Genomic DNA, 576,716 nt, shown 5'->3' on the forward strand with positions numbered 1-576,716 from the left:
GGTCTTGAATGGTTTCAGCAAGATCAATGCTAATAGGATTCTTCCTCTTCCCCAGATTAATCACCTGAGGGAACATAAATTCAAATTGAGAAAAGACAGTTGTAGGATATATGTGTGGAAATTTGCCTTTAGCCAGCAGTTCGTTGATTGCTGGAACAAACTTCCATCTGTTGTTGCAGAAATTGAGTTTAAATAAATTCAAGGCGGAACTAGACAAACATTTGGAGTAAATAGAATGTATAAACTTATATTAAAGGATGCAGCAAAGGAGGTAAACAACACTTCTTCTTGTCCAGTATTAGGCCTAGTGGCCTGTTACAGTCTCTCTCCATCTTTGCAGGGGTCTGCCTCTGTCTTTCCTTCCCTGGGGTTTGTAGTTTAGAATCTCTTTCGGATAGCATCTGTCCTCCATTCCCTGAGATTCCCTCCACATGCTGGATCCATCTGTTTCTGTATGAGTCGATAAAATTCAGTACTGAGGTTGTCTGCAGTTCTGACTGGATGTCTTGATTTCTTTTCCTGTCGTCTGGTACAGCCTGCAGTTCTGCACCCGTCAACCTCCTCCTCCTCCTATCTCCTTTGCTCATCGTCCATGCCTCAGAAACATAGGTTAGGATAGGTCTGTCAAGGGTATTATGTATTTGTGCCCTTGTTTTCTTATGCACCAGATTAGATTTGAAAATATGGTTTTTGGTTTTAGTAAAGGTAAAGTGCAGCCATTATCAACCCACTGCAGGATGGAAGCCTCCTCAATCTGCCACGCTGGTCCAGTGCAGGTTGGCAGATCAACCGTATTCCGCAGTCAGGGGCTTGAACCCCGGTCTACTCAAAGAGTGTTTGCTACTGCACTCCCGCTCCTGACCACTCGGCTACAGAGGCCGTTTCGTTTTAGTAATTTTTTTTTTTTTTTTTAGTTTTAGTTATTCCTATGTAATTATTTATTTTTTGATCTATATCTTTTTCTTTTTCATATGGCAGGTGATATCATAGGTATTTGAAAGTGTTAACTTGTTCAATAATATTATTGTCAATGCAGATCTTGCTTCTTATTGGATCTCTTCCTTTAAATGCCATCACTTTTGTCTTTGAAGATGAAATTTCATATTAAATGATTTTGCTATTTTGTTTTGATCACCAAGAAAGAGAAAAATTATGATAACCAGCTCAGGACAGAGGTGTGCCAATCCCATACTCACAGATGTGAGCCCCTAAGCTTGGTATTTTATGAAAATTCACCCCCCCCTTTACATTTATTAAACCTACAGATTTAAAACATGAATTTTTGACCTTTATAAACCTTGGTATTTTATGAAATATTCATCAAAATATGAGGTCTTTGCCAAAAATTTAATTTAATTCATAACACTTTATTAATGAACTGGAAACCAAAAAAAAGATTGATGTGTTTAGCAAAAATTGCAACTATTTTAATGGATTCTGTGCTTCTACAAGCATCATAAATGCCTTCAAAATGTCATTATATTTTGCAAGAAAAAAAAATTTGATTAAAAAATTTACCTTTCCAGATTCTCTCTCGTTACATGCCATTACAATAACCTGAACTTCACATTCCCAGATCATCCTCCAAAAATCCACCACAGTGTTTGGCAAAGGTCCTTGAGATGCAATATATGCCAAAGATCCACTTGCACCCTAAAAAAAAAAAAAAAGTTCTATGATAACCAGGAGGATACCAAATAAGAAGATAACAGCCTATTAAAAATGTGAACAAATTCTCTTAGAAGAAAATAGTTCTCAAGTCAATCTTCAACCTAACTTTCTCGCTCTTTATCCTAATTTCTCATTCAATCTACACTAATAAACATGAGAGGTATTCAATATGCTTTCATAAAAGGTGACAACATTAGTTGTTGTTGCTTTTGAGGGTTTTTGGCACAAGAGCCTCCTGGGCTATATTGTGCCTATTCATGGATTAATAATCACAAAATCTTTCATACTATGATTATCAGAGATAATTATATAAATTTATGCATTTTAAATAATGAAACAGTTTTTCAAAATTTGCATTTGCCAAGAATCTATGATAACACTAAGGGTTCCTGCAAGTTGGATAGAAAGCTAAAGCTGGACCTTTTGGATACTTGGCTATTGATGACTTCGGTGAGAATATGCTTGATTGTTAGTTGAGATTGGAAGAATGAACACTTGTCTGAAATTAGGTGTCCACAGTTGCAGTTATTTTTTTTTATCTGCAGGAGTCAATTATTGATCTGGGTCCACCACAATTAGGATCAGTGATTCTTACATGCAATTTTAATAACAGATTTGTAGTCAGTGTAGGGGCACTTTAGGCCAGAAAGATCCAGTGTTAGGATGTTTAGCAGCATGATCCACATATTCATTACCTGAGATGCTGACATGACCAGGGATCCAACAGAATGTGATCATCTGGCTAGATATTTGACAGTGACATAATTGATATTGGATCTGTTTCAGGATGGGATGAGAGGGAGAAAAAGTGAACAAAATGGCAGCGACTGCACTTAAGAAGTCTGTATATAGAAGAGAATGCTTGAAATAGTAACGATTGTTTATGTTATCTAGGGCTAGTTTTATTGCATACAATTCTGTAGTATAGATACTGCATTCAGACAAGACATACAGCAACTGAGAAGGTGGAAGAAACTGCTACAGCTGCATCTAGGCCATCAGTACAGATTGTAATGTTTTTTTGATTTAACCATGGAATGAGCTTCATGTAACTGTTGAAAGTTGCTGTTTGCTAGGGAACATTTGCCCATCAGAATGAAATTGTCACACAATTTGCGAGAATGAAATCTAGGAAGGTTCAGGAGTAGCAATGTCTTGAAAGACATGCTGGAAATTAATGTCTCAATTGTGCATAAACTATTCCAATCAAAGTCCTATGGGACAGTTTTCATTAGGTTTGTTGATATAGCATGACATACTGAGGGTCAAACAGATAATCCCGAATATTTTTAATTTTTGCTGCATAGTTCTTTAGATACAGAGATGGTTCATTTGTCTTGATACACAGGGTGTAGACCAGGTATTCTGAAGGCTCCCACAGCTATCCTAAAAAGGCACTCTGCTGGAAAGTATTCAGAAGTAATAACAGACAGCTCTTCCTTCCTAAGTCTGGTGATCCATAGTCCAAATGGGATTGAATTAAGGTTCTACAGAGATGTAAGAGGGAGCTTCTATCAGGACATAGTGAAGACAGTTCTTAGGCTGTTCAATTTTTTTAGACAAGCAGACTGAAGAGCTGTATGGGCAGCAAAATTAAGTTTATTATCTAAATATAAGTCGAATAAATGAAAGTTGTTGGTAAGAGGAAAAGTTATTTTTTAAATATATTTCTGGGTCCAGAAAAGTTTGTATTTTTTAGAAAAATGATTTCTCTAAAAAATGCAAATAGTAGATTTCTTTTTTTTCTAGGAAATAGCCATACCATAGCACCTAAAACCCCCAACGAGGGGTGCTTGGGGTTTTAGGGACTGATGGCAGTCATCATGAAACAGGTGTGTATATGGGATGTGTTAGGGTAACTAATAATAAGAATAAGTACATGTATACTTGCATGTATACCAATGCTAGAAGTATAGTAAATAAATTTGATGAATTTGAAGTGTTGGTCAAGATATCAAAGGCGGATATTGTTGGGATAGCAGAGACATGGTGTCACACAGATATAAGGAATGCAGAACTGGAATTTGGGGAGTACAATGTGAATAGAAAGGATAGAAAGGGAGGAGGTGTCATGCTGTTAATTAAGAAAAACATAAAATCAAAAGAAGTGCATCCAGTTGATATAGATGAACAGTGCACTGTTGAGTCAGTTCGGTGTGACATAAGCACTGCGAAAGCAAAAATAAGAGTAGGAGTGTGTTATAGGCCTAATGACTCGAATGAGTATAATGAACAATTGTCAGAGAAATAGAGTGGGCTAGTAAATCAGAATGTCTTATAATGGGGGATTTTAACTTCCAAGATACAGACTGGAACTTATGGGTTGGTCACTCGCACACTAGTAAGACTTTTGTGGATTTATTGGATGATTGTTTTCTGCAGCAGCACGTTCGAGAGACAACCAGAGAGGGTAATACTCTTGATTGGGTTATCAGCAGTGATCATTCGTGTATTAAGAATTTGCAGATAAAGGAACCATTAGGTGGCAGTGATCACAGTGTACTGATGTGGGATTTACTTAAAGATATAATTACCATTAGGGGTAAAGGAAGGGGTTTTTGCTTCCGTAAAGGTGACTACAGTGGTCTCAGACAGTTTTTAAATTCTATAAAGTGAGACCAACTGATGATGTTACCAACAGCAAATTCTAAGTGGGAAGCATTCAAGGAATTAATAGTGGAAGCTACTAAAAGTTTCATACCTATTGAGAAATATTGTTCAAAGTTTAGGCCTAAATGGTTGTCAAATGAACTAATGAGACTCGTGGCGCAGAAGAGAAATGCATGGAATGCATATAAATTATCAGGTGACACAGAAGCCTATGATATATATATATATATATAAGCTAGTCTATAATCAAGTCACAAAGGAGGTTAGGCAGGTGAAGGCAGATTGCGAGAAATCTTTGGCAAAGGATGCTAAGAAAAACAGCAAGGATTTCTTTACTTAAAACTGAAATACCTAACGCTCATCTCCAGCGAAAATAAAGTCAAAGAATTTAGGACTGTCCTGACAAGTCTGGATGAAGCCTTCACCTGATGATATTCTTTGTTACTTCTGCTCATCTGTGAGGCTGTGCAGCACAAATATTGCACAGACATTCTTTTCCCTAACTCTTCATGCAGAATTTAACAAACTGTCTCCTTATTCACATCCAACTCATCAGCCATCATTCTGAAGGTCAAACAACAATCTCTTCCCACAATTTCATGAACTTTTGCAACTCTGTCTTCATTTCGAGAGGTTGTCAGATGCCCGCTTCTTGGGTTGTTGCGAAACATCCTCATATGTGTCTTCAAACCACTTATACTCCCATTCAAATAAACTTTGATATACCATTCGAATACACTGGTATGACAATGTTTCACCATCATAAAAAGCTCTTAAACATTTTGTACGAATGTTTCTTTCTGTTGAATATTTTTCTAGTTCAAAGTAAAATTTCATATTTGTTCGTTGTTCCATTACAAAATCGTGACACAGAACTACTACTAAGAAATGCTACTAACAAAATTAGTTGTTACTTGCAACTTGTCAGCCTGCTAGACAATCCCTATACCACAATCTATTGGAAGAAGTTTGAACTACAACATACCACTTCTGTTTATTATCAAACTCATCGAACACAACTGCAACAGCACCAATCAGGGAACTTTATTGCCATGCCTCATAAGTAATGCCAGGGGGGGACTTGGCCCAGAGTGAAAGAAAGAAAGAAGCAATTATTTTAAAGGAAACCCGTTAAACAGGAAAAAGAAACAATTTTGTTGCATAGACAGTGAGAAAATAACTAAATGTAATGAATGGGGGGGGATAGAGGAGGAAGAGTGAAAGAGACAGCCCAAACAAGTAGCAATTATTGGGGGGGGGTTTGCCAGGTCCTATGTTTTTCCCCGTAAACTTTACATTTTTTTGGTTGATTTTACTGTTTACATTTTTAATTTGCCTATAAGTAGATTTCTTCCTTTTTTTTTCTTTTTACGATGAAAATCATGTTTTAAACGTCCCAGTAAATACAGTCAAAAGTTGGTTGCTAGCACAATCATCAGATGATGCTGCAACTATTCAAAAACTGTTGGCAACGTTTGGGTGTTTTTGTTAATGAAATTGAAGTGGACAGATGCCAGAAACAGAAATCACCTAGAATTAATCGAGGCAGAGTTGCAGATCGCAATGAATTTCACTTTTACATGTAAAGAGTTCCTTCAGTATGTAAAACAGGATAAACAATTGTTAAAAAGGACAGAATATCAAAATAAGTACAATTAAAATATCAGACAATTTAAATTTTCAGCGAAGGTAAAGAAAGCCTGCACGAGAAGCATGCAAAAGTTCAATGAAATTTACTGGTAAAACTACTTTGCCGTAAAGGTATTTGCATTGGTGCTCGTTCGGTAAACAGACGGTGGGTGTGATCGGTCAGGAGTAGAAATTGAATCCCATGGGAGACTGAAACCCTCCCGAAGTGGAAGGGGTAACCTGACCTTTTTTTCTTTAGAATCACTAGTGGACTAGTGGATAAATCGTTTATTAAGGGGAAAAAAAAAAAAAAAAGGCAAAGGAAGCCCACACGAGAAGCAGAGCAATTTTCGAAAAAGTTTACCGGTGAAACTACATTATGAACATTTTTTACGATGCCAGAACTTCCAATATGATTCTGTTTGCGATTCAATTAGTTAATTCAATTAGTGATTCTAAAGAAAAAAGGTCAGGTTACCCCCCCCCTCCACTTCGGGAGGGTTTCAATCTCCCATGGGATTCAACTTCTACTCTAGACCGATAACACCTACTGTCTGTTTACCAAGCAAGCAACAATACAGATGCAGTTACGGCAAAGTACTTTTACCGGTAAATTTCATCGAACTTTTGTGTGCTTCTCGTGCAGGTTTTCTTGCTAATTTTATAGATAAAAATCTTCCTTTTTTTTTTTTTTTTTTTTTTAAGGAAAACCTGACAACCCGGGGGGGAATTTTTTTTTTATGAAACCCCCAAACATGAGGTATTAAAACCTATAGTACTTAGTACCGTGCTTGGGTTGGACTTTGAGAGGACGAGAGAAGATATTTGTTGACATTAGACTTGAACTTCTGCAGACTGTAATTTTCAGGAAAGACATATGAAGGAAGGTAGTTCCAGAAAATGGCAGTTGAATGAATAAATGAGGAAGATGAAAAGTTGGTTCTGTGAGTTTGAAGTTGGACAGTAAATGGATGTTGGCTGATGGCAGCATGTGTTCGGACTGTTTTGAAAGAGAGAGAGCAGGAATTATAGAAGCTAATTCAGAAGAACAGAGCTCATGGAAGTAACTGTAGAAAAGGCATGCAGCAGAAACAGTACATCTATGAGACAGTGAGTGGAGAGACTCAGAGGGGAGTCATTAATTAACCTAACTGCCCTCTTTTGAATGGAATCTAGAAACCTGAGAGAGGTTTTAAAGGCATCGCCCCAGATGTGGGAACAATATTCCATGGTAGGGTGGATTTGCGATTTGTACAGAGAGAACAGCTGTTTGGAAGAAAAGTAACGCTGAGAGCGAAAGAGAAAACCAAGTTTTCTAAAACCAAGGAAGCAATATTGTAATATGCTTGGTTTTAGAAAACTTGGTTTTCTCTTTCGCTCTCAGCGTTACTTTTCTTCCAAACAGCTGTTTGGAAGAAAATAAAAGTCAGGATTATTCTCAAGACCTTGCCAAGAAATCAGAGATCAGCATAGCAGCAGAAGAATCCTTTTTGTGAGATATAAGAAAAGACTGAGTTTTAGAAGGATTGAAATCAACTAAGTTGTCTTTGCTCCACTGGATAATTATCTGGAGATCGGCATTTAAAGAATTGGTAGCAGATATCCGAGAAGTTGAAGCTTGATTGAGCAGGGCAAGGTTTCTCAAAATGGAAAGTGGAATGCAATGTGCTATCATCGGCAAAACTATGGATAGGATTTCCAGTCAATGGAAGAAGGTCATTAATATACGAGGAAAAGAGTGGGGGAAAGAACTGAACCTTGGGGGACACCAGCATTAGTGGAGAAGTTAGAAGACAGAGATCCATCTACCATCACCCTAAATGAGCCACAGAGAGAAAACTGGTTAACCAATTACAAAAAACAGTTGGCAAACCATAAGATGGAAGCTTATTTAGAAGACCTTTATGCCAAACACGATTGAAAGCCTTTTAGATGTCAAGAGCAACTGATTGTGTTTCACCGAACTTTTTTCCATAAATGGGTAAAAATGCCAGAATATCACCAGTGGATCGACACTGATGGAATCCATACTGGCGATCATTGATCAGACGCAAGGTTTCTAGGTAGTTTAAGAGTTGGTGGTTAATTGATTTCCCCATTACTTTAGAAAGAGTAGAAGTAATTGCAATGGGACAATAATTGGATGGGAGGGATTTGTCACTCTTTTTAGGAACTGGCTGGATATAAGCAAATTTCCAAGCAGAAGGAAAAACACCTTTGGAATAAGAAAGTGAAAAAAGGCGGCAAAGAACAGGAGTAAGTTCAGGAGCACAGGGTTTGAGAACAAGAGGAGAAATACTATCAGGACCTGGAGCATTCTTAGCATTAAGATTCGTCAAAATCCTTCTGATGGAAGACCACAGGAGGCATTGAATGGAGCGTGTTGGGAATGGTGGGAGGTGTTTTACCAAGATTATTAATATATGAGCTGGAAGAAAAATGGGATGCTAGCAGGTCAGCTTTATCCTTGGCTGAAGTGACAACAGAACCATCTAGTTTTTATAGAGGTTGGAGCAGAGGTAGGCAAAAGTTGCGGCCAATAGCTTTGGCAAGAGACCAGAATGCTCGGTTACCATTAGGGCAAGAAGCAAGTTTTCTACTCCTAGCCTGTTCAAAATCTAGTTTGGACTGATTAATAACTGCTTTACAATTGTTGCAAGCTTTGGTGTAGGCAGAAAATGAAACTGAAGAATTAGAAACAAACCAATTTTGGTATGCAACGTTCTTCTCTTGAACAGCCTCAGCACATTTATTGGAAAACCAATTGGAAGGTTTAGATAAAGGGCGAGATTTTAAGGTGGAGTGTGAGATAAAGGACTCCATTCCTGCAAGAATAATTACACTGACATGATCTGAGCAAACGTTGACATCAGATGTTTTGAAACAGTAGTCCGACCAAGGATAAGAAATCTCGCAGATCATCCCATTTTGCATTCTTGTAATGCCAAATAACACAAGTTTGGGAATAGCAATGAGATAAAAGCTCCATTGGAGAAGAGACAATCACCATGTTGTTATCTGAGGTGCCTAAAGGACCACTCACTTCGACCGTGTACTTAGAAGGGTTGTTTGTGAGAAACAGATCAAGCATGTTGGCTGTATGGTTAGGATTGTCCGGTATTCTGGTAGATAAATGAACAATCAGTGCAAGGTCATTAGTAATTGCAAAAGCTTCAGCATCTCAACCAGCTGGGTCAGTGTGACTAGAAAATGGAAGCCAGCTGGAGTTGTGAACATTAAAATCACCAAGGAAAATTACCTCACTGTTAGGAAAGTTGGACTGGAGAAAGTCAAGTTGCAGAGAGAGGAAGTCGAAGAGCTCCAAGTGATTAGTGGAGTTGGAAGAACGGTAGAGACAAGTGAATTTGACAGAATGAGATAGAGAGATTTTAAGCCAGAGAAGATCGAAAAGAGGAGATTCCAAATTATCAAGTCTCTGATGGGGAATATCGGAACAGACATATGCACAAGTACCACCTTTGAGGCAAAAGGAATCATACAGTGAATAATTTGGGCAACTGAGATGAGCAGTAGTTGAATCACCCGATAAGTGAAATTCTGTCAGAAAAAGTACATTGGGTTTGGCAGACTAGATGTGGACATGGAGATCATTGAGATTAGAACTGAGACCACATATATTTATGAAATGAACGAGGAAGTGTTTGGGAGGTTTAGATCTTTTCGCAGATAAGCTTGCTCTATTAGTTTGACAATTCATGGTGTATTCAATAGTAAGAAAAAGTGGGGGGGGGACATGCTGTAGGAAGTAATGAAATTTTTGGATATGGCGTGCACATGGTAAGAATATACCCCGATCCTTGACATAATGTGGCCTTGACAATGCCCCCTTGAATACACACTACTCGGACTCCCCCCAGTCACTATCTGGCAGAGTAGAGATAGCAAGATTATACACTAGCTGATCCGGAAGCCTCCTAAAGAGTTACCAATAGGTTCGGTCTGGTGTACTAACTAGCCGCCGGCCTGTGAACACCATTTTAGAGCTGTACCCTCGAAATGTAAGGAAGATTGGATTTCGCCATGATGTCCATCATAATCTCAAAAGTCATCAGTCACACTGCATGATGGAAGAGATGGGGAAGGGTTGACCAGAAGGAGTAAAATACAAAGTGTACAAAATGGTAATCAGATATAATATACTTGTAACATGGAGATGATACATAGAGTTTAGCATGATGGAAGAAAAAATTACTGGAAAGATAGAAATTAAAATATATCAGTGCATGGTTTAAGAAAAGTTACACAAATAAAGCAAGGAAAAAAAGTGGATAAAAATAATATATCTCTGAAAAAGCAATAGTCATTGAAAATATTTCCAAAAAGAAGTTAAAAAGTGAGACATAGAGAAGTGGTATTTTTTCTAACAATCAGCATTTACACAATAAGAAACAAAACTATATTCTACTTACTTTAATGTAATTAGCATTAATATAATCTGAGCCTGGAACTCCAGGATATTCAGACAGAATAACTCTGGTACAGTCATCTAAAAATACACACATAATTAATTTTAATTTTTTAAGAAAAATAAATATACAACAACACCAATTTCATTTTATTAAACAATGACACAATTAAATAAGGAATATCTTGGCAATTCAAATAAAACATTTCCAAAATTATCACTAAAGACAAGACCAAAGCAATGCACAAAATAAATTCTTAATTTTGATGATAACACATTTTTTCATATCTTCTTCTTCTTCAGTGTAGGTTACAAAAAAGACTGGTTGCATAACAGTAACATATAATAGTTAAATAATTATTTACAATAATACATAAAACTGAAAACTATGTTAACTGATTGTCAAGTTCATAACTGTGTTTATGTAATTTTCTATTCTATGTTTGGCTGTACAGAATATGTGACAAGGCAACTAAAGCTTATGAAACAATGATATATTGTCACTTCATACAAACAAACTGCACAATTAGTTTGCATGAAGTGACAATATACTGTTTCTTTTTCTTTTTATTGAGTTTTACTCAGTAAAAGAAAAAGAAAACCATAAACTCTTATGCAAGACTAGATAACTCCGCTATTACGAAAAAGTCCATAAAAATAGTTCCTGTCCCAAGAATCAAAGCCATGCCTTTCCACATGATGTGAAAAAACAGTGGTCATAGTCCCTATTTTCTTTTTGAAATGTAGAAAAAATATTAATCCTATAACTATTAAACACTTCAAATTTTAAATTGAAGTGTTTAATATTTTCATAATTACTATCAATTGAATAAAAATCTCTTTTCTATCAGTTATTCTAAGCAAAACAAGAAAGTATGTTAACACTTAAAATTAAAAGATGTATGAATAGTGCATTAACCTAAAACAAGATTTTTCAAATTATTTCATAATTTCTTCCTCCCCTCAAATTTTTAAATTTGAAGTGGGAAGAAAACCAGGTTTAATTTTAAAACTTACACAAGTGGATTTTATTCTATTCTTTGCTATTTCTGATATTGGTTCGGAATAGTTTTGTTGCCTGCTTTCCTTATAATATGATTATGAAATGGTATAGTTCCAACACAGATAGATCAATCTATGTTAAAATTATTGGAAAAGAATAACTTTACTACATTATGAAATGTAGATTTAATGCTAAAAATTATTAGATTAAGGGAAGAACATTTTGACTCCCCTTAGAAAACCTTCTTCCGATGGGGGATTTTTTTTTACAATAATTAAAAACTGAATGTTCAATTAGATTAGACATGAAATAAACAGGTAAGAATGTCAAACACATAATGGAGATCCAACATAACACACAGTTATCTGACAAATGCTTTTTTGCCATTTATACCTTTTGAAATTTAGTACTTTCAATATATGCACAGTTATTTTATAGTATCTAATGTAAGTTAATAAAGTTTAATTTCAAAACTGTACACATTTCAGAATTGTTTCCATCTTTAAAGATATTCTGCTTTGCTAAAGCAGAATATCTTTAAAGATATTCAGCTGCCATCATCACTGTATTGATGGCAGCTGAAAGTTTTAGTATTAGTAGTAGAAAATCATGCAAAGAAAATAAGCTTATAAAGCATCAGACATAAAAAAAAAAAAAAAAACCTTCCCATATTACCTGCCCATCCCTTCCAATAATCTTTCCAGTTCTCTTTTGAATAAATTCAAAAGAGAACTGGAATCTTTCCGGTTCTCTTTTGAATAAATTCAAAAGAGAACCGGAAAGATTATTGGAAGGCAAACTTTTGCATATCTATCCTATAACCATCCTTCCTCAATTTGAATTTATGCCCCTTCACATGTGTAGTCTAAGCAAAAGGAAGAATGCCATCAGCATTGAGCTTGCTCAAACTATTCAAAGCCTTATACAGATCACGTTGTAAGTTCCTACTCTCCAAGTGATGCAATGTTTGTTGTTTGTTCATTTGGTTTTTAGGAGCATTAGCAACTAAGGCCATATTGCTCCAGGATATGCGGTGGTCATTCCCTGACCTTTCCGCATCCTCCGTATTTGGTAGTCACGGGCTCAAACCCCGGTCTAATCAAGAAGCGTGTGCTACGCACTGCTGCTCCTGCCCACCTGGCTACGGAGGTGCCTAGGTGATGCAATATTTACAGAACTAAAGCCTTTCTTGGTAAAAGTGCCCTTTTGTTTGCTTCACCAGTCCCATTATCCCTCTCTGTACCATTCCTACAGACCTATCATCCTTCCTAAAATGAAGACTCCAGACCTGTATACAGTAATCACAATGCAGCCTAACCATGGCCTTCTACAAAGGGATAATCACCTGCTTATCCAAAGCACAGTTCCTGTATATCATCAACAAAACCCCATGAGCTGTGCTGGCAGCCAGTCTGCACTGCTAAGAGAACTTCATATCTGACTGCACAATTAACCCCAGGTCTTTTTTGTTTTCCAATAATCTGAGTGTAGTACACAAATGGCACATTAATCTGGGATTACTGCTACCCATATGCAGTACCTTGCATTTATCAATGTTAAACTGCAACTGCCATTTCTCAGCCCACTGCTTAATCTTTCTAGAACTTGTTGCAGTAGTTTACCCTGATTACTGTCATTACCCTGCCAACCTTTGTCATCTGCAAACTTAGACATTAAACCTGACATACCCTCATCAATATCATTAATAAATATAGAAAACAACAGGCCCAGCACTGAACCCCCTGAGGGAATCCACTAATAACATTAGCCCATGAGGAGCAGTGTCCATTAATAACCACACTCTATCTTCTCCCACTCACCCATCCCTTTATCCAGAGCAGTTAATTGCGCTTAATGCCACACTGCTCCAATTTGAACAACAATCTTTTATAGGCAACAGTATCAAAAGCCTTCATGAAATCTAAGTAAATGATATAAAAATTGTTTTTTTCATTCAGTTTCTTTGATACTGCATAAAAGTATCCAATCAGATTGGTCAAACAAAATCACCCCTTAACAAATCCATGCTATGACTGCAGTATAATTTCATTCCTGTCTAGATGGTACTGCATTACTTCTTTAATTAGTGACTCCATTAATTTTCCTAGAACAGAAGTTAAGCAAACAGTTCTGTAATTATTAGTAAGTAAATCCCACAACACTACATGGTGATCACTGCCATCCAGCATTTCTTTTACTTGCAAATTCTTAATGCATGAAGAATCACTGCTGATAATCAGATCAAAAGTATTGTTCCCTCTTGTTGGCTCTTTAATACGCTTCTGTAAAAAACTCATCCAATAAATCCACAGAAGTCTTGCTAGCATGTGAGTGACCAACCTACAAATTACAATCAATATCTGGAAAGTTAAAATCCTCCATTATAAGCCATTCTGATTTACTGGCCCACTCTGTTATGTATAGTTGTCTGTTACACTCGTCACAGCAATTCAGCCTATAACATACTCCTACTCTCATTTTTGCTTTCCCAATGCTTATGCCACACTGACTCAATGCTGCAATAGCCACCCATGTCAACTGTATGCAGTTTCTTAAATTTAATATGCTTCTTAACCAAGAGCATAATCCCTCCAGACCTGTTTGCGCTTTCTGTATACATTGTACTCCCCATCAAGTTTTCCACCAAGGCTTAGAATTATGCTCCCATTTTGAATATATTCAGGTACAATGTAAATATAAATTAAGTACAAGTTTAATGTAAATAAATATGGAGGGGAAGGTATATACTGCTCTGTGGAGGGATCTCTTAGGTATAAATATTTATTTATTAATTTGAAATTCCAAATACTATAATATATGGTTATGTATTATAAAATATGCTCTTTATGTTAAAAAAATGCAACTTTCAATAGCCTTGGAAGAATGGATTAAGCCATTAACATGCATTTCATATAGTCAATTAACAAATTTTGGTTTGCAATGGCTTTCATAGAACCAATCATGATCGTTAATAAAGGGACCACTGTAATATTGAAACAAAATTTAATTTAAGACTCTATCATCTTCCTATACAACAGTTTTTCAGTAGTTTGGGCTATTGCAGTCATGCCATTATTATATGTACAGAACAATGTGCCATTAATACCATATATGATCCTGCTCATGGCAGGCTAGCAGCTCACTGATAGTAGTAACCAAACAACATAATTTCACTAACAATGCCTGCTAGTTTTTGCCCTTCCACAATTTTCAACTTTTTTTTGGCTATTCAGTATCGTGAAATATATAACTAAGAGGATGATTATAATCTATAATACATCTCAGAGGATGATCAGTCTATGACAAACAATGTAAAATGCTACATCTATTTCTGCATTTTTTTCTGTGCACTACTCTGACTTTTATTTTTATTTGTGTGAAAATATATGATTGTATTACGTTTCCTGCCACTTTAAATTTTAAAATTTCACCGTCAATCAAACGTCGTGCATTTATCATCTGAAAGTGTACATTGTATTTCTTTGGCATTAATGGGACATTGGTAATTAGCTCTACACCACAAGAGGTTCACACGTTACAGATAACAATGTTATTATCCAAGAATCTAATTTTGTAATGTAAACTAATATAACTGATGGCCAAATCATTAATGAAAATAAACAGAAATTGAGAATTTTTAAAAATTTTCAATTTTAACATAGGTTTAGTATTTTTTGCAAAAAAAAAAAAAAAAAAAAAAAAATGGAGAAAATCTATTTTATCTTTTTTTTTTTTTTTTGATTATATAACAAAGTGCAAAGGTGATTAAAATGGGTTGAAGCATCTTTAAACCTTTTAAGTGGAACAACTGATATTAAAAACTGTCAATTCCAAATGGAAATGTTCAGAGAAGTAGCTGTATAGTCTAATAAGTTTTTTAATAAATAAGAGATATTTTTCAAAGTTTATAACAAAATGGTTAGCAGATGAACTGATGAGCTTAGTAGCAGAGAAGAAAAATAATTGGGATAATTATGAATTGTCAGAGCACACAGAATGCCATACTAAATATTAACTATTCTATAATAAAGTAAAACTCAGGGATTTAAGCACGCTAAGGAATGAATGACACTGATCCACTGGATATGAATGGCATAACTACTGATTATCCTATACAGGTTGCTGACAAACGTGATAAATTTTTTTTTTTTTTTTTTTTTTACATTCATGTGTGAAGTTCTGAGAAATGGGGGTTAGCAGACATCTATCTAACATTGATAAGGAGTTAAATAATTTTATAATAACTGAAAGGAAGATGGAAGAGAAACTGATACAGATAAAAACTGAACAATGCAACTGAAACTAATGAAATACAGGCAACCCCCATATAACACAGTACTTCTACAACACAGTTTTGCTCTAACACGGTTGATAAATTGCAGAAATCTTTGCACAACATGGTACTTATATAACACGGTTTGAAATTTTTGTTAAACTTTGCATAACAGGGTATTTTTCAGCTTTTGTGGAGGTAAAACCCTGCTATTATATTGGATGTAATTTTTCAACATTTCCACTCTTTTTGAATCCCTGCTGTTGACTCGTTAGTCAAAAAATTATTTAGAAATCCCCGTGTTACGTTCTGTGCTACTGAACTTGTGTAAAAATCTAGGATTCAAAGTTTTATTACTATTGGACAGCAACACCAGGCAATACAAAAGATTTAAGTCATGCAAACGTTGAAGTTATGTTCCTACCACCACAGTTGTACTAGGTTAATACAACTTCTTTCATTCAGCCATTAAATCCAAGGCATCTTTGGACTCAGGGGAGGTACCCATAGACTGGAGATGTGCAAATGTAACCCCAATTCACAAAGGAGGATCAAAGGCTGACACAAGTAATTATAGACCTGTTAGTTTAACTTCTGTTCCAGGTAAATTAATGGAGGCACTGGTTAAAGAAGCACTGCAGGATCATCTAGACAAGAATTCAGTTATAGCTCAGACTCAGCATGGTTTTGTTAAGGGCAGGTCTTGCCTGACCAATTTGATTGGATACTATGATGTAGTCACAAAAGAACTGGATGCAGGGAATAACTTTGATATTATATATTTGGATCTTAGAAAGGCTTTTGATACTGTTGCACATGGAAGACTGCTGCACAAATTGGAGCAGTGTGGCATTGGAGGCAAATTGCTGCTATGGATAAGGGGATGGTTGAGTGGCAGAAGACAGAGTGGTAATCAATGGACACTGCTCAACGTGGACTAATGTTATTAGTGGAGTTCCTCAGGTTTCAGTGTTGGGTCCGTTGTTGTTTTCGGTGTTTATGAATGATATTGATGATGGGATATCAAGTTTAATGTCCAAGTTTGCAGATGATACAAAGGTTGGCAGGGTTGTTAAGGACACTACTGACGCTGTGCTGCTGCAACAGGATCTGGAAAGGTTGAACAGATGGGCTGAGAGGTGGCAAATGAAGTTTAACATTGACAAATGTAAAGTACTGCATATGGGAAACAGTAACCCCAGAGCAACGTATCAACTCTGCGGTACTACACTGACAGTGGTGGAGAATGAAAAGGACCTGGGGGTAATTGTGCAGGCAGATATGAAGTTCTCTGAGCAGTGCAGACGAGCTGCAAGGGTAGCTCATGGTGTCTTGTCAATGATATACAGGAATTTTTCTAGCAGGGATAAGGAGGTGATTATTCCCTTGTATAAGGCAATGGTTAGGCCACATCTTGAGTACTGTATACAGGTCTGGAGGCCTCATTTCAAGAAGGATGTAGAGCTGCTGGAACGGGTACAGAGAAGGGCAACAAGATTAGTGAATGGAACAAAGGGTTGCTCTTACGAAGAAAGGCTTAAGTTTTGCAAATTACAGAGTCTGGAGACTAGGCACCGGCGAGGTGATCTGATAGAGGTGTATAAGGCTTTGAATGGTTTGAGCATGCTCAATGCCAATGGGATTCTTCATCTTGCGCAGAATAATCACCTCAGAGGGCATAAATTCAAATTGAGGAAGGACGGATGTCGGATAGATGTGCGGAAATTTGCCTTTGGCCAGCGGGTGGTTGGTTGGTGGAACCGAATTCCATCACTTGTTGTTGAAGTTGATAGCCTAAACAAATTTAAAGCTCAACTGGACAGGTATTTCGAACGAACGGAGGGGTGAAATGGGAGTAGTGTGTGTTTTTTTTGTTTTTTTTTTTTTTTTTGGCTGATGCTGAATAAGCTTGTTTTCTTGCATCATATGCCTCTACTAATGTTAATGCTAATGCATTATATACACCCTTAACTCATTACATCAGAAAATGGATTTCAGGGAAAAAAATGATTCCAAATTTATTGGAGTAAGGGAGGCATGGAAACATTTCTCAATTGTGGACTGTATCAGAATCATAGCTTTATCGCTGAAAGAAGTAAAACCGTCAATGTTGAATGCATATAGAAAAATGTATGGCCAGAGTCAGTTCATTCAGGAAATATGGTCAAACTGGCAGAAAACGGAATCGGTGCGATAGTAGAACTTGCTACGTCGGTGGGAGGGGAAGGTTTTGATGTGACTACTGAAGCCCCCTCGTGGGCAGCACAGTTGATAGAATCATCCTCCTCTGCCTCCACACCGGGTGGAAAAGATCTGAGTTCGAATCCCGTCGATGATGGGAGGAATTTTTATGGATCTTTTCCATAACGTGGCTGAGTTAGTTGGGCTCAGTCAAGGTTGGCATGGTTTTTCTCTAGGAAACTCGGGTTTCTGTCCAGCAAAACAGAAAATCGACCTCAGGACACACGCAATTTATAGACAGTATTCGAGAAGCAACATGGCCTTAGTCACCAATGCGCCTAAAAAAATAAAAAAAGATATGATTACTGAAGATGTTCAAGAATTACTGGTAGAAAAAGAGGCTGGCAAAGCAGATTTGGTAAAAATGCATCGGAGGTAAAACCAAATCAATTCAGAGGATGATAGCGCAGATGAAAATTCTACACTTCCAAATTTTACACTAAAAAGCATAGGGGAAGGCATAAAGTTAGCTGAGCAATTAGAATCTTATTTTTTGAATGCAGATTCTTCAATGAAAGGAGCCCAAAGTCCAAAAGGGAGCTTCAAAAATGCTTAGTTCCATACGATGAAATTCACAAAGATTTATCAAGCAATAGCAAACAATTGCAATGAAAGTTCAAAATGGAGCTTCAAAAATGCTTAATTCCATATGATGAAATTCACAGAGTTATCAAGCAAAAGCAAACAAACCCAGATTAATGATTTTTTAAAGAGAGCAGAAGATACACGAAATCTAGAATAGTGTATTTTTGTTAACATTTTGTTAACAAAATAGTGTATTTTTGTTTGTTTTTGGAACGTAACCCCCTTTTTGTACTTTTTCTTAGTCCCATATAACACGGTTTCGCACAGCACAACATTTTATAGGAATCTAACTACCGTGTTATACGAGCGTTACATGTATATTCAATTACATTAAAAACTGTGAAAGTGGTAATCAAACCTTTACCCATAATAATGAGAGCATCATTATATTCAGAGGAGGTTTCTACAGATTAGAGATGTGTATCTCCTGTTCACAAGAGCAGTTCAAGGGGCAAATGGATAACAACAGAATTTATTATACAAATTTAGAAGCCATACAGCAGACAAATTTTACTTCTAACTTTGTCTGCTGTATGGCTTCTAAATTTGTCCACAGTTAAAGGAGTGTACAACTTATAAGGCAACATAGCATGAATTTGTTAAGGGGAGAGGGGACCCAACACCGAACCCGGTGGGACTCCACGAAAAGCAGCATCCATTGATTACCACTCTCTGTCTTCTCCCACTCAACCACCCTTTTATCCATTGTAGCAACTTACCCTTAATATCATTCTGCTCCAATCTGTACAGTAGTCGTCCATGCACAAGAGTGTCAAAAGCTTTCCTGAAATCCAAGTAAATGATATCAAAATTATATTTTGCATCCAATTCCTTTGTAACCACATAGTATCCAATCAAATTTGTCAGACAAGATTTTCCCTTAACAAACCCATGCTGTGTCTGAATTATTCCTGCAGTCAGGTCTAGATGATCCTACAATGCATCTTTAACCAGTGACTCCATTATTTTACCCGGAACTGAAGTTAAACTAACTGGTCCGTAATTACTCGTGTCACCCTTCAATCCCTCTTTGTGAATTTGGGATACATATGCACATCTCCAGTCTGTGGGTACTTCCCCTGAGTCCAAGGATGCTCTCATAATTATGGCTAAGAGTTTGCTTAGTTCCTTTGCCACCTCCTTTAATATAACTGGAGAGATCCCATCCATCCGAGGAGCCTTTCTTATGTTTAACTTCAACAATTTCTTCTCCACTTTGCTTTCAGCTATTACAAAATCATTAAGCACCCTATTACGGGTTGATAAACTTCTGGCATTTTCCTTCCTTAATAACTCCTCATGTGTGAATGTAGATGCAAAATACTCATTCAGTTTGTTAGCTATCTGAGCAGGATCATCATCAGTTGAACCATCGATATCAAGTGGAACAATCTGATTCATCCCCTTCCTTTTAGAGTTTATATAAATAAAGAAGTCCTTGCTGTTTTTCTTAGCATCCTTTGCCAAAGATTTCTCGTAATCTGCCTTCGTTTCCTTAATCTCCTTTGTGACTTGATTACAGACTAGCTTATATCTGCCATAGGCTTCTGTGTCGCCTGATAATTTATATGCTTCCCATGCATTTTTCTTCTCTGCCACGAGTCTCATTAGTTCATCTGATATCAATTGTCAGTACATAAGCAATTATGTTAAGTCATGGGTTACAGAAAATAGAGCCTTTATTTTTAGACTCATTTCCAAATATATGTTCAGAGCCTTTGATATTGAAGTTTATATTGAATAAAAATGTTTACGGCGACAATACTGTAGATATGAGTACAGTTAAACACATTTTTTTATCATTTTAAAGACCACTTTTTATGTATAGTAAAACTTTAATGGACTACTTTAATGGGAGGAAAGCCTGTCCGCCAGTGGCAAATTCTGTTAAACTCAAAAGGAATGCATATAGCAAAAATTACTAGAATGGTATGAAAAATTGGTCTTCGATGAAAAAAAAACATTAAGAAACAAGTTAGGTACAATATTTCACCACACAAATGTGTGTCTTAAAAGAGAACAAATTGTTTCATACAATATTTCAGTTTTTCTATCTGGTTATATGATGATCATGACATGGGCTCCCATACCCACAAAAAAGACTAAATCAATAGGCACTATACATTGTTTCCAAAGTCTATGAAATTGAGATCCATTAAAGCAAACATTTACTATAGTCTCTAAAATATAGTAATATAAACTATTTTGGAGACTGCCGCATGCCTCTTCTACAGATACTTCCATGGGCACTGTTCTTCTGAATTGGCTTCTATAATTCCCGCTCTCTCTTTCAAAACAGTCCAAACACGTGCCACCAACATCCATTTACTGTCCAACTTCAAACCCACCCACAGAACCAACTTTTCATCTTCCTCATTTATTCATTCAACTGCCGTTTTCTGGAACAACCTTCCTTCATACGTATTTCCTGAAAATTACCATCTACAGAAGTTCAAGTTCAATGTCAACAAATATCTTCTTTCGTCTTCTCAACCTCTAACCCAAGCATGGTACTAAGTACTATAGGTTCTAATACCTCTCGTGTTTGGGGTTCACATAAAAAAAAAAAAAAAAAGAAAAAAAAAGTTAAATTAAATATACAAGGAGCAGTACAAAAGTAATGTCTCCTAATTTTCTGCTTTCAACTGTGATGCCCATAGATCATTTCGTGTGTCACTGAGTGGTCACTAGAGGTCTCTAGTTTCACCATAATGTAAAGTGGTGCTGTGATCAGTCTCGTGAGTGCAGCGCACACAGGTAATTCAAAATGGTGAATATTACAGATATACATATTAAGAAAAGAATGGTGATTGAATTTCTTACAAAGGAAGAAGTGACACCTGTTGAAATCCATACATATCATAAAAATGTTTACGGTGACAAAACTATAGATGCGAGTATAGTTAGACATTGGGTAAGCACTAAATGTATAAGGACTGGTATGAAAGTAATGCCTAAAGTAAGAGTGGGGAAAGTGATATTGTTGACAAGCCCCAAAGCAACTGGCCAGTAACATCGACAACAGACAAGAGCTGGATTGACATGCTGATCAAATAAGACCACCACATCAAAAGACACGAATTATGCAATGCAGTGGGTATAGGGAAACCTGCTGTGATCATAGAGGAACTAGGCTACAACAAGGTTTGAGTCTGGTGGGTCCTGAAAATGCTGACACACGAGCACAAAGAAACCTGAAAAGTCATCTGTACGGAACTCCTTCAGCACTACAAGAATGAAGGAGAGGTTTTTCTTTCGCACATTGTCACAGATAACGAAACCTGGGTCCACCATTATGACCACGAAATAAAAAGACAGTCGATGGAGTGGCACCATCAAAATTCACAACGCAAGAAGTAGTTCAAAAGTGAGCCTTCTGTTGGTATAGTAGTCGTGGCGACAGTGTTTTGGGACAAAGATGGGGGGGGGAGGGTCTTGCTTATGGACTTCTTAGAGCATGACACCACAATCAACTCAGATCAATAATTTGTGGAAACAATGAAAAAGTCGAAAGCCCACATCTGTAGACTTCAACCGGACAAAAACCTTAATGAGGTTCTTCTCTTCCATGACAATGCACAACCCCCACACCAGTCTGTGCATAATAGAGGCCATTGCAAAACTGGGCTGCACTATTCTTCCTCTCTTGTCATAACCATGGATTTTGCACCTTCCAACTATCACCTCTTCAGCCTGCTGAAGGATGCAGCTCCTTGGAACCCATTTTGCAGACGAAGACCAGCTCAAGCACAGTGTTCGCAAAGCCCTCCGGAGAAGACTAAAGACTTACAGGATTGAAATATAGTGTCTGACTCAGAGATGGCAGAAGTGCATAGAAAATGATGGAAACTTTGTGGAAAAATAAGTGTTTATTAATGATTGAGGATTAATTGATGTAAAAGGCATAGTTGTAGGAATTAAATTTTCTGAGGAAAAAAATAGGAAGCATTACTTTTGTACCACTCCTCATAATCTTTAGTACTACTGGGAATCACTTTCATTGTAGATGGCATTTTAAATGTATTTATGTAAGTCGTAAGCACAATATTAAATGATGAATGATCGGAATGAAAGGTTATCACTTTTCTAAACTTAGTGCACAATCCATTACAATAAATCTGATGTAAAAAAAAATGAAGAAACCATTTTATAATCAAGACACATCACAAGTAGGATTATTTGAAAATAGATATAATTTATTTTGCATACATTTTAACATTAAATTTACATATTTCATAATAAACATAAATTAATACACATTAAAAGTAATGGGATTTAAGAAATGCAGGGGGACTGAAAATATCTTAACTCTTTCATGAGCATATTTCCTGAACTTGTACTGTGTGTAAGAAATTTCTAACTTGTAATAAATTTAACACAACTTGTATGAACCCCTACTGACAATTTTTCAGAGGGTGGTAGACTTTATAGAGTTAGTTTATTTATGAAATTTTAAAGTTATATAAAAATAAAAATATTTGTACATAAATGCTTTTAAGCATTAATTTAATCCTATTTTGACTTGATTTCCCAGCATTAGAGTAAAATTATTATCAAAATTCAAACAAATTAAAAAATATAAAAAAATAATCATAAAAAATAACCATAAAATATAGTTTAAAAAACAAATTTGTTACTTTCTTTTTTTATGTAATACTATCCTCTACATCTCTTTATGTAACACTTAATTTAATATCAACTTCTAGATCTGAATTTCACAGATTCTTTTTCAATTTCAGCTTTTGTAATCCAAAATCAGACAATGATTGTCAATAGATGTACTGTCCTCTGATTTTTCAAAGCCATTTCCATATGACTTGTCCATTTTGCAGGAATCATTTTTCATATTCTAGTATATGCTGCCATATTTAAAACTGTGTCCAGTATTAGTCGGAAATACAGATAGATGGCAGCAAGTACTGGGCAAATTTAAAGACAATTTATACAAAATAGCACCATTATCTGAAATATAACTGAAATCACCTTGTAAAAACAAAGATCTACATAAATAGTAGTAGTAGTAGTAGTAGCAGTGGTAGTGGTGGTGGTGGCAGTATGTGATGCAAGAAAGCAAGTGTATGAGCTTATGCAGCATCAGCCAAAAAAAAAAAAAAAAAAAATCACACCATTCCCTGTCCAGTTACTCCTTAAATTTATTCAACCTATCAACTTCCACAAAGACAGATGGAAGTTTATTCCAGAAATTAACCACCCGCTGGCTAAAGGCAAATTTCCACACATCTATTCTACATCTGTCCTTTCTTAATTTGAATTTATGCCCCCTTAGGTTCGTAATCTGAACAAGAGGAAGGATCCCATCAGAATTCAGCATGCTCAACCCATTCAAGGCCTTATACACCTCAATCAGATCACCGCACAGGTACCTAGTCTCCAGCCACTGCAATTTGCAGAACTTAATCCTCTCTTGGTAAGAGAATCCCTTTGTTCCATTCACTAATCTCGTTGCCATTCTCTGTACTTGTTCCAACAGCTCTTCTCTGTACACGCTCAAGTAAATCTACATCCTTCCTAAAATGAGGCCTCCAGACCTGTGCGCAGTACTCAAGGCGTGACCTGACCATTGCCTTATACAGAGGGATAATCACCTCCTTTTCCCTGCTAGAAAATTCCTGTATATCATTGACAAAACCCCAAGACCTGCCCTTGTAGCCTGTCTGCATTGCTCAGAAAACTTCATATCTGCCTGCACAATTACTCCAGGTCTTTTTCATTTTCTACCACCATAAGTGTAGTACCACACAGTTGGTACGTTTCTCTGGGGTTACTTCTACCCATACGCAGTACTTTGCATTTGTCAAGGTTAAAATTCAGTTGCCACTTCTTAGCCCATCTTCCCAAATTATCTAGATCCTGCTGCAGTAGCACACTGCCATTACTGTCATTAACAACCTTGCCAACCTTTGTATCATCTGAAAACTTCGACATTAAGCCTGATATACCTTCATCAATATCATTGATAAATATACAAAACAGTGGACCCAACACCGAACCATGTGGGACTCCACTAATAACATTAGTCCACGAAGAGTAGCACCCATTGATTACCACCCTCTGTCTTCTCCCACTTAACCATCCTTTTATCCATTTTAGCAACTTACCCTTAATACCATTCTGCTCCAATTTGACAATAGTCTTTCATGCACACAACAGTGTCACAACAGTGTCAAAAGCTTTCCTGAAATCCAAATATATGATATCAAAATTATTTATTGCATCCATCCAGTTCCTTTGTAACCACATCATAATATCCTATCAAATTTGTCAGACAAGACTTTCCCTTAACAAACCCATGCTGTGTCTGAATTATTGCTGCTGTCTTGGTGTCACCCTTCGATTCCCCCTTTGTGAATTGGGGATACATTTGCACATCTCCAGTCCGTAGGAACCTCCCCTGAGTCCAAGGATGCTCTCATAATTATGGCTATGGGTTTGCTTAGTTGCTTTGCCGCCTCCTTTAATATAACTGGATAGATCCCATCCACCCCAGGTGCTTTTCTTATGTTTAACTTCAAAAATTTCTCTTCCACATTGCTCTCAGTTATTACAAAATCATTAAGTATCCTGCTACAATTTAATAACCTTCTGCCATTTTCAAACCTTAATAATTCCTCATGTGTGAATGTAGATGCAAAATACTCATTCAGTTTGTTTGCTATCTGAGCAGGATCATCAACAGTCGAACCATCGATGTCAAGTGGACCAATCAGATTCATTCCCCTTCCTTTTAGAGTTTATATAAGTAAAGAAATCCTTGCTGTTTTTCTTAGCATCTTTTGCCAAAGATTTCTAGTAATCTGCCTTCGCCTGCCTAACCTCCTTTGTGATCTGATTACAGACTAGCTTATATCTGCCATAGGCTTCTGAGTCGTTTGATAATTTATATGCATCCCATGCATTTTTCTTTCCTTTTACAAGTCTCATTAGTTCATTAAATAATCATTTAGGCCTAAACCTTGAACAATATTTCTTAATAGGTATGAAACTTTTAGTATCATCCACGATTAATTCCTTGAATGCTTCCCACTTAGAATTTACTGTTGGTAACATCATCAGTTGATCCCACTGTACAGAATTTAAAAACTTTCTGAGACCACTGTACACACCTTTACGGAAGCAAAAACCTTTTATTTTACCCCTGATGGTAATTAAATCTTTAAGTAAATCCCACATCAGTACACTGTGATCACTGCCACTTAGTGGTTCCTTTATCTGCAAATTCTTAATACACGAATGATCACTGCTGATAACCAGATCAAGAGTATTACTCTCTCTTGTTGCCTCTCGAACATGCTGCTGCAGAAAACAATCATCCAATAAATCCACAGAAGTCTGATTAGTGTGTGAGTGACCAACCCACAAGTTCCAGTCAATATCTGGGAAGTTAAAATCCCCCATTATAAGACATTCTGATTTACTGGCCCACTCTATTTCTCAAAGTACCAACACACATAAAATGTAGACCTACATATGCACTGATAAAAAGGTTAAAAGAAACATGAAAGGAAAATATTGTTTTCCTTTAAAAGCAACACAGATTACTAAATACAGATCAAGATATTTAGGTATTCAGTCCATCTAGCATATTATGTTATGTTTTCTACACAAAATAAAGGGCAAAAATGAATAAATACTTCAACAAAAATGGGTATTCATAAGGGAAATTTTAACAGTATTCATTTTTTTCAGTTATTTTAAATAACATTATCACTGGTTTCAGATCAAATCTTATTCATAAAAAGGTTCAAAAATAACAATATTTATATTTTATATATAATATTCAAATACTACTCACATGGTAAAATATCTTTGTAGCGATTCTTTCTTCTATTGACATCACATTCACCTTGGGTACATGCATAATCCGAATTATTTTTCAGCTTTTCTGTTAATTCTTTCAGTTTCTGGGTTTAAAAATTTAAAATAAAATCTCTATTAAATGAGAGAAAATGAGGAAATAACCTAATCATGATGTATATAAATAATAATAAACAGGAATTTGAATTATTATTAGTAGTATCATTTAGAAAATACTATAGAACAAAACCGACTTATCAGAGTAGAACCATTAATCATTATTTTGCTTGCATAGTTACTAATATCAATTTTACTGGTCACTAATTAATTCTATATATCAATCTATTATATTAATGATCCCTCTGACATGCTACTGAAATGCAGTTTTCCTTACTTGCTGTTGTTCTGTCTAGATTATTCTCAAAAACAAGATATGAATTTCATTAAGTAGGATGGTTAAATCAAATGCACCCTAAGCATTTTTAACTTATTTACAGAAAAACTACCATAAGCATAATTAAGCACAATTTTATATTCTTTACCTTTTGGTGGACCCTTCCCACAGTGATTCCAGAAATCTGATAATGCACTAACATCACCAAAGATTGGTTACATCAAAGATGGTGTGAGAAATGTATATAAAAAATTTCCTCCTACCTTTGAGATGATTCAAATCTATTTTTGTGTTTGAATTATTGAAAGACCATTTCCACATGGTGTGGAAGGAGGGTGATCATAAGCACCATGCTACCCACTAAGGCACTATAGATGAGTTGCTGAATATTCCTAATGTAATCCCTATTTTCTTTCTTTCAGTAATACAGCACAGCAACAAAGTTAGTCCACCTCTACTAAAATAGATATTTATATAACCTTCAATTACTGACCACAGTGGCTTAGAAGCGGCTTGGAAGAAGACAGAGAGTGGTAATCAATGGACACTGCTCATCGTGGACTAATGTTATTAGTGGAGTCCCTCAGGGTTCAGTATTGGGTCCATTGTTGTTTCCTGTATTAAAAATGATAGGTATAGGTATGTTGAGGGTCTGACAGCTCCGGGGATTTCTCCCATCTCCGTATATGTTCTATGTATCGAGTGACAGTACCCTGTCTATGCCAGAGGTTTAAATATAATGTATGGGTCATGTGGTATGTAGTTTGTTGTGCCCATAGTTCATCCGGCCTGTTGGCTGCCGGACCCCCCCCAGTGGTACCCGGCATTACTATACCTAGCGACGGGGACGTCGGCCGGGTGTACCAAGAGACTAATTATACTCTGGCAGGTCCTGCCACTTACTTTCCTGGGATTTCGGTGACTAGGACCTAAAATAAAGGTTGGAGCTATCGCTGTTGATTTAAGTAAAATTGCATTTAGAAAACGCTGCGTGGGGTTTTACGCTGAAAGAACTATTTCTAGAGAGCCTAAAAGGTCGGGCAAAATTTGATGTGATTTAAATTTGGACATGTGGGGCAGTCGCTGTACAAGAGAAAGTGATGGGAGAGAGGGTGAAGATGGGGGAGATGAAATAGGAAGAAGGGCCAGATAGGAAGGTGACCCCCCCCCCCCCATTTTCAGTGGGGCATGCCCATGCCCCATGAGAGTGAAAATATGGGGAGGCGAGGAGAGGAGAAGAGCAAATACTCCCCCTCCTCCCCAAAAGAAAAAAAAAAAAAAAAGCCGCACAAGGGAGTGCAGTTTTGGGTTGCCAGTAGGCCATCCAAATCACCCTAGAGTCTTGTCTTTCTGTGGTATTGGTGAGTTTTTTTACTTGTTTGACCTCCTGCATTCATTCTTTATTAGTCGGGTTGCCTTTGGTGTATTTCTATCATTGTTTTCCTTCTAGAAAATAGATCCTGAGCATACTGACTGAGTGCCTTGTAGTCCTCTTGAGTGTCTAACAGTCTGGGTTCTTGGTTGTCTGGTATATATTGGATTGCCGCTATTAGGCGTAGTTGATGATGGTTTATCAAGCTTAATGTCTAAGTTTCCAGACGATATGAAGGTTGGCAGGGTTGTTAATGACAGTACGCTGCTGCAAGAGGGTCTAGAAAAGTTGAGCAGATGGGCTAAGAGGTGGCAAATGAAGTTTAACATTGACAAATGTAAAGTACTACATATGGGAAGCAGCAACCCCAGAGTGACGTATCAACTCTGTGGTACTACACTGACAGTGGTAGAGAACGAAAAGGACCTAGGGTAATTGTGCAGGCAGATATGAAGTTTTCTGAGCAGTGCAGATGGTCTGCAAGAGTAGCTCATAGTGTCTTGTGAGACACTATGAGCTACTCATAGTGTGAGATACAGGAATTTTTATAGCAGGGATAAGGAGGTGATTATCTCCTTATCCTTATAAGATTATCTCCTTATATAAGGCAATGGTCAGGCCACACCTTGAGTACAGGTCTGGAGGCGTCATTTTAAGAAGGATGTAGAGCTGTTGGAACAAGTACAGAGAAGAGCAACAAGATTAGTTAATGGAACAAAGGGTTGCTCTTATGAAGAAAGGCTTAAATTTTGCAAATTACAGTGTCTGGAGACTAGGCACCTGCGAGGTGATCTGATTGAGGTGTATAAAGCCTTGAATGGTTTGAACATGCTCAATGCTAATGGAATTCTTCCTCTTGCTCAGAATAATCATTTGAGAGGGTATAAATTCAAATTGAGGAAAGACAAATATAGGATAGATGTGCGGAAGTTTGCCTTTAGCCAGCGGGTGGTTGGTTAGTGGAACAGACTTCCATCCTTTGTTGTGGAAGTTGATAGCCTAAATAAATTTAAGGCTGAGCTGACAGGTACTTGGAACGAACGGAGGGGTGAAATGGGAGCGTTTTTTTTTTTTTTTTTTGGCTGATGCTGCATAAGCTTGCTTTCTTGCATCATATGCCTCTACTAATGCTAAAGTCCTCTCTGCACTTCAACCATTTCGAAGTGAACATAAAATAATATACAGTAAAGTTTCTTTGGAAATAACATTTGATTACTCGGGTTTTTGTGCTTTTCTAATTCATTTATATGCAAAAAACCTGCTTAAATGTCAGAGGATTGCTGCTCCTGAGAAGATTAGTAACTCCAAAAATTAGTAATTCAAGACGCAAGGGTGTTTCAATCCATGGTTCTCATAATGCATTATACTGACTTGGGCTTCCAACAAATACTGCAAATAAAGAAAGAGCCACTTATAGACTGCAAATTTAGTAAATATATCAAATTTCATCTGTCTGAATGTGACTAGGAAAAAAAAATAAATAAAATAAAATATTCCTGACAGTACATATTTATTTAAGTCAAGCTCATAAAGTTCAGATGTGAACAACCAGTACTAATTCTTAGAATACAAAGTTAGTACTGGTTACGTAGTTAGGACCAGCCTGTTCTTTGAAGTTTTCAGGTCCTTGAGGGTGTCACAGATATTCTCTCAGGTATGTCAAGCTGGGCTTGCCACCTGGGAGTTTAAAATGCTTATGGAACTAATATTCAGGTGACACTCAAGTCAAGTAGATCAAATTTCAAAAAAGTCCAGTCATTCTGTGACAACTAAATCCTCTGCTTGCACCTTCATGATGGTGAAACCGTTAGTAACCCAGGGTATAACCCCCATGTGCAAGTCCTGAAATATGGCACCTAGTATACTGGAAGTGACCACTTGAGTGCAAACCAACATACACAGGGATTGAGGTGTGGCATCCACATCACACGAAAGATTGCCACCCCCTCTGTGTTACAAGCCAATGCTAGGTGGTAGATGACTCTCATCAACAGGTGCAATACCATCGCTTCACTTACTGGCTTGAAGTGGTGGAACCCATGTTTAGTCTAAAGAGCAAAGCCACGGCAATCATGACTGATGTCTTCAGAGGTTGTGATGAATATAATGGTGAGATCCAATCTTCCTTACATTTCAAGGGCTTGCATTTCAGCTCTTAAAATATTCAGTCCGGTGGACTCTAGTCCACCAGGCTGAATGTTTGGTCTAGACTTTTAGATCAACTAGTATATAATCTTGCTAGAGGAGTCAAGTTTCAAAAATTTCAAAAAATTTGTAAAAATGAAAACTTTGTACATAAATGCTTTTAAACAATAATTAAATTGCTGCATAATCAATATTTAATTATTTAATAATTATGAAATAATAAATAAACAAATTTTAATAATCAATCAATTTAATTTCTTAATTATTAATTATTTAATTTATTCAATTAGTGAATTTATTGTTATTGATTTTGCATTGTTGCCTAATATTAGTGAATTTATTAGTATGAAAATCAAATCAGAATTTTAAAAGTAATACTTTCATCTGCATCAATTTATGTATCACTTGATTTGGTTTCATCAACTTATGGATTTTGTTTTCTGTGAGTCAAAATTGGACAATGGCTGATGCCATTGCCCAACCCTTAATACAGATAAGAGATAGAAGCACTTACTAGATTTCTAAAGTATTTTGAAACATTATTTGAATGATACTTAAAGGGGATACAATAATATAAGATTTCAATAAAATTCATAAGTTAAGAGTTCATATATGTTGATGGTTATGAAATCACATATTTTTTTGGAATTATGTGAAAATATTTAATATATGTCTTTCAGTAATGCCACTGGTGTGCTGTCCACACATTTCTATGACTTGCAAGCCTGCGAAGAAACCTGCTTGTGTGCAGCCCAAGAGCATTTCTGAGTTTGACCTTACGCCTTGGTAAAATTTTCATGTAGGACTACAATGATCACCTTGGGCCTGATTCATCCATATTAATTAATTTTTCTTAATTATTTTTAAATCATGTTTTCATTTTTTGTTAAAAATAATTTTAAAATATGGTAAAAAAAAGTCAATAGTTTATAATTTAATCGCTAATGCCAAAAAAAAAAAAAGAAGTACACATATGATATGCATTCATAAGTGATACTCATAAAAATTAGTGCTAAACTGTACTTTAACACTTATTATACAAACTTTTGATTAAAATTAGTTATATTTTAATAAAGAAAATTTTAGTCAATATAATTCCTAATAATATTTCACTCCATTTCCAATAATAACATAACCCCCTCTAATGATTCACCCCTCTAGATTGTTTGAATTCAGGAAGAGATAGCAAAGATGTAAAAAAAAAAAAAAAAAATAGGCAAAAAAATTTGGATAATAATAATAATATGGTTATAAGAGTAGAAGAATAAGAGAAATTTACCTCAATATGATACGTAGAACAATTCCATATGCTACTCTCCAGAAATTAAAATGAATAAAGAGCCATTATCAACCCACTGTAGGATGGAAGCCTCCTCAACAATTCATGTTGAGAGAAATGGACCATAATCTACCATGCTGGTCCAGTGCAGGTTGGCAGATCAACCATATTTCACAGTCAGGGGCTTCAACCCTGGTCTACTCAAACAACATGTGCCACCGCACTCCCGCTCCTGGCCACTCGGCTACACTCTACAAAATGATTACAATAAAAAATAATAAACTGAAAACTTTACTGTAATCATTAGCATTAGCATTTAGCATTAGTAGAGGCATATGATGCAAGAAAGCAAGCTTATTCAGCATCAGCCAAAAAAAAAAAAAAAAAAAAAAAACAACCACTACTCCCATTTCACCCCTCAATTCGTTCGAAATACCTGTCCAGCTGAGCCTTAAATTTGTTTAGGCTATCAACTTCCACAACAAGCGATGGAAGTCTATTCCACAAACCAACTGCCCGCTGGCTAAAGGCGAATTTCCGCACATCTATCCGACATCCGTCCGTCCCTCAATTTGAATTTATGCCCTCTCAGGTGATTATTCTGAGCAAGAGGAAGAATCCCATCGGCATTGAGCATGCTCAAGCCATTCAAAGCCTTGTACACCTCTATCAGATCACCTCGGCGATGCCTAGTCTCCAGGCTCTGTAATTTGCAAAACTTAAGCCTTTCTTCGTAAGAGCAACCCTTTGTTCCATTCACTAATCTTGTTGCCCTTCTCTGTACTCGTTCCAGCAGCTCTACATCCTTCTTGAAATGAGGCCTCCAGACCTGTATACAGTACTCAAGGTGTGGCCTGACCAATGCCTTATACAAGGGAATAATCACATCCCTGTCCCTGCTAGAAAAATTCCTGTATATCATTGACAAGACACCATGAGCTACTCTTTCAGCTCGTCTGCACCGCTCAGAGAACTTCATATCTGCCTGCACAATTACCCCCAGGTCCTTTTCATTCTCTACCACTGTCAGCGTAGTACCACAGAGTTGATACGTTGATCTGGGGTTACTGTTTCCCATATGTAGTACTTTACATTTGTCAATGTTAAACTTCATTTGCCACCTCTCAGCCCATCTGCTCAACCTTTCCAGATCCTGTTGCAGCAGCATAGTATCAGTAGTGTCCTTAACAACCCTGCCAACCTTTGTATCGTCTGCAAACTTGGACATTAAGCCTGATACACCATCATCAATATCATTTATAAATACAGAAAACAACAATGGACCCAACACTGAACCCTGAGGAACTCCACTAATAACATTAGTCCACGTTGAGCAGTGTCCATTGATTACCACTCTCTGTCTTCTGCCACTCAACCATCCCTTTATCCATAGCAGCAATTTGCCTCGAATGCCACACTTCTCCAATTTGTGCAGCAGTCTTCCATGCGCAACAGTATCAAAAGCCTTTCTAAGATCCAAATATATAATATCAAAGTTATTCCCTGCATCCAGTTCTTTTGTGACTACATCATAGTATCCAATCAAATTGGTCAGACAAGACCTGCCCTTAACAAACCCATGCTGTGTCTGAGCTATAACTGAATTCTTGTCCAGATGATCCTGCAGTGCTTCTTTAACCAGTGCCTCCATTAATTTTCCTGGAACCGAAGTTAAACTAACAGGTCTATAATTACTTGTGTCAGCCTTTGATCCTCCTTTGTGAATTGGGGTTACATTTGCACATCTCCAGTCCATGGGTACCTCCCCTGAGTCCAAAGAAGCTCTCATAATTATGGCTAGCGGTTTGCTTACTTCCTTTGCTGCCTCCTTTAATATAACTGGATAGATCCCATCCACCCCGGGTGCCTTTTTTATGTTTATCCTCAACAATTTCTCCTCCACTTTCCTCTCAGTTATTAGAAAATCATCTAGCTCACTGCCAATGTTTACTTCACTTACGACATTCCCCTTACTGAATAACTCCTCATGTGTGAATGTAGATGCAAAATACTCGTTTAGATTGTTAGCCACCTGAGCTGGATCCTCAACTGTTGAACCATCAACATCCAGTGGACCAATCTGATTCATCCCTTTCCTTCTTGAGTTTAAATAGGTAAAGAACTCTTTTCTGTTTTTCTTTGCATCCTTTGCCAAGGATTTCTCATAATCTGCCTTTGCCTGCCTAATCTCCTTTGTGACTTGGTTACAGACCAACTTATATCTATCATAGGCTTCCACGTCACCCATTAATTTGTATGTATCCCATGCATTTTTCTTCTCTGCTTATACTTATACTTATACTCATTTTGAATTAGTTTTATATTCATTTTAATTTCTGGAGAGTAGCATGTGGAAGTGTTCTACTAAATTTCTCTTATTCTTCTAAAAATATTGAAATCAACGCATAACGTATTGAGCATCATAGCTCTGGTTTATACTATCAAAGGTTATAATAGTATATTATCACACTGCTGCTTTATTAAAAAAAATTATCACCCTGGTAGACAAAGATGGGAAATTACATAAATATCTTTATATCCAAAACAAGTTGATCATTGAAATTTTTTGCATTTACATGAGCCTCTCCAAACTTCACCCCAGAATCTCTCCATTGGTGGGCATCCCCACCCATGGCTCAAATGTGTGAAATAATCAATACTGAATATGATAAATTAGGAAAGATTTGAAAGTTTGTAGAAAAACTAGTTGTAAATGGATTTTTTACAAGTCACAAATGATGAAAATAGGTTGATCATATGACAAATATTTTTCTCCCCATTTTCAGGAAATTGGCAGATTTACAGGTGCAAACAAATTATCATTATGCAACCCCCTCTACATCCTGAAAAAAAACAAAAGCAGTGTCCATGGCAGCTATATGTTAACTTTCCATGCTATATGAAAGGAACAAGCTGAATAATAAGCAAGAATTCATTATTATTTTTTTTTTAAAGTCACTCAGGGACAAGTTCTAGACAGGCAAGAAAAGTGCATTTCCATCCTGTGCAATCATATTTACAACGAAAACACCTCAAGTTTGTTTTTAGGCTTAAACACAGAGCAAAGGACAGCCTTGTTAATGAAAAAAGAAGCCTTGTGCCTTCACCTTGGTTATAACTATTCCTGATCTTATGTCTAGATTAACAATCCTATATGTTCATCCAGATATAACCCCACAGATTCCTATATATACTAAATAAATTCCATTTCAATTTTTGAAAAGAAGATGTTTTCAATACCTAATGTTCTTGTTCCTGTAATGTTATCAGATATTCTGTTATTTTATTTTATTTATAAAATAAAAGATCCTATGGATATTTCACAGGCCTCATGTATGTTGTACCAAATGCCACTTAAGATTCTCCTAAATCCTTTCTACAGAAAAAAAACAAAAGAAGGCAATGAATAAGATACCTTTGGTTAGCCAGGATGAGGTTAGCCAAGGTTGCCAATGCAGAGGCTGAAGGAAAGGAAGGTAAAGCTAACGTATAACGACTTGACCTTTAAGAAAAAACTGTAACAGGATCATGGGTGCAAAAGAAATAAGAAGAGGTTGCAAGGCACCATAAATCACAGCTATCATTTAGTTAAGAATAAGAACTATTACTTTTAAACTTTGTCAATATGCACGTTCAGGCTGAAAAAGTGAAAAATAACTCATGGAGTAAAATCCTACTCCCCTCCACCTAAGAGCTGCTAACTACTACCTCTATTGAAGAGGAGTTTAAGAATTCCTCAATCACCAACAGCATGACAACTCTGAACCCCTCAAACGGTTGACTAGTATTTGGTATTGGTGTTTAAGGGCAGCTAAGGCCAAATAATATAGGACCTGGCCAAAAATAATAATATAGGACCTGGCCAAAAATGTGCCAGGTCCTATATTATTATCCTAAAGTAATATAATGTGTTCCATTTTGGCATCAGAGGAATTCATATATATGTATTTGCTTCAAAAAGGTATAGTGTAGCTAGGTTAGCACTATTTCCAATCATGTGGGTAAGTGATAACAGTTCTTGTAGTTGTGATTGAGAGTGGAATGGGAATAGTGAAGACAAGCTAAAAGTATATGCTTGACTGTAAGCGGTAGTGTACAATGTGTGCATCGAGGTCGGTCATCCCCATGAGTAGAAACATATGGGTTAGGTGCATATGTCCAATCCTTAGTCTTGCTAGTACAACTTCTTCCTGTCTATTTTGTCTGAAGCTGGAAATCCATAATGCTGGTTCTTTTGATTTGGAGAAATTTGTTATTACTTTTATTTTATTTTTATTTTAATTTATATAAACAGTTTTTGTAGATATATGTAATACTTTATAAAACCGTTATTTCGTTCAAATCTTGCAGGCATTGTTTTTGTATATAGTGATAGGGAATTCAAATTTTTAATTGAGGTAGTTAGGTAGCTCTAACGTATAATTATAGAAACAGTAATACGCTTCACTGTTTCTATTAGATAGCGTAGTATTGACATTTAATTTAATTTAAATTATTGATCTTATTAATTTAAAATATCATGCCCCAAACTAGAGCAGCAAAGCAACGGGCACAAAGTGGCAGGAGTGCTGTGACTCGGGGGAGAACTGAGGGGGGGGCGATTCTCCAATGCATCACAGCCTAAAAAAATGTGCAACTTGTGAAATGTTTGCCGAACTATCTGGAAAGGAACATGAAATTGCCATGGGGGATGTCTTTGTGTGTGCGCGCGATGTAAGGCGTGTAAGGAAATCAGGCGACAACTCAGCATTGTTATGGGCCTATATGAGAGTTTGAAGGACAGGGTGGATGCCCTCGAAAGATCTAAATTGAGGGCCCATCAAGCTCTCAGCTGCCCACACCAATGCCAGAGCTTGCACTTGGTCATCGCGCAACACAGCGGCAGCCCCCAAGGCAGAATGCGCTGGTCCTAAAGGAACTAGTAGTTGTTGGTGACTTTATTGTCAGGGAAATGGGAAATATATTGTGTAAAAAGGATAGGTGGAACAGGACCAGGGTATGTCTGCCAGGGGCAAAGGTTGATGACGTTGTAGAGCAGATATCATCTTTTAGGGGCACAAAAGGTGATATAGTTGTACACATTGGCACTAATGATATTAAAAGTAGGAGACCGGCAGAATTACTTAACAAGTACAGGTCACTGATGAAAAAAAAGCCGTGAATTAGGGTTGAATTTAAAAGTATCTGCAATTCTACCCAGACACGATAGGAGGGAGTATATGATGAGAGCCTTGTCGATCAATTCGGCCCTGGAAAGACTGTGCAAGGCTCAAGGGATAGAATTTTTTTCAGCCTGGACTGTACTTGTTAACAGGAGAGACTGCTTCTACAGGGATGGGATACACTTAAATAGAAAGGGTGCAAGAATATTTGCTGATGCTATCGAAGCAGTGTTAGGTGGGGTCGGAAAACTGATAGCTTGGGGGGATACAAGGACTAATAGTTTAACAGTAGCCGTAGGCAGAGGTGAAGGTGAAAATAGAAGTTGTGCAAGGTGATTCTTGCACAACTTCTATTAGAATAAGTAGCGACCTGGAGCGAGGGCTTTTGGGGGTTTCAGGGACGGATGGCAGTCATCGTGAAACAGGTGGGTATATGGCATGTGTTAGAGTAACTAAGAATAAAAATAGGTGCATGTATACTTGCATGTATACCAATGTTAGAAGTATAGTAAATAAATTTGATGAATTTGAAGTGTTGGTCAAGACATCAAAGGCGGATATTGTTGGGATATCAGAGACGTGGTGTCACACAGATATAAGGAATGCTGAACTGGAATTTGGGGTGTACAGAAAGGATAGACAGGATAGGAAGGGAGGAGGTGTTATGCTGTTAATAAAGAAAAACATAAAATCAAAAGAAGTGCATCCAGTTGATATAGATGAACAGTGCACTGTTGAGTCAGTTTGGTGTGACATAAGCACTGCGAAAGCAAAAAAAAGAGTAGGCGTGTCTTATAGGCCTAATGACTGGAATGAGTACAATGAACAATTGTACAGAGAAATAGAGTGGGCTAGTAAATCGGAATGTCTTATAATGGGGGATTTTAACTTCCAAGATATTGACTGGAACTTGTGGATTGGGCACTCACACACTAGTCAGACTTTTGTGGATTTATTGGATGATTGTTTTCTGCAGCAGCATGTTCAAGAGGCAACCAGAGAAAGTAATACTCTTAATCTTGTTATCAGCAGTGATCATTCATGTATTAGGAATTTGCAGATAAAAGAACCACTAGGTGGCAGTGATCACAGTGTACTGACGTGGGATTTATTTAAAGATTTATTTACCATCAGGGGTGAAGGAAAGGGTGTTTGCTTCTGTAAAGGCGAGTACAGTGGTCTCCGACAGTTTTTAAATTCTGTACAGTGGGATCAACTGACGATGTTACCAACAGTAAATTCTAAGTGGGAAGCATTCAAGGAATTAATCGTGGAAGCTACTAAAAGTTTCATACCTATTAAGAAATATTGTTCAAGGTTTAGGCCTAAATGGTTGTCAAATGAACTAATGAGACTCGTAACAGAGAAGAAATATGTATGGAGTGAATAACCGTTTGGAAAAAAAAGTTATGCCGAGAGCGAAAAAGAAAATCCAGTTTTTTAGATTCAGAGCATGCAATATTTGTGATGTTTTTATATCAAGAGAGAGATTACAATTTGAAATGTTCTCTAATAGACATATTTGATCTTTTCTAGAGAACCATAAATATGCTTCTCCCAATGAATGATTAAAAATTTCTCAATAAAAATGGAAGGCTTTTCTTCGGATAAAGAATAAAAACAATATTCAAAACCTTCTAAAATTTTTAATTGCGTTCATGGCAGGAACTAATGTCAACGAGCGAGAGAGTATATTTTATACTCTATAATCCATATCAACGGTAGCACAAAATGTCCTTAAACGTAATAGAGAAGAAAAATGCACGGGATGCATATAAATTATCAAGTGACTCAGAAGCCTATGGCAGATATAAGCTAGTCTGTAATCAGGTCACAAAGGAGGTTGGGCAGGCGAAGGCAGATTACGAGAAATCCTTGGCAAAAGATGCTAAGAAAAACAGCAAGGATTTCTTTACTTATATAAACTCTAAAAGGAAGGGGATAAATCTGATTGTTCCACTTGACATCGATGGTTCGACTGTTGATGATCCTGCTCAGATAGCAAACAAACTGAATGAGTATTTTGCATCTACATTCACACGTGAGGAATTATTAAGATTTGAAAATGGCAGAAGGTTATCAAATTGTAGCAAGATACTTAATGATTTTGTAATAACTGAGAGCAAAGTGGAAGAGAAATTGTTGAAGTTCAACGTAAGAAAAGCACCGGGGGTGGATGGGATCTATCCAGTTATATTAAAGGAGGCGGCAAAGCAACTAAGCAAACCCCTAGCCATAATTATGAGAGCATCCTTGGACTCAGAGGAAGTTCCCACGGACTGGAGATGTGCAAATGTATCCCCAATTTACAAAGGGGGATCGAAGGGTGACACGAGTAATTACAGACCAGTTAGTTTAACTTCTGTTCCGGGGAAAATAATGGAGTCGCTGGTTAAAGATGCATTGCAGGATCATCTAGACAAGACTGCAGCAATAATTCAGACACAGCATGGATTTGTTAAGGGAAAGTCTTGTCTGACAAATTTGATAGGATATTATGATGTTGTTTTGGATTTCATCATATATTTGGATTTCAGGAAAGCTTTTGACACTGTTGCGCATGGAATACTATTGTACAAACTGGAGCAGAATGGTATTAAGGGTAATTTGCTACAATAGATAAAAGGATGGTTAAGTGGGAGAAGACAGAGGGTGGTAATCAATGGGTGCTGCTCTTCTAATTAGTCCACTAATGTTATTAGTGGTGTCCCACAGGGTTCGGTGTTAGGTCCACTGTTGTTTTGTATACTTATCAATGATATTGATGAAGGTATATCAGGCTTAATGTTGAAGTTTGCAGATGATACAAAGGGTTGGCAGGGTTGTTAATGACAGTAATGGCAGTGTGCTACTCCAACAGGATCTAGATAATTTGGGCAGATGGGCTAAGAAGTGGCAACTGAAGTTTAACCTTGACAAATGCAAAGTACTGCATATGGGTAGAAGTAACCCCAGAGAAACGTACCAACTGTGTGGTACTACACTTAAGGTGGTAGAAAATGAAAAAGACCTGGGAGTAATTGTGCAGGCAGATATGAAGTTTTCTGAGCAATGCAGACAGGCTGCCAGGGAGGTCATGGGGTTTTGTCAATGATATATAGGAATTTTGCTAGCAGGGAAAAGGAGGTGATTATCCCTCTCTATAAGGCAATGGTCAGGCCACGCCTTGAGTACTGCGTACAGGTCTGGAGGCCTCATTTTAGGAAGGATGTAGATTTACTTGAGCGTGTACAGAGAAGGGCAACAAGATTGGTGAGGGGAATGAAAGGATCCTCTTACCAAGAGAGGCTTCAGTTCTGCAAATTGCAGTGGCTAGAGACTAGGCACCTGCGCAGTGATCTCATTGAGGTATATAAGACCTTGAATGGGTTCAGCACGCTGAATTCTGATGGGATCCTTCCACTTGTTCAGATTACGAACCTAAGGGGGCATAAATTCAAATTAAGAAAAGACAGATGTAGAATAGGTGTGCAGAAATTTGCCTTTAGCCAGCGGGTGGTTAATTAGCATTAGCATTAGTAGAGGCATTTGATGCAAGAAAGCAAGCTTATGCAGCATCAGCCAAAAAAAAAAAAAAAAAAAAAAACCCACTTCCACTTCACCCCTCTGTTCATTCAAAATACCTGTCCAGCTGAGCCTTAAACTTATTTAGGCTATCAACCTCCACTACAAGGGATGGGAGTCTGTTCCACCAACCAACCACCCTCTGGCTAAAGGCAAATTTCCGCACGTCTATCCTACATCTGTCTTTCCTCAATTTGAATTTATGCCCTCTCAGGTGATTTTTCTGAGCTAGAGGAAGAATCCCATCAGCATTGAGCATGCTTAAACAATTCAAGGCTTTATACACCTCTATCAGATCACCTCGCTGGTGCCTAGTCTCCAGACACTGTAATTGCTGGAACAAACTTCCATCTATCGTTATGGAAGTTGATAGGTTGAATAAATTTAAGAAGGAACTGGACAGGCATTTGGAGAGAATGGTGTGATTTTTTTTTTTTTTTTTTTGTTGGCTGATGCTGCATAAGCTCATACATTTGCTTTCTTGCATCACATGCCACTACTACTTTGTGACTTCCATATTTTTGACCACTGAAACATAGACTTTTTTATATGCATCAAATAATCTCTATATGGTGTTTGGTAATTTGCTAGTGTTGTACTGTTTGGTTTTTTGGCTGCCTAATCTGATCTCTCATTACCTAAGATATCAGAATGCCCTGGAATCCAGCAAAATTTCACTGCATGATTCCTACTCCATAGATGGTTTAAACAGCAAATGATTTGTTTTTTGATTGGTTGTGATATTGAAAATTTATTGCCCAAAGCAGACACTGCACTCAATGAATCAGTGTATATTATACTGCTAGCATTGTGGTGAGTGTTAATATTCTGTAAGGCTAGTTTGATTGCATATAACTCAGCAGTATAACTGCTACATGTTGACTAGTATTGAACCCCACTATACTATCACAGAAAAGCCAACAACGCACTTACACTAACTAAAGCAATATATAATGCTATGCTCAATAGAGAATTCTGCATCTCTAAATTATTTCTTAACGCAAAAACAACTCACTATAACACAGTACATGTAATCCGAATAACGATTATTCTAACCTGAAAATCAGCTTCGTACAAATCTTTCCCTATGTCTCTTTGAGCTTCTAATGTCTGTACGTGGTTCAGAAAATTTTTGAGTGTAGTCTTTAACGTCATGATGCTACCTTTGACACATTGCTGAAGTGATTAAATTGAAAATTAAAGCCTCAACAGATTAACATGTAAAAACACTTCTGTACAATTAAACACCTAAGTCCACACACACTGTGGATGTCAGAGTAACATTTAACTGAGCGCCCTCTACGGGTTAAAAAGCCAAATTTACAAAATTCAGGGAAAACGACGTGAGTCAAAATTAGACCTAGGGTGTCCATCCGTCCCGGTTTTCCGGAATCCGTCCCGATTTATGTGAAACTGTCCCGAAAAAGCTTTCGGGACGCTTAAATGTCCTGGATTATTATTGTGAACATTTTTGTACAAATGTATTTTCGCGCAATCAAAATACAGTATTGTCTTCAATCAGTCACAGCTTGTACGTCGCCTGTTCACCGCCGGTTTGTGTTCAGTACACTTGGTTCGATCAGTTCATAGATAAAGTGAAATTTTTTGTAATAGTTTTTTATTAGTTTAAGCAGCATAATAAAAAAAATGCCTAAACGTAAATATGTTTTCAAAGACGACTTCTAGAAAGAATGGAGTTTTATAAAAAAGGGAAGACCCGAAAATGAGATTGAATGCAGAATGTGCTCATGTTTTATCAACATAAGTCACTGTGGGAGACGTGTTATCAAAGATCGCGTTAATTCTAAAAAACGCATTCAAATTTCGAGCAACTGTATCATCATACAAATTGGAACACTTCTTTATTCAAAGAAAATTCAAATGAACATTACAAGGTAGCCATCGCTGAACTTACAATGGCGTCATTTAATTAAGCATCATCAGTCGTTTAGAAGTGCAGAATGAGGCCTCCTCAAGCCTTTCCAGTCAACTTTTTGATGACTCAAAAATCACACAAAAGTTTTCCAGTGCACGAATGAAAACAATTGCACTAATAAAGAATATACTGACTCCTTATTCACTTAATAAAGTTTTAAAAGATATCAGTAGTATTGAATTCTCTGGAATTTCCACCGATTCAAACAACCATAAATCCGAGAAGGTATCTTCATTGTTATTGCATTATTTCAACAAGAAAAATGGTATGCAAGTTAAATTTCTTAAGATGTATTTTTTTTTACCTGATGAGGTATCAGAAACTATCGCCAACTACATTTTTACTTCAATGAGGGAAAATAATATCCCCAAAGAAAATTGTATTTGCGTTCGGAGTTTACAATCCAAATGTTAATTTTGGATGAATCAACAGAAGAGGCCAATGCAACATATTTATTCGAATCCAAAATTTGGTTATTTCCAATATCAAAGATCAGATGTCTAGCACACATATTTCATTATCCCGCTCAATAGGAAGCAGGTAGACTAGCAAGAAGTAGCTTGAATTGGTAATTATAAAAATATTTTCTTACTTTCACACTTATACGGTTCAAACGGAACGTAGTAGTAGCAGTAGTAGTAGTAGTAGTAGTACCAGTGGCATTTGATTCAAGAAAGCAAGTGTATGAGCTTATGCAGCATCAGCCAACAAAAAAAAAATCACACCATTCCCTCCAAATGCCTATCCAGTTCTTCCTTAAATTTATTCAACCTATCAACTTCCACGACAGATGGAACTTTGTTCCAGCAATTAACCACCCGCTGGCTAAAGGCAAATTTCCGCACATCTAATCTAAATCTCTCTTTTCTGAATTTCAATTTATGCCCCCTTAGTTTCGTAATCTGAATAAGTGGAAGGATCCCATTAGAATTCAGCGTACTCAACCCAAACAAGGCCTCATATACCTCAATCAGATCACGGCGCAGGTGCCTAGTCTCTAGCCACTGCAATTTGCAGAACTTAAAGCCGCTCTTGGTAAGAGGATCCCTTCATTCCCCTCACCAATCTTGTGGCCCTTCTCTGTACACGCCCAAGTAAATCTACAGCCTTCCTAAAATTAGGCTTCCAGACCTGAAAGCAGTACTCAAGGCGTGGCCTGACCATTGCCTTATACAGAGGGATAATCACCTCCTTTTCCCAGCTAGCAAAATTCCTATATATCATTGACAAAACACCATGATCTGTCCTGGCAGCCTGTCTGCATTGCTCAGAAAACTTCATATCTGACAGCACAATTACTCCCAGGTCCTTTTCATTTTCTACCACCTTAAGTGTAGTACCACACAGTTGGTACGTTTCTCTGGGGTTACTTCTACCCATACGCAGTACTTTGCATTTGTCAAGGTTAAAATTCAGTTGCCACTTCTTAGCCCATCTGCCCAAATTATCTAGATCCTGTTGCAGCAGCACACTGCCATTACTGTCCTTAACAACCCTGCCAACCTTTGTATCATCTGCAAACTTCGACATTAAGACTGATATACCTTCATCAATATCATTGATAAAAATAGATGTACTCCACTAATGGAGTACATCTATTGGACTCCACTAATAACATTAGTCCAAGAAGAGCAGCACCCATTGATTACCACCCTCTGTCTTCTTCCACTTAACCATCCTTTTATCCATTGTAGTAACTTACCTTTAATACCATTCTGCTCCAATTTGTACAATAGTTTTCCATGCGCAACAGTGTCAAAAGCTTTCCTGAAATCCAAATATATGATATCAAAATTATTTTTTGCATCCAGTTCCTTTGTAACCACGTCATAATATCCTATCAAATTTGTCAGACAAGACTTTCCCTTAACAAACCCATGCTGTGTCTCAATTGTTGCTGCAGTCTTGTCTATATGATCCTACAATGCATCTTTAACCAGTGGCTCCATTATTTTACCCGGAACAGAAGTTAAACTAACTGGTCTGTAATTACTCGTGTCACCCTTCGATCCCCCTTTGTAAATTGGGGATACATTTGCACATCTCCAGTCGTCCGTGGGAACTTCTTCTGAGTCCAAGGATGCTCTTATAATTATGGCTATGTGTTTGCTTAGTTGCTTTGCCGCGTCCTTTAATATAACTGGATAGATCCCATCCACCCAGGTGCTTTTCTTATGTTTAACTTCAACAATTTCTCCTCCACTTTGCTTTCAGTTATTACAAAATCATTAAGTATCCTGCTACAATTTGATAACCTCCTGCCATTTTCAAACCTTAATAATTCCTCATGTGTGAATATAGATGCAAAATACTCATTCAGTTTGTTTGCTATCTGAGCAGGATCATCAATAGTCGAACCATCGATGTCAAGTGGAACAATCAGATTTATCCTCTTCCTTTTAGAGTTTATATAAGTAAAGAAATCCTTGCTGTTTTTCTTAGCATCTTTTGCCAAGGATTTCTCGTAATCTGCCTTCGCCTGCCCAACCTCCTTTGTGACCTGATTACAGACTAGCTTATATCTGCCATAGGCTTCTGAGTCGCTTGATAATTTATATGCATCCCGTGCATTTTTCTTCTCTATTACGTTTAAGGAAATTTTGTGCTACCGTTGATATGGATTATAGAGTATAAAATATACTCTCTCGCTCGTTGAAATTAGTTCCTGCCATGAACGCATTTAAAAATTTTAGAATGTTTCGAATATTGTTTTTATTCTTTATCCGAAGAAAAGCCTTCCATTTTTATTGAGAAATTTTTAATCATTCATTGGGAGAAGCATATTTATGTTTCTATAGAAAAGATCAAATATGTCTATTAGAGAACATTTCAAATTGTAATCTCTCTCTTGATATAAAAACATCACAAATATTGCATGCTCTGAATCTAAAAAACTGGATTTTCTTTTTCGCTCTCGGCATAACTTTTTTTTCCAAACGGTTATTCACTCCGTACAAATCTGAAACCCACCATACCACTGAATATTATTTCCACATCAGGGGCAGCACCTCTAGCTCCTCTCTCAAACATCTAAACCCCATTCAAAAGAGGGCATTAAGCGAGCAGAGAAATTTCAAAATCTCTCTGCTCTCTGTCTCATAGGCGATCTGTTCCTGCTTCGGGCCTTTTCTTGAGATACTTCGATGGACACTGTACTTCTGAATTGGAGTTTATAATTCCCCTTATTCTCTCTTTCAACCCAATCTTAACAAGTACTGACCCAGTAAGCATCATTTTACTGCCCAACTTCTAACTCTGATCTAACTTTTCTTCTTCCTGATTTATGATACAGTATTTGGAACAACCTTCCTTCATGGGTATTTCTTGAAAATTACAATCTATGGAAATTCAAATCTAATATCAACAAATATCACCTTCTCAGTATTAAACTAAGCTCAGTTCTAAGTACTACATCTTCTAACACCTTTCCTGTTTGCCGTTTTCACAAAAAAAATTTGTAATCCCCTAGTCAAGAGGACGAGAAAAAATCAAAAAAGGATAAGAAAGAAGAAAAAACTATTAATAAGCATGCCACTTTAACCCGTCAAAAATGCCATTTTAACCCATCAAATATTGGTCGAGAGGAAATATAAAGTGAGTGTGGCAGTAAATATGAAATAGTAATGGTTAAGTAATAAGTATTATTATTAAAATACAAGGGAACCAGAATTAAACTTTGTGTGCGTAACGTACACTCTGACACTCACTTCACATAAACTTCTTTTTTGTCAGTTTAACCCTTTATATAAATTATAATTTATAAAATATCCTTTTATTCTTTGTGGGTAATATTTATTATTTATGGATTTACAATCAGTGAAAAATATAAATTCAGGCTAGCTGACGTCATTATTATTTTTTATTATAGGGGTTACTCGTAAATGATTACATTAACCCCTGTAATCAAGTCACAAAAGAGGTTAGGCAGGCGAAGGCAGATTACGAGAAATCTTTCGCAAAGGATGCTAAGAAAAACAGCAAGGACTTCTTTACTTATATAAACTCTAAAAGGACGGGAATGAATCAGATTGGTCCACTTGATATCGATGGTTCGACTGGTGATGATCCTGCTCAGATAGCAAACAAACTGAATGAGTATTTTGCATCTACATTCACACATGAGGAGTTATTATGGTTTGAAAATGCCACAAGGTTATCAAATTGGAGCAGGATGCTTAATAATTTTGTAATAACTGAGAGAAAATTGTAGGAGAAATTGTTCAAGTTAAACAAAACAAAGGCACCTGGGGCGGATGGGATCTATCCAGTTATATCAAAGGAGGCGGCAAAGGAACTAAGCAAACCCTGAGCCATAATTATGAGAACATCCTTTGACTCAGGGGAAGTGCCGACGGATTGGAGATGTGCAATTCTATCTCCAAATCACAAAGGAGAGCTAAGAAGAAACACGAGTAATTACCGTTCAGTGAAGTTTAACTTCTGTTCAGGGTAAAATAATGGAGTCACTGGTTACACATGCATTGCAGGATCATATAGAAAAGATTGCAGCAATAATTCAGGACAGCATGGATTTGTTAAGGGAAAGTCTTGTCTGACAAATATGATTGGTCATTATGATGCGGTTACAAAGGAACTCGATCCAAAAATAATTTTGATATCATATACTTGGATTTCAGGAAAACTTTTGACACTGTTGCGCATTAAAGACTACTGTACAAATTGGAGCAGAATGGTAAAAGGATGGTTGAGTGAGAGAAGACACAGGGTGGTAATCAGTGAGTGCTGCTCTTCGGGGAATAATGTGTGTCCCACACACATTATTGGGGTCCCACAGGGTTCGGTGTTCGGTCCACTATTGTTTTGTATATTTATCAATGATATTGATGAGGGTATAGCAGGCTTAGTATCGAAGATTCTGGATGATACAAAGGTTGGCAGGGTTGTAATGAGAGTAATGGCAGTGTGTTACTGTAACAGGATCTAGAAAATTTGGGCAGATGGGCTGAGAAGCGGCAACTGGAGTTTAACTTTGAAAAATGCAAAGTACTGTATATGGGTAGAAGTAACCCCAGAAAAACGTACCAACTGTGTGGTACTACACTTAAGGAGGTAGAAAATGAAAAAGACCTGGGAGTAATTGTGCAGTGAGATATGAAGTTTTCTGAGCAATGCAGACAGTCTGTCAGGGAAGGTTATGGGGTGTTGTCAATGATATACAGGAATTTTGTTAGCAGGGTAAAAGAGGTGATTGTCCCTCTGTATAAGGCAATGGTCAGGCCGTGCATTGAGTACTGCGTGCAGGTTTGGAGGCTTCATTTTAGGAAGGATGTAGATTTGCTTGAGCGTGTACAGAGAAATGCAACAAGATTAGTGAGGGGAATGAAGAGATCCTCTTACTAGGAGGGGCTTAAATTCTGCAAATTGTAGCAGCTGAAGACTAAGCACCTGCGAGGTGATCTGATTGAGGTGTATAAGGCCTTGATTTGGTTGAGCACACTGAATTCTGATGAAATTCTTCCACTTGTTTAGATTAAGAACCTAATGGGGCATAAATTGAAATTGAGGAAAGACAGAGGTAGAATAGATGTGCGGAAATCTGCCTTTAGCCAGCGGGTGGTTAATTAAAACTTACATCTGTCGTAGTGGAAGTTGATAGGTTAAATAAATTTAAGGAAGAACTGGACAAATATTTAGAGGGGGATTGTTTTGTAATTATTATTTTTTTCTTTTGGCTGATGCTGCATAAGCTCATACGCTTGCTTTCTTGCATCACATGCCACCACTACTACTACTACTACTACTACAACTTGAATTTCAGGAATGTTTTTGACACTGTTGTGCATGGAACACTACTGTACAAATTGGAGCAGAATGGTATTAAGTTTAAGTTACTACAATGGATAAAAGGATGGTTGAGTGGGAGAAGATAGGGGGTGGGAATCAGTGAGTGCTGCACTTCGTGGAATAATGTTATTAGTGGAGTCCCACAAGGTTCGGTGTTGGGCCAACTGTTGTTTGGTATATTTATCAATGATATTGATGAAGGAATATCAGGCTTAGTATCGAAGTTTCTGGATGATACAAAGGTTGGCAGTGTTGTTAATGACATTAATGGCAGTGTGTTACTGCAACAGGATCTAGGAAATTTGGGGAGATGGGTTGAGAAGTGGTAAATGAAGTTTAACCTTGAAAAATGCAAAGTACTGCATATGGGTAGAAGTAACCCCAGAGAAACCTACTAACTGTGTGGTACTACACTTAAGGTGGTAGAAAATGAAAAAGACCTGGGAGTAATTGTGCCGTCAGATATGAAGTTTTCTGAGCAATGCAGACAGGCTGCCAGAGCAGGTTATGGGCTTTTCCAATGATATGTAGGAATTTTGCCAGCAGGGAAAAGGAGGTGATTGTCCCTCTGTATAAGGGAATGGTCAGGCCACATCTTGAATACTGAGTTCAGGTCTGGAGGCCTCATTTTAGGAAGGATGTAGATTTCCTTGAGCCTGTACAGAGAAGGGCAGCAAGATTGATGAGGGCAATGAAAGGATTGAGCACCGTGAATTCTGATGGGCTTCTTCCACTTGTTCAGATTACGAACATATGGGGGCATAAATTGAAATTAGGGAAAGATGGATGTAGAATAGATGTGTGGAAATTTGCCTTTAGCCGGCGGGTGGTTAATTGCTGGAACAAACTTCCACCTGTCGTTGTGGAAGTTGATAGGTTAAATAAATTTAAGGAATTGGATAAGCATTTAGAGTGAATGGTTTTGTGAATTTTTTTTTTTTTTTTGGCTGATGCTGCATAAGCACGTACACTTGCTTTCTTTCATTGCAATCCACTACTATTACTACCCGTATTCGTGACTGTAAATTTTTAAAGCTGACATCACATCAACATGCATCAAATGAAGAGAAAATTAGCATTAGTAGAGGCATTTGATACAAGAAAGCAAGATTATGCAGCATCAGCCAAAAAAAAAAAAAAAAAAAGAAAAAAAAACCCACTTCCACTTCACCCCTCTGTTCGTTCAAAATACCTGTCCAGCTGAGCCTTAAACTTATTTAGGCTACCAACCTCCACCACAAGGGATGGAAGTCTGTTCCACCAACAAACCCGCTGGCTAAAGGCAAATTTCCGCACGTCTATCCTACATCTGTCTTTCCTCAATTTGAATTTATGCCCTCTCAGGTGATTTTTCTGAGCTAGAGGAAGAATCCCATCAGCATTGAGCATGCTTAAACCATTCAAGGCTTTGTACACCTCTATCAGATCACCTCGCTGGTGCCTAGTCTCCAGACACTGTAATTTACAAAACTTAAGCATTTCTTCGTAAGAGCACCCCTTTGTTCCATTCACTAATCTTGTTGCCCTTCTCTGTACTCGTTCCAGCAGCTCTACATCACTCGTGAAATGAGGCCTCCAGACCTGTATACAGTACTCTAGGTGTGGCCTGACCATTGCCTTATACAATGGAATAATCACCTCCTTATCCCTGCTGGAAAAATTCCTGTATATCATTGACAATACTCCATGAGCTACTCTTGCAGCCCGTCTGCACTGCTCAGAGAACTTCATATCTGCCTGCACAACCACCCCCAAGTCCCTTTCATTCTCTACCACTGTCAGTGCAGTACCATAGAGTTGATACGTTGCTTTGGGGTTGCTGTTTCCCATGTGTAGTACTTTACATTTGTCAATGTTAAACTTCATTTGCCACCTCTCAGCCCATCTTCTTAACCTTTCCAGATCCTGTTGCAGCAGCATAGTGTCAGTAGTGTCCTTGACAACCCTGCCAACCTTTGTATCGTCTGCAAACTTGGACATTAAGCTTGATATACCATCATCGATATCATTTATAAAGACAGAAAACAATAATGGACCCAACACTGAGCCCTGAGGGACTCCACTAATAACATTAGTCCATGATGAGCAGTGTCCATTGATTACCACTCTCTGTCTTCTTCCCCTCAACCACCCCTTTATCCATAGCAGCAATTTACCTCCAATGTCACACTGCTCCAATTTGTGTAGCAGTCTTCCATGTGCAACAGTATCAAAAGCCTTTCTAAGATCCAAGTATATAATATCAAAGTTATTCCCTGCATCCAGTTCTTTTGTGACTGCATCATAGTATCCAATCAAGTTGGTCAGGCAAGACTTCCCCTTAACAAAACCATGCTGTGTCTGAGCTATAACTGAAGTCTTGTCTAAATGATCCTGCAGTGCTTCTTTAACCAGTGCCTCCATTAATTTTCCTGGAACAAAAGTTAAGCTCACAGGTCTATAATTACTTGTGTCAGCCTTTGATCCTCCTTTGTGAATTGGGGTCACATTTTCACATCTCCAGTCTATGGGTACATCCCCTGAGACCAAGGAAGCTCTCATAATTATGGCTAAGGGTTTGCTCACTTCCTTTGCTGCCTCCTTTAATATAAATGGATAGATACCATCCACCCCGGGTGCCTTTCTTTTGTTTATCTTCAACAGTTTCTCCTCCACTTTACTCCCAGTTATTTCAAGATTCTGTAGCTCACTGCTACAGTTGAATACACTTCTGGCATTCCCCTCGCTGAATAACTCCTCATGTGTGAATGTAGATGCAAAATATTCATTTAGTTTGTTAGCTACCTGAGCAGGATCATCAACAGTTGACCCATCGATATCAAGTGGACAAATCTGATTCATCCCCTTCCTTCTAGAGTTTACATGAGTAAAGAACTCTTTGCTGTTTTTCTTTGCATCCCTTACCAAGGATTTCTCGTAATCTGCCTTCGCCTGCCTAACCTCCTTTGTGACTTGGTTGCATATCAACTTGTATCTATCATTCTATCATAGGCTTCTGTGTCATGTGTTAATTTGAAAGTATCCCATGCATTTTTCTTCTCTGCCATATGTCTCATTAGTTCATCTGACATCCATTTTGGTTTAAACCTTGAACAATATTTCTTAGTTGGTATGTAAAGCCTAGTAGCTTCCAAGATAAGTTCTTTGAATGCTTCCCATTTTGAATTTGCTGTTGGTAACATCATCAGTTGGTCCCACTTTATAGAATTTAAATACTGTCTCAGTCCATCGTAGTCGCCTTTACGGAAGCAATAACCCTTCCCTTTACCCCTAATGGTAGTTACCTCTTTGAGTAAATCCCACTTCAGCACACTGTGGTCACTGCCACCTAGTGGTTCATTTATCTGCAGATTCTTAATGCATGAAGAATCACTGCTGATAATCAAATCAAGAGTATTACTATCTCTAGTTGCCTCCCGAACATGCTGATGTAGAAAACAATCATCCAATAAATCCACAAAAGCCCTGCTAGTGTGTGAGTAACCAGCCTCTAAATTCCAGTCAATATCTGGGAAATTAAAATCTCCCATTATAAGACTCTCTGATTTACTGGCCCACTCTATTTCCCTGTACAGTTCCTTATTACACTCATCAGAGTCATGAGGCCTATAACACACTCCTACTCTCAATTTTGATCTCCCAATGCTTATGTCAAACCAAACTGACTCAAAACTGCACTGTCCAGCGATGTCGACTGGCTTCACTTCCTTGGTTTTTATGTGTTTCTTAACTAATAGCATAACCCCTCCCCCCTTCCTATCCTGTCTATCCTTTCTGTAGACGTTGTACTCCCCAAATTGCAGTTCTGCATCTCTCATATATGTGTGACGCCACGTCACTGATATCCCAACAATATCTGCCTTCGATGTTTTGAGCAATACCTCAAATTCATCAAATTTATTTACTAAACTCCTAGCATTGGTGTACACGCAAGTATACCTGCACCTGTTTCTATTCTTAGCTACCCTAACACAACTCATGTGTTTACTTGTACCGCAATGGCTCCCAGCAGTCTCTGAAATACCATGCATCTTGTTTTTCAGGCTTCTGCTCATTCTAATAGAAGCAGTGCAAGAATCTCTTTCACCTCTGCCAGTGGCTACTGTCAATCTTTTGGTCTTTGTCTCCCCCCAAGCTAGCAGTTTTCCGAACTTCCTAACACTGCCTCGATAGCATCAGCAAATATTCTTGCACCCTTTCTATTTAAGTGTATCCCATCCCTGTAGAAGCAATCTCTCCTGTTAACAAGTACAGTCCAGGCTGAAAAAAATTTTACCCCTTGAGCCTTGCACAATCTTTCCAGGGCCGAATTGATCGACAAGGCTCTCATCATATACTCCCTCCTATCGTGTCTGGGCAGAATTGCAGACACTTTCAAATTCAATCCTAATTTCGGCTTTTGTTCAACAGTGACCTGTACTTGTTAAGTAATTCTGCCGATCTCCTAGTCTTAATATTATTTTTTTTTTTGTTAATTTGGCCAAGTTAGTTGTTCTCAGGCAGGAACAGGCACTTTTTTCTCTCGGAAACTCGAGTTTTTCGCCCAGCAAACATATCACAGAAAACATGCAATTTACATACATAATATATACGGCGAATTATGGCCCAAGTCGCTGATGCACCTACACCTGTACAACAAACAAAAAACAAACAAGAAATGGAACACTTCTTCATTAACAGCATGACGTGTATGCCATGCGATGTAATTCAATTGAGCAGACATGGTGCTGAGATTAGTTAAGAATCCACAACACCTGAAATCTAAGGATGCCGTATGTCTGCAATTCAATGCAAGAGAAATGAATAAATTGTCCTTGAACGTTCACGTTAGCGTGTTCCAGACACACCAGTATTAATATCTCGCAACAACCCTGCAGCAGGTGCTGGACGACTGTGTCTTGGGTGTATCGAGATTAGTCCACCAACTAACTGCAGTTGGCAACTAACCAACTACTACCACGAATTTAGCGATCAAAATAGCTGATACGAAAAGCTACTTGAGGCTGTATAGTCTTGTGTAAGGTAACAGAAATGCTAGTCATCGGATATTAACCCAATATTACAGTGGTAACTAAAGAAGAATTTAAGACACAAATTATCATATCTTGATGGTCTACTGCAGCTGACAACCGAGCCATTCACTGCAGTCAGCAAAACACTAAAGGATACACTTACAATAGGCTGAGGAACATTTTATGACAACACGAAGGAACAAATGGCCCTCAGTGCCCAGCGGCTTTCACTCTCCCTCTTAGGCAGCGAGAGGTTCAGAGTGGAAGCAAAGGGTGCTAAGAATCTCTGGGTATGATCAGGCTGCCATCCACAGAAAATGAACAGTAAAGAGAGGAGAGGATATTAGATCTAGAATAGAAAAGGAATTAGAAAATTTGAATTGGAATGGCATCGGCTTGGCTGAAACAAGAAGAAAAAAATGAATCACTTATAATTATATCAAGTCGAAATTTGCTGTGCTTCATGGAAACAGTGAAGGTGGAGTTCGCGTTTTGGTCCATAAAGATATAAAAACCTTTTAGAATTCAAAAGTACATCGTCAAAGGTGTCAAGATTACTACTCAGGATTTATAAGAGGTACAAAATAAAGGTTAAAACTAGCTGTACCCGTTGCGAAAATTTCGCAATTGGTAGCCATTTTTCTCTAGCTGTCCTAAAGAAATGCAGGCCGTTTTGTCGTGAGCAGGTAAGCCAGTACGCATCGATTGCACACCTAGGAAGAAATATCTTCAATTGAGACCATTTTCAGCCCAATTATTTAGGCCTATCATTCACAATGGCCATCTCAAGAAAACTGCTTCCATATTAATATATAGATAACTGTCCGTTTTTCACATCTAGTCTTGAAATCACCAGTCTGTAAAACACCACAATGACAAATGCGGAGTTGGGGAATACCCCCGGTACCAATAGATCCTGATGGCTTTTAAACTTCTGTCCGCCTTCTGTCTTCTCCCCTTGCACACCATCTCCCAGTTACAGCCGATTTTTTTTTATTATTAAAAAAAGGGGAGGGGGAGCGCGAGCGTAACCACTTACTAAAAAAAAACTCCAGGCTCCGTCAGTTCCAGTTTGGGAATGTGGCAGGACTCAGCTAATCCATAGTGCAATGGGAAAGCCTCTCCCCGGAGAAGCCGCTTTACTGATCAGAGCCTCCTCAGCGCCAGGTAAGTACTGTATGCTACTCACTCACCCTAGTGTGCGTGACCATCGCTACTAGTAGACACCATTCATTAGCTAGCAGCTAATGAAAATGAAATGGTGTCTGCATATAATAAAGGACTTTTTTTTTTCTTTTCACAACTAATGGAATGTTTTTAATATTCAAATTATATTTGCAAACTGATCTTTATGAGAGAATGATTAATTATTGCAAAATTGTCGTATTTTATGGAGAGTTTCTGGCCCGTTCCGTAGAATAAAAGTATTCGGAATTTTTATATTTTCCCATTTTTGTGCACACCTAGAAAGAAATACCTTCAATTTGAAACTACTCTCAGCCCGATCTGTTAGGCCTATCATTCACAGTGGCTGCCTAAAAAAAAAAAAAACGGATTCCGTATTAATATATAGAGGATATATGCACCAAGATGATGAAGAGGTTGCAGAAATGTACACCGAAATTGAGACACTTCTAGAGAACAGAAAACTCACAACACCATCAATACGGGGGATTTCAATGCTAAGGTTGGAAAGAGACAAAACAGCATAAAGGGAAACTATAGGAAATTTTTGGAATTTGTGAAAAAAATAAGAGGTTGGTTGGTTGGGATTTTATTGGCGAATTAAATAACATAAAAGAGGTGAAAAACATATGGAATTTGTAGAATGTAGAGGAAACTTTTTTCCTCTAGAATCTGCAAATAGAGGAAACATTAAATAATAATAAGAGGTGAAAGACTTGTGGAATTTGCGGAATCTAAAGGAAACTTTTTTTCAAGAAAAAGGTGAAGAGAAAGTGGACATCGAAAAGCCCAAATGGATTAACGACTAATGAAATTGACTTCATCCTTAGTAACAGATGATATTTTGTGAACGACGTTATCGTCCCGAACAAGGTAAATAAATGTTGGAAGTGATCACAGAATGGTAAGGTGTACACTTGATATAGATGTAAGAAAAGAAAGTAAAAAACTGACTCAAGTTTTTGAGATAACAGATGAGGAGAAAAGGCAGTATGTACTGGAACTTAAGAACAAGTTTGAGCTTCTGCAGGCTGCTCAGGACAAAGATATCAACAAGGAATACAGCAACTTTCTGAAAGTGATAAAGCCCGAGAAAACTAGAAGGTAAAATGAAATCCAAAGAAGAAAAAAATAGTCAAGAAACACTTGTTATGATGAATCGAAGATGACAAATGAAGGGCGAGATATACATTAACAAGGACAAAAATTGAGTATACTGAGTTATGCAAAGCCATTAGAAAGAGAGGACATAAGAAGATTTAACACAAGAAAAGTAGAACAAGCATTAAGGGAAAATAAAGAACTTAAATCAGCAGTCATGAGCAGTAATACAGAAACACAAATGATACCGAATCTGAAGAACAGTGATGGTGTACTTATAAATAGCAAAGAAGGCATAATTCAAATAGCAGAAGAGTACTATAAAGCATTATATGTAAAATAATAAGAGAAGTTTGCCTTAGTACAGTGCATAGAACACTTCCATATGATACTATCCAGAAATTAAAACAAAAAAATCGAAAATTTTCGATTGTTTCCTACAGAAAGTCGGCATTTTCATTCTTGGCCACACATGTATATAGCATAATAAAACCCTTTAGACAGGCGACACAATTTGGGATTAAGGACTACGATATAGATTGTAGATATAGTTTAACTTAAGATATATCTACGATCTAGTCATTATATCACAGAACATAAGGACTCCTTAAAATATCATCAGGACTACGATATATTATTATTATTATTATTAGCCATATGGTGCAAGAAAATCTGAGGCTTATGCTGCACCAGCCAAAAAAAAAAATTCCAGCGTTAACCTGAGAGAGAGATAGAAGGGAATCACCAAGAAAGCAAGAAAGAGAAGAATGATGATATCCAGCTCAGGACCCTGGGTTTGCCAAGCCCATACTCACCAGATGTGAGCCCCTGGGAACAATTTTTTAGTAACCTTAAGGACTGTAGACTTGGTGACAATGACAATTTATTCTCACTAGATGTTATCTCATTATAGACGAATGTAAACGTTGAATATACACATTAGATGTTATTTGGGATATGTTAAATAATAACTCGATACCGAAAAGTTATACGAAGCTTCCTATTAACGAAAAACATACTTTTTTTTTATTTAACGAGGCCAAAATACTTAGTGTCCAACGTAATTATATCCGACTACTAATTGCAGAAACCGTAGAAATTAAATTACACGACAATTCTGTTAATGTTCGCCGGCAAAATCTAATCTTCGATTCGTGGGCTTTTATGCGCATGCGCGAAGACAAATAATCAATACTTAAGTTTCATGCCCACCCCTATTCGGTAATTTTCATTCTTGTGATCACGACATACAGTTGAAAAGCGTTGACTGCTTCAGGAAGGAAAATCGCTTTATTATTTTACAAATATTGATATCAATGCAGAACATTACAGCTCTGGATCATAATATATAACCCCAGGGGCTCACATCTGGTGAGTATGGGCTTGGCACACCCAGGGTCCTGGGCTGGATATCATCATTCTTCTCTTTCTTGATGATTGCTTTCTACTTCTGTCAATACCTCTCTCTCAGGGAAACGTGGGAATTTTTTTTGGCTGGTGCAGCATTAGCCTCAGGCTTCCTTGCACCTAATAATAATAATAATATAAAGCATTATATAAGAGAATGATGCTTGCAGTGGGGAAGATGGATCACAAATTAATAACACATACAACATACCTGATATCCTTCCTGATGAGGTAGAACATGCATTGAAGAAAATGAAGAATCAAAAAGCCCCACATGAAGATGAAGTTACTGTAAAGTTGTTAATATTGGGAGGAAGAGACATAACACAGAAGCTGGCAAGACTTTTCACAAAATACATTACAAAAGGCATGACTCCTTAGGAGTGGAATAATGCAATCATAATTTTGCTGCATAAGAAAGGAGACAAATCAGAAATTGGAAACTATAGACCAATTAGCTTGTTGTCCCACTTCTACAAGTTGTTCACAAGGGTCATCACTAACAGATTAGAAAGAATACTTGATGAGAATCAACCAAAAGAGCAAGCTGGCTTTAGGACAGGATTCTCAACTATGGATCACCTTCACGTAATATCACTGCTAATGGAGAAAGCAAATTAATATAAAACACCATTATGCCTGGCATTTGTGGATTATGAAAAGGCATTTGACTCCATACAGCATAAGGCAATGTTTCGGGCACTGGAAAGACAAGGCATAGACACCCCATACATTATGATTTTGAAGAAAATATATGAGAATGCTACCTCCTTCATTAGACTAGACAGAGAGTAGCAAATTTAAAATTGAGAAAGGAGTTTGACAAGGAGACACAATATCTCGAAGTTGTTTACTGCTGCCCTTGAGAAAGCGTTCAGAAGATTGGATTGGTTACAGAAATTATTCAATGTGAATGAAGAGTACCTAAACTATTTACAATTTGCATATGGCACTGTGATCATAAGCCACGATCCTAAGGAATTGGAGGAAAACCTTAATCAGTTATGCAGAATTAGTAAGGATTTTGGACTAAAGATGAATATGGCTAAAACAAAAGTAATGATGAACAAGTATGCCACAGAAAGGGATATAATCATTGAAGGAGTAGAAATTGAAAGGGTGGATTCATATACTAATCTTGGACAAGTCAATGGTTGGAAGTTAAGAGAAGAATAAATTTCAGATAGCCTTCAGGAAATAGTTGTATGAAATGTAAAAATAATGAACCAAGGTATACTCCCCACCACGACTTAAGGAAGTGAAACTTCGGCATTCACCAAAAGAATGGAAGAGAAGCTGAAAAACTACACAGCAAAGAATGGAACAAATTATATAGGGATTCAGACTTTTGGATAAAGAAACCAATGGATTTGGGCAGGACACATAGCTTGAAGATGTGATGAGAAATGGACTAAGAAAATAACAGAATGGTATCCAAGAGGAGCTAAAAGAAAACCTGGAAGACAACAATGGAGACGGAGATGGGCAGATGAAATTCAGGAGTTCGTGGGTAGTAAATGGATGGCCATTGCGCAAAACAGAAGGAACTGGAAAGTTGCTGGAGAGGCCTTCATCCTGCAGTGGATTGAAAATGGCTGGTGATGAACACTTCGTAGGGAAGAATGAAAATACATGGCTTTCTCTGACGGACCACATTCCTGCTGTTTCACACTGACTGCAGAACCAGAACACGATGAAAGCAGTATGCATATATGGGCTCATCCTGATAGGTGTTGACAATGCAGGCTGGTTGGAGCGATGTATGAATTATTTAAGTGGTGCATACAGGGGCCCCATTAATAGGAATGGAGTAACATTCAGATGCTGGAGGTTAACTTTAAATGAAATTGTTTCCGACTAGGTTATACATCTGCGAATTTGATCTTCAAAGATATAATGTACATGTCACAAAGGAAGCATTTTAGAGATTTGGTTCCAGGAATATGGGAGTGAATTCAGTCTACTGCAGTGGATTCCACAGTCACCAGATCTCAATCCAATTGAGAATGTATGAGATGAGTTAGAACAAGCATTTCTGAGTACAGGTCCATAACCATCGAAGATGCCATGAGCACTGAGCTACTTAATCCATTCAGGCTTAAACACCTAGACTTCAGATGCTTCATAAAAGCACCCCCTTTGTTTCCCCCACTAATCTCATTGCTCCGCTCTACACCTGTTTTAACAGGTCTACATCCTTTCTAAAACAAAGCTTCCAAACCTACATGCAGTACTCAAGATATGGCTTAACCATTGCCTTATACAACAGGATAATCACCTCCTTATCCCTGCTGGAAAAATGTGTGTATCACTGGCAGAACCCCATGAGCTCTCCTGGAAGCCTGTCTGCCCTGCTCAGGGAACTACATATCTGACTGCATGATTATCCCCAGGTGTTTTTCATTCTCCACTACCCAAAGTGTGCTACCACATAATATGTTAATTTGAGATTACAGTACCCACATGCAGTACCTTGCAATTGACAACGTTAAACATTAATTACCATTTCTCAGTCCATTAGCACATTTTTATAGATCTTTTTGCAGTAGCATATCCTGATTTCTGTCATTAACCACCCTGCCAACCTTCATATCATCTGCAGAATTAGATATAAACCTGAAATGCCTTCATCAGTATCATTGATAAATATAGAAAATGTGTCCAGCTCTGAACCAACAGGGGACTCTGCTAATAAGTCCAAGAGCAATGCCCATTGACAATCACTCTCTGTCGTCTCCCACTCAATCATCCCCTTATCCATAACAGTGAGTTGCTCTTAACACAACACTGCTCCAATTTGTACAGCAGTCTTTTATGTGTAATATCGAAAATTTTTCTGAAATCAAAGCATAGTGTCAAAATTCTTTCTTTGCATCTAGTTCCTCTGCTACTGAATCAGAGAATCCAATTAAATTGGCCAGACAAGATTACCCTTTAGCAGATCCATGTTGTTACTACAATATAATGGCATTCTGTCTAGATTGTCCTGCATTACTTCTTTAATCAGTGACTCCATTATTTTACCTGGAACAGAGGTTAAACTAATTACTCATATCACCCTTTGATCTCTGTTTGTGAATTGGGGATTCATTCACACAGCCCCATTCCATAGGGACCTATCCTGAATCCAAGGATGCTCTTATAATTATGCTAAACTTGTTTGCTTACCTCTTTTGCTGCTTCCCTTAATATAACTGGACAGATCTCAAAGCAAAACAAAAAAATAAATACATACTCAGCTGTGTAGGCATGTTTAATTGTGCAAACACCAGTACGTTAGAGTGTGCACCCACTACAGTAACACCTGATTAACTCAAAATTCAAGGGATCAATAAAAATTTTTGAATTAAGCAAGCCCTTGTTAATTTGAAATTCACAATGTTTCATATTTTGAAAATTGTGACAAAAAAAAAAAAAAAAAAAAACCATACCTAAACACACTCGTGGTTGTTGTTTGGAAATTGAAAACATTAACAACAAATAAATTTTATATAAATTTTAAAAAATGTAGTATAAGAATTCTGAAATAAAATACATATACATAAAATGGAAAATATAAAATATACATACCTTAAACATTTATATAGAGAATTAAATCCCAACAAATTTACTATACAGAATTTTAATTGATTTCAATTAAAATTGAAATTTTAATTAATTTTAGATTTTAAATGATAATTAGATAATGATAATAAAAATATACTTAAATGTTTGTCAGTCATTAATTTTGAATTGAACCTAGGTTACTGATATATTTCCAAACACTATTGGCATTGCACAGCCATTCATGTACTTGAGGCAAGGTTGGCAGTTCCTTGCCCAAGCGTGGATCTAGATTCTTGGGGACCCAGAACGGCATTCTTAGTGGGCCCATTTTAGGTATTAGTATAATGTGCATGGCACAATCAGTTAAATCATTGTAGTCACTTTTCCTAAATAATATTCCTGGTCAATTAAGAGGAGCTGTCAGCTCCTCTCTCACTAATATTCTGTTTGTTATTGTAGTAAAAATAACAATCGCAGTGTTGATACATAATATTTTAGGAACACATGTTACCCCCAGGGGCTCACATCTGGTGAGTATGGGCTTGGCACACCCAGGGTCTTGAGCTGGATATCAGCATTCTTCTCTTTCTTGGTGATTCCCTTCTATTTCTGACTCTCTTCTCTCTCTCTCTCTCAGGGGTAACTTAGAATTTTTTTTGTTTGTTTGTTTGTTTGGCTGGTGCAAGGAAGCCTGAGGCTTATGCTGCACCAGTCAAAAAAAAAATTTTCTGAATTACCCCGAGACAGAGAGAAAAAGGGAATCACCAAGAAAAAGAAGAATGATGATATCCAGCTCAGGACCCTGGGTGTGCCAAGCCCATACTCACCAGATGTAAGCCCCTGGGTTTGATTTTAGAATGTTGTTAGACTATGAAAAGTGGGAGCTTGGTTCTATCAGGGTCATGTCAGAGCAAGTTCAGTGTCCTACCACTAACATTCTAATTGTGAAAACTTCATGATTTGTGGAGGATTTTGGTTGAAAAGCTGCTTCAAGGTCATAACAGCCATTACTCATTTAAAAATTTGAATGTTGAGAAGTGCCTGTAGGTACTGTAAATAATAAATAAAAAACATTATTATACAAATTAATGGTATAACGTAATACTGTAACACAAAAAATATGTTGGTATTTGGGGCCGCTGCACTCAAGGTCTCAAGCACTATTAGCTGTGACTGGATCCGTCCCTGAACTTGCCATTACGGATTAGTAGCAGCCCCATACTGAAATAAAAAGGCCTCTTATTAAAAATAGGGATCTTTGCTTTTCTATTATTAATTTGAATCCATAAGAAAGTAAATCAATATGCCTTTAGCAAGCTTCCCCAGAAATTTCCTCAGTATCATCTTGATTCAGTCAAATCCTAATTAATTTCAATAAAGTTGAGGCTGCCATTCACAGGATTAGTAGAAATAAAATGTTAAGCAAGTATCGAATCTATAAAACAGCACAATAAATGTGTTCATTCAATAGGATTGTGGTTACCTTCATCAGGTCTAGCAGTGGGTGTTTCTGCAGTTAATTGCAGTGTGTAACACATAATTATGCACAAGATACAATTAAATGAAGCAAAGACTCAATACAGAAGAAAGACCCAATTGGTTGGGTATACGATACATCTGGTGCATCTGACTACCTCAGCAGTTCCAAATGTTTAGTTCCCTACTTTTAAAAAAAAATTATATTATTTGTTGGTCACTTTTTATGAATTTTTTAAAATTATATTGAGCAAAACTGTTAGAACATTTGAGTAGGAAACTAAAAATCATTTTGAATTACGAATTGTCAGGGTTTTCAAATTATCAAAGTATTTCTGCATTAAATCAGAATTTTTAATCTCAATTATATTATCCAGTAGTATCACACTTCCATTTAGGTGGTGTGCAGTGACTGAAATCATGTATTAAATCAAGTATCAACATATTTTTTACAATTTTTTATTCTGTATTTTTTCCCTTTACACCCTTTTCCAGCTTTATATTACTTAAAAATATTCCAAAAAAAAAGTTGGATATCCATAATTTTTTCCATTCTGTCTGCAAATTTAATTTCAGATGGCCCATATCTACTCTTAACATACTCTTCCCACTTGGAAAGTACCAGTACAGTTGACCCTTAAAATTTAACCAGACTATGAACCTAAACCATTCAGGGAGGTAGTTTATTTCAGTGACCATCAAAACACTGACCAAATTAAACTTCCTGAGGTTGATCTATTAGTTTTTTCCTAACAATATTTATGTCCCCTGGCTTTGACATCGTTTCAATGTGAAAAACCCTCCATCATTCATTTTCTCTCTCCCTCTCACTCTTCCTCCTGTTCTCCAAGAGATGGCTAGTTTCCAGACTCAGCAATTTACATCGTCATAGTGTCTCCTCATATGAGCAGACCTTTGTTTTTAATACAAGTTTCCTGTCTTTGGAATAATTCAAGAAGCTGAATATCTTGTTTTTTCAGATTGGCCTCCAGACCTTAACACAATATTCCAAACACTCTCTCTCATCATTGACTTGTAGATTCACATCATAAGAGACTTCCTCCCTTCTCCATGAAAGAGAAGGTATGAAAAATCAGTGAGAAGATTCTAAGCACCAAGGTTGCCAGCTTATCTACTTCCATGCATCCTGCGGTCACCCTTCTGTTAGATTTTTTTTTTTTTTTTTTTGGCTGATGCAGCAAAGCCTGCTTCCCTGTACCTTTTGACATATACTACTACTAAATATCCCTACAACTAGTTTCTCCAATTTGAGGGGGAGTGAAAGCAACTGTGACTACACAACTGCTTACCCTCTATTTTTTCATTATGCTCTGTTTTTGTCTGTAAATTTTTCATTAAAAAATATAATTCAATTGCACCATTACATTATCCCCACTTCTTTATCTCTGAAACATTGTGAAAGTTCTACAGTGAATATTTCACAGTAGCAATATGAGAATATTGTATCTAGCAGTGTATTCATGGTAATGTGTTATGCACATGCACTAGGAGAGTGCTGATATAGCTGCTTCCAATGTTATGAACATTAGGAATTTGTGTTCGCATTTACTCAGCCCAAGTTCTAGATACAATTTAAAAGTCAGACAAAAGATTTGTATAGAGAAGAGTCCAGAGTGAGAAGCTGCTAATTTGGTCTACTGAGAGATTTTGTCAGTCAGTTTAGGCATTTGGTACCTACCGTAAGTTGGCATAGAATTATTCCTAAAATAGTAAATTTAGGACAGTGTGGATATTCTAAATGCTTATGTTGACAGCATAGCAGTTGTTTCAGGTGCTGCTTTTTCATCATTTACTTTGTGTGCCCTTCAATGAATACAATTCTCTGCAGAAAGGTTAGCCTGTGAAATAATTGAAATTCAAAATAGTTGAATTTTTAAGCATCTTTGACTTTACTGGATAATTTGAGAACATTTTCTTCACTGCCCACCTGTCTTCATGAATGAAGTTCAACATCTTTCCTTCACTGAGCATTACATTTCTACAGTGAAATCTGCCAGTTTTGACATATATGTTCCTGATGTGATGTGATGAATTTCTAAAGGTAAACAATGAATTTTTATTTTATTTTCAAATTATGTCTGGTTGAACTTTAATTTATGAAGAATGTTGATGATAAAAGTTACATTCATGATTGTCCTGCTTTTGAAGGTGTCTTCTGTAAAGGTTACTTCAATCAGATAAATGGCATTAGTAGTGATATATGATGCAAGAAAGCAAGCTTATAACAGCATCAGCCAAAAAAAAAAAAAAAATCTTTCCATTTCACCTATCCATTCGCTCAAAACATTTGCTCAATTCTTCCTTGAATCTATTTAAGCTTTCAATTTCCACAACGACAGATGGAAGTTTGTTCCAACAATAAAACACTCCCTGGCTAAAGGCAAATTTCTGCACATCTGTTCTGCAACTGGCTTTCCTCAATTTGAATCTATGCCCCCCCCCACAAGTGTGTAACCTGAGCAAGAGGAAGAATCCTAGCAGCACAAGCTTGCTCAAATCATTCAAAGCCTTTACACCTCAATCAGATTACCTTGCAGGTGCCTAGTCTCCAGATGCTGCAATTTACAGAACTTAAAAGCCTTTGTTGATAAGAGCACCCCCTTTGTTCCCTCACCAATCTTGTTGCCCTTCTTGGTACTTGTTCCAGTAGCTCCACATCCTTCCTTCCATTGTAGGAAGGATGTGGAGGTGTGGCCTGACCACTGCTTTACACAAAGGGATAATCACCACCTTATCCCTGCTAGCAAAGTTCCTGTATATATAATTGACAAGACCCCACAAGCTGCTCTGAAAACTTCATATCTGATTACACAATAACCCCCAGGTCTTTCACTCTCTACTTTTCTGAGTGTAATACCACACAGTTGGTAAGTTTCTCTTGGGTTACTTCTACCCATATGCAGTACTTTGCATTTGTCAATGTTAAACTTCAGTTGCCATTTCTCAGCCCATTTTCCCAACTTATGTAGATCCAGTTGGAGTAGCATACTGTCTTTACCGTCATTAACAACCCTGCCAACCTTTGTATCATCTGCAAACTTGGACATTAAGCCTGATATACCTTCATTAATATCACTTATAATAACACAAAAAAAATGGGCCCAGCACCGAACCCTGAGGGACTCCACTAATAACATTAATCCACAAAGAGCAGTGTCCATTTATTACCACTCTCTGTTGTCTTCCACTGAACCATACCTTTATCTATTGTAGCAACCTGCCCTTAATGCCACACTGCTCCAATTTGTGCAGCAGTGTTTTATGTGCAACAGTATCAAGAGCTTTCCTGAAATCTAAGTATATGAGATCAAAATTATTTTTTGCATCCAGTTCCTTTGTGACCACATCATAGTATCCAAACAAATTGGTCAGGCAAGATATCCCTTTAACAAACCCATGCTACATCTGAACTATAACTGCAGTCTTGTCTAGATGATTCTGCATTGCTTCTTTAACCACTGACTCTATTATTTTCCCTGGAACAGAAGTTAAACTAACAGGTCTGTAATTACTCAACGCCCTATGATCCCACTTTGTGAATTGGGGATACATTTGCCATCTCCGGTGTGTGGAGGACCTTCCCTGAATCCAAGGATGCTGTCATAATTATGGCTAAGAGTTTGCTTACTTCCTTTGCTGCTGCCTCCCTTAATATAACTGGATAGATTCCATCCACCTCAGGTGCCTTTCTTATGTTTAAATTAAACAATTTCTCCTCCACATTCCTCTGTCATTACAAAATCATTTAGCTCCATGTTAGAGTTTGATAAACTTTTGGCCTTCACTTCCCTACAGAACTCCTCATGCATGACTGTAGATGCGAAATACTCATTTAGTCTGTCAGCTACCTGAGTAGGATCGTCAACAGTCGAACCATGAATATCAAATGTACCAATTTGATTCATCCTCTTCCTTCTAGAGTTTACATAAGTAATTCAACATGTAAAGGACAGCATTTGTGTTTACACTTCAGTTTAGTTAAGTATTTCTGAACATTTACTATTCTGTTCATTAATATGGACAAAATTACACTGGACTCTGAAAATATTTAAAATATGTATAAGCTGTACTTTTTTAAGGGTCTTTGAAGGTTCTGCAAAACATTAGTAATAGCAGTCATATTAAGCAAATTGGGAACAGTTTTATTGCATTCTGCCTTTTGATTCATATTGGTATTTCTGCTATTTTATGATCTTTCATAGAATTTGTTTGTGATTGGTTAATTTACAGACAGCAAATAAGCACTTTTTTCCTATGGAGTGTTTGTGCCTGGTGGCAACTTCTGAAATCTTAACTATATTCTGAAGTCTTTTTGAGTATGTTACCTTCTCTACCCTCCCACTCCTAAAGTTCAGAAGGTGTACAAGTTTTTAAAAGTGTATTACTTTTTAGCTGAGTCATGCCTTTATTTGAGCTTGTTTAATTTTTTTTAAATTTTTTATGCTTATTTGGAGAAACGGAAGCAGAAATTTCTGATTCTCCAGATTTTGTAGATTATGATTTGCAGATCATTATGATTATGATCCACAGAAGATTATAATATGGATCATGAATTATAGAAGTACAGTTTTACGTGTGATCTTTTTTATGCCTTGTAAAGAATCTTGATTTAGTTATTTACATTCACTATAATTTAGGGTTCCTGATCATCCTTGTTTAGAGAATTTAAGTCTTTTTACTTTTTCAGATTTTGGAGTGGAAACATGGCATGGTTTTATGATTTTACTTAAACTAGCCTTTGTCCCCAAATTTACTTTTCCAGTTGCTGAATAAGGCATCTAGATTGATGCTGAAACATACTTTTCCATATTAAAATTATAATTACTTCTCTCTCTCTCTTTTTGTTAGTCTCCCAGAATTACATATAATTGTTTTGTGGGGAGAAGACATAAATTACTCACTTTGACAAAAACTTGAGATATATCTAAGTTCCATGTGTGTGTGTTTTTTAGTTGTATTTATTTTTTCAGCACTCATCCATCTTACTGTTCTACTTTAATATATATATTCCTAATAACTGGAAAACATTGAATAGGTAATCACAAAAGGCAGTTTTTCTTCTAATACTAAAAACTAATGAATACTTAATTTGTGGATTTCATTTCTCTTTACAGTAGAGAGAAAATGATAGATTACTGCCTCTAGACACACCATGTAAAGTTCATTTTTTTAATAAAAGCTGATGACATTTGCCTTTATCATGTGATGATATATAAAAGAAACTTTTTCTATTTATACTCTACAACATCTAAACAAAAAAGAGGATGTAACTACTTCATACTTCATTGTTACAACACCTGTATACAGAGCTTGGCTTTGAACTGTTTTATTATTATTATTATTATTAGCTACATGGTGCAAGGAAGCCTGAGGCTTATGCTTTTTTTTTTGATAGCACGCAGATTCAAACACACAATATATATACTTAGGAACAAGGACCCGGCCACAATATACCTTGTTCTTGGAAAATTTTAACATTTTAGCTATTCAAGCCACAGCAAACTAATTGTAGTGGTAATTTAGCCCATACAAACTTCGCTGTACATGAAGTCTGCATGTTTGTGTTCACAAGCCATTTTCATGCTGTGTGGGCTGAAAAACCTGAATAACTCACAAGTAAAAATCCTATTCCCTTCACCCAAGATCAGCTAACCACAACCCCAGCTGAAAAGGCATTAAGGAATTCCTCCAGTTTCAATGGGATTCAGACCCATTGAAATATGTGACAAGTGGCAATACTAATCTAACACAGAGAATGATCCACAACACATGGTTGGCTCTTAAAGTTAGTGTGAGAATAAATTTATCTTAGAGTTAATTATTAATAATGAAATATAAGTTTACTTTTAGAGTTTTAAATAAAGCTTAAACCAAAGTTATTTGGTTTAAGCGATATATGCAAAGTTCTATCAAATGCAGTTAAGGAATATCATGTTATCCATTAGTAATCTGGTATATATCCAGCTGGCTGTTTCATGGTTATGTCCTCTCATTGATGGTGCAGCAGACAACCACCAATGTTATATTTGATAACTCAATGGAGACACTGAGAAATGAAAGTCAACCATAAACTGACACGTGCTGCATTTGCACAACTCTGGATATAGTTAATGCAGTTATTAACTATATCATTCAATATCAAAGGCAGCACTGATCTGAGAAATTATTAAAAAATTATTGAAAAAACAAATAATTATGTAGACATCTTTTATTAAAACCCAGTTGAAAAGCAGATGTGGAAGTTTGTGGATAGGATGCTAGGATTTTTGGGAGCAGTCAGGCCTGCCCTTCAATAAAACTGGAAGGCTATATATTACATATTGATGACAACGATCATTTTGATATTATACAAGAATATCATGACAGATTTCAACCCATTTTTTCCCATAAAGGTGCCTTTGCTTGAATAAAATTTCAATTCATGACTACAAAATATGCACAACAGTACAGTAACAGATATCCTTGGGTGAGTAACAGACATCAAACATTTAAAGATGCACTACTAAAGGTACAATAAATAGAAACACAAACATCCAGGTGGTAACAATACCAACTTGAAACACAACGTTCATTTAATGTTACAGTGACTACAGCATTAATGTTTGCTACCAATTTTCACAAATCTACACTATTCTTTACTATATCTATAATTGTTAATATTTGATTATTAATGATTTTGAGAGATTAAAAGTACAATAAATATTTCTTCATCTTGTTTCATAAGAGTAATGAATTATGGATTTCAAAATATGTATATTGCTTTATTCTTTGCAGCTTTATTTAATTCCAAACTAATTAATATGATAAATAAAAATTTTTGAGTTAAATGCAACTGCATACTTTTCTTTAACAATCTTCCTATAATACACAACTGTTTTGAAGTAATTTTAATTAAATGCCCAGAACTAAAATTTTATTAAAACAAATGAATATTTAAAAGTATTAAACATGTTCTATAGTCAGCAAACATCCTTACCACTCAGAGCACAAAAAAATACTTTAAGGAAATAGGAAGAAAAAATATCACTGTTCATGAAACTGCTCTATTGAGTTTCCCTTTCCTAGCACCATGTCCACAAAAATAAACTGACAGTAACTGAGGAAAGATTTGTTCTAAGTTAATTACACGGGACCTTGTGCTTGACTTCTTGCATGACACTTCAGAGTTTAAAACAACTCTTTAAATAATTAGAAATCTCTATTTGTATACACTTTTTACAGACATATAAAACAAATCAACAACTTGATTTTATTTGTAAATACCCAGAATATCTGGGAAGTAAACTGTAGTTGGCACTAAACACGAAATAAAAACAAAATAATTCTGTGTATTTTCAATGTCAGTATGTCATGGCACTGCTAAGTGGATAAAATTATTCCTCTTTGTGAATATAATCAGTTTGATTTTATGCATCTAGTCCAAAAATTAAAAACTGGTTTATTAAGCAGACCAGCATTTCTCAACCAGTGGTCCGTGAAGGAATTTATGAAGATTAGTTAAAATATTTTTAATATACATTTTAATGGTTAAATTTGTACTACATAATTAAACTGAATTATGCTGCCTTATAACAAATAGTTATTATACATAAAATAACTATTTATTGGGTTTGCATATTTCATAATGTTCATCACTAGTTTTTGAGATTACATACAATACAGTACTCTCCATAACTTGAAATTCAATGTCAAATTCTTCAATATCTCAAACACTTTGACAATCTCCTGCCAAATCAATGATTAAAAGTTCTTGTTAACCCAAACTGCACTTAATACCGAACTCAATATTTTTGTGATCCAGTGCCATAAAAGGCCAACGCAAATGTTTCTCTATGGGCTAAATCTAAGCATTCACCAGCACATTTATTACATTAATTCATGAGCTGTTCATGTGCTCACTCTCACATGAATCAATTTGACAAAATTTTGTAGTATTCTGTCAATAAGCACAACATGAAATACACTTAGAGCTGTAATAATTCTGCTTGTTTAGAATGAACTGTTTTGGGAGTTTCTAAATATTATGTGAAGATCAAAATTACAGTACTGCGCATATGTACAGGATAATGTCATAATTTTATCACAAACTAGTACAATGAGAATTTTCAGTGCATCTTCTGTTTGGCCTATTTTGATTTTGTAAACAAAATCAAAATAGGCCAAACAAGTAGTTTTTTCAGTGTCAATAAAAGAATATTCCTTTATTATTACAATTAGCATTATCAGAGGCTTATGATGCAAGAAAGCAAGCTTATATAGCATCAGCCAAAAAAAAAAAAAAACACACTTCCCATGTCACCTATCCATTCACTCCAAATGTTTGGCATTAGCATTCTGTAGTCTTAGAACTAAAATTTGACCAACAAAACAATATATCAATAAAGGCTACTGTATTTTTGCAGTTTTGTTTATAATGACTTATTTTAAATAGAAAAGCAGTAAAATTTGTTTTATCAAATTTCCAATACCTCAGTATTTTTTGTCGCCCTTCAATTTCATGTAATTGAGAGGCTAGTATAATTACTTTTATTGCATTTTGTTTGCTGGATGCAATATAATAAAATATATGATATATATAGCAGGTGGGCCATGAAAATTTTCTTGATGTTTAAATAGACAATGTTATTAAAAATAAGGTTGAGAAATGCTGACATACATTACCTTACTTTAGTTTTTTAATTTCCAAAGTATTTAGCTAATTATCACAATTCCATTGTTTCTATTATTATGTAGGAATAAATAATAGCTATTCCATAATTTTAAATCAAAACATTGCAATGTTCTGTAATTATCTGAAATCCAATCCCTTGAGATTATTTGCATTATTTCAATAATAAGCATAGTCACTTTTCACATCTAATTAACATATATAAACTTAAATTCTTTCCTTATGGTTGTATAGCTAAAAAAATAAAAAAAATAAAATAATAAATAAAATAATATGGCACACATAAACAGGCTGAGCCTGTACATCTTATATGTGTAACAGCCATGTGGTCCCCCTTTTTTTTCAGCATCAATATGGCATTGCAATTATTTGAGGCTTCAACGATTTATTCTATTTATATAAATTAAAAATTCAAGGCTTTGAAGCTACTTCACAGCTGACTTGTTTGTACATTTCCTTTTGCAATAAAATATCTCTAAAAAACATAGAATATTAAAAAAGGATAACATGGCTGTGACATGGATAACTTTCTAATCTCACAAATGTACATCATATATACATATCATATGACTGGCGTCACTTTCACTCAGCTACATAATGAAGATCACATAATATATATTCTGAATAGCCTAAAAATGGCAAAAAGAACTTTGTGGTCATGTTTAGGAGCTTCTATACATCTATGGATATAATTTACAAATGGCCATGTTCACAAACTATACACATTAATGACAAGATCTTTCAGACAAATTAAAAGAACCAGCTCTTCTGCATAGAGAACTATATACAAACCCATAATCGTGGCACATGAGCATGCATGAAAGTCACCAGCACTGTACAACAATCACAGTAATTCACTGTACAACAAACAATCACAGTAATCCACTGTACAATAATGAGGTCCAATATAATGTCTCACTCGGGTAAACCTCAGAGGTACAGATCCTCAGTACTATGCAGCCCTAACTAAGTCATATGAAGTTGTGAATGTATCTTCTGTAGAATTTCCTTGGTTTAATGGAAACACTTCTCCACTCCTGCTGAGGATAGTGGAGGACGGGGGATAGTTCTGAGAGGAAGGCTCTTGTGACTGAGCATCTTCACTAATTATAGAGAAACTGCCACTATCATTAGGCATAGCTGAAAATTAAAGAAAAATAATTAATGTAACATAAATATCAAAAAATATTATTTTTCTTATATTACATTCCATAAAGCAAAATATTTTAACTCTTTTTTTTTTTTTTTTTTTTTTTTTTTTTAACAGTAACCTCCAAACACAAGCTTAGAAACTATAGTACTCTAGTACCATGTTTGGGATGAAATGACAGAAGGTGCTCATTAACAGTGGACTGTAATTTCTATAGATAAGAAGGAAGGCTGTTCCAAAAGAAGTAGAAGGAATAAATAAAAAAGAAAAAAATAGAAGTTTTGGAGATGACCTGTGAATGGGTGTTGACTACATGAACATGGGAGAATGAATTCTTATTTGTGAGAAATAACACTGAGTTTTATTCCTTCTCAAAACTGAGAATTATCTCAAGGCCAGAACTTAAGTAACCAGTGATATATTCAAGAAGCTGTAACTGTTGGTGAAGATTAGGGTTAGTCAAACCAGAAAACAAAATTCATTACAGAACTAAGGATAGGATTTCCAGTCAATGGAAGAAGGTTATTAAATATACAGGAGGAAAAAGAGTTGGGGAAAAACAGATTTTGAGGAATACCAGCATTAGTTGGAAAATGGGGTATTCTATCATCACACATACTGAGTGGTCAGAGAAGAAACTGTCTATCCAATTTCAAAAATCCGAAGGTAGATCATAAGATGCAAATATACTTAGAGGGCCTTTATGCCAAACCTAACAGTTTGAGATTAATTTATTTTCATTATCTCACATAAAACAGAGAAAGTCCCAATTACATATAAATTATGACAATAATACTAAAACAAATCTAATAAGAAAAGAAAATCAACCCAAAAAAAATTGTTTTAGGCAAAAAAAGTTCATGGATAAGTCATCATTTCAAAAGAATTTTAGCTGTGTACAGACATGATGCAATGTACTAACTTGTAATTAGTTTAAACTCCTGTCAATTGCCTAGAATTTAAGGGATGGCCCTTAAATTCTAGGCAATTGACACTTGTTGACTTGACACCTATATTGTAGAAATAAGTCAAGTGTATTGTCAGCTCTCACATCTCTTACACTCTGGGTACCTGCCTGCCCACCCACCCACCTAACAATGGTGGAACAATTGTTCCTGAAAGAGATGCTTCTGGTGCCTGAGAATAAGCAGAAATATACTTCTCTATTTGGAAAGTGTTACTTATTGGATTATTAGGACTTGTTGTTAAAGAGTTCAAAATATGAAATGTCTTAAAATGATGCCTTATATACATACTTTGCTTCAAACAGTTTTAACTGTGTACAAACATGCTACAATACACTAATTTGTACTTAGATGTTTATAATAGTGAATAAAAATACAAATATATAAGAAAAAAGATCTAGATATAGTTAATTAATGAGCTTAAAAAATTTAAAGTGACTTAATAGGTCATGGTCTGCACCACATTTTTAATATAAAATAAGTAATTATCAACATAAATCTGGCTGGAACATGCAGTTTGGTTAGTGGGCAGGAGCAGCAGTGCATAGCACACGCTTCTTGATTAGACCGGGGTTCAAGCCCGTGATCACCAAATACGGAGGATGCAGAAAGGTCAGGGAATGGTCAGGGAAAGGTCAGGATGCAGAAAGGTCCCTAGAGCAATATGGCCTTGGTTGCTAATGCTCCTGAAAACCAAATAATAACAACAACAACAGTTTGGTTAACAACAGAATATCAGAACAAATAACAATTGTGTAAAATTTTGTGGAGGAAGCAAAGGGCAATAGTAGTGGTCCGTACTCACAAAGCATAAATGGGATCTATGTAATAATCATCACATAATATCAATTTATACAACTGAATTTTGCCATCCAATCTGAACATTTGTTTTGCAGTCTTATGCTGTTTTCCTTGTAATGAGGTAATTATTAATTCAGAATAGGACAACCAAACAGGTGCAGCGAAAGTGAGTGCCATGTCAAGGGTACAAGCACTTTACCGCCACAACTGATAATACTTTTATGTGTTCATAAAACCTGTCATGGAGAAAAGTTTCTCCACACCTTTCCATGGAATCTGCGGCCACACATAAATAACAGAAGTGAATATATCGCCAAAGGTTTAATACTAAAAGAAATATATCTATATAAATATTAATACCCTGAGACAGCGGCATGTAGTCAGAGGAGTTTACAAGGTACAAAACAAAAGAACATTATTGCATTTAGCAGTCGTGTGGGCTTCAACCATAATAAAGTCAAATGCATGTACTGCTTTACTTCTATGTTAACCACTCGGCTACATCATGCCTTCTCTATACTGATGATCAAATGGAATACTATTATGTATTGGAACAAGGGAACTGCATGGTTAAGTATCTTAAAGATAAAAATTAATAATGAAAGAACACTCTTACACCACATGATTATATATTAAGAATTTTAATGGTAAAAAAAAGGTAAATTGCAGCCATTATCAACCCACTGCAGGATGGAAGCCTCCTCAACAATTCATGCTGAGGGAAATGGACAATAATCTGGTCCAGTGCGGGTTGGCAGATTGACCGTATTTAGCAGTCAGGGGCTTGAACCCTGGTCTACTCAAAGAGCATGTGCTATCGCACTCCCGCTCCTGACCACTCGACTACGGAGGCCTGAATTTTAATGAGAACACCTCAATTCCTACTCTTAATAACTTAATGGCCCCAAGGTGCCAAGAAATTTTGTGATCAAGTGTCTTAGCCAGTGAATTTGCACTTTCTCTTGGTGAAATAAAATTGCTTCCTTGTTTTCAGTAACAACTCCATTAAATAATCTTCAGTAAAGAAAGCACATTACTAGATCAGGAAGAAAGGCAACCTTCTTTCTTTGTTTCTTCTCTTAGTTTCTCCTTTTTACTACTAACCCAGTACTGCTTGATCATAAAGGTGGCATTGCTTCTGCTTCCACATGGTAGGGCCAGTAACCTGGAGAGAAAAAGCTCTCCCTTCCAGGGCAAAATGGAGTAAACAGTTCCTCGAGCCCAGAAATTCATTAGGTGCATAGGTGTTTCACCTATAGGGAAAAAACAATTGGAGCCTGATTTTCTTGTGGCTAAACATCAAACGGTTAATGTAGATGGAATCAGAACAACTCCAAAGTTCCTTATTATCCACTCAACTCAAAAACAAATGATAGGAAAACTCTTGCCATTTCTAGTGCAGAAATACCTAGAAAGCATAATAAGTATACCTCCAAGGCAGTTCACCATTTAAGATAAGGAGACTTACTGGTTGAAGTTGCAACTGCTCGACAATCTGAGCAACTACTAAAACTAAAAACTTTTAGTGGAACTTCTGTCACCATTTCTCTAAACCCATTAAGAGGAGTCATCACTGAATGGGACCTTATCCATCAACATATCAGATGAAGAGCTGAAACAAGAACTGCAAAATCAAGGAGTCATTAATATCAGACAAATTATGACAAATAAGGATGGTATACTAGTTCCCACTCGGAATATAACTCACTTTTGACAACCCCAAAATCACCAACAATGAACAAAGCAGGTTATCTTACTGCCATGTTAAAGCCTACATTCCAAATCCTTTACCTGCTATAAGTGCCAGAAATTTGAGCACCCACAGTCTGCAGAGGAGCAGCTGCCTGTGCCATATGTGGATCCACTGCACACACACTAATACTGATTGCACAACCACAACACTCAGTTTTACTAACTGCAGAGACACACATCCAGCTTTTTCTAAGGAATGACTCCTTTGGAAACATGAAAAAAAGAAAACCATCCTTTCCAAAGAGGGGTAAGGTAAATTTGAGCAAAACAAACCTTCTGCCCCTCGAAAACAAATCAAGGGTTCTACTAAACCCAAATAACACTTATTTTTTTTGCAGTGAACTGTAGAAGTTATCACAGTAATTTAAATGAAATCCAAGACCTTCTTTCAATATGACTCTATTGCAGGAAACCAATCTAACCCCACATATAACTGCTTCCCTCCAGAATTACATAACTCATCGGCAAGATAGTGTTGCACACAGCTTAAACAATCTGGTACATGGAGGTGTAGCGTTGATAATCAACTCTCAGATACTCTCAAAATCAATCCCACTAATATTAAACTTGAGGCAGTTGCAGCAGAAGTCAATGTTATATTTTACTTAACTATCATCTCACTATACTTGCCTTCTAATCAAAATATAAGCTATGCTGACCCAGAAGAATGTGGTACAACTTCCTCAACCCTATGTCATCCTAGGGGGCCTCACCAGTCACCATCTGTTATGGGAAATGAAAACATGGACAAACACGGACGAATTACCAAAAAATTGCTATGAATCCACTCATTACTCAGTGATATGCTGCACTGATACAAGCATTCCCAACTTTTCTAACTGAACTGTCAAATGGAACTTTTTAAAAGCAAAATGGGATAAATACAAGAAGCTAGCAATACTGGAAGACAAGCAGGTCCAACAACCATCCATAACTTGGCCATAGAATATATATATATCTAACCAAATACTAGAAGCAGCGGACTAAGCAATTCCAAAACAATCTCAAAAAAATATATATTAGTAGGTTCAAAACTGTGGTGGAATAATCAATGTAGAGCAGCTAAAAAAGAGAAGAACAGAGCATGATCATCTTCAGGAAGTTCCCAACAACTGCAAATCTCATCCCCTTTATAAACAAGACCAGGCAAAAGCAAAACATATTAGGCAAACCAGCAAAAGGGAAGCATGGAGGCATTTGTTGGAGACTCCACTATCAGGAAGACAGGTAATATATTGTGTAAAAAGGATAGGTGGAATAGGACCAGGGTAAGTCTACCAAGGGCAAAGGTTCTTGACGTTGTAGAGCAGATATCATCTTTTAAGGGCACAAAGGGTGATATTGTTGTACACGTTGGCACAAATGACATTAAGAGTAGAAGATCTGCAGATTTACTTAACAAGTACAGGTCAAGGTTGAAAAAAAAAAGTCGGGAGTTAGGGTTAAATTTGGAAGTGTCTGCAATTGTGCTCAGACACAATAGGAGGGAGTACATAATGAGAGCCTTGTCAATCAATTTGGACCTGGAGAGACTGTGCAAGGCTCATCGGGTGGAATTTTTCTTAGCGTTGTTTGTGCTTGTTAACAGGAGAGACTGCTTCTACAGGGATGGGATACACATAAATATAAGGGATGCAAGAGTGTTTGCTGATGCTATCGAGGCAGTGTTAGGTGGATCAGAAAACTGCTAGCTTCGGGGGGGGGGATTCACAGACTAAAAGATTAACAGTAGCTGCAGGCAGAGGTGCAAGTGATTCTTGCACTGTTTCTATTAGAATGAGCAGCTGCCTGGAGGGTAGGTTAGCATTAGCATTCTTAGCATTAGTAGAGGCATTTGATGGAAGAAAGCAAGCTTATGCAGCATCAGCCAAAAAAATTAAAGTAAAATAAATAAATAATAAAAAAATAACCACTTCCACTTCACCCCTCTGTTCATTCGAAATACCTGTCCAGCCGAGCCTTAAACTTATTTAGGCTATCAACTTCCACAACAAGGGATGGAAGTCTGTTCCACCTACCAACCACCTGCTGGCTAAAGGCAAATTTCCGCACATCTATCCTGCATCTGTCTTTCCTCAATTTGAATTTATGCCCTCTCAGGTGATTATTCTGAGCAAGAGGAAGAATCCCATCAGCATTGAGCATGCTCAAACCATTCAAGGTTTTGTACACCTCTATCAGATCACCTCGCTGCTGCCTAGTCTCCAGACACTGTAATTCACAAAACTTAAGCCTTTCTTCGTAAGAGCACCCCTTTGTTCCATTCACTAATCTTGTTGCCCTTCTCTGTACTCATTCCAGCAGCTCTACATCCTTCTTGAAATGAGGTCTCCAGGCCTGTATACAGTACTCTAGGTGTGGCCTGACCATTGCCTTATACAAGGGAATAATCACCTCCTTATCCCTGCCAGAAAAATTCCTATATATCATTGACAATACACCATGAGCTACTCTTGCAGCCCGTCTGCACTGTCAGAGAACTTCATATCTGCCTGCACAACCACCCCCAGGTCCCTTTCATTCTCTACTACTGTCAGTGTAGTACCACAGAGTTGATACGTTACTCTGGGGTTGCTGTTTCCCATATGTAGTACTTTACATTTGTCAATGTTAAACTTCATTTGCCACCTCTCAGCCCATCTGCTCAACCTTTCCAGATCCTGTTGCAGCAGCATAGTGTCAGTAGTGTCCTTGACAACCCTGCCAACCTTCGTATCGTCTGCAAACTTGGACATTAAGCTTGATATACCATCATCAGTATCATTTATAAATACAGAAAACAATAAAGGACCCAATACTGAACCCTGAGGGACTCCACTAATAACATTAGTGCACGATGAGCAGTGTCCATTGATTACCACTCTCTGTCTTCTCCCCCTCAACCACCCCTTTATCCATAGCAGCAATTTGCCTCCAATGCCACATTGCTCCAATTTGTGCAGCAGTCTTCCATGTGCAACAGTATCAAAAGCCTTTCTAAGATCCAAGTATATAATATCAAAGTTATTCCCTGCATCGAGTTCTTTTGTGACTGCATCATAGTATCGAATCAAATTGGTCAGGCAAGACTTCCCCTTAACAAAACCATGCTGTGTCTGAGCTATAACTGAATTCTTGTCTAGATGATCCTGCACTGCTTCTTTAATCAGTGCCTATATTAATTTTCCGGGAACAGAAGTTAAACTCACAGGTCTATAATTACTTGTGTCAGCCTTTGATCCTCCTTTGTGAATTGGGGTCACATTTGCACATCTCCAGTCCATGGGTACTCCCCTGAGTCCAAGGAAGCTCTCATAATTAGGGCTAAGGGTTTGCTTACTTCCATTGCTGCCTCCTTTAATATAACTGGATAGATTCCATCCACCCCCAGGTGCCTTTCTTGTGTTTATCTTCAACAATTTCTCCTCCACTTTACTCTCAGTTATTACAAGATTCTCTAGCTTACTGCCAGAGTTGAAAACACCTCTGGCATTCCCCTCGCTGAATAACTCCTCATGTGTGAATGTCGATGCAAAATATTCATTTAGTTTGTTAGCTACCTGAGCAGGATCATCAACAGTTGACCCATCGATATCAAGTGGACCAATCTGATTCATCCCCTTCCTTCTAGAGTTTACATAAGTAAAGAACTCTTTGCTGTTTTTCTTCGCATGTTTTGCCAAGGATTTCTCGTAATCTGCCTTCGCCTGCCTAACCTCCTTTGTAATTTGGTTACAGATCAACTTTATCTATCATAGGCTTCTGTGTCATGTGTTAATTTGTATGTATCCCATGCATGTTTCTTCTCTGCCATGTGCCTCATCAGTTCATCTGACATCCATTTAGGCCTAAACATTGAACAATATTTCTTAGTTGGTATGTAAAGCCTAGTAGCTTCCAAGATAAGTTCTTTGAATGCTTCCCATTTTGAATTTGCTGTTGGTAACATCATCAGTTGATCCCACTGTATAGAATTTAAATACTGTCTCAGTCCACCGTAGTCGCCTTTACGAAAGCAATACCCCTTCCCTTTACCCCTAATGGTAGTTACCTCTTTGAGTAAATCCCACTTCAGAACACTGTGATCACTGCCACCTAGTGGTTCATTTATCTGCAGATTCTTAATGCATGAAGAATCACTACTGATAATCAAATCAAGAGTATTACTCCCTCTAGTTGCCTCCCGAACATGCTGATGTAGAAAACAATCATCCAATAAATCCACAAAAGCCTTGCTAGTGTGTGAGTGACCAGCCCCCAAATTCCAGTCAATATCTGGGAAATTAAAATCCCCCATAATAAGACTCTCTGATTTACTGGCCCACTCTATTTCTCTGTACAGTTTCTTATTATACTCATCAGAGTCATTAGGCCTATAGCACACTCCTACTCTCAATTTTGATCTCCCAATGCTTATGTCACACAAAACTGACTCGACACTGCACTGTCCAGCGATTTCGACTGGCTTCACTTCTTTGGATTTTATGTGTTTCTTAACTAATAGCATAACCCCTCCTCCCTTCCTATCCTGTCTATCCTTTCTCTAGACATTGTACTCCCCAAATTCCAGTTCTGCATTCCTTATATCTGTGTGACACCACGTCTCTGAAATCCCAACAATATCTGCCTTTGATGTTTTGAGTAATACCTCAAATTCATCAAATTTATTTACTAGACTCCTAGCATTGGTGTACATGCAAGTATACATGCACCTGCTCTTCCTCTTAGCCACCCTAACACAACCCATGTGTTTACTTGTACCCCAATGATTCCCAGCAGTCTCTGAAATATCCTGCATCTTATTTTCCAGGCTGCTGCTCATTCCAATACAAGCAGTGCAAGAATCACTTTCTCCTCTGCCAGTGGCTACTGTTAATCTATTAGTCCTTGTATCCCCCCAATCTAGCAGTTTTCCGAACTTCCTAACACTGCCTCGATAGCATCAGCAAACATTCTTGCACCCTTTCTATTTAAGTGTATCCCATCCCTGTAGAAGCAGTCTCTCCTGTTAACAAGTACAGACCAGGCTGAAAAAAAATTCTACCCCTTGAGCCCTGCACAATCTTTCCAGGGCCCAATTGATCGACAGGGCTCTCATCATATACTCCCTCCTATCGTGTCTGGGCAGAATTGCAGACACTTTAAAAATTCAACCCTAATTCATGGCTTTTTTTCGTCAGTGACCTGTACTTGTTAAGTAATTCTGCCGGTCTCCTACTCTTAATATCATTAGTGCCAACGTGTACAACTATATCAACCTTTTGTGCCCTTAAAAGATGATATCCGCTCTACAACGTCATCAACCTTTGCCCCTGGCAGACATACCCTGATCCTGTTCCACCTAACCTTTTTACAAAGCATGTTTCCCGTTTCCCTGACAATAGAGTCACCAACAACTACTAGTTCCTTTGGGACCAGCGTATTCTGCCTTGGGGGCTGCCGCTGTGTTGTGCGATGACCAAGTGCAAGCTCTGGCATTGGTGTGGGCAGCTGAGAGCTTGATGGGCCCCTCACTTGTAATCCTTCGAGGGCATCCACCCTGTCCTTCAAGCTCTCATATAGGCCCATAACAATGCTGAGTTGACGCCTGATTTCCTTACACTCCTTGCATCGAGCACATACAAGGACATCCCCCATGGCAGTATCATGTCCCATACCTGACTGCTCCGCAAACATCAAGCAAATAGTGCATCTTAAAAGGCTGTGATTCAGAGGGCAACTGCCCCCCCTCAGTTCTCCTCTGAGCCACAGCATTCCCATTAGCTTGAGCCTTTTGCTTTGCTGCTCTGGTTTGAGTCATGATTTCGATTTACTTTCAATAAAAATTTCAATTTCAGTACAAAATTAAATCCTAAACTTGTATCCCAACACAGTTATAACACTATATTTATGTTTCAGTAACGAGTGTTATCCACGAAATCTACGAATGTTATCTACGAAATATTTGTTTCAGTAACGAGTGTTATCTATGAAATATTTATGTTTCAGTAACGAGTGTTATCTATGAAATATTTGTTTCAGTAACGAGTGTTATCTACGAAATCCCTTTATATAACTTCCGTATCAAGTTATGTATTAATTATTTATTTTTACTAATTATTTATATTACGTAACCTAAGTGGTTATATGTATAGTTAAAAGTACAATTTAATTGCCAATGAAGTTCGACAAGATTAATAGATTTTACTGATTAATTTTCGCGTAGCAATGGCGGCTATTTACGATTGGTAAACACGTGGATTTGATACCCCTTTCCGATACTACGTAATACCTACAAAATCTCTATCTAAGTTACTTTAAACTTAAGTACCGTAAATAGGAATATAAAGCTACTCTAGAAAATAAGTTAATATGTCAATTTAAACTAATAAAGCAGAAAATAAATCAGAAAAAACTTCTCTGTTCCAAGAGCGGCAGAAAGGCATGTCCGCACAGGCAACCCTCATCCTCAGACTAGAGCAAGGGTTGCTGGGGATTTCAGGGACTGCTGGGAGTCATGGAATAAATACATACATGGGCTGTGTTAGGGTAACTAAAATTAAGAACAGGTGCATGTATATTTGCATGAACACCAATGCTAAGAGTATAGTAAATAAATTTTATAAACTTGAAGTGCTGGTCAAGACATCAAAGGTGGATATTGTCGGGATATCAGAGACGTGGTGTCACACAGATATAAGCAGAGCAGAACTGGAATTTGGGGATTACAATGTATACAAAAAGGATAGACAGAATAGGAAGAAAGGGAGGAGCGGTTATGCTGTTAGTTAAGAAACGCAAAATCTAAGGAAGTGCATCCAGTTGACATAGATGAACAGTGCAATGTCGAGTCAGTTTGGTGTAACTTAAGCATTGGGAAAGCAACAATAAGAGTAATTATGTATTCTATTCTAATGAGCAATTGTGAAGAGAAATAGAGTGGGCCAGTAAATCAGAGTGTCTTATAATGGGGGATTTTAATTTCACAGATATTGACTAGAACTTGTGAATTGGTCACTCGCACACTAGCAAGACTTTTGTGGATTTATTGGATGATTGATTTCTGCAGCATTATGTTCGAGAGGCAATCAGATTAACAGTCTTGTTCTGGTTGTCAGCAGTGATCATGTGTGCATTAAGAATTTGCACATAAAGAAACTACTAGGTGGCAGTGATCACAGTGTACTGATGTGGAATTTACTTAATTATTTTACTAACATCAGGGGTAAAGATGACTACAGTGGTCTCAGACAGTTTTAAAATCTTATACAGTGGGATAAACCGATGATGTTATCAACAGAAAATTCTAAATGGAAAGCATTCAAGGAATTAATCGTGGAAGCTACTAGGCTTTTCATACCGATTAAGAAATACCGTTCAAGGTTTAGGCCCAAATGGATGTCATATGAACTAAAGAGACTCGTGGCAGAGAAGAAAAATGCATGGGATGCATATAAATTATCAGGCAACACAGAAGCCTATGGCAATTATAAGCTGGTCTGTAATCAAGTCACAAAGGAGGTTAGGCGGGCGGAGGCAGATTACGAGAAATCTTTGGCAGAGGATGCTAAGAAAAACAGCAAAGATTTCTTCACTTATATAAACTCTAAAAGGAAGGGGATGAATCAGATTGGTCCACTTGATATCAAAGTTGACTGTTGATGATCCTGCTTAGACAGCTGACAAGTGGAATGAATATTTTGCATCTACATTCACACATGAGGAATTCTGTAGGGAAGTGGAGGACAGAAGCTTATTAAACTCTAACAGGGAGCTTAATGATTTTGTAATAACTGAGAGCAATGTGGAGGAGAAATTGTTGAAGTTAAACATAAGAAAGGCACGTGGTTTGGATGGAATCTATCCAATTACATTAAAGGAGGCAGCAAAGGAAGTAAGCAAATCATTAGCTATAATTATGAGAGCATGCTTGGACTCGGGGAGAAGACCTCGAGGACTGGAGATGTGCAAATGTATCTGCAATTCACAAAGGGGGGGGATCAAGGGGTGACATGAGTAATTACAGACGTGGAAGCTACTAAACATTTCATACCTATTAAGAAATATTGTTCAAAGTTTAGGCCTAAATGGTTGTCAAATGAACTAATGAGACTCGTGGCAGAGAAGAAAAATGCATGGGATGTATATAAATTATCAGGCAACACAGAAGCCTATGGCAGATATAAGCTAGTCTGTAATCAAGTCACAAAGGAGGTTAGGCAGGCGGAGGCAGATTACGAGAAATCTTTGGCAGAGGATGCTAAGAAAAACAGCAAAGATTTCTTCACTTATATAAACTCTAAAAGGAAGGGGATGAATCAGATTGGTCCACTTCATATCGACGGTTCGACTTTTGTTGATTTATTGGATGATTGATTTCTGCAGCATTATGTTCGAGAGGCAATCAGATTAACAGTCTTGTTCTGGTTGTCAGCAGTGATCATGTGTGCATTAAGAATTTGCACATAAAGAAACTACTAGGTGGCAGTGATCACAGTGTACTGATGTGGAATTTACTTAATTATTTTACTAACATCAGGGGTAAAGATGACTACAGTGGTCTCAGACAGTTTTAAAATCTTATACAGTGGGATAAACCGATGATGTTATCAACAGAAAATTCTAAATGGAAAGCATTCAAGGAATTAATCGTGGAAGCTACTAGGCTTTTCATACCGATTAAGAAATACTGTTCAAGGTTTAGGCCCAAATGGATGTCAGATGAACTAAAGAGACTCGTTGATGATCCTGCTCAGATAGCAAACAAACTGAATGATATTTTGCATCTACATTCACACGAGGAGTTATTAAGGATTGAAAATGCCACAAGGTTATCAAATTGTAGCAGGGTGCTTAATGATTTTGTAATAACTGAGAGAAAAGCAGAGGAGAAATTGTTGAAGTTAAACATAAGAAAGGCACATCGGGTGGATGGGATCTATCCAGTTATATTAAAGGAGGCAGCAAAGCAACTAAGCAAGCCCTTAGCCATAATTATGAGGGCATCCTTGGACTCAGGAGAGGGTCCCACGGATTGGAGATGTGCAAATGTATCCCCAATTCACAAAGGGGGATCGAAGGATGACACGAGTAATTACAGAACAGTTAGTTTAACTTCTGTTCCGGGTAAAATAATGGAGTCACTGGTTAAAGATGCATTGCAGGATCATCTAGGCAAGACTGCAGCAATAATTCAGACACAGCATGGGTTTGTTAAGGGAAAGTCTTGTCTGACAAATTTGATAGGATATTATGATGTGGTTACAAAGGAACTCGATGCAAAAAATAATTTTGATATCATATATTTGGATTTCAGGAAAGCTTTTGACACTGTTGCACATGGAAGACTATTGTACAAATTGGAGCAGAATGGTATTAAGGGTAAGCTGCTACAATGGATAAAAGGATGGTTAAGTGGGAGAAGACAGAGGGTGGTAATCAATGGGTGCTGCTCTTCTTGGACTAATGTTATTAGTGGAGTCCCACAGGGTTCGGTGTTAGGTCCACTGTTGTGTTGTATATTTATCAATGATATTGATGAAAGTATATCAGGCTTAATGTCGAAGTTTGCAGATGATACAAAGGTTGGCAGGGTTGTTAATGACAGTAATGGCAGTGTGCTACTGCAACAGGATCTAGATAATTTGGGCAGATGGGCTAAGAAGTGGCAACTGAAGTTTAACCTTGACAAATACAAAGTACTGCATATGGGTAGCAGTAACCCCAGAGAAATGTACCAACTGTATGGTACTACACTTAAGGTGGTAGAAAATGAAAAAGACCTGGGAGTAATTGTGCAGTCAGATATGAAGTTTTCTGAGCAATGCAGACAGGCTGCCAGGGCAGGTCATGGGGTTTTGTCAATGATATATAGGAATTTTGCTAGCAGGGAAAAGGAGGTGATTATCCCTCTGTATAAGGCAATGGTCAGGCCATGCCTTGAGTACTGCGTACAGGTCTGGAGGCCTCATTTTAGGAAGGATGTAGATTTACTTGAGCGTGTAGAGAGAGGGGCAACAAGATTGGTGAGGGGAATGAAGGGATCCTCTTACTAGGAGGGGCTTAAGTTCTGCAAACTGCAGTGGCTGGAGACTAGGCACCTGCGCTGTGATCTGATTGAGGTGTATAAGGCCTTGAATGGGTTTACCACGCTGAATTCTGATGGGATCCTTCCACTTGTTCAGATTACGAACCTAAGGGGGCATAAATTCAAATTAAGAAAAGACAGATGTAGATTAGATGTGTGGAAATTTGCCTTTAGCCAGTGGGTGTTTAATTGCTGGAACAAACTTCCATCTGTCGTGGAAGTTGATAGGTTGAATAAATTTAAGGAGGAACTGGACAGGCATTTGGAGGGAATGGTGTGATTTTTTTTTTTTTTTTTTTTGGCTGATGCTGCATAAGCTCATACACTTGCTTTCTTGCATCAAATGCCACTGCTACTACTACTTATACAGATTTGGAATACCATGACAAAGTTAAATAAGAACAAACAAGTTCTCTTTGTTGGAGCTCTGATCACATTGGAATTGCTGGAAATGAATGTGCCTACCTAGCTGCCAAAACTGCAACCGAGTCTATAGGCCAATCCTTTTGTTTGTTTGTTTGTTTGTTTGTTTGTTATTTGGTTTTTAGGAACATTAGCAACTAAGGCCACATTGCTCCGGGGATGTGTGGTGGTCATTCCCTGACCTTTCTGTATTCGATGGTCATGGGCTCGAACCCTGGTCTAATCAAGAAGCGTGTGCTACGCATTGCTGCTCCTGCCCACCTGGCTAGGGAGGCACCAATCCTTTTGTATACCAGTATCAGATTACAAGTTTGTTATAAAGGAGTGATGTCTTGAACAATGGCAGCACATCTGGAAAAGTCAAGTTGGTGACAAGCTACTCCATACAAAGAAAGATCTCGGACCATGGAAATCCAGTATATGCGAGAACAGACATGAATAAGTCATACTAGCTCAACTACAAACAGGCCACATAAACCTAATACATCTTATCTGCTTGCAGGCACTGACCCACCACAGTGAACGAACTGCAACACCCAGCTCACTGTTAAACATGTACTCATTGATTGCTCCAAATACATTAGTGACTGACAAACTATGTTTACCTCATTTCCCATGACTAACACATCTTTTAGTATTGCTGACCTCCTAGAAGATATGCCAGGTGGCCAAAATTACTCAAGCAGATATAACTCTACAATGCGATGTAAACTTTAATGCCAATTATATAGATAAACTATGTATTTAACATTACCACAGTTAAACACATTATAGCCGTGCACTGTAAAGCATATAATCAAACAATAAACAATAATTTATTTCAAGACAATATGACATCTCATCAGTACATGAGGAACACACAGTTGTTGGAGATTCAGATGCTTTCTGGCTCAAAAAATAGCAATAAATATTCTCCAATTTAGCAAAAGAATGGTTACAATATTTCTTTTAGTTTAGAAGCAATAACATTTTAACCCTCCACTGGTGTGCACCTCTATAAGGAAGACAGCTGCTTGTGTGGTGCCTGTTAGACATTGATTTCCCCCCCCCCCCCCATTATAAAAAAATCAATTTTTAGCTTTTGGGTTGAATTGAACATGGTGTTTTATTAAGTATTATTTACATAATTTATATCACTTTTCATTGTTTAAAATTTCTTATGCTATATATTTTTTCTCGCATTTCATTGTTAAAAATATTTTCCTTTTCTGCTTTTCTCAATTTCTAGCCTTTTATCTGACAATGTCTCTTCTCCTCCATTAAAAAAATGCAATTTTAAGAAAAATGCACATAACAGGTACGAAAATCGAAATTATATTAGTTACTGGTGCAGATATATCTCATAATTTGTGGATAGGCAGTGTTTGTATGCTACAACTAATTCCAAAAACTAAAAAAAACATACAATGATCAGCTCTCAATCTTTTCTCCCCCCCCATGTCCATTTAAACACATGGGGACTACACATTTTTTAGCATTAGCATTAGTTGAGGCACATGATGCAAGAAAGCAAGCTTATACAGCATCGGCCCAAAAAAAAAAAAAAAAAAACCTTCCCATTTCGGCTACTTCAAATGTTTGTTTAATTCAACCTTAAATTTATTTAAGCTATCAACTTCCACAATAACAGATGGAAGTCTGTTCTAACAATCAACTACCAGCTGGCTAAAGGAAAATTTCCACACATCTATTCTACAACTGTCTTCCCTCAATTTGAATCTATGCCCTCTCAGGTTCTTAGTCTGAGCAAGCGGAAGTATCCTGTCAGCATTGGGCCTGCTCAAACTATTCAAGGTCTTATACACCTCGATCATATCACCTAACAGGTGCCTAAGTCTCCAGATGCTGCAACTTGCAGAACTTAAGCCTTTCTTCATAAGTGCACCCCTTTGTTCCTCTCACCAGGCTTATTGTCCAGCTCTCTACTCATTCTAGAAACTCTACATCCTTACTAAAATGAAGCCTCCAGACCTGTATGCATTACTCAAGGTGTGGCCTGGCCATTGCCTTATACAAAAGGATAATCACCTCCTTGTCTCTGCTAGAAAAATTTGCACTCACAATATATAATTCTTATGCTAGCTTAAGTTAATTGAGAAAGGCTTCATATAGTAACCAAAAGGTATTAGTGTATTTTTATGATATATTTTTAGCACTTTTATCATATATTTTAATTGTAATTAATCTATATATACAGTATTTTTATAATAAAATTTCTTCCAGATCAGTTGGTGTGTACAAGATTCATATGTAATTTCAAAAGTAGCATAAAAAATAGAGAATGATTTATCAGGTACCTGTTCATATACAAATTAAGTAAGGCTAAATGCAGCTGGGCATAATATTTAAGAGTTATATTTATATATAATATTAGTGTAAAAACACCACAGACAACTCTTAAATTAGGCACCTCCGTAGCCGGGTGGGCAGGAGCAGCAAGTGCATAGCACACGCTTCTTGATTAGACCGGGGTTCGAGCCCGTGACCACCGCATATCCCAGGAGTAATATGGCCTTAGTTGCTAATGCTCCTAAAAAAACAAATAACAACAACAACTCTTAAAGGAAAACTATGACAGTAGGTAATGGGCATCATTTCAACTGTATCTCATATTGTGCTCATCCTTCACAACGAGTTACCATGTATTGCACTGCCTTGAATAAGTAACGCTTCACTAATAGAAAAGACTATTGTTACTTATTCTCAGTGGGCACCACCACCACCCAGACAGCACCATTTCAAGGCATGTTGGTCTTTCATCAGTGGGTGGGCAGGCACCCTGATATTGCAAACATGACAACCCAATTGTGAAGATAATCCCACAATATGAGAAATGCCAAAAGGTGTACGTGATAAGGTTTAAGTAAGACTAAATGCAGCTGGGCATAATATCTAAGAGTTATATATAGAAAGCTTCACTTCTATTAGTGAAGCGTTACTTATTCGAGGCAGTGCAATACATGGTAACTTGTTGTGAAGGATGAGTACATTTGAAACTCGTTGGGAAGGATGAGCATTTGAAACTCGTTGTGAAGGATGAGATACAGTTGAAATGATGCCCATTACACTACTATTGTAGTTTTCCTTTAAGAGTTGTCTATGGTGTTTACACGGATATTATATAGATAAATATAACTCTTAAATATTATGCCCAGCTGCATTTATCCTTACATAAACATTATCAGGTACACCTTTTGGCATCTCTCATATTGTGGGATTATCTTCACAACTGGGTTGTTATGTTTGCAATATCAGGATGCCTGCTCACCCACTGATGAAAGACCAACATGCATTGAGATACAATTGAAATGATGCCCATTACACTACTATCGTAGTTTTCCTTTAAGAGCTGTCGGTGGTGTTTTTACACTGATATTATATGTACAAATTAAATAATTAATAATAATAATAATAACAAATAATAACTAAATAAATAATAAAAGCAATGATAAATATCTTTATTATTGCTTTTTTTAATTAATGTGAAACTCTGGAACCCATGGGTTCAGCACAACACAGGATGTAAACTACCTTATGCCACTTTTTTCCAAAATGACAGTACCACGAGGACAACATTACTACAACTGAACTCAGAAATTCAGAGGTGTCTGCACATCTGATAATCTCTTTCAGCTGATACAAATGATTCAAAGTCATGACAGCAAAGTGCAGTATTCAATTATGAAATTTTTTATACCTCTGACCACATGTGAATTATCAGTAACAAAGGTGTAGTATCTCTCGTGACTCCTACTAGACTGTTTTGTTTTGATGGGCCACCTATTTACAAATATTTTCCTTTTCACATCGCATCATTTGATTGTGGCACGATATTTTTAAAAACTATATTTGCAAAAAAAAAAAAAAAACGATTAAAACAAAATTCTATAAGTTTATAGCATATTTAATAAGATTTTTCAATATTAAGAAGTATATTGCAATTACTTTTGGAATTTTTTAAAGAAATATTTGGATTGTTATTATTTGGTTTTTTAGGAGCATTAGCAACTAAGGCCATATTGCTCCGGGATATGCGGTGGTCATTCCCTGACCTTTCCGCATCCTCCGTATTTGGTGGTGATGGGCTTGAACCCCGGTCTAATCAAGAAGCATGTGCTGCGCACTGCTGCTCCTTCCCACCTGGATACGGAGGTGCCAAAAAATATTTGGAAGCCAGTATAAAAATGTACTGTGACATGGCAGCTGATTATCAATGCTCTGATGGAATCCATATTGAGATGTGTACAGAGAGTTATTAGTTAATGCAAGTTAACAAAATCTTGTAATTCATCAGTATTTCTAATATATATATGCTTACAATACTGTGTGTGTATGTTATCTGATAAGGAGTAAAACTTCATTACATCTTTAGATTATTTTCCAAACATTGAAACAAATACAATCTAAGAACTTTTGGAATATTGTCTGCCAAGCTACTGCATTTGCTCCAATTTTGCAAAAAAAAGTAAAAATGTAAAGAAGTTTTATTTCTTACAAAATGGCATGTAAATACAAGTTCTCAGACAATAAGGATATAAGCACAATCCCCTCCAGCCGATCTAGTGAAAGGCTCATTGTCAGTAATAATGCCATAAACAAACATAGCTTGCCTAAAGGAAAGATTTCTTAAATTAAAAAAATATATAAAAAATAAAAAAAATTACATCTGTTAAGAATATAGTGATTACAAGTTTGTCTAACTTTTAATCAAAAATTAGCCTCCCATTATTATAATTTATATTTAACAGAACTGAACACAGAGTACAAATAAATGCTAGTTTTACAGTATATAACTTATGCATATATTACCAGTTGGAAGCTTCTGGAACCGCAATGATCCTGTACTCCAGCTATGGGTTGAAGCTGGGGAAGCACTGCGTGGAAAAGTAGCAAAACCTGAGTCTCTTTCAACATCATCAATTTCCTGCCCATCAAATCTAGCCCCCAAAGTTCCACTGTGATTAAAAGTTGTCTCTCTACCAGAGAGGTTGTCTTCCTTCCCAATGGTAGTTGGGAAGTTTTCCACCGAGTATGATCGGTGGGATGAAGATATGGACCACCGTGTCACTTCACTTGATGGCACACATGGATGCTGATGAATTTCGACATCTATTACTGTTGGATCAAGACAGGAACTGGGAATGGAATCACTTTCTTGAATAGGGTATCCAACATTACTTGAACACTGGTTTTTGGTTAGTGGTATCTGCCTATTATGTTCATTGCCACTATGGTAACTGACAGGAGAGTTCTGGGTATTGTCAGATATGTCACTTGCTGAATCAAGCATACTTCCCACACTTGTCCCTGCAGTAATAAAATTGAAATACTTTAAAAATATATTGAAAGTTCCAAAAATATGCTTTTTTTTATTCTAAAAACTCTTGAATTGAAGGAGGACACAGAACTGAATATTCATATATATTTGCTGAGTGAAAACATCAAACTTATTGAGTTCAAATATATGTAATAACATGTCATAAAAATTAACTAACTCTCACCCTGCAGTCCACTTTATTGAAGTGGGAAGATCAAACTGCCTGATTATTTTGATAAGAATATTGAAAACAATGTTAACACCTTCCATCCCTTTAACCCCAGTGCAAGGACTACTCAAACTGGAGTGAAAAACTCCACCTATGATGACAGCAGATGAAGTCATTATATATTTTCATAAATTAATTAAGATTGGAGTGAACAGGAAAGTAACTATAACCTATGTAGCGTTGTGAAAAGGAAAAGATATGAGACAGTTGCACACACTACATCTTTGTGAACAGGAAGATGACAGGTCATAGGGAGTGAGACAATATCCTTGAACTTTATATATGTGTGGTATGTTTTACCAATAATGAATACCACTCCAGACAGAAATCACTTGGTACCTTAATTTTCACAGTGAAGATAAAGTACACATGAATCAGTCTTCACAGTAAACCCCAACCTCTAATCTAATCCTGTTCCACACATTTAAGGATTTCTGAGTGCTCTTATTCAGAGGTGTAGTTTAGTTCATCTATTATCAACTAATATCTTCCTTTCCTTATGCTGGGTATGAGCATATTAATTCCTATTATGATATTACTAGAAATATATTGTTATGAGAAATGTTCAAACTCCATATTAGGATCATTCTCTAATTGCCTTTTTTATGGTTCACATTTTGCTATTCATGCTCACTGACCAATAAATTACAGGACAGCTGTGTAAAATGTATTTCATATTGAATCACATCTCTTCCTAAATACAGTACTTATCAAAATACAAAATGGTGTATTTTGAAATATTTGGGCTTTTGTGTTTTCTGTTTTACTTCTGGATACCAGTGTTAAATATACAGTCAGTCCTCGTATAACACGTGTTTACATTACACGAATTCGATCATACACGATTTATAAATAGGGGAACGATATCTTATATAACACGAACCAAATTCGCTTATGCACGATTTGCCTTTGTGTTTACAAGAAATGGCAGTCGAACGCAGAATCACCCCAACTGAACGCAACACGATAGGAATGAAGAGAAGATTCTGAAAATGTATTTATGTGTTTTATATCAGTGAAGGGGAAACACATTTCACCATAATAACGTAAAAACCAACACAATCCAGCTATCGGTATAATCGCAAATGCAATTAGATCGAGTTTATGACAGATTCCACTAGCAGAAACGCAACTGGAAATTGTTTTTATTGTTTTATGGTAGTAACCCCTAGAAATGTGCTTAAGTAAAATGTGAGGTGTTAATAGTGTATCTCTGCCTTTACGGTGTTGTTTATTCAGTTGCTACACGTGCGCAGCTTTGTTTATGTGTATCAAGCGTGCCTCCTTGTTTTGTAATTGTGCTTTATTCCCTAAAAATGAGTAAAATACTTAAAAGGTATGAAAAGGAAGCGTCCTGGTGAAGACACTGCAGATTCAGAGAGAAAAAAAAAAAAGCAATATCGATAAACAGAGGCGGACTGGGTCAAAAATTCTTACCCGGGAAAATTTATAGTGGCCTCATACTAGCATTTATGGTCAAAATCACACTGGCCTCCGGCCAACTGGGGCTTCCCCGGTAAGGCTTATGGCCAGTTCGCCTCTGTCGATGAGAAAAAATATGAAATTGTGAAACGCTTTCAGCGAAATGAAAGACCATGTGATATTGCACGTGCTACAGACCTAAATGAGGCAACGCCGAGAATTACAAAGAATGCAGAGAATATAAAAACAACTTTCATAGCAGGAACGACTCAAAGTGTAATTAAAATCCATTAGATTAAGACACAAAGAATTGGAAGAGATGCAACGGCTGTCAACTGTTTGGATAGAAAAATCAAACAAAAAACAAGTTTGCTTACGATAGAAGCAAAAGCATTAGCAATATTTTATAACGTAATAGTCGTAATAAAATACATAAGTATTTTATTACGATTATTTATTGTGTTTGGTAATGTTTTGGTTACAAATGTGTTTTCAATCTTGGGTGGTCGGCACCTAACCCTATTTTTCCCATAGGGCCTGTTGTTTATATTGCACGATTTTGCATTGCACGAGGGTTTCTAGGAACACAACTATCGTTCTATACGAGGACTGACTGTACTTTAAAATTAGGAATATAAGAGATAGTAAGGTATATTTCATTGGCACACTGACTGATGTAACCCTTATCTTCTTATGATCTATTCAAGTTTAAGAAATAGCAACTACTGCATATGGAATTAGAAATGCTATGCTATAAAGTCTGCCCAAGGAGTATGACAGTCTCATAATTTGATTGACTTTACAAATGGCTGAGAGAGTAACCACATACTAGTGGAGAATTTTGAAATGCTGGGAACAGATAAGTTTTTGAAAAATTTTGTCGTTTTATTGACCTGATTAGCATATTAAACTGTATTCTATAAATAGCTTTATAGTTATAGTCATGATCATTATTTTTTTAAATTTAGAATTTTAACCTGGTGCACTGCTTACTCTTGGCTGGTGTACTTTTTTGGCTGAAGCACTAATTCTTAGCCATATTAGCCATATGGTGCAAGGAAGCCCAAGGCTTTTGCCTCGGGATTCTTTGCACCATATAGGTAATATTAATACTATAAAAGAAAAGTGCAATACTCAGGCACACTAGATTATAATTATTTCCTGTCTCTATCACTAATTTACAGCAATTAATTGATGGGTAGAGTGCTAAATTAGTAGTTAATGTTCCTGCCAAAATCATAAATTTTAATAAGTACTAAATAAATATGCACAATTGTGCTCATGGCTATAAAACTTCATATGTTGGAGGTTTATACTTTGGGTATAAGCCTCAAAATGAGAGAGCTACTTAGCCAAGCTTTGCACTGTTGAGATGCCAAACACTAATGAAATGGACATATAGGAAGTAATGAAAGTTTTCATAAACTGGACAACATTCACTCTTTGATAATCTGTTTAATTTTCTGGTATTTTTATGTTATTAGTGGGTCTAACTTATGCCCAAGATATGAAACTTGCAATATATGAAGCTTAAAAGCATCAGCAAATTTATGTATATTTAATAGAATAACAAAAATGTATTGGAACATGACTACTCGAAATGTAATGTTCAAAAATTATTTATTTTTGGATTTGCATAACTGCAAAACATTTTATAAACTCTTTAGACATTTTAAATGTTAATTATTTTATTTATGTGATTTTGGCATTTTTGTAACTTCCTACAAAATCCTGCAATCTTTTCAGGAGCATGTCTCACAATATCAAATTTTTTTTCCCCTCCCACTTCTAACACTTCTGTCACTATATATTGCAGAGTCTTTTTGACTAAACAAATAAATAACAGAGGTAATAGTCAGTGTTTTCTATAGTATCCATATTTCATGTACAAAGGGTACTAGGAAAGTTTTGCAATACAGCTTTGTTTATTTAATTTTTTCAAAGTAATTTCCTCTACATTCAATACACCTCTCCATCCTCCAAAACCAATCTTTAAACCAGTTCTGCCAAGTTTTACTAGGGAGTAAAGCACACTCATTGTCCCAAGCCCGTAGAAGGTCCTCATCACTGGAAAACCGCCTCCCTTTTAGCTTCATTTTCACATGCGGGAACAGTGTAAAGTCGCAGGGAGCAAGGTCTGGACTGTAGGGAGGGTGCTCGAGAAGTTTCAGTCCTGTCGTGGTCAAATATTCGGTGCAGGCTTTGGCGCGGTGAGCTGGAGCATTTTCGTGATGGAGGTACCAGGTATCCATTCTTGACTTTGGCCGCAGGTTCTTCATAGATCCAATGACTTTAGGCAGGCATTGTTCAGTATACCACTTAGCTGTGACTGTCTTCTGCGTGTCCAAAATGACACGTTCCACAATTCCACTCGATTTTAAAAATACAGCTCTCATTTTCTTCTTTACAGATCGGGATTTTCTGACAATTACGGGTGTGTCGTCATCATCAAAGACCCAAACTTTGTTTTGAGCCTTGGTCGGCAGATCGTAATAGTACAGCCAAGTCTCGTCACCTGTCACGATGTTGTTCACATACCGAGATTGTCCCTTATCAAACTTTTTTAACATCTCTCGGCACCAAGTCACACGTCGTGTCATCTGCTCTTCGGTCAGTTGACCGAAGAGCAGATGACACGACGTTCTCTCTGCGGCACCCAGAGAGAACAAAGTTTCTTCACGTGCAAATGATCTTGCAGAATCGAACGAATTGCTGGTGCATTTAGGCCCAAAGTATCCTCTATCTGTTGGTAGGTCACTTGCCTGTTTTCGTCAAGCATTTTCCTCACAGCAGTAACGTTTTCCTCCGTAACTGACGTTCGTGGCCTTCCTGGCCTCTCAGAATCCTCCAGAGTGAAATTTCCCCTTTGGAATTCTCTATACCACCTGAATATCGTTGTACGATGTGGACAATCATCAACTAGTGCAAGAGTCATTTCTTCAGCACTGGTCTATGGTTAAACCACGCATGAAATTATACTGCAAAACTGTCCTTATCTCATTTCGTGACCACGATGCCATCACAAGCACTTTACACTCTCACTACTAATGAATAACTGAGCCCATCGACTTGGCGCGACGGCTACTATGCACGTATGAACATGTCTCAACATGCAGCAACAAGCAGCTTCCTGTGGTTCATTGTTGCGTCATATTGCAAAACTTTCCTAGTACCCTTTGTATATTCACAAATAATGACTGACTTTTTAATTTAAAAGCTTGCTCTCCTCCTATATTTAACTTTTCCCTCTTGTTAATTCAGTTCCAGTATTAGAGAAAACAGAAGTACAGTTCCATCTTTTCATTTTCTTTTATCCTCTTTTCAAAAACCAACAATCTTGTGCCTTTCAATTTTCTTACTGGTTTTCATCTCTAATGATAATCCCTTCATGTTTTCTATACTAGTGCCTCTTAGGTGTACATTTAGTTTACGAAGTTCTTATATCTGAAAAAATAGTTTCTGTATTGATTGTTGTCTACCCAGATGTTCCTAAGGAATATTTTTATCTTTTATCAGTGGGAAATGAATAACTGAACAAATAAATCACTGGATCAATTAAATTCAATAAATACAAATGTAGATACACTGAGTGGCCAGTTTGGCACACCTACCCTTTTCATTAAATAAAGTGCTCCTGCTCCAACAGATGGCATTTCTATGTATCTTCCCATGTAAAATATGTGGGAAGATACATAGTGTGCAATTTAATAAAGACAAAAGGTTATTATTATATTAAAAAAAACCTTGTAATATCCTTCCCTAACTATACAAGACAGAAGATTTAAGTGACTTTGAGCACAGCATGGTATTTGGCACCAGGTGTGCTGAATACTGTGGTATCTCAAAAACTGAAATCCTATTGGGGTTTTCAGGTACTGTCTTGGGTGTATCAAGAGTGTTCCAATAACGAAATAACATCTAGCCAATGGTGAACCTGTGGTTGGACGCAGATAATTGCTACGAGACACCAATGGAGGTTGACAAGATTGGTTCAGGATAACAGAAAGGATATTGTCATGTCAAATAACAACCCAGTACAACAGTGGTAACCAAAGAGGCGTTTCAAAATGCACAAGTCAAATAACATACACAACACGTGTTCCAGCTGATAACTGAAGTGGGTTCTACTCCTGTCAGCAAGAAAACCAGAAGATACAGTTACAGTGAGCCTAGGAACACTAACTGGACAGTGAAAGGTTAAAAAAAAAGAACATCTGACAAAATCCAGTTCCAATAATGTTCGTGCTAACTGGAGGACCTGAATATAGTGAAAATGGCATGAGCTTATGATCCATCCACAAGGTGTCTGCAGGCTAGTGGTGGCAATGTAATGGTATGAAGAGTATTTCTGTGGTGCACATTGAGCCTCCTGATACCATGGGGCAACATTCGGATGCCACAGGTTATCAGGAAAATGTTTCCAACCAGGCACATCCATTCATGGCTGCAGTGTATCTATCCGTGAATGGATACACTACAGCCATGAAGTATATCCATCTGTGAATATCCATAATATCCATAACATGCCATATAACAAGGTCAGAATTGTACAGAACATGCAAGTGAATTCGGCAAATTCCCAAAACATGTGAGTAAATTCAGCAAACTGCAGCAGACTCCATTCACAAGATCTTAATCAAATGAGCACCTATGGGATGGAGTGGAACAAGAGTAGAGATCTATAACCGGGGGTGTGCTGGTAAATTTTTAACAGTCAGCTCTCTAAAAGAAAGTAGTACTAGTGATTTGAACCAATTTTAATTGCAGTCGCCACTAATTGGCACCACTTGCCTCCCACGATCATTTTGCGCAGATGACGTCATCAATCATGTAACACCTCTTCCGGACTGTGGTGTGTTTTGCTGCCAGGAGGCACTGGCTGCTTTCCATGATCCTTTGCCTAACCACGTGACTCTCCACCCTGTGCTCTGATAGTTTTTTTCAATGGTTGCTTCCCATAATCCTTTTCTCAGGCTGGACTACATTATTATTATCTTTTTTTTTTTTTAATTTTAAATTTTGTTCTTGGATGGCACCACATGCTTTAGTCATAAAAATAATTTCATTTGGTGGGATTCAAACTGAGGGCTATGAGCTTTATGGGCAGGTACCCTAAACAGCCTCCGTAGCCGAGTGGGCAGGAGCGGGAGTGCAGTAGCACACGCTCTTTGAGTAGACCGGGGTTCAAGCCCCTGACTGCTGAATACGGTCGATCTGCCAACCCGCACTGGACCAGCGTGGCAGATTATGGTCCATTTCCCTCAGCATGAATTGTTGAGGAGGCTTCCACCCTGCAGTGGGTTGATAATGGCTGCACTTTACTTTACTTTACTTTTACCCTAAACAGGAATATTATATGAAATTATAAAGTTTTAAAATTAATTTCAATGAGATGAATTTTTAAATTCTAAGGAAAAATTAAAAGTTAAATGAAATTTCCCAACTGTGGATAAAGTTTGAAAATAAATGCCCATGTTTGAAAATTATAAGTTAAACATTGTAATTTCCAAGCTGTAATTATAATATTCTTATTATTCTGGTTAAAATTTGAAAAATCCTCATTTAAGACAATTTTAAAGAAATGAAAGTCTTTTATTTGAATACTAAAGAGACTATATCAATGTGCACAGATCTTTACTAATAATAAAGTTCTCAATTCAGATAACATACTATTATGAGGACAGTCCATTCTTTTTTTCATTTCGTGTATGAAGTCTTCATGTATTGTTTGAGTAAGTGTTTATCACTTGTTTGCAGTATGGAAAAATTTTCAAATTCCACCTCGTACCACCGAAGTAATTGTGATGTCATTAAAGATGGACACCTCCTCTAGTAAAACCTAAGACCGCTTTTCAATGGATACTTTCTCTCTCCTAATCCTCTAACAGGGTGCTTATAGCAGCGCCCTGTTAGAGAATTTGGGTGGTATGTTTTGTTGTTAGGAGCATTAGCAACTAAGGCCATATTGCGCTGTGAATATGCGGTGGTCATTCCTGACCTTTCCGCATCCACCAAATACAGAGGATAAGTTTTACAAGTACCACTAAGTTGTAAATGGTAATCCCTTTAGCTCTCTTAATTTGGTGTATAGCAACAGCACTAATTGCCTGAATGCCAAAAGTGCAAACAGTGCATACCCTTAAGTCTTTCCTAATCTGTTCGTTATATGAAAATTTTCTTTCCTCAACTGAAACTATTTTAAATGTAATTACCAAGGGGAATTCAAAAAATTTCTCTAATAGAAAAATTAGCTTTAAATGAGTTAGTTAAAGAGGTCCGAATTTAGTAATTTAAAATTCTAAAAATGGTTATAAAGTTTTATACAGTATATATCTTAACAATAGACACTGAAAATTACAAATTTAGTTAAATAACTATGAGCTTATTTGAATAGTAGGTAAACATGTGAAAAAAAATTTACTGAATATTACAAATTTCAAAATGTACTGCATCCAAATGTCATGTGTCACTGTTAATAAAGGTGCCCGTACCATTGTGTACCATCCCAAAAAAAGCATTGACTGTACTTATCACTGTGGTATATATGTATAATTGTAGACAGTGAAAACCTAACAGTACACAAAATAAAAAAAGATATTTTGTTTAGGGTAAAGAGAAAGTAGAAATCTGATACTGAATGTTAAATGTAAAGCATATTTTATTATTAGCATGCACCTGTGGCAAGTGACTCACTTGCGCACCCCTGACTTTCAGTAATGTAAAGGGTAACTTCCTGTTTGATTTTACTGCAAGGGACTTTTCAGAATAAAGCACCTATTGTTACTGTCTTCACGCCACTTGACATTAATTCCAGATGGAATACTGACAAGTACTTTCCATCCATTTGAAGCAGAAAACATTCTCCATTACCCACACTGTAATGGATTACTTTCCGTGCAATAAAGGATTACTACTGTTTGATTTTACAAATGTTCATGCGAAGTTCCTTTGACACCAGTTTTCGAAGTTTATAATGCAGCTATCAATAGAAATATTGTCTGGAAATTTTGTTAGAATAAAAAATATACATCCAGAAAATTTGCTGTACTGATATTGTTTCCTAAAAATAATTACAATAAAGCAAACTTTTTCTTTTATTAAATGCACATTGCAGTGTTATCAGTTTTACACCAGTTTTTTTTCCTTTTCCAATGTGGCTTCCGATAGATGAATTTCCTTGGATTTTGTGTTAGTAGATGCAATTCACATTGAAGAAACAAAGTATGATCTTTTCCTTTTTCAAAAACAATTTGTTGCAATCCTTTCGGTTATGTGTCTTATGCCAAGAAACAATTGTGTGCATTTTTTCCCCCCTGTATCACGCTCGTGGGTGACAGGGCCTTCTGAATCACTCATTGCTCCATGTAACTTAATTTGCAGCCAGTGGCAGAGCACACATGCGGGAAATTCAAACAAATTCAGTTATGCATTCTATAATCAAGGTCAATGCCTGACTGTTTTTCTTGGGAATAATTAAAAAATGCATACTTGAACATACATTTTTGCTGTTTGTGCATTAATTAATAGATTTTTCTGAATTTTAAAGTTGGGACATCAAAGAAAACACTTCTGTTTATGTATACTGGGAGTTTCAATTTTGTAGATAGAATAGAAATTACAGAAATAATTAGCTAATTTCACTATGGTAATTTTCACTCCAGCAGACTAACGTTTGAAAATGGGACAGGACTGAAGCAGGGCGTTTGTTGGAAATAATATTCCTGTAAAATTGATAGCCAAGATAATCCCTACAATAGCTGCCACGAGGGGAAGGGGATTGGAGAAAGGAAGCAAAAAGGCTGCCAAAATAAGCGTGTCCCAGCTGGATCTTCCATGTAACCATATACAAGCTTATCGCCCAAATGCCACTAGCCATTCTCGATTGAAGTGAATGCTGCTCTACAGTTTATAGATATTGTCAGTTTAACAACGGGCTTGCAAAATTCTTGAAAATTTAACAACCGGCTGGTGCAAGCACCTGTAACCATCCAATTGGATAAACATGGACCAGCATTCCTGTGGCATATTGTTGACATCTCATTGAGGCCATGCCATGAAGAATCCAGAGCTATTCTCAGGGCTAAAGGGAGAACCTACTCACTATTAGGTTGATGTATACAAATAAAGTGGCAAGTGAATGTATAAATTGCAGTAACAATGTCTGCAAAATAAAATGTTTTCAAGTTATTCACAGTGTTTACATTTTTCTTCTGCATTTAATAACATAATACACATTATTATTTTATTATTATATCATGTATAATTGAATAATATTTTACTGTTATATTTTAATATAATATAATATTCTATTATAATAAGTGTATATTATCAAAATTTATAATATTATTTATTATAACTTTTAATGAAATACTCAGTTTTCAATAAAATTGTGCCACCTAAAGTGGCGATTGATCTATCTGAGCTGGTATTTAAACATGTAAGAATAAAGGCAAGAAATTATCAACAAAACACATTCATAACAAAACCTCAGTATAAAAAGATCTTTATTTAATTCAGAAATGGTGGTGTACCCAAATGTAACAAACATAATGGCACAGGGGCTAACAGGCCCACCAATTTCTTTTTTATTTCTGAAAAAAACATTTTGCATGTACTTTAATATGTTTTGCCAATTAAATAAATAGATCATAATAATAATTGAGACAAGAAACCATTTTACATAATAATTAAGCATAACTCACACAAGGAGTACCTAATTTCTATTTGTTTACATTACACTGAAACTGAAAATAGCATCACAAAGTGGGAGACTCTCAGAACCTTTCACCACACACACACACACACACACACACACACACACACACACACACACACACACACACACACACACACACACACACACACACACACACACACACACACACCTGTCATCCATCCTAACAGGAATCCATCATCATTTTCATTCCAGCTAACTCTATCTGTGCACTACTGAAGTTTCTGAGCACAATGAGCTAACGCTGACTAATTAGAATGCACAACATAAATTAGCAGATGGTTCTCTGCATTATCAATCTATTCTACTCTGTCGGTTGCTCACTATAAGACACTGTCAGAAATCATCCATCATACTTACTTCACATGAGTCCCTGAAACTGTAAATTATTACCCAAAATGAAAGAACCTCTCCTGGGTTGGTATTTTGAAAATAAAAGGAGTGTTGTCACAGATTAGCTTTTTTTCTGTACTGAGAGTGAATTGCACATACAGGGATACCAATGACAATGATAAGCTAATTCACTGATATTTTTAATACTCAATAAAGCACCATACTCCACCTTGCATATATCACCCTTATTTATGGAAAGCTAAATCAACTATACAAATAAAAATTTAGAGAACAAGTCATATAAATAAAAGAAAACTAAGAAGTTTGATGTGTATATGAAAAAAGGCAAGCAGGCTGGGTAGGTTATCCATGCCACTGCCATACAACACCAACTACACTTGATGTCTACAAATTGACTATTACATAAATTTTTATTTGCAGTAATTCACATAATGACAAATTTATAGCCATTTTTTACAGTGAGACTTTGATGGAACATGTCAGTGTTTACTATAACACAGAAGTGACATGGATCAAATTTACTTTTATTTGCTTCATTTATAATGCTTTGTGAAATTATGATTTTATAATATCCATGTGATAAATTTATTCCCTACAGTTAAATATAAAATGTGCCAATTTCTTTGAGGAAAATTATGGAAAAAATGACAGTGAAAAAAAATTTCAGATAGCTGGTATGCAGATAACTGGAACTCTACTGTATTATGATTTGGATTCAAATTGTTTAATATGTTCCAACTTTATGCAATTATTGATAAGTATTGTTTAAAAATTCTATCGATTTCTGAGTATGAGCATCCAATTAATAAGACATATTTTCCATACATGGTGTAAATAAATAAGATGTATCAAAAAATTAATGATATATAATATAGTGTAAAATAAAACAATAATTACTCACACAATAAACAGTGCAAATATACACCGATCAGCCAAAACATTTTGACCACCTAACTAATATGATGTTGTTCCTCCATGTGCAGCCATAACAGTTCATACCCGCCGAGGCATGGATGCTACAAGATTTCTAAATGTGTCTTGTGGTATCTGGTACCAACACATAAATAGCAGATCATTTTACTCCTGTAAGGTCCATGGTTGAGACTGCAGATGGAAGTTGCTGTTCCAACACAAACCACAGATGCTTGATGGGATTGATGTCTGGGAAATTTGGAGGCCAGGGCAATACCTGGAAGTCTTCCTCATGTTCTGCGAACCAGTCTCGAACAATCCGGGCAGTGTAGCATGGCAGATTATCCTGCTGAAAGATGGCACCACCAGAGGGGAAGACCATTGCCATGAAAGGGTGTACCTGGTCAGCAATGATGTTTAGGTAGGTGGTAGATGTCAGAGTGCCCAGCATATGGATGACTGGACGTAGGTTATCCCAGCAGAACATCGCCCAAAGCACGACACCGCCACCACCGGCTTGTTTTCATCCCATGATGCATACAGGCACCATCACTTCCCCAGTTAAACGATGCACACATAACTGGCCAACCACATGGAGCAACAGGAAATGTGATTCATCAGACCAGATAACTTTCTTCCAATCGCTCAAGGTCCAGTTTTGATGCTCATGTGCCCATTGTAGGCACTGTTGTTGGTGAACCATGGTTAGCACGGGCACTTGGAGCGGCCAGCAGCTATGCAGCCCCATTTTCAGCATGGTTCAATGTACTGTGTGTGTGTGTGTGTGTGTGTTGTGACACATTACTCCTGTCACCAACATTACAATTACCAGCGAGTTGTGCCACAGTCACCCTTCTGTTGCCACATACCATCCGGGAGAGCCTTCGCTCACCTCAAGCCTCAATGAGCCGTCGTCGTCCAACGCTTCTCCAGCAGTTCGTGGGTTTTTCCTCCTCGGACCACTTTCAGTAGGTACTAACCATGGCTAACCACGAGCATCCCACCAGCCGTGCCGTTTCAGATATGCTCTGACCCAGTCGTCTGGCCATTACAATTTGGCCTTTGTCAAACTCACTCAAGTCCACTGCCTTTCCCATCTGAAGAACAAAAGTAACACTGATTAATGGAGCTCAGTATCAGGTGTTTTTTATACCGTGTCCTGACCCGTGCATGTGCTGTAGTTCACCAGCAGTTGCTTCAATTTGCATAACAACTTGCTGGTCATAATGTTTTGGATCACCGGTGTACATGCGCATTCTAAAAACAGAATACAGGATACAAAAATAGATATGGATACATTTCAGTGTCAGTTGTTCTATGAACTAATGGAGAAAGAAGGCGACTTATGAGTACGAGCATCCAATTAATAATACACAAATTTCCTATACAAGGTGTAAATAAACAAGAAGTATCAAAACATTAAGGATATATAATGTAGTGTATATAATTTTGTATATATATATATGTGTGTGTGTGTATTCTAAAAACAGAATATGAATATAAATTCATATAAAAATATGATATGGATGCTTTTCAGTGTCAGCTGTACTATGAACTAATGGAGAAAGAAGACATGGATCGGTGAACAATTAAGTGCCTGACAATGGTAGGAAGTGTGGTCTCAAAGAATTTTCCCACAAATGATAAAAGTGCAAAGCAAGATTTAGATTTACTTAAAATCAAAATGATAAACTTTACAACTAAATCAAATATTTAATTCAGTGGTGTTTCAAACTTTTGCAGATGTGGAATCCTTTTGAGAACTCAAACTTTAAATAGAATCATATCTTTAACCTGGTAGCAACAAGGGGAATTTGATAGACTTTTCTGAAATAATAATCCTGCATCAATAGTAAATCAATGATTAAAAATCTGAAATTTTTTCAGCCTTCCTAAATATAATCAACTTTTGCTGCAATGGTTTCTGAAGTAATTTTTCAAGGTTTTCAGAGTAATTGCATGCAAGAACCTTTCAGATTCCTTTTAGCATTGGGAGTGGCAAATGATGCAAAAAAGCAAGCTTATCAGCATCGGCTTAAAAAAAAAAAAAAAAAAAAAGACACCTCCCATTTCACCTATTCATTCCCTCCAATATCTTGTCTAGTTCATCCTTGAATTTATTTAAGCTATCAACTTCCACAACGACAGATGGAAGTTTGTTCCAGCAATCAACCATCCACTGGCTAAAGGTAAACTTCCATACATCTTTCTATATCTGTCCTTTATCAATTTTGGATACTATGACATGGTCACATAGGAGCTGGATGCAAAATATAATTTTGATATCATATACTTGGATTTCAGGAAAGCTTTTGATACTGTTGCACATGGAAGACTACTATACAAATTGGAGCAGCATGGCATTAAGGGTAAGTTGCTACAATGGATAAAAGGATGGTCGAGTGGGAGAAGACAGAGTGGCAATCAATGGACACAGCTCTTCGTGGGCTAATGTTATTAGTGGTGTTCCCCAGCATTCAGTCTTCGGCCCATTGTTGTTTTGTATATTTATCAATGATATTGATGAAGGTATATTAAGCTTGATCTCAAAGTTTTCAGATGATACAAAGGTTGGCAGGATTTTTAATAACAGTAATGACAGTATGCTGCTGCAACAGGATCTGGAAAAGTTGGGCTGAGAAGTGGCAACTGAAGTTTAACATTGACAAATGCAAAGTACTTCATTTGGGTAGCAGTAACCTCAGAGTAAAATACCAACTGAGTGGTGTTATACTTAGGGTAGTGGAGAATGAAAGAGACCTTGGGGTAATTGTGCAGTCAGATATGAAGTTTTCTGACTGGTGCAGACAGGCTGCCACAGTAGGTCATGGGTTTGTCAAGGATGTACAGGATTTTTTTGAGCAGGGATAAGGAGGTGATTATTTCCTTGTATAAGGCAATGGTCAGGCCACACCTTGAGTACTGCATACAGTCTGGAAGCCTCATTTTAGGAAGGATGTAGAGTGCTAGAATGAGTACAAAGAAGAGCAACAAGACTGGTGAGGGGAACAATTGGGGTGCTCTTACAAAGAAAGGCTAAAGTCCGCAAATTGCAGTGTGTCTGGAGACTAGGCACCTTCGAGGCAATCTGATTGAGGTGTATAAGGCCTTGAACAGATTGAGCAGGCTCAATGATGATAGGCTTCTTCCTGTTGCACAGATTACAAACCCAAGAGGACATAAACTGAAATTGAGGAAAGACAGTTGTTGAAAAAATGTGCAGAAATTTGCCATTAGCCAGCAGGTAGTTGTTTGCTAAAAACTTCCATCTGTCTTTCTGGAAGTTAATAGCTTAAATAAATTCAAGGCAGAACTAGACAAACATTTGGAATGAATGGATAGGTGAAATGAAGGGGTTTTTTTTGGTTGATGCTGTATAAGCTTGCTTTTTTGCATCGTATGCCTCTGCTAATACTAATGCTAAACTTGAATTTGTGCCCCCCTCATGTGTCATTTGAGCAAGAAAAAGAATCCTATCAGCATTGAGATAGTTCAATTCATTCAAAGCCTTAAACACTCAATCAGATCACCTCGCAGTCTCCAGACACTGCAATTTGCAGAAATTGAGCTTTCTTGGTAAGAGCACCCTTTTTTCCCCCTCACCAATCTCGTTGCCCTTCTCTGTAATCATTCCAGCAGCTCCACATCCTTCTAAAATGAGGTCTCCAGATGCGGCCTAACATTTTCATTAAATTTGCATATTTGCATGAATAGTAGCAGTTGACTTGAAACACCAACATTGATAAAACACTGTTATTTCAAATTTGTTTGTTTACAGTTCTAAGTTATTTGCTTTTCTCTCTCACTACTTTTATAAACATCTGCTGTCTTATAGAAGTTATATAAGATATATTATCATTTTTGCATAATAAAGATAAGATCACAGAACTCAATATTCTCTCAAAATGAATACTACTCTGCAGGCAGCAAGATGTAATTTGAAATATTACATGCAATGAAGTGTGTCAAATTTAAAATAAATCTGAAATTGGAACTAATAATATCAAATGTATATATGTATTTTTTATTTTTTTAAAAATATATGTGTAATCTCAAAAACACGTGTGCATGTGCATATTTGAATCTATATCTTGTCTAAAATGTTTTTTTTTTTAGTTTTCAGCAGCATAATTATTATTTTGTTTTTTTCTAATATAAAAGGTGTAAAAAACAGAATTTTACAAAATGTATAAAAAAATCTAAAAAATATCTAATATTTTATTAAAAAAAACAAAAAGTTACATGCAATTTAAAAAGTATTGCAATTCATTAAGGAAAGACAAAATACTGGTACTATCCAAGAATTCAAAAACACTCAAAAGGTTTTCCCAACATCATAAAGAAATCTGACCCCTGTCAGAACTACTACTGTGCTTGCAACAAGGTGGCAACACCACTGCTGCCAAGTTAAAAAAAAAAAAAAAAATATCAATGATAAACTGCATCACTTTGAAGACCAGTCAAATAGAAAATGGCTAATTGCAGAGAACTGAAATTTAGAAATGAATATAGTCTGACAAAGCAAAAAAAAAAAAAAAAAAAGGTTTTGTGGCTATTACCACATCTAAGGTATAACAATCATTCTCCATTAATTTTTATTAATGGGATTTCTTCTAAAATTTATATTAATTTGATTGTTTTTGTTTTACCAAATTATCTCAGAAGAGGATATGCAAACATCTAATGATTCTGAATTATCCAAAATAAAATTTTTTTTTAACTGGGATATCATAGTGGTTGTTCTATCTCAATGGAACAATTTGGAATCAGAAATTCATTCCAGAACTTTTTTTTTTTTTTTTTTGTTAGTTGTTGGCACATTGGCTTCTGTGACCATAATGCACCTTCCAAGGTTTTTGCACAACTCTGATCCAAGCCCGAGGCGGGATTCGAACTCACGACCTTTGAGTTGCCAGGCAGGCACTTTATCCACACGGCTAGCCGGGTCGGCAATTCCAGAACTTAAAGGAAATTTTTAAATAAAGCATTTATTCATAATAAAAGATTCCATTATTTCTTATCAAAGAGAAAGAAAACAATGCACGATAAGAATTATGCTCCTTACAAAAACCCAACAGCCAGTAAAACTGGCAGAAAATAATTATAATTTCCTACCTCTAACAAGATGACTGAAATGGTTTTTATCTGCAGGAAGACCTAAATTATTGTGGTTAGATACTTCAGGCGGTAACAGCTCATCGCTACTTCTCTGTGCACTGTCACCTGTCCCACTGTCTTTACTGGAATGTTCTGAAAGACAATAATTTATTCTGAAGTCTGTTTCAATGTATTTTACCAAATAAAAAAATAAATAATCATTTTATCATACAGTAATATTCTCATAAGCCAAAACATTATGACCACTTGCCTAATAGCATGTTGGGCTGCTTTTCACTGCAATAACCACTTGCCCATACCTGCGTGGCATTGACTCCATGAGACCAAGATGTCCTCAGGTATCCTGGACCAGCTGGACAGAATAACATCCCAGAGTTTGGCAATGGAGCAAGATACTGGTGTATATTCGCAAATGCTGCATCCCACAAATGTTCAATGGAATTAATGTTGGGGGAATTTGGCGACCAGAGTAGTATGCAAAATGCTTGAACATGATTCTTGAACCATTCCTGCATGATGCAGGCCTTATGACACAAGACATTACCTTGCTGAAAGAGTCCCATGTCATCTGGATATACTGTCACCATGTAAGGAAAAACTTGGTCTAAAACAATGCTGAGGTAGGATATGTCAGTGAGTGTGTGTGTGTTCAATGGAGATGAAATAATTAACTCTATAGGCCTATATGCAAGAGGATGGTGTGTTCAGAAATATTTCTCTGTGCACCCTGGTTATAGTCTACCATTAACTGAGGGATCGTGAGCCATCCATTGTCTCAGACAGTCTCACACAGTCATGGTCTGTATAAAATACCAAGAATCCTCCAGAGTTGTCACCAAAGGTTACCCCCAGGGATCTACACTCAGGCCAATGTTCTGGTCAATTGTACTAAATGAGCTCCTGAATACCAATACAAAGTATACAAAACTTCTAGATTTTGCGAATGACCTGATTTTCATTACAGATGCAAACATTTACCTTCCACATGCATCTACAACATCTTGCAGAAAAGATCAGGAAATACACAGGCATGATTTCCAAAATTACAAGAGGTGACTGGAAGTCTAAAAAGAAGAACATTAAGAATCATCTACAAGGAATCTTCTGCTCCCTGCTATCTGCTATGGTGCAGGTGCCTGGTGCCACAGAGTAATCCTCAAAAGAAATAGAAGAAAACTGGATACAATATAAAGGCATACCTTACTCACCATCACCAGGGCATGCTGCACCATCTGCACACCTACACTTCGGGTTCTGGCGGGTGTGCTCCCTTTGCATATGGAAGTGATTGCAAGAGGGCTCTTATACCACCACAGGAAATCGCTGTCAATGACAATCATGGACTATGTTCTTAACCTCTCCAACAACCAGAAACAGGAAAGGAAAAACATTGTATCCCACAGATGGCAGTAGGACTGACTGGACTACCTTGACCAAAGGACAAGTCAACCACAGATTTGTACCAGATGTCTCTATGATTAATATATATGTAAGGCCTGCACCTTGCACATATATTAACGGGCCATGGTTCCTTCAAAGCCAAGTTGATCAAACTAGGAATTGGTGATAACACTCTCTCTCTCTCTCTGTGTGTCTGCAGAGAAGACAAAAATTGGGAGCATATGCTTGCCACCTTTACCATGCCCCTAGAAGCCACATGCTCACATCTCTACTGTCTCTCCCTCATGGTGAGGAGCACCACTTCCTTGCTAACAATGACACCTACAAACAGCTCTCAGCCTTTGCACGAGCTACTTTTGAGATCAAGAGGACAATTCTATCACAGCTCAGCCAGCAGCAGCAGCAAGATCAGCAAACTAATAATTAAAGGAAACTCATTTGGATGAATCAATGAAAACAGCTGCCAAATGATGACCCTCTCTATGCAGGGACTCTAGCCTTGCAATTCTATCAACTTTTCCCTGTCTATCTACTAGGAGGGGTCCCAGAACAGGTAGTAACCCACTCTTAATCCCTCACTACCAACCGAAGGACGCCTTCGTCCTTCTATCTTCCTCCTGACTCTGAATCCTACTCTCATGCTATCTACCCTCACTCATCCTCCTTTTTGTAAGCCCAGGCAACCCTGGCAGAAACTGGACCGAGTATAATGGGCAGCCTGGCTCACCTCCCAGTGGTGGCGTAGGGCAACATAGGGTCCCATTAGGGGCCCTGTGGCCACAATACTACACAATAGAACAAAATGCAATACTACATAAACTAGACACTACACTTTTCCTGGCTTTTGCAGTAGTTCTGCATTTCATCACTCATAAACATATACATACAGCGCAGATGTGGGAAGCCACCGGTGGTGCCTGATCCCAAATACCATGCCACCTTCACTATAGTGGCTCTCAAACAGTTGCTAGGATGCTGGCTCCATCTTTCCTGGCACCACATATCATTTGCTGTTCAAACTTTGTCAAGTCCTTCCCTTTCCCCATTGCATAGGTTACATGCTGGCAAACTAAAAGACACTACCGTTGCCACCACTATGAGTGCTGTACCAGTTGGTGATGTCATGCCTAGATGCTGTGAGATGTGTCTACTCATGGAGACAGGGGTGTTGATAATGTTTTGGCTCGTGAGTATATGATGGAAATATATACAATGTTCTCATCAAAAAAAAAAAAAAAAAAAAAGATTAAACAATTAAATGCCAAGGGAATAAACAATAATCATGACAAAAATTCAGAATTATTCCTCTCTAAAATAAAGTCATTATTCATTTGTAAAGTGATAATGCCTCACAGATGTGCAGTTTCTGATGAGGGATTATAAGGGAAGGGTTATTGCTTTCATAAAGGTGACTGCGGTGGTCTGAGACAGTATTTAAATTCTGTACGGTAACAACTGATGATGTTACCAACAGCAAATTCAAAATGGGAAGCATTCAAAGAATTTATCTTGGAAGCTACTAGGCTCTACATACCAACTATGAAATATTGTTCAAGGTTTAGGCCTAAATGGATATCAGATGAACTAGTGAGACATGTGGCAGAGAAGAAAAATGCATGGGATACATATAAATTAATGGGTGACATGGAAGCCTATGATAGATATAAACTGGTCTGTAACCGAGTCACAAAGGAGATTAGGCAGGCAAAGAGAGATTATTGTTATTAGCTTGTTATTATTATCCATATGATGCAAGGAAGCCCAAGGCTTATGCTGCACCAGGGAAAAAAAAAGTTCCCGAGTAACCCTGAGAGAGAGAGAGAGAGAGAGAGAGAGAGAGAGAGAGAGAGAGAGAGAGAGAGAGAGAGAGAGAGTCAAAAGTATAAGGGAGTCACCAAGGAAGAGAAGAATGATGATATCCAGCTCAGGACCCTGGGTGTGCCAAGCCCATACTCACCAGATGCAAAGAAAAACAACAAAAGAGTTCTTTACCTATGTAAACCTCTAGATGAATCAGATTGGTCCACTGGATATTGATGGTTCAACTGTTGATGATCCTGCTCAGGTGGCTAACAAACTAAATGAGTATTTTGCATCTACATTCACCCATGAGGAGTTATTCAGGGAGGGGAATGCCATAGGTGAGTTAAACTCTGGCAGTGAGCTGGATGATTTTGTAATAACTGAGAGGAAAGTGGAGGAGAAATTGTTGAAGATAAACATAAAAAAGGCACCCGAGGTGGATGGGATCTATCCAGTTATATTAAAGGAGGCAACAAAGGAAGTAAGCAAACCCTTAGCCATGAGAGCTTCTTTGGACTCAGGGGAGGTACACATACACTGGAGATGTGCAAATGTGACCCCAATTCATAAAGGAGGATCAAAGGCTGACACAAGTAATTATAGACCTGTGAGTTTAACTTCTGTTCCAGGAAAATTAATGGAGGCACTAGTTAAAGAAGCACTGCAGGATCATTTAGACAAGACTTCAGTTATAGCTCGGACACAACATGGTTTTCTTAAGGGAAAGTCTTGCCTGACCAATTTGATTCGATACTAATGATGCAGTCACAAAAGAACTGGATGCAGGGAATAACTTTGATATTATATATTTGGATCTTAGAAAGGCTTTTGATACTGTTGCACATGGAAGACTGCTGCACAAATTGGAGCAGTGTGGCATTGGAGGCAAATTGCTGCTATGGATAAAGGGATGGTTAAGGGGGAGAAGACAGAGAGTGGTAATCAATGGACACTGCTCATCGTGGACTAATGTTATTAGTGGAGTCCCTCAGGGTTCAATATTGGATCCATTGTTGTTTTCTGTATTTATAAATGATATTGATGATGGTATATCAAGCTTAATGTCCAAGTTTGCAGACGATACGAAGGTTGGCAGGGTTGTTAAGGACACTAATGACAGTACGCTGCTGCAACAGAATCTAGAAAAGTTGAGTAGATGGGCTGAGAGGTGGCAAATGAAGTTTAACATTGACAAATGTAAAGTACTATATATGGGAAGCAGCAATCCCACAGTGACGTAACAACTCTGTGGTACTACACTGACAGTGGTGGAGAACGAAAAGGACTTGGGGGTAATTGTGCAGTCAGATATGAAGTCAGATATATCTGAGCAGTACAGACAGTCTGCAAGAATAGCTCGTGTCTTGTCAATGATATTCAGGAATTTTTCTAGCAGGGATAAGGAGGTGATTATCCCCTTATATAAGGCAATGGTCAGGCTACACCTCAAGTACTGTATACAGGTCTGGATGCCTCATTTTAGGAAGGATATAATGCTGTTGGAACGAGTACAGAGAAGAGCAACAAGATTAGTGAATGGAACAAAGGGTTCTCTTATGAAGAAAGGCTTAAATTTTGCAAATTACAGTGTCTGGAGACTAGGCACCTGTGAGGTGATCTGATTGAGTTGTATAAAGCCTTGTATCGACGGTTTACGGATTGGCTCATCCAGTAAGAATACTATGAATAGAGATAGAGGTATGTGTATTCCTCCCATTTTTGAAGCAATTGTATTAAGTTCGGATGAACGATTTTGTTTGCCATGTACCTGAGCCATTTCCACTTCTGATTCTGTCCATGTTCCGATAGAACCATGTGGAGAAATACCGTGAGCCTGCTATATAAAGAGATGTTATGTTGCAGGAAGTCTTATTACTGTTGAAGAAGGGAGCTAACGCTCTCGAAAGTTTCAGGTTTTTCATGATTTTTAGCACTTTTAATTTAAATCTTTATTTTAGCATATTTTATAGTAAATGATTTTTATTCAGCTTTTAGCATTCCATAATATACAACTATTAGTTTATTATAAATAATTTGTTTTTGATTTTATTTCTGATATTATTTGTAAAAAACTTTAGTTATTTAATGGTCGGCGTATGAGTTGATTTCCTAGGTATAAAGCCTTGAATGGCTTGAGCATGCTCAATGCTAATGGAATTCTTCCTCTTGCTCAGAATAATCATTTGAGAGAGCATAAATTCAAATTGAGGAAACACAGATGTAGGAAAGATGTGCAGAAGTTTGCCTTTAGCCAGCGGGTGGTTGGTTGGTGGAACAGACTTCCATCCTTTGTTGTGGAAGTTGATAGCCTAAATAAGGCTGAGCTGGACAGGTACTTGGAACAAACGGAGGGGTGAAATAGGAGCGTTTTTTTTCTTTTGGCTGATGCTGCATAAGCTTGCTTTCTTGCATCATATGCCACTACTAATGCTAATGCTAATAAATGCCAATTTCTGAATTGGCATCTGCAATTTCACCACTTTCTTCTAAACCAGTCTGAACATGTGCTGCAACCAGTCAGCATACATTCACTGTACAATCCCAAGCTCACAGAACCAACTTTCCCTCTTCCTCATTTATCCCTTCTACTTCTGTTTATTGGAACAACCTTCTTTCACATGTATTTCCTGGAAATTACAATCTACACAAATTCAAGTCTAATGTCAACAAGTACCTTCTGTCTTCTCAGCCTGCAACCTATACACAGATAGGTTCTAATACCTTTCTTGTTTGGGGGTTTTGTAACAAAAAAAAAAAAAAAATCATATGTAAAGTAATAAGACTGAATTTTATACTACCAGACAACTGAGCATCTCACCTGATGAATGAAACCTGTTTTGGCACGTTTCAGTCTGCTTTTGCAATATTCATAAAAGAAATTGATTAGACTGCCTGCTTGATGCTACCAGAGTGAAAAGTGTTGCATGATTTTTTTTGTTCTGTAGAAATGAATGATTATATTTTTAAAACAAATTATAGTATGAAATTTTGCACGAAGCTGGGAAACTCTTCTTAAAATGAAACTATTCTGATGTCTATAGCAAGAATTTTCAACTAAATATTCTAACAACCTGCCGTGCATAAAGTTTTCAGAATTTGCTTATTAAAAGAATCTACAAGTCATGTGTTTCAAGTATGAAAAAATTAAATATATAAAATGTATATATACAAATATATATATGGGAATAAATAGCTGCAAAATGTATGATTTATAGACTTTTAACAATAAATAGATTCTAAAAACTTTACACAGGTGAATATATAGGTCAAAGACAATCAATTAAATTTCGAAGTGCCTGCAATTCTGCCCAGACACGACAGGAAGGAGTACACGATGAGAACCTTGTCAATCAATTTGGCCCTAGAGGGAATTTGCAAGGCTCAAGGGGTAGAATTTTTTTCAGCATAGTCTGTGCTTGTTAACAGGAGAGACTGCTTCTACAGGGATGGGATACACTTAAATAGAAAGGGTGCAAGAATATTTGCTGATGCTATCGAGGCAGTTTTAGGTGGGTCGGAAAATTGCTAGCTTGGGGGGATTCACAGACTAAAAGGTTAAAAGTAGCCATAGGCAGAGGTGAAGGTGATTCTTGCACAACTTCTATTAGAATAAGTAGCAACCTGGAGTGAGAGGTGCTGGGGGTTTCAGGGACTGATGGCAGTCATCGTGAAACAGGTGGGTATATGAGATGTGTCAGGGTAACTAGGAATAGGTGCATGTATGCTTGCATGTATACCAATGCTAGGAGTTTGGTGAATAAATTTGATGAATTTGAGGTATTGCTGAAAACATCAAAGGCAGATATTGTTGGGATATCAGAGACGTAGTGTCACATTGATATTAGGAATGCAGAATTGGAATTTGGGGATACAATGTGTACAGAAAGGATAGAAAGGGAGGAGGTGTCATGCTATTAATTAAGAAAAAAATAAAATCAAAAGAAGTGCATCCAGTTGATATAGATGAACAGTACACTACTGAGTCAGTTTGGTGTGACATAAGCACTGTGAAAGCAAAAATAAGAGTAGGAGTGTGTTCTAGGATTAATGACTTGAATGATTACAATGAACAATTGTACAGAGAAATAATAGAGTGGGCTAGTAAATCAGAATGTCTTATAATGGGGGATTTTAACTTCCCACATATTGACTGGAACTTGTAGATTGGTCACTCACACACTAGTAAGACTTTTGTGGATTTATTGGATGATTGTTTTCTGCAGCAGCATGTTCAGGTTATCAGCAGTGATCATTCGGGTATTAAGAATTTGCATTAAAGGAACCACTAGGTGTTAGTGATCACAGTGTACTGATGTGATATTTACTTAAAAATATAAAATTACCATCAGGGGTAAATGAAAGGGTTTTTGCTTCCGTAAAGGTGAGTACAGTGGTCTCAAACAGTTTTTAAATTCTGTACAGTAGGATCAACTGACAATGTTACCAACAGTAAATTCTAAGTGGGAAGCATTCAAGGAATTAATCGTGGAAGCTACTAAAAGTTTCATACCTATTAAGAAATATTGTTCAAGGTTTAGGCCTAAATGGTTATCAAATGAATGAGACTTGTGACAGAGAAGAAAAATGCATGGGATGCATATAAATTATCAAGCGACTCAGAAGCCTATGGCAGATATAAGCTAGTCTGTAATCAGGTCACAAAGGAGGTTAGGCAGACGAAGGCAGATTACGAGAAATCTTTGGCAAAGAATGCTAAGAAAAACTGCAAGGATTTCTTTACTTATATAAACTCTAAAAGGAAGGGGATAAATCTGATTGGTCCACTTGATATCGATGGTTCGACTGTTAATGATCCTGCTCAGATAGCAAACAAACTGAATGAGTATTTTGCATCTACATCCACACATGAGGAGTTATTAAGGTTTGAAAATGGCAGAAGGTTTTCAAATTGCAGCAGGGTGCTTAATGATTTTGTAATAATTTTGCCTTTAGCCAGCAGGTGGTTGGTTGGTGGAACAGACTTCCATCCCTTGTAGTGGAGGTTGATAGCCTAAATAAGTTTAAGGCTCAGCTGGACAGGTATTTTGAACGAACAGAGGGGTGAAGTGGAAGTGGTTTTTTTTTTTTTTTTTTGGCTGATGCTGCATAAGCTTGCTTTCTTGCATCAAATGCCTCTACTAATGCTAATGCTAATCACTGAGAGCAAAGTGGAGGAGAAATTGTTGAAGTTAAACATAAGAAAGGCACCTGGGGTGGATGGGATCAATCCAGTTATATTAAAGGAGGCGGCAAAGCAACTAAGCAAACCCTTAGCCATAATTATGAGAGCATCTTTGGACTCAGGGGAGGTCCCCATGGACTGGAGATGTGCAAATGTATCCCCAATTCACAAAGGGGGAACGAAGGGTGACACGAGTAATTACAGAACAGTTAGTTTAACTTCTGTTTGGGTAAAATAATGGAGTCACCTTGTTAAATATGCATTGTAGGATCATCTAGACAAGACTGCAGCAATAATTCAGACACAGCATGGGTTTGTTAAGGGAAAGTCTTGTCTGACAAATTTGATAGGATATTATGATGGGGTTACAAAGGAACTGGATGCAAAAAATAATTTTGATATCATATATTAGGATTTCAGGAAAGCTTTTGACACTGTTCCGCATGGAAGACTATTGTATTTGTACAAATTGGAGCAGAATGGTATTAAGTTGCTACAGAATGGTAAGTTGCTACAATGGATAAAAGGATGGTTGAGTGGGAGAAGACAGAGGGTGGTAATCAATGGGTGCTGCTCTTAGTGGACTAATGTTATTAGTGAAGTCCCAGAGTTCGGTGTTGGGTCCACTGTTGTTTTGTTTATTTATCAATGATATTGATGAAGGCATATCAGGCTTAGTGTCGAAGTTTGTAGATGATACAAAGGTTGGCAGGGTTGTTAATGACAGTAATGGCAGTTTGCTACTGTAACAGGATCTAGAAAATTTGGGCAGATGGGCTAAGAAGTGGCAACTGAAGTTTAACCAAATGCAAAGTACTACATATGGGTAGAAGTAACCCCAGAGAAACGTACCAACTGTGTGGTACTACACTTAAGGTGGGCAACAAGATTGGTGAGGGGAATGAAGGGATCCTCTTACCAAGAGAGGCTTAAGTTCTGCAAATTGCAGTGGCTGCGTGGTGATCTGATTGAGGTGTATAAGGCCTTGAATGGGTTTACCACGCTGAATTCTGATGGGATCCTTCCATTTGTTCAGATTACGAACCTAAGGGCGCATAAATTCAAATTAAGAAAAGACAGATGTAGAATAGATGTGCAGAAATTTGCCTTTAGCCAGCGGGTGGTTAATTGCTTGAACAAACTTCCATCTGTTGTTGTGGAAGTTGATAGGTTAAATAAATGTATGGAGGAACTGGACAAGCATTTGGAGGGAATGGCGTGATTTTTTTTTTTTTTTTTTTTTGGCTGATGCTGCATAAGCTCATACACTTGCTTTCTTGCATCACATGCCACTACTACTACTACTATGCAACATGTCAATCATATATTATATAAAAATTTTCAACCTTTTAATGCTAAAGCTTACATATATACAAAACTATATATAAGCTTTAGCTTTGCTTTTTTGTCTTTCACAGAGAATAGGCAATTAGAGTGAAGCATTACTTCAAGTAAATTTGATGCAGCTGATGCCCAGAAACCAGAATCTCTAATATATATGTACATTAATATTAAAAAACATACTCTTACAATTACATAAAATGTTATATACTGACAAAATATAATGATAGCACAGAATATTACAATTTTAATGGTGATCATAAACTGGGTAACAGATTTATTTTAAAAAAATCATTATTTAAAAAAAAAATTAAATTCGAAAGTTTACAGTTTTTTACTGCAGCTGTAACACAGCAAACAGCATTATGCAGCTATAACAATATTATTGTAGCTGCATAACACAGAAAATAGTTAACTGTGAAGACTATTTTAAGTTATTTCTCTACAATTTTACATCCTGGTGTAATTTAACACGATAAATCTGAAATATGTCAAAATATGATTTTTAAGCTTCAGAAACATGCAAATTGGGATAGATTCAGAACATGCATGTTTCATCTGACTCTATTAGCAAACATATGCTGATCTGTGAATAACAGAGACCAACCCATCAGCTGATGAGAAGCCAGTAAACTTCAAAATATCTCCACTGCTAGTCTTGTCTCAGAGTTTTAAATATATAGCAGATTTCCCTTTTCAGGTGATGCTAAACAATTTAAAAAGTGATTGGTAACTTTAAGCTTCAGAAACACACAAATTGGGATGTAACAGATTCAGAACATGCATGTTTTGTCTGACTTTATTAGCGAACATATGCTGAACTGTGAATAATAGTCTTGTCTCAACAGTTTTAAATATATAGCAGATTTCCTTTTTCAGGTGATGCTAAATGATATAAAAAGTGATTGGTAACTTAGGCAGAACATAACCTCAAACTTTAAAATCAAATATTCGATATTGGTCTTCAGTGGGAGCAGAAAAATTCACCACAATTAAAATTGAACATGGTAATGCATACAAATTTTATTTGTGCTCTTTCATGTACAGGGATTAATGAAACACAAACAGCTGGGTGCTGTCCATAAAGACCCTCTCCTGAGCCTTCTACAGATAGCATGCACCAAGATATAAGTTCTTCTGTAGACCCAACAAGCTCAGAAGCAAGTTTGCTGTGCTGTGAAGCTCTCAATACATATGGATAGGGTTAGATAATAATCATCTTGCATAAAGCAAATATGACAGTGGTCTCAGATAAGCCTTCAAGGATAGATTGCATGTTTTGGAATGGGTTCTAAAGTTTGTTTACAATGCTGTAAGTCACATACAGCCACCTCATCACTTCAGCTTTGTACAGCCATTCCCCCATTGCTATCCACCTCAAAGAGTATCTGTGGTATTTTCACAATGATGGCTATCTTGACATCAATGGTGAGTGATAAATACCAAAAACAGTCTATTTTAAATTTACATGGCTACTGATGAGCTGGATTTAGGGCAAAATTTTGACATAGTTTATTTGGATTTTAGCAAAGCTTTTGACTCGGTCTCTCATGAGAGAGAGATACTGTATAAGCTTGAACAGGTTGGGATTACTGGTACGATTCTAAGATGAATTGCTGGGTGGCAGAAGGTGGGGGGGGCGTGATTAATGGATATTCTTGAGATTGGTGTAATGTCAGGAGTGGGTTCCTTGAGGATCAGTTCTTGAACCACTGTTGTTTCTCATTTTCATAAATGACATAGACAAAGGGATAGAAGGCATGATGTCAAAATTTTCAGATGACATAAAGATTGGCAGAGTCATTAATGATTAATGCCAAACAGTGCTACTTCAGGATGACTTGAACAGACTTCAAAAATGGTCAGAAGTGACATTTAGTAGCATTAAATGTTTTAATGTTGCTAAATGCAAGGTCTTAACACTTGGGAAACAGCAACCCACAAAGAAATTATACAATTGGTGGAGTTGAATTAAAAACAGTGGAGGAGGAAAGGGATCTGGGAGTTACAATACAGGCAGATATGAAGTTTTTTTGAACAGTGCAAACAGGCAGGAAAATCCATGGTGTCCTATCGATGATTTATCAAACATTATCCTGTAGAGATAGAGAGGTCAAACCCACTGTATGAGGCAATTGTAAGACCACATTTGGAATACTGTATTCAAGTATGGAGACCTCATCTGAAAAAAAGACATTGAGCTTCTTGAAAGGGTCCAATGATGAGCAACTTGAATGGTGAGATTGGCAGAAGGATGATCGTATGAGGAAAGACTCCAATTATGTGGGCTACAGAACTTGGCAACTCAGAGGTGACCTAATTGAGGTTTATAAGGCTCTGAGAGGGATTAATAAAATGAAAGAAGGTGGAATTCTCACTGTTATAAAGAATTCTGGAACCAGGGGTCATAAATTCAAATTCAGGGATTAAGGTTTAGATTAGATTAGATAGTAGGAAGTTTTCTTTTAGCGAGCAAGTTATTGATTGCCAGAACAAGTTTCCCTCGCAGGTAGTTGGGGCTGACAGTTTGAATAAATTCAAAGGTCAACTGGATAGTTGACCATCCCTCCTCACACAGGTAACTGTGTGAGGAGGGAAGCATGAAAAAAGAAAATTTGTATTCTCTTATCTACTTTTTTTTTTTTTTTTTTTTTTTTGCTTCTGCCTGTGGCTTCCTTGCACTATATGGCAAATACTATTACTACTACTAATTATTACTCTTGTTTAACATAAATTTCATGATACAGCACCGTCTATACTCAGAGCAAGAAAGTATGATGACATCTTGCATTGTTTCTAATTAATATATATGCACATAAAGCGAAGCTGTGTATCAGTAACTGAGAGTGACTGCCCCACCACCATCTGTCATTCGGGTATATGCACACCTGTAAAAAAAAAGTCCAGGCCAACCCTGAATCACTCTCATATGTGTATACATAAACAAAGAAGACCATTATTATTATTATATGAGTGGAAAAATTATATGTACTAAATGTAGAATTAATAACTAACCAGAATTTGAATCCAGAAACAAATGTGGAACAGAGCCTTTATAGTCTTCTGTACAACCAGTAGGGTAGGTAGTAAATGGAGGAAGTTCACCAGGTAGTGTTGTTTCATCTGTATTTGTTGGGGAATAGTCTTCTCCTCTCTTACGTGTATGATATATAATAATCACCCACACAAGTGAAGTACCAACCACACAGCACACTACAGCAATAATGATAATGCCTGTAGTAGTGCTGTCATCATCATAAGCTGAATCTGAACCTGAAGGGTTACCTGTAAACAAATTAAAATGAAAAGGTCAAATTTTAATAAATTTATAAACTAATCTTACATACAGTAAGAAATCAGCACCAAAAGTAAAATTTTAGAAATAAAAATGCAAAAATGTGATTCTAAATACCTTGATTCTTTTGTGTAAACAATATAAGAAAATTATGCTTGACAGAAATTAACATGCTTGAATATCAGAGTTGTCAATCACTGTATACTTCAGTAGCATTAAATGTTTTCTAGAAATTGATTGATTAGAAATTAATTGATTTCTAGAAATCAGTGCTGAGAAACATTGCAGACAATCATGGAAAAGAGTTCTGAACATATAATTAGAATAGTAAAATAACTTCCAGTAACAGAATAAATGATCTCCTTAGCTGAATGCATGAATACAGCATATGACAGATATTGAACTTCTTGACTACCACATAGCTGATGATTGCAGCAGTCAATGAACAAACAACAGTCAAGAAGCAACCACTGTAAACTACTGTTGGAAGCAGAAGAGTTAGAAATATACAGTTGTTGTATACCGTATGGTGTATTTCATTTAAAATACAGAGATTACATATTTTAACTTCCATGACATTTATAATTGATCCATGACTTACAAAAGAATATAAAAGAGAAAAAAACAAAACTTATTGCCTACAAAACCCAGTAATTTCCAAAGAACTTGTAATTTCAGTGTAGCTTAAAAATTTATTTAAATGCACATAATTGTTGAATGTTGTCCATGTAATGGAAGGCTCACTAAATTATTGTAACAGCATATAAATGAACTAATTTAATTACGTGTCTAAGATTCATAACCTATTCACTCTGTTTATTCATTTTCAAGTTCAATAAAAACCCTGTAAATATTCTTTTAAATGGACTGAAGGCACTTATAGTCATTCATATGACAAAGCACATGCTTTGCTAATTTTCTGGAAATTGAGTTCAGCACAAGAAAAATAAAACAGGAGTTGAAAGCTAGATTTCACTGTGATAAGAATTGTTATTATAGCACAAATTTCAGTGCAATGATAATAATCACAATCTTCTGTAGGATGAGGCCAATAGAAATATACAATTATTCCTGTAAAGGTAAAGGATCTGTCAATTTTCTCCTTGCATGGTTGGGGAAGGAGATATCAAGCAGGGATAACAACAAAGTTATGTTAGTGTTTGCTTATTACAATTTCAGAAGAGGAAAGCTAATTTTGATTATTCAGAGGCTCCAGATAACCATGCTTAGGAAAGAAAAATGAAGTCACATTATCTCAAGCTAAGGAATCACAAAGGACAATTTCCATGTTCATGGATAACAGCTTTAAAACCATTACTCTTTCATCATAGCCACACACACACACACACACACACACACACACACACACACACACACACACACACACACACACACACACACACACACACACACACACACACACACACACACACACACACACACAGAGTTCTATATATTATTAAGACCATGGGTTGCTATTTACCACTAGACTTAATATTTTGCATAAGTTAAGGATGTTTCTGTATTATTGTTTATAATTGTGTCTCAATATATGACTTATTACTACAGTAGAATATCAATAATCCGAACGAATTGGTTCAGGGAGTAGTTTGGACTTCCGATTTGTTTGGATTTTCGAACTTATCAAAAAAAAAGTGTTATGGAGACTAAAAAATAAAAATAGGTTTAGTAATTTTAGAAATAAAAACACTAAGTTGTACTTACGTATTTTTATTCGTAGGTAACAAAACAAATGGAACTTTCAGCCACAATAACACATATATATAGGCCTTAAACAAAAATAATTACTTATTTTTTCTGCACCAGTTTCAAACTTCATTTCTTTATTGCCAGATCTCTCACTCTTTTCATCATCAACAGTAGTTGAGTTGGACAGCATTCAGTTTGTTAACTGTTTGTGAATTTCACATGTATCATTTAATTTTGTTAATTGGTAAGGTAATAAATGTAAGATGCATTTAGGGCTAAATGCCTGAAGCTGCGAGCAAATTTAAACTAATTTTAGGTAATAGAAGTGCAAATTGGTAGAAAAGTAATAGAAATGCAAATTGGTAGAAAAGTAATGGAAGTGCAAATTGGTACTTTGTATCTTCATTTTCAGATATAATATAAATGATGTTACCATCCTGAACAAGGTAAATGTTGGAAGTGATCACAGAATGATATATTGTGAATCAAAAATGAATTTTACATCTATATCAGAATTCATATAGATGTAAGAAAAGAAAGGAAAAACTAACTCAAGTAAATAATACAAAGGTCTTTGAGAGAACAGAAGAGGAGAAAAACAGTATGTACTGGAACTTAAAAACAAGTTTGAGCTTCTGCAGAACTTTCAAGAGCAAGATATCAACGAAGAATACAACAACTTTCTGAAAGTGATAAAGCATGAGAAACCTTTCTCAGTTTTCTACATCAGCATGTTCGTGAGGCAACAAGAGGGAGCAATACTCTTGATCTGATTATCAGTAGTGATTCTTCATGCATTAAGAATCTGCAGATAAATGAACCACTAGGTGGCAGTGATCACAGTGTGTTGAAGTGGGATTTACTCAAGGAGGTAACTACCATCAGAGGTAAAGGATAGGGTTTTTGTTTTCGTAAAGGCGACTATGATGGTCTGAGACAGTATTTAAATTCTATACAGTGGGACCAACTGATGATGTTACCAACAGCAAACTCAAAATGGGAAGCATTCAAGGAACTAATCTTGGTGGCTACCAGGCTTTACATACCAACTAAGAAATATTGTTCAAGGTTTAGGCCTAAATGGTTGTCAGATGGACTAATGAGACATGTGGCAGAGAAGAAAAATGCATGGGATACATACAAATTAATGGGTGACATGGGAAGCCTATGATAGATATAAGTTGGTCTGTAACCAAGTCACAAAGGAGATTAGGCAGGCAAAGGCAGACTACGAAAAATCCTTGGCAAAGGATGCAAAGAAAAACAGAAAGGAGTTCTTTACATACTTGAACTCGAGAAGGAAAGGGATGAATCAGATTGGTCCACTGGATATTGATGGTTCAACAGTTGAGGATCCTGCTCAGGTGGCTAACAATCTAAACGAGTATTTTGCGTGAGCATGAGGAGTTATTCAGGAAGGAGAATGATGTAGGTAAAGTAAACATTGGCAGTGAGCTGGATGATTTTGTAATAACTGAGAGGAAAGTGGAGGAGAGATTGTTGAGGATAAACATAAAAAAGGCACCTGGGTGGATGGGATCTATCCAGTTATATTAAAGGAGGCAGCAAAGGAAGTATGCAAACCCCTAGCCATAATTATGAGAGCTTCTTTGGACTCAGGGGAGGTACCCATAGACTGGAGATGTGCAAATGTAACCCCAATTCACAAAGGAGGATCAAAGGCTGACACAAGTAATTATAGACCTGTTAGTTTAACTTCTGTTCCAGGTAAATTAATGGAGGCACTGGTTAAAGAAGCACTGCAGGATCATCTAGACAAGAATTCAGTTATAGCTCAGACACAGCATGGTTTTGTTAAGGGCAGGTCTTGCCTGACCAATTTGATTGGATACTATGATGTAGTCACAAAAGAACTGGATGCAGGGAATAACTTTGATATTATATATTTGGATCTTAGAAAGGCTTTTGATACTGTTGCACATGGAAGACTGCTGCACAAATTGGAGCAGTGTGGCATTGGAGGCAAATTGCTGCTATGGATAAGGGGATGGTTGAGTGGCAGAAGACAGAGAGTGGTAATCAATGGACACTGCTCAACGTGGACTAATGTTATTAGTGGAGTTCCTCAAGGTTCAGTGTTGGGTCCATTGTTGTTTTCGGTGTTTATGAATGATATTGATGATGGGATATCAAGTTTAATGTCTAAGTTTGCAGATGATACAAAGGTTGGCAGGGTCGTTAAGGACACTACTGACGCTATGCTGCTGCAACAGGATCTGGAAAGGTTGAACAGATGGGCTGAGAGGGGGCAAATGAAGTTTAACATTGACAAATGTAAAGTACTACATATGGGTAACAGTAACCCCAGAGAAATGTATCAACTCTGCGGTACTACACTGACAGTGGTGGAGAATGAAAAGGACCTGGGGGTAATTGTGCAGGCAGATATGAAGTTCTCTGAGCAGTGCAGACGAGCTGCAAGAGTAGCTCATGGTGTCTTGTCAATGATATACAGGAATTTTTCTAGCAGGGATAAGGAGGTGATTATTCCCTTGTATAAGGCAATGGTTAGGCCACATCTTGAGTACTGTATACAGGTCTGGAGGCCTCATTTCAAGAAGGATGTAGAGCTGCTGGAACGGGTACAGAGAAGGGCAACAAGATTAGTAAATGGAACAAAGGGTTGCTCTTACGAAGAAAGGCTTAAGTTTTGCAAATTACAGAGTCTGGAGACTAGGCACCGGCGAGGTGATCTGATAGAGGTGTATAAGGCTTTGAATGGTTTGAGCATGCTCAATGCCAATGGGATTCTTCATCTTTCTCAGAATAATCACCTCAGAGGGCATAAATTCAAATTGAGGAAGGACGGATGTCGGATAGATGTGCGGAAATTTGCCTTTGGCCAGCGGGTGGTTGGTTGGTGGAACCGACTTCCATCACTTGTTGTTGAAGTTGATAGCCTAAACAAATTTAAAGCTCAACTGGACAGGTATTTCGAACGAACGGAGGGGTGAAATGGGAGAGGGTTTTTTTTTTTTTTTGGCTGATGCTGAATAAGCTTGCTTTCTTGCATCATATGCCTCTACTAATGCTAATGCTAATGCTAACCTATAAAGTAAAAAGAAATCCAAAGAAGAAAAATTAGTCAAGAAACACTTGTCATGATGAACCGAAGACGACAAATGAAGAACAAGGTAAACACTAACAAGGACAAAACTGAGTATACTGAGTTATGCAAAGCCATTAGAAAGAGACTCAGAAAGGACATAAGAAGATTGACACAAGAAAAATAGGACAAGCATTAAGGGAAAACAAAGAACTTAAATAAGCATTCACGAGCCATAATACAGAAAGACAAATGATACCAAATCTGAATAGTGATGGTGTACTTATAAATAGAGAGAAGGCATAATTTAAATAGTAGAAGACCACTATAGAGAATTATACAAGGAGCGAGGGAATGGTGCCAGAAGTGGGGAAGATGGATCGCAAATTAGTAACATTTATGACATATGGAAGTGTTCTATGTTCTATACTGAGGTAAACTTCTCTTATTATTTTACAAATATTGATATCAACATAGAACATACTGAGCATTACAGCTCTGGTTCATACTATATAAAGTATTATATAAGGGGCAAAGGAATGATGCCAGCAGTGGAGAAGATGGATCACAAATTTGATCCATCTTGATGTGACATAACCAATATCCTTCCTGATAAGATTGAACACGCATTGAAGAAAATAAAGAATCAAAAAGCCCCAGGCGAAGATGAAGTTACTGTAGGGATATTAAAACTGGGAGGAAGAGATATAACACAGAAACTGGCAAGACTCACAAAATACATTAGGAAAGGCATGACCCCTAAAGAATGGAATAATACAATCATAATTTTGTTGCATAAGAAAGGAGACAAATCAGAAGCTGGAAATCATAAACCAATTAGCTTGTTGTCCCATATCTACAAGTTGTTCACAAGGGTCATCACTAACAGATTATAAAGAATATTTGATGAGAATCAACCAAAAGAGCAAGCTGGCTTTAGGACAGGATTCTCAACTATGGATCACCTTCATGTAATATCACAGCTAATGGAGAAAGAAAATGAATAAAAAACACCATTATTATTATTAGCCATATGGTGCAAGAAAGCCTGAGGCTTATGCTGCACCAGTCAAAAAAAAAAATTCTGAATTACCGAGAGAGAGAGAGAGAGAGAGAGAGAGAGAGAGAGAGAGAGAGATTAGGGAATCACCAAGAAAAGAAAAGAAGAATGATGATATCCAGCTCAGGACCGTGAGTGTGCCAAGCCAGGGTCCTGAGCTGCCTGGCATTTGTGGATTATGACAAGGCATTTGACTCCATACAGCATAAGGCAATGTTTCAGGCACTGGAAAGACAAGGTATAGACACCCCATAACATTATGATTTTGGAGAAAATATATGAGAATGCTACCTCCTTTATTAGACTAGACAAAAAGACTAGCCAATAACAAGAAATGCTGCGCCTCTGTAACATACCTTTTAACCATACAATTTACAACTTTAGAGCCCTAAATCCCAGCAGCATTGCAGACAATTGGAATAAACATACATATTTAATACAAACTAAGAGTAGAAGACTTAATACCATATGAGTTTCCAGTAAACTTAATAATTTTACAAGTTAAGGTTTTAAGTTTCTGAAAAATAAATTTAGCATGGCTAATGAAATTAAGCTGATCATCCAAAACGATGGCAAGGTATTTATTAGTTCTCAGGTATTTATAAGGTATTCATTGCACTAAACAAGGTCAAGGTGTATTTGTTTAATAGTGGTCTCTAGAGTTCCCCCTATATACTGCTGTAGCATCTGAAAAGGCAAAAGGCCAAGGCCGGCAAGGTGTGTAAGTATGTGTGTGTTGTTATATTAAGTGTCTATACCTAGCAACTTTGCAGCTGGGGGGGGGACCAGGTCCCCTGATTCCGAACCTTGGCCACGAGGAGATATGCCAGGGTCCACTTTCTGTCTGAGACACTTAATGGAGCTATCAGGCAAGTCTGGGAGCCCCAAATTTTGAACTGAAAGGAAAATAGGAAATAGAAGGTTTTGTTAGGGAGATGGGAGGGGAGGGAAAGCAGATAGAAGAAGAGGAAGAAGACAACCCCGAAAATGAATAAGTTAGAAAAGAAAGTTTAAAATACAAGACAGAGACACCATCAAAATAATTATTTACATAGGCACCATTTCACACTTAACTTTTTGTAAAAGCAAAACAATAACACTACCCAGTAGGGCACAACCAGCTTAGCAATACATAGAATTAGTCATAAAAAAAAACCTGTGCATACCAAAAACATAAAACTATTTACATTTATACAAGCATGATTAACACTCAGCAGAGTGAATATCACCAACATCCAACTCCACAGCCAAGCCTGCAATCTAGATGGCGATATGTAAGAATGCTCCATCATTTCAACAAACCCGCAAAACAGAAAGTTCTACTCCAAAACAGTACACACAGTTGCAACAGGGACAGAGTGAAAAATAAAATGTCATTACACCAATGTACTAATTGTCAATAACTTAGGTTTAGTTATTATTATGATTTCTGATATTTAATAACTGTTAAATGCGCTTGAACAATTTCTCTGCAAAGTCAGAAAACGCCCTACAAACCTTGAAAATAAACAAAAATAAACCTTGAAACATCATCAGACATGTAAATACTTGTTAACAAGTGCAATTCATTCTTAATATCAGAATAAGTTACACATTTGAAATTGAGGTACAATATGGATTGTGGTTAAAGTTTAGAGGGCATTATAGATTTGTACCTGTTTAAGGAAAGTAAAGATTTTGCCCACCTGTGGTGAATCTTCCAGGATATGAGCTATACTCAGAGTGTTTGTTGCTGAAAGTGAGGCAAAGAGAGTTTGTTCTTCACTGTTGTAAATGGGGCAATCAATTAGTAGATGTTGGACTGTAAGATGAGTGTTGCAGTTTGGGCACTGTGGTGAGTCAGTAGCCGCAAGTAAATAAAGATGTGTCAGGTGTGTGTGGCCGATCCATAATTGAGCTAATATGACTTCCTGATGTCGGTTCTCATGTATACTAGATCTGCATGGTTTTAGATCATTTTTTATACCAAGTAGCTTATCATTGCCTTGATTCTGCCAGATGTGTTGCCATTGTTCAAGGCATCATTTCTTTATAATGTACTTGTAGTCAGATGCAGGTGTAGGGAAGGATTGGTCTATAGGATCAGTAGCAATTTCCAGAAATTCCGGCATTTCCAGGGATCCGACAAAAGAGAACTTGTTGTTTCTTCTGGTTTAATTTAGTCAGAGTATTCCAAATCTGATTAAGTAAGTGGTTATCGATTGCATTGTGTTGTATAGCTTGCTTCGCACTAATGGAGTCTGTATATATAACTCTGTGCAATATGTTTCTTGAGAGTGTGTAGTTTAAAGCTATGTGGATAGCCTTAAGCACACAGTTCTGCAGTATAGCTGCTACATTCAGTGGGGAGCTTTTTGGATATGGTAATGTTAGAAAATACTGCGGCTGCACCAATATGCTTGTCAGTTTTAGATCCATCTGTGTAGATCAGTGTGTACTGGCCATGCTGGGTTCTCAGTGTGGCATGTATTCGTAGCACGTTCTGCTGGGACATGGTATGTTTCCCCCCAGGCTGTGAATGAAAAATCACACGGCATATGATATGTCCAGGGTGGGATTGTATGAGAGGCAGTAGGCTGTATCTTACTCAGGTCAATTTGCCAGTCAGCTTGTAGCGAGCAAAGATGTATCCCAGTTGGTGGGTTTATAGATGGGTAAGCTCTATAAAGGTTTTCCCATTTATGAGAGAAAAGTCCATTCCAAGTGGGGTGTTTAGGTTGCCCTTTGAGCTTTGCTGCATAATTTAATAAAAGCATTTGTCTGCATAGCTGCAAGGGTGTTTCATGTGCTTCAGCATATAGGCTCTGTACTGGTGATGTACGGTTTTGTTTGTTATTTTGTTTTTAGGAACATTAGCAACTAAGGCCATATTGCTCCGGGGATATACGGTGGTCATTCCCTGACCTTTCCGCATCCTCCGTATTTGGTGATCACGGGCTCGAACCCTAGTCTAATCAAGAAGTGTGTGCTACGCACTGCTGCTCCTGCCCACCTGGCTACAGAGGCAGCATGTATGGTATGCCCCCAGGGCAAGACGAAGAGTGCTGTGGTGTACAGGATCAAGCCAATGTTGTAAAGTACTTGGTCTAGCAGAGCTATACACTACAGAACCATAGTCCACACGTGACCATATTTAATGCATGGTAGAGATGTAGTAGCGTGCAATGGTCGGTTCCCCATGTTTTGCCTGACAGAACCCTTAAGATGTTAAACTTTTTAAGACAGGTAATTCAGAGTTTTTTTTATGTGTTCAAGGAAGGTTGAGTTTTTGGTCGAATATCACACCAAGAAAGCGGACACTAGGGACCACTGGTATGACTTGATTTTCTAGTCGAAGTTTCATGTCTGGATATAGGTTAAGCTCCCTACAGAAGTGTATCCCAACAGTCTTTTGGTGTGAGAGATCCATTGTTTTGGTTCCATTTATCTATTTTGTTGATGCCAGATTGCAACTGTTGTTCTATCATTCGCATATTGGGCGAATGGCAGGCAATACTGAAGTCATCGGTATATAGGATAGTAGATATTGTTTGTGGTAGGTCATGCATTGAGTTCACTATTATATTAAAAAGAGTGGCACTTAGCACTGATCCCTTCTTCTTGGATAAATTTTAAAGATAACTGGTTGTGAACTCTGACTTGAAATGAGCAGTGGTGCAGGAAATTTCTGAACTGTGGGAGGTTTCTGTGTAATCCCAGATCATATATGTTTCACATTATGCCGTATCTCCAGGCAGTGTTAAAAGCCTTTTCAATGTCAAATAGGACCATGACCAGGTGTTCTTTCTGTACGAAGGCATCACGGATGTTAATTTCTGTTTTAATTAAAAGGTCAAGAGGAGATCTACTTTTGCGGAAGCCACATTGCACTGGACTTAGAGGTCATTTCGAGCTAGAAACCAAGAAAGCCTGGCGTTTTTCATTTTTTCCATGACCTTACTCATACAGCTGGTGGGGGCAATAGGTCAATAATGTTGCAGATTTGTGGGGTCTTTTCCTGGCTTTGGAAAGGCCAAAATATAAGAGTGGCGCCATTTGCCAGGGAAAGTGTTTTCTTTGAATATCCTGTTGTATAGGAGTAACAGTGTCTTGAGGGTCTGTTCAGTGAGTTTTGTTATCATGATGTAGTGTATTCCATTGGGCCCTGCTGCACTGAGTTTAGTGGAGGCTAAAGCATTTTGCAACTCTGACATTGTGAAGGGGAGATTGTATGCAACACTGGATGCTGATTTGAAATTGTTTGAGTGTTTTTCAGCTTGTATTTTGTGGGTCTGAAAATGTGTAGAGTATGATGATGTAGCTGATTTCCATGAAGGACCTACCATGAGTGTTTGCAATTTCCTCTGGTTTAGTAATATCAGAGCCATTTACATTGAGTATGGGCCAGTGGGTGTTTTGCATACATTTGCTGTATTTTTGCCCATATTGTTTGGGTGTTTGTCATTCTTGTAATTGTGGAAGCAAAATGCCTCCATGCTTCCCTTTTGCTAATCTGCCTAACACATTTTGCCCTTGCCCTCGCCTGTTTAAAGAGGATGAGGTTTGCTGTTGTAGGAAACTTCCTGAAGATGTTCCATGCTCTGTTTTTCTGTTTTTTTTGGCTGCACTACATTCATCATTTCACCATACTTTTGGGTGGGCAGATATTTTCGTGGATTGCTTGGAATCGCAGTATTTGATTATAAATATATTATAATGCCAGGTTTATGGCTGTTTCTTGGACTTCCTTTTCTTCTAGTGTTGCTAGCTGCTTGTATGCATCCCACTTAGCTTCGGAAAAGTTCCATTTGGCAATTCGGTAGGAAAGGTTTTTGATTTGTTTTTTTTTTTTGATTTGGTAGTTGTTGGCGCATCGGCTTCTGTGGCCATATTGCACCTCCCAAGGTTTTTGCAGTACTTTGATCCAAGCCCGAGGCGGGAATCAAACCCGCGACCTTTGGGTTGCCAGGTAGGTACTTTACCCACTCGGCTAGCCCGGCCGGCCGGTAGGAAAGGTGGGGACCACTTGTATCAAAGTGGAATATCACAGGGTAATGATCACTGCCCAGTGGATTGCTATGAATGGTCCATCCAAATGGAGGATATATGGCTGCTGAGTATAGACATCAATAGCTGAAGCAGCTCCTGTAGGAAGATGCGTATAAGCGTGCGCTCCATTGTTTAAATTGATTGAGTAATTTTTCAATAGTGTGTCCACGCTTGTCCAGTTTGCGGCTTCCCCATAAAGGATGGTGACTGTTGAGGTCTCCTAGAATGTAGAAAGGTTTGGGAAGTTGTCTCACTAATTCTTCTAAGTCAGCATAGTTTATATTTTGGTTAGGTGACAAGTATAATGAGACTATGGTTAAATCAAAGTTAATATTGACCTGTGCAGCGACTGCCTCAAGATTTGTTTTTAGTGGGATTGGTTTTGAGGGTATCTGAGAGTTGATTATCAGCACTACCCCTCCACGTGCAAAATTGTTCAGATTGTGTGGCACACGATCTTGCTGATGAATTATGTATTTCTGAAGGGAAACAATTATATTTGGTGTTAGACTGGTTTCCTAGAGAGAAGGCAATTGGATTATATTGTGAAAGGAGTCTTGGATGTTGGGAAAATTACTACAATAGCTTCTGCAATTCCACTGTAAGAAGTTAAGCATTATTTGTGTTTAGTGGAACCTTCGACTTCTTTTCAAGGGACGGAAAGTTTACATCGCTCAAGTTTACCTTTCCCTGTCTTTGGGAAATAAGGTTTCCATGTATCCATATCATCATTGGTGAACAGTTCTAAAACCTGCTCATCTGGATTTAAATTGTCTTCTGAGTCCATGTATTCTTTTTGATTTGAGTCAGGAGTGGTAGTTACTGTAATATTCTGTGGTTGAATGGCATCTGGTTGTACTCGTAGCCAGGTGGGAAGGAGCAGCAGTGCGTAGCACATGCTTCTTGATTAGACCGGGGTTCGAGCCCGTCACCACCAAATACGGAGGATGCGGAAAGGTCAGAGAATGACCACCGCATATGCCGGAGCAATATGGCCTTAGTTGCTAATGCTCCTAAAAACCAAATAACAAACAAACAATCTGGTTGTACTGTGATTGGCATATTTATGGCTTTGCTTTGTTTGTTTTTCGTTTGGTGTGTTGATACTGGGGACAACAGTGACCTTGTCCATTCAGCTAGTGATTTACTTGGTGGTATAGTTATTTACATTTGGATAGAAATTGATGTGGTTATTTGTGCATAAGTTGGCTTGTTAGTATTCAGAACCGGTAGGGATTTTTTAGCCTCTCGGTAGGTTACATTATGTTCTGTTTTGTATCACTGTATCTTTTTTTCACATTTCCAAAAGGGAGACTCCTTAGAATATGCCGGATGCACCTCTTTACAGTTAAGACAGATTGGTGTTGTCGCTGTGCAGTCAGTGCTAATGTGTACAGTGAATCCACATGTGGCACAGGCAGCTGCTCCTCTGCAGACTGTCTGTGAGTGCCCAAACTTCTGGCACTTGTAGCAGCGTAATGAGTTTGAGATGTACTTTTTAACTCAGCAGTTAAGATAGCCAGCTTTTATCACTGTTGGTGGTTTGGGGTTGTCAAAAGTGAGTATTATGTTCCGTGTAGGAACTAGTATGCCATCTTTTTTTGTCATAATACTTCTGACATTAATGACTCCTTGGTCTTGTAATTCTTCTTTTAGCTCTTTGTCTGACACGTTGATGAGGTCCCATTTGGTGATGACACCTCTTGACGTGTTCAGGAAAATGTGTGGTGAAATGGTGACAGACGTTCCACCAAACGTTTTTAGTTTTTGTAGTTGCTCAGATTGCCGAGCAGTGGCAACTTCAAGGTTACCGGCCTCGCCATGTGGAGGCAGGAGCAGTGCCACCTTTGTGACCAAGTGGTAGTGGGTTAGTAGTAATATGCAAATAAAAGGAAAAAAGAAAGAAGGTTACTTCTCCTCTTGATAAATTAAAGTGATTTCTTTGATTATTTAATTGATTGTTAGTGTAATGCTAAATAAAGAAGATGATTTTATTTATTCAAGAGAGAGTGCTAATTTACTGGCAAAGACACTTGATCACAAAATTGCTTGGCACCTGGGGCCAGGCTGATGATGATCTTCATTTTTATAGCCTGTGTGTGTGTGTGTGTGTATATTTCTCTAATTTTCACTTATTAGAATTGCCGTTTAATTGATTCAAAATTCAATTCACAAACATGATCACAATAATTGGCCCTTACTGTAATTATTTTATGGCACCAGCATAAAAAAGATAAATGCCGGCTTGTAAGGATTATTGATGTTTCGTTGAAGTTTTTTCTACTATATGTGTAATAGTAGTATATTTGCTAAGTGAAAACAGCAAAGTTTATAAAAGAATAACGAAAAAAATCTAATGTATGTAGGCATACAAAGCATGCCTACATTCATTAATTTTTATTTTTTTATTTTGGCATCTTGTTTGGCACACTAATGATTACTGGATGATCCTTATTTCATTTACATGAAATTGTAAAAAATATTTCTACACCCTTATTTCATGTAAATGAAATAAGAGTGTAGAAATATTTATAAAAAATTAGAAACATACTTATAAATACTTGAAATACTTATTACCTCCTCATTTAACATAAATCCTAAGTCTACTGAGTGGTGGGCCTCAGCACCCTCATCTAAAATACTCTTTTAAAACCATAAGTGTATCTTGGTCACAAAGTAGTTTATAATGAGCACTAGCTTTTGTAAGTCAAGGCTCATTATAAACTATTTTTCATTATGATATTGTTGTTATTGTTATTTGGTTTTTAGGAGCATTAGCAACTAAGGCCATATTGCTCCGTGAATATGCGGTGGTCATTCCTGACCTTTCCGCATCCTCCGTATTTGGTGGTGACGGGCTCAAACCCCGGTCTAATCAAGAAGCGTGTGCTACGCACTGCTGCTCCTTCCCACCTGGCTACGGAGGCGCCATTCATTATGATATATTACCAGACATGGTAATGTAATGGGTCTATGAAAGAAGTATTCCTTTATGTTTATTAAGGAATGACTTCTTATGCTCATTAAATGTGTAAGAGCCCACCATTGTGGGACAACAAAGTAATGAAGTAGTTCTCTTTAAGAACTACTTCATTACTTTGTTGACTTCATTACTGAACTCAAATTCAGTGTCTGTGGCTACTTTATTTAAATAGGCTATCACATTTGCCAAATGGATATATAATTCCATATAACAAGCATTAATACTGCCTTGCTATTTAAAACACCTGATTAGATATTTCTGAACTTAGTTTATTCAAAAGTCATAGTGTCAATTACTAAACATATATTAGCTATGTTCAATGTGGTCAGCTTACAGCATGTAACTTAGACATAGGGTTCTAAGTTGGGAATACAATATATTCTTTTCTTATAGTTGTTAGCAGGATAATGTGAACTAAATGAAGAATGACATACTTCCAATGAGGTAAACTTAATTATAAGCCTCTTGATGCTTTAGCATACCATCATTTGAGATGGAGGGTGAAATGTTTTACATTTAGCCTATTGTTTATAATAATTTTACCAAAATGATGTGCAAATTTCATAAAATATAATTAAAAAACATTAACCTACCTGGCAACACAGTTAAATAAGAAGAATCTCGTTCTGTTCCCAATGTATTAGACATTTCACAGCTATATTCTCCATTATCCATGGTCTGAGTTTGTACTATAATTAATAACTGGTTGTCAGCAGTAAAAAAATGCCGTTCTGTAGCAATAAGTGTACCACCATCTTTAGTCCAAGTTAATTTTGGTTTTGGACTGCCAGAAGCCATACACTCTAAAACAGCAGTTTCACCAGATCGCGTCTCTTTGTTTTTCATTGGCCTAACAAAAGCTGGAGTTTCTGTTAACAGAAAAGGAATAAAATTAATGTTGACCAAAAAGAATAAAATAAATAAGAACAAATAGCTTAACTCTTTATAAACCAGTCCACAACTTTTACTACCATGTTCAAATTGATAGTTAAATTGTAAATTTAAAAGGCCCTCTGAAAGAGTAAAACTATATGCTTCTATAACACACCAGCTTGAGGCTCGGTCACATTAATTGTTCCCACATAACTATTCTAACAACAGTTATGCAGAATGTAATGAATAAAAATATGCATTTACTATATACTACTGGACATGTTAGGATTAATGGAAATGCAGCATATTAGTAGTTATAATAGTATATTATAACTAAACTTTGTTTTTTAATACAGGCTGCACAAGTGCCTTTTCAAGGCACTAGTGCTGCCTATATCACAAAGCAATGAACTATGCAAATACCAGACCAAATATGAATTGCAACATTCACCACATTCACATTTCTGAATCCCATTAAAAAAAAAAACAAGGCAATGTACACAGTGAGTTACATTTCACGTGCATTAGATTTTTATTTCTTATATGGAGGGTTGATTCAGCCTTTTGATAACGATTTTGAAAGTCCTTTAAAACTATAAAATTCCGTGCCTCCACCACCGGTTGTGTACTATTTGTTTTCCCTGCTCATGGGCTATTGCACAGCATCGCAATTTCCATCGCAAGTAAAGGAAATTGCCAAGTTGATCTTGTCCCATTCCTGCTGGCAGACTTTCCACAAACCTTCAACAGTTCTGGGGAGTTCCCTCAAACGGATCGAACGAATACCTTTCGCCACTTCCATTTTCTGCAAAACAGCATGGGTGGAATGTGTGACATGTGGCTGGATGCCTTATCTTGGTGCATCCAGATCATTTCAGTGTCAGAACCATACAATGTGGTATTTCACATTCAAACAACAGCTGTAGAACTTCTGGCTGGTAATACACTGAGTTGACTTTCACATTTTTAGCTACTCTAAGCAACTCAAATTTGCCATTATAACAAAAACTGGCTACAACCATAAAACCTCGGCCAAAACTTTCCTTGCACTGACGTGCCCATGTTGGAAAGGCCTTGTCACCCTGTGGACAGTAATAAATTGCCAGAATTTTGTTGCAATCGGAGAGGTATATCCACGCTTTACCCAATGTTGCTACGAATTTCCACCTTTCAACTGCCAGATATTTTTTCTTAGAGTTTTTGAGCATTGATCCACCGCTCTGCAATGTGCCTTGCTCCTAGGTGGTGTACGCGAGCCTTGTGTTTCTTCTCCAGTTGCAAATTTTCGTTGATTATGCGACAACGGTTGACTGGGAGGTTCCCACACATTACGCTATAGCTCTTTGGGTTTTTGGATTTTCACTGACAACAAGCGACTGCACTTTTCATACTACCTCCATCATTCGACTTGGAGCAGGTTGCAGTTCCTTTGGTGTTTTCCACCCATTTGCAGCAGCTTTGCGGAATTTTCCTTAGCCATTCCAAACCTTATGGACACCAAACTTCGATACACTCAAATTTTTCGACTTGCACTCATCAATAATTTTCGCATGCTGTACCTTTCTTCGGAAAGTGCGGTTATGTAACCTTCCAACCATCGGTCCAATTTCCGAGTCATGTCGACATTAAAACGACTTCTATAACTGATGCACTTGCTCATAAGGTTTGGGACCGTGCCCGCATGAAAAAAAAAAAAAAAAAATTTACATTGCTGCCATACGTCACAAGCAGTATCAAAATCGTTATCAAAAGGCTGAATCAACCCTCCATATTAACTGAATTCTTTTCTTTTTTGTAATTAATAGTAGTGATAAGTAAATAACTAATCATGTCATTACCAAATTACCAAACTGATTAACTGATAATACATAAAAGTAATTGTTTTCGCTTTACTGCATATACCTCCCAAAGTAATATGCACTCCACATTTTGCAACCATCCCTTTTCAATTTATGTCCCCTTATGTGTTGTCTGAGAAAGAGTAAGGATGTCATCAGCATTTAGTTTACTCAGTCCATTAAAACCTTAAACAGTTCAATCAGGCATCCTCACAGGTGCCTAGTTTCAGCACTGCAATTTGATAAGAGTACCCTTTTGTGCCATTGATTATTCTTGTTGCTCTTCTGTGCCAAGAGATCCACATCCTTCTTAAAATTAGGCTTCCAGACCTATATACACTACTCAAGATTGGCTCATAACTACTGCTTATATAATGGGATATCCACCTCCTTGTCCCTGCTGACAAAATTCCTGGATGTCTCTGACAGGACTCCTATTAGCTATTCTAGCAGCCAATATCTGTATTGCTCAGAGAACTTCATGTTGGAAGTGGCAACTGAAATTTAACATTGACAAATGGAAAGTACTGCATATGGGCAGAAGTAATCCCAGAGAAATGTACCAGCTGTGAGGTACTACACTAAGGTTGATAGAGAATGAAAAAGACCTGGGGGTAATTGTGCAGTCAGATATGAAGTTTTCTAAGTAGTGCAGACAGGCTGCCAGAGCAGATCATGGGGTCTTCTCAATTATATACAAGAATTTTGCTAGTAGGGATAAGGAGGTGGTTATCCCTTTGTATAAGGCAATGGTCAGGCTGCGCCTTGAGTACTGCATACAGGTCTGGAGGCCTCAATTTAGGAAGGAAGTAGAGTTGCTTGAGCATGTACAGAGAAGGGCAACAAGGTTGGTGAGGGAAACAAAGGGATTCTCTTACCAAGAAAGGCTTAAGTTCTGCAAAATGCAGCAGCTGAAGACTAGGCACCTGCGAGGTGATCTGATTGAGGTGTATAAGGCCTTGAATGGGTTGAGCAAGCTCAATGCTGATGAGATTCTTCCGCTTGCTCAAATTGCAAACTTGAGGAGGCATAAATTCAAATTGAGGAAAGACAGTTGTAAAAGATATGTGCAGAAATTTGCCTTTAGCGCAGGTAGTTGATTGCTGGAACAAACTTCCATCTGTCTTTGTGGAAGTTGATAGCTTAAATAAATTCAAGGAGGAACTGGACAAACTTTTAGAGGGAATGGATGTGTGAAATTGTTTTTTTTTTTTTTTTTTGGCTGATGCTACATAAGCTCATACACTTGGTTTCTTACATCACATGCCGCCTCTACTACTAACTACTACTAAAGGCTTAATTCTGTGTTGGCCCAATGTATTTGCACATATAAGAACTGGTAGGTTGTAAAGAAAAAGGTAAAAGTATTTTTAAGAAAAATAAAGAAAGAGAGACCCCTTTCTATTTTTTTTTATTATATCAAGTTTGTCACTAAGCTTTAATGTTGTTGTTCTTTTCTTCTTTATATGAGGTTTATTAACTTTAGGAGCCATAGTGAGGGATTTTTAATTTAAAATAAGTATAAAACAGCAGTATAATCTGTGATATCAGTACAGAATTCACTTTCAGAATTGCAAATGTAAACAAATACAGTAATCACGTGACCTGCCGTTTTATTTTTCCGGCACAGCAAGACATCTGTGCTGTATGTAAACATCCAATCTGAATGTGCCATTAGCTCAAATGTTCTGTTATTTGGGGTGCTGTTATTTTGGCAGTTTACTGTACAAATTGCATACTAATAATGCATAAAAAAAGTATTTAATATATATACCGGCAGATTTAAAAGTCATACCTATTTTTAAAAAAAGTATTACTGGAGTGATAAGAGACATAAAAGATTTAACCAAGCAATGTCTGTTTGACAATTTTAAACCAATTACTTTACACATTTTCAAATCGTAACATACATACCAACACTGTCACCAACACTGTCACCACCTTTTTTTTCAATCTTCCTGCTACATTTCCCACTGAACATGAAAGAAAGTCTAATAGTTCTTTGCTTTCTCAGCTAAAGTTTTCCTCTGATCCAATCCATTAGAGTCAAATCAGGCCTCCTTGCATGCCATTCCAGTAGCCAATATTTATCAATGCATCTGCTAGGGAAATTAAAGTTAAGCAAGTTTCAGAGGAATACGCAAGTATTCCTCTGAAACTTGCATTCACTATCCTGAATAAAGTATTATGTACTATCCTGAATAAAGATCATTTCCTGCACATCTTTTCAAAGCATGACTTCAAGAAAAAGAGAAAAAAAACCGAAGCATAATTAAGTATCTTTTTTGAATTTGTTGTCTTGTAAAATACATGGGCTGTCATTATTTCCACACCACATTGTCACTGTAGGATGGCTTAGGTTCCTCTCCACTGTTTCTGTAGTCTGAGTAGTTCTTAGTAGACACAACAGCCATTAATGGCCCCTGTATCTCTTAATGAAGCCCCAAATATGAAAAGCAGTCTCATCTGATTAAATATTCTTTAAGAGGTCCTATTCTCCAACATCTGCCTCATAATTTTGGCAAAGTCAATCCTTCAATCAGAATTCTCTAGTATTGTTCACCTAATATTGTTCCTTTGGTTTCCACTTTAGTTTGTGTTTCAAAGTTTTCTGCTCAAATGGATTTCTTAGGACTGTGTGAAGGAACCATTTGGTGCACCCTTAATGTTTTCATCCAACACAAGCATGGCTGAAAAAGAGAACAGTGCAAGGTCTTTCACTTCTTTCTATCAGCCAAAGATCCCATTGTTATTAATTTTTGGTTTTGCCCTTTATGATTTTAGGATTTAGTGTGATATTCTTTCCTTGTTGACCATGCCACCATCTCTGAATGGCTGGCTGGTATTTACTATTGATACTCAGTTGCCCAACTATTACTTTCCTAAAACAAAACAAAACAAAGCAAAATAAAAAAAGCAACTATAGTGCAGAATATTAAATGGTACCAAATTTTCTAATAAACATAATTTGAATAAATATTTAATGACTCTGCACACTTATAGCAGCATTTTAAAAATAGGTAGTGACTATCTAATAACCATGTAGATCAGAAAACAATGCTTACCAAGAACTGTAAGTGTAGCATTTGCAATAACAATTCCAGCTGCATTTTGAGCAGTACAGCTATATGTACCCATATCACTGACTTTCACATTAACTATAAAGAACACATCATCACTAGGCATTACATGCATTCTTCTTTCACGTGCAGCTGGAAAATCGTCTCCTCCATCTTTCTGCCAAGCAACTTCTGGAGCAGGCTGACCTTTTGCAGCACATTCTAGCCTAGCTGTGCTACCAGCTTTAACAGTAATATCAGTTGGAGTTTTTGTGAAGACTGGAAAAACTAAGCACAAATTAATTAATATCAGCTTTAAAATAGGGTAGTTTCAGTATTATTAAATTTGAATACAGTCACTAGTAAATACATGAACTATTTTTATAGTTAAGTATAAGTGAATGCAAAAATTTTCTACAGAGAATGTTTACAAAGGAATTTCTACTGTTTAGCAGATGATGTAACTCATAACTATTTGCTGATGAATACTGAAATTTGGAAAATTACTCAATCTAGATAAGAGGCATAAGTAGAAAGTTCGAGGAATATGTTAAAGCATACAATAATGTCAGTGAATGTTGTAGCATGCGTTTCTTCATTTGTTGTTACAGTACTCTTTCCATTATTTAAAAATGATAGTGTGTCTCGCATTATTAAATTAAATAACAACTGTGTGGTAATATACTCAGGGTGGTGGAGAATGAAAAAGACCTGGGGATAATTGTGCCGTCAGACATGCATTTTTCTGAGCAGTGCAGACAGTCTGCAAGAATAACTCATGGTCTCTTGTCAATGACATACAGGAATTTTTCTAGCAGGGATAAAGAGGTGATTATCCCCTTATATAAGGCAATGGTTGGAACACGCCTTGAATACTGTATACAGGTCTGGAGGCCTCATTTTAGGAAGGATGTAGAGCTGCTCGAACGAGTACAGAGAAGTGCAACAAAGGGTTGGTCATACAAAGAAAGACTTAAGCTGCAAATTTCAGTTAAGTTCTGCTCAATGCTGATGGGATTCTTCCTCTTGCCCAGATTAGTTGCTTGAGGGGACATAAATTCAAATTGAGGAAAGATAGTTGTAGAATAGATGTGCAGAAATTTGTCCTTAGCCAGCAGATGGTTGATTGCTGCAACAAACTTTCATCTGTGGTTGTAGAAGTTGACAGCTTAAATAAATTCAAAGCAGAACTGAACTAAATAAACATTTGGTGTTAAATGGATGGGTGAAATGGGAAAGGGCTTTTTTTTTTTTTTTTTTGGCTGATGCAATATAAGCTTACTTTCTTGCATCATGTGCCACTGCTAATGCTATTATGCTTCTTGCCTATATTCCCAAATTATGAAGATGTTATCCACAAAATGAACCCATAGGAAAGGCCTTAACTTTGAAAGGCCTGACAGATAACTGCCCATTTAAAGTTCTCTATGAATAGATCTGCCTACAGCAGATCTATTCATGGAGAACTTTGGCAATTAAACACATTTATGTATCGCCCCCAAATCTATCAGTTTCCTGTAAATCTCCAAACTCAGCCTGTCTTTCTCTTTAGTTACTAGGATATCCAAGAAAGGCAAGCTATTACTTACCTCAATCTTAATGGTCTGACAGTTGTTGAGATTCAAAATATTGTTTCAAACATCTGCTCATAAAATTCTTTGAATTAAAATAATTCTTCTTTCCCATGTTCCCAAATTATGAAAACGTCATCCACAAAATGCACCCACAGGAAAGGCTTTAAACTTCAAAGGACCTGGCAGATGACTAACTCCTTCAGAGTTCTCTATGAATAGATGTGCTGGAAGCTAAAATGGTTCATATATATATATATATATATATATATATTTTTTTTTTTTTTTTCATATTTTTTCATTCATTTTGGTAATGATATTATTATGAGGGTATTTTAGTTCTAAACTTAACAATTAATTGAGATAGTCACTGTTTAGTCTCAGACAACTAACAGGGGTGGTCAATATTCTAAATTTATCATATATGATTCTTCTCATTGTTTTCTTTCCAAATCTAAATTTTGTTACATACTTTGTAGCACTCTTATTATGACCACTTTCCTTTCTTTCATTGTTTCAGCTTATTTAACTTCATCCAGATGAAAAGATCCAGAAATGAGATTTCAAAATACCTAGTTCTACCTTTTGAATTTTGATAAGTGGATAGAAATAGAGCATTGAAGTTTTACTCTCATGGAGTAAGTGTGTTAATTCTTAACAATTATTTTAAATAGTATTCCATTAAATTATTTTTAATGGGTTGAGCAAGCTGAATGCTGATGGGATTCTTCCTCTTGCTCAGATTAAGATCCTGAGAGGGCACAGATTCAAGCTGAGAAAAGATAGTTGCAGAATAGATGTGTGGAAATTTGCCTTTAGCCAGCAGGTAGTTGATTGGTGGAACAGACTTTCATCTTTTGTTGTGGAAGTTGATAGCCTAAATAAATTTAAGACTGAGCTGGACAGGTATTTGAAACAAATGGAGGGGTGAAATCGGAGCTTTTTTTTTGGCTGATACTGCATAAGCTTGCTTTCTTGCATCGTATGCCTCTTCTAAAGCTAATGCTAATAGTTTATAATTTAAAGTGTACATCGCACATTACAACAAAGTAAGGCTTTCAATATGTTATTCAAGTTAAACAGAGAAAAAAGAAATTGTCCATGTATAATAAACTTACCATGAACCGTAATTTTTGCCTTTTGTGAATAAACAGACCCAAATTGATTAGAAATGACACACTGGTATCTTCCTTCATCTTCATCTTGAATGGAATGAATATGTAATAAGCTGGAGTACTCTGTAATACCTTCTTTTGCATTAGCAAAGTTTTCCATTTCTGCATCTAGCAAAAGCTGAAATAAATCAAAATTTCTTAAACTTCCATGAAAAACATACATATCAAGTGATAACTTTTGATGTAATTCAAAAGACAGTAAATTGAAAATACAAAATTAAACCATACCCTAAGGTTTCCTTGCAGCATACGACTAATATGGTGCAAGGCAGATGTAAAAAGGATAGGTGAAAGAGGACCAGAGTATGTCTGCCAGGGCTAAAGGTTGATGACGTTGTAGAGCAGATATCATCTTTTAACGGCACAAAAGGTGATATTGTTGTACATGTTGGCACTAATGATATTAAGAGTAGGAGACCGACAGAATTACTTAACAAGTACAGGTCACTGTTTAAAAAAAACCGTGAATTAAGGTTGAATTTGAAAGTATCTGCAATTCTGCCCAGACACAATAGGAGGGAGTATATGACGAGAACCTTGTTGATCAATTTGGCGCTCGAAAGATTGTGCAAGGCTCAAGGGGTAGAATTTTTTTCAGTCTAGTCTGTACTTGTTAACAGGAGAGACTGCTTCTACACGGATGGGATACACTTAAATAGAAAGGGTGCAAGAATATTTGCTGATGCTATCGAGGCAGTGTTAGGTGGGTTGGAAAACTGCTAGCTTGGGGGGGATACAAGGACTAATAAATTAACAGTAGCCACTGGCAGAGGTGAAAGTGACTCTTGCATTGCTTCTATTGGAATGAGCAGGAGCCTGGAAAACATGATGCAGGGTATTTCAGAGACTGCTGGGAGTCATTGCGGTACAAGTAAACACATGGGTTGTGTTAGAGTAGCTAAGAATAGGAACAGGTGCATGTATACATGCATGTACACCAATGATAAGGAGTTGGATAAATAAATTTGATGAATTTGAAGTATTGCTCAAAACATCAAAGGCAGATATTGTTGGGATATCAGAGATGCAGTGTCATACAGATATAAGGAAAGCAGAACTGGAATTTGGGGAGTACAATGTGTACAGAAAGGACAGACAGGATAGGAAGGGAGGAGGGGTTATGCTATTAGTTAAGAAACACATAATATCCAAGGAAGTGAAGCCAGTCGACATCGCTGGACAGTGCAGTGTCGGGTCAGTTTGGTATCACATAAGAATTGGGAAATCAAAATTGAGAGTAGGAGTGTGTTTATAGGCCTAATGACTCTGATGAGTATAATAAAAAACTGTACAAGGAAATAGTAAAGTAAAGTAAAAGTAAAGTGCAGCCATTATCAACCCACTGCAGGGTGGAAGCCTCCTCAACAATTCATGCTGAGGGAAATGGACCATAATCTGCCACGCTGGTCCAGTGCGGGTTGGCAGATCGACTGTATTCAGCAGTCAGGGGCTTGAACACCGGTCTACTCAAAGAGCGTGTGCTACTGCACTCCCGCTCCTGCCCACTCGGCTACGGAAGGAAATAGTGTGGGCCAGTAAATCAGAGAGTCTTATAATGGGGGATTTTAATTTCCCAGATATTGACTGGAATTTGTGGGTTGGTCACTCACACACTAGCAAGGCTTTTGTGAATTTATTGGATGATTGTGTTCTCCATCAGCATGTTCGGGAGGCAACTAGAGGGAGTAATACTCTTGATCTGATTATCAGTAGCGATTCTTCATGCATTATGAATCTGCAGATAAAGGAACCACTAGGTGGCAGTGATCACAGTGTGCTGAAGTTTGATTTACTCAAAGAGGTAAGTACCATCAGGAATAAAGGGAAGGGTTTTTGCTTTCGTAAAGGCGACTACGGTGGTCTGAGACAATATTTAAATTCTATACGGTGGGATCAACTGATGATGTTACCAACAGCAAATTCAAAATGGGAAGCATTCAAAGAATTAATACCGGAAGCTACTAGGCTTTACATACCAACTAAGAAATATTGTTCAAGGTTTAGGCCTACATGGATGTCAGATGAACTAATGAGACATAAGGCAGAGAAGAAAAATGCATGGGATACATATAAATTAATGGGTGACATGGAAGCTTATGATAGATATAAGCTGGTCTGTAACCAAGTCACAATGGAGATTAGGCAGGCAAAGGCAGATTATGAGAAATCCTTGGCAAAGGATGCAAAGAAAAACAACAAAGAGTTCTTTAACTATGTAAACTCTAGAAGGAAAGGGATGAATCAGATGGGTCCACTGGATATTGATGGTTCAACTGCTGATGATCCTGCTCAGGTGGGTAACAAACTAAATGAGTATTTTGCATCTACATTCACACATGAGGAGTTATTCAGGGAGGGGAATGCCAGAGGTGAGTTAAACTCTGGCAATGAGCTAAATGATTTTGCAATAACTGAGAGGAAAGTGGAGGAGAAATTGTTGAAGATAAACATAAAAAAGGCACCCGAGGTGGATGGGATCTATCTAGTTATACTAAAGGAGGCATCAAAGGAAGTAAGCAAATCCTTAGCCATAATTGTGAGAGCTTCTTTGGACTCAGGGAAGGTACCAATGGACTGGAGATGTGCAGATGTGACCCCAATTCACAAAGGGAGGAATTAAAGGGCGACACAAGTAATTATAGACCTATTAGTTTAACTTCTGTTCCAGCAAAATTAATGGAGGCACTGGTTAAAGAAGCACTGCAGGATCATCTAGACAAGACTTCAGTTATGGCTCGAACACAGCATGGTTTTGTTAAGGGAAAGTCTTGCCTGACCAATTTGATTGGATACTATGATGTGGCCACAAAGGAACTGGATGCAGGGAATAACTTTGATATCATATATTTGGATCTTAGAAAGGCTTTTGATACTGTTGCACATGGAAGACTGCTAAACAAATTGGAGCAGTGTGGCACTGGAGGCAAATTGCTTCTATGGATAAAGGGATGGTTGAGTGGGAGAAGACAGAGAGTGGTAATCAATGGACACTGCTCATCATGGACTAATGTTATTAGTGGAGTCTCTCCGGGTTCTGTGTTGGGTCCATTGTTGTTTTCTGTATTTATAAATGGTATTGATGATGGTATATCAAGCTTAATGTCCAAGTTTGCAGACGATATGAAGGTTGGCAGGGTTGTTAAGGACACTAATGACAGTACACTGCTGCAACAGGATCTAGAAAATTTGAGCAGACGGGCTGAGAGGTGGCAAATGAAGTTTAACATTGACAAATGTAAAATACTACATATGGGTAGTAGTAACCCCAGAGTGACCTATCAACTCAGTCGTACTACACTGACAGTGGTAGAAAACGAAAAGGACCTGGGGGTAATTGTGCAGGTAGATATGAAGTTTTCTGAGCAGTGCAGACGGTCTGCAAGAGTAGCTCATAGTATCTTGTCAATGATATACAGGAATTTTTCAACAGGGATAAGGAGGTGATTATCCCCTTGAATAAGGCAATGGTCAGACCACACCTTGAGTACTGTATACAGGTCTGGAGGCCTCATTTTAAGAAGAATATAGAGCTGTTGGAACAAGTACAGAGAAGGGCAACAAGTTGCTCTTACAAAGAAAGGCTTAAATTTTGCAAATTTAAGCCTTTCTTTGGCCAGACTAGGCACCTGCGAGGTGATCTGATTGAGGTGTATAAAGCCTTGAATGGTCTGATATGCTCAATGCCGATGGGACTGAAGAATTCTTCCTCTTGCTCAGAATAATCACCTGAGAGGGCATAAATTCAAATTGAGGAAAGACAGATGTGCAGAAGTTTGCCTTTAGCCAGGGGGGGGGGGGTAGTTGGTTGGTGGAACAGATTTCCATTCTTTGTTGTGGAAGTTGATAGCTGAAATAAATTTAAAGCTGAGCTGGACAGGTATTTGGAATGAATGGAAGGGTGAAATGGGATGGGGGTTTTTTTTTTTTTTTTCAGCTTATGTAGCTGATGCTGGATAAGCTTGCTTTCTTGCATCATATGCCTCTACTAATGCTAAAGCTAATATTTCTTAAATTTCCTTGAAAAACATACATATCAAGTGATAACGTTCATGTAATTGAAAAGACAGTAAATTGAAAATACAAAATTAAACCATACCCTAAGGTTCCTTGCAGCATACGGCTAATATGATGCAAGGCAGATCTATTCATGATGAACTTTGGTGATTAAACACATTTATGTATTTCAAATCCTATCAAATCTATCAGGGTATTGGTATTAATACCATTATTCGTATTAATACTAATACCCGAAAAAGGTATTAACTGTAACCTTTCATTATTATATTTATTTACGTGCAGATTTATCCTTACAGAACTACCTATAATACAAATAGTATTTCTTAACCTTTTAACCCTTCTATGGATGATTGGTTCTTGCTTTATGTCATCTAAACCTTCCACTGACGAAGATAGTGGAATTGCCATTGAAATACATAGAATCCCATAACCATGAAGTTCCATGAGGAATATGAATCCTTTCATTGCACCAAAATTTTTTGTAATAAATGGCATTCAAAATTAGTTTAAAAGAACCATTATTTGTTCAAATAAGTTTTGCTGCACTTTTCTAATATACAAGAAGTAGTAATTTCTGCTTAATTTAATTAAATGTTAATTAATTAATTAATCAATTAAGTTTAAAATCAATAGTAAATAAATAAAATAACATGTGTACTACAAAAGTAAACACTGTTGAGCCTCTAAAATTCAGCAGTCCATTAGCCAGCACCATACTTTCTGGCTACTTTTGGGAAAATAGAAAAATCTACCAACCCATCTGAGAATCAACAAATTTAGTTCTTGGATTGCCAAAGCAGTGCATTTGAGCTGGCTACATAATGGGGAAAATTTTCGGAAGATCATGGGATTGACTAATTTGCTATTTGTGATCAAGATGAGCAACTCACTGATAACAATGCTTTACTTAGTTTCTCTGAATTTCAAAATTTATACATGAAGCATTAGAACAGGATAACAATTCACTAAACATGTTTACCATTTGGTGAATGATTTTAGAACTTTTAGATTGTCACTTGTAAACATCAACACAGAAACCTTAATCCATTTGCAACTGTTCATATGCTGCCTAAAAAATAGCTCAGAGGAGTGTGGCCCTTCAAAATTTATACACAGTTGGAAAAAGTCATACTGTCAAGATACTCAATACTGGGACTTCATTAATATGATTGTGTGAAGCATTTCACTTTTCCTTTTCCAAAATATATTGTACTATGCACAGTATAGAAATAATTAATTTTATTTTAGCAGTAAATATGTAAAATAAAAGACGGTATAATATTTTAATAATGCAAAAATTGAGAAATACAACATAGCAGATACAACTTATCATTAATTTGCACATAATAATATGTTGATTTTGTGATTGCGTTGTGATGTCATATGCAAGTGATCAAACAATCTATAAGTTGGAAGCAAAAATAAGCAGATGGGACCCAGACAAATAAGTTGCAATCCAGAGTGCAAAGACCAATAACTTAAAATCTGTGGCTGACAGATTTTTCTGTCAGAGGCAAATTACAGATGATGTTAATTCTTTTTTTTTTTTTTTTTTTTTTTGGACATTTGTTATCAACAGCCACCATTAGCAGATACTGGGAGAGGGAGGGCTGCATTCATATTGGGAATTACACTGATTCTCTCTGTCACCATATCTCATTGTGTATAGTGATTTCAGTCATTGAACACAATCAGATGTGCATAGTCAGATGTGGTCAAGATCCTTTTTGGGAGTGATGACAGAAGAGTGTGGTGATGCCTTAGTGAAAGAGATGCTTTTGCCTGCATTCCATGATGGGATACAAATTGAATACCAAGAATGTGGGGTATTATTGCTTATGAGAGCCATTCTCTACTGTTCGAGGTTGCTGTTCGAGGCAGTCTCACAAATTGATATTAAGATGAAATGTAGTTGGCCTTCTCCCTTTACCATTTCCCTAAGTACAAAGTTTGGACCCATACTGCTAATGTTAAGAGTTTCTTTGCAATATTGATGTGCTTCCCTGGCTGGTTAGGTCCCAATTTTATCTCCCATTACACATGTCTGGGACATGAGAGAACAGAAACTTAGAATCATGCTTCAATAAACTCAAATCATAGCTTTAAAGGAACAACAGGCATGGAAGGATATTTTTCAAAATGATATTAATCAGGCACCTTTTTTGACTCAATACCAAGACAAATAATGGTTTGCCAAAGGGGAGACTCATACTTCTTATTGGCAAAGTGAGATCCATACTTCGTACTGATTTCTGCATTTATTTAATGCAGAAATCAGTAATAAGTATGAAGTTGCTAGTTTTCTACATCAAATAATAAAGATCTTTTGTTCTCTGATATTTTGATCATTTCTTACCTTGACAAAACTCAGATCAATATACAAAAACTCAGATAAATCAATATATAATTTTAGGATGGGCAGTTTTACTACTAGTTAATTTTCATGTTTCTGCTTTCTATTATATATACATAAGCGCTGGTTATGGTGATAACGGTTATTAGAATCAGCCACTTTAAAGAATCAAATTTCAAAGAACCGATTCAAATCAATAAAATACACTACACTTTCATCATTTATTAGAATCACATTTTGGTTATAAGAATCAATTTTGAATGCCTCTGTAATATTTTTCTAAAGCATATTTCTGGAGGTCACAACCATAACACAATAAAAACAATTTGCAGTTTCCGGTTTATTGGGCTTTTCTGTTAATGTAATTCTGTTAGTGCAATAAATGGGTAGTAAATTCAATCTTATTGCATTTGCAATAATACCAATAGCTGCAATTCTGTGTTTTCACGTTATTATGGTGAAATGTGTTTCCCCTTTACTGAAATCTGCTCTTCATTTCTATATCTAAACTTTGTCTCACTTGAGTGTATCATGTTAGTTCCAATTTGTTCATGTGCCGTGTGCTTTATTTATTGACACCTATTTTTTTTTTATTGTGTTTTAAATTTTACTATCCCCCAAAAAAATGTCAGTGAATAGAAAGAGAGTGAATTTGAGTGTAAAAGATAAGTTACAAATTATAGAAACGTACAATAAATTAAACTTAAGAATATGTCTAAAAGGGAAGTGGCAGTAAAATTAGTCATTTTTAAAATCACGTCACACATTAAACACTAATGTGATTAGTGAAACCAGAAAAAGAAAGCATGAAGGGAAATGCCAAACAGTAAATGAAGCTCTCTTCATTTGATTCAAATGGGCCAGCTTATTTAATGCATTAATCAATTGTAGCATTGTCCTTCAAAAAGCTAATGATTTTGCTGAAAAACTACATGAAGAGGAAGGAGAGGCATGATATTGTTTACAAAAAACTTCATGGAGAAAAACAGGATTCAGATGGTTCTGTAGCTGACACCTGGTTGAAAACCTCTTGGCAAACTGTGTTAAGCACTTATAATCCTGAAGACATTTTTAATACAGATGAAACAGGTTTGTACTACAGGGCTACCCCAGACCACTGCATGATTTTAAAAATTCCTCTGCATCTGCAGTAAAGAAGATCAAGGACAAGATTACAGTTCTTTTAACATGCAACATGATGGGAACAATCAAGATGAAGCCGTTAATTAAAGGCAAGAGTAAATCGCCTAGATATTTTTAAGGAGTAAACCAGCTGCCTGTTGAATATGCCAATAATACCAATGCTTGGATGACAGCTTCTTTATTTGAAGATTATCTTCATAAATGGGATTTGAAATTGGATAAGAAAAACAAAAAAATTGCATTAGTTTTGGACAACTGCCCAACTCATCCAAAGTTAACTTTCAAAAACAATGAATTAGTTTTTCTACCTTTTAATACCACCCCATGATTCAACCTCTCGATCAGGAAATAATAAAAACCTTTAAGACCTTTTATAGATTGGATATGAGACAGAGAATCATCCAATCTATAGCTGAATGTTTGAGAACATCATCCAATATTGCAAAGCAGATAACTGTTCTAAATGCACTTCATATGATAATGAGTGCCGGGAATGAAATTTCCAAAATCTGCATTAGCAACTGTTTCAAAAAATGTGGATTAATTATTCATGACGGTCAACTAAGTCACAATACTGATCATGTTGAAAAGCCTGAAGACATGGGTGAACAGGAGTTTAATGATCGGGTGGACACAGATGGTGATCTACAGGTTACTACAGCTTTAACAGATGAAGAAATTGCCCAGTCTGTTACTGATAATTTCACCAAGGAGGAAAATGAAGATGAACCTGAATGAATTCCAGTTACAAAAAATAACAAACTCGTGATGCTACAGCCATCCTGAGGAGAGAGTTGGAAGAAACTGATGCAAATGATTGTGAATATAGACTGTTATACAATATTGAAAAATCTATAAATAGACTTTGTAGTGATAATTTAAAATAAATGACTATTTTAAATTATAATCATATTACAAAGTCTTATGTTTAATTGATATGTATATCAATTAAGCTTGGTATGCAAGTATAAATTTATTTTTATTTTGCTAACCTGTGGATAATATTCTTCTAATTTTCATGTATCATTTAATTGGTAATAAAGTGTAAATTTGTGCTTTATATCTTTATTTTTATAACCTCTGGATAATATTTGTCAATTTCTGTTTATTAGAATCAAAATCATTTGCAAACATAATTATTGCAAAATTCTGTTAGAAGTAAATACCAGTTGATTTGTTGTAATAGTAAACGTGGCGTGCAATGCAAGAAACCGGCGCTTACTATATATATTGTTTTTGGTAGTAAATTAATTATCAGGATGTCATGGGATACTATTATTTATTTTTTAAGTAAATTAATTGCATGCAAATAATCATAATTAATAATATCAATAATTATTACTCATTAGTATAATTTATTCATTATTTGAGATTCCAGATGCAATTATTTACCATTATTAGATTACTGTTGCCGATCTAAGATTACTTTGCCTTTTGCATTCCTTTGTCCTACGTTACCTGTAGGCCACACATATTGCTATTCACCAAAATTCATGGTGAAGAACAGTGCAAGAAACTGAAGTCTCATTCTGGAAAATTATGTCTACATGACAATTGTTTGCCTTTTTCTTTTAGATTGTGATTACTAAATGAATGATGCTCTGTGAAATATATTACTTGTACTAATAAGAATGCTCTCTCATTGAGCATTCTTATTAGTACAAGTAGTAGCATATGATGTAAGATAGCAAACTTGTACATCAGTCTAAAACACTCCCCTCCCCACCACCACCTGTCCATCTCCCCTAAATTGTAGCATCTGAAAACTAGGCATCTGCTTGGAGACCTGATTGAAGTCTTTAAGGTTTTAAATGGATTGAGTAAATGCTGATGGCATCCTTACTTTTTCTTGGACATTTTCAGACGTTTCCATTAACTCTTTTAAGATGAGGCAATTTTTCTAACACTAAGTGTATTTTAATTAGCAATATCAAGATACAGAAAAGTATATATTTAAAATTTATTTAAAAGATGCCAACCTTGTTATCTTTACGCCACTGAAATGAAGTAGGAGAGCTACTGCTACTGGCTGCCTTGCAGACTAGAGTCACATTTTCTCCTTTTAAAGCAATCTGTGTTTGTGGTTGCTGAATTATATATGGCTTAGGAAAGTCATCTGTAAAAATATATTCAAACTTATAGCTAATTTGCTTATATATAGGGACAAACAATTAAACACAAGAAATGACCAGAAAAGCAAATCCTCCCATTCAAAACATATTTACGTCCTTTTGTTGTATAAGCTTGTATAAGAACTATTCTTTTCCTGCACCTAGACCTATTACTTGCACCCCCCCCCATTTATAGCTTGTTTGTTTGTTTGTTTGTTATTTGGTTTTTAGGAGCATTAGCAACTAAGGCCATATTGCTCCGGGATATGCGGTGGTCATTCCCTGAATGACCTTTCCGCATCCTCTGTATTTGGTGGTGACGGGCTCGAACCCCGGTCTAATCAAGAAGCGTGTGCTACGCACTGCTGCTCCTTCCCACCTGGCTACGGAGGCGCCAAACCCATTTATAGCAGAAATAAGGTTTGCGCAGAGATGGATCAGGAAAATTGTTCATTATATCCCCCCTTCCTGCCTGCAATAGGACAGGATGACACTTGTAAAAAATGTTTAAAAGATGCTAAACTTCATTTCTTGCTGTGTTTTAATATGATTAAGAATGTATAATAAAATCCTTGTGTATTTAAAACTGCAATAACTTAGGTTCTATACAAGATAAAAACAATTTGTAAAATGCATTGGAAAGGTAATTTATTCTAGTTTTTAAGGTATGTAATTTAGATTGTTAAGATTCAACCTCCACCATAATCATACAAAGCATAGTATGATTTTGCAATTCCACTGATGCAAATATAACTTAGTTAATTTCAATCCTTCTGAAACTCGGTCCTGTCTTATATCTAACAAAAAGGACAAAACTTCTATGCTTACCTTCAATGATACTCAGATTTCTAAACAAGACCACATATCTCTATTAGGGATTAACCCGACTTCGTATCTCTCTCTCTCTTGACACAAACACACCACAAATATTGCTTCCTCTGCATCTAAAAAACTGGGTTTTCTCTTTCACTCTCAGTGTTACTTTTCTTCTAAACAGCTCTAAACTCTGTACAAATCTCAAATCCACCCTACCATTGAATATTGTTCCCATATATGGGGCAGTGCCCCTAAACCCTCTCTCAGGCATCTAGACTCCATTCAAAAGAGGGCAGTTAGGTTAATCCCATCTCTTACAAAGTCTCTCCACTCCTTGTCTCAGACATTCTGCCATGGATGCTGTTCTTCTGAATAGGCTTCTATAATTCCCCTTTCTCTTACAAACCAGTTTAAACACATGCTGTAACTAGTCAATATCCACTTACTGTCCAAATTCTAACTCAAAGAACCAACTTTTCTACTTCTTCCTCATTTATACCTTCAAGTTCTGTTTTCTGGAACAACCTCCCTTTACACATATTTCCTGAAAATTACAATCTGCAGAAATTCAAGTCTAAAGTCAACATATATCCTCTTTTGTCTTCTCAAATCGTCAACCCACACATGGTACTAAGTACTACAGGTTCTAATACCTTTCATGTTTGGGGTTTTTATTAAACAGAAAAAAATATATATATTTTTTTACACTTACTAAGATGTTCTACAAATTGCCAACCAGTTTGCTTATCTTAATCTGGTATCTGAGGGTTTTCTAAAACACTCAGATACCAGTTTAAGATAAAAATTGTTAAGAGGCTCATAATTTCATGAAAATCAGTTGAGATTTTGAGTTTTCTCAAGAAGTGTCAATAAAGATTTTTTTAGTAAATCATATGAATCAGTGGCTTTGAGTGAGGGTGAGTTATTAACATATGACCATTCCTTGCCTTTCAAGTGTGTTTTGATTACTATAACAAGGTCATCCACCTAGCTCATTTCTGCAAATCTTCTTTAAAAAATTCTGCAAACACAGAAAATGAATTATTGAAGAGAATGCACTAAATAATAAACCAGAACTGAAAAGATAAGAGGCTCCTGCCTGACCAAAGTTTGACATACTAATATTTTCTCCAGAAACAGTACTTTGACTAAACACCTAACTAAAACTGAAGAAATTTCTCAAATGCTAAATAAATACTGAAAATACATTCCATAAGCACTGAAACCATGTATATCAAAATTCTATATATACCATATAAACCATATATTCAAAAATATATATATCAAAATTCTGTTAGAAGTAAATGCCAGTTGATTTGTTGTAATAGTAAACGTGGCATGCAATGCAAGAAAGCAAGCGTACGAGCTTATGTAGCATCAGCCAAAAAAAAAAAAAAAATTCACACAACCATTCCCTCTAAATGTTTGTCCAGTTCCTCCTTATATTTATTTAACTTATCAATTTCCAAATGACAGATGGAAGTTTGTTCCAGCAATTAACCACCCGCTGGCTAAATGCAAATTTCCGCACATCTATTCGTGTATTAAGAATTTGCAGATAAAGGAACCACTAGGTGGCAGTGATCACAGTGTACTGATGTGGGATTTACATAAAGATATAATTACCATCAGGAGTAAAGGAAAGGGTTTCTGCTTCCATAAAGGTGACTACAGTGGTCTCAAACAGTTTTTAAATTCTGTACAGCGGGACAAACTGATGATGTTACCAACAGCAAATTCTACGTGGGAAGCATCCAAGAAATTAATCGTGAAAGCTACTAAACGTTTCATACCTATTAAGAAATATTGTTCAAGGTTTAGGCCTAAATGGTTGTCAAATGAACTAATTAGACTCGTGGCAGAGAAGAAAAATGCATAGGATGTATATAAATTATCAGGCAACACAGAAGCCTATGGAAGATATAAGCTAGTCTGTAATCAAGTCACAAAGGAGGTTAGGCAGGTGAAGGCAGGTTATGAGAAATCTTTGGCTAAGGATGCTAAGAAAAACAGCAAGGATTTCTTTACTTATATAAATTCTAAAAGGAAGGGGATGAATCAGATTGGTCCACTTGATATCAATGGTTCAACTGTTGATGATCCTGCTCAGATAGTAAACAAACTGAATGAGTATTTTGTATCTACATTCGCACATGAGGAGTTATTAAGGATCGAAAATTCCAGAAGGTTATCAAATTGCAGCAGGGTGCTTAATGATTTTTAATAACTGAGAGCAAAGTGGAGGAGAAATTGTTGAAGTTAAAGAAAGGCACCTGAGGTGGATGGGATCTATATGGTTATATTAAAGGAGGCGGCAAAGGAACTAAGCAAACCCTTAGCCATAATTATGAGAGCATACTTGGACTCACGGGAGGTCCCCACGGACTGGAGATGTGCAAATGTATCCCCAATTCACAAAGGGGGATCGAAGGGTGACACGAGTAATTACAGACCAATTAGTTTAACTTCTGTTCCAGGTAAAATAATAGAGTCACTGGTTAAAGATGTATTGCAGGATCATCTAGACAAGACTGCAGCAATAATTCAGACACAGCAGGGTTTGTTAAGGGAAAGTCTTGTCTGATAAATTTTATTGGATATTATGATGTGGTTACAAAGGAACTGGATGAAAAATTAATTTTGATATCATATAGATGGAGTTCGGGAAAGCTTTTGCACTGTTGCGCATGGAAGACTACTGTACAAATTGAAGAAGAATGGTATTAAGGGTAAGTTGCTACAATGGATAAAAGGATGGTTGAGGGGGAGAAGACAGAGGGTGGTAATCAATGGGCGCTGCTCTTCGTGGACTAATGTTATTAGTGGAGTCTCACAGGGTTCGGTGTTGGGTCCACTGTGGTTTTGTATATTTATCAATGATATTGATGAAGGTATATCAGGCTTAGTGTTGAAGTTTGCAGATGATACAAAGGTTGGCAGGGTTGTTAATGACATGGCAGTGTGCTACTGCAACAGCATCCAGAAAATTTGGGAAGATGGGCTGAGAAGTGGCAACTGAAGGTTAACATTGACAAATGCAAAGTACTGCATATGGGTACAAGTAACCCGAGAGGAATGTACCAACTGTGTGGCACTACACTTAGGGTGGTAGAAAATGAAAAGGCCCTGGGAGTAATTGTGCAGTCAGATATGAAGTTTTCTGAACAATGTAGACAGGCTGCAAGAGCAGGTCATGGGGTTTTGTCAATGATATACAGGAATTTTGCTAGCAGGGAAAAGGAGGTGATTGTCCCTCTGTATAAAGCAATGGTCAGGCCACGCCTTGAGTATTGCGTACAGGTCTGGAGGCCTCATTTTAGGAAGGATGCAGATTTGCTTGAGAAGGGCAACAAGATTGGTGAGGAGAATGAAGGGATCCTCTTACCAAGAGAGGCTTAAGTTCTGCAAATTGCAGCGGCTGGAGACTGGGCACCTGCAAAGTGATCTGATTTAGGTGTATAAGGCCTTGAATGGGTTGAGCACGCTGAATTCTGATGAGATTCTTCCACTTGTTCAGGTTATAAACCTAAGGGAGCATAAATAAAAATTGAGGAAAGATAGAAAAACAGGAAACAAAAGCAATCTGTGATGAAAAATCCTGATTACAACATGTGCCAAGATGTCTTTTTTGACTGAATAGCCAGTAGTTTCTGGGGATGGTGTGCATTCTCGTCTGTATGTCAGAAAGAAAAATTCACTGTATTAAAATGATTCAATAGTAAGTATGTAAGTTCTTGTATTAAATGTGGTTAACCATAAATACTTACATCCAGGCAAGACAATGAAGTCTTAATGTTAAGTACTATAGCTTCTAATACCTTTCGTGTGTGGTTTTCATTAAAAAAAAAAAAAAATCATCAACACATTCTCCAGTTGTGTTTCAGTTACAGCATTAATTCTGGTATGAAGATGGTTTAAAGAAAAAGGTTTTAAGGAGTAAAAGGTATTATCATCCTGCAGCCATTATCAATCCACTGCAGGATGCAAGCCTCCTCAATGATCATGTTGAGGGAAATGGGCCATAATCTGCCACGCTGGTCCATGCAGGTTAGCAGAGCGACGACTGTATTTAGCAGTCAGGGGCTTGAGCCTCAGTCTACTCAAAAAGTGTGTGCTACTGCACTCCCGCTCTTAACCATTTGGCTATGGATGCCTTTAAGGAGTAAACCACACTTTTAACATGCCCGACAGAAAATATCCAAAGGAGAAATCAGATGAGTGAGCTGGCAAAACAATTGGCCCACCTTTGCTGATCCATCTGTTTGGGAAGACTTTGTTTAAAAATTTTTGAAAATTCCAAGCAAAGAGCCCCAATCTTGCTGAAAAACCATATTGGTTTCAATTCTTAATTGTCTTAGTTCAGCAATAAAAATTCCTGTAGAACTGCAAGATAACTATCAAATTTGCTAATAACCACTGTTTCTTCAACAAAGAAAGGACCAATTATGCATGTTTTTCCAGAGCCCGCGCGCACACACACACACACACACACACCAGACATTGACTTTAGGGGAAATCTCTTTGACATTCCCAGACTTCTTTTGATTTCTTTGACCCCAAATATGGCAGTTAACCTTGCCATTATTGTGAAATGTTGTTTCATCACTAAACACTAGATTGTTAGAGATACAATGCATTTTCAATGTTTTCATTAAACTCATTACAGAAAGCTAATATTGTATGATAGTCCTCTTTCAGCAACATCAGATGTTGCTGGAAGAGGACTACCATGCTTTTGAACCTTGTAAGGTCACTTGTAAGATTCAAGTGCATGGTAGTCTTCAAACCTTGTAAGTTTTCTTGTACAATTTCACTCTAAGAATTTTGTGCACTGTTGTTTAGGAACACTGAATTCCAGAGAAGCCAGTCTTAGTGATTTTTTTTGGGCTTTGCTGAAAAGCTTCCACAACAGATACCACAATCTCTTTGTTTAATCCAGACCTTCCAATTCACAGCTTATCAATAACAGAACCAGTCTTTAAACTTCTTCATCCAGTTTGAAATTGAATTTCTGTGCAGCACTTCCTCTGTGTAATGTATCATAAATTTTCTTATAATCACTCATATGGACTTAAGCTCTGCTAGCCAAAGGACACAGTTCACTTTCTCTTCTTTCAAAATCATCTTTTGTTGGGTAGATTATCTGCAAAAATTAAAAAACAAAAGTAGAGTAAATTAAGTATTTATTATTTATTTTTTTATTTTTTTTTATTTAATAATAAATCAAGTATTTATTATTTATTTAAGTATTTATTTGCATAGAAACTAGAATAAATTATCTTTCCAATGAAATTTACAGATTGTTTTTATCTTGTATAGAACCTAATTACATATTCTATACAAGGTAATTACCTGATTATCTTGTATAGAACCTAATTGCAATAATGTTCTATCTTCTATAGGTTCTATACAAGATAGAACATTATTGCATTTTTAAATTGTACAAGGCTTTTATGGATACCCTGTATATCAATTTTTATCGGTGCATCATTGTTTTTGTTAAAAATTTAAAAGAATCAAATTTGGAGTAAAATATACTATATATTTGTTTATTATAGAGCATGACTAACTTACAGAAAGCAAACATATCTTACCAAAGAGTCCATAAATCAACTGAGAACAATAATTTGGATTACAATTGATAACAAGGAGGATAAACTAGAGTACTCTAAACTCTATGGAGTGATTCAGTTCATGGAATTTTGAAAATTTTGTACATAAATGCTTTGAAAGCTTTTCATACCTTCTTATTTAAACTTTATTACTCAACAGTGCAAAATTATTGCAAAAATTATTGACCATGTGAACAAAAAAATTAAAAAATCAAATTTGCAGGAAAATATACAACTGTGTATATAATAAAAAATGTCTAAGTTACAGAAAAAGAACATAAATCTTTACCAAGAGTCTATCAATCATCTCAGAACAACAAATAATTTGGATCACAACTGCTAACAAGGAACTCTAGACTAAAGTGAACACATGAGCATATTTTTCTTTTATAAAAGAAAGATTGCCCTGAACCAGAAGAGAAGTGGTATCAGAGAGGTAAAATGATGGACAACTACAACTTTCCACCTTCTTTGATCCCTCTTCTCCACTGCTTAAATGCTCTGATGGAAACATTCCCCATGCTTTTCATTCATGTTATCCAAATTTGGTTGGAAAAACTCCAGGCATGAATGCATCTTTACAAAAATTCTACACAAGTTTTCCATATTGTTTAATAAAATTTTCAATCAGCTCTGTAATAACTCTTTTTGTTATCTATACCTCTTTCAAATAAAGTTTAACTTTTCAGGAGTGTACTGTGAGAACAGATTAGCCAAATCTGGAAAAATGAAATGATGTATCACTTAATTGCAATAGCCTGAAAGCCAGAGTTGATCGCTAAATATGGCCAGTATCATCTCCTTCACTGATTTGTCCAGATGGGACAAACTGTTTCTCACAATACAACCTTGAAAGGTTCACCTTCATGTCAGGCTTAGAAAACATGCCATTATCTACAGCTTGTAAAATATTAATTTTGATCTGATTAGCAGAGTTACCCACTTCATAGAAACCATAATATCAACATAATGTACACAGTCAACACAAACTGTATAATGAAATCAGCTTCTTGTCAAACCTACCATATTTGACAGATGATATGATATATTAGACAAAATAAGATGCAGCCAGATTTTAGAAGAAAAATTTTGGAAAAAACAGTTTATTGCATATATTTAAAATACAAATTCAAAAGTAAATTCACAAAAACTTTACTTGTGATGAGCACAATGGCATAATTTAACACTTTCAGTATGAAGCCAACAGCATACAAAAACCTTGTCTGCCTTTTACCCATTTCATCAGTACTACAAATTTATAATAAATTAAAAGTACATACTACAAGAAACACAGAAACATGAGCTACTAAAGTGAAGTCCATGTGCTTGTACTTTGTCTCTCTAGTGACTCATTAATTTATAGAAGGGTTTACTTTTTCGAAAATGGTCACAGATAAGGTCAATCAAATGATCACTAATACCCGTAATTTGGACTAACTGCACTGCTTATTGTTTACGCATGGGAAATGATACTGGTTGCTTTATATCTGAAGGTAAGGCAGAGCTAAATAGTAATTCCCTTTAATGCTTTCCAGAAAAAGGTTTCTAGAAGGAAGTATGGCTAGTGTTTGTTTTTCATGGAAATGAAAAACAAGTTCTAGTGAGTTGTGTAAAATTTCACTTGGTTATGTTAAGTAATAACCAGTGGTGGCAAACCTTTTCCAATAGAATGCCATATATCACACTGAAAATATATTGCATGCCACCTAGAGGCATATCCATAAGTTAGAAGAATCAATACCCCACTAATTACTGATCCATGCCAACAAATGTTTTCACTAAGTACATAAAGGAATTACTGTATACAATAAGAGCTTGGAATAAAATAAATTTAAACAATTTTATGTTTATAAAATAAATTCAATGTGCATAAATGAATAAATGTTTGTCCTTAGAGAATCGACATCGTAAAGAGCTATTAATGTCTCGTATATGTTAAATTTATCAAAATTTATTATCACGATGAACACTAGAAGCAGTAAACGAGAACCATGGGTTCTCACTGCGTGTGACTAGAATATATTCATGCCCATAAAACTTGGGAACTTTAGATCACATTTTCCAAGAGAAAAAGTGCATCTTATGTTTCTGCAAATACGGTAATTTCATTACATCATCATCAGCTTCAATAAATTAGCTTTCTTTCATTTTGAAATGTGAATATTTTAATAAAAAAAAAAAAAAAAAACAAGACAGGGTGGAAGAAATTTTTGGGACATTATAGAGAATTTTTTTGTGTTTTAAATCATTTGAATGTAAAATAGCAATAGGTTTATGGGATATCAGCCAGGACCTACCACACAGGACACTGGTGATATGCTAGGACATTAAAAAGTTGTTTGCCATAAACAGTTCCATCTGTATTTATTTACCATTTACCCATTTACCCATTTTGATAATCAGGCTATTGAATGTGCTCACATTACCAGGAGGGAGAGGGGGCTGCAATCATTTGCCCATGTCTGACTTAGAGCATCGAAAGCTTTTGCAAAATTCCTTCAATAGCTCTAGCTTAATGTAAAGTAGTGGTAGCAAGATCTATTTGGACTAGGACATTGACAACTGCATGTTTACCAGACTAATTCCTATCTGACAGGCTATCTTTTCTGATATAATGCTAGTCTTGTAACCCAAAAATGAATCTTGTCATTTAAAGTCCCTACAGACATTGTCCCATTTGTAGCACATTTATAGTTGCTATACTCTATATGCTTCACATTTCATGGCCTTCTTTCACATAAGTTAGGTGAACTACAGGAATTAATCGAAATTTATTTCCATTGTGAAACAAAACATCCTTCAGACACTTCTTGTTGGGCTTTCAATGAACAGCCAATTTCTTCAAAAGGACTGTTCATTTCTGAGCAGTAGAAAACGAATCAGTAATCATAAAGAAAGATGAAAAAAGATAGCTGTTTCTTGCAGATAGGTATCTTGAGTGGAATCCAGTAAATTCCACTTTTAAACAGGACATCAAGAGCTCTGTAATGGATTTTGTGAGACCTAACTATGGTTATCTAATTCTCACTGATTATGGAAATGAGGAGATTTTCTTGAGCATGCTTTGCTGAAAGAGAAAGCAAATGTTCCATCTTTGGCCTTATAATTTATTCAAGTAGCAATTATCGTGGTGGTCACTGGAATCTCTCCAATTTTGAAGAATTGTAAAAGAATAAACCACCAGCTACCATCCTACATAATGTTGGGTGGCAGATGCCAAAAGAGATACAAGGCACCCATACGCATTCCAAAATATTCATATGCATAAATCTTGTGCAACACTGTGGATCAATTCAGAGACATAGCAGGATTCTTGAGAGTGCTTATAATCTCAACTTTTAGCCACAAAAAAGCTGAAATCAAAGAAAAACATTATTATTCATATGCAGTTTGAAAGCATTTATATAACACTGAAAAAAATTTTGAAAAGATAAAATGTGTGATTCCTTCAAAATATCATTACTGCATACAGCAAAACCAATGCTAAAATTGAATTAAATCCACCTAAAAAAAAAAAAAATCAACATACAGAAATTTTTGTTGTTTCACATTGTATACATTTGTATTATTTCTAAATAACATTTGAAGGCTAAACTAGTTTAAAAGTATGTTTAACATACAACAAAATATAAGTGGGTAGGGATCAGTAAGTAGGGATCATTAAATTTATGAGCTGCATAAGTATATGCAAGTATATTTATGAGCTGCATAAGTATATGCAGCTCATAAATTTAAGACACGGTGCAAACTTAACAATTGATTTTTTAATAGTTAATGGTGAAATGGCGAAAAATTAATGGTCTTACATGGTGAAAAATTATAAATGTACTACAGAAGTATACAAATGAAGAACAGCATTCTACTGTGCATTTTCCTTAAGTAAAAGGATATGTGGTCAAAAATATTCACAAAGAAATACATTTAGTGTATAGTAAAAAAAAAAAAAAGTAAAGTGCAGCCATTATCAACCCACTGCAGGATGGAAGCCTCCTCAACAATTCATGCTGAGGGAAATGGACCATAATCTGCCACGCTGGTCCAGTGCGGGTTGGCAGATCGACTGTATTCAGCAGTCAGGGGCTTGAACCCTGGTCTACTCAAAGAGCGTGTACTACTGCACTCCCGCTCCTGCCCACTCGGCTACGGAGGCCGGTTAGTGTATAGTAGGAACTGTTTATCATGTAAGGCTTTTTAGAACTGGACTGAAAAATTCTTTCAAGAACATTTGATACTTCAGGACAATGCCACATCAGGACATTCAGTTGAAACTGCAAGGATTGCAGCTGTATTAATGATCTAATGATCTGAGTTGAGAGATAGGAAAATATTGATGTTCTAGTGAATGCCATGGAATGTTCTCATGGTTTAGCCTATAGTATAATGTCGCAAATTTTGAAAAATGTGGGCACAAAATGCACTCCACAGAACTTGTGTTGGAACACCTCTCTTGCAGGTAGGTGGAGGGAGATGGCATGATGGACTGCCACTGGAGATAAATTGTAAGTCCACTACTTTCAACCTGAATCTAAATGTACATCAGTGCAATGGAGGCAGGCACCTCCATAGCCAGGTGGGCAGGAGCAGCAGTGCGTAGCACACACTTCTCGATTAAACCAGGATTCAAGCCTATGACCACCAAATACGGAGGATGCGAAAAGGTCAGGGAATGACCACTGCATATCCCCAGAGCAATATGGCCTTAGTTGCTAATGTTCCTAAAAACCAAATAACAAACAAGCAATGGAGGCACTATGGTTAAACTCTATAAAAGAATCTTCTTATCTGTTGTTGTTGTAGGAGAATCAGTGAGTAAGACCATATTGCTCCGTATATACTGTATGTAAATTGGGTGTGTTCAGTGGTCGATTTTCTATTTGCTGAATGAAAAGCCCACGTTTCTAGGAGGAAAAAACCATTCTATCCTCACCTGAGACTGACTAACTCAGCCACATTGAGAAAAAGGTCCATAAAATTCCTCCTGTATTCGATGGGACTTGAACTCAGATCTTTTCCACCCGGTGTGGGGAGGATGGTGATTCTACCACCTGTGCTACCGACGAGGCCTATAAAAGCAGTCTGAAATTGTGTCACTAGCAGGAAAGATAATGGTGACTGATTTCTGGCACTGTCATAATATTCTTCTTATACATATTCAAAAACTTAGATATACCATGAATGCTGCATCATATTGCAGACTTCTAAAAGAACTTAGGAATCAATATGCAGAAACAAATGGTTTTGTTTTTAAATGATTTGGGCTATTAAGCCATAGAGTACTGTTATTGCATGACAACACAAGGCCACATGCAGCATATGCAACTGAAGATACCATTTGTTGATTCAGTGTGAAAAATTCTTGACAGTTCTCACTATCCATGACCTTGCCCTCTCATGATTTCCATTTATTTGATCATTTGTAAATATTTTTCTGACAATGCAGAGATTAAAAATTATGTACATTACTGACTATAACAGTAACTGACATCTATTTACACAGTGGATTAAAAAGATTTCATAAAGTGAAGGGAGAGGCCCATAAATGTTTTTCGTGATCATGTTGAAAAATAAATGCTGTGTTCTGGTCTATTTCTAGCTTTTTTTTTTTTTTCTTGCATTGTGATTTACTTACTGAACTCTCTCCCTGTATTAGTAATACATACACACAAACAAACCAAATTCTTATACTGCCATTAGATACTAACCACAGGTGAAATTTTCAGATTTCACATCAAATATGGTTTTGTTTTTTAACCACTCTGGATGACCGCATTTAGGAGCTACAGTTTCTTTGAGGCCTATTAGTATCAGCCATCCAGGAAGCCACCGCAGATGGCAGTCGCACAAGAGATTACTACTGTTAAATCGTCTATAAAAAATAAAAAATAAAACATCAGAATCATGCTATACATGATGTTTCTCATTTAAGAACATTTCTTTATACAGAAATCTCAGAGATCAAGTATAAATCTAAAAATGGTTACTTCACATAAACATATGAAACTCACTAGTTACTTCATAATAAACATATGAAAAGTGTATCATTCTTTTTGAATTATCCTAATATGTCTATAAGAGCACAGGTTTACAGGTCAATTTTTATGTTCTGCAAGCTGAAAAATCCCAAATACCTCATGAGGAGGGGGATATATCTTACATCTGTGGTGGACTAATAACAACCTGAGCAAAAAAAAAAAAAGGTGTCATAAGAAATGCCTCTGATCGCCAAGAGGTTCTGAACCAGGTGCTGAAATGGAAAATTCTGAGCTGGAATGCGTATTGGTAAAATATATTTTTTTAATAATCAAGTATGTACATGACATTACCAATGTGCATTCTGTGCTCTGTTTTGAACCCAGACCTTTCCAATGTGTGACAGTTTTTGAAATCACTATACTGTCATGGAGGACATAATAGCAATATAGAAGAGGTAATTAGGTAGTATGACTAAAGGTATTCCAATCATCATGTGCCAAATTGGCAGAAATTTCTTAGCATAGCTCACTCACCATCTTACATGAGAAGCCAATCCCATTGATTATTATGACCATCCCTATATACTCCAAATGTAACCTATGAAGAGAAGATAATGAACATCATGTACAATTAGTCAAATAATAGAATGTAGCAGGTGGTAGCAGGGATCAAGATCTCAGCTCTTTCATGTGGGTGCATTTGCACAAGAACTATCTATGCTACTAGAGTAAGCGTAAGAATATAGTATTGGCTTAGAGTAATCTGCCATCAAAATGACAAGTGATAAGCAACAATCTAATGAAAATTTCCCTTTACAATTTTCTGAATAGTATTAGTAAAGCCTTAAAGATTTGTGTAGGAAGTAAGCTTTTGCTCAATCAGGAAAAAAACTAAATAACCTTTAACTCTCATATTATACTCTTCCCACCACTATCAGAAGTACTGACCCAAATGTCTTCTTGAACTACACCAGACTGCCAACCACAAACAACCAGGAAGGCAGTTCATTCCAATGGTCAAATGCAGTATTAGTAAGGCCAAATGATGCAAGGAAATGAACTTTCTGAGCATTAGCCAAAAATAAATAAATTAACTAATAATAAAAATTCAAATAAAACAGATATCTTGGGTTGTTGCGCTGATCATAGTGGAATTCTGGGCTCTTCCATTTGAGGTTTTCAGTCATCCCTTCTCCCTTCCACTTTATTTACCAGTTAAACCATATAAATCAATCCATGTGATGTCACAGTGATTCTGCTTAACACTTAGTCAGACTCACTTCCTCCAATGTATTGGGAATGCAATGCCATGTAAAGTCATGTAACCTTCCTTAGGTCTAGTTTATCAGTTTTCCACAATAATTTATACAATCCCCCTTAATTTTTCTGATCTATTTCAGTGTGAAAATTGACTGTAATTAAATTTGTACCACACCCAACCCCTACGTGCATTATATACCTCACCACTGATTTGTAATGCAACTATAATCCCCTCTCCTTCCCTAGATACAAAGGTATGGTAAATCATTGCTAACACAATGTGTGCCTTCCTGTCCACTGCTTACACTGCATGTTAACCTGCATATCTGATTACATCATAACACTGAAGTCTTTTTTCTCATGTACATTCTTCAACTCTATCCCACCTAGTATATAAGTTATTCTTGGGTTAGTATTTCCCAAATATTGAACCCTTACATTTGACAAAAATGTAATGTCATTCCTCCAAACATCCATGAAGTCAGTCCAAATCATTCTGAAGAAATTCAGCCTAACTTGCATCATTAACCACCTTACTGACCTTTATATCATCTCCAAATTTCAACATCATACCCTTTATTCTCTCATCTATATTAATCAAGCTGAGAAACAAGAGTGGCCCCAGCACTTCAGTGATTCAGGTCCAGTCTTCAGAGTGGGATCCTAGCCCACTCTGAAAAATGACCATTTATAACAATACTTGCCTCCTGACTTTCAGCGATCTCTCAATCTGCCTCAAGATTCTGCCCATAATCCCAATACACTACAGCTCGTATAGCAACCTCCTATGTGGAACCACGTCAAATGCTGTGTTAAAATCAAAGTATATAACATCAAAATCTCAAGCAGGATTTTCCCATCGCAAAGCCATTTTGTGATCCATTTAGTATTACACTTCTCAAGATACCTTGTAAAGCACACTTTGATCACAGATTCCCTTACTTCCCCACCAAGTTCAAACTGACTAATATACAGTATACTGCCTATTTCCACATTAGGCCGCATCTTTGTGCATTGGTAAAACATCAGCACTTCTCCAATTCGAGGAGATTATCCCTGAGTCCAATGATGACCTTATGATTAATTGTAATGGCTTTGCACGCTTACAGCACATTTGGCACATTCACAGCCTCTTTTAATACTCACAGATAAATATCATCAGTACCTGCAGCCTCCGTAGGGCCTCCCCAGCAGAGTGGTCAGGAGAAATTGCACACACTCTTTGGGTAGACCCCTTCAAGCCCCTGACTGCTAAATACAGTCGATCTGCTAACCCGCACTGGAGATTATGGTCCATTTCGCTCAACATGAATTGTTGAGGAAACTTCCATCCTGCAGTGGTTAATAATGGCTGCAGTTTTACCTGCAGCCTTGCTTTCTTTCTAACTCAGTAGTTATTTTTTTAAAATTAAACTTTCTCATATAATATCAATATTAAATATCCTACAGTGCTCAATTATATTAGCACAATATTCACTGCCCCAAAATGGACTTTCTACTTTGAAGATCAATAAAATATATTTATTCAGCTTACTAGAGCATTTCCTGTATTACAATGATTATGCTGTATGATTGAGAAAGGTCCTATCCAATTTACTCTTTTTCCTCTTCATATTTATGTATGAATAAAATTCCTTGTTCCCATTTCTTGGTTCTCGTAGCTAACGATTTACATAACTCAGAATTTGCCTACGTGATCCCCTCTGTAGCCATGTTACAAATTGCCATATAATAATTACAAGGCAATTTGTAACATGGCTACAAGGGGATCACATAGGCAAATTCTGAGTTACATAAATTGTTAGCTACGAGAACCAAGAATGGGAACAAGGAATTTTATTCACACAAATATGAAGAGGAAAAAGAGTAAATTGGATGGGACCTTCCTCAATCATACAGCATAATCATTGTAATACAGTAAATGCTCTAGTAAGCTGAATAAATATATTTTATTGATCTTCAAAGTAGAAAGTCCATTTTGGGGCAATGGATATTGTGCTAATAAAATTCGCTTTCTTCTCATATAGTACCTTCTTAATGGAATGAATGCCCTCATGTCTTTGATGATAAATGTCTTGGAAAGTACCTCGAAGTTCAACTGGACTTTTCCTCTTATCTATTTTTTTTTTTCCTGACTGATTGAGCCTTAAAAGCTCATTAGTCCACAGCAATATTTTGCATTAGTCACCTGTGAGGATATCTTACTGAAGTGTTTAAGGCTTTGAATGGCTTTAGTAAGCTCAATGCAGATGACATCCTTCCTCTTGCTCAGACTACAAATGTGAGGGGACATAAATTAAATTGAGGAAGGATGGCTGCAGGGTAAATGTGTAGAAATTTGCCTTTGGGAAGTGGATAGTTGATTGCTGGAACAATCTTCCATCTGGTACTGTGGAAGTGTATACGCTGAATAAATTGAAGGAAAAAGAGAAACTATTAGAACAAATGGAAGGTAATGTGGGAAGATTTTTTTTTTGCTGGCTGATGCTATAATATTAACACTAAAAAAAATTATTCAGTATAATGAGAGGATTTTACAATGCACAACCATTTATTCCTTCTGCCACTTGGTAAATACCCTCTACCTCATTATTTGAAAAAGTCTTGAAGTTTTCACTGATATTAAATTAAAATTGATACCTGTATATATCAGGTGCAAGTCTGGCTATACTGAGAAAAACTGCCTATAGTACTTCAGATAATTCAATCTGCACAACATAAACTTATAAATTAAAATAAGTAAATACTATTTATTGTTTACATTTGAATTCACTAAGAATTACAAATCTCTGCCCATTTAACTTAATATACTAAATATACATTAAGTATATTTTGAGATTATTTAAAAAAAACTCTCCTCACACCTCTCTCTCTCTCTCTCTCTCTCTCTCTCTCTCTCTCTCTCTCTCTCTCTCTCTCTCTCTCTCAGTCAGTCAGTCATTGTGAATATTAAGCAATATTTACTTACAAATCATGAAGACGTTTTAGCCCATTAAATGCATTCTCCTGAATTGAAGTGATAGGATTGTAAGTAAGATCTAAAGTAGTCAGGCGTGGCAATCCTACAAATGCCTTTTTCACTATTGATTTAATATGATTATGTGACAGACCAAGGAGTTTTAGCTTTTCCATACCATAAAATGCACCATTTGTGTCTTCTACACTCCATGAAATTTCATTATTGTTGAGCTCACTAGAAGTAAATTGAAATTCAGAGTACTTAAGAAATAAATTCAATAACAAACTATGTATTTTGAACAAAAATTTATAAGGAAATGATAATTTTTCTCTTTGAAAAGTACTTATCATTTAACACATGAAATGCAAAACTGTTTGATGCATGCCACTTAATTATGCACAACTGGCCTGTTAATAAAATTTTTACTCTTCACATATAAATTAAAACACAATAAATAAATTCAGGAATTAAGCGTGGCAAAATGTGGTTAAATACTGGCATGTGAAAGCTCTGAGGTGGATGAGGGGTAATTCAGTGTAGAGGACTGCACAGGCCGAAATTTTTGAATTTTACCCAGCCTGTCCCGAACCTGAAGGCTACTGTTCCTACCTGATCTGTACTCAGCCCTTGGCTGAGTTGGGTGGAAACATGAGTACCAGGTCTGCTGAGCCCATTCAGAACTCTTAACTTGGCTTTTGAATAGTGTACCTTTCTATACAAACCACCAATTTTGTTAGGATTTTTTCCTATATTACAGCTGTATTGTGTGATTAATCAAGTTATTTATAACTCCCCCTGATATTTGTCCTTAGAAGTAATTAACAATTCCTACTCTCCCTTTTTTTTTGCATCCTTTAAGGACCCCTATGTAAAAATAAAAACAATTTTGACTCACTCCACTTTTATGCTAATGGTTCAGCAGATGCTAATTGCATGGCAGCATTGCCTTATATCAAATATGGTATACATCAATTTACGGAATTTTGTAGAATTATTCTACATACCACGAAGCCTCTGCATCAGCTTGTCTGATGTTTCTACACTTATAAGGTGCTGTAAATTTTGCATATTCATAACACATTATGGTGTATCCCTGACCATATTGTGGAATTAAAAATGCCATTCTGAACATTGTGCTGTGGCTGTAAATAAATGCAGGAATGAAACATGGAGATATACTGATGATTACAAAAGAACACACTAACCTATATTTAATTTCATAATAGTCGTTAGAAAAATAAAGAGAATTTAACATTCACTTATGAAATGCAGGCTATTCGTATGTGCAATGAAAATAGACAAATATTCATCCAATACAGACTGAAGGAAAAGCATCTCAACTGGGGAACCACACAAACCAATCAAAAATTATAATATATATGTTAACTTACTAAATTGCATGTGACCGAAGTAGAGTGATAAAAAATAGTTCAATGATGTGAAAACTGTGGTGTTGGGGTTGCAACACCAGTTTTCACATCACTCTGTATTTTTCATTCCAAGTGGATTAATGATTAGGTATGTACAAAGCTTACTGTTAACAAATAGACTATCAAAATCACATACAGATATTCTTCAACGCTTTTAAATGAGAGTATTTCAGAGCAGAAAAAAACTATTTAAAAATAAACATGGAGTGCAAACATTTCAAGGTGAATCAATGAAGGGTTAAATAAATTCTCAATTCACCACATTCGACATATTTTCAAGCTGAACATCCATGCATTTTGTTCCATATTGTTCCAAAATGTAATCAACACTTTCAATGCTTAAAGAGGTTCGATACTCCTGCACAGTGAGCCTGGCTGCACTAAAATTTCTTTCACTGCTTGTGCTGGTGGCAGGTATGCAAAGTATATGTTTGGCAATTCTCGATAGAAACTTGAATTCCTGTCCATGTTTTCTCCACCAATCAAGTAAGTCATGAAGTTCAAACATGATCTATGTCAATATTCATATATTTCTCAATTTCATCTTCTTCACATTTTGACCCTTCAGTTACATCTTCAAGCATGCTGAAATCCAAAATTTTCGGCTTTTTTTTTATATAGTATGTTGGTCACTGTTGCTCACACTTTCATTGCAAAGATTTCTCGATGTAACCACAGCGATTCAGAATTCTTAGTCACATTTAAATTTTTCTATTAAATTAAGCACATCAATCTTTGTTTCTTCTTGTTCTTCGCTTGAAAGTATTCTTAAATAGTGGAAATTTGGCCACAAGAACAAAGTGACTGTGCAATTTATGTGTTTTGAATTTTTCAGTCAGAATCACACAAGCACAATTTTTAAATTCAGCCAGTTCGTGAGTGCCTGAAACCAACACATTCAAATGATTTAGTAAATTAAATGTTATTGTCAGAACAAGCAGAAGTATTGTATACATATCTGCTTCAAGTTGCAGTGAAGTTTCTTTGAATGGTGTAAGGCAGTTCACCAGCATCTGTAGGGTCTCATGTTGAATGTGAGGCATTCTGCCTTCTTATCAGCACATTCCATTAGAATGTTTTCAATATCTTGATAATTAGCATCAAATGATTTATACATGTTTATTCTACTATACCGACGTGACTCACAACCTCGATGAACGGTGGTTTTCAGGTGATGTACAAGACCAGACAGTTTGAAATACTGTCAGTTCTCGTATAGCACGATAGTTGTGTTCCTAGAAACCCTCGTGCAATATAAACAACAGGCCCTATGGGAAAAATAGGGTTAGGTGCCGACCACCCAAGATTAACACACATTTGTAACCAAAACATTACCAACCACAATAAATAAATATTTATGTATTTTATTACGTAATAAAATATTGCTAATGCTTTTGCTTCTATCGTAAGCAAACTTTTTTGTTTGGTTTTCTATCCAAACAGATGACAGCCGTTCCATCTCTTCCAATTCTTTGTGTCTAATGGATTTTAATTACACTTTGAATTGTTCCTGCTATGAAAGTTGTTTTTATTTTCTCTGCATTCTTTGTAATTCTTGGCATTGCTTCATTTAGGTCTGTAGCACGTGCAATATCACATGGTCTTTCATTTCGCTCAAAGCATTTCACAATTTCATATTTTTTCTCTATCGACAGAGGTGCACTGGCCATAAGCCTTACCGGGGTGGGCCGGAGGCCGGTGTGATTTTGGCCATAAACGATAGTATGAGGCCACTATAAATTTTCCTGGGTAAGAATTTTTTGTGTCCGCCTCTGTTTATCGATATTGTTTTTCTTTTTCTCTCTGAATCTGCAGTGTCTTCACCAGGACGCTTCCTTATCGATATTGCTTTTCTTTTTCTCTCTGAATCTGCAGTGTCTTCACCAGGATGCTTCCTTTTTACACATTTTAAGTATTTTACTCATTTTTAGGGAATAAAGCACAATTACAAAACGAGGAGGCATGCTTGATACACATAAACAAAGCTGCGCACATGTAGCAACTGAAAAAAAAAAAAAAACCCTAAAGGCAGAGATGCACTATTAACACCTCACATTTTACTAAAGCACATTTCTGGGGGTTACTGCCATAAAACAATAAAAACAATTTCCAGTTGCGTTTCTGCTAGTGGAATCTGTTATAAACTGGTAGTAAACTTGATCTAATTGCATTTGCGATAATACCGATAGCTGGAATTTTACGTTATTATGGTGAAATGTGTTTCCCCTTCACTGATATAAAAACATAAATACATTTTCAGAATCTTCTTTTCATTCCAGCGTGTTGCGTTTAGTTGGGGTGATTCTGCGTTCGACTGCCATTTCTTGTAAACACAAAGGTGGATTGTGCATAAGCGAATTCAGTTCGTGTTATATAAGATATCGGTTCCCCTATTTATAAATCGTGTATGATCGAATTCTGTAGTGTAAACACGAGTAGTGTAAAAACTAGTGTAAATACGAGGACGGACTGTATGTAACAACATCTTTAACCTCGAGTTTTAATAAGTTAACAAGAGGCAAGTTTGTTTCCAAGAATTCCCTTCTGAAGGTTTTCTTAGTACAGGTAGTTCCTCGACTTTATGAGTTAATTTGTTCCTAGCGCGCTCGTAAAGCGGGAATTTATTTCCCATAGACATAAGGTTAAAAATAGGGGTTATGTTCTCAACAATGAAATTAGTTAGCTAATTAGTTTATGTTTAAACAATGATTGATTTATCGAAAGAAATGAAGCCTGTAAAATCAAACCAAATTATAATAATAGAGAAATTATTTACGACTTACAAATGTTAAAGAATGTTTATTCTTCACCATCATTATCGACTAAATGCACACTCATTGATCACTGATTATTGGCTCGGCACTCATTGGTTTGTTGCACAAGGAGTCGTCTTCTTCAGAAATGTTTCAAGAGGCGTTTGTTTCCAAGGTAATCTTCTCTTTTAATTATAAATTTCACGATTACATGAATAAGCATTTTTTAGCGGCACACACAAATTGCAACTAACATGATTCGTGTGGAGTAACAAGTTTACGAAGCTTAAAAAAAAAAGGAATGAAGAGAAGATTCTAAAAATTTATTTATGTTTTTTATATGACTGAAGATTTCAGTAAAGGGGCATTTCACCATAATAACGTAAAAAAACCACACAATTCCACACAATCAGTATTTTCGCAAATGCAATAACATGGAGTTTACTACCCATTTATAACTGCTTGCAGTAACAGAAAAGAAAAGCCCAATAAACCGGAAAGTGCAAATTGTTTTATGGTCGTGACTGCCAGAAATGTACTTTAGAAAAACATCAAACAGGCGTTCAAAATTGATTCTTATAAAGGAACATACTGATAACGATGAAAGTGTAGTGCATTTTAATGATTTGAATTGGTAACTAATACAATTTACAAATCATGACCTTTTATATGGCCTTAAGGTCACATTCGTGACCTCAAAAATGATATTTAAAGAGATAAATAGCTTAGTTATATAGCAAAAATTTTAACTTCTGAAATCTTGAAACGAATTACCAAAAAACAATGTGTTATTGGGTTCCCATTATGATATTTTAACGATACGATGGTGTCTCTGGAACTGATTAATATCATAAAGTGGGGTACACTGTATTGTATAGCTATGCACTTGGTTTGGAATGCAATATTTATGAATGTTTAACATTCATTTTTTGCAATTAATGTTCATATTTTCGATTTTGTTGATATGTTTCTTGGGGGAAAAACTCGTAAACCCGAAAACTCGTAAAGCAAGAACTGCCTGTATGTTATTGATCACATGCAAACTTCAGTTTAGTCTGATGCACCCTTCACTTGTGAAGGGTGCATACAATATTAGCTCCTTGATCTATTACAAAAATTAACTTGGAGAGAATGCCTGGCTGAAGACCTAATTTTGCAAGCCTATGACTCAACTCTTTTCTGATATTAGTGGCAGTTTTATGATCGTCAAGAAATTCACAAGTGAACAGTAACTTATTCCACAGCTTCCAATTATCATCAATATAGTGCAATGTTAATGTTATATAGAATATGCTTATAGTCATCTGCCCACATGTCAGCAAATGCACTACATTGACACAGTTCAATTAATGACTGAATACTGGGGTTTAGTGTTTGTGCAAATTTTCAGCTTCCTTTTGCACTACAGGAAATTGTATTAGGATTTGGTAACAAATCTCTAACATTCAGATTTCCATGCAGTGACCCTACTTTTATTAAAAACTGGGAGTACTCTAGGAAGCCAAACCAGTTGCAATGTCAAAGGGTCTAATGTCTTTGCAACATAGTGAAACACACTATGAAACACAAGTTTTAGTCACTTTATCCTTCACTTTCTGTGGTACATGTAAAGAAGGTGGATGTAAGTGTCTCTCTGTACTACTTTCCCCAGCAGTGATTTTACCAGAATGACGACTTAAATGTAAAATTCCCATTTTTCGGCAGAGTAACTTAAATGAGAGTGGCATTTCATGCACCAAACAGCACAAATTTTCTCTTCAGTAGCTGCAACTTTTATTTCGTGAAACAATTTCCATACTTCACTTTTAGCATGTTTTTTCTATCAAAATATATTCATCACATTTTAATTTTCCTTTGATTTTATCAAAACTCAGTTTGAGGGGTAAGCATTCTTTTGCATATTTAAAAACACACAACTAAAAATACAAATCCTATTCGTAAATATTGTTCACGTGCTCAGTTACAACATTCCTGAATGCAAAATCAGACAATATAAGTGATCCAGAAATTAGTGTTGCCAAATACTATTAAAAGTCTACGTTTTCCCCATAAAATGTCACAAAATCAAATTTTATAACATTAAAATATACAAAACGTTATTTGTACAAAAGAGAAACATTTCTTCATCCACATTTCAGAGAAAAATCAGACTGAACTGCTGCATGTATAACAGTAGTAGATTATGAACATACTGAAATTGGTCTAATCTTGTGCAAATCAGTTTGTGGTATTTCTTTTGAAGTTTGGGAACAAACAGCAGTTTGTTCTCAAATTTCTTAAAGCATTTCTAGCCATTTGTCATTAACTGTCTTTACAAATTTCCTACAGTCTGAAATTTGTTGCCATAGTTGGAAGTAATGCTAACTACAGCAGTTCATCCCAGCCTGTACATATGAGAGCTCTACTTCTGTAATGCACCTAAGGGGAAAGGAAGGCTTTATAGTCAAACTGTCTTGGCCACGAAATGAAAGTATCATAACAGAAACAATACTTTCATTTCATGGCCAAGACAGTTTGACTTGATTGCATTTCATTACAAAAACAATTCCACATTTCGACACATTTTATTTAGCTTGATTGAATAGTCTGCTTATAATATAATATCTACTTATAATACAGGACTTCCCCTTTCTCTAGTACCAATCGGGTATTCCTAGTCAATGCATTGTCCTCAATTGCAACACAGACAGTGCAAAATAACTTTATGCTCTATGTTTCCTTCATCACAAGCTACCTGCTAATACAAAAACTTTTTTTTTTTTTTTCCCCCAGAATAAATCATCACTCGAGGAAGCCTGAAATACTTATAACATTCCATAAAATTTGACCCAAATATTACCCAACAGTACCTGAATCCAAATGTTATCAGTACTACTCGGTCCAATCTGAGTCCAATTATGATTTGTGCTACCAGGCACAAACCCAGTCGGAGAGCCAAGCCCAGGCCTGTGCAGACCTCTAATTCAGCAATTTCCTTTGTGGGGGAAACTAAGTGGGTTTGGGGGGGGGGGGGCTGATGCTGTATAAGCTTATTTTCTTGCATCATATGCCTCTACTAATGCTAATGCTAAAAGAGTGTTTTGGGAAATCATTAAACATATCTGCATTATTTTGATCAACAGTGCTTTAGCTCCTTTATTCCAATGTGAATTAATGCTTTTAACTCTAGTGGTAATGTATGCTTGAAATCTATTGATATTACATGTTCAGTTCTTATAACAGAAAATATGGTAACAGAAATACAACATAATTAAGTCCATTACCTCAGCTGGGCAACATTCAAGGATCTTATAAATGTCGAATCATGTGGAGTTTTTTTGCACACAGATTTGCATTTTCATTCATAAAAAATAGAGGTTGTGCAATATCCAAAGAATTTTCACTGTTATAGAAAATTCCAGAACTTGGGGGCATAAATTAAAATTACAGGGGAAGATGTTTAGACTAAATTGTAGGAAGTTTTTTTTTAGCCAGCAAGTCATTGAGGATGACAGTTTGAATAAATTCAAAGGTCAACTATAGTTACTTATGTGAGGAGGGAAGCACTTGTATATGACAAATAAAACATTTTCATTTCAATATTTACATTGATAAAATTAACTTACTAAACAAGGCTGAAAAGAATCCATTGAAACTGTGTGAGACTACCATATAGTGGTAAGGCTACCAGTATATGGTAGTCTCACACAGTTTGGTGTACTGTATTAGCATATTCAAAAGTTATTCTCTATTTTATATAGAAGAAAAACCAAAAATGTTACATTCAATTCCAATTTATTTAAATATGTTAATAAACTTTGTAGAAGAGGTGTGTGTGTGTGTGTGTGTGTGTGTGTGTGTGTGTGTGTGTGTGTGTGTGTGTGTGTGTGTGTGTGTGTGTGTGTGTGTGTGTGTGTGTGTGTGTGTGTGTGTGAAGTGCCAAAGTAACTAAGGTTTGTTTGTTTGTTATTTGGTTTTTAGGAACATTAGCAACTAAGGCCATATTGCTCCAGGATATGCGGTGGTCATTCCCTGACCTTTCCGCATCCTCCGTATTTGGTGGTGACAGGCTGCAACTAAGGCTATGATGTGTCAATATATTGTGTCTATATTTAAAAAAAAGAAAGTGGAATACAAATACGACTAATTGATTAACAGTGATCACATACAGAAGTGAAAGTGATCCTTGCACTGCTTTTATAATAACAAAGTATCTTGGATAGCAAGACCCCTAACAGATCTTGAAATCTCTGCAGAGTTCCATGAGGACGCTGACTCCTCCTGGAACAGGCAATTACCTAGACTGTGTTAAGGTTACTAAGATTAAAAAACAGTTACAGATATAACTGTATGTACACTAATGCTAGAAGCACAATAAATATATTTGAAGAATTTGAAGTACTAATCATTAAATGCAGACGTGTCGAAATCAGAGACATGGTGTTAGTCAGATATAAGGGATTCAGAATTCAAACATGGGGAATAAAATGAGTACAGGAAGGGGCAATTTATACTCTTAGTTAAGAAGCACATAAAATCTAAGGCAGCATATCCAGAGGACACAGATGGCAAGTGCAACATTGAGTCAGTCTGGTGTGACATAAGCACTGGGAGAGGGAAAATGAAATGAGGATAAGACTCATTCCAGCCACTGGGCTGTGATAAGTATAACAAACAACTACACAGACATACAGAGTAGACCAGTATATAAGAATATCTTATAACAGTGGACAAGAACTTTCCAGATACTGATTGGACTTAATGGGTTCATCACTCACACAGTAGCAAGATTATTATGGATTTATCGAATGATTATTTCCTACACCAGTATATTAAACACGTACTGGTGTAGGAAATAACCAGGATATTAAACTCATACCAAAAGCAAATTCTAAATAAGAAGCATTCAGAAATGTTATCATAGAAGCTACTAGGCTTTTTATACCAACTAAGAGATACAGTTCAAGGCATAGACCTAAATCGATGTTAGATGAAGTGATGAGACTCATGGCATAGGGAAAAAAAAGCACGGGATGCATATCAATTACCAGGTGATACAGAAATATGTCTGCAATCAAGATACAAAGGAAGTTAGGCAATTTAAGGCAGATGAAATGTCTCAGGCAAAGGATTAAAAGAAAAGCAGCAAAGACGTTAAATGCAACTGGGAAGAATGGGACCTATCCTGTTATATTAAAGGAGGCAGCAAAAAAGGTAAGTAAACCTATAGTCATGATTATGAAAGCATTCCTAGATTTAGAGGAGGTCTCTATGGACTGGAGATGTGCAAATGTATTCCCAATTCACAAAACAGATGAAAGGGAGACATGAGCAATTACAGACCTATTAGTTTGACTTTAGTTCCTTCCCTGGAACTAAAGTCAAACTTCCCTGGAATAATGGAGTCACTGGTTAAAGATGCAATGCAGGATCATCTCGACAAGAATACAGATATATACTTCAGTAACATATGGATTTGTTAGGGAGCCATCTTATCTAACCAATTTGATGATGAAGTAACAAATGAAGTGGATAAAAAAATAATAATTTTGGTATCACGTATTTGGATTTCAGGAAAGCTTTTGATATTGTTCCACATAAAAGCTTGCTATACAATTTAGAGCAGTGTGGCATTAAGGGCTTGTTATTTGGTTTTTAGAAGAATTAGCAACTAAGGCCATATTGCTCTGGGGATATGTGGTGGTCATTCCCTGACCTTTCTGTATCCTCCGTATTCATTAAGGGCAAGTTGCTACTATAGACAAAGGGATCGTTGAGTGGAAGAAGACAGAGTAGTTATCTTGGGCACTGCTCTTCTTGGACTAATATTATTAGTGTAGTCTCCCGGGGCTTAGCGCTGGGCTCATTGTTGTGTTCTATATTTATAAATGATATTGATGAAGCCATATCAGGCTAAATGTCTAAGTTTGTAGATATTATGAAAGTTGGCAGAGTAGTTAATCACAGTAATCAGGGTGTGCTGCTGGAGTTTAATATTGACAAATGCAAGGTACTTCATATTGGGAGCAGTAATCCCATATTAATGTACTAGTTATGCAGCAGTGTAGCATGAAAAAGACCTGGGGGGGAGTAATTGTGCAGTCAAATATGAAGTTCTTTGAGCAGTGCAGATGGCCTTTCAGGAGAGCCCATGGGGTTTTGTCAATGATATACAGGAATTTTGCCAGCAGGGATATGTAGGTGATTATTACATTGTATAAGGCAATGGTTAGGCCACATCTTTAGAACTGCAGCAGGTCTGGAAACTTCATTTTAAGGAAGGATTGGGATATGTTGGAGTGGGTGTAGAAAAGAGCAAACAAGATTGGTAAGGGGAACAAATCTGCAAACTACAGTGTCTGGATACTGGGCACCTGCAAGGAGATCTGATTGAATTGTTTATGGTTTTGAATGGATTGAGTAAATTCAATGCCTATATAATCCTTCTTCATGCTCAGACTACAGATATGAAGGGACATAAATACAAACTGATGGATGGTTGCAGGATATATGTGCAGAAAATTTCTTTCGGCCAGCAGGTAGTTGATTGTTGGACTAAAAACAAGCTTCTATTTGTTTTTTTAGCTAGTTTGAATAAATTCAAGCAAGAACTTGACAAACTGTTAGTGGTGATGACACATTTAGTAACTTTCCTGCCTATCATTCCAAATATAGTAAGAACTGCTTTCCTATTACCAATTTCTTGTTACATGATTTTTAGCCATTACTGTGAAGTTTCTTTCTGATAACTATATGAAATTTTTGAATGCCACTGCTATTGCTTTATTGATATCTGTATGCTTTTAATTGTATTTATTTTAACCACAGTACACAGGCCTTTTTTTTTTTTTTTTTTAACTTTTTCTAATTGACATTAGAAAATCACTACAGCATTTCAACAGTATGCATCTGTCAACTATACTTTCTGGCAATTAGTCTTATTACCATGTATCAAGTACCACTTGCATACGTCTTTAAAAATTTTGCCAGTCTGTATTCTTTCAGCTTAAACTGTGGGTTTTACTAGATTCCTAATCTCCACTCCTCCAAACACCGCAACAATATACTCTTGAAAAATCAGTAGAAATGCACCTTTTAATGTGAACAACAACCAAAGAGACAGTCAATTATATTCCCCCCCCCCCCCTGCAAATAAGATAATATTTTGAGAACTGTTAACAAATGCCATTATACATATAAACTGACTATCATCACTATGCCCTTTATAATTATTCATAAAATTTTAAAAAATGATTTTTTTTTTTATTCTTATTTTTCAGCTCAGCTAATTTTGATACCATAAGCAGTAAAAAAAAAAGAAAGAAAAGCTAAGCTATACATACGATCTAGTTATTACATTACAGCACATAAGGACTCCTTAAAAAATCAAGAGAAAAATTTAACAAAATAAGTATAATGTACAGAATTTTTCATGATTTCAATATATATAAAATAAATCCCAAGATGCTTACAGGACTAGTAACGATGACAAAGAACGGAAGGCTCCTTCTTCAATATAAGATATTGAATTATAATTAAGAAATAAATATTTTAATTTGTGAAGATTTTTCAGTGTTTCTTTAGTGATTGCTTGCAGTCGATTGTGACTCATGTCCCTATAAATGAAAAACATATTAGAATGGATATTCCTAACTGATATGACTCAGATAATGAAATTTTTTTTTTTATTTAATAAACAAAACTATGAATTAATATCAAGTTTAAGCTTATATATAGAACCTTACAATTCTGAAAGCTCTTTGCAGAATTCCCATCCATCTTCTTCCACTTCAGATATTATGTTATGCCCAAGTGATCTAGATGAAAACATAAGTGAGAAGAAAATCAAAAACTCACTAAATCCACAAGTACTTTCAGAAAATTTCAAGGAAGACAGTTCATTTACACAAAAATGAAGCATTTGATTACTTACACAAGTAATCAAATGCTTTCTTTTTTGTACTACAACAGAATAAATCACAGTCAAGATGGAAATGAATGCTTTTATTTTTGTGATAGCAATCAGGAGGCAATCTTTAAAAAGTAATCAGTAATGCTGTACTCAGTTAGCTTTCTATCATTTTCTTTAATATACCTTCCAAACACCTAAGTATTTTCGTATCTAACTTTTGAACTGTTTTTTGTTCCTCCTACCTTGGAAACCATATTTATGGAAATACAATACTACAGACAACACATGGTGATAGCTTATGGTTGAAATTAACAATAATTAATAAATACAGTTAAACATCTTTATACATAACTCACCTCTGTACCTGCTGATTTAAATGAAAGAATGGAAAGGATATATATAATAAATAAAATTAAAAAATTAAGACATCATCATCATTCATTATGAAGTGCACATCTTGCAAGGGATATCAAATAAAATCACTGTGTTATAGTTGAGCACAGTGAGAAATTAAAAATTAAAAACTAAAAAACAAACTTCATAGCAACATGGTGTTTTTTAATTTTTATTTTCTCGATAAATTCTAATTATCTCCAAGATTTTTGTTGATAATCCTTATAAGAAGTGCACTTCTTAATGGGTGATAATGTGTTAACTTTTTAATTTTATTTGTTATATCCCTTCCATTCGTTCATTTAAATTGTTAGATATGGAGGTAATAAGCTTAGCTGTATTTATTAATTGGCGACACAGTACTATAATTTAATATACAGTTGCTTATTGACTATTATTCTTACACCAGGATAGTGCAGGGTTGGATTAATCAATAAGCAAAATAAGCACATGCTTAAGGCACCAAGGGAAAGGGGGCATCACAGTTTTTCCCCTAGCTATCATGCCAACTTTCTCTTTCACTGCCACAACTTTAATTGATTTTTTTTATTTGTTCTTACCTTCCATGTTCGACTTTTCTCCGCATTGTTTAAAAAAAAAGTTTTCTTACAAAAAAAAAAAAAAAAAAAAACTCTTGTTATGATCCTGAAGGTTAAACAAAATCCACTCTCAATTAGTATATTTATTACAAATTTAAAATAGTAGCTTTCGTGAGTTTCATGTGCATTTTTTAACATTTATTCTTGTGTAATTTTCAGACCCAAAATGATGTGTGTTCAATACTGGAAAGCTGACTAATTTCTTCACAAAAGTTATGCAAACTGATCGTCCAAATCCAAACAGATCTCTGCCATCAGAAGCTACTTGTTTGTACTGTATCTGACTATGACAAGATTGAAGATGAACAAAGCTGCACACCTATCAGTACCACTCAGTCAACTTAAAGATCAGAACATCATGATGATCTTTAAGTTGACTGAATGTGAAGTGTCACAGGCTGGCTCAACCGGCACGAGTCTCACTACTGATCACACTTTTACCATAAATTCTCTTGATAGTTTAGTATAAATGTTGAGGCAAGTTGCTCTACAAGATTGTCTGAAGTTTAAAAGATTTCTCAAAATGAAAATCTACGGGACCAAAGTGAAATGATTCAGTCTGCAAAAGATGAAGTAAATAAAGCAAAAGATGAAATAAATAAAGCAAAAGATCCAGGTGTTGTGGCGAGATTTTTCTGCTGATGATGTGGCTTATTGGATTGCTTGTGGACTCGGTGACTGTCAACACCACAATGGGTCACATGAGAAATCTTGCCGAACTTTCAAAAGTGGAAAACAAACAAGATACTATTCACAAAAACATTTCTTTGGGATAAATGCCAATGGTGAGCAATACAAGAGAAAGTGGTTATTGTATTCACCACCAACAGGGTCAGTTTACTACTTTGTTTGTAAACATTTTGCTCTTAAATGTTCCTCATGTTTTGTTGATATCTGTATGCAGTGACTGGTTAATATCTGTATTTCGCAGTGACTGGCAAAATACTAGTGTAATTACTCATCAGGAAAGAAGCACTACTCACCAAGACTATGCTACATACTTAACTCACAGACAAGGTTTGGTCTTGTGACAAGAGTTGGAAAAACAAATGAAAGAAGAGTGCAATTACTGGGAACATGTCTTGGAGCGTGTAATAGCTGTTATTCGTATGCTAGCTGAACATGGCCTACCTTTTCAAGGAACAGATGAAAATTTTGGTTTGCTGCAGAATGGGAATTTTTTTAGGGCTGCTTGAGCTCATAAGTCAGTTTGATCCATTTTTAGCAGGGCACATTTCGAAATATGGAAGTTCTGGAAAGGAGATCCTTCTTATCTGTCCAAAACCACCTGTGAGGAGCTCATTGTAATAATGGCTCAGGAGGTTCAAGCGTTCATTGTTGACGAAGTAAATTCTTCTGGTTATTTTACCATGTCAGTTGATTCAACACCAGATCGATATCATATATATATATCTCAGTTAAGTGTTGTACTTCAATATTTAAAAGATGGGCATCCTATTGAACACTTTTTAACCTTTTTGGAACCGAAAAACCATACCAGTGAGGAAATGGCATACCAGGTATTGCAGTACTTATGTGAAGTTTGCAAACTAAATTTTTCAAAACATAGGAGTCAATCCTACGGCAATACTGCTAACATGTCTGTTCACTATAAGGGGATGTAACAAAAGATTTTAGAAGAAAATAAGTTTGCATTACATGTGCCCTGTGCAGCTCATTCACTAAATCTGGTAGGCCGAAGTGCTGCTGACTGTTGTCAAGTGGCAATTAATTTTTTCTCTAGAGCACATTTGCTCTATACATTTTTTTAACCTCAACCAGTTGGCGGAAAATTCTTAAAGCTTGTCTTAGAAATGAACCTGTGTTAAAATCCCTCGCTAATACCAGATGGGAGGCATTGCAATGACAACAGCAGCAATTTTGAAGTGTTTCTTTAAGGTACTGGAAGCGTTAGAGTGTTTAGCTGAAGCCCAGTCAAAAAAGGGAGACACCAGAAGAGAAGCAAACAATATTGCAAATAAGATGCAAGAGGTAGAATTTGTTTTCATGTTGATCATGTGGGATGATATTTTTCAAAAGTTTCATAGAGCAAGTCAAGTTCTGCAAAGTGAATATGTGAACTTAAAAACATGTGCAGATCTGTATGGATCATTAGCTGACCAACTATGCTCTTTAAGAGATGACTTTGAAAGATTTGAAGCACTTGTAAAGGAAATACTACTAGATGTTAATTACAAGGTTGTTCAAACTCACAAATGTATCAGAAGGTACCCAATGATGGAGAAGCACCAGAAGTAGATCTGAATGCCAGAGATAAATTTCGTATCACCACCTTTTACCTAATTATTGACAAGCTAGAAACCACGATGAGAAAAAGAGAAAAGGTGTACAAAGAAATAGCAGACAGATTTTCCTTTCTAAGTGATGTGCCAGATAATGTTACTTCATCTGATGAAACTGAAAGGTACTCTTACTGCTGTCAAAAACTAATTGATGCTTACACAGAAGACTTGGACAATAATCTCTCTGCTGAGCTTCAGCAGTTTCACACATGTGTTCACCATCAGTTCAGTGCAACAAAAAGTGTAAAAACCAGATTCAGTTATGCTAAACTTTATAAAATAATTGTAGAAGACAAAATTGATTGTGCATTTCCAAAATGTAGACATTGCCGTGAGTGTTTTTTTAACATTAATGGTTACAAATTACACAGCTGAGCATTCATTTTCTCAACGCAAGCACATTAAAAATCCCAAAAGAATAGCTATGCGACAAGACAGATTGTCTCTGCTAAGTACAGAAGCAGATTTGTTATGCCAAATCAGTTTTGAGGACTTAAATCAAAGACATTGCAATTAAAAAATCTAGAAGAAAATGTTTTAAAAAGTAAATAAATATAAACCTATAGGTAAATCTTTGCTTATATTTTTTACTGCTATTTAGTGTTTTTGTTAAACCAATAAAAATTTAAAAAAACAAAAGTTTTTATTTAATATAGTTGTAGGGTTTTGTCTGGAAGAAAACTGAAAAAAAGGTTATAAATTTTCAAATTCTTATTTCACATTCAGCACTTACTGAGTCTTAATGTCTTGTGAGTTAAGCAATGGAGAAGCTGAGGCCGAGGGGGGTACCATTGTTGGGCTATGCTTAGGGCATCACTTGGCCTTAATCCAGTACTGGGATAGTGGCAGCAGAAAGTTACATGTCTGATTTGTATTGGCCTCATGTACAATCACATATAACATGCTAAGAAGGAATACTGCAGTTTTACCCTCAAAACCAAAAACTACTTTTCAAATAATTACATTCAATAAACAGAGAAGGTTAACCTAGAATTTATTTCCATGTCTTCTTTGTAGTAGCTTTCCAAACACAGTGAATAAACTATTTTATTAGTATATTATTAGTAATAGTGGCATAGGAGGTAAGAAAGCATGCTTATAAAACATTAGCAAAAAAAAAAAAAAAACCTTCACCCTTCATCTTCTGTGGATTTCAAAAGAAGTGCTGCAGATCTAATTCTTTTGTACCATTTGAATTTTATTTTCATCAATATCTTTTTATTACATGCTAATCCTGTTATCATCTCCCCATTTACTCACGCATTTGTCCCTCCCCCTTCAATTATTCTCTCTAATATTACTTGAGTCAAGACTGCTGTATCTTCTTCTACCGCCTCTCCCCTTAAAATTAGTATAATTTCTATTTTCTCAATAATTATCTTCAGGACTTCTCTGCCACTGCTCAAATTTCCTTTATAATTTCACTCGCTATCTCTGCTTTAATGGACAAATCATGTTGTTGTTGTTATTTGGTTTTTAGGAGCATTAGCAACTAAGGCCATATTGCTCCAGGATATGCGGTGGTCATACCCTGACCTTTCTGCATCCTCTGTATTTGGTGGTGATGGGCTCGAACCCCGGTCTAATCAAGAACCGTGTGCTACACATTACTGCTCCTTCCCACCTGGCTACAGAGGCGCCTAATGGCCAAATCATTAATATTAATCACTGCTTTCTGTTGTCATGCTTTATGGAATACATTGATACAAAATTTCTCAATGTTAAAACAAAAATGGAAAAGAACAGCCTGCCCTAAGGCCCATTACCATTAAACTATTGTTACTTGAATGTTAGTTCTTTAAAGTTATATTATTCATGAAATAAAATGCTAGGATGTGACTCCAACTAGAAAAGAAAATAACTCCAAAACTTTCAGGAAATTATGCTCCCTTTCCTTTCTTCAGACAAACAGATTCTGAAGAAAGGAATGGCTAGTTTCTGAAAATGCCATAGTTATTTCTTTCTTTTCCATTTGGAGCCCCACCAGGCATTTTTATTTCACCATGAATCCCAACCAAAGGCCTTATTACAGAACATAATACATTCACTCAAAGAAAGTAGGTCTCTGTCACTTCTCATAGTTGTGTTTCTCTTAGTGAAGCTTAGCAGAAGAAAATGAAATTGACACAACACAAAAACCAACAAGTGGTTGTCAGATAGCTGAGTCGTGAAAGCAAGAAGTAAGTGTCTAAGAGACAGGTCAATAATCCAAACTCTTCAGAATATCACCTATCAAATTTAAATATTCACATAACTGGTAGTTGTACATCCTCTTCTTTGACTCACCATAAACTAAGGTCACAAAACTATAGGTGCTCTTCCCCCCCAAACCCTCCTTCTATGGAGGTTATGTGAAATGTCATGATGATGCCCAACAATTACTCATTAGACAAAGCCAACAACTGAAGACAATAAATTTAAAAAAGAAAACAGTCTATGTGCAAATTTAAAGAAATAATCATCATTACCATCAATCGCCATCATAAACAACATTCAAATCTGTTAAAAACAGGTTATAACATTGGTCATTTGTACAAGAACTGTAAATCAGTTCCTCTAGAGAGATAACAAATTCATTCATTATTTTCCTACATGCTGTCCTATTTCCTGCTAGATCTCAGAGTAAGCCCTCTTGTCTCTGATGCTAACTTAACATCATTAATTTACCTTCCTTTTGATCTGCCTCTAGGCTTATTACAATTCAGTTTTTTTGCTTTGAACGTATGTTTAGCTAATCCCCCAAACTATACTATCTTACTAGCTCATACCATCTTCAATTTTTTTTAACTCCAAGATTCTTTTATTATTTTCTCATCTATAACATATGGTCATACCATCACTAGTTAGCTAATCTATTAGTTCCATTTATTTTTCTTAAAACATTCATTTCTTAACATTCCTTTATTCAGAAATGAATATATTCAGAAAATTGTTACCTAACTCTCTGCTCCACAGGTGAAATAAACTTAAAATCTCTTATAAACAGTTAATTTTGGCTTTTGGTTAACATCTCTTTTTCTCCAAATTAAACTGTTTAACTTGTCTTCGAACTGGTGTTTGGGAACCAGTTTATGTTCACCCCTCAAGAAATATATATATAAAATTAGGGTACATTTTTAATGTTCATCATTATTCAAGAAGGGAAAGTCTGATAAGCATCAAATTTTCAGCACTTTTTATTGGTCCCTGGGGAAGTCTTAGATCTAATTTGGATTCCAGAGCCCCCAGTTTTCCCCATACAGAAATACTGATGTAAATTTGGAACAACAGTTACAATCTTTTTCAATATTCATTTTTTTTTTTTTTTTTAATTTAGTATATTCTAAAGACCATTGTACTAAATTTTGTGTCAACAGGTTAACTTATTTCCCCTGTGAACACTTCCCTCTAAAAATAACTGATACACAGGTCTGACCTCACACTCAATCATTATGTGAATATCATGAGAGGCTTTGTTAATTGCTTCTTGATTACAGCGTAGACATTTTTATCCCCTGAGGTATGTTATTTGAAAACTGAAAACACGTGAAATAAAACAATTTTCATATAACTGGCCATTTGACAGAGAGCTACATCTTGGTGATAAGCTCTAAACATTTATATAATTCCTAGAGGCCTTTTATTCTTTGAACATGACTTCTTACTGTTCCTTGGCCATATAGAAATGTATGCCATCAAAAGTGGATAAATACATATAAAATTAAATATAATTTGGGAAGGACCTTTTCCTAATTATTAATTTACTAAGTGTGTTGTTTAACAGCTATATACTAGTGAGCATATTTGAAAGTACTGTATACAGTGCCAAAACAGTAGGTAGTAGTCCACTGTTAACTAAGTTCAGCTGTATAGCTGCCAATAATGTTATTAGTACTCCTCTTATCATATGGTTGTCTTGGAAAATAAACAATGGTTTTAGTAGATGGTCAATCATACATGTAGCTGACTGCTTCTGTTAGCAGTCAGCTGCACACTGTTTCACAACACAATGTCATAACAAGAGAGCTCTTAACACCCCTATTGCTATGTGTGTGCCCTAGAGTATAAAAAAAAATTACATTAGCCAACACGATTTTTACCTCCAAGAACTTAAATGCTGTTTTTAACCAATTTTTATATATAGCTTTTGAAAATCACCATGATAGTTTCACATCGTGTTACAGTTATTAAATAAAGATGGAGTTAAGTTTTACCAAAATATGCCAATTTTGCATAATCTAGCCAGTAATGTATGACATACTGATTTATTTTAACAGATATAAGCTAATTCTCAGTGCCAAGGTTTTCCAAGTAGGTTCTAGGTTACAGCAGTAGTATACTCACAGCAGGAACAAAGATTTCAGCGTTTCGAGAAAGACATGGAGGTTTCAAAATATTTTGCTATGGAGGACTGTATGTGTTTTTGCAAAGACATTATTGGACTTCTGAAAGGATTAGGTGTCGTGCATAAGTCAGATGAACGGCATTTATTCATAGATGCCTCAAAATTAAATTTAAAAGCAGTTTAGCTTCTTAATGGCAATCAGTTTCCATCAGTTCCTGTGTTTCATTCAGTTGGACTTAAAGAAAGTCATGAAAGCATGCTTAAGATTCTACATGCTATAAAATACCAGGATTGTGGATGGAACATATGCAGTGATCTTAAGCACTGTTGTATCCAGGCATCATCTACATCTACAATTATGTAGCTTATAATTATGTGCTTACATCTACAAAATTGTAGATGTAAGCATGTCGTATCCAGGTGGGGGGGGACATGACAACCAGACGACCAGGTTTTTGAGTGCTTTTTATTAGATAGACCTAGGAACACTTATATGCATGGTTAAGGGGGCAAATCTGGAAGATGTGAGTGATGAACAAGGGGAGTAGTTTTATCAAGATATTTCCACGAGGGAAAAGCAGTACCAAGGTTGCTGGGATCCTGTAATGATGGGAGATTACTGCTAGTTCCTTGTGAGGGAAAGCAGGTAGGAATACAAGAGAAAATCCCTTAGTAGCAAACATTTTTAAGGACAATTACAGATATGCTGATTATACAGGGTGTCTCAAAAATACACGGCATAACTTCAGGAATGAGTTCCTCATATGTAAACAATAAAAATATTTTATATCAACATGGTTCCAAAAATGCTTGGTTTCCGAGTTTTGATGGTCTGTCTATGACACTTAACTGTTCACATCACCTTACAGCAATTGTTCAAAATGTCCACATTCTGCCTGAATACAGGCCTCACATCTAAGTCTCATGGACTCGCAAAGATGATGCCAAATTCCTGGCATGTTTCGTATTGTCTCCCAACCTGTCAAAATTCGATTGCGGAGAGTTTCCACATCAGCTACCAGAGTCGAATATACCAATGACTTTAAATGGGCTCATAAGAAGAAATCTAGTGGGTTTAAATCAGGTAAGCGTGGAAGCCAGGCAGTTGGTCCACCCTCTACTTCAGGAGTCGTAGATTTTGGTCGTCCACTGTTGGCAGCACGAGGTGTAAAGGTCCCATGTTCATAAAGGTGGCAATGGATACCTTCAAACGTTTTCCTGTCTGGACATCTTCGTTCTGGGAACCTTTTGTGGTACAAACGACGAGCCTCCAGAGCATTGCCGTCCGCCAAACTGTACATAAAGTGCATATCCGCTTGCTCCTGATTTGAGTACATGGTCGGAATGGAAAACCACTAGATTCTGTCAGTACTGTGTGATGAAGGAAATCACCTGTGGGAGATAAGACATTCCGATTAATAACTCGGGAACCAAGCATTTCCGGAACTCATTCCTGAAGTTTTGCCATGTATTTTTGAGACACCCTGTATATTATTGAAATATAACTACTTCACTATGATTTATGATATTTTTTTATGTAGTAAATGAGTTATAGAGAATGTATAATATTTTTTGACACTTGTATTGCAAACTTGAATTATACGTATATATATCCCTTTATTTTAATATTAAATGTTGGTATACATTTTCTGATGTAGACGTGATAGAGACATTTTATGGTGATTTTCGGAATAAACACATTTCCTCCAGAATCACATATTTTCATAATACTATGACAAAAAATATTTTTTGTTGGCTAGTATTATTATTATTATTATTATTACAGTAAACTATCAATTTTATGGACTAATAGAGGGAAGGACATGTCCATTAAATCGAAAATGTTTTTCTATGATCATTTGTACCTCATGTAATTAAAAAGTTAAACAGTTACTTTGTATATGTATGTATTAGAAACACTTAAATAAAATTACTTTTATTTATTGGTTGCTACACAGTGCACAGTCAGCAGAAGATAATTTACCATGATTATGTAGTGGTGGCTAGAAAAGTTTTGTTCAGTATTTTTACAGACATCACTACATGGTCACAGTAAAAACTCATTTAGCTCAGTCACACTTTTTTTTACAATATCTGAAATTTATTTTATTTATTTATGTATTTTTTTCTATTCCATATTACTTGCAGACACACAGGAGTTTAACTTTCTAACAGCATCAACCCAACAGTTGTGGCACTCAAAATGCAGCAAAAATGGCAGCTGGTCACCTAAAAAGTACTTGATTTTATTTTTAATATCCAAAATGCTTTGGATTTTTTGAATTTAATTTAAACAATGCAAATATTTCATATTTTCTTAAGTGCAATACTTATTGCATATACATTTTTAAGTTTTAATAAAAAAAATTCTTAAAATTTTAAAATGTTCTAAAAAATTAATTCTGCTGAAAATTCCAGTAAAATGTTCTGGACATAAAAATAGAAACATCAATCTCTTATTCTCTTCCATTTTCCAGTTTAAAAGTTTCCCCATTCATTGTACACAATTACAAAGATATGTGTGCACGCGCAGACATATTTCTGCTTATTTATATCTCTCTACACATTAAAAAAAGTTTTCCTCCTACTGATATTTATTTGAGCCAATGGGAGGGCGAGGCAATTACATCACTACAAATTCAATTAATTATTGACAACTGCCTCCGTAACATTCACCAACCTCGTGCGCATGATTCACTGTCTAATGTTTGATGTTCCATTGTAACATTTATTGTATATTAATGAATATTCTATATTTGTAAATACTGTAGTTTAGTCATTTGTAAACATGTTAAATATTTGTATACTTTGTAAATATTTCAGTTAAATATTTTAGTCCTGCTGTTTTGGATGCAACAATATTCCTCATGTATTATGGAACCTGAAGCAAGGGGCCTTTTCCTAAGTGACCTACATAAACGCAGGTAAATAATTACATAGTGATATTGGCTGAAGTCCAGTATAGTATATACACCGGCCAGTACTTCGATGAAAGCAAGGAAGACGGCGATAATTGACAGGTGAAGACACCTCCCTTTTCTGACTGTTTTGTGTCGTCGAGGATGAGGGGCTTAGTTTAGGTAGGGTGTTTATCCCTCCATCCAGCTATTTTAAAATGGGAAAATGAGTTCCTGATTAAAAACAGCAGCAAATGTGGGGAAAAACACCCTAGGTATATCAACCTGGGAGGCGTGGACAGCAAAAGCAGTGGCGTCTGCCAATCACTGCTTTATTCCTGTCCGTTTGCCAAAATATGGGGGTCACAACTTGTCAATCACTGCTTTCCCACCGTTTTGCTTGCTGCCATGTTGGAGGGTGTACACCATTCTCTTTTACCATGATATTTATGACCTTGAGAATGCCGTGCACTACAATGCACAGGTAAATAATTGCATTGGTCATTTCCTGATTAGATATCGACCAGAGCATTTTGACAGGTATGTCTTTTACATAAAAAAGATTTCACTTACTCTGTATGCCTCTACATTTTACATAGAAAAGCATGCATGGGGGGTGGGCAAGCAAAGCGAGAAGGGGCGAAGCCCCCCCTAGTAAACATTAGTAAAAATTAAAAAACATTATACACAATTTAATGCTATTAGTTGCTTCTGTTTTCATGTTTATTTCAAACTTGGCATGATTCACAGAGAAAAAATTTGAAGCTACATATATTGCTACATTGCAGCGACCATCTTGAGAGAATATTGGGTTTCATGCTATCATCTTTACTATGTGAAACAATATGAAATCAAAATTATTACTATAATTCTATAATTTTGAATAATAAACCATTCAAAAGCAAATAAGAGTAAAACATTTATTTCCCACTATTTCCTTTTTTTTAACACTAGTTTATTTCCCTCTCCTACTAGTACAATAAACTAGTAGGTGGAGGAAAAAGTAACCTGACACTAATCAAACAGTGTCGGAGCTTGTCCAGTACCATGCCACTCTTTAAGCAAAATCCAAAATAGTTGTAAAGATGGTGGCAGGTCGTCTGACAGGTTCTTGCATGTAATTTCTTCCATGCAAAAATTGTAAAAAAAAAAAAAAATCGCCTCAAAAACTATTGCAGTAAAGTTTGAATATATTTAGGAAGGTATAAAAAAATTATAGATTTTTAATTCTTAATTAACAGTTAATGCAGGGACATTATTTTTGAAGATAACCTGTCAGGTGACCTGACACAACTGCTAGGCTAATTTTTGCATCACACTCAGATGCATAATTGGTTTTCTCATTGATATGCAATAAGTGAAGTCATAAAAAAAAAAAAAAAAAAACAGGACACAATATGACAGCAAGCTTATCCGCAAACAGATTGGGATGCTTGCTGTAAGCTGCCTCAACTCACAAGTTCCTGATTTTCCCAATCTCTTGAATACTCTTCTGGTGCCAATGAAATTTTTTCATCCATTAAATCCAGTCTTAAATCAAGGTCCATAAAACTGAGGGTTTCCTGTATTACTTTTTTATAATTTTGAAATAAATTCATACATTTCACAGTTCTAAAGCTCTAAAACGGTGTTTGCAGGCCGGCAGCTAGTTAGTACACTGGTCCGAACCTATTGGTAACTCTCTAGGAGCCTTCCGGATCAGCTAGTGTATAATCTTGCTACATCTACTCTGCAAGATAATGACTGCAGGGAGTCCAAGTAGTGTGTATGCAGGGAGCATTGTCGAAGCCACGTTATGTCAAGGATCTGGGTATATTCTTACCATGTGTACACCATATCCAAAAATTTCATTACTTTATACAGCATGTCCCATCCACTTTTTCTGGAGCCTCCGTAGCCAGGTGGGCAAGAGCAGCAGTGCATAGCACAGGCTTCTTGATCAGACCGGGATTCGAGACCATGACCACCAAATACGGAGGATGCGGAAAGGTCAGGAAATGACAACCACATATCCCCAGAGCAATATGGCCTTAGTTGCTAATGCTCCTAAAATCCAAATAACAACAAAAACAACCCACTTTTTCTTACTATTGAATACACCATGAATTGTCAAACTAATAGAGAAAGGTTATCTGCGAAAAGATCTAAACCTCCCAAGCACTTCCTAATTCATTTCACAAATATACGAGGTCTCAATTCTAATTTCACGATGTTCATTTCCACTTGCACTCTACCAAACCCCATGTACTTTTTCTGACAGAATCTCAGTTATCGGTTGACTCAACTAATGCTCATCTCAGATGCCCAAATTATTTGCTGTATGACTACTTTTGCCTGAAAGGTGGTACTTGTGCATATGTCCGTTTTGATATTTCCTGTCAGAGACTTGGCAATTTGGAATCTCCTCTCTTTGATCTTCTCTGGCTTAAAATCTCTCTACCTCATTGTGTCAAATTCATCTGTTGTCTCTACCGTTCTCCCACCTCCGCTAATCACTTGGAGCTCTTTGACTTCCTCTCTTTGCAACTTGACTTTCTCCAGTCCAACATTCCTAACAGTGAGGTAATTTTCCTTTGTTAATTTTAATGTTCACAACTCCAGCTGGCTCCCGTTTTCTAGTCACTTATATGCATGGTTAAGCAATTACTAATGACCTTGCACGGACTGTTCATTTACCTACAAGAATACCAGACAATCCTAATCTTTTTCTAACAAACAAACTTTCTAAGTACACGATCGAAGTGAGAGGTCCTTTAGGCACTTCAGATTGCAACTTGGTGATTGTCTCTTCTCCAATTGAACCTTTATCTCATGGCTATTCCCAACCTCGTGTTGTTTGGCATTACAAGAATGCAAAATGGGATGATCTGCAAGATTTCTTTTCTTCTTTTCCTTGGTCGGATTACTGTTTTAAACCTTCTGATGTCAATGTTTGCTCAGATTGTGTCAGTGAAATTATTCTTGCAGGAATGGAATCCTTTATCCCACACTCCACTTTAAAATCTCGTCCTTTATCTAAACCTTGGTTTTCCAATAAATGTGTTAAGGCTATTCAAGAGAAGAATGTTGCATATCGTAATTGGCTTGTTTCCAATTCTTCAGTTTCATTTTCTGCCTACACCAAAGCTCGCAACAATTATAAAGCAGTTATTAATCAGTCCAAACTAGAGTTTGAACAGGCTAAGAGTAGAAAACTTGCTTCTTGCCCTAATGGTAGCCGAGCATTCTGTGCTCTTGCCAAAGCTATTGGCCGCAACTTTTGCCCATCTCTGCTCCCACCTCTGTTCAAACCAGATGGTTCTGTTGTCACTTCAGCCAAGGATAAAGCTGACCTGCTAGCATTCCATTTTTCTTCCAACTCATTTTTAATGATCTTGGTAAAACATCTCCCACCATTCCCAACACGCTCCATTCAATGCCTACTGTAGTCTTCCACCAAAAGGATTTTGATGAATCTTGATGCTAAGAAAGCTCCAGGTCCTGATGGTATTTCTCCACTTGATCTCAAAACCTGTGCTTCCGAACTTACTCCTATTCTTTGACCTTTTTCCACTTTCTTATTCCAAAGGTGTTTTTCCTTCTGCTTGGAAATTTATTCATATCCAGCCAGTTCCTAAAAAGGGTGACAAATCCCTCCCGTCCAATTATCGTCCCATTGCAATTACGTCTACTCTTTCTAACGTAATGGAGAAATCAATTAACCGCCAACTCTTAAACTACCTAGAAACCTTCCGTCTGATCAACAATTGCCAGTATGGATTCCGTCAGTGTCGATCCACTGGCGATATTCTGGCTTATGTTACCCATTTATGGACTAATTCAATGGAAAGGGTCAGTGAAACACAAGTAGTTGCCCTTGACACCTCAAAGGCTTTCGATCGTGTTTGGCATAAGGGTCTTCTAAACAAGCTTCCATCTTATGGTTTGCCAACTGTTTTTAGTAATTAGTTATCCAGTTTACTCTCTGATCACTCACCGATGGTGATGGTAGATGGCTCTTTGTCTTCTAACTTCTCCACTAATGTCGGTGTCCCCCAAAGTTCAGTTCTTTCTCCCACTCTTTTCCTCTTGAATATTAATGACCTTCTTCCACCGACTGGAAATTCTATCCATAGTTTTGCCGATGATAGCACATTGCATTCTACTTTCCATTTTGAGAAACCTTGCCCTGCTCAATCAGCTTCAACTTCTCGAAAATCTGCTACCAATTCCTTAAATGCCGATCTTCAGGTAATTCTCCAGTGGGGCAAAGACAACTTAGTTGATTTCAACCCTTCTAAAACTCAGTCTTGTCTTATATCTCGCAAAAAGGATTCTTCTGCTCCTATGCTTATCTTTAGTGACACTCCGATTTCTAGGCAGAATGATATATCTTTTTTGGGTATTACCCTGACTTGTAATATCTCTTGGCACAAGCACATTACAGAGTCTCTCCACTCACTCTCTCATAGACGTACTGTTTCTGCTGCATGCCTCTTCTACAGATACTTCCATGGGCACTGTTCTTCTGAATTGGCTTCTATAATTCCCGCTCTCTCTCTCTCTCTTTCAAAACAGTCCGAACACGTGCTGCCACCAGCCAACATCCATTTACTGTCCAACTTCAAACTCACAGAACCAACTTTTCATCTTCCTCGTTTATTTATTCAACTGCCGTTTTCTGGTACAACCTTCCTTCATACGTATTTCCTGAAAATTACAGTCTACAGAAGTTCAAGTCCAATGTCAACAAGTATCTTCTTTCGTCTTCTCAACCTCCAACCCAAGCACAGTATTAAGTTCTACAGGTCATGATACCTCTCGAGTTTGGGGTTTAAATTTAAAAAAAAAAAAAAAAAAAAGTTCCTGGAAATTTCAGTAGAGCTCAAAGATTCTTAAAACTACCTATAAGAACATTATTTCCCATAAGTTAGTGTTTCAAAATTACCAAGATTATAAAAAAAAAAAAAATCAATGTGAATAACTTTTCATCACTTTAACTCCCATTCTGGATGGTAAATTACACTGAAAAAGAATTGTACATTGTGGTTTGAATTGTGTTATAAAGTATTGCAAAAAGTGATTAGTATAATTTATTTTAATGCAGAACTGGTGTTTAAAATACCATATTTTCAGACTTATAAGATGCACTTGTCTATAACACAATCAAATTTTAAAAAGAGAATTTAGGTAAAACATATTTTATTGCATATATCAGTGTAAAATGATTTTATTTGTCATAAAATTGCAAAAATTCACCATTATCTCACTCTTCATTACCAATGCTATAATCTGAACTTTTACTTTCTTCAAATAGAGCATCACCTTAAGTATCAGCAAGAGCATATTGCTGATTCATTGGCACAAGCACATTGGGTTTTTAAGAGAAGGTCAGATGTTATTGATCTTTTCTGAGGAACAAAGGACAAGGTCTTGTGAGACACGTGTAAATTCTCCCCACAATATGCTAGGAAAGAACAATATACCATGTGATCTAAAAAAATAATTATTTTCAATGCATGCACCTAGCATACTATTAGGCCACAAGATGTGGGGGAATAAAAATAATAAATGGAAATTTTCTATTTGATGACCCCATTGCACAAAGTATATGAGAATGAGTAAGTCTTTAAAGCTAAAACAACTTACATTTTACAGCCATTAGAAAATAATGAATGTCATTCAATATTCTAACATAACTTTAGGTCTAATGGAAATTTAGTCATAATAAAAATTTAATATTTTATACATAATACACATTACTTACAGTTGTTTCAATGAATCCAATCCATAAAGCCAACCTTTGGTTATTTTACTAATATTATTGTGGTCCAAATGTCTGAATAAATTATAAAAGAGAGCATTAAATGTTAACTACATGGTTTCAAAAATCATACAAAAATAAATAATGATAAAAAACAGAACTGCCATATTTATCCAAGCAGGATAACAAACCACTGATTTTCCTACACTGCATTTAAAAAATTACAAATGTTTATATCTGTCATCTCCCTTTCTCCCCATCCCTACAAACACACACACTCTGTAGTGATGGCACACTTCTTTCTTTTCACTGAAATATTATCAAATGAATATATTTTTCATTATAATCCATGTCAATTAAATGCAAATGGAAAATGTTTAATTAAAAGAAAAAAAAAAAAGTAGTTTATTATTCATGCCTATAAACAATGTGTACATTAATCTGCTTTTCAAGTTCTCTGATAGTTGTAAAGAAGAGAGAGCCTCACTTTTTGAAACCTACCTTGAATTTTCTGGTTGCACATGATGCAAGTAGGTAATGTGCAACCGGAACTTTTTTTTTTTTTAATTGACTAGGAATTAACATCTTAGTACACCTCAGTTCATTTTATAAATTGATCGATAATAATACATAAATATGATTATAGGAATAATTCAGCAGTGTGAAAACCTTTCAGGTACTATCCCCTTTTCATGTATGTTGATATCATCCTTTCATTCCTGTACTCAAATTGTAATCCCCTCCCTTGTTTAATCCCTGTAATTAAGTAATGCCCTCCTTTTGTTTTTTTTTATCTTTGCACTGAAATCTCTTTCATTTCTACTTTTTAATTGTAACTCTTTTCACCCCTGAAGTTGGGTCTATATTTTATATTACAGGGAGATATACGATAATGTTATGCGGACTTCCATGCTCTTAGAACATGTTCTAAGAGGGCTGAGTAGATAAAGGGCATTACAATACACCACTCAACTGGAATTGAATGGCAGCTGTTTACATCAGTTTGAGCAAAAATCATTATTTGACTAGAATTATTGGTGGAAAAAGCCATTTTTTTGAATGACTGTCCTGTATTCAAAATTAGGACATGCTTAAATTTTCAAAAGAAGAATCAATAATGTAAAGTACATCCTCATATTACTCAGAGAGAGAGAGAGAGAGAGAGAGAGAGAGAGAGAGAGAGAGAGAGAGAGAGAGAGAGAGAGAGAGAGATTCTTGAAATCTATTAAGAACTCAGATTATGATAAAAAATATTTGATGGATTCTTACAGACAAAGATATATTATTAATATTAAGTGGTGTGAAATGATGCAAGAAAACAAGCTTAATTAGCATCAGCAAAAAAAATAGGGAGGGGGAACATCTCATATCACTGTCCACCCCTCTAACAGTTTGTCTAGTTATTCCTTAAATCTATTCAAACTAACTACCAATAAAAAAAACAAGATGGAAGCTTGTTCCAATAATCAACTACCTGCTGGCTGAAGAAATATTTCTACACATGTATCATGTAACCATCCATCAATTTGAATGTATGTCCCCTCATATGTGCAGTTTGAGCATGAAAAAGGATTACATCAGCATCGAACTTACTCAATCCAATCAAAGCCAACCAACCCAATCAAATCTCCTTGCAGGTGCCTAGTATCCAGATACTGCAATTTGCAGAGCTGAAGCTTCTCCTGTTAAGAATATCCTTTTGTTAACCTCACTAATCTCACTGTTCTTCTCTCCACCCATTCCTAAAATGAGGCTTCTGGACCTGTATGCAGTACTGAACATGTGGTCTAACCATTGTCTTAAACAATGGGATAATTATCTCCTCATCTCAGCTAAAAAAAATTCATGTCTATCATTTACAAAACCCCCATGGCCCATCCTAAAAGTCTGTCTGCACTGCTCAGAGAACTTCATGTATGGCTGCTGCACGATTACACCCGGGTCTTTTTTTTACAGTCAATTATCCTGAGTGTAGTACCACACAGTTGGTATGCTAATTTTGCATTGTTGCTACCCATAAGTATCATGCATTTGTCAATATTAAACTTCAATTACCCCTTTTCAGCCCATCTGCCTAATCTTGTTGAAGCAATATAATGATTTCTGTCAATAACCACCACCCTGCCAAACTTCGTATCATGTGCAAACATAGACATTAAGCCTGATATGCCATCATCAATCATTAACAAATATATAACACAACAATGCTCCCAGCACTGAACTGTGGGTCTCCACTAATAACATTGGTTTAACAAGAGCAGCACCCATGATAATAAATCTCTGTCTTCTTCCACTCAACCATCCCTTTATCTATTGCAGCAACTAGCCCATAATTCCACACTGCTCTAAATTGCATAGCATTAGCAAAGGCACATGATGCAAGAAAGCAAACTTATATAGCATCAGCCAAAAAAAAAAAAAAACACTTATTTCACCTTTCCACTCGCTCCAAATGTTTGTCAAGTTCTGCCTTGAATCTATTTAAGATATCAACTTCTACAATGACAGATGGAAGTTTGTTCCAGCAATCAAACACCCGTTGGCTAAAGGCAAACTTCCGCACATCTATCCTACAACTGTCTTTCCTCAATTTGAATTTTCACCCTCTCAGGCGATTATTCTGAACAAGAGGAAGAATCCCATCAGCATTGAGCATGCTCAAACCATTCAAGGCTTTATACACCTCAATCAGATCACCTCGCAGGTACCTAGTCTCCAGACACTGTAATTTGCAAAACTTAAGCCTTTATTTGTAAGAGCAACCCTTTGTTCCATTCACTAATCTTGTTGCCCTTTTCTGTACTTGTTCCAACAGCTCTACATCCTTCTTAAAATGAGGCCTCCAGACCTGTATACAGTACGCAAGGTGTGGCCTGACCACCGCCTTATACAAGGGGATAATCACTTCCTTATCCCCTACTAGAAAAATTCCTGTATATCATTGACAAGACACCATGAGCTACTCTTGCAGACCGTCTGCACTGCTCAGAAAACTTCATATCTGCCCGCACAATGACCCCCAGGTCCTTTTCAATCTCTACCACTGTCAGTGTAGTATCACAGAGTTTATATGTTACTCTGGGGTTATTGCTTCCCATATGTAGTACTTTACATTTCTCAATATTAAACTTCATTTGCCACCTCTCAGCCCATCTGCTCAACTTTTCTAGATCATGTTGCAGCATCATACTGTCATTAGTGTCATTCACAACCCTGCCAACCTTCGTATCTTCTGCAAACTTGGACATTAAGCCTGATACACAATGGACCCAACACTGAACCCTGAGGGACTCCACTAATAACTTAGTCCACGAAGAGCAGTGTCCATTGATTACCACTCTTTGCCTTCTCCCACTCAACGATCCCTTTATCCATAGCAGCAATTTGCCTCAATGTCAGACTGCTCCAATTTGTGCAGCAGTCTTCCATGTGCAACAGTATCAAAGGCCTTTCTAAGATCCAAATATATGATATCAAAGTTATTCCCTGCATCCAGTTCCTTTATGACTACATCATAGTATTCAATCAAATTGGCCAGGCAAGACTTTCCCTTAACAAAACCATGCTGTGTCCGAGCTATAACTGAAGTCGTGTCTAGATGATCCTGCAATGCTTCTTTAACCAGTGCCTCCATTAATTTTCCTGGAACAGAATTTAAACTAACAGGTCTGTAATTGCCTGTGTCTTCCTTTGATCCTCCTTTATGGATTGGGGTCACATTTGCACATCTCCAGTCCATGGGTACCTCTCCCCCCCTGTCCAGGGAAGCTCTAATAATTATGGCTAAGGGTTTGCTTACTTCATTTGCTGCCGCCTTTAATATAACTGGATAGATCCTATCCATCCCAGGTGCCTTTTTTATGTTTATCTTCAACAATTTCTCCTCCACTTTCCTCTCAGTTATTACAAAATCATCTAGCTCACTGCCAGAGTTTCATACACCTCTGGCATTCCCCTCCCTGAATAACTCCTCATGTGTGAATGTAGTTGCAAAACATTCATTTAGTTTGTTAGCTACCTCAGCAGGATCATCACCAGTTGTACCACTTCATCAACAGTTGAATCATCGATATCAAGTGGACCAATCTGATTTATCCCCTTTCTTCTACAGTTCACATAAGTAAGGAATTCTTTGCTGTTTTTCTTTGCATCCTTTGACAAGATTTCTCTTAATCTTCCTTCACCTGCCTAATCCCCTTTGTGACTTGGTTACAGAGCAGCTTATATCTATCATAGGCTTCTGTGTCGCCTGCTATTTTATATGTATCCCATGCATTTTTCTTCTCTGTCACATATCTAATTAGTTCATCTGACATCCATTTAGGACTAAATCTTGAAAAATATTTCTTAGTTGGTATGAAAAGCCTAGTAGCTTCCAAGTTTAATTCTTTGAATGCTTCCCATTTTGAATTTGCTGTTGGTAACATCATCAGTTGGTTCCACCGTATAGAATTTAAATACTGTCGCAGACCACCAGAGTCACCTTTACGAAAGCAAAAACTCTTCCCTTTACCCTTGATGGTAGTTACCTCTTTGAGTAAATCCCACTTCAGCACACTGTGATTACTGCCACTCAGTGGTTCCTTTATCTGCAGATTCTTAATGCATGAAGAATCACTACTGATAATCAAATCAAGAGTATTACTCCCTCTAGTTGCCTCCCAAACATGCTGCTGTAGAAAACAATCATCCAATAAATCCACAAAAGCCTTGCTAGTGTGTGAGTGACCAACCCACAAATTCCAGTCAATCTCTGGGAAATTAAAATCCCCCATTTATAAGACACTCTCATTTACTGGCCCACTCTATTTCTCTGTACAATTGCTCATTATACTCATCAGATTCATTAGGCCTATAACACACACATCTACTCTCATTTTTTCTTTCCCAGTGTTTATGTCACACTAAACAGACTCAACATTGCATTGTCCATCAGCATCAATTGGATGCACTTCCTTAGATTATATGTGTTTCTTAACTAACAGCATAACCCCTAGTCCCTTCCTGTCCTGTCTATCCTTTCTGTACACATTGTACTATCCAAATTCCAATTCTTCACTGCTTATGTCTATGTGACACCACGTCTCTGATATGCCAACGATATCTGCCTTTCATGTCTTGACTAGCACTTCAAGCTCATCGAATTTATTAACTATACTCCTAGCATTGGTGTACATGCAAGTATAGATGCACCTGTTTCTACTCAGTTACTCTAACACAGCTCAATGTATTTACTTGTTTCACTATGACTTCCAGCAGTCCTGGAAGTCATAGTGAAACAAGTAAATATTTCCAGGCTGTTGCTCAATTGCATTTCAATAGAAGCAGTGCAAGAATCACTTTCACCTCTGTCAGCAGCTACTGTTAATCTATTAGTCCATGTAACCCCCCCCAAGCTAGCAGTTTTCCGACCCACCTAACTCTGCCTCGATAGCATCAGCAAATATTCTTGCACCCTTTCTATTAAGGATATAATAGTCTTTTATGTGGAATAGAATCAAAGGCTTTCTGAAATCAAAGTATGTGATATCAATTTTTTTTTTTTTTTTTTTTTTGCATCTAGTTCATTTGTTACTGCATCATAGTATCCATTCAAATTGGTCAGACAAAATGGTCCCTTAACAAATCCATACTGTTACTTAAATATATATCTATATTCCTGTCTGAATGGTCCTGGATTACTTCTTTAACCAATAACTCCATTATTTTCCCTGGAACAGAAGTCAAGCTAACAGGTCTGTAATTGCTCATGTCTCCCTTTCATCCCTTTTGTGAATTGGGAATACCAGTGGTCAGGAGCGGGAGTGCAGTAGCACACACTCCTTGAGTAGACCGGGGTTCAAGCCCCTGACTGCTAAACACGGTTGATCTGCTAACCTGCACTGGATCAGCGTGGAGATTATGGTCCATTTTCCTCAGCATGAATTGTTGATAATGGCTGCAGTTTACCTTTTTTTTTGTTAGTTGTTGAAAACCTAATCATAACAGGTGATTTCAATGCATGGACAAGGAGCATGTGAAGAAGCAGGACCATTTGGACTTGGAAGAAAAATAAAAAGGGGAGAAAGACTATTAGAGTTTTGTAAACAAAAAGGATTACCTATTGGCAACACACTTTTTGAAGGTTTGTTTTTTTTTTTGTTAGTTGTTGACACATCGGCTTCTGTGGCCATATTGCACCTCCCAAGGTTTTTGCATTTTCTACTCTGATCCAAGCCCGAGGCAGGATTCAAACCTGCGACCTTAGGTTGCCAGGCAGGCACTTTACCCACCTGGTTAACCCAGTCGGCACTTTTTGAAGAACCAAAAAGATGACACTACACTTGAAAGGCCCCAGGAGATCTACAACGATATCAGATTGATTATGTTCTAGTGAAGAAGAGATACAGAAACCAACTAAAAGCTTGTTTCAGTCATCCGGGAGCAGATATGGAAAGCAATCACTCACTAGTTATTGCAGAATGTGAGCTAAGGCATAAGAAATTACAAAGAACAAAGAATAAAAGGTCGTGTTCAAAGCCGCTAAGTGGATTTTTCTTATTTATTGATTTGAAATTATTGTTTTTCTAAAACTTTTGATTTAAATTTAGTAGTATAACATTATTTTGTGATTTTCGGATTAATTTGGTGTATTTATTCTTTACTCGGCCTTGTAATTGCATAAAAGTATCGGTAAAGGTTTCCACGTGTTTCAACTCTGGTACCGTTCGTAATTTTCCCGCCTTTGTAATACGATAGTTATATAGCGTACTAGATAGCGTTAGTGAACTTCGTCAGCAGTTAAATTGTACGTTTAAATAAATACATATAACGACTTAGATTACAAACGTAATATAATTAATTATATTTAACATAAATAATAACATAACATAATTAATTATAATTCATTAATAAATTAATAGAATCATGACTCAGACCAGAGCGGCAAAGCAAAAGGCTCAAGCTAAGGGAAGTGCTGTGGCTCAGAGCAGAACTGAGGGGGGCAGTTGTCCTCTGACTCACAGCCTTATAAAATGCACTGTTTGCTTGATGTTTGCAGAGCAATCGGGTACGGGACATGATACTGCCAAGGGGGATGTCTTTGTGTGTGCGCGATGCAAGGAGTGTATCGATATCAAGCAACAACTCGGCGTTCTTGTGGGCCTATATGAGAGCTTAAAGGACAGGGTGGATGCCCTCGAAGAAACTAAATTGAGGGGCCCATCAAGCTCTCAGCTGCCCACATCAACGCCAGAGCTTGCACTTGGGCATCGCGTGACACAGAGACAACCCCCAAGGCAGAATGCGCTGGTCCCGAAGGAACTAGTAGTTGTTGGTGACTCTATTGTCAGGGAAACGGGGAACATTCTTTGTAAAAAAGATAGGTGGAACAGGACCAGGGTATGTCTGCCAGGGGCAAAGGTTGATGACATTGTAGAGCGAATATCATCTTTTAAGGGCACAAAAGGTGATATAGTTGTACACGTTGGCACTAATAATATTAAGAGTAGTAGACCGGCAGAATTACTTAACAAGTACAGGTCACTGTTGAACAAAAGCCGAGAATTAGGGTTGAATTTGAAAGTGTCTGCAATTCTGCCCAGACACGATAGGAGGGAGTATATGATGAGAGCCTTGTCGATCAATTCGGCCCTGGAAAGATTGTGCAAGGCTCAAGGGGTAGAATTTTTTTCAGCCTGGACTGTACTTGTTAACAGGAGAGATTGCTTCTACAGGGATGGGATACACTTAAATAGAAAGGGTGCAAGAATATTTGCTGATGCTATCGAGGCAGTGTTAGGTGGGTCGGAAAACTGCTAGCTTGGGGGGAGACAAAGACCAATAGATTGACAGTAGCCACTGGCAGAGGTGAAAGAGATTCTTGCACTGCTTCTATTAGAATGAGCAGAAGCCTGGAAAACAAGATGCATGGTATTTCAGAGACTGCTGGGAGCCATTGCGGTACAAGTAAACACATGGGTTGTGTTAGGGTAGCTAAGAATAGAAACAGGTGCAGGTATACTTGCGTGTACACCAATGCTAGGAGTTTAGTAAATAAATTTGATGAATTTGAGGTATTGCTCAAAACATCAAAGGCAGATATTGTTGGGATATCAGAGACCGTGGTGTCACACAGATATAAGGGATGCAGAACTGCAATTTGGGGAGTACAACGTCTACAGAAAGGATAGACAGGATAGGAAGGGGGGAGGGGTTATGCTATTAGTTAAGAAACACATAAAATCCAAGGAAGTGAAGCCAGTCGACATCGCCGGACAGTGCAGTGTTGAGTCAGTTTGGTGTGACATAAGCATTGGGAGATCAAAATTGAGAGTAGGAGTGTGCTATAGGCCTAATGACTCTGATGAGTATAATAAGGAACTGTACAGGGAAATAGAGTGGGCCAGTAAATCAGAGAGCCTTATAATGGGAGATTTTAATTTCCCAGATATTGACTGGAATTTGGGGGCTGGTTACTCACACACTAGCAGGGCTTTTGTGGATTTATTGGATGATTGTTTTCTACATCAGCATGTTCGGGAGGCAACTAGAGGGAGTAATACTCTTGATTTGATTATCAGCAGTGATTCTTCATGCATTAAGAATCTGCAGATAAACGAACCACTAGGTGGCAGTGATCACAGTGTGCTGAAGTGGGATTTACTCAAAGAGGTAACTACCATTAGGGGTAAAGGGAAGGGTTATTGCTTCCGTAAAGGCGACTATGATGGACTGAGACAGTATTTAAATTCTATACAGTGGGACCAACTGATGATGTTACCAACAGCAAATTCAAAATGGGAAGCATTCAAAGAACTTATCTTGGAAGCTACTAGGCTTTACATACCAACTAAGAAATATTGTTCAAGGTTTAGGCCTAAGTGGATGTCAGATGAACTAATGAGGCATATGGCAGAGAAGAAAAATGCATGGGATACTTACAAATTAACACATGACACAGAAGCCTATGATAGATACAAGTTGATATGCAACCAAGTTACAAAGGAGGTTAGGCAGGCAAAGGCAGATTACGAGAAATCCTTGGCAAGGGATGCAAAGAAAAACAGCAAAGAGTTCTTTACTTATGTTAACTCTAGAAGGAAGGGGATGAATCAGATTGGTCCACTTGATATTGATGGGTCAACTGTTGATGATCCTGCTCAGGTAGCTAACAAACTAAATGAATATTTTGCATCGACATTCACACATGAGGAGTTATTCAGCAAGGGGAATGCCAGAGGTGTATTCAACTCTAGCAGTAAGCTAGAGAATCTTGAAATAACTGGGAGTAAAGTGGAGGAGAAACTGTTGAAGATAAATACAAGAAAGGCACCTGGGGTGGATGGGATCTATCCAGTTATATTAAAGGAAGCAGCAAAGGAAGTAAGCAAACCCTTAGCCATAATTATGAGAGCTTCCTTGGACTCAGGGGAGGTACCCATAGACTGGAAATGTGCAAATGTGACCCCAATTCACAAAGGAGGATCAAAGGCTGACACAAGTAATTATAGACCTGTGAGCTTAACTTCTGTTCCAGGAAAATTAATGGAGGCACTGGTTAAAGAAGCACTGCAGGATCATTTAGACAAGACTTCAGTTATAGCTCAGACACAGCATGGTTTTGTTAAGGGGAAGTCTTGCATGACCAACTTGATTGGATATTATGATGCAGTCACAAAAGAACTGGATGCAGGGAATAACTTTGACATTATATACTTGGATCGTAGAAAGGCTTTTGATACTGTTGCACATGGAAGACTGCTACACAAATTGGAGCAGTGTGACATTGGAGGCAAATTGCTGCTATGGATAAAGGGGTGGTTGAGGGGGAGAAGACAGAGAGTGGTAATCAATGGACACTGCTCATCATGGACTAATGTTATTAGTGGAGTCCCTCAGGGCTCAGTGTTGGGTCCATTATTGTTTTCTGTATTTGTAAATGATATTGATGATGGTATATCAAGCTTAATGTCCAAGTTTGCAGATGATACAAAGGTTGGCAGGGTTGTCAAGGACACTACTGACACTATGCTGCTGCAACAGGATCTGGAAAGGTTGAGCAGATGGGCTGAGAGGTGGCAAATGAAGTTTAACATTGACAAATGTAAAGTACTACACATGGGAAACAGCAACCCCAGAGCAACGTATCAACTCTGTGGTACTACACTGACAGTGGTAGAGAATGAAAGGGACTTGGGGGTGGTTGTGCAGGCAGATATGAAGTTCTCTGAGCAGTGCAGATGGGCTGCACGAGTAGCTCATGGAGTATTGTCAATGATATACAGGAATTTTTCCAGCAGGGATAGGGAGGTGATTGTTCCATTGTATAAGGCAATGGTCAGGCCACACCTAGAGTACTGTATACAGGTCTGGAGGCCTCATTTCAGGAAGGATGTAGAGCTGCTGGAACGAGTACAGAGAAGGGCAACAAGATTAGTGAATGGAACAAAGGGGTGCTCTTACGAAGAAAGGCTTAAGTTTTGCAAATTACAGTGTCTGGAGACTAGGCACCAGCGAGGTGATCTGATAGAGGTGTATAAAGCCTTGAATGGTTTAAGCATGCTCAATGCTGATGGGATTCTTCCTCTAGCTCAGAAAAATCACCTGAGAGGGCATAAATTCAAATTGAGGAAAGACAGATGTAGGATAGACGCGAGGAAATTTGCCTTTAGCCAGCGGGTGGTTGGTTGGTGGAACAGACTTCCATCCCTTGTGGTGGAGGTTGATAGCCTAAATAAGTTTAAGGCTCAGCTGGACAGGTATTTGGAACGAACAGAGGGGTGAGGTGGAAGTGGGTTTTTTTTTTTTTTTTTTTTGGCTGATGCTGCATAAGCTTGCTTTCTTGCATCAAATGCCCCTACTAATGCTAATGCTAACGTGGAATGTGAGACTATTACAGGAACACAAAGTGGAAGGATAATTTAAGAAAGAAACAGATGCAATACTTGAAACAAAAAAAAGACCAGATTGAATGGTTAGTGAAAGAGACTTGGGAAGATACAGCAAACAAAATAATTGGACACATGAGACTACAACCAAGAAAGCCATGGATAACAAGTGAAATTCCCAACCTGACTGTAGAAAGAAACAAAGTCAGAAAGAAGAATACAGCCGAAGGACAAGAACAGTACAGAAGATTAAGACATAAAGTGACCAAGGAATGCAGAAGGGCAAAAGAAAAGTGGATGGATGAAATATGCAAGGAAGTTGAAGATAATTTTAAACAACAGAAGAATTGACATAGCATACAAGATGATTGCCACATATATTTGAGACTTTAAATCCAAAAGCACAGCAGAAATAAGAGCTAAAGATGGAAAACTATTGATTAGAAATAGAGAGATAGGAATAAGATGGAAAGAGTATCTAGAAGACCTCTATGATGGGAACCAAATAAGTGAGGACACCTTGGAGGCCGAAGTAAAAGAGGATTGTTTGGGGCCAGACTTACTACAATTAGAATATAGAAGAGCTCTAAATGAGCCTCCCAATGGAAAAGCAGTAGAAACAGATAAAATTCCAGCTGAACTGCTAAAAGAGCAGGAGAAAAAACAAGCAAAGAAAAATTCAATATCATAAAAGCAGTCTATGAAGAAGGAATATGTGGATGACTTTTTTCAAAGAACAGTGACATTGCCAAAAATATGAAATGCGACAGAGTGTAAAAACTACCAAACCATCAGCCATTTTAGTCATGCATCCAAAATGCTATTGAACATAATAAAATACAGAATTAAACTGAAAACAGAACAGTTTTAAGTGAAGATCAGTTTGGTTTACAAAACAGAAGAGGTACACAAGAAGCCATCTTAGCACTATGCCCAATTATAGATTGAACAATAATCATAAATAAACCACACATAGCATTTATTGATCTAGAAAAAGCATTTGAGAGTGTTCTCTAGGAGAAGCTTTTCAGAGTCACGAAGAATTCCCAGTTTGATTAGAGAGATCAGCGAGCCATCAAAAAATTATATGAAAATCAAACAACACTAAGTGAATTTCAAAATAAGGAAGTAATAGACAAGATAAGAAAAGGAGTTAGGCAAGGATGTGCATTATCACCATTACTATTTAACTAGTACAGGGAGGTTGTTCTAGAGAAAGTGAAGTGGAAAAATAAAGGAATAAATGTAGGAGGAGTACAGGTTTCGCAGATGATATAGCAGCACTAGCAAAAAATGTTGAAAAACACAACAGAAGTAACAGAAGAAGTTTTCTTAGAATGTGGGGTTCAAAATTAACACAAAAAAGACAAAAATAATGGCTGCCAGAAAAGAAAGTCAAAGAAAAACAGACAAGATAAAAATAGATACAAGGAAATTGAACAAATAGTTAATTTGTATATCTTGGAAGCAAGAGGATGGCAAAAGCCATTCAGAAATAAAAAGAACTGCAATAGTGAAGAGATTTGTGAAAACCTATATATGGAGTATACTGCTGTATGGACATGAAACATGGTCAATAACAGCAACAGACTGGAGGACAATTGAAGCATTTGAGATGTTTTGCTGGAGAACTTTGATGAAAATCAATTGGAGAGACAAAAGATGAATGAAGAGGTCCTCAGAGTAGCAGCTGAAGAACAAAGAACAATCAAGAAAACCATAATCAAAAGGCAGATGCAGTTCCTAGGACATCTCTGGCGATACAACGATTATAAAGTAGACATACTAGAAGGATGGCTTAAAGGGAAAATAGGCAGAGGATAACCAAGAATCGCACCACTTGATGAAGTTGCTTTGATTCTCAAGAATCAACTATAGTGAAGCAAAACAAAAATCCCAAATTCGAGATGAGTGGAGAAAAAATATCTCTATGGCGACAGGGCTTGGCCCTTAGAATGATGATGATGAATAAACTTGCTTCCTTGCATCTTATGGGTCAAAAGCATTTGAAATATATGGTTTCAGCCTAAAGCCATTTGCATGATTAGGACCTTGCCTTCTTAGATCCACAATGAAAAGTTTTCATATCTTAAAGGCAATTTCTTATAATCTGCCTTGAATACCTGCTTAGATTTGATAATTTTCTCATAGGGCATCTGGAAAATTAAGAGCACTATGGCTCTGGTAAGATTAATTTTATATTTCATCAAATTTACGATAAATATCTTATTACTGTGGCTCAAGCTCCAAAAAAAAAAAAGCTTTCAGTCCACAATTGTTGAAAAGTACTTTTCAACAGTAACACGAAATGTATCAAAACCTATAGCACTTAGTACCGTGCATGGGTTGAAGGAGAAGTATGGGGGGTGGGAGGGGGGATGCCGGAAACTTTGCTCTAGAGACTAAACATGGGTTTCACCACTTCAAGCCTCCAATAAGCAAAGTGGTGGCATTTCACCGGTTGATGAAAATCATCTACCACCTGAGATTTTGTGGCCTCAACAGCAATGCAAGTCATGTGGATCAGTTTACTGTTAGTTTAAGAGAAATGAAACCACATGAAGAAATCACTGAATATTTCTTTTTTTTTTTTCCCCTTCTTTTTTATGCCTCTAAAATCTCCTACATCTGAACATCTCATGAAAATTGTCTTAAAAATAACTGAAGCACTGGTTAAACTTTGAGAAAACTCACAAATGGCAGGGCAAATATTCAGCCTTGCAAGAAACACTATAAAATCAAAGTTTCACAGCTTTCTACATACCATGTTGAAGGTGACAGTGCAGTAGAGTTTTGTCAAGGTTTAACAAAATTTTATGGTTTTACTCAGAATGTGTGCACATTTTTACCAACATTCCACTACACACTGAAAGGGCAGAATTCATGGGATAACTGGTTCCTGGGCAACATGACACTATCACTCCTCTTGCTAGTGGGCGAATCCACCACTTGGCAGGTATACAGGTACACTGCATCACTGCATTCATGTAGACCAGTGGTTTTCAACCTTTTTTTGATAATGGCACCATTTAAGTAATTTATATTATTTTGCGGCACGCCCTACTCAAATATCTGCCCGTTAGATCCCATTCTGTATGTGAGTGTGTGTACACACACTCACACACAGAATGGGATCTAACGAGCAGATATTTGAGTAGGGCGAGTGTGTACACACAAAACATATATATGTACTGTATATATATTTATATAAGATTTTATCTTATATATACATAATCTTATAGATAAGATTTTATCTTATGTATATAAGATAAAAATAAACTGTGTGTGTGTGTGTGTACACGCAAATACACACAGACATATATATATAATATTAAAAAATATATATGCTATATGATAGTTATCATAATAATAATTATAAACAAAATTGCAATTCATAATACAAATTATATATTGAGTACTTATATAATAATTTTATTCTTTATATACAGGTACTAAATAAACATCAATTATGGATAACTACAAAATTAAAAACATACCTTACAATGGAAGGTATTTAAACACTTGGTTTATAACTTTTCAATGAGATATTTGTGCCTGGTGTGATTCACAGATATTTTTGATATTAGGTGGAATACTGGAGAGACACTCTTCCTCAATTTCTTCCTCAATCGTTTGTAGTCTTTCCCTCTTGTGAGTTTTTCTACATCTCACATAAGTAAGATGTAGAAAATTGCAACAGAATTACCACAGCTTTTTTTGCAATATGGGGATATTCATTCTTCATCTCTATTCAGAATTCTTCGATAGATACTTCTTTATGTTTTAATTTCAAAGTGCCATCATTACGTATTTCAATTAACTCCTGATCTATGACACTGAGCTTAGAATGGCTTGAAACTGATGCAATAAATGGGTTCCTCAACCAGTCATAGTCTTCGGTACGTAAGTTTGGAAAATAGTACTGAAAGTTTTTTCCAGTGCTACAAGATGTTCAGAAATAAATGGTATTGTTTCTTTATTCTTAGTTGTAGCAATGTGTGGAAGCATATCTACTTTGCTTCCCTTGACCATGGTGATCTTGTGCTTGGATTCTCTCAGCTGAAGATAAGATATCTTCAACTTTGCCTTGCATACAGCTTGGATTCTCTCAGTTGAAGTTAACATATCTTCAACTTTGCCTTGCATAATGGAATTAACTTTGTTTAAAGTTCAAAGATATAAAACTAAATAAGACAATTTGACATACCAATTACTATCTGTAACATACAAAATTCTTCTTGTTTTTCGATGGCAAAGAAAGAATGAATCTCATCCTTCAGTTCAAATACTCTTGACAATACTTTGCCTCTAGAAAGCCATCTTGTTTCTGTATGAAGGAGAAGATTAACATGTTTTGCCCCAATGTCTTCACAAAGTTTAGCAAAAATACATGATTTAAGAGGCCTACTTTTTATATAGTTAATCATTTTCACAACTGTGTCTAGCACATTTTTCAGATCACTACTGAGTGTTTTCCCAACCAGCACTTCATGATGAAGAAAGCAATGTGTTGTTATGACATCACTGTTAACTTTCTTCACTAAAGAAACAAACCCTTTCACTGAGCCGACCATTGATGGAGCACCATCTGTACAAATTCCCACACAAGATTTCCAGCACAAACCATGAATTTCAAAATAAGTACTTATTGTATTGAAAATATCTTGGCCTATCATTGCTGTTTCAAGTTCTTTACAGCAAAAAACTGATCTGCTATTTTATCGTTACGGACAAAGCGAATAAATGAGTAGTTGAGCATTTCTTCCAATATCAGTTGATTCATCTACTTGGAGTGCAAAAATTTCACTTTTCTTCACAGAGGCACATACGCTTTCTTCTATGTCTGCCGACATATCACTAATCCGTCTGCTAATGGTATTATTGGAAAGAGGAATATTTTTAACTTCATTTTCTGCTTCACTTCCAAAAAAAAAGTGTCCTTATTATAGCATTGCAAGCAGGGAGGATAAGTGTCTGCTTCTGTGTGAGGCTTCATATTTATAGCAATTAACTGAGCTACTAAATAGCTGGCCTCTTGAGCTTTATTAGAAACTTTGGCAATTTTGGTAAAACTTGGACTCTGTTTTCTCTGGTTATTTAAAAGTCTCTCAAAGTACACTCTAGGCTTGTTAGCCAGATGGTTATGGTTTTGGGTTAAATGTCTCTTTAATTTACTAGGTACCATTGCTTCTTTAGACAATATGTCACCACCAATAACACATTTTAGGCTAGGACTATCTTTATCCCCACACCAAGTAAATCCATATTCCATATAACTGTCCAAATACTGACGATTTTTCTTCCTCACCTTCACAGCAGACTTGCTCGAAGAGGGAACAGTTATAATTATTCCTTCTTTACTGGAACCTCCACCTTTGTCTTCTTTTTCGTCTTTACCATAATCATCTTGATGTTTGTCTGTGTTTTTGCCTTCACGACAATCATCTTCATGTCTTGTTTTCTTAATAACAAAAACTTATCCATCTTACTATCAAGGGTATTACACTAACTGAAATTTGTGTTTGCACGGGTCATTACAGTACAGGTATATCAGCTGATCAGTTTTTCTTCTTTTTCACCGCGCTACTTCTGCTGTCTGCTTACCCTACCACTCTATATTAACTTCTGCTTGCCGAAAAGTTGTGATTCTTTCGTTAGGTTGGAAACACTACACGAGCTCACATACTCTCGTTTTACTAAAGCACATTTCTGGAGGTCACGACCATAAAACAATAAAAACAATTTGCACTTTCCAGTTTATTGAGCTTTTCTGTTAGTGCTTCTAATTATAAATGGGTAGCAAACTTGATCTAATTGCATTTTGATAATACCAATAGCTGGAATTCTCTGGGTTTTCACATTATTATGATGAAATGCATTTCCCTTTCCACAAAATCTTCAATCATATAAAAAACATAAATAAAATTTCAATCTTCTCTTCATTTCTATTTTTTTAAGCTTCGTAAACTGTGACATAAATTTAAAAAAAAAAAGTTTAAGTAACTTAATCCCAAATTATGCGGCACCTGGGTTGAAAACCACTGATGTAGACAGTAATTCTATGTCAGTATGGATAAATGTCACGAGTTAAACAACTTTCAAAGAGGGATGATAGCGAATGCCCAACACATGGGTCACTATCACGGAGGTAGTACAGATATTGCACTATCCCCATTCGATAGTATCAAGTATATATCGGGAATATGCCATTTGTGGAATAACATCTCATCGTGGACAGTGCTGTGGGCAGAGAAAGGTAGTGGATGAATGTGGCTATCGATGTCTGTCTCGCATTATTTCAGCCAATCGGAGAGCGATAGTGGCACAAATCACCACTGACTTCAACGTGGGAGGTGCCGGAAATGTTTTCACTGAGACCATCAGGTGATCATTAGCTGCAATAGGGAGCCATTGACCCACCAGAGTCCCATTGCTAACACCATGACAAAGGACTCTATGCCTCAAGTGGGCGAAAGAACAATGGCACGGGAATTGGATAATTGCTCCTGGTCTGATGAGCCTTGTTTCCAATTACAGTAATACCCCGACTTACGCGAACTCGGAGTTACGCGATTCTTGATTTTTTCGTTTGGCAACGCTGCCGCACACTATCTTCAAGGTCGTTTTTCGTATGTTATCGATATATGGTGAGACGGCGGAGAATGAGAGCGAAAGATGAACAAAATTCAACTTTGCTGCTTTTATGTTTTTTATATCAGTGAAGGGGAAACACATTTCACCATAATAACGTAAAAACCAACACAATTCCAGCTATCGGTATAATCGCAAATGCAATTAGATCGAGTTTACTACCCGTTTATAACAGATTTCACTTGCAGAAACACAACTGGATTTTTATTGTTTTATGGTAGTAACCCCTAGAAATGTGAGGTGTTAATAGTGTATCTCTGCCTTTATGGTGTTGTTTATTCAGTTGCTACATGCACGCAGCTTTGTTTATGTGTATCAAGCGTGCCTCCTCGTTTTGTAATTGTGCTTTATTCCCTAAAAATGAGTAAAATACTTAATTAAAAGGTGTGAAAAGGAAGCGTCCTGGTGAAGACACTGCAGATTCAGAGAGAAAAAGAAAAGCAATTATCGATAAACAGAGGCGGACTGGGTCAAAAATTCTTACCCGGGAAAATTTATAGTGGCGTCATACTATGGTTTATGGCCAAAATCACACCGGCCACCGGGGTTTCCCTGCTAAGGCTTATGGCCACTCCACCTCTGTCGATAGAGAAAAAATATGAAATTGTGAAACACTTTGAGCGAAATGAAAGACCATGTGATATTGCACGGGCTACAGGCCTAAATGAAGCAATGGCGAAAAGCATGACAATTACAAACTTGACAGGTTGAAAATTGAAAAGGGCTCAATTGTAAAGGGCTTAAAAATTTTAGAAAACATAGACTCCAACGAAGAACGCGTTATAGCTACAAAGCAAGGAATAAAAAAATTATTAGCTTGCTACGAAGAAATTCTGCGTGAAAAAAAGAAGGCGCTGTGTCGTCAGACGAATTTGTTAGATTTTATGAAGCCATCGACATCGAAATAACTTTTTTTACGTAAGTCATTTGTTTTTTTAATACATATTTTGTATTAATATGTATAAAGAACTGCAATTTTTTAATATTTTTCTTCTAAACTAGTGTTTTTGTTAGTATTTGGTCCCAATTAAGCAAAATTTATATGTATTTATATGCAAAGTTTTACCCCGACTTACGCGATTTTCATCGGACCCACCTATCGCGTAACTTCGGGTATTACTGTATTTCGAGAGGACGAGAGGGTGGGTATCTGGTGGAAACCACACAAAGCTATGCACCTGTCACATCAACAAGGAACTGTTTGGGCATTTTACTGACTGTCTACCTGAACAGCCAGACTATTACTGACTGTTCAGGTGGACAGTCAGTAACAGTCTGGGATGTATTCAACTGGCACATGTTGGGACCTCTTGACACATCTCTGAATGGTCCAGGTTACATGTCCATCCTTGCAGACCATCTGCATCCCTTCATGTTCATCATGCACCCACAGGGCAATGGACTCTTCCAACAGGACAATGCGTCTCCCCACAGAGCTGTGGTGACTACAACATGGTTCGAAGAGCGCTCTGCAGATTTTACCACCATGGAATGGCCTCCCCGTTCATCAGACATGAACCTTGTGGATCATCTCTGGGATGCTCTGGAAAGGTCCATTTGAGCTTTGGATTCTCCACCCAGGAATGCAACAGAATTATGGACAGTGGTGCAGCAGGCATGGATGGAAATACCTGTGGAATGCTTTCATGAACTTGTGGACTCAATGCTTCACCATGTGACTGCCCTTATTCAGGCAAAAGGTGAGTGTACCCATTACTAGATAGGTATCCCATGATTTTTGTCCAATCAGTGTGTATATCAATGGAATGTGCTGAAATCATCTCCATGAAACAAAAGCAAAAAACAAATTAGGAACACAAAGCAATCTGCAAGAGCTACTGCTATTCTGGCTTTGAAAGAGGTTTATGATGAAAGTAAGACTGTCTTCCTTGATATACTTGCCACAAAGAATGAGAATGCTGCAGCAAAAGCTTTTAGGGAAAACAGTTTGAGAAGTATGAAAATGCTGCTGCCAGAGTTTTATGAAACAGTTTATTACAAAGACTCAATTCTGTTAACAAATCATTTGTCATTGGAAGGTGATCCATTTCAAAGACTGCAAAATCCTTAACAGTATTAGTACATATAGAGCAAGGAATCCACAGACTTTTACTGCACCAGCCAAAAAAATAAAAATAAAAAAATAAGAAAATACAAATTATTTACTTCCCTCCTCATGTAGGTAACTATCCAGTTGAGTTTTAAATTTCTTCAAACTACCAACCTCAACTGGAGGCAAATTATTCTGGCAATCAACAACTCGCTGGCTAAAAGAAAACTTCCTAAAATCTAATCTAAACCTTAACCCCCGTAATTTGAATTTATGGCCCATCATTCTAGAATTCTTCATAACAGTGAAAATTCTGCCTTCATTCATTTTACTAACCCCCTCTCAGAGCTCTTATAAACCTCAATCAGGTCCCATCTAAGGTCTCTGATTGCAAAGCTATGTAGTTCACATAATCAAAGTCTTTCCTTATACAGTTGGCCATTTGCCAATCTCACTATGCGAGTAGCCCATCTTTGGACCCTTTCAAGAAGCTCAATGTCTTTTTTCAGATGAGGTCTCCACACTTGAACACGGTATTCCAAACATGGTGTTGAAACTGCCTTATATAGTGGGATTATGACCTCATCACTCCCCAAAAATGTTCGATAAATCATTGATAGGACACCATGGGCTTTCCTGACTGCCTGTTTACACTGCTCAGAAAACTTCATCTGACCATATTGTAAATCCCAGATCCCTCTTTTCCTCTACATTTTTTAATTTGACCCCACACGTGTATAATTTTATTTTGGCGTTGCTATTTATTTTGGTGTTGCATTTTTCTTCATTAAAACACGAATGCCACTTTTCTGACCATTCTTGAAGCCTGTTCAAGTCATCCTGAAGAAGCACTGCTTGGCAGGCACTGGTCATTAATAACTCTCCCAATCTTTATATTGTCTGCAACTTTAGACATCAACTCCTTTATTCCTCTGTCGAGGTTGTTTATGAAAATCAGAAACAACAGTCATCAAAGAACCAGGCCTTGGGGACTCCATTTCTGACGTAACACCAATCTGAAGAATATCCACTTGATCTCAGCCTTCTGCCCTGTAGTTACCCTGCAATCCATCTTACACTTTTTCCAGTAATCCCAACATGTTTCAGCTTATAGTAACTTCTCATGAGGGACATGTATGATTACAAATGGTGAGGGGGGGGGATAAATAATAGCTTCCAAATATTATCGGATGTACACTTAAATGGCACTGATTCTGTTGTTGAAAGATGAAAATTATTACAAATTAATATGAATTTGTGCAAAAGAAATGTAGATGAAAAACATACATATAAATTTTGAGTCTACAAAAATTTTACAATAATATTTAAATTTTCATTAGTTTTGCTCTTGGAATTTCATAAGTGAGTTTCTGGACTGTATGCACTCTGTGCTTTTTTGAGGAATTAGAAAGTAATTCCAAATTCCTCAAATAAAAATAAAATAAATAAACATAAATAACTAAGTGCTTTTAAATATAAACTTTTTCATATTTTGACTTTTTTAGCTAAACATCAAATCATGATTATTGTCAAAAATCAATTCAAAATCAAAATTTCATTTTAAAAAAAACTGAAAAAAATCCTAAAAATATTTTTAAAAGTCAAAAATTAAAAATGTCACTACTTATTTTTTTCTTTGTAATATTTTATACATGAATTTTATTGAGGTGAAACATCCTCGGGGAGCACCTACCAAGGAAATCTGATCAGTCATGAAAAATGTCACGGAAGTTACGCCACCTGCGGCTTCCATCAGAAGCACTTCCCATGCTCCCACCACTAGTCTGTGCTGAGCACTCATTAGTAGTGTGATTAGAGCATATGATGCTTTTTTCGTGACCAGTACAATATCTCGAGTTCTAACTTTTTAGATTTTTTGAAGAGTATGATTGCAACAATACAAATATTTGTCATATGACTGCAACAATACAAATATTGTGAAGGATGTTTCACATAAAAAACCATTTACCACATGTGCTCGGCATATGTGCCACTTTTTTCAGATTATTTTAATTTACATTAATTTCTGCACCTGAATTTATTCAATTTTAGTATGTACAATCAAGCCCACATTGTACTGAAACTTGCTGAAAGGGCATGCCCTCCCAAGTCAATTTTCAAAGCAATTATAAATATAAAAAATGTTTACCATTATTTATAAACACAATTGATAGATGGCAGCATATCTCTATAGAGAGGAGAATCTGTACACTTGCAGGTGTAATTTTTTCATACTGTGCTGAAAAAACCTTCAAAATGTATATCTATGTTAATACAGCCACTCCCAACTTACATAACAGTTGCGTTCCACGGAACACTACGTAAGTCAAATTTTACGTATGTTGGAATTTCCTTCAAGGCTTATGCAGCACTCGCAACTATGTGCACTAAATTTGATTGAAATAAAAAAGAAATGCTCAAAGAACATGTAAACAGAATTATAAATTAAGTTTTTTTATTTCATGTGCAGGAAAAAGTTCAAAAGTGCACAAAATTAGAAAAGTGTGCAATTACAAAAATTTTACTTAAAAACATAACCCAGCGTGATGCTTGAACCTATTAAAGCACCCAGAATAGCCATTAGACTCAGTGGCACTAGCTTCTGAATCTGATTTTCCATCCATATTATTAATAGCTTTTCCATCTCCGATATAGCACCTGAACAAAGTCTTGTAATCACTACTGATCTTAAAAATAGCATTAAATACAGCATTAGCAGAGGCATATGATGCACGATAGCAAGCTTATATAGCATCAGCCAAAAAAAAAAAAAAAACACCACATTTCACCCATCCAGTCACTCCAAATGTTTGTCTAGTTCAGTCTTAAATTTATTTACGCTATCAACTTCCACAACAACAGACAGAAGTCTGTTCGAGCAATCGACTACCTGCTGGCTAAAGGCAAACTTCCGCACGTCTGCACTGCTCAGAGAAATTCATATCTGACTGCACAATTACTCCCAGATCTTTTTCATTTTCTACCAACCCTAAGTGTAGTACTACACAGTTGGTAAGTTTCTCTGGAGTTACTTCTACCCATATGCAGTACTTTGCATTTGTCAATGTTAAACTTCATTTGCCACTTCACAACCCATCTGCCCAAATTTTCTAGATCCTGTTGCAGTAGCATGCTGTCTTTACTGTCATTAACAACCCTATCAACCTTTGTATCATCTGCAAACTTGATATACCTTCACTGATATCATTTGAGCCGACCGGGCTAGCCGGGTGGGTAAAATGCCTGCCTGGCAACTCAAGCCCGATCCAAGCCCGAGGTGGTTCAAATCCCACCTCGGGCTTGGATCAGAGTAAATGCAAAAAAAAAAACCTTTGAGAGGTGAATTATGGCCACAGAAGCCGTTGCACCAACAACTAAAAAAAAAGATATCATTTGATAAATACACAAAACAACAATGGGCCCAGCACAACCCTGGGGGGGGGACTCCGCTAATAACATTAGTCCACGTAGAGCAGTGTCCATTTATTACCATTCTCTGCCATCTCCCACTCAACCATCATTTTGCCATACTACTCCAATTTGTACAGTAGTCTTCCATGTACAACAGTATCAAAAGCTTTCTTGAAATCCAAGTATATGATATCAAAATATTTTTTGCATCCAGTTCCTTTGTGACCACATCGTAGTATCCAATCAAATTGGTCAGACAAGGCTTCCCCTTAACAAACTCATGTTGTGTCTGAACTATTACTGTTGTCTTGTCTAGGTGATCCTGTATCACCTCTTTAACCAGTGAGTCCATTATTTTTTCTGGAACAGAAGTTGAACTATCAGGTCTATAATTATTTGTGTCACTCTTTGAACCCTATTTGTGAATTGGGGATGCATTTGCACATCTCCAGTCCATGGGTACCTCCACTGACTCTAAGGATGCTTTGATCCTTTAGCATGTTCTTTTATACATGCACTGTTCTTTAAAATAGTATTCACTGCTGAAGCAGTGAGACCTAATTCCCATTCAATAGATGACAAACTTTGTCCTGCTTCATACTTCTTAATTATTTTCACCTTCATTTCTAACTCAATTTTGTTTCATTTCCCAGCACTGCCACCTCTTGCACTTTCCTAGCACTGCCACCTCTTGCACTGTAAGATTTCAGTGAAAGATTTGCGCTCTATTTCAGCAACCTACTTAAAAAGTAGGTTGCTGAACATTTTTCGATATAGTAAGTCCCCGAATTATGTAGCTTCGGACTTACGTTACGTTATTTATATATTTTTTTAATATGACTGAAGATTTCAGTGAAGGGTAAACACATTTCACCATAATAACATAAAAATCCACACAATTCCAGTTATTGGTATTATTGCAAATGCAATAAGATCAGGTTTACTACCCGTTTATGAGGCGCCTCCGTAGCCAGGTGGGAAGGAGCAGCAGTGCGTAGCACATGCTTCTTGATTAGACCGGGGTTCGAGCCCGTCACCATCAAATACGGAGTATGCGGAAAGGTCAAGGAATGACCACCGCATATCCCGGAGCAATATGGCCTTAGTTGCTAATGCTCCTAAAAACCAAATAACAACAACTACCCGTTTATAAGAGAATGCACTAAAAGAAAAGCCCAATGAAGTGGAAAGTGCAAATTGTTTTGTTTTATGGTCGTGACATCTAGAAATGTGCTTTAGAAAAATATCACAAAGGCGTTCAAAATTAATTCTTATAACCGAACATATGATAACAACTAAAGTGCAGTGCATTCTCCAGCCAGACCACATAGCCCTTTCCTCTCAGCCAATAGTAGCGTTTGTAAACGTATTGGCTGCGTGTTCTGTTTTTGCATCCTTTAGTTAAAAGTAATTTTTGCGTTGTGCATATTTGACATAAATTTATATATGTCAAATATATATATGTCAATTTCCATTATAAAAATGACCTTTTAGAGAGTTAAATAGCTTAGTTATATAGCAAAAATTTCAACTTCTGAGGTCTTGGAACAAATTATCAAAAAAAAGTGTTATTGGGTTCAATTATGATATTTTCACAACACCTTTGCATTCCTACAGAATGCAAAGTAGGTTTCCATATTTTTTCAGTTTGCACTGGCTAGCAAAAACGTAAAGTCGAATTTACCTAAGTCAAGTATTGCGTAAGTCGGGGAGTGCTTGTATTTCTTTGGTCTCTCACATTAAAAAAATACATATGTACATACTCATGAAAATGGTGAAATAGAGTTCATTTTCATGAAGAAGTGTTTTTTTTGTTTTACCTCTACATGTATATAAACCATTCATTAGAAGTATCCAGGACAGTTTAATAATGTAGTAAAAAAAAAAAGATAATATAATATGATAAAAAAGATAATATAATATGATAAAAAAAATAATATAACATGGTTTAAAAGATATAATTAATTAACTAATTTTTCTGAAACGTAGAAGCCAAAGGACATTTTATGCATTTTACTCTATCACATGTCGGGGGCTCACATCTGGTGAGTATGGGTTTGGCACACCCAGGGTCCTGAGCTGGATATCATCATTCTTCTCTTTCTTTCTGCTTCTGACTCTCTCTCTCTCTCTCTCTCTCTCTCTCTCTCTCTCTCTCTCTCTCTCTCTCTCTCTCTCTCTCTCACACACACACACACACACACACACAGCAGGGTAACTTAACTTGGGAATTTTTTTTGGCTGGTGCAGCATAAGCCTCAGTCTTCCTTGCACTATACAGTTAATAATAATAATGTCTGGACACATTTATGTTTAGTTTGGTAAACAAACATTTCCCCTGAGAAAGAGCTATAAACAGAGCCTCACAGAGTGGTAAATCACATCATTGACTGCATTTATATCAATTATTTAAATCAATTTTTAAAAAATCTCTTTTTCATTTGAAACTTTCTTGACTTAAAACAAGAAATAAGGCATTCACATTGACCAAAAATGTCTCAACATATTCAAGGCACCTCCGTAGCCAGGTGGGCAGGAGCAGCAGTGCGTGCACACGCTTCTTGATTAGACCGGGGTTCTAGCCCATAACCACCAAATACGGAGAATGCGAAAAGGTCAGGGAATGACCACCGCATATCCCTGGAGCAATATGGCCTTAGTTGGTAATGCTCCTAAAAACAAAACAAAAAACATATTCAAAGATGATGTACTTTTACAACAAAATTCCACCTCAATCTGCTATCTCTTCTTGGATGGTTCTATGTGAATCACCATTATCATCGTCAGACAATTTCTCTCTCTCTAAATTTCCCCAGGCCTGCAACATGTCACCTACCACATTGACAGTAAGCATTTCATTCTTACAGAGCGGCAGTACAATGGCTACAGCTCCTCAGTTAAAATGAATTAAATATATATTACAGTAATGAGACAATACCAAATACATTATAATTAGTTGTCAGTTTACTGATTAATTAGAAACAAATAAATTAAAAACAGAAAAACAAGTAACAATGCACTAAAAATTAATAATCATAAAAGGTTTATAAATGTATGCAATTACAGACTATATTAAAACTTGATCCTTACAATACTTGAATATTTCTAGGTCCCCAAAATGCTCCATCCAAGAGGAAAGTTATACCACTAGAACGTAATTTTAAAACTTTAAGAGATTCCAAGCCGTGAAAACTAAGTCCTTCTATCTGACGAAGCCTATTTCGATTTAGTTCACTGAAATTATAATTTTCCTTTATTAAAAATTGCATCTGAATAGGTATAAACATGATATTTTTATTTAAATTATTGCAAAAAAAAAAAAAACTTAAAACACAAATCAATTTATTTCATAAAGGATTTAGATTTTTCTTTCTTTTTCTTTTTTTACATTCTTATTTAATGCATCACAAAAAATATGATTCTAGCATAAAATGTATGTTATGCCTTTATACATACTATGTAAGAAAGTTAAACAGGAACTACCTACTATGAATTTTTCAAAATTCATATAAATTTTAACAGTCCTTATGGAATTATAGATATAACTCCTAAAGTTACTGTCTGCATTACAAAGACAAAAAAAAAAAAAAAATTGTCTTGAATAATTAATTTTTGCTCTGAAGCCTTTCTTAATACTTGCTTTCTTTAAGTTGCTATATTAATTCAGTGGAAGCACATAATGTTTCTTTCGTTGTACAGAAGCAATAAACAGAGATAATATCAGTTATAAATAGGCATGTAAGGGTTGTGTTTCGCTGAATGTTACTTAAGTCAGGAAATTTCCCCATGCTTGTGCAGTGCTCACTGAATTGATTGAATAAAAAAATAAATGTCCAACGAACGTGCAAATAGAATTATTTATTGTATTTATTCAATTTTTTATCTCATGCGCAGGAAAAATTACAAAAGCGTGCAATTTAAAAAAAATGTTAAAATTATAAAATTAAGTAAAAAGAGAGGAGACAGGAATAATGTCATTAAGTTTTACCTCTCGAGCATCATTTGCCAGAAACGATGTCTTCAGCTGATAAGTACACCGCTGCGGAGATTCAGAGCTGTGGAGATTTAGAAGCCACTCAAACTGACGAAAGAACATATTTTAGAAGCTGCTCAACCTTACGAAAGAACATATTAATGGATGACTGGACGGACGGTAGCGTTTTCCTTTTCATTGTAGATCTTTTTGTAGCAAGCAAGCATATCATTCATCCCTCTGTTAACTTTTAAGAATCATTCGGTGTCAGGATCCATCTTCTCAAACCTCACCATTGCTGATGCACTTTCACAAAATGCCATTGCCATCTCTCTCTGGTGATGAAGCGTCTTGGCTCCTCATTTAGTTCATCTTGAGCTTCGTCAGAATTTTCTACTTTCACTATCACTGCCTGCAAGTCAATAAATTCTTCATTAGATAATTCCTTCTCTTCTTCCTCTGTTAACTCCACCATGTCTTTGGCATCAACCTCCAATTGAAGTAGCTCAGCAATCTTTACAATCTTATCTGTAACCACTTCATATGCTTCATCTTTTTCAAATCCTTCAAAGCCTTTTACATGCCATGGGCATATTTTCTTCCATGTGCCATTTAAATAACTTTTAGTAATTTCTGCCCACGCCTTATTAATGTTTAAGATGGCGTGGTAAATATTGTAAGATTTCCAAAAGTCTCTTAATTTAAAATTTTTCTCACCATCTACTACAGACAATGCCTGAGCAAATGTTGTGCATAAATAGTATGCTTTTAAATTCGAAATAACACCCTGATCCATAGGTTGGATGAGTGAAGTTGTGTATGGCCTTAGAAATATGACTCTCACATTCGAATTGAAATCTTCTAGATGCGTAGGATGTCCAGGAGCATTATCTAATAGAAGCAAAATCTTGAAAGGAACATCGTTGTCTTTACAATATTTTTCAACCTCGGGAATGACGCAGCATTTAAACCAATATCCTCAAAGAGAGAGAGAGATTGTTATCCATGCTCTCTGTTTCGATCAGAAATGCTTGGGTAGGGTGACTTTATTGATGCCCTTAAATGCACGAGGATTTCCAGAATGGTACACAAGCAGTGATTTTAATCTGTAATATCCCGTTACATTAGCCCCAAGCAAGAGTGTGGTACTATCTTTTGACACCTTGAAACCTGGCATTGTATTTTCCTCTTTGACAATGTACGTTCGGCCCAGCATTTTTTTCCAATACACAGCAGTCTCATTAGCCGCCTTCATCAATAATTTTTTCCAACACATCACAAAATTTCTGTGAAGCTGCTGAATCGGCACTGACAACTTCATCACATACTTTAACATTGTGGAAATCAGCACAATGCTTGAACCTATTAAACCACCCGTTGCTTTCTACGAACTTGGGTTGGGGTTCACCGTACTTATCCTTAATATCTTTATAAATACTTGTTGCTTTTGCTTGAATGGTCATTAGACTCAGGGGCACTAGCTTCTGAATCCGATTTTCCATCCACATTATTAACAGCTGTTCCATCTTTTGATATAGCACCTGAACACTGTTTTGTGATCACTGTTGATCTTAAGTGCATTGATCCTTTGACATGTTCCTTTATATGCGCACTGTCCTTTAAAATAGTATTCATTGTTGAAGTAGCGAGACCTAATTTCCTTGCAATAGATGACAAACTTTGCCTGCTTCATACTTCTTAATCATTTTCATTTCTAAAGCAATTTTGTTTTGTTTTCTGGTACTACCACCACTTGCACTTTTCGCTGGTCCCTTTCCCTTCATCATGTAATACGTAAATAGCAATGAAGAAAAGTTTCTGAAAAATTGGTTGTTTATATGATTGAAGATTTCAGTGAAGGGGAACACATTTCACCATAATAGCATAAAAACCCACACAATTGCAGTTATCAGTATTATCACAAATGCAATAAGATCAAGTTTACTGCCCTTTTATAATAGATTGCGCTAACAGAAAAGCCCAATAAACTGGAAAGTGCAAACTGTTTTATGGTCGTGAACTCCAGAAACGTGATTTAGAGAAATATCACAAAGGCATTCAAAATTGATTCTTATAGCGAGAACATATGATAACGATGAAAGGGTAGTGCAATTTCCATTATAAATATGACCTTTTAGAGAGATAAATAGCTTAGTAATATAGTGAAATTTTCAACTTCCAACGACTTGGAATGAATTACAAAAAAAAAAAAAAAAGTTATTGGGTTCAATCCTGCCATTTATCACTACATAGGTAAAATACGTTTCCATGTTTTTTTAAGTTTGCATCGGCCAACAAAAACTTATGTAAATTCAAATTTGCATAAGTCGAGTATTACGTAAGTCGGGAGTTCCTGTATATATATACACAGCATCATCTTGGTAACAGGAAGATGGATCATCTTCCTGCATGACAAAGCTCCCAATCACAAGATTCAGATAATACCCATAGAGACAGTGATCTACATCATAAAACATTGTTATATCATGTATTCTTCAGATATGACCTCCATCAAATTGCTAACTGTTACCTACACTAAAAACAACTTTTGAAAGTGTCCATTATTTGTCCCAAACTCATGAACATTTGGGACAAATAATGAATGAAACAATTACATTATTCGGTGATCAATATCGAATTGCAAAGACAGTGGGTTCTTCATAAGGGATCTATAATGGATAAGGGTGTAAAAATATGCTGATATGTTTAAAAAAAAAAAAAAAAAAAAGGTAGGTAATTTCCAGAAATGTTTCATTTTTTCTATGGTAGGCCAGAAACTATTCATATACCCCACCCCCTCATAATCAAGAAAAATTATCTTTAAATCATTTCATTACTGAGAATCTCTTAATATCATCAATATAATATAATTTATACAAAAAGTATCATTATGCACTGACCTCCAATATGTATTGAGACACACAATATTGAGAAAATTTCAGAGGACACATAGCATCTAAGATGGAAGTAGTGGGTTTGAGAAATTTATAAAACAGCAGATTCATAATCAGACCATTATAAGTATGATGGGAAGAAAGAAAAAAAAAAGATATCAATAGCCTCAAGCATGCATTCATAAACATGAGTATATTATATCTGTAGAAGCAAAATTCTCGTTTTTTTTCTCCTGTTTGTGTGAACGTGGTCCCTTTGTTCAGGTTGAACCGTGTGCGTGCCGTTTGTCTATTTCCCTTATGGCTTGGTATATTGGTGCTATTTTCCTGGAAATAGTCCCTCACTTTCTTAATCACCACCTTCTTGTTCCAGGTGGGAAGGAGCAGCAGTGCGTAGCACACGCTTCTTGATTAGACTGGGGCTCGTCACCACCAAATACGGAGGATGCGGAAAGGTCAGGGAATGACCACCGCATATCCCGGAGCAATATGGCCTTAGTTGCTAATGCTCCTAAAAACCAAATAACAACAACAACAACAACCTTCTTGTTCAATAACATCTGTCAAACCCCTACCTCCATCTTTCAGTCTATGGTTAGTCTCTTGATGGCCAATTTTGGGTGGCTCTTGGCGGTTCTTGGTCAACATTAACCTGGTCAATCTTGTAATCTCACCCAGTACCAATGTACTCCATTGGGATCATAGAATGGACAAACACCAGGGTGGATGTGTTTATGGATCTGACCATGTTCTGCCATTCAGCTTTGATCTCCTTGTGTTCTAGCTATTGAGCCTGCATTATCCTCAAATATTTGTAGGTCTCTCATGGCTTCAATCACTTCACTAGTCTTTGGCATAGTTCCAGCCCACTGGATTACCCTGATGCACTCCATAGGTCTTGCATTTTTCTAGGCCAAACTGCATCCTGATGTCCGTACTGAAGTCTTCCATGATCCAGGGTAGCTGTTGAAGTTTCTTCTCAGTTGCTGCATAGAGTTTGATGTCATCTGTGTACCTCAGGTGAGAGAAAGTGTACAGATTCTTCCTGCCGTCAAAAAATGGTATATCCATACTTGCTGTTATTGAACATGGTGGACTGTGGGTTGGGTGAAGAACTACAGAAGGCTCAGGGCATCTCTATGGAAGATTCCTCTTCTGATGGCAATTAGTCCGGTGTTCGTGATGTTCTTTACTTTGATGGTGGTCCCTCATTTGGCCATGGTTGCTTCTAGGAAGTGTATCAATGTCCAGTTGATTTTGTAGATCTTCAGTGCCTCTATCAGCCAGCTATGGGGCACACAGTCATTGACCATGTAGTCAATGTAGGCTGTGTACGGGTGCTTCTTGTAGGCTTGCTCCATAGCTGCCGCTTCTATGGTAAACTGCTCCTTTTATCCTTTGCTCATCTGCTTACATCCCTTTTGCTATTCAGCCATTATGTTCTCACCCTCCAAGTGGCCCCAAGCATTTTGGTTATGCAGCTGGTCAGGTTCTTGCATATTGTTGGGAAAAAGGTGATCAGCCTATACTTCACCAGGTTTATGGTGTCATTGTCATTAGCCTTCAAATAGGTGATTCCTTTAATCAGAGACTCTGGGATTGTGGCATGGTCTTATAATCTGGGTGAACTGCTCCACCATGTGCCCATGTATGCAGCTGAATTCCTTATACCGGTAGTTGTGGATGTTATTTATCCCTGGAGCTTGTCAGTTGCAATCACTTGTTATATTTCTTCCTCCTGAATCTCCCATTCGCTCTTCTCTTGTGTGTCCTTGGTTTTCTCATGTTCTATCCTATCTAGGTCTATCCAGGGGACACAACCATTATGGCTCACTTCAATGCACCACAGGTTGCCCCAGAACTCTTCGAGTGCCTGCTATTTGGGGATTCCATTGTCTTCCTTCTCCTCTTTCCCAATTTTCCTGTAGAAGGCTCTCTGGTTTTCATCAGATATCCGGTACTCTCCCTGTATCAAAGAGGTCACTTGCTGACCTCTCTAATATAGGGAGAGAGAATCAGAAGAGGTTCTGACTGAGGGTGTCAAGGTATCCTTCGATTCTCTGATTACCACCAGCATGATGTCAAAGACCCTATCAGCCTAGCAGCGATAGGCCTCCCAGCAAACACCTACAAGGAACTCCAGAAAGTTGCAATCCTGTACACCTGTAGGACAGTCGGAGAGTTCCTCGATCAACAGTTGCACCAGACATAACAACCAACCTGTGTACTTGGTAGCAATACCCTTCACGAGGTGGAACCCCCAATCAGGGAGAAATAATACAAAGGGTACTAGGAAAGTTTTGCAATACAGCTTTGTTTATTTAATTTTTTCAAAGTAATTTCCTCTACATTCAATACACCTCTCCATCCTCCGAAAACAATCTTTAAACCAGTTCTGCCAAGTTTCACTAGGGAGTAAAGCACACTCGTTGTTCCAAGCCCGTAGAAGGTCCTCATCACTGGAAAACCGCCTCCCTTTTAGCTTCATTTTCACATGCGGGAACAGTGCAAAGTCGCAGGGAGCAAGGTCTGGACTGTAGGGGGGTGCTCGAGAAGTTTCAGTCCTGTCGTGGTCAAATATTCGGTGCAGGCTTTGGCGCGGTGAACTGGAGCATTATTGTGATGGAGGTACCAGGTGTCCATTCTTGACTTTGGCCGCAGGTTCTTCATAGATCCAATGACTTTAGGCGGGCATTGTTCAGTATACCACTTAGCTGTGACTGTCTTCTGCGTGTCCAAAATGACACGTTCCACAATTCCACTCGATTTGAAAAATACAGCTATCATTTTCTTCTTTACAGATCGGGATTTTCTGACAATTACGGGTGTGTCGTCATCATCAAAGACCCAAACTTTGTTTTGAGCCTTGGTCGGCAGATCGTAATAGTACAGCCAAGTCTCGTCACCTGTCACGATGTTGTTCACATACCGAGATTGTCCCTTATCAAACTTTTTTAACATCTCCCAGCACCAAGTCACACGTCGTGTCATCTGCTCTTCAGTCAGTTGATGCGGCACCCAGAGAGAACAAAGTTTCTTCACGTGCAAATGATCTTGCAGAATCGAACGAATTGCTGGTGCATTTAGGCCCAAAGTATCCTCTATCTGTTGGTAGGTCACTCGCCTTTTTTCGTCAAGCATTTTCCTCACAGCAGTAACGTTTTTCTCCGTAACTGACGTTCGTGGCCTTCCCGGCCTCTCAAAATCCTCCAGAGTGAAATTTCCCCTTTGGAATTCTCTATACCACCTGAATATCGTTGTACGATGTGGACAATCATCATCTAGTGCAAAAGTCATTTCTTCTAAGCACTGGTCTAGGGTTAAACCACGCACGAAATTATACCGCAAAACTGTCCTTATCTCATTTCGTGACCACGATGCCATCGCAAGCACTTTACACTCTCACTACTAATGAATAACTGAGCCCATCGACTTGGCGCGGCGGCTACTATGCACGTATGAACATGTCTCAACATGCAGCAACAAGCAGCTTCCTGTGATTCATTGTTGCATCATATTGCAAAACTTTCCTAGTACCCTTTGTATACTGCAATAATAATAATAATAATAATAATATTATTATTAAAAAGACAACATCCACAACAAACAGGAGACATTATTATTAGCCATATGGTGCCAGGAAGCCTGAGGCTTATGCTGCACCGGCCAATGGGGGGGGGAGAGAATTAGAAAGGAATCACCAAGAAAAGAGAAGAATGATGATATCCAGGGTCCTGTTTGTTGTGAATGTTGTCTTTTTAATAATAATAATAATATTATTATTACAGTATATATTTCTCCCTGATTGGGGGTTCACCCTCGTGATGGGTATTTCTACCAAGTACACAGGTTGGTTGTTATGTCTGGTGCAACTGTTGGTTGAGGAACTCTCTGACTGTCCTACAGGTGTTCAGGATTGCGACTTTTTGGAGTTCCTTGTAGGCGTTTGCTGGGAGGCCTATCACTGCTAGGCTGTTATGTAGGGTCTTTGACACCATACTGGTGGTTGACACGATGATCGGGATGGTCATTCCTTGTTGCATGTGCCACATCTCTTTGATTCTGTCTTAGGTTCGTGTACTTCCTGATTTTTTCCTCATGGGTTTTCCAGAGGTTGCCAGTGTTGGGTACTTGCTATGTCAATCGGATAGGTAGCCTTTTCCTTCTTGTCCACAAGGGTTAGATCCGGTCTGTTGTGCAGAATTATCTTGTCCATTATTATGGTGCAGTCAGAGTGCAGCCTGTGGGTTGGGGTCTCTAGTACTACCTGGGTTTGAATTTGTAGTACGGTACATTTTCTTTGATCAACTGGTATTTCTTTGCTACATTCTGAAGTATTATCCTGGCTTTCTGGTCGTGTCTATGAGTGTACTCAGTCTGGGTGAACACCTTGCATCCCGCAGTGATCTGTTGGATCGTTTCTGAGGCTAGGTGTCATCTGACACTACGGGGCCCCTTGGCGATGTATGTATTTTCTATAGTTTCTGGTGTTGATTACTTGGTCTTGGATGGCAAGCATGAATCCTTCAGTCTCGGGGAAGAATGTCCTGCTCGTCAACCCTGCATTGGAAGCAATTTTATCCATGTGATTTTGATGGAGGTCACTGTAGCATCTGCCATGGAGTGTCTTCTTTGTCCATCTTTCTAGCTTTGTTTGTGCTTTCTGGGTGGGTGGAGACTCATCGCTTAGGTTGAGTGGGGTATAATGCTTGTCTATCTTCCTTATGGCCTGCTGGAGTGCTGTGTGTTTCTGGAAGTAATCCTTAAGCTGTTAGGCCCCTTTCTATTAGGCCCCTTCCTCCTTCTTTCCAAGCTATTGTCAGTCTCTCCACAGCTGACTTCAGGTAAATGTAAGTGGCTCTTGGTCATCACTGGCCTTGTCTTTCTCATGATATCCTCTAGTTCGGTGTTAGTTCAATCTATGATTCCAAATGAGTATGTTAGCACTGGGACTGCATAGGTGTTTATGGCTTTAACAGTGTTCCCTCCATTCAGCTTTGTTTTCAGCAGGCTTCTAAGTCTCTGATGGTATTTTTCGGTCAGGCAGGCCTTGATTTCCTTGTGTTTTAACTGCAGAGCCTGCATCATCCTCAGGTATTTGTAGGTCTCTCCTTTGTCATGGCTTGGATCTGTTTACCAGTCTGCAGCTGGTAGTTTCAGCCAACTAATTTTCCCTGGTGCAATCCGTGGGTCTTGCATTTGTCTAGACCAAATTCCATCCTGATATCATTGCTGAATTCTTCGACGATCCAGAGTAGTTGCTGGAGTTGCTTCTCAGTTGCAACAAAGAGCTTGATGTCATCCATGTATGTCAGGTGGGTGAGAGTGTACAGGTTCTTCCTTCCTTCCTTCTTTGAGGTTATATCCGTACTTGCTGCTGTTGAGCATGGCAGATAGTGGGTTAAGTGCTAGACAGAACCACAGTGTGCTCAAGGCATCTCCCTGAAAGATTCCTCTCCTAATGGGGATTAGTCTGGTCGTGATGTTCTCAACCTCAATGTGGTTCTCCATTTTGTCATCATTGCTCCCAGGAAGTTTGTCACTATGGGATTGACTTTGTAGATGTTCAGCATCTCTATTAGCCAGCTATGAAGCATGGAGTCAAAGGACTTGCGGTAATCGATGTAGCCTGTGTGCAGGTTGCAGCGCTTCTTGTAGGCTTGCTCTATAACCGTGGTATCTATTGTTAATCACTCCTTGCATTCTTTGCTCATCTGCCATTATGTTCCAGTTCTCCAAGTGGTCTGATATCTTTTTGGTTATGCAGTAGGCTTCAGATATGCAATTCCTTGAGTGAGAAACTTCGGGATTGTCTCTGGGTGCCTTATCATTCTGGTGAACTGCTCTTCCAGGTACTTGTGTGTGTGCAATGAGCTTCTTATACCAGTAGTTGTGGATGTTATCTATTCCTGGGGTTCGCCAGTTTTCGGAGTTCCTGATCAACTGTTTTACTTCTTCCTCTTGAATCTCCCACTCTCTCATCTCTTGTGCATCCCTGGTCTTCTTCGGTACTACTTCTATCAATGGGGCTCGGCTGTTATGTCTTACTTCCCTGCCCCATATATTGCCCCGAAACATCTCAATTGTCTTCTGCTCGAGTGGTCCATTCTCTTCTTTCCCGTCTTCTCCGAGACTCCTGTAGAGTGCTCTTTGATCCTCATCAAACATTCAGTTGTTTATTTTCCTCTGGGAGCTCTCTTAGTATCGGTGTAGTCTTTCACTGAGTGTGAGGAGGTTCTGCTTCAGTTCCAATCTTACTCCTAATCAATTTCTTACTCCTAATACCCCATTGGTCTATCTTGACTCTTAATTCTTCTATCTTCTGCTGAAGTCTTCTTTCCCAAGCTGGCTGTTTTCCTTTCTTCTGCTGCTGGTCTCTCATTTCCCTTCCATTAATCCTAGTGTCTGCTAGGGCAGCACAGGGTGGATGGCCTCCACTACTACACCATTGTTTTCGAGGTAATGTAGTATTATTTGCCAATTAAGTTGGTCTGTGACTCTCCACAGGGTCCTACTGGGCCTCTGCTTCAGTATCACATAGGCCTTTGTGGGGTTCATTCCTTTGAATTCTGTTAGGGCCTTCTTTCACTCGTCTTCTATTCTGGATATCATGACCTCATCTCTTTCCACTTCAGCTGCTCTGGATCGTATTTCTTCCTGCCTTTCCTCCTTTGGTTCCGTATTGAACATATTCTTCATTCTTTGTAATTGATCGCTCATGTCCTGCTTGATTTTCTCCAAGATTGCAGAAGCTATCAGGTTTTTCGTGACGATGGTCCTTCTCTGGTCCGCTATTTGCTGTTCAGTGACCTGAATATCCGGGAATCGTTCCAACCTGTAGTCTTGACCTACATTGTCGTATCGGTCTCTAGCTTGGTTATTTCACAGTATGCTCACATGATTTCGATTCATTTCGATTTTGTATTCATTTCAATGCTCCACTTCATGTGTTGGGGTTTTCTCCATTTATGGGTGGTCACTAGAGCAGTTGCACGGGAAGTACTTCCTGTTGGTGGGGCTGGATGGTCTTGCCCTTCTCTTGTGGTAGCTATTAGGGAGAATACCACCACTTACTCCACTGTCTTCCTCGGGAAATAGTCTCTGACTTTTCAAGCCGACCTCTCTGTCTAAGGCCTGAACACGAGTGACTTTATCCTGCACCACGCTCAATGCAGTATGACTATTATTTCTCTTCAACATCATTCATCTATGGAGGTAGATCTATTTAGCTTTGGATTGCATCCAGTGGTAGTGTTAGTTGTTGGAAGTGACACCAGATGATGCCACTATCTGCCTTAGCCACTACTCCGACCTTGGGGAAGGTAGATCCATTGGAGCAACTTTTGCAATGTTTATTTATTTATTTTTTCTTTATTATTATTATTATTATTATTATTCTAATTTATTACTATTATTATACCAGTCTCCCAGCATGATGGAGCCACGTTCGCTTCCACCAAAACAGAACCCAAACCCGGGTCCATCAGGCTGGTAGTCCAGTGTCATAACCACTGGGCCAGCGTGTCCCAATTATTATTACACAGATATTAATTTTTCACTTTTGTAAAGCTTGAGAAACTTCAAAACGTTGTGTAGATTTTGTTTCATTAATTATCCAAAGTATGATTTGTTTATCAGCAGTGATTCAGCATGAATTAATAATCTTTAAATAAAGGAATGTTTGGGTAGCAGCGATCACAGTGTTTTGATGTGGACTTTATTCAAAGAAGTAATTACAGTCAAGGTAAAGGGAAAGGTAGTTTTTTGCAAAGGAGTTTAAAATGAGCTCAGATATTTTACAATTTTTTTTTTAGTGTAACCAATTAATGTTATTAAAATGTAAACCGCCTTCCCCTACCTTCCCCAAGAAAGGATTTAGTTTTTTGCAAAGGAGTTTAAAATGAGCTCAGATATTTTACAATTTTTTTTTTAGTGTGACCAATTAATGTTATTAAAATTGTAAACCACTTTTAAGCATTTTAATGGGAAGTGTAGAGAGATAATAATAATAAAGGCCACTAAGAATTTTATATCAACTAATACATTCTTGGTGAGACTGAAATGGATGTAAGATGAACTGATAAGCTTAGTGGTAGAGAAGAAAAATGCATGGGACGATTATCAATTGTTGGGGGATACAAGTTCCCATAATAAGTACAAAATAGGGTACAATCGGTTATAGAGGAGTTAGACAAGCAAAGGTAAATCATGAGAATTCTCATAATCTGCCTTTCGAAAAAGAATTCTTTTGAATTATTTGCACATATTCGCACTAGAAGGAAAGAGATGAATCAGTTGGTCCACTGAACATGAATGACATAACTATTGATGATCCTGTACAGATTTCAAATAAACTGAATAAATATTTTACAAAAACATTTTAGACATGGCCTTGAAAGAGGTCTAATACTGATTGGGAGTTAAATTATTTTATAATAATGGAAAGGAAAGTGGAAGAGAAAACTACAGCAGCTAAAGTGAACAAAGCACTTGGAGGCTGATGGAATCTATCCAATTATATTAAACTAACCTGCAAAAGGGGTAGATAAACTTTTATCCATAATAATAAGAGCATCATGAGATTCAGTGTTTGCAAATTTGTAAAGTTGCACATTTGTCAATGTAAAAATTTATCTCCCATTCCCAAAGATGGATCAAAGTGCAAAGTGAGTAACTACAAACCTATAAGTTTGAGTGTACTGGATATGGTAGGAGATATGTTGCCAAGGTCACCAATAAAAGAGCCACAAGCAAAGTAGGATGCTAGTAAATGATCTTAATCTTTAGTTGAGAATGCAACAGAACAATCAGGTTTAAAACAGATGTCACAGTATACATGGACGGAAGTTGAGGGTAATAGTCATGGTAAGAGAGTAGAATGCATGAGTACAATTTGGACAAGAAGCAAGTTTTATGCTCGTAGCCTGCTCAAAATCAAGTTTGGATTGATTAATAACTGTTTTAAAGTGTTATTTTTTGATGTTGTTTTACATTGTTTTACATTGAACAATGTTTTACATTGTTTTTTGCCTACACCAAAGTTGTGAACTTGAGTGTAGCAGAAAACAGAGCTTGAGATTTGGATATAAGCCAATAGCAATATGCCACATTCTTATCTTGAACAGCCTTGGCACATTAGTGGAAAATCAAGATTTAGATAAAAGACAGAATTTTAAGGTGGAATGTAGAATAAAGGATTTCATCCTTAGAAGAATAATTTTGCCCACACAATCTTTTTTTTTATTTATTTTTTTTATGAAAACCCCAAACTGAAGAAGTGTTAGAACCTACAGTCAGTGGTAAGCTATGAATATATTAACAATGGGCTTGCAGTTTTTCCGACTTTCTACCCAGTAAATTTGATCAGTCACGGAAGTGACGTCAGCTGCAGCTTCCACCAGATGCACTTCCCACGCTTGCACTAATAGTAGTGTGATTAGAGCGCGTGACGCATTTTGTGGGCTTATTACCCCCTTAACCATGCATATAAATGAATGTGGAAAATGTTCCTAGGTCTATCTAAAAAAAAAAAAAACCTAGTCGTCATGCCTCCCCTTATGATGATAACTGGATATGATAGTGTCTGGAATTCTAACTTCTTACAATTCTTGAAAAGTATGACATTACAATCATACTTCCTGAAGTTACTACTGCAGTAAGTACGATTGCAACAATACAAGTATTTATCATATGACTGCAGCAATACAAGTATTTGTCATATGACTGCGACAATACAAGTATTTGTCATATGACTGCGACAATACAATTATTTGTCATATGACTGCGACAATACAATTATTTGTCATATGACTGCGACAATACAAATATTTGTCAACAATTTCTTTTTTTTGTCTCGCATTTTCATTACATTCCATCGTTAGGTGCCCTAACAGCTATGTATGCCATTTCAACTACGAGATTGATACTTCAATCGTCGCTATTTTCCAGAGACATTTAGATATGTTGCAATCGCAAGTATACATCTCTTACTTCAGTTATCATAAATCCATTGTATCTTGTCTTCCAGAAATTATTAACATTTGTGAATGATCAATAAAATATTTACGATAAAAAAAAGATCTTTTATTTCACAATCATGATATATACAAATCAAAATACCTAAAATAAACGCGAAGGATGTTTCACATAAACCATCTACCGCATGTGCTCAGCACAAGCGCAACTTTTTTAGTCGTCTTTTTTTTTTTTTTAACAACCAGGGAAATATAATGGATACATTTTTCTCATGATAAAATTTCAATATTCCGAATAAAAAATAACATGAAATATTTCCCATATCACAAATAATATAAAAACTATTACAAAACATTCCACAATATAAAAACAAATATTACATAAAAAGCAAACTTTCTAGAAAAAGTACACAAAAATTAGATTACATGAAAAAAAATTATTACACAAATATTCAAGAAAAATTTATTCTAAAAATTGCCATATACAATTTACTTCTTTATGAATATTTGTTATCAATCTTCTGCTTTGCTCAATAGCTGAGCGATGATTACAGAGGAATGATTTGATGTAACGATCCAGATCAAATTGAAGCAATGGTTTTCCATTTAGATGTATGGTCATCATAATCTGCAACATGTTTAATTGTCAACATCATTCATTCATTCACTTAATATTATTCATTACGCTGAAAGCTCGCTCAGCTTCAGCAGTGCTAATCGCAATGGTTTCAAAGATATTTCTGGCTTTCTTAATTGAAAAGGGAATCTAACTTGATTTTAAAGAAAAACTGTCTTTGACAAAATCTCTAAAATCAGTTTTTATTTCATATTTTATCAGAAAACTTAAATTTCTTATTCGGTTTTCACCATCTTGCCACCGAGATGAAAGTTCTTCCATATTCCACAATTTCGGGTAGCATATGTTTAAAATTTCTTTTAATGGTATCATTATTTTCTTTATTTAAATTAAAATCACTCTGTTGCATTAATAACTTATCCTTTAAGGATAAAACAATGCATTTAATAACTTGTCACGAGGTAATTTTTTTACTTTTGATTTTGATTCCTTGAAATTCTTTCCACTTCAACATGCTCTCAATTTTACCATCATAATTTCCTTTAGAATTTTTCAAATTAGCAACAGTATTGATAGTTCGAATAATTAATTTATCTGCTTTTACCATAGTGATTCTGTAAGGCTTCTGAAAGGTAAGAGAGCTCCTGCAGGATGTTGATCATTAGTGCTAAATGGTTAAGAAATTCCCGATTTAAAAGTCGATTTAATAATCCGGAATATTTAACTTCTGATTCAAAATGTTTGCACAAAGCGGGGTAATTTCGCCACCCAGCAATTGCCATCTGCAAGCTACAAGTTGTCCATCGTGGCCCGAACACATGACTGATCTTTATAGTTTCCACATCAAGTTCTTTAGAAATCATCTTTAATGCTGGTTTTTTGGAGATTGATGATACACTTGTTGGTTTTTTGTTTTTTTTATTATTGCCTGTATGCCATTATATTTTAGAACATTTTCTACACAGTGACAAAGTTTCAAAATCTGCCAACATTTCATCTTCATAAAGTTTATATAATATCTTAGTTATTTCAATCCCCCCCCCATGTTGCTACTGTCACTAGTTCTTTGAATATTATGCAAAATTAGGAATCACATGGATATTCAGCTACTGTGACCTAGTAAACATAAACAGAGAAATTTACTGGAAGGCATGGATCACTCACTTCTCCGAAAAAAAAAAAGATGCCTGTTTGTCGGAGTAAAGGGGAACCACAACACAGGTTGACCAGAGGCTATTATCTGAGTTGGGAAACTTCTTAATCCTCTGACTGGCTTTGGAAAGCATACTGACTAGCGCGACTTCTTGGTATGTGACTGCATCGGTTTTACGGACACCACTAACATTGTAAAACAGTAATCCCTTTCACTCTTAATTCGCACTTTCTAATTACCTACAGGCCAGAGGTGAGAACAATGCATACAAAGTTGTCTCTCCTAACAACTTTGTATGCATCTGTTCGTTACATGGAAATTTTCTTTGTTGAACGGAAATCATTTTAAATGTAATTACCAAGGAGAATTGAAAAAAATTTGCTAAAAAGAAATTGGTTAAATAGAAGTACAACTGTAATTAAATCAAAAATGAAGCAATTTTAAAATACATTACTGATAGATCACGCCATTAAAATGCTGGGGATGGGGCCTTGCTCGCCCCACTGTAGTTTCGGCTCTGGATACTCAATAATTAAATTCAGGATTTCATTTGTAAAATAAATGATAGTCTCAATGATGGACTTGCAAATTTAAAAAAAAAAAATAATAATAACAATGGGCTCTGGCGAGCCCACTATAGCTCACCACTGCCTACAGTATAGTATTTGGTACCGTGCATGGGTTGGAAACTGAGAAGATGAAAGAAGATATTTGTTGACATTACACTTGAACTTCCATAGATTGTAATTTGCAAGAAAAATGGTATGAAGGAAGGTTGTTCCAGAGAACGGAAGTTGAATGAATAAATGAGGAAGAAGAAAGGTTGGTTCTATGAATTTGAATTTGGACAGTAAAAGGATGTTGACCAGCTGTGGCACGTGTTCAGACTGCTTTGAGACAGAGAGAGAGAGAGAGAGAGAGAGTGGGAATTAAAGAGACCAATTCAGAAGAACAGTGCCCATGGAAGTATCTACAGAAAAGGCATGCAGCAGAGATGTTTATGTCTATGAGATGGAGAGACTATGTTAGAGAAAAGTCATTAATTAATCTAACTGCCCTCTTTTAAATGGAATCTAGAAGCCTGAGAGAGGTTTTGGGGACACTAGCCCATATATGGGAACAACAATATTCCATGTTAGAGTGGACCTGTGATTTGTACAGAGAACAGCTGTTTCAAAGAAAAGTAACATCAATAGTGAAAAAGAAAAGTAACATCAAGAGTGAAAGAGAAAATCCAGTGTTTTAGATGCAGAGGAAGCAATATTTGTAATGTGCTTATGCCAAGAGAGATTAGAAGCAAGGGTAATCCCCAACAGAGATATTAGCATTAGCATTAGTAGAGGCATTTGATGCAAGAAAGCAAGCTTACGCAGCATCAGCCGAAAAAAAAAAAAATAATAATAAATAAATAAATAAATAAAAAATAACCACTTCCACTTCACCCCTCTGTTCGTTCGAAATACCTGTCCAGCTGAACCTTAAACGTATTTAGGCTATCAACTTCCATGACAAGGGATGGAAGTCTGTTCCACCAACCAACCACCCGCTGGCTAAAGGCAAATTTCCTCACGTCTGTCCTACATCTGTCTTTCCTCAATTTGAATTTATGCCCTCTCAGGTGATTATTCTGAGCAAGAGGAAGAATCCCATCAGCATTGAGCATGCTCAAACCATTTAAGGCTTTATACACCTCAATCAGATCACCTCGCCGGTGCCCAGTCTCCAGACACTGTAATTTGCAAAACGTAAGCCTTTCTTCGTAAGAGCACCCCTTTGTTCCATTCACTAATCTTGTTGCCCTTCTCTGTACTCGTTCCAGCATCTCTACATCCTTCTTGAAATGAGGTCTCCAGACCTGTATACAGTACTCTAGGTGCGGTCTGACCATTACCTTATACAAGGGAATAAACACTTCCTTATCCCTGCTAGAAAAATTCCTATATATCATCAACAATACACCATGAGCTACTCTTGCAGTCCGTCTGCACTGCTCAGAAAACTTCATATCTGCCTGCACAACTACCCCCAGGTCCCTTTCATTCTCTACCACTGTCAGTGTAATACCACAGAGTTGATACGTTGCTCTGGGGTTGTTGTTTCCCATATGTAGTACTTTACATTTGTCAATGTTAAATTTCATTTGCCACCTCTCAGCCCATCTGCTCAACCTTTCCAGATCCTGTTGCAGTAGCATAGTGTCAGTAGTGTTCTTGACAACCCTGCCAACCTTCGTATCGTCTGCAAACTTGGACATTAAGCTTGATATACCATCATCAATATCATTTATAAATACAGAAAACAATATTGGACCCAATACTGAACCCTGAGGGACTCCACTAATAACATTAGTCAACGATGAGCAGTGTCCATCGATTACCACTCTCTGTCTTCTCCCCTCAACCATCCCTTTATCCATAGCAGCAATTTGAATCCATTACCACACTTCTCCAATTTGTGCAGCAGTCTTCCATGTGCAACAGTATCAAAAGCCTTTCTAAGATTCAAGTATATAATATCAAAGTTATTCCCTGCATCCAGTTCCTTTGTGACTGCATCATAGTATCGAATCCAGTTGGTCAGGCAAGACTTCCCCTTAACAAAACCATGCTGTGTCTGAGCTATAACTGAAGTCTTGTCTAGATGATCCTGCAGTACTTCTTTAACCAGTGCCTCCATTAATTTTCCAGGAACAGAAGTTAAACTAACAGGTCTATAATTACTCATGTTGCCCTTTGATCCTCCTTTGTGAATTGGGGTCACATTTGCACATCTCCAGTCCATGGGTACTTCCCCTGAGTCCAAGGAATCTCTCATAATTATGGCTAAGGGTTTGCTTACTTCCTTTGCTGCTTCCTTTAATATAACTGGATAGATCCCATCCACCCCAGGTGCCTTTCTTGTATTTATCTTCAACAATCTCCTCCACTTTACTCTCAGTTATTACAAGATTCTCTAGCTTACTGCCAGAGTTGAATGCACCTCTGGCATTCCCCTCGCTGAATAACTCCTCATGTGTGAATGTCGATGCAAAATAGTCATTCAGTTTGTTAGCTACCTGAGCAAGATCATCAACAGTTGCCCCATCGATATCAAGTGGACCAATCTGATCCATCCCCTTCCTTCTACAGTTTACATAAGTAAAGAACTCTTTGCTGTTTTTCTTTGCATCCCTTGCCAAAGATTTCTCGTAATCTGCCTTCGCCTGCTTAACCTCCTTTTTAACTTGGTTACAGATCAACTTGTATCTATCATAGGCTTCTGTGTCACGCGTTAATTTGTAAGTATCCCATGCATTTTTCTTCTCTGCCATATGTCTCATTAGTTCGTCTGACATCCACTTAGGCCTAAACCTTGAACAATATTTCTTAGTTGGTATGTAAAGCCTAGTAGCTTCCAAGATAAGTTCTTTGAATGCTTCCCATTTTGAATTTGCTGTTGGTAACATCATCAGTTGTTACCGTACAGAATTTAAATACTGTCTCAGACCACCGCAGTCGCCTTTACGAAAGCAATAACCCTTCCCTTTACCCCTAATGGGTAGTTACCTCTTTGAGTAAATCCCACTTCAGCACACTGTGATCACTGTCACCTAGTGGTTCATTTACCTGCAGATTCTTAATGCATGAAGAATCACTACTGATAATCAAATCAAGAGTATTACTCCCTCTAGTTGCCTCCTGAACATGCTGATGTAGAAAACAATCATCCAATAAATCCACAAAAGCCTTGATAGTGTGTGAGTGACCAGCCCCCAAATTCCAGTCAATATCTGGGAAATTAAAATCCCCCATTATAAGACTCTCTGATTTACTGGCCCACTCTATTTCCCCGTACAGTTTCTTATTATACTCATCAGAGTCATTAGGCCTATAGCACACTCCTACTCTCAATTTTGATCTCCCAATGCTTATGTCACACCAAACTGACTCGACACTGCACTGTCCAGCAATGTCGACTGGCTTCACTTCCTTGGATTTTATGTTTTTCTTAACTAATAGCATAACCCCTCCTCCCTTCCTATCCTGTCTATCCTTTCTGTAGACATTGTACTCCCCAAATTCCAGTTCTGCATTCCTTATATCTGTGTGACACCACGTCTTTGAAATCCCCACAATATCTGCCTTTGATCTTGTCTAGAAATCGGAGTGTCATAGAAGATAAGCATAGGGCAGAAAAATTATTTTTGCGAGATATAAGACAGGAAGGAGTTTTAGAAGGATTGAAGTCAACTAAGTTATCTTTGCTCCACTGGGAGAATTACCTGTAGATCAATATTTATGGAACTGATAGTGGATATTTGAGAAGTAGAAGCTGTTTGAGCAGGGCAAGGTTTCTCAAACTGGAAGGTGGAATGAAATATGTTATCATCAGCAAAACTATGGATAGGATTCCCAGTAAATGGAAAAAGGTCATTAATATACAAGAGGAAAAGAGTGGGAGAAACAACTCAACCTTGGGAACACCAGCATTAGTGGAAAAATTAGAAGACAGAGAAGAAGAAGAATTTCTATCTGACAATCTACCATGACACATCCGCTCACTGCAGTTGTTGGTAGATGGTCAGAGAGAAAACCGGATACCCAATTACAAAAAACAGTTGGCAAACCATAAGATGTAAGCTTATTTAGAAGACCTTTATGCCAAACATGATCAAAAGCCTTTGAAATGTCAAAAGCAACTGCTTGAGTTTCACCAAACTTTTCCATTGAATTTGTTCATTGGCAACATAAGCCAGAATTTCAACAGTGGATCGACATTGATAGAATCCATATTGGCGATCATTGATCAGATGGAAGGTTTCTAAATAGTTTAGGAGTTGGCAGTTAATTGATTTCTCCATTACTTTAGAAAGAGTAGAAGTATTTGCAATGGGACAATAATTGGACGGGAAGGATTTGTCACCCTTTTTAGGAACTTACCGGATATGAGCAAATTTCCGTGCAGAAGGAAAACCACCTTTGGAATAAGAAAGTGAAAAAAGGCAACACAGAACAGGACTAAGTTCAGAAGCACAAGTTTTGAGAACAAGTGGAGAAATATCATCTGGACCTGGAGCTTTCTTAGCATCAAGATCAGTCAAAATCCTTCTAAAGGAAGACCACAAGAGCCACTGAATGGAGCATACTGGGAACGGTGGGAGGTGGTTTACCAAGATCATTAATACACAAGTTAGAAGAAAAATAGGATGCTAGCAGCAGGTCAGCTTTATCCTTGGCTGAAGTGGCAATAGGGGGGAACACGGGCAAAAGTTGTGTCCAATAAGCTTTGGCAAGAGACCAGAATGCTTGGCTACCATTTGGACAAGAAGCAAGTTTTCTATTCTTAGCCTGTTTTAAATCTAGTCTGGACTGATTAATAGTTGCTTTACAACTGTTGTGAACTTTTGTGTGGGCAGAAAATGAAATTGGAGATTTGGATACGTACCAATTATGATATGCGACATTCCTCTTAAACAGCCTTAACACATTTATTGGAAAACCAAGGTTTAGATAAAGGACAAGATTTTAAGATGGAGTGTGGAATAAAAGATTCCATCCCTACAAGAATAATTTCACTGACACAATCTGAGCAAACACTGACGTCATAGAGGTTTAGAAACAGTAATTCGACCAAGGAAAAGAAGAAAAAAATCTCGCAGCTCATCCCATTTTCCATTCTTGTAAGGCCAAACAACACGAGATTGGGAATGGCCATGAGAGAAAGGCTCCATTGGAGAAGAGACCATCACCTGTGATCTGGGGTGCCTACAGAACCACCCACCTCAACCGTGTACTTAGAAGGGCTGTTTTTGATTGCCTGGTATTCTGGTAGGTAAATAAACAATCTGTGTGAGGTCATCAGTAATTGAAAAAGCCTCAGCATCTTGACCATCTCCCGTAAACATCAGGATCAGAAGACAAAATAATAATCTAACCAAGGAAAAGAACAGAAATCTCGAAGATCATCCTGTTTCACATTCTTGTAATGCCAAACGATGTGAGCCTAAGAACAGCTATGAGAGAGAGAGAGAGAAGACCACCAAGTTGCAACCCAAGATGGTCACACACATTCATCATGTACTTTGGAAGGTTGTTTCTGAAAAATAAGGATCAGAGTGTTGGAGGTGTCATTAGGATTGTCTGGTAATCTGAGAGGTAAATGAACCAGCTGAGTGATTAGTCTGCAAAACCCTCAGCACCCCAACTAGCTAAGTCCTTGTAACCAGAAAACTGAGGACAGCTGGTATTGTGAACATTAAAATAAACAAGGAAAATGACCTCATGGTTAGGAAAGTTAGACTGGAGAAAATCAAGTTTCAAAGAAAGGAAGACAAAAAGTTCTCAGTGGTTAATGAAGCATCTAATACACCAGGTCACCTCCAGTATACTACAATGTAGGCAATGTTTCAGGACTTTTACAAGGGGGTAGATATACCCATAGTTACTGACAGTCCCACCACTGCAAAAGTTCAAGCAGAGGATTTGGTTGTCACAGAACAAATGGGCTTCACTGAAATTCAGTCATTCAACCTGACTCACAAGTGAAACCAGAATATCAGTTCTATCAGCATTTTAGACTCACAAATTAGCAAGTCCTAACCTGTAATATCTAGGCGCCTCCATAGCCAGGTGTTAGGAGCAGCAGTGCATAGCACACGCTTCTTGATTAGACCGGGGGTTCGAGCCCGTCACCACCAAATACGGATGATGCGGAAAGGTCAGGGAATGACCACCGCATATTCCTGGAGCAATATGGCCTTAGTTGCTAATGCTCCTAAAAACCAAAAAAAAACCCTGTAATATCTGAAAAAAAATGTGTGACAAGCCTCAGGGACCTTTATATAATGAATGCATGTCAAGATTGTAAGTAGAATATAGATAATATTTCGATGATCATTAAATGCTTTTCTACACAATTATTTTAACATTACTTTTACTTTCCTTAAACAACAACAAAAACATTTGTTACTCACAGATATTTTAATGAATGCAGCTGACGAAAGAGATCTTTAGGGATGTGGGATAAACGATTCTTATTTAGTTTCAAGGATTCAAGGAAGGTTAAGTTATCTAATGCTCCTTTTTCTAGACTGACTATCCGGTTATTGCTGAGTGATCTAAAAATTTAAAGGAAGAAAAATAAAAATATATAAAAACATACAAAAAATGTACGTTAAAAGTAACAACCCACAAAAAAAATACATAAAATCGGAACCTATCATCTGCATTACTATCTAGAGGACACACAAAAAATCATTACAGTAGGCACATGGTATCTTTTGCTAATCAGTTTTTTTGGGGAAAAGAAGGCAGCAAATAGTATAAAATAGGAAACTTCAAAAATTTATTCTGAATCCTGACATTATATTGTAAAATGAAATCATTAGAAACCACAGTTTCGTTATCAGAAAACATAATTAAATAAATACTTTCCTACCAACTGTAAAGCCAAATTTCAGAGAAGTGAATGGGTGTGAAAAAAAAAAAAAAAAAAATTTATGCAGTTACCATCATAGCAATGGGCATTTTTGGTGTATCTGGGTGCTATAAAGAATTTTTTTACAGCTAAATTTTTCCAATTAAAAAATAATTAATGATGAAATTGAGAATGAATATTACACCAGAGGAATAGAAAAATCCTCCTATATGATATTTCTCCACACTGCCAATGACAGTTCTACAAAAATAGGCGGCCTTACTGTATATATTGTGTGTATGCAGACCACAGGTGCCTCTGTTTGTGCAAGATGCACAGACTGCAAATAGATTAAATGGAAATTTAATGTTCTGTTCAAATGATTTCAGTTCTTGAAAAAAGGGTCATTTGCCCTCAAAGGAATTAAATCAGGAGACTCAGCAAGTACTCAGCTGCTCATATTAACATTACAGCCTACTCTTTTGCATTGGCTGCATTGTGGTATCACCACAAGCAGGATGCACTGGTCTCTTAGGAAACAGTTATTCTTGGAAATTCTATTGGGAAGATTTTATACAACAAGGATTGATGGAACAAGACTAAGGTATTCTACTAAGGGCAAAGTTGAAATGATATTGTGGAATAATTATCATCTTTTAAGGGCACAAAAGGTCATACCAAAAGGACTCCTTTGTCTCATGCCAAGACATGACATGAAGGAGTTTATAATGAGAGCCTTGTCAGTCAGTTCAGCCTTGGAGAGACTGTACAATACATTTGTACAGTCTCTCCAAGGGCTAGAATTTTTCTTATCATGGCCAGCCATACAGCTGCTGTTAAATAGCTGCATCAGCCATACAGCTTCTGTGGCATATACAACTGCAGCTTGGGGGATTACAAGGTTTGTAATCCACAATGAACTGTGTAAGAATTACTTAAATTGCGATTTGAAGTATTGGTTAAGTTATCAAATTACAACAGTGTAACTGGAGATACAAAATTTGAATATAGTATTTATAATGTACACAGAAAGGACAGCCATGATGGTAGAAGGGGGAGGTAGAGTTTACATTCAGTTAAGAGAAGCACGTAGGTTCAAAAACAGTACAACTAACAGACACAAGCCAGTATGATTGTTGAGTCATTCTGGTGTTCAAAGGATTTGAACACTGATAAACAATGTTCATGGCAAGAGTCTATTATAGGTCAAATGACTGCATGGGGTACAATGAAAAACTATACAGACAAACAGAGTAGGTCAGAAAATCAGAATTCCTTACCATGAGGAATTTTAACTTTCTGGGTATCACGTAAAACTCATGGGGTGTGCCAATTCACTCAGTAACAGAACACATCTCAATTAGCTGGATGACTGTCTTCTACAAAAAGATGTTAGAGAAGCAACAGATTAATAGCAGTGACTCATCATGCATTAAGGCTTTTCAAGTAAGGAAATTTTGAAGGGGCAGTGATCACAGTGTACTGTAAAGGAATTTAGTTAAAAATAATAATAACTATTCTCTAGGGTAAAGGAAAGAAAGTTTGTCTTTGAAATGAGGTTAATAATGATCCTACACCTTTAATAAACACTTTTCAGTGAAATTAATATTAAAAATGCCAACTGGAAAATGTTCAGAGAGGTAATCATACAAGCCACTAAATGTTTTAGTACTGGTATTAGTAATGACAAATTATGCAAGGAAACAAGTTTTTCAGCATCATCAAAAAAAAAAAAAAAAAAAAAAACACTATCCAACACATGTTGATCCCCTCTAATAACTGGTCAAAAAAAAAAAAAAAAAAAAAAAAAATTTTTTTTAATTTCTTTGCTCCCTGTTAAAATTCAGGATGATATTGACTTGTAGATTTGACATTGCTGAATTCAAATATGGCAACCATATTGCTGTAACACCCACCAATTTTAAGGTTGAAGGAGATGAGGAATAAAGTCAAAAATAAATTTCTAGTAAAAAAATTTCATATATTTTAAAAAATTAACCTTACTCTATTTATAAAAATAGTTATCTGTTAAAACATTTATTTTGTCATTTTTTGCCTTTTATAATCATCCACTGGTGCCTTCCGTATGAGATTCCAACAATAGTCTGCCAACATATCTGAACCCCATTTTCAGTGGTATATTTTTTTCATTTGAGAAATATCTTGGTGAAACTTGTCACTAATGTTCATTGGAGACCTCTCCCAAGTTTTCAGGTAAAAAGACTAAATGGGAATGTAGGAAGATCAACAGCAGCCACAGGCAGATGCGAAAGTGATTCTTGAACTGCTTCTACTGGAATGAGCAGCAGCCTAGACAGCAAATTGCTGGGGATTTCAAGCACTGATGGGAGTCATAATGGAACAAGTAAATACATGGGCTGTGTTAGAGTAACTAAGAATAAGAACAGGTGCAAATATACTTGCATGTACACCAATGCTATATCTGCCTTTGATGCATTGGTGTACATGCAAGCATACATGCACCTGTATGTATACTTGCATGCAAATGTACATACAGGTGCATGTATGCTTGCATGTACACCAATGCTACAGTATAGTAGATAAATTTGATGAATTTGAAGTGCTGGTCAAGACATCAAAGGCAGATATTGTTGGGATATGAGAGACATGGTGTCACGCAGATATAAGCAGTGCAGAATTGGAATTTGGGGAGTCCAATGTGTACAGAAAGGATAGACAGGGTAGGAAGGGAGGAGGGGTTATTCTGTTAATAAAGAAAACACATGAAATCTAGGAAAGTGCATCCAGTTGACATGGGTGGACAGTGCAATGTTGAGTATGTTTGGTGTGACATAAACACTGGGAAAGGGAAAATGAGAATAGGAGTGTGTTATATGCCTAATGAATCTGAAAGTATAATGAGCAATTGTGCAGAGAAAGAGTGGGCCAGTAAATCAGAATGTCTTATAATGGGGAATTTTAACTTTCCAGATAGTTACTGGAACTTGTGGATTGCTCACTTGCACACTAGCAAGACTTTTACAGATTTATTGGACGACTGTTTTCTACAGCAACATGTTCGAATGGCAACCAGAGGGGGTAATACTCTTCATGAATAATCAGCAGTGATTATTCATGCATTAAGAATTTGCAAATAAAGGATCCACTGGGTGACAGTGATCACAATGTACTGATGTGGGATTTACTTAAAGATGTAATTGCCATTAAGGGTAAAGGGAAGGGAAGGGCTTTTGCTTTTGTAAATGTGACGACAGGGGTCACAGACAGTTTTTAAATTCTATACAGTGGGATCAAATGATGATGTTACCAACAGTGAATTCTAATTGGGAAGTCTTCAGGGATTTAATCTTGGAGAGTACTAGGCTTTTCATTCCAATTAAGAAATACTGTTCAAGGTTTAGGCCTAAATGGATATCAGATGAATTAATGAGGCTCGTGGCAGAGAAGAAAAATGTATGGGATGCATATAAATTATCAGCAGACAAAGAAGTCTGTGGCACATATAAAATATTCTGTAATCAAGTCAAAAAGGAGGTTAGGCAGGCAAAGGCAGATTATGAGAAATCTTTGGTAAAGAATGCAAAGAGTTCTTTACTTATGTGAACTCTAGAAGGAAAGGGATGAATCAGGTTGGACCACTTAACATAGATTGGTTGACTATTGACGATCATGCTCAGGTAGCTGATAAACTGAGTGAGTATTTTGCATCTACATTCACACGTGAGGAGTTATTCAAGGAGGGAAATGCCAGAAGTTTATCAAACGCTAACAGGGAGCTAAGTGATTTTGTAATAACTGAGAGCAAAGTGGAGGAGAAATTGTTGAAGTTAAACATAAGGAAGGCACCTGGGGTGAACAAGATCTATCCAGTTAAATTAAAGGAGGTAGCAATGGAACTAAGCAAACCATTAGCCATAATTATGAGAGCTTCCTTGGACTCAGGACAGGTCCCCATGGACTGGAGGTATGCAAATGTATCACCAATTCACAAAGGGGGGTTCAAAATGTGACAAGTAACTATCGACCAGTTAGTTTAACTTGTGTTCTTCTTAAGCTAATGTTATTAGTGGAGTCACCTCAGGGTTTGGTGCTGGGTCAATTATTGTTTTGGGTTATTCTCAATGATATCGATGAAGGTATATCAGGCTTAATGTCCAAGTTTGCAGATGATGCAAAGGTTGGCAGGGTTGTTAATGACAGTAAAGACAGTATACTATTTCAATGGGATCTAGAAAAGGTAGGCAGATGGGTGAGAAGTGGCAACTGAAGTTTAACATTGACAAATGCAAAGTACTGCATATGGGTAGCAGTAACCCAAGAGAAAAGTACCAACTGTGTGGTACTACACTCTGGGAAGTGAAAAAGACCTGGGGGTAATTGTGCAGTCAGATATGATGTTCTCTGAGCAGTGCAGATGGGCTGCCAAGCAGGTCATGGAGTTTTGTTAATAATATATAGGAAATTTGCTAGCAGAGACAAGGAGGTGATTATACCTTTCTATAAATGAATGGTCAGGCCACACCTTGAGTACTGCGTACAGGTTTGGAGGCCTCAATTTAGGTTGCCAGAATGAGTACAGAGAAGAGCAACAAGATTGGTGATGGGAACACAGGGGTTCTCTTACTACGAGAGGCTTAAGTTCTGCAAATTTCAGCATCTGGAGACTAAGCACCTGAGAGATGATCAAGCACCTTAATCAAGACTAAGCACCTGTGAGTAAAGTGCACAAGGCCTTGAATGGTTTGCGCAAGCTCAATGCTGATGGAATACTTCCACTTGCTGAGATTAAGAACCTGATGGGGCATAGATTCAAACTGATGAAAAACAGTTGTACAATAGATATGCGGAAGTTTGTTGTTGTAGAGGAAGTTGATAGCTTAAATAAATTTAAGGCTGAACTAGACAAACAATTGGAGCGACCGGATGGATGAAATGGGAAGGGGTTTTTTTTGGCTGATGCTCTACAATAGTGGTTCATAACCTGGGGGTACATGTAACCCCTAGGGGTATGTGAAAATCTTTCAGGGGGTATGCAGGTCTTGATGTGTAAACATATGTAAAAGACAATATTTCTTGTAATAAACAAAAAAAAAAATTCATCCCTTACGAATATCACTATATGTATTTAACGATATGAAATATATTTAAATTATTTTACTTACATTTTTACAACAAATAATTGTTGAGAACTTTTAAATTAATGTTTTAATTTCCACCTATCCTCTCCATCATAGGCCGGTGCATGATTTTCCAAGAAACAATAACTCAGTTTATCAGAGCAACCGGTAACTAATTTACTTTTATCAGTTCCAACAATAGCGCTGTCCTCCTGTCCTCCTTCCCCTCGTACAATAGCTTGGCAACACAAAAAAACAATAGGCTGCCACACTCCTGTTTCAGTTATTCACAGTTGTTTAACTTGTTTTGAGCTGAATAATGGGGTTAACAATTTTGACGAAAATAAAAAATAAATAATAAAATGTTCTTAATTTGAATTTTTATTATCTTATTTGTATTTTTCTTTGACATTAGAAAATACTATTTTTTTGTAATTTTAAAATAAATTTATTTTTCTTTTTTCAGTTTTGTGTATGGCTACTAAAATTTGGGCAGATGGGAATGAGAAGTGGCAACTGAAGTTTAACCTTGACAAATGCAAAGTACTGCATATGGGTAGAAGCAACCCCAGAGAAACGTACCAACTGTGTGGTACTACACTTAAGATGGTAGAAAATGCAAAACACCTGGGAGTAATTGTGCAGTCAGATATGAAGTTTGCTGAGCAATGCAGACAGGCTGCCAGGGCAGGTCATGGGGTTTTATCAATGATATTCAGGAATTTTGCTAGCAGGGAAACGGAGGTGATTGTCCCTCTGTAAAAGGCAATGGTCAGGCCACACCTTGAGTACTGCATACAGGTCTGGAGGCCTCATTTTAGGAAGGATGTAGATTTGTTTGCCATGTACAGAGAAGGGCAACAAGATTGGTGAGGGGAATGAAGGGATCCTCTTACCAAGAGAGGCTTAAGTTCTGCAAATTGCAGCAGCTGGAGACTAGGCATCTGTGAGGTGATCTGATTGAGATGTATAAGGCCTTGAATGGGTTGAGCATGCTGAATTCTGATGGGATTCTTCCACTTATTCAGCTTATGAACCTAAGGGGCATAAATTCAAATTGAGGAAAGACAGATGTAGAATAGATGTGCGGAAATTTGTGTTTAGCCAGCGGGTGGTTAATTGCTGGAACAAACTTCCATCTGTCATTGTGGAAGTTGATAGGTTAAATAAATTTAAGGAGGAACTGGACAAACATTTAGAGGGAATTGTTTTGTAAATTTTTTTTTTTTTTTTTTTTTTTCGCTGATGCTACGTAAGCTCATACACTTGCTTTCTTGTATCACATGCCACTACTACTACTACTACTACTGGAGTAGACAAAAATAAAACCGAACTATTAGTGAAGCTGGCTGTTAGCTGGTTTTGATAAAATTATAAGTCATTTTTATTTCTCATTACTTCCAGAACCAACCCTCCAATGTCAAAAAAAGGAAATATAATGAGTCATATGTATGCTTTGGTTTTACTTTTACTACTGAGCATGATGGGACACAAAAACCACAACGTTTCTTGTGCAGTAAAATTTTGGGGAAACCTTCCAAATTAAAAGAGCATCTCACTTTATTATATCCCAAATATGTATCAGACAGTCCAGAGCAATTTCTCATCAAGAAAGCTTGGTTTGAAAAATCACATACATTACAAAAATTTGGATTCACTCCTTCACAGAAACATGTCTTGAAGCATCTTATAAAGTTACATATAGCACTTGTAAACAAAAAAAAACACACACAATTGGCAAAACCTTAGTAAAACCCTGTGCTTTGGAAATGGTTGAACTCTTATGTGGTTTAAATGAAAGAAAGAAACTTGAAGCATTATCTCTTTCAAATGATGTTATATCGTCTAGGATTAAAGATATGTCTGATAACATTTTAAACCAGATAATGGAGGAATTAAGAGCGACAGCATACCCTTTCGGTATTCAACTTGATGAAACTACAGACATTTCTCAATGTAGTCAGCTTCTAGCTTTCGTTCATTACCAACATATGAATATCATCAAAGAAGAATTTTTTTTGCGAACCTCTCCAAGAAATTACGAAAGGCATTGACGTATTTAATATGTCGAAAATATCTTTTTTGGAAAACAACATTTTGACTGTAAATTAAAACTTGGCAGTATTTGTACAGATAGAGCACCAGCAATGCTTCAAAATACTTTAGGATTTGTTGGTTTAGTAAAAGAAAGCAATTCCACAAACTGTTGTAATGCACTGTATGTTACATAGACATGCTTTAGCATCGAAGACTGCCATCTAAACTCAATCAAATCTTAAAAACCGTAGTAAAAGTTGTCGACTTTATCAGATCCTATGCTTTAAATCACAGAATTTTCAAAAAATTATGTCAAGAAATGGGAGCACAACATGAAATTCTTCTTTATCATACTGAAATATACTGGCTTTCCAAAGGGCAAGTATTAAAATGCTTATTCGAACTTCGTGCAGAAGTTTTGTACTTTTTAAAACAAAAAGAAAGTTTTATTGCCCAGCAATTTGAAAAACAAGGATTTGAAATTAGTTAGGCTTATTTAGCAGATATTTTTGGCCATATGAATGAAAATTAATCTTTAATTCAAGGAACTGCAATTACTATCATCATTGATGTCTCTGAAATATTAAAAGCATTTTTATCAAAGTTACCACTTTGGAAAAGAAGACTGGAGTCATCCAACTATGCAAATTTTCTAAATTTAGAATCAGCTTTAAAAAAAGGATCAAACAATGACATGATCTTGCCTGTTTCTGTGCAGACAGATATTATTGTACATATGGACAAGCTTCAAAGTTCTTTTGATAATTATTTTTGTTCTGATGAATTAACAATGGCAAAGTGGATCTGTAATAATTTTATTATTAACATTGATGATATTAAGGATGAGGAATCAATTAAAAATTTGACCTTGATTTAAGATCAAAAGAATTGCAAAAACAAAAATTTAAATTCTACATGTTTAGAAGAATTTTGGTCTTCCTAAAGAGTAGCCTATCCTACATTAGTAAGAAGAGCCATGAATCTTTTAATTCTATTTGTGACAACTTGTATGTGCGAAGCAAGATTTTTGACACTGGTTTCATTAAAAACGAAGAAACGAGATAGCCTTCTTGTGGAACATGATATGTGTGTTTCTTTAAGGTGAATGTTCCCTAGTTCACCATTTTAACAATGAACAAACAGCAACAATGCTCACATTAAACTACTGGTTTTATTTTTTCTATTTTCTTTTTTATTTATTTTATTTGTATACATTATTTATGCTTGTTAAATATTTAAGATTACTGAAATATTGTAGAAATAAGTAAACAAAGATATTTTATAATGGGGGTACACAATTCAGGTTAAATTTGACAAGGGGTACGTAGGTAGAAAAAGGTTAAGAACCACTGCTCCACAAGTTTGCTTTCTTGCATAATATGCCTGAGCTAATGGTAATATATATATATATATATATATATATATATATATATATATACAGGGTGTTTCAGTTAAACGTTTCAGAACTTCTAAGAGGGGTAGGGTACATCCTGACAACTCGAAATCATATAGCAATGTGGGGTCGGAAATGCTTTCCTGCAGGCGCCTCCGTAGCCAGGTGGGAAGGAGCAGCAGTGCGTAGCACACGCTTCTTGATTAGACCGGGGTTCGAGCCCGTCACCACCAAATACGGAGGATGCGGAAAGGTCAAGGAATGACCACCGTATATCCCGGAGCAATATGGCCTTAGTTGCTAATGCTCCTAAAAACCAAATAACAAGCTTTCCTGAAGCGGTGTTGTACACAGAAGCACCATAAAGAAAAGAGACCGTAAGTGAGAAATCGTTTTAATAATACATGGAAAGAAGCAAAAGGTACATGGATTAAAGTAAGTGTTCGAAGTTTCTTCCACGGGCTACAATGCACGCCTCACATCTCCGATGCATGGACATCCGAACATTCTGGAATACTCCAGGCGAATTTCGAATTTCTTCGGCAGCTACTGCGATTCTTGCAACCAGCTCCTCAGCATTGTCAACAGGGGTGTCATAAACTAGCGATTTCATATGACCCCAGAAATAAAAATCAAGACATGATAGGTCGGGTGACCGAGCAGGCCAACGCACGGGACCACCACGTCCGATCCACTGTTGACCAAATGTGACATCCAGGTAGTTACGAACATCTCCGCTATAATGGGCAGGGGCTCCATCGTGTTGGAACCACATTGTCTGTTGCGTCGATGCAGAAATCTGTTCATCTCTCAAAAGTTGTGGCAATACTTGCTGCAGAAAGATCAAGTAGATAGGTCCAGTTAGATGACACGGTAACAGGTAAGGGCCGATGAGGCGATCTCCCATAATACCGGCCCATACATTGACCGAAAATCGAATCTGTGCTGCACGACGTCATATTGCATGCGGGTTCTCGACCGCCCAGATATGGTCGTTATGCGTGTTGAAAATTCCTTCCCTTGTGAAGGATGTCTCATCGGAAAACAACACTTCAGCAGGAAAAAGGGGATTTGTAGCACATTTTCCAAGGTACCACTGTGCGAAAGCAATACTAGGTGCATAATCCTCCGGTTGCTGTGTCTGGACATGCTGCACGTCAAACGGATGCATGTCTTGTTCTCGGAGAATCCTCCAGACGCTGCAATGGGAAACCCCGACTGCGTTTGCTAGACTTCGTGTACTCGTTCTTGGATTCCCCTGTACATGCTGCAGCACATTCTGTTCGACGGCTGGAGTCCGTGATGTTCTTACCCTGTCCCTGTCAGCTCTTTCAAATGAACCTCTCTCAGCTAACCTCTGGTGCAGTCTTGCAAAGAAATTATGACTGGGAATACGCCTCGTCGGATATCGTTCCGCGTACAAACGCTGTGCGGCTGGCCCACTACAATTTGCAGCCCCGTACGCCAAATGCATATCGGCTAACTCTGCGTTCGTGTAATCATCCATCCTACTAACTTGGCGTTCTTGTTCAAGAAATTCGAAATTCGCCTGGAGTATTCCAGAATGTTCGGATGTCCATGCGTCGGAGATGTGAGGCGTGCATTGTAGCCCGTGGAAGAAACTTCGAACACTTACTTTAATCCATGTATCTTTTGCTTCTTTTCATGTATTATTAAAACGATTTCTCACTTACGGTCTCTTTTCTTTATGGTGCTTCTGTGTACAACACCACTTCAGGAAAGCATTTCCGACCCCACATTGCTATATGATTTCGAGTTGTCAGGATGTACCCTAGAACCCCTCTTAGAAGTTATAAAACGTTTAACTGAAACACCCTGTATATATATATATATATATATATTTTTAAAATAGGATATTTGTCAGTAGCATGGCAAACCTGAAGAGTGAAAAAAAAACTTAACCTAAAAATAACATAATAATAATAGAAAAAAATATATGGGGGGGATAAAGAAGAAGAGGGTAGTGTTGAAGCAACGTTCCTAAAATAATTTAGAAAATTAAGCCTATTAAAAGAAATTTAGCAACCCCCCCCCCCCCCCCAGCAAAGGCACCCGTTTCCAAATTATGTCAATTCTCACTAAAGTGGAAATGTAGACTAACAACATTACATGACCAATTAATAAAATGAAATAAAATATAGCTTGACCATTATGCCCCATCTCAACAGAGGACCACAAGGCCAATAATAGTCAGGGAGTCACTGCATTTCAAATGCTAAACAAATCAATGCAACAACGGAATGATACTATGATTAGAACCGCCGATGCAATAGATTTGCATAGCGGTGGTCCTTATGCAGCAAAAAATAATAAAACAGAAAGCCTAGAACATGGCCAAACCACACCACTGACAAAACAATAGTTGAACTGAAAATATATAAAATCAAATTGAGCTATAGATGGCGGTACGAACTGCCATCTATACTGCCTTAAGGTGGTATAAAAGGTCGTGAGCATGGTTTGTAAATTGTATTAGTTACCAACTGAAATCATTAAACACACTACACTTTCATTGTTATCACATATTGTTATAAGAATCAATTTTAAACGCCTTTGTGATATGTTTTATGGTCGTGACCTCCAGAAATGGAGGTCACGACCATAAAACAATTTGCACTTTCCAATTTATTGGGCTTTTCTGTTATGTACTGCAAGCAGTTATAAACAGCTAGTAAACTCGATCTTCTTGCATTTGCAAAAATACCAATAGCTGGAATTGTGTGGTTTTTTACTTTATTATGGTGAAATGTGTTTCCCCTTTACTGAAATCTTCAATCGTATAAAAAATATAAATAAATTTTCAGAATCTTCTCTTTATTCCTTTTCAAGGTTTTATACACCTCAATCAGATCACCTCGCAGGTGCCTAGTCTCCAGACACTGTAATTTGCAAAACTTAAGCCTTTCTTCGTAAGAGAACCTCTTTGTTCCATTCATTAATCTTGTTGCCCTTCTCTGTACTCGTTCCAACAGCTCAATATCCTTCATAAAATGAGGCCTCCACACCTGTATACAGTACTCAATGTGTGGCCTGACCATTGCCTTATACAAGGGGATAATCACCTCCTTATCCTTGCTAGAAAAATTCCTGTATATCATTGACAAGACACCATGAGTTACTCATGCAGACCGTCTGCACTGCTCAATAAACTTCATATCTGCCTGCACTGCATTGGAATTGTATTTGAACTTGAATAGAAATCATGACTCAGACCAGAGCAGCAAAGCAAAAGGCTCAAACTAATGGGAGTGCTGTAGCTCAGGGGAGAACTGAGGGGGGGGGGGGCGGTTGTCCTCTGAATCACAGCCTTTTTGAAATGCACTGCTTGTGGTGCCGACTAAGAGAATAAGTGACAGTGGTACTAGTATCAAGAGAAGGAAAGCGATCGAGTTGAAACAGGAAGTTAAAATAGTAAGGATGCATGAAAATAGGCCTGACATAGCCGAGTGGTCAGGAGCGAGAGTGCATAGCACGCGTTCCTTGAGTGGACCGGAGTTCAAGCCTGTGACTACTAAATATGATAAATATTTGTATTGACGATTTATTGTAAACCCTACTGACTTGGTTGTTGTGCCGGAGTATAAACAGAAAAAAAAAAAAAAAAAAAAACCCTGCCAAACATTAACAAGTATCGCACAGAATTCAGACTTGTCAGTGTCAACGGTGAACAGGAGAAAGACAGAATAAATAAATAAATTTTCTGTTTATCAGAGGAGTTCACAAGATAGACAGAATACAAGAAACAGCACCATATTCAGCAATCACGGGTTTGCACCCGGTCACTCAAGGCATGTGTACTTATGCACCCGTGCGCCTGACCACTAGGAATACGAGAAGAGGTGAAAGGATCGGCACCAATGAAGTCAACTATAATAACCAAAGCTACAAAATACAAATCAGTTTTTACAGTACAATAACGTGTTTTTTTTTTTACCCTTCCTTTTGTTTTCTTATGTGCCACTCTGGCTACTTCACCGCCATTCCCAGATAAAGTTTTTAATTAAACTAATTAAAAAAATATAACTATTTTTCTTCATTCTTCTGAGGATATTATGTGGTTTTTTTAATTTTCGCATATCAGGGATATAGTAGCAATATTTTATTAGTCATTCCCGAGTTAATTACGTAAAAAGGCCTGGAACATATCTCTTACGTCTGGGACTTACTGTATTTTTGGATTAACCAGAAATCGATTATCCGGGATTTTTTTTTTTTTTTTTTTACCATCTATCCCGGAACATCGAGAATCTACTGTATATATGCACATACACAGGCCATACAATACCCATACACAATGCTTTTTTATCTGTTTGAACAGTGTTCCAGAAGTTAGCTATAAAAATATATTACTTTAAAATAAAAAAGTATTTATTATTACTAATGTCACTGGCAGCGTGATTTCCTAAAAATTTTCTCGGGGATGGACCCACGGGAGCCCTCTTTCCTGGCGCCTCCGTAGCCAGGTGGGAAGGAGCTGCAGTGCGTAGCACACGCTTCTTGATTAGACCGGGGTTCGAGCCCGTCACCACCAAATAGGGAGGATGCGGAAAGGTCAGGGAATGACCACCGCATATCCTGGAGCAATATGGCCTTAGTTGCTAATGTTCCTAAAAACCAAAACAAAACAAAACAAAAAGCCCTCTTTCCGAAAGTTTATATTTTACAAAAAAAAGCCCTACCCGAACGTGTTTGGCGATATAACGGGAAAAAGTATCCGCAACGTAACTAATCATGGATTGGCATCTTGCCAATAATATGGGGCGTCTCTGCATTATGCATTTAGCCGCATTTAAATGCGACTAAATTCATAACAAAAATGCTAATACAGTATTTAAAACCCCGAAAACACACACGCGCGCAAGTTTTTTCGGATTAGCTGTTTTCGCTTTTGCTGAACTACTGTAGTTTATGAACCATATGTGAGACTATAAGTTGCTGGAGAAGCCTTCATCCTGCAGTGGATTGAAAATGGCTGATGATGTGAGACTAAAGGAGTCCATACGTATGTAGAAAGTTAATTTAAGAACATCAGTTAATATGTTTATAATAAAACAAAAGAAGCGATGCGTTAATTTAAAATTAATATGTCAAACTAAAATATTGCTATTATATAATAACTTCAACGAAAATCTCAATATAGCATTCCAATAAATTACTTATCAAAGTCCATTATAGAACACGCAGATGGGAAACAGCGCAGGAGCCGAGCAGTCTAGTAGAGCAGGTTTTTCTTTCTTTCTTTCTTTCTCTCTCTCTCTCTCTCTTTTAAAGCTCAATACCGGCGCGGCTAAACGTGTTCGGTTACACGGAATTGTGAGTCAAGGGCCTCGAGCGAAAGGAGAGCAAGAGGACATATTTTATATACAGTATATATTTATTTATTTATTTTAGCAAGTAGAATGTAAGGCACTACAAGTGAGTTATATCAGTCACCTTGCAATTTTGCATATCTAAAGTACATTACATTATAATAGATTCATGAAATTAAGAAAAAAAAATTATTTTCTTGTAAAGTACAGTATTACAATACAGTATTTGTGTCTGAAATGATACCAGCCCAGATCACTATGTTAGAATGCAGCATCTCGATAATCCCAGTCCTATTAATTCGAGTTTAACAATAGGGGAAAAAAATAAATAAATATCGCCTTTACGTAAGTTTTTGCCGGCAGGTGCAAACTTTTTAAAAAAATCGTGGAAACGTATGCATCCCGTTGGAATAAATAGAGGTACTGTATTGTGAAAATATCGTAATGTGAACCCAGTAATATATATATATATATAAGATTGTAAAGGTTGCAGAGCTACTTCAGTTGGAAGCTGATGCCAAAGACGTGGAGGAGTTAATAGAGGAAGAAGAGAAGGAATTATCTAAAGAAGAACTTATTGACTTGCAGGCAGCGATAGTGAAAGAAGAAAATGCTGACGAAGCTCAACTGAACCAAATGAGGAGCCGAGACGCTTCACACCAGAGGGAGATGGCAATGGCATTTCGTGAAATTGCATCGGCAATGGCGAGGTTTGAGAAGATGGATCCTGACATCGAACGATTCTTAAAAGTTAACAGAGGGGTGAATGATATGCTTGCTACAAAGAAATCTACGATGAAAAGAAAAAGCCACCGTCCAGTCATCCATTAATATGTTCTTTCGTAAGGTTTAGCAGCCGACCCCTTCTAAATCTCAACAGAGGGGTGAATGATATGTTTGCTACAAAGAAATCTACGATGAAAAGAAAAAGCCACCGTCCAGTGATCCATTAATATGTTCTTTCGTTAGGTTGAGCAGCCGACCCCTTCTAAATCTCCATAGCAGTGTACTTATCAGCTGAAGACAGCTGATAAGTACGCTGGCACCGATGCTCTAGAGGTAAAACTTAGTGACGTTATGTTTGTCTCCTCTCTTTTTTGTAATTTTATAATTAAAATTTTTTTTTTTAAATTGCACGCTTTTGTAATTTTTCCTGCGCATGAGATAAATTGAATAAACACAATAAATCTATTTACATGTTCGTCGAACATTTCTTTTTTGATTCAGAGTATTTTCGGGACTAACAGCACCAGGGATTTACCCCATGTCCGCATCTTTTTTGATTCAATCAATTCAGCGAGCACAGTTGCGAGTGCTGCACATGGATAGGGTAAATTCCGGCTTACGTAATTGTGTTACGTAACACAATTACGTAACGCAACCCTTATAAGTCGGGGAGCTCCTGTATATATATATATATATACACTGGTGTTCAAAGAAAATGCATCACCCCTTAAAATTGTAATTGTCGTCCGAATAACGTATGTATATGTCAATATTTCTTACAGATTGCATCAGATAAGATTGACATGTGTAGGTGATGACGTAATATTGCATCAGCTGTTACTTTCAGCTATATAAGCACGCTCTGCAAGAGTTGCAGTCATTCCTTGCTTGTGTCAGGATGGCGAGTTACGTGCAGTTGACGCCACGAAGAAAGAGTGCTATTGTGGCTTTACACGAGGATGTTCTTCCCGTCATATTGCTTATAGAGTGTCTTGCAATCAGTCGACAGTGAGTAGAACACTGGTTCTGCTGATAGAAAAAAAGAAACTGGACGCAAACGAGTCTCTACGCCAAAACAGGAACGCGCTTTGAAGCTCTTATGACTTAAAAACGCTAAAGCTTCTTCGTCTGAGCTGAAAACGGAATGGGAAGGACATACAGGAGTGGTAGCAAGTGCAATAACAGTCAGAAGACGCCTCTTCAAAAATGGACTTGTAGCCCGTCATCCTAAGAAGCCCCTCCTCACACAAAAAATGAAAGAGGTCCGATTAATTTGGTGTAAGGAGCGTGTCAAATGGAACCCCGAGCAGTGGAAGTCAGTTATTTTCTCGGATGAGAAGAAATTCAACCTGCATGGCTCTGATGGAAGACAAACGATTCGCCGTAGACGTGGTGTACAATACCATCAGACTGTATGGTGTCTACAGTGAAATTCCCTACCAACCAAATGATATGGGGGTGCATTTCGTATCGCGGAGTAGGTCATCTGCAGTTTATGAAAGGTTCCGAAAATACCAATGGCTATATTGGAAGGCAAATTGCTGCCAACCATTAGAGACCATTTCAACCTGCCAAGTGAGGCATCTTTCAGGACGACTCTGCTCCTTGTCATCGGGCGAAAAGTGTAAGTAGGCACTTCTGTAGTTACTTTAGCTTCATTTCTGCATTAGAGGTTCGATAGTAATCTGTTTACATTTGTTACAGGTGAAAAAATAGTTGGAAGAATGGTCCATTACAACTCTTAGCTGGCCAGAAAACAGCCCTGACCTGAATCCTATAGAGAACTGTTGGCTGTGTGAAATCTGCTGTTGCCAGAAAGAAACCAAAGACACTTCGTGAACTTCAGGAAGCCATAATTCTGTTTCGAACCACAAACTATCAGTTGATTACCTTCAGAAATTGACCATGTCAATGCCTCGACGGTGTGCTGCTGTCATCAGGGCCATAGACGGTTCAATTAAATATTAAGTTTGCACCTGGTGAACTTATCATTTTGTTTTCCATTTAAAACGATAAATTGAAGCAAATTGGGGGCTTCTGATAACATTTCAGCCATAATTGTCGTGTCTACCAAAACTGTTATATAAAGGTTGCAAATGCTCATTTTGGAATATTTTGAGAGCAGCTGTCAAATGTTACTTAGCTTTGCCTTAACTATTAATAAATATATTTTGTTTATGTAATGCTAGTCATTAATGTAACATACCATCGCGAAAAAGGGTTAGAAATGTGAAATTCCTAGGTGATGCACTTTCTTTGAACACCAGTGTATATATAATTTGTAAAATAATAAGAAAAGTTTACCTCAATATAGTACGTAGAACACTTCCGTATGATACTCCCCAAAAATAAAAAATCGAAAATCTTACATTAGAGTAACAAACAATCAAAAATCAATTTAACGCAATTAAAAATAAGAAAATTAATTAAAAGAATTTAATGAAAAAATTGCAAAACGATTTTTCTTCCTCTCTTTTTCGTTAAATTCTTTTAATTAATTTTCTTATTTTTAATTGCGTTAAACTGATTTTTAGTTGTGTTAAATTGATTTTTAATTATTTGTTACTCTAATGTAAGATTTTCGATTTTTCCGTTTTAATTTCTGGAGAGTATCATACGGAAGTATTCTACGTACTATATTGAAGTAAACTTCTCTTATTATTTTACAAATATTGATATCAACGTAGAACGTATTGGGCATTACAGCTCTGGTTCATACTATATATAGTATATACAGCAGACTCTCGATTTACCGGTATCGGATTAACCGGGACACTTCAAGACTACAAATTAAAAAAAAAATATATATATATATATCAACCAGAAATAAAATTCAAGTAATAACTAGAATAGGTATAAATATATTTTGCAAGTCGTAAATATGCGACAAGAAGCGGCGTTATAAGTCGTCACTGGGAGATTAGGGTACCTATTATCTTACAACATCCGCCGCTCAAAAAAAAAAGAGAGACCAAATGTTTTAGTGCGTCGCGTCGATTGTTGTGTTCAATCAGCACAACAAAAGGCAAATTTTGTTCCGCTATTTATGTCAGGGATATCGGAATTTTTATTATTATTATTATTTATTTACTTATTTATTTATTTTTATTTTATTTTAGTTCCGAAATCGCAAAAATGATGGGCAAACGCAAGATTTGTTCATTCAATTCAATATTTTTTTTTTTTTTTTTTTTTTAGATAATTTCAAAAACTTGAAATTATTCACAAGTTTGAAAACGGTGCATCCGTTAAACCTTTATAATGCTGGTGACCAAACCATTTTTTTTTTTTTTTGGTAGTTGTTGGCGAATCGGCTTCTGTGGCCATAATACACCTCCCAAGGTTTTTGCAGTACTTTGATGCAAGCCCGAGGCGGGATTCGAACCCGCGACCTTTGGGTTCCCAGGCAGGCACTTTACCCACCCGAATAGCCCGGTCGACGACCAAACCACACGCGACACTTTAAAAAATAAAGTGTCCGAAGTCTTTGAGCGCAGAAAGCAGAGCTACATAGTTGTTACTGCACCTAACAATACCTCTTCAGTGATCAAAGAGTTCTATATTCGCATGCCACCATCTTTTTCATTTTTTTTTTTTTTTTTTCTTCCCCATGTGCTGTCTGGAGTTCCCACTCTAGTGCAGCCAGTTTATTTATTCATTCATTTTCATTTCATTCATTTATTTATTTTATTTGTTTTTCTATTCTTTATTTTCTAAATAAAATTATTCTTTTCTTTATTTTTATTAAATTATTATTTTTCTTATTTATTTAATTTGTTCTTCACGCGCTCTGCCTTGAGATCCCACTCTAGCGCAGCCAATTTACTTATTTTATATCTTTTTTTTTTTTTTTTTTCATGCGCTCTGCTTCGAGTTCCCACTCTAGTGCAGCCAGTTTATTTACTTATTTTATTTTATTATTTTTATTTCTATTTTTATTATTTTTATTCCTATTTTGTGGGAACTGCCTTGAGTTCCCACTCTAGTGCAGCCAATTTATTTAAATTCGCTTTTTCTTATTATTATTTCTTTATTTTTTATTATTATTTGTTTTATCATTATTATTTAATATATATATATTTTTTATTAATTTATTTATTATTATTATTTTACTTTTTTTTTTTTTTCCTAACTGCACCACGGGTGGTTTTTTTTTTTTTTTTGGGCTCTTCTGTCTTTATCTCCACCCTCTGGAATGGGCCCCCAGAGGAATCTGTTCCACCTTCTGGCAACACTGGGTGGGTCAGAGTCTCTCTTGAGACAGTACGTGTTTTTCTGGGACTGGCCCACCTTCCCGTGGTGTGGACGAGTACCCAGAATCATCTGTCCAGGCGACTGATGCTTCTGGGTAGCCAAGGGGCCAGAACATAACAACAGAACACACACATAATACACACAAACGTACGTCACACACATATCTGGCACATTTGTAGTGATACTGTTCTTCACAGAGACACGAAGCGGAGTTGAACAAACGTTCTAGGTGCCGCCCTTACATATACACTTTTTTTTTTTTTTTTTATGAAACCCCAAACACGAAAGGTATCAAAACCTATAGTACTTAGTACCGTGCATGGGTTGAAGGAGACATATGGGGGGGGGGGATGCCGGAAACTTTGCTCTAGAGCAGGGGTGGGCCACATCCGGCCCGCGACGATGTTGAATCCGGCCCCCTCGGTAAATGCATAAATATAGAAAATCCATACCTGACTACACTCGCCGTAAACGTTCGGCTTAATTCGGTTCAATCGGGAATCGCGACCAGTACAACAGTAACCAAGTGATTCTACGCAGCGTCAAAGAGTTATTTCCTAATTATTATTGTAGCATCGATCGAACGAAGTTCCTTTGGGTTTGACTTCTTATTGAAAAACATAATATTGGTGCGAGATGTTTTGTGCCTTTTCTAATTATTACAATTTTTAATTTAATATAATTTATAGCCCATAAAATGAGCCAATTAAAAAAAAAAAGAAAAATTGATGCCGAATGCCGCATTTTCAATGATAATTGGACATTCAGATATATTTTTTTAAAATACATTAATAATTTGGTAATTCAAGTAATATAACATTTTTTAGGTTCTGATTTTTTTTATTAAATCGTTCAATCTATTCCGGCCCGCATCATGATGCGAAAATTTCATTCGGCCCGCTGACGAAAAAAGTTGCCCACCCCTGCTCTAGAGACTAAACATGGGTTTCACCACTTCACATGTCCACTTTAAAAAATAAAGGAAAGCTATTAGATTTAAAATCGACATCTTAAAAAATAATGGGAAGCATCGTATCGGACACGCGAGTAGTACGTGGTAAGGTTTTTAGTTTTTTTTATCTATTGCCATACTTTTTACGTAGATTGTTGAACATTTTTCGATACAGTAAGTCCACGACTTACGTTGTTTATATATATTTTTTATATGACTGAAATTTCAGTGAAGGGGCCACACACATTGCACTATAATACTGTAACTTAAAAACCCACAGAATTCCAGCTATCGGTATTATCGCAAATGCAATAAAATCGAGTTTACTTCCCGTTTATAAATGAATTGCAGTAACAGAAAAGCCCAGTAACCCGGAAAGTGCAAACTGTTTTATGGTAGTCTTCTTCTTCAAGGAGTGTTTCTATTTACAATGGATTTCCTCAGCCTACAAGTTATTTTTTGGTAGGAAATTTTTCCCGCCATAAAGTGCTGTTTAAGATATCTTGGTCGGTTAAGCCTCGGGCTGTCATGCACTCCCATACCCCATCCATCCATTTCCTCCTAGGTCTTCCTCTTCTTCTTCTTCCAGGAGGTATCCATTCCAGGATAGTCTTTGGATAGTAGTGACCTCCAGAAATGTGCTTTAGTAAAATGTGAGCTCGCGTGGGGTGATAATAGTGAGTTTTCGCCTTAACCCTGTGAAGTTATTGTCAGAAAATTTAATTTTGACTGTTGTCGTCGTGTCGACTAAGAGACAGCGGTACTAGTAAATCTATCAAGAAAAGGAAAGCAATCGAGTTGGATCAGAAAATTAAAATAATAAGGATGTATGAAAATGGCCAAACATTAACAAGTATCGCGGGAAATTCAGATTTATCAATGGCAACGGTGAACACGATAATAAAGGAGAAAGACAGAATACGAGAAGCGGTAAAAGGATCGGTACCAATGAAGCCAACTATAACAACCAAAGCTACGAAACACATCAGTTTTTACAGTACATGTACTAATATGCGTTTTTTCTTCCTGTTATGTTTTCTTTTCTTATGTGCCACTCTGGCTACTTCACCGCCGTCCCCAGATAAAGTTTTTAATTGAATTAATTAAAAATATATAACTATTTTTCTTCATTCTTCTGGGGATATTATGTGTTTTTTGTAATTTTGCCATATCAGGGATATAATATTTTATCAGTCATTTCGAGTTACGTAAGAAGTCCTGGAAAGTATCTCTTACGTACATCGGGGACTTGCTGTATTTTTGGATTAACCGGGAAATCGATTATCCGGGAATTTATTTTACCATCTATCCCGGAAAATCGAGAGTCTACTGTATAAGCATACAGTATATACGGCAACTCCCGTATCCCTGGACTTCTACACACGGTTTTACTCTAACACGGTGAGAGAATTGCGGAAAACTTCGCATAACAGTGCATTTTTGAAGTTTTGTGCGGGGGAAACCCTGCTATTATTGTGAATGTACTTTTTTAATTGTGGACTGTATCGGAATCATAGCTTTATCGCTCAAAGAAGTAAAAATTAAATGCGTGTTGGAAAAATGTATGGCCAGAGTCAGTTCATTCAGGAAATATGGTTGAACCGACAGAAAACGGATTCGGTGAGATAGTAGAACTTGCTAAGTTGGTAGGAGGAGAAGGTTTTAGTGATATGACTACTGAAGCCGTTCAAGAATTATTGGTAGAAAAAGAAGCTGGTGAAGCGAATTTGGTGGAAATGGCATCGGAGGTAAACCAAATCAATTCAGAGGGTGATATCGCAGATGAAAATTCTGAAGTTCCAAATTTTATATTAAAGGGCATAAATTTAGCCAAGCAATTAGAATCTTATTTTTTGAATGCAGATCCTCCGACTGAAAGGAGCGCAAAGTTCAAAAGGGAGCTTCAAACTTGCTTAGCTCCATACCATGAAATTTACAAAGATCTATCAAGCAAAAGCAAACAAGCCCAGATTACTGATTTTTTAAAGAGAGCAGAAGATGCACGAAATCTAGATGCTGCAGAATAAAGTTCAGAAGGTAAAGATATTCTGCAACGGAGAAAACGTTCTCGTTTGATTGTGCTTAGCAGCGACGAAGAAGATGTTGTTGTTATTTGGTTTTTAGGAGCATTAGCAACTAAGGCCATATTGCTCTGGGATATGCGGTGGTCATTCCCTGACCTTTCCGCATCCTCCCTATTTGGTGGTGACGGGCTCGAACCCCGGTCTAATTCCGAAGAAGAAAATTAAATGAACGTACATTATCTGACATATACGTATCACAGTTTGTAAGTTCAGTTATTATTATTTTTAATAAAAATTAGGTTTCCGATAGTCATAAAAAAATGGTGTATTTTTGTTAGCTTTTAGAACGTAACCCCCCCCCCCCCTACTTCTTAGTCCTATATAACACGGTTTTGCACTACAAGAGATTTTATAGGAATCTAACTACCGTGTTATACGAGAGTTTTTTATATATAATATTACGGCTACGTTTTTCATTAATTATTTATTATTTTTACTTTCATTAATTAAAGATTTTAAATTAATTTTAAAGTAAGGTTTTTATTAATTTTAATAGATTAAATCATAAATATGTATATTTTTTAATCTATCATTCCATGTATAATTTGAGTTTTCAGAAGTCTGAGTTTGCTCTAGTATCGTGCACCTCAGATTATCGAAACTGTGATGTGTGCTATTAGAAATATACTAAAAAAAAAAAAAAAAAAACCGGAAAATTTCACCTTAACACACCCACTATATTTAACTTTCACCACCAGTAAAGAATGTTTAATCATCTTCAATCGGGAATATAGTTAGTCGATTACAAAAGAAGAAAGAGAGAGAGAGTCCCCGTGGGTCATGTTTTTTACCCAGCACAACATGCAAATCGGAGACAGTGAACATACATTTACAGACATAATGTGCAAACACTATGACTAAAAACTTGGACACTGTTAAAAAAAAAAAAAAAAAAGGTGCGATGCGCTTTGTTCATGAGTAAAAAACAACAACTAAAGAACTAACAAAAAAAAATGATACACTACGTCGGAAAACCCCAAAACAAACGAACACAGCGTAGAGAGAGGATTTTTTGTCCCTGCTTCCTAACAGCTTCACCAGATTCCCTCCCCTTTTTATTTTTGTTTTCGCCAAAACCCCCTCCCCGCCTATTCTCCGTTCTCAACATCGCTGTTCACTACCACAAAGCAGCTGGTAATAATCATTAAAAAACTGCAATGGTAAGATACGAGTACAGTACAGCAAGTTCAGTGAACAACAGCGGTTGTAGAACTTCAAACAAAAATAAAATGATGACTGCTTTTAAGAAGGTGCAGCATCTACAATCAGTAGTTCATAATTCATTTGACAACAGAATGAATTTAAGACCACATTCATTTCTTTTAATTAAAATTTAAATAATTACTGCAGGCCGTTGCAAGCAACTAAGGCTGTGATATGCTAGTGTACTGTATGTGTAAACTCGTTCTGTGTATTGCATTCTATGGTGAATCCTATTTAGATGGATGAAAAACTGTGATGCCCTCAGCCAATATTAACCACCGCCACCTTGTTTTTGCGGTGGACTAACTCGGCCATTGTTAAATTGTATATATTATTATTATTATTATTAATAGCTACATGGTGCAAGGAAGCCTGAGGCTTATACTGCACCAGACAAAAAAAAAAAAAAAAATAAAATAAAATAATAATAAATAAATAAAAAAAAAGAGAAAAAAGTTCCCCATCTTCAAGGGATTCTAACTCAAGCCTTTTCTATATGGTGTAGAAGAACGATAATTTCAACTACCGTAATATCTCTGAAAGTGTTTTTTTTTATTTATTATTATTATTATTATTATTTTTTTATTAAAGCACATGGTCTTTCTTCTCACTATAATCATATGCTTACATTTTCATATAATGACGAATTTCTGTATAGAAAAATAAATGATAGGGCGTGTCCATTTAAAATATATCAGAAGTATGAGAGTCTTAGAAAATATATAAAGGGTTTGGCGAACGAAAAAAATGGTTGCTTGCCTAGCCTTACCTTTAAACTAGTCATTGTTGTAGCACTGCATCTTTGCTTCTATTAGAATTAAACTTTTATTTGCATTTCAGAGCTTTATCGTTGGCAATCAGTTTTAATGCAGGCTAGAGTCAAATCAGATGCTTCGTATGAGATTTATGTATAGAATACAATGTATTAAGAACCCAGAAAGTATAAAACATTATTTTTTAGAACAGAGAACAAGCTGGAAATTAATTGCATTATTATTATGCAGTAGACATGAACCAATTTAACAGAAATATATTAGGTTGGAAAAACAAGAATGATCAAAGGAAACCGCCATACAAATGAAAGAAACCAGCAGTTTTAAAATTAAAAAAGACAATTTAGGAAAATCCCTAAAAGGCAACTTTACTCTCTTCTAAGAATGGAGGTAATATATAAAACAAATGCTACGAAATATGACGCACGAAGTAGAAATATGTGCCTGAACGGAACACGGCTAAACAGGTCCATCGGGCTACAGTCCTCCTGGACGTAGGAAGGTAAATGTTCTCTTCGAGAAGCTCGTCGGGTTGGAGGATCTCGTAGTAGCTCAGGAATAAGAAGATAGAGGGAAGGGAAGTCACATAACCCCAGAACCAAGCAGTCTGGCAGCTCTTTCCTACAACTTGGCTCCGTTTGTTGGCATTGGCAATTTGTATCCGTTGAAATGAATCGCTGACATGATAAATTGTCCTCCATGGGGAAAGACATCTACGTAGGGGTTGTAGTGACGTACTTTGGTGCATGTACACTGTCTACGGTACAAGATATAATCTATATGACAGGAAACGCGCACCTTTAGCAATTCACTGACGAACCGTAATCGTTTCTATGGTAACAAACACTGACGCAAGGACGTTTTGGAGGAGGTGTCAACAAGCCAACAGCTTTGCAGTTGCCATTTGGAAGAATGACTGCTTTAGATGGCCTAAGATCTAAAAATAGTGAAATGATACCAAATTCTGACAGTGTGACTAATCCTAAAGCAAACGGGTACAGCTACAATAACCTGCAACTTTTTTAAACAAAGCCCTGAATTAAAAACTAAGGCTTTTCTGCCCCCAGTTGGGAATACTCATTTTTGTGATGGACAATACCACTAATAAAAAAAAAAAAAAAAAAATATATATATATATATATATATATATATATACACACACACACACACACACCAAGCAGCCCTTCATTCCTGTTCAAAATGAAAAATAATGAAGTGCTAATCTTAAATGTGATATTTATTTCTACTTTCTTGTACTGTTATGCTATTCAAAAAATTTTTTTTTTTTTTTTTTTTTTATAGTTGCTATAGTGTCAACAAGAGGATTAACAATAACTTTCGCTTGCCACTATTCCAATTTAACCAAATCACCAACTACACTGCTGATAAGTTATCTAGTTATAGAGGAAAACAAGGTGAAATAAGAAGAAAAGAAGCGCTTGATGTCTTTCCATCGAAGGTATTGCAATGACCTGTTGAAGTTAGATGTTAATAATAGCTCTCTGCTGATTCTCCATGTCCTCGTGGGTAGTATTGTTGCAAGGATGGATATTCTCCCCACACCCGGTGGAAGACTATTTCTACTTTCTTGTACTGTTATGCTATTCTAAGAAAGTTTTTTTTTTTTTTCAGTTTTATCTAGTTATAGAGGGAAAAAAGGTGAAATAAGAAGAAAAGAAGTGCTTGATGTCTTTCCGTAGAAGGTATTGCAATGATCTGTTTAAGTTAGATGTTAATAATAGCTCTCTGCTGATTCTTCGTGCCCTTGTGGGTAGCATTGTTGGAAGGATGGCCATTCTCCCCACATCGGGTGGAAGAGACCAGAGTTTGAATCCTGTTGATGATGGGAGGAATTTTTATGGGTCCTTTTCACAACATGGCTGAGGTAGTCGGTCTCAGGCAAGAGAAGCATGGTTTTTTCACCCGGAAACTTGTGTTTTTCATCCAAAAACGACCTCAAAACCCACGCAATTTACAGTCAATATACACGGAGCAAAATGGCCTCAGTTGCCGATGCTCCTAAAATCAAACAGCAACAACTGATTCTCTCTGCGGTCTCTAGGTTCCGACATTCGCACGGGGGCCATGCTCTTTGTTTCCAGTTTGATGAAGATATCTTTATTGAATTTGTGGATTGGATTATTAAACACATTAAAATGAAGATTAACAATAATCATCTTTGATGGTTTTAATCTTCTTATGCCTACTAAACAACAGTTATTTTTCCAGCTACTTCAGAATCTTAACGTCTTCAAATTGTTAACTTTCCTTAACAAGTCGAGAAGACACTAGATCTGGCTATAATCAAGTCCTTAAAGAAATGTTTCTTCGCTGGTGACATCCATCAAGGAATAGGCATGACCAATCATATATTGACAGAAACTTTGCAATAATAGAGTGAGGGAGGAAGATGTTTTGAAAAAAGAAAAAAAAAAAAAAATCTTGAATATGATGCAAGGAAAGTACAAACTTTTCCTGCCCTACTAAAAAAAGAGAAGAAAAATAAATAAATACAGCAATACCCCGCATAGCACTGATAACTGGTACCGAAAATGTTATGGAAACCGTACTGATTGAGGTATAATTATAATGGATTTTAATTGAATGTGTAGCAGAGAAATAGTCTATAAACAAATTATAATAAATCTATAAACAATTTGCACTTGATAGCCAATTAAAAGGATTTGAAAAAAAAAAATATTGCAAAAATTTTATTAATGAAAAGGTAACATGAGAGATGAGAAAAAAAGCTTTATTGTTTATTTAGGTATTTCAATATAAAGTCTGGTGAAGTCGTCTCTTCTTTTTCTTGGCATGCAGTCTTTGTAGCATTGAATTCCACCTTTTAAAATTTGCCGTATCTTGATGCTATGTTCAACATCCGGATCACCTCGCAGGCCAAATCAACCCCCCGAAAAACTTTCTCGAATTCTTCTGTTGAAAATTCTTTTTGGTGCCACTTCAGTGTTATCCACTTCAGAATTGTGTTCCTCTTCTTCATGTGCAGTTTGCTTGTCAATTTCAAGAAGAGCTGAATCATCTAAGCCATTTGCATATGAGTCAATGCAGTTACATACATTGGCAGTGTCCAAAGTTTTGAATCCCAAGTCTTTTACAATCTTCACAATGTCTTCAGCAATTGTCTGAATTTGCAAGTCAAGACCAGTGAAATCATTTGCCAAATGGGGAAAAACATGCTGCCAAACAGAACGCATGTTGTTGGCAGTGATTTCAACCCAAGATGCAAATATATTTTCGATCATATTTAAAGGGGTAAAAATTAAATTGTGAAATTAAAAGTTTGAAAAGCTATTGCATCACCTCGTCAGGATGAAATTAAGAATATTGAACACTGTTGCATGTTGCTGCTGACTGCCCATGGGGAGCTTTTGGCACATGTGCATGTGAGACAATAGAGTTGGCACCGCAGCATATATGCAGAGTACGTATCTGGGCTACTGAATGAGTTTTAATATGTACAGTAAATTTTGGACTTAAACTTAATTGAAAACTGTGATATGGTGAAACCCGTGCTGTTTAAAGCCATGCTAAGTGAGGTATTGCTGTAAAACATTAAAAATTATAAAAAAATAAATATATAAAAAAGAAAAGGGATAACCTACGGTACATGTTACCTTCCTTATACAGACATGTATAGCATCTTCTGTACAGCAGTTCTGGAACATTAGTTTAGCTCCATCATTGTGCTCTGTGATGATACAAGATTCTGTAGAATGGCCAGAAATATGTGTAGTATTGTGTTTGTGTAGTCTGTGTGTTGTTTCCCCAGTCCCTGAGGACTTACCTGGTGCCTGTCTACACCATGAGGGATGCCTCCGTAGACAGGTGGGCAGGAGTGCCAGTGTGTAGCACATGCTTCTTGATTAGACCAGGGTTCGGGCCCATGACCACCAAATACAGAGGATGCGGAAAGGTCAGGGAATGACCACCACATATCCCCGGAGCAATGTGGCCTTATTTGCTAATGCTCCTAAAACCAAATAACAACAACAACAACAACACCACCATGAGGAGGTGGGCACAACTACACATGTTCCCAGTCGCGTGGAGGTGGATCATTGCAATCTTTGTCTGCCCCAGGAAGGGCGAAGCCCTGCACCCACTGTACCAGTGAGTACAGGACTTCGTGGAGGAGTTCACCGTACCAGTGAGTGAGCACTATACCAGTGAGTGCCAATAAAATCCTGTACCCATAGCTGCCCAAGCTGAAAGTACCAGCAAGAAAAAATGAAATAAAATAAATGAATAAATAAATAATATATATACACACAGGGTGATTCACTACCAGTGAGGCGCCTCCGTAGCCAGGTGGGAAGGAGCAACAGTGCGTAGCACACGCTTCTTGATTAGACCGGGGTTCGAACCCATCACCACCAAATACGGAGGATGCGGAAAGGTCAGGGAATGACCACCGCATATTCCGAAGCAATATGGCCTTAGTTGCTAATGCTCCTAAAAACAAAAAAAAAAAAAAAAAAATCACTACCAGTGTGACACACTTGCAGGAGGTGTATGGGGCACAAAGACGAATCGGAATCACATAGCATTGCAGGGTCCGAAATGCCTTCGTCATGCGGTAGAGCACGTTGAACGGGAGGTCGCGTGAACAGCGATCCCGCTGGAAGTCAGCATTTGCGAACCGTTTCTGTTGAAGAAACCAAGTAGCAAAAGTCCTCCGGAGTGGATAATCCGCAGGTTCCAATGATTGGACACGTTGCAGATGGTATGAACTCATTTGGTTTGTTGACAGTATCCTCCATACAGTGGATTGGGAAATACCCAATCGTTGGCCTATCGCTTGAGTACTCGTACTCGAGTTGCCTTCTGCAAGATGTAGGACATTCTCCTCATTGACTGGCGTCCTCGTCGTTTGCTCTCGATTCATAGTACCTCTCGTGAAACAACCAGTCTCACGTAACCTTCTGTGCACACGTGCGAAAATCGTATGATGAGGAGTATGCCTGTGCGGGAAATGTTCCTGGTACAAGCGCAGAGCGGTGCGCCCATTTCAGTCCGCAGCTCCATATGCGAGGTGCATGTAGGCCAGTTCAACGCTTGAATACTCGTCCATCCTACTGCCTCGGGAACCAGTTCGCAAATGCTGACTTCCAGTGGGATCGCTGTTCACGCGACCTCCCGTTCAACATCCTCTACCGCATGACGAAGGCATTTCAGACTCTGCAATGCTATGTGATTCTGATTTATCTTTGTGCTCCCTACACCTCCTGCAAGTTTGTCGCACTGGTAGTGAATCAGCCTGTATATAAAATCATATGTGAAACATTTGATAAAAATGTAAAAAATTAGAGAAATAGAAAAAGAGTACTGTATTAACTATTTTTTTTCTCTTTATTATAATTTATGTGTTTAATTATAGGGTAGGTACAGCAATGAAGTCCAACTTAGGTTACCTAAATACTTGGCCCTATGGCCTTATAGGTATATTTTTCATCCCTAATACTTATATTCCAAATTCTTATTAAATTTCATCTGTTGTATGATTACCTTGGTATTCAGTTCAATAAATAATGTATTATATGTTTTACAGACTGATGTAATGTTCAATCAATATTTTGATGGCATTAATCTGTTCTGATACAGGAATTTAGGTATCCAGTGTACGTAAGGAAATTTAGTATTAAGGCTATTTAATTTTAACTTTTTGCTCATGGCCGGTAGTTTCTTAATGATAATGCTACTATTAGATGTCTCAATTTTATAGGTGGTACTATTATCCAGTTCATTTGATAAAGTGGAGGTATAGACTTTTTTGCATATACTATAATTATTGGCTGTTTATCAATGGTAGTAATTATAAACTTAGATTGTAAATCTAGTAACTGTTGTTTGATTAAGCATAAATCAAATATTCTGGCTGGTTTAATACTTTTGAACATGTAACCTATTTGCTTTTCTAAAGCTTCATAGGTAAGTGCAATCCACATTTGGAAGGCCTCCAATGGTGTATTATACTTGTATGCCAGTTTTAAACTAAATTGTATGAAGTCTGTTCTCATTTGTTTTTTAATTAGATTTAAGATATTTTTTGTACATGGTCTAAATTTTAATCCACAAGATAACATTTTTCTTAATTCAGAGTGAGGAACTATTGCTAAATCTCTAGTTATATAATATGCTTATGGTGCTCATCTAAAAATGCTTGATATTTGGGGAAATAACATGAGCATTCTGCTTCATAATCACTATTGATTAGATTATTACCCAGTTTTTTTGTAATTGCAGACAGCTAGTCCTATTGGTTTAGTGTAACTGAAACGTATACTGATACAATAGGCAGAGCAAAATTAAATATATATATATATATATATATATATATATATATATATATAGGTAACCCTTCCTTATATAGGTAACTATCCAGCGCTGACCTTTGTATTCACCCGGGTTGTCAGCCTCAATTACATGACAGTAACTTATTCCTATAATTAACAACTCGCTGGCTAAAAGAACTTCCTACAATCCAGTCTAAAACTCCTTCTCCGTAATTTAAATTTACAGTCCCTGGTTCTGGAATCGTTTATAACAATGAAAATTTCACTTTCATTCATTTTAAGCTGCCCCCCTCAAAGAGCCTTATAGACCTCAATCAGGTCTCTTCTATGGTGCTTGGTTGCCAAACTCTGTTGCCCACATATTCGAAGTCTTTTCCATTAAGATGCCCTTTTACAGATCTCATCCGACGGGATCTCCGTCTCTAGATCCTTTCAAAAAGCTCAGTCTCTTTTTTTTTTTTTTTTGTATGATCTCCACACTTGGACAAAGTATCCCAAGTGGGGCCTTACATTACCTTACACAATGGGATTATGCCCTTCCTATCTCTACAAGTTATTGTTCCAAAAATCACCCAGCAGGGCATGGACTTTGTGCCCACCTGCCTACATTGGTCCAAGAACTTCATATCTGCCTATATCATAACTCTTAGATCCCTTTCTTCCAATACTATTTTTAATTCAGCCCCACCAAGTGCATAAGTTATTGGGGTTGCTTATCTCAAAGTGTAATTTTCTCATAGAGTGTGTTCGCTGTCTCTGGACCCTTTTAAGCCTTGCAATTTGCTCCATTAAAACATAGCCTCCACTTTTGCGATCATCCTTTAAGCTTATCCAAGTCATCCTGAAGGAGCACGCTATTCATTAACCATTCTCCCAATCTTCAAATGTGAAAATTTTGACATCACACCCACTATCCCTTCATCATTTATAAAATCAGAAACAGTGTTCCCAGAAACGATCCTTGGGGAACCTCACCTCCACCGTTCTAACGTTAGATCAGTGGTTTTCAACCGGGGTGCCGCAAAAATATTCCAGGGTCCCACGTAATTTGGGTTCAAGTTACTTAAACTTATTATTTTTTTTTTATTTATGTTTATTTCATTATAAAACGGTGTACAGTATCTTTTTAATTTTGTGGTGATTTATAACTGATGTTTACTTAGTACCTCTATATAAAGAATAAAATTATTATATACTGTATATATATATAATAAAAGAATAATATTAAGAAGCTAAGTAATCATAGGGTTTGGAGAGTGCGAATATAAAGATAGTGTTGATTACGGATCTCATACACACACACAGAATCGGATGTAACAGGCAGAAAATTGAGTAGATTAAGGAGGGGTGCTGTAAAATAAAATAAATTACTTAGGGGTGCCATTATTAAAAAAAAAGGTTGAAAACCACTGCGTTAGACCAATCTGAAGAGTAATCATTAATCACGGCAAACCTCTGCCACCTGCACTGCAACCACCCTCTGCAATCCATCTTAAAATGTCACTTGTAATTTCAACATGCTCCTTATACAGTAACTTCTCATAAGTGACTGGGGCAAATGATTTGATACAGTCCGAATAAAAAATGTTGAAATTATTTCCTACATCCAAAAGTAACTGTGTTGTGTCAAAACAGCTAATCAGGTTAGTTAAACATGATTTTCCCTTAACAAAACCATGTTATGGATTTCAGCTTTTCATTTCTATCTAAATGTCCCTGTATTGAATTCTTTATCACTGCCTCCATAATTTTCTCCATAATTTTCACTGAAGCAAGACTAACCAGTCTATACTTAACCACTTCTCATTAATTAAAACTGTCTTTATGTGGTGATACACTGTGACTTCTCCTATCCAGAAGAATCTCTCCCAAATCCAGTGATGCTCTCATAAATAACCATAATAGTTCAATGCACTCTCTCACCACCTCCTTCAAAATTCCTGGGTATATGCCACAACTCCAAGAGCCTTACTTGCCTTTAAGCCCGAAAGTTTTTCTAATAACCAATTATCTGTAATTTCAATATCACTGAATTATGCAAAGATTCTCAAACTTCCATTTCTACCAGGAAACAACAGAATCTTATAATAAGATTGTGAAAACCCTAAAAAGTGAGAGGAAGGAATAAGTAATAGACTTGTAAGCTTAACCTCTGGTCTAGAGCGAATAGTATAGTCCGTACTTAAAGAAGTATTGCATGATTATCTTCACAGGAATGGAGTTATAAGGAAATCACAGCATGGATTAGTTAAGAGAAGATCTGATCTGACCAACTGATTAGCTATTATGATATGCTAACAAAGGAACGAGACGCAGAAAATAATTCTGACATCATATACTTGAATTTCAGTAAAGCTTTTGATATTGTTCCACACGACAGATTGCTGTACAAATTGGGAAAGTTAATGCTGTTGATAAAGGGATAGTTGAATGGCAGAAGATATTGGGTGGTTAAAAATGGGCACTATATTAGTGCAGCCCATCTGGGTTTGGTGCTGGGATACTTACTGTTTTCAGTATTTGAGCTGTTCAGAGGTAAAGTGGTATAAGTCAAGAAAAAACGATTTCTGACTTATACCATATTTTGATACTACTAGGTGAAATGTGTTCACAGGCAAAGTGGTATAAGTGTATAACTTTTACATTAACCGTATGGCAGCAGCACTTGTCAAAGAGCCTGATCAGAATCACAGAGTATCGTCAGAGGTACAGTGTTAGAAGTCAGTGTTAGCTGTCAAGACATGTGTGTGATTACAGATTGTGTTCCGTGAACAAACTTTGTTTGAATGTCTTTTATTGACATTTCTTGAAGAATTATGGCTGGTGAAGAAGAAATATTATATGTACAAGGTAAGTACATTATAATAAGCTTAAGACTATGTTCTGATTTCATAACCTATAAAAACATGTTTGCTGGTCGGAATTAGTATCCTGAAAACTATATTAACTACATGAAGTTGACATTACATGAATTTAAAGTTTTTGTTTGTTTTCACATGTAGACAATGACAATGGTACTCTACAATTGAAAAAAACAAAGAAACATAGAAGAAATCTTGAGAGTCATAAATCTACAGAAAGAAAAAAGAAGAGAAATATGGGTGAAGAGTATGTCACCAGAAATAACAGAACTGTGAAAGGTAAGGTTTTTACCAACAAAGGCTGTGGTTGTCAACAAAAATGCCTCCAAAAAATAATGTTTGATGATAGGCAACTAAGTTTTAATAACTTTTGGCAGACTGGCAATTATTCTAGACAGAATGCTTACTTAAGTGGACTAGTCCAGCGAATGCAAGTTAGAAGTCATTGTCCTAGATCCGGAGAGAAGGAGCCCAAGCAAGTTTCTTACAAATATAATTTGAATATTAAAAACAAGACCATATAAGTTTGTAAGTCATTCTTCTTAGACACATTTCAAATATCCTATGGACGTTTGGCCCATTTGTTAAAAAACAAGAGGAAGAGGGTAAGGAACCTAGTGAAGAGTTAAGGGGCAAAGGACCACCTTCTAAAAAATTTCAGAAGCCTTGAAAGAAACAGTTAGAGAACACATCCAAAAATTTCCAACTTATGTAGCCACTACACTAGACAACAACCCAAATAGAAAATATTTGAGTGCAGACGTAAACATAAAAAAAAAATGTACAAACTGTTTGTTTTAGAAACGACAGGCAGTGACGGATTTAGCACTTGAGAGGCCCCCAGGCGCAATTCAATTTTGAGCCCCCCTAAATATTTTCGGTACCGCTACAGTGTGCATTCTATGTGCACGTTTTTACTATAGCACGCGCTCTAGATTTGGTGTTGCGGTTTTAATCATTTTGGTTGCACAATTCTTTCATATATATTTTAACTGAAAAAAATGACACAACTACCATCCCTCCCAAATCTAACATTAATACATAAAATCTAGCATTAATGATAATATGTATTCTACTTCAGATTCACTTAGTTTGCATAGATATTTCATATAATATGTGGGGATATTCGCATAAGAGTTTACTAACTTCTCATATTAAATTATAGTTTTATTCAGTAACGTTTATAAAGATGAGTGTAAAAATTTTAAATGAAACTATTTTATTTTTTTTTTTTTTTGAGACCTGAGATTTGAGGCCCCCTCAATTTAAGAGGCCCCAGATGCGTGCCTTGCCTGTGCGGCCGCCACTGACGACAGGCAACAATTAGCAGTAAAAAGAACATGTTTATAGGTATATATTCAACTAAGTTTAATTTATCTTTTACTGCTCCTAAGAAGGATATGTGTCAAACGTGTGACGCCATGAAAATAAAGATTGTTGCATCTGAAAATGATGAAGAAAAAAGGCAATTTCAAGCACATCATGAATTGCAATTACGCAAAGCCGACAAAGCACGTGAAATGCTGAAGAAGGCTACTGATGCTTGCAAGAATGATAACAATATCTTAGCTTTTACATTTGATCTTGAAAAGGCACTGGCCTTTCCTAAGTTATCCACTTCAGTTGCCTATTACAAGAGAAATATGTACACATATAATCTTGGTTGTCACAATTTACATAATGGGGAGGGCCACATGTATGTATGGGATGAGGCTGAAGGCAAAAAAGGAAGCCAAGAAATTGCAGCTTGTCTTGTGAAACACATCAAACAATTTGGCAATGAAAAAAATCACTGCATCATGTTTAGTGACTCGTGTAGAGGACAAAATCAGAACTGGAAACTGACACTTAGCCTTCTGAAGCTACTACACAGTACAGATAACTCCAGACTCTAGACCACCTATTTATGGTAAGTGGCCATTCTTTTTTGCCGAATGATCGTGATTTTGCTATTATTGAATCCTCATCAAAACCCAAGATGATTTTCACTGCAGCAGGTTGGTATGAAACAATAAAAGGTGCCAAGAAGAAATATCCATTTCATGCACATAAAATGGATAGGACAGATTTTCTATCCACTGAGCCATTATTAAACCATGTAGTCAAAAAGAAAATTAGCACCCAAAATGACAATGTCAACTGGTTAAAATTTCAATGGATCAGGCTTACAAAAAACACTCCTTATGTTACCCAGTATAAAGAAACTTTAAATGAAATTGAAGGATTCAAAACTATCAACATTGAACCATCTCTTTCATATCATAGAAGTAGACCCCCAAAAAGTGAGAGAAGCTTGTGAGTTGTGAGAAGTGGAACAGCCAATATTATACAAGGAACCAATTCCTGTATCAGCTGCAAAGAAATGGGATATGCTGAGTCTACTTTGGTACATCCCACCAATCCACCACAGTGTTTTTCACTTACTTACTGCTAATGTCGCTACTACTGGTGCAACACAAGATGAAGCAATACCAGATGATGATGAAGCAGAAGAACAAGAGGGTGAGAGGAATTGAACATTCTTCATGGTTTTAACTTTAACTTTTTTTTAACATGGTTTAAAAAGACTGAAAGCCAAGTTTTTATGTATTTATACCTGTTTCTGGCTAAAAAATTAATAAAACATTTAAAATTTTAAGTTTGAGTTTTTTAATACAAGTTTCATTTTTCAAAAGCTGAAATGCAAAACTCTTTCTCCTGTGAAATTATGAGAAAGTGACTTATACGACTTTACCTCTGAACAGCTCATTTATTGATGATACTGATGAAGTTGAATCAAGCTTATTGTCTAAGTTTGCAAATGATGTAAAGGTTGGCATGGGGGTTAATGACATTAGTCAAGACAAACTACTGCACCATGACCTAGAAAAATTAGGCAAATAGGCTGAGAAGGGGCAATTGAAATTTAATATTGAAAAGATGCAAGGTACTACATATGAGCAGCAGTAATTAGACTTGCTAGGACAGCTCGTGGATTTTTGCCAATGATAAACAGGAATTTTGCTAGTGCGGATAAGGAGGGATCATACCATTGTGTACAGCAGTGGTTAGATCACATTTTGAGTACTGCATACAGGTCTGGAAACATCATTTTAAGAAGGATGTGGATTTCTTCGAACAAGTACAGAGAAGAGCAACCAGATTAGTAAAGGACACAGAAGGGTACTCTTACCATGAATGATATCAGTTCTGTAAATTGCAGTGGAAACTAGCTACCTGCAAGGAGATTTCATTGATGTTTTTAAGGCTTCAAATGAATTGAGTAAACTGAATGCACATGGTATTCTTTCTCAGACAACACACATACATAAATTTAAACTGAAAAAATATTATTGCAGGATAGATATGCAAAAATTGCTTTCAACCAGAGAGTAGTAATTGACTGTTGGAACAAACGTCCATTTGGCGTTATGGAAGTGGGCAGTTTGAATAAAGCCAAGTAAGAGAGTTAGACAGATTACACTGGTCAGCAACAATTTCCTCCCTGAAATAATTTGGACAGATTCTTGTAGGAAAAATGTTAAAATATTTGATATGTGCTTAAAAATATCTCATTACCCTCAGATTTCAAATATTGTAGGTTAATGACCGAAACCCAAGACCATAGTTGGTTTAATCATCTTTTCCATTATTTTTATCTATTTTTTTATTTATTTTTTTATAGAACTATTCAGGAGATTTCTACAACATTTGAGAATGTTCTGGAACGTTCTAAAATATTTTAATTTGCGGAAGAAAGGTCGGAATGTTCTAGAAAATTTGACAGTTTTCTAGAAACCTCTGTGTTGCTATATATATGAGTGGGCCCAAGCAAGCATTTTCGTATTTCAAAAAGTGAACATGTGTTTTAGTGAATTAGTTTTGTAAACAAGTGTTGTGTGAATAAGTGTAAATTGTGAACTGTGTTTAAATTAGAAATAAAAAAAATCTACAATTTCTTAATTGTGCTTTTATTTGCAAATATCTCAACCATACATGAAATGTGTTGCATTCTTGTGAAAATAAGCCTGATAGCTTTTGCTACATTTGCTGAGACGTGGGATTAAAATCACAACGGAAGCCATTGTCACAACTTATGAGAAAAGCCTATGAACTCTGTTTTGGATGTAAGGTTGGCGATCAAGATAAAATATTGGCTCCAAAGATGTCCTGGACATTAACAGGCTGGTTTAGAGTTAGTCATAAATCAGTGCCTTTTGCCGTTCCAATGATATGGCGGGATCCCCGAGACCACATAAATCATTGTTACTTTTGCATGACCGATATTTCTGGGGTTCTCTAAGGCTGGTTCCTCATGATGATACAATGTCAGTGCCAAAGACACCAGAAACTTATGAACTTCACTCTGATTCAAGATCGGTAAAGAAGTCTCCAGAAGATGCAGAACCCAGAACAAGTACAGATCCAGACTTTTCAATTCTTGATGCTGCAAAGACGCATCTAATCTAAAGATGCACTCAGGCAGAATCAAGCGATTTGATCAGAACCAAAGCTCAGTTATGAGGATCGTGGCTTCAGCAGTGCAATTTTCTTGGTCCACATCATGCTGCATTGCACATTACACTAGGTTTTATAAAAATATTTGTGAAAGCAATGGACAAAAAAAGGAGAATTTTATGTTTGAGGCAAAAGTTTCCTCGAATCAGTGAGGCCAAGATAAAAGACAGAATTTTCATATATCCTCAAATCAAATTGCTATTCCAAGATGAGGAATTCACTTAAAAATTAAAGGCTGTAGAAATAAGAGTCTGGGGGATATTCGAAAATGTCTGCCGGAACATTTTAGGCAATGAGAAATCACAAAATTGCAGTGAAATTGTGAATAGGTCAATTTCAGCATACAGAGAGTTGGGATGCAACATGTTGTTAAAATTCCCCTTAAAACCTTGAGAGCAGTCTTCGATGAACACGGTGAAAGGTTTCACCAAGATTAGCATTATTACAGGCCTATGATGCAAGAAAGCAAGCTTATACATCAGCCAAAAAAAAAAAACTTCCCATTTCACCCATTCGTTGACTTCAAATGTTTGTCTAGGTCTGCCTTCAACTTATTTAAGTTGTTGACCTCCAATACAAAAGATGGAAGTGTGTTCCAACTATCAATCACCTGCTGGCTAAAGGCAAATATCCACACATCTATTCTACAATTTTAATTTATGTCCTCTCAGGTGAGTAATCTGAGTTCGGAAGAATCCCATCAACATTGAGCTTGCTCAAACCATTCAAGGCCTTATACACTTCAATTAGATCACCTCTCACGGTGCCTAGTCTCCAGAAGCTACAATTTGCAGAACTTGAGCCTTTTTTGGTAACAGCAGCCCTCTGTTCCCCCTTACCAATATCATTGCCCTTCTCTGTATTCATTCCAGCAGCTCTACATCATTCCTAAAATGAGGCCTCCAGACCTGTATACAGTACTCAGGGTGTAGCCTGACCACTTCCTTATCCCTCCTAGCAAAATTCCTGTATATCATTGACAAGACACCATGAGCTACCCTTGCAGCCTATTTGCACTGCTCAGAAAACTTTATATCTGACTGCACAATTACCCCCAGGCCCTTTTCATTTCTCAAATGGATAAAAAGATGCCAGAGAAAATGGGATCTAAATATGTTGGCAGAATACTGTTGGAATCTCGTATGAGAGACCCCAATGGACGATTATAAAATGCAAAAAAAGGACAAAATAAGTGTTTTGTTATCAGATAATCATTTTTGTAAATAGAATAAGGTTAATACACCCATTACTTAATATTTGGTACTTTGGTACTGTATGTAGCATTTTCTTAAAATATATAAAATTGTTTTTACAGGAAACTTAGTTTTTGACTTTAATCCCTTCTTCCTTAAAACTGGTAGGTGTTACAGCAATATGGTTGTCATATTTGAATTCAGCAACATAATCTACAAGAATCACCTTAAATTTTAACAGAGAGCAAAATTGTTATTATTTTTTTTTTTTTTACTGACCAGTGTAATTGAAATTACATTTTAAAACTAATATTTTTCTTCTTCTTGGATTTCTCCGTTGTATCAACAGTTATCCTCAGCATAACTTTTTTTTTATAACTAATTTTAGTTTTAACTTTTTTTTTTTTAACTAGTATAAAAAGTAAAATAGGCGAAACAAGGAAATGAAAAAAGATAAATTTTATGAAATACATGAAGCACTGCACATAATTACAACACTTTTATATTAACTTTTAAACTAATGAATCAAAGAACAGGTCACTTGAAAAAAAGCCGTGAATTAGGGTTGAATTTGAAAGTGTCTGCAATTCTGCCCAGGCACGATAGGAGGGAGTATATGATGAGAGCCTTGTCGATCAATTCAGCCCTGGAAAGATTGTGCAAGACTCAAGGGGTACAATTTTTTTCAGCCTGGTCTGTACTTGGTAACAGGAGAGACTGATTCTACAGTGTTAGAATCAGTCGGAACTACAGTGTTAGAATCAGACTGATTCTACAATTAGAATGGGTCGGAAAACTGCTAGCTTTGGCGGATACAAGTACTAATAGATTAACAGTAGCCATTGGCAGAGGTGAAAGTGATTCTTGAACTGCTTCTATTGGAATGAGCAGCGGCCTGGAAAACAAGATGCAGGGTATTTCAGAGACTGCTGGAAGTCATTGCGGTAGAATTAAACAGATGGGTTGTGCTAGGTAGCTAAGAATAGGAACAGGTGCATGTATACTTGCGTGTACACCAATGCTAGGAGTTTGGTAAATAAATTTGATGAATTTGAGGTACTGCTCAAAACATCAAAGGCAGATAATGTTGGGATATCAGAGACATGGTGTCACACAGATAGAAGGAATTTGGGGAGTACAATGTGTACAGAAAGGATAGACAGGATAGGAAGGGAGGAGGGGTTATGCTATTAGTTAAGAAACACACAAAATCCCATGAAGTGAAGCCAGTCGACATCGCTAGACAGTGCAGTGTTGAGTCAGTTTGGTGGGACATAAGCATTGGGAGATCAAAATTGAGAGTAGGAGTGTGCTATAGGCCTAATGACTGATGAGTATAATAAGAAACTGTACAGGGAAATAGAGTGGGCCAGTAAATCGGAGAGTCTTATAATGGGGGATTTTAATTTCCCAGATATTGACTAGAATTTGTGGGTTGGTCACTCACACACACTAGCAGGGCTTTTGTGGATTTATTGGATGATTATTTTCTATATCAGCATGTTTGGGAGGCAACTAGAGGGAGTAATACTCTTGATCTGATTATCAGTAGTGATTCTTCATGCATTAAGAATCTGCAGATAAGGGAACCACTAGGTGGCAGTGATCACAGTGTGCTGAAGTGGGATTTACTCAAAGAGGTAACTACCATCAGGGGTAAACGGAAGGGTTTTTGCTTTCGTAAAGGTGACTACGATGGTCTGAGACAGTATTTAAACTCTATACGGTGGAACCAACTGATGATGTTACCAACAGCAAATTCAAAATGGGAAGCATTCAAAGAATTTATCTTGGAAGCTACTAAACTTTACATACCAACTAAGAAATATTGTTCAAGGTTTAGGCCTAAATGGATGTCAGATGAACTAATGAGACATATGGCAGAGAAGAAAAATGCATGGGATACATATAAATTAATGGGTGACACGGAAGCCTATGATAGATATAAACTGGTCTGTAACCGAGTCACAAAGGAGATTAGGCAGGCAAAGAGAGATTATGAGAAATTCTTGGCAAAGGAGTCAAAGAAAAACAGAAAAGAGTTCTTTACCTATGTAAACTCTAGAAGGAAAGGGATGAATCGTATTGGTGCACTGTATATTGATGGTTCAACTGTTGATGATCCTGCTCAGGTGGCTAACAAACTAAACGGGTATTTTGCATCTACATACACACATGAGGAATTATTCAGGAAGGAGAATGCCAGAGGTGAAATAAACTCTGGCAGTGAGCTAGATGATTTTTAAATAACTGAGAGGAGAGTGGAGGAGAAATTGTTGAGGATAAACATAAAAAAGGCACTTGGGGTGGATGGGATTATCCAGTTATATTAAAGGAGGCAGCAAAGGAAGTAAGCAAACCCTTAGCCATAATTATGAGAGCTTCTTTGGACTCAAGAGAGGTACCCATAGACTGGAGATGTGCAAATGTGACCCCAATTCACAAAGGAGGATCAAAGGCTGACACAAGTAATTATAGACCTGTGAGTTTAACTTCTGTTCCAGGAAAATTAATGGAGGCACTGGTTAAAGAAGCATTGCAGGATCATCTAGACAAGACTTCAGTTATAGCTCAGACACCGCATGGTTTTGTTAAGGGAAAGTCTTGCCTGATCAACTTGATTGGATACTATGATGCAGTCACAAAAGAACTGGATGCAAGGAATAACTTTGATATTATATATTTGGATCTTAGAAAGGTTTTTGATACTGTTGCACATGGAAGACTGCTGCACAAATTGGAGCAGTGTGGCATTGAAGGCAAATTGCTGCTATGGATAAAGGGGTGGTTGAGGAGGAGAAAACAGAGAGTGGTAATCGATGGACACTGCTCATCGTGGACTAATGTTATTAGTGGAGTCCCTCAGGGTTCGGTGTTCGGTCCATCGTTGTTTTCTGTATTTATAAATGATATTGATGAAGGTATATCAAGCTTAATGTTCAAGTTGGCAGATGTTACAAAGGTTGGCAGGGCTGTTAAGGACACTACTGACAGTATGTTGCTGCAACAGGATCTGGAAAGGTTGAGGAGATGGGCTGAGAGTTGGCCAATGAAGTTTAACATTGACAAATGTAAAGTACTACATATGGGAAACAGTAAACCCCGAGTAACGTATCAACTCTGTGGTACTACACTGACAATGGTAGAGAATGAAAAGGATCTGGGGGTAAATGTCAGGGAGTTCCTGTATATACATAAATATACACACACACACACACACACACACACACACACACACACACACACACACACACACACACACACACACACTGATGTTCAAAGAAAATGCATCACCCATTAAAATTGTAATTGTCGTCCAAATAACGTAAGTATATAGCCATATTTCTCACAGATTGCATCATATAAGATTGACCTGCATAGGTGATGACGTAATGTTGTGTCCCCTGTTACTTTCAGCTACATAAGCATGCTCTGAAAGAGTTGCAGTCATTCCTTGCTTGTGTTAGGATGGCGATTACGTGCAGTTGATGCCATGAAGAAAGAGTGCTATTGTTGCTTTATGTGAGGAAGAATGTTCTTCCCATCACATTGCTTATAGAGTGTCTTGTAATCAGTCAATAGTGAGTAGATTTCTTTCCAAACTCAAGAATAATGGTTCTGCTGGTAGGAAAAAAGGAACCGGATGCAAACGAGTCTCTTTGCCAAAACAGGACCCCATTTTGAAGTGCTTATGCCTTAAAAACCGTAAAGTTTCTTCATCTGAGCTAAAAAGAGAATGGGAAGAACATACAGAAGTGGTAGCAAGTACAGTAAGAGTCAGAAGACGCCTCTTCAAAAATGGACTTGTAGCCTGTCATCCTTGGAAGCGCCTCCTCACACAAAAAATTAAAAAGGCCTGATTAATTTGGTGTAAGGAGCATGATCAAATGGACCTGCAAGCAGTGAAGTCAGTTATTTTCTCGGATGAGAAGAAATTCAACCTGCATGGCTCTGAGGGGAGACAAACGATTCGCCGTAGACGTGGTGAAGAATAGCATCCAGACTGTATGGTGTCTACAGTGAAATTCCGTACGAACCAAATGATATGGGGGGGCATTTCGTAGGTCACTTGCAGTTTATAAAAGGTTCTGTAAATTCCAGTGGATACCTGGGTATATTGGAAGGCAAACTGCTGCCAACCATTAGAGACAATTTCAACCTGCCAAATAACTGCATCTTTCAATATGGCTCCGCTTCTTCTAACATTGACAAATGTAAAGTGAAAAAAAATGGTGAGAAGAACGGTCCATTACAACTCTTGATGGCCAGGAAACAGCCCTGACCTGAATCCTATAGAGAACTGTTGGTGTCATGTGGAATCTGCACTTCATGAACTTCAGGAAGCCATAATCATGTTTAAAACCACAAACTATCAGTTGATTATCTTCAGAAATTGATCTTGTCAATGCCTCAATGGTGTGCTGCTGTCGTCAGGCCAGAGGCGGTTCAATTAAATATTAAGTTTGCACCTGGTGAACTTTTCATTTTTTTTCCATTTAAAATGATAAAGAAAACTGAGGGCTTCTGATAACATTTCAGCCATAATTGTTGTGTTTACCAAAACTGTTATATAAAGGTTTCAAATGCTCATTTTGAAATATTTTGAGAGCACTTGTCAAATATTACTTAGCTTTGCCTTAACTATTAATAAATATCTTTTGTTTATGTGATGCTAGTCATTAATGTAACATACCATTGCAAAAAAGAGTTAGAAATGTGAAATTCCTAGGTGATGCACTTTCTTTGAACACCAGTGTATATAACTTTTAAAAATTTAGTGTTTTTTTTTTCTACTTTTAGTATAATAATAAATTGAAATAATACTTGAAAAATTTTACCTTTTTTAAAATTATATTAAACTAAACTAAAATTAACTTCATCAAGTTTCTAAAAAAATAATTAATATTTTAATTACACAAATCCAAACACGTAAACACAGGTACTTTTCTTTATCCACATATTATTGAAATTAATATAAAACATAAATGGAAAGAAAAAAGAATACTTACAGTTCTTGTAATTTACTGGAATTTGGAAAGGTACCAACAGGAATATCTACAATGCGATTATAATTAAGGTCTAAAATTCTGAGGTTTGGGTACTTTTCTAGTGTAGACAAAATAATGCTAAAGATCTCGTTGTTATGCCTAAGAAAGAATAAAAATAATAAATATAGAATTAGAGTGATTAATGGCTTTCTAGATATGTTCCAAAATGTCTCACAATTAAGAAAATTAAATGCAATAATGAAAATTAAATTAAATTACTTTTACAATTAAATACAAAATAAATAACTAAATACAATTATTTCTTGAACAATAATGTGCACTACAGAAGTGTACACAGTACAGAAAAATTTCAATTATCTGCTGTTCTACAAACTAGACAGCTCATGCAACTGCAAAATTTCAAAGAATTAGTGCATAACTTGTTAGAAAAGATTGGATAAAATAATGTTAAAAAAGAAAAAAAGAAAGTGCAGCTGAATTTTTGCAAAATTTATTTTTCTGAAATTGTTTTTGAGAAATTGAAAATTTATTTTAAAGTTAATTAATACTTATCACATCTCGCTGCATTTGTTATTCACAATTCACCTGAAGAGGCCTTCATGGATTGCACAGCTGATATAATCACTGTCCTTCCCACAGAGTGTCAACTCCCATAGATGATAACGTTAATTCCGGTTACACGTTAAAACGTACAGAAAGTGACACCATCAATTTCGGACCTAAGAAACAGGCTGGTGCATTGCAAAGAGTGCATGGAGAATTTTCTACAGCTTTGTAATTGCAATGGACAGTATATCAGTTTACCGATTATTAGTATGAAATATTCACAATTAATTATTGTTCCAATACAAAAAAAAAGGCAGTGTAAAAGATGGAAGAATAATGAAATATAAACATAAGTAAAGATATCGGCAAACTTTTTTTTCTTTTTTTTTTTTTTGGCTGATGCTGCATATTGCTTTCTTGCATCACATGCCACTACTACTACTGCTACTACTTAAATTAATGGTTATGATAGCCATGTAGTAATGCCAAAAGTAGTCATTTCCTTCCTCCTCAGTGCAAACCTCTGTTTTTTGCCCCACTACCTTTTTCTCCCCCCCATCCCCTTATAATTTAAATTCATTTCTCAGGTATACATATGGTAATTTATGTATGTTTTCAGATATTTAATTCTTTTCCTTTTTTTATTTATTACTTTTTCCATGGCATCCTATGAAATGAACACTGCATCATACAGCTGCTAACCATAGCCACTAATAATTAATTTTTTTTTTTTTTTTTTTTGTATACTACACAAAAATACAAAGCATCTGGAATCAATGAAAAATTTGGAATACAATTATGTGACTAAATTTTTGATTGTATTGAAGACTGTGACACAGTGCTTTATTGCTGAGTTAGTTATTTTCTTTAACAAAATTTAGCATTATTTCATTTAGATCACTATTTATTTAAGTTAGCTTTACAACAAAAAAAAAAGGACAAACTTCACACTTTATTATTCAAATTCCTTTTACGAAGTTTCTCATTACGTATGAAAGATTTGAATTATATGTTGTCTTCTGTAAATTGAAATAGTAATATCATCACATGAACTGTCCTGTAATATATATATCAAAAAAGCATACTGATTTTCATAAAATTAAAAGCAAGACTTATGCCCAGTACAAGCAACATAAACAAATAAATTAATAATAATAAATCACTGTGTCACAGCCTTCAATACAATCCTTGATTTCATAAACTGTAAAGATGCTATGATATGCTGTTACTGAGAGATAAGCTTTGCTTCCTTTGCAAATACAAATAACAATATCTTTCTTACAACTCCAGCATCAAAATTCAGATAATTTTGATACTGGAGTTGTAATAAAGATACTGATACAGATTAAGACTCTGAAACTTGCTTGAGACTTTCTTGTGGACAGTTCACTAGACTAAAATAAGTGGCAGCTGTCATTTTCAACAATATCAGAACCTTTTTTTTAAACTATGATGCCAATTCTGAACTTTTTTTATTGTATTTTTTTTTAATAAAAAGGAACAGGTATTTTTCTTATTTACAATAACCTTCAGGTCTGGCTTTCAGAGACATTCTGAAGATTACTTTGGAATGTCTCTGAAAACCAGAAGAAGACACTTTAGAGATTTGGAGTTCACCAGACAATAGAATTCCATCCAATTGAAATGAAATTGTACATTATTTGTGGATTTGTCATGTTTTATGTAGTTCAGAATAGTCAGTTAATGAGTTGATATTGCTTTTATACAACTGATCTCTAATAAAAAAAATCACACAATTTTTCCCTCTAGCTATCACAGCACATGTTTAACATTTCCCAGTTACATGTGTTTAACATATTTCAATTTTTTTTAAAGGGGTTTTGATGCTTGACTAGATCGGTAAGCCAAGTTCACATTTTTCACTTTTTGTTTTAACATAATTTTCAAGAAAGACTGAATAAGCACATTTTGCATATTATCTTTGTGCTTGTGGTTCCCAATCCACTTAAGGTCAATAAAACATGTTTTCTACAAAATTTTCCTTATTTTCATCAACTTCAGAAAAGACGATATTTGATACACATATCATTGTATTTAACAATTCCTTTTATGGCCATTTCAGTACTCTTCACATTAAAATCTTTAAAATACAGCAACAATTTTTCAATATCAAGATCGTTTGAGCCTAATAATAAATTTTTACATGTTTCACAATTGTTGCTCTTTAAAATATTTCTGACTAGGTAACCTGAGACTATCTCCCAGCGAATGTAATGTGCTGTTGTTGAGTTTTGGGTGCATCATTAACTTAGACTATATTACGCTGTTGTGTATATGTCTGTACAAAATGTGTGGTCACGGGCCAATTTACATGTACAAGCTGAAAAACCTGGAATAATTTATGGGGAAATCCCTACGTCTGAGATCAGCTAACTACAGCTCTGACTGAAGGACCTTTTAGAAATTCCTTCAGTCTACGATGGATTCAAAACCAGTCCTCTCCAAATGAGTAGAACAAAAGGCAAAACCAATATAATGCCAAGGAGGATGCGATAATAATACATAGGCCATTTATAATCAAGCCACATGATGTATATCTCTCAATGACATTCCAAATCACGACTGACACTAGCATCAATCAGTCTGTTGTAAGGTAAAAGTTTTAAAATAGGAGCAGGCCAATGGTCAATCACGATTGACTGTTCGGCTGCAGCACATAGAAAGAAAATTTTTCTGGAGCAGGCCAATAGGAGCAGGCCAATGGTCAATCACGATTGACTGTTCGGCTGCAGCACATAGAAAGAAAATTTTTCTGAATAACACCAATGCCAGAAAATTTGATGTATCAATTTAATGTGTTTTAATAATTAAAAATAGAGTAAACTCTTTAAAATCTGCACCCTTGGGGATTGAGAGGTGTTGTATTTTAAAGTTTTCTGAATTTTAGCGAGATAGACCTAGTGGAGAAGCAGATTTCGGAAAAACACATTTCAGTTAATATTAAGATTAATATTAATATTTAGTTAATATTAATACAAATGAACTTATTTACATCTATAAACATTTATATTGACTAAAAGACAGATGGTTAAAATGTACATAACGGTTTCAATTTAGTAAATATAAACAAATGACAATAAACAGTCACAGCAGGTGTTGTCAGAATATCAATGAATACACTTCAGAGAAAAAAACACTTTTGCAAGAGACAATAAGAAAAAAGTTATCCTTGTTGTTGTTGTTCTTAAGGAATAATTATTATAAAGAAGTAGTCATTAGGTTTACAAGATATTTTGCTTTTAATAACGTACTGTAGAGAAACTCAATCAATTCATCGTAGAAATAATGGATAGGGTTCCCATTCTGTCACCACTGTAACTATAGTAGAGAGAAAAACAGTAGGCGGCATAGCCTTCTCTTCTATAGCATTAGTATCAAGTGGGAACTAAGTGAATGATCTTGAGCCGCACGTTTTTCCTCTCTGCATTAGTCATGCACCTGATGAGCTATACGACTAATGTATAAAGGAAGAAAAAAATCTTTGGTTGTGTGAAATTAAATCTATTATTTGTATGTGTCAATAATTTGCTATTTATGGAAGCGAGTAACCACAAATTTAATAAAACACGCATTTTTTTCTCTGTTTCAACTAGATATCCTCATGCTCTCAGCTAACCAACCACTTTGGCCATAATTTGCAAGAGCAGTTTTTACAATGTTTACAACAGCACTTAAAATTATATGACCCCAGGGAAGTTATAAGATGTTTGCAGGCCTCCTTGTCTTTTCATCTGTTGCTGTGGCCAGCAGGATTTAAACTGTATATAAAATGAAATGGTATTAATTCTTACAACAGGACAAACTCTGCCAGATGGCCTCGACAAAGGGTTAACTAGGCATTTGTTTAAAAGATGGGTCTGTTTCACACTAACCAGTACATCATGAAATAGTAGGTGGACTCTAGTAACAACACTCAGAAAAACTGATAGTATTGTACATTGATGTGCAAAATTTAAGGACCAGTTAGGGTTTCACCTCTCGCTTCTCATAGGAGTGGCCTGGATATGGGAAAAGCATACCAAAGGAATCTCGTGAGGTACAGAAATGATAAAGGAAACAACACAGACACAACAACAGAAACAAAACGGAACAGAGAGACTTTATTCAAAAATGGCAACATAGCACTAGCTGCCATGATACAGATGCATCACTGCCAAAGATGGAACAAAGGGAAGAGGTGGACCTCAGTAAGAGATATGGCTACCCCTAATGTCAATGCAGGCTTTGCACCGTCTGTCCATGTTTAGAACAAGTTGATAAGTTCTTGCGGTAACATCATCCATTCCTGTGTCATCGCCATCTTCAGCTGGTTAACATTTTCTGGTGGGTGTGAACGTGCCACTAGGTGTCTCCCCAGAGCGTCCCATGTGTTCGATGCGATTCAGATCGATGGAACGGGCAGGCAAATCCACACGAACAATGTCCTCACTTTCCAAAAGCATATCACAGCTGCAGTGCAATGGGGTGTGGCATTATCATCCATAAGCACGAACTCGAGGCCAATGGCACCTTGGAACAGACACACATGTGGAAGGATTATCTCAGTACAATAGCATGCACCAGTTACAGTACCACCTTCCAGTAAATAGAGTTATGTACATCCATCCAAGATAAAGCCTCCCCATACGAGAACATCTCAACCACCATATCAATTCTTTCAGTGATGTTTGAGCGGTGATACTGTGTGCCAAACTCTCGCCAGATTAGCTGACGTCCAGAATCGGTGCTGAGATTAAATCTACTCTCACCAGTACAGGGTACTTTAAGTAAAGATTTTGTGGTTGTAACCTTTAAAAATAGTGTTGGTCCTTAAGTTTTGCACACCAGTATATTAGCTATAAAGGACCTCCTCTACTTATGTAAGGGTTGCATTCTGCGAAACGCTACGTAACTCGTAATTTCTCCCATGCTTGTGCAGCACTTGCAACTGTGCTTGCTGAATTTGTTGAATCAAAAAAGAAATGTTCGACGAACATGTAAATAGAATTATTTATTGTGTTTATTCAATTTTTTATCTTATGCGCAGGAAAAATTACAAAAGTAATGAATTTTAAAAATTATAAAATTACAAAAAAACAGAGGACACAAGCATAACGCCAGTAAGTTTTTATTCTCGAGCATCGTTGCCAGAATCGACATCTCTAGCTGATAAGTACGCTGCTGCAGAAGTTGACGGCTTTGGAGATTTATAAGGGGTCAGCCGCTCAACCTTACGAAAGAACATATTAATGGTTGGCTGGACGCTGACTTTTTTCTTTTCATCATAGATTTTTTTGTAGCAAGCAAGAATATCATTCATCCCTCTGTTAACTTTTAAGAATCGTTCGCTGTCAGGATCCATCTTCTCAAACCTCGCCATTGCTGATGCAATTTCACGAAATGCCACTGCCATCTCTCTGGTGATGAAGCGTCTTGGCTCCACATTTGGTTCATGTTGAGCTTCATCAGCATTTTCTTCTTTCACTATCACTGCCTGCAAGTCAATAAGGTCTTCATTAGATAATTCCTTCTCTTCTTCCTCTATTAACTCCACATCTTTGGCATCAACCTCCAACTGAAGTAGCTCTGCAACCTTTACAATCTTATCTGTAACCTCTTCATATGATTCGTCTTTTTCAAATCTTTCAAAGCCTTTTATGTGCCGTGGCCATATTTTCTTCCATGCGTCATTTAAACAACTTTTAGTAATTTCCGCCCAGGCCTTATAGTAGTAATAGTAATCGTGGCATGCGATGCAAGAAAGCAAGCGTATGAGCTCATGTAGCATCAGCCAAAAAAAAATAAAAATTCACACAACCAAATAAATTTAAGGAGGAACTGGACAAACATTTTTAAATGTTTGTCCAGTTCCTCCTTAATTTATTTAACTTTTCAACTTCCACAATCACAGATGGAAGTTTGTTCCAGCAATTAACCACCCACTGGCTAAAGGCAAATTTCCACACATCTATTCTACAGCTATCTTTCCTCAATATGAATTTATGGCCCCTTAGGTTAGTAATCTGAACAAGTGAAACAATCCCATCAGAATTCAGTGTGCTCAACCCATTCAAAGCCTTATACTCCTCAATCAGATCACCTCGCAGGTGTCTAGTCTTCAGCTGCTTCAATTTGTAGCACTTAATCCTCTCTTGGTAAGAGGATCCCTTCATTCCCCTCACCAATCTTGTTTCCCCTTCTCTGTACACACTCAAGCAAATCTACATCCTTTCTAAAATGAGCCTCCAGACCTGTACTCATGGCGTGGCCTGACAATTGCCTTATACAGAGGGACAATCACCTCCTTTTCCCTGCTAGCAAAATTCTTGTATATCATTGACAAAACCCCATGACCTGCTCTTGCAGCCTATATGCATTGTTCAAAAAACTTCATATCTGACTGCACAATTACTCCCAGGTCTTTTCCATTTTCTACCACCCTAAGTGTAGTACCACACAGTTGGTATGTTCCTCTGGGGTTACTTCTACCCATATGCAGTAGTTTGCATTGGTCAATGTTAAACTTCAGTTGCCACTTCTCAACCCATCTTCACAAATTTTCTAGATCCTGTTGCAGTAGCACACTGCTATTAACAATCCTGCCAACCTTTGTATCTTCTGCAAACTTCAACACCAAGCCTAATATAATTTCATCAATATCATTGATAAATACACAAAACAACAGTGCACCCAACACCGAACCCTGTGGGACTCCACTAATAACATTAGTCCATGAAGAGCAATGCCCATTGATTACCACCCTCTGTCTTCTCCTACTCAACCATCCTTTTATCCATTGTAGATAATAATGTTTAAGATGGCTTGGTAAATATTGTAAGATTTCCAAAAGTCTCTTAACGTAAAATTTTTCTCATCGTCTACTGCAGACAATGCCTGAACAAATGTTGTGCATAAATAGTATGCTTTTAAATTCGTAATAACACCCTGATCCATAGGTTGGATGAGTATAGTCATGTTTGGTGGTAGAAATATGACTCTCACGTTCGAATTGAAATCATCTAGATGCATAGGATGTCCAGCAGCAGCATTATCTAATAGAAGCAAAATCATGAAAGGAACGTCATTGTCTTTACAATATTTTTCAACCTCAGGAATGAAGCAATATTTAAACCAATCCTCAAAGAGAGATTTTTTATCCATGCTGTCTGGTTCGATTGGAAATGCATGGGTAGGGTGGCTTTATTGATGCACGAGGATTTCCAGAATGGTACACAGGCAGTGGTTTTAATCTGTAATCTCCCGCTGCATTAGCCCCAAGCAAGAACATGGTCCTATCTTTTGATGCCTTGAAACCTGGCATTGTATTTTCCTCTTTGGCAATGTATGTTCGATCCAGCATTTTTTTTCAATACAGAGCAGTCTTGTCAATGTTAAATATTTGCCGCGTTGAATAGCTGCCTTAATCAATAATTTTTTCCAACACATCACAAAATTTCTCTGCAGCTGCAGAATCAGCACTGGCGACTTAACCGCATACTTTAATGTTTTGGAAACTAGCGCGATGCTTGAACCTATTAAACCACCCGTTGCTTGCCACGAACTTGGCTTGGGGTTTGCCCCAGCCAAGTTTGTGGCAAGCAATGGGTGGTTTAATAGGTTCTTAAAACTTAATATCTTTATAAAGACTTGTTGCTTTTGCTTGAATGGTCATTAGACTCAAGTGCACTCGCTTCTTTAGCTGATTTTCCATCCACATTATTAACAGCTGTTCCATCTTCAATATAGCACCTGAACGCTGTTTTGTGATCACTGTTGATCTTAAGTGTGTTGATCCTTTGACATGTTCTTTTATACACGCACTGTCCTATAAAATAATATTCAATGTTGAAGCAGCAAGACCTAATTCCCTTGCAATAGATGACAAACGTTCTCTTGCGTCGTACTTCTTAATCATTTTCATATTCATTTCTAAATCAATTTTGTTTCATTTCCTAGCACTGCCAGCACTTGCACTTTCCATTGGTCCCTTTCCCTTCATGATTGTAATACGTAAATAGGAATGAAGAGAAGTTTCTGAAAATTTGTTTTTTATACGATTGAAGATTTCAGTGAAGGGGAACACATTTCACCATAATAACATAACGTAAAAACCCACAGAAACCCACGCAATCTATTAAAAACAGAATTCCAATTACATAGTATTATCTCAAATGCAACATGATCAAGTTTACTACCTGTTTTTAATAGATTGCGCTAACAGAAAAGGCCAATAAACCAGAAAGTGCAAATTGTTTTATTGTTTTTTGGTCATGACTTCCAGAAACATGCTTTAGAAAAATATCACAAAGGCGTTCAACAATTGATTCTTATAACGGGAACATATGTAACGATGAAAGGGTAGGGCAATTTCCATTATAAATATGACCTTTTAGAGAGATAAATAGCTTAGTAATATAATAGCAAAATTTTCAACTTCAAAGGACTTGGAACGAATTAAAAAAAAAAAAAGTGAAATTATAGTAACCTTATAATACTGTGATAAATCTGACTAAAAAATGAATAGTAAATGCTTAGAAAACGGTACTCACCTTGTAAATCTGCAATACATTTTTTTTAAATAGACGGTGATTAAATTTAGGTTGGAAGAAGCATTAAAAAGAACTAAGGCGGGGAATGGGGTGAAAATATTTTAAACAGATTTTAAAATGAGTGCAAGGAAGTAGAAATGCAGATCTCCAATCCTTGGTTGTCATAAAGAGGTTAAAAGACGTAAATGAAAAAAAGAGAGAAGACAGGTGGTGCCAATAGTCGTTACGAGGGACTTTCGTGAGTAAACCATCATCAGTTGGCAAATGGAAGAGAAGAGAGCGCATGTTGTTTTTAAAGTTTATCTAAACTCCCATGATGCTCTTTTTGACACGTGGGAACTTTAGCCGCGAGAGGTTCCAAGCCGGTGAAAGGTTGAAGGGAAGTTTAGCGTTAATAATATTGAGATCGGAATGGTGTCGGTACCATTCGATGGTGAGGGCGTCATATTGAAGAAATCTCCACCGTTAACCTCTCCTCAAAATCCTTCATCCCTTCTGAACTCTCCGGGCTAGAATTTGGCTTCAATTTTGCCATTAAAGAACAACACTATCCAATAAAAGATTGTATAATCGAACACCAGCCTAAACTTGATCAACATCCCGACAAGTGGCGACTTATACACCAGTCTAATAGGATAATAAATTCTAAACTCACATCTCTCCTTAACATAAAAAAACAACAACTCTCGGATTTATAAAGACTAAGCAAAACCCCAAATATCATCATGCAAAAAGCTGACAAAGGAGACACAATCGTTATCCTGGACAAGAACACCTACACAGAAAAAATGGAGTTAATTTTAGCCGACCAAGATACATATACAAATGACAGCAACCACAACATTACAAAACTTAAAAATAAACTTGACAATTCTCAGAAAACTCAGACAGAACAAAGAAATCAACTTCTTTATATTACAACAGATAGGTATTCGCAACAACATTCTGCCCCACATGTTTGGAATAACCAAGTTACACAAACCTGGCCACCCACTAAGACCTAACATTTCTTTTAGTAAATCAGCTTTTGCTAATTTATCCACCTTCCTTGTCAAAATTACATCCCCACTCACTCGATTCTCTACATTCAAAATTAATAATACCAACCAAGCATTCCAAAAAATTAGCAACACCACCATATCCGATGAAGACGTATTAGCTTCTTTTGACGTCATATCCCTATACACTAATGTGCATATCCCTTTCACCCTACAAGCATTACGTGTACTTCTAAGAGCTGATGACACTTTAACGAAACGTACCTCTCTTTCAGTTGACCACATCCTTGAACTTATCACTCTTTTAAAATTTAATTTAAAATTTTTATTTAATTTTAAAATTTGTCGACAAACATTTGGTTTACCAATGGGTTTAGGCATTTCTGCCCCTCTTTCTGAAATTTATCTCGCCACTATTGAAAACCAAATTTTACAACCTTTCCCCTCTGAAATTAAATTATACATCCGCTACGCCGATGATATCCTAATAATAGGCAACAGAACAACCATAGACAATCTTTTTTTAAAATTCAATACAATATATGACAGGCTAAACCTTGCCCTCGAAATCGCAACAGACAACCAGATTAATTTTCTTAATCTCACTATTTATACAACACACACAAATTTAAATACCAAGATTTTCAGAAAAAACATGCACACCGGTAAATACCCACTTCCACTTCACCGGTGAAGTGGAAGTGGGTATTTACCGGTGTGCAAAAAAAAACCCACTTCCACTTCACCGGGTGAAGTGGAAGTGGGTTTTTTTTTTTTTTTTTTTTTTTTTTTGGCTGATGCTGCATAAGCTTGCTTTCTTGCATCAAATGCCTCTACTAATGCTAATGCTAATGCTAATATCAACATTTCACTTCACATCATCCCCTTAGTACCAAAAAAGCCGTCCTACACAACCAAATCTACAACGCTATCAAATTGACACAATCACAAGACAAATACTCGCATAGTTCTCCCTTACCAGAGTGAACTCGCAGCACAATTCCGACGTACATTCAAAGATACCGACATCTCCCTCAGCTTCTCCACTTACAATAAACTAGGTTCCCTATTTAATTCTTATAAATATACACACAAATATCCCATCAATGATCTCAATAACTTAATATATCTCATAAAATGCCAACCGAACTGCGACACCTGTTACATCGGCAGCACTACCACCAAATTCGGTTCCTCCACAACTTCCAATACCCGCACATACTACCACTTCAATAGTTTCATGACAAGTCAATCCTGCACTGAGTTAACAACCCATGCTCAAACCCACAACCATACCCCCCCGCCTTGTTGACTCTGCCATCACTATTATTAAACTTAGATTGAGCTACAGAATTCTTCAATATGAAGCCCTCACCATCAAATGGTACCGACACCATTCCGATCTCAACATTATTAACGTTAAACTTCCCTTCAACCTTTCACCGGCTTGGAACCTCTAGCGGCTAAAGTTCCCACGTGTCAAAAAGAGCATCATGGGAGTTTAGATAAACTTTAAATACAACACACGCTCGCTTCTCTTCCATTTGCCAACTGATGACGGTTTACTCACAAAAGTCCCTCGTAACGACTATTGGCACCACCGGTCTTCTCTCTTTTTTTCATTTACGTCTTTTAACCTCTTTATGACAACCAAGGATTGGAGATCTGTATTTCTACTTCCTTGGGCTTATTTTAAAATCTGTTTAAAATATTTTCATCCCATTCCCCGCCTTAGTTCTTTTTAATGCTTCTTCCAACCTAAATTTAACCACCATCTACCAAAAAAAATTTATTGCAGATTTATACAAGGTGAGTACCATTTTCTAAGCATTTGCTATTCATTTTAAAAAAAAAAAAAAAAAGTGTTATTGGGTTCACTTTACGATATTTTCACCATACCTCCATTTATTCCTATGGGATGCAAAATACGTTTCCACGATTTTTTAAGTTTGCACCCGCCGTAAAAACTTACGTAAAGTCGAATTTACGTAAGTCGAATGTTACGTAAATCGAATATTACGTAAGTCGGAGAGTTCCTGTATTACCAAGTTGAAAACTCTTAATGTCGTATACCGCATAACTGTTAATAAAGAACAACTTGTTTATAACTGTTTTGCCTACATGTTGCCACTATAGATCACCTGCTGTGTGACGAGGGCCCAGTAAATAGTGAAACAGGTTGTCGTAGCAGTTTCATCTTCTAAGGAAATCGCCTTCTTTCAAACAGATGGGGCCATCTGAAAGCAGTGCAATATCAAGGAAAGGCAAGTTTGTTCTATTGTGAGAATTAAGACCATTGCATGATCTATGCGGTCAAAATTTTGCTAACTGCAAAACAATTTAAGGGAAAAGTTATTCCCGCAAATATTTTCTTATAAAGAAAGAAATGGCACCTATTGTGTTTTTTTTTTTTTTTTTTTTTTTTTTTTGCATGGATTCTTAAAGACAAAGGTCATTGTTAATACCAATGCTTGATTACTTTCTTAATGTTTCTTGACTTTATAAAGTTTACTGTACATAATTCCAAAATCACCATATTTTATTTAAGATAGAAATACACTTGTAAGAAATTGTGGCAGGTGGATCCCTTGTTTGCTTTTAAAGTATGTCACATGTCACATAGTGGAAAAAGCTGCTGGCCTCTTTAAACTTTGCCAAGTGTAAAAGAGGGCAACAGGTTTTCGCTTTAACAATTATCTTAATGCTTAAGAATGTGATGGTGGTAATCACTTCATTAACTTGCGTTTTCTCCACTGAAAGCTGCTTGTTTCTGAATTTTGACTAACTGCCTAGCCTTTGCAAATTTCCCTAACCTAATGTAAAATAATGAAACAAATACGGTTTGGTTGGGAAACTGAATAAAGGATTAAACAAGAAGATCAAACGTCCGCACAATGAAGTTGTCAATGCTGCTTAGTCTTCAGAGAACGAGAAAGCAAACTACTGCAGTGTTCTCCATTTACTTCTTGCTTGAATTTTGCTGCTTTATCTTATTTCCGTACTTGAATCAATTTCCCTAACGTAATCTAATCTAACTGCATGCATTAGTTTCATTATGTTGATACAGTTAGGAAAATTAGAAAAGCCAAGCAACCAGCAGTCTAAATTTTGGAAACGAGAAGCCCACAGTGGAGAAATGCACGCATAGTGAAGTTTCTGATATTGTCGTGATTATTAAAGAAAGAAGACTGCGTACCACACTTTGTAAAAGTTTATCTCATATACGGTTTGATTAACAGCACACCTCTCAATTATGATTTGGAGCAATCAATAGGAGACACAGATCACACAGTCTGATTATAAATCAACAAAGACTGAACATTAACTAGAGTATTTAAAAGGTAATCGGCTTTTATTTCTAGCTGCTAAGTGTCATAATTATTTAGCAGAATGTATGCAGTCGTACGGGCATTAAACGGTAAACTAATTGACTGACAAAGCACTCCACGTATTAGTATACCCTACAATAAGGTAAACCAAGCATACTTATGACTGACTGACAGACCATTCTTCCGGCGAGTACGCAGAGCAGAATAAATTCGTGAATCGTTTTCCAGAGTCCTTTATTTTGATTCTTTTTTCTCCAATAGCTGTGCGAATTTTTTAACCTAGCAGAGCTCAACAGTGAGGACCAAGTCCGGTCCTCAACAAGGTTTTTCCCGCCAGCGAATGAATTTAGAAAATCATCACTAGTCAGATTAGACATCATAGAGGCAAAATATGAATTGTAGCTTCGCAGTCAGCTTCAAAGTTTTCCAGATTAACCGCAATGTTCCGATGCCGTTAAAATTTGACACAGATGCAAGTGCTTCGAGATCGTTTATAGAAGTTAAAACAGTAAAAGTTCCTTTTCTTTTACTGATAATCATAATTAAATATTACTTTTTCCCCTCTTTTTTAAACTTATATACTTCAGTATGGTTATACAAGTAACCAAACCGAATATTTTTTTTACGAGTATTTCATTGGTATTTCATGTAATAGAAAGAAGGCATAGGGGCACAAAAATTCCAGCTGTGCCACTGCATCTAGATTACACAAGCAAAGCCAACTTTAGCTGTCAGAGAACAGCCAAGTGGTCAGGAGGGAGAATGTAGAACACGCTCTTTGAGTGAACAGCAGTTCTGTCCGTGACTGCTAAATACGATTAACGACTGTATTCATGATTTATTTGTAAACTCCTCTGATTTGGTGGTAAAGCCGGAGTATAAACAAGAACATCACATTATATGAAATTTATTGAAAAAAGAATTTCTGAGTGCATACAATTAAATACAGCCCACACATCTTGAGTATAGGTCTGGAGGCCTCATTTTAGGAAGGATTACAGTTGCTAGAACGAGTACAGAGAAGGGAAACAAGATTGGTGTTCTGAAAATTTCAGCGTCTGGAGATTAGATACATGCGAGGCGGTCTGATTAAGATGTATAATGCCTTAAATGGTTTGCGCAAGCTCAATGCTGATGGGATTCTTCCTCTTGCTCAGATTACGAATCTGAGGGGACATAAGTTCAAATTGAGGAAAGACAATAGTAGAATAGATGTGCGGAAATTTGCCTTTAGCCAGCAAACTTCCATCTGTGGAAGTTGATAGCTTAATTAAATTCAAGGAAGAACTAGACAAAGTTTTTGAGCGAATGGATGGATGAAATGGGAATGTTTTTTATTTTATTTATTTATTTTTTATTTTTTTTTGGCTGATGCTGCATAAGCTTACTTTCTTGCATCATATGCCTCTACTAATGATAATATTTAAAATATGTCTTTAATTAAATTACATATTTATATACCACAGTCCTCTGTTTGATCTAACAGACGAGCATTAAACAGCGCCATCTATATCTATTTTACAAGCTGAAATACAGTAAGGAAAGGGGGGGGGGGTAGCGGTAGGAGATGGAGTTAGGAATAATTTCCTGGGCAACACATAGCGGTTTTTAGGCATAGCCGGCGCACTGTACCAGACAGCAGACGTCTGTTCAATATGACAGCAGCCTTGTTTGGACAGGTGTATGGAGGAAGGGTATAGTAAACGTATGGGAAGAACATCCACCCGAAAACGGATGTGGTAGCTGTGTGTCACTGGAGCTCGACGGAAGGGTCGTTTGTCACATGACATATGTGAAGCATGTGAGTAAATTCAGAGGCTGTAATTAATGAATATGCAGTGTGTTTGTTGCTGTTATTAACATTACTTTCACAGTTTATACATAATATAAACTAAATAGTATTGGCAGTGACGTACCCAAAATTTCTGGAATTCCTTGATTCCAAATTTTAGAAATGGATTCCCGTTGATCTTAGGCATATAAACATGGAATTTCGTCTTCCTTGAATGGTCGCCCCTTTCCCCCACCACATCTCAGGGAGAAATTTGCGCCACTTATTACTGCTGACATCATGATGCAAGGAAGCAAAATTTATAACAGTAGTTGACAAAAAACAGCAACGCTTGGAACAAATGCAAATAAATCGCAGACGATTCTCATATCATAGTGTAGGATAAATGTCTCGATCTTCCTTGGATATAGTCTCACAAAGTACCAGTAAATGTCTCACAGAAAGAAAAAAAAAAAAGAATTGAAGCTTGTTATGATGACTACTTAGAAGGAAAAGGTTGGAGACATGCGGAATAGTTGAGGATTCACTAGAACGCTGAGAAACTGTTACATACTACGTTATAGTAGAAAACATAACAGTACTGCAACGTATCTTATAACATTATCAAAATAACGGCAGACGTTTATGTTAGCTTCAGGTATGATCTCATCAATATTTCATACTTTCAAAATTCTGATCAACAAACCCATCATGTACGTTAATAATGGTTGATTATCGTAAATTAACACCACGCAAAATGAATTTTTTTAAAATACTAGCATCGTCAGTAGCGATTGTTAAAATTCCTCCTACTTTCCTTGTCACTGTCATTAGAAGTTTTCCGGTTGCATAAGATTATGTGGTTTTGTTATTTGTTTTTTTTTTTTAGGAGCATTAGCTACTAAGGCCATATTGCTCCAGGGATATGCGGTGGTCATTCCCTGACCTTTCCGCATCCTCCGTATTTGGAGGTCACGGGCTCGAACCCTGGTCTAATCAAGAAGCGTGCACTACCCACTGCTGCTCCTGCCCACCTGGCTGGCTACGGAGGCGCCGATTATGTGGTAGCTTGTTACAGTGACTACTTACCCTGTGTCTAAAAAAAAAAAAACTTTCGAACATATAGTATGCAATCATTCTTTCTTAATTTAAATTTACTTTCCTAGCCTTGTATTTGACAACTTTCCCGTACCCGACTGCTCCGCAAACAGTGCATTTTAAGGTGCACATTATAGGAATACCAAATGAAAGGGCACAATAGTACATAGTGTTGGGGGAAAGGCGTCTCCGGTGGTTTCCCACATCTGCGCCATATAAATTCTGTGAAGACAAACAGTATCACTGTGAAAGCCTGAAAAATTTTTTGTGTTGTAAATGAAGTATTGTGCCGGGTTCTGTTGGGTGTCCTGGCTCTAGGCCGCAGGGCCCCTGGTGGGACCCCACGTTGCCTGCACACACCACTAGGAGGTAGCCAGGCTGCCCATAATTCTCTGGCTAGTCTCCTCCAGGTCGCTTGAGCTTCTTGGAAAGAGACCAAGTAAAAAAAAAAAAAAAAAAAAAAAAGGAAAAAAAGAAAAAAAGATATAGGGTACAAGAAGTACAGGATGTACCGGAGAGGGTAAAGGACAGGAGGTACAGACAGAGCGACGGAGGATGTAAGGGAAGGCATCCTCCGCAGGTTGGGTGGGAATTCTCCCACCTAAGCGGAACGTGGAAGAAGAGGGCCCTCGAGAGGGTGGGAACACAGTCACGTATCAAGAGGGACAAGGATAAAACAATTCAAGCGACCTGAGTGTCAAGTTAGTAGCTAGAAGTGGTCGCAATCTAGGTGAAGATATTCATAGTCGAATCTGAGGTGGAAATGTTCAGTATATGAGAAAAGGGTGTTGATCAATGTGCATTAGTTCTAGGACGTTGCACCAGTGATCTTCTGGTGAAGAGATCATGGGCGAAGGCAAAGAAAGCGTGGTACTGTCTTCCTCATTGATCAGAAAATGTTCATTTCCTTGAGGCAAGGCATGTATTTTTGATATGAGTACACTCGTACATACGTTTCATCAATTGGCTGTGGTTCAAGTCCGCGTGATTGCTCTAAGTACGGTGTTGTTCTTGTATTCACACTATTTTGTAAACCCCGCTGACCTTATGTGGCCGTTCCGGAATATAAATAGAAATTTTCGTACTATTATTATTATTAGTTCAATTTAGTATACCTCTTCAGACATCTGTGTTGCTGTGATGCCCGACTTGGCAAATTAACCTGTTTGCTCTTCTCCTACCCTTTCCAGCAGAAATGCCTTGAAGATGTGGCCGTCCTCACACGTTCAACAAATTTAAATTTAAACTTAAACTAGACATCTTCTGTCTTCAAACTGTTACTTTATTCTGTTGTCTAAAAGAGGGCCCTTTTTTTTTTTTTGAGCTCTTCATCCCAAAATTAAAACCCAGGTATGGAGAATGGCATACATTTTGAACAATTAGCAACATACTCCTCCATTAGATTAGCATTTTTTTTTTAAAGTACGTAGTACAATACTGGGACAACGCGTGATGAAGGGCCGGCCCCAAAATCCTGTTCAAGAATTACTTGCTGGCCCTGTTTGTTATTTCCTTACCTCCAGAAGTTAATGAAATGATGTGAGATAAAATAAAATGATGCCGTTACACTTACGTAGTTAAATTTATGGGTAAACTATGGTGTATTTACATCGATATTATATAGAAGTTAAAAACAATACGGATATTATTGAAAGTGAGTATAACAGAAAAATTACATTTTTAAATAACGCCCTATGTTCGATATCAAATGAGAATGGAGTATACGCTTTACTTCTAGCAATGTTCAAGTCGACTCGTGCAAGCGCTCTTGGAGTGATGATAATATGGGGAACTAGACATTAAGACGGCGGTAAACTTATTGATAGAAATGTTATTATTATTTAGACCATTTGAGCGCGGGGCTCTGTTCGACACAATCGGCTGAACACGCTTGTGGCCGGCCCTCTACAAATACAACCCCAGGGGCTCACATCTGGTGAGTATGCGCTGGGCACAACCAGGGTCCTAAGCTGGATATCATCATTATTTCTTCTTAGTGATTCTGTTCTCTCTCTCGGGGTAATTAAAAAAAAAATTTTTTTTTTTTTGGCTGGTGCAGCATAAGCCTCAGGCTTCCTTGAACCATATGGCTAATAATAATAATAGGAGATTGATACATACTAATAAAATAAATAAATTTTCTCTTTCTACTCCAGGACGACCAGAAGAGTTCACAAGGTATACAAGAAACAGCACCGCATTTAATTATCACTGGGGCTTGAACTCCGGTCACTCAAAGCACATATACTTTTGTACCCTCACGACTGACCTCGGCTACGGAGAGATTTTCGCAAACTCCGTTTGCTCAGTGCTACTTATAAGGTGAAACGATGCCCTATTTGTAAAATTGTTTTATAGCTCTTGTAGCACGAGGCCAATTCTTTGAGCTTCAAATGATCATCGGAAGTACAAGGTTGAGAAATAGTGCTATGTAGGAGGAACCATCTTTTCATAGTAGGGAGTTCAGCCTCAGAGTTTCTCATTTTCCTTCCACAAAAGTATGCGATATCCTGACTAGATTTATGAAGATTCGTATAATTTATGAATTTTATTAAAATTTTATATATTAGTGTATCTCTATTAATTATCCCCATTTACTATTACAGTAAACTCTCGATTTAACGGACCCCAATATAACGGATTTCGGATTTAACGGACCGGACAAATAATAATACCATTAATAATAATACATATTAATCTCGACCATATTATTTTTTATGTTATACAAAACTTCAGTGTTATTATTAATTAAAAATTAATAATAATTACCTATTTTCATTATTGTTTTGATAATTACCTACTTTTATTTTTATAATCAAATTCAGGAAATTGTTTTTTTTATTCTTTCTGACATGTTGAAATAGCTGTTTTCCCAGATAAGAGCAGGCGGTGACTTGCGAGCTGAACGTGACTCGGGACACTAAACTGCAGGTCTACCGACTCGCTTTGTTTTGGTCTCAGTCGGCCTCAAGCTATCGTGCGGTCAGGTTGTATACAGAGTGTTTCTCTGATTTCTGAATTGTGACTTTATTTATTAAATAATTTTGCAATCATTGCAATTTAAAATGGAATCAAGTGATAGAGGAGTTAAAAGAAAGCGTGTGAACTTAAATGTGGCACAGAAATTAGAACTAATTGAGAAATTAGAAAATGCGACTCAGTAGCACTTATTTGTGAAATTTACGGCTTAAAAAAAAAGCCAAATTGTTTATGATATCCGTAAATCAAAGGCCAAATTGCAACTTTTTTCTTTAAAATACAGTGTTAATAGCTCTAAATGTGGTTCTACAGAGGGGAGAAGAAAACATATGGAAGTTGCACAAGATAAAAACTTATTATATTACATATTCTTTATTATAATTTAGTAATTTTATATTGTACAGTACTGTATATTGTATTAAAGCTTTTTTTTTTTTTCACATTAAGAACAATAAAAAATTCCCCCCTTCCAGGTTACATTCGATTTAACGGACACCCGTTCTCCCTATTAGTCCGTTAAATGAAGGGTTTACTGTATATTCATATAGCTTTAACATGTGAACTGCACAACAAATGTTTGGGGCCCACCAGTTTGACATGACTGGTATATAGTGTTCTACTTCAAGCAGTAAATTCAAGTTTTTTTTTTTTTTATGGTGGGGTGGGGGAGGAAACATGTGAACAATGAAACTTGTTTAACTTACTGATTATTTATAATAATAATCCGGACATAACAATCACCCTATGTACCAGGTACCAGTACCCGTGGCGGAATGGATAAAAAAGAAAAACATAAGGAGAAGAAAGATATTAATAATAATGTTTCTGTTTATACTCCGGGACGTCCATATATGGTCAGAGGAATTCACATAATAAAGAGAATACAAGATCATCACCGTATTTAATGAATAATAATATCTCATTAATAACGGTTACCACTCGGAGTGAGAATCTTTATTGCAATAATAATAATAATAATAATAATAATAACTAGGGGGCGTCGCTCCCTGCTCGCTTTTCTCGCCCACCCCCGCGCACGATTTTCTACATAAAATGTAGAGGTATACGGAGTAAGTCAAATCTTTTATACGTAAAATACACACGTGTCGATACGCACTGATCGATATCTAATCAGGAAATGACCTTTGTAATTATTTACCTGCGTTTACATAGGTCGCTTAGGAAAAGGCCTTTTGCTTAGAGTTCCAATGGAACATCAAACGTTAGACAGGGAAGCACTTGCACGAGGTTGGTGAACGTTATGAGTTTATTGGCGCATGGTGAACGTTATGAAGACAGTTGTCAATAATAATTAATTGCATTTGTAGTGACGAAATTGCCTCGCCCTCTTCTCCCAATAGCTCGAATAAATATCACTAGGAGGAAAACTTTTTTAATATATAGAACGATAATACAAATCGATACATTGCAATATTGCCCTTCACTGCCACCAGGAGTGAATAGAGCCGTACGAGTATTTAATGGTGAATTAATTTCAGAAGAATCTAAAGTATGATGTAAGCCATATGCATATACGCCTGAAAGCAATGCTCAGATTAGAAGTAACTGTTAGAAGGCAGTTTTTTTTCTAATCTGAGGATGCCTATATAAAATTGTTTTTTTTTTTTTGTTTTTTTTAAACTAGCCAAATGTACAACTTGGGCAAGGAATTATGGGGTGCTATTCCGGTAATAACTGCAAGCTCTAGTAGTTAAGCGTTTCGCCAATAGCTGGAACGCACGTAATGCAATCAAAAATTACACCTTTCTATGGAGCAGTACGAATGAACGTTATTCAAAGACAAAAATTATTTTCATAATTTTTGCTCCACAGCATGTGGAACAAGCAGTATGAACGCAATTGTTAGTGCAATTTTGTTTTTGAATAATCAACAGCCGTAGGTGAAATGCATCGCGTGCCATCTAACAGCGAATCCGAAAACCCCGGAATCAATATCAGTCCCCCTCTTTCCCTCAATGATCCGCTCCCGTCGTCACCAAATAACGTTACGTAAAGGAATTTTATGCTTAGAGCTTGTAATAAAAAAATTAAAATAATTTTACGTTTATAAAATAAATTTAATATAGTAGACGAATTAATATAGTTTCGTCTAAAATCGACAGTAGTAGTAGTAATGGAGGCATGTGATGCTAGAAAGCAATCGTACGAGCTTATGTAGCAACAGCCAAAAAAAAAAAAAAAAAAAAAACCACCACCAATTTCACACATCTATTTCGTCTAAAAGTTTGCCCTCCTCGAATTTATTTAAGCTATCAACTTCCACAACGACAGATGGAAGTTTGTTCCAACAATTAACCACCCGCTGGCTAAAGGCAAATTTTCGAACATCTATTCTACAACTGTCTTTCCTCAATTTGAATTTGAGGTTCGTAATCTGAGCAAGCAGAATAATCCATCAGAATTCAGCGTGCTCAATCCATTCAAGGCCTTATACACCTCAATCAGATCACCTCGTAGGTTCCTAGTCTTCAGCCGCTACAATTTGCAGAACTTTGCAATCACCAATCTTGTTGCCTTTGTTCCAATCACCAATCTTGTTGCCCTTCTCTGTACACGCTCAAGCAACTCAACATTCTTCCTAAAATGAGGCCTCCAGACCTGTATGCAGTACTCAAGGCATGGCATGCAGTACTCAAGGCACCGCCTTATACAAAGGGATAATCACCTCCTTTTCCCTACTAGCAAAATCCCTGTATATTATTGACAATACCCCATGACCTGCTCTTGGCAGCCTGTCTTCATTGCTCAGAAAACTTCATATCTGACTGCACAATTACTCCCAGATCTTTTTAATTTTCTACCACCCTAAGTATAGTACTACACAGTTGGTACGTTTCTCTGGGGAGAGAAATGTATCAACGTTTAGCTGCATTAAATAAAGTTAAAAGGCGGTAAAAATGAATTGTAGGTTCTTCCCATAATATTTAAACCGGAGTCATAATTCATGGAAATAAAAGCGGAATTTAAACTGTATATGTTTAGCTTAATTTCTGATTTTTCAAATGCATCAGTTATATAATTTTTACGTTATTCTTTTTTTATTATTATTATTTTCACAATGGAAGACACATGGCACTAACAAGAACGGCATAGGACCCAAGTAGCACGGTTGACGCGGGCTGGCACCCCATAACCTTAGAAGTACCAATTAGGTACATAATGCGAACTAATAAGCTCGCATTGTGTACCTAATGGCACTACAGTGACAGGAAACTCATATGAACAAGTTTAGAAGAAAAAATTCCTCCCAGTATTTCAGAAAAATAACGTCCACACAAACTAAATCACATACGTTTCCATTAGGACAACACTTCATCCTATCGTTCTGGAAATGTGGGAAAAAAATTTAAAGAAAACAACATTGAGGCTATCCCACATCCTCCATACTCGCCTGATCTTTTACGTAGTGGCTTTTGGTTGTTCCCGACGATGAAGGGGCAAAAGTTTTTTCCTAGCCGACAAGCAGTGCTATTGCCATTTATCAGTGGGCCGAACATATCTCCAAAGAAAGCTCTGAAACGGCCTTCACAGCTTGGAAAGCCAGGTGTGAAAAATGTGTGCAGCTTCTAGGAGACTATGTTGAAAAGTGAGGCGTCACCTCTATATCTTGTGTACTTATGAGAAATAAATTTGGAGACCTTATAACTTGAACGCACCTCGTAACATCTGAGGCTATATAGCGCCATTGTGTCTGTACAAGTGTGTGTGTGTGTGTGTGTGTGTGTGTTAATGAGCCGATTTGCATGTTGTGCTAGCTGAAAAATCGGAAATAACTTGACGGGGAAAGCCCTACTGCCTCCGTCTGAGATCGGCTAATTACAGCCCAGAATGAAAAGGCCTTGAAGAACTCTTCAAGGTCTTTTCCCCGAGGATATTTAAGCCTTCTTCAAATGAGTAGCAAGTGGCAAAACCACTATATTGTCATGGAGAATCCCTTTATTTATTTATTTATTTATTGGGGTTTATATTAGTGACGCCAGTAATTACATATTCTATGGTTAACTTAAACCATAGAATATGTAATATGTACAGTTTTGTATGAATTTCCAATTCGTTTCTCTCCAAACAATTCCCGTATGAATTTGGGAAACAGCAGAAACTTAGAACATGTTTTTCCGTAATAAAGGCTCTGTTTCTTTTTCATTGTAAATATAGTACAATATTTCGGTATAATTTAGGGCTAAAGCCTCAGGTTACGTGAATAGTTTAACTAATGTACAAGTTGGTGCATTTGCATCATTTCTGTACGTAGCCAACTACATAAGTAGTTATAAATTAGCATCATTAAGTATATCTCGTATTGTGAATACCTTCACAACGAGTTGCCATGATATTACACTACCTCGAATAAGTAACACTTCACTTTACGAGAAGACTATTGTTACTTATTCAAAGCGGATACCATCACCCAGACGGCACCGTTTCGGAGCTCACTGGCTCCTCATCAGTGGGTGGGCAAGTACCCTGGTGTTGCAATGATGACAACCCAGTTGCGAAGTATAAATCCACAATATGAGAGATGCCTGATTGTGTGGAGTAATTTAGATTATGGTAGAGTTTAGGGCTAAATCCTCAGGTTACGTGAATAGTTTAACTAATGTACAAGTTAGTTCATTTGCATTTCTAAATTATCTTGCGTTTTTCACGACTTCTGAGCTGTTTCACTTACTTCATCTTGGCCTTCCTTTATTAATACAGAATTCACTTACCACTCGGCATTACAACAAAATAAGGGCATTTTTACAAATATCTGATGTGTAAACATTTTAATATACAAATTTTGTAATCATGTAAAAATCGGATGTAAAGTTTTATCTTTCTCTCAGTGAAAAGGTTCAGCAAGGACAGTTCTAAGAATCTGATAACCCTAAGTAGTTTAAATTACAGGTATGAAAAGAGGTATTAATTAAACAGAAAAATTTATTATAAAAACAACTAAACTTATTTACCTCAATAACCAAATTATACGTAGCAATCAAGAATTATTCCTTTCCGATTTGCGAAATCAGCTAATTGTTCTGTTCTCTCGTGATAGTTTCCATTGATATTAGTTAAATGAATTTCCATTGAATAGTTAAATGAAAATTTAACTATTCTTTCATGCGTTGCCATAGAAAGCAAGTATAATTTAATTAGTTTAACTTAAAAAAAAAAAAAAACTATGTTGTCAAAAAAGTTTCCAGTCTCCCAAAACTGACAGATCTCATTCAGTTCTTGAGGTTGTCACAGACATTCTCTCAGATATGCCAGACAAGCTGTACTTGCTACCTGGGAGTCTAAAACGCTGATGGAACTGATATTCGGGTGACACTCAAATCAAGTGGACCCAATTTCGGCGAAGTCCGGACGGTCTGTGACAGCCAAATCCTCTGCTTGCACCTTCACGATAGTGGGACTGTAGTAATCCTGGGTATAACTTCCACGCACAAGTACATGGTGGGTGACCATCCAGGTGTGAACCAACGTAAGCAGGGGTCGAGGTGTGGCGCCCACACCACATGGAGGAACGCCGCCCCTCTATGTCACCAGGCAGTACTAGGTGGTAGATGACTCTCATCAACCGGTGAAATATCACCACTTTGCTTATTGGAGGCTTGAAGTGGTGGAACCCATGTTTAGTCTCTGGACCTAAGTTCCGGTCATCCCTTCCCTACCTCTTCCATCATGCAGTATGATTGATGACTTTTGAGGGTATGATGAATGTCGTGGCGAGATCCAATATTCCTTACATTTCGAGGGTACAGCTCTAAAACGGTGTTCGCAGGCCGGCCGCTAGTTAGTACACCGGACCGAACCTATTGGTAACTCTCTAGGAGGCTTCCGGAGCAGCTAGTGTATAATCTTGCCAACTCTACTCTGCCAGATAGTGACTGGAGGGAGTCCGAGTAGTGTGTATGCGGGGAGCATTGTCGAGGCCACGTTATGTCGAGAATCTGGGTATATTTTTACCATGTGTACGCCATATCAAAAAATTTCATTACTTCATACAGCATGTCCCACCCACTTTTCTTACTATTGAATACACCATGAAATGTCAAACTAATAGAGCAAGCTTATCTGCGAAGAGATCTAAACCTCCCAAGCACTTCCTAATTCATTTCACAAATATACGTGGTCTCAATTCTAATCTCAATGATGTCCATTTCCACTTGCAGTCTGCCAAACCCGATGTACTTTTTCTGAGAGAATCTCAGTTATCGGTTGATTCAACTACTGCTAATCTCAAATGCCCAAATTATTCGCTGTATGATTCCTTTCGCCTCAAAGGTGGTACTTGTGCATTGTCCGTTCTGATATTCCCTGTCAGAGACTTGGCAATTTGGAATCTCCTCTCTTTGATCTTCTCTGGCTTAAAATCTCTCTACCTCATTGTGTCAAATTCATCTGCTGTCTCTACCGTTCTCCCAACTCCGCTAATCACTTGGAGCTCTTTGACTTCCTCTCTTTGCAACTTGACTTTCTCCAGTCCAACTTTCCTAACAGTGAGGTAATTTTCCTTGGTGATTTTAATATTCACAACTCCAGCTGGCTTCCGTTTTCTAGTCACACCGACCCAGCAGGTCGGGATGCTGAGACTTTTGCAATTACTAATGACCTAGCACAGATTGTTCATTTACCTACAAGAATACCGGACAATCCTAATCATACAGCTAATACGCTTGATCTTTTCCTCACAAACAACCCTTCTAAGTACACGGTCGAAGTGACAGGTCCTTTAGGCACTTCAGATCACAACTTGGTGATTGTCTCTTCTCCAATGGAACCTTTATCTCATGGCTATTCCCAACCTCGTGTTGTTTGGCATTAAAAGAATGCAAATTGGGATGACCTGCGAGACTTCTTTTCTTTGGTCGGATTACTGTTTCAAAACTTCTGATGTCAACGTTTGCTCAGATCGTGTCAGTGAAATTATTCTTGCAGGAATGGAATACTTTATCCCACACTCCACTTTAAAATCTCGTCCTTTATCTACACCTTGGTTTTCCAATAAATGTGCTAAGGCTGTTCAAGAGAAGAATGTTGCATATCGTAATTGGCTTGTTTCTAATTCTTCTGTTTCATTTTCTGCCTACACCAAAGCTCGCAACAATTGTAAAGCAGTTATTAATCAGTCCAAACTAGAGTTTGAACAGGCTAAGAGTAGAAAACTTGCTTCTTGCCCTAATGGTAGCCGAACATTCTGGTCTCTTGCCAAAGCTATTGGCCGCAACTTTTGCCCATCTCTGCTCCCGCCTCTGTCCAAACCAGATGGTTCTGTTGTCACTTCAGCCAAGGATAAAGCTGACCTGCTAGCATCCCATTTTTCTTTCAGCTCATGTATTAATGATCTTGGTAAAACACCTCCCACCATTCCCAACACGCTCCATTAAATGTCACCTGTGGTCTTCCGTCAAAAGGATATCAGAAGGATTTTGATGAATCTTGATGCTAAGAAAGCTCCAGATCCTGATGGTATTTCTCCACTTGTTCTCAAAAACTGTGCTCCTGAACTTACTCCTATTCTTTGCCGCCTTTTTTCACTTTCTTATTCCAGAGGTGTTTTTCCTTCTGCTTGGAAATTTGCTCATATCCAGCCAGTTCCTAAAAAGGGTGACAAATCCCTCCCATCCAATTATCGTCCCATTGCAATTACTTCTACTCTTTCTAAAGTAATGGAGAAATCAATTAACCGCCAACTACCTAGAAACCTTCCGTCTGATCAACGATCGCCAGTATGGATTCCGTCAGTGTCGATCCACTGGTGATATTCTGGCTTATGTTACCCATTTATGCACTAATTCAATGGAAAGGTTCGGTGAAACACAAGTAGTTGCTCTTGACGTCTCAAAGGCTTTTGATCGTGTTTGGCATAAAGGTCTTCTAAACAAGCTTCCATCTTATGGTTTGTCAACTGTTTTTAGTAATTGGTTATCCAGTTTTCTCTCTGATCGCTCACTGAGGGTGATGGTAGATGGCTCTCTGTCTTCTAACTTCTCCACTAATGCTGGTGTCCCCCAAGATTCAGTTCTTTTCCCCACTCTTTTCCTCTTGTATATTAATGACATTCTTCCATTGACTGGAAATCCTATCCATAGTTTTGCCGATGATAGCACATTGCATTCCACTTTCCATTGAGAAACCTTGTCCTGCTCAATCAGCTTCAACTTCTCGAAAATCTGCTACCAATTCCTTAAATGCCGATCTTCAGGTAATTCTCCAGTGGGGCAAAGACAACTTAGTTGATTTCAACCCTTCTAAAACTCAATCTTGTCTTATATCTCGCAAAAAGGATTCTTCTGCTCCTATGCTTATCTTTAGGGACACTCCGATTTCTAGGCAAAATGATATATCTCTTTTGGGGATTACCCTGACTTCTAATCTCTCTTGGCACAAGCACATTACAAATATTGCTTCCTCTGCATCTAAAAAACTTGGTTTTCTCCTTCGCTCTCGGCGTTACCTTTCTTCCAAACAGCTGCTCACTCTGTATATAAATCGCAAATCCGCCCTGCCATGGAATATTGTTCCCACATCTGGGGTGGTGCCCCCAAAACCTCTCTCAGGCTTCTTGATTCCATTCAGAAGAGGGCAGTTAGGTTAATTAATGATTCATCTCTAACACAGTCTCTCCACTCGCTTTCCCATAGACGTACTGTTTCTGCTGCATGCCTCTTCTACAGATACTTCCATGGGCACTGTTCTTCTGAATTGGCTTCTGTAATTCCCACTCTCTCTTTCAAAACAGTCCGAACACGTGCCGCCACCAGCCAACATCCATTTACTGTCCAACTTCAAACCCACAGAACCAACTTTTCATCTTCCTCATTTATTCATTCAACTGCCATTTTCTGGAACAACCTTTCTTCATACGTATTTCCTGAAAATTAAAATCTACAGAAGTTCAAGTACAATGTCAACAAATATCTTCTTTCGTCTTCTCAACCTCCAACCCAAGCACGGTACTAAGTACTATAGGTTCTAATACCTCTCGTGTTTGGGGTTTACATAAAAAAAAAAAAAAAAAAAGTTCCAAAGAAATACTTAAAATATTACATGATTGCTATATCGACGACCGTGAGCAATTTGAAGAGTAAACCAGATCCGATAAAACAGCAAAACAAATTTCAACAATAACGAAATGAAGACAAACCTTTCTTATTTCGAAATAAGGCTGTGGATAAGCCAGAATACAGAAAACTACGATTTATAAAGGAATAATGGACGTTGTACATGGTATATCTTGGCTGGCGATGTATACACACAGCAGACGGAACGTAACATCGTTGGACCTTGGGATAAATATAAATACTGTATATGTGAATCATCAATTACGAAACTGGAGAGTGTCCATGACTGCTGTCGAACTCAGATAGACAGCAGAGAAAACTGTTATAACTCTCTTGCCGTACCACTCGAAACATTTCCCGGATAGCGGTAACCCATCCCGTGTAAACGCCACCAGATTGACAGTTAGAAATGACGGGACAAACGCTTAGCTAATTAGATAACTTGGTGTAATCTGTGCAACTCCTCGTGTATTTGACGACAGTCACGGAACAGCGGTATTTACAATCCTTGTAACCGGATATCGCACCCATCTGCCACTGAAAGGTCCTTCGTTCTCGTTGTCGTCCTCTGGGAACGTCTCTCCTCTGCATTTATGCAACACGCATCCTCCCTTCTCTTTCCCCCTCCCCCAGAACACTCTTATTCTAATCACACAGACAGTCGTGACTCAACCTTGCAGCTGGTAGGTGAGACAAATAATGAACTGATTCTGGTTGTATACACAGCTGAATGAAAACAGCAAGTGTGGTTGATTAAGTTTTGAATGAGAAACGACCCTGAAACCACGAAGATAGTATTGTTATAATAATAATTATTATCACGCTGGCTAAGCATATGTACGCGAGCATCTCTCAGCAATGTGCAAGTAAATCGTTACCGGTCTCATACGGTAGCATTATATCGGCTATTTTGCCAATTTTGTTCTGATGAGATGTCAATGCCATCAGAACAGATGTTAGTGTAATAGTACACACTATTTCAAATAAATAGTAATACTTTTAAAAAGGGAAACGCTATTTATGCAATTTGTGAAATACCGAAGCAACTTTGCACCAGTGTTGAGACGAGAAATCAATACTAAGGAGGGAAATATATATATATATTTTTTATAATATTTTAATTCGTAAACCTAGTTTGGTAAAGTGACGTGTATCTTAGTTATAAATGTATTCATGAAGTTTAAACTTATATACTCTTATTTTTAAAGTTTACACTTTCCCTAACTCTTAACTTCATATTGCAGTTTTATATCAAAATACTGGAGCCAAGGCCGCCTAGATGAGTGGTCAAGTACGAGGGTACATGCGTAAAAGCGCTTGGGTAGTTAAGCCAGCATGACTGCTAAATACAGTGATGTTCCTATTCTCTCTATCTTTTCAACTCGTCTGACCTATGTAGTCGTCCCGGAGTAAGTATTAAAAACAAAATTATTTTTAGTTAAGTTCACACTGAAATAACAGCACTTCACTAGAGATGGAGTTCAAAATGTTTTTTCCCTGTTCCAATTGAAATTGATCAGATAAATCATATCTATTTTATTTATTCTGCTAATTTTTTTTTTTTTTGTTTCTTGAGGAATAATCCTAGAATTGACAGTAGGAAACGAGCATCATGGCCCTAAATCAACAAACGTGTACCCCTCAACCCCGACAAAAAACACTGAATTGACCAAACTTTAATTCTTGTACCCACATCCTCTGCACTCTGTGGCCGATCCTGACCAGGGCCGTGCATAAAGCGCATTTAGATCAGTTGGGCCCTAAAGCGCTGTATAATTTTGGGACTCCTGTGCTTAAAACTGCGTATTTGGAAGTTTTTTTTCAAATTTTTTGGGCCCAAGGGACAACATGCCTAGTACGTTTATGCTTAGAAGCGCCACTGGCTGTGCGAAAGATCAGAATCCAAGCCCAAAAGCTCTAACTACTTTTTTTTTTTTTTTTTCCAATTACTGAAAATAAGCAGAAATGAAACACGAAGCTTCGTAACTTTCGATGTGTTGAATATTTTTCTCCCAAATAATTCCGTACTAATTTTTACTATTATAGTTTTCCACTACTCGACCCAGTCAAATTTTGCAATGTACGTGTCTCTCACTTCTCTGATTAGTATTACTCCTACCACCTGTTCCCAATCAATTCGTGTAGTTATTGATCATAATCATATATTTCTCTCATTATTACATTTTCTTAAAGACAAAATGCACTGAGCATTAGTTACACGAAAATTAAGCGACATTTGATATCCTAACTTTTATATTAGTAATGTCAGGGTGGATTTCATATAATAAATTATATGAAACTAAAAAAGATAACGAGACACGATTGAGGAATTATAGGCTATATTCCTGTTTTAAATATTACGGTGTCTTTCTTACATTGATCAAAATTTGCCGTGAGATGCTGCGGAAACGAGAATATTAACAAAGAATAAATATTAATATTACAGTTGACCTAGAGTTCCGGCGCCTCCGTAGCAAGGTGGGAAGGAGCAGCAGTGCGTAGCACACGCTTCTTGATTAAACCGGGGTTCGAGCCCGTCACCACCAAATACGGAGGATGTGGAAAGGTCAGGGAGTGACCACCGCATGACCAGGAGCAATATGGCCTTAGTTGCTAATGCTCCTTAAAAAATCAAAACAACAACCTAGAGTTCCACGAGTTTATTAAAATAAATGGTAAAATTACCTCAATTTCGGAACTTACCTCATAAACTGTTTATATGCTAATAATAAGTCGTGTGGAAAGAAAGCGATTAAAAATTACTAAAATATAGTATTGCATGAAAGAAAATGCACTTTTCTCAATGCCCATTCTAAAACTAACTTGCTGAACCAAGAGAAAAGTGCATTTTCTTCCATGCAATATTTTAGTAGTTTTTAATCACTTTCTTTACACACAACTTATAATTAGTATATAAACAATTCCGAAATTGAGGTGATTTTACCATTCCTTTTAATGTCATAAAGAGAAAAGTAATACAATGTAATAGTTATGCTTTATTCCTTTCTTTGTGTTAGTTTTTAAAAGGATTTCATTAGCTATACTCCGCTCGTTTATACATACAATTGACAAACCAACGCAAAATTGTCCCACTTTTTTTTATTATTATTTTTTAACCAATAACTGATAGTTATTATTCGTAGTATTATTCACTATAGTTCACACTTATCCCATTTGTACACCTGATTTTTTATCTTGCTTGTAAAAAGTATTTTGGTTGCCCATTTGACAGCTTCCAACAGTTTATCAAATGCATGGAATCGATGCCCTGGCCGACCGGACTAGCCGGGTGGGTAAAGTGCCTGCCTCCCAACCCAAAGGTCGCGGGTTCGATTCCCGCCTCGGGCTTGGATCAAAGTACTGCAAAAACATTGGAAGGTGCATTATGGCCACAGAAGCCTATGCGCCAACAACTACAAAAAAAAAAAAAAAAAAAAAATCGATGCCCTGCCAGATCATTTCTCACCTTCCAAAAAACGTGGAAAATTGCAGGCGACAAGTTTTGACTGTATGGACGTGCTCATTTTTTTTTTTTTTGGGGGGGGGGGGCATAATACGATGGGCCGTGTGTGGTTATACATTAGTAGCTCACACTAACAAATAATCATAACAAGTATAAAGAATATGCGAAGCTAACTAGCTTGTGCCAATGCTTTGATCAAGCTCAATGTTGATGGGATTCTTCCTCTTGCTCAAATTACTCACTTGAAGGCAATAAATTCAAACCGAAGAAAGACAATTGCAGTACAGAAGTGCCGAAATTTGCCTTTAGCCAGCGTGTGGTTGACTGTTGGAACAAACTTCCATCTGTCGTTGTGGAAGTTGAAAAAAGATTCAAGAAAGAACTGGACAAACTTTTGGAGCGAATGGATGGGTAAAATGGAAAGGGTGTTTTTTTTTTTTTTTTTTTTTTTTATTTGGCTGATGCTATATAAGCTTGCTTTTTTGCATTATATGCCATTAATAATGCTAATGCTAAAGCTGAACTGTGTTCGTTCTGGAAAACACAGGCGGTTCACCAACGACCGCGGCAATACTTAATTGCCTCAACGAACTTATTGGTTGTTAGAGGCAATAAGCAGGTAAGTTTGTGTGAATGCAACCTAAATACGTTCAGTTGGGGGCTAGTTCTAGTAGCCGTAGTTTGGAATCTAAGACAGATTCATATAACATTCGATGATATCAGTATTCATGAATAGGTGTTTTATTGAATTCATCTTCCACTTTGGTTGCTACAGATGACCAAATTAAGAGCCATACTCTAGAACTGGTAATACTACGGTACAATTAGTTTCAAATTAAACGTTTCATTATCGAAGTCCGATAAATATGCTGATCAATTAAGCGCAAAGCTTCATTGTCGGTGAATCTATGTACGTTAACTAAACTGCACTAATTTAGGAAAACCTGATATTGACTACTTAAACTTTCTTCACAAACTGTGATATCGCAAAGCTAGTTTAGATTTACCAAAAATTTTCCGTTCTTTTTTAAAATTTTGTAGGAGTGGAAGTGGACGGAGTTATGAAATGCTTCTGTTATTCCGACACCTTCTAAAAAAGACCTAAGAAGTAAAAGGAAAGTAACTCGATCCTTCTTGGGAACAAGCCTACCATGTTAGATTGCGCATATTTGTGTGAATTACACATTCTTCTTGAAAAGTGATACGCAGTAGCACACTTATGTCTTGGACGCTATTGTACATGGCAGTATTGTGCTAACCTTAAATGTTTTAATTGTTAACAAGAAAGCAGGCACCTCCGTAGCCAAGAGCAGAAGTGCGTAGCACACGCTTCTTGAGTAGACGGGGGTTCGAGCCCGTCACCACCAAATACGGAGGATGCGGAAAGGTCAGGGAATGACCACCGCATATCTCGGAGCAATATGGCCCTAGTTCTAATGCTCCTAAAAAAAAAAAAAAAAAAAGTGTCAGCAGTGGATAAGTGAATGTTTATATCAGTATTTTCAACGACAACCTTCCATTTTAAAATATTCTTGAGGAATAGAGGGTAGAAAGAGAGGTTATTGATGAGGAAATATAATTCCGTAGCGCTCAAAGCAATAATTATCGCTGATTTTTCTGGAGAACATTGAGCGGCTGAAATATTAAGTAAAATAGAGCGTATTAAGAAAATGATTTATGTTTTTATTTTATAAAGCTAGAGTGCTATAAACTTCGAAGAAAACATTCCCTTTCAGTGTCCTCCTTCAATGACCGTGCCTATTGCTGACTCGATATTGGTAATATTATAACTCTTGTCAGTTACTGTGCCAGTATGAATCTTTGACAGTCACCACTGTCGAACACTGATTTATTAACATGGTAGTCTGTGGGGGGATGGTGTAGCAGGATAATGATCATGTCATTTGCAGTCATTGTATTTGGAAAGGTTGGGTTCGAATTCTAGAATTAAATGAAGCCTTTTCAAACGGGATGATCTACTGGTCTCGGGTGAGAGACATAGGAAGCGCAACTACCATACCGTCAGGTTCGCCATCAGTGGGAGGGAGGGAGAGAGAGACGAAGAATTCAGAGCCATACTGCTAGTTTGGTATACTTTTTAACGTGGGGCCGTTTGGTAAACGACAGTGGGGGGTTAGAATTTATAATGTCGAATTTGGGCAGGGTTCTCCCCTTGGGATATTCGCCGTTTTTTTTTGTTTTTTTTAATTTATATATTCCTGCAAACTAAACAGACAAACTAGCCATAGGACGCACAGTTTACAGAATTCGCAATTAAAATTAAATTAAATTTTCTGTTTATACTCCGGGACGACCAAACGGTCAGAGGAGTTCACAAGATCGATATAATACAAGAAACAGCACCGTATTCAGTAGTCACGGGCTTGAACCCCGGTCACTCAAGGCACGTGTACTTATGCACCCGCGCGCCTGACCACTAGGCTACGTTGACAGGTTTGATTTGCCATGGCGTTTGTTTGCGATGACACTTTTTACAACAGTAGTAGCGTGATGGGGCATTTAGTGGATTTAATACTAACATTTGATAATAATAGATGTCTGCAGCTATTTTTCTTTGGAACAGTTAAAAAAGTATTAGTGTAATTGATGATGAGAATGAAATTCAGTATGGAAAGGTGATTTTGTATTTTGATATTGCATTTTGTATACAATAAAGATTTCTTCTTCTTCTTCTTCTTATATAGTCAAGTTCTATCATCGGAAATGTGCGAATAAAGACTAATGAGAGTTGCAATCATTTTTAGACAAAAGGAGTGGGCAAGCAAATGTGATATCTTATTTTACCGGTTGTAATTTTCTTAGGGTTAGTAGGAAACTTTTTAGTTTCTTACTAGTCCAATTTGTCGATAGATTTGATGTTTTCTTTCCTTGATACATATTGAGATTTCGCAAGAGAAGCAGTCTTTCACCCCATTTTTAGCAAATATTCGTTCCAAATTTTATTATTATTAGTCCTATGGTGCAAGGAAGCTTGAGGCTTATGCTGCACCAGCCAAAAAAAAAAAAAAAAAAATCCTGAGTTGCCCTGAGAGAGAGAGAGAGAGAGAGAGAGAGAGTTTGTTTGTTTGTTGTTTGTTATTTGGTTTTTAGGAGCATTAGCAACTAAGGCCATATTGCTCCCGGGGATATGCGGTGGTCATTCCCTGACCTTTCCGCATCCTTCGTATTTGGTGGTCACGGCTTGAACCCCGGTCTAAATCAAGAAGCGTGTGCTATACACTGCTGCTTCTGCCTACCTGGCTACGGAGGCGCCCAGAGAGAGAGAGAGAGAGAGAGAGAGAAGTAGAAAGGAATCACCAAGAAAGAGAAGAATGGTGATATCCAGCTGAGGACCCTGGGTTTGCCAAGCCCATACTCACCAGATGTGAGCATTTTCAAATATTACGCATGATAAGCGTTCTCATTTAACCATAAACAAGTTCATGTACGCAGTACATTACCTTTCGAACGCGTTAGCAAGTACATGTAGTAATGATTCATGATTTATAACTAAAAAAAAAAGAATATGTGCACAGACTGAACATTTTTGTTTCTGCGCATCTACTACATTGTCCATTCATTCCTTCATCCAGCTATGGCAACAAACACTATCCGGTGCTTCAGTTACAATATACTGGACAGTATATGGACAGCCTATGCGACATGTACGGGAAAAAATAATAATTATCCGATTTCTATTGGTCCGATTTTAATGAAATTTGGGAATGCTCGAAAAATTTTTCTGAAAGATCTAAATATAAAATTTCATGAAAATTCATCCATTTGGAGCCGAGTTATTATTACATGTGGACGCAAGGTGAATACAATAAGCGCATTATGCATATATGCTAACGCACCTAAAAATGCAGTTTTGAAAGCACTGGAATAATGCTATCAAATGAGGGGAATCTTACTTTTCAGATAATAAATGGAAAATTACTCATTTCTCGTGGATTCTCCCATCACCCTGACATCTTTCCACACCAATTAGTACTTTGTAAAAGAGTGGGTATGAATACTACAACAACTACCACTCCAAAAGTTTAGTGCAGTGGTTTTCAACCTTTTTTTAATAACGGCACCCCTACTCAATTTTCTGCCTGTTAGATCCGATTCTCTCTCTGTATATATCCGTGTATATATATATATATATATTATATATATATATATATAATATTAAAAAATATATATATGTTATATGATATTTATTACAATAATATAATTATAAAAATTACATTTCATAATACAAATTATATATATACAGTAGATAATTATTTTATTCTTTATATAGAGGTACTAAGTAAACATCAATTATAGATCACCACAACATTAAAAAGATACTGTACACCTTTTTATAATGAAATAAACATATAAATTAAAAAAAAATAGTAGTAATAAGTTTAAGTAACTTAAACTGAAATTACGTGGCACCCCTGGAATATTGTTGTGGCACCCCGGTTGAAAACCACTGGTTTAGTGCGTTACCAACCGATAACTGTGGTCAATGATGATAATCACTACAAGGTATGGGAAGTAAGTTTTGATTTTTTAAGAGTCGATACCAGCTGTAGCCTCATGCGCGAGATATATATATATATATAATTTGTAAACTACATTAACAATAAAAAGCAGGTACTGTATACTTATATGGGAAGTGCTGTTTATATGTAGTGCAATACAGGACAGTTCATTTCAAACGAATTACAACTAGCTAGCTTAACGTCTTATACTAACTTTTTAGGCTTTGTCTTTTATAAAAGCGGTAAACTCAGTTGTATATGGGTTTAAATTCTGCATTATGATGAATTTAATTTTTCTTGCCTGTAATTATACAGGCAAGAAATAATAATGCAGACATTGGCTATTGACAATTCTGTCTACTCATTAGGTCAGTTTGCTTTTTAGAAAATCAAAGAAATGGTTATCAGCGATACTATAAAAATATTAAGATCAATAGATACCGAAAAGTTATTGAAGGTCATTAAAAGGACAATACATTCCACTGTGGTCAATTAGGTGGATGCATGCATCCGTATCCATTTTCGACTTGTTTTAATTAGCGCTAGCGCATGTAGTGTACTGCTCGAAGAAAAATCAATTTTTCCCCCAAGTGAAGAACCCCATTGGGTACTGGAAACGTATCTTAAAATTTTAAGAATTGAGAACACTGGGCAGTGAGAGGATTAAGTACCTTGTATTCCAAATATCGTATATCATTTTGTTGTTACGATATTTGGAACAAAAGTTAACATTTAATAGTGAAATAAAATATTGTTGAAATTATTAATTACCAGTTACCAATGCAATTAATATTAGCATTAGAGTATATCTATTCATAATGCTTGTTGGCGTACTTTACTTATCATTCGTGACTCTAAAAAATTGAGTGAGTCCTGTATTATCTATTCCAGTTAATATAGTTTAGTAGAGGGCAGGTACAAAATAACACTAGAAGAGAGGTAAGCAACACCGTTTTTGCTCAGGTGGGCGGGCCCCTTTATTCAGTGCGCGATTGCTTTAGTGTTAATCGGAGTTTTCAGTACTGTACAATGATGAAGTTTCTGAAAATATAAATATAATAAATGAATAACTTTTCTGTCTATTCTCTGCAAAAGCCACATCATATCAGAGGAGTTTCACTGTTTTTTTCTGGTATATATTTCTTCAAAAATGAAGGGAAATCCATACTTATTGGTGTTTTTAAAAGAGAACTCAGATGCATCCGAGATGTTATGTATAGAATGAAAAATATTTAAAAATAACCGTAATTGCTGTTATGAATAGAAAACGATAGTGTACAGTAGTTATTACCAACTTTGAATTCATATCTAACTCACTGAGGTAGCTTCATTCAAACCTCTTGGGGATATTTATAAAACTGTAGAGTAGGAAATACTCCACAATTTTATATTTCTTTCGTTTATTGTTTTTTAATCTTTAGAATCTTGATGTGGATACATTCATTATATAAGGGAGGGGGAAAGGAATCCCTGCCACACTTCCATTTTGAATTCAATACTCACTGCTGTCATCACCATGGGCAGCATAGCATACCTATATGATTTTAAATAGAACTGCTTACCCTGGAGCACTCACTTCGTTCAGAAAATTTCTCATGCTGTTCTTGGTAGCGAGATAAAATCAACAGTGTTTTGTCATAGTTAATGGACCTAGATGCTGCCAAATTCTGCTGCGTGGAGACAGAAAGTAATTTTCTAAGATAAATAGCTGTCTTTACCAGTCATTTAAAGAGATGATGTGATTAAATCTAAGAGCCCACTTGCCAGTAGTGGGTATTAGAAATTTCTCTTTACTCATCATTACAATTAAATTGCATATGAATGAATGCTAGAAGTAACTAGCATTTTTTTTTTTTTTTTTTTGATGTAATATATGATCACATAACGTCAGCTAATTTAGGTTTCAATTTAACCGTTAAGTGTTTATTCCTCACGCGACAGTTAATCGTGCACAGTGCTGGATTTGCCATAGGGCAACTGGAACGGGTATTGCTCATCTCTTGTTGTAAAGAATACAACAATTTATGCAATTCATGTAAGAATGTCTAAATATTAGTGAATTTTTGTTATTACGATACTAAAATAAGTAATAAAAATTAATAATAACAACAAGAATATTTTTATTTAATATTTTGAAGAGCATGGCAAATTATTTTCGCACAGAGCTTCGCGAAACCTTCGTCCGACCTAATAAACGGCATAAAAACCAAGCTCTAGGCCAAGACTTTTATTTGTGTTTGTAGAAAACTAGCAAAATAAAATTCGTTCATATTTCAAATATTTTATTTTCAGTTTATGTATTTATTATTTAAGTTATTTAAAAAATATATCGCCATTACGATATAGTGAAATAAAAAAAATAAATCAGCAGATTAAACGATTTCTGGAAATTTACAAAATATCATACGGTGAGAACCAAAAAAATGGTTCACTGGTGATTGCCGGAGGAAAACCAGAACTGAACCGAACCAAAATTCGAGAAATTGCAACAGCTTGGAAATAAGTGCGACCTCATATGATTGCTACTTCAAAGGAAACACTATTCTATAGTCATATCCCATAAAATATGGTACAAGAGACATGATAAGCGTTGTATCGAATTTAGAGAACCATATTTTCTTTTTCATTTATTATTATTAGCTATATGGTGCAATGAAGCCTATGGTTTATGCTGCACCAGCCAAAAAAAAAAAAAAAAAAAATTCCCGAGTTACCCTAAGAGAGAGAGTCATAAGTAGAAGGGAATCACCAAGAAAGAGAAGAATGGTGATATCCAGCTCAGGGCATGCGGTTATTAAATCCTATCCATCTCAACACTGAGGATAAGGGAAAGATTCTTTCTTGCATCTAATCGTAACATTTTGATAGAATAATACAAGGAAAACAATTTTATGTAGCATCAGCTTTGTAAAAGGGAGGGACGATTGGACAAATACTAAATGTAACCAATGCCCATTTCACTCTTTCAATTTATCTGTTTATTCTCAATATTTATTCAGTCCCTCTTTAAATGATGGGGCCTATAGTCTTGAGATAACGCATGCGGATATTGAATGAGACATCGTATCCCTTAGGTTGTCACCAAAAAAAAAAAAAAAAAAAAATGCAAGGCTCGTTGTTAACTGTTATGCTAGTATATATCGGCTGCAAGTTTATAAACATTTGACCCCCTAGAGAAGGGGTGGGCAACAGCCGGCCCGCGACGATGTTGAATCCGGCCCCCTCGGTAAATGCATAAATATAGAAAATCCATACGTGACTACACTCGCCGTAAACGTTCGGCTTAATTCGGTTCAATCGGGAATCGCGGCCAGTACAACAGTAACCAAGTGATTCTACGCAGCGTCAAAGAGTTATTTCCTAATTATTATTGTAGCATCGATCGAACGAAGTTCCTTTGGGTTTGACTTCTTATTGAAAAACATAATATTGGTGCGAGATGTTTTGTGCCTTTTCTAATTATTACAATTTTTAATTTAATATAATTTATAGCCCATAAAATGAGCCAATTAAAAAAAAAAGAAAAATTGATGCCGAATGCCGCATTTTCAATGATAATTGGACATTCAGATATTTTTTTTAAAAATACATTAATAATTTGGTAATTCAAGTAATATAACATTTTTTAGGTTCTGATTTTTTTTATTAAATCGTTCAATCTATTCCGGCCCGCATCACGATACGAAAATTTCATTCGGCCCGCTGACGAAAAAAGTTGCCCACCCCTGCCCTAGAGAGTAGAAATTAAAACTTATTTAAACATCCCGCCTCCTGAACACTAGGTAGGCGTTCATTCGAGTAGTCAGCTACTCATATTCTGCAATTATCCTTTCTCAATTTAAATCGCTCTTGTTACCTGAGGAAGGTGTAAAGATGCTGTCAGCATTCAGTTTACTCAATATTTTAAGCCTTGTATACGATGCAAGCTCATCTCTCTCTCTCTCTCTCTCTCGTGTGTGTGCACACGAGTAAGAATACTCTTTTGTGCCAACAACTTATCCTGTTGCTCGCCACTGTACTCTTTCCAGAAAGTCGACACTTCAGGTGTTTCGCCTCTGTCAGTGACACATTCTAGTGCTCCACTTAATAGTATGTAGGCACAAATAGATAATCAGAAAATTGGCCATAAGACCATAATGTGTGAAGGGGGAGGGACTGTAGTTAGGCGATCGCAGGAGGAGGGAGTAGGATTTTTCCACATGAGTTATTTCCAGTTTTTGAGCCCTCCTGTAAATTGGCTGGTGAACACATGCACATAAAAAAACAACACGTACATAGTGCACGATAGAAGTCACATGAAGTATGGCCACAGGAATTGATACGCCGTAACCAAAGTAGTTGAGCGCCTCCCCACCAAAAAGAAAAAAGAAAAAAAAAAAGGAAAACAGAAACAACCTTCAGAATGGCTGGGTCTCTCCACAAAGTTAGAGGGCGTTAAAGGTCATGCACATTTATCCTTATTCATTGTTGGCCTTTTGTAGGGTGAACGTCCAAACTTTATGGTTGCATCGCACAGCGAATAGAATATACGTTAATATCTCCGAGAAATGTCGCGGCCAGCGTTTTTGAAATTAAAAATAATAATAAAATAAAATGAACGTACTATAAAATTGAATGATAAAGGAAATGCTAATGTACATCAACACAAAACATCCTTGTTTTGCAGACAAGGCTAGAAGTTAATTCTGTATTCAACGCGCCATGCGATTTATTTTATTATTATTTTATTATTATTATTATTATTATTATTTATTGTTTTTATTTATTTTTTTGTTCCTGGGGGTTGAAAGAGACTGCGAGAATAGCAATTTATCTTTGGATACTATCGAAAAAGCCGCTGATTGAGCATGAATGATTACAGCATAATCTCCTTCCTGCATTTACGGCTGAGGTGCGGTGACCTTGCTTCGTTGTGCGAAATAGAGTACCATGCTACATTGAGCACTCGTAGCTTGATTTTATAAAAGCTGCTCCAGAATAACTGAATAAATAAGCATTAATATAATTTGACCAGAATTACTGAGAAAGTTTGTGCTTATTCGGTCCTGGTAATATTGATAGTTTCTCCTCTTCCAAATATTCTCCACTTGTCATATTTTCCCTTCAATTCCACAGCCTGAAGTAGACGACTGGTCAACGTAGCAATACGTATGGCTACGTTAAGCCTAATACACGCGTTTGAGCCTAGTAAATACTGTTTTTGATAATATTCTTGTCAAAATGATTATCTATACTCTCCTCTGATGTATGTACTTGTGCTGCGGAGTATAAACAGAATAGTTAAATACTTGCTGTAGCGCAGTAGTTCTGAGTCGCGAATCCCCCCAATCCCCGTGAGGAAGTCGCGAGCGCTTTCTCAAGGGTCACGATAATTGTGACCCTTACAAATTAAATTGTAAATTAAATTTCTTGACGGCAGTAGAAACAAGGAAAAGTTGCAAGGTCAGAGAATACGCTCGGAGTCGAGATGGGGGGAGGAGGTAATCATGTGACCAAACAAAGTTCGAGAGCCACAGCTGTAGACTTAATTTTGCAATATCCTTCAATAGTGTTTCTGAAAATTTTATCACTTCCATATCTAATCTGCATTACTGCCTTTGAGTCTCGCTTCTTCAGATGGGAGAAAGAAGCAGAAGTCATATAGTGCAAGATTTTAACTGTGTCGAGGCTGGAAAAAACAGTTTTGTTTTTTCCGGCTTCGAACATTGGAAACTCGGGCACTAACAAATAAAACCAGTCCATGTGACAGTACGATGCTTCCGAATATGTATGTCGACACTTTTTTTTTGCCACGTCCATATAGTGCTCAGCATTGATAAAAGTTGTAAGACGTGCGTGTAGTTGAATGGTTACATTTCTTTCAAAGAAAAGAAAACGATTAGCGCATAACTTTTTTTTTTTTTTTTTTTGAGAGAGAGAGATGTGGTGTTGGGTCTTTATGGCAGAATTTTCACGCATTGTTTTGGAATCACTGATCATAGCTAAAAGTAATCAAAGGTCTTACGACCTATGATTACTTTGCCTATCACAGTTTAATATCGCTTTAACTCTGCAAAAGTTTTCACTGTAAACTATAGTTGAAGGTAAAACCAAACACTTTCAAACCCAATCGCACATTATTATTTTTTCACCAAAGAGAATACTTGCTGCTGTGTTGCGACTACATATTGCTGTATTATTGTTTCAAATATGACACTGCACCTTAAAAAGAGCTGTATATTTTCATTAATGATTCAGAAGGTAAATATGTTTTGGAACCACAGTAATGATCAGTAACTTTATTTCATTTTATTAAGCTTCGGTCAATGTACCGTTTGTGTAAATGTGATCAATCAGTTTAAAATTTAAAATTAAACATCAAATAACACTCGCTGTTTATAGAAATTATATTTGCTAATTACATTACACTTCTCCTAATGATGAAAATGGCGTTCAACAAAAAGAAATAATATTAAGATTAAGATAAAGATGATTGGAATATTTTTTTATAGAAAGCCGTTAACTCTCATCTCTTTACATCCATAAGTTCGAATTTCTGGATTTCATTTCTAGATTTTTAATTACTGAAATGCAAAATGCTGTTATTGAATTTCAGCAGCGTACTCATCAATTTCTTCTGCTTTAATTATAAATAAAAAAATAAGTCTCAGTTTAAAAAAAAAAAATTCTATTCTTATAGTTTGATAGATCTTTATCTTCATAAAGATATGTAGTAAACCATACAGGAACCAAAAACGTAGATAACTTGGTGGGTGTTACAGCAATATGGTTGCCATATTTGAATTCAGCAACGTCAAATCTACAAAAATCACCCTGAATTTTAAAAGAGAAGGGTAAAAAAAAAAAAAAAAAAAATATATATATATATATATTTTTTTTTCTTTGCATGCATCCCTTATTAAAATAACCAGTGTAGCATTTTTTTAAATTATTTTAATATTTCCGTATCCTAATTTTTACTTAGTTGTTTTTATCATGTTGTGGTAGCGAATCATTCATCCGCTACCACAGTCATTCAACCTATTTTTAGGCTAAATCCCGCCTACTACTAAAATTCTTTAACATTTTCACTGCTGTGGCTCATAGTGGATAGTGGTGCATGAGCTTGCGTTACTATTATAGTAATGATTTTGATTGATCTCAATTTCAGCATGACAATTCTTCGTGAGAGCCTCTTAGATTATTTTGTTGTATTTGCCTTCTTACATATCCCGAATCCAAGAATCCGAACTCGAAGAGGCCTCCGTAGCCGAGTGGTCCGGAACGGGGTGCAGTAGCACACGCTCCTTGAGTAGACTGGGGTTCAAGCCCCTGACTGCTACATACTGTCAATCTGCCAACTCGCACTGGACCAGCGTGGCAGATTATGGTCCATTTCCCTCAACATGAATTGTTGAGGAGGCTTCCATCCTGCAGTGGGTTGATAATGGTTGCAGTTTACCTTTACCTTTTTTTATATCCCGAATCCAAGGCTACTTTTCTGCTATGTACTTCCTTTAGCATAAAATATTTTCGTTAAATCTAGTAGATGAGAATGTTTAATTTTTTTTGGTTTTCGCCCTCGTTACGTTCAAGTTCGAACACATCCCATTTTAATCTCTTTTAATGGGTTTTCCAATGTAAAGGCTGTTTAAGCATAGATAATGCATAATAAAACGATGCATGCATACTACCTGGGTAGTAGAAATGATGGAAATACTTAAACAGCCTTTTCATACTCTTTGACATTTAGTCAAGAAATATATTTAGAGTTTGCCAATATTATCATTTTATTTTCAGTCGTTAAATAATCAAAAAATTTAGTGTACGGCTTTTCGGATTTATACTAGATTTTAGTTTATAATTTCAAAAGTAACGGAAGTATTTATTAGGCCTACGTTTCCCTCGAGTATTTAAAGTATATCTATCAGAAACTACTTAACCACACTTGCACTAACAGATAATGAAAAGAAAATCATTACATAATAAAATATATATAATACAACATATAATATAATAATGGAAATATAAATGTAATAAAAATATAAAATAATAAAACATATGTAACACTTACAAGATAAGCATCGTCAAGTTCGGAAGAGGGCCAATGTCAGGAATTTCAGTCAGGTGGTTGTGCTGAAGTTTGCTAGTTAATAATAATAATAACACTTATTATTTATGAGAAGTCAAAAATTCACCACATTGAAACAAAATATAAAGTAAAACTTAAAACATTACAAAACAACAGAAAATTAATTAGTATAATTATCTTTAAAACATTATATGGGAGACAATTTATATCAATCAAATAATGGATAATAATGGTTTATTTAAAAAATAATTCTTCTGAAAACATGTCCCATAAATTACTAAAATCTGTAAAGTATCTGTGATACAATTCTACAAGAATGAATGCATTTTTCACTGCTTGGCATTTAGTATTATCTTGTATTACCTTCTCCCCCCCCACCACTTTTTTTGAAAATTAAAAAAAAAAAAAAAAAATTGCTTCGAGGGCCAATTCTCCTCTCTCTCTTTCTTTCTTTCTCTCCTGTGTGTGAGCGCGCGATTGAATCAACGAATTACCTGGCTGACAACAGCTACACGAACTGACTTTGGGCAAAAGTACATACAAGTTTACAGCCATAGCCCGAGCCAGTCGTTAAAGTACAAACGATAACAGATCTAAGTCATCGACCAAGAAGCAGCTTGCGTATGGAAAAACCAGCCATCAACCTCTACTTAGCCCTGTTAAGGACGACGTTTAATGACAGGTAGGTGGCGTGGGTGCGGCATGCTCTATCAATGGCCAAGCTGGAGTTATCTGTAAAGTATCAAGTGGAAACTAGGATCTGAAAAAGGGCAGCGTCGCTTACAGGTAACAGAAGAATCAAAAGTGACAAATTATTTCTACCATAAATAATTCTCTCGTCATAAAAATAAAATTTTATATGAGACACTGTAGTGAAGTCACATGGGTCAATCAATATTCAGCCTTTATCCAGTTTATATCTATCCAAACATTCGTTTATAAAGAAATGAAGCAAAGCACGAACAGAATCGGGCAATACCAATTCCTACTTTCTAATCCCATTCTTACCTCGCTGATGGGTCCCAGACATCAACATCTTAACAGAAGGTTGTGTTACAGAATAGTTTAGGGCTAAAGCCTCGGGTTACGTAGGAGTTAAATGCCATTGCATTATTTCTTCAAGTTAGTGTCACTGCATTATTTCTTCAAGTTAGTGCCATTGCATTATTTCTGTACGTAGCCAACTATTTAACTACAGTAGTTATAAATTGGCATCATTAAGTATATCTCATATTGTGAATACCTTCACAACGAGTTGCCATGATATTGCACTACCTCGAATAAGTAACGCTTGATTGATTGATTGATTGATTTGATTTGGTAGTTGTTGGCGCATCGGCTTCTGTGGCCATATTGCACCTCCCAAGGTTTTTGCAGTACTTTGATCCAAGCCCGAGGCGGGAATCGAACCCGCGACCTTTGGGTTGCCGGGCAGGTACTTTACCCACTTGGCTAGCCCGGTCGGCCCCTCGAATAAGTAACGCTTCACCATAGAAGAAAACTATTGTTACTTATTCTCAGCGGATACCTGCCCACCCACTCATGAGGAGCCAATAAGCTCCGAAATGGTGCCGTATGGGTGATGGCATCCGCTGAGAATAAGTAACAATATTCTTCTCCTATGGTGAAGCGTTACTTATTCAAGGTAGTGCAATATCATGGCAACTCGTTGTGAAGGTATTCACAATATGAGATATACTTAATGATTTCAATTTATAACTACTTAAGTAGTTGGCTACATACAGAAATGGTGCAATTGCACTAACTTGTACGTTAGTTAACTCCCTACGTAACCTGAGGCTTTAGCCCTAAACTATTCTGTAATCTGAATATCTCAAATTGTGGAGTTATACTTCGCAACTGGGTTGTCATCATTGCAACTGATGAGGAGCTAATAAGCTCCAAAACGGTGCCGACTGGGGAAAGCTGATGGCCACGGAGTTTCTGAGAATAGGTAACAACAATTTTCTCTACTGGGGAGCATTGCCTATTCGAGGAATTTTGTTTGAGTTGAAGGAGTAACTGTCCCTTTCTTCTTTCGACAGCATCGCTTCCTCTACTATCATCTTCCTACATGTTTTTTGCTTTCCTAAGTCTAACAGGGATAGTATGAGGATAACAGAGATCCTTTATCTCATACCATATTTCAAACGGTGCCGTATGGGTGATGGTATCCGTTGGGAGAATAATTAACAATAGTCTTCTCCTACGGTGAAGCGTTACTTATTCAGGGTAGTGCAATATCATGGCAACTCGTTGTGAAGGTATTCACAATATGAGATATACTTAATGATGCACAGAAATGATGCAATTGCACTATCTTGTACGTCAGAAGGTTGTGTTTAAATCCCCGCGTTAACCTAAGTCAGATGTAAACTACAGAAGGGAAGGCAGGGTGAATAAGTTTGAACCCAACGTTCAATGGAAACGGACCTATTCAGTTGTTTGTTGGATGGATGACCCTGGTTCGGCAGCGGAAAAACTTCTCAGATACAGAAAAGTCTGCTTAACTGCGTCATGTAGCCAGAGTAATACTAAACTCTGAATCAGCAATAGCAACCAGCCTTAATAAGCAGAAACTGCCCCCTTAGAATAGACAGAAATGTGTGACATGCATCCATCCCTTTTGTCCAATGGCGAGGAGAAAGACGCTTTTTTCTGCTGAAGATTAGACCTATTCCTACCATGACAGTTAGGGTCAAAATGAACAAATGCTATTAAATTCGACAAAACTTATTCCAAGCTAATGACGATGTCTGGTTAAAATACTTTTTCAGCAAATTATTCGCTTTTATAACTATTTATTATATAATATCGGTGTAGGTACACCATAGTTTACCCATAAATTTAAACTACGTTTAAACTAGTGTAAAAGGCATCATTTTAATTGTATCTGATATTGTGACTGCCTTCACAACGAGATACCAGGTATTGCACTACTTTGAATAAGTAACGCTTCTCTGATATAGCAGATTACTGTTATTTATTCTCAGTGGATATCACCACCATTTGGCATCTCTCATGCGGAATCACTTCGCAACTGTGATGGCATAATGCATTACCAGGGTACCTGCCCACCCACCCACCGATGATAGGCCAACAGCTCTGAAACGGTGCCGTCTGGGTGGTGGTATCCACTGAGAATAAATAACAGTAATCTTCTCTATTAGAGAATTACTTATTCAAAGTAGTGCAATACATGGTATCTCGTTGTGAAGGCAGCTAAAACAATGCCTTCTACACTACATACGTAAATTAAATTTATGGGTAAACTATGGTGTATCTACACCGACATTATATAGTTAATTGGACTGAGTGGTCAGGAGCGAGAGTGCATTGCACGCGTTCCTTGAGTGGACCGGGGTTCAAGCCCGTGACTACTAAATACGATAAATATTTGTATTGACGATTTATTGTAAACTCTACTGACTTGGTTGTCGTGCCGGAGTATAAACAGAAAATTTATTTAATTACTCAAAACCCATATATAACTATGCCTTGTGCATTTCATCTTTAAATAACTTTGTAAACACACACACACGATATGATCTTAAAGAAAGTTTTCTTTCTTTCTGATAAAATTATTTAAGGAAGAAGTTCACATGGAAACAAAAAAAAAAATTAAAAAAAAGCGCTTCAACCAGGAGTCAAAATGGAAAATTTTACAATAAGCATGACGGACTGGAACATCGTTCCAGTACGGTCCATTCCGTTCCATTCTGAGCTCTTGTTTCAGCATCATTACAACAATAATTTCAGCAATTACTGTTATTCTTTATCTATTAAAAAAAAAAAAAACACAAAATTTGTTAAAGAAATCAATTTTCTTCATCAAATTTTGCAAATTTGGAAATTGTTTCCATTTTTTTCTTTTTTTGTTTACAAATTTTAAAAAAAAGTTTGCAAATTCAACATGTCCCCGCCTTTTTTTTTTTCTTTCAGTAATCTGAACATCGGCATGCAATAAAGGAATTATAAAGATGTCCACACATATATACAGTATACTCTTACGATTTACAAATAATAAATGTTTGTACTATCACTTCAAGAATCGACCAAGTAGAAAATGATACTGACACAGAGGGAGATTTCGGAAACCCAATAATACTGCAAGTGTAGGAGTGACAGGTTATATAGGAAGTCGGCCGCTTGAGCTAAGCTGTAGCGCTCTTAGTGATTTATACTGAATGTTAGCTGCACTGACTTCGTAACTATAATATTGCAAAAAAGTCGACTGCCAACTTGGAGGTCATTAACAGTTAAGTACAACAAATTTCGGAGCTGTTCAACATTCCAAATACGTCCATCTGAAAAATCATACGGCAAATGGGTGGTAGCTGACCATGCCAAAGTTGAACATCAACCACGTATTTTAACAAGAGACCTCCGAACAGTTGGTTGCGTCGCCAAACCTCGCCTGAAGTTGCCAAACAATCACCGGAGGTCTGCACACTTTTTAGGAGCAGTTTTCAGCGCTCATTCTGTACACAGAGCATTGCGCCAACAGGATTTCCACGAACGAGCTGCCGCCCACACAAATCGTCGCTCACAATAAAAGAAAATAAAAAAAAAAAATTAATACACAACGGCGAGTGCAATGGGGTGGTGATCAGAGGAAGTGGTGATGAAACTTAATATAAGTTGATTTCATCAAATACAGAACTTGGGTGTGGTGCCAACACAGAAGAGGACTACACTATCACAATTCAGAACCGCGGTAATTACAAGCGATAGTTTGTGCCTGCTTTTCTTTGATATGTGACTGATGGATTTTATTGATATAACTTTGAAAATGGAGCAATATTCTAAAGACTACTACATAGGAGAGGCGCCTCCGTAGCCAGGTGGGAAGGAGCAGCAGTGCATAGCACACGCTTCTTGATTAGACCGGGGTTCGAGCCCGTCACCACCAAATACGGAGGATGCGGAAAGGTCAGGGAATGACCACCGCATATCCCGGAGCAGTATGGCCTTAGTTGCTAATGCTCCTAAAAACCAAAAAACAAACAAACTACATAAGAGATCCGCTAATTAACATAAAGAATACCGAGGCTATTTTAAGATGATTATTTCCGAATTATGATAAATATTCGCCATTTTCCATACTGCTGTTTCGATACTAATTGGATCGGTGAGAATCCATGTATTCAAATAATGGCTTCCTACTGAAGAATCCTGTGACTAACTACCAATCAAACCGAAGCCCTCTTATAGTGTTTCTAAACCATTTCATACTCAGGTTGAACTGTCAGTTCAGAGTTTAATCTGAAATAGTCTGCATGCTTTGGATGTTTATGGTAGCAACAGTTATTTTCTGGAGATAGGACGTTATTGAGTTTTGGTATCAGTGTCACTAGAAGCAAATCGATGCAAGTAAAACAGGCTTATTCACCTGGTTCCATAAGGGTAGCTGTTGAACACTTCCTTAAACCAACATATGCTCCCTAAATTCTGTAAGATTAGGTGATAATTTATTCCAACAGTTAATAATCCTTTGTCTAAAAGAGAATTCTTTTATATCCAGTGTACAACTAGTCTTCATTAATTTCCTGTGTCACCTACGAAACAAGAAAAAAAATAAAAAAGATATCCCCATTATTTTATTATAGCCTTTCAAAAATATAATCTGAATCAAGTTACCTTAGAGACAACCGTTCACGAAACTTCACAACCCGCAAAACTGGTCTCTCTCTCTCTCTCTCTCTCTCTCTCTCTCTCTCTCTCTCTCTCTCTCTCTCTCTCTCTAAATGCTTCTTTACATCATCAACTAACCGTTGCTCATTGCTGCACTTTATCCAACGGATTTACATCTTCCCTAAAATGAGGATTCCAAACAGCTATGCAGTATTTAAGTAGCCTCATCAACGTGTTATATAATATTATAATTAACTAATATAATTAGGATGCGACGTTACGTGGTGATTTTCCATGGAATTTTCTCTAAATAACCACTCTTCTCTAAATAACCCAAGTAGTATAAGGGTGGTTATTTAGAGAAAAAAAAAAAAAATCATGGAATAATTAGCTCTTTGTCTCTACGGGCAAAATTCCTGCACGTCACAGATTTTAAGAAGAAAAAAAACCATGTGCTTCTCCAGCAGCCTGTCTACCCATAAATTGAGAAACTGTCGGTTGAACACTTTCTTTTAAGTCGTTTTCAATGGCTTATGTTTATTGCTTAAAAAAATAATAAAAATAGTGTGAGTTTACTACTACCAAATGAAGAACATTACTTTCCCACTACTTTACTTTAACTACCATTTTTCGGCCCAATTAAATAATTTATCCAGGTCCTGTTGAAGCAGCATACGTTAGATACAATTCTGTACTACCCTCTCAACCTCAGTATGATCAGCAAACTTTGATATCAAAGTTTGCTGATATATTTTCAGAAATTGTGTTAATAATAACATAAACAACAAGGTACCCAGACCACCCTTTTTCTATTGTCACTTAACCAACCTTCTATCCACCGTAGTTGCTTCCCATCAATGGCAAATTCTAGGGCTGTTGGATATAACTGGATAACTGGAACAATTTCTATCCAGCAGCCTTACCAAATTCGAAATATATCACTCTCAGAATAATTTTTTGCATCGAATTCTTTTGTGACAACCTCATTATAACTAACAGATTAGTTAGACATGATTTCTCTTTAACCAGGGCCAATACACCAGGCAACCGAGGAGATTGCTTAAAGCAAATTCTGAAGAAATTTGGATAAAATTATACACCGATGAGCCAAAAACATCATGACCGTTTCGAAAGCGAGTCGTTATGAAATCGAAGCAACTGAAGGTGAACTACGGCGCGTGCGCGGGTCGGGACACTGTATCAAAAACAACTGATACTGAGCTCCGTTAATCAGTATTACTCTTGTTCTTCAGATGGGAAAGGCAGCGGACTTAAGCGAGTTTGACAAAGGCCAAATTGTAAAGACCAGACGACTGGGTCGGAGCATATCCGAAACGGCACGGCTGGTGGGATGCTCATGGTCAGCCGTGATTAGTACCTCCAGAAGTGGTCCGAGGATGGGAAACTCACGAACCGCCGGCGAGGTGTTGGACGACCACGGCTCATCGATGCTCGAGGTAACGAAGGCTCTCCCGGATGGTACGTGGCAATAGAAGGGCGACTGTGGCGCAACCTGCCGGTAATTGGCATGCTGGTGACGGGAGTAATGTGTCACAACACACAGTACATCGAAATGCTGAAAAAGGGGCTGCGTAGCCACAGGCCACTCCGAGTGCCCATGCTACCCACGGTTACCAGCGACAGCGCCTACAATAGACACGCGAGCATCGAAACTGGGCCTTGAGTTGGAAGAAGGTCGTCTGGTCCGATGAATCACGTTTCCTGTTGCACCATGTGGACGGCCGGGTACGTGTACGTCATTTACCTGGGGAAGTGATGGTGCCTGGATGCACTGTGGGACGAAAACAAACCAGTGGCGGCGGTGTCATGCTTGGGCGATGTTCTGCTGGGTCCAGTCATCTATGTGCTGGGCACTCTGACTCTACCACTTACCTAAACATCACTGCTGACCAGGTACACCCTTTCATGGCAACGGTCTTCCCCTCTGGCGGTGCCGTCTTTCAGCAGGATAATGCACCATGCCACACCGCCTGGATTGTTCGAGACTGGTTTGCAGAACGAACATGAGGAAAACTTCCAGGTATTGCCCTGGAAGTGTTCCTGGCCTCCAAATTCCCCAGACATCAATCCCATCGAGCATCTGTGGTTTATGTTGGAACAGCAACTTGAATCTGCGACGTCTCAACCACGGACTCTGCTGGTTACGTGTTGGTACCAGTTACTACAAGACACATTTAGAAATCTGGTAGCATCCATGCCTCGCCGGATACGAACTGTTTTGGCTGCACGTGGAGGATCAATATCATTTTAGGTAGGTGGTCATATAATGTTTTGGCTCAACGATGTATAATCTCGGTAGTGGAGAGAACAATTCCAGGAGGGAGGAATGGCTCCTTCAATAAAGTTAGGTTTTTAACTTCATAAGTATGACTGATAAGAGTTACATTTAAAAAAAAAAAACTTTTTTAAGGAAAATTAAAACAATAGTTCGCTCCTACATGAGCTTATCAAAACTTCCACAGGCACACATCTAAGGGCTCCCTAGGGCACCAAAAACCTAGCGCCGACACTGCCTTTATCAAACGTGTCACAGAGGAAAATATTTCCAATAAAATCGATTTAAAGCTTTGTTTTTCTTATTTAAACACATGAAATATTTGTAGGGCTACTGAAATTAAATATATAATATTTATTGTATACAAGAGTGATATACAATACACCCTTCATAGCAGCAATGCCAGGGATTGAATATAATGAAATAGAAATACAGTATAATTGTTTCATTTATTCAGCGAAACTAGCCTGTCTGTCATCTATCAATTGATAATGGCGCCGCTTCCGGAAGGTGCTAATTCGAAATTTTAATAACTCATAGAAAGAAGTAAAAAATAAAACTGACACTCCTAGGGATCCCTTAATATGTATATAAAGCCTCGGTTGAAAGGGTATCTGGGTTGCATAGTATTGGGGTATTTGTCGCTGACAAGCGCGCTCTTGCTCTGTATAATTAATGGATAACAGAAATTGCTGATAAATCCTACCTTAATTTTAGTCTGAAATTTATGAAAATTTTAGTAATGAATTCTCATTATTTCTCTTAAATTTCATTTCTAATTCGGAATAGCTGGGAGGGGAGTGATGAGCATACTAAGAAACCACATTTTCAAAAATCTACTAGGATTTAAATTGCAACTGCGAACAAGCGAGGGGAGATAAAATGCAGTTAGTAGAAGACACGCATATCATTAAATACGAAAGACTATTATTAGTATTAGCATTCGCGTTGGAATTAAACTGTTTGCAAGACAAGATACAATTGCTCACCAGCAAATTAGTCTACTTAAGTAAGCACTTATCCTTGGATAACATGCAGCAATCTACAATTCAAAAAACAGAAAGTGAGCTGTCAGTTTAAACACTGAGCATCTTGCCAATTTTTTCTTCTCCCCCCCCCCGTGGTAACCATGACAACTGTTGCATACGCGTGCCAAAAAATGTTTACACAAGAATACAGTATATCTTTTTCTTTAATCGCAAGTAACACATTAGGCGGCCAACAGTCACGTGTAACGTAGCGTTCTGGTATACGTATTTCATAGCGAAGTATCGTGCTTTCCTCAATTACACAAAGTGCGACCACGCCGTATACACTTGTAGTTTGCCTCGGTTGCTTTGAGTATCTGAACTCGAAACTTCCAAAGAAGGCATAACCAGTTTTTCTTCTTTATACTTTATTGCAATTAGCCAGTAAGCATTTTAAGTTGGGATCATTATCAAATAGCAGACAGAAGACGTCGATGATTGTTTCATGTAACATGTATAACAATGCCAATTTCAAAATAACTATTTAATTACTGAGTGTAGTGGTGGGCGACAGAGCCGGCTTTAGGGTAAGGTCGAGTAGGCACTAGTTTAGGGGCGCCGACGGCTCCCCCCTCCCAAAAACAAAGCCCGCAATAAAAATTTTGTGCATTTCATGTATTAACATGTTAAAAACAAAATATTATATTCATAATTTACTAATTTACAATTACTGATTTACATAAATGTTCTTGTTTATATTCCGGCACGACCACCAGGTCAGTGGAGTTTACAATAAATCAATCAACACAAATTTCAATCGTATTTAGTAGTCACGGGCTCGAACCCCGGTTCACTCTGCTACATCAGGCTTCGTAATTATATTGCGTATAATTTATTTGTAAGTAAATAATATGTAAAATTAATCGTTCTAAAAAATTTAAATCGTCGAATAGGCGGGAAGGGAGGCGCCTTCAGTCAGTGTGGCCTAGGGGAACCATATGCCCTTCAGTTGGCCCTGGTGGACACCCATTTTAATAGGATCGATTGAATTGGAACTTGGTTGAACAGAGTTCAAAAAGAAAAGGGGATTCGTAACTTCGAGGCATTCGTTTTCTTTTTGCAAATAATTAGGTGGGGGATCCACTTATTTTAATACCCGCAGTAACTGTAACCGAGCCCGAATCCGATCCGGAATGATTGTACCCGAAAAAAAAAAAAAAAATAATAAAAATAAATAAATAACGTATTAATAAAAGTTGTTTTAAATTTTCTATGATCAGTAATAACGCAATATGTTAATTATAAATTTAAAAAAATCAATCAATACTACCATATTTTATTATATATAATAATAAAAAAATTAAAAATAATCAAAAAATTACATTTATAATATAATATATTTCACTTTTTTCTTTTTTTTTTTTTTTTTTTTGTAAGTTGCTGTGCAGACAATAGTTTCCAGCTTCAGCTGTATTCTTTTTTGGATCAAAAATCCAATGAAGCGGATATCATCTTTTAAGGGCACAAAAGGTGATATAGTTGTACACGTTAGCGTTACAGGTCACTGTTGAAAAAAAGCCGTGAATTAGGGTTCAATTTGAAAGTGTCTGCAATTCTGCCCAGACACGATAGGAGGGAGTATATGATGAGAGCCTTGTCGATCAATTCGGTTCTGGAAAGATTGTGCAGAGCTCAAGGGGTAGAATTTTTTTCAGCCTGGACTGTACTTGTTAACAGGAGAGACTGCTTCTACAGGGATGGGATACACTTAAATAGAAAGGGTGCAAGAATATTTGCTGATGCTATCGAGGCAGTGTTAGGTGGGTCGGAAAATTGCTAGCTTGTGGGGGAGACAAAGACTAATAGATTAAGTAGCCACTGGCAGAGGTGAAAGAGATTCTTGCACTGCTTCTATTGGAATGAACAGAAGCCCGAAAAACAAGATGCAGGATATTTCAGAGACTGCTGGGAGTTATTGCGGTACAAGTAAACACATGGGTTGTGTTACGGTAGCTAAGAATAGAAACAGGTGCATGTATACTTGCGAGTACACCAATGCTAGGAGTTTAGTAAATAAATTTGATGAATATGAGGTATTGCTCAAAACATCAAAGGCGGATATTGTTGAGATATCAGAGACGTGGTGTCACACAGATATAAGGAATGCAGAACTGGAATTTGGGGAGTACAACGTCTACAGAAAGGATACGATGGAAGGAGGGGTTATGCTATTAGTTAAGAAACACATAAAAACCAAGGAAGTGAAGCCAGTCGACATCGCTGGACAGTGCAGTGCAGTGTTGAGTCAGTTTAGTGTGACATAAGCATTAGGAGATCAAAATTGAGAGTAGGAGTGTGCTATAGGCCTAATGACTCTGATGAGTATAATAAGATATTGTACAGGGAAATAGAGTGGGCCAGTAAATCAGAGAGTCTTATAAAAGAGGGATTTTAATTTCCCAGATATTGACTGGAATTTGGGGGCTGGTCACTCACACACTAGCAAGGCTTTTGCGGATTTATTGGATGATGGTTTTCTACATCAGCATGTTCGGGAGGCAACTAGAGGGAGTAATACTCTTGATTTGATTATCAGTAGTGATTCTTCATGCATTAAGAATCTGCAGATAAATGAACCACTAGGTGGCAGTGATCACAGTGTGCTGAAGTGGGATTTACTCAAACAGGTAACTACCATTAGGGGTAAAGGGAAGGGTTATTGCTTTCGTAAAGGCGACTACGATGGACTGAGACAGTATTTAAATTCTATACAGTGGGACCAACTGATGATGTTACCAACAGCAAATGCAAAATGGGAAGCATTCAAAGAACTTATCTTGGAAGCTACTAGGCTTTACATACTAACTAAGAAATATTGTTCAAGGTTTAGGCCTAAATGGATGTCAGATGAACTAATGAGACATGTGGCAGAGAAGAAAAATGCATGGGATACATACAAATTAACACGTGACACAGAAGCCTATGATAGATACAAGTTGATCTGTAACCAAGTTAAAAAGGAGGTTAGGCAGGCGAAGGCAGATTACGAGAAATTTTTGGCAAGGGATGCAAAGAAAAACGGCAAAGAGTTCTTTACTTATGTAAACTCTAGAAGGAAGGGGATGAATCAGATTGGTCCACTTGATATCGATGGGTCAACTGTTGATGATCCTGCTCAGGTAGCTAACAAACTAAATGAATATTTTGCATCTACATTCAAACATGAGGAGTTATTCAGGAGGGGGAATGCCAGAGGTGTATTCAACTCTGGCAGCAAGCTAGAGAATCTTGTAATAACTGAGAGTAAAGTGGAGGAGAAATTGTTGAAGATAAACACAAGAAAGGCACCTGGGGTGGATGGGATCTATCCAGTTATATTAAAGGAGGCAGCAAAGGAAGTAAGCAAACCCTTAGCCATAATTATGAGAGCTTCCTTGGACTCAGGGGAGGTACCCACAGACTAGAGATGTGCAAATGTGACCCCAATTCACAAAGGAGGATCAAAGGCTGACACAAGTAATTATAGACCTGTGAATTTAACTTCTGTTCCAGGAAAATTAATGGAGGCACTGGTTAAAGAAGCACTGCAGGATCATCTAGACAAGACTTCAGTTATAGCTCGGACATAACATGGTTTTGTTAAGGGGAAGTCTTGCCTGACCAATTTGATTCGATACTATGATGCAGTCACAAAAGAACTGGATGCAGGGAATAACTTTGATATTATATACTTGGATCTTAGAAAGGCTTTTGATAATGTTGCACATGGAAGACTGCTGCACAAATTAGAGCAGTGTGGCATTGGAGGCAAATTGCTGCTATGGATAAAGGGGTGGATGAGGGGGAGAAGACAGAGAGTGGTAATCAATGGACACTGCTCGTCGTGGACTAATGTTATTAGTGGAGTCCCTCAGGGCTCAGTGTTGGGTCCATTATTGTTTTCTGTATTCATAAATGATATTGATGATGGTATATCAAGCTTAATGTCGAAGTTTGCAGACGATAGAAAGGTAAGCAGGGTTGTCAAGGACACTACTGACACTATGCTGCTGCAACAGGATCTGGAAAGGTTGAGCAGATGGGCTGAGAGGTGGCAAATGAAGTTCAACATTGACAAATGTAAAGTACTACACATGGGAAACAGCAACCCCAGAGCAACGTATCAACTCTGTGGTATTACACTGACAGTGGTAGAGAATGAAAGGGACCTCGGGGTGGTTGTGCAGTCAGATATGAAGTTCTCTGAGCAGTGGAGACGGGCTGCAAGAGTAGCTCATGGTGTATTGTCAATGATATATAGGAATTTTTCTAGCAGGGATAAGGAGGTGATTATTCCCTTGTATAAGGCAATGGTCAGGCCACACCTAGAGTACTGTATACAGGCCTGGAGGCCTCATTTCAAGAAGGATGTAGAGCTGCTGGAACGAGTACAGAGAAGGGCAACAAGATTAATGAATGGAACAAAGGGGTGCTCTTACGAAGAAAGGCTTAAGATTTGCAAATTACGGTGTCTGGAGACTAGGCACCAGCCAGGTGATCATATAGAGGTGTATAAAGCATTGAATGGTTTGAGCATGCTCAATGCTGATGGGATTCTTCCTCTCGCTCAGAATAATCACCTGAGAGGGCATAAATTCAAATTGAGGAAAGACAGATGTAGGATAGACGTGCGGCAATTTGCCTTTAGCCAGCGAGTGGTTGGTTGGTGGAACAGACTTCCATCCCTTGTCGTGGAAGTTGATAGCCTAAATAAGTTTAAGGCTCAGCTGGACAGGTATTTTGAACGAACAGAGGGGTGAAGTGGGAGTGGTTTTTTTTCTTTTTTTTTTTTTTTTTGGCTGATGCTGCATAAGCTTGCTTTCTTGCATCAAATGCCTCTACTAATGCTAACTTCAGGGGCAGGAATAAACAGCACGGATGTAATCCTGCTATGCTGAAGATGTCAACTGGAGCTGGTTGAAGTACGGATGGCAAAAAATAATACAAATAAAATTTGATATATTGATCATATGATAATCAAAAACCAAATATCGATACACTAACCTTACATCCATGACAACGCTTAATTTAAAGTTAGGCTATAAATCTCGTTTTCATTTGGCTCACGCTCGAAGTAAAACATTCTAATCAAAATCGTGATTAACAACAGACTTCATTCGCCGGATTTACATAACTTAACATGAAACAAATTCATATCGTAATAATAACATATAAAATGCAATATTCGATTTAAATATATCTACATTATAAAGGCGAGAATACTTTCCAAATGGAAAAACGTCTCTTCAAATACTGCAATCATGACTTCCATTTTCCTATTAATACAGCATACGACTGGCAAATTCAATTGCCAGGTACAGTTCAAATCCAGGAACGGCCAGACATGTGATTAAAATTGGTGTGATGTATTCTTTACTAAGTATTCCCAAGATACCTATTTTAATGTTCGTCAAGTGCGTATTCTTTACTAAGCATTCCCAAAATACATATTTTTAAGGTTCATCAAGCTATCCAGTATGTACTCAAGGCTGCAATGATGCCTTCAAAAATAAATAAATTCCACATATTCATACCAGTATCTTTTAAACTTATTTGGAAAACGTTGCTGCCTTAATTACTTACAGTTCTTTTAGATTTGTCAGGTTTCGAAATGTCGAGAAATTCATCGTACGGATCTGGTTGTTGCCGAGGTCACTGTAAGGAAAAATCAAATATCAAATACACATCATCATCATTCTTTAAGAAATGTTAGAAAAGCTGTTATGCCTATAAAAATGTAAATTTCGAAAATAACCATATACAGTAGAAATCGGATAAGTTTTTCAAGGGACCGAATGTTTAGAACTTCTTACGCGGAAAAACTTCTTAGAAGTGAAAATGACCTAAGGGTATGAAATATTAACTGCACAAATAATGAAATGATACACATACATAAGTTAAAGATCATTTTTAAGTTCTATTTCAGAATTTTTAAATATTTCACTCTGCCTATAGGAAACATATTTAAACTCAGCATTTCTAATTGCTTAACATTCTGTTCATTAAACTCCTTACCAAATACTTATTACCAAGTTGGAAGGATGAGCTCCTTTGGAGTTACACCATACCTTAAAAGGTCACAATTATAATAACACACAGCAACAATCCACTAAGTAATTCATAACTGTTCAGAACAGTTGACAGCTGTTCAGAACTGGAAAATTGAACATCAGAACTTAACGGCACTGTGCTCCACGTGGTCGACACTATCCGATGAAAACAATTGCAATATGTCATTTCCATTATATCAAAATGTTTCTACTAAAAAGGATTTAGCACTGAAAGCCAAAGACTGCGACTACGGAAAATTCACTAATCAAACAAGTTAGTGCCAGGCATCATTTTAGTTCGTAGTAAATCACCAAAGTAGGTGAAATGGCATCGTTTTTGTGACATCGCATATTATGAATGCCTTCACAACGAGTTGCCGTGATAAAACGTAATATGAGATACATGTACTGTATTATATCCAAAACGATGCCATTTCATATACTTCGGTGGTTTACTACGAACTAAAATGACGCTATGCAATACCTTGTTCAATTACCAAAATGTTCATATTGTTTAATATTTTTTAATATTAAAAATAAAGAATTTATATATATTTAAAAAACGTATTAAGTGGGAAAACGTCAGAATAATAATACGCTGTGTATTCTTTATAACGAACTTTTGACCCAGGAAACTCCTTACGCGGGAAAATAATACATTACAACATATAGAGTTGAAATTGGGACTTAAGAAACCAAACCTAGCACAGGGGAAAACTTCTTATGCGGGAATTTCTTATCCGGGTTCTACTGTATTACATAAATATAAATGAATTTCGTCTAAATAAAACTTCTTTGAAGAAAGCGTTCTACAGTACAATTCATGTCTCCTGTTTCTTCTCTGGTACCGATGCAATCTCAAATTGGACATTGAGGAGAAAAAAATATATATATCAAATCGATTAATTCGCATTTATTTACATTTTGTTCTAAATAATTGATTCTAGCGCAATGCACTATACAGCCAATATTAGCAATCAAAGTAAGCAGGCAAATGTATAAATGTGTCCGTAAATAGGCATATCTATAAAAAAAAAAAAAAGCGCATGATTATTAGACCTTCATTTGTCGGATCCCAATTAGCCTACTGGATTAACGGTACCAAAGGCAACGAGCAGAATACTGATTCATTTTAACAGAGGATTAAAATGAATATTCGCGTGCTTCTGTTTACTCGTCATTGTCTCAATGTAACTAAAGTACATTTGGACGTAGCATTATTCTTGTCTCATGAATTGTCACTGAAAAACATGTAGTGTTCGCTTTATCCATTCCATTATATCCAAGACGGATGCACTTGGAAAATTTGAGAGAATGTCTAGAATTAGTCATGAGGCCAACTTTAGGCATCTTATAAAGTTATCTTTACGTTCTAAGATCCAGATTCTCCAAATATACAGAAATCGCTTTACTATGGGCATCTTCTGGAGATAATCCACTTTAATCGTATAGAAATAACTAAACATTCTGTTGGTTAAGTAACGAAATCATAACATTCTATACAGGAAGAGAATGACCTTTTATCTTCATGAATTGGTATCATTTTCAGAAGTTATCCTTAGCAAAGCAGCTGATCAATTTATGAAAACAGCAATATTCTGAAACAAGTGATAACTGTTGTTGTATAATGAGTCATTATACAACAAAACTGACCATCTATTGTTTAGTTATCAGGTATAATGACAGGTATTCCGGTTATATATGTAATGAATAATACTTTCCATATACTCTCGACAAATTAATCTCAAGCAACCAAGGATAGGGGGAAATCTCAGAAATACAGTACAGATATCGCATGATCACTACTCTCTCTCTTCCTGATCATGTGTTTTTCACTTTTTTATATACACTGCTTCAATAATTAGCTTGACAAGGATCGTATATTTTACTTCATTGCATATATATTTTATCTCATGCTTTCACCCGATATATTTTATAACGATATGATTTTAATAAAGCACGTATACTTACCTGGTTTTGTTGGAGATTAATTTGCCGAGAGTATCCCTAGTTTTGTTGGAGTGGACAACAATTTTTTTAATATCCTAAAGAGAATATTGTCGATGTCATAAACCAAGTACACAGAAATTTCTTTTCTAGCCTACTGTCAACTTCACAAAAGCCCACAATCTATTGTTAAACAAATTTAGCCACCACCGAAGCGAGATGAGACATAAGCACAAAAGGACATCTATGTCTTTTAAGGGAAGTTGGTGCAAGCAGGCTGTGGCCAGATTTTAACTTGAAAGCGGAACTCATTGCCAAAAGTTCGTAAGGATGCCCCCCAACATAAACACACATGTCCTGTAATTTAGTTTGAATGAGACTATAAATACAAAATCGTGGATTGATATAAAAAAATTCCTATTAAAACATCCTACAACTGCTCACATGAATGTAAATTTGATTTGAATCAAACTGCAAACAGTATTCTAAACGGTTGTTATAATTCAGCCGTTTTGTTATACCTTTTATAAAAATTTAACAACTTTTGGTGGGGGCGCCCTTCTGGGTTAAGAAGGGTTCTTAACTCTGAAGTGTGTAAGAACCCTTTGTTGTTGATTCAAATAACCAGAGCTCGATCGTTGATTGCATGAAGAAAGGAAAAAAAAATTAAGTTCACTGCTCACAAAAAAAGGATCTTCACCGGGAATAAGATCCGTCTCTCACATAGGTAGTGCTTTGCTCTTTAGTAAGAATTTGATGACCTTCCACTTAAGGAGCCAGTATTCTGTAGTGAAGCCTCTCTTCACTGTATTTTGAGTCGTTAATATCCATAGAATAGCATTAACACCGATGAGCCAAAACATTATGACCAACGAGTCGTTATGCAAATCAAAGCAACTGCAGGTGAACTGTGGCACGTGCGCGGGTCCGGACACGGTATAAAAACACCTGATACTTAGCTCCGTTAATCAGTGTTCCTCTTGTTCTTCAGATGGGAAAGGCAGCGGACTTAGTAAGTTTGACAAAGGCCAAACTGTAATGGCCAGACGACTGGGTCAGAGCATATCTGAAACGGTACACCTACCGAAAGTGGTCCGAGGAGGGGGAACCCACGAACCGCCGGTAAGGTGTTGGACGACCACGGCTTATCGATGCTCGAGGTGAGCGAAGGCTCTCTCGGATGATACGTGGCAACAGAAGGGCGACTGTGGCGCAACTCGCCGGTAATTGGAATGCTGGTGACGGGAGTAATGTGTCACAACACGCAGTACATCGAACCCTGCTGAAAATGGGGCTGCGTAGCCGCAGGCTGTTCCGAGATTAGTTCCCATGCTAACCAAGGTTCACCCGCGATAGCGCCTACAATGGGCACGCGAGCATCGATACTGGACCTTGAACTGGGATGCCCTGGGTCCAGTCATCCATGTGCGGGCACTCTGACTTCTACCACCTACCTAAACATCCTATCCCACAACACCCACTCTGTGATACCCAGTTTAAACACCATTCCAGAATTCCCACTCCTGAAAGTAAACAGAAGAAAACTTCAATTCACTGCACGACAAAGGCCTGATAATAAAAATTACAGAATCCCAGACCCCAGCTTGCCAGGACAAGTCCTTGTCGTTGAGTCAGTGGTGACACGACTGGACCTGACACCACCATTTGGACTACAATAGAGATACAATATGCGATATGGCCTATTGACAACCCAAAACTGCACCCTTTGTGCGGACCTGTTTTTAAATATATTCTGGGGGAGGGAGGAGGAGGAGGAGAGTTTTTTTTTTTCTTCTTCTTCTTTTTTCTCTTCTCCCCTCCTTGCCTCACCATATTTTCACTGGTGGGGCATGCCCATGCCCCACCAATGAAAATATGGGCATGCCCATGCCGCACTGAAAATGGGGAGTCACCTTCCTATCGGACCCCTCTTCTTCCTATTTCACCCTCCCCTCCCAACACTTTCTCTTGTACAGCGACTGCCCCACATGTCCAAATTTAAATCGCATCAAATTTTGCCTTTAAGGCTCCCTAGAATAGTTCTTTCAGCGTAAAATTCCACGTGCGGCGCTTTCTAAATGCAATTTTACCTAAATCAACCGCGATCGCTCCAACCTTTATTTTAGGTCCTAGCCACCAAAATCCCAGGAAAGTAAGTGGCAGGACTTTCCAGACTATAATCAGTCGCTTGTTACAAACGGCTAGCGCAACAATGGGTACAACAAACTACATACCACATGACCCATACATTTTTTAAACCTCTGTGCCAGGGGTGCTGTATGTTTTATGTATCGAGTGACAGGGGTACTGTCACTCGATACATAAAACATACGCGGAGATGGAAGAAATCCCCGGAGCCATCTGACCCTCAACATACCTATACTTAAACATCATTGCTAACCAGATACACCCTTTCATGGCAACGGTCTTCCCCTCTGGCAGTGCCGTCTTTCGGCAGGATAATGCGCCATGCCACACCGCCCAGATTGTTCGAGACTCGTTTGCAGAACATGAGGAAGACTTCCAGGTATTGCCCTGGCCTCCAAATTCCCCCAGACATCAATCCGATCGAGCATCTGTGGTTTGTGTTGGAACAGCAACTTGAATCTGCGGCGTCTCAACCACGGACCTTACAGGAGTTAAAGGATCTGCTGATTACGTATTGGTACCAGATAAAACAAGACACATTTAGAAATCTTGTAGAGTCCATGCCTCGCCTTGTTCCAGAACCGTACCAAAACAAGAACGTACCAGAGCGTTCTTGTTCTGGTACGAGCTGTTTCGGCTGCACGTGGAGGACCAACATCATACTGTATTAGGTAGGTGGTCATAATGTTTTGGCTCATCGGTGTATACAGATGTGATGATAAGGTTTACACCTAGGTGAAGGACATTGAACGTAACTACCAGAAACTATAGGATTCTTGAATATTATGGCATTTTGTGGTATCATATGGATTTTAATATGAAGGGTAGCAACTATTATTATTAAAATCAGTTTTATTAACCATTCTGACTCACTCTCTGAACAGCCTGCTGACTAGAGGGAGTAAAATGTTCGGAACACAGATATAAAAACAATAGCCATAACAGAATAATTTAATAACAATATATTCCATGTAACAGTTATCATAGCATTTTATATACAAATAATCATAGTCCAATAATTCATAAATTAAAAGTATAGAGGCGTAGTGCCAGGAGTTATCATAGTTATTACTGCGTCTATATGCAGTTCTTGTGCAGTTTAGAATTATACAATTTATATAAATTTTATATACCATTTAGACTGCACTGATATTAACTGGCTTTCATTATCATTAACTAGTATTAGTGCATTTTAAATACATCAGTTTAAAATTTGAAATTATCTATCAGAAGTTAATGTCCTAACTTTTAAGATTTTTAATTATACAAGCAAATGATTCCAAAACATGAATTTTGTCCTTCCTTCATTTAAAAATAAAAACTCTTTGGAATATAATTTTTAAACAAAGCTTGGCACTAAAGTGTTATCTTAAACTTTTGTTCGGAGTAAGTACAGTTGCTTCAATTTAACATTCACCAAATTCAATTTCGAGTAACCACCAACACAAAGCATATTCCATATTTGGCATGAAGTTGCAGGACCGCTAATTGGAAACTAGGCTGTCCAGACGGCAGCCTAGTTTCCAATTAACTAATGAGCTCGATTTTACCTTTGTATGATGAACTGAGAAAGCAGAAGCTCATATATAATAAATAAATAAATAAATAAATAAATTTCCTGTTTATACTCCGGGACGACCAAACGGTCAGAGGAGTTTACAAGACAGACAGAATACAAGAAACAGCACCATATTCAGCAGTCACGGATTTGAATCCCGATCACTCAAGGCACGTGTACTTATGCACCCGCGCGCCTGACCACTACGGCTTACTAGCAGAGGTGATTTGATAATGCGGAATTGCAAAAACAGCTATTCATACAAGTGTAAACCTGAACTGATGGCTGAAGCCATTGGTGCCCAAATACTACCGTCCATAAAAAGCATGCAACTTCTGGTTATTCGCACATGGTTTGTGTATAAGTAATTTAAACTGAAGAAAATATATGAGATCGCATTTTTCAGGATGTAGGAACCATTCTACATAGTTTTAACTGCAATGAAACTACGTTTACTTGGATCCTGCAAAGTAAAATTTATAACTTTAAGCAGTTCCTAAATTTCTTCTCAATCATTTAAAGAATGGTAAACACTTGTCCACGAATGGTATTACTATACTTGTCCACGTATGATACACGTACCAGGATCACCGGAAAGGCCATCGCTTAATTCTCTGCATTTGATTAAATGAGTAAGTAGCTGAAGAACGAAAAAGAAAAAGATAGTTGGCTGAAAGCTCTTTCGATTGCTCCATTACACAAGGAAAACTATGAGATCAACGGTTTAATCACGTGAAAGGGAGAGCAATCAAGATGACCGAATCAGTAACGGCACATACCAAAGCTTCACGAGCGAAATAAAGCATAATTTAATAAAACGACTAAGAGAAACTGCTGAGAAGGGGAGGAAGGGAGACGGCCGTCAGAAGAGGTCTGTTCGACTTCCCTACCTCTCCCCGCACTTGATTCCTTATTATCGTTGGCGTGGGACAATGGGTGATTCATGCAATCATATGAGACAACGAACCTTCACGAAGGGAGACTGCAGACGTCTTTTTGAACTTGGAAACAGTTTATAATCTAAGTGGTCCCATTATTGGTGCGGAGCACCACGGGAAAACATAAGGTAGCAGCTCAATAACATACTAACCGAGTCCATTTTTCAATAATAAAAGGAACTAAAGAAACTAAACACATTAGTTTCTTTTTTTTATCATATTACCTCGAAAGGAGATAGCAAAAAAAGTGGGCACATTTAAAAGCTGAAACCCACGAGATCAAAACAAAAGAAAGGTTAAAAAAATTCCATTTGTTCTATTTTGTCTTGCATGGTTTGGTTTCAGTTTTATTGGGGCATCAACAACGAAAAGTAAAAAGTTACAATTGTTCTTTACACATTTTGGGGAGGAAGCGAAGAGGGCGAAGAAGAAAATTAAACTTCAGCATTTGAAACACAGATGGTGAGCAAATTTTACAAACTTGAATTACAGACCGTCTGCAAACCTTGGCGAATGGCCTTCAATAGATCATGGACGGTAAGTCACAGACAGACAGGTTTCTAAATAATTTTTAAATTCGGTATTTTCTTTGTTTACCTTTATTTTACATTTAAGAAAATAAACAGATACTTCGCTATATGTGAAGGTACTTAATTTCGCAATTAAGTATCTAAACTTTCACAATGGATGTATTGTGCAGCATACCTTCAATGCGGATCGTAATTTTCGTTTAAATACTCTCTATATTTAAATATTAAATAGAAAGAGAGAGAGAGAGAGAGAGAGTACGTAGCAACCACTGCATTTTCGAGTGACTTGAAACTGCTGCGCAAACATCAATTAGAAGCACAAACGTCTGTTGGTGCTTTCTCTAATTTGGCGTCTCTCGAATGTTTTTTTAACTCACGTCCCACTCAAAAATTATAGGTCACATCCCCTTCGGACATTTCTAAATTGGTAATTATGGCAATTTGTATGATTAGTATAGCGATTCCCACTATATTATGCCTCACTTGAAATGTTTTCACGCCCCACAGTTTTAAAAGCACTGCCCTGATTGTTTGTTCAGAGCAGTGTTGCCAACTCTTTAATAATATTTCCCGCTAGCCGCATACTCAAAATCCGCTATTTTTAACACTTAACCCGCCAAATTTTTAAAATTTTCATTTGTTTGTACTTTGTAGTGAATAAAAACAAACAAACAAATAGTATATATAAATAGTTATTTATTTTCTGTTTTTAATATAAAAATTCAATATCTCCTCATCATATGCTTCTTGTGTACCTATTTTGCGAAGCACTTCTTCAGGTAAAACAATTTTTACAACACTTCGACTCTTTTGAGCCCGTATCGTACTGATAAGATTGCATTAACCATGCCAACACTCAGTCTGTTGCGTGTTTTGTTTTTTACTAGATTTAAGTTGCTGAATATTCCTTCCACATCTGCATTGGATAATGGCAAAATTAAAATACCTAATGCAAATTGGCTAATTTCTTTAAATGGATTTTCACCGCTTGCATCTGGATATTTCTAAAATTCTGACCAAAACTTCATTGTATTGTTGATGTTTTCCCATTTAACAAGAGTAATGTTTATATACTGTTGCTCATTTTTTTTCAATTTGATTCAAAAGATTTGTCTACTCTTTGTACTTCAGATGAGATAGGTTTTGAAAATAAAATATACGCTAAATTACTTTCATCTTTGAACATTGAATAAAGAAGTTGTGCAGTATAACGTTTGTCAGTCAAACGAGTTATTTCAAAATGGGCTTTTATTTCAATATACTGTTCTAAAATTCTTGTTATAGCAACTTCAATGGATAATCACTTTGTTTGACACGAATGAACTATCTTTTTCGGATCTGCACCATCGTTCATGGCACTGTATAAATATTTGAATTGATTTTGTCAGCTAGTGGATTTACTAAACCAATTATAAGTTTCAGCGATCATGAATTCTAGACTTCTAGGGAATGTTTCGCGGGTTGCATGAGATACTGCTAATTGCAAAGAATGACATACGCATTTAATTAATATCAATTTCGGTACATCGGACTTCAAATGTGTATAAACGCTGTTATTAACTCCAATCATAACGCTAGCATTATCTGTCCCAATGCCCACAAATTATTTAAATTCTGGTTTCAATCGTTTCAGCTAATTCTTCATATTATTTTTGGTATATTATAATTATGGAAGGTAGATTAAATGATACTGAAAACAGACTGGCTCTGATGCCGTAGCCTAGTGGTCAGGCGCGCGGGTGCATAAGTACACGTGCCTTGAGTGACCGGGGTCACAAGCCCGTGACTGCTGAATACGGTACTGTTTCTTGTATTCTGTGTATCTTGTAAACTCCTCTGACCGTTTGTTCGTCCCGGAGTATAAACAGAAAATTTATTTAAAGGAAGTTTAAAAATTTCCAGAGTTATTTTTAATTGAATTTGAAATATTTTCAGCGTTACATTGATCTAATTCTACAAGAGCTAAGAATGTAGAAACTCTTTTATCGAATTGCTCATCATAATACACAATTGCAATACCTAATAGTTTTGTTACACTAATATCGTTTGATTCATCTAGTAACAAACTGTAATTTGAAAAGCCATTGAGCACTGACTATAATAAATCTTTCTGAAAGTGGGGGTGTAGGATATATTTTATAACGCCGTTGCATTTTGTTCGATGAATTTTTAAAGTTTTGGCTGTTTGATCTTGGAATGCATTTTTACATAATTCACCAAGGTGGTCTATTGCCAGTATTGACGAGTGAGCACAACAAACAAACTTAACTTTGCTTCAGCTTCCACTGTTTGTAAATTCTTGGTGGGAAAATTTAATTTAGATTGGTTGCCTGATCTATTAGGTGAAAATGGTTCTTCTACTGACTTAATGTTTGAAAGTTTTTAAATGACTTTTAATGTTATGTCGGTAATTGGGATCGCATTTCTTGGAAGCCAATCAAATACGACGAATAAAAATTACTCAATGCCATTTCTTCGCGGTTTCAAAAAAGGCGTCATTAGAATTTTTCCCACATTTTTAGATTTGATTCAACAATTAAAGCTATGACCCAACGGTCAGGTCGTTTGACCGCGGGCGTAACTACGTAAAATTGTTGGGGTTCTCCTCAGGGAAATTCCAGAATAATATAAAACCGATTCTTCGCTTTATAAAAAAAAACAAAAAAAACTATGAAATATGATATCCCTACTATGTTTACGATGTATATCGATAAAACATTTCAATTATGAAATATTTTTATTGTTAATTAAATAATTACTTGAACAATTAATTTAATATTTGTTAAATAAATATTTCTTAATTTAAATGTTACATTGCCAAAATATATAAAATGCTAAACATTTATACTCTTCCCGCTAAAAAATCCGCTATCCGCTATTTCATATTTTAATCCGCTAAACCTGAAGCAATTCCGCTAAATCTAGCGGGAAAACCGCTAAAATGGCAACACTGGTTCAGAGCACAACGAAGCTTAATCGCTATTTCAAACGCTTAAAGCAAATATCACACGATTTTCTTAGATTCGCTGCTTTCCAGATTTTGCCGAACCACGGCAAAATCTGGGGTTGCTGGACCACACATTGCCAGGCCGAAAGAGATGGAGAAAAATTTATTATTTTTTTATTTTTTTCAAATAAAGGGAGAGTCACGTCCACCCTTAGATGGCATCGATAAGCAAGAAGGGTATATATTAAAACTACTCCAATAAATTAATTTTTATTGGAATATTTTCAATACTTTTCTGTTTTGGGGTTTCAACTTCGGCAAACTTTAGTTAGAGACAACGACCACAAACATAGTTATTATTTGGTTTTTAGGAGCATTAGCAACTAAGGCCATATTGCTCCGGGGATATGCGGTGGTCATTCCCTGACCTTTCCGCATCCTCCGTATTTGGTGGTCACGGGCTCGAACCCCCGGTCTAATCAAGAAGAGTGGTGCTACGCACTGCCGCTCCTGCCCACCTGGCTACGGAGGCGCCAAGTTAACATGTAGTACAGACTCGAATCTTAATGCATGCTGACAAAAGATAGAGGACTGTGGGTTTACGTGAAGCAGTAATTGGAATGTCAACCCGTGGGTCGCAAAAAGATCTGGGCGAGTGGGTCGCGAAAATTTTGATTATGAACAACTGAATTAAAAATATATATATTTAATAACATATATGTACATTTTTGTAAATTATATATATTTTTATAATTTGGATATGCAAAGTTGAGTGGTTACGTAAAATGTAAATTTAACGTGTGTTAATGGATGTTTCTCTTTTGTTGTTAATTATATTTTATTTAGCGAATTACTCCTGAATGCTTAGGCATATAGCCTAAGTATTCAGGAGTAATTTGCTATTTTTATCAGACAATAGAGCAGCCTGATCCCTATAATCCTCACAGAATGATAACCGCCAGCATCGAGCCAAAATGTTAACCCGTACTGCCCGATTTGGTCCAAAGTGTTACGTGCTTGCCTAAGAAATATATGAGGCGGGAGTTTGAATGGTGCCTCTGGTAAGGGTGTTGCGACTGTCCAATATTTTTTAATGTGAAGTATAAATAGTGATTTCAGCAATAGAATCGCCTTAAAAACTAAATACAAACTCCTGTATTTAGGTTTTTTTTTTTTTTTTTTTCTGGCGCCTCGACATAGGCTTAACAAAAATCTATATTTTAAAATACGTGACCAAAGAAGGCAACACTCTGAAATTTTTAACATTATAAAAAATATTACTCAAATATTACATATATATATAAAGAACAGCTATTAAAAGGCGGAAAGGGTAGGGTAGTAAAGGGCGCTCCGAGTAAAGACCTTTATCGAACAGCAGGAGAGCAAACAGGGAGAAGCCAAACCACCAAACTCAAGGCCATCATCACTGGCAAGGTATCTCACAGTCCCTCGGGCTAACCAGGCCGATCACGCTGATGTTCCACACACCCTTTGCATCCAAGGCAGCGGTAATAAACAGCCAGAGCTAGATGTACTAGAAGTTGGACAGCGTCTTTTCACACCCTTGTCTGGATCCATCGTACACATTCTTACTCGGACATAACTTCATAGCACGCCGAAGTCCTTATTCGTTTTTACCCAGAAGGTACAGGAAATGATGCAAATACCGTACTGAACAACCTTACTCAGAACAGTAAGACAAAGACTGTATGAATGACTAAATCCTTCAGCAGATTCAGAGTGAACAGAGATTGAAGGATTTTCTTTCTCATATAGTTTGCCACCATCACACACACACACACACACACACACACACACACACACACACACACACACTGGTAAAAGCTATTTCAAACTAGTAATCAATCTCATTAAAACAAGTACGCGCGTACTTGTTTTAATGAGATTTAGCATGACTGCTAAATGCAACGACATTCTTGTATTCTTTCTATTTTGTGAACTCCTCGGACCTTACGCGGTTGTCCCGGAGTATAAACAGATTTTCTTCTTAATTTTTCTATTTTATTTTATTAGGCTGACACAGAAAGAAAAACTGCTGCCATCTTCATTTCAAGAAATAGCTGATCTAAATAGCTCAGCTGGTTGACCTTCACTCTAGCAGAGTCTACATTTAATCCTTTTAGACGATTATCTGTTCAACAATTTTTAATGTTACCATAAAAAATAAATAAATAATTCAGATAACTATCAAGAGCAACTGTCAGATTTAAAAACGTTGCATCCGAATGATTATCAATTTATCTCCAACCATCGGACACCAGAGGTGATTAATAAATTTAATATAGGGATGTATTGGGGGAAGAGATCCAAATACACTTTTTGTTTTCAGTGTTTCCGGCTATTGATGGCCAAGTATTGATGCTCATATGGCTTTCGAATGTTTTTATTTTTTATTAGCTGATTTTTTTTTTTTTGCACTCATGTTAGATAAAATACTTCCCAGAATTTTATATTCTGGGTATTTTATCTAATACGAGTGCAAAAAAAATTTGCGTTAAGTAAACACTGAAATAATTATGACGTGCATAAAAATTAAAACTTTAATTTTAGTATATTTAACTTAGGTTCATTAAAATTATAAAGAAATTGCCTTATAAACAAATTTTCTGTTTATACTCGAGGAGGGACACATATAAGAGGAAATTATATTACGTACTATAGTAATCCTCCGTGGATTTGCCACTTGTCAGTGTGTTGGAATCCCGTCGGAGACACTGGAGGAATTCTCAAGGCTTTTTTGAAATAGGGTTGTAATTATTCAAATCTCAGGTCGAAGAAGTAAAGGTGGGCACACACACAATCAAACAGATATGTCAATTTTGGCAATTAAGTCACAGCAGAGTGTCGTACTGAAAGAAATTTATTAGCGGCAACTGCCCAAAAGACATTGAATAGCACTTTTACTGAAGTTTTCGTGGAGTGAGTGACTTGAATGAACTATCAGTCAGTTCTAAACTCTTTAAATCTAGAGTTTCACGTTTGCAGATTTTTATTACTAGTCTAGTGTTCAGTGGTGTTCCCCCAACGAGAGTTATCACTCTCACAGCTCAGACCTCATAATCTTCCCATGATGAATACGTCAAACGGCACTAATTTCTGTAATGGATGAGAAGTAGGAATGACAGAAAAAGAATAATAATAAATTGATATATTGATCATATGATAATAGAAAATCATATGTTGATACCAGATATATGTCACAACCAATATATGCTGAAATATATTGGCTCCGTATACAGTATATCGATATCAGAAGACAAAATGCACAAGGCATAATTTCTTATGGGTTTAGGTAATTAACTATATAATATCGGTGTAGATACACCATAGTTTACTCATAAATTTGAACTACGTATGTAGTGTAAAGGCATCGTTTTAAATGTATCTCATTTTTGGGTGCATTTCGTCTTCTAATACATTATTCACCATTTTTTTCATCTCTCATATTATGTAAATAACTTCGCAACTGTGATGGCATGTTGCATTACCTAGGGTACCTCCCACCTACCAATGATGAAGCCAACTAGCTTCGAAACGATCGTCTGGGTGGTGGTATCCACTGAAAATAAATAACAGCAGTCTTCTCTTTATTTATTCGAAGTGTGCAATACCAGCTATCTCGTTGTGAAGGCACCCACAATATGAGATACATTTAAAACGATGCCTTTACACTACATACGTAGTTCAAATTTATGAGTAAACTATGGTGTATCTATACCGATATCATATAGTTAACAGTATATCGATATATACGGAGCCGAGCTTTCTTGAACGATCAACAAGGTCACTTACTGCTTCCACGAGTATGCACCTTATTGGGATGAAGTTGCTAACTGCAATTCTGACTGTTGGTTTAAACGTGTGTGTGCCTACCTTAACAGTTTGAAACTTGCACGACATGCAAATCGGCCTGTGAACACACATGCTTGTACAGACAAAGACTAAGATCACATATAAAAAACCAAAAGATAAAGATCACATGCAGAACATATGAATTAGACTATGACCAGAGGAGTCGATTTGTCAAGGAATTCATAATCAACCAACCGAACAAACAAGAATATTATCATATTTTGTGGTATCAGTTGGATTAGAATAGGCGGCGTGTTTAACTTTATGCCAGATTTATGTCACAAAATTTCAGCATAAAAATAGCAATGCTTCCTATAAGTCACCACTGCACGTTTCATGAATGCACCAACTTTGGAAGTTCGTTGTTAACGATTCCTATAAAATAACGGCCTCAACTCAATCTTTCGAATGGTTTTATTCGTTGTCTCTGAACAATTTGCGTGGTGATATGGGACTACAACGTTGTTTATTAATTTCAAATTAGTTCCAGACTGTAATGTTTAACAAACCTACATCACAGTTCTGACTGGACTTATTTCAATTACTTTCGCTTACAGAGTATATTTTGTGGACAATTTTAATCGTCTCTTTGATCAATAAAGGCTCTGAATGAGCTTTGCATTCCATGTAATTCATTTCCGGTTTTCTTTTTTCCCCCTCCCCTACAATGCGGTAAGATTTCCACTGCTTTAGACGTTGTGACAGTTTTGCAAAAAAAAAAAAAAAAAAAATGAAAGCCAATAGAGAGCACTGTTGTCACGTAAAGTTGTCTTTGACAATCCACATCTATTTCCTAAATCCATTTTTTGAATTCCATTTTAACAGCCTTAGCAATATGATATAAGAAATAACCTTATTCCTCTGCACAGACACATTTTTATGTTTTTCAAACATAAAAATGTTTCCAAGCATATAAATCAGGATTTATTCCAATTCTTTTAATTTTTAAACATTAAACATAACCAAATTAATATGATCCTAGTTTGAAATGGATGGATTACTTACTGTATTACATTTTTTTTTCTCGTGCAGTTTTCTTTATTAATGTAATGGAAAATTTATATAGTGCCAAGCAGTTTAAAGTGAACTTTATGCGATTAGCTTAAGTTTAAAAATCAGATTATTCGTATATCTTTATTTTCATTTTATCTACATTTTGCAAATAATTTTAATTTCACAACTAGCAGAATTACCATATTTTTCGGACTATAAGATGATTTTGTAAAACTTTTTTTTTTTTTTATATTTCTAATATAAATCATAAATATAAAATACATCAAAAACACAAATTCCCCCGTTGTAGAATCCCAAAAAATTCACCACTATTATACACTCATTACCATGTTATGATCTGAACTTTCAAAGTGGGGGGATCATCTTCATTATCAAGGGCATTGCTGATTCTACATTTCTTGGAAGGTTTCAGGTTTTTAGAAGGAAGTAGAGTTTTGTTAATCTTTCTTGGGAATAAAGGACAATTTCTTGTGAGACATGCTTAAATCCTCACACTCGCAATGCTGGGAAATTAGATTCTATGCTGTTTCTTACAGCATAGAATCTAATTAAAAAAAAATAAAAAAAAATCATCTCTACGTGCACCTAGTGTACCTTCAGACCGTAAGGTGCAGGGAAAACATAGGCAATATTTTTTAGGAAGAAAAATGCGTCTTATGGTCCAAAAAATACGTAATTCCTTTTAATTATGGTTAATAACTGAGGTTCAGCAGTATGTGTAATTTAAATATTAGGATTCATGGATAAAGGGGCTCAATCGTTGCCACAAGTTGGGCAATTTTAATCGTCTATTTCTATAATAGAACCACTATTATAGAAAGTCGATAACTCTTTGCCAGAAACACCAAAATGTAAAAAAAAAAAAAAAAAAAGTATTTTTGAGATTCTTGGCCACGACTTATTAAAAAAAATTTTAATCAATTAATTTGAATTTTCTGAAATTTGTTAAAAAACTTTTTCAGGAATATATAAGCATTAACGAAGTGCTTTCTTCGCCATCCTTATCGCTCCTACAAATATGAAATACAAAGAAGTATATCCTTGTACGCACAGTAAAGCATCAGGGAGTGCGCACGCACCCACATACAGCTTACAAACAGGTAACAGTTTATCTTCATCGTCTGGTTAGCTTTTCTAAGAAAGATCTGCAATATGTTTACTCTGTGTAAACATGGATGGGCAAAACGCCGGCTTTTAATGGCACGAATACGAGAATAAACTTTTCTCGTCTGTCACAAAGGAATGATGGGTAATAAACTTGCCTTCAGATGTATACTTACCTATCGTTACGCATGAGAGAGAGAGAGAGCAGTGGAAAACCGGACATGTGGCTATATACAACAGCTTTACTAGTTTACTGTAAAACAAGGTTAACGAAAAACATCTTTACCTGTATTTGTCTCTCTACCTGCATTTATCCGCAGTAATACGGCAGAAGATATGACATTAAACAGCACGATACCACTGATATTTTCCAACGGATCTCGGGTTGCAGACGTTAGCAGATGGATGTAATATCTTTTTAATGAAGACTCCACAAGAAAAGGCAAGCATAGTTGCCGGTATAGGCACCGAAATATCTTTTTAAATATAAATCTAGTCAGTCACAAATAACTTTGTACTGTGATCATTTCCTTACAAATTATTATAGGCAATAAATAACATTTGAAAAAGTTTCCGCAATGGTTTTTTTTTTTTTTTTTTGGCTCAAAAATGAGCAAATGTGCGAATTTTCAAACATTTCCTTCAAATGTTAGATAGCGCATACATTAAAAAATTTAATATCTTTAATATACGCCAGTACTGTGTACAGATTAAAATATAACAAAAAAAATATTAAATGTGAAACTCAGATAAACACAAATACAAAAATACAGAACATCTCTTTATTGTATATACTGTATATAAAGCACATCACCATATACAACACCCTTCACGGCTACAAAGCCAGGGGCTAACGTATACATACTTAATCCAAAGCTTTTAGATGCGACCTACTCTAACTCAGCAGTTAGCAACAGGCTTATATATAAAAAAAAAAAAAAAGACACGTGCATGACACCACTACACGCAGAACGTCATCATCGCACTGTCTCACCTGCATACAGTACAAGCGGTGGTATCTCTTGTTCTAATGAGAATCAACGTTCATCTCGCCTTAGAACTGATGTTTTCAAGGCAAGGTGAATGTGGCGCCCTCAATCGCTCAGCCAACTGCTGAGGAAGACTGGGAATCGCAGTTAAAAAGCCTTGAATGAACTGTATTTTTATATCTGTGTTTAACTAATTTTAGTGAAGGTATCCTCCCCATCGATCGCGAGGGTCTGCCGTTGAGGGACCGCGGATCCTCACTATCGACAAAATCGTGAAATACGAATATTTAAAGAAACAGCAAAAGAGGGATTACGTTTCACGAGAGTTAGAAAATACAGAAACGTTAATTTTAAGCAACAGAAAGCTAAAAGCCCAAAAATACTGTATTTAACTTAGCAATCTGAAAACATCACAGACGTAACTTGATCGATGGGAGTTGACAGATCTGATTACTTGATGAATACGATGGAACTTGAGGTAGTGGCCATAGAAACTGGCCACAAGAACTGTATGATCGAAAGCTATCTTTATTGCCTATACAGTATTTCCTTCTTTCTTTTTATTATTATTAGTAAACTTCTCAAGAGAATTATAATTCCAAATAAATAAATAATAATTAGAACATAATACAATAGTCTTAAATTTATCAGACTAATAATAAAAAAATAAAAAAACCAACGCTATGCCCTAATTCAGCATAAAGATAGATATAATAAAATCCACCACCAATGTATAAAAATATATACCAGAAATATAACTAAATGAAATATATTACCATATATAAAAATAAAACTAATACAAATTAATACTTTGTTTATAAAAATAATAGGATGTTCAGCAAAGTCGAAATCCAGGTTATTAAATCTGAGTTTCGTTAGGAAAGGCATCTAAACGTTGACTATGGCAATTAAAATTTAACTGGAAAAGTAAATAGGGTATATATCAATCCTACCTCGTATGAGTTAATGTAAAAAGCTAAGGTTCTTTAAATATCTTCAATCAATTAGTCTGAATTTTAAAAGTAAAAGGTAAAGTGCAGCCATTGTCAATTCACTGCAGGATGGAAGCTTCCTCAACAATTCATGCTGAGGGAAATGTACCATAATCTGCCACGCTGGTCCGGTGCAGGTTGACCCTATTCATCAGTCAGGGGCTTGAACCCCGGTCTACTCAAAGAGCGTGTGCTACTGCACTCTCGCATCTGACCACTCGGCCACGTAACTGCACCATTTTTTTATAATTTATCTGCTTATCATCTAATCCAAATCTAAACCAAAGATAAAATCGTTTTTGAACCTCTCTATATATCACTAATAAGACTGTTCTACTAAGGTGTAGAACAGTCTTATTAGTGAGGTGGATAAATTTTAGAATTCTATTCCAATAAAGGCTGGGCCATCATGGAATAAACCTTACATGTATTTCACATTTGTAAATTCACTAAAAGTTCTCTTAAGTTATCAAGGATTTTTTAAAAATTTGGTATGAGCCTTAAATTTTGTATCACTAGAGAAATTTCTTTAATTTTGAATTTCTTTACAGAGTTCTTTAAAAGGTAACGCAGCAACTTCCATTTTATTATTTTACAGTTAAACTTCGTTTGAGCTAAATGACGTTGCCCGTTGGAAACGTAACTTACTCAAACCAGGGAAATACATGCCGGGTTTTGTGGAGTAAAACATTATTAAGTCGATAAATGCAGAATCCATTTCTACAGCACTGCCTCCATTTCCATATAATTGGTGCAGAATTGCTCAATATGTGAAATAAACATAGTGGAGTATGAATTTTAGGCGGCAGATTTTCAGCCAATGCTGTCAGCAACTTCCACAGACTAAAGTGCAAGACGCAACCACAAAGAATGATAGATACAACCACAGATATGATAGATACAACAGATTTGACCAAGTGGTCAAATCAGTATAGATTTGCATTGGCCAGGTGTTCAAATCGACGTGATACCACAAAATACAATAAAATTCCTGTAGCTTATATTTATGACCCCCCCCCCCAATTTCTTTGTTGGCATGATGCACGTCGGAATGGAGCGTCCTATGGACATTCTCCAAACTGGCACTTAAATATCTACCCTAAACAGTGCGTAGCTCGACTCATTATTCCATAAGACAGTAAGTACACTGTCCATAAGAACGGCGGATAATGACCACTCCAAGCATTATTTAAGGTGGCATTCCTCAGCGTATAGTTTGAGTTTGTGAACTACAATACACTTGCAGGTAGTTGATGCTGGATCTCCGACCTTACTCTTGACAGAGACAATGGCACGCTGAAATAATGAAATCACCCTCTTGTTTTATTGATCATGTTTTAACTGTAATACCAATCTCGTTCTTCTATCTTTTGGCAAGGTTAGATAAATTGTAAAACTCAAACAGATTACTAAAAAAAACTCTTTGAAATTCCAAAAGCTCTGAACTGCAACTCATATTAGCTTGATGGTGGTGGTATTTGTGATGGTCCCCAGTATAACAACGAAAAATCAAGCATCCTCCCACAAAACTGATCGAGTGGATTCCCTCAGGGAAAAAGAAGTATATTCTTACTTGCAAGCGAATCTATCTCATATTTCAGTAAAATTACATGGATTTTTTTTTTAATGCTTTATTTTCTATGATATGTATTAAACCATTCGGTGATGTCCTCCCCTTTCCACATTCGAACTCTACAGGGCCATCTGCTACACCACTCTGCTCCCATCATACTTTTACAGTTTTTGCTATGCATATAGCGAGTGCGACTTAAATTCACGAGTGTTGTAAGAGTGTCCGAATACTTTTCAGTGTTCTGTATCTAAAAAACATATATTGTCCACCACGGTTCAAGTAACAAAAACAACCTCTACCGGAAAACACTCAATTTTATTTCAAAATGCTATTCTAAAGGTATAAATTTCTAAGTGGCCAAAACTAGGTACCAATGGAAGGGAGGAAAATGGCGAAATTTATTCTTATTTTTCGCATTAATTAAGCTTCGTTCACTAAATATGTGGAAAGTTGCAACACAATCGAGGAAAATACTATTGATCTGACCATTGCACCCCTCGCATTAATGACCTGATAATGAGAGTTCTCAGTTGCGTCCACGTTCATTTCGTATTCTTCTGTTGTGTCAGGTACATTTATACCCAGATATTGACATTTACTCCGCTTAGTTAGGAAGGTAATTATTACTACCTCATACGGCAGTGTTTCTGTATGCCATTCACGTCAGTTACCACCCAGCTCATCCTCCGCGGCGAATGCTACGGCTAGAAGTTGCAAAAACTGGTCGTAGAATATGATATTAAAACTTTTCAGCAAGTGCCTGTCTTTCTAGACGTGCCTGATGAAATGGACAATCCGGAATTGACAAATCTTCGCGCCTGTGGTTTGGAAAATGGAAAAGCCGCGTGCAGTGGCGTGTTTCACATACACACGTCCCCAACGATCGAAGCATTAGCGAGCTACGAGGGGAGCAATAATAAACATGAGCAGTTCCTCCAGTGATGCATTCAATCCATTAAGGCTAGTGGGAAGAACAAATCTCACAAACACGTGGCGGGTAAGATTATTAATGACCACAGAAACCGTTGGCAAATAGGAATCTTCCTGCCTTCAAATCTCTCTCTCTCTCTCATACACACACACATACAGAACATGTGTGTTTATGTGTTTTCTCACAAGCTTTAAAAGTGAATAAAATTAGTTTCAGATTTATATCGAGTAGTTCTTGAGAAATGCTGTTTATCAGTGTCCAATATTTGAATAACTCATAGGCAATGTCGTAACACGCAATATCAAATAACCAGCAGGACATTTGCCCTAGTTTTTTCTTATTTCTGAATGAGGTAACGCTAAAACAAAATAAATAAATTTAAGATTTAAAGCCAAAATTATTATTATTATTATTTTTTTTTTCATATACAGAAGTATTATGAATCAACAGGGCTTACCTTTATTTTAGGTATAGGAAGCTTCTTTTCCAACTCTCCTTGTCCAACTCCTCCAACCCCCAAGAAACAAGCGAGTTGGACAAGGAGAGTTGGAAAAGAAGCTTCCTATACCTAAAATAAAGGTAAGCCCTGTTGATTCATAATATAATAGAATATAGGAAATATCCAGCACTTAATAGCTCTCTAGTATCAAATACAGAAGTATGTAAAAAAATGTACGAGTATAAATTACAATATTGCAAAACGTGTAGTATTAAATGCTTTGTTGCTAACATTTCGTTTCTTGAAATTGAGATCGTTAGCAAATAGTAATAATTCATATTTATAACAAAAAAAAAAGAGCACAAAAACAATATCCAGTGCTTCAGCTACAATATATGGTATATGGACAGCCTATGTAATGTGTATGAAAATGAAATAATAATCGAGGGATTTCTACTGGCCCGATTTTAATGAAATCTGGAAAGGCTCGACAAATCGTTTTAAAATAGCTAAATATAAACTTTCATGAAACTCCATCTACTGAGGATCGAGTTATTACGAGCGGTCAGAGACAAAGAAATCATAATTTATAGGTTTGTGTTGGTGCGATTTTAATAAAATTTGGGATGGCTAACAAATCTTGCTGACGGACGTAAATATGAAATTTCATGAAAATTCATTCAATAGAAGTCGAGTTATTAGGTGCGGACAGACGGCCATCGTAAAGACAATCCTTCAAATGTGTGCAAGGAGAAACAAAAGAAAGTAAACAAGCGATTAACCACTAATTATCGCGTTCCTACACATTTAACAGTTAAATTAAAATGCGTGCCTGCCGCTCAGTAATTAATGAAATCTTTCGTCCGTTTACTGCATCAAAATTATTCTAACTAAAGATCAAATGTGATATTTAACGTCTATTTGCAAGCGCTTCATATGCAAATCACTCTCAAACATGAAAACAAATCTATATATAATTTATGTATAAATATACATTATTGCTGGGTGTATGTATGTGTGTATATATATATATATATATATAGTGAAACTTCTCCTAACGGACACCTCTCGTTAACGGACATCTCTCTACAACGGACATTTTCAAATTCCCCAACTCACCTCCATTGGTTTCGTGTTTGCAGCTTCTGTCTAGCGGACATTCTCTGTAACGGACGCGGACAGGCAATCTGCACTGTTTAGTTTAGATTAGCACTTAATTTGATCTCCCCATAACGGACTGCGGGAGAGCTCACGGCCCTTTTTCTAGGAACGTTTCTTCCACATATTGCCTCAATCTATTTCCGATTCTCTGAATTTTATCAAGGTTTACGTCGCGGTTCTAAACCCTTTTTCAAGAATTTTTAAGGCACGTGTAAAACTTCTGATGAATTCAGTGTGTGCAGGGGGCGGGGTGAATTTGGTCGGCCTTTCGTCTTTTCAGTTTCCAGTTTTGTTCAGTGTCGTGTGAAGTGCACAATGTCTTCTCGTAAACATTTAACTTTAAAAGATAAAGTCGAACTCATTAATGCGTATGATCGGCAAAAAAATAGTGTTCGCAATCTCGCTGCAAAATTCAAAATCGGGAAGACGCAGGTAAGCGACATCCTAAAGAAAAAAAATGAACTGCTCAAACAATTTTGGCAACACGGAAATGATCACGTTCAAAAATCATTCCCGAAAACTGTTGGACTTCAAATTGACAATGTTACGTATGAGTGGTTTTGTCGCGCACGTGCTAAAAAAATTCCCATTAATGGGCCTATTATTAGGGAAAAGGCTTTGGAGGTTGCGAAATCTATGGGAGTAAATGAGTTCAAAACTTCTGTGGAATGGCTAGACAAGTTCAAAACTCGGCATAAAATTTCTTGGAAAACCGTAAGTGGTGAAGGTGGATCTGTTGATACTGGGGTTGTAACAGAGTGGACCGTCAAATTGGAAGAGTTATGTCGTGATTTTGAAGCTAAGGATATTTACAACTGTGACGAAACAGGGTTGTTTTTTAAAGCTCTTCCTGAAAAAACAATGAATCTAAAAAAAAGTGCCAGGGCGGAAAATTTTCTAAGGAACGCTTGACTGTACTATTGTGTACAAATATGCTGGGAGACTTTGAACAACCTCTTGTTATAGGAAAACCATAAAATCCTCGTTGTTTCAAGGGCATAAAGTTGAATCTTTTGAATGTTGACTGGAAGTCTAATAAAAAAGCGTGGATGACACGAGATATCATGAGCGAATGGATAAGTCACTTTAACCAAAACATGATTCGTCAAAACAGAAAAATTATTCTTTTCATGGATAATGCTGCATCTCACCCGCACATTGAATTGTCCAACATTCAAATCGTTTTTCTTCCACCAAATATCTGCAGACTGTCAGCCCTTGGATCAAGGGATAATAAAAAAATTTTAAACTTCACTACAGAAAAAGTAGTTTAAGACATCTCATTGCAAACATGAACGATGCAACATGTGCGAGTGACCTTGCAAAGAAAATCAGCATCCTAGATGCGATTCAGTGGATTTCCTCTTCAGTAAACGCAATTAGAAAACAAACTGTCGTGAACTGTTTTGTAAAGTCTGGCTTCTCAAACGCAAAAATTGAAGTTGTGAACAGCAATGTGGAGCACCAAGAAGAATAAGAACTTCAACATCTATTGATAATGTACGATACTTCAGCTACAAGTGACCCTGGCTACAAAGATATAGACTCGAACCTCACTACAGAAGATGGTGCTCTAGATATCAACGACATTGTCATCGATATTTTTCAAGAAGTTCCTCATGAGGATGAAGAAATGGAAGGAGGTCATTCTGTCGAAGAACATATTAACGACGAACCGCCGATGAAAATAGAAGAAGCGCTTATACAAATCAATCGTTTAAAAATGTTTTTCGCCGCTGAAGAAGATACTGAAGGACTTTCGATGGTTTCTTCACTCCAAACAAATGTTGAAAACAAAATTATCAGCCGGAAGAAGGTGCAGAAGAAAATAAGTGATTACTGTATGTATTTTTCTTAAGATAAAGTCATAATATGCATAACACAATTGTATGTATATTATGTACGAAAATATTGTGCAAAATCTGTATATAATTTAATTTAATTTTACATTAAACGTTTAACGATTTTTCTTTATCTCTTGTGTATGTAATTGTATATTATTTACAAAAATATTGTTCAAAATCTGTATATATTTTAATTTAATTTTACATTAAACGTTTAACGATTTTTCTTTCTTTTTTTTTTTTTTTTTTCTCCCTCAGACTTCTTGTTAGCGGACACTTCTCTCTAACGGACACATTTTCGTTCCCCATGGATGTCCGTTAAAGGGAAGTTTTACTGTATATGCGGCAATCACAGCTCACGTTGAAGTGCAAAGTATGGTAATTTTTTGTGCTTAAATAAAATTTCCATCTAAAAGTTGTTAAGGAAACAAGCACGTAGTTAAGGAAACCAGAAAACAACCAATGACAAGCGTTTTCGTTAGGACCTTCAAAATGGTCGCCCTTCAACTTCAAGAACTGATTGATGCAAATATGGAACTTATGCAGAACATATTGAGAAGTAAAGCACGTTAAAATGTGGGGACAATGTCTGTTAAGATGGAATTTCTGTTGGAAATGCTATAATGATTGGATTTAAAACAAAAATGTTAGATGGTTCTTTTTTCTATCAATATATCGTTCCTTGATTTTCATAGAGGAACAATGACTAACTCGATTAATTTTATCGAAAAACATAATTGATTGTGCTGACAAAACAGATGGTTTTTTTTAGAATAAATTATCACACGGCAGGAAGCTTGCTGTTTATTGTAGGAGCAAAACTTCATCTTTGAAAGACCGCAAATTCTGAAGAGAAAGGAAAAAAAATAAAAGGATGATGGGAGTTTTTTCTTATATATATATTTTTTTTTAACCACAAAAATACTGTCCATTTCGAAATCGCACCAAAATTCAGACTGTGACTTCAGAGCTGCACGTTGAAATGCTTCGATAAGGAGGTGGGGGGAATCCGGGAGAAGAAGCGGGAACTGGATTCTGCTGTAATCATAATGCATCTACACACGCAGACTAATTCCTGTTAAAAACTGCAGTTCACTAAAGATGGAATAAAAACGTTAGGACATTCTTTTACACAGTGGATCTCGCGCCATATGATTTTTTTTTTTTTTTTTTTTTTTAAGTAAAATAATTGTCGAATTATTGGAAAAGGCTGACAAAATTCAAGCTTCTGCGAGGAACCTATTAAAAACGAAGCAAAAATGGCTAAAAAAATTGTTACTGTTCAAGAACATTTGCAAAATCATCTCCGAAACTTTTTGAATATATATAACCGCATATACAGGGGCTCGCATAAATCTGTTGTCAAGACCGTGATGATCAATATGTGTGTATATGTAATAATTGATACTCTGACCTGCAATGCCCTACAATAATTACTGCATCTACTATGTGAACGCTAAGAGCATAACGGAATCTACAGTATAATGGATCATTTTGAGGAATTTATTTACATGAATTAGTAAAGGATAGAGAAAATCTGAAAATCAACAAATGAAACATTTAGACAAAACTATGGAATGCACATACACACACGTGCATAAAATGTTGAAAAGGTGAAAGAAATATGTTAAAAGTGATTAATGTTCCAAAGAGTGAAAAGAATATACTGTACACAAATTACACATCGTTGTAATTAAAGCAGCCCTTTATAGGGCCTCATACACACACACACACACACACACACACACACAAACACTGCAATATAAGTTAGTTTTAAATAAACACGTCTCCCTGCAACTGCAGAATAGGCCTATGCCAAGGGGTATTTAGATCATTTATGTTACCTTATTTACAGGAAAGACTGATGACAAAGGTGGTGCCAGACAGGTTTTATAAAAAACATTTAAAAGGAGTCACGAAGAAGCTAAAGGTATACGAAAAATTAGAGTGATGGAAACTATTCATTACAAAATAGTTTCAATCACACTAAACTATTTTGTCCAGCATAAGTATCGTGCAAATGTGTAATTTTATGATGGTAACCCAATAGTTATGAATAGAAGATAATCCGTGAACAGATCAAGAATTGCTATTTACACTACAGCTGCCACATTTTGACTTTCAAAAAGCTAGAGATTTGATAACTGTAAGTAGTAGGAAAGCACATTTTTAGAAAATCAAGGGATTTTTTAAAACCCAGACTTTGGATTTTAAAATAAATTTCAGCGACAACATACCCATTTTATATTAAAATATAGCAATAGGATTGTTTACCAGTACAATAATCTTTCAACCATTAGCTTATCTAGGAGTTTTCCATCTGTGAATTGCTGTTACACACAACGCATTATGATATTAGCTTCAAGGAAGATACTCTTGCAAATTTTGCCCTCTTCAGAAATGGTGAGTCCTAGTTTTGTTTATAACGGCTCTTCTGTCGTTATAAAGTCAAGAGCAAATGTCAAGAGCATTTCCGGAGTTTTATCGGAAAGTGACAATTTGAAGCGGAGTTGTTCCTTTCTATTTTTTTACATGCCAATCCTCTGATACTCAAGAAATTTTCATTCATCATTCACTATTTCACATATTTTTTGAATCAAGAACTAGACTTGCCTGGCTACTCCAGCTTTTAGGTCTACAATAACTGGAGAATTATCGAAAGTAAGTGCCACTTAGTTTTGATACTTAGTATTAGGCACTACAGTTATTAGGACCCCTGTCGTTTTTGATTTTCATAAATGACATCGATGAAGGGATAGAGGGCTTGAGGTCTAAATTTGCAGATGATGTAAAATTGGTAGGGTAGTTAATGATCGCCGCCAAACAGAGCTTCTTCAGAATGATCTAGATAGACTTCAGGGATGGTCAGAAAAATGGCAGCTATGCTTTAATCCAGCAAAGTGTAAATTATTGCACCTGGGGAACAGTAACCCCAAAATAACTTATACACTTGGCGGAGTTGAATTAAAGCCGGTAGTGGAGGAAAAGGACTTGGGTGTTACGATACGGTCAGACTTTAAGAAAATTGTAGACAGGTTGCAAGGAAGGCCCATGGTGTCCTATCAATGATTTATTGAACAATTGCTAGTAGAGATAAGGACGTCATAATCCCATTATATAAGACTATTGTTAGACCACACTTGGAATATTGTGTTCAGGTATGGAGACCGCACCTAAAAAAAGACATTGCGCTTCTTGAAAGGGCCCAGAGACGGGTAACTCGCCTGGTGAGATCGGCAAAAGGGCGTCCATATGAGGAAAGACTTCGAAAATGTGGGTTGCAGAGCTTGGAAACTAGGCTCTGAGAGGCATAACCAAAATGAATGAGGACGAAATTTTCAAGGTTATAAATGATTCTAGAACTAGGGGCCATAATTTCAAGTTACGGGAGGGATGTTTAGACTGGATTGCAGGAAGTTTTATTTTAGCCAGCGAGATATAAATTACTGGATTAATGTTACCTACATGGGTGGTAGAGGCTGTCAGTTTGGAGAAATTCAAAGGTCCTATGGATTACCTAAGGGAGAAGGGAAACGCTTAGGTTGGTTGTCCATTTCTTTTTCTCTTATTTATTAATTATTATTATATATATTTTTAATTTTCTTCTTCTTCTTATTATTATTATTATCATTTTATTTTATTTATTTATTATTTATTTTTTTTTGGCTGGTGCAGCATAGAGCTTCCTTGCACCGTGTGGCCATTGCTAATACTAAAGGAATTCCACATACTTTCAGGTTGTTCAGCAAGTGGTGCCCAATATTGTATCCTGTAGAGAACCTTCCGGCATTGGAATTGAGAGCAAGCCGCTTTCGATTTAACGACTTTTTTTTTTTTTTTTTTTATTAGCAAAGGTCACAACAATGAAATATAGTTTGAGATCATTACTGATGATTACTGCCATCTGTAGCAACAGAAAATGGTTCATTTTTCAGAGTCATCACTACCCTTTCTTTCCCTCTCTGAGCAATTTCGAACAATGCCTGCTGTTTTTGTTCTTCCCCATCCATTTTTTTTTTTTTTTTTTCTTTCGCTATTTTGCTATCGGGAAAGTATTGTTGACGTGATTAGTATAACTCAGAGAAAGATTATGTTCTATGACACACGATGTATTAAGGACGTATGACAGACAGTATCGTGTGAAATACTACATCTATTTTTGCATTTCTTTTTACGTACTTCACATTATTCTTATGCGTCTTTGTTTGAAAATGTCTGATTAAATCGAGTTTCTCACTACTTGAAATTGAAAAATCACATCTACGAACATTACACAACGTGATTTTTCGGTACACGCAACAGAGGAGAAGAAGACAAAGTGTTTAGCCGCGAAACAACATCCGCACGTTCCGTATATACAAAGTAGCCTAGCACACACATGACAGCCAATTCACAAACAATATTAAGCAGAATTTCGCAGTTTTTTTTTTTTTAATCCGGAGAATTAACAGGCATGCATTCCACATTTGGATTTAAAGCATGCATTCAGTTTCCACCTTGCTTGGTCACTGAATGCATGTTTTAAATCCAAATGTGGAATGCATGCCTGTTAATTCTGTAGAGTGGGGAAATTCAGGCAATCGATTTGATTAAGCAGAGCCGTCACTAATTTCTCCAGCAAGGACTATAATCACAGAACACAGGTGGAAGATGAAATCTAGGGCAGCTGATTGGATAAAGATGTTTGGATAAAGGATATACGAGTGAAAGTAATTTTTAAAAAAATATTAAGTGAATTGAAAAGTCACATCTAAAGAGTTGCAGAGTGGGCTTTGTGAATGTCACAAAAAAGTCACTGATCATTTCAGTCTACTTTAATGGATGGTATTTGCCATATTTATTCGAATACAACGGACACACCATTTTTTGAAAAGCAAATTAAAAATATATTTTTAGAAAAAAGTAGCGAGAATTTTCTGTGAATGGCACTTATTATAAATGCCTAGACACTAATACGAGGTTTATTAGAGAAGCCTCTTGTGCAGTATGTGATCAGTACACGCTAAAATCAACAGAAATGACATGCCACAATAACAGAAACCCGCATCTCTCTCTCTCTCTCTCTCTCTCTCTCTCTCTCTCTCTCTCTCTCTCTCCTACTCAATGTAATCACGACCAAGGTCGGCGCACTTCCATCCACTAGAGAGGTAGACAATCAATCTCGGATGTAATCGGCCGTGCTCATGTGACGTAGTAATGATCCCGTGACAGACGTGTTGGTGGATTCTGCCGATTTAAACCGCTGTCACCAGAATGCCACCTTCACCCGAGCCAACAAAAGTAATCACACGAGAATAGGTCTGAGGATAAGGGAAGGTGTTCTCACACCTTCCAATTTCAGGTCCGCAGAAACTGGACACCCGGATGGTGATGACGAGAACTACACTGTTCTGACGGTAAATGATGCCACGTTCCAGAATTTCAGGTTTTTTTCGGGCGAAATGTAGATCCAAACTTGCCGTATAACAACCCTGCGTAATGTCCCATTAACAATGGCAACAGATGGCAAAGGCAGACAAACACAGGCGCCTGATGAATGAAAGAACACGGCGTGTATCATTTTCAAGGCGCTTTGGCTTCATCATAGTGAGTCAAACTATCTTTAGAAAAAAAATAATAAATAATAAATAAAATAAAGTACTAGGGTGGTCTGCTTCCGTGGTAAGCTAGAAAAACTGACACTGAGCATTTTTCCCGTTTAGGCTTCAAGTCAAATGAATGCATCCACAACTCGTCCACTGTCAAAATGCGACAAAAGATTTTCGAATATGCGTCCGAAACGGCTGCTGTCGCGAGTGATCAAAAGGGAGGGTGAAATGGTGTATACGCGTTTGGGCACCATATTTATTAGTTATGTGATTCTAGCCCACATAACTGCTAAATATTGTGAAGTTCCTTTATTCTCTCTATTTTATATATTACTCTTGACTCCATGTGCCATCCCGGAGCGTAAAGAGATAATTTATTTATTTATCAGTACGTGTGAAACTCACTTTACACTTTTTGTTCCTACAACCAAGGACCAAATGAACTCAATGCTTTTAGTATCAATAGTTATTAGTATCAATATGATACAAATAACTACTGTCGCTTATAATTAAACAGTGGTGAAAAGGATTGAGTTCATTCAGTCCTTGTTTGTAGGAACAAAAGGTGTAAAGTGAATTTCACACGCACTGATAAATAATAAATTTTCTCTATGTACTCTGGGCTGGCACATAGAGTCAGAATATCTTTCAAAGTACATCTTTCGGGGCCTCGAATACGGCGCTGCGTTTCCTATCCTCAATTTGCATTGCCCTAAGTTTACCTAAATTAGTTGCAATTTTTTTTTTTTATTTTTTTTTACAGTTGACACGACCACTAGGTCAAAGGAGTTTCCATAAATATATTTTGACAATGAATACAAACAAGCATTAACCGTATTTTAAATGCAAGTTTTTAATAAAACTAAATAAAAACTTAAAGCAATTAAATATAATAATGATTACCCAAAGTAAAGCAATAAAATCAATGATAAATAAAAAATTTCTTGATAACTTTTCCAACGAAAAAGTTATTCGTTAAAGTTGTTCTTGACGTTTTCGTTGAAGACATTTTCTGGGTTCATTTCAAATTACACAGCTGTTTGAGCAACATCTCTAACAGGGTAGATGAACGCTAATTGTGCTGAAATTTGAGAACTATTCAGTTCTCGTGCTAATATGACTATCATGATAACTGAAGCTGGGAACGTATTGACAAATGCACTGTTGGTGGCATCCTAGTAATTGACTTACGACGATATTCCAAAGTATCGACGTAAGTCAAGACACTCAGTGGAATTTGTGATGTAATTTTTATGGATAAAAAATAGTGCTCGTGGTATCTGAATAAATTTGGTAGCGTTTAAATTTCTTTCGCTGTGAAATCGTCTTTCTCCTACACAACTAGTAATTCTGAACGAATTCCGAAACTGTCCTACTACAGAAAACTTATTTTATTCTCCAAGACTGCCTCATTACGGTGATTAAGTTAATCAATGATTCTACTTTCACTAACTAAGAGAAAGTTTTGTCTGACAAATTTGGTAGGATATTATGATGTGGTTACAAAGGAATTGGATGCAAAAAATAATTTTGATATCATATACAGTACTTGGATTTCAGGAAAGCTTTTGACATTGTTGCTCATGGAAGACTACTGTACAAATTGGAGCAGAATGGTATTCAGGGTAAGTTGCTGCAGTCGATAAAAGGATAGTTGAGTGGGAGAAGACAGAGGGTGGTAATCAATGGGTGCTGCTCTTCGTGGACTAATGTTATTAGTGGAGTCCCACAGGGTTCGGTGTTGTGTCCACTGTTGTTTTGTATATTTATCAATGATATTGATGAAGGTATATCAGGCTTAGTGTCAAAGTTTGCAGATGATACAAAGGTTGGCAGGGTTGTTAATGACATGGCAGTGTAATGGCAGTGTGCTACTGCAACAGGATCCAGAAAATTTGGGCAGATGGGCTGAGAAGTGGCAACTGAAGTTTAACATTGAAAAATGCAAAGTAGTGCAAATGGGTAGAAGTAATCCCAGAGAAATGTACCAACTGTGTGGTACTACACTTAAGGTGGTAGAAAATGAAAAAGACCTGGGAGTAATTGTGCAGTCAGATATGAAGTTTTCTGAGCAATGCAGACAGGCTGCCAGGGCAGGTCATTGGTTTTGTCAATGATATACAAGAATTTTGCTAGCAGGGAAAAGGAGGTGATTGTCCCTCTGTATAAGGCAATGGCCACGCCTTGAGTACTGCGTACAGGTCTGGAGGCCTCATTTTAGGAACGATGTAGATTTGCTTGAGCGTGTACAGAGAAGGGCAACAAGATTGGTGAGGGGAATGAAGGGATCATCTTACCAAGAGAGGCTTAAGTTCTGCAAATTGCAGCGGCTGGAGATTAGGCACCTGCGAGGTGATCTGATTGAGGTGTATAAGGTCTTGAATGGGTTCAGCACGCTGAATGCTGATGGGATTCTTCCACTTGTTCAGATTACGAACCTCAGAGGGCATAAATTCAGATTGAGGAAAGACAGATGTAGAATAGATGTGCGGAAATTTGCCTTTAGCCAGCGGGTGGTTAATTGCTGGAACAAAATTCCATCTGTCGTTGTGGAATTTGATAGGTTAAATAAATTTAAGGAGGAACTGGACAAACATTTAGAGGGAATTGTTTTGTAATTCTTTTTTTTTTTTTTTTTTTGGCTGATGCTGCATAAGCTCTTTCTTGCATCACATGCCACTACTACTACTAACTCTCCCTCTTCCGTTCTCCATCACACATTCGTCAACGTGAACAGAAACAATGTTTTCTGTAAATTATTGCTAAATGAAGTGTTTACACAGTGCCAATAATCGTAATGTTAGCGCAATCCCTATTAGACTAGTATCAAATTCACAAAGTTCAGCAGCCATTCAAAGAGGTCATGAAGTATCGCTTTAAGAAGAAATGTTTGCAAATGGTGGAGAGGTCGGTGCTCTTTTCAAGTTTCTTCATTTGAAAAGTGAATAAAAACAGGAGCACATCGACTCGGAATTTCGCTGGATATGCTTGAAAAAGGCGAACTCAGCCGCTATCTATCTTTCACATAAATCTTTTTTTTTTTTTTAATCAAGTGTTCCATCCTTATCATATTTGACTCGATTTAGGAAAAATAAAGTCAATTTCCAACTTAAACCACTGCACATGAGAAAAAAAAAAAAAAAAAAAAAAAAAAAAAAGGGAAAAAATTATAATAATAAACTCCTTTTATCACAGAGACAAGAGATAATATGAATACACTAGCATGGATATATTGAGATGGATGGATATACATATGCCCGTAATAGAACAGAAGGAAAAATACAACCACCAAATAATTCTGGGGAGGGAGGGATAAAAAAAAGGAAACGCAAAGGGAGAAAAAAGTCCGCACCCAAACGAACAACTGGAGTCCGATGTATGGCACTGACAGAGCATTAATCAAAATCACTCACTTTCATGTTTCCATGGCAACTACCCAAGGGCATCCTGATGCGTAGCTGGAGTTCGTCATTAGTGGTGCTAAGATCCTGCTGGGTCCAGGCCTAGCAACAAAAATTTAGGGCTGTCAGTCTGCGGGAGATCTTAGTGGACATATATATGAAATAGCGGCCAACCTAACAAGAACATATGAGAGTGAGCCCGCGCGCGCGAGCACACACACAAAACGTAAATCCACCTCTAGAGGGGTTATAATGAATTGCTTTTTTTCTAATCATCACCATAAAAAAAAAACAAAAAACTTGTTTCTAAATAACTCTCGACAAACCAATAATTTAAGTAATCATTTCACTTTTATATCACTTTCCAGTTTTCATATAGCAGTTTTTAACAAATATTTAAGAGAGATTAGAAGTATTCTTTAAGCGCTTCAACGGGTGAAAAGGGAACAGTAGTTCTTGGATATACTGTATTACCTATCACTACCACTCTTCACCTCATTTATTACAAAGCGTTACTAATTCGTCACATTTATTACAAAGATCTAGCATGGTTGCTAAGGGAAGCAACTGAAAAACTTATTGCAGAATAAAGCCAGGAATCAACCCAATCAGTCAATCAGCGTTCGCTCGTGCCGACGTAAGTGCCGTCGATTAAGGTAAGAAGACCGAGTTTCATTCCAATACGTTACATTAAACTCGCTAGCCGACACGCTGACTGAAAGCTCAAAGACAACTGAGAACTCCCTTTTCAAGAGTCAATGACCTTTTCCTCTGCATTATATCTCGTCTGGTATAGAATCTGACAGTGTGGTATTTATCTGCATGACTTTATAATGAACGCCATTTCTCGGTGGAATGGTTCGATGAAAGGGCAAAAATTTACATCTAATGGACACATGAAATCAAGCCTCAAAAGCCATATCTAAAATAAGAATTATTCCTAATTGCTAAAAATGATCGGTGTGAAAATAAAAAGAAAGCGTGGATAAATTTTGCATTTTTAATTAGATTATCTAAAAAATTATACAGATGGAAATAAAAAGAAAATGGATGAAATTTGCATTTTTTAAATTATATTATTATTAATGCATACATGCAATTATTTGTTCAAAATAACAACTACGGGTTAAGTTAGTCTTAGAAATAATTTTTTCCCTTCTTTTTTTTTTTCAATCAAACAATACATTAAATGCGTGTATTATAAACGCAATACATTTAATGCATTTTACTTATAAATATCGGAACAAAAAATCTTTAATTAACGCCACCTGTTTTATACTACTATAATAATAATAATAACAACTAGGGGACTGCGTTCGCTTCTTTTGATAAAACAAAATAAAATATTTACAGAACCTTTCGACTGTGTGTGTGTGTGTGTGTTCACTACAATCGTCGTGTGAAAGGCATCATTTCATCTGTATTTCACATTGTGCTCATCCTATACAACGAGTTATCATGTATTGCACTACCTCGAATAAGTAACGCTTCACTAATAGAGAAGACTAGTGTCACTTATTCTCGGTGGGCACCACCACCACCCAGACGGCACCGTTTCAAAGCTAGTTGGCTTTTCATCAGTGGGTGCCTTTCACACTACGATCGTAGTTTTTCTTTAAGATTTGTCTATGGTATATCTACACCCCGATATTATATTGATATAGAATCTTAAAATATTACGCCTTGTTGAATTTAGTTTATTTAAACTAATACGTTACATATGGAAATCAAGAATGGTACCGCATGGTCATGTTAGATAAACATAGCGCGTGATCACGCTTAAACAGAAGCTTGTTTTACTGTGCTAAAACAAGCTTCTGTTAAGTATTTCTGTATTTTTTTACGTATTATCACGTAATCCGCATCTCTCTTCTCCCATTGGCTGAATAAATATCATTAGGAGGAAATTATTTTAATGTCTAGAAAGAAAAGATAACAATAATAGTAATAATAAATTGACATTAAATATTATACGTGATAATAAGTGAACGAATTTTTGCGATGTACAAACACTAATAATATCGTATTTCTGCATCTGCATTCGATTTTCAATAAAAATAAATATATAAACAAACATTAGTACTTAAAAGTGGCCACTGCATAAGCATAATACGGTACTGGCAGAACTTCTGCCAGTGCCTTATTACATGCTCTCCTGTGACCAAGGCACTAGCAGAAATTCTGGAATGCGATGCTATTTACAAAGGTAATAATAGCAGTGTAAAAGTGTATTAATTAGTAGTTTGGTAGTTATCTTTTAATGGAAATAATCCGCGAAGCCAGATTAAAGTCATCTCCCTCTCTCTCTTTTAGCATGTTTCGGTCCAGCTGCTTTTCCACTATGCATATAGTTTTCGATAGAAATGAGATCCAGATTTTTAACACGCCGTTTTAAACATAGAAAACATCGATGTTGTTGTAAATCACCTTTAATCTAGAACAAGTCATATTTATATGTTACTGCTGCAGACTGGTACACTATTCAAGTCATACCTGTTACACCTTCACACTGGTGGACCTCTATAACGAAGCCGAGGATATCAAAAATAATCATTATAAAGGTTTCTCGATATAAACAAATTACGGATTAAAAGTACAAAAATGCTGAAGAAATCAAGGTACTGAGAAAAGCAGTCATATATTCACTTCTAATCTTCACCAATAATAATAACAATAATTTACATTGCAATCAAACAATAGGATAACAAAATAAATAAAGCTGATACAGTATTTTGCATACTAATGTATGCTGAACAGAATACATTCTGAATGTATGCTTTTCTGTTTACATTAGTAAACTGAAAAGGTGTGACCACACCTTTCCATTTTTTAGATCCTAATAAGCTAATCTTACACGTTTTCGCAACAAGTACCACGCTTTGCTAAATGTGCAATTCATTCTGCCAAAAACATGACCATAATTTCTGTACAATTAAATATTGACTACCTCTAGGTGGTCAAGTTACTGTGCTTTAGTCATAGCCTACATTCCAATCACATAAACATGTTTCCATAACTTCAAAGAACGAAAACATGATGAAATGTGCTAAGTAGCATCAACAACATTAAAATTAAGAGTTTCTTTCTTGTGCGAAAATATAAATTCCTCCATCATAGACGGGAATCGAACCCAGACCTCTCCAAACGAGTGATAAGTGGCGAAACAACTTATCACTCGTTTGGAGAGGTCTGGCCACTTATCACATGGATGACCGGCAGCTGAGGTGAAACAGACATTTCCACAGATGAAAAGAAAAATCTCTAAGATTAAACAATACCATGGTAGAAAACCTATATCACTCATTGTGTGAACACATTTTGCTAATGGAATCCTAATGCGGCCAAAACCAATCATGTTTGAACTCCAGAAAAACACGATATTGCAGCATGAGTTATAGTTATGTCTTTTGTGGATATAACGAGAATTCGGGTGAGAAGAAACATTACTTCCATTCATGGATGAGTTTCAATACAAGTACAAGGAAGGGAGGACTCTAATATTCTTAACTTCGGTCTCATCAAGGTTCATTGCATCCAAAATTTGACAGTGCAGGCACGAATACGAGTAGTGACCACAATGTTATAAATGGGTAATGTCTGAAGAGATTTCTGTAATAAAAAGAAAAAATGAGAGCCCATGAGAGGCAAGTATAGAGGGCTGAGGTATTTTTTGAGCTATATTAACTGGAGAGACAACTATATGCTATTTACGCACGAATTCATTATGGGAAGTATTCAAAGGATTTATCCTGTAAACTACAAATGCATTTGTTTCAGTAATAGGGTTTTGAGAGGGGGCATCGGCAACTAAGGCCATATTCTCCGTGTATACTCTCAGTAAATTGGGTGTGTTCTGTGGTACATTTTCTGTTTGCTGGACGATGAGTTTCCGGGAGGGGAAACCGTGCTCCCCTCACCTGAGATGGACTAACTCAGCCACATAGAGAAAAAGGTCCATAAAAATTCCTCCTGTCATCGACGGGACTCGAACTCGGGTCATTTCTACCCGGTGTGAGGAGAACGGCGATTCTACTAACTGTGCTACCCACGTGGGACATTTGTTCAAGTAAAGAAATTCTACAAAAGGGAGATGCCAAAGCTGATGACAAGAAAGGTTAAGGATTTTAACTGAACAAAAGAAAAAGCAATGGACCGTTACAGACTATCGACAGATGCTGATTTATATCAGTACACTATTATATAAACCAATCAACCACCCATGCAATTTGTACCAGTACCCGTCACGGAAAAACCCCGTAAAGCAGAAAAAGTTTTATAATAATAACAATAAGCATTCAGTTTACCACCTGTTGAACAGCATCCAGCAGCCATTCATATCCTAACTTACAAATGAATGATTTTCTTCAGTGTATAGCAAAATATCTTTTAATATCTAAAATAATTTTATTATTATTTTAATATAAATGTTTTATGAAATTAATATGGATTTTTAAAGACAAATGTGATCGTTGGTACAAGTGCTGAATTCCTTTCTTAATGTTAACGGTTGTAAAATGATATATGTATATATACATTTTTTCCCCCTTTTGTAAAACATGCCTCATGAAAAGAACGATGGCGATGAAATACAAAACTTATCATTTTGCTGTTCCAATATAGGCACACTAAACAAAGAAGTATAAGGTGGCTTGACAAGAGAGAAAAACTGACCACAAATAAATAAATAAACCAAGTTCTAAAATTTTCTTCCGACTGATAATACAGTATTTAATTTTTCGCTTAATTTTTCACGAAGTAAAAAAATTCCTTAAGATAAATAATTTCGTGTTAATAAATTAACATCTGCTTAATTTTCTAAAACTGAACTCTGAAACTCATGCGGTTTTTTTTAATATATATATATGATGTGTGACCACTATCACACATCATATATTCTAAACGCATCTCTGAAATTTGTGCTATTTTTGATCTGATGTTCTCTTATAGATCAAAAATAGCACAAATTTCAGAGATGCGTCTAGAAAATTAGGCAATTGGTAATTTATTAACACTTTATAAATGCCTTTTTATTAACACTTTATAAAAAAGCCTTCATTCGTGCACTGAAGACGCCGTTCCGTGTGTGAATTGCAATCACAGACAAGGAAACGTGAGTTACTTCCCGTCGAGGTCAGGCAGGGAATTCAACGAGATGTTCTCATTACGCTGCTGAGTTAGGACCACAAACACAAAATTCCTACTGACTGTGATGTTCACAGTTTCGATAACTGAAAACAATTGCCAGCAGTGTACTGTAGTATGCATAAAGTTATCCGACAAAACTGAATAAATAATAAAACTTTTATTGGTCACACAATATCGTTGATAGTGAGTAAACTTGCCAGTAACTTTTCAGATACATAAGAGCAGGTGCAAATTTGAAACAGATTTATTGGGCAAAGAGGAAAATTTATTGGGCAAAAAAGTGAAAATTCTCAGTTCAAGCGCACTGAGCATGAACCGAGAAATTTCAATACGTGTTCTCTTAATACCATCTTTAAGTCTGCTGTTCCTCACACAATTTTTCTTAAATCTACAAACAGTAGCGGATTCGGGACGGGGACACCGGGGAACGTGGCCCCCTTGTCGTTTTTCGGAAAATATACTCCAATCGTTTAAATTCCCTTTCGCTACAAAAAAAAAATTTTTTTTCATTGTTAGCATGGGATTTTATCTATTTTTGCATTGTGGTTCAGCTATTTTCAACTGACTACAGTTGGCAACACTGATGCTAATGTGATCGCCATTCTAGAGCACAAAATGGTGCCCCTCCTGTCATTTTTTTCTGGATCCGCCACTTCTACAAGTACTATTACTGTTTCTTGCAGCTATTTAAAGCACAAACTCTTTTTTTTTTTTTTTTTTGGTAAGAAAAAGCCTATTTCAAGATGAAAATTACTCATTCAATGCAGCTACAGACAAAAGTACCAAATAGCAAATATCAATGAACATTTGGGAGGAACTTAAGCTGACCTTGGAGTGTCAATGTCATGGTAGATAGTTCCGCAAATGAAAAAGTTCCAATATAACGTAACTTCACATTGATTTGTATTGATTTCAAATACAATTTGCAGTTTTAAGTTTAACAGGATATTAATAATATACTGTACATGAATACATCTAACAGCTCTCATATTCATATATCATAGAAGTTTTTAAGTATCTCGTGCCATCGATTATTTACCAATCAGGTAAGAGCGTTCTTGTTAGTTCCGTAAACATTTCTTCTGCTCGTCAACCTTTAACTTGCTGGCTAGGGAATTTAGCCTGCAAGAGATTTTAACTATATAAAATAAAATCGTTAATACTCTGTAATCGCCACAACATTATGCCAGAATTTCTCACTATCTCACCATTTTGAATTCTGTTGGGAGGATTCAAATGCCTCATTGTGAATTTGCTGGAATCTAAAGTACAGTTCTTACTTTTATCAGTCACAACCAAAACCTTCTTCTTATTATTATTGTAAATTCGTGCATTATTGGGGTGGGTGATAATTTAATATTAGAGAAGAGCGCCTGAACGTAATTCCTCCACAGAGTATATGAAAAGATCGATCTCAGCATATAATCCCGCTGTGGAGCTGGATGAAGATTGAAATATACATCCCCTTTAGGAAACTCGGGTTTCAGTTCTCATGTGCACACTAATTACATACACAGTAGACTTAAGCTGTCATGATATCTAGTTACAAAACAGACCACTTACAGTTATGATTTGTTTTGCAACCCTCCCCTTATCTCCTTGCATTTTGCATTTTCATATGAAGTCTCATACACGTCTGTGAGAGCTTCAGAGCCTCCCAAATCCGTTATAACATCATCTCCTACCATATTACCCAACTAATTTTCTGCTTTCGAATTCACTCTATGTGGTATTTCGCTTGAAACTGAACGGGGTGCATTCTACAGTTCGATTTATATCCATGCAATACCATAATGCCGTCTATATCACAAGCATAGTCGATATTTTACATATCACGTGGTTATCCTATAGTGTCCCATTTTATAACAATGCATAATAATTAAGTGAAGGGAGTAACAAGTGTAACAGCTGTTCACTTAAGAAAAGCTCAATACAGTACCGAGAATTACTACTCCGCAATACATAACAATATGATAAATTGCAAAAACATTACGATTAAATAGTGTGGCTTTCAATTCTTTGAACAGCTATTAATATTTTCTTTCACATGAGTGTTTTGTTAAAAACATGAAATTAAATTATTATAATTTCTTAACTTAAATAACTAACAAGCAAGTTTTCTGTCAAAAAAGATGATTTATGGAAGGATATTGAAGAATATGTGCTGGTCACATACGTACAGTATGAAAGAGGTTGTTAGACGAGACAGAATTTTTTAATAGTTTATTGTTAAAAGTGATTGTAATTCTAAAGGGAAATTTTGAAAGATGGCTAGCCAATACTTAACAAATATATTACATGTGATATAACATGGTCCAAGCACTCAGGGGTGAGTAACGCTTGCTTTAACCTGACAACTTGGCTAGTACGGTCGTGCGTTGATATTTCTCCACAATTTTCTCAATCGGTACATACAGATGTATCCTCCCAGCTAACCAAATTTATGCGTAGCCCCCCTGGCGACACCCATAATCTATCGTCCTCCCCTAGATAAGCACAGTACTATAAATGACTGGCATACAGAAAATGTATCATTCAAGGCAAATTATATTATTGCTATGGAAGTTCCAAGGATCGTTCCTCCTGTTTAATACAAAATCCTTCGGGAAGCAGATAATGTAACCTTAAAAAAAACTGCTGCAATATAGCAATATTTGAAAAGTACAGTATTGAGGGAGGAAGCCCACCCGCGGTTCTAAAAGACCGTGAGATGACATCTGTGCTCGCACCTTGTTATTGAAATTCAAGCACCACGTTGGCGCCGACCTCCTAAGGAAGAGGAGCTTTTTTTTTTTTTTTTCCTTTTTTCTTTTGGTATTTTTTATCCATCTTGTTTCAGTTGTCCGCTTTGATTTCCTTTCTCAAGATCGAACTGGCCTTGCCCTACAATCAGTAGGTATGCATAAAGCACTTCCTCTGTATACAATTGGTCTGTCAATGGACAATATTTGAAGGATAGAAAAAATATCTCACGTTATTTTAAGATACCCTTTTGTGATTTTGTCGATCTATCTTCTAACATTTTAAGGGGAGTTATTTTTACTTGCAGCTGATTTAAATAAGAACTAGATATACAATTACATTAAGCCTACTTTAAGTCTTCATTTACAGGTATACAACACGATTCATTAAACATTTTCCTTTTTTAAATATTACATTTAAAAAGTTATATTATAGAAAGAAAAGAAAAAAGAAGAAAGAAAAAGTTATATATAGAAAGAAAAATTAAGTTATTAAAAAGAAATAATATAAGTTGTAAGCAGGGTAGACTTAAGGAAGACATTGCAAAATAAATGAACATTTGCTTAAAAAATAGTGGAATGCATGGTTGGTATTACGCAAGTACCAACTTTTCGTTGAGTTTTTTTAAGAAACATGAGATGTAGTATTTATTACTTCAAGAAACATTTTGGAAGATTATCATCACTTTATTATAATTATTATGTTGTAGCTCATATTATTTTTCCCTGAATGCGGAGGATTTCACCCAGTGACGAGTATTGCTACTAAGTAGCAATACCCGATGGTTGTTATGTCTAGGTTGTTGTATAATGGTTGTTATGTCTAGTGTTACTGTTGGTCAAGGAACTCTCGAGTGTTCTACCGGTATTCAAGGATTGCAACTTTCTTGGAGTTCCTTGTATGTGTTCTCTGGGAGACCTATCGCTACTAGGCTATTATGTAGGGCCTGACGTAGCCGAGTGGTCAGGAGCGAAAGTGCATCGCACGCGTTCCTTGGGTGGACCGGGGTTCAAGCCCGTGACTACTAAATACGATAAATATTTGTATTGAAGATTTATGGTAAACTCTACTGGCCTAGGTTGTCGTGCCGGAGTATAAACAGAATTTTTTTGGGTGTCTTTGGCACCATGCCGGTGTTTGACACGATGATCAGAATGGACGTTACTTGTTGCATATGCCACATCACTTTGAATTCCTGTCTTAGGTTCGTGTACTTCCTGATTTTTTTCCCTCGTAGGTTTTCTGAAGGTTGCCAATAAAAAGCAAAAACTCTGTCAGCAATGTGGGCGATAAGACAGGAACTTACTGGAGTAAACAACCAAAAACTTGCCACTCACTATATACAAACATGTCTTGTTCCGATTCCCATGTATGCCTCGACGATTTGGTCCTCTGCTTCCCTCACTAACATCAAAAAATTCATGGGTATCGAGTACTGGATTTTAAGGTGGTTGAACCGTGTTAATGGCTACCTTTCACCATCTCGAGATCAATCATGTATGCTAACCTTGGTTGCACTTCTTGGAATCAGTTGCTCATTACAGGAAATCTGCGTAATCTCTGTCAACTCCTCACCGATCGCATTGAGGCTCCAAATGTCCATAATCTTGTTGTAGGCCCTAGGCTATCCCGCGCCCTTTGCAATAGTGCATGGATTCCGCTAAGAAGCTTATTACAGAATTTAAATATGCTTAGATGATGTTTTCAGTCTAACATCCTCCAAACGTACAACACCCTGAAGATTGATCCCCACAAGTTCTGTGATGAGAAAGCATACAGTTCTGAGAAGATACAGAACATGTACCACCACATACAACTGTAGAAGTTTCCTGATTATCTCCTTCAGGATGGAATCTCCCATCAACTCTACTTTGCTGAAGAATTAATTTGTTTTAAATCATTATGTGTTTTGTATGTATATGTATTAGCTGTATATGCATATATTAGGACGCGTATGTGTTTATATGTCTCTATCTTTTGCTTATGTCACTTTTGTATTTGTCTAGACCAAATTCCATCCTAATATCATTGATGAATTCTTCGGTGATCCGCAGTAGTTGCTACTCTGTTGCCAGGTACAACAGGTGGGCGAGGGTGTACAGGTTTTTACTTCCTTCGCTGAGATTATATCCATACTTGCTGCTGTTGAGCATGGGTGGATAGCGGGTTGAGAGCTAGACAGAACCACAGTGGGCGCAGGACATCTCCTTGAAAGATTCCTCTCCAGATGGGGAATCGCTCTGGTTGTGACGTTCTCTACCTTAATGGTATAATTTTTTTTTTTTTTTTTGTTAGTTGTTAGCGCATCGGCTTCTGTGGCCATAATGCACCTCCCAAAGTTTTTGCATTTTACTCTGATACAAGCACGAGGCGGGATTCGAACCCGCGACCTTTGGGTTGGAAAATGATCAATATGGCTGTCAGTGTGCACGTGCTAATTAAGGCTCCCTTAATTTCAGTATAAATTAGTGATTTTTAACTTGTGCTACAGCTTCGATTTCCTGCATAACAAGGTTCTTAAGGGCGAAGAACAATATGGCGAGGTTTGTTTCTTGATATTATGGATACATTCGTGTGTATCCATAATATCAAGGATACGCGTTAATTATTCAACGTCAGCGATAATGTGTCTGCTCAATATGGCCGTAACGGAGGAAGACAGTATGGCCACCGTACAGTGAGGACGCTCGTATCATCGCTCGTACATTTTGGATTAAATATGTGTCTTAAGTTTAGTTTAGTGTCCAAATTGAGTTCTCCCGTGAAGATAAACAACAGTGGATACCATTGGTGAGAAACTTTTATCATTCTACTGGGTATTTAGTTAGTTAGATCTCAGCGTTATTTATCTGTTTCCTTTGTTGCCAGACCGCACTGGTCACCATGTGGCTGACAGAAGGGAAATAGAGAGCTAGCCAATATAACGGGGCTGGCACGCTGACATCTGACCCCTGCCTGTGTTGGAAGCCTTCTACTTGTGTGACAATATATTGCCTGCAACAACAATTGCGAACGATTTACGAGAAAATTATGCTCAAAAATGTATATTAACATATGCATCTTATTTCCCCCCCCCCCTTCTTCCACAAACTGACCATGGATAAGTGTAAACTCTCGACCAGTGTGATCTGTGCCAAAACAGACTTCGGAATCGTGATTGGCACCTCTGCAAACCCCCAAAGAAAGTAGTCCCGTCTCTGTACCTGCTTTTTTTTTTTTTTTTTTTTTTTTTTAAACTTGTGTTCTCCCCCCCCCCACACACACGCGACAGGAGGGAATTCCCCAAATATTGCTGGTCCACTGAGAGTCGTCTAATCTAGCTACTGACTTGTAGTAGACGACATTCAACTGCCGTTCACGAACCCTCTTCACGTGAAACAACGAAACTCTGGATAATCCAAATCGGCCCGCTAATTCGGAACTCACTATACGTGGAAGGAAAAGCTGACAAAACTAAAGAAATCATGCAGCACAGTCAAAACGACGATCCCATCATCACTGAACAGCAAGAAGAAGTGGATGATCCCCGTTCCGGGGCCCCCCAGACAGGGAAATGGAAAAATAGGAAGACAATGCCTAAGTTTGAGAGGGGGATGCGCTCCCAGACCGAACCAAAGGAAACACAAGAAAACCCTACAAGTCAAAAGGAGGCCAGCGAAGATAAGCAACAAGAGCCACCCCTGGATCCCACCTTGCCAGAGGGCACAGTATACGAAAAATCACTGTTCCTTAAAGCTGCCCTGGAAACCCTGTTCAAGGAACAAACCAACAGGGTAACTACTGGGGTTAGAGCACAAATGGTGAACCTATGGAACAAGTTGGACACACTCTTGATAGAGACATACCTCGAGAACGAGAGAGTAAATGCAAGACTCCAGGCATACTTTGACTGTGGGGCAAACCAAATGCCACAGCGTGCACCCACCTACGCCCAAACGCTGAGGAACAACCTGGCACAACCACCAGTGCAACTACCAACAAAAGGGCCCCAGGCAAGGAGGAAGCCCTTACTCAAGATGCCGAACTTGGTGGTCCTTCGACCGACCAAAATGGACACCACCCAAACAAGCGAAGAGCTCAAGACTACGGTGATGAGGGAACTAAAGGAGGACCTCAAAACCGCCAAAATCAAGTTGATAAGAAAGACCTGCAATGTCGGGCTCATAATAGAGACCGACTCAATGGAAGATGTCCAAGCAATAATCACAAATCCAAAAATTGCCACCCTTGGACTCTCAGCTGAACTGCCAAGGAGGAAGGGACTTTCCATCACAATATACGATGTGGACAAAGAAATATCACCCAGCCAACTGACCACGGAAATAATCACTAGAAACCTCAGAGATATTCCTCCAGAACTACAGAACCAAAACCTAGTGCAATCAGGTACTCGACAAACTGAAGAACAGGAACGAAAAAGAACTGGGTCGTTGAGCTGGCCCCAGCAACATGGCAGGTGTTGAAAAACCACACAAGGTTATATATTGAATGGAGTTCCCACCGGTTCAGGGAGCACGTAGCCGTTCCAAAATGTTTCAGGTGTTGCAAATTTGGACACACCACACATACGTGCAACCAGACGGCACCCACCTGGTTTGGAAAAGGCCACGAATTCAAAAATTGCCCCAACAAAGATCAGGACCCAACATGCGCAAACTGCAAGTCCTTAAAACTGGAACATTCCCACTCCATCAGGGACCACAAGTGCCCAACATACTTAAAAGCCAAGAGTTCATGCCAAAACAGATCGACTATGGAGAGGCACAATAAAAGATATAACACCTCCAAGATTACTGTCCTACAGCAAAACGCGCAAGGGGACAGAGCAGTGCCAGAACAACTTCGAATTAAAGCAGACAAGATTGGTGCAGATATCTTAATACTACAGGAGCCGTATACCCATACAAAACGGGTTAGCGGCTACCCAATGACCTTTAAAATAGTACAGACTGAGGAAGACACACTGTGGGCTGCAGATGCAGTGCGCAATCCCAATTACACCGTCACCAAGATCAGCCAACTATGCACGACTTGGGCTGCATGGGCCCACATTCTAACTCCATTGGGCCCCCTCTACGTGGTGGCGCTCTACTGCAGACCAGGGGAAAACATTTCCTTTGCCACCAGGTACCTGCAGACGCTACTAGACACGCTTCCGAACCAGAGGATTATTGTTGGAGCAGATGTAAACTGCCGTTCTCCAGCCTGGCATAGTCTGACCCCAAACAGACGAGGAGCTGGAAATGGGCAGCTCCTGGAAGACTACCTGACAAATTCGACAAATTCACCGTTTGTGGTTCTAAACCAACCCCACCGCCTTCCTATATTTTGTAACTCTCTGTGGGAGGCCACAATTGATGTCACTGTGGCCACTGGAAACATTGCCAGATACGTCACAGACTGGAAGGTCCAAGACTCTTGGACAACGTCCGACCACAGAGTGATAACCTATGAAATACGACGATCACTAGACAGGACATCAGTACCCAAGCAGATGCTAAACCGCTTCGCGGTTCGAAAAGCCAACTGGGATCTCTTTGGGGAGCTGCTTGCACCTGCTGCGGCCGAGCACCTCGCCAATATGAACCCGCAATCAGACCCGAATGACACCCAAGTGAGAGTCACCAAGATCTTAACCAGCATTAGCGAAGCTGCAATGAAAAGAAAAAATCCAATACCGGGTGCGGTTCATTGGTGGACTGCAGATATCCAAAACTTAAGGCGAGAGGTGATTAAAAAAAGAAAACAGTTTCAGAGAGCGAGGAGCTCATGGCCGGCTGCAGAAATTGCAGTTTTGAGGGAAAGCTATAAAGACGCAAGAAACAGGTACACAAACCTAATAACCAAAAGCAAGCGTAAGGCCTGTGAGATGTTTTTAGGCACAACCGGAAACACTCAACCCTGGGGAGTGGTGTACAAGATAGCGACAAACAAGCTCCCCAGAGGGGAAGTCATCAAGTCAACAAGGCCACCGCAGGGCACCCCGACTACCACATGGCATCAATCAATAAACAATATACTGGACACTATCTTCCCGGAACCAGCCATCCCGACCTTACCAGAACAACTGCAAATCTATGCCGAGAACAATGAATATACTACAAACCGATGTGAACCACCATTTACCCTGGAGGAACTCCGACAGGCTTCAACCCTCATACGAAACAATAAATGTCCTGGCCCAGACTTACTGGAGCCGGAAATTATTAAAAAGGTAACGGAAATTGCGCGGGAACTACTACTCAATCTGTATAACCGCTGCCTTGAATCTGGCACCTTCCCAACACAATGGAAGCAGCGAATGTAAAACTAGTCTTGAAAAATCCGGCGAAGTCACCTGACTCGCCGAAATCGTATCGACCGATCGCACTGCTACCAGTTATAAGTAAACTATTTGAGAGACTACTATATACAAGAATTAGCCAACACTACCAAACAGCTGGACTTGACATGGCAACCCAATTTGGCTTTAAACCACAATCATCTACTGTGGAAGCCCTAAGAAATCTACTAAGCTCCGCAACCTCATGCGGCAGCAAATATTTTCTTGTCATATCAATCGATTTTGCTGGGGCATTCGACACCATTTGATGGCCGAGCGTCCTGGCGAGACTACGGCGGACCCACGTGCCAGAAAACCTCTACAAGACTATCAAATCATATCTTTCACAGAGGATAATAAGCGTCATCGCACCTTATGGAAAACTAGATCGACCTTTTCACATGGGCAGCCCCCCCAGGGCTCTGTTCTTGGCCCGCTCCTATGGAACATGATCCTTGATGAGTTCCTGGCCATGGACCTGGGCGAAGTCCACTCCCAGGCCTTCGCGGATGACTTAATCTTGACGGTCGCTGCAGATAGCAGGGCCCAACTGGAGTACAAGGCGAACCAGGCCCTGAGGATACTTCAGGAGTGGACACAGACTCATCTACTGAGGATATCACCGACCAAAACTTCCTCGATTTTGCTCAAAGGAACACTAGACCTATGCAGGCCACCACAAATCAAAGTGGAAAATAAGACTATCAAACTAGTGGGCCAACTAAAACACCTCGGCCTTATACTTGACTCTAAACTATCATTTCAGCACCATCAGAGCAAAGATTAAGAAATACTCTGCACTTGTGGCCAGTATTAACGGGGGCCCTTCCTCTGGACTTATAGGCTATTCGCTGCGGCATCACGCACAGCATTGCAAAAGGACAACCGTGCGCCTTCCCTGGATTTACAGTAAACACAGCTGCGAATCAGAAAGAAGAAAAAAATCAGACTACAAAGGCACTTACAGTAGGTACGGCAGGATCGATGGACTGCCACAACCAAAGGCGAAATTACAAAGAAATTTCTGCCCACCATAGACAGGGTGTACCCCAAGCCCCCACCCTGGTTTCAACCCGGTCTCTTCACAACCTATTTGCTGACAGGCCACGGAGCGTTCAACGCGAAATTAGCATCTTTCAGAATCCTAGAGGACCCATATTGCTCCTGTGGGGAGCCAGAAACCTGGACACACATAATGTATGAATGTACCAACTATGAAGACCTACGCTGCAGACTTATGACAGCAACCACATACTTCCCAAGACATCTCGAGTCGCACCTACTAGATTCATGCGAAGAGTACAAGGCACTAGCCAAATTCGCGCAGGAGTTGTTCATCCGGCGCAAAACACGAATTGCTGTTCACAGGGAACCACAATAATAACATGGACATGTGGATATGTGGATATGTAAGGGCGGCACCTAGAACGTTTGTTCAACTCCGCCTCGTATCTCTGTGAAGAACAGTATCACTACAATTGGGCCAGATGTGTGTGACGTCGGTTTGTGTGTATTATGTGTGTGTTCTGGTCTGGCCGCTTGGCTACCCAGAAGCATCAGTCACCTGGACAGATGATTCTGGGTACTCGTCCACACCACGGGAAGGTGGACCGGTCCCAATAAAACACGTACCGTCTCTAAAGAGACTCTGACCCACCTGGTGTTGTCAGCAGGTGGGCCAGGAACCTCTGGGGGCCCATTCCAGAGGCAAGAGAGGAGAAAGAAATAAAAAAATAATAAAAAAAAAAACCTACCCGAACCACAATAATAAGGAGAAACTCGTGCAAGAGCTGCTTACCCCTCCAGCGTAAAACACAACTTCTGAATATAAGAAACTTCAATAAGGAGGGACCTCGCTGACTCTTAGCACAACGACCTATCTGATAGAGACGCGGAAATATGAATGACGAGTGTGAGGATACCCGCACATGCATCGCCTGCACAAAAATAGATATACAGTACTAACTACTAGACAGGTCGGGACTGTCCTAGGAATGACGAACTTTCACGGCTTGGACACTTCAACTGCTGGGACTACACGCAGCTTTGCTGCCGACGCCACAAGGCGATCCTACATCTGTGTTCACTTGCACAGGGCTATTACTCCAATTCCTGGGTGGGGGAGAGAGAGGAGACAGCTCTGCTGTTTTTCTCTCCCCCTCGCCCACCCCTCTTTTCCTCCTGGTGGGGCATGGGCATGCCCCACTGACCTTCTCTGGGGCCGTCTTCCCTATTGACCCCATATTTCTGACTTTTCCTCCCAGCCTTCAGTCTCCTCCCCACTCTGACTAAATATCATAGTCCTCCCCACACTACCAAAATTTTAATTGTTCAAATCAAGTCACGCATGCCCTTTTGGCCTCTAATAATCTCTTAGCGTCTTACCCTGAAAATCGCCGCGTGTTGCATTACAATTTTTTTTTTTTTTTTTTTTTTTTTATCCTAGCCACTGAAATCTCAGGAAACTAGGTGACAGGGCCTGCCAGAGTAAAGCTCCATACTACTGTGTACCTGGTCTGCCTCTACGGGGCCAAGTGTGGGCAACGTTGGGTCTCAGTAGGGGTCCAGCGGCTAAATGGCCAGATGAACAACGATACATAATATTACACTTATACAAAATCCATACACTTTTAAATCTCTGGCCTTCCCAGTGAACTGGTACACCTACAATGAAAGCAACGCGGAGATGGCGGGGAAACCCCTAGTGCCGTTAGACATCAATACACTTTACACACCTTTGGGTTGCCAGGCAGGCACTTTACCCACCTGGCTAGCCTGGTCGGAAAAATAATGGTGATACTCCATTTCGGCATCGTTGCTTCTAGGAAATTTGTCACTGTCGGATTGACTTTGCAGATCTTCAGTGCCTTTATTAGCCAGCTATGAGGCACGGAGTCGAAGGGTTTGCGTTAATCGATGTAGGCCGTGTACAGATTGCGCTGCTTTTTGTAGGTGTGCTCTATGACTGCGCCATCCATGGTTAATTGCTCCTTGCATCCTTTGCTCATCCGCTTGCATCCTTTGCTCATCCGCTTGCATCCTTTGCTCATCCGCTTGCATCCTTTCTGCTGTTCAGCCATTATGTTCTGGCTCTCCAAGTGGTCTGATAATTTGCATAAACTAGTAATTTCCAGAACTAAAACAGTAATGATGCTTTTTAAAGGAAAGTTAAATTATCAGCATCCCACTAAGGCATTAATTAATGGGGTGCAGATTCCCTTGGTAGCAGAGGTTAAATACTTGGGTTTAAGAATAGACGATAGGCTTTCGTTTTTGCCACATTTAGATAATTTACATGATAAAGTTAAAAGGTTTACCTCTGCTATAATCAGAATAACAAGGTCGGAATGGGGTTTGAAAAGACGAGTACTCAATTTATACTACAAAACTGTGTTTTTTTACCTATTGTAACATATGGAGCGTCTGTGTGGTATCACAGAGCAATTATCATGAAGATTAAACTGAAATTGTGGTCAGTTCAGAGGTCTATGCTTTATGCTATAATGAATGTATGTAGCACAGTTTCAACCAATGCTATGCAGGTGCTTGCTGGCCATTTACCATTGGATTTTTATATAGTTTATCAGGCTTATTGTTATTTTATTAAGAAAGGTGTGACTGTCTCCTTCATGGACATTACTTGTGATCTAACTAGTGATTTGGCCGCAACCAGGAAGGATATATTACAGCAGTTGATACGTAAATGGCAAGAAAGGTGGGATTCTAGTGACAATGGAGAGGTAACTAGGTTATTTGTCCCCAGTGTCACTTTTACTTTTCAAATAAAATTAATAAATGTTTTTTTCCGGCAATGGAAACATCATATATCCTTATTGGCCATGGGTCACTAAACTTTAAGTTAGTTGTATTATTTTAATTTGGTAAGTTCTCCATTGTGTATTTGTTAATTGCCTGAAACTTGAAGCCATGTTCTTTATTATTGTAATTTATATACTGTGCAAAGAGAAAGTGTGATGTCTCAAATTGAGCATTTTATTGGACCAGGGTTCGAGCCCGTGCCCACCAAATACGGAGGATGCGGAAAGGTCAGGGAATGACCACCGCATATCCCCGGAGCAATATAGCCTTAGTTGCTAATGCTCCTAAACAACAGAGTATACCTTCTGCTGATTTTACGACTACAGCACTGCCTTTACGTTTCTCAACCGTATGTTGCTGCTATGAAGACTTTTAAGACCAGTTTACTATAGTGTATTCCAGTGGTTCTCAAACATTTTTAATGTGAAGACACCCTAAATCCATTATGAAAAATTCCGGGCACACCAGCACCCGGTACTGGCAGAATATTTTGTAAGGTTTATCGACTTATGCACGTGCATAAGTACGAATATTTTGAAGTAATCTGGTGTCTAATTAGAAAGGTTACTGTTTTATAGTGAAATGTCGCGATAATTTGCTTGGATTCATAGCGTCATTTGCTAATATTACTCCACAAACAATACACATAGGATTAGGTGCAAAACTATCACCACATCATGTAAACCCCATTTTTAAGTAACTGTCTTGATACATACGAGTTTTTTTTTTTTTTCTTCTTCTTCTTTTTTATAGTTGAACTTGGGCTTACTTCAGTTTTTCTGCTGCTCTGTGAAGTATCTTCGTTGTATGCCACTATTCCTTGATTCAAATGTTCATTACTAATTTGATTTTTTTCTCTTTTTAATAATACAGTTTTCCATGGCCACTGTTTTAAAGTATTTGAAATAGAAATATTAACTAAAACTTTAACGTGCAAAACATGCTCGACTACATGCACAACTAGGCACACTGATACGCCAAAGGAAGAATGCAAGCTAAGGGCTAAGATCCGCTAAGCGATTCGCAGCGGCGCTGTGCAGTTTCAAATACAGTGTACGCGACAGACGGTTCAGCTCGGTAGTTCCGTATATATAGGTGTATGTACATAAACACTGCGATGCGGTCAGTGACGACTTCTAATTTACACATTTGCATGAAAATCAACGACCTTTTGTAGTGACGACCACGATGTAAGCCGATGCTAAATTTGAAGTCGCGGCACCCACTTTTAGAACCACTGGTGTATTCTCTCTGTACTGAAGAAAAGTTAAGGGCGATGCTAAATGTTCTATAGTGGTGACCAAAATTACTTGGCGGACCACACACCTGCCACAGATAACGGTGGCTCTAGGAAATAGTAATCGTTTGGTTGTCATAGCAACCAATGTCAGTGCGAAATAAGATGGCGTCTGCATATTTCTCGTTCAGTGGAAAAACGCATTAAATTTCTATCGAGAATAAAAGGACTTAAAATTCATCACAGGCTTCGAGCAAAATATTGGGAATTGTGTCTGTCACGGTCTTCAGTGTTCGAATGAAACAATTCATTGAAGAAGAACGCAGGGAAAAGTAAGCGCACAAAGCAAGGCCAGCAACCGCAAGCAATGATGTAACGATAGCGAAGGTTGACGAACTCATACAGTATAACAGAATAATAATAACGAACAGATTAGCAATGAGACTCAGCTGTTATGTTAACACTGTTATGATCATGATCGCAGAGGTTCGTAGCTACTAAGACACGGAGTAACACTGCCTATCGTCGTATTGCTTACACGGGCTGTGCAGGCTCATATCATATGATATAACTCACGTGTAAATAAACTTGTACCTGCATCACAGTGGCGAAACTACCACACTGTCAGGATTGTCACCTTAGGGAAGTCCGCGAAATAAGCGGCCCCACTATTCTGATTTTGTATGGTTGTTAAATAAAAATAAATTTTCTGTTTATAATACGGGATGACCACGCGGTCAGAGGGGTTCACAAGATGGAAAAGATACAAGAAACAACGCCGTATTTAGCAGTCAGGCCTTGATATATGCAATGACTATTACTAATATAAAATAACACTAATAATACAATACTATAATATATAATATTAATACTTACTAGTAAATAAATAATATCTACTAATACTAACAAGGTGGCGGATGACTCGCATCAACCGGTGCATCACCACCACTTTGCTTATCAGAGACGAAGTGGTGAAACCCATGTTTAGTCACCAGAGCAAAGTTTCCGGCATCCCTTCGCTCCCGTCTCCTTCAACCCATGCACGGTACTAAGTACTATATGTTTTGATACCTTTTGTGTTTGGGGGTTTTATTAAAAAAAAAAAAAAAAAACAACCGTTCACTCAAGGCACGTGTACTTATGCACCCTCGTCCCTAACCAGTCGGCTACGGAGGCCTAAAAGGAGATTGGCCAACGTGGAGATTGCCCAACGACCCCGAAATTAAGTGTCGTGCTCTACCGACTGAGCCTCCTCAGTCAGCTTGTCCAAGATGCCCACTGGTGCATCAGCCAGTAGAGGCCACACAGGTTATGTGGCCACACTTAACATCAACAATAACTTTGCCAAGTGTCCGCCTCACAAAAATCGGACAGTTATCAGTTTCACGTATCCACAACTTTAGTTTCGTTTATCCTCAATTTCCTGCTTCGCATATTTTTATCAATTACTTCAAAGAAGTTTTTTTTTTTTTTAAATATAAAGTATGATCTTCCAATCTTGTTTGGCTAGAGGGTTTAAAACAGATAAAATGTCAAGATTCGCGGACCTCAGAACAGTTTATCACTAAATAAGCATTTTTTCTAAGTGAAATTATTTATTTTTTATCAACTTGTATTTATAGTTTTTCTCTTTTTTACATTTAATAAGTAAATACAAAAATTCAAAAAGAATTACATGGCACTATTAACATTCTTATTATATGGTTATACAAATATGTATTGCTAAATATCAAGGAAATTACAAAAAAAAAAAAAAAAAAAAAACAATAAGAAAGCAGTACACAAAAATCTCATATTATCAAAAAACAAATATTTTCAAAAAATCACTGTGAAACCATAATTTGTGACACATTAGTTTTCGCTTTCTCAAACATCAAGAGATGTTTGAGAAAGCGAAAGTGAACAAAGGATTATTACAAAAAGCTGAGCCCTTCCAAAAAAATTGAGTGAAAAACCTCATCAACTTCATTAGTAGAATGCTGTTAATGGTGAGTTAGAAATTAAAACATAATGTTGTATAAACTAATAATAAATATTTTTTATGGACTTGGTATATTTTCGTTATTTTATTTTTTATACTTGTATACGAATATTCATATAAAAAAATAAATAAATCACAAATCAAAATTCTTTTTTTACCATGTGTCCCGAATTAGGTTCGGAAAAGGTGGTCACCGTACATGATACAACCTAGAAGTACAGGTATATCTCGCTGAAAGGGAAGGTTAGGTTCATCAAAAATAAATCGTAACGTAATCATCATGGGTAATGATGATTTCTCATGTTAAAATGACAGGTGCGTTCCTTTAAAAAGAGAATAAATAAATTTTAGAGCGTAATACAGAAGAGGAGGACAAAACACTCATTGTTTTGTTTTCCTTTATAATGTAATGGTCATTCTGCTGCGTTTTTAATACACCCATCACATGGCGCTGACTTTTCTTTTATCGGCCATTTTTAAAGATTAAAATAAATCATAAATGTCACCAAAATTATATTGAATTACAAAGGGTTAAACGCTGGAGTGCTTCAGAAAGCAGACTGCCTGTGTTATAACGAATGTTTCTTTGTGTGCAGAACAAGGCGGAACCAGGTCATAAATATGCCTTAAGTGAGGATCAGATTAATTTTTAAAACATTTTTTGAAAATTATTTTTTCCTTAATTAACTACATTAGGATTTATTATTATTTTTTTAATGACGTTAAAAGTATCAATTACAAGGATTTATTCCGTTTTTCCCCATAAACTAGGGGCTCTTAAACTGTGGGTCGCGAACATGGGAGCTCATAAATTTTTTTAACAAATTCGCCTCGGGTTTTAAATTTGATTGCTTTTTTTTTTTTTTTTTTGTATTACCAATGAAACTGTTTTACTTTATAAAGTTGTAAGATTATATCATTGTTTTATTTGATATATAGATTAAAATTTACACAGACTTATCATTTAATTACACAGGCTTATCCATTCGCGGAATGGAAGCGTCACCGCACAGCCACTCAAGTTTTGGTGAACTGCTAATAGATAACAGGAGAATACGTTGTCCCAATTGCAAATTCTGACATGGTTTCCCTACAAATGAGTATTAAAAACTTAGTGAACCTTTTTGTGAGCTCTACAATGGAAGACTTGAAGATTGAGCACCGTTTTGTTATTCGCCATTGTAAGAGTGCTACGGAGGCTGTGAGGAAAAAAAGCTAGTCTTACGGAGACAGGTGTTTTTTAAAAAAATTACAATTTTCAAATAACACGAGTTAGAAAATGCCGAGAATCTGTAGCCACAACACCCGCTCCCAAAGAATTATCAAGAAATGGCTTCCACGCGTACTTTTACGAGGGGTTCATCGTGATGCCCGTCATCACATCCAAAGAGATTATTTAAAAAAGATGAATGCACTTAACTTCAGCTTAAAATTAAATTAAGATGGAGAATAAGATCTTAAATCAAGATCAAAATAAAGGTAGGTCTATTCTGAGAATTCACTACTCCGCATTTTGAGAAAAAAAAAAAATCACTGATGTTTTCTCAGAAAAGGTTGTTTCTGAATCATTTTCTAATGCTGATTTCAAAAATAATTTCCATTTGTTTCCATCGCGTCAGATTTCTTCAAAAATTTGATTTTCAAAAATTTTTATTAATTTTGACAGAATTGTGCACTGAAATTATAACAAAATGCTAATTTACCAAAGTTTTGTATTTAAATACATGCTGAAAACACTTAAAAAATGGCAGTGTGGTAAAAAGTCCATTAAGCCCTCACCTCCCATTTTAAAAACTGATCTACGATGGGTAAAATTTTCGTTTCTTTAATTTTATTGCAGATCCTTCTACTTTACAGTCCCTCTTCAGCATCTAGCAATAGTCAGCCATCGTGTTGACATTTCACTCCCCTGATACCTCATCTCTATGTCTTTAACGTTCTGGTGAAACTTCTCATCCTGTTCTTCACTAACACTTCTTGGATTTTCTGGGAAATAGTCGACGTGGAAGTGTGAAAATGTACATTGACACCCAATGTTACAGCCCAGCTTACTGAAGTTTTCCAATATTTTTTAAAGAAGTTCTCAACAACAGACCTGAAGTTAATTCATGCCCGTTTTTCTTTCATTCTTAGTTTCCTCAAAATCTCGGTCCTCATCAGTTTGCGAATTTGAAGCCCAACAAAAATACCTTGATTTAGCCTCGCTTGGGTGATCGACGGGACTTTAGTACAAAGGTAGTTGAATCAGGGACCTTCCCGAGGTAGAACTTTCACAAACTGTTTCATCAAACCTATTTTGATGTGCAATGTTGGAAGGAGGACAGTTTTGGGGTTTACCAGGTTTATGAACAATGTTCTTTGATCCAGGCAACAAACTAACCCTTTTTGGCTAGACCTTGATATCCCAGTGCTTACTCCTTGCCCCGACTGTCCCACTCACATAAAAAGCTAGAGGCATTTTTGTGTAGTCAGACTGCTGTCCACATAACACGCTTATCACTTTAAAGTCAACACAGACCAATCAATCATATTCTTCTTACTTAAAATTTGTCAACAACTTCAAGTTCTCCTATGATTCTTTAAAATGCACAGAGTGGGCTACTGGAAATGACCCATATTTATTTCCTTGTGGAGCAACACACCTTTGAAACTGCTCTTTGATGTTGTTGGATTTCAGGAGCATCAGCGACTAAGGAATATTGCTCTGTATATAATGTCTGTAAATTGCTTGTGTTCTGAAGTTGATTTTCTGTTTGATGGACGAAAAACCCGAGTTTCCGGGAGAAAAAACCATGCTACCATTGCCTGAGACCGCCTAACTGAGCCACATTGCGAAAAAGCTCCATAAAATTTCTTCACGTCATCGACGGTACTCGAACTCAGGTATTTTTCACCCGGTGTGGGGAGGGCCGCGAACCTACCAACTGCCTCTTTGATGAGTAAATAAAGAGTCTCCACCGTGTAGGACTGTAACTAATTCCTAAATAGTTCATTAAGTCATTTATATTAGGGCAAAAAACCATAGAATCATCCTCAGAAAAGTAGGGGACTAGTTCTTCTCTGCCATGAGAAAAACGTCCCATGTGCTAGAAGATTTTTTGACTTATGTCTAGAAGCAAGGAGTTCTGCAGATTCCTTTGGTAAATTTAAAGTTCTTACCAGATCACTGAATTCGTGCTGTGAAAACAGTTGAGAGCTAGACTCAATGTCTCCAGGCGTGTAGACTTCAGTTTCACCTTCAGAAGTTTCACTTTCGACACTCTCTGCTGCTACATTCTCCAATATAAGTGGAGGGAATAGAATCGGTAGGTTATCGCCATGTGGGACTATCTAATGGCAGTTTGAATATTAGGATACACAATGCCATTCTTACTCTTCGCACCGTATGCCTCTACATTAGTTAAACAAAAGTAACAGTCGTCAGAGTGGTTTGTAGGCTCCTGCCAAATCACGGGAACTGCAAATGGCGTAGTCTTCTTTTTACCATTTTTCCACAATCTCAATTCTTCAACACAGCTTAAGCAAACTTTATGCGGGGCACATTGTTTATCTTGGTCACCAATTTTCACTAAAAAATATGCACACTACACATTTCTTACAAATTCTGTGATATCTTGTCTTTGTTTGAGGACTACATAACTTCTACAAATATAACAAAGAAGTTCGGACTGTTAAACACTTGCATGAAGACATTTTATTCATTTTTCAGGGCAAGTTTAACACCATAACCTGAAAAATAAACAGAGCTCACACTGATAAACACTGCTGAATGGAGCTCTCAAGTTTTGCCAATGTGTGAAGATTTAGTTTACAAATTCCTAGAATTTACTTCTGACTTAATACTCTACATTCAACAATACAACTCATGATATCAACTTAAGTGATTTGTTAAAAAAAAAAAAAAAAAAAAAAAGATAGAAAAAAAAATAACGTTTCTGAAATCAGCGTAAAAACTGAGTTAAAAACAGCATCAGTTTATAAACATAGAAAACCATGGTAATTATTAAAAGTGGGTGGAATATTTTTATCTCATAATTATTAAAAGTGGGTGGTATATTTTCATCTTGCCCAACTCTTAACTCAAATAAAATCATTAATTTTTATTCGTGGGATGCAAAACTTCATTCATTCATTTTTAAGGGTTAAAGTATTGCAAAATTGAGAGCTCCGGGCATAATAAATAAATACATTTTCTGTTTATCTCTGTTTATATTCTGGGGCAACCACACGGTCAGAGGAGTTCACAAGCCAGACAAAACACAACAACAAACAGCACCGTATTCAGCAGTCGCGGGCTTGAACCCTGGTCACTCAAGGCACGTGTACTTATGCACCCTCGCGTTGACTACTCGGCTACGGCAGCCTTCGAAATGTTCCGATATATAATATCGGAACATTTGGCAAATAGTCCCTTAATAAAATCAAGTCTGAAATCGTTTTGAAAACGTTATTCTCACATTCGATTTATTTATTATTATTATTTTTTTTTGTGTGTGGCATATGACGCACAAAACATCTTTTTAGTGAGCTTTGTATCCTTAATTCATATCTTAGCTTGCTAGCTGAATGAGACAACGATAATGTATCTACAAATGAGAGACGGTTCAATATTCAGTATTTAAAAAAGATTTCCATCTCGAGAATATTAATACAATGTATTCCAAATGTATTTTTGGAATGTTAATATTCTCGCGATGAAAATCTGCGACTATGTCAGTGGCCTACCCCCCCCCCCTCAACAATTCAAGAATGACCCGGCCCTTCAGCACTTCTTAAAAAAGATTTCCATCTCGAGAATATTAATACAACGTATTCCAAATGTATTTTTGGAATGTTAATATTCTCGCGATGAAAATCTGCGACTATGTCAGTGGCCTACCCCCCCCCCTCCTCAACAATTCAAGAATGACCCGGCCCTTCAGCACTTCTTACAACCATGCCAAACCAACCGCCGCGCCTCTAACGCTTTACCTCCTCCCCCTCCGCGGTAGACCTAGGTACAGTAGTTTCGCCAGTGGAATTCGCCCACTCTTTGTTCGGTAGGACGAACGCTGTGATGAAGAGAAAATTTTCATTTATTAAAAATTTTTGAGATAGGAAAAATCATCTGGGATCACTGAAACTAAAATCTCTATGATAATCCGGATGAAATTACTCAAAGATTTGCCAAGAATGTTTGGGAAAATGGAGAGGCACAAGAATTATTACACAAGCGTGTACGTATAACGTCACCATAATCAGTAGCTGAATGATGAAAACCCTTATTTTATTGGATGATAACAAAATCATTATTTATTATCATTTAATATCAATTATTAAATAAGGATTTTTTGCTGAATTTTGTATTTTTCTTCATGTTATTCTATTATTGTCAATAAAAGCGATTCGTTATATGTGATATTAATCACTGATAATAATAATACGAATAACGAATATGAAGTATTCGTTATTCTTTGATTTTTATCCTTTTGTTTGTATTAAAGTCACAAATCAGAAAAAATCCATTGCTGTACTACGTATCCCGAATTTTGATTCATACCGTACATATATACCGGTTCGAATCAATGCCGGCTATAACAATCCGGTTCATAACCACAAGCTCAACTAATTTTCTGCCAGTGTTTTGGGGCAGCAATTATATAACCTGGTTAAGCATTAAATCGTTGAATGTATGGAGCCAAACAGACAATGTAAAACTCATACAATAGAAGGACAACGACTTCCTGACCAAGAGGTTCGACGAGCTGCATTACTGAAATAGGGCTCGTGAAAAGGTTACCTTCGGATAAGTAATCACCGGCCAGTAGAAAAGAGATTTTCAGCTTTGCGCCACAAATTTAAAATTTAAATAAACACATAATTTCAGAGGTCTACTTCACCTTTTGACGGTAGAGGAAAATACATGACAAGAAGAAAACAGCTGCAATAAAATTTTCTTAATAAGAATCATAACTAACTAATATAAATTGTGTTGTTCCCTGTAATTACAAATATACTTTTTTGGAAAGAAACAGTAGCGCCGCTCGTGTCCAAGAATTGCAGTAAAATTATTTTTTTTTTTCTTGATGATTAATAATCTCGTATTTGTATAATAATATTGTAACAGTTTCTTTCCTTTCAAAAATGTTTTTAATAAATATTCATGTGTAAAAGCTATATTATTATAATATTTAAATATGTGTGAACTGATCATAAACAAGTTACGATGTAATGTTCGCAGACGAAGTTTTTAGCTTCTTCACATGAACGTTTGGTAAGCGAGGGATAGTACCTGTGGTATTTTCTTTAAACAGTGAAAAGTAAGACTAGACTAGAAAAACATACCTTAAATTAGTTAGAAACCAATATTTAATAATAATTTTATGAATGATAACAAAAAGGGAAAATGAATATTCCTAAGAGAATAAAGTAACGAAATAAATTATATAGTAAGTGTTTCTCATCAGCTATTTCAACGTAGTGTAATAATTATAACACTAATGTAAATTATAACAGAATTTTCCAGTCTTTAATGCACGAAAGCTAAGTAATATGTGCTACTGTTTGTGATGCAGAAACCTCAGTGAACTTTAAGAAGCAGGCTTCGGCAGTTAACTGTATTTCTTGTTGCACAGTATAGTTACAGATAGTACTCTTCCCTATTCTAACTGGATGAACATAGTGTACAAAACTCTGATCGCATCGCACTTTTGTTGAAGACCAACCAACGAGAATTTATTTTGGTAAGCTTATCAAAAAAGTTATATTTCAATCAAAAATTCATTTATTATGTTCATAATATATTCTATTTCTGCAGATAAACGAATGAAAATTATTCTTAACATGTCAGACAAGCAACAACATGCTCTGAGCTTTGTCCAATGCAGAGTACTAAGTGTACACAGGGCTGTAGTGGAGGGTATACGCTGTATATCCTCTGGATTTTTTTTTTTTTTTTAGGTGAATAGGTATACTTTCTTGTTTTTGAAAGACTAATTTTTATAATACAATATTTGTTTTTGAAAAAACAAATACTGTATTATAAAAACTTAATTTCATTGACTATTGGAAATTTTTAATATGCTGAGTACCAAAATACAGAATATTATGTTGAAAAATCGCTTGTTTTATTCTATGCGACCGAAGCGAATTCGATTAATAGCCTGATATGCACAATATACTCTCTGCTTTTCGTACCATTCATAGAGTATACCTTCTGGTAATTTTACGCCTACAGCACTGATTATACATCATTATTAATTCAGTTTCGTTTAAAATCTAGGGAGGTAGAGCCAAGCACTAATAATTATTCTTTCCAACAGAGGTCTCACCGTTCGACTTAGCCGTTAAGAATTATTTGACACACATCTTATCTTTCAAAAATTCTGAACTTCGTCAATTAAATACCAACTAAGAAAGATTAATATTGATAATCAGGTGGGATTTTAATTTTTTAAGAAAATTCGGAACCCAGCAATATAAAATTTGAATAATGTGGACAACTCACCAACAAGCTCCTCAAATGAGGGGAAAGTGCATTCTTGGACTGAGACGAGAACCTCCTGTAGAAGTCCAACTTAATTGTTACACTTCACAGCATCTAATACCATTAGCATTCTATATTTAGCAAGAGTGTTATATTTTAGAGAGACGGGAATGGAATAAAATTTCTTTTGAAGCAGACTGACAATGTGAGCTTCAGAATAATTACTTGATGTCCAGAATAACATTAAAGCGTAATTGTCTCAAAATGACAAAATTTGTATTTAATTTATTAAAATAGCCATATATGCATGGATTTTGACAAAAGATAAGAACAAAAAATCACTTTCGTGCTATTATGTCTCAAATTTTGGATGATCGATCGAAATCCATAACGAACTTAAAGCCTACTATAGATGTAGGAAAAAGTTTCCCTTCTGTAAAAATCACAATTTCATAAATCAATTATTTATTAAATTATGATTCCTAAATTACTTAACGTATGTAATTTTGACTGTTTTCAAAATCAGTGTGCCCCTTTCCTTTTCAGGGAAGAGCTTTTAAAAAACCCCAGCCACTTATCTCCTTGTTATCCCATGTTTTGTAACTCTGAAGGGATTAATTATCATTATTATATGCTTTATAGCACAACTCACATCTGGTGAGTATGGGCTTGGCACACCCAGGGTCATGAGTTGGATATCATCATTCTTCCCTTTCTTGGTGGTAGAAGAAAATCTTTATTGTACAGTAAAGATATAATACAATAATGTGCCTGCCATAGCCAGGGATTCCTTTCTACTTCTCTCTCTCTCTCTCTCTCTCTCTCTCAGGGTAATAGGGAATGTTTTATTTATTTATTATTATTATTATTTTTTTTTTTTTGGCCCGTGCAGCATAAGCCTCAGGCTTCCTTGAACCATATGGCTAATAATAATAACAATACACTTCTTTATTAACTATTTTCTGGCCGCCATTAGAAATGCATCGTGACAGTCTTAGTTAACATAAACAATCTTGTTTTTAGGCCCATGCAAAGAGCGTAAAGCGTCTATTGCCTTCACTGTTTTCGTCTGTTTGTCCTCTTGTAACAACTCGATCTCCAGTGGACGAATTTTCATGAAATTTTATATTTGGGATTTTAGAACGATTTGTTGAGTTATCCCAAATTTCATTATGATCGGACCAATAGAAATTCGGCAACCCCCCCAATATTCCGTCAAATTTCAAGTTAATCTCTTTACATAGTACATTTTGGATATTTGGGTATTTTGTGCACAAGTTGGATTGTCACTAAATTTTCAGGTAATGTTCAAATAGTCCCTAGGAAGGTTTTGGGATCAATTCCGATTAGACAGCTCCCTCCCTCAGTTCCCCCTCTGTAAAATTCTATATTATTTTAAATGTTCGAACATTGCTCGAGGAGGAAAATCGTATCGACACAATTTTCAGCATATATTACATTGATCCCTGGAAACATTTAAGACTAATTACGACCCAAATAGAGTGTGTGTGTGTGTAAAAGTAACAGTGTTTCGAGAATCACTCGAGAAAAGCTTTCGGTAAACACTTTTGTGAGAATACAGTATACAAGGTTAACGTTTTAAGTACGTTATTTGATAATCGAATGCACCCAATCTCTGGCTAAAATAAAAGTTCACTAACGTCGTATATTCCACCGATGTTGCACCGAATGGCACCTCGAAGAGCCGACAGCATCCCATACTCAGAACAAATATACAGGCAACAGCCTCCACCACCACGTGCAATTCCGTCGTGTATCTGCTCTTTCCTTCCCTACGCCTCCAGCAACGTCTGTCCTCCTCCTCTTATTAAAAGCGACTTCCCGCCGTGATGTTCACACCCTGCCGTGACAAACAGACGTTTCGCGTTCCTCCGCCCCGTCCCCAATCCAGCCGCCCTTACCCCGTGTCTTCCGAGTTAGACCCCCCCTTCCTCGTCTCGGTCACCCTGCTTCTCTCGGAGCCTTGACCGAGCGCAGTGAAGCTTTTCGAGCGGCTGAACTGTTTATTACCGGCACACATTTAGTACACGACACACAGCAAGGCACGTTTATAGGAAGAAGAGTCTTATGACTTGACAGTGTAGACCCTTCTCTTTGGTATGTGACTGCAGTACAGACTTGTACCTGGTAAATATCCATTGAGGAGTAAGATAGAATTTTTGTAATAGTAGGATAAGAATCAAATATCAATTTTATCAGCATTCTGTCAAGTTTTATGACGCCGCTCTAAAACAATGAACACTAATATATATAATCAGAAACGCTTTCCTTCTTTCTGTGTTATAATCTAAAATAGCTTTAAAGCCTACCAAAGATTTAGAAAAAAATATAATAAATATGTGAACTGTAATCATTTCAATAATAAGCCACTAAAAATAAAAAAATAATTTCATATAAATGTAGAATAAATTTAAAGAAATGCCTGATCTATTAAAAAATAAATACAGTGGTTCAAATATCTATCCGAAACATCTGATATCTCACATCATATGAAATGACAAACAAGTGTTACTAGTGCCACCAACGAAAGCTGTGGATAAACTTATTTTTCAACTTTAATGAACAAGTAATAATATTGTAATTTTTATTCTGATAATTAAATGGATTCAATTTCACTCCTGATGCCAGGGTACCTTAAAGGAGACTTTCGGAGCAACATTTCCTCTAAGCACTGCCTGATGTAGCTGAGACTGATACAGTAATGCAGTAGTACATGTGTTTGAGTTGACCATGCATCGAGCTCCATGTGACTGTTAAATATGTTAATGATATCATATAATTAGTTGTAAATTATTTGTAAATTCCTCTGATCTAAATCACCGTTGACGGAATATAATGCAAAACATTTTCCCTCTGTGCACAAATCAGAAGCTATAATAATAACCTGCATGACATTGGTCTAGGATTGATATATGCAAATCCTCTCAAGGCATTTTGACTACCAGTCTTATTTCATATTACAAAAGCAAAAAATAAATTCAGATCAAAAAAAGTTCTGTTTGATGAATGCAGTGTAATAGGACTGCTTTTCTTTCAAATAGACAGCACTGCAGTTAACTGCTAATACTATCTGTTAAGGGATAGAAAGGTTTTTCACTCCCCAATCTTGGTTGGATACCTAGCGCCACCTATCAATGCAGTCAGTATCAGTAGTGGCAATGATTCAAGAAAGCAAGCTTATACATTATCAGTAAAAAAGTAACAGATGGAACAAATTTCCATCTGTAAATCCCCTCTAATAGTTTGTCTAATTCTTTCTTAAATGTAGTGTAGTATGACTACCCCACCACAATACCAGATGGAAGTTTGTTCCAACAATCACTCACTCTCTGGCTGAAAGCAAATTTCTACACATCTATCCTAGAGCCATCCGTTTTCAATATAAATGTATGCTTATGTTAGACCACACTTGGAATACTGTGTTCAAGTATGGAGACCGCACCTAAAGAAAGACATCGAGCTTCTTGAAAGGGTGCAAAGAAGGGTAACTCGCCTGGTGAGATCGGCAAAAGGGCGTCCTTATGAAGAAAGACTTCGAATATGTGGGTTGCAGAGTTTGGAAACTAGACACCTTAGAGGAGATTTGATTGAGGTGTTTAAGGCTCTGAGAGGCATCAGTAAAATGAATGAGGACAAAATTTTCAAGATTATAAATGATGCTAGAACTAGGGGACATAAATTCAAGTTACGGGGGGAAATGTTTAGATTGGACTGCAGGAAGTTTTATTTTAGCCAGCGAGTTATAAATTATTGGAATAAGTTGCCTTCATGGATGGTAGAGGCCGACAGTTTGGGGAAATTCAAAGGTCATCTGGATAGTACTTTCGGGTAAGGGAAGCGCATAGGATGATAGGATTAATTTCCTTTTTATTTATTTTTTATTTCATTTTATTATTTTTATTTATTTATTAATTATTATTATTTATTTATTTAATTTTTGTTTTTATCATTGTTTTGTTCGGATTTTTTTTTTTTTTTTTTTTTTGGCTGGTGCAGCATAAGCCATAGGCTTTCTTGCACCATACGGCCGTTACTAATACTAATACTAATGCCTTATACATGTTCCCTAAGCAATAGTATAGATGCAATTGACATTTAGCTGTAATATATGCAAAGCCTTAAACACCTCAAACAACTCTCCTCACAGGTGCCTAGTTTCCAGCTGCCTCAATTAGAAGAACTGAAGTCATTCTTGGTAAGAGTGCTCTTTTGTTCCCTTCATAAATCTCGTTGCTCTTCTCTGCACTTGTTCCAATAGAATCACATCCTTTGTAAAATGAGGCTTACACACCAGCACTCAAGAGGTAGTATTACCATTGCCTTATACAGCAGAATAATTACCTCCATATCCCTGCTATAAAATTTCCTATATATCATTGACAAAGTTCTATGAGCTAGCAGCCAATCAGTAGCAGCCCTTTATTACACAAAAAAACAAAGAGTAACTTAAAACATCTTTTAACTTGAAAAGTTGGAATGGATAATTACAGACCTATAAGTTTTTAACTTCTGTGACAGAAGTTAATCACAGTAAATTATCTTGAAATCTTCCATATGATCAATGATTGCCAATATGGATTCCATCGGTGTCGATCCACTTTTGATGTGCTGGCTTATGTTACCCACCTATGGACTAATTCATTTCAATCCTAAAACTCAGTCCTGTCTTATATCTCACAAAACAGGATTCTTCTGCTTCTATGATCATCTTCAATGACACTCAGATTTTTAGACAAGATCATATATCTCTATTATATAAACTTACCCTGACTTCTAATCTCTTTTGGCATAAGCAAATCACAAATATTACTTCCTCTGCATATAAAAGAACTGGGTTTTTCTCTTCACTCTCAGTATTACTTTTCTTATAAACAGCTACTCACTCTGTACAAACCTCAAATCCACCCTACAATGGAATATTGTTCCCACACCTTGGGGCAGTGCCCCCCATAACCTCTCTCAGGCTTCTAGACTCCATTCAAGAGAGGGCAGTTAGGTTATTAACTGGACCCATCTCTTAAAGTCTCTGCTTCATAGACACTTTCTGCTGCATACCTTTTCTATAGATACTTTCATGGGTTCTGTTCTTCTGAATTGGCTTCTATAATTCCTTCTCTTTCTTTCAAACCAGTCCAAACATGTGCTGCAACCAGTAAGTCAACATTGACTTACTGTCCAACTTCAAATTCACAGAACCAACTATTCTTCTCTGTTTATCCCTCCAATTTCTGGAACAACCTGCCTGTACATGTATTTCCTGGAATTACGATCTACAGAAATTCAAGTCTAATGTTAATAAGCATCTTCTCACCCTCAACTGACATATGATACTAAGCACTATGGGTTCTAATACCTTTTGTGTTTTTGGTTATCATAAAAAAAAGAAAAAAAAATTGTGGGTCCATGATGGTCAGGACAGAATGGAATTATGAAAAAAAAAAAAAAAAACACAGCATAGGTTTGTTGTTAAAGCAATATCATATTTAGTTTAATTATATATAAATTTAATAAACTATTATAAGGTTGCCAGAAAGGAAGGAAACAAATGCAAAGAATTATTTTAACGTAGTATATTTAGACTTTAGTAAGATTTCTGATACAGTTTCACATTTTGTGAGACTTTAATAAAACTTTTTTTAAGTCTTATAAAGTTTGTGTTTTTTGTAAACTGATAAAAGTAGCCATACAGAAGCTTTTGTTTTGTGTAAACCGGAACAATGTACCATTGGTTGGAGGATGCTACAACAGTAAAAGCTCTGAATGGACCAGGGTCACAAGTGGTGTCCCAAACTGTTCAGTACCGGGTCCCTTAGTGTTTCTGATATTTCTTAATGACAGTGATGAAGGTCTAACAAGTTTGATGCCAAATATATCTGGTGACACAAAGGTTAAAAGGTTAACAGTAATAACCATGTTATATTGTTGTTTTTTAAGATGGTGATTCAAATCCAATTGTGAATGCAGAATTTTTTTTTATTTCACCATTCTTTTTTGGCAAAAAAACAAAAACTTTGAAGAGACCACTAAATTTTAAAATTTAACTATTTTATTAAAATTATTAGATAATACAAAAAAATTCTAAATTCCCAAAATGTTTAACAGCTGAAATAAACATTTCCCTAATCTAGTTTTACATATAACTTTTCATTACAAAGTATAGAAGCAAATAAATTTAAAAAAAAATTACTTACAGTTTTTTCAGGCTAGTCAATCCATCAAAAGCGGAGTCGGGTATAGTTGTAATGTCATTATTCTGCAAATCCCTGTAGTGAAAAACAAAACAAAACATATAAACTTACATGGCACACCTTGAATTTAAAATAAGCATTCTCTTAAATGAATACATGATTATTACTTTTATTTATTCCCTTATATGAGTGACATTCATGAAATGTCAGGTCAAGTATGAGAGTTTCAATAAATAAGGTAATAACCCCATTATAAAAAGAAAACATGTTTATTATGACCAAGATAAAATGTGTGAAATATATACTGAACATACAGTGCATACCACTTATGGTAATCATGGATAATGTTATCACTTTTATGAAGTCCTGATCAAACATAGTATACATAGAAAAAATGTTGTTTATTGTAATTAGCACTTTGTTTTTCATTATCACTTTTTTGCTTATCACTATTCATGAAAGTGCAGTGGAAGTGATTATGTAGCATCCCAATTTGTTCTTGAACTCTGACACATTGCATGTCTTACTTACTGATGTTGCTTTGTATAGTTGTTGGTGTCATTACTCCACGAAAGTACTGTCTCTGTACTCCTGCCAGTGTGACTGTTTTGCAGTAGACCGTTAACCTTTTTTTCTAATTCTTGATTTTTAATATTTTCTTTATTTGTTTTTAACAGTTTGTATGGATTTCTAGAAACATTATGGCAGCTTCATTTTTATTGATGACTTTATTTGCTACTTTCAAGTAGCAAATAAAATTAAAGTATTTTATATTGCTTGATTTTAATGTTTTATTTCTGTCCACTTCCATCTTTTTATGTATACTGCTTTGCATCAATAAACAATACTAAACAGCTGCATTCTTACATCTTTGGTTGTTGTTTAGCTGTCTTGAAGTGATCACAATAGCAGCATCCACTATTTATTTTAATCCATAATCACCAAACATGTTCAGGTATTCATCCCACTATGGCACTAGTTAATTGATCCCTGCATCAAAGAAATCAGAATCAAGCTGTGAAGATTGTAAATTAACTGCTAACTCTAATATTATCACCATTTGCAAAACATAATAAACAATTCAAACATTTATTTATTAGACCCAGTTTTTCTGTTGCATTTTTTGTTTAACAGATCATTGGTGCACTTTACAGTATATGCAGTTTTACATTATCATGATGCCCCATATGGCATAATCTGAAACAGCAATATTCATAATTTATAGTCTCTTCTTTGTCTTAAACAGCAAGGAGTATCCTCAATTGTTTCATGCAAAGTACAGGAACCAATTAACTTCAATATGATGCATGTTTCTTGGGAATCAATCAGGAGCAAACCTATCTATGGTGAACTGCACCAGTTCACCATAGAACTGGTTCACTTGCAATTTCAGCAAGCTTGATACATCATTCTTCCCTAATCATGGTATTAATACAGCAAACATTACCCTCACTGTTAATTCTAGACTTCCTAGACCATTTCTCATCTCTGATCATCTGTCCTGCTGGTTGATTTATTTATTTATTTATTTTTTGATAGCTGCAGGATACATGTGCAGAAACTTGCTTTCGACCAGAAGGTAGTGGATCGTTGGAACAAACTCCCATCAGGTGTTGTGAAAGTGGATAATTCAAATAATTTTAAGGAAGAATAAGACAAATTGTTAAAGGGGATGGAGAAGTAATGTGAGAAGTGTTTTTTTTTTTTTTTTTGCTGATGCTGTATAAGTTTGCTTCCTTGTATCATTTGCCAGTACTAATACTAAAAAGATATACAGTCTGACCTCTCTTTAACGAACTTCCATATAGCAAAATTTTCTACGTAGCGAACCTTTTTTTATTTCCCCTTGGTCATTACATGGAAAATAGTTTCCTATAACAAAGAAAATTTCCATATAACGAACTAATTTTGAAAGACCTGGGTATGCATTGTTTGCAATCTGGCCTTTAGGCAATAGACTTGATGCTGTAGGAAGCACGAATTAAGAGCTAAAAGGACTAGCATTAATCCCTTTAGCTTTTAATAGGCTTTAATTCCACGAATTAAAAGCTAAAACATTTTACAATTTGATGGTGCCTGTAAAATCCTGCAGGAGGAAACTGGCCAACCACAGCACGGGATAGAAAAAGATGGAAGTTTAGGAGAGGCCTTTGCCCAGCAATGGGTCAGATGGCTAAAAAGAAATAAAATCTATACAACTTATACACTACTATGCTGAGAAGTCCCGCTGGTCAGCTGTCCACAGCCATTGGCAAAGATTAAGGCATATGAGACTCATAACAGAGAAGAAAAATGCATGGGAAGCATATAAATTATCAAGCGACTCAGAAGCCTATGGCAGATATAAGCTAGTCTGTAATCAGGTCACAAAGGAGGTTAGGCAGGCGAAGGCAGATTACGAGAAATCCTTGGCAAAATATGCTAAGAAAAACAGCAAGGATTTCTTTATTTATATAAACTCTAAAAGGAAGGGGATGAATCTGATTGGTCCACTTGGCATCGATGGTTCGACTGTTGATCATCCTGCTCAGATAGCAAACAAACTGAATGAGTATTTTGCATCTACATTCACACATGAGGAATTATTAAGGTTTGAAAATGTAAGAAGGTTATCAAATTGTAGCAGGGTACTTAATGATTTTGTAATAACTGAAAGCAAAGTGGAGGAGAAATTGTTGAAGTTAAACATAAGAAAAGCACCTGGGGTGGATGGGATCTATCCAGTTATATTAAAGGAGGCGGCAACGCAACTAAGCAAACCCTTAGCCATAATTATGAGAGCAATCCTTGGACTCAGGGGAGGTTCCCACGGACTGGAGATGTGCAAATGTATCCCCAATTCACAAAAGGGGATCGAAGGGTGACATGAGTAATTACAGACTAGTTAGTTTAACTTCTGTTCCGGGTAAAATAATGGAGTCATTTGTTAAAGATGCATTGCAGGATCATCCAGACAAGACTGCAGCAATAATTCAGATGCAGCATGGGTTTGTTAAGGGGAAGTCTTGTCCGACAAATTTGATAGGATATTATGATGTGGTTACAAAGGAACTGGAAGCAAAAAATAATTTTGATATCATATATTTGGATTTCAGGAAAGCTTTTGACACTGTTGCACATGGAAGACTATTGTACAAATTGGAGCAGAATGGTATTAAGGATAAGTTGCTACAATGGATAAAAGGATGGTTAAGTGGGAGAAGACAGAGGGTGGTAATCAATGGGTGCTGCTCTTCATGGACTAATGTTATTAATGGAGTCCCATAGAGTTCGGTGTTAGGTCCACTGTTGTTTTTTATATTTATCAATGATATTGATGAAGGTATATCAGGCTTAATGTCGAAGTTTGCAGATGATACAAAGGTTGGCAGGGTTGTTAATGACAGTGATGGCAGTATGCTACTGCAACAGGATCTAGAGATAATTTGGGCAGATGGGCTAAGAAGTGGCACCTGAAGTTTAACCTTGACAAATGCAAAGTACTGCATATGGGTAGAAGTAACCCCAGAGAAACGTACCAACTGTGTGGTACTACACGTAAGGTGGTAGAAAATGAAAAAGACCTAAAAGTAATTGTGCAGTTAGATATGAAGTTTTCTGAGCAATGCAGACAGGCTGCCAGGGCAGGTCATGGGGTTTTGTCAATGATATATAGAAATTTTGCTAGCAGGGAGAAGGAGGTGATTGTCCCTCTGTATAAGGCAATGGTCAGGCTACGCCTTGAGTACTGCGTACAGGTCTGGAGGCCTCATTTTAGGAAGGATGTAGATTTACTTGAGTGTGTACAGAGAAGGGCAACAAGATTGGTGAGGGGAATGAAGGGAACCTCTTACCAAGAGAGGCTTAAGTTCTGCAAATTGCAGTGGCTGGAAACTAGGCACCTGCGCGGTGATCTGATTGAGGTGTATAAGGCCTTGAATGGGTTGAGCATGCTGAATTCTGATGGGATCCTTCCACTTGTTCAGATTACGAACCTAAGGGGGCATAAATTCAAATTAAGAAAAGATGTGCGGAAATTTGCCTTTAGCCAGTGGGTGGTTAATTGCTGGAACAAACTTCCATCTGTCGTTGTGGAAGTTGACAGGTTAAATAAATTTAAGGAGGAACTGGACAGGCATTTGGAGGGAATGGTGTGATTTTTTTTTTTTTTTTTTTTTTTTTTTGGCTGATGCTGCATAAGCTTATACACTTGCTTTCTTGCATCACATGCCACTACTACTATATTCCTGACGCGGGCATTGGCTCTGTAAACCTATTTTCTACAGTAAGCATCCTATTAGAGAATTAGGAGAGAGCGAATTTCACCTGTCTCTATTTACATGGTAGCTGCAAGTGGTCCCTAATTTCAGCTTTGTTTTAACTGCTGTGCAAGTAACCTTACAGTGTCTAAGAGGAAATCCTTGAGTGTAGTGTAAAAAATTGGAGTGCTTAATAAATTAATTAAAAACAAAAGAAATTGCTTTAAAATTTGATGTCCCTGCCAGTAGTGTGTCAACCATTCTGAAAAGACCCTGTTTCGATTCTCAAACTGTTCATTTAATTTTCTTCTTTGGATTAGACCGGGGTTCGAGCCCATCACCACCAAATACGAAGGATGCGGAAAGGTCAGGGAATGACCACCGCATTTCCCGGAGCAATATGGCCTTAGTTGCTAATGCTCCTAAAAACCAAATAACAACAACAACAACATAATTTCCCCTTAACAAACCCTCTTGGCGCATTATAGCCTTAGTAGCTAGTGCGCCAATAAAATCAAAACCAACCAACCAACCTTAACAAACCCATGCTGTGTCTGAAGTATAATTATAGCCTTGTCTGGATGATTCTGCATTACTTCTTTACCAGTGACTCCATTAGAACAGAAATTAAAATAACAGGTCTTTAATTACTTGTGTCACCCTTTGATCCCCTTTGTGAATTGGGGATACATTCGTACATCTCCAGTCTGCAGAGACCTCCTCTGAATCCAAGGACTCTTGTAATTATGGCTAAGGGTTTGCTAAGGGAAAGATTCTTTGCTTGCTGCCTCCTTTAATATAATTGGATAGATTCCATCCACCCCAGATGCCTTTCTTATGTTTAACTTCAACAATTTCTCTTCCACGTTCCTCTCAGTTATTACAAAATCATTTAGCTCCATTATAGTTTGAACTTCCTGCATCCCCTTCCCTAAAGAATTCCTCATGTGTGAATATAGATGCAAAATACTCATTCAGTTTTTCAGCAACCTGAGCAGGATTATCAACAGCCAAATCATCAATATTGAGGACCAATTTGATTCATCCCCTTCCTTCTACAAAAGAATCAATCATAAGTAAAGAATCTTTGCTATTTTCTCTGCATTCTTTGCCAAAGATTTCTCATTTGCCTTCACTTGCCTGACATCTTTTGTGACTTGATTACTGACTAGTTTATATCTACTATAAGCTTCTGTGTCACCGAATAATTTATATGCATCCAATGCATTTTTCTTAATCTTCTCCATGTCTGATTAGTTCATCTGACATCCATTTAGTCCTAAACCTTGCACAGTATTTCTTAGTTGGTATGAAAAGCCTAGTAGCTTCTGTGATTAATTCCTCGAATGCTTCCCATTTAGAATTTGCTGATGGTAACATCACTTGGCCCCACTGTATAGAATTTAAAACTGTCTGAGACCATTGTAGTTACCATTATGAAAGCAAAAATTTTAAGTTGTTTGTTTCGGAATATTTTTTAAGTGCATCAGCATCCATGGCCATAGTGCACCATAAAAATTTTAAGTAAATTCCAAATAAATACACTGTAATCACTGCAACCCTTGTCAGGAGAACTAACTGAAATCACTCAAAGAACACTAGACTTTGTTTACATAACTATATGAAGGTCCTCTCTATGCAATATTGAGATATCAAGCATTGTTTGTAAACAGTTGATGTTGTTATTTGGTTTTTAGGAGCATTAGCAACTAAGGCCATGTTGCTCCGGGGATATGCGGTGGTCATTCCCTGACCTTTCTGCATCCTCCTTATTTTGTGGGATCATGGGCTTGAACCCCGGTTTAATCAAGAACTGTGTGCTATGCACTGCTGCTCCTGCCCACCTGGCTACGGAGGCACCATAAACAGTTGAATGGAGCCAACTATTCTTATAGAAAGAATTGCTAGAACACAAAAATGTCTAACATGGAAACGAGGCAAAATCAGACCTATGTTTACATGAACTTTTTTTTCTTTGTTTTCCTAATTCTATCCCTAAGTATATCCCACATGTTATGATACATCCTGTATATAAAGTTTCTAGTCTTTTTGTCATCGTGGTCCCTGCAATTTAAAAATTACAATTATTAGGTATTAATGCTTATTTTACATATTAATATTCTTAATGGAGAGTTATATTAAAATTCATGTTACAGCCTCAAAAGGAACTTTATCAGCAACAGGCTAAGGAACCAGAGACTATGCCTGGACCTGATGTTACCCATCAAAAATGCATTGGGAGTCCAAGTTCCACCCCAGACTTTGAACAAGCTTCCTTGAAACAAGCCAGCATTATCTGAATGAATTAACATTAGTATTGGCAATAATACTAATTCAAAGTAAAAAAAAAACCCATAATTTCTCCATTCTTTCCAAAAGAAGTTTATGGAAATTCTGACATTACTGGAACTGGACAATGCTATCTAATTTATCCTGGAAGTGATGCTATTCATTATTCTGGAAGTGACACTGTTATTAGTTGGATAGCATTGTTGCTTCTGGATTGGTCATAAAGACCTATGTGGAGAAGATTAGAAAAAAATTACATACATCTCAAAAGACTGTTGAATATGTCTCAAACAACTGTTTTGAGACATATTTTACTGAATAATATTAATACATATAAATTTACATATCTGTACCATTTAACATCATTATGGTTATTGTTACCATTCTAGGGTTAAACTCTCCACTACTTTATAAATTGGCTATGACTTGTATAGGGTGCTGTCTGTTGGGCTGGCTGTTATTTTACTAGTGTGCTAAATTGCTGCAACTATAATATACTTCTAAACCCAGCTGACCCATGTCTACCATCATAGACAACCTTTAGACCAGTGGTTTTCAACTGGGGTGCTGTGGCACCCTAAGGTGCCACAGCACCCCGGTTGAAAATTTGTGGTGATCTATAATTGATGTTTACTTAGTGCCTCTACATAAAGAAAAAAATTATTATATACTGTATATATAGTATGTATATACATAGCTATAAATACTATATATATATATATATATATATATATCTAATAATTAAAATAAATATGATATTTAAAATAAAAACATCAGCCAGTAGTACGGCAATAATGCAGAGCGAAACGAAACGTAAAATAATATAAAATAAACAAACAGGGAAGGGAAAGTAGCGGTAGTAGGACAAAAGGTAGTCGATAATCCCCTGTATAATTTAGTCAATTAAGTCATTAAACCCAATTAATAAAACATGATGTAATTTAAAATAATGCCAATTATACATAATTTAGCGGAACCCCCTCGAAGGTACCATTTCCAAAAGACGTGAAATATCACCAAAAATGGTTTTTAAATATCATATTTATTTTAATTATTAGATATAATTAGGCATCATGTGGAGGATGTGCATTTGCTGCCTCTAATGATAGCTACATAGCCATATTTATTTATTTTTATCACTTTTGCCTAACTTTTACCTCACATAATATATATATATATATATATATATATATATATATATATATATATATATATATATATATATACACAAATTTGTATATATGTGTATACATAGCTATAAAACAGTAGATGGCAATTAGAGATAGATATTGTTTAGGTATACTGAATGGTATTAGTCCTTAATAATTTCAATATATCCATTCATAACTGGATTTTGTGAATATCTTTTATTTTATTTTTCTTATGCAGGGCTCGTTGCACATATCCATCTACTTGTTCACTCATAAATGAGCTTATGCCCCTGTTAGCTCAATACATGTAATATCCCTCTATTACCATCATACATATACAGGTATCCCTTGACTTACAATGGGGTTCAGTTCCACAACTTTCATAATAAGTTGAATTGGTTGTAGGTTGAATTTCATACAAAAATATTAAGGGCATACAAATTCATAATGAAAAATAATACTGAACAACAAATTTTGGGTCATATCTTGTTGTGGGCATGAAAGTAAGTTTACTCTATAGATTTTGGGGTTCTAAACATGAAAATAGTGTTCAAAATGGCAGATTAGCTCTTGTTTTCGAAAAAAGTAGTTTTTTATATTTATACAAGTTATTTTTTATTTATATAGCAGTAAGATGTAGCTATGAACATACCTGTATCAAACACGGGACCTTTTTTTTTGCCTTCCACTTGTATTCAGCTTCGGGAGCATCCTTTTTCACCATCTTACAATAATCAGCTAACATGGTGGCACTCCATTTGCTTTTGTATTTTTGTTTCATTGCTGCGATGAGTCTTGAGAATTTCTCTTGCAAGTATGTGAATGCAGAACCGTACACTTCCGAAGCCTTCAAGAAATTTTTCACAAGCCCCAGTTTGATGTGGAGCGGTGGAAGCAAAATTTTATTTGGATCTACCAGAGATTCATATGCTGCGTTCTTCATTCCAGGTACTAATGATTTTCATTGAGGCCAACTCCTCTTCTCTTAGTGCATATCCCAGGCATGACTATCCCACTCGCAGGGAAAGCAACAGTGCTTAGTGTAACCCTTTTGTAGTCCTAATAAAATGGTGATTATCTTTAAATCACCTCATATCTGCCACTCATACTTCTGATAGTGTACACCTAAGATGTTCTCCATCTTTGCATGTGTTTCTTTTCTGTGGATAGCATATGCAAGAGGTATTGAAGGCAGCATATTTCCATTGTGTAATAACACAGCCTTAAGGCTAACCTCAGAAATGTCTATAAACAGTTGCCATTTTCTGGGAATGTGCCTCATGTTCATTGCTGCCATTAGCCCATCAACATCCTTACAAACAGTGAGTTTACCTTCTGTTTGATAGAATTTATCATAGTCTTTATTTCAAGTACGAAATACTTTCACGGAATGATCTGGAAGATTTCACTGTTATAGCCTCGAGGCCAAAAGCCCTACCTTATTCTTCATCAGTTCAAGATCCCTAATGAGGTCATTAATCTCACTTTCTGTGATCTTATGTGGTTCAGAAGGATAAAGGTTTGGGCAAAATGGTGATCCCTTGACATAGACAGCTGCTGTACTTCTTTGTGTATATCAAGATGATGTTCATCAATGTCTTCAACTCCATCAGAGTATACAGAAAAACGGTCAGGAATAGGTAGTACTTCACCATGAGGCACGGGATGAATTACAGATGATATATTTGGGTACATCACTGTCTACTTTTTCTTCATTGTCATCCCTTTTATAATAGGAAGCACCATACAGAAGTAACATTCTGTGACATTTGTTGGCTCCCTCCACACCATGGGCACTGCAAAAAGCATGAAACGTTCCTTTCAATTCACCCATGCTTTGAGATTTGATGAACAGCTAGTGCAGCATAGAGCCCAGTTCTTGTCCTGGTTGCCTGCTTTACACCTAGAGTACAAGAAATAGGCCTTTTTTAATGCTTGAGTTAAGGGAAGTTTTCTTGAATCTAACGTGACTTCTCCACATACCTAACAGAAGTCATCCGGACTATTCGCACAATTACAGGGCATATTAACCTTATACAATACAAATACTGTGCAAAAAGTAGAAATCTCACAGAGAACAACTGAGAACAAATCACCCAGTACCTAGCTGTATTCGAGGATTACTGTATTAAGACACATTTGAAGCAACAACAACCTATCGTGTGATGCAGAGAGAGAGAGAGAGGCAACAGTTGTCGATCATGTGATAAGAGCAAGGTGGTACTGAAACTGCAGTGCTGCCATGCATTTTGCCAAGAGCCACAGTTGATAATGTCGAGTAACTTGCTAAAATGAGACCCCAACAGTAATTCGAAAACAAGAGCCAATTGACAAATTTTAATGAGATTCTCGTGTTGAGCAGCTTAAAATTAGTCTAGCTTGGATGTTTTAGTAACATTTTACATGTTGACCAGTGTAACAAACATAATTTACCTAAATCTAATGGACTTTATTTCTTTTACAATTTCATATACAAATGTATGCACGCATAATAAATTAAATTAGTAAATTAATAAGAGGAGTTTACCTCAATATAGTACGTGGAACACTTCCGTATGATACCCTCCAGAAATTAAAACGGAAAAAACGAAAAAATCGACAACTTACCGGTACATTAAAGTAAAATATAAATAATTAAAGTAAATTATAAATAATTAAATAATCAATTTAACACAATTCAAAATCAATTCAAAACAATTAAAATTCAAATTAACGCAATTAAAAGAATCTAACGAAAATATTCAAAACGATTTTCCTTCCTGAAGCTGACAATGCTTTTCGACCGACTGTCGTGATCACAGGAATGAAAATTATCGAATCAGGCTAAACCTGCAACTTAAATAGTGATTATGTGTCTTCGCGCATGCGCGTAAAGGTCCACGCATCGGAGATCAAATATGGCCGCCGAACATTAACAGAATTCTCGTGTAATTTAATTTCAACGGTTTCTGCAATTAATAGTCGCGTATAATTACGTTGAACGTTAAGTATTTTGGCCTCGTTAAATAAAAAAGTATGTTTTTCGTTAATGGCATGAAAGGCTAATTCTGACGCTGCTGAACGAGAAGCACGAACAGAGGCTTCGTGTTGATTTACACGGATATTAAGAGAAAACCGCGTGGAACCCTGATAAGACGAGTCGCAATCACCGCAAGAAATGTTGTATACTAGATCATTAATTTGTGTTGCGAACGCCGAAAGAACCGAGCGATTGTTCAGTATAGTGTGTAACTTCCGTATAGGCCTAGCTATAATTTTAAATTCGGTATCTTTAAAGAATCTGTTAAGCTGTTTGTGCCACTGTTCAACATATGGGACAGAAATAAAGTATTTTTTGATATTACTATTGTTGATTGGTGCAGTATTTTGTATCCTATCCTTAGCTTGTACCCTAATTCGATTTATTGTGTTAATGGGATAACCCCTGTTCAAGAATCTGCTAGTTAATATTTGTATTTCTGAGTCTAAAGCAGAATCCGTCGTTGAATATTTATAGGCATTTAGAAATTGATTAAAGATAATCGATCTTTTGTAGGTGAACGGGTGGTAGCTATTATAATGTAGAAGCATACCGGTGTTTGTGGGTTTTCGATAGATGCTAAATTGTATTTTGTTCGAGTCCCGGGTAAGCGTGAAATTTAGAAAGTTTAATGACTTAGTATCCGTATCTTCCCTTTCCAATGTAAATTTGAGTCTAGAATGAATATTGTTAAACGAATGTAAAATATCTTGGATAGTACTACTATCGGTAATAACTAGAACATCGTCTAAATACCTCCCATAGTATGTGATACGGGGACGAAAAGGTGTCAAATGTATCTGCTCAATCGTTGAGAGATAGATCTCTGACATTAAGCCACTCAGGCTCAAACCCATTGGTAATCCAAAAATTTGTTTGTACACCTTGTCTCGAAAGGTGATGTAGTTAGCCTCAACTAATAGTTTAATTAAGTGAAAAATCTCCTTTATAGGCAGCTTCGTATAATTAATCGGTGTCGAGTTTTTATTTAACATATCCCAAATAATATCTAATGTGTATTCAACGTTTACATTCGTATATAATGATGTAACATCTAATGAGAATAAATTGTCATTGTCGCCGAGTCTACAGTCTTTAAGATTATTAAATAATGTATCGTAATTCTTAATCCCAAATTGTATAACCTGTCTAAAAGGTTTTATAATGTTATATACATGTGTGGCTAAGGCTGAAAATGCCGAGTTCCTGTAGGAAACAATAGGTCGAATCGGAAATCCAGGCTTGTGTAATTTTACCTGACCAAAAAGTGCAGGAATATTGTATGTTCTGGACTTCAATTCCTTCAACTGAACCATAGTAATGTAGTCGTTTTTACGATATGTGGTTAACGTTTTATTGTATTGATTTACCAAATTGGTAAACAGTGTCGGGTCCACTTCACAATAAGTGGAGCTATCAGATACAACTGAATCTAACTTATTAATATAATCATGTTTATCTAGTATCACCACTGTATCTCCTTTATCTGCCCTCTGTATAATAATGTCCTTATTTTCTCGAAGTTCTCGTAAAGCTGAACTGTCATGTGTATTCAATTTAGGAAGTCGTGTTTCTTTTATGTTATTCACTACTTGGTTAACTTGTTGAATAAATACATCTTTTTGTGGAACACTACGAAGTCCAAATTCAAAATCAATTACGCATTGTTTTTTTGGCAGCTTTCGAGGTGGTAAATTATAATTTAATCCTTTGGATAAAAGTGAAATCTGGTCCTGCGATAGTGTACACGAGGAAAGATTTGTAACCTGTTGATGTGTCGGTTCGTTGGATACTGGGTGAGAGGGTGTTCGTGAACTAGCCGACATATTCTGTGGTAGTGCGTTATGTGTCTGTGGGGGGGATGTCACCCAACTCGTGTGAACTTGGTCGCAAGCTCGCGACAATGTGTTAGAATTCGTATGAACGTGTCTTGAACTATTCGATAATGTTTGCAACTTATTAACGTGTCTGTTTTTTATTTCTGAGGCTTGTGCTTCCCGTCGCAAATCTATGGAGGTCTTCAATACAGACCAATCGTTCGGATGTAGATAATTTTTTAATTTATCGCGAAGCTTCCTAACCTGGGAAAGGTATTTTTGTTTATCCGAATATCGAGATTTTAAGGCAAGCTTAACAATATTACGTGATGTCGCCAGTGATAGTTGTTTTATGCCTGAAATTTTTTGATTTAAATTCACCCTGGCAAACTTCGGAACGATGTTGTCGTTTTTACGATATGTGGTTAACGTTTTATTGTATTGATTTACCAAATTGGTAAACAGTGTCGGGTCCACTTCACAATAAGTGGAGCTATCAGATACAACTGAATCTAACTTATTAATATAATCATGTTTATCTCCATAGATTTGCGACGGGAAGCACAAGCCTCAGAAATAAAAAACAGACACGTTAATAAGTTGCAAACATTATCGAATAGTTCAAGACACGTTCATACGAATTCTAACACATTGTCGCGAGCTTGCGACCAAGTTCACACGAGTTGGGTGACATCCCCCCCACAGACACATAACGCACTACCACAGAATATGTCGGCTAGTTCACGAACACCCTCACCCAGTATCCAACGAACCGACACATCAACAGGTTACAAATCTTTCCTCGTGTACACTATCGCAGGACCAGATTTCACTTTTATCCAAAGGATTAAATTATAATTTACCACCTCGAAAGCTGCCAAAAAAACAATGCGTAATTGATTTTGAATTTGGACTTCGTAGTGTTCCACAAAAAGATGTATTTATTCAACAAGTTAACCAAGTAGTGAATAACATAAAAGAAACACGACTTCCTAAATTGAATACACATGACAGTTCAGCTTTACGAGAACTTCGAGAAAATAAGGACATTATTATACAGAGGGCAGATAAAGGAGATACAGTGGTGATACTAGATAAACATGATTATATTAATAAGTTAGATTCAGTTGTATCTGATAGCTCCACTTATTGTGAAGTGGACCCGACACTGTTTACCAATTTGGTAAATCAATACAATAAAACGTTAACCACATATCGTAAAAACGACTACATTACTATGGTTCAGTTGAAGGAATTGAAGTCCAGAACATACAATATTCCTGCACTTTTTGGTCAGGTAAAATTACACAAGCCTGGATTTCCGATTCGACCTATTGTTTCCTACAGGAACTCGGCATTTTCAGCCTTAGCCACACATGTATATAACATTATAAAACCTTTTAGACAGGTTATACAATTTGGGATTAAGAATTACGATACATTATTTAATAATCTTAAAGACTGTAGACTCGGCGACAATGACAATTTATTCTCATTAGATGTTACATCATTATATACGAATGTAAACGTTGAATACACATTAGATATTATTTGGGATATGTTAAATAAAAACTCGACACCGATTAATTATACGAAGCTGCCTATAAAGGAGATGTTTCACTTAATTAAACTATTAGTTGAGGCTAACTACATCACCTTTCGAGACAAGGTGTACAAACAAATTTTTGGATTACCAATGGGTTTGAGCCTGAGTGGCTTAATGTCAGAGATCTATCTCTCAACGATTGAGCAGATACATTTGACACCTTTTCGTCCCCGTATCACATACTATGGGAGGTATTTAGACGATGTTCTAGTTATTACCGATAGTAGTACTATCCAAGATATTTTACATTCGTTTAACAATATTCATTCTAGACTCAAATTTACATTGGAAAGGGAAGATACGGATACTAAGTCATTAAACTTTCTAAATTTCACGCTTACCCGGGACTCGAACAAAATACAATTTAGCATCTATCGAAAACCCACAAACACCGGTATGCTTCTACATTATAATAGCTACCACCCGTTCACCTACAAAAGATCGATTATCTTTAATCAATTTCTAAATGCCTATAAATATTCAACGACGGATTCTGCTTTAGACTCAGAAATACAAATATTAACTAGCAGATTCTTGAACAGGGGTTATCCCATTAACACAATAAATCGAATTAGGGTACAAGCTAAGGATAGGATACAAAATACTGCACCAATCAACAATAGTAATATCAAAAAATACTTTATTTCTGTCCCATATGTTGAACAGTGGCACAAACAGCTTAACAGATTCTTTAAAGATACCGAATTTAAAATTATAGCTAGGCCTATACGGAAGTTACACACTATACTGAACAATCGCTCGGTTCTTTCGGCGTTCGCAACACAAATTAATGATCTAGTATACAACATTTCTTGCGGTGATTGCGACTCGTCTTATCAGGGTTCCACGCGGTTTTCTCTTAATATCCGTGTAAATCAACACGAAGCCTCTGTTCGTGCTTCTCGTTCAGCAGCGTCAGAATTAGCCTTTCATGCCATTAACGAAAAACATACTTTTTTATTTAACGAGGCCAAAATACTTAACGTTCAACGTAATTATACGCGACTATTAATTGCAGAAACCGTTGAAATTAAATTACACGAGAATTCTGTTAATGTTCGGCGGCCATATTTGATCTCCGATGCGTGGACCTTTACGCGCATGCGCGAAGACACATAATCACTATTTAAGTTGCAGGTTTAGCCTGATTCGATAATTTTCATTCCTGTGATCACGACAGTCGGTCGAAAAGCATTGTCAGCTTCAGGAAGGAAAATCGTTTTGAATATTTTCGTTAGATTCTTTTAATTGCGTTAATTTGAATTTTAATTGTTTTGAATTGATTTTGAATTGTGTTAAATTGATTATTTAATTATTTATAATTTACTTTAATTATTTATATTTTACTTTAATGTACCGGTAAGTTGTCGATTTTTTCGTTTTTTCCGTTTTAATTTCTGGAGGGTATCATACGGAAGTGTTCCACGTACTATATTGAGGTAAACTCCTCTTATTAATTTACTAATATCATTATCAACGTAGAACATATTGAGTATTACAGCTCTGATTCATACTATCATAATAAATTAAAATAACATCTTAATTTCTTAATCATCTTCACTATCTGTGTTTTCACTTGAAAAAGACATTAATTCATCTTGAAATTTTTCAGTGAGGGAGGCAGAAGTGATAGGTTTTTTTAAGAACACGTCCAATTTTTTCTGAATGGCTTGCTTTTTCTTTTAATTATAAATTTCTCTAACATGCAAGAGCTTCTTGAATTAATGGTTTACCTTTGAGAATCGTTCAGTATCTGAATCCATACTTTCAAATTTTTGCATTCCATTATTTATTGCCGACCGGGCTAGCTGGGTGGGTAAAGTACCTGCCTGGCAACCCAAAGGTTGCAGGTTCGAATCCCGCCTCGGGCTTGGATCAAAGTACTGCAAAAACCTTGGGAGGTGCATTGTGGCCACAGATGCCGATGTGCCAACAACTACCAAAAAAAAAAAAAAAATCCATTATTTATTTGGCTAAGGCTGCAGCCATTTCTTTGAGCACAAACTTTTTAAGAAGTTCTTTTTGTTCTTCTAGCTCTCTCTCATCTTGTATAACTTACTGCGTCCCAAGCTCCAACAGGTCCTCATTGGTGAGCTACTCCACATCAGTGTCAGGAATTTGACTGATATCTTAATTTTCAGCGTCAAGATCAAGTCATTGAACAAACTTTACAATATCATTAGTAATCTTTCCAATTTCATTTTCTTTAAACTGCTATCAGAACTTATCAGGATTTTTCCACATACCATTCATGCATTTAGTAGTCAATTTAGCCCATGCTTCTGCAAGGTTCTTATTCTGTGAAGAATGTTATAGTTCTTTCAGAAGTTTCTTAATGTCTGTTGCTGCAATATTCTCTGCAAAAGTAATTTTTAAATAATGAGCTTTGAAGGTAATTAATTAGGCTGTATTAAACTTTTGGTGTTAGGTGATAAAAAAATCACTTTTACATTTGAGTGTAGACCTCATAAGTGTGGAGGGTGGCCTGGAGCATAATGAAGAATCAATATGATTTTGAAAGGAATATCTTTTTTGCGACAATATTCTTTTATTTCTGGAATAAAACAATGGGTAAACCAGTCTTCAAAGAGGAATTGCATCATCCACACCTTATTTGAGCAATAATATACTAGTAATTTGGCTTTACTAATTTTTTTGAATGCTCTAGGGTTTTGTGAGTGATAAATCATAAATAGCTTCAACTTATAGCAAGCAGCATTTATATCCAATAAAAGAGTAATGCAATCCTTATACACTTTTAAACCTGGCATACATTTTGATTCTTTTTGAATGTATGTATGGTTAGACATCTTTTTCCAGCAGAGACTGGTTTTGTCCACATTAAAAATTTGTTCTTTCAAATAATTTTCTTTATTAAGCATTACATCAAAGTCATTTTTGAAGATATCATCAGCTTTCCAGTCTGCACTTGCCCTTCCTCACTTTTCTTCACATCATGAAAGTTGCCATAATTTTTGAATCTTTCAAATCAACCATAGCTGTAATTAAAACCCTGATTTGTCATCTTCCCTTCATTTTAGGTCTTCAAAAAGACTACATGCTTTAGTTTGGATCGTTGTGAAACTTAGTGGAATAAGTTTTTGAATTAGATCTTCCATCCAAATCATTAATAATTTTTCCATTTTGTGTATGGGACTTTTATGTTTTTTTGTAATTATTGTAGATTTTTTTAGTGCTGATTCTCTTACTGTCTCATGAATTTGCTTTTTATAAAATGGTATAAATTTTCAAATGGAATAATTTTAAATCATTTGCCAAGTCAGACTGTTTTACCACTCATGTTGTTTTATTAATTTTATTTTTGTCTCTAAGTCTATTATATTTCTCTTCCTTTTATCACTTTTTCCCTTACTGGCCATAAGCATGTGATGTAAACACAAATAAAAACCAAAACAAATTACAAACTGAGTAAACTGACGAAAAATGAGAAACAGACCGACAACCACACAAGAACACTGCCACTTGTTCATCAACTAACCAATACAAAACAATTGATTGTACGATGGGATATGTTCTTGCATTACTGATTGCATCATTGGCTGATATTCCCTTGCAATCTTTATTTTTTTCTAAACATGTATTTCACGGTCATAAATCCAAGTGGTTGAAAGTCAAGGGATAGCTGTATTCCTATATTACAGGCAGATGTAACATTCATCATTATTTCAGTGGCATTAGAAGTCTGATACACTACATTACCTTCCATCATATCTTTGTTATACATATATATGCTATATTATGTATGTATAAATTAGTGCTATTGCATCATTTTAATGTGCAGCAATCTACTAAAGTAGTACGTAATTGGCATCATTTAAATATATCTCATATTGTGAATACCTTCACAAGTTGCCATGATATTGCACTACCTCAAATAAGTAACGCTTCACCAATGGAGAAGACTATTGTTACTTATTCTCAGTGGATACCACCACCCAGACGGCACTGTTTCTTAAAATTTTTGTATATTAAAATAGCAATAGCACTAACTTATACTTGCTCGCAACATGAGGCTTTAGCCCTAAAAGGTTTTCATTCATATATGTATAAAGTAAACTTGTGTTATGATACTCCTGAGTTTAACACACTTTTCTTCTAACCCCAAGAATTATTATTAGTATTATTATCAAGAATCATCTAATGCTATTGTTTAATAGCATTAGTATTAGAATTTTAATAGGAGTGCTACAGATGTAGCACTCCTATTAAAACCCTTTCCTGCTTATATTACTTCTTTTCGGGTCCTAAAGAAGGAATGATTCCATCCTTCTTTTTGATCTTTGACTTTGGGAAAGGAATAACAGAGACTAAATTCTATAAATTTTTTATGATATATAAAACTATCTACATAAAAATTGTTGCTGGTGAATCTGATGCATGTGCCATTTCTTTATTTAATATTTAACTTGCAACTTTGAGATGATAGAAAGGCTGTTCTTTACAACTGTCTAGCCATTTATCATTACATTTGCACTCTAGCCTCGGCTTTTGTTTTTTTTTTTAACTCAATATTGTTCATCTGCTTTCCTTGCTGTATAGGTCAATATATGTTTAGTTTAATGTAATAAAATATCTTTTCAATAACGTGCAAAGAAAGGCTGAAGATGCCAAAAGAGTTCAGGTTTTACTTTTCCAGTTTTCAAAGAGTAAACCCTAAAACATAACTGTTTTGGTCTAATGAAGAAGATAAACAAATTTTTGGGTTTTAAAATGTGAGAAACAATGTTTATTTGTGTAAAAATATGTCCATAATAACTTATAAATATATTGGTATTACATCTTCCTAGCCTTAAGCATGTGCCTTTAATTCGAGCTTAGGATTTTATACTTGGCATGTAAGTCAACTAAAATTTCAGGCTATCTTTAATGCTTTAAAGGTTGACTTATACGGTGGAATATACAATCATCGTTGCTGTCTGTTCTAACCAAAGTCCATGAACACCCAACCCAAGCTTACTGGGTTGTCTTACTGGGCTGGAGTTCCCCATTGGTCTGCTTGTGTCCCATTCAGACCTCAGAGAGACCTGTTCTGGATTGCTGGATGCCTGAAGTTCTGACTACAAACTGTAGTGGGAACTGGAATCATGCGCTTCCAGCTTCTGGGTCTGCAGATAGTGGGTGGGGGATGGTAACCCTCTTTTGGGTAAAACTGGAATCTTGTTATTGCTGTGGTTATGTTGAATTTTTCAGGTTTCTTTAAAGTAGATTTTTCTTTTTTACTATTGTATTCAATGTTTAGTATCCTGGAGCTGTATATCTTGAAACAGTCTTCAAAATGCTGTGATACACCACATTGCAGGGGCGCCTCCGTAGCCAGGTGGGAAGGAGCAGCAGTGCGTAGCATGCTTCTTGATTAGACCGGGATTCGAGCCCGTCACCACCAAATACGGAGGATGCTGAAAGGTCAGGGAATGACCACCGCATATCATGGAGCAATATGGCCTTAGTTGCTAATGCTCCTGAAAACCAAATAACAACAACAACAACCACATTGCAGTCCCCTCAAATTACCTGTGTTCCTGATTCAGGAACCCAGATTTCGATTGAACTGCCTGACCTACCTTTTTTCCACATTGTCAGCATTTATCTTCAATTTTCGGTTTCTCATAAAGTACTTTTTGCAAGTATATTGCTTTGTTATCCTTGCTATGGTTCCCCTATAGGAAGGCAAAAGATGATTTTATAGACCCTGCTCCAACTGGGGGGCAGAAGTGGGGGGGGGGTAATAACTATTCTACACTGTTGTTTCATCCCATTACTGAAATTGCAGAGTAGTGGTTTTCTTGTATCTAATACAGCACAGTTTTGGGTCCAACCTGAAGACAGACCTAACAGAAACACTGGAGTGCCACATGCTTAGCAAAATACATGCTGAATATGCAGATAAGACATATCAAATTTGTTTATCAACCCTCTAAAAAACTTAAAAGAACTTCTAGAGGTCTGGGCAATCTTCCTTAGAACATGGGAACACATTAGGGAACTCAATGCAGAGTTGCTGTTCAATAATATTCCCAACTCCACTAACAGATACTAAAATTAGCCTTTACAAGATGCTACATTGACTGACACATATACACACAGGGGCATCTCAGGATTTCCTAGAGGAGGTGATGAAAGCAATTTTCCAGAGAATCATTAAACTTTAATCATCAAGTAGCAGTAAAAAAAAAAAAAAAAATCCACAGTATTTTGATCATGGAGGAGGGGGGGTGGGCAGCAGTAACCTGTTTCGTCCCTAGCTGAGCTGCTCCTGCACACACACACACACACACACACACACACACACACACACACAGAGAGAGAGAGAGAGAGAGAGAGAGAGAGAGAGAGAGAGAGAGAGAGAGAGAGAGAGAGAGAGAGAGACCACCTAAAATCACTGTCTGAGGAAGAAACACTTAAGTCTGGTAAACCTCACACCTGCCTTAAGGGCCCTACACTACTACACAGCTCCCACAAGTTGAATCTGAAACTGTGCCATATTAGACACATTACAGCAAAATGACTATTTCTACAACTTTAGTAATAGGATAATTAATAGCACCATAGAACGGTTGCATAATCCTCCCCCTCAGCTGGGAGATGAACTTGCTCCTTTCTTTGTGGCTCTCTATAGAGTGCCACAAAGCTTTCCTTCCCTCCACCTAAGGAAGTTTAGAACATGGTTTATTGGGTTCACTGCCACAAGTACCTTTCATAGTATTTGCAAGAACTGTGCATTCAAACTGCACAACCACCAGATACTAAACATTGAACGACAGCAAAATAAGGGACCTTTAAAGAAGCTTGGCAATTTAACATGATGCAAGCAGCAACATAAATTAACATCCACTACCCTGTTTTCCATTATAGAAAATATTGATAGTTGCCCTTGTATATATATCACTTCACAACAAACCAGGTGATCTGCAGTCATGAAAGTCAGGAACAGCGTGACAGTTACCATTGAATTCCAAAGATCAGCAAGGACCATGGCCAGAACTTCAGGTGCCCAGCAAAGGATCTCCCTCAGGCAGTAGTGCATTATACCTTCATGGGGGTCCTAAGCAAAATGGAATTTGGGGGGCCCCATCTATACCTTCATGGGGTCCAAGGCCAAATGGAATTTTGAGGCCCCATTTATAGAAAAAACTAATAAATAACATTTTCAATTGCATTTTATTGTGACAACAAAACAAATTAAATAACGTAAGAACTAAATATAAAATTTTATCAAAATCGGTAAAACCATTTTTGAAAAAAAAAAAAAAATTAATTTTCAAATTAACCTGCAAGTAAAGTTCATTGACCTTGGCAGGTAGAAAGTTCAGTTTCCAATAAAAATCACTTAAAAACTATTAGTAAAAACAGCAATGAGTTTTTGAAACACTGATTTTGGGGCTCCCCCTCTGATCCGGGCCATAGGCAGATGTCTTATTTGCCTATAGGATAATGCGCCACTGCCCTCAGGTCAATATGTGTAGACTAATGAGAGTTCCAAACCAGTTCTTTCCAAGCCTTAGGCTAGGACTGTTCCTTGTGAACCAACCTGGGTCCAGGTAATGAAATTACTAGGTAGCAACTATACGAGTTTTCCATTTCTTAAAAAAAAAAAAAATTGGCTGCAGAGGAAGGTCATGAAAGCCTTATTTAAATGCACGACTAACCCCTCAACCAAAATGCACAGATCAGTGAAATGGGAAGGGTTTTTTTTTTTCGTCTTATGCTGTATATATAACCTTGCTTTCCTTCATCAAAAGCCTCTACTAATGCTGTTAGGTTTTATATTTTCTATTGTTAAAAATTAATTTTTTCTAAAAAAAAATTTCACTGAAATAAACCTGCAGTGCAATGTTATTATAAGTTTCCTTACATGTAATTATGCTTTTTAACTCGTATGTTAATATTTAAAATAAAAATAAAAATTTTATATAAATAAAATTAAATTTAAAATGAAAAATATAAAAATATAATTTTAAAACTAATAAAATTAAGCGCCCAACAATCAAACTCCCTAAAAATCATAGAACTTGGAAAAGATCCGGAAACCAATTTCATTCCCCAAGGCCTTGTAAATCCTGATGAGATAAGGTCTTCTGGTGATTGAAACACTTCTTTATTTGGTTAATTCCCCATGTTCACACAAGGAATAAACAAAACACGAAGGGCTTTTCTAGTCTAGTCTGCTGAGTAGTTTATTTGGCACTACCAGATATTCCAGTAATCTCCTAATTAAATTCCTCTTTGAATATATATATACTTAAATGAAAGTCATTAAATAAAAAAATAAATAAATAAGCAAACATTTTTGGTATCGGTTTCCCAAAAAAAATAAAAACTAAACCAAAATAAATCAATTTAAATAACCCCAGGTGGTTGGGCGCAATATGCTAGGTTTGCCCAGACTTCTACCTCTAAACAAGATCATTCAAGTGCTATAGACACGTTTTCAGGAACACCGATAAGAATGCTATATTCTAAATACAAAGCTTTCAAAAGCTTGCAGAAAAGTATTTCTGTAGTTTCCTTTCGATAAACGGCTCCTTTCCGAGCTTCTGCAAAGGACAAATAGTTTCACCAGACAAAGAACTGGGCTGTACGAATGAACAGTGGCCCGATCTGCCCACATCTCCGTTTCCCACAAGTGTACTGAATGAACGCAATGAAAAGCTTAGGGTAGGAAGCCCACAAAGGACAAGCCTCATCCATCAGTCCTCCCACTGACAGTAGAACGGAACGACGGGGCATTCACGGCGACGCGTTATAGCGTCCATCCTAGCACGGTGATTCTTTACTCAGTCAATACGAAGGAATGATCTCATCCCCCCACCTCGTTTTGCCGGACAGGCTTAAAGGCACAGGCTTTAAGACACGCAGGTGGAAAAATGTGAGCCGGGTCAATATTCCTTGAAAGTCACTGACGGTTAGAAAGGTGCCAAATAACAATCGCCATTATAATGGAAACACTATTTTGTGTACGCACACCTGTATAAACGTACCGATTCCAGTCACAAATTAAAGAATCCTAAAACATATATATATATATATATGTATATTTTTTCTTTTTTATATACATATATATTTTTTTACTGGTGGCCACACGTGACATCTATATGTAGAGTCACGGCAAGCTTTCATTATTCTCTAAGCTTCCGTTTCATATTAAGGCAAGTTACGGGTGAAAACTGCACTAGATCTATTCATATTTATAGATTTAAAGAAAATACTCCAATTTAATATTATGGAAGAACATGCATAAATGTAATATTCATTTTGGGCTTTAGAGAAAAGATTTCATTCAAGCCTAAACATATTGCTTCTGTGTTTTCTGGCTTTAATAGGATCAATTCAAAAAAAAAAAAAAAAATTTTTGTATAAGCCCCAGGCTTCCTTGCACCATATGGCTAATAATAATAATTTCACTGAATCAAAGGCAGTCCGGCCATAGCTACCGTAAACGGCATAGTTGATCTACTTGTACTATCACGGCACGACAACTTTAATCTTGTTTCAAAAAAAAAAAAAAAAATTGTTACGACTTAACCAGCAATAGAATATGATTGTTAAAGTGACCAGACGTCCCGGATTTCAGTCGTTTGCCCCGCATTGCAAACTGTCCCGAAAAATGTCCGGATCAGACATGTAGCTAATCCGGGACATTTGAATTATGTTTGCCGGGAACCAATGGTACAACGGAAAGAGTTTTGTCGATAGTAAATAAGTTGGGGACGTCAACAAAAAAAAAAAAAAAAAAAAAAACTGACCGTAGAAACGCTGAAAGTAATACTACATGTTAAGTGCAATTTTGCTAATTCTTGTGAAGAATTTTACGAAGAAATAACAAATAATGAAGAATTATTAATAAAAATTCACTCAGGGGAAAAATATATTTAATTACATTATTTAATTTCTCTTGTTTTTATTGTTAAAAGATGTATTATTATTATTTCACAGAAAAAACTAACATTTTTTTTTTTGTCACTAAACAAAAATGAAAATCGATTACCCCTCTGATAAGTGTTTTTCCCCCCTTCTTGATTACAATTATTTTTCTCAGTTCACATCCTTCACGCAACTCTGTTCGTTACGTAGCATAACACGAGGGGTACCATATATTGTACTGAATTTCAGCCTTTCTGCGAAGGAAAAAAAAAAAAAAAAAAATATATATATATATATCTATATATCTGATAATTAAAATAAATATGATATTTAAATAAAATCATCAGCCAGTAGTACGGCAATAATGCCATATTTATTTATATAGCCATATAGCCAAACATAGCCATATTTATTTATTTTTATTACTTTTACCTAACTTTTACCTCACATAATATATATCTATATATATATATATATATATATATATATGTTTGTTTTTTTTAAGAAGTTTGATATTTTATTTTATAAGTTTAGTTCAAAGAAGTCGATGTATTTAATTAGTATTTTGTATGTGAATATTTTTTATATACAATATATTGTTTCTAGCGGGGTTGAAAAATCCTCCCTAGATGTCCCAGCATTGGAATGCTAAGGATCTGGTCACTTTAATTTGAGTAATTTGATTGTCATACTCCATCGAGGGTGAAACGCAGCGAGAAGACTGCAATTTAAAGCTCGCTGCCCAAAAAAAATTAGAATATATATATACAATATATATAGATTTAGTTGTAATATACAGGTAGTTACCGACTTTACGAGTTAATTCGTTCCTAGCGCGCGCTCGTAAAGCGGGGATTTATTCCCATAGACATAATGTTAAAAACAGGGGTTAGGTTCTCAACAATGAAATTATTTTGTTTAAACAATAATTGATTTATCCAAAGAAATTAAAACATAGCCTGTAAAATCAAGTAAATTATAATTTAAAGAAATTATTCATGACTTAACAAATGTTAAAGAATGTTTATTCTTCTTCATCATCGACTAAATGCTCACTGGTTGATCACTCATTGTTGGGTCGGCATTCGTTATTGGTTTGTTGCACGAGGAATCGTCTTCTTCAGAAATACTTCAAGAGGCATTTGTTTCCAAGATAATCTCTTCTCTTTTCTTTATAAATTTCACGATAGCATGCATAAGCATTTTTTAACGGCAAGCACAAATTGAAACTAACAAGATACGCGCAAGTGAAATTGTAACTAACACAATTCGCGGGGAGTAACAAGTTTACGAAGCTTGAAAAAAAAAAAGAATGAAGATAAGATTCTGAGAATTTATGTTTTTCATATGATTGAAGATTGCAGTGAAGGGGAAACATATTTCACCCTAATAACATAAAAACCCACACAATTCCAGCTATTGATATTTTCACAAATGCAATAGCATCGAGTTTACTACCGGTTTATAATTGCTTGCACTAACAGAAAAGCACAATAAACCGAAAAGTGCAAATTGTCTTTATTGTTTATAAGGTCGTGACTTCCGGAAATGTCTTTAGAATGTGCTTTAGAAAATTATTTTATTAATTTTTTTATTATTATTAGCCATAATGGTACAAGGAAGCCTCAGGCTTATGCTGTACCAGACAAAAAAATTTTCTGAATTACCCAGAGAGAGAGAGAGGGAGGACTCACCAAGAAAGAGAAGAATGATGATATCCAGCTCAGGACCTCGGGTGTGCCCATACTCACCAGATATGAGCCCTGGGGGTATCACAAAGCCGTTCAAAATTGGTTCTTATAACAGAAAATATGATAACGATGAAAGTGTAGTGCGTTTAATGATTTGAATTGGTAACTAATACAATTTACATTATAAAATGACCTTTTAGAAAGATAAAGAAAGCTTAGTTATGCAGCAAAAATTTCAACTTCCGAGGTCTTGGAACGAATAACTAAAGAACAAAGTGTCACTGGGTTCACATTACGATATTTGCACGATACGATGGTCCAAATTACCAAGTCTCTGACAAGGCATATCGGAACGGACATATGCATAAATACCACCCTTGAGGCAAAAGGAATCATACAGCAAATAATTTTGGGAACTGAGATGAGCAGTGGTTGAATCAACTGATAACTGAGATTCTGTCAGAAAAAGTACATGGGGTTTGGCAGACTGCAAAGTGGAAATGGACATCATTGAGATTAGAACTGAGACCACGTTTATTTGTGAAATGAACTAGGAAGTGTTTGGGCTGTTTTGATCTTTTCGCAGAAAAGTTTGCTCTATTAGTTTGGACAATCATGGTGTATTCAATAGTAAGAAAAAGTGTGGTGGGGGACATGTTGTATGAAGTGATGAAATTTTTGGATATGACGTACACATGGTAAGAATATACCTAGATCCTTGACATAACGTGGCCTCGACAATGCCCCCGCATACACACTACTCGGAAATCCCCCCCCGTCACTATCTGGCAGAGTAGAGGCAGCATGATTATACACTAACTGATCTGGAAGCTTCCTAGAGAGGGTCCGGTGTACTATCTACCGGCCGGCCTGTGAACACCGTTTTAGAGCTGTACCCTCGAAATGTAAGGGAGTTTGGATCTCGCCATGGTGTTCATCGTAACCTCAAAAGACTTCAATCATACTGCATGATGGAAGAGATAGGGGAGGGTTGACCGGAACTTAGCCTCTGGAGACTAAACATGGGTTCCACTACTTCAAGGCTCCAATAAGCCAAGTGATGGTATTGCACTGGTTGATGAAAGTCAGCTATCACCTAGTATTGCTTGGTAACACAGAGGGACGCCACACCTCATTGGTTCACAATTACCAACTACACAGCTTTACCACAATTACCAACTATTTACCATTTAAAACAAATATCATGACAACTTAATATAATACATACACTCAGTGATCACTGAATTATGACCACTCCATCTGTAATGAAATATGTCGCACAGCTCAGTTAAAAAGGCTGAACAGCTTCGTACGCTAGAGCAGTGGCAATTTTCATCTAGTGGCGCAAGTCGAAGTGATGAAGTAGCAGTTATGGGACACAGTAAAGATATCACAGAATTTCAAAAGGGCATGATTGTGGGAGTTCGTGCGTTGGTTGCTTCCCTATCGGAAACGGCATGTCATGTCAGTTGCTCACGGCCCAATGTGTACACGCAATGGTGTCGAACACTGCAACACGCCGACTGACGCAAGCAACACTAATCCATGAATCCATCGTGAATGGTGCCCACTGTCTAAGCAGGTGGCGGTGGTTGCTTAATATGGGACACATTTTGCTGCTGAGGTCTACCGGCAGCTCTTAGGAGACCATGTGCACTCTACCACGTTGTATTTTTCCCCGGACAGAAACTGGATCTTCCGAAGCGATGATGCGTCGTGCCACCGGCCCCATACTGTGCACAAGTGGTTCGAGGAACACAGTGACGGTACGTGTTGCATTTCAGTTTTTATTAAAAATCCATGAAGAAATAAGTAAAGTATTACAAAAGTTGTGTGACTATTACGTTATGAGATATTTTCAGTGAAGTGAATACAGTTATGTTTATATATATTTTTAGTAATTTATCTATTTAATTTATTGCTAACAAGATAATTACTTGAGTTCAATGTAACACACCGAGTACATTTCCTAACTTTTTTTTTTTTTTTTTTCCCTCTGAAGACAATACGAGTGTAATTTAATCGCAAAGAAATCCTCTGGCCCTGCGTAGTCGTTCCGGGGTATAAATAAAAAAAAAATATATAAAAATTTCTAACAATTTTCTGTCAGTGAATAAACTTGGAAGGTGTCGAGTCTAAGAATTGTTTCAAATTCTTCGTCCCTCGGCAAAAAAGCGGATTGGTGTAATAAGTACCAAGTAAACAGAATGCGCAGCTACCACGGTGAAAGAATGACATAGAGTGGCCCACAGGCTTATCATGATAATTTTTTTTAATATTTAAATATTATAGAAAGAAAATTATATCAAATAATAATAATTTGCATAACGGTAAATGCTGGATTGCAAACCCCAGCCGGAGTAAGATTTCATATGCTGGCACTCATAAGCCCGGGATTCTCTACCTAGCTAACCCCTGTGTGGGATATCTCATCTGCATACCCCACTGGGGTACGTTTTTCTTGTTGGCACTCCCCTAGAGCGCAGGATGAAGAGTAGGAACAACCCTGTGTCAGTAGCATCTGTGGGTCAGGTGTGCTACTGACACACTCAGGCGTAGGATGACCATGCACTTGTATACCGTAAAGTGGGTCAGATGCCACTGACGCCTTCGGGTGTGGGATGCTAAATGGCGCTCCTCTTTGAAGGATTCTCTGCCCTGCAAACTTTTACTTTCCCTGGGATTGGGTGGGCTTACCGGCCCAGGACTGTCCAACCCTTCGTTTCTTCCCTGCCTCCCCTCATTTGGAGGACGCCTTCTTTCCGCGTCCTTTCATCTTCCTCCTCCCCTTGACTCCCAATCTTTCACTATCACCCTTGCTCACACTTTTTTTTTCTTTTTTTTTTTTTTCTTTCTTTCTTTCTTTCTTTTTTTTTTTTTTTTTTTTTTGGACTCCGTTCAGGCGACCCTCCCTGGCAGAGACTAGCCAGAAAATGACAATGCTATAAACATACAATATGCCACACACACACACACACACACACACACACACACACACACACACACACACACACACACACACTACCTGGCATTTACAGTTTTGTATACTTCACAAAAGTACTGATGGAGCAGTTGTGAGAGACCACCGGTGGCGCCATACCCCCCTCCAAACATTATGCGACTATATATAACGGCAGAGAGCCGCCATATATTATCTTTTACGTTTTCGGAAGCGTTGGCTACTGAAGAATGGTCATGCAGTAAATTAAAAATAATAAGACTGCAAAAGAAATTCTATAGGGCAAACCACATTAAATGATCTCGCTATACCATCTACTATACCATCGCTATACCATCTACAGCGGAGATGGGGGGAAACCCCTGGTGCCGTCAGACAACTAGCACACTTTACACTATACCATCTACTGAACACAAAAAATGGGCCATTAATAACTTAATTAGTATTTTGCAAGCATTAAGGCAAGGAAGATGAATTTTTAAATTAGAAGCCAGGTGAGCATGAGCAGGAGCAGCAGTGCGTAGCACACGCTTCTTGATTAGCCCGGGGTTCGAGCCCGTCACCACCAAATAGGGAGGATGCGGAAAGGTCAGGGAATGACCACCGCATATCCCCGGAGCAATATGGTCTTAGTTGCTAATGCTCCTAAAAACCAAATAACAAACAAACAAACCAAACTTATAAATTAACCCTATTATAACATAGATTATTAAATTGTATGTTTTGATGTACTAATAAAAAAAAGCTTTTTTTGTATAATTTTAGATTTGTTGAATATTACTTTACGTACATTATAAATAATTTTACATGTAATAAATATTTCATACTACGGTTAGCAAACTCATCCACTGGACAAAGAAATCCAGAATTCGAGAGAGGGGAGGGGAAAAAAACAAAAAAACTTACTCCCCTACTAACTCTACCACGGTGTGAAAGCCCTCGTGAGTACACAGTTGGTAAGATCGTCGTCCTCCTCACACCGGATGGAAAAGTCCTGAGTTCGAATCCCGTTGATGACGTGAGGAATTTTTATGGGCTTTTTTCACAACGTGGCTGAGTTAGTCGGTCTCAGGCGAGTCTAGCATGGCTTTTTTCCCAGAAACTTGGGATTTTCGTACAGAAAACTGAAAATCGACCTCAGAACCCAAGCAATTTACAGCAATACACACAGAGCAACGTGGCCTTAGTCGCCGATTCTCCAAAAACCCAATAACAACGGTGTGAAAAAAGCCCATAACGATTCCTTGAGGGGATTCGAACCCAAACCTTCTCCATACGGTGTGGGGAAAAGAGTAATTATAACTGCCGTACTAACTCGAGGATGTATTTTTATAAGGAAATGCTTAGTGTAATGACATTGGCGTTTGTTATTAATAAAAATGGAGAGACCGCCATTCAATTGTCTTTGCATAGGGGTCCCAAAAATTCTATCTACGCTATTGCAAGTAAGAATGCTTACATGTCGAATGCAAGTGACCTGCGGAAAGGGAACCAACACCTTTACACAGCTTAAATGAATCATGTAAGTTAATGGGAGCGCATACAGTAACAGCATGTCAGGACTGGTCATTGCTGGTGGTGGTGGTGTTAATTCGCCTGATTACTGGAATGAATTTTAGTTTAAGCTTGCTGGTTTTCAGTGGCTGAAGCAGCGGATATTGCGTTGTTGCTGTGCGCTGTGAATGAACAGGTAATATGGTGAGTACGCAGAAATGAAATGCTCTCGGATTGCTCTTTTCTCCGGTAGTTTTTGCTGTTTATGTCAGCGTTTTTGTTAATAAATATCAGTCTTTTTAAAAATATAATTAAGAGTTAATTATAATAATTAATTTAAAAGTTTCTAGCCTCTCACAGAAGGAATGGTGGAAAGCTGTGAAACCTATTTATTTTTTAACATAATCTCCCCCCCCCCAAGTCAGCACACTTTCTGGCACGATCCACTAGCTTTTGTAACCCGCTCAAATAAAAATTCAGATTTTGACTCAAACCAGTTATTGACTACATCCATCAGAGCATTGTCACTGTCTTTTCAAGTCCTTTTTGAGATTTGGAAATAAAAAATAGTCCGATGGAGCCAAATCTGATAAGTAGGGCGGATGCGGAAATAGTTTGAACACACACTCACGCAGTGTTGATTGAGTTACAAATGTTGTGTGCACTAGTGGGTTGCCTTTATGCAAGATGACTCCTTTGGCCAATTTCCGCGCCTCTTGAGCTCCAGTTCCTCGCGGATATGTCTCAGTACGTTAGAATAACACTCGGCATGATTGTGGTACCTCGTTCCAAGAAATGAACCGTGATCATTCCTACTGCATCCCAGAAGACGAATGTCATGACGTTCCCAGCTGACTTCTGTAGTCGAAACTCTTTTAGGAGGGGTAGAAAAGGGATACTTCCACTATTTCGATTGTCCTTTTCTTTTATGGTCGCAGTGGTGCACCCTCTTTCGTCCATAGTGACATACTGCCCCCAGAACTGAGCTTCATTAAAAATATTGCACAATCTCACGACAATACCTCACTCTTTATCGCTTTTGATCTGCGTTGTGCTTTACTGACCCCACCTCGAATAAACCTTCTTTGCTAAAACATTCACCGCAATATCGTCAGTTCGCTCATGGGAGATGCTGAAAGTTATCTTAATATGCTTCAATGTTATTCTGTTCTCTTGCATGATCAGGTCATGAATGGCATCCACATTCGTAGATGTCGATACGGTAACAGGCCTCCTATTGCCGGGTGCACTGTCTCCTCCTGCGCCTCCGTAGCCAGGTGGAAAGGAGCAGCAGTGCGTAGCACACTCTTTTTGATTAGACCGGGGTTCGAGCCCGTCACCACCAAATATGGAGGATGCGGAAAGGTCAGGGAATGACCACCGCATATCCCGGAGCAGTATGGCCTTAGTTGCTAATGCTCCTAAAAACCAAAATAACAATAACAAACTGTCTCCTCCACTCTTAAATTCTGCAACCCAGTTTTTGACCGTAGCGTATGAAGGGTAAGATCCCTCTAATATTTTCTGCATGTCTTCATGAATTTATTTCGGCGACATTCCCTTTAAATGAAGGTACTCAGTGACTGCACGGTGCTTGATTCTCTCAACAGCCGTCATCTTCATTCGCATTCCACAGCCCTCTGTAACCTGGCATGCAAATTCCGAGTATCCAACAGAAATCGATTTACTAATTTACAGAGCCCCATTTTATGCAAATTATTCATGCCTGTGAAAACACGGGTTGCACCCACATCACTTCATTCCCATTTTTTCGCTTACTCAGTGGGATAGCCACATCTCCAGTACTCAGGATGGCAAGTCATCGTCGTTTAAATGGTTCTTTGAGATGGCGGGTAGTTGGACGACTTACTTCATATATAACACACAACACTTTCTGGCTTTCACAGTGATACTGTTTGTCTCCACAGAGTTTATATAGCGCAGATGTGGGACACCACCGGAGGCGCCTTTCCCCTAGCGCTATGCTGTAATCCAAGGTACCAACTGTTTATAAAATTGGGTGACGACTCCACACAACTTTAATATATGGGAAAATATTTAGATGATTCCTTTAAAATCACATTGCACAAGAATTGGTGTGGTTAATGAAGAAAGTTGAATTTACTAAACATATTCGTTTGAGTGTGGTTCAAGCCCATGTGACTACCAAATGTAGTGGTGTTCTTGCATTTATTTCTCTCTCTCTCTCTCTCTCTCTCTCGTTTGAACTCCTCTGAACTTATGTGGTCTCCCCGGAAAATGAACAAAAATTTTATTTATTTATTATTTTATTTTCATTATTAAAATATATTTTAAGTGATATTAGCTTTCTGGACCAGATTGAAATTCCTTCACTGCCTCCCAGAGGCCATGAGTTGATCAAACATTAGTATTAGAAATGGCTGCGTGGTGCAAGAAAGCCTATGGCTTATGCTGCAACAGCCAAAAAAAAAAAAAAAAAAAAAAAAAACCGAATAAAACAATGATAAAAAAAAACTAATAGTTAATAAAAGAAAAAGAAATTAATCATATCATCCTATGCGTCTCCCTCACCCGAAGGTACTATCCAGATGACCTTTCAATTTCCCCAAACTGTCAGCCTCTACCACCCATGTAGGCAGCTTATTCCAGTAATTTATAACTCGCTGGCTAAAATAAAACTTCCTGCAGTCCAATCTAAACATCTCCCACCGTAACTTGAATTTATGTCCCCTAGTTCTAGCATCATATATATAATTTTGAAAATTTCATCCTCATTCATTTTACTGATGCCTCTCAGAGCCTTAAACACTCCAATCAAATCTCCTCTAAGATGTCTAGTTTCCAAACATTGCAACCCACATATTCGAAGTATTTTTTTCATAAGGATGCCCTTTTGCCGATCTCACCAGGCGAGTTATTATTATTATTATTATTATTATTATTATTATTAGCCATATGGCGCAAGGAAGCCTGAGGCTTTTGCTGCGCCAGCCAAAAAAAAAAAAAAAAAAATCTGAGTTATCCCTGAGAGAGAGAGAGAGAGAGAGAGAGAGAGAGAGAGAGAGAGAGAGAGAGAGAGAGAGAGAGAATCACCATGAAAGAGAAGAATAGTGATATCCAGCTCAGGACCCTGGGTGTGCCAAGCCCATACTCACCAGATGTGAGCCCCTGAGTTACCCATCTTTGCACCCTTTCAAGAAGCTCGATGTCTTTCTTTAGGTGCGGTCTCCATACTTGAACACAGTATTCTAAGTGTGGTCTAGCAAAAGCCTTATATAATGGGATTATCACGTCCCTATCTCTACTTGCAAAAGTTCGATAGATCATCGATAGGACACCATGGGCCTTCCTTGCAACCTGTTTACAATGCTGAGATTCAGTTAACGTCACATAACGTCCACCAACAAACTCGTCTTCGTCAATCAGCTTTCAGCTGTTCGGTGAGAGAGAAAGTAACAATAAGAATCTCCTCCCCTTCAAAAAATATCAAAACATAATCTTCCGATTCCAAAAAGTCAGCTAAAGCATGTGAATGAATTGCAACAGATGTATACCAATACTATCACAATTTGTTAAAAATTCACTTTAAATTAAATTATGCAGTATAAAATTGTACTTTCTTGTATAATAAAAAGCTTATAACTGAGTGATTAAAACACTAAAGCAATTTCTTGTAAAAACATTATAATAGTAGTCAATCCAGATGGTACAACCATAAAATCAGTTTTGAGAGATTAGCACGTGGTTGTAATTAACACGTGCATCAGCCTCACAAAAGTAAACAAACGCCGAAGACGGAAGGGGAGAGCAGACCACAACAGAAGAATACACGGCTACGTAGCCGTTTCCAAGAAACACCCTTATCTTATACGAAGAGAAAACATCGCTACTAATTTCCCACATGCTTTAGGCAGTCCTGCGGCGTACGCTAAAGGAAGGGGAAGCCTTGTTCTTTATAGCTGTTCCAAACTGTTGTCAACGGACACCCATGGGCGGGAAAATTGGGGAAAATAAAATCTGCAGAAGCATTTGAAACTAACAGAAACTAGTTTCTCTTAGACGCACATTAACGCCTCACCACTAACTTGAAACAAAATACTGTATATGCAGGAAACTGAAACATCCAGAAAACTGAAACTGCTGCATGACAGTTACAATATCGCATTCTACAAAGTACACGAAAAGTTGTTAAAACAATCGCAACTTCAAAGCAACCCAAAAATCTTTTTTTTTTTTTTTTTTTTTTTGTACAGGAACCTTTTGTACCTTCAAATTGTACGGCAATTAAAATGCTTTTCCATCCTCGGTAATTTATTTGTGGCAGATATTAGAAGATGGAAGATATAAGAAGAATAATTAGATAGGGCAATCGATAAAATACTTGAGTAATTACCAACTGATACTTGAACTGGTATACGGACGTATACCAGTTCGAGCATCAGTTGTCTGAATAGATATCACATAGAGTAAAATCCAATTACAATGAACACAATGGTGGGACTATTAGTAATCCTGGGTATAACCTCCATGCACAAGTACGTGGTGGATGACCATCCAGGTGTGAGCCAACGTAAGCAGGGGTCGAGGTGTGGCGCCCACACCACATGGAGGAACGCCGACCCTCTATGTTACCAAGCAGTACTAGGTGGTAGATGACTCTCATCAACCGGTGCAATACCACCACTTTGCTTATTGGAGGCTTGAAGTGGTGGAACCCATGTTTAGTCTCTAGAGCTAAGTTCCGGTCAACCCTTCCCCATCTCTTCCATCATGCAGTATGATTAATGACTTTTGAGGTTATGATGAACATCGTGGTGAGATCCAATATTCCTAACATTTCGAGGGTACAGCTCTAAAACGGTGTTCGCAGGCCGGCCGTTAGTTAGTACACCGGACCGAACCTATTGGTAACTCTCTAGGAGGCTTCCGGAGCAGCTAGTGTATAATCTTGCCAACTCTACTCTGCCAGATAGTGACTGGAGGGAGTCCGAGTAGTGTGTATGCGGGGAGCATTGTCGAGGCCACGTTATGTCGAGAATCTGGGTATATTTTTACCATGTGTACGCCATATCCAAAAATTTCATTACTTCATACATCATGTCCCACCCACTTTTTCTTACTATTAAATACACCATGAATTGTCAAACTAATAGAGCAAGCTTATCTGCGAAAAGATCTAAACCTCCCAAGCACTTCCTAATTCATTTCACAAATATACGTGGTCTCAATTCTAATCTCAACGATGTCCATTTCCACTTGCAGTCTGCCAAACCCCATGTACCTTTTCTGACAGAATCTCAGTTATCGATTGATTCAACTACTGCTCATCTCAGATGCCTAAATTATTCGCTGTATGATTCTTTTCGCCTCAAAGGTGGTACTTGTGCATATGTCCGTTCTGATATTCCCTGTCAGAGACTAGGCAATTTGGTATCTCCTCTCTTTGATCTTCTCTGGCTTAAAATCTCTCTACCTCATTGTGTCAAATTCATCTGTTTTCTCTACCGTTCTCCCAACTCCACTAATCACTTGGAGCTCTTTGACTTCCTCTCTTTGCAACTTGACTTTCTCCAGTCCAACTTTCCTAACAGAGAGGTAATTTTCCTTGGTGATTTTAATGTTCACAACTCCAGCTGGCTTCCGTTTTCTAGTCACACCGACTCAGCTGGTCGAGATGCTGAGGCGTTTGCAATTACTAATGATTTTGCACAGATTGTTCATTTACCTACAAGAATACCGGACAATACTAATCATACAGCCAATACGCTTGATCTTTTCCTCACAAACAACCCTTCTAAGTACATGGTCGAAGTGAGAGGTCCTTTAGGCACTTCAGATCATAACTTGGTGATTGTCTCTTCTCCAATGGGACCTTTATCTCATGGTTATTCCCAACCTCGTGTTGTTTGGCATTTCAAGAAGGCAAAATGGGATGACCTGCGAGACTTCTTTTCTTCTTTTCCTTGGTCGGATTACTGTTTCAAAACTTCTGATGTCAACGTTTGCTCAGATCGTGTCAGTGAAATTATTCTTGCAGGAATGGAATCCTTTATCCCACACTCCACTCTAAACGTCCTTTATCTAAACCTTGGTTTTCAAATAAATGTGCTAAGGCTGTTCAAGAGAAGAATGTTGCATATCGTAATTGGCTTGTTTCTAATTCTTCAGTTTCATTTTCTGCCTACACCAAACCTCGCAACAATTGTAAAGCAGTTATTAATCAGTCCAAACTAGAGTTTGAACAGGCTAAGAGTAGAAAACTTGATTCTTGCCCTAATGGTAGCCGTGCATTCTGGTCTCTTGCCAAAGCTATTGGCCGCAACTTTTGGCCATCTCTGCTCCCACCTCTGTCGAAACCAGATGGTTCTGTTGTCACTTCAACCAAGGATAAAGCTGACCTGCTGGCATCCCATTTTTCTTTCAACTCATGCATTAACAATCTTGGTAAAACACCTCCCACTATTCCCAACACGCTCCATTAAATGCCTCCTGTGCTCTTCCGTCAAAAGGATGTCAGAAGGATTTTGAGGAATCTTGATGCTAAGAAAGCTCCAGGTCCCGATGGTATTTCTCCACTTGTTCTCAAAACCTGTGCTCCTGAACTTACTCCAAATCTTTGCCGCCTTTTTTCACTTTCTTATTCCAAAGGTGTTTTTCCTTCTGCTTGGAAATTTGCTCATATCCAGCCAGTTCCTAAAAAGGGTGACAAATCCCTCCCATCCAATTATCGTCCCATTGCAATTACTTATACTCTTTCTAAAGTAATGGAGAAATCAATTAACCACCAAATTTTAAACTACCTATAAACCTTCCGTCCGATCAACGATCGCCAGTATGGATTCCGTCAGTGTCGATCCACTGGTGATATTCTGGCTTATGTTACCCATTTATGGACTAATTCAATGGAAAGGTTCGGTGAAACACAAGTACAGTAGTTGCTCTTGACATCTCAAAGGCTTTTGATCGTGTTTGGCATAAAGGTCTTCTAAACAAGCTTCCATCTTATGGTTTGCCAAATGTTTTTAGTAATTGGTTATCCTGTTTTCTCTCTAACTTCTAACTTCTCCACTAATGCCGGTGTCCCCCAAAGTTCAGTTCTTTTCCCCACTCTTTTCCTCTTGTATATTAATGACCTTCTTCCATTGACTGGAAATCCTATCCATAGTTTTGCCGATGATAGCACATTGCATTCCACTCTCCGTTTTGAGAAACCTTGTCCTGCTCAATCAGCTTCAACTTCTCGAAAATCTGCTCTCAATTCCTTAAATGCAGATCTTCAGGTAATTCTCCAGTGGGGCAAAGACAACTTAGTTGATTTCAACCCTTCTAAAACTCAATCTTGTCTTATATCTCGCAAAAAGGATTCTTCTGCTCCTATGCTTATCTTTAGGGACACTCCGATTTCTAGGCAAAATGATATATCTCTTTTGGGGATTACCCTGACTTCTAATCTCTCTTGGCACAAGCACATTACAAATATTGCTTCTTCTGCACCTAAAAAACTTGGTTTTCTCTTTCGCTCTCGGCGTTACTTTTATTCCAAACAGCTGCTCACTCTGTATAAATCGCAAATCCGCCCTGTCATGGAATATTGTTCCCACATCTGGGGGTGGTGCCCCCAAAACCTCTCTCAGGCTTCTTGATTCCATTCAGAAGAGGGCAGTTAGTTAATTAATGACTCATCGCTAACAGAGTCTCTGCACTCGCTGTCTCATAGACGTACTGTTTCTGATGCATGCCTCTTCTACAGATACTTCCATGGGCACTGTTCTTCTGAATTAGCTTCTATAATTCCTGCTCTCTCTTTCAAAACAGTCCGAACACGTGCCGCCAACATCCATTTACTGTCCAACTTCAAACTCACAGAACCAACTTTTCATCTTCCTCGTTTATTCATTCAACTGCCGTTTTCTGGAACAACCTTCCTTCATACGTATTTCCTGAAAATTACAGTCTACAGAAATTCAAGTCCAATGTCAACAAATATCTGCTTTCGTCTTCTCAACTTCCAACCCAAGCACGGTACTAAGTACTATAGGTTCTAACACCTCTCGTGTTTGGGGTTTACATAAAAAAAAAAAAAAAAAAAAAAACTCCATCTTAAAGAAAATTTCACTATAATGAAAATACTTCTAGGTCCCGGCCGACGTCTGTTATCATTAAAAAATATAAGTTTTCTGTTTATACTTTGGGATGGCCACACACGATCAGAGGTGTTAACAAGATAGAGAATACAAGAACGCTAACGTATTTTGCAATGATACAGCTAGGGTTGGCGCCTCCGTAGCCAAGAAGCGTAGCACACGCTTCTTGATTAGACCGGGGTTCGAGCCCGTCACCACCAAATACGGAGGATGCGGAAAGGTCAAGGGAATGACCATCGCATATACCCGGAGCAATATAGCCTTAGTTGCTAATGCTCCTAAAAAACTAAACAACAACAGCTAGGGTGAACTCAAACGCGTGTACTATGTACGCAAGCTCTTGACCACTCGCCTGCGATGACTTCATTTGGTGAGTCGTTTAAACGAAAGAGTCTTTCCGAAAAATTCAATAAAACAAATTATTTTTGAAATCCACCTGGTTTACAACGAAAGGAGAACTTTATTGGAAAATTATGAATAGCGCTGTGTAGTCCATATGGTAAATGTGGCTATGGAAGCAGTCGCTTGAAGGGAAAAAAATGGAAAATTTCTTCACATTCTTTACGTTTTCCACATTTTGGAATGACTATGTTTTGTTTTGATTTTTTAATCCCTGGGAAACTCGCATTTTCAGTTGCACTAAAGTTGAATTTTTTGTCTGGGTTAAATGGTTAAATGCAAGTGTTAAAAAAAAAAAAGAAGTTGTCACATAGCAGATGGTCTCTAATATATAGAAACCGATAGCTTCTGCTATATTACAACTTTGAAAACGCGGGTTTCGTATACGCTGACAACCCAGTCGAACAATTTCTTTACAACTGTTTTGTTGGGGATGTTGGCACTAGAGACCATATGCTATCAGATGAGGGACTAGTTAGTTCTGAAACCGGCAGCCATAGCAATTTCCTTTTAAAAAAATGGCCGATTAACTTTTATGCCAGGCTATCTGTTTGAAAGTAGTGCAATACCAGGGTAACTTGTTGCAAAGGCAATTTTGTTCTGTTGTGAAGAACTTTGCCTTTGCAACAAGTTTTAAATCTATCCCATTATCTACGCACTTTAAATCTTGCTGGCTGCAAAATCAGTTTAAAGGAAAATAATCTTATAAAGAGATTTCTGTGTGTATTCTTAAAAGACAAATGCGATCGTTGATATGAGTGCCGTATTGTTTTATTAATATTCTGAATTTTAAAATGCTGGATCTTACAGAGTTTGCTGTAGATAAATACTTCGATAAAATAAATGAATGAACACTACATGGATTACACATTAGTAGTATTTTTATTATTATTTTAGAGACTGACCCTGCATAACATACGTTTCCTTTGCAAATGGATGCCTCCTTGCTTCATTTTGTCAGTAGAGTGCTAACATAATTTATATTAAATTTTAATAAATCAAATCCAGAAATAATAAGTATTTTTATTTGAGAGCCGAGAAAGTTCCCCGGCTCTCAAATAAGTTTTTTTTTTAAATTTATTAATAAAAATTTAAAATTATTTATACATTTGTATCAATTTAATTTTTAATTTTATTAATTTGTTATAACAGAAGGAATAAGCTAATAAATATACAGTGCAAGCCGCTTATTGTGATCACTGATAATGTTATCACTTTCATGAATTCCCAAACAGACGTATACTGATCGGGAATTCATGAGCGTGAATACATTATCAGGCCTACTCCTACCAATCCGACTTTTTTACAGTAGAGCTTTAATCCTTTTCTAGTTCTTGATTGTAATATTTTCTTTGTTTTTAATGACCTGTATGAGAGTTCTCATTTTTATTGATGAATTTCTCGAAGAAATAATTGGCAGTCAAGTTCAAGTATTTGATATTGCTTGATGTTTTATTTTTCTTCACTACCACCTTTTTATGTTCACATTTCCGCTCTTCATCAGTAAACAACGCTAAACAGCTGTTTGTTTGTTGTAGAGTTTTAGGCACATCGGCAACTTAAGCCATATTGCACCGTATGTGATGTTTGTAAATTGCAGTGTGTTCTATGGTCGATTTGCTGTTTGCTAGACGAAAAACCCTAGTTCTCGTGAGGGGAAAACCATACTACCTTCTCCTGAAACCGACTAACTGAGCCACACTGTGAAATGAAATGCTCTTAAAAATTCTTCGCACCATTGGAGTCGAACTCGGGATCTTTTCCACTCGGTATGGGGAGGACAGTGATTATACCAACTATGCTACCCACAAGGGCTGAACAGCTGTCTTCTTGTTTCATTGGTTGTTATCAATTAAGCTGTGTATTTTATGCCCCGAATGATAATAATAAGCGTCGTCCATTGTGTATATACTGCCCTCCAACATATATTGGAACGGAGCACACCACCCATGGGTAGTAATGATCCAATGGTCACACGATTTTAATATAAATCCAGTTAAAAGTACGATATAAAAGAATAAGTCTAGGACACTTTATCCCAAGTATATAAAACATTTGGAGACGATACGAGGAACTATATCTCCCTCCCATCCAAAGAGATTTGATAATAGGTTGTCACATAGCAGACATGTAAATTCTCCAGATAGCAGGAAGAGTGCAACATCCAAAATTAATCCTCGCAAGTAGCAGTGATTATAATCACTACTATCCCCGAACTCAGGCCTTTTTCTTCCACAACGTGGGGGGGGGGGAGTCCGAGTTTGGATTCTGTCAGCGAGTGGAATTTTTCTGAGTTTTTTCACAATGTAGCCGAATTAGTCGGTCTCGGACGTATTCCCCCCCCCCCGGAAAACTCAAGTTTTTCAAACAGCAAACCGATCGAAGAACACTCGCAATTACAGACATAATATATTGACACCTCGCAGCCTTAGTTTCTTTGGGTTTAACACACACCTAAAATAAACTGTTGAAAATGACTTATGCCAACGGAAGAACAGAAGATAATGCGATCATTCACCCGAAGCCACCCAGACCACCATGAAAGACCCTAGTGGCCTAGAACATGGAGACAGTTGAAACGGTTAATGAGAGAAAAATCACAAAGGCACCTTTAATGACTCAAGAAAATGACAGGACTGGAATACTCAGTAAAGCACATCACAGAATGAGTTACATGGCTTTGCAGCTACTCGTAAGGAGAAACAGTTTCCCAGCAATACACATCATTTAGCATTAGCATTAGCATTAGCATTAGTAGAGGCATTTGATGCAAGAAAGCAAGCTTATGCAGCATCAGCCAAAAAAAAAAAAAAAAAAACCCACTTCCACTTCACCCCTCTGTTCGTTCAAAATACCTGTCCAGCTGAGCCTTAAACTTATTTAGGCTATCAACTTCCACGACAAGGGATGGAAGTCTGTTCCACCCACCAACCACCCGCTGGCTAAAGGCAAATTTCCGCACATCTATCCTACATCTGTCTTTCCTCAATTTGAATTTATGCCCTCTCAGGTGATTTTTCTGAGCTAGAGGAAGAATCCCATCAGCATTGAGCATGCTCAAACCATTCAAGGCTTTGTACACCTCTATCAGATCACCCCGCTGGTACCTAGTTTCCAGACACTGTAATTTGCAAAACTTAAGCCTTTCTTCGTAAGAGAACCCCTTTGTCCCATTCACCAATCTAGTTGCCCTTCTCTGTACTCGTTCCAGCAGCTCTACATCCTTCCTGAAATGAGGCCTCCAGGCCTGTATACAGTACTCTAGGTGTGGCCTGACCATTGCCTTATACAAGGGAATAATCACCTCCTTATCCCTGCTAGAAAAATTCCTATATATCATTGACAATACACCATGAGCTACTCTTGCAGCTCGTCTGCACTGCTCAGAGAACTTCATATCTGCCTGCACCACCACCCCCAGGTCCCTTTCATTCTCTACCACTGTCAGTGTAGTACCACAGAGTTGATACGTTGCTCTGGGGTTGCTGTTTCCCATATGTAGTACTTTACATTTGTCAATGTTAAACTTCATTTGCCACCTCGAAGCCCATCTGCTCAACCTTTCCAAATCCTGTTGCAGCAGCATAGTGTCAGTAGTGTCCTTGACAACCCTGCCAACCTTCGTATCGTCTGCAAACTTGGACATTAAGCCTGATATACCATCATCAATATCATTTATAAATACAGAAAACAATAAAGGCCCCAATACTGAACCCTGAGGGACTCCACTAATAACATTAGTCCACGATGAGCAGTGTCCATTGATTACCACTCTCTGTCTTCTCCCCCTCAACCACCCCTTTATCCATAGCAGCAACTTGCCTCCAATGCCACACTGCTCCAATTTGTGCAGCAGTCTTCCATGTGCAACAGTATCAAAAGCCTTTCTAAGATCCAACAATCCAACATTTATCCTGGTGCAGAAAACTGAATCATTGGACGCTGCATTAATGGTAAAATTTGAAGGACTGACGAATCAGCAGCATCGATAGACGCTGGCATATGCCGAAAGAACGGTTTCACCCCACTGTACTACTATGGGGTGAAAGGTTAGGCGGTAGGATTATGATGGTATGAACCTATTTTACGTGGTTTGGACTTTCTCACGATGCTGAGATGAAAATAATATAGACCACTGACTGTGGTGAATATTATTTTCAGCCAATGTCCTTTACATGGGGTTTCCAGAATTTGATAAAGCGATGGAACAAGTATAAACATACTGTATATTGAAACTCGCCAATATTATCAGAAGTTTAGCGTGCAGCACGGCCTGGATAAGTCGCAGAATAGACTCCATGAAGTGTTTCATGACAAGTGGCACCGGGAGTCCCCCTAACTCCGCATAGTGAACTCTGTGTGGTATACAAACTCTGTAAAGGCTAGAGAGTGTGAGTTAGTGTGTAGTGTTAATGGATTGTTGTTATGATACTCATCTGGCCTCTTAGCCAGGGGGCCCATAGAACACCACCGACCGACCATCTATTGCCCGTCCATCGGCGCGTGGAGTCGGGCCAGACTGCATGAAGTACTGGAAGGTATCCACAGGTATGGTAACCTATGCCAACTATATTTATCGCAGTTTTCTGGACATTTGATGGTACTGGAGCCAGGCATCGAACAGCTCATTCCACGACATCTCACACATGTTCAACTGGACTGATATGAGGCGAGTTTGGGGGACCAATAGGACGATGGAGAATTCTCCAGAATGCTCGTCGAACAGGTCCAACACCGTTGCAGCCCCGTGACATGGAGTGTTGTCTTATTGAAGGATGCCAGTAAGGCAATCTTCATAAGCAGTTGCACATGGTTAGAAATGATCAATTTGTACGAGTCACATATTGCGTGGGCTGAAAATTCAAATAATTCACTAGGAAAGAAGTTAGTACCAACCTCCGACTGAAAAAAAAAATTTTTTTTTTTTTTTTTTTTTATTTCTCGAATTACTCCAGTCTCCGACAGGATTCGAACCCAAATTTTTCTAAATGACCGACAATGGCAAAGCGACTATACAGTTGCGAAGGACAGTTAGCATCTGCAAAAGCTTTTCCGTTTCGGTAAGATCAGTTATCACAACTGTTATAATCTAATATATACAGCCTAGAAAGACTAACTTTAGTCTAAATATATCATAATTAATAAAAATAAATTTAAGAGAAATAAATTTGAATAATTGTTTAGTACAAGGGGCACTAACCCTACAGACAAAATTAACTTAAACTAAGAATAATAGTAATTAAATTATGAAAGTTATGTAAGTTTATTCAGTTCAAGTTTACATACTTTTCTCATTGTGCTAATACATAAATGAGTTATACCTCTTTCAATTAAAGACGAACCTTTCAAGTCATATGAGAATCGATTTATCCTGTCTAGACCATTGAAGAAGGTACTAATCCTACACAATCATCAATAATTAACATAGTCGAGTCAATTTTTCCAGTTGACACAGGCTCAAGAAATTTGGGCCCTTGTTGGGTTGGTAAAGAACGCTAATACGCGCTGAAGGAAATTCTCTCCCAACCGCTACAGAATTGAGCGCCAACGTCTTTAGCAGGGCAGGATGAAAACTTGAGGTCTTCATATGAAAGCGTGGGCAATGAAAGTAATTACCAAGGTAAGGGAACACCCAGCGAACAAAGAACAGATAATAAAATGTGACCGAAAATGTGAAGATTTCTGCCGCAGCTGAAAACGATCAGACCAAACTCATTCCTCGAAAAAACTTTAGCAAAACTGCCCACACACAAGCTACAGCTTGCTTGCGCGTGCTTGTCCTCAAACAGTTTGCGCAATATTCCTTCAGCGTATATGGTTGGCTTTAGAGCGATTGGTGCGTCCTTCATCGTTCCAGACGAGGCTAATCGATTCTCGCAATTTGACATTGAAAGGTTCATCTTTAATTGAGAAATGTACAGGATGATCACATATACCGTAGCATGGTTGATGAACGTCCTCATTTGGGGGAAGAAAAAAAAAAAAACTGTTTACGAAAACATTAAAAATGCATAAGGCTAACCCAGAACCACCATGAGCAAAGCATTTTCGGTGCCTGACTATATTCAGTAATCCTGGGTGCAGCGCCTGTATGCATAATTTCAACCAACCTTATGAAATTCAAATCCGGCAGCTTATATTTGAAAAGTAACCTATAGTACATTTTATATACCTTACCACTCATAGTTACAAATAACTCCCAAAACATATTTAATAAAACCCTAACCAAAGTTAAACTGAATAGCTCTCGTGTTATCCGCTGAAAACATCAAAAAATATTATTTCAAAGATTCATAGAGACAGCTAGTAGCCACAGGAGGAAACTAAGCAATTGCCTCTGCCTTATTCCAAATGTAAGATACCACGCAAAACTTGAATGTGGTACCATACTTTGTGCAGTTGGGCTCCCTGGATATTAAGTTATCATTGCAGTGATTATTTGCATCATTGAGGAAAAATCTAATGAAAAATAAGAAATTTATTATTTTTTTACCCGAATTACGAATATTTGATACATATTAAGACAATACGGTATGTCCAAATATTTTCTTAATTCTCTCTCTCTCTCTCTCTCTCTCTCTCTCTCTCTCTCTCTCTATATATATATATATATATATAATTTCGACTTTTTATTGTTCATTTTGACTCTGTACAGTGCTGCCTGATAATAAATAATTTTTAAGAAAACTGTTTGTCATATCGTAACGAAAAGAAAGAGCTTTCCACGGCCGATTATCCAAGTAATGATCAACTGAAAATTTGAGCTGTACCCAATGGCAATAAAAGACAAGAATGCGTATCGAATTATGTTATCAAATGATGAAGAGACAATAGCTCGCACATAAAATTTCCAAATATATGAGTGAATATTAACAAAGCCACTTAGTGCTCTATTACGTTATTTATAATAATGCGTACTATTATTTTATTAGTTTCTCTTTAACTTAACTCACATTTGTAACACACCATTCCGATCACGAAAAGAAATATAAATAAAAAAAATAAAATACTTTCCTGCTGTTTTACTGCAATTATCATAAACGGTCATGCTGAATATATAGGAAAAATTACGGCAGCAAGAGAAAATATTCAGCCTATACGGTGTCATCACTGCTATATCCCATCTGAGTAGCTGATCGAGCGGCATTATCACAAGCCATTATCCAGACGTTTTAGAAGGCTTCTTTTCCTGGTTACTCTCAATTTCATATGTATGATCAGCCATAAAATCTACTTCCACCATCAAAAATTAAATCACCAGCCAAAATGAAGGTTTATAGCTTTTTTGTGGCATTCTAGCCACTGAAAACTCTTCCTCGGTGTACAATGATACATACAAATGGCTCTATACGTTTTAAATAAATGCGCTTCACATAATCCAACCCAGTATCTCCATAAAACTATCAGACTTCGAAGGACATGTACACTCTCCCAACTGAATAATGATTTACAGCACAAGCAAACGTCGTCTGCTGTCAATAATTTAGCGGTGTCGATAGTTACAAGACTTGGGATAAGCGCTGAGAATAAAACTTTCTGGCTAATACTGCCCACTGTAATTTACTAAGAAATGTATTGGACCATGCATAATTCAAAGGAAATAAATAACTGAAATTGAAGAAAGATAGGCATTCGCAAGGAGCGGGGGCAAAGAAATATAGAACTGCCTTTTTATGAAAAGTTGTTTTCTTCATCATATATAGGAACTTTGACCCTTCAATCATAAAAGACAAATTGGAACTTGCAGTACAGCACGTACTCTTGCAGTTAGCTTTATATTTATTCTTAACTTTAAACTCATATACAGAGTGAAATATTAAACATAAAAGCCAAATGAGAAAAGAGATTTATGACAGACAATGTGGGGTTTGGTTGAAATTGTCTTTTCTGATACATGATGGATAGAAAAGGTTGATATTTTATCTTATATTGTACAAAATCACATTTCTAAGAGGGAAAGGGGTGGACATAATAGAATGTCCTTTCCTTTAATATACAATTTAAGAAAACTAAACGTACCACTTGTATCTGTTAAAAATTTAAAGTAGAATGTTAAATAAAGAAGCATATTAATCACATATTGTATATTATGTGATGCACAAATCTGAAATATAGTACAGTATATACAGTACTGTATTCAGGTGAGAGAGAGAGAGAGAGAGAGTTCTTAAAGCGTTTTTAATATATAAAAATTGGACTTCTTTTTATTGCCCAAAAGAAAACCATATCAACTGGAAGCATGAAAATAATTTAAATGGTAACTTTCCACTCCAATACGATATTTATTCAAGGATTTAATTCATTTATTCACGATCAGAATCGTGTTTGTTATTTTTTTTTTTGTGTTTTTTCGCTAAATTTCTTAAACTGTTTATTTTGTGTATGCCACAAAAAGACATACAGATCACAAAACTAGGACCAGCAAAGGTGAGGAGTATCCAGATGCAAATTCCTCTCCGAGCCTGCCTACTCACCTCCAAGAATAATAAATGCTAAAGAATAGGATAACTTTGAATAGAATTTTTGGCAGGTTTTAATATTCGATAAAATTATTATTTTTTTTTTTCAGTAACTTCTATGCAAAATACAATAACAGAAAGAAACAATTCAGAAAATCTAATTTTAGTATTACTGTAGTATTGGCAAAATGATGCAAGGAAGAAAGCTTATGTAAAACCAGCTAAAAAATAATAAAGAAATTCTTTGAATCTAAAACGATAGATAAAATGCATGCATAATCATCTAAAATTTAGAAGATATGTACTTATTTAGTATTTTAAAGTAAGTTTTAGACAATGAATATTTTTCTACTATATCTGAACAGTCCTTGCGGCTAGCACAGCGGCTACGATCGCTGTCCTCCAACTGTGTTGTTATTTGGTTTTTAGGAGCATTAGCAACTAAGGCCATATTGCTCCGGGGATATGCGGTGGTCATTCCCTGACCTTTCCGCATCCTCCGTATTTGGTGGTCACGGGCTCGAACTCCGGTCTAATCAAGAAGCGTGTGCTACGCACTGCTGCTCCTGGCTACGGAGGCGCCTCCCACTGTGTGAAGGAGGACTTAGTCTGAGTCCTCTACACAGGAAAAATCCGGCTTAGGCCGGGTTTCGATTTCGGGCACAGGCTTTAATGAGGCTTTCATCTCCGAAACTCGGATTTTTAATTCCCAAAAAACATGAATTTTTACTTCCGAAAAAAAAAAAAAAAAAAAAAAACATGTGAAAAAATTTTGCATTAGAATCCTTTCAAGACAGAACGAATTATAATGGACTTTTCACATCGTGGCGTTACTGAGTTAGTCGGTCTCAGAACAAACGCTGAACAGTTTTCTCTCCCCCACCAGGAAATTCATATTTTTGATTCATCAAAGCAGGCAAACCAACCACATAATCCATGCAATTTACAGAAACAGTACACATGCTACATAATATCAGTTTCTTTAGCGCGAAGCAAACACACAAAAAACAAGTAAACCAAATATAAATTTGCATGCAATTAACATACACGACAAACGCTTCATCGGGGAGGGACTACATTATTCACTAAATCTTTTTAGATGATTACGAGTGCGTAAATTATTGCTTTTCAACGGCGACACACAATGCACGTGGCAAAAATAATTCGACATCCTACCTAGAATTTTGTAATTATTCGACGCTCCCCCCCCCCCTTTTTTTTTCAAAGAGAAAAAAAATGTCCGAAGCTCGACGACTCTACAAAGCGTGGCGAAATAAATGTAACTTTATTTATGTATTAATCAATAATTGTATTTTAATCAATGAATCAATATATGTAGTGAAAGTAATTTGAGTGAAAACAATGCTGATAGGATGACAAAATTTGGCAACATGCTTTTGGGACATGATGCGAGATATCCATCTCGACACTCATTTCTGGAAGCTCTGTCGTAAACATTTAATGTTCCTCATACATGTTAGTACCATACAATTTACATAAATTATTATTATTTTTTAATTCTAAAATCCCTTAAATCCCTAGGATTTAAAACACACATTTGTTTCCTACATTTACAAGAAAGGAGACCCACAAGTATACACTGATGTATTTATTCAATTTAATGGTTAAAATTATAGCTTCATTGATTAAATAGAATTTATATGAACATAATTAGTTTTGTAAAGGAGTGTTCCACCGTTACTACTGATATATATCATTTCTGGTTCGGTTTATCAGGGAAAGGTAAAAATTGACTAACTTTTCGGCCTTTAGATATTTGGAGAGTTTGTGGAAAAATGACTACTTGATAAATGTTTACGATCTTAGAAAGAGTACAACAGGTGGTTAGTTAAATATATGTATGATAGCCTCCGTAGCCGAGTGGTCATGAGCGGGAGTGCAGTAGCACACGCTCTTTGAGTAGACCGGGGTTCTAGCCCCTGACTTCTGAATACGGTCGATCTGCCAACCCGCACTGGACCAGCGTGGCAGATTATGGTCCATTTCCCTCAGCATGAATTGTTGAGGAGGCTTCCATCCTGCAGTGGGTTGATAATGGCTGCACTTTACTTTTACTTTTTATGATAGATTAATGTCTGATTCTTAGGGGAAGGCTTCAACTTCGTTTAATCTTAAGTTAGCATGCTACCGGAGTCTTTGTTGGGGGCCTTGCTATTCCTGATATATTGAATTGATATCCCACGTGATGCAAGCGTTATTATCAAAATTTTTTGCTGATGACATAAATATTTATAAAATCCTATGTAATAAGCATCAATTTTAACTAAATTTTCTTTATTGCACAAATTATACACAATTGCATATGCAACCGAAAAGAAGCGTATTTATTGGTTGCATGAAAGCTACATAATGATGAATAAAAATAGCGGCAATTGCTAAGTTGCTGTCATTTACGTGTATAAAATGAGTTTAATTTATTCACATACAATATTTTTTATTTGGCATTAATTGGCGTAAAAAATACTTGGACGACTTACAATGCAAAAGAAAAGTTGATTTGATGTTTTTTTTTTTATTAAGATCATTAATAATTGATACATTTAAGCGGTCCATTTTTACAGAATAATATTAAATTATATTTATTGATTAAAAAGCCAGTCCACATTTCATCTCTAATATTTGGATATCATGTGAACCTTTTTTATAAAATTCTTATTTATACTAGAATCTCCAATTTTATTACAATTGTACAATTTTTTTTTTCAAATAAAATAGTCCACATTGGCAATCAAACCTAGTTCAGTTATTACTCAAAGTACTAATTTCTGCATTTTTGTTTCTACAGTTTAAAAATAGGCTTACAGTACTTTATTTGTAATTGAATGTAAATAAAGAAATGATCAGTGTATTTGAAAAAGTAAACTCAGGCTTCCATACAATTCGTGGACCAGGATGCCAAGCATCCACAGGCCCTACCCCTTTAGCGATCCTTGTAAGCAATGAAAATTTACCTTTCATTCTTTTATATCTATATAAAATATGCATACAGTATTACTGTATATGACTAAAAATAAATATGTTAAAATATTTTTCTTTCTTGTTTTTTCTGCAGTATTATTTGATTGAGTAAGTAGGTGACATGTACTCGTGCAACCTTGATGTTGTCTTAAGAATTCTATCAACTCACTGAGCTGTAACTTTTTAGTGTAAACGTCTGTGTGTTTTCACAAGTATAAATGAAAAATATAGTTTTAAAAAGTGATTCGATATTTACCAAATACAGTAAACTCTGTAAAATCCGACATATTTTACAAAAATAAATAAAAATTTTGAAATCCGGAAATACGAAGAAAGCAATCCAGCACTCGTATCAATGAATGCATTTGCCTTTAAGAATCCATGCTAAAAGAAAAGGGGGGGGGGGGGGGAAGTGCTACTCTCTTTATAAAATGCTTGCAGGGCTAACTTGTCCTTTAAACTGTTTTTGGAACCATCAAGATTTTAACTGCAGTAGATAATGCAATGTTAATTATCACAATAAAACGAACTTGCCTTTGTAGCCAGTTGCTCTGGTATTGTACTAACTTTCAAACAAATGACTACGCCTAAAGATTAATCGGCCATGTGTGCCTATTTCAGGACTAACTGATCCCTCAATATAACAGCAGGTAATCTGTAGTGGAACGAAATCGGAGTTTTCAAAGTACAGTATGTTGTCACTATAGACCACCTATCTGATGAGGGATCGGTTAGTCCTGAATCACAATCATAGCAGCCCTTTCTCTAAATAGTCAACCTTTTGTCAACGCTATCCGTTTGAAAGTAGTGCAATACCATGGCAACTCGCTGCAAAGGCAAGTGTGTTCTGCTATGAGAATTAATAGCCTGCATTATCAATGAAATTTAAATCCTACTGGCTTCAAAAGCAGAAGAAAAGACAAGGATCCTACAAACAGTTTTATAATTTCCCTGAGGCTATACAGCCTTATCTATAACTTTGAATTTATCTCTTTTAGTGCTATCTCTTATTCAATAAATTTCATAATTCAACAAAAACTACTCTTGAAAGTTACAGCTGTGTAACTGTGGTCATACAATACTTTCGTGAGCTGGTGACTGATGTCATGTTAGGGCAGCTGAGAGCAAAGAGAAATTGGAAATGACCAGCGTGGATACAGCTATAAAAATGAAGGCCTGATTAAATCTATGGTCGGTTTCTTCCACAAACAGTGCCTTACTAAATTAATTCAACACAAGTTTTTTTTTTTTTTTTTGCCGTCATTATAACTGGTGATACAGCTACTCAGTGTAGGACTAAAGCAGAGTGAAAATAACAGGAAGCTCAAGGTCACTCACTCACTTGGCTTCTCACTCTGTACTAACTACTAACGCTATGGAAGAGAAGACCTAGTGAGTGACCTTGATCGCCTGTTGGTTTTCTTTCAGCTATTGTCATAATGGTACCAAAAAAATTCTCACAAATAATTAATTGAATTTCTCCGCCGTACGTTGTGAAAAGAAATATGTCATGTAAGCCGGTAAATATTGCCTCGTTATGATAATTCTTCAAGAATAGGCCGCCGTAGCCGAGTGGTCAAGCGCACGGGTGTATAAGTACACGTGCCTTGAGTGACTGAGTTTCTAGCCCGTGACTGCTAAATACAGGCTGTTTTTTTTTTTTTATTTTGTCTATCTTGTGAACTCCTCTGACCGTTTGGTCATCCCGGAGTATAAACAGAAAATTTATTTATTTAATAATAGTTAAATCTTTTTCTTATTCACTTTTTCACTATGGAAGAATTTTTCTCTGAAGCGTACCCATTGATATTCTGACAGCATTTGCTGTGATTATGTTAACTTCAGTTTGTTCATGTTTAACTGTTATTTACATTTTAACCACTAGTACTATCTTTTAGTCAATATAAACGTTTACAGATGTAAATTAGCTCAGTTATTAGTCTTTAATATTCATTGAAAAACTGCTTAATCACTAGGCATACCTCTCTAAAATTCGGCACCTCTCAATCCCCGAAGGTGCCGGATTTTAAAGAGTTTACTGTATTTCCTTAATTAATTAACTATATACTTTTGAATTTGCTAATTTTTAATCTTATCTTTTTCTAAAAATCTAGCAAAAACTAATGACAACAAACAGTAAAAATTAAGATTTCGATATTTCTACGGCATAATTTTTGTTGTAAGTCGAAACAAATTTGATATAAAAGCATATTTACAGTTTTCTATTTTCAGTGAATAAATAAGCCACTTTATTATCAATTCTATTAAAATAATGTGATACGATGGGTGGTTAAAGTTCTGAGAAGAGTATAAAAGACAGGTACAAAATTCTGTTTTTTTTGTTTTTTTTTTTTTTAATTAATTTTTTTCAGTGTATTCACTGCAAGGTTCAGTACACCTATTGTATTTAATCTAAAGAGTGTAATTCTTAAAAAAAAAAAAAAAAAAAAAAAAAATTCAGGTAGGACATCAAACCAAACTCCCACAGCTGCTTTTAGCTTTTCATTGATGATCTTTAAAATGAGTTTCTATGAAGGTGAGAACGAGGTTTATTAAAAATAATAGTCACTTGGGGCAGATCTGAAGGGTGGCTTAATTGTTCAAATCCACATTCATGAATTTCATCCTGCTGCTGGGTTTCAGTCCGCACGAGTGCATGCCACGGAGAAGAAAACTCAAATTTCCCTGCTTTTTATCTGAATTAGTTTTTAACTTTGGCATAAGGCTGGCACAATGTTCTCCTGTTATAGTGGTTTTAGGTGCAAAGTAATCAATTAAACAACAATCCTTTTGTGTCCCCCAGAAAACTGAGGCTAACACTTTTCCAGTTGATGGTTGAGTTAACCTTTTTCGGGGTTTGATAGATGGTTCTAACCTTTTTCGGGGTTAGATATCTATCCCTTTTGCTTCCCTTGGATTTAGGATCATAAAAAGTAGCCAAGTTCTATCACCGGGTACCAAAAGGGATAAAAATATATTTCGGGTTTCTGGGAGCACATTTTGCGTAAAAATACATGCTAAATACGTAAAGTACTTTTCAAGTTCAGGCACTTTAATTCTTCTGTTTTCTAAATTTTTTTTTCTTCAATGATGGCGATTGGTACAGAATTGAACCAATTCTGAATCACGTCATGGAGTCTTGTCAACGTTATATAGAAATTTTGCTAGCAGGGATAGGGAGGTGATTGTCCCGTTATACAAGGCAATGGTCAGACCACACCTAGAGTACTGTGTACAGGTCTGGAGGCGTCATTTTAGGAAGGATGTAGAGTTGCTAGGAAAAGTACAAAGAAGGGCAACAAGATTGGTGAGGAGAACAAAGGGGTGCTCTTACCAAGAAAGGCTTAATTTCTGCAAATTGCGGCGCCTCCGTAGCCAGGTGGGAAGGAGCAGCAGTGCGTAGCACAGGCTTCTTGATTAGACCGGGGTTCGAGCCCGTCACCACCAAATACGGAGGATGCGGAAAGGTCAGGGAATGACCACCGCATATTCCGGAGCAATATGGCCTTGGTTGCTAATGCTCCTAAAAAACCAAACAAACATCTGCAAATTGCAGCGCCTGGAGAGTAGGAACCTGCGAGGCGATCTGATTGAGGTGTGTAAAGCCTTGAATGGGATGAGCAAGTTGACTGCTGATGGGATTCTTCCTCTTGCTCAGATTCTGAACCTGAGGGGGGGCATAGATTCAAATTGAGGAAAGATAGTTGTAGAATAGATGCGGAAATTTGCCTTTAACCAGCGGGTAGTTGATTAGTGGAACAGACTTCCATCTTTTGTTGTGGAAGTTGGTAGCCTAAATAAATGAAGGCTGACCTGGACAGGCATTTGGAACGAATGGAGGAGTGAAATGGGAGTGTGGTTTTTTTTTTTTTTTTTTTTGGCTGATGCTGCATATGATGTTTTCTTGCATCGTATGCCTCTACTAATGCTAACAACCAGATGACACACTGGTTGGCATCAATTTTTTCCCTGAAAGAATTTCGACAGATTCTTGTAGGAAATATGTTCAAAAATTCAGATATGTGCTTAAAAATTTCCCATCACCCTCAGTTTTCAAAAAACACAGGTTAATGAGAGAAAACCAAGACCTGTAGTTGGTTTAATCATCTTTTTCATTTATTTTACCTTTTTTTTTTTTCCTGGGACATTCGGGAGATTTCTAGACATTTGAGAATGTTCCGGAACATTTTAGAATATTTTTACAAAAAATTGTTGCAGAAGCAAGGTCAGGATGTTTCTGGAAGGTTCTGTTCTAGAACCTTCCACATGTTTCTCTAGAAATATTGTGAACCTTTTTAGAAACTTCTCTACCGGTATATATACGAGTGGATTCCGCACCAAGCAAGCATTTTGGTACAGTATTTCAAAAAATGTATGTGTTTCAGAGGGCGAGTAGCGAACAAGAGTTTTTGTGAATTACTGTTTGTAAACAAGTGTTGCGTGCATAAGCGTAAATCGTGAAATGTTTAAATTAGAAATGAAAATCTAAAATTTCTTAACTGTGATCTTATGTGCGTGTACCTCAAACCTACATGAAATAAATCGCGTTTTGCGGAAATAAGCTTTTGCTACATTTGCGGAGAAGTGGTATCAAAATCTCAGCGGAAGCCACTGTCACAACTTGTGAGAAAAACCTATGAACTCTTATTTTTGGATATAAGGTCAGAGATCAAGATAAAGTATGGGCCCCAAAGATTTCCTGTAGCTCGTGTTCAGAGGCATTAACACTAGCTTAGAGGTAGTCATAAATCGATGCCTTTTGCTGTTCCGGTGATATGGCAGGAACCTCGCGACCACATAAACGATTGTTACTTTTGCATGACCAATATTTCTGGGTGTTGTTTTTTTTTTGAAAAATCCAAGCATAAAGTAGAGAGTATCCCAACATACCTTCTGCTCTAAGGCCAGTTGCTCACGATGACACAATGCCAGTGCCAAAGCTACCAGAAAATTATGGACTTGACTCTCGTTCAGGATCGGCAAAGGAGTCTCCAAAAGATGCGTAGGTGTAAATAAGTGAACCCAGAACGAGTACAGATCCAGACTTTAACTCTTGATACTGCAAATCTGCATCTAATAACTCAGGCAGAATTGAACGATTTGGTCAGAGATTTGGACCTCTCCAAAACCAAGGCTCAATTACTAGGATAACGGCTTCAGTAGTAGAATCTTCTTGAAAAGAGTGTCAAGGTGTCTTTTTATAGGAAGAGGCAATCTAACATAACGACCTATTACTTCATAATGGCGCTTTGGTTTATTGTACAATGTCCAGGAATTAATGAAAGAGTTACATCTGGAGCACGTCCCCGAGCAGTGGACACTTTTTTCATTGATTCGTGCAAGGTCAGTTTGAAAGCAGTTTTACTCCATAATGGAAATAAGTATCCATCTATGCCATTAGCCCATGCGGTTCACATGAAGGAAACGTACGAGAACCTACAAGTTCTTTTGCAAAATATATGCTATTAAGAATACAAATGGAATATCTGTGCCGCCCTAAAAGTGGTAGCTCTGCTGATTGGGTTGCAAGGTGGATACACTAAATACTGCTGCTTTTTATGCGAGTTGGGCAGCCGAGCGAAGGATTGCCACTATAGGTAAAAAAAAAAAAATAATAGCCAGACCGTTCAGAAACTACACAGGTCCAGAAAAACGTAGCACATCCTCCATTGGTGGCTAAGGCAAAAATCTATTTACCTCCACTGCACACCTCGCGCTGATTTGATTAAAAAAAATATTTGTGAAAGCGATCAAATATAAAAGAAGGATTTTCCTGTTTAAGGCAAAAGTTTTCTCGAATCAGTAAAGCCAAGATAAAAGAAGGAATTTTTGTGTGTCTTCAAATCAAACTGCTATTCCAAGATAAGGAATTCACTAAAAAATTAAATGCTACAGAAATAAGAGCCTGGAAGGCATTCGAAAACGTCTGCCAGAACTTTTTACGCAATGAGAAATCACAAAATTGCAGTGAAATTGTGGATGAGCTAATTTTAGCGTACAGAGAGTTGGGAAGCAACATGTCGTTTAAAGCTTCATTTCCTACATTCCCATTTAGCCTTTTTTCTGGAAACTTGGGAGCGGTCTCCGATGAACACGGCGAAAGGTTTCACCAAGATATTTCTCAAATGGAAAAAAAAGATACCAGGGAAAATGGAGTCCAAAGATGTCGGCAGACTACTATTGGAATCTCGTACGGGAAACACCAATGGACGATTATAAAAGGCAAAAAACAACAAAATAAGTGTTTTGTTATCAGATAAACATTTCTGTAAATAGAATAAGGTTAATAGACCCATTGTTCAATAATTAGTATGCATGTAACATTTTTTTTTTTTTTTTTTTTTAAATATATGAAATCATTTTTACTAGAAAGTTTTTCACTGTGTAACCCCTTCTCCCTTAAAATTGGTGGGTGTTACAGCATTATGGTTTCCATTTTCGAATTCATCAACGTCAAATCTACAAGAATCACCTTCAATTTTAACAGGGACCGAAAAAAAAAGTTTTTTTTTTCCACGACAAGTGTTATCTATCAGTATCATATCTGAGATGAAATGAGTTTACTTCAGATTTTAAGAAGAAAAATTACATCAACAAACAAAAAAACTGGCGGCAGACAAACACTATTTATTTAAATAATATATTTAGGCAAAAAAATTACTAGACCTCCATTCGCCTGTTACTTAATTGGTTTAATATATAATTTATATACACACACAAGAATTCGCATAGAATTCTATTGAATTAAAGTTTCTTTTTATATTACAACTTCTTGTACTTTTTAGGCGCGTTCACATATGTGGTGTTCAAAGAAAGTGCATCCCCTAGGAATTTCACATTTCTAATCTTTTTTTTTTTTGTCGCGATGGTATGTTACATTACTGACTAGCATCACAAATAGAAATATATAACCAAAAGATATATTTATTAATAGTTAAGGCAAAGCCAAGTAACATTTGACAGATGCTCTCAAAATATTCCAAAATGAGCATTTGCAAACTTTATACAACAGTTTTGGTAAACACGACAATTATGGCTGAAATATTATCAGAAGCCCTCACTTTGCTTCAGTTTTCTCATTTTAAATGGAAAACAAAATGAAAAGTTCACCAGGTGCAAACTAATATTTAGTTGAACTGCCTCTGGCCCTGATGACAGGTTCAAACTAATATTTAGTTGAACTGCCTCTGGCCCTGATGACAGGTGCAAACTAATATTTAGTTGAACTGCCTCTGGCCCTGATGACAGCAGCACGCCGTCGAGGCATTAACAAGATCAATTTCTGAAGATAATCAACTGATAGTTCGTGGTTCCAAACACGAATTATGGTTTCCTGAAGTTCACGAAGGGTCTTTGGTTTCTTTCTGGCAATTGCAAATTCCACACGACGCCTACAGTTCTCTATAAGATTCGGGTCTGGGCTGTTTCCTGGCCAGCTAAGAGTTGTAATGGACCGTTCTTCTAACCATTTTTTCACCTGCAACAAATGTAAACACATTACTGTCGAACCCCTAATGCAGAAATGAAGCTAAAGTAACTACAGAAGTGCCTACTTACACTTTTCGCCCGATGGTTGGCAGCAATTTGCGTTCCATTATAGCCAGGTATCCATTGGCATTTACGGAACCTTTTATAAACTGCAGGTGACCGCGATACGAAATGCACCCCCATATCATTTGGCTGGTAGGGAATTTCACTGTAGACACCATACAGTCTGGATTGTATTCATCACCATGTCTAAGGCGAATCGTTTGTCTCCCATCAGAACCCAGGTTGAATGTCTTCTCATCCACGAACTATCAGTTGACTTCCACTGCTCGGGAGTCCATTCGACATGCTCCTTACACTAAATTAATCGGGCCTTTTTTCATATTTTGTGTGGGGGGGGCTTCTTCTTAGGACGACGGGCTACAAGTCCATATTTGAAGAGGCGTCTTCTGACTGTTACTGCACTTGCTACCACTTCTGTATGTTCTTCCCATTCTCTTTTCAGCTAAGACGAAGAATCTTTACGGTTTTTAAGGCATAAGCGCTTCAAAACGTGGTCCTGTTTTGGCGTAGAGACTCGTTTGCGTCCGGTTCCTTTTTTCCTATCAGCAGAACCAGTATTCTTGAGTTTGGAAAGAAATCGACTCACTCTCGACTGATTACAAGACACTCTACAAGCAATATGGCGGGAAGAACATCCTTCCTCACATAAAGCAACAATAGAACTCTTTCTTCGTGGCGTCAACTGCACGTAACTTGCCATCCTGACACAAGCATGGAATGACTGCAACACTCTTGCAGAGCGTGCTTATATAGCTGATGCAATACAGGCATACCTCGGTTAACGTTACCTCTGATCGGGCAATTTCAAGCCCCATTTAACATAAAAAAAAAATTCCAGTTTAATCACCTGAAATCTAAACAAACTGAAGAAATTACGGAAACCTTTGGGGCTTCTCGTGGTTGGTTCGAGAAATTTAAAAAACGGGCCAGGATTCATAGTGTAAAATTAACAGGAGAAGCTGCAAATAAGTTTCCAGAAAAACTAAAGGAAATAATTGAACGTGAAAATTTCCCAAATTTGGTGTTCAATCTTGACGAAAGCGGTTTGTTCTGGAAACGGCTACCAACAAAACGCTTCATTTCTATTGAAGAAAAATCAGCTGCTGGGTTCAAAGCAGCCAAAGACCGTTTAACGTTACTCTTTGGATCAAATGCCTCTGGCGATTATAAATTAAAATTGTTATTAGTTTACCATTCAGAAAATCCGAGGGCGTTAAAAGGTAACATAAAAATGAATTTACCTGTAATATGGAAAGCAAATAGAAAAGCGTGGGTTACCAAGGAGTTATACACTGTATACTGATCGGTTTGTTAACCACTTTTGTCCTGAAGTAAAACGGTATTGTCAAAAAAAACAAATTTGAAGAAAAAGCTCTTTTGTTGTTAGACAATGCTCCAGGACATCCTACTGATCTTAACACGTTGGACACATGCATTCCTGTCAAAGTTGTGTTTCTTCCAGCAAACAACTTCCCTGATTCAACCATTGGTTCAGGGAGTAATAGCATCATTTAAAGCTTATTATCTGCGTCGAACATTAAGCAGTTTAACTGAACTAAAGGATAAAGAGGAAATGACAGTTAAAACTTTTTGGAAAAACTACACCATTAAAAACGCAATTGAAAACATTGATAATTCTTGGAAAGAAGTCACTAAGAAATGCTTAAATGGAGTTTGGCGCAAAATATGGCCAGAAGTTGTACTAGAAGAAGAAAATAACATCCAAGAAATTAGAAATGAAGTTATCCAGATGGCTCAATCAATAGGTTTCGAAAATGTCGATGAAGAGGATGTTAGAAATTTATTGAATGCAGAAGATGGTTTTTCAGTGGAAGATTTAGAAAACATTGTTAGCAACGAAGATAATGAAGACGAAGTTAAAGAAATTCCTGCCGAAAAAGTGTTAACAACCAAAGATTTAAAAAGGTGCTTAAATGACATTGAAAACGTTTTAAATTTTTTTTAGTGAAAATGATCCTGATTTAGGAAGAAGTGTTACTGTTAAGCGATCAGTGTTAAATGCAATAACTCCGTATAGGCAATTGTTAAATGAAAGAGAAAAAGAGCATAAACAATCAACTTTAGACTCACAATCAACTTTAGACTCATATTTTAAAATGTGATTTCACTTTGTATGTAAGTTGACTGTTTATTTAATAAAACTTTTCTTTGTTCGAAAAAAAAGCTTTTCATTTTCTTTACGTAGGAACGTATCCCTATTCTGGCCATAGTATTTTTACCTCTGAAAACGAAGTTTCGCTTAACGAAGTAATTTCGTGGAACGCATCCTATTCGTTATTCGAGGTATGCCTGTATTACTCATCACCTACGCATGTCAATCTTATCTGATGCAGTCTGTAAGAAATATTGCCATATACTTACGTTATTCGTACGACAATTACAGTTTTAAGGGGTGATACACTTTCTTTAAACACCAGTGTGTATATGCGATGACTTGTTATTATTGTTTTAATTGTATTACATTTTATTATACTGCTTATTTAATTTTACCTTCATTTTGTCACGAACACGCTGGGACTACTTTCCCTGTTTACTGCTTTTACTCTCATTATAATCTTTTTCATAATATTTTCCTTCTGTCAGAGTTTCCTTTTTTTAATATTTTTTTTCTCCCATAGCTACACGTAGGCATAGAAACACAGTTTATTGATACATGATCAGGTGTAGTCACCTGATGAATTATCTGCTTATGTATCAGTTACTTATAAAATGCATCAAATATCTTATCACTGTCTTTTTTTTTTTTCTCACATCATTACATTTTTCTTACATCAAAAAATTGTTCCCTCTCCTTACTTGATGCATGCTATTTTATTGTAGTCATTAATATTAATTATTTATTTTTACTTTTCCTTTGTAGCTTCATTCCATCTAATCGGCTTTCTAATTTAGCCTTTAATTTCTTATAATTCAATGTATCGCTTAAGTTTTTTTTTTTTTTGCCTTCTTTCCCTGTCATCCGCCTTTAATACTTCTCTTTCTCTCTATCCTTTCCCTACTCGTTTGGCACCTTGTGCTCTCTACATTTCCATATGTCAGCTCCTTCTCTCGCATAATTATTATAACTTTGCTTATATACCGGTACTTTTGTATCCTTTGTTGCTGCTTCGCGCACTTAGTACAATTGCCATATAACCTTTATAATATAACCAAATATCTATATCCCGACTATTGTCATATTATATGGTGTTACTTTAAACTTAAAAATCCCAACTTATATATATATAAGCTAAATTAAAATAGATATTGCCAGTAGCATTGCAAACCAGTAGAGTGAAAATGAACTGAACCAAATAAAATAAAAATAACAGAAAAATATGGGGGGGGGGGGTAAAGAAGAAAAGGGTAGTGTTGAAGCAACGTTCCTAAAATAATTTAGAAATTAAGCCAATTAAAAGAAATTTAGCGGCGCCCCCTCGATGGCACCCGTTTCCGAATTATGTGAAATCTCACTAAAGTGGAAAGTTAAACTAACAACATTACATGACCAAATAAACTGAAAATTAATAAAATAAAATGAAATAGACTGACCATTATGCCCCATCTCGACAGAGGACAATAATAGTCAGGGAATCACCACATTTCGAACGCTAAAGGACGGAATGATATAAGATTAAACCACCGATGCAATAGATTTGCATAGGGGTGGTCCTTATGCAGCGAAAAATAATAAAACAGAAAACATAGTACTCCCATGGCCAAACCACACCACTGACAAAACAATAGTTGAACTGAAAATATATAGAAACAAATTAGGCTATAGATGGCGGTACGAACGCAGCGTTAGCACATCGTCACGCTATCCCCATATATATATATATATATATACATATAATGTTGAGATTTTTAACGATTACACATTAAAAGTACATGATTTGACTTTATTTTATTATAGATTTGTTAGCCAGCACCACTAGGCAAAAAATGCCTGAAATGCATTATATTATACCTACATCCGCTCCATAAAATGGTATGTATCTATCTATCTATCTATCTATCTTATATACATTCACTAAGCGCCTATTTCTTCACCATGTTCGTTTGTTTGTCCGTCCGTCCGCTCGCATGTAACAACTCAGCTCCCAGTGGACAGATTTTCATGAAATTTTATATTTAATTCTTTCAGTAAAACTGGTCAAGCTATCTCACATTTCATTAAAATTGGGCAAATAGAAATCTGGCAATTATTATTTATTCTTTCGCATACACTTTGTGTGGAAAAAAAGAAATTCATAGATTAAATATAGTTTTAATGCAGTATGGTTAACTTTAGATAGTCTATGGATTGTCATGTAAGACTCGTGAAAGTGGTGTCGCTTGTGAACACACACACACACACACACACACACACACACACCCTATCTATATATATATATGTGTGTTGAATAGAATAACAAGAAAGTAGAAATGAGTAGATAGAAAAATGGGGAAGTACTATTTCCCCCATTTATTTATATATATATATATATATATATATAAAATATGAATTCAGAATGGATTAACAGAAAAATGCACAAAGATGGAGCAGTATAGAACACAAGGTGCCGAGGCTAATAGAAGAAGGAAAGTAAGAAAATGAAAAGAATAAAGATATAAAGAGGAAAAGAATTTTAAGAACCTAAAATATTTATTAAATTATCTGAAATTAAAGGCTGAATCAAAGAGCCAATTAGAAGTGGAGAAGCTGAAAGGAAAAGTAAAATACAGTATATGATTAAAAAAAAAATATATATATATATATATAGTGAACATCAAACTGAGGGTGGTAAAATAATAAAATATCTAAGGGAAAGAGAAAGTTTGATGCAAAGTAAAGAAGTTTGGTACATAATCAGGTATACATGAATTCAAGGTATTCATTGTCATTTTTTTTAATACTTTAATTTAATTTCCTTAGTTAATTATATATACACTGTTTTGGGGCTACCTTGCTTATGTTTTTGGAGGATATATCAGTTTCTCCCTCCTTTTTTAATAATAATTTTTTTTCCCATAACCATAACTTTAAATCTTTGCTCCATAACCATAAGTTTGTATAGAAATGCAGTGATTTGGATGAAATACCTGATTATGTACCAAACTTCTTTAGTTTGCATCAAACTTTCTCTTTCCCTTAGTTATTTATTATCTTCCCACGTTCAATTTGATGCTTTTTTTTTTTTTTTATTAATCATATATTTTACTTTCCCTTTTAGCTTCTCTACTTCTAATTGGCTCCTTGATTCAGCCTTTAATTTCAGATAATTTAATAAATCTTTTAGGTTCTTAAAATTCTTTTCTTTTTCTTACTTTCCGTCTTCTGTTAGCCTCGGCACCTTGTGTTCTATACTGCTTCATCTTTGTGCATTTTTCTATTAATTCGTTCTGAATTCAATCTTTATTATATGCATTTGTATCCTTGATGCAGCCTTGCGCACTCAGGTAGAATTATTCATTATTTTTATATACATTCTATATATATATATATATATATATATATATATATATATATATATATACAGTATATATTTATTTATTTATTTATTTATAGTAAGAGATGGACTTAAAAAAAACAGGATACGGGAGAAGAGTAATAAATATACAATTGTAATTAAATCGAGCGGCTACGGTTAGAGAACGTAAAACTGTACTTTCATTAAGTGTTTTATAAAGCTATAATCTTAGTAATTAATTGATAAGGAGATAACTACATTTCACTTTTATTAATCACAGAAAACAAATCAACCGATTTTCGAAAAAATTTCGAACGTGCCAGAAATGTAATTTACTGTATGTATTAACTAAGTTGTTTTTTTTTTTTTTTTTTTTTTTTGTTAATGGCAGCCAATATACCTGCACCGAAGTAGCAACAGGCCATGTTGCTACTTCGGTGCGTGTACCAATAGGATTCAATCGCACACCATGCTTATAGGCGACACCGAACATATCCCCTCCCCCAATTTCCAGTAACAAATCAATTTATTTAAACCATGATCATAAAAATAACCCATAATCATAAAAATAAAACATAGTCAACTTCATAACAAAGGGCAGAATAAACCTGGAAAATATTTTAAAAATCAAAGGATATTAAAAATCAAAGGGGTGCGGGAAACAAAGAAATTTAAAAGAATAAAGATACTCGTATATACAAAGTATAAGATAAAGCTTTCTAAGTATAGCTGTACCTCCTTTGGAGATACAGTACCATCATAAAATCCCCCTTTGACGAAAAAACCACACTCAAACAGACAATTGTCTTATTTATCTAAGCATAATATCAGCCCTGTTTTTTACTGGTAAGACGAAACGTAAATAATAACAAAACATTGCTAGGTAACATTGACAGTACATACAGGGTGGTTATATAAAGTTCTTTTCCACTTTTAAAAATTAATAACTCGAAAACTGAGTCATATCAATAATTTTTTTTCATTGGAATCAAAATTTGACGACCATGGGGCTAAGCGATTTATTCACTCCAATAAAAAAAAAAATTAACTTTTGCTCGTTATAAAAAGGAATGACTGGGGGGGTCGGAGAATTCAAGTGTTTGCTCGTCGTGACCTTATTCTTCGTCGTCAAGTTAGAATGGCTAAAGCTCTGTCCCTAACTTAAGTAACGAAGTCCAGTCAAGTTCGTTTTAAAATGTTGTCTAAAGATAAGACACTTTTAATTAAACTTTATTACAATAATGGCGTTATTATAGTTCTCAGTGAAAAGGTCTAAAGGGCTCCTTGGTCGAGAAGAACTTTATAATTAAATGCCATAAGACGTTTCGAAGAAGGCTACCAACTATTAAGCCTAGAAATAGTCGTCCGTCAGCATCACAAGAACTGATTCAAAGAATTTGAGTTACAACAACAACTCGTTCACATTTGGCGGACATAATGTCGGAAGTAGCAGCGAACATCCCATTGGGAAATTTTGCGGACAGCTGTGGAGAACACAATACTCCATCTTGAATGCTTATTAGAAAATAATGAACATGTGGAGATTTGATCGTTAAAGATTCGTGAAAATTTTACCTTTGTGTCTACTAGTGGTTAATTTTCGAATTAATTTTTACTGTTTCTAAACAAAAACCGTATATATGAATGATTACAATGCAAAAAAAAATGTTTTTTGATACGACCTATAGTTTTTGAGTTTCTCATTTTTAAAAGTGGGAAAGGACTTTACAACCGTCCTGTATGTAGGTATTCCAACTGAATGCATGTGTATATATGTATTCATTCCGATGCATGTGTATATAATAAGTCAGATAAATCAGACAGTCTCCGATTTATGTGGTTCATTTCGATATACCATAGTTTATCACTTTCATATTTTAAATTCTAAGTTTAAAACTTTCACTTCTTCTGTCTTCCCATAAAAATATAATTATAAAGGGTAAATCTTAACAACAGCATTGCATGTTTTTGGTAAGATGCCTGACTATCCTTTAAGATTTAAAACCTGGATGACAACATACAAACGTACATGCAGGAGTATCCGGGAGCGCTGGTAGCTGCATGGTTAGGTTTTGGGACCTTCCTTTCTTTTGTTATAGTGTATTATAACGATTTAAGAAACGTTTTGGAGCTCCCTCCCTCTGTGTTGGGGACTAGGAGATGTCGGACCAATGGACCAAGGAATGACAGCGACATTCAACACTTAATATCTCCAGCGGACCTTGCGACAACTGATCGCCGACACAGACGGTCAGGACTAGCTATCAGTTCAGAAGTTTTAAAGGGCATATAATATTAAGAGGACAATAACAACATTGCGGCATCATGGGAGGAAGTCACTCGGGCTGTGATGAATGCTGTACGGCATACTATATGACCAAAGTGCGTTCACGGTTTTCAGGGACGTTTTCGGTGTCCCCGAAATTCAATTACAGATGGTGGAATTGGAAAATAAGATTGATTCAATGAAGTGGACGTAAGTAACATGGAAGAGACGCTTTAATCCCATGATGCTGAACTAATGGAGATTTGACTGAGTTGGAGCAACAAAGCGTGGAGTGCAGGAGGAAAAGGAAATGTGCAACCACCACCGCAAGTGAAAATAGTCAAAATAAAAAAGGATGACTGCAGTTTGCCGTTTGTTCAAGAGAGGAATATTCATATTCCCTGAAGATGACCCAAACATAAAAAAAGCGAAAGTTCGGTGAGGAATAAGTGATTGTTCTATTCTTGACTCTTAAAACATGAATAATTTAGTATGACTGATAATTCACAAATAACAAATGTTTATGTATACAGCATAATACATGTGTATTTTATTACTTTCGAGTTTTAATACTGATTTGTTTAATTTTTATTTTATTGAGTATTTAAGTGAAGCTTAAAAGTTGGTGAAGCCAAAAATTTGACAAAGAGAAGGCATCTCACCTTTATAAAATATAAATGCACATAAAAAAGAAGTAAAAAAAAAAAAAAAAAAGTACCCAATTTACCTCGCCGTTTTACATAAGAACGAATCCCGATGTTAATCGGAGACCATCTGTATTCCAAATGAACCGTAGATAGTGGTCATTTGCAAGTACAGGCATGTGTTCAAATTAAAGTGATACTACGAAGTATGGTAATATTTTTGCTCTACTTGTCAACTCCTCTGACCTTATCTCCATACCGGAGACAAAGGGCCAGAGAAATTTTATTTTAATTAATTTCTTCAATCTGAGACCATGGCCTCACCTCATGACAGCAAAGTAATAGTAAGGTTTACGTTAGGATATAAAGCAGAAAGTTATATATTTATATATAAATCTTTATATACAAATTTGTATATATACACTGAAATCACTTGACACTAATAAATCCTCGAAATATCAGTACGAACTACAACACACTGTCTATGCCGATTCATGAATCAATAATATTGTACATATCAAAATCAATAAAATCATTGAGAAAAATGCATATAAAGCCACCAAGAGTACCCACTATTCATTTCATGGGCTTAGATATTCAAATACCGATATTAAATTGTAAAAGTATTTATCCATTAAATTTAAATTAGAAAAGGAAGTGATTGTGGTGTTCCAATTTAGAAATGCGGAAAAAAAAAAAAAAGCCGTGTGATTCTCTCAAACAAAAAAGATGAAATGGTATATTTAATATCTCTCTTTGATTTCTTATTTATAATTGGACTACGATTTCTATACTAAATATCATATATGTACTTATATGATATTTAGTTAGATGTATATTGATGAAGACTAAGTGGTAGTTTATCGTATGTACATAAATAAAATAATGAAAATCTGGAATAAATGCTTGAGGAGTCTACGTGTTCATTGCTAGTCCAGGAGCATTAAAATACATTACCAAACACACACACACACACACACACACACACACACACTTGAATAAAACAGCTTTCTTTTTATTTATATAATTTAATTTTCGTCCAAAACTTGGTATTCCATTTACATTTTAATTTTCAGTTGATAGAGAAGAGGAAATTTTTAAGTTTAAATATGAAGTGACATGGTTGAACTGCATAGTCATTAGCATAGTGGATATGAATAGAGTACACCAATAAGTCAACTAACTTACACTCATAAGTCAACTTATTATAACAAAATAAGCAATTATTATACTGTTGAAAAACTGCAGTTAAAAAGCTGAACTCTACGAATTTTAAGTAATGCAATGCATGCGGTATATTTCATATTAAACCAGCTGACCTTTAATGAAACGCACGTGCATTAGTATTTAGTTACGTATTCGTATGAAAAAACACCACGGAATAGTTTGTGTATAAGTGCACGCACACATAGTTGAAATAATACGATTTAAATTCACTGAGATGGGAGGAGAAACAAAAATTGCCGTAAACTGGTAACCCGCGTCGCATTTATAAGTATACCCAGATAAGAGAAAATTATGATGCTCCATTCATAACGCAAGTCTATGGAAATCAATACATCATGCAGGATTAAATACTTACAGGATTTCGACCCAAATTGGCAAGTCCTTTGGAATATCAATTAAGCCTCTTCTGCTACAATCCACTAAGGATCCTAGGCATGAACAGCTTGAAGGACATAACATATTTTGTCCGCTCATTGATGTGTCGATCACCGATAGAAGAGCTAGCAAGATCAACGCTACGTACCACAGCAACCTTACTTTGACCGCCGCCATGATGATTTCGTGGAGGGTAAACCTGACGCGGCTCCCTCCTGCTTACTCGACGATGGGATTTAGTTTCGAAAACATGCGGATGAGTTAGCGGTTCCGAAGCCTTCCCGACCGCATTTTGAAATTTGAATTTGCCAGTGCGTGATGATATTACGCTATAGCCAACTATGATAATACACGTAAAGAACACCGACGCTACAACAGCAAGATACTTCGACTTTGCATCAAACACCCACGTTTTATACTGATACGAGACACCCGAAGCACACAGGGAGCAGGGATTGGACGCTTTTGATCACATGACTAAGCTGCTGGCCACCAAGAATATATCAAGCGCCGGAGTAGCAGAAGCATCTTTACAAAAAATAGAACTGAACCGAACAGAACATTGTAACACATCAAATAACCGATAGCGAGGTGACATTGTAATATTGCCAATGAAATTCATTTTACTGAATGTTCTTTACAGAATGAACTTTTACTTATTATTAAAAATTATGAATAAACAATATTATAGTGAACATAACAACAAACTCTATTATAAAACAAGTAAATGTGCGAAAATTTGTTTTCCAAAAAATTTTTTATTCACGAATCTCCTATGTAACAGATTAAAAATATTATATATTTTTAAACTGTATCATTCATTGAATGATACAAATTAAATGAATGATACCTAAATCAGGTATCATTTATTTCAGCTAAAGCGTCTGCGTCGGTACAGACGTTTTAACAGAAATGATTTTGTAATTAGTTTGTAAAAAAGTTTAATTTAGTAAACAAGTCCATCACCAGTTATAAATTTTTTTAGCAGTCGGTGTCGTATAATCAGTTATAAAATCTGTCTCGGGAAAAAAAAAAAGGTTACGGTATCCGAATAGATTTGCATAATTATCAAAACTAAGGAAGTAGATTTGTTATAATTATTTACAGTTAACTTAAAGTATGTAAACTTTTTATAAAAAGTACCACTTAAGAGAATATTTATGAAACATTTAATTTATTTTAATACTGTTTTATTAGCCGAAACCAGTGGAAACTTCGTAAGGGGAATCCCTGCTTTCAATTATGATCTTTCTGAAAGCAGTTTGTTAGAGATTTCAGTTTTATTTTATCAGAAAAGATAACAGTTCTATAAATAAAACCACAAACGCCACCACAATAAAAAAAAAAAAAAAAACCTACTTTCGCAGAGCGAAATTCAACTTTACATTACACTATTCCAGATGTATACTGGTGTGCAAAACTTGACCAGTCAGGTTTTCACCTGTAGCTTCTCATAGGAGTGGCCTGGATATGGGAAAAGCATACCAAAGGAACCTCGTGAGATACAGAAATGATGAAGGAAACAACACCGACACAACAACGGAAACAAAATGGCAACATATCACTAGCTGCCATGATACAGATGCATCAATGCCAAAGATGGAACAAAGGGAAGAGGTGGTCCTCGATAGGAGATATGGCCATCCCTAATGTCGATGCAGGCTTTGCACCGCCTGTTCATACTTAGAACAATGTTGTTGATAAGTTCTTGCGGTAACATTGTCCATTCCTCTGTCAGCGCCATCTTCAGTTGGTGAACATTTTCTGGTGGGTGTGGACGTGCCGCTAGGTGTCTCCCCAGAGCGTCCCATATGTGTTCGATGGGATTTAGATCGATGAAACAGGCAGGCCAATCTATACGAACAATGTCCTCACTTTCCAAAACCATATCAACAGCTGCAGTGGTGTGGTGTGGCGTTATTATCCATAAACACGAACTCTGGCCTAACAAGTCTCTCGGGGCTAATGGCACCTCGGAACAGACGCACATGGGGAAAGATTACCTCAGTACAGTAGCGTGCACCGGTTATAGTACCGCCTTCCAGTATCTGGAGTTGTGTACGTCCATCCGAGATAACGCCTCCCCAGACGAGAACACCTCGACCGCCATATCGATCCCTTTCAGTGATGTTTGCGGCGTGATACCGTGTGCCAACCTCTCGACAGATTAGCTGACGTCCAGAATCGCTGCTGAGACTGAATCTGCTCTCATCAGTGAAGAGTACCTTACTCCATTGCGCTGCTGTCCAGTCCTTGTGTTCGATGTACCATTGTAAACGCAGCAGTGGTGCGTTTACAGTGGTGCTCGATTTCAATGGATCCCGCTGTCTGGTGTCTGTCCCTCTTGGCCTGTCGGAGTATATAGTGGTCATCACTGGGCGTTGTTTTTCGTGGACGACCACCACTTGTTCTTCGAACAGCTGTACCTGTCGTTCTGAAGGCCGACCACGCACGTGAGACGATGCTATGGGCGATACCGAACTCTGCAGCCACACTCCTCACACTTCGACGTTCCCAATTATTGGACCCCGGGTAAAGCCATCCAGATGTTTTCTACTGGCCATTTCGTTGTCTGTAGCACTGCATGAAACCAATCGAACGTCTGTAATAATCGTGCTCACCATTCGGTAATTTGCACATAACTGCTGCTTTTATTTGTTTATGTGAGCCCTCTCATCACGATTCAAATTTTTGCATGTGCACTAGCTTTCTACTGAACGGCCACAGTTATGCAAATCGCCACAGGCTGTTTCGTTTGATTTTGTGGTTGTAACCTTTAGAAATAGTGTACGTCCTTAAGTTTTGCACGCCCGCGTATAAGCACGTGTTAAAATTCTATTAGTTTTCATACAATTCGTGCTTGGGACATTTCGCTGTGTTTGAGCTGTTGTAGCAACAAAGTTTTTGAGAAAGGCATCGCGTGAAATTAACAATTTAAACTTCAAAGGGTAAAAAACACATTTATATGCAAATTAAATGGTTTTATTGATTGTTAATTATTGATTAAAAATGATTTCTTATACAAAGGCATTTTCAATTAAATAAACTTACAAGTCAACGTTTCCGATCCTCTCTGGAATTACGTTGTCAAGATGCTATAGTGGAGTGGCGACAAGGCCTCAGCTTACAACCTGTCTCAGAAGAGTCCACTTACCTCTTCGGTATAACAATTTATCTTGAGAACAAAATCCCTTAGCAGCTCCGAAACGTTGACATCAATTGCAATTTTATCCTCTTCCACCTCTATTTAACAATTAGTAAACCAATTGCAAATATACGTGACGTCTGTGTTTTACTTTTTGAAATTTAATTACAAATTTTTATTTATTATTTATTTGAGATTGCAAATTTCGTTCATATGTTGATTAATTAGCTTGTGTGTGTGTGTGTGTGTGTGTGTGGTGGTTACAATACTGTTTACTATTCAAAACTTGTGCCAAAATATTAAAATAATATATAAATACACGGAAAAAACTATAAAGAGCTAGTTGAAGTGCTAAGGAAAATGCAGTATTCGAAAAATAACCCTTTTAAGTCTGTTATTTTATTATTGTTCATGGGGGGGACGCCCGCGCGCGCGCGCGCGCACACACACACACACACACACACACACACACACACACACACACACACACCCCGAGAGGCTAACCCCACCTCAATATTGAGTTTAGAACCTAAATTTTTATTGAGTTTTGAACGTACGAAATCCTTCCCTCAAACAAAATTTCTGGGTGCGCCATTGTTAAAAGAAATTACTTTCTTTTGTGATTTTTAAAAAGTGAAAAAATGCTAAAATATATGTTTTGGTAACTTTATTTCTGGTTTGATGCATATTTACATTTTCAAGCATTGAAGAAATATCTAGCATATAAGAATATAATTAGTTTTAGAATTTTGATCAGAGTTTCAAGTGTGTGTGTGTGTGTGTTTTTACAGGCCATTATAATGTGAAGCGTATTGATTTTTGAAAAATGGAGCCACACGAGCTACGAACAGTGATCCAATATTTTAAAAATAAAAACTTAACCCAGCTGAAATCTACAAAGTCATGACTGATGTTTTGGATGACATAGCTCTGTCATATTCCGCAGGGAAATGTACAAGTTTAGTGTGGGCAGACAGTTTTGTGAAGATCATGATTGAGAACAATGGAATCCACGATACAATGATTAATGATCGATGGATCACTGTCAGAAAAATTTGTAAGACACAAGGACTTTATGGAACGCAAGCGATTTTGATAGAACGATCAGGTATGTAAAATCTATCAGCAAGATGGGTCCCACGAATGCTGACCCTTGAACAGAAACGATTGCGAATGAAATTTTCAGAGGTACTTCTAATAAAGTTTAATAGGGATCCTGATTGGGTTCATCACTTCAATCCTGAGACAAAAAAAATTATAAAAACAGTGGAAGTGGTATGGACTCGTCTTCCAAAAAAAAAACTTTCGTGTTCAACTAGGTGCTGGCAAGGTTATTCCAATGTATTTCGGGATGCCGAAGGAATTCTATTGATTGACTATTTGGAACGTGAACACGGACAGACAATATCTGGCATTTAAAATGCAAGTCTAGTCCAGAAACTGCATGTGAAAATACAAGAGAATAGGAGAGAAAATTTGAATCGCCATGTGCTGTTCCATCAAGACGGTGTACTAGATCTCATGTTGCTACCATTCACGAAGCTGAATTTGAGATCGTTGATAGATCATCCGATTCACCAGATTTGGCTTCCTGTCACTTTTATTTGTTTTCTTCATCAAAGGATCACTTGGGTGGCAGCTATGTTGATGTGTGTTGTAAACGAATGATTTTCATATCCTTGGTTTTCTCTCTCTGTAGGAGTAAAGAGTGCTATGAGTATAACACCGATGGGGAGAAATTAATCGAACTTCTAGGTCTTGAGATACAAAATTATTTCATTGTTGAATATTAGCTACTTCTGTAGTGGGCTAACAACGTTTTAATAATTCCTCGCATGTATTAGAGCCAGTGATGGCGAACCTTTTCGGCTCGGCGTGTCGAAAATTCGGAAAATGCCTAACTTGACTCAGTTGGCGTGTCACCGCCCCCCGGAACAAAAAAGAAACAATTCTTTATATATTAATTTATTTAAAAAATATACAGTCCAATCATGTGTGGTGTAAGTATTATAAATTGAAACGTTAAATAATTACAAAAATGATATACGAGTAAAAGAAACTGACACATGTAAAATAATAATAATGAAAAAACAGATTCATTATTAAAACAGTTTCGTACAGCACATTAACCAAACAGGAGAAAAACCGCAGTTATGTAGAAGTATAAAGTGAGAAAAAGTAAAAGAAAAATCAGTGATTTACAATAGAGAAAACTATATGCACACTGATAATTGGGCTTAAAATTGTGCGCTAAAAAATTACCCTACTTTTAATACTAATTTTGAATTGAACTGAAAAAAAAAAAACCTAACAATATATAACCAGATCAACTAATTTGCAAAATACAGGAGCTACACTGGGGAGACCAATATGGAGCTAAGTTCCCTGGTAGAGATACCATCTCAACCAGAGAACTTAGCTCCTTAGTTAACAATTGAAAAATCATTCACAACTGGACTCTCAGTGACCACAGAGCTATTCTGTTCTTCCTGAACTTAGCTCCACCCAAAAAGAGATAACAGTCAGACACCCGGAATTTGTCAGTTTCTCCATAAAGAATGTTGACTAGAGGCTTTTGACAGTTCAACAGTAACAGATCTCCCGACCAGAGACCCTATTCAACTCCCCGCCATTGCACCGAAGAGTTGTTAGCCACCCTACAGCAAGTCATCATAAACGCCTCCTACAGAGCTGCAGAAAAAATAATACCATCCCCCAACTGTCTGCTCCTGGTGAACTCGCGAGTTTACCCTGTTGAAGAAGTTCGTCCACCCAACAAGGCGCCATTATCCACTGCACCGCGACTGGCCAGCCCCCGATGTGGAGCGACTGCATAACGACTACATTGTCAAGAAGAATGAATACATTAAAGCTGTAGCAGCAAGAAAGAGGGCCCTCGTGGGTAGCACACTTGGTAGGATCGCTGTCCTCTCCACACCGGGTGGAAAAGACCTGAGTCCGAATCTTGTCGACGAGGGGAGGAATTTTTATGGATCTTTTTCACAACGTGGCTGTGTTAGTCTGTCTCGGCGAAGGAGTATGGTTTTTTCTCCCGGAAACTCGTTTTTTGTCAAGCAAATAGAAAATTTACCTCAGAACACATGCAATTTACAGAAAATATACGGCTGGCCTTAGTCGCCGATGCTCCTAAAACCCAATAATAACAACAGCAAGAGATAGGGCAACTTGGTCATACTTCGTGCGAGCCTGGGAAGTCCAGTCCATGGGGCCTGGTCTGTACAATTATTCTTGATGATTTTATAGACCTACACTCCTGTTATATTCAATTCGGTAAAAACAGATTTCAGGGAGGCATCCAACTGGCAGAAAACAGCCAACCTAATCCTAGACAAGCTGTTCCTACCTGTTGATGTAACCGAAGACCTACTGAAATACGAGTAGCCAATGAAAGCTAAAACTCAGAAGACACTGAACCATTCACTCTTGAAGAGCTGGCGGCTGTCCTTCATAAAATCAACTCCAGGAAATTCCGGGGATTAGATCTAATTGAGTATGTATTCATCCTGCGTCTGCACAAGCTGCGACCTATACATCTGCTCCCCTGTATACCTATACATCGGCTCTTCCCCAGGCATTTATTTTTCAATAAATTCCTGGGGAAGAGCCTTTTTCCAAACGCTTGGAAGCTCTCCTGAGACTCATTAATAAACCAAACAAAAATCCGGCAGACCCGCGATCCTTCCATTATATTGCGTTGCTTGCAAACTTAGGCAAAATCCTGGAGTGGCTAATGGCTCTCAGGACTATTACCCCTTTCCACGTGAGTAACTCATTCTCTCCCTGCCAGTATGGATTTACTCCAGGCCGCTCTAGCAAAGAAGCCCTATTTGACCTGGTGCTCCATGTCGAAACCTCAGAAGCTATGTCGACTTTGAGGATACTGTCTGGTGGAACAGCACCCTGGCGCGCCTCCGTCAGTCTCCTGCTCCAAGCAACTTTACAAGCTTTTCCAGAGTTAAATCTCAGATAGAAATGTAATCCTCAAGTCCAAATTCCACCATGTCTCCCGGTCTGTACTCCTGTCTCTCAGAGGTGTCCCCAGGGGTCGACTCTTGGACACCTTGTTTGGAATAAAGGTTCTGCAATAAAGGCTCTCCTGCTCCATGACAACACGAAAATAGTGGCCTTTGCGGACGATATCATGATTGTAGTGTCCTGACGTTCGCGGAAGTCCATTAAAGACGATCCAAACCAGGTTCTGGTCAACCTCTCTTCATGGGCTACCTTAAATAAACTACGCATCAACCCGGACAGAACAAAATGATGCCGTTTAAAAACAAGCTGGCCCTCAGGAGACCTCCACAAGTAAAAATTACACGCATTCAACTCCATATCGTAACAAAAACTACAGTTCTTGGAGCCATAAGTTAAGTTTTCTACCGCATCTTGTCCATCTCAGCACCAAAGCAAAAAAGTTCTCTAGCTGCATCATTCGTATCACTAGGAACGATTGGGGAGGGGGAGTCTTTCCAGACGGTCACTACACATTTATTGCAAGGCTGTTTTTCTGTAGCCAGGTGGGAAGGAGCAGCAGTGCGTAGCACATGCTTCTTGATTAGACCGGGGTTCGAGCCCGTCACCACCAAATACGGAGTATGCGGAAAGGTCAAGGAATGACCACCGCATATCCCGGAGCAATATGGCCTTAGTTGCTAATGTTCCTAAAAACCAAATAACAACAACAACAGCTGTTTTTCTTTTTGATTGTGTCATACCCTTTTTCATCGGGTTGAAGATGAGGGACAAACTCGGCTCTCTTCAACGGTCCATGCTACTGACTACCCACGGAGTCTGTAGGACATTTTTTACCCCAACTATTCAAGCCATTGCCGGAACCCTTCCGCTGTATGTTGCCTTCCGTGGTCTAGTCTTCAGAATCAAAATGAGAATCCCGACCAAGTTTTTGAATATAGAGCTTAACCTAGACGCAGACCCTAAGGCAGAGAAGACCCGCTGATATAATGAGTTAATTAACATGTGGAATACCCGATGGGATACGTCTCACCTTGGAAATGTCACTAGAAGATTCCTTCCGGATGCTACCTTGACGTCCTCCAAAGCTGTACAGGCATGACTTTCGTTCTCTCTAGAAACATCCTTTCTAGTTACCTGGCATGGCTCTACGAATGAAAAGCTCTACCAACTAGGCCTTACGCAAACTTACCTCTGCTACTGTGGGGATAAAGTTAAGTTTTTACCATATATAGGGTGTACTCTTTGAGTGCACCCTATATGATGACCTCAGGCAGAACCTAGTAAACTGCACCCAGATTTCCGAAAACCAACTGGAGTTCCTATTGCAAACACGAGAGAAACTTAACTGCCCTTCAGAACTTTTCTACTGGAGTCTTCTCGCGCAGGAAGACCTCATACAGATTACCACAGTTTCGTTCAGTGCATCCTTATGATATAAAAATTCCCAACTGGTTTGTCTAATTGCATTGGTTAATCCTGCCCAATCAGTTTATAAAAGTTAAAAGTGCAATTCTTATGCTGTATGGAAGTATTGTCCCCCCAATATTTTAAAAGTAATGGCCTTTCGGTCAGAAGAAATAAATCCTATAATAATTTCGACATTGAGGAAATACCTGAAAGAAAAGCTGAAACCCTACAACTTCCTATCAGGAAGTTATTGTAAGAACATACTGCGTTGTCTATATTATATATTCAGTGATCGATTTGCTGTTTGCTGGTCTTAAAAAACGAGTCACCTGAGACTGATAACTCCTCCACATCCAAAAAAGGCTTATAAAAATTCCTCGCGTCACTGATGGGTTTCCAACCGGTGTCAACCGGATGTGAGATTAAATGATTATGATTAATATTTTTATGTTATTTCATATTATATATGTTTAATAATACGTTTTAACGTTTTATAATTTTATGTTTAATAATACGTTTTATAATTTTAGGTTTAATATTTTTATACTGTATTTTATTTGCACTGTATATCATCTGCTAGGTTAGATATATTAAGCGAGGCATCAGTATGTGATGTCTGTAATCGCGCCTGTTTGTTGAAGTTTCTGATTTGTTGGACTTGTTTGTTGTCAAAAAAAAAAAAAAAAAAACTATTATATTAGGGCCACCCATTATTTCTAATGTATACCCATATATGTATTTTGGCTGTAAATTGTGTGTTCTCTGGTCGATTTGCCTGTTTTGCTGGACGGAAAAAAAAAAAAAAAACATTGCTATCTACGCCTGATACCGACTAACTCAGCCACGGACTGAAAAAAGCCCATTAAAGTTTCTTCCTGCGTCATCGACGGGATTCGAACCCAGGCCTTTTCCACCGGGTGTGGGGAGGACGGTGACAATACCACTGTGCTATCGCGCAGACTCGTTTGTGTTCAAGTAGAAAGCATAGCAGACAACCCCAACGTGAAAAACCCACTCAAGTCCTAACGCATATAAGAACTTTTGAAAATGTTTTATTTTTTTAACAAAATTTTCAAAATAGATCATGTACAAACACATGCACTAATAGATCATATACCGCTTACTTCCCTTCTTAATAATACGTTTCCCATATAGTTTGGCACGGAAACTAAAACGGGTTATTAATCTTAAGAAAAAGCTTCATAAAGGTTACAAGCGCTTAAAGAATCACGAAACCAAATTAAAATTTTCTCTCATAAGAGAAAAGATTAAATTACTGATTGCTAAATCTGCCAGAATTACTTTATTACCTTTCTTATTAATAACCTAACTAAGAACAAAAACTCCCATTTGCTCTGGAGACATGTAAATGAATTTAAAAAAAAAAAAAAAAAAATTCCTATGATTCTATACCGAAATTAAGCTTTAATCAACATGTTGTCACTTCTCACAACATATCGCTGACTACTAAAGGTTTTATATATAAAACCTTTCTAACAAAAACTCTAATTCTTCTATTAGGCAACATTATGATATTGGTTGTTATCCAACCAGTAATATAACTAAATTATTTGTAAGTCCACACCACTGTCGCCCAGAAGAAATTAAAAAATAATTACTCTTGTGGTCCGAACGGAGAGGCTTTTTTTTTTTTTTTTTGAAACATTGTGTTGATACATTAGTCAAGTTATTTCTTTATATGTTTAACAAATCCTAATCTATAGGATGCTGTTATTCTATCACATGATGAACACCTTTCAAGGGTTTCAAAAACGATTTTGTTATTCCTATCCACTAAAAAAGAATCCAAATTATATGAAAAAAAATTATCTACTTGTCACTATCTAAAACTGTTTTTTCAACCTTTTTTTTTTTTTTGATAACGGCACCACTTAAGTAATTTATATTATTTTCCGACCTACTCAAATATCTGCCCGTTAGATCCCATTCTGTGTGTGAGTGTGCACACACACACACACACACACACACACACACACACACACACACACACACGTATATATATATATTATAAGATTTTATCTTATGCATATAAGATAAAAATAAACTGGTTATGTCTGTGTGTGTATATATATATTATGTATATATATATTATGTATATATATATATATATATATATATATATATTAGATAGTATGAATCAGAGCTGTCTTATTAATTTACTAATATATATATATATTATATATATATATATACAAATACACGCAGACATATATACAATATTAAAAAATATATATGCTATAGGATAGTTATGATAATAATAATTATAAACAAAATTGCAATTCATAATACAAATTATATACTGTGTACTTATATAATAATTTTATTCTTTATATACAGGTACTAAATAAACATCAATTATGGATAACTACAAAATTAAAAACATATCGTACAATCGAAGGTATAACTTTTCAATGAGATATTTGTGCCCGGTTTGATTCGCAGATCTTTTTGATATTAGGTGGAATACTGGAGAGACATACTCTAATTTCTTCCTCAATCATTTGTAGTCTTTCCCTCTTGTGATTTTTTATAGTGGTAAGCACAGAAAAATCCTAACTCACATAAGTAAGATGTAGAAAATTGCAACAGAATTACCATTGCTTTATGTTTTAATTTCAAAGTGCCATCATTACGTATTTCAATTAACTCCTCCTGATCTATGACATTGGTTGAGGATGGCTTAGAATGGCTTGAAACTGATGCAATAAATGGATTCCTCAACCAGTCATAGTTTTCGGTAGGTAAGTTTGGAAAATAGTACTGAATGTTTTTTTTTTTTCAGTGCTACAAGATGCTCCGAAATCAGTGGTATTATTTCTTTATTCTTAGTTGTAGCAACGTGTGGAAACATATCTACTTTGCTTCCTTTCACCATGGTGATCCACAATCTTAACTTATCTCTCAGAGCTTGGATTCTCTCAGTTGAAGATAAGATATTTTCAACTTTGCCTTGCCTACTGGAATTAACTTAAAAGTTTCAAAAAGTTTAAAGTTTCAAAGATATCAGCTAAATAAGACAATTTGGCATACCAATTACTATCTGTAAGTAACATTCAAAATTCTTCTTGCTTTTCAATGGCAAAGAAAGAATGAATCTCATCCTTCAGTTCAAATACTCTTGACAATACTTTGCCTCTATAAAGCCATCATGCTTCTGTATGAAGGAGAAGATTAACATGTTTTGCCCCAACGTCTTCACAAAGTTTGGCAAAAATATGTGATTGAAGAAGCCTAATTTTTATATAGTTAATCATTTTCACAACTGTGTCTAGCACATTTTTCAGATCACTACTGAGTGTTTTCCCAACCAGCACTTCATGATGAAGAAAGCAATGTGTTGTTATGACATCACTGTTAACTTTCTTCATTAAAGATACAAACCCTTTCACTGAGCCGACCACTGATGGAGCATCATCTGTACAAATTCCCACACAAGATTTCCAGCACAAACCATGAATTTCCAAGTAGGTACTTAATGTATTGAAAATATCTTGGCCTGTCGTTGTTGTTTCAAGTTCTTTACAGCAAAAAACTGTTCTACTATTTTATCATTGCGGACAAAGCGAATAAATGAGTAGTTGAGCATTTCTTCCAATATCAATTGATTCATCTACTTGGAGTGCAAAAATTTCACTTTTCTTCACAGAGGCACATACACTTTTTTCTATGTCTACCGACATATCACTAATCGATCTGCTAATGGTATTATTGGAAAGAGGAATATTTTTAACTTCATTTTCTGCTTCGCTTCCAAAAAGTGTCCTTACTATAGCATTGCAAGCAGGGAGGATAAGTGTCTCTGTTTCTGTGTGAGGCTTCATATTTATCGCAATTAACTGAGCTACTAATTAGCTGACCTCTTGAGCTTTATTAGAAACTTTGGCTATTTTGGTAAAACTTAGACTCTGTTTTATTTGGTTATTTAAAAGTCTTTCAGAGTACACTCTATGCTTGTTAGCCAGATGGCTATGGTTTTCGGTTAAATGTCTCTTTAATTTACTATGTACCATTGCTTCTTTAGACAATGTCACCACATACAAATAACACATTTTAGGCTAGGACTATCTTTATCCCCACACCAAGTAAATCCATATTCCATATAACTGTTCAAATACTGACGATTTTTCTTCCTCACCTTCACAGCAGACTTGCTCGAAGAAGGAACAGTTATAATTATTCCTTCTTTACTGGAACCTGCACCTTTGTCTTCTTTTTCGTCTTTACCATAATCATCTTGATGTTTGTCTGCTTTTTTGCCTTCACGACAATCATCTTCATGTCTTGTTTTCTTAATAACAAACTTGTCCATCTTACTATCAAATGTATTACACTAACTGAAATTTGTGTTTGCACGGGTCATTACAGTACAGGTATATAAAATAAATAAATAAATTTTCTGTTTATACTCCAGGACGACCAAACGGCCAGAGGAGTTCACAAGATAGACAGAATACAAGAAACAGCTGATCAGTTTTTCTTCTTTTTCACCGCGCTACTTCTGCTGTCTGCTTACCCTACCACTCTATATTAACTTCTGCTTGCCGAAAAGTTGATTCTTTCGCTAGGTTGGAAACACTACGCGAGCTCACATGCTCTCGTTTTACTAAAGCACATTTCTGGAGGTCACGACCATAAAACAATTTCCACTTTCCAGTTTATTGGGCTTTTCTGTTAGTGCACCTAATTATAAACGGGTACGAAACTTGATCTAATTGCATTTGCGATAATACCGATAGCTGGAATTCTCGGGGTTTTCACGTTATTATGATGAAATGCATTTCCCTTTCCATGAAAACTTGAATAATATAAAAAACATAAATAAAATTTCAATCTTCTCTTCATTTCTATTTTTTAAGCTTCGGAAACAGTGACATAAATTAAAAAAAAAAAAAGTTTGAATAACTTAATCCAGAATTATGCGGCACCCTTGGAACCTTTGTTGCTGCATGCTGGGGTGCCGCGGCACCCAGGTTGAAAACCACCTGATCTAAAACAATCAAAACATAAAAAAGAGTTAATTTCGTATCATTTAGCTATATCTGTCAAGCATGTAAACAGTAAAATTTGAATTTATTATGCCCTTTTGTTCTCCATTTTTCCCATTCTGAAATTCTCGTATTCTATGTAGGCGCTTAATTCTCATAATTTGGCTCATAAATTAGAGAAAATACAAATACATAGTAAATATCTCTTAGGCAAGATGGCACATTAAACTACACCTTTATCGCTGCTTCTTATTACAATATAAAATGAAACCGTTAGATATAAGGAGGACTGGATAACTTAAATTTATCTACAATAAAATGGTCAACAGTTATTTCAGTAAACATACTTCATTTACTGAAATATCCTTTCATGTTCCTAAACGATGCACTAGAAACAACTCTGTTTTCAGTAAAGTTCAGAGCTGATTAGGGCAAATGTAGTCCGATTAGACAATTATAAAGTGGATCTTTCTATTGACAGCGCTAAATAATTACTAAACAGCTGAAAGCAATATATATAATCCCAGGGGACTTACATCTGATGAGTATGGGCTTGGCACACTCAGGGTCTCGAGCTGGATATCATTATTCCTCTCTTTCTTGGTGATTCCCTTCTACTTCTGCTTCTTGTTCTCTCTCTCTCTCTCTCTCTCTCTCTCTCTCTCTCTCTCTCTCTCTCTCTCTCTCTCTCTCTCTCTCTCTCTCTCTCTCTCGGGGTAACTCAGAATTTTTTTGTTTTCGGCTGTTACAGCAAAACTCTTAGGCTTCCTTGCACCATAGTGCTAATAATAATATCCTGCTTACGATTAGTTACCATCCCAACAGCATACACCTAGTCCTTAAGTAGCTGTCGTTTATTGAAAAAAAAAAATATATTAAACTTCTGCTGCTATTTTCTTATCTGAATTTTCTGCTTGTTAGTTTCTATTATTTTTCACATATCTTTTTAAATTTCTAAAAGTATGATAGTTTAATATTATTTAATGTAATGTGATTAACTGTGAATGTGTTTGTACGACTTTACATATTGTTACCAGGCAGAGCCTGTTAGGTGCAGTATATGTATCTAGTCAATAAAACACATCTAGTCATGCATATTCGTATTGGACTGTACCAAACCAGGCAACTGTTCATAGCCTTATACAGGGTTTTCACCAAACGGGTAGTGTGAATGACCGTAAACATAACCACAAGTCACCGATTTGAGCAGAAGATAAAACTGCAGACAAGCAGAAGAAACGCTTTTAAGATCTCCTGGACAATCTTTTGAGATCTCCTTTGTAGCCCCCCCACCTGGGACTACCCCCTGTATGGGAGTGCACGAAAAAGTTGAAGATCCGCGCATGTCGAGTTCAGGTTGTGCACGAGCTCCAACGGCCAGAAAAGGCATATAGGGTAATAAGAGTCGTTCGTCCAGGGATAAATGTTCTGGACAACCTATTTCTCAGAAAAAGCCTAGTTTCATCCGGGCGGATTCATCAACAGCCAGAGTAATTTTTAATACTGTGCACAGGAAATTGCACAGTATTAAAAAGAAACCTTCTATTCACAAAAAGTGTGTGTATGTGTAGTATGCCGTTGCACGCAGGAGGATTACACGGCCGCAATTCTTTAATGAGAGGACTGCTGAGGTGCGCCCCATTATTACTGGGCAGTTTATGCGCATGCTTTAAATAGATGAATGATATTGCTAGCTGAGTTTTAATTTGATAAACCAGTATAACATGGGAACAACTTTTGTTTACTAATAACTTGTTGAATGAATGTTGTCTAGATGCATGATTATTCTTGGAAAAAAGTAATTCTTTGAATATAGTTCTTAGAAATTAAAGATGTACCCCATGAACACAGTTGCTCCATTTCTTCGAATAATTGAATTTTCAGGTCCGCTTGTTTTAGTTTAGAGACAGAGGCTTTGCAACCTTTTCTAAAATGTCTGCAAGATGCACATTTATCGGACATTTTAATTTCTTGTTCACAAGAATGCAGGTCTGTAAATATTTTGACAGCTTACATCTTGTCACACCATCACTGACGAAAAATAATCTCTCTCTCTCTCTCTCTCTCTCTCTCTCTCTCTCTCTCTCTCTCTCTCTCTCTCTCTCTCTCTCTCCACTCCCCATAACTCTAGTAGTCTCCCTGGAACTATGGGCATAAACTTATTTTAGGATCAAATTTTTATTTCACAGTGAAGGATTATTTTATTATTATTTTTTTTTTATTCTTGAAGAGTCTGTCCGTGAAAGTCAAATACAAATTGATCTTCTGTGAAGATCATTCTGTGTTTGATTTTCACGTAATACTGCAGTAACAGATTTGATCGCATTTTCTGAATTTTCTTTAGAGTAAGAGTTAACAACTGCCGTACGTACCTTCGTATAGGAAGCGCACATCCCTAGACCTGATTTAATTAACATTGACACAGTCCTGGATTAAATTCCCATTTTCCTGGGAGTTACCTTTTGTTTTCTTAGAGGATTTCGACAGATTTGTTGTTAATAGTTTTTCTCAACTGTGTAATATTTTGCTGTGCTTGTTCTCTTGACATCACCGGAACAATTTGAAAATGGATGGAGGTTGTCCCGATTTGTGCAAGTAGTATGACGACCACTCGGTTTTTTTTTTTTTTTTAGTTACACTATTTCATGTTAATTTGTGCAAGAGAACAACATAATTATGTTTTTGTCTGGGTTTGATGGTGCATAAGCTGCTTTGGCTGTAATGCGTCTATTCAGTTATTGTATTAATATATGAGAAATTCTTGTAACGTTAGAAAAGGCTGAAATCAGAAATGATTAAAACCTCCAATTTGCTCCTGAAAGTTGAAAAATTCTCTAAAGTTATTGGTTTCCGAAGGTTAATCAAAGAAAGTTAACCAAAGGGTTGTATTTCGGTCTTGTTTATAGTATGGGCATTCAATGAGAATGTGTTTAACAGTCAGATTTACAGAACAATGTGGACACTCTGGTGGATTATCTCCTGTGAATAAATGAAGGTGATTCAAATGAGTATAGCTTATTCTTGCTCTTGAAAGGACTATTTCTTTTCGTCTTGATGTACGGACACTGGAACGCCAAATTTTAGGATCCTGTTTAAATTGAAAAAAAAGTTTGTTTGAGAGTGCCAGAATGCTGTCCATTCTGTTAGGCATGCATCACGGATGATTTGTGGATAGTCTGATGCTGGAACAGGGATATTCGTTAAATTTAGGGTAGTTGGATTTTTCGCAGCTTTATCAGCCAGTTCATTCTCAAAAATTCCGGAATGTGCCGGAATCCAGCAGAAGGTGACCAGTTGGTGGCGCTCTTCAATCTGTAGTAATAATCTAAATTCATTTAGAACAAGTTGAACTTTATCTGAGGAGTTACAAAATGCCATAATTGTGCTGAGGGAATCAGTGTAAATAACAAATTTTAATGAAGAATCAACACAGATCTTTTCTAAGGCTAGTTTAATTGCATATAATTCTGCTGAGAAGATACTGAATTCAGGTGGAAGGGATGCTGAAATAGTGGTATTTGGAAACACTGCGGCTGCTTCAACGCAGTGACTTGCCTTGGATTTAGCCATCTGTATAAATTGGACAAAAATCAATATATCTATGAGTGTGAACTTCATGAAGTTGTTTCACATTTGATGCTTGTAGAATATTCTTTCCCCATTGGCAGAGGTAAGTGTCACGTCGGTAGATAGCGGGAGTCCATGGTGGTTGAACGCAATTTACTACCTGTTGTACAGAACGAATGGAAACATTCCAAACCTGCATCAGTTCAAGAAGGCGAAGACCAGCTGGTTTTACTACGCTAGGTTTATTTCTGTAGAGGTTTTCTAGTGGCGTATTGAATAGGTATGATTGAATGGAATGCGAGGCACAACTTTGTATTTTGACAGCATAACTTCAGTAACAATATTTTCCTACGTAATGTGTTAGTGGCGGCTCATGAGCGTCAATGTAGATTCTATGAGCTGGCGATGTTCTGAATGCACCAAGTGCAATCCTCAAGGCGCTCTGTTGAACTGGATCACGCCGGCGCAGTGCACTTTCTCTGGCAGAATCATAGACAGGAGCACCATAATCAAGACGGTATCTCATTAATGCCCTGAATAACTAAAGCAGGGAGATGCGATCTGCACCCCATGTTAGAGAGGATAAAGTTCTAAGTATATTTAACCTCTTTATACAGGAAGTACGTACATTTTAATATGGTCTAAGAAATTTAATTTGTTGTCAACGATTAATCCAAGAAATCTTATGTTAGTAGTGACTGGGATGGAGATATTGGAAATTTGAAGTTCAGGATCCGGATGAAGTTTTCGTTGTCTACAAAAACGGATTGCAACTGTTTTCTGCAAAGAGTCGATAGCTATTGAGGCTGGCCCATTGTTGTATTTTATTTAGTGATATCTGAATCTGTCTTTCAATAGATCTCATGTTTTGGGAATGGCAGGAGATGGAAAGGTCATCTTCATAAAGGCAAGTCTCAACAGTGTTTGGAGCTGTTTAGTGATAGAATCTATTCTAAGAGCAAAAAGAGTGGCGCTACAACTTTCATTCGGGAAGAAGGTGTGGAACACCTTCTTCCCGAATGAAAGTTGCAGAGAGGGCATGTTGGTATCGCACTTGGATATGGAACGATCTAGAATGTAGAAAATTCTGAACAAATTTGGGACGGTTGCCCCGTAGACCGAGAGCCTAAAGATCACTAAGTACGCCATGCCGCCATGTGGTATCAAACGCTTTCTCTATATCTATTGAAACCATTACTAGGTGTTCCTGTTTAACGAAGGCATTCCAAATGGAAAATTCAGCCTTGACCGTGAGATCCAAGCATGACCTGTTTTTTTGAATTGTGGTTCATTAGATGTTCTGACCCAATGATCTAGACGAGTCTACTGTGGACAACTTTTTCAAGGAATTTGCTGAAGCAGCTTGAGAGAGATGTTTATCTATAGCTATGGGGGTTGGATGGATCTTTTCCAGGCTTTAGGAACGCCAAAACAATAGAATGATGCCAAGAAGCTAGATAAAACTTTTCTAAAAAATACGGTTGTAAAAGAGCAGAAGGAGGGGCAACGCTTTATCATCAAGATGTTGCAGCATGACATAATAGATCCCATCTGGTCCGGCAGCACCATTGTGGGCTGTTCTAATGGCAGAATATTGCAGCGGTTTGTTATATGGTAAAGTGAGAGTAGTTTGGAAGTTAATAGAATGCTGTTCTTTAGTATTTTTAATCCGCTGGAAAGATGTAGTATAAGCTGATGCTGCTGATATTTCAGCAAAGGTATTTCCCAAAGCATTTGCTATATCCAAGGGACTTGATAGATTTTGGCCATTTCAGGAGAGGGTTGGAGATGGTATGGTTGGAAACTTACCAGATAACTGTCTATTTTTTTTTTTTTTTTATTCAAATTATTTTGCTGTCAGTATTTCTGTTGATGCTGGACGCAAAACGGGTCTAGGATTCTTTCTTGGCTTGCCTTTGTATGAAACGTGCTTTTGTCCTTAATTTCTTATAATATATCAGATTGGTTGTGGTTGGATATTATCAAAACAAATTCCCGGCTTTATTTTTTGCTTTTTTTTTTTTTTTTTTGCTGTTGTGCATTCCTCATTCCACCAATAATTATAATGCTTTCGGCCCTGGGAATTTGATTAGTGGTATTGTGTCTTTGGCCATATTTAGGCGATGCAACGTGATGTTATCTATCACATCATAATTATGCTGGAGACGGATTTTTGACTCATCAAAAGGTACTGATTGACTGGAATTTTGCCCAGTTTGATGGGACAAATTTCCATTTCCTGCAGGATTTAGTTAGAGGAGTCTGTGCTATTAATATGTTGCATACATGATTAAAAAGGCCTGTGCGCTCTGAATTCATTATTAATATCGAATTACTGTGGACACAGAGCGAAACGGAGACAGAATAAATTATGACAAATTTAATAATAGGAAAAACACATACATATATTAGATTAGATACATACAAAAAACTTTTCGTATATATCTAATCTAATATATGTATGTGTTTTTCCTATTATTAAATTTGTCATAATTTATTCTGTCTCCGTTTCGCTCTGTGTCCACAGTAATTCGATATTAGTGTTGCATACAATTGGGAAGGGATCGCTGCCCATAGGATCATTAACAACATACCAGCTGAATGTGAGTGCGTACGTCAGTATTGAGTATGACGGGATTTAGTGCCTCTAAAAAGCTTTAAATGAGTCGACCTTATCTATCTAATTTAAAAGCGCCCCATAAGTGGTTGTGCCCATTAAAGTCCCCTAATATACAGAGAGGTGGAAGTATCTGTATGAAGAGGTCTTCGAGTTCTTTTAAACAGTAAGTATGTTTTAAGTAGATTGAAACTAGTATTTCAATTTTTAATTGCAATATGGAGAGTTATACGAACAGCAACAGCTTCTATTTCAGTTTGAAGTGGAATATGTTTAGTAGGATCTTTGAATTTATTAGGATTGCCACACCGCCATGGGCAGCATTAATTGTATTTCGATCTCTTCGATAAAGGCAATAGTTCTTTATCGAAAGAGATTGCAAGGTTAGGTAAGCTTCCTGAAGACAAAGGGCAACTGGAGAATATCGGTTAATTAGGTCATGGATATCTCTGTGTTGCAACGAAAGCCTCTGCAGTTCCATTGTAAAATACAAGGCATTGTGTTTAATTTATGGAGCTGTATACGACTGCTTTTTGAAGGTGTATTAAAAACTGGCTTATTACGTTCCAATTTTTGTTTATCTTTTTTGCAGAAAACTGACCGACCAGTGTCCATTTCTTCTTCAGCATAGATTTCTAAAATAGAATATTCCTGAATAGATGTGCCATCTGTGTCCATTGTCAAATGCAATGAAAAATATCCTGGATATTTTTCATTGCATTTGAGTGTGTATTATGGTATGTGGTAATACTCTCTGACAATACCAGCGACATCTCCTCCTCCAAAGAGGAGATGTCGCTGGTATTGTCAGAGAGTATTATTTGCCTGATCGAATAGTTTAGGTTGTTGCTTACGTATACTTGGTTGTTGCTCAGAGAGGATATTTCTAGCCCAATCAGAAATTGATTTATTAGTGGGAACTGTGATATCGGCTTGAATGGAGACTGTTTGATACTTTTTTACGGCATAGGTTACATTTTTGTTTCCTTCTTGGTAACCTTACTTTGTTCTCAACCTTATATTTTACTATTTTTTTTTCTCAGTTTTCCATTTTTCACATGTCTTGGAATATGCAGGATGATCACCTTTGCAATTTGGGCAGGTCATTTTTTGTAGTCGTACAGTCACTTTGTATGTGATCTGAGGACCCACAGTTAGGGGGCAGACAGGAAGTCCTCTGCATACAGTTTGTGAGTGCCCATACTTTTGGCATTTATAACATCGTAAAGGGTTAGGAATGTAGGGGCGGATGCGGCAAAGTAAATAACCTGCTTTTACAGAGGAGGGTAAGTTGGGTGAATAATATTTCAAGGTGAGAATAGTATTCCTGATTGGTATAAGTTGAATTGCTTGAATTACATTTTATCCCTGCAGCTCTCTTGGGTTATTTCCTCCTCTGTGATATTTAAAAGGTCCCAACTGGATATTGACACCCTTAGATGAATTTATGGTTGCATGAGGAGATATTTTTACTGGAATGCCGGCAAAGTTTGTAAGCTGAAAGAGTTTCTCCGAATGCCTGTGATTCGTAGTTTCCACTAATAAGTCTCCTGATTGCAGTCTCTTAACAGTCTTAGGTGATCCTGCAATACCTTCCATATGTTTTTGTATTACGAAGGGAGACAGTTTGCTCATAGGCTGACCAGTGAGGGAGTGAAAAATTAAAAATTATGGGCAGGGTTGCTCCATCTGATTAGTCTTCCGTCTCTTTGGATTGTCATTACCTAAATCATGACTGGAGGAGTCATAGCCAATGTAGGTTTCAGGTCTTGAGCTCAAAGGCTCTAAGGGCGGATAATTATTTTTATCCATGATGGTTCCTTTTGACCCTTGGGGTTTCTCTTTACCACCCAGGTTATCGGCCCCGCCACAGGGAGGCAGGAGCAGTGCTGCTTTGTGGCCAAGCGTAGAGGTTAGTACAGTTAGTAACATAGCTAAATTATAGAAAAAGGTGCGTTCCTTCTTCTGAGCCTTCTTCTTATTAATACTTTTAAGAAATCAGAGCTACTTAACAGAAAATTTTAGTAAATGCGAGAGAAAACAAAGGAAAACTTAGTCACTGGGGAGAAAAACGCTCTATAAACGCACAATAATCGCTTGACTACGGAAACGCTTAGCACCCAGGGCCCACCAGAATTATACTATTAATTATTTCGATACTCACTGTACAAAGAATGTATTAAACTAGTTATAGTTATACCCGGCGTAACATACGCCATCTTTCTGATTATGGCGTAAATAGTTTAATCTACGAGGGGTTTCCGAAAAGTGAGGTAACACATTTTTTTTCTTAATAATGGTGAAAGGGAATGAGATGAAACGTGGTGGACAGATAGACCCTTTAATAACGTTCAAAAAGACCGCCAGTGCAGTGTTGTAGTACTGTCGCCTCAGCCGATTCCAGTTGCAAAATGGCGGATACAGTGCTAGTGTGGTCCAAAACAGGTGTTCGTGAAGTTATTCGCTTTTTGCAAGCGAATAACTTCTTCTCTACTGGGGAAGCGTTGCCTATTCGAGGAAGTTATGAGTTTTTGAGTGGTGTAAGTTTAAGGAGTTACTGTCTCTTTCATTCTTCTACACCGTTTCTTTTCTTCTTCCACTCCTACTTTAACTTTATTAGATCTCTCCTCTAATGTTTCATTAGCATTTGTTCTACATTTTCTCAAAGTTCTTACACACTCTTCGCCATTTTTGCACTTCTTAAAAGTTAACAGTTTATTAAAATTGAAGACAAAATAAACAGTTAAAATAAACATACATCGATAGGTTTCAGGCATAGGTTTTTTCGACTGAAGAAAGGTTAGTACAAAAATTAATAAAGAATGCCCTGTATGGTGGTCATGCGAGGCGAACTGCGTGAATGGGTGCTGGCAACAATTAGCAATTGGAAAATTTGGGCAGTATATCTAAGCGTTTTATATATATACTGCAACCGATTTTGTTTCAGTATTTCATAGCTCAAACTTTGGAAGGGCTTTTATGACAAGACTGTGTGAGTACTTCTAACAACAAAGAGGACCATCGTGTATGTTGTGTTTGAGTTAGAAATGTGCCTAATATCATCTTGAATGTGCCTAATATCTCACGTCTTCCCTAATGGGGAAGCATTGCCTATTCGAGAGATTTATGAGTGAGGAGTAACTGTCCCTTTCATTTTTCGATGGCATTTCTTCTTCTTCCTCCTCTCCTACTATCACTTTCCTCTACTTGTTTTGCTTTCCTAAGTTTAATAGGAACAGATATGTGGATAACAGTTTTTATCCCATAACGTTTTACAAACGGTGCTATCTGGGTGGTGGTATCTGCCAAGAAAAAGTAACATCAGTCTTCTCCGTTGGTGAAGCGTTACTTATTCGAGTAGAGAAGTCTGCTGTTATATATTTTCAGAGGATACCACCACCACCACCACCCAAACGATCGTTTCGAAGCTATTTGCCTTCATCATCAGTGAGTGTGCAGGTACCGTGGTTAGAGAAGCATTATTTATTTGAAGTAGTGCAATACCGGCTATATCGTTGTGAAGGCAACCACAATATGAGATACAATTAAAACGATGCCTTCTGCACTACATACGTAGTCCAAATTTATGAATTCAAAATAGATAAACTATGGTGTATCTACACCAATATTATATAGTTAATTACCTAAACCCATAAAAAATTATGCCTTGGGCATTTCATCTTCTAATACTTTACTAATTATACACCATTTGGCATCTCTCATATTGTGGAAATAACTTCGCAAATGTGATAGCATGTTGCATTATCAGGGTACCTGCCTGCCCGCCTATGATAGGCTAATAGCCTTGAAATGGTCACTAGGGAGCCAGATATTCAGGGAGTTTCCAAGAAGAGGTACAACAGTCTTCTCAATTGAGGAAGCGTTGCCTATTCGAGGAATTTATGAGCTTTTGAGTAGTGTGAGTTAAAGGAGTAACTGTCCCTTTCTTCCTTCGATGGCATCTCTTCCTCTCCTATCCTACATCTTCCTCACCTTCCTACATCTTTTTTGCTTTCCTAAGTCGAATAGGGATAATATGAGGATAACAGGGATCTTTATCCCATACCATACTTCAAACGGTGCCATTAGGGGGAGCCTGATATTCACGGAGTTTCCGCGAATAGGTAACAGTCTTCTCTACTGGGGAAGTATTGCCTATTCGAGGAATTTGAGTTTTTGAGTGGTGTGAGTTTAAGGAGTTACTGTCTCTTTCATTCTTCTACACCGTTTCTTTTCTTCTTCCACTCCTACTTTAACTTTTCCTCTACTTTTGCTTTTCTAAGTCTAATAGGGACAAGTGGATAGTAGAGTTATTATCCCACACATGTACAAATAGCTTTGAAGCGATCGCCTGGATGGTGGTATCATCTGAAAATAAATAAGCAGTCTTCTCTACTAGAGAAGCGTTATTTATTTTAAGTAGTGCAATACCAGCTATCTCATTGTGAAGGCAACCACAATATGAGATACAATTAAAACGATGCCTTCTACACTACATATGTAGTTCAAATTTATGTGTAAACTATGGTGTATCTCCACCGATATTATATAGTTATATATAAATGTAGGAAGAGACACCACTGAAAACTGTGTGAGAGTGAGATGGCTATCCTTTACACACGGAAATATCCGTAAGGATAGGTTCGTGTGCCATTTCCATGTTTTTTAAAAGTGTATCCAACGTCTTCATTACGGAAGCCTCCTTTTGTTCCCCTCCCCCTCTTTCACCTGATGGAGACATCTCCATTTCACCTGAGGATACCTTTGCTGTCATCCTCAAGGCTCACCCTACCTACTTACCTCTTTTCTCCCCCTCGTCTATCGTCTATACCCTCATTCCTCTCTCTCTCTCTCTCTCTCTCTCTCTCTCTCTCTCTCTCTCTCTCTCTCTGTGGTCTCTGTCAGGAAGCTCAGGCAATTCTGGCAGAGACCAGCCAAAGATTTTGGGACTGCCTGGCTACCTCCCAGAGGTGGGCAACATGGAGTCCCATCAGGGAGCCCCTGCAGTGCAATGCCAGATGACAATGCAACCCAACACTACATTTCATAAAACAACACACTGCTCACACTTCTGGCTTTCACAGAGTACTGTTTTACCCCACACTTTGACACTAAGTTACGGAAGCCTCCAGGAGATGACAGGTCCATTTGTCACAATGGACAGAAAATGGGATAGGTACAGAAATATCCATTGCAGCTGCAAACATTGATTTCATGTTGACTAACTTACTGGCATAGGAATTAAGAGTGACCCCCTTGCATTTGGCCACCATCTTATTCTTGTAGGTCCTGTAAGAATAAGATTTCAAGCCTGTGATGACAAACTTGACAATGTAATCTCCACTGTTGAGTGACTAATGGGTGGGGAGTATTCACCCAGTTTTTGCATGAAAACCATGCTGTAAGTGTCAGAGTACAGCACACGTTTCAGAGAGAATCTAGAGTCTTGTAATGTTTTATCTTTCTATAGGCTGCCACAAACAAAGTAATGGCAGTATTGACCTTCCTATATTCAGGTTCTTTTTTTTGGGAAAGTGAGCTGATGCCACTAAAAGTCTAGCATTGTGGATAACCTTTGTCTTATCTAGAAAAAACTCTATGAGACTTTCGTAAGAGGAAACGACTTGCATATTCACGCAAAGTCCTCATGCCAAGACAGTGCCAGAGTGATTTAGGCAAAGCTTGGCCAAGGAATACTTTGCAGGGTTCTTTATTTGGTCAGCATCTAATATGATACCTTCTCTTTGTTTAAATTCCTGAATATATGAATGTACTTATCCTGATGAATATATGAATGTACTTATCCTGATGAATACATGAATGTACTTATCCTGATGAATACATGAATGTACTTATCCTGATGAATATATGAATGTACTTATCCTGATGAATATATGAATGTACTTATCCTGATGAATATATGAATTTATTCATCAGAATTTTTACCCTCGGGCCAGCCCCAAGTTCCCTGAGAAAAGAATCCATGTACTGTCCGAATAAATTGTCAAATTTAAAAATACCAAAAAAAAAAATACCAGATTTTATAAATTCTATTACTTTGTAGCCATGGGAGACAGAAAGGTCGAATTCTGGTGGGTATAATATTCCTGTGAATGACGGGTCTGCATGGGGACACTGATTCAAATGTATAGGCAATTAAAGACATTTACACATGCTTATGACGTTTTGGGTTTATCAACGAGCTATTTGGGGATTATTCACATACAAATAGCTTAAAAATGTGTTTTAAGCTATTAAACATAGTTCATGAATACTAAAAACACCTGAAAGCTTAATGATTCAGAATAATATTTGAGAGACTACACATGCTTAAGTGGGTTTTCGTGGAATTCAAGCTACTTGGGAGTTATGGCGATTTATCACAGCTTAAAGAAAACTTAAATTTTCTTTTTGTTTAAAAAGTTTCTCACAAAGGCATGGAAAATTGATGTACTTAATTTTCAGTGCATGATTGTGTACAGCTGCTTTATGATTGGTTGAAGGGTGGTATAAAGTTGCAGGTGATCAGATTTTCATTTCAGTTGTCTTCAGCCATGGTATCTAAACGGTGTTATTACCATTTCTACCATTCTGTATCTTCAAAATGGATTGCTCTTGTTGTATTTGTGAATTTTAATCCTAGCACCTAGATGGAATCAGATTCTTGTGTTATTGTTATTAAGTGTGAAGAATGGGTCCAATTTCAGAAGAAACTTCTGGAATTGACAAAATCTTTGCAGCAAAAACAAGACAATGAACACAAATAAGAATTTGGCAACAGTGTGCTCGAATGGGTTTCTGACTTTTCTTTTTACAGATAACAACAATATTCACAAAGTTAAACTAGAAGATTTTGAAGCACAAACTTTATCATATAAAACTGTGTCCATTCAAAATAAACTGCAGCTTTTACTAGCGGAAGTACCTCTGTTCAAACTTATGGGGATATAGTAGTGTCTCATTTATATTGATGTCACGACGTCTTATGAAGAAATATTTCTTCATAAGATGACCACTTCTTAGGAAGAAATATTTCCTTCCTAAGAAAAAAACATTTCCACACTGCTACTTTTTTGAGCAGGGCAGACAAAGAACATTTCACAGATGTGTATGGGCTCTATTTAAAGATATATATCCATATGACGGAACTCGTGAATTTGAACTGGAAATGAAAACTAATGGACTCTCATCTCAATTGGATTCTTATCAGGTATTCAATGCTATAAATGGTATGTTATCTGAACTGAGAAGTTTGTTGTTAGACAATACTTGTTCTCATTTTTATTATTAGATTCCTTGTTTTCAATAAAAGACTTTCATTCTTTAAAAATCTACGGTTCTTACTGAAAAAAATAATAATTCATGAAAACACTTTCAGTTGGCAAAAATACCACTTATGAATAAAACATATAATTATTTTGTTGATTAAACACTAATGGGAAATTCATGAATGCTTTATATTTTCAATTGGGAAAATACTACTCATTAAGCATTAATTAATTTAAAAATAATTAATTTATTGATTAGCACTCTTACAATTTTTTGAACAAATGTTCAAATTACATTCTAACACATTTTCAGTCTTGTAAGTAATATCATTAGCCCAGTGGTTAAGGCACATACCTGTAAGCTCGTAGACCTCAGTTCGAATTCTACATTAAAAAATTATTTTCATAAAAAAATCCAGTAGCAAAATTTAAATAAAAAAAAAGTAGTGGAGTACGCTCTGTGCAATGGATCATGGGAAGCAGCCACCGGAATATGGTGGCGAAAAATACCTAAGCACAAGAGGGTTGAGTAATGTGATAATTAGGCGACATAAGAAGCCCCTCTTGGCTAAAATACACTGCAGTCTGGGAGAGGCAAATCACCTGACCAAGACGTCATTTCCGGTAACGTTTTGATTGACGGCGACCGCGCAAAGGATCATGGGAGACATAAATCGGTTCAAATGACCAGTATTACTACTGGTCACTAGGTGCTATATATGCACAATATAGCACCTAGTAAACAAACCACTAGGTGCCATATTGTGCATATTCCCCTATCACCTTTTTTTCTTTTACCACCTTTTACATTTCTTTGTAGCAGATATCCCAATGAATATCGTAAAATTTATATAAATAATCCTAGAAAGACGATGACGACAAATAAGGACGATGTCCAGTGAAAGCAAAACGCCCAATAACCTTTGAATAGGTTTCAATCGCAAATTAGCAAATATTCGATACTTAAACACCAATTCGTGCACTGTGCAATGAAATTGTATGTTTTCAGACAGGTTCGTTGAACAGTTTTCTTTCTTGACATAGTACTAGTTTTTAATTATTTATTTATTACTGTGTATACATTTCTACGTGATGTTGAGATCATATAAGAAGCATGCCAATTATGTGTACAGGGTGTCTCAAAAATATTGGTACAAACGTTTAGGGAAGGTAGGTAACATCTAAAAGAATGTGAATCGCATAGGAACCCATAACCGCAAACGTCACAGGAAAGTAGTAGCAGAGGCACAAGAAACAGAAATGACCCAAGACAGTAATTAGTGGCAAACATTTATTTGACATAATATTAACAATGGAGTACGAGATGGATGCATTTCATGATGTTACAACAGATGCTCGAAGGTACCACCATGAGACGCGATGCATGCGTGACACCAACGCAGCATGGATTGGCCGACACGGTCGAACACACCTGGAGTTTCTTTAACAGTAGCAGCAGCGCAGACGAGTCTCGCCACGAGATCCATTTCCGTCTCCACAGGCGATTCATACACGATAGATTTGAGGCCCCCCACAGAAAGAAATCAAGGCTCGATAAATCAGGTGAGCGTGGGGGGCCATGCAACGGGTCCACCACAGCCAATCCATCGATGCCCAAAACACCTGTTCAAATGGTCTCGAACACACCTTCCATAATGGGCAGGCGCCCTGTCATGTGAGATGAAACCAAATGTTGCATCTCACATTTGCTGGAAGATCGTCAAGTAACCCTGGTAGAACTTGTTCAAGAAAGATCCGATATTTAGCAGATTGTTTGTTTGGTTTGGATTTTATTGGCGCATTAGCAACTAAGGCTATAATGCGCCAAGACCAGGTAATTTCTAAAAATTTAACATCTCAGTGACCTAATTAATTAGGCTACCATGTCCAGATCTAAAAACAAAACACATAAATAAATAACAATAACATAAATTTTAAATACGATTAAAAACCTTTATTGCTTTCAAAAAGCTAAAAATAGCAGACACTTTGTCATTGTCGGATAAAATCTGACTGAGTGTATAAGGCTCAGTCAGATGATTAAAAGCGGTAAAACGGGTGCTGCTAAAATCTGGACAGTCAATTAAAAGGTGTCTGATCGTTAAAATTGTGCCACAGGACTCACACATAGGAGGGTCATCAGCCCTCAGCAAAAATGAATGAGTTAAATGACTGTGTCCTATGCGGGTTCGGGCAAGAACCACTTCCTCCTTACGATTCCTGCGCAGACTAGACTGCCACGGTTCAACTACAGGCTTTATACGATATAGTTTATTCCCAGTCTGTCCATTCCACAAATCCTGCCATTGGGAATGTATCTTCTGCTGTATTGTTTGCCTGTAGTCTGTATAGGGGACTTACAGGCAGCGATTATTATTGGGGATTGTTGATTTGGCTGCGGTGTCAGCCAAATCATTTCCCCTAATCCCAATGTGGCTGGGAATACAGCAGAAGCGGATATCATATTCACGTCCACGGAGGAAGTGAATCTTCTGCTGGATACTAGACAGAACTGGACGAGGATTATATCTCACAGATATTAAAGCCTGTAACATGCTGAGCGAGTCGGAATATAAAATGAACCGTTGGTATTGGCATTCACTAATGTGATCCAAGGCTAACTCTATAGCGTGCAGCTCTGCAGTAAATATGCTGCATTCAGAGTGAATCTGCTCCGATGTAGTAGTGTCTGTAAAGACAGCAGCAGATCCCACATATGATTCTGACTTCGAACCGTCTGTGTAGACTGGCGCGAAGTCAGAATATTCACTTCGGTGTGCTGAATGAAGCTGGAGGTAGACAGATGATGGAGTGTCCGACTTTCCCCAATTTCTAAGGGACAAGTCACATGCCAAGACATGAGCATTCCAGGGTGGAAAGGGTTGCTTTAGTGTTTGGGCAACCTTGTCTACCTTGATATTGAGTTCTTTGAGTAGCTCTTGGAGACGAATACCAAAAGGACGATTGGCAGTCTTACGGGTATTGTATAAATTTTCCCATCGTGGCTCAAAAACGAATGGCCACGTAGGATGGTCTGGCAGGGATTTCAGTTTTAAAGCGTACTTTAAAGACAACTGCTTACGTCGAAGCGATAACGGTGGTTCGTTTGCTTCGACGTATAAGCTCTGGACAGGAGATGTGCGATATGCTCCAGTAGCAATACGTAGGGGCCTGATGATGGACGGGGTCCAGCCATCGCAGGACACTGTCTCTGGCTGAGGAATATACCTGGGACCCATAGTCTAGTTTGGATCGCACAAGTGCACGGTAAAGCCGAAGAAGGGTGCATCTGTCTGCTCCCCAAGATGTAGAGGAGAGCGAGCGGAGAATATTAAGCCCACGTGTGCACTTTGTGCGGAGTTGACAGATATGATCCAAAAAGGTCAGTTTTTTTTTATCGAATATGAGTCCCAAGAATTTTATGTTCGCTGCCACTGGAATAGCATATTGTCCGAGCCTTAATTCGGGTTCAGGATGAAGATTACGCTTATGACAAAAGTGTAGCAAACGGTCTTCTCCGGCGAGAACCTGAAGCCATTAGCAAGTGCTCAGGAATTCAGATTATCAATGGCTTTCTGCAGTTGTTTTTCAATAACCCTCATGTTGCACGACTGACAAAAAATGCTAAAGTCATCAACAAAGAGGGCACTGTTTACAGTTGGAGGAAGTTGTTCTGTGATTGAATTTATTTTGATGGCGAAAAGCGTGACACTTAATACTGATCCTTGTGGTACTCCCTCCTATTGACTGAAGGAAGGAGAGAGAGTGAGGATCCCACGCGAACTTGGAAAGATCGATTGGCTAAAAAGTTTTTAATAAAAATTGAGAATTGCCCCCTAAGACCAAGGCTATGCAGATCTTTTAAGATGCCAAATTTCCAAGTTGTGTCATACGCTTTCTGCATGTCTAAGAACACCGACACCAAGTGTTCACGTTTTAGGAAAGCATCCCGGATGGATGCTTCCAATCTAATAAGATGGTCCAAAATGGACCGGTTCCTTCGGAAGCCGCACTGGATGCTGGAGAGAAGGTCATTTGTTTCGAAATACCATATTAAACGAGAATTAACCATTCTCTCCAGGATTTTGCACAGACAGCTAGTCAGAGCAATAGGACGATAATTGGTGGTGACTTTTGGATCCTTTCCTGGCTTAGGAAAGGCAAGAACGATTGCCTTTCGCCAGGAGTCCGGAAACTGCCCTTCAATAAAGATTCTGTTATACAGAAGGAGCAGACAATCCATAGATTTTGGTGAAAGATGTTTAATCATTTCATAATGGATACCATCTGGTCCAACAGCACTTGCTTTGGAAAGAGTGAGGGCTCTTTTCAGTTCCTCTATAGTGAACGCCCCGTTGTAGGGATAGAGGCCCTTGGACTTAAAAATAAGTGCTTCTTTTTCCAGTTTATGTTTCAGGACCAGGAACTCTGGGGAGTACGAGGATGTTGCGGAGATGTGAGAGAATGTTTCCCCAAGAGCATTGGCTATTGCAGTTGGATCTGCAATAGTTCATCCATTATAATCTAGGATTGAAGAAGGGTGGGATGTATATTTCCCCTTCATTTTCCGGATTTTATCCCAGACTACCTTAGAGTTGGTAGACTGGTTAATAGATGATGTAAAACGGATCCACGATTCCTTTTGACTCTGACGACGGATGTAGCGTGCTTTGGCTCGTGCACGTTTGAAGGCTATAAGGTTGTTCGTGGTAGGATATCGGCGAAATATCCCCCAGGCTTTGTTTTGAGCCTTTTTTTGCTGTTGTGCATTGTAAATTCCACCAAGGTTTGGGAAATGGTGGAAACCGGGCAGATGTTTTTGGGACAGCAGCAGCAGCTGCTTGGACAATGATTTCTGTGATGTACTTTACTGCGTCATTGATAGGCTCCCGACTGACTGTACTGAGGTCGAAATTTGCCTGATGTTGGAAGGCATTCCAGTCACCGTGATCAAACTTCCACCGTGGTAACCTAAAAGGAAGACATGGGCTCCCACTGTGTAACAAGGTTATCACAGGGAAGGGATCACTTCCGTATGAATTCTCCTCCACTTCCCAAGTGAGTGAAGGGAGTAGAGAAGGGGAGCAGATAGAGAGATCAATGGCAGAAAAAGTACGGGTAGGCATGTGGAAGAAGGTGTTTGTTCCAGTATTTAGAAGGGAGAGGTCATTGTCATTGAGCATACGCTCTATGGCTCGTCCCCTTACGTTGATGTTAGCACTACCCCACAGGGTGTTATGTCCATTAAAATCCCCAAAAAAGTAAGAAAGGGGGAGGCAACTGCGTTACAAGATCATCAAGGTCTTCCTGGGAGATGTCAGTCCCAGGTGGCAAATAAATAGAGCAGACCGTTAATAAAAATCCCACTGTAAGGCGAATTGCAACAGCTTCTATGCTAGTTGTAATTAGCAAGGGCTGAACTGGGGTCTGGTTTCCCACAAGGATAGCCACTCCTCCATGAGCAGGACCATCCGCAATTCTGTCCTTACGAAAAATTGTGATGTTATGCATTATGGGATCATCATTTGCCTTTAGGTAAGTCTCCTGCAAGCAAAAGCAAACTGGCTCGTGCTTTTGCAGGAGGGCCTTGATGTCATCAGTATTTCGCCGGAATCCACGATAATTCCATTGTAGGAATTTAGCCATTATTTTGGCTTGGTGGGTCCATCAGGCGGCTTCCGAGGTGCTGAGGGCTTACTTTTATCAGTCTTGGGTTTATCTTTTTTCGGGAAGAATGGACGCTGTCCCGTGTCCATTTCTTCCTCCGCAAAGAGTTCCAAGACTGAATCTTCGGGTACCTCCTTCTGCTCAACATCCATGTTTACTTGGGTAGTAGGGGAGACTTCCCCTTTCTTATTCTTTTCTTTCATAATTACCTTTGTTATTTGTGGAGCATTAGGAGGTACCGATATAGAAGTGGCAGCTGATTGGTCCTTCTGTGCAGGTTTTTGAGAACTTAAGAGATAACGCGCGATGGGAGTGAAAGACTCCTTTGGAGGAATGGTCATGTCCGTCTGAGTTCCGACGGAACATCTCCCTGCTACCTTCTGGGCGTAGGTAGGTCTGTTGATATTCAGGGGTTTGACCGATTTCCTTGCATCCTAGTATGATATATTTAGCTCTGCCTTCAGCCGTTGAATTTCTTTTTCTTCTTTCCACCTCTGGCATGCTCGTGAGTAGGCCGGGTGTTCGCCTTCACAGTTAATAGAGGTGGGTTTTGCGGCTCAACATGCTGTTGTTTCGTGGTCCTTTGCACCGCACCCAGCGCATGCAAGGACTCCACGGCAGGCCATTTGAGAATGTCCATACTTCTGGCATTTAAAATACCGTAAAGGGTTCGGAACGTATGGACGCACTGAACAATTGATGTATCCAGCTTTAATCTCGTCAGGAGGTTTAGGAGAGTTAAAAGTCAGGATAACGCTCCTGGTTTTAACAATTTTTCCATCCCTTCGCGCGGTAATTCTCTTGACGGCAATAACTCCCTGTGGTTTTAATTCGGAGCAGATTTCCTCCTCGGTTACGTCGAGAAGGTCCCACTCCGAAATGACACCTCTCGATGAATTGAGTGTTCTGTGTGGTGTCACTGTTATAGGTATTCCTCCGATTGATGTTACTCGGAGGAGATGTTCTGATTGCCTGTCATTTTTAGATTCAATCAAGAGATCCCCAGAACGAAGCCTCTTAACTGATTTGGGTGACCCTGCTAACCCATCTAACCCTTTTTGAATAAAAAAGGGCGACATTTTACCAATCTGTTTTTCACCGGTGGAGTGTATAATTAGGAACCTTGGAACAGGCCCTGATGGTACTTCAGTTCGCTACCTCTTTTTAGCAATAATGCTATCTGAATCTTTCTCTATGCTTTCAGATAGGGACCGGGTTGGGGCCTCTGAAGAAATTAAGTTTATCAGGATTCATTGAGTTTTTTATATTGTTCAGTGCCCGGGCTCCCCACCCACCACGGAGCCCAAAGGGACGCCCACTACCCGGCATGCAATAAATGCGCTCGGGAGTGGAACGCCAGGGCTACCCAGACACTATACCCGCACCGCCGCCAGCCTGAATCCTGTCCCTCGGACCATGAGGGTAGGGGCGTGGCATTGACACGGTTGACCCTCGCAGGCGAGCTTACTAGCCGATTGATCCTAGCCGGGCCTTCCAGGACCACCCGTCTTGTCGAAGCAGGGGCCAAAGTGGTGTATTGAAGCTGGGCCCCTCAACCACCAGGATCCCCCTTTCCGAATTTCCACGGGTCGCAGCGCACGGCAAACACGCCGGATTCCACTGATGTAAGCCTGGAACCTGGGCTGTGGGCGCTGGATCCCAGTGATGCTAGTCTGGAAGTCCAGCAGCGTCACTGGGAGGTGCCCTCACCACGTACAGGTGCCCACGTCGAGGGGATATTTAGCAGAGTTCGTGCGGGATGGTAACAGGTATTGGCCGACTAAGCAGTCGCCAACCATACCTGCCCACACATTTATTGCGAAGCGATGTTGTGCCACTTTGGGGCGCACACCGTGTGGGTTGTCGTGAGCCCACACATGAGCATTGTGCTGATTGAATAAGCTTTCCCGAGTGAAATAAGTCTCACCTGTGACCAAAACATAGGCTGGAAAATTCAAGTCTTGAACACTTTATTTGAGAAACTCCTGCGCAAAAGCCACACGTGCAGGATGGTCTTGGCGGAGCAGTAACTGAACCCTTTGGAGATGAAAGGCGTGTAAAGAATCGTCGTGCCAGACACGCTGTACACTGCAACGAGACACTCCTAAGGCAGAGGCAACGACATGCGTGCTGGTAGTAGGATTATTCTGGACGGCATTCAACACACTTTCTTCCATGGCGGGAGTTCGTGTCGAACGTGGTCTGTCCGCACTACTCCTGTTACCTCTAAATGACCCATAATCGCGCAAATTTTGATGCACACGCGCAAACAAACGGTGGTCCGGTACATGTCTGTCTGGGAAGCTTTCTCCATAAATTTGTTGAGCGGCTTGTCCATTGCCCTCTGCTAATCCATACACTAGATGCATGTCTGCCAGCTCACAGTTCGTATAATGATGCATGCTCTTCGTTCTGCGACTACTGCTTGAATGAGTAAACCAGAAATTTTCCCTTTCGCAAACTGATGAACAGCGCCGTGTACCGACTTACGGTGACGTTTCCGGTTATGGGTTCCTATGCGATTCACATTCCTTTAGATGCTACCTACCTCCCCTAAACGTTTGTATCAATATTTTTGAGACACCCTGTATACACGATTATTAGGGACTCGGCTATACTTATTGAAACGTACATAGATGTCGAAATAAAAATTTTAAAAACAACTTAAATATTGTTTGTCTGTGCCTCAAATATTGTGGTAGTGGCATAAAAGTGCAGACAACTGTTAAACTGGAGCCTTGCCAGATATGAAGCTCATTTGGCATTGCAGTATTTGCCTTTATTTGCTAATGGGTTAATAATTGTGCGTCTGATTTTTTATTGTTTATCCTTCGAAGTTCCAATGAAATAAAACTATTTCTAAATAATATTCCTCTTTTTTAAGTAATTATAAGGCAGTGAAAGAAAGGTCAAGGGATTTACAACCCGATTTCTCATGTTTTTATTTTATCGCTTTTTTTCAATGGTTGAATAGGCAGGAAAACAGCTTGCTATTTAGAAAGTTAAATCGAGATGAAATATTTCATTAAACAAATACATATGCAAAATACACCATTAGTATTGTATATTTTTTTGTTTTCTATTTCTGTTTTCTAATTTGGCCAATGCGCAAATATTTTAGCCATACAGATGAGCCCGAAATCCATTTCAACTAATATGCCGAACGATGAGCACACGGAAAGAGCTAACAGTTTCAGAGTGGAATGGTGACGGAATGTCACGTAAGGGAAATTTCAGTTGGCACTGTGCTGAAGAAATAGAAATCCAGAATTGACACTAAGCCTAAGAAATGACCAGGTAGGCATTATTTACTGAATGAAGGAGTAGACATTCCTTGAGAAAACAAGTTAACTCATCTTGTCATCAGACCGTAGAGAATCTGAGTTTGGAGGCCTGAACGACTACGGGGAAACCCGAAAACCCTCTATGTGTTAAGTGCTTCCATAACTCGTAGGGCGCCTCCGTAGTCAGGTGGGCAGGAGCAGCAGTGCGTAGCACACGCTTCTTGATTAGACCGGGGTTCAAGCCCGTGACCATCAAATACGGAGGATGTGGAAAGGTCAGGGAATGACCACCGCATATCCCCAGAGCAATATGGCCTTAGTTTCTAATGCTCCTAAAAAAAAAAACCAAACAAAACAAACAATAACTCGTAGAGAGCTGCGCGTCATGAATTTTCACAGAAGAACTGCATCTCACAAGCCTTTCATAAAAAAAAAAAAAAAAAAAATGTACATAGTCAATTGGCACGGTGCAAGTCATAACGATCCTGGAGTGTGGATCAATGGAAATGGGTCTTGTGAAGCGATACTACACGTCTTCAAGTCTGATGGACGTGTTTGGGTATGGAGGATGCCTGAAGAACGCTTTAGCTATTGAGATGCGTTGTCCTCGCAATTGTAAAGTTGAGAGAGGAAGTTGTGATGATGTTTCTTATTGTAGGAACTAAATCTACCGATTGCAGTAGATGGAATAGTGAATTCTGCACATTGATGTTTTGGACAATTCTGTATGTCCAAATTGTGGCGATTTATTAGAAATGGTTCTTACATTCTCCGACGCAACAAAATTCATGTCACAAAGCAAGGACCACGAACGGGTAGTTTAAAGAGAAAATAATATCAGACCTTTCAGTAGCCAGCACAGAGACTCGACCTAAACTCGTTTGAATATCTCTGGGATTAAATGGAATGCAGAATAAGAACACAGACCATTTGCTTCGTTAGTGGAGCTCACGAATACTTAAAGGAGGAGGAGTGGTACACAATGCCACCAACCGTCTGCCATAAATAGAGTTTTCCATAATGCATTGGAGCAGTCATTACAGTAAAAAGGTACCAACACGCTGAGTTGGGGGAACCCCCCAGTGCTGCCAGACAAGAAACACTATCGGTTTCTTTGAATGAATACGTATTTGTTCACAGTTATAAGTATACTCACGACTATTGATGGAATATACTTACCAATTAGTCATTGTACATTTGAGACATAGAATATGGTAATTAACTTAGTAAGTTAACTGAAGTTGGGACTGTTCTAGATTGCAGCCCACTACATTAAATATAAGTGTAGTTCAGATATTTCAGCGGGAAAGATTCCACTGTAATTATGCTATTGTGAAATAACATATATCTATACTTGTATGCTATTTCACAGATTTTGAACTGAATTTTCTGGGTATTTAAATTTTATAACGGTAGTACAGATGGTAAACACTGTGCTAGCCGCGAGGTCAAGCACCTACCATCAGGTACAATATTGGGATATTTTTTTTTTTTTTTTTGTTATTTGGTTTTTAGGAGCATTAGCAACTAAGGCCATATTGCTCCCGGAATATGCGGTGGTCATTCCCTGACCTTTTCGCATCCTCCGTATTTAGTGGTGACGGTCTCGAACCCCGGTCTAATCAAGAAGCGTGTGCTACGCACTGCTGCTCCTTCCCACCTGGCTATGGAGGCGCCCACAATATTAGGAAGAGAAATGCATAATAAAACTTGAATCAGATAAGTAATGCAGTAAACCAGAGGTAAATATAACTGCATTTATAATTTCGTTTGGTTCTATTTAATAGTTTTTTTGGGAAATTTTTAGTGATATACACGGACTCGGAATGCACGTTTAGTGATATTACCAACTGTTGATTACGCTACCAATGCTCATTCAGTGGTGGCGACACGTGTTTCGTAGTATTCAGTAAGAAAAGCAGACTAGAAAGAAAAACACAGATGTTTAGAGCTCCTGTGCAGTAAAAATATTCATAATTATTTCTTGATATGTGGAAAATCATTAATTTGCGGAATCTGTTTTTTTATTTATTTATTATTATTTTTTTATGGTGGCCCCAACCAAGAAAGGTTGGAACCTGTAGCACTTTAGTACCGTACGAGTTGAAGGATGAAACGACAGTGATACTTTTTGACTTGTGATTGAATTTCTGTAGATTGTAATTTTCAGAAAATGCATACGACGGGAGGTCGTTCCAGAAAACAGAAATAGAGGAGATAAAGGAGGAAGAGATAAAGTTAGTTCTGTACGTTTAGAGTCGAACTGTGACTGGATGTCAACCAGGTGAGGCATGTTTTAGGACTGGTTTGTAAGAAAGAGGTTGAATTACAGATGCTGAATCAGAAAAACAGTACCCATGGAAATATATATATATTAAAGGCTTGCAACAGAAAACTGAACATGAGTGATAAGAAGTAGTGATCTTTTAAGTGTTGTATTATTAAATAACCTGACTTCTGTCTGTTGGACAGAGTTGAAGAGTTTAAGCCATGTTCTAGTACCACCCCAGGTGCCAGAACAATAGGGATAGGGTAGCTTTTGTGATTTTTTTTTTTCAGAATCAGCAGTTGTTTAGAGGGAAAAAAAAAGCAGAAGGAAAAACAACTTTGGAATAAGAAACTGAAAAAAGTTGGCAAAACAGGAGTAAGTTCAGGAGCACAGGTTTTGACAACAAGTAGAGAAATACCATCGGGACCTGGAGCTTTCCTAGCATCAAGATTTGTCAAAATCCTTCAGACATCCTTTTGACGGCAGACCACAGGAGGCACTGAATGGAGTGTGTTGGGAATGGTGGGAGGTGTTTTACTAAGATCATTAATACAGGAGTTGGAAGAAAAATGGGATTACTAGCAGGTCAGCTTTTATCCTTGGCTGAAGTGACAACAGAACCATCTAGTTTGGACAGAGGTGGGTTAAATGTCTCTTTAATTTACTAGGTACCATTGCTTCTTTAGACAATAATGTCACCACACACAAATAACACATTTTAGGCTAGGACTATATCCCCACACCAAGTAAATCCATATTCCATATAACTGTCCAAATAATGACTACACCAGAACCATCTGGTTTGGTGTAGGCAGAAAATGAAACTGAAGATTTGGAAACAAGCCAATTACAATATGCAACTTTATTCTCTTGAACAGCCTTAGCACATTTATTGGAAAAACCATGGTTTAGATAAGACGAGATTTTAATGTGGAGTGCGGAAGGAAGGATTCCGTTCCTACAAGAATAATTTCACTGACATGATCTGAGCAGACGTTGACATCAGAAGTTTTGAAACAATAATACGACCAAGGAAAAGAAGAAAAGAAATCTCGCAGGTCATCCCATTTTGAATTCTTGTAATGACAGACAACACGAGGTTGGGAATATCCATGAGATAAAGGCTCCATTGGAGAAGAGACAATTGTGATCTGAGGTGCCTAAAGGACCACTCACTTCGACCGTGTACTTAGAAGGGTTGTTTGTTTGTGAGAAAAAGATCAAACATGTTGGCTGCATGGTTAGTATTGTCCGGTATTCTTGTAGGTAAATGAACAATCTGTGCAAGGTCTTTAGTAATTGCAAAAGCCTCAGCATCTCGACCAGCTGGGTCGGTGTGACTAGAAAACGGAAGCCAGCTGGAGTTGTGAACATTAAAATCACCAAGGAAAATTACCTCTCTGTTAGGAAAGTTGGACTGGAGAAAGTCAAGTTGCAAAGAGAGGAAGTCAAAGAGCTCCAAGTGATTAGTGGAGTTGGGAGAACGGTAGAGACAACAGATGAATTTGACACAATGAGGTAGAGAGATTTTAAGCCAGAGAAGATCGAAAAGAGGAGATTCCAAATTACCAAGTCTCTGACAGATAATATCAGAACGGACATATACAAAAGTACCACCTTTGAGCCGGAGGGAATCATACAGCGAATAATTTGGGCAACTGAGCTGAGCAGTGGTTGAATCAACCGATAACTGAGATTCTGTCAGAAAGTGTACATGGGGTTTGGCAGACTGCAAGTGAAAATGAACATCGTTGAGATTAGAATTGAGATCAAGTATATTTGGGAAATGAAGTAGGAAGTGTATTATTATTATTATTATTATTATTATTATTATTATTATTATTATTATTATTATGTCTAAGGTGGCACCTAGACTTCCGTCTATCTCCACCTGATAAAGTTGACTTTGTGCAGAACCTCTGCAAAATAGACCTGTATGGAAGAGATATAGACCTGTATCTCTTCGCCATCAGGGAGAAGCTGTCACCTGCACAGCCGCTCCCCGCTGGCGAATAGACCCTAATGGCCGCCCATATTCACTTGGTGCTGTGCCTAGTCTTCTATTTTAAGTGCCTCATGCACAAAAATCCCGCACCCACCGGAAGTAGTGCTATACCGGTGGGTGCCAGCAATCCCGCTCCCAGGCTGCCCACACCTGAGAGCCAGCAAAAAAAAATACATATATAACATATATACACACACATGATATAAACAAACTAAAAGGAAAAAAAAAAAAAAACACAAATAATCAAAATGTATATAACCAAATCTTAATTAGTAATCATTAGATTATTCCAATGTCTTCTCCGTTGAAAAACAGTTACACAGAACTCTTGCAGTGCTTGAAATTTATCCTGATTAGCAATAAGGTCACTTTCACAGCCTCTAACTAAATTACCAATCTTCACTTTTAGCCTTTCTCTATGTTCAACATACAAACTACGATCATATAATAAATGACTCCAAGTCTCAGGTTGACCGCAAGTGCATAAAGGAGAGCTGACTAGACCAAAGTAATGTAGTTTAAAATTTAATGAGCCATGGCCAGTTAAAATAAACGATGTTACCATAGAAGGAAAAAACCATTTGTTGTTACTATCATAAGTAAATTTAACTGTTGAAATAAACAATCTAGTCACCTCCCCAGTTGCACTAAGATCCCATCTCTGTTGCCACTTACCAATCAACTGTGTTAGAACATTTTTCTTAGCTTTAGCTATCTCTATAGTGACATCAGATGAAAGAAAGAAATTCATGAAAGAAACCACTATGCCTTTTTTTTAAGTAATAACAAAGGGCCCGATACACAATGTACAAGTCTAGAGGCAAATGCCCGGCCAAAACCTGCATAGCATTCGTTGAGACTGTTCTGCACTAATTAGAAATAACATAAAGCATTGAGCGCTGAATCGATAACAATTTCTGTTTAAATTTAACGTTAGTAACTCTGAAGTACCACACTGATGCTCCGTACGCAACTATGGGTAAGAAGACTGCCTTGTAGTATAAATTTAAAACTTTCCTTTTCAACCCCCAATCTGACCGTGTTAAGAAGCATCATAACAGTTTTAGTTGTAGATATCAATAGTTTGTGCAGATCAGCAAACGACACTAGACTTTCTAATACCTGGGCCACTTATTTCAAGCACAGCCCTGGATTTACCAGTAACACATAAAACCAAATCATCTGCATATGCAATCTTATGCAGATTTTCAATTGATTGTTCTAGCCATAAATTAAGTACTAAGTTCCAAAAAAGTGGGCCCAATACAGACCCCTGAGGACACCCTCTCGAAAGATTCCTATTAAACTGTAGATGCTTAGCTTTCAGTATAATTTTCCTACAATACAAATAACTCTGTATCGTCCTATACAATAAGTCTGGACATTGCATACCCCTTAATGCAGACAGAATACTCTCATGCCACACCATGTCAAAAGCTCCAGTAAAATCTTTAAAGATGGCTAAAACATACTTATCCTCTGCCTGGTTAGGAAGTGTTTAGGAGGTTTAGATATTTTCGCAGATAAGCTTACTCTATTAGTTTGACAATTCATGGTATAATTCAGTGGTTTTCAACCCGGTTGCCGCGACACCCTAGGGTGCCGCATAATTTGGGATTAAGTTACTTAAACTTTTTTTTTTTAAATTTATGTCACAGTTTACGAAGCTTAAAAAATAGAAATGAAGAGAAGATTGAAATTTTATTTATGTTTTTTATATGATTGAAGATTTTATGGAGAGGGAAATGCATTTCATCATAATAACGTGAAAACCCAGAGAATTCCAGCTATCGGTATTATCGCAAATGCAATTAGATCGAGTTTCGTACCCGTTTATAATTAGCACACGCTCCTTGAGCAGACCGGGGTTCAAGCCCCTGACTGCTGCCAGGGGCTTGAACCCCGGTTCAAGTTTTTTAATACGGGGATCTGCCAACCTGCAATGGACCAGCGTGGCAGATTATGGTCCATTTCCCTCAACATGAATTGCTGAGGAGGCTTCCATCCTACAGTGGGTTGATAATGGCTGCACTTTATTTTTATTTATTTATTTTTTTATAATTAGGTGCACTAACAGAAAAGCCCACTAAACTGGAAAATGCAAATTGTTTTATGGTCGTGACCTCCAGAAATGTGCTTTAGTAAAACGAGAGCATGTGAGCTCGCGTAGTATTTCCAACCTAGAGAAAGAATTACAACTTTTCGGCAAGCAGAAGTTAATATAGAGTGGTAGGGTAAGCAGACAGCAAAAGTAGCGCGGTGCAAAAGAAGAAAAACTGATCAGCTGATATACCTGTACTGTAATGACCCGTGCAAACACAAATTTCAGTTAGTGTAATACATTTGATAGTAAGATGGACAAGTTTGTTATTAAGAAAACAAGACATGAAGACGATTATCATGAAGGCAAAAAAGCAGACAAACATCAAGATGATTATGGTAAAGACGAAAAAGAAGACAAAGGTGCAGGTTCCAGTAAAGAAGGAATAATTATAACTGTTCCCTCTTCGAGCATGTCTGCTGTGAAGGTGAGGAAGAAAAATCGTCAGTATTTGGACAGTTATATGGAATATGGATTTACTTGGTGTGGGGATAAAGATAGTCCTAGCCTAAAATGTGTTATTTGTGTGTGGTGACATTGTCTAAAGAAGCAATGGTACATAAAATTAAAGAGACATTTAACCGAAAACCATAGCCATCTGGCTAACAAGCATAGAGTGTACTCTGAGAGACTTTTAAATAACCAAATAAAAGAGTCTAAGTTTTACCAAAATAGCCAAAGTTTCTAATAAAGCTCAAGAGGTTATTTAGTAGCTCAGTTAATTGCGATAAATATGAAGCCTCACACAGAAACAGAGACACTTATCCTCCCTGCTTGCAATGCTATAGTAAGGACACTTTTTGGAAGCGAAGCAGAAAATGAAGTTAAAAATATTCCTCTTTCCGATAATACCATTAGCAGACCGATTAGTGATATGTCGGTAGACATAGAAGAAAGTGTATGTGCCCCTGTGAAGAAAAGTGAAATTTTTGCACTCCAAGTAGATGAATCAACTGATATTGGAAGAAATGCTCAACTACTCATTTATTCGCTTTGTCCGTAACGATAAAATAGTAGATCAGTTTTTCGCTGCAAAGAACTTGAAACAACAACGACAGGCCAAGATATTTTCAATACATTAAGTACCTACTTGGAAATTCATGGTTTGTGCTGGAAATCTTGTGTGGGAATTTGTACAGATGATGCTCCATCAATGGTCGGCTCAGTGACAGGGTTTGTATCTTTAGTGAAGAAAGTTAACAGTGATGTCATAACAACACATTGCTTTCTTCATCGTGAATAGCTGGTTGGGAAAACACTCAGTAGTGATCTGAAAAATGTGCTAGACACAGTTGTGAAAATGATTAACTATATAAAAATTAGGCTTCTTCAATCACATATTTTTGCCAAACTTTGTGAAGACGTTGGGGCAAAACATGTTAATCTTCTCCTTCATACAGAAGCAAGATGGCTTTATAGAGGCAAAGTATTGTCAAGAGTATTTGAACTGAAGGATGAGATTCATTCTTTCTTTGCCATTGAAAAGCAAGAAGAATTTTGAATGTTACTTACAGATAGTAATTGGTATGCCAAATTGTCTTATTTAGCTGATATCTTTGAAACTTTAAACTTTTTGAAACTTTTAAGTTAATTCCAGTAGGCAAGGCAAAGTTGAAAATATCTTATCTTCAACTGAGAGAATCCAAGCTCTGAGAGATAAGTTAAGATTGTGGATCACCATGGTGAAGGGAAGCAAAGTATATATGTTTCCACACGTTGCTACAACTAAGAATAAAGAAATAATACCATTGATTTCGGAACATCTTGTAGCACTGGAAAAAAACATTCAGTACTATTTTCCAAACTTACGTACCGAAGACTATGACTGGTTGAGGAACCCATTTATTGCATCAGTTTCAAGCCATTCTAAACTCAGTGTCATAGATCAGGAGGAGTTAATTGAAATACGTAATGATGGCACTTTGAAATTAAAACATAAAGAAGCAATGGTTTAATTCTGTTGCAATTTTCTACATCTTACTTATGTGAGTTAGGATTTTTCTGTGCTTACCATATAAAATCTCACAAGAGGGAAAGACTACAAATGATTGAGGAAGAAATTAGAGTATGTCTCTCTAGTATTCCACCTAATATGAAAAAGATCTGCGAATCACACCGGGCACAAATATCTCATTGAAAAGTTATAAACCAAGTGTTTAAATACCTTCGATTGTACGATATGTTTTTAATTTTGTAGTTATCAATAATTGATGTTTAATTAGTACCTGTTTATAAAGAATAAAATTATTATATAAGTACACAGTACTGTATATAATTTGCATTATGAATTGCAATTTTGTTTATAATTATTATTATCATAACTATCCTATAGCATATATATTTTTTAATATTGTATATATGTCTGTGTGTATTTGTATATATATACACACACATACAGTTTATTTTTATCTTATATACATAAGATAAAATCTTATATATATATATATATATATATATATATATACATACGTGTGTGTGTGTACACACTCACATACAGAATGGGATCTAACGGGCAGATATTTGAGTAGGGGGTGCCGCAAAATAATATAAATTACTTAAGGGTGTCGTTATCAAAAAAAGGTTGAAAACCACTGGTGTAGTCAACAGTAAGAAAGAGTTGGGGGTGGGGAACATGCTGTATGAAGTAATGAAATTTTTGGTTATGGCGTACACATGGTAAGAATATACTCAGATACTTGGACTCCCTCCAGTCACTATCTGGCAGAGTAGAGGTAGCTGATCCGGAAGCCTCCTAAAGAGTTACCAATAGGTTCGGTCCGGTGGACTGTACTAACTAGCTGCCGGCCTACGAATACCGTTTTAGAGCTGTACCCTCGAAATGTAAGGAAGACTGGTTCTCACCATGATGTTCCTCATAACCTCAAAAGTCAACAGTCATACTGCATGATGGAAGAGATGGGGAAGGGTTGAAGCATGATCTGAACAGGCTGCAAGAATGGTCAGAAAAGTGGCAGCTATGTTTTAATGCAGCAAATTGCAAGTCTTACATTTGGGTCTTACATTTGGGGAAGAGCAACTCTAAAATAAATTATACACTTGATGGAGTTGAATTGAAAGCAGTAGAAGAAAAAAGGGATCTGGGAGTTACGATACGGGCATATATAAAATTTTCTAAACAGTGTAAACAGACAGCCTGGAAATCCCACGGTGTCCTATCGATGATTTATCGAAATTTATCCTGGAGAGATAGAGAGGTTATAATCCCACCTTTAGCCTCTTTAATCAGTTTTAACCCACTGTATAAGGCAATTGCGAGATCACAATCAGGGCTGGCACTAGCGTTTAAAAGGCACTGAGAGGAATTAGTAAAATGATTGAAGGTGGAATTTTCACCATTATAAAGAATTCCAGAACTAGCGACCATAATTTTAAATTACAGGGATTTAGATTCAGATCAGATTGTAGTAAATTTTTTTCTTTTAGCAAGCGAGTTGTTGATTGCTGGAACAAGTTACTCTCGCGGGTAGATTCAAGCGTCAACTGGACAGTTACTGTGAGAAGGGAAGCATATCATTTATTTTATTATATATATATTTTTTTTTTGCCAGTGCCGCCAAAGCCTGTGGCTTCCACGCACTATGTGGAGAATGCCATTACTAAAATAAATAAAAAAATTTGCACATTATTGTATCTCATTCTCTGCGTATACTGTATGATATTCAAAATTTTAAGCTGTATGATAAGATTACCAAAGGTTGGCAGGAACCGCTTAAGTACAATAAATAAATATTCTGCTAAAAATGAACTGCAATTAATTTAAGTTTCTTCAACTTAATTCATTCAGAGAATTAATTGCTAAGCAATTTGCAAGAAGATATATCGTTATCAATTAGTACTTAACCCACTCAGTGGCGGATTCAGAGCGTTTATGGGGGAGTGACAAGGACAGTATAACGATGGCGATATATTTCATTGTTATATCGCCTTCGCGATATAATCAGAGGTAAGATGATACGTGTTATGTAATGATGATACGTGTTTGTAATTGAAAATGAAGCTCGACTTTATCTAGAGCTTTTAACCAGCCTTTATATAAATAAGCATACAACGCAAATAACTACCATACAACTTAATATCATAAAGTACACAATAAATTGGTGGGGGAGTGATCGCTCCCTCCTAGGTCGCCATTGAACCCACTATTATTTCAAATGCTACAAAAATCATTCAGTGAAACAATTACCATTACAACATGCGATCCCAAAGAGGAAACTAGTGAACACGTGCAACAACAATACCTTAGAGCAGCAATAAAGCGCTAAATACTACCCCGCCCTTATCTGTAAAACATTACAGTACGACTACGTAGGGGTGTGTAGGGTAGGCGCACGTGAGCGGAGGAGGGCGGGGGGGTAAAGTGAATGTTGCGATCGTATGAAATCGAGTGACCTGACAGCTGGAAATACTTGTTTCACGTGCGTTTGCTGCGAACGCTATGGGTTCGCACGTGCATATGTGGTGGTATCAGGGATAGAACATTCTCAAGGACGGGTTACTACAAACACAGGTCCGTGCTAATGGGCAAGGATCGAGGCAGTGTGAAGCTGCGTCTATTTACACGACTCTCTATGACGACCCAGGTGTGGCATTCTTCGTTTCCAAAACGGTTTCCTTTGTCCTCTTGTTAAATAGGACTTTGCGACAATTCTACGCGCATGCGTTTCTCGGGCATATAACTACTACAGCACTCGTTGTTCGGAAAGGAGGGGGAAGGAAAACGGAGGGATCACGCAGTGTTGTGGGATGTTCTTAGCAGCTATGTTTGCCGGCTTCGCGGTTCACACGTCCTGGTGAAAAGCAATGAAAGGAGAAGGCGATGCGAAGTCTTGCTTATTCCACAGAAGGACGAATATGAATTAAAGGGAAGGAGACCGTGCGAAAGTCATCGCTATTTTTCTACGGTTTTATTGGAAAGTTGAGCTACTGTTTTCGCTTTCTTCTGCGTCCTGCGGCGACTTCCAATAGAAATGGGAATGTTGCCGCCAGCCAGTGAATGAGCTTATTGTCCACTGCCTATACCGTCCGGAGGTCAGAGGCGATTGCTCCGCTCGTGTATTATAGGATAATACGACGGCCAACATGGTTGACCTCATCTGTTGCAGGGGTGATAAAAGGACGGGTTATTAGACAGTAGCCTTACTTTCTGGTTAGGGTAAACTAGATGGATGCGGCATGTAATGGAATGTCACAGCAAAAACATTATCCGATCAACTGTTTTGGAGCGATTTTTTTAAAACCTTTCTCAACTCACGCTAAACAAAGATATCGGTTTCTGTTTGCAGTTTTTCTTCCTGCATATGCTGTGAATGGCACAGAAAAAAATCCCATGCATATAATAATAATTCCATTATTGTTATCTGCATAGGATAATTCTGCGCCAGAACATAGGCAGGTCCACATTCATTTAGTTTAATTCGAAGGCATCAGTCTATCCTAAATTCATCACCCTATAGAGAGGCGAGGGACTTCCCAAATCAGATCCCGCTCCCCAAGTTTCATTGAGAATAAACATTTATTTTTTTAAATTTATTCTAATTAGAATGTCTTATAAATAATTTAATAGGAATGAATTTTCGGTAAGCTAACCTTATTTAGATTAAGTGACCTAAAATAGAATAGTGGTTATTTTTTACTTAAGCATTTAGGAAACAATGTCACGTGGACATTGGAAAGTGCTTGACCTCATCTGTTGCAGCAAATATGGAAGTTATGACCTATTAAATACCTAACTCATTAAGTAATTACTGGCAAGTAAGCATTTAATAAACGTAATGCTGTGAGATAAGGTTAGCTTTCCTATAATGGGTTGAAAAATTGGAAGTTTGTTACTTAAAGTATTGTGCAGTAATAAATAGATTTTCTGTTTATACTCCGGGACGACCATACGGTCAGAGGAGTTCACAAGACTGCATGCAAGAAACAGCACCGTATTTAGCAGTCACAGGCTTGAACCCCGGTCACTCAAGGCACATGTACTTACTACCCGCGCACTTGACCACTCGGCTACGGCGGCCCGTAGTTGGCAATTGTTAATAATTATGCTTTGATTGACAATAGTTGTCAGTCATGATTAAAGAAATCCGTGAAAGACGAATATCATACAATGAGATGATCATGTTATTGGCCTATCATTTGGAAGACTCGTGTAAGTTTCTGATAGTTTTCCGTGTTCCTGTGCTTGTATTTTACCGAAGATCATACGCACATAAGGGCCGCCCAAGCCTGTGACTGCTGAATACTTTGCTGTTTCTTGTATTCTGTCTATCTTGTTAACTCCTCTGACTGTTTGGTCGTCCCGGAATATAAACAGAAAATTTATTTATTTATTTTATATATATGAATGGTATTATCTTTAAAGTCCATTTTAAAAGTTTTCGCTTTCTAAAAATACTTTTAAAACACAGATAAGAGGCTACAGAAATGATTACGGATTAATGCAGACTTTATGCAACAGTCCATGGGTATACTGTTGCATTATCCCACAGAATCTGCATTTTTTTTTTATGCATGACCACTTTAAACAATGCCTACAAAGATAATCACTATTCGGACACAATTTATTTACTGTACGCAGTGCAATACATTTCAGGCGCGTTAGCAAATAGCAGTAATTCATGATTAATAACAAAAAAAAAAAAAAAAAAAAAAGCGAAAAGTAACGCCTTTTATACGCCAATCGAGAAAATTACGTTTTTACGCATCCACACGTTTTCCTCCGACCAGCCCATGGCAACAAACATAACATTCAGTGCTTCAGCTACAATATAGTAAGTACTGTACAGCCTATGTGATATCTATGAAAAAATAATAAAATAATTATCAGATTATTTACTGGTCCGATTTTAATGAAATTTGGTAAGACGTTACAAATCATTCTAAATGGCCCAAATATGAAAATCCATTCACTGTACATAGAATTATTCCATGAAGGCCAAAAAACAAAAAAAGTAATAATTTCTGGACTTTTTAAAATTTTGGTTATGGCTCAACAAATCTGTCTAAAATGCCAAATATAAAATTTTATGAAATCCATCCACTAGGAGTCGAGTTGTTGCGTGTGGACGGACATGGTGAAGACAATAGGTGCTTATGCATGTATATTAACGCGCCTAATTATATTTGTCTCTCTGCAAATTCCTTATATTGAAAAAAACCCAGATTATTTTAAAAGCAATTGTTATTGTTTCGCAATTCATTTGAAATTAATTCAGTTCGGATGGATTTACTTTTATAGCAGTTTTTGTTTTGTTTTTTTTTGGTGGGGGGGGGATGATATTTCAAACCCTACAACATGAGAATCGGTCGGTCAGTGAATACACACACGTTTCTGCAGATTCGTGCAACTCCATTATATCCCGTTTAGCGAATCGTAGTATGCACCCAATTATGCATTATTTCAAGAACAGAATCATCAGCCAGCAAGAAAAACTTCACCGTGATGAAACTGCACATTGCGCCATAAACTCAGTAACAAATAAAACATAAGAGAGAAAAAAACAGTGTACGCTTGGTGTGTTCTTTACAGTAGTACGCTTCCAGGTAGAAAGGAGGAGTCGAGAAAAAGCGAAACAAAACTTTATTTCCCTGCATTATTTAAGGGATGTTAAGCATCTCCGTACCCCTTTCTGCAGCTCTGAAGTATGTCCTTTCTGCGAAACGAATTAAACTTTACTACCACAATTCCTTTCTACCGCTGCTGGGGATGTGGAGTCATCCCACCTAATTCATCTTAAGAAGTTCTTATGGAGAAGGATAAATCTTCGTTGAGTAACATTCCAAGGTGCGGAGGTGGTCCGTAACCTTTTCCGACACCACTGGAAAAGAAGAGGGAAAGCGTGTCCCCCATATAGCCAGTCGGCTCCAGGATTAGGATCTGTCCTAGTTCGCTAACCTACCTAACAGATAATACAGGAAGTTGCCAATCTGCGGATCTCGCGCTGACGAAGCGTGAATACGGCGGAGAACTGTGACACTGATGAAGACAAATGGGTGGCCCCGTATTATCCTCAACGCTGTTGGAGACCGAAGACATCAAGGATATCATTGCTTTGTGCTTCCTTGCAGCTAAAACTGTTCTTCATCGACGCTGCCATTTTTCTATCTCGACTAGCTCTGTGTGCCGGCCAATAATAATTATTATAGATTTTTTTATTTTTATTTTTTGCCTGTCTGTTTCGTATCGCCTTTTGTTTAGCCCCTCTGATGGAAGAACTGTCATTCTGATACAGTGAACGACTAAGTTCGAGAGGACATGATAAAAGAGGATTTGCTTCTCGAATCAGTGCTTTGAAATTGTTTTCTACAGAAGAAATAACGAAGAGAGTGTTGGGTATCGTTTAAAACAATATTAAAATATAAAAAAATCTATAAAAATAATTGTCTGTATCTGCGAAGACAGACATATTTCAAAATACGTAGTCAATCGATTTGTTTGCCAGATATACTCCTTAATAATTCATCGCATATAATTTCTCCAGCTTTAAAACTAGGAAGGGACCAAAACAACTCTCCGATTTTAGCAAAATGGCAAATACTATTACGCTTACACTCAGCAGGGTCAAGCAAGCCTACGTTCAGAGGCACGATGAGAAACATCTAGAACATCTCCCATTTGACCAACCCTGATCGCAATTGAATTTCTCTCTCTCTCTCTCTCTCTCTCTCTCTCTCTCTCTCTCTCTCTCACACACACACACACACACACACACACACACACACACACACACACATATTAGTTAACTACTAATGTGTTAAAATATGGATAAACAATTAAATTATTACCGTTTAATTGTTTTTTGTGACTGCTGGGTAAAAGAAATCGCGCGGCCGATTTCTTTTACCCAGTAATTTTCTATTATTACGCGAGGAGAACTAATGAATTTTCAGTTATACAATCAGAATAAAAATAATTAAAAAATCAAAGTAATAAATAAAAATAGTAAAAACTGTAAAATTTATTTTATATTAGTTTTATCAGCAAGCGTTTTGTGAGGATGTCTTTTTTGCAAAAAGATGGAAATCCAGTGATTATGAAAAAGTTACAAATGGCATGCAGTTTTTTTTATGCGCTGCTGAGTTATCTGAAATTACAGCCTACGTTTGATGAAACGGAATTGGTGTAAGGGAAAGGTGCTGGAGGACGAGTGAACACAGAATGAAAAGGGAGAGGGAGACAATTTTCTTACCCTCCTATAGAAATACACTACCGTATTTTATCATATCTAAGATAAATACACTATTTATCTTAGATATGATAAATTTACTTTGCTTCACAAACGAAAATTCTTTTCTGTATTCGCTTTCTGGTGACTGATAACTACGATCGCTTCACTCGTATTCATATTAAAAAAAAAGTTTTAAATAACAACGCTGAATCATATACTGTTCTCTGGCAAACACAAGAAGACAGTTATTGGATGATGAAATTTAGAAAGCAGATCAAACTGTTGCTGTAAAATCCTTAAGTCTGAAGTTCATAAAAACTAATAGACTGCAAAAATGTCTGAATTCTTCATCGTAGAAGTTCCTTTCTGATTTTCTGAAATGTTGCACGTATATGAGTAAAATATAAAACCAGGATAAATAAGGTTTTTCGACGAAAGGTGTTATATATATATATATATATATATATATATATATATATATATATATATATATTTGGGAGGATATTGTTTTGAAATCGAGACTTTCATAGAAAATTCGAACATCCGTCCACACCAACTTTTGCTCGAGACTATCTAGAAGAGAGACAGCTCTATTCCATACAGTCTTGAAGACAGTAAATTTGTTTTATTCCTGTTTTTTTCCTCACAAATTATAAATATCATTTTTCATTATTTTATGCGAATCCTAGCTGCAGTAACGTCATAATTTTTATTAACAGTATAATTTTGTGAAATGAATTTTAGGAAGTGAACTAGACTAACATTATCAGTTACAAGTTAAGCAATAAATCGATTAACATAAAAAAAAAATTAATAAAGACAACACTGTAAACAGAATAATGGGCATCTATTATAGCTGAAGGGAAAAACGTTTTTTACATCTTAGATATGATTAATCCTCATTTTTGATGCGTGTCTTAGTTCAATTCTGAACTAAGAGACGCGAAAAGTTCATTCGGAAACTTTCCGTTTTAATGATGATTCAAATTAAATATTTTTATACTACATGAAAATTTGCTATTAAACGCAAAAATTAGTGTTTGAGAGGTGCTAATTGCTACTTGAAACCAAGAAATTGAAACTAACCAAATTAAAGAAAACAATGAAAGCGCAAAATTAAAAAAAAAAAAAGAAAGATCAAATTGACAAGCAAGAGTCGGTGGTCCCTGGTAAGCACAGTGGCGTGGTATACTGCAACTATAAAGCGCAACTGTTGCCAAAAATAATGCTGGTAAATTCTCCGCATGCACTAACCCTTAAGCGAATATGATAATTACTAAGAGGAAATAAATGAAAGACCCTTTTGGAGAACCACGTTGGCATCTTGCACTGTGAAAATTCCTGAACGTTCGCATTTCTGCCATGATTTGCTTATTACCAGCGGACCGATTGTAGATGTCCCGATATGAACGACAAAGACAGATTCAACTGAAAACATTAGTTTAATTATGGTTTACTCCAGAAAACAACTAATTTTTCATATTTTTATTCTCTTAGTAAGTGTCGGTATTCACTTAAGGGTTGGTGTATGGTTACAAGCTTCCTAGAGGTAGTTTGTGCCGCAGTTGCGCCTTGTCTTCTCATTACTCTATGCTGTTGTGCTTGCCTGGGTGAGTACCATCTCTTGCTTGTTGGTTTATTCAATGATTTGATTGCGGTCAGCAGCTCTACAATATTTGTTGCACTTAACAGCAGTTTTCGTATGTGCTATAAAAGCGTGTTAATTTGAGACATTATTGTGACCTGGTTGATTGCACCATGTGTGATACAGTTATCCCTATTCTCATTTAGTTTATTAATTTAATTGCGTTCAATTTTTTGAGTATGTTTGATTTAAGTAGAATAATAATTTTAATTTTTGTCTTGCTTTCTATTATGAGTAGTAAAAGTTTAGTTTGTTCATTTGCATTATGTTTAGACTCGTCGATTGATTCCGATCGAAATTTAGTGAAATTTACATTTTCTCTTTTCGCCTTAGTTTGCTTGAGTTGTTTCCTAGTTAAAGGATGTTAAACCATATTTATGCTTGTATTCTCAGTTGAATCCGTTTTTATCGTTCGCAGCTTCCGTGATGAAGTTGTCACTGTGATGAAGTTGCCACTAACCCCTACAACTTTTTTTACTTTTGTTCTTTCAGTAAGTGCCGGTATTTGCTTAAGTATTATTTAAATAAATAAATAAATTTTCTGTTTATACTCCGGGACGATCACACTGTCAGAGAAGTTCACAAGATAGAATACAAGAAACAGCACCATGTTTAGCAGTCTCTGACTTGAACCTCGGTCACTCAAGGTCCGTGTACTTATTCACCCTTTTGCTTGACCACTCGGCTACTCGAGAAGCAGTTGCGCTTTTTTTTTTTTTTGCAGGATTCTATATTGCTGGATGAGTGCTGGCTATTGCTTGTAACTTTTTTTCTCTTCCTTTTTTTGTAGTTTTGTTGTTTTTCTTAATTTGATTTATTTTAATTTCTTGTTGCAGGTAGTAGTTACTTGTTGCATCTAGCAGCAGTTTTCGTATGTGGTATAAAGTTGCATATTTGAGTCAACAATTAAATTAATTTATGCATTTCGATTTTCCGATTTAAATTCTTTCGCCCTGTTGTATGATTGTTGGCATATTATTTTAAAGGGAAAAAAATAAACACCCAATTCATATAAATACAACTGAAATTCTTTTCATGTAAAATATTTCAATTTTACTAAGGCGTTATTTGACTTGTTCTATAGAAAAAATGTCTACTCTTAAGGTTCAACTTAACGACCGAAAAATCAGGAAAAATATGGTCTAAGCCGGAACTGCAAATCAGAAGTTTCCAACTGGAATGTCATATGCCGCCGTAGCCTAGTGGTTAGGCGCGTGGTAGTCACTCAAGTACACGTGCCTTGAGTGACCGGTGTTCAAGCCAGTGACTGCTAAATACGGTGATGTTTCTTGTATTCGGTCTATCTTGTGAACTCCTCTGACCGTTTGATCATCCCGGAGTATAAACGGAAAATTTATTTATTTATTTATTTATTTTAGAAATGCATGAGTTTTAAAAACAGTTTCGCCTTCGCCAGATTCCACAAAGTTAATTTAAATTACAATATAATTCGACACAAATATTGTTAATATTGTATTCGACACAAATTGTATTGCCACACCTTTGTGTGGCAATAATTTACCCGGACTGGTGCTGTTGCATCTGTTGTTATTGCCCTTGTAGTTTGAAAATAAACGGAAGTGGTACGTTGTAGTTCAGACTTCCTCGAACAGATGGTGGTACGTAGATTGTCCAGTAGGCTGTCAAGTTGCAGTAACAACCAATTTAGTTAATAGTGTTAAGGATCCGTGACATGATTTTGCAATGGAGCAACGAACGAATATCAAATTTATATGAAACTGTTAAAACTGTTTTAAGTCGTACCGGGTTGTTTAAATGGTATAAGCAGTTCAAAGATGGACGTGAGGATATTCGCAATGACCCAAGAAATGGGCATCCGTCAACCTCTAAAAATGAGGACAGAATTACAAAAGTTCGAGAAATTGTAGCAAGAGATCGTCGATTGACCCTCACAATGATGACTGATGAGTTATATATGAATAAGGAGATGATCCGTCAAATTCTGTATGAAGATTTAGGGAAAAGGAAGGTCTATGCAAAATTTTTGCTGCACAGCCTCACGGATGAGCAGAAGCAAAGAAGAGAGTCCTCATGCGAATACTTCATCCAGACTTGTCAACACAATCCTAATTTCCTGGACTGTATTGTCACTGGAGATGCGTTGAGCGTTTCAGTACGACACAGCGACTTCAAAATCATCACCAAGGCCTAAAAAGTTTAGTTTACAGAAGTCCAGGATCAAGAAGATGCCGATCATGTTTTTCGACAAAGTCTCTCCCCTTGAGCCAAAAATTCACAAGGAATTTGTACCTGAAGGGAAGAGAATGAATGCTGAGTTCTACGTACAGGTGCCTCAAAGACTATTAAAAAGCATTTCCCGAGTGAGACTGCAATTTCTAGAAAAGGCAGCTGGTTCTTGTTGCATGATGGTGTTTCCGTTCATTCACTTGTTGTGAACACATTTATGATGAAACATGGCATTGTATAGATCGACCATCCACCCTACTGTCTCGATCTAGCACCAGTGGACTTCTTCTTTTACAAGGTGAAAATTGCACTCCATGGAGAGAGATTTCAGGATGTTGAGAACATAAAGAAAAACGTAACCGTTGAATCGAACATCATCTCTTTGGACACCTTCACTAACTCTTTTCAGAAACTCTTAGAACAGTGTAACATATTACTTTTAATATGCAATTATAAATTTACAAAATTCTTTCACATATTGTAATTGGGACCGTTGCTCTAATGCATGTTTATTAATAAGAAAACAGTAATAATTCATGATTTGCATATTTATTAAACTGATAGAAAAAAAAAAGCGCGAAACAGTTCATTTGCGCGAACCGAAAACATTTCTTTTTTGTAGCCGAGTGGGTCAGGCGCGAGGGTACATATGTACACGTGCTTTGAGTGACGGGGATTCAATACCGTGCTGCTTCTTGTATTCTCTCTATCTTGTGAACGCATGGCGAAAAACATGATATTCAGAGCTTTTAACTGCAATACCTCGTATATGGATACCCACGTGATATCTGTGAGATAATGAAATAATATTCCTCTGGTTTCTTTGTCCGAATTTAATGAAATTTAGGATAGCTGAACAAATTGTTCTAAAAGAGCTAAATATAAAATTCCTTCTGCCGAGAGTCAAGTTGTTACATGCGGCGGACAGATAGAAAAACAGAGATTGACATAGTAATAGTATTCGCTATATAGTGCAAAGAAGTGACAGGCTTTTGCTGTACTGGCAAAAAAAAAAAAAAAAAAAAACCAAGTAGATAAGAAAATACAAATTATATGCTTCCCTTCTCACACAGGTGACTATCCAGTTGGCTTTTAAATTTATTCAAACTATCATCCTCAACTACCTGCAAGGGCAACTTGTTCCAGCAATCAGCGATTCGCTGCCTAAAAGAAAACTTCCTACAGTCTGAGTTCTGGAATTCTCTATAACAGTGAGAACTCCACCTTCATTCGTTTTACTAATTTTTCTCAGAGCCCTGTAAACATCAATCAGGTCACCTCTGCGGTGCCTGGTTGCTAATCTCTGTAGCCAACATAATCGGAGTTCTTTCCTCATACGGTCGTCCCGCCGATTTCACCATTCGAATTGCCCGTCTTTGGACCCTCTCAAGAAGCTCAATGTCTTTTATGAGATGAGGTCTCCATACTTGAACGCAGTATTCCAAATGTCGTCTTACAATCGCCTTATACAATGAGATCATGATCTCCCTAACTTTACAGAATAACGTTCGATAAATAATGGATAGGACACAATGGGCTTTCCTGGCTGCCTGTTTATGTTCGGAAAATTTTCATATCTGTCCGTATCGTAACTCCGTGATCCCTTTCTTTCTCTACTGTTATTAATTCAACTTCACCAAGTGTATAATTTATTTTCCTTGCATTTAGCAGCATTAAAACATAGCTGCCACTTCTCTGACCATCTTTGAAGTCTGTCCAATTCATCCTGAAGGAGCGGTGCTTGGCACTTTACACACTTGGAATACCATTACCATACTCACAGCCTTCTATCCTGCAGCCATACAGCAATCATCTTAGAATCTTACCAGTAATCCCAATCTGTTCAAGCCTATACAGTTAACTCTCATGAGGGATCGAGTCAAATGCTTTGCTAAAATTCAAATATAGAATGTCGACATTGTTTCCTAAATCCAGCTCACGAGTAACTGTGTCAAAATAGCCTATACAGTTAACTCTCATGAGGGATTGAGTCAAATTCTTTGCAAAAATTCAATTATAGAATGTCGAAATTGTTTCCTAAATCCAGCTCATGAGTAACTGTGTCAAAATAGCCTAGTCAGTTAAGCATTATTTACCCTTAACAAAGCTATGCTGTGTGTCCTTCAGAATGCCATATCTATCTAAATGTCCCTGGAGTGCACATGCATCTTAATCATTGCCTCTATGATTTTTCGTACCACTGAAGTCAGACTAACCGGCCTGTTGTTACCAACTTCATTCTCAGAACCGCTTTTACGTATTGGAAATATATTAGCATTTCTCTAATCCAAAGGAATATCCCCTGAGTCCAAAGTTTCCCTATAATTAACCTAACTGGTTCAATACACTCCCTCACGCTCTTCCCCAAAACTACAGGGTATATGCCATCAATTCCGGGAGCCTTACTTGCCTTTATGCTCAAAAGTTTTTCTAATAAACAATCATGTGTAATTATGACATCGCTTCTTTCATATGGCTCAACCTCACTCGCACAGCCTCTTCTCAGCATGAAGGGTCTTTCTTCAGTAAAGGCCGATGCAAAGTACCTATTTAATTCATCCGCACCATCAACTGGGTTATCTAAGACTTTCCTACACCCAGTGCACAAGGATCCGATCTGTTTAGCTTTCTTCTTTATTGTATTTACATACATGAAAAATTTGTTGTCCCATACTTTGCTCTCTTAGCCAATGCTTTCTCACATGCAACCTTGGCCTCCCTGACCTTATTTGTGGTACTATTACAGATCAACTTGTACCTGCTGTAGGCTTCAGTACTTTTCATCGCTCTGTAACAGTCCCATGTTATCTTTTTCTGCTCTATTTTATTAGCCAGTCCCGCAGTTATCCATTTCAGCATCCTCCTCCTGCAATATTTTCTTAAAGGTATGTATTCGTTCGTGGCTTCTGTGATTTTTGCTTTAAATGTATTCCACAATTCAAATGTATTCGCCATACTTCGGCAATCCGCCAGGATCACAGATGCCATATAAGCCTTAAACTGTCAAAGTCCCCTCTTCTGAAGTTAAAACCGTGTCTTTAACTACTGCAAGATCTTTCTTCATCTTCCAGCTGACGATTGCATGATCACTTTCTGGCAATGGTTCCTGTACTTTAAGCCCTGTGATGTCATCTGATTTGTTAGCAATGATGAATCAAGAATATTCTCACCCAAGTAATTTCTCTAACATGCTAGTACTAATTAAAATAAACCATCTAGCTTATTTAAAAAAGTTTTTTTCTCCATGGTGAGTTCCCCTCTCACTTATTCCAGTCAATCTTTGTGGACACAGTAGGTGCTTTACGCATACGTATATACAAAATACATACATATACCAAATACAGCTTTGCAATAAATATTAGTAACAAATAAAATAAAATATGTCCCTTCATATAGTAGTGGTGGAATTTGTTACTTTTTAAAATTTTCCTATTAATCGATATTCTTCTAGTTTTTTTTGGCAATTCCTTATCTTGCTCTTGGGATTCGTAGATGATTACTGATACTTGCGTTTTATAATTAATGATTTTTTTGGAGTTCACTGTAGATAATCTAAGTGCATCTCAAACTGAACTTCATTATTTCTGAATGGAAGAATGCTTGTGGTTTGTGCTGGGCTGTTTAATATTACTATAAGAATGGCTAAAGGATTCAAGGAAGCGGACTTTTTCTGTATTTTCCAAAAAAAATAATAATAAAATTAAAAAAAAATAAATAAAATAAATAAATAATAATAATAATAAAAAAAAAAACTCCACATACTGACACTAGTTTTATCCCCAAAAACGGACTATACAATTCCGCTTTGAACTTTATCAGGATACCAGTATAAACCGAACGCTTCTCAGTACACGCGTTTGACTCGACAATGGCCCGAGTGGGACAGCAAAAATATGTTTATTTTTCTGGCGTTGTTTTGTTTTTCTCTTCGTGGATGGCGTTAGTGGTAATTTCAGAATTTAATTTTTATTTTTACCTTTGGGCTGGGCTGGGCTGGGCTGGGCTGGGCTAGGCTTTGGCTTGGGCTCAGCAGGTGTTGATGTTTCCTCATGGCTATTGGGTCTCTCGTTATTTTCGGCCTAGATGTAGTCTTTGAATGTGTAAGTTGTGATATCAAAGTGAATTTCTCTGAATATTTTTAACGTTAATTATGTTTTGTTGTATTGTGGGTCTTAATTGGGAAGGAGTATTCTGGGAAGATTATTTTGGGGTGCTTTTTTTTTTTTTTTTTTTTTTATGAAACCCCAAACACGAGAGGTATCAGAACCTATAGTACTTAGTACCGTGCTTGGGTTGGAGGTTGAGAAGACGAGAGAAGATATTTGTTGACATTAGACTTGAACTTCTGTAGACTGTAATTTTCAGGAAATACGTATGAAGGAAGGTTGTTCCAGAAAACGGCAGTTGAATTAATAAACGAGGAAGATGAAAAGTTGGTTCTGAGTTTGAAGTTGGACAGTAAACGGATGTTGGCTGGTGGCGGCACGTGTTCGGACTGTTTTGAAAGAGAGAGAGTGGGAATTATAGAACCTAATTTAGAAGAACAGTGCCCATGGAAGAAAACGCATGCAGCAGAAACAGTACGTCTATGAGACAGCGAGTGGAGAGACTCTGTTACAGATCATTGATTAACCTAACTGCCCTCTTCTGAATGGAATCTAGAAGCCTGAAAGAGGTTTGGGGGCAACACACCAAATGTGGGAACAATATTCCATTGTAGGGCGGATTTGCGATTTATACAGAGTGAGCAGCTGTTTGGAAGAAAAGTAACGCCGAGAGCGAAAGAGAAAACCACGTTTTTTAGATGCAGAGGAAGCAATATTTGTAATGTGCTTGTGCCAAGAGAAATTAGAAGTCAGGGTAATCCCCAAAAGAGATATATCATTTTGCCTAGAAATCGGAGTGTCACTAAAGATAAGCATAGGCGCAGAAGAATCCTTTTTGCGAGATATAAGACAAAACTGAGTTTTAGAAGGGTTGAAATCAACTAAGTTGTCTTTGCCCCACTGGAGAATTACCTGAACATCGGCATTTAAGGAATTGGTAGCAGATTTTCGAGAAGTTGAAGCTGATTGAGCAGGACAAGGTTTCTCAAAATGGAGAGTGGAATGCAATGTGCTATCATCGTCAAAACTATGGATAGGATTTCCAGTCAATGGAAGGAGGTCATTGATATACAGGAGGAAAAGAGTGGGGGAAAGAACTGAACCTTGGGGGACACCGGCATTAGTGGAGAACTTAGAAGACAGTGAGCCCTCTACCATCACCCTCAGTGAGCGATCAGGAGAAAACTGGATAACCAATTACAAAAAACAGTTGGCAAACCATAAGGAAGCTTATGAAGGTTAGGCTGTGGGTGGGGAGGGCCGCCCGGTCTGCGATGAGGACGCGGTGCGTAGTTTATTTTGGAGTGGTTATACTCTGGGGGAATGCCGCTCCTGCATCTGCGTCGAAGAATCTTGTTTGTTTGCGGGATTAAAATTTTTTTTTTTTTTTTTTTTTTGACGAAGTTCTCTGTTTTCCTGAAAGATAAAAATTCCTTATTGTTTCCGTCTGTTGCTGAGCTCTGAAAATAAAATTATTTGCAGCTTAATATTCTTAAGGTTTTTCTTGGCCAAGTTCCCTGTTCTTGAAAAGCTGAAATATTAAAACTGTGTGTTTGTTTCTTTGAAGTCTTATCAAGTTTATCTGCAATGATTATGTTATTTTCTGAAACCTCTGTATACTATACTTGATGTGTAAAATGTTTTCCAAAGTAAAGAAGTTTTTAAGATTTAAAATTAAGAAGTTGTCAAAGTTTAAGAATTAAAAGGTTATTTTGCTCAATAATACTCGAGAATCGCACAAAAGCCATGGAATCTCAGAATTTCTGTCTAAGCAAATAAAGTGTTTTCAATGATTCGTAGCTATATCGTTTCTTAGGAATCAAAAAACCATTAACTTAGAATTTTTTCTTTTCAAAGTTTGTGTGTGTGTGTTTCAAATGCGTTTTCTTAAAGTCTACTTAAACATTCCGAAAGTATTAAGATGTCAGTTTTTATTCTCAATAGTTAATTTTTTGCTCTCTAGTACTTGGCATACTAACCACAGGCGCTTATAGAATTTTCAAAAGCAAAGTTAACAAAAGCATACAAACCATTTACAAGCTTAATAAGGGGGAAGCCGAAGCAGACGCGATGTTTGTAAGTGGAATAAAAAAACCTTAAACTTAGTATTTCTCTGTTCATAGAGGCATGATCACCATCATGTTTGTTGACCTTATGTGATGTGTAAAGCTGACACTACCAGTTTCTGCAGGGTTAAAAACCTTAAATTTAGAATTTCTATGTGCGTGTGACATAAAATCTACAAAATTTTCATGTATGATTCCACTGTATCTGAAACGTATGAGTGCGTGTGTGTTTGTTTTCAAAATCTCTGGATCGACTTAATGGTAAAATTTCTAAAGTAAAAAGTTTAAGATTGAACTTAAAATCTGCTTAAGCTTACTCTTAGTAAACATAGGCGCTGATAAGATTTACAAATGCCAAAAACTATTTAACAACTTAATAAGGGTATAGTCACTAAATATTTAGGAATCGTGCAGTCAAACTGATTCAAAAACTCACCAGGACTGTTCCACTGTGAAAGCAGAATTGAGCAGCTGCTTTGCAAAGCACAAACACACAAGGCATACAATTCACATACATTCCAAGATTTTCGCATTATTCACTGGACATATACTCATCTTCATATCAACTGCATCAAAAGGCTAGACATCGTTAAGCAAACAAGAAAATACATTTTTCCACTTAGCTGGATAAAAGCACAACCCATATACAACCCTTCACCCGACAGACAGAACGCAGTTTCTTTTAATTCCCCTTGTTCACTTGAATATTGCTAGCGAAAACATGCATGTACACGTCTATCTATCAGTTGACTACTTTCCATTCGGCAGTTCCCGAACTTAGCTTTTGAAGTTGCAGCCTCGCTCAGAGGCATCACCTCGGACCGTTGTGAAGGGATGAACATGATCAAGTTTTTATTTTTCTAGACATATGAATACGATTACTGATATACAGAGGCAAATTTAACGGCGGGCGCACCGGGCGCGCGCCCTGGGCCCCGACTTCTGAAGGGCCCACGCAAAACCCCAACAAATTATTTGAACTAATATGTTCAACTATTAGTTCAAAACTTTGTGATTATTATTATGCCATTATTAATTATATTATACATATATTATATTCAAATTTTATTGGAAATAAAATATTAAAATGATTTCCATGCTAACGGCCCTGCTCGACCAATCCGCCGACCTGGGAAACGGTTATTAAAGAATTCCCTTACCTCAGTTAGGAAGTGAGGAGGTGCTCCTTCTTGCTGAAAGTGAAAGCATCCTTTGTGGTCATCTTTGTTGATTACCTTTGTAAGGGAATTCCTCAATAACCGTTTCCCGGATTGGTCGAGCAGAGCCATTAGCATGGCCACCTCATTCCCCAGATTTGACACCTCTAGGCTTTTTTCTATGGGGTTTCATTAAAGATTGAGTGTTTGTTCCATTCTTACCTGCCAATCTTGCCGAGTTCAAAACTAAAATCACTGCCGCAGTTACAGAAGTTATGCTGGATATGTTATATTGCGTTTGGGAGGAAATTGAGTTCAGATGGGATGTCTGCCGTGTCACATCGAACCAAAATGACTGTTCTAGGTAAAATTTGTTTTTTGCTACAATATGGCAGTTCAATAAATTATATATTTAATGAAAAATACTGAACAAATAATACTGAACAAATCCTGAATAAATTTCTATACACTTACGAAGTTGTAAAGTCCCTTTTTGAATCACCCTGTACTTTGTCTATTCGTTACACAGACTAAACGATCCATCAGCATTGAAATTTTCCCCCTTAAAATTAGTTTTTCATAATTTCCAGAACAATAGTTGGGGTGTGATTCGAGATAATAGTTTCGAATTTCGACAAGAATCAGTTCCAAAGTCCAGCTCCGGGAATGTGCATGCGATATATGGGTTTTAAAAAATACGTATTTCTCTACATTTTCTGTGGGTTTGTTTGGAGTTAAGATGTATATATGATTACTATATGTTTCTCGGTAGACAAACCGAAAAGACATGTGAATAATTAAAAATAGACCCTCATGTTTGTTTCCAATATAAACGCACATATTTTTCAGACAGATGAAACTCAGATTTTACTCAGCTTTGTGTTTTTCATAGAGCCAAAATATCAATTTATTAAGATAATAAAATGAAAAAGCGTTAGTTTATTCAATTAATATTAGGAAAAAATGTATTTTCCGTATAGAGACTGCCTTTTTGGATATATCAGTAATCGTATTCATACGTCTGGAAAAATAGAAACTTGAACATGTAAACCCCCTCACAACGGGTGATGCCTCTGAGCGAGTCTGCAACTTCAAAAGCTATGTTCGGGAACTGCCGAATGGAAATTAGGCAACTGATAGATGGACGTGTACACGCATATTTTCGCTAGTGATATTCAAGTGAACAAGGGGAATTAAAAGAAACTGCATTCTGTCTGTCGGTTGAAGCTGTATATGGGTTGTGCTTTTATCCAGCTAAGTGGTAAAATGTGTTTTATTGTTTGCTTAACGACGTCTGTTTTTTTTTTTTTGTTTGTTTATTTGGTTTTTAGGAGCATTAGTAACTAAGGCCATATTGCTCCTTGGATATGCGGTGGTAATTCCCTGACCTTTCCGCATCCTCCGTATTTGGTGATCATGGGCTCGAACCCCGGTCTAATCAAGAAGCGTGTGCTACGCACTGCTGATCCTGCCCACCTGTCTACGGAGGTGCCTTAACGGCGTCTAGCCTTGCGATGCAGTTCACATGAAGATGAATATATTTCAAGTGAATAATGCGAAAAATCTTGGAATGTATGTGAATTATTGCCTTGTGTGTTTGTGCTTTGCGAAACAAGTGTTCAATTCTGCTTTCACAGTGGAACAGTCCTGTTGAGTTTTTGAATCAGTTTGACTGCACGATTCCTAAACAAAAGCTTTAGTGACTGTACCTTTATTAAGTTGTTAAATTGTTTTTGGCATTTGTAAATTTCTCAGGGCCTGTTTACTAAGAGTAAGCTTAAGTAGATTTTAAGTTAAATCTTAAACTTTTTTACTTTAAAATTTTTTACCATTAAGTCGATCCAGAGATTGTGAAAACACAAAAGCAATATTCATGAGTAAATTTCAACACCCATTGAACACAACAATCTCAGATCAGGCCCAGTCCAAAGGTAAAAATAAAAATTAAATTCTGAAATTACTACTACTGCCATCTACCGAGAGAAAAAAAAACAATTCCGGAAAAAAATTTCCTGATCCCCTTGGGGTATGGTCGAGTCAAATGTGTGTACTGAGAAGCATTCGATTCACATAATATCCCGATACTACTTTTATCAAATTCTCTTCTTCAGCTAGATTTAGCAGACAATATATTTAGCTGTGGAAAACCAGGAAATCCATTTGAAAGTACTAATAGCATTTGGAGAAATTGAATTCTATTCAACTGGATGGGCTAACAAATGTTGTAGTTCATCTGATTATCGATTGTTTACTGTTGGTAAATTCGGGAAACAAATGCAATCGATTGGTTTTGGTAACTTCACCTGACGTGTCAAAGTTTATTGAAACAAACTTCAGTGAAACCTTCACTGATTTGTCACCCACATAATACGTTACTTTTTTTATGAGACTGCATTGTATAAATAACTTGATCATTTGTTTCTCTTGTCTGTAAATATCCCGAGCTCATCAATGAGGAGCACACTACGTACTGTTCAATTGTCAGCACCCAAGTCCAAAGAACATGTAGTTCTGAGTGGAAAAAGGAGCCTCACAAATAGTAAACTGCCATTCATTTAACAAAATCATTTGATCACTTCAAGAAATGTGAATTAAACTACTTACCCTTTCAGGCACTTTTAGAAGTTTGGCGAAAGACTTAAGAGTTCACATGCTCATTATTCTGAAAGCCCATCATTAACACTACATCAGGATTCACTACAGCTATCCTGTCTCCTAAATACACTCTATACATCCCGAATGCTTGGCTAGAAAGAACTCTCTACCCGCGAGGAAGTGTATTGAGCTGTGTAATACAAAATACAAAGGCTTCTTTTCCTAACACGAACTCGTTGAACGTGTAAATTCTTTTGAGTTGTCAAGCCAACCATACAGAGATGCTGTACTTGTGATGATCGCGTTGTCAAGTTCCAGCCTATGATCATCGATCACTGTGAGAGACTGGAAAATATCTAAAGATAAATATCGAATACTATTTCTGCAAGTTTGCGTTGTCACTCTAGACACAGTACCCTAAGAAAACCTAATAGCAGATCTACCAAGATGCAGTGTAACAAATGTTCATTGATTGTGTTCACCATAAACTGCAGAAATCTTCTTTGAGTTGTGTAATGGTGAATATCAGTTCGTACAAATGATATTCTGTGAAAAAAGACTGCTGGAAGTCTTCATTTCTTTCTTTCCCACCCACAGTTTATCTGAATCTCTTTTGCGAAGTGTAAAAGGAGAAAGGTTAACAGTTAAAGAAAATGCTATCACACTTCACTTTCTAATGTGAAAGTTTGAATTTCCCTCGCTAACACTTGATTGTGAAAACGTTGACTGAAAGAAAAGGCTACATTATGTATTTTGTATCTACTCTGTTTGTAAGTAGGCTAGTTTATCATATGTGAAATTCCTAATTACCTATTGTCTGTAGCCCATTTTTAAAGATAAGTGCGTATGGGAGATATATCCACTCCCGAAATGGGTCGTTTGCTAAACATCGGAAAGTTGAATGCTGTGTTATGTTAGAATGGAAAATAATAGTTTTTTAATTTATTAATTAAAGTTTCAACTGAAACTTTAATTAATAAATTCATGCCTCGCAGTCACTGTGTATATGTGAATGTATGTATCAAGCACCAAAGCAGTTAAGGGCTGTGAAGCGCGAGTACAGTATATTGTGTCTGTCGTGCCGCATATTCTTCGGTCTGTTTCGGTTTTCTGGATTGGTTAAGTTGATTGTTGTAAGGTTTTAAGCACATCAGCAACTTAGGCCATATTGCGCTGTATATAATGTCTGTGAATTGCGTGTGGTCTGCGATCGATTTGCTGTTGTAAGCCTTGGCTTACCAATAATGAAAAAAAATTTTGTTATACTTATAATAAAATTTTGGGATATTATACAAAAAATAAATAAAATAGAAACGGGCGATGAATGTTTTAAGAAAGGTTTTTAAAAGGTCAAGGATTGTTTCCTCGAAAAGACCGTTTTCCTGGAAATGGTCAAGCCAGGAATTATATGGCGTAACGAACAGAAAGGGTTTTAGATGGTCAAGGATCGGTTAAACAAGAAAATGGGAGAACATTTTCGAGATATAAGAACGTAGAAACGAGAAGATAGGGCAGTTTTAGGTGAATTTGGAGTGGTATTTTCACGGGGTTGTGGAAGTCGAATGGGATATGGAGAAGTGTAAGAGCAGCCGCGGAGAATTTTAGAGCCGTGGTCTTAGCTAGCAGCGTGGATTGAAGTTAAGTTACAGGAGAAAGACAGGATCAACTTTCGAAATGTGGGTGAACGTCAGGTCCAAAAGAAAGTTTTCATAAAGTTATGAGGAACATAACTTTATGAAAACGTTCCTCATAACTTTATTTATTTAAAGTTATGAGGAACATTTTGGAAGCTTCAGGAATAAGAGACAGGGTTGGAGATCTGGAGATAAGAAGGGGAAAAGCATAAGAGGTCAAGAAGATTCGAAATGGAATAAATACTACGCTTAGCAGACTGGTCCGTCCTGGCAAACAAAGAAGGGAACTGTAAGTGGAAATTTTTCTAAGGGACGTTCCTCCAACTATTGTCTTGGGGAATAATAATTTCCTAAAAAGAACCCCATAAGAGGCAATCGGTGTTCCTAAAACTCTTGATTTTGTACAAAATAGTAGTAGTGGCATGTGATGCAAGAAAGCAAGTGTATGAGCTTATGCAGCATCACCCAAAAAAAAAAAAAAAAAAAAAAAAAAAAATTTACAAAACAAATCCCACTAAATGTTTGTCCAGTTCCTCCTTAAATTTATTTAACCTATCAACTTCCACAACGACAAATGAAAGTTTGTTCCAGCAATTAACCACCCACTGGCTAAAGGCAAATTTCCGTACATCTATTCTACATCTGTCTTTCCTTAATTTGAATTTATGCCACCTTAGGTTCGTAATCTGAACAAGTGGAAGAATCCCATCAAAATTCAGCGTGCTCAATCCATCCAAAGCCTTATACACCTCAATCAGATCACCTTGCAGGTGCCTAGTCTCCAGTCGCTGCAGTCCCTTCATTCCCTTCACCAATCTTGTTGCCCTTCTCTGCACACAGTACTCAAGGCGTGGCCTGACCATTGCCTTATAAAGAGGGACAATCACCTCCTTTTCCCTGCTAGCAAAATTCCTATATATCATTGACAAAACCCCATGACCTGCCCTGGCAGCCTGTCTGCATTGCTAAGAAAATTTCATATATGACTACACAATTACTCCCAGGTCTTTTTCATTTTTTACCACCTTAAGTGTAGTACCACACAGTTGGTACGTTTCTCTGGGATTACTTCTGCCCACATGCAGTACTTTGCATTTGTCAAGGTTAAACTTCAGTTGCCACTTCTCAGCCCATCTGCTCAACTTTTCTAGATCCTGTTGCAGTAGCACACTGTCATTACTGTCATTAACAACCCTGCCAACCTTTGTATCATCTGCAAACTTCGACACTAAGCCTGACATGCCTTCATCAATATCATTGATAAATATACAAAACAACAGTGGACCCAACACCGAACCCTGTGGGACTCCACTAATAACATTAGTCCACGAAGAGCAGCACCCATTGATAGCCTCCTTTTAGTAATTAAAAATGAAATGAGTCTGAACTCTAGGAAGAAAGGTACTTTATGGTGATTGTAAGGGCGGTCCTTAGACCATAAATGAATAGAAATTTTGTTGTGTGATGAATAGTAGTTTGGATTTACTATGTAATTGACTTGTATAATTTTAGAATAATTAGCATATATAGAAATATAATAAATAAATATAATCTTTATTGTGTACAAAAGGATGTATACAATGTACCCTTCACAGCAGGAATGCCAAGGGCTTCACATTGGCTGGTGGACAAAGGCCTTGAGGACGGGGCCCACATCGAAGTTCGGGTTCATCCCCAAGGGCCAACAATATAATAAGTTTCAGTTAAATTATTCACAATATATTCATAAAGATATTATACAGTATTTTTGACATTATATACAATATTATACAGACATCCTTTCTAAATTTATTATACTGCCACATTACTGTGCAGTTTGCCTGGTTGAGTTTAGGTCATCAAGGATCTCTCTCTCTCTCTCCGGTATTTGCGATCCTTGACAAATTTGTAGAGGTCGCCTTCGATTGCTTGGACTGTGATAAGCATCTGCTTGGGGAGAAAGCGGTCGCTAAGGGCTAGTCTATTATGGTTGGCTATAAGTGTTGGAGCTGCATTGAAATTCAATGCAATATAACTGCATTGAAATTGATATTATGAATCCCATTAGTGTAAATTGTGTAATAAATATTTTATTAAAAATTCCTTAACCATTACTAGTGTCTGAAGTGAGTTGGGTCACCCTACTGAGTTTTCTAACCGGATTTGGAACTTCCATAAGCAGTCAGAGGTCCTAAATCAAACACTGATTAAAGTAGGAAATATTGGCTTTAGCTAGCTAAATCTTCAGCCAGAGAGAAAAAGAGACGCCTATACTGTTTTCTGAACGAAAACACGAGTTTTCGGTGTGGGGGGGGGGAGGATGCATGTAAACCTCACCCAAGATTGGCTAAGTCAGACACATTGAGGGAGACACCCATAAGAATTCCTAGCGTCATGGACAGTGTTCGAATTTGGGCCATTTTCAACCGGTATAGGAGTACTATGATTTTAACTATAGTGCTACCCCTGAGGACTCGCAGTCATTGATTGACAGATTCGTTGGGCTATTAATTTGATACTGCGAAAGAAGAGTCGAAGCCCTTTCTTTAACTCTGTCATTAAAATACAGCGCACATCTGTGACCAAATAAATGGAAAACGTATTCCTAAGAATTTTTAGAATCAGAGTAAAATTTATGCCATTAAAAAAAAAAAAAAATGGTAAAGTGCAGCCATTATCAACCCACTGCAGGATGGAAGCCTCCTCAACAATTCATGCTGAGGGAAATAGACCATAATCTGCCACGCTGGTCCAGTGCGGGTTAGCAGATCGACCGTATTCAGCAGTCAGGGGCTTTAACCCCGGTCTACTCAAAGAGCGTGTGCTACTGTACTCCGGCTCCTGACTACTTGGCTACGGAGGCCCTCTTAAACCAAACTATTATTTTCGCAATGCACTCCTTAGATCAGAGGTCATCGGCAACCTTAAAACACATAAAGTACAAAATTCACTCGGTATAAAATCTGGCGTACCAATAAAATATTTCCAGGTCTCCTTCCGCATTGGCAAATGCGGAAGGAGACCTGGAAATGTACGTGCTCTCACCATGTTCGTCTCCGTGCGCCATTCTACTTCCAGTGGACGTATTTTCTTGAAATTTTATATTTATTAAATTAAAATTTCACGTAGCTTTTTTGTAGTTTTAGGCCTAAATTTGATTACATACTTCAAGCACCCCACTACAAAATTTGTACTATGTACAGCTTGACCCACATAGAACTCCAGAATTCTATTCGTCGAGTAACAAAGCAAGAGTGTTCTGGAGGGTGTTTTCAATCGGAGGCATAATTAGCAAAACAATGAGTGAAATTTTCTGTGATATTACCGTATATCTAGCTGTGAGGCTTATGAGTGAGACATGACAATAAACTGTCTAAAGCCTGCACAATTTGTTCAAAGGACATGCATTCGCAAGCAAGCCAGAGATTTAAAAGTGTATGGATATTGTTAAGTGTAGTGTCTTGTACCGTTGTCTGGCGTGTGGTACACAAGCGCTTTCGCCCCATAGAAGTCCACTGAGTTCAGATCCAGAGACCAGGCTGGCCGAGAGACTGTTAAATGTGCACAAAAAGTACGGGCTCTGTACAGCCTTGTACTATTTTATTATTATTATATTAAGCTCACCTGGAAAGTAACTTTCAACTATCCATGTGTATTGTGTCTGCAAGTTGCGTGTGTTCTCCAGTTAATTTGCCTGTTTTTCTGGACGAAAACCTCCAGTTTTTCCGAGAGGAGAACCCTTGCTATCTATGCCTGAGATGAACTAAAATAGCCACGGAGTGAAAAAAAGCCCATAAAAGTTCCTCGCGTCATTGACGGGATTCGAACCCGGCCTTTTCCGCCCGATGTGGAGAGGATGGTGACGATACCACTGTGCTACCGCGCAGCCACAGCCTGTACTAGTTACTCTTTGGTCAGGGAAAGATGTATAAAATTTGACCCCAGGGGCTCACATCTGGTGAGTATGGGCTTGGCACACTCAGGATCCTGAGCTGGATATCATCATTCTTCTTTTTCTTGGTGATCTCCCCCCCCCCCGCGCTCTCTCTCTCTCTCTCTCTCTCTCTCTCTCTCTCTCTCTCTCTTGGGATAAATTCAAAAAAATTTTTTTTTGGCTGGGTAGCAAAGTCTCAGGCTTTCTTGCACCATATGGCTAATAATAATAATAACTACGAATTGATATGAACTCGGCGTTCCATTCTGCTGGAACTACATCCGTCGCCGAATTTCCAAAGCCCTTTCATCCACCAGGTTTCTTACTTCCCATAAGAAAACACCATGGCCGCCGTAGCCTAGTGGTCAGGCGCGTGGGTGCATAAGTACACGTGCCTTGAGTGACCGGGGTTCAAGCCCGTGACTGCTGAATACGGTGCTGTTTCTTGTATTCTGTCTATCTTGTGAACTCCTCTGACCGTTTGGTCGTCCCGGATTATAAACAGAAATTTTTTTATTTTTTTATTTTATTTATAATTGGTGGCCCTAAGACTCTGAGAAGAAGTTGTCATAAGGAAATAAATAAATCTCTTTATTGCCAACGATGACCATACTGAGAAGTATACTTATATAAGGAAGCAAAAATCCCTCCACAGCCAGGTATGTACGATAAAAATTACTGGCGAGAAGGAAACTTACATCGAGATATACAGGATTTCTCCCTCAACATGAGTTATTAGGGTTAGTACATTATATATTGCAAAACGTTTGACTGTGTTAGTCATGGGTTAAGAAAATGAAAACAAGAATGACATCTTGGCATAAATTTATTCAAGGGGTATTAAAATATCTCTTAGCAGTTGTCATGTAAATTCAGTAATTTAGAAGTCTTCAAAACCTAAATTAATACTGGAAAAAAGACATTATTCCCAGTGACTTCATCGAGATCAGAGTAATTCATATAAATGCTGTATTCTATGCATAGAATTTTATACTATCATAGAATAGAGTTTATAGAGAACATTTACAGTGTTTCCAATTTGATTTTCGACTGATTTAGGAAAATATCTACATTTTGTACTGTAGAAACATCAAGGCAGCCACAGCATAGCTGTCTAATGAACTCAGATGAAGGCAAAACAATGGGTTCTTCCCTTTTAAAAATCATCCTTGCGAACTTTGTCAGAAAGGTGCCGTATCTAGAGAATCTGTGAAAATGCCTGCCCTTGTTCGTAACGCCAGACAATTTAAATGCAGAAAAATAGGAAGGAAAAGGGTGTGTGTGTGTGTGTGTGTGTGTGTGTCATGAGCATTATCCTGTTATTTCGCTCATAACTGTACTTAAATCATTTCGTAATGATAAGCCATAACAAAACGTTTGTCCCCAGTGCGAATCGTATATATAAGAAACGTTTTCTTCATTTAATTCAATGTTTATTTCCTTTTTGACATCAAAGATGAAAGTCTGGCAAAGTGAGAGCACAATATTTTCTTCCGTCCATCGTGAGTAAACGAGGAAAAGCTAATATTAATCGAAGGACGAGATTTTTCACGCATGTTTAAACAGTTGATGAACGCTGAATCGAACGCACTTCACGGGATGGGACCATGCGACAATTACACTCGGATCTCCTCTCCCCTCCTTTCATCACGACGAGACTAACGACCCATGTGCGTGACATCCCTTGCACGGTTTACGCTACAAAATTACTCTCGAAAATTAAAGCTTCTCCGAGAATTTTGCAGGCTTTCCTATTGAGTCAGGCCATTTTTGACGACCCTTTTGCCTGCTAAATTGCATTACGCACCCTGCAATACCAACAGTCACAAGAAGGAAGGAAGCCTTCTCACGCTCTGCGTCTCACATTAAGTGTCGCCAACTGCTGTCTCGATAATACACTAACTTTCTTTAAAGTCTACTTATTCCTGCGCCTTTGAATCGAAAAACACGATATTTTCTAGGGGGAGAAAATCTCCATGGAAACGAGCTGTGTGATGCGGCAAAATAGCAATTAGAGGAGCGGCAATGCATCTCTGCCACTTACAGCATACGATACGCTCTGGCAAGGGAGAGAGAGATTTTTATGCTTTAAATTCTCATTAGAAGTTTCAAACCACAATTGAAACATATTCAACTTTCATACCTGCATGGCTGGACAACGAATTTTAACGAAAAGCGTGCTCCTAACAGCTCTATTTTCTTAACAACGTAAGGTTATTACGGTTATTCAATGTACTACTGTGTTTTTTATTCTTGTTTTATTATAATTAACCTAGTAGCCTGATCTGTTGTTGTTTAATTCTTTTATCTGGCATCATGTCATAATCATTTGAAATAAGAGGCCATCCATATATTACGTGATGCTTATAGAAGGAAAAGGAAGGGGGGGGGGGGGTCTAAGATTTGTGACAGTTTGTGACTTAAGGAGTGAGGAATTTCAGAAACTATGACATCACAGCTGAAATTTAAAATATAAAAATGTCAAGAAAGAAAGAAGAATACAATATTCTGAATGGCAATGAAAGAAGAAACTTCTGAACAGGCATAAGGATAATAATAATAATTACGCTTGTTCCGAAACGAATAGAACTTTTATTAATACACCGTGTGAAAGGCATTTCGTGGGGTGAATACTGAAATTTTTAAAATTATAGATTTGACTGCACTTTTTTTATTCAATTTTAAATGGTTTATTTGAGACCCGAGTAGCAAAGTAGAAAATGTTAAACCTGTTTCTGACCAATAGTCACTCGTTCAATGTACTAAATAATATTGCATCCTTGTGGACGTTTCAGATCCACCTTTGGGTATCCCTTATCAAGAGAAAATTTAGCAGATGAGTGATCTCCACCAAGTTTTCCTAGCTAAGGTAAAAAGTGAAAACAGTCCTACAGAGAAGTAACATTATTTTTAAACGAATGAAATTGAGATATTAAGCCTAATTACAAAATAAAGTTTAGGAACTTATTATTAAGGTTGGGAAAGTTGACAAAAGAAAAAGTGAAAATTCTAAATGATCTAACTTTAGGTTGGCGCTAAATTACAATGATTACAAACATGAAAAACAAAAGAAATGCTGTTTCTTTTTTTAATCCTTTGCATACTTTTTGAGAATCCGTTTATTGCTTGCGATGCATCCAATCATGTTGCCTATAGCATAAGTTCTCTAACTGGGTTCCGTGAAATATTAAGTTTGTGTGTGTGTGTGTGTGTGTGTGATGATGATGATTGTACGATCTTTGTTATGCTTTTTTTGTTTTGTTTTGTTCTTTTTTTATAAAGAAAGTCAAAAAACCTTCAAATACATATATATATACACAGTTATGCCCAGTTAATTTATTAAAGTAAAAATAAAATAAAATATAAGTACAAAATTCAGTAGCTTTCGGAACACGCGTCCCTTTATCAACTGACAAATTTGAATACATTACAAGCAAAGTGTGGCACGTTACTCATGCGTCATTGTTGTAGCACGGACGTGTGCTGCCTTACGCCAGTGATCATCCATCAATTAAACGGTTGTCTCTAGGATGGGATGTATACGCATGCCTTTCTGGCGATTTAATGCCTTAGGGTTGTTTATTATGTTTAGTGACTCTAGCCATAGGCGGTGGCGAAAGTGTCGCGCGTGGTCCACTATCTCAAAGTCGCGCTTGGGGTCAAGATCGTGGTTGGTAGCCCAAAAATGTTCTGCGAGCACGGACTGGTCAGTTTCGGCAAGCCGGATTGCTCTGTCGTGTTCCGTAAGGCGATCCTGGAGACGTCTCGATATCTCACCTACGTAGCAACTGTTACAGGCCCTACAGGTGATACGGTACACTACATTGCTGCGTAAGACAGGTGTGACAGGGGTCTTCACACTGGAGACAAGTGAACGTAGGCTCTTACCGGGTAATTGCACACATTTGATGTTGTAACTTCTCAGGATCTTCGAGATACGTCCTGACACTCCTGGATAGTACGGAATGTAGGCAGACGATATGCCGACTTGCTTCGGAGGTCTTGGGTTGGAAGTAAGTTCTTCTGCCTGTAACAAGCATCTGTTAAGTACATGGGATGGATAACCGCATCTGGTTAGGTCCGCCTTCACACGGGAGATCTCGTTACGTCTAATTGTGTCGGTGCTGGAATGGCTCCAGGCCCTGGAGAATAGGGTGCGGGCAGTGCTATTGAGATGGCTTGGAGCGTGGCCGGACCCGTAGTTGGTGAATTGACCGCACCACATGGGTTTGCGGTATACTGAGGTCTCTAGACTTGGGCCTGCGCGATGCACTAGCACGTCCAGAAACGGGAGCGAACCGTCCACCTCTGATTCTACGGTAAACTTGATGAAATTGGATAGAGAGTTGAGGTGTTCTAGTAGTATCGTTTCAGAACCACGTGGTATTATGGTAAAATATCGTCGACAGGTGTGACAGGTGGTGATGATTAATGTTAGAACTAATCACCACCTGATAAATCAGGTGGTGATTAGTTCTAACATTAATCATCTAAACATGTTTACTGTTTAGAACTAATCACCACCTGATAAATCAGGTGGTGATTAGTTCTAACAGTAAACATGTTTAGCGAATTGTTACCTCGGCCTGATGTTCCATGTTCAAATCATGAAACTCAGTAACTGGGTTCGACTGTACAGCGACTCTCAAGTAATCGCGTGTAGACTTCCATGGGCATTATATAAGGCCCATGGAAGTCTGTCCGTTGTTTGTTTATATCTTGAAATGGTCGCTTAGATAAGACTTTTTAGAAAACTCATTACCACCTTTCTTTCTGCCTACTTGCTCAGGCTAGCCATATTCAGTAATCTTTCAGTTTTTACCACAGTTTGGGTTAATTTTAGTGTTCTCTAAATTTTTTTTTCTTAAATTTGAATTTGTTTCGGTATATCGTGTTAAAACATAAAGGGTTGTTCTTTTTGTTGAACAAAACTGCAGCTCATCAGCAAACAAATGGCTAACCAAGAAAAAAGCAATTTCATTGTTTGTCTTTAAAAAAAAATGCTCGTGTTAAACTTTTATGTCAGATCTTCTCACACTGTAATATACTTTTATCAATACGAATACAGTATGTATGTAAATACTGTAAATTTATCTTTGCCACATTTAAAAGGTTTCCTTAATTTCTAGGATTATCCGGGAAAATTTATTTTCAAACCACCCCGGATAATGGGTAGTTTACTGCACAAAAAGTGAATAGTGTTAGTTGTCTGACGGCATCAGCGGTTTCCCCCGTCTCTTCACACAAAGGTAACACAGACTACCGATTTGCAGAACTTCGGAAGGTATTGCACTTGCATTCATGATTGCATTTCGTTTTTAAATAGAAAATAGTGTTTAACCAGTCGTGAATGATAGCATAATGTTCACTTCGATTAGTTTGCAAAATGCAGTAACAACACTCTGCATGGACACATATATTGCTTTCGTTTAAGGCTTTCAATATATTCCATCAGACTTCATGAAAATGCACTGTTTTCGGCATCATCCCTTGTCCCTTTCTCTCCACTCAGCCCTTGAAGGCAAGAGCGTTAAGAATTACCATACGCCATTGGCGAAACGTCCTCACTGGGCTGGCTCTCCTTTCTCTGTTGGGGAAATGAACTCTAATTCCCGGTCCCCCTCACAATGTCCGGGTCCGGAAGAAGTTTACTAGCCTTCCTCCCCACTCTCCTTCTTGGAGGCACACTTTTGTGCTGTTCCTCCTTTTGTGTTTTGTGCCTCCAATATTTTGATCGGAATGGGTTAATGTGGAAACTAGATCACCTAGCTTCTAATTTTAGATCTAAAGATAGTTCATCGAGTTATACTAAAGATATGTCATCAATCTTGAATTATCTTTAGCGTCACGTTCAAGGCCGTATTTGTTGTTGCTGTAGCAGGGTTTTAGGAGGATCAACGGCTAAGGCCATATTACTTCGTTTATATTGTCTGTAAATTGCATATGTTCTGAGGTTGATTTTCTGTTTGATGGACTTAAACCCCTAGTTTTCGGGAGAAAAAAACTATGCTATCCTCACCCGAGACCGACTAATTCAGCCACGTTGTGAAAAGGTCCATAAAAATTCCTCCCTTCATCGACGGGACCTCGAACTCTGGTTTTTCTACCCATTGTGAGGAGGACGGCAATCCTACCAAATGTGCTACCCACAAGGGCTAGGCCGTATTTACTGAGGCGCATTAGCTCCAGGAATCCAAAATAGTTGGAGAGGAAGAACAGAACAGTACAATTCTTTTGGTCCAGGATATAAGTAAGCAAGCTTATTTTTAGGGTCTCAAAATACAGTATATGCTCCAGGGTCCCGAACTACCGAAATTCGCATTGATCGCTATTGATGCTGAAGCGTTGTTTACCACTATTTATATGATTAGTACCGTGAATTAGAGTAAACTGTTTAAAATCTGGGCACCGTTGTGGAATGACGGATTTAAAAATTTTCCATGTTTTAAAGTTTACCTAGTGGTTGAGCAGTTTGGAGAAGCACTTTTAATGAATATTAAACAATAACAACATGTTAACAACTGTAAACATGTATGATGACTAAAAGTTAGTATTAAAATATAGGTTTAAAATATAAATAACAGTTGAATTTTTTAAATATAAATAATAATAAAAAAAAATAATAATAATTTTACTTAAGGAATATTTATACCGAGGTATATGCAATATCTGTAAATTTAATTGACATTTGATTTTAATAATGTACTGTGAAGAAAATCAATCATTATTCGTATGAAATAACAAAGATCGGGTTTCGTTTTTGAGCGGTTATCACTATTACAGAGAGAAAAACAACAGGCGGCTCAAGGAAACTCATTAGGCCTCTTTCACAGCATCAGCACTCAGTGCTGATGCTGTAAAAGAGGCCTAATGAGCACTGAGTTGGGGAGCCAAGCTTGAGCCACCTGTTCTTATTTTCTCTACTTTAGTCGTGCCTCTGACGAGCTGTATGAGTAGTTATAATGGTAGCAAAATGTTTGATTGTGCGGTATTAAATCTATTGTTTGTGTGCATAAGTAAGTCAATATTTATGGAAGATATTAACCGTAGATTTAATGAAACATGCATTTTTTTGCTGTGACCAGCCGCAAAGCTATAATATACAAGAGCAGTTCGTGATAAGTTACGAGATTTACTGAATAGGAGACAGCACTAGAAGAAAGAAATTGAAGTTTATAATAGAAGTACAGATCCTTATTATTAAGAAATTATAAGGTTTGAACTGCATAGATAATGCAATGGTCTTAATTTTCACAGCAGAAACAAACTTGCCCTTGCATCGAGTTGAACTGGTATTACACTACTTTCAAACAGATGCTATCATCAAAAGGTTAATCTAACATTTGTTTAAAACATCAGACACTGCTACGAGAACCTCTTTCAGGACTAACTGATCTCTCATCAGATAGCAGCTTGGTCTCTCCTCATAATACTCAGACAAAACAGATAGCTTTAGCTACATTGCAACTTTGAAGCTCTGATTTCGTATGCCGCATGGCAGTTCACACCGAACAATGCAACTATTTTAAAGAGAGAAAAATGTTACGAGATGGGGGGGGGGTATCTGTAAACACAAAATCGCACGAACATGAGAGCGGGGTACAGCTCCCTCCTTTCATCATTAAGAATTTTTGCCTTGACTGGACATCCAAAGTCAACGCCGAAGATGATAAAAGCACAAAAAAAGTAGGAAGGCAAGGACAGCTGCTGTTCGCCAGTTAGGGAGGCCATTCCAATCCCCCGGCCTGAAACTCTCCCTAGCCGTTTGTTATCGAGAATTGCCGCAAATCGCTCTTTGCACTCATTGAAACGTTTAATTGTGATGCTGCCGTGCGTGTAGGCGCAAAGATATTTGTAATGGAACTACCAGACGCGGGTGCTACAATAGAAGACGGAACAACAAAAGCCTATGTCTTGGAGGGTCACCACCAAAACCCAAACGAATATACGGGTATTGGCTAACTAAAAAGGTGATTTTAACTTACGATGACGTAATGTTAGTACTCCATATAAAGGAATAGGAATCACTGATTCAAAATAAATTTTCCGCCGTAGCCGAGTGCTTAGGCGCGTGGTTAAAGAAGTACATATGCCTTGAGTGACCGGGGTTCTAGCCTGTGACTGCTAAATACGGTGCTGTTTCTTGTATTCTCTAGAACTCCTCTGACCTTGTGGTTGTTCCGGAGTATAAACAGAATTTTTTTTTTCTAATTTGTTTGTTAAATGTACGTCGAATGGATTACAATGGGGGGAGAGAGAGAGAGAGAGAGAGAGAGATAATCTTTATTGTCTTTCACGGCCAGGGGTTTTTACAGCCTCCCGATACTTCCGGGATACTCGAACAATTATTTACAAAATGAAAAAAAAGGTAATTATACAAATCAAAACATATTTCAATACAAAGAAGAGGACTTCTCACGACAGTTAGGGGTATGATCGAGATGGCTTAACATCGAGATAAGAGCACCAGCTCAATCAGACTGGAGTAGATGCAAGGTACACATCAGTCATTGCTGATTAGTCCTGCTAGTCATAATTTTTTTCCGGTAAGTCCTGTCAACGGCGAATTTGTTCAGGTCGGCATCAAGTGCCTGGGTTTGCTTGAGCATCTGCTGAGGGAGGAACCTGTCCGATAGATGGAATCGTGCTGAACGCGGGTAGAGCTCGGGTTGGCCCTAAGGGCAGTAGGGGGCATCCTCCAGCCACAGGTATTCCAGAATGAAGGTGTTGCAATTATCATCTTGATTGTTGCTAGGAGGCGTTGGTCGTCGATTAAGGTGGGGAACCGTGAAATCCTGAGAGAGAGAGAGAGAGAGAGAGAGTCGGCAAGCTGCGTGGCGCGAATCAGAGCTGGAAGGTTGTGCTTCCTGTTGGCCTTCTTTAGGAGCCAGAATTCTGCGGCAAAGAGTGGTTTCTTTATTGACGGTGCCACTGACGCCCAAATTTCAGCAGCATAGAGGTGGAAAGATAACTGTTCTTATGTAGTTCACGGTTGTCTTTTTATCGGTAATATGTAGGAGATGTTGTTTTGCTATCCACCGGAGTCTTGAAGCACGTGTGAGGAGCATGTCTAAGGGGGCGTTAAATCGAAGTTTGGAGTGGAATACAACGCCCAGATCACGATGGCTGGACACAATTGGGATGAGGGTATTGCCGACTTAAGGCTGGAGAGATGGAGTTTGCCTCAGTGAATACACCATGAATTCGGACTAAGCAGAATTGAACTCGAGCAACGTCCATGATGAATGGACGTTGCTTGAAACTTCCTCGAACCAGCTGTACTGCGCCCTCGCTGACTTTTGTTTGGCTACTTCCTCGGCAGGAATGATTGCGCAAACAGGCGTTCTTTATGAATTTTTCGCACCGTTGTAGAACTTTAGGTCTTCTCGGTAGCTTCATTTTAAACCTGTTCAAAATTTACTCATAACACGATGGCAGGTTGTTGTTGCACTCTGCCTTTTCGGGGTTGGTAAATTCCGCCATGATTGCAGTTTTGCGATTATGCTGCCATCTGCTGCAGTGCACACACTTTCCGGTTGGTGAATATAACTTGAAGATATCCTCTATCATCTGGAAATGGTTTCAAGTTGTATCACGTACCCTATTCATACAAAAACGTTTTAGTTTTGTAAAGGAGGTTTGTGGGCACCCAGTACTTTCATTTATATAGAATTGAGAAGGCCGGGAGGGCTACTCAATTCTTTATAAATGAAACTGATCTTTCTAAAAAACCCAAATATAAAATTTATCGAAATCTGTCCACTGGGAGTCGAGTTGTTACATGCAGACAAACAGGGGAAGGCAGTGTTTTTGCAAATGCGCCTAAACCAATTATTCCATAGTTATTGTCCAAAAATAGTAGGGAAAACTTGTTTTCTGTCGTTTCTGCAATGCAAAAAAGAAAAAAAAAAACATGATTTTACAGAAAGAATTTTAAAAATATTATTCATCATGAATCAAAAAACGGTCCGTTTTCTGCCGTCCTCATTATCGATAGTGTGGAGTGTATTGCAAAAATATGCAATATGTAAATATGATATTTATTGTAAGATTTCAAGTATTCAAGTGTTGAAAAGCGGAAACCAGGATTTCCCCCATTAGCCATTTATTGTAAGATGCAAAAGTACAAGCAGGTACCCAGACTTTACACAATATCCTTCACGGCACTAAGCAAGGGGTTAACAAGCGGCTGAGATATCATCTCGCTGAAAATATAATACAGAATAAATAACATGGAGTAGATTATATTTCCTTAAAAATTAATAAAACAAAATAATAATAATACATCAAATTAAAATAATAAAATACATAAAAAATTACACAATATTTTTCTTGAATTCGGTTTTCTGTCCAATTTTTGCTAAGCTGGAGCGATCTTACTTCGATTGATGGTTGTGGAACACATGTGCAGATCTAGGATGAGCCGTCTATACGTTCTGTCATCGACGATTTTGCACAGGTCGGCGTCCAAGGATTGAGCTAGATGAATCTTCTGATAAGGGAGGAATCGATCTTTAAAATGTATCCTCGAAGGAAGGGCAAGAAGCTTCGGAGTGGAGCGGAGCGCTGGTTGGGGGATCCGCCAGCACACAATGTCCCTAATGTTGGGCCCTGAGATTCTTGCAGTGATCATTTTGATGGTGAAGATTAGTCTTCTTTCGTGCATTAAGGCTGAAAATCCGGTTAAGTTCAGTGCGTTGGCCATCGGTGATGTGTACTGCTGTGATGGGAGATGACACTTCCAGGTTGACCACACTTCAGGGACCAGTATTCTGTGGCTTTTAATGGTTTAATTGTTGTGTTTGCAGCCAAGCCCCACGACTCTACTCCATACAGTACGCCTTCGAAAATGATCATTCTGATATACATTTTTTTCAGATTTGTGTTCCGAATATGTAACAATTGCCGCTTGGCAATCCACCGTTTCCTATTCAATTGGCATAGATCTCTTCTATATGAAGATGGAATTTTAGTTTTCTGTCAAAGGTTACACCCAGATCTCTTTTCGACGCGGGAGATCAAGACTCCGTCAATCGCGGGCTGAATGTGGGTTTCAGTGCTGTTCATGATGACGGTTTTTTGGGTTAACTTTCAAGTCAAATCCCGTGAAGTACTATTTCATTTCTGATAAAGTCTTGTTGATGTGTACTGTAGTGTCTATTGCTTCATCGGCCAATTTTATTTTTTTAGGAGCTTAAAGTCATCAGCATATCTGTTCTGTTGTGTATTAGCGGGTTAATTATAGCTGTTAAAAGAATGCCAGACAGGACTCCTCCTTGTGGCATGCCTGCTTGTATTTGCCTAGTATACCTCTGCTTTCCTTGAGCGAGATGTTTTATCTCCTCAAGAGCAATTGTAAGTAATTATAATACCGATAAATGCAATCGGCAAGTTAAGAAAATTAAAAGTTAAGCCTTACAGGTAGAGGCGAAATTGACTGTGGTTGTTCGTGGTGGGGGGGATAACTCAGGTAAAGTAGTGCAGCTCTGCTGTTCACGATTTATTTATTGTTGTTTTAAATAAATGGTGCCATCTAAACATGGAACGGAAGCACAGCAAAAGTTAAGTTTCTATTAGAAGTGATTTCCCTCCCGCATTCTAAATCTTCTTACCTAAATACGCACTTCCTTCCGTCTAATGCTGAAAGTGAGTCACCATATTCTGAAGGATCAAATTTGAGTTATGAGAGGCTATAATGATAAAACCTGGACATGAAGTAATTAAATCATTTGGTTTGTTATGTTAGTTAAATGGGAAATATTCGTGTAATTCAAAAATTTCGTATAAAGATCACTCAGCGTTACTGTGTCACATATTTTAGAGTTGAAAACGAAGAAACCAGTACAAAGAGTGTTTCCATTAAAAAAAAAAAAAAAATGTTTTATAGAAACACTGTTCGTATGGATACCGAACCATATACATTACGCTTAAAATTACTTGATTTAGAAAATTCAGTAATTTTTTTTCGTAAATTTTAGTAGCCAAATCCGGGACTTTTGTTGTAATTTTAACCAACGGCAGGGACAAAACTTCGAGTCCATGCCTCGGCATGGACTCGATATTATTTTTTTCTGTTGTAAAACGATATCTCTAGTCGCCTGTTTATTTCAAGGAGAGTGATTGAAAACTCAACGCCGATAAACCGACGAAGGATGGACGTGTTCGATGGCTGCTACAACGATTATCACGACAACGGAGGTGTGGTTATTGCCCCAGTACGGAACTGCATTCGCTTCAATGCCCAATCTCGCTGGTTTAATACCACAACGTCGGCGCACACATAGATGCAAAAGCGATGCAACCTTTTCCGTCTGTGTTTACCTAGCGCCCCCTTTTCCCCGATACTACACAGAAGCAGAGAGGGGAAAAGTAAACGGCGATCGCATGGCATTTGCCAGCTGCGTGAAGACAAATGTGGTGTTGGAATTCCCATATTTCACTGCCGAACTGTGGCGACGTGTGTTTGAAACGCGCGTGATCTACCGAAACCAAATGCACCGTTGGCAATTTGGCTTTTCTTTCTCTTTACTCATCTCCATCCTACACACTTCGGTATGTTAGCACCTGGCCTTCAATACACGGCGATCCTTCCTTCACACCCCTGTGCAAGTTTCGATAAAATAAACAAACAGACTTGGGCAAAGCTATCTCTGGCGAGCACGTGATCGGCTCTCTGTGTGTTGTGTTAAAAAGTACTGCTTGCTCAGACGGAGAACCCCCCCCCCATTCTAAATATCCCTCAAGCGATCTGCTTTAACAAGTTTCGGTTGAAGAGATTTTTCCTTTGGTTTTTGAAAAGAGTGGGATTGCCTTTGTGAGAGCACTGCCTAAAGCAGATCTCTATAGCAACAGCAAAACGCGATTGTTCTTTAACTTTGTGTTCTGGAGATAGTATGTGAAAGAAATTTGTTTGAAGTGCACATTTACTTGAAATGAAGATATAAAATATAAATTCGTGAAATACTACATAAGCACCTCCATTTTGCGCACACCTGAGAATGCAGCTGTGTTGGTGGCTAAGATTAGCAGACTTAAATTGCATACTCGATTATGTGAACAGTATTCATCCTTCTCACCCCCTAAGCAGAAATAATTTCACTCCAAATACCTTTTTGACTGCACCCTCTAGATAATCTAATGTCAACACAGGAGACTCACGTTCCTACATCAGGGAGCAGTTGGAATGCCTTATGTCTACATGCACAAAGTCCTTCGTCTCTAATACTAGTAAAGGTGAGAAGGGTGATAACTGGTTTCGGCTTTTTTTTTTTTTTTTTTTATACTAGCTCAGAGGCGCTGATATTTGAATAATTTTCTGGACTCATTTTGTCAATTATCGATGTTACCCAATAACGAAGTTCAGGATAATTGACGAATTTGTTTTTCAGGGCAATTAAAACATTTAATTTCTCTGGCGCTCGTCGCCGTGATGGGATATTGTGCTGTAACTCTACTTCACAATAAAGATTTATAAATTTCATTGTCTAATTCTGGTCGTAATATTTGTAATATTTCTGTAACGTGTTGCTTATTGATTGAAAGGATGGGTGATTCAGAGTTTTCCAGTTGAACCTTGAGACATGGATTCCAACTTACATAGTGGAGAGAAATTTTATAGGCGGTTGAAGGTCATTCGTTAGCTCCCTACTGGTAGTGTGTAGCGAAGTGGTACTCGAGGTAAAAATAGGGATTGCAGTATTGGTCGTTGGCGAAACTATCGTACCGCTAGGTTCACCACTGTGGGAGAGGGGGGAGAACCCGAAGGTTGCTTTGGCATGATTGTTAAAGAGCACTGGGATAGGATCATTCTTGAAAATATCGGGGTGGCCTAGAATTTGTAGTTCCGCTACTATTGGTCCTCCAACCAGAATGTCTTATTCAAAACACTGGCACCATTAAAATTCAATTTTTAAAATAAATGTTACAAGCATGGAATTGATTTCAAAAGTTATGGCCTACTTCCTTTAAAATTTCGAAAAAAAGATGATAAATAATCAGTTACTCAATAAAATCAAGTAATTTACTTGATCAAATCAATTTCAAAGTTCTCCAGAATGAATATTAGAATTCACTCCACATTTGTTATCCCCCAATTTAAAACAATTTTTTAAATTAAGTTGCTCGATAAGATAGCTTGATTTAATCATAATCATAATTTTTATGTTTTCACTTCTCTGACTTGTTTTTAAAGGCTGCCATTTCTATACCATTGGTAAATCATTTTGCTAATTAAACGGCGCCTCCGTAGCCAGGTGGGAAGGAGCAGCAGTGCATAGCACACGCTTCTTGATTAGACCGGGGTTCGAGCCCGTCGCCACCAAATACGGAGGATGCGGAAAGGTTAGGGAATGACCACCGCATATCCCGGAGCAATATGGCCTTAGTTGCTAATGCTCCTAAAAACCAAATAAATAACTAACTAATTAAATTTAAAATCTTATAATAAGATTTTAATAAAACCTTAAAATGTTTTCACTATACCTCCCCTGCACTCTTATATATATCAACATTGTTAGTATTTGTCTGTTCTGCTGATTTGTAATTAACTACAAAAATAAAACTGCAAAATAGAAATCATCTTGTTATGCGAACTTTCACTTGAATAAGTTCTTTTCCGGTAGGTCTGGAATCCATTGCTACACTTAGGTAACTTAATGCCACCGGTGACGGCAGAAACTCCTAAAGGACTTTTCAGGTAGTGACCCAGTTAACCGATTTCAGGAAGAGGTGTAGTGCATTGTTTCTATTAATTCTGTTTTTATTCTGAAAAACAAGCAAACCAACCACAAAATGCATGAAGCTTACTGACTCGATGTACTGGTGCCTCATCGCCTTGTTTTCTTCTGCATTTATCAAAAACAATCTGTTTGTTATTATATCCCCCCTCCTAAAAAACACACGTTGTTCCACCATGACCTGATTAACATAAATTGCAGGTTAACTAAAGTTGATGGGCGGGTATCTTGCATTCCTGTAGACCAATAAAAGAGGCAGAAACTCGTTAGTGAAACACGACTCTCATTGCTTCTGCACCTAGTTAGTGCTGATGCTACTTGGCTTACACTGAGTGGGCTGAAGTCGAAATGGTCTCTGCGAGTAAGCGAACATCATGGAGTCCAAATCGGATATTCTTACGCTGCACGCGTGCCGTAACAGTAAATTTCATTTCTCGATTGCAGTGGAGTAGGAATCCCACTCCATAATTGCAATATGTCACTTCTGATATTCGGTACTGGCGTAAGACTGCTTTTTTCACGAACGAAATCTGTAGTTTCCCCTAGCAGTTTCTTGTCCTTAAAATAGCACTTTGGCCCATATTCGCCATTACAGCTATGTTGCTACAATCGCAAACACGGTGGCAATTTTTGCACGATTTCCCTCTGAAATGTGCATGCATCACATGCTGACATTTTCACTGAGTGTGATCATATATAAGGTTGTTAAAAAGTCCTTTCCCACTATTAAAATTAATAATTCGAAAACGATAGATAATATCGGTGATATCACTGTAATCAATATATGTGTGTGGGAGTCTTTTCTAAATAATAAAAAATTAATTCGAAATTTGACCACCATGTCAAATGGTGGTCAAATTTCGAATTAATACAAAGTGATTAAAATACAAACAAAGTGATTAAATTAGAAAAATAATACAAAGGTAAATTCTCCTTCCTTATTGACGATCAGATAAGTCCATCATTATCGATGGAATGCGCACTGGTCCTGACGGATTGCGTCCTTCAAATGTGAAAGAGTTTTTCTTGTTGTATCTCATCAATTCTTTGAATTACTTCTTGTGATACGAACGGACGACCACCTCTTAAGCTTAGGGATTAGTAACCTATTTCGAAACGCCTTACACTATTTGATACTGTTCTTCTCGAACAAGAAGCGGGCTAAGACATTTTTCTGTAGCTGAGGGATACAATAACACAACACCATTCTTGTAATAAAGTTTAATTAAAGATCACAGCTAGCAATCGCACTCTAGCCGATAAGATTCAATGGTAATGAGGCTGATATAAGAGCGCAGGTGTCTCACCTAAGCAGATGATTAACCATGACGGTTTTAAGTTCTATCAACCACTTTCTATGACTAGACTAGATTTTGTCTGTTGCCTAAAATCCCTATTATATGTATAGAGTTCAAAAGGAGAATGGGAGAGATTTAAAAAAAAAATAATAATAAAAAATAGATGAATACGGTACTAATTTCCTTCGGTCTATTATACTTTTGTAGAAAAGGCTGGGGAAGAAGAAGAACTTTAGAAGTTATCACTTTTTATAATATTATAGCCTTTGCAGCTGCTGTGTTATCTATTAATTAAATAATATTGTAGCTTATAGTTGAGTTCTCTACTCGTCAATTTTTACTGTTTTCACCGGGATTTACAACGATGTTGCCAATAATGTTATTTTTCCTTTTTCTTTTCCTTTTTCTTACATAGACATAGCTGTCTATGTAAGATATGGCGTGAGAAAATATCCAGATCCAAAATATACATCAAACATGTTCCAGGTGGCCTCTGACATGAGCTGGTAAGGGACTGACACTCATATGCACCAGCCTAGTTTAAAGAATGGTCAGGGTTTATTTTCTTTATCCCCAACGGGGACAGCGTCTAATAAACCTTTTTGCAGCTTTCAAATCTTATTCTGCCCTTAGCGGCCCCTTAGTCTGCTGGTGATTATTTCAAGGCGACAATATCTTAGTGATCCGTAATCAGCTAAACTGCATCTGGAAAATTGATTCTTCTTTTACGCCTGCAAGAGAAGAAGAAAGCAAACTGCAGCAATTCATTTTGAAAATTTATTTTCAAAATGAAAAATTAGTAACAAAAAGTTAAGTTGCAACCATTTTTTAACCTAATTATATAATTTTAATATCAAATTTGTCTTCCTTATATATTTCATATGATAAATCTGCGTATTGCGTCAGAATACGATTGTAAATTTCGGAATATGCAAATAAGGCTGTAATAAGTTCGCACTACAGCAGCGCCATTCATTCATACTATATTGCTGTACAGAATGCGTTGGATTAGGTTCTAACTTTTTATAGATGATTCGAAGTGATGAATGTCTATTTGGCAGGATGATGGTAGGACCGCAAATTGGGGAAGTCAGAGGTTTAAACATGTATAGAATAGTAATTTGATGCTCAATACGTTCTATGTTGATTTCAATATTTGTAGAAAAATAAGATTTTTCTTATTTTTCTACAAATAGAATAGTAATATTCAATTTATGGCAAAATCAGGATACAGGAGAGGTTCTTGAAGGTCAAATTTAGGTTTGATCGAGCGTTGCAACATCCCAGGATGACCGTCATCTGGCACTAACAGCAAGACGGCATAGAAACATAAGAGCCCAAGAAACTCTTTCAAACGCTCAGTAATCTTAGAAACAATTCCAACCGAAACAGATGGTTTCAGGAAAGGGAACTCAATGCGAGACGACCCATAGTTTGTTGTCCTCAGAATCGGCCCTAGGATGTGCAGGTCCTACTTAGGATGGTTTTGCGGGACCTCCTAGAATTTTTGTCATATTTTCCGTACAATGTGTATGACAAAGAACTATTTTGCAATAGATAATTACTGTTAAACACACGAGTCTGTACATAGTCATGGTTCTTTTCTTCTTGTACAAATGAGCAAACATTTAGTTTATAATTGCAGAGTTTCTATTTATACTTAAAGCCTAATCTTTCTTGCTTTTCTTTCTCTGCTGATTCCTTTATTATTTTGTCAGATTCCAATGTTTTTGCTACACCACATTCAATGGTATGCGTAGAACAAGTAGAAAGTCTGCAAAAAAAAAAAAAAAAGAGCGGGTCCAGATTGAATCGAATCAGCCTAAAGCCAGCCCTGGTTATCTAGTCTTCTTCCCCATAAATCTCCCACTGCAGAGCTTGTCTGAGTACAGAACGATCGTTTCCGATGACAAGTCCAATATCAATGGTTGATTGATTGATTTTATCGGCGCAAAAACGACTACGGTTATACTGCGCTAGCCAATATCAATGGACTAATGGGCCAATGTTCTCTTCTACGGAGCAGTAGTATTTACATTCAATCACGCCGATCGGGCTGGCCAGGTGGGTAAAGTGCCTCCCTGGTAACCCAAAGGTCGCGGGTTCGAATCCCGCCTCGGGCTTGGATCACAGTAAAATGCAAAAACCTTGGGAGGTGCATTATGACCACAGAAGCTGATGCGCCAACAACTAATAAAAAACAACAACATTCAATCACCGTTAACAACACACTTATTAGAAAGTGAAAAATCAGCTTATAAAACTATAAGATACTTACTAATACTCATTTATATGTTTCCCCTAGTTTTATCCGTTTTAACACATCCCCATGTTATTTTGTTATTTCCTGTTTTTCCTCAAATATTCAATTTCTGGAGAGAATTCTGCGAAATGCTATAAGCATTTTATTACGACTGGATTCCGTAAAGAATTTTCATGGAAAATACTATATCCAGAAAGAAAATTATATTATATCAGTTTATCTATTTATAATCGCGACTCCTGATCAAATTAAGAGTAACTAGCAGTACCCCTTGCAAAAATTTCGCAATTGGTAGCAGTTTTTCTCTGGCTGTCCTGAAAAAATGTAGTCCATGTTTGGTCGTGAGCATGTAAGCCAGTAAGCGTCGAATCCTTTCTTATTTCTGTAAAATGAAACTATCCTTCCTTTTAAGGTAGGCAGCGCTAGTAGAGAAAATTGGCCCGTTCTGTAAAATAAAAGTATTCGGAATTTTTATATTTTCCCATGTTTCTGCACACTTAGAAAGAAATATCTTCAATTTGAGACCAACCGATTAGGCCTATCGTACGCAATATCTACAGCTAGCTGTACCCGTTGCGAAAATTTCGCAGTTGGCAGCAGAATTTTATTATTATTATTATTTATTTTGTTTTTTTTTTTTGGAATCAACTTAGACAACCGTTTGTTTAACAGTTAACATCTTCCTGTGGCTCCATCTATGAAGTGAATGTTGAACTATTCTCGTTTGTAGTACAAAACTGGCCCCATTTCATAAAATAAGAAATATCTTATTTTATAAAGAAATATCTTCAATTTGAGACCGCTTCCAGCCCGATCCGTTTTCTTTTGACAGTCAGTGTGAACTGACTGTCGAAAGAAAACGGCTTCCTATTAAAATACAGTATATAGATAACAAATTCTTGGATAATGGATCTAACAAGAAAGCTAAGTTGCTAAGTTTTAGTGTACTGGTTGAACATTTTCGTTCTCATTATTTTTAATCAGTTAACATACAGAAACGGAGACATCAAGCCTTCCATGTTTTTGTATATTGTAGATGTAGATAAATTAATTTTAGACTTCTTTATGGAAGGTGCAAATTTCTTGAAGATTATTAATCATTAGTTAAAGGATTTTGTTATTTCTCTAGTTATTTATTTTCATTGTTATTGGCATAATGCATTTATCATACATTAGAACTGGAGCAATAGCTATGCGATGTATAAAATGTACATTATAATTTTTCATCGTTAATTTATAATTTATACATCGTTAATTTTATACATTTATGTATATATATGATATATATACATTTATACTATAAATTGTATATACAAATTTTTGTATAATTACTTGAAATTATTGATTCTGGACACGTTCTTTTCTGATGAGAAATATGGAACGCGTTCCCATTTCGTTAACATCGGGGAAAGGGCAAATCGTCATAAGGTGTAAGGTGTATTTAGTGTCAGACGGCACCAGGGGTTTCCCCCATCTCCGTGTAGTTTTCATTGTGGGTGTACCAGTTCACTGGAAATGCCAGAGATTTAAAAGTGTATGGATATTGTATATGTGTAGTGCTGGACCCCTACTGAGGCCCAACGTTGCCCCACCTTTGCCCCGTGGAGGCAGACCAGGAACCCAGTAGGCTTAAGTTACTCTGGCAGGTCCTGCCACCTAATTTCCTAAGATTTCAGTGGCTAGGACCTAAAAAAAAAAAAATTTTATTTTATTTTATTTATATTGCATGCATATATGCGTGCATACAAGCACATATATACACACACATGCACATATGTACACACAACGTGTGCCAACGTCAATCATGGGGTTGACGTCACATGAGTTGGGTGCATATATGCGTGCATACAAGTGCATATATACACACATGCACCTATGTACACACAACGTGCATACACATACCAACGTCAATCGTGGGGTTGACATCGCTTGAGTTGGGCCAGAACGTGGGTGAAGATATTTTGGATGTATTTAAATTTAGGTGTGTGGGGCTTCTCTAGCGTGAAGATAGAGAGGAGGGGAGGCTGAAGACTGGGGGGAGAAAGACAGCAGTATGGGGCCAATAGGGAAGACAGCCCCAAGTTTCAGTGTGGCAATCCCATGCCCCACCAGAGTAGAAATGAGGGGGGGGGGGCGACGAGAGAATCGTCTCCCCGGGGGAGTAGGGTTTAAAGGTGAAGGGGGCTAGGGTGCTCGCTTCAGGCTGCCGTGAGGCTTTGGGAGCAAGGCTGCAGTTTGTTGTCTCTATTCTTGTCCACTTGATTCAGATTGGGACACTCACGAGGCAATCCCTGCCCTTTTTTTTTTTTTCCCGTTGATTCTTTTTATTCCTTTCTTTTCCATTCATTTTCTTTTCTTGCACAGTTTTCTTCTCCAGGAGTTGTCTCTGTCTTATGCGATTGTGTATGGCAATTAACACCCTTCTCCTTGTGAAGAGGTCCTGTGCATACTGGGAGAGTGTAAGTGTAAGTGTAAGTGTAAGTGTTTTCAGTGTCAA

At 37.1% G+C, this 576,716-nt stretch overlaps 1 protein-coding gene and 1 non-coding gene across 2 annotated transcripts; both read right to left on the reverse strand.

The window, feature by feature from the left end:
- Positions 1–53,932: 53,932 nt before the first annotated feature.
- LOC150086859 (U1 spliceosomal RNA) lies at positions 53,933–54,097 on the reverse strand. Its single transcript, XR_016546908.1, has one exon. It is a non-coding gene; the product is annotated as a U1 spliceosomal RNA (small nuclear RNA).
- Positions 54,098–70,470: 16,373 nt separating this feature from the next.
- On the reverse strand, positions 70,471–485,468 carry LOC150086860 (uncharacterized). The gene is made up of 20 exons (XM_090372302.1): positions 485,063–485,468; positions 417,461–417,532; positions 349,094–349,165; positions 334,556–334,627; positions 290,182–290,319; positions 246,014–246,157; positions 223,581–223,724; positions 197,514–197,585; positions 181,085–181,156; positions 180,812–180,955; positions 169,187–169,411; positions 164,689–164,852; positions 152,427–152,563; positions 142,878–143,052; positions 140,195–140,476; positions 135,012–135,287; positions 120,291–120,560; positions 107,546–107,680; positions 90,272–90,769; positions 70,471–71,466 (listed from the first exon to the last, which is right to left on the reverse strand). The coding sequence occupies exons 1-20, from the start codon at positions 485,257–485,259 to the stop codon at positions 71,279–71,281; spliced, it is 3,477 nt and encodes a 1,158-aa protein (XP_090228428.1). The 5' UTR covers positions 485,260–485,468; the 3' UTR covers positions 70,471–71,278.
- Positions 485,469–576,716: the final 91,248 nt, after the last annotated feature.

This window comes from Mastigoproctus giganteus, chromosome 4 (genome assembly GCF_048544385.1).
Source record: "Mastigoproctus giganteus isolate SK-2022 chromosome 4, ASM4854438v1, whole genome shotgun sequence".
Lineage (NCBI taxonomy): Eukaryota > Metazoa > Arthropoda > Arachnida > Uropygi > Thelyphonidae > Mastigoproctus > Mastigoproctus giganteus.

Bases quoted from the DNA above. Each gene is read 5' to 3' on its own strand.
- LOC150086860 (XM_090372302.1), bottom strand. From the start codon at position 485,259: ATGGCGGCGGTCAAAGTAAGGTTGCTGTGGTACGTAGCGTTGATCTTG. The intron at 334,628-349,093 runs GTAAGTAATTAA...ATTATTAACTAG, and splicing joins CTGACAAATCTAAAAGAACT to CAAACTTCAGCACAACCACC. The intron at 140,477-142,877 runs GTAAGTTTATTA...ATTTGTGCTTAG, and splicing joins GGCAAAAATTACGGTTCATG to TTTTTCCAGTCTTCACAAAA.